The following is a 576,716-nucleotide window of genomic DNA, read 5'->3' on the forward strand; positions in this document are numbered from 1 at the left end:
GGGTAGCTGCCCTGAGTGGGAAAAATAAACAAATATGCACATTTAAAAAATAGCAACAACGAAAATCCTTGGACCTTTTGTTTATTTTATTCCAGGAAAAATGTTTTAGGTATAAAGCCTTCTTTTTGGTTTTAATCTTTCACGTGCTTCCTGTGACACTGCTGAGGAAATGACAATTTCCTACAAAAATAAACAGTAAATAGCTACTCCCTTTCAGCCAGGGATTATCCAAATTCAGAGAAAGGGATTGATATCCTGAATATGTGAAGAACCCTTACAGTTCTACATAGAAACAAAAGACCCACTAAAAAAGAACCCACTCTAAACAGGCCATTCACACACACACAAAGATGTAAAATAAGTATACAAAAGGTGTTTCAGCTCCCATCTGCTCATTAGAGCAGAGAAATGCAGATTTTAAAAATACCTGTATTTTACTTGGCTAACATCTGTTAAGTGGATAACTTGAGTCAGGTACTTTTTTCTTATTTAATGCAAACAAAATTCCTGTGAGGTGGGCACTATTATAATGTCCATTTTATAGACAGGGAATCCGAGGCTCAGAAAGGTTAAAATGCCTGAGGACACAGCTAATAAGTGGTGTGCAGAAAAGTGCTGTTTTATCTTTTGCAATTTGCAGAGTAAATGATACATATCAAAATGATAAATAAGCATGCTTTGACCCAGCAATTTCACCTACAAAAGTTTTTATTCATGCTTTGACACAGCAATTTCACATACAAAAGTTTATCCCAGGGAAATAAATTGGGTAAGTACATAAACGGCTTTTATAAGGACATTTAGTGTTGTATTGTTTACAGTGGCAAAAAATTGGAAACAATCTAAACGTTCTTCAAAAGGGGATTGGTGAAATACATAAAGACATATCAATACAATGTTAACCAGAGCAGCTCTTAAAAATAATGACATAGATCAATATGATTTGGCTTGGAAACTTGTGGCTTGCCTACGGTACAGTATATTGTTCAGAGTGGGAGGCGGGTTATAAAATAGCATGTAAGTTATAATCCCATTTTTGTAAAAGGAATTATCTTTAGTTAAGCAGGGGAAAATCTCTGAATGTATATGCTGCGGTTATCCTTGTGGAGGGGCTAGATTATAACAGAGCCCATCAGTTTATATTTCTGTATATTTGAATGTTCTTTTTTGGAATAACTATTTGAAGCACAAAAAAGGCAACAAATATTGTCGCATGCTGGAATGCACAAAGCAGAACAAATGCACTACGAGTACAAGAACGCTCCCAGGGCAACTGAAAGAAGATCAGAGAAGGCACACACAGGAGAAAGATGTGATAGAAGACTCAACACACAGAGTAGGGTTATGCAGAAGAAAGGCAGTGAAAAGCAGAGGAAAGGGAGATGGGAGGGAGAAAGGGTAAAAAGAACGAAGCGGATGAGCAGGAAAGCAGAGTAAAGGGAGACTGCTGAAACTGTAGAGGAGTTGTAACAAAGGTCAGCAGAACCTTGGTGGCGTCAGGGAAGGTGCAACTGGGACTTTGCTAAGGACAGTTAAGATAGTTAACTGTAGGTGTGTATATATATATATATATATATATGTGTGTGTATATATATATATAACTAAGGACAGTTAAGATAGATAAGAGCATGGGCGCTAGGGTAAAGCAGTACAGTTAGTGCTTTCTGTATGTGTTCCCCTATGTGTCCCATCCTCCCTTGTAAGTAGGTAGGGGTCACAAGACTCATTCTTGTCATTGGACTGTGAGAGGAAGGGCTGAGGCCCTTAAAGCTTGCAATGCCTCTTTCATTACCCCATGCAGAAGCCATGGGTGTCATATGTTTCATGATGGCCTGACTAGAAGGAGTCACCAATTCCCAGGGGCCAAGATGTGATCAAGAAATAACCTTTTGTTGTGTTAAGATACTGTGATTTGGGAGTTTGCCTGTTATGAGAGCTAGAATTTCTTGCTCTAATATGCGTTGTCATATACTAGCTGTCTGACTTTGGATAGATTACTTAACTCTCTGAACATCTGTTATTTCATCTGTCAATGGAAATAATAATAGCACCTATTTCACATGGTCATTGGAGGATTACATGGGAAAGTGTACAGTGTTAGGCACAAAATATTCAATATGTGTTATCATTGTTATTATTTTCATTTATAGCAGGAGTTGATAAATAAATTCCCCAAACGGGCAGCAACAAGGACAGGGAATTGTGAAGAGATGAGAGCAGGGCTGATCCAAGGAGATATTGTGGGACATATTAACAAAAGGTGTGGAATCTGGACTTGTAACTAAAGAGGACTGAAGATATAGACCCAAATATCTCTGGCTAGAGAATTGTGAACTTCTATGAGGAAGCATGAAGCTGTCATATGTGGAGGTTAACTTAAAGAGATAAGCTAGTTATGATTAGGTGCATCTCCATAAACATGTTTACTAAATTTTCATCATAATGAAATATGTTACATTATATAATGTCTTTTTCCAACATTTCAGTTGAAGTGGCCATAGAAGGTATTAGATGTGCCTAATATTACAGAAATATTGGTTGACCCTTTGGTCTTCCAAGTGATCTTAGGGCAAGGACTCAGGCTGCCTTCTCCCTTGACTAATTAGGGCAGAGGGAGGACTATGTGAGTGGGCCAGCGTGTGCCCCTGTGGTGGATTGGTGGTCAAAGGGGGATGTTATATATATAAATCCAATAAATACAGCATATGATGAATTCAGGGTAACTTGGTAGTGCTATTCTCCCTTTATTGCTTTTCCTTTTTGAAAAGTAGCATATTTGCAATTAGCAAGTATAACAGATGTCTTATTGAGAGCTGTGCCATAATTGTATGGTTATTTTGAGTGCAGTGACTATTTACAGGAGTAATCATGGTGGACCATGGCCTCCAATTCCCGAGCTCAAGTGATCCTCCTGCCTTAGCCTCTGGAGTAGCTGAGACTACAGGTGCACCCCACTGCGCCCAGCTTGATTTTTAAAATAAAATCAAATTGTTGATTTTTGAGAGAACAAACGGTTTAAGTTACTCCCATTCAGTAGCGGCTGCAAAATTAGGAGGGGGTTTAAGGGTGACAATCTGGTTGTCAGAGTGTGTTGGAAGCTGAGTTTGAATTTGCACATCACTTTACATGGAATGAGAAGATGTCCTCCACCCCCGCCCCACCTTTATTTTTGAGACAGAGTCTCGCTGTGTCACCCAGGCTGGAGTGCAGTGGTGAAATCTTCACTCACTGCAACCTCTGCTTCTCAGGTTCAAGTGATTCTCCTGCCTCAGCCTCCAGAGCAGCTGGGATTAAAGGCATGTGCCACCACACCTGGCTAATTTTTGTATTTTTAGTAGAAATGGGGTTTCACCATGTTGGCCAGGCTGGTCTCGAACTCCTGACCTCAAGTGATCTGCCTGCCTCAGCCTCCAAAAGTGCTGGGATTACAGGCCCCACCTCACAGGCCCCACTTTCTAAATAAAAAGGGAGGGGTCTTTTTCTGGGAGGAGATTAAGGCCCGCAGCTCCCCTTTATATGGCCGCTGCTCTTAGGGACTTAATAAATATTTTTTGCTCAATCCATTCTTTCAACAAATGTTTAAAAAGCACCTACTATGTGCTTCAGATATTATACAAAGATAATACAACCTCTGTCCCTAGAATGACCACAGCCCAACAGAGAGACAGGGTGAATTGTGCAAACCCTGGGTCCTCCAAATACTTAAGATTCAGAGCCAGGTTGTCAGAGGTTCTCCTTTGTTCTGGCTGAATAGTAACACTGACAGGGACCTGCCAGTTTCAACTTATTCCAGTTATTTCCAAAAATGAGTTGTTCCAAGTGGCGTCAGTGCACGTTGGAACGTGGGCCCGCGTTATGGTGCTCATGAAGACTGGAAACAAGTGGGACCCCCGCCAGCACCGCTCATGCAACTGCTTCCGCAAACTCCCCTCCAACACTTTCTCCCATCCCAACTCAACTGAGGGACCCGAGACGTTTCTTCTTTGGGCCAATCAGAACCCAGTCAGCATCTCTCTGATGCAACCGTTCCCTTATAAAACGATTAAACGTGGACCAGCTATTTTTATTCGGTCCTATAAAAATAGCTGCCGTCAGTCAGTCCTGGCAGCGAATCAAGGCCTCTGCTCTTCAAGTGCGTGCCCCAGTCGGCCGTGTCCTGATGTTACTTTCCCAGCCATTGGCATTTGGGGGCGCAGCTGGACCCACAGCTCACAGACCACGTTGTGTTCCACTGACAGTCTCTTAGGGAAGGTAAAGGTGCATTTGCCCCTAGGCTCCGCCTAGGACACATACGCCAAGATCTTCCCGGGCTGCTGGTAAAAGCCAGGATGCGACAGCCTGAGGGTCCCAGAGCGAGGAAAAGGATCACTCAGGTCCGCCAGACGCACTTAGTCCAGCAGGAGTGGCGGGTTGTGGGGGTGGGAGGTAGCCCCAGGGCCTTTGATGTGGGCAACGCTCCCCCAGCCCCCGGAATCGGTTCCTCCCCTAACGAGGGGTGTGGACACGGTTCATCTGCCCTCCGCTGTGCCTGAGTAAGAACTGTGCCACCTATCTCCACCCCCTCCGCCCCCGGTGTGACCACTTTTGATCCCTCCCCAGACAAAGCCAATCTGAACTCCAGCAGAATGAATAAAGGGATCAGGTTGCTCTCTCGGCCTCCCCTCACCCTCCTCCTTGCTTCTCTCTTTCCCCACGTGACTCTCTGGAATCTTTGCCAAAGCTCCCAGTCTCTGGGTCCATTTTCACACCGAGCAAAGCAGAGAGGAAGGAGGCAAGGGAGGCTAGAGGAAGGCTGAACGTGTGTCCTTTAAACGCAGGGTCCAGACCCGGCGTATTTTGGGCGTTTCCAGGCTCTCTCGCCCGAGTGGCCTTGAGTTTGGGGGTCTTCTCCAGCCTCGCTGGCTTTTTCCTCCGTGCAATTAAAATTATGGCTCTTCTTCCACTCCCGTAATCACTGCACCTCTACCCTGCGGACCAGCTCCGGGTGTTCGGCGCGGAGGTGGGTGTTGGTGTGCAGGAAGCCGCGCCCCCGCAGCCCTCCTCACCCAAGCGAGGGGCGGGGAAGAGAAAGTCGCAGCAGCGCCCCCCAGTCTTTCCTCGGAAGCTTCCAAACGGTCTGCTGCAGGGAGCGCAGCCCGAGGCGGTGCGGTGCTGCTGCAGCGCGGGCGAGTCCCGGGAGCTGCCCGCAGCGCTGCACAAAGTTTCCAGCGAGCGGCCCCCGGCGGATGAGGTCTGCCGAGCCGGGTGGCCAGATCAAGGAGTGGGTGTGGGTGGGTCTTTCGGGGCTCCCGGCGACCCGCGGTGCCGACGCAGCGCCTACGTACGGTGCCAAGCGAACTTTAAAAAGCTGCTTCGGACAAACCAGAGCCAGGATTTCTACTGTCGGGGAACCGGGAGCAGAAGGGTCTAGCCCGAGGGAAATGCTGGAAGATCCCGTCAGCCGGTGACCAGCAACTTTCCGGCGAGACTTTCACGCGGAGAACTGTGCTCTGCCTCCTCTTATTCTCCCAAAGCTCACGTTGGCGTCCTGCCTTGCGGGGTAGCTCGGCGCGCTCTCCGCCCGAGCAGCGAGTGAATTGAACCCCCCGCCCGCTCCGGCGCCTCCGGGCTGATGAGTGTTGCTCTCAGCCCGTCTATCTCTTTTTCCGGGAGGTAACGGCCCGCGGTCCTCCACCCTCCGTGCGCCCAGGTTCCAGGCGCCGGAGCCAGCGTTTTGGCCGAGCCGCTTCTTGGATGCTGAAGGCTGGGCTCCTCCATCGTGGGTGCCGAGGCGGCGATGGGTGTCCTCAAAGTGTGGCTCGGGCTGGCCCTAGCGTTGGCAGAATTTGCAGTATTGCCTCATCATTCCGAAGGTGAGAGAGCGGTGCCGCGTGTGTGTGTGTGCGTGTATGTGTTTATGTGTGAGTGATCGTGCAGTTTAAAAAGCCCAGCAGGTTTTATGGTATTGTGGTTCGGGTAGAAGTTTTTCTGGGGAGGGTGGGGTGGAAGTGAAACTGGAGTAGGCTTTTTCTGATAAGATTCCTACTCCTGATTGTTTTGTATTCGGATTACACCCCCGAGACGGCCTCCCTCTCTGCCCTAAGTGCTTTTGGGTGGGTGGGTGGCCGATGGAGGTGACATCTCTAAAACTGATCCTTTTTCTTTCCACCACCTACCTTTCCCCGAAGGGAAAGCAACTGCATGGAGCACAAGTGAGGAACGAAAAATCGCTCAGGTTACCTGTTTAAAAATACTTCTGTTCCTAAGAAACATACAATCTTTCATCTTAAAGCCCCATCGCTTTCCCGCCCTACTTACCTCAGTTAGTCTCCCCCTAAAGTCCAGTAAGGATTTTATAACTAACTGGTTGGAGCGTGTTCTGGACGTGGACAGTTCAGTTGCACTGAAAGAAATCTCTCCAGTACGGAGAAGCACGAACCTGCCTGCTTCCCAGAACAAAAGTAGTTAATAAGAGTTTAGGTTCATTCTTTTACTTCACCCTCCGCCTCCTGGTTTTCCTCTGAGACTCCAAGCTACGTGTAAAACCCCGGAGCCGCAGGAGAGAAAAGGAAGCCGTGAGAGTAGTTGTCGCCATGATATCAAAAGCAATCCGAGCTCAGCCAAATAAATGAGTCAATAAGTAAATCAAGAGTTTGGGGTCATGAGATGCCGGGCCTTGGGACGCGAGGCGCTCTGATCTCCCACCTGCTTCGAGGAACCGGGGAAGTCGCCACGCCAGTGCTTAGGAAGGGGGAAGGGAGCCGGCGGGCTGGGAGGAAGACGGCTTAATCTACAGCGCCTGGCTCTCGGCTTCCCCTCCCGGCTCCATTCATTATTCATCCAGCTGCGGGAAGAAGAGTTTACCTGCCCAGCCGCAAATCAGAGCCGCGGCTGGGCGGCGGCGGGCGCGGGGCGGGCCGCCCTCTCCGCCCTGGTGCCTGGGAAGGCGCGCGGGGCGGCTCCCGGGGGTCGAGCTCCGGCGCAGGACTGGGGGCTGCGGGAGGCCCGGGGAGGACAAAGCTCTGCCTCGGGTCGACCTCCAGTCGGCTTCCCAAGAGAAAGTGGGGGGCCTTGGGAACCCACGCACAGCAGTGGAGGACTCTCCCCTGGGTCCAGGTGCTGCCTTCTGCAGTCTTCCGGGATGTGTGTCAAGGGTGTATAATCTCCGGGAAAGGCACATCTGGGGCGTGTGTAGCCTTCTCCCAAAAGTGCAAGTCCTGTAGAAATATGACTTTATTGTACAGTGCGTGTGGGCGCGTACTTTGGGGGGAAAAAAAAGCTTGTAGGGCTTGATTATAATAGTAAACCAGATGAGAGAGTCACCCCAGGCCACCCAAACCTGAACTTGGTATTTAGAAAAATTAATTTCATTTGGTGGCAGTTTTTTTTTTTTTTTTAAATTTAGAATCCTATCCCAGCAACTCAGAAAACGTACTATCACTCCCGGATAGCTCACCAGGGGGCAGTTGGAATGGTGCAGCTTCTCAGAACCAAAACTCTGGAATCAACAAAAGGCACTATTATTAAGAGCCTACAGGGTGCGCTCTTTGGAAGATTGCTTGATCCAGTGGGCTAAGTTTAAAAAGCGCCGAATCTTTTGACTGGGAGGTGGGGATGGCGGGGATGCAAAGCACAGAAAGCCGGGGGCGGGGGTGGGGAGGAGGGGTGGGCGGGAGGGAGAGGCAGGGAGCGGCTATTACTCCAAAAAGTCTTTGGAAACTTTGCTTCTTATTGTTTTACCTTACTGTCAGAGCATTCTATAGCCATTTCACAAAATGGATTGATAAATTGATAGATGTCTGAGAGTTTCCACCCACATCATAATGGTGCTTATCTTATAATGAATGAATGAATGAATGAATGAATGAACATAGCCATTCCTTGAGCAAGTATTGTTTGCCTGGCACTTTGCTAAGCACTTTACATACTTTATCTCATTTAATTAGTTTAATTAAGTAATATCACTCCCACAGACAAAAAACCATTTGTCATCTGATGAGACCTCTGGTTTGGTCCTCTCAAGGTTTTCTTTTTCTTTAAAAAATAAGAGCATTGATATCAAGGTTGGAAACCTCAAAGATCTTAGAAATCTCCTCAAGTTGTTATTATCCATCTAGAGAATAATTTTTAAAAATGGAAGAGACATTCACATGTATACTTCTTTGGATGGGATGTACCTTGTGACACCTTTGCTGACCAGCTTATGGCAGAATTTGTCATTTTCTTCTCAGTGCACAGAGAGAATAATTGTGGTTGGTATGGGTTTGGTCTTCCTCTCTTAGCTGTGTGCTTATTGAGGGGTTAGGTTGGCTCCTATTAATTCTTATATCTTCAGTTCAGCTCCTAGTATACAGTAAGTGCTAAAAAAATTGGTCAGATGAACAATATTGCCAAATATTCTTTTGAATTAAGATTAACTGGTGGACTGGCCTCTGATTAGCTCACTAACCTTGAATGAACTGCCTAACTTCTTTGCTCTATAGTTCTGTCATTTACTAAATGAAGTCAATTAGGTGATAGTTCTGAAATACTTTGGCTAACCATCAAACATAGAAGAAAAAGAAATCAGTATTTGCTGCCTTATTTGTGGTCAATTGCAATGTTCTGGTTCTAAATTTTATTATTTTTATTTTTTGAGACAGTCTTGCTCTATCACCCAGGCTGGAGTGCAATGGTGCGATCTCAGCTCACTGCTGCCTCTGCCCCCTGGCCTCCAGCGATTCTCATGTCTCAGCCTCCTGAGTAGCTGGGATTACAGGTGTGTGCCACCATGCCCAGCTAATTTTCGTATTTTTAGTAGAGACAGAGTTTCACCACATTGGCCAGGCTGGTCTTGAACTCCTGACCTCAAGTGACCTGCCTTAGCCTTCCAAAGTGCTAGGATTACAGGCAGGAGCCACTGTGCCTTGCCTCTAAATTTATTTTAATTATCAAAAGAAAAGTAATTTTTTACAAGCAAATTATTGGCAGTGTTATTTTATATGGCCTTATATTGCTAAACTGATAAAGTATTAATGCTATGATTTGAGAACTTAATAAAATCAAGAAGTCACAAAGAAGCTTCTAACATGGCTGCTTTCTGAATCGAAGAAACTCTACCATGGCTTTTTCTGGAGAAATATCTTGAGTTCTGTTGACATATGGAAGTCCTGTGAAGTTACACTAGATAAGACAGTTGCCTTTGGATAGAGAAAGATCATTGAATTGGAGGTTAAGAGAATTGAGCTTTAGTCTGTGTCCCCTCACTCTCCATGTGATTTTAGCCATTTCCACAAACCCTGAATCCCAGGTTTTTCCTATAAATGCCATTTAACAGGTTACATTGAAGAGGACCATTTGATAGACAGTATGTTTTATTTATGGGTAAGTTACGGTAGTTGGTTCCACTCTGGCCTGGAGAGTTGTTTTGCTGAGAGACTCTATGCTTGAAACTCAATGTTAGGGAAGAAAAGACCTTGACCGGAAAAAAGTAACATAATTCTTTCATTCTGCAAGCCTTTATTGAAGGGTTATGTGTCAGGTTATGTCTGGTAGGTGGGTACAGACATCAACACCAAAGCCAAAACCCCCCTGTGCTCAGGGAGTTTGCATATCTAGCAATCGTTAATGTCATTTGAATAGCAGTAGGGATATGGGAACATTTGGTCCTTGGTGGATTTCTCAGTACAGAAATGTTAGATGATGGTTGTAACTTTGCATCCTTTGGCTTTTGTAATTACCTGGCAATGGAAATAAAGAGGTGTTGTTGTGGACTCTTATTTTCATCAATTATATTTCCATTGCCCTCTGAAGATTGGATTCTGGGCATTACTCTCCTTATATACATCCTTTAGTAAGGACTCAGCTATCTGTATTCACTGTTATTGACTTGGGTGGCAATATCACCCAACTGTCCTCACACAGATCATCATAAAATACTCTTTAACGCATGGCTCAGAGCAGGAGAGGGGACTACCACATGTCAAAGTCGGAGCCTCATGCCAAATCTTATCGTAGTTCCAAAATAGTTGGCCCACTTTCATTTTAACTACTCTATTAATTGATCTAAATCCTAGTTGACAATAATCAGGACATGAGCTGCCCTGTCAGTTCAGAAAATGATTCTATTTTAAGTACTCCACAGTGCACACAGCCATATGCTGAATTATAACACAACATAAAGCCTGAACATTTAAATGCCAACTTGTGGCTGCTTGTTCCTAATGAGTCATGTTTTTGTGGTACCATGCTCTTCAAATCTTTTCGTATCTTAATGGTTGTATCTGCCACTATTTCTTTGAACTAATGGGTCTGACATTTTGTGGTGCTTGGATTTAACTTCTCTAATTTACTCAGTTTACCAATGGTTTCAGGATATATGCAAATTAGATCTCAAAATTTCTCCAAAAACATTAGATTTTATACAGTCATCTCATAAAGGAGTACATTATAATGTGCAAAAGGGATTAAAAACGGACATTTACTTGTTTAAATTTTATGCAGTAACATTTTGTCTATGTGACCTGCAAGAAATGCGCCAGCCACACAGGAAAAGAGCAGCTCAGGTCTCAGGATCTGGGCTTCCTTCTTGACACTATAAAATTACTTCAACCTGCAAAACTTTATGCACTTTCTCACAGGTTGTGAGGTGTTAGAACTTAAATTACCTGGCATCGCAGCTGCCTTGTGTGCCCTGAAACTGGCCTTGTTCAGAGTTAGAGAACTCTCCTCCTGTTGTCTCTGGTTTTTCCTCAGTTTTCCTTTGAGGGAGGCTCATATCTCCTAAATCAGCACCACCTCACAGAATTCACCTTGAGCTGGAATTTTCTTTAAAGTTCAACTAAAGCCATAAATAGAAACATCAGATAGACCTGCAATTATTCTTGTACTCCTTAAGAAAAAAAAAAATGAGTGGAGAGAGTAATTTTGTTTTCCATATTATGTGAACTGATGGATTAGTGAAAAGACCTCCACTCTGGCTCTCAACGAGAAGCTACGCCCAGTACCCATGTCAACAAACCCAACTTCATCTGCTGGTGAGTGTGTGAGAGAAACATGCTTGCTTCGGATGCTGCATCTGGTATTGGGTGATGATAAATGTTTGATAGGACTGGGCATCACACTGGAATGCTTATTTTCTCAAGAGAGTAGAAATGAGATTTTGGAAGCTGTGTTAATGGAGGCTCATTCATGCAGCTGCCTTCTGGGTAGAACTGTTCTGTTTTAGGAAAGCTCTCAGAGGGCAAAGCTTATTTCTTCTGGAATTGTACAATACAGAGCAACCGAAATTGAATTAATTCCTTTTCCTAATGATATAATTTTTCAGCAGTTATACACCATTCTGACTTGAGTCTCCAGCAGATGCGTAGTTTGCCCGGGTATAGATGTGGTGCCACACTCAGTGCTACTTTATTTTTTTCATACTGCAGTGAGTTTATCATGGCTATCTAAACTTCCAAAAATGGGTTTTGATATGGGTACTCGGATACTTCTTAAGGTGCTTGATTTCCTTTGGAGCTTTGAAAAGAAATTGACTTTGGAAGGTAATGCTGTGGAGAGCAATAAAATTATTTGAGGATAGTCTTATTTTAAAGATTAAATTTTGTTTGTGTTTTTTCTAAAAGTTAAGTTTTGCTTGTTTATTCTAAAGTTTAAATTTTTTTAAATTGTACCTAAGTGATGATGATCTTTATTCTAAATTTTCTAAACACTAGAAATAATTAAATATGTCCATAAAAGTAATTTAGAAAGTGACTTGTGTTTATATATATTTATTTGACATATATAGGATTATTTTACGTACACACATCACGCACATACATATACATACACACACATGTGTATACATATATTTCCTTTCTTATGATATAACATAGACGGAACTACTATGTCTTTGAAACAAGATTTCTTAAGGAAAAATTAGTCACGAAGAATTTTTCTTCAAGGTTTTATCTCAAGTTATTCTTATTAGAATGTCAGAGACATAAAAATTATTTCAATAAATTTACCCACAGAGATCTTTGATTCAAACTTAAGTGTAAATAGTCATCTCAGTTTTCTTAAAGATTGTTCTTAATTCCATTATTGGAGGAGAAGGTAGACCATTTCTTTCCTAAGAAGTTAATATTTTTGGGACTTCATAAATGACCCATTAGACGTAAGCACTGTGGTAAAATAATGTCCTTGTCTCTTTAGAAACCAGTTGTGGAGCACTGTTAAGATATGCTTCACCTTGGTGTGTATATACTGTTCAAATCTGTTTTGCAGACTCAGTTTCTGAGAGAGTAGGTGATAGCACACTGCCCATCTCTTTCTAAGTTAATTCAAGACCTGTTGTGCAGCTCAAAAATTGGTTGGGAATGTGTGTATATTTTTTTAAATTAAGATTTCAGTTTTATAGTATGATATGTGTACTACAAATACTACACATACTATTTATACTATGTATGATATATACTATATATAGTATATTGTGGGTATATATGTGTATATGCTATATATACTATATAGTGGGTACACATGTATATATATGTGTATATTTGTGTATATACTATATGTAATAGTATATATGTAACAGTATATATAGAGTATATATTCTCTCTATATATGTAGTACACACACACACATATATATAATGTAGTGGGGTAGATGCAACACTTCAACATCCTTAGAAAGGAAGTACACAAGAATAAATTCACAAATGGAGGATGTAGGCACAAAGTGCTAGGAGCTCAGAGGAACATAATCTGGTCGGCAGGAGAAGTTTCACAAAGGAGATGGGATCAAGTTTAAAGGGCTCAATTAGACAAAGTACATCTCCTGTAGGAAATGAAAATGAGCAAAGGCATTGAGACATGTAAATATATTACAGGATTCTAAGTTGGCCTCTTGGGTTGGACTGGAGACTTAGTGTAAGCAAACAGTGGCAGGGAAGCCTGGATAAGTAAATGGGACTGGATTATGGAGGCTTTGCTGACTTATCACCAAGAAAAATATTTACTGTATTTATAGCATGCCGTTATAAATACATTTATCTTAAAATTCAAGTCATAAGTTTTAATGATGCTTTTCCTCACGTGTGTCCAAGGAATGTTGTTTTGGTGTATGGGGTTATTTCCCCAGGGGAAGAATGCTCAAGCTTTTAAGATTTTGGAAGAAGTACATTTTACTGATTTTGATGTATGTAGATGCAGTTTTAGCAGCAAGCTTGCTGGGGCAGTGCCTACTGGTTTATTATGCATCCCTTTTAATTCTTGTTTTGTTTTTCTCCACAGGTGCTTGTGTCTATCAGGGTTCCTTGTTGGCGGTAGGTCATTCTTTACATACTTGGTTTCTTTCATTTGAATGTAAAATGCTTGATTGATGTTTCTGAGTGAGTTGACCCTATCATTGTAGAATATGTTTATTTTTCTTCACAGTTTGAGGATTAGCCCTCATTCGGGCACAATGATGCTCAATTATTTAATACCTTTTCCAGATTGAATTAGTTCCATTTGGATACTCAGGTATTGGAAGAGAAATCCAAACACTCAACACACAATTAGCATTCTGTGGCCGTTCTTTGTGTTCTTTTAATCAGAGAGAAAATTAGATCCCATCCTTTTGTCAGATACAAACTGAAACACAATTTGCTTATCTTCCCACTTTGCCTCCCACTTTGAACCCTTCTCCAAAATAAATATGATTATTAAATTAAGTAGAATAGGAAGGATTTCTGTTGTTACATTGAATTATAAACTTAAGTTTTGGTGAACAGCAAATAAATTAACATTTGTTTCTGAACTCTTGACATATAGGGTAAAATTGATTTTGAATTTAATGTCAGAATGACTTGGGGGGAAAAGTTGATGTAAGTCTCACGCATTTCTTTTCATTACTAATGCACTATGGTGCATAACAGTGTGTTAAAGCCTTATTGAAAAGACTGTCTACACTCCATCAACTCTAATAAATGGTGTGACAAATCATTCTTCACCACATTTTTATTTTGGTTTAATAAATGCTATAATAAAACTGAACTGAGATGGTTGGAAAGAGTTTGCTTATTTACATCACAACATGCTATTGACATGTGTGATATTAATGAGTCATCTTGGATTATCCTTGCAGTATTGAAATAGATGAGGAATATCTGAAGTATCTAAGAGTCTAGATAATTGTAGATATTCACAGTAATATTCTTGAATCTGCACTTTATATGCTATAGTTAATGCTCGAGAGGTTTATATTTTTTCTTTATATTTTTCTATTAAAAATTAAGAAAAAGCCATTTTTATTCTATTTGTCATTCCATATTCTGCCCTGTTTATTCTTTAATATGTTTTAGGAATCATTTGCTCTAAAATATGTTATCACTTTTGGGGAGCTGTAGTAAGTATTTAGACAAGTCAGTTATCCATGCTAATAAAGGAGAGTTATTTATTTTTTGTGTAGTTATTTATTTATTGTGTAGACTACTTCATAACTTTTCCATATATTTTCATAAGTATTCATATGTCTGATAATAGACCAATGAAATAGGCAGGCCATGTATTATTTCATACTCTTCCCCCTCTTCATGGAAAGGATGAGAGAGAGATGAAGACATTTTCTAGAGGTAATTGACCATTAAGGGTGGACCAGAACAAGACATCCTGTATTCTTCTGTTGTTCTGCCTATATGTGAAAAAAAGTGGCTAGACCATCTTCTATATTTGACTTTGCTATGTGTTATTGTACATTCGAATATGAAAGGATCAAGTAATTGGAGAGGTCAGTTTGATCAAGTTAAAAGGAGAAAGAACCCAACCAACTTGAATTTATTGGATGACCTTGTGTCCCTCTGTACCATGCCCTAGCTCATCCCAGGGCTCATGGCTGCTCAAGGTTAGTGGGCTGCACCCTCCCACACCAGCAGACTCCTCATTCCTCCAGGTGACTTCTTTGCTTACCAAGGCTCTGCTACATTTGTTTCTTTTTCTTTCTTTCTTTTATTATCATTATTATTTTTGTGTGTGAGACAGGGTCTCATTCTGTCACCCAGGCTGGAGTGCAGGGATCTTGGCTCACTGCAACCTCTGCCTCTAGGATTCAAGTGATTCTCCTGCCTCAGCCTCCCAATTAGATGAGACTATAGATGCACACCACCATACCAGGCCAATTTTTTTTTTTTTTTTTTGTATTTTTAGTAGAGACGGGGTTTTGGCATGTTGGCCAGGCTGGTCTTGAACTCCTGATCTCAAAGTGCTGGGATTACAGGCATAAGCCACTGAGCTTGGCCTGCTACATTTGTTTCTGAACCTCTTCAAGCCTGAGATACTTATTATTGTAGTTACGCAATTCAGTCTGAGAGACAATGTATTTATTACAATAATAAAATTATTAAACAAATATTTATTGAGTGACAATTACAGACCTGCTATTCTATGCACTGGAACGTATCTGTGAACAAACAGATGAAAATTCCTGCCCTCATAGAGCTTGAATTCTAATAAGTAAAATATATAGAATGTCAGATAGATGGGCTATGGGGAAAAACGTTGTGGAGGTGGAAGGGATAGAAAAGGCTCAATAGGGGATGAAGGTGGCTACTTTAGATAGGGTGATAGGGAAGGCTTCACTGAGAAGGTGACATTTGAACAAAGACATACTGAAAGAGGTAATTATAAGAACTAGCCTGGTGGATATCCAAGGGGAGAGAATTCCAGAGATAGGGAGCAGAAATGTAAAGTCTGAAGCAAGAGCTCCTATGGGCATTTGAGGCAGTGCATGGAGGATGGCAAGAGATAGGTCAGGGAGGAGGGCAGAGGTCAGAGCATGCTGAGCCTTGTGCAGACTTTAGCTTGTCCTTTCAGGAAGGTGGGTGAGCCATTGAAGGTGCCAGAGAGGAGGAATGGCAACACTGGACTTATCTACTTAAACTGCTGAAATGAGAATGTGAAAAGTAGTGTGCTTGTTTCTAGGGAAACTATACTAAATACTTTAAAAAGACTCCATTGAGGTGAGTCACTAAAAAATTGCTGTCAAATTAAGTGTAGGAAAAACAGCTATAAAAGATTGAGAAAATATTTCAAAACCTAGAGAGATTCTGCATTCTGGTTTATTTGTAACCACTTTAAGTTCTCTTTCCATTTTAAGGACGATGAAACTGGAAAAGGTAGATGATGCATCCTGGACTTGGTTTATTATCTACATCATTCACTGCTGCTCTCTCTCCGCATGCCCTAGTGTTAAAGAAAAGCATTGTATCTACATCAGTGAAACTGGAGAGTGAATGTATGTTCATGCATTTTGAATTAAAGAGTACAAGAACATTAGTATATGATTCTAGGATTCTCTGATTATACAACTTTTTGGGTGACAAAGGCTTCTAGTGTAAGAGGCGTCATTTTCAAGAGCTGGTTCTGAGAATAGTGGTTGGTGTCCCTTTTCCAAACTTTGTAGTTTTACCCACATGTTCACTGTTTTAGAGGTAGAAGTGACTTGAGAAATCTCTTAGTCCAGACTGTCCATTTTATAGATGAGGAAACTGGGGCGAGGATGTGAAATTCTTGAGGTTTGTTCATCTCCCAGGTGAGTAACCAGAAGTAGGTTATTCTGGTTGAAAATGGCAAAGCCTCAGCTTCACCCAGAGTTCATAAAGCGTATCAAGCAAATGAGAGCGTGGATTTAGGCACTAGCTGCTAGTATAATGCTGACTCTCAGCCTGTCTTGTGAGGATTCCTCTCACTGATACCTTTCAATCTCTTCACTCATTGCTTAGGAAGCTGCCAGATACAGTGGAACATTCATGGCCCTGGCAGTCAGACACACCTGGTTTTGATCCTTCCTCTTCTATTACAAACCAGCTCTGTGACGTAGGGCAAGTTACATCACCTCTGGAATCTCTTATTGCCCCTGATGTGAAATGAGGACAAAGAAAGCCACTCCTGAAGGGTTGTTGCAAAGAAAATAATGTGGGAAAGACACCAAGGTGCAGTGCCTGGCTTGTGCTTTTCTGCCATAACACAATTTCTCTTTAGCAACCAAGAAGAACAAGAGGAAGGGACAGTTGTTAAGCACCTACTATGTATTTAATACTCAACAAACCCAGGAAATAGTTTGTTTTTTTTTTTAATTTACTTTACAGATAAGGAAGTTGAGACTCAGGAATTAGTCACTTGTCCAAAGTTACATAGTAAGTGCTAGTGGAAAAGAAAGTTCAAACCTCGTTCTGATTCTGAAGTCATCTGATCAAGCATTCTATTTCTCACAACCAACTCAGTCCACTGGTTGTCTCTGAACACAACTAGCTTACTTCACCACCTTCAGTCCTATATGCCCACCCCCTCCCTGCCACAACTGCCACGCAGTTGTCTCTGCCAGTCTCTGTCCCTGACCTCCTGCAAAAGCCAACTGTCCCTGGCTAACCCTTTCCCATTTAACTGAGGCTGTCCTGCACTGGTGTGCACCACATTCACTACATGATGCAAAACATGTTTAGACAGGCATGTCATCTTAAAACACACAATGTACAGTGTATTATGTACTATATATGTCTATATATGTATATATATGTATATAAGTGTGTATATATATACCTCCCCCCGCCTTGTATTGTGTTGTGTTTCCTGATTTTTGACAGCTGTCTGGACTTGCAGTGACATCCTGGGGTGATTAAGTCCTAAGCATGTGTAGCTGTCTCTCAATTATGGACTGACTTCAGCTCTCTCCCTTGTCTTTCTTTTAACAATCTTCTGTAACTTTCTCTTCTTTTTATTCCTAGAGTGAGAAATGACCAGAAGGGACTAAAATAACTCCAAAAACGCTGAATAATCTATTTTGGGGTGTGTTTCTTACCCCATAATACCCATGCACCCCTGGGCTCACAAGACTTTCTCTAAAGTCAGCCCTTGTGGAAGACAGTGTGACTGTTGTAAATCAGGAATCCATCAGAGGGAAACTACCTAGGTAATAGGTTTAACTGTGACATCCAGTGTGAGGAGGAAAATTAATTTTTTATTTCAAAGTTTTCACACACCGTCTGTTCTTTTCCAACTATATCAAGTATTAAAAAAACTTTCCTTTTGCATCACCACAAGCAAACACATATTCTTTTTAAAGTTCTTCCTGGGATCAATGACTTGACCCTTCACTTCAATTTTTCTGTCTGTGAAATGGAGATGAACTATTTACTTCTCAGGATTGTCGTGAAGCTTAAAGGAGATGAACATGAAGCACCTCGTCCGGTGCTGTGACTTACAGTGCTCAATAAAGGCTGGCTGCTATTGTTGTTGCTTTATAGCAGTGACGCCTGTCAAGGCTGGATAAACGAGTCTTCTTCCCTAGATCAAAAGCGTTAAGTGTTGGGATTTCTCCTACTTGGGATACTTTTGCTGAGAAATGCTGACAAAGTGAATCACGGGGCACTAACTCTTAGCAGATTTGAAAGAATATTTTTCAAGGATAATTAAAAACTGTGGAATGTTGAGTATATATAACACTGCAGGAAGATCCAGGCTTTGGAGTTTGAATCTTGGCACCACTACATACATGCTGTGTGGTCTCAGATACAATACTTTATACAGCCGGGTGTCACTTTCGTTATCTGCTTAACGGGGATTATATTTCTCCTAGGGCTGATGTGACAGTTAACTAAGAACATACTTGTGAAAGAACCCAGAACTGTCCCTGCAAGGAACATGTACTCACATCATTCAGGTGGTAACAAGATGTCGGAGTGGAAATGAGTGAGTTATAGAGTCCAGGGTCTTGGTTCAGTTTCTGGCCCTCTAATTACTAGCTGTGTAGCTTGGAGTAAGTCGCTTGAATGAAATGAGGCCTCAGTTTCTAAATTAGTAAATTAAGAGAGTTAGATTAGCTTCTCTCCAAGATTCCTGAGCACTGTGTTGTGCAGTAGAGCTTTCTGTGATGATGGGCATGTTCTACAGCTGTGCTGACCAGTGTGGTAGCTACGAGCCACATGTGGTTATTGAGTACTTGAAATGTGGCTTGCAATACTGAGGAACTGAGTTTTAGATTTCATTTAATTTCAATGAATTAAAGTTTAAATTTGAGTAGCCACACATAGATAGTGGCTACTATATTGGACAGTGCAACATTAGAGTTTTAAAATTCTTAACGTATTCTAGTACAGCCTCATGGATGGTTCTCACCCTGGGTGGAAGCTTACTGGAGTACTTTCAGCAGTTGTGAGAAAAGTAACACAAAGTTTGTTATAGTACCTGATTGCTGTTTTTGTTTGTTTATGTAATTTGAACAGTTTTGAAGTCAACACAGTTATAACAGTACTCTCCCCATATTGCTAAATATGTTTTCTTTTTTGTGATTGTCGTGGTTTTTTTTTTTTTTAACCAAGCAATTGTTATGCATCAATGATTTCTTTAATAAAAGGGGTAAAATTACAGTTAATTGTACATATTCCATTAAAAGTTTTATAAATTTTTAAACTCATGGGAGTGTTATCCATCACTTATATTAGAGCAGAAAAAAATTTGAGAACCTCTGGTCTAATCTGTAGACCTTGTTTATTAGGGCTAAGGAGGTTTAAGGGAGACCATTAGAGCTCTTCAATGTTAGAGTCTTTTTAAAAATTGGTGTGCTATAGTGTTACTTTTTAAAATTTGAAACAGTAACACAAAAGAGACAGCCCTGTAGAAATGAAAATGTCTCAGAACTGCGTTGTCCTTGTATTCATCAACATGCTCAAGAGATTTTGTGGAGAAGATACATGAAAAATTGGAAGCTTTTGCTATTCAGTGCTTGAAATCCCCACAAACACTTAGTGAATGGTGGCTAGTGGCTGCTATTGAAACACCTTGAACTTCTCAGCAGTGGGGAGAATACCTGGTGTCCTGAGGATGCACTTAGAGGGGAAGCAATACAATCAGCCATTCCGTAATTTCCCTAAAAGTATTGGGTAATTTCTTAATACCGTTGTATTGAATATTGTAGGATATCACCATTTTAAGTTATAGTTTAGCAAAAATTCATCATTTTTTATGCTTCTGGTCTTTATTTTAAAATACAGAATAATATGCTTTTAAATGGTGGATGCCACTCTTTATTAAAATGTACTTATTTTGTGATAAAAACTTATTTTTTTGCAACACATCATTACTGTGCTAGGTGTTGTCATAAATTTAGAGAGGTAACGAGCTCCTTTAACTAGAAGTATTCAAGTTGAGACTAGACAGACAGAATCAGGAGTGAGATAGCAGCGGCAGGCTTTTCTGATTTGTGTTCTCACCTGTGGATAGAAGGTTAGAGGTGTGTGTTTCTGCCTAAGAAGCCCTTACAGAGGGTGAAAAAAATCTCCTGACACTAGAGTGTGCAGTGAAGGGTTTCTCCCCATTTAGTTCCTCAAAGGGAGTAACTTTGTACCTTTAGGTGTCAGGTAGTGAGAATTGGGCTCTACCTGCCTCTGAGGATTTTTTTTGTCCTTGCTGGGTTTTTATAGATTGTCCATCATAATTAGATGTGCTGGTTTCCTATTTGGGAACTTATATGTTCTTAGAATAATTGTGTGAGAGGAATAACACAAGAGATTTTGTACTTTTATTGATGAATAATCCATATGCATTTTTATTCTTTTTCATATTCATGTGGTAGGAACAGATGTTTTAAGTTAACAAACACATTTCTTATGCTTTGTTTTGAATTTAGAAGATGCAATTGAGCTTGGAAGCCATATTAATTTGCTCAAATTATGCTACATTTTATCATATATCTCAATTTTCTGGTCAGACCATACACTTCCCTCACTTTTTTTTAAGTTTGTGGCATTTTCACACCAAATTGTCTTACAACTTGATACCTTAATTTATTCTATTTCTCTGTTTATAACTACAAAGTACATACATATATTTATTTTCTATGTGATACATTTATATATGCATGTGTATATATGTATAAATCCCCTATAATAGAACTGTCACTCATTTATGACACCTTATGGTATTATCATGTTATAGTTTAGTTACTTTTAGAAGTCTTTGCTTACCAAGGGAAAGATAATATATAAATATCAAATGACAATTGCGTTAAGCCAGCTTATGTTTTTCTGAAGTTTGAATTACAAATGTCTGAAGGAAAGTTGACTTTGAAAATTTTATGTGGATGACATTTTGCTTCTGTGACACTTAAACATAAAATTGGCACAAAATAAAATTTAAAAAAAATAACTGAGCAGTTTTATGTAAAAGAGGCACATAGCTTCTGGTGTCCCAGCTAAGTTCTTTTAGCAATGATTTCTTAGGTTCCCAGAGTTTATAAGCTAAATGAAAGGGAGAAGGAGAGGGACAAGTTTTCATAGTAAGAAATGGTTTATTGTTAGTACCCGGGAGGCTCTTGAGTTTGGGCCATGACCTGTGAGTTCTTTCCTGACAGCTCCCAAGATTGGTTATTTATTAAATTTATCCCTTTCTTTCCTCCAAAGGGAAATTGAATGGGTGGGCTAGGATCAGGGAGGGGAGGTTGTCTGCATTGGAGAGCAGATTTCATTGCTCTTTGTACCTTCCATTCTTGAAATGGTTCAGTAATAGTGAGTGGGAGAGAATTATTAACAGAAATAGACACTCATTCTTTGGTGTTCTTACTGTATTGAGTTTCCCTACAATCTAGAACAAACTTGATCTAAGAGATGAGAATTCAGGAACAGAAGAAATATGAAATTATTGGCTAAAAGAAGCCTTTCCCTCTTATATTTGCTGTAGATATGTGTAGTAGTAGTAATCCAGCTGGATTCCAAAGACATTTATTGATCAAATTCTGTGTTAGATCCTGTGATTGGGTCTATGGAAAACACCAAGATTAATAAGCTATTAGTTGGAACCCAGGAACATCCTGCTTAGTCAGTAGTCCCTTTTTCCCTTTTCTATGTTGGCAGAGTCCTGATTTTGTTGCAGTTCTCCACCCTTTCCTAGTTGTGAGGTAGTCAGGAAATTTATCCCTTTGCCAGTGATCGGTTTAGGACTGAGTGTGACTTACTTGTGGCCAATGATATATGCAGGGAACTGCTAATATTGTTGGCTGTTTGAAAGGACCCAATAAATAGCACCTTCCTTCCCCCAGTTCTGAACAAGTTGAGAAATAAAACAAAGAATAAACATAGAAGTCAAATCATCCTTTTATCTTTTAACCAATAAGCTAAGTTGGAGGATACAGCTTCAGTTCTCTTAGCCAAGTGGGTTGCTGGTTCTGACCCCTCAGAATTGGGAAGACTTAGGCATTCACAGACAGAGCCTTGCGGAGGCAGCTTTCCCATGCAGAAGGGCTGATAAGGCAAGAGTTACTGCTTGGAGAAGCAGAGGAAAGTGTATGCTCTTGGTTGACAGGCTTGCTCCCTAGAAGAGGAAAGAAGACAGAACGGAGTTAAGCATGCCTAGTTGCTCTTTTAAATTTACCAGTTAGACAAATCATGCCACCTTCCTGGGGATAAGAAAGGCCAGGAGTTATGTGTTGATATCCCTGCACCTCAAGGGTGGGAAACAAGAATTCTCCATTAATAGGAGATTTTGAAGCTTAGTCTTTAAGCTTTGGCACATGAAAACATGATCTCTGGAGGTGCTGCAACCATTAGAATACCTAGCTGACACACAGAGGTTGATGGGGAGAAAGATGGGAGACTTTGATTCCTTGAGGAGTTGGTTATTTAATCTGCTGACTTAACCAGCACAGGAACTGACCTTCCTGGGGAATTATTGTATGAGCTCAGAAGTTCCCTCATTGTTTAAGCCAATATAAATTGGATTTTATGTTACTGCAGCCAGCAGCAGTCGACCCAATACCCTACAATCAGATATTGAACTCAGCACAGAGCAGTTTGGGATAAGTGTCAGTAGGTAGAAGTTTAGCACCATGGTGAAGGGGCAGAGCTCCAGATTCTTGGGTTTAAATCTGAGCTCTTCACTACCGTGTGACTCTGGGCAAGTTACTTACATTGTCTTTAAAATAGAGATAATAGTTGTGCCTATATTACAGAGCTGCTGCAAAGATAAATGAGTAACATGTGAAAGTAGTTGGAATATAGTAAATAGTTCCTTGCCATTGAGAATACTCTTATTCCGGAGGAAATAATTTTTGATCTTGGCCTTGAAATATGAGCCAGTTTAGAATTAGGAGAGATGAGAGAAAGGCTCTTAGGATATAGGATCAGTATGAGTAAACACATAAGTGGCAAAGGGAGTCCAGTTTGAAGTGAGAGAAGTGATGTGATGAAACACTGAGAAGGGATTTTAAAACTCCAGATCACACAGGGCCTAGAATAAGGCATTTGAATTACATTCTGTAGGCAGTGGGGACGCTTTGAAATGGAAATCATTTGCTCTTGGATTCAGAGTCTGTCAGTAGAAACTGATTAGTATATTGTTGGAGATGAGATATCAGAGCACCATCCTCTGCTGTGTTCCTTCTTCTCCTCCTTTTCACCCATGTCCAGATGCAGTTTATCTGCAGAGCTTTGGAGAGGGTGTGGGTGGCTCCGTGTAAGCGAACATCATCTTGAAAAAGAGAGATCAGTTTGCAGACATATTCCAACAGTGAGTCAGTACTAAGTTCATTATTATTTGGGCAAAAATGGGTTCATCTGGCATTATATCAAGTAGAACTCCCTATTAATAGGCATTAACCCACTCCTTTGATATTGATGTTCATCATGATCCTCCCCACCACCCTGAGGTGGTGATGTAATCTTTTTTCTTCCTCTTTATTCTAGTGAGCATTTCTCACAATTTGCCAAGATTAAATTATGCTCCAGTTAGTATTAGGAAAAAGTACATTTAGTTGTATTAAAATTTTTTGTTAAAATGGAAGCCCGATTATTTTGTATATACTACCCTAAGTTTTGGAAAATATAGTTTTTCAGTTTTTCTCTCATGCTGTACAACACAGCTATATTATTGTTTGCTTCTAGAATTTTATCAGCTTTATCAATTCCTACATCTAAAATACATTTTTTAAAAGAAAGATCAAGTGTGGTCAGGTACTTTAAGGAAAAATAGAACTTCTTGAGAAACATGAACTGCTAGAAAAGATTCTTCATAGCCTGAGGACTTTGAGGAGAAGAGAGGAAAATTTTATAGGGATAAGATAACTCAACTGCATAGGAAAAGGAGGGAAACTCATGTTAAATGGCTGCTTTGGTTGCCACTTTAGAGGAATCAAACTGTTGAAGAAAAATAAGTGTCTTTTTTATTTCTTACTCTGTTCACTTACGATTAGGAGGAAAAATTCTCAGTTACACCAGTCAGGAGATTAATACAAAGTATAATAAAAGAAATACTGTGAGCATCAAGGCATGTGTATTCCTGTAAGCTGTTTTTATGCAAACTTATTAAAGTCAAGGAAACTTACTCAGTAGGAGAGACTGTATCTTTAAAACTATGAATTTGGCTTTGCATGGTGCCTTACACCTGTAATGCCAGCATTTTGGAAGGCTGAGGCAGGAGGATCGCTTGAGCCTAGGAGTTCAAGACCAACTTGGTTAACATAGCAAGATTCCATCTCCACACACACACACACACACACACACACACACACATATTAGCTGAGTGTGGTGGTACGGGCCTATCCTCCCAGCTACTTGGGAGGCTGAGGTGGGAGGATTGCTTGAGCCCAGGAGGTCAAGTCTTCAGTGAGCCATGATCATACCACTGTACTCCAGCCTAGGTGACAGAGGGAGACCCTGTCTCAAAAAACAAAACTAAAACCAAGCAACTGTGAATTCAATTTTTTTGTTTTATAAATAATTACTATTTTAAATTTTGTATACATTTATGGGGTACAAATATAATTTTAGTTACATGGATATATTGCATAGTGATGAAGTCAGGGCTTTTAGTGTATTTATCACCAGAATAACGTACATTGTACCTATTAGGTGCTTTCTCATCATCCACCTGCCTCCTATCCCCACACCCTTCCAAGTCTCCATTGTCTATTATCCTACACTCTACATCCATGTATACACATTATTTAGCTCCCACTTATAAATGAGGACATGTGATATTTGTCTTTCTGTGTCTAAGTTGTTTCACTTATAAACAGAAAGCAATTTAAAAAGGATAAACAGTAGTGTTTTTCAAAAACCAAAACACAAAATGCAGAAACACAATATCATTCCAACTTTTAGGAGGAAGAACTTTCTTTTTTGTTTTTTTTTCTAAGAGAAAATGGCCATGTTGCTTTATTTATTATATTGAAAGCAATACAGGCTGGTTCTAAAAAAACCCAGCAAATATAAAATAGAGAGAGAATGGGAAGAAAACTCCATAAATCCAAGTAATTCCACAAACAAAAATAATTAATACTAAATATTGGATGAGTTTATTGCAGGACTTTTTCTATATGTGTATTTAACAAAAAAATGGCACTGCAATATGCACACTGTTTGGCTAGCTATATTTTTAACTTAATACTGTGTAATGGATATCTTTTTACATTAATACATAGATCCATACTATTATTCATTATGGATAGACTGTAAGTTATTTTACACTTCCTGTTTATTGGTATTCATATTAATTCAATATTTTGGTGTTGCAAGCAACACTGTGATGAACGTTCTTGCGCACTCTTCAATTATTTCCTTAGGGCACGTTCCTCGGCAATGCAACTTTTGAGTCACGTGGTATACGTTTTTAAAAAGCATGTTTGTCTATACATTTAATACATATTACCACATTGCCCTTTGGGGAAGTCAGACCAATTTACACTGCTATTAGTTAGTATATTCTCTGACTATAAGATAAGGATAAAACCTTGGTAAGAATAAAACTAACATTTAGTTTGAGAATGATTGATTTTTAAAAGTTGATGGAATAGAAGATGGTATTAACAAATTTGATGACATTTAAAAATATCTAATAGTATAAAACTAAAAGGAAAAACAAAGTACAGGTTTTCAAAGATTTAGTGTTATAAAGAATTACATAGTAGAACTTATAAAGAATTCATTCAATAATAATTAAGAATAAAAAAATTTAAAAATGTAAATCTAACCAAAAATAGTTCATGTAAATATTTAAGGAACCACCAAATGTTAGGAATTAAAGTGGCTGAGATTAAGAATAGAGAGTTTACATAAGAGAAAATATAAGTAGCAAACAAATATATTAAGAAGAATTGTTGTTAATAACCAGATAAAAACTAAATTATTAATGGGATGTAACTGTATACCTGTTTAAAAAATTTAAATTATTAAACCCAGCTTTGATGAGACTTTTGGGAATTTGCTCTAAGAAATCAATTTAGAAGAAAGAAAAGTTATTTGTAAAGAAGTTGCTTTCTGGCATTATTTATGTTATAAAACAAGAAGTTACCTAAATGTCTCTATTAGAGGAGTGGTTAAGTAAATCATCATAGATTAACTTGACATAGAACATTATGTAGCCATTAAGATAGTAGATGAGAAGAGCATGTGGCCATGGAGGCACATTTCTGAGGTAATGTTAAGTGAAAGGCTGAGTACTCAATGCAAATCTTGTGATTAAAACTAATTTTAAAAATGTGTCTTTCTGTGATTGAAGTCTCCTAAGGGGGAAAAACCCCATTTTTTGTCAACAAGAGGGAGAGAGCCTGTAAGCAGAGGGTAAGGAACCAGTGCAGAGAAAGGATAGAAGTTGAAAGAGTGAAGAAAAAATGGCTGGAGAAAACCAAGAAGGAACCAGATAGATTGGGTAGAATCAAACCCCAAGTGGCAGGGACAACTTAGACAAGGTTCTTTCTCAAAGATAGGAGCAAAGTAAGGTAAAGTCTATGAAAATTATATTATTTAGGACTCTTTATGTGAGTGATGGAAACTCAACTCAAACTAGCTTAAGCAAAGTCTGTAATGTTTTGCTCCCTCAACCAGAAGTCTAAGAGGATAAAATTAGCTTGAGACTGAGATATATATGCATTCACATGATGTCCACATGTGTTTTTCATGCTATCTCTCTTGGATACACTTTCTTCTGGGTTGGCAACCTCCTTGTGATGGCAACATTGATTTATACAGTTCAAATGGCTAATATTTCAAGAGAAAAGTGAGTCCCCTTCAGAGATGTCATCTCCAGCAAAAGTTCCAGAAAACACTCTGATTGTTCTGGCTCAAGCCAAGGATCATACCCCCAGGTAAAATCACACCGTCAGTGGGGAAGAAGAAACCTTGTGATTTACCACACCGCCAAGTGGAGGAGGGCAGTTCTAAAAGTGAAAGCACGCTGGCCAAAGAGAAAGGAGCAGATGTTCTCTACAAGGATAAATAGACATTTGGAGGCAGCATGGCTTGTTTACAAAGTCTTAAGTGAGAGCCGCCATCTGTCTGGTTGGCCTAATGAACGCTGCTGGAGGAAGCATCATCGGAACCAGGTCTCCTATCTCTTAACTCCCCTTTGGCCCCAAACCTAACCTTGCACTTTGGATTTTAGATTTCTGGCTTTTCCATAGAATGGTTCTGCCAATTTCTACATATGGATACCTGTACCTTGTGCCTGTCTGAATCACATTTCATATAGTCCAGCTACCTGCCACTGTTTCCCTAGACTAACATCCATGTTAACTTGCTTTTATCTGAAGTTGAGAAGGAAAGTTAGCTGGACATATTTCACTCTATAATAAACCTTCACTTGTTTGGAGGTAATAGTCAGCAAAACATGGGCATATTTGATGAATTAGGGCCACACTGATGTTCTTTTTGGTAATTTGGATTGGTAGGTAGTGAAGTAAATGGGTGGTAGGTTAAATGTTAATATGTTTTCAAATGGAATGTTTTATTGTTTTCTTGAAATGCTTGTTTGGAACATTTCTTGGGGTGTTTGTTTTATTTATTTTCCTTCGATAAATGACTAGCAGAAAAGAAAAACAGTCTGCAATGGAGACTGAAAATGTATTGACTAGAAAGATAGAGCTCAAAGTATACAGGGCTGAACATTTTTCCATTCGTCTGAAATGAGTTTATGGCTTGATGTACAGCTTCCGGGTCAAAATCATTGTCCCTCCATGAGGAGCAAAAGCAGAGTAAGAGGGGTTCAGAGGCTTCAGGCTATTATCAGAAAGAGCTATCATTTCTAGCCCTTTTGGAGTTGCAACATCCTTTTTCCCTTTGATTCCTGAAAGCGTGAAAGAAAGACAAGAGTTTCATGATAGTAAAAGTTCAGAAGTTTGATTATTTTTCTCTCATTAGTAGCCTGTAGTGACTGTAAATTAAGCTTTTTTCCCCCTAATGTAAAGAAACGTTCTCTAGGATATTTAATTTACTGTTTCAATTCATTGAGACCCTCAAAGACTGCTTTTAGGGAATGGAAATCAAGACTCAACTTACGTATCTTGATGTGGTTTGGCTTTGTGTCTCCTCCCAACTCTCATCTCGAATTGTAATCCCCAGGTGTTGAGAGAGGGACGTGGTGGGAGGTGACTGGATCATGGGGGTGGTTTCCCCCATGCTGTTCTCCTATAGTGAGTTCTCACACTCTGATGGCTTTATGAGGGGGTCTTCCACGTTTGTTCTCCCGCCTCGCTCCTGCTGCCTTGTGAAGAAGGGGCCTGTTTCACCTTCCGCCATGATTGTAAGTTTCCTGAGGCATCTCCAGCCATGTAGAACTGCGAGTCAATTAAACTTCTTTTGTTTATACATTTTCCAGTCTCACGTAATTTTTTTTTTTTTTTTTGAGACAGAGTCTCTCTTAGTCGCCCAGGCTGGAGTGCAGTGGCGCGATCTCGGCTCACTGCAAGCTCCGCCTCCCGGGTTCACGCCATTCTCCCGCCTCAGCCTCCCGAGTAGCTGGGGACTGCAGGCGCCCGCCACCTCGCCCGGCTAATTTTTTGCATTTTTAGTAGAGACGGGGTTTCACCGTGTTAGCCAGGATGGTCTCGATCTCCTGACCTCGTGATCCGCCCGCCTCGGCCTCCCAAAGTGCTGGGATTACAGGCGTGAGCCACCGCGCCAGGCCCAGTCTCACGTAATTTTATTTATTTATTTATTTTTTGAGACAGAGGCTCGCTCTGTCACCCAGGCTGGAGTGTAGTGGCGCTATCTCGGCTCACTGCAAGCTCCGCCTCCCAGGTTCACGCCATTCTCCTACCTCAGCCCCCCCAGTAGCTGGGACTGCAGGCGCCCGCCACCACTTCCGGCTAATTTTTTGTATAAGTAGTAGAGACGGGGTTTCACCATGTTAGCCAGGATGGTCTCGATCTCCTGACCTCATGATTCGCCCGCCTCTGCCTCCCAAAGTGCTGGGATTACAGGCGTGAGCCACCGCGCCTGGCCCACTATCAGGTAATTCTTTATAGCAGCATGAGAATGAACTAATACATATCTGTAGAAGATAGAAAGTTAGCAACTCATTGTTTGGATGTGAGGTAAGTTGCATCTCATGCTGGTGCTGATACTTTTAACACGGGTTTTCTATAGTTGAAGAGTTCTTATGGCTCCGGGCTTATGGATGCCACTAAGATTGAAAGAAAATAGAAGGTGGATGGGTTTTTGTACTTTAGGCAAAAGAGTGTAGGTGGGATTGGGCAAGAAAGAATAGGACCATGAGAATGGCCTGCATGGAAGGGCTCTGTAATTTCTGTCAGTGTGGGTCCAAAATGTTTATGAGCATTCATGTAAGAGAATTGTGTGGAACCTTCTGGGGATATTCTGGAGTGAAAGAGCAAAGAAGCAGAAATGTGAATTAAAGGGATCTTTTTGAAAAGAACTTTAGGAGCCACCATCACAACTTGCTTTTATTAGCTAGAACAATTCTTAGAAAATACGACTTTGTGGTTTGTGTTATTTATTATTGTTTTATCTCTAGGATTTTGCATGTAGATGTCAGAAGTAGCTGGAGTGTTGCTGTAGATGTTGTCTTGTGTCTTTGCTTTTAGACGTGTTCTCTATCCTCAGTATTTCTCCTTTATTTTTTTTGCATATGCCTCAGATTTTCTCCTCCACATTCCTCTATACTATTTTCTCAAATTTTACCCCAAAGTGATGGAATAATAAAACAGAGAGAGAAATCAGGAACTAGAACTAAGAACCTTCATTTTCAATATTCACAATCATCTCCTTACTGCACACGATAATTTTTTTTTTTTTTTGGCGGAATAATGAAAACTATTCTCTCACTAGTTCTGTCTTGAAAACTGCTGTCTTCTGGATCTCTGAGTGGGCCCACGCTTTAATAGGTGTGATATTATGCACAACTTACACTACAGGTGGAACGGCATCTCACCTTGTGGCAAATCAGCTCTCTGGCAAACTCACTTGTTTGGAACACAGCTAAGAAACAGGAACTAACAACAAAAGGCCCGTGAAGAGCCAAAATGGATACCACAGTGCCTCTGCATCAAGGAGCCTGATTGGTTTAGACAGAAGCAGACTGCTTGCTGTCTGCACTACCTTGGGCTAGAAGAGGAAGGATAATTGTGGTATTCAGAAGTGCCCGTTAGAGAAGAGGCTGGTGTGCTCAGGTGCTCAGGAGAAACAGTTGAATGTATAGGAAAGCCCTTTGGCCAAATATTTGTGAGTCTTGTTTCTTTGTAACTGTATAGATTTAAAATCATTTTTTCTATCATAGGCAAGAAGTCGATTAAAGTATCAAATCTTTTGTAAGTGGAATAGCTTTTATCTGGACCATCCTATGGTCCGGAGTTTGTGCATGTGAACAGTTGGTATGTGTCTGCTTTGGAAAATACTGTATGAAATAATATTTTCTATGCTCAGTTCTGCTTTTGTCATAAATACATAGTTTAAACTGCATACATCAGTTGTGCAAGCAGATACATGTAAGCATTCTGTAGGTGCATATTACGATGCATTAATTTTGGGCTCACAAATGCTTTACCACTCCAAATTCCTTTATAGTTTTGGAATATTTATTTTCTCTTCTCATCTTCCATTTCTGTGGCAAGACTATTTTTGTTTCTCTTTTAAATCCTTCATAGTTACATTGCCTTTTAAATCTGTCCCAGGACATCTTACTGAATCAGACTTGAAACTGGAATATGCAGGCAAGTGGAGGTGGGATATGCATCCTTAAAATCTATCCTCTTTCCTGTGCTGGAGAAACACAATCTGTCTGTCACAGAAAGCTTGGGTGAATGTTAAACCAGTGTTTAGCTACATACCTTGATTTGTTTGGGGCCTAGGATCCCCATGGAAAAGAGCTTCAACCCTGAAAACAACTGAAATTCAGACATCTAAGGTCATGTGTTAAAGACTGTGAGGATGGGGGTGGTGTGGGGCTACAGATAGGAAAGCTAGACTGTAAAAGGCGACAACAGGTTCTCTGAGAGAAAAGTCCCCACAAGGGAGAATATTGGCCTTGTGGAAATCTAGACCAGCAACTTTAATAGAACGTTCTGCCAGAACGAAAATGCTCCATATTTGTGTTGTCTGCCACTCACATGTGGCTACTGAGCATTGGAAATGTGGCTAGTGTGAAAAAGTATCTGAATTGTAAATTTATTTATGTTTAATTAAATTTAAATAGTTATACCTGGCTTGTAGCTCCCATGCTGGGCAGTGCTGGTACAGATTTTGTAGCAAAACTGTGATGCCCAAAGAAAGCAATAATTGTAGGTAGTTCTGGGCTACATGTGAACTCCCCCTACCCAGCCTCTCAGAGCCATTATTTACCTGGAAAGGAGAGGGATAAGGGGCTGAAACCAAAAGAAACATATTAATTGAGTTCAGACTTTCTGAGGAACCTGGGCAATAAATTGGCAAGAACCTTATCACTAGCTTTCCCAGCCCCTCTGTGGTAGGTCCCTGTTTACCTGTTTGTCTTGGCTAGAGATAGAACCTGGGAGCCTCAGAGTCAGGAGGTAGACAATTAAGGAAGTCCAGGCCTGAGCAGCTGCTTCAGGGCGTCGTACTCATGGATGGATGGACAAACGCTCTCCTTACCTAAGAAAGCTTCCTTCCTCTTTCCTCTTCCCTCCTTCCTCAAAGAACCCTGGTTTGTTTTTTGGCATTCTCCTTGCTTACAGCCATATCTTTTAGAAAAGGAGGACTCCTTCTCAGCCTTAGTGATTAATTTTCTTTGGTTTAAGTCTGTGCTTTTCTTGTTTAAATTCATTTTTTCCTGCATCTTACTCATATTCCCCTCAAATACTTTGAAAACCATGTACCTCCTTACACATTTAAAATATTATATCTTACATTTTTTATAAAAGATGCATGAGTTGCAATGTCTGTAAGTTTTTGCATTTGAAAAATGACACTTTAGGATGGAACTATTACATCCCTCTCTAATGTTTCTAATAGAATCTGAATACTACAGCAATTTGATTCCCACTGGCACTCATAAAAAATACACAAACTCTTCTTTATTGAAAATTTACATCCTTTCTTTTTCTCACACTTTCACCTTTGAGGCAGTTTTCCCATGGAATTTATCCTATTACCTTTATGCTTGAAAGTCTTTTATTGATCACCCTATTATACTTCGCTGCAACAAAATACATATATAAATTTAAATTGAAAGCATTTGTAATGTTTCCTGTGAACATAAGGCTCAAAGTGTTAAGTAATTTCCTTTAGATTGAGTTATTACAGTTGAGCAAAACAACATAAATACATTAAAATTTTTGATAAATACTTGTCAAATGTTAGAAAGTACAGTTTCATTGGAAATGCATCTCTTAATGAGATGAATGGGGCTTTTTTTTTCTTCTGTTAGTTCATGCAGGATGCATTTTATTTATTGCTACAAGAGACAGAATTCAGCATCAGTTCTATTCTTATTTTTCACTTGTCTAGATGTAAACTTTGTGGAATTCATTCACATAATAAGTAGATGGAAAACGAAGGACTCTTATAGTCTCTTTGAACTCCTTCTGAATTATAGGCCAAAATAGATTTTGATTGATCCTTAAAAACTATTTTTAATGATCAGTTGAAAACTTAATTAGGTTTCTCTTCAATTTGTTTTAAAGCAAAAATTAGTAGCCATCTGATTTGCAGAAGGATTGGTTGTGAGTTATTGTAGTAATTTACTTTCTCAATGCCTATACTGATATTTCATAATGCTCTTGTGTTTGGTGACCCTGAGATGTTAATATACCAGAACATTAGGTATATAAGGCTGCGTAGAGTCAGCACAGATAAGACATAGGTTTTTCTTTTAAAGAGTGAGAAGGAAGATAGCAAAAGGGTTAGCCTATTCTTAGGAAAGAATAAATGTGGTAATAGGGATCTGGAAATTACTTTAAATTACCTATTCTCATTTTACCCTTGAGGAGACTTCATGCTGCAGGGGTACAGTGCTCCAGTACCTTCAGTTTGAAGGCTGCTGGTTTAGGGCCAGTTTCCCTGGTTCCTGTCCTCTGACTTGTGACTGGTCGAGGCATGGCATGTGATGTGGTTCTGGACAATGAGAGGTAAAAGGAAGTCTGCTGCAGGACTTCTGGGAAAATATTTCCTTATTCTCAAAAACACACCTGGGAAAGAGTCAGTCTCTTGTTCCTCTGGGTGTGGTTTGATCTGGTGTTGTGGAATTGCTGCAGAAGTACTGTATCAGGAGACCTGGCTTAAGGACAAAGTGTTACCCTTAGCATGTCAGAACAGAAAGAAAGAGCAGAATTAGACTCTTCAATGTTGCTGTTGACGCATGGAACTAAAAAGCCTAGAAACACCCTACCTCTGAACTTCTTAGTTAAGAAAAAAATACTTCGTTATTGTTCAAGCCACTTATTTTTCATTAGGTGCTCTTTTTTTTTTTTTTGTCAAGAATCTAATGTAGATCACAAAACTACTTTGATCAAGGGGTACCTGGTTGTCTTTTTTGTGATAAGAGTGATAAGTAGGGTCAGGTGTTGTCAGTTTGAGACTTGCATTGTAGAGTTACCCGTTAGCTTCTCACCTAATATTGTTAGAACCATCAATGAACATTACCTGGATCACTAATTTCATTAGAGACTGGCAAAATGTTGATACTCTATCATTGCTTCCTTGTATCTAATCCATCATTTAGATGGAGCTATAATCAATCTTAAAGAGAGTTCCCTCATCAACTCTCTGGTTGGCCTAATGCACAATTCAAGTAGAAAAGACAGGATAAACTCTTGGTTGTTTCTCCCTCTCTCCGCTTTTATTTACTAGTTTTCAGAATAATGATTTGATTTTCTAGCATCCACCAAAAGTGATCAGTGAGGTTTTCTCTTTTTACTTTTAAAAACAGTATTACAGTAGTTCCCGCTTATTCACAATTTCAGTTCCTGTGAGGTCCCACAATAGGTGAGTATGGTACAATCAAATATTTTTTTGGGGGACCACATTCACATAACTTTTATTACAGTATGTTATTATAATTATTCTATTTTATTATGAGTTATTATTAGTCTCTTAGTGTAATTTGTAAATTAAACTTTATTATAAATTTGAATGTATAGGAAAAAACATAGTATAGATATATATAGGGTTCTGTACTATCTGCTGTTACTATTGATTGATTCCTTAGGCTGCGAGTTGGTGGTTTTGACTTATTTATCAGGATGCCTTCAAATGTAAATAACAAAAGACCACTGTGGGTCTTGTAATATATCCCCTATGGGTAAGGGGAACTAGTTTATTTTAGATTCATGGACTTTAACATATTTGAACTTAATTAGTTGCTGGTAATATTCTTTGCTGCTCAGTTTGTCCCATCTTTGGATAGTGAGAACCTCCTTAAGTGTGCTGTTGAGTCCTTTAAACATGATCCCAGTAGACTCTGATAGATTCCTTGGTTTCTGAAATAAAAGATGTTCCGTCCTCATCATACGTTTCCTGCCCTAGTCCTAGGTTCAGCTGGTTTTTCAATCAGCTCTGGTTCCTGTAAGTAGGGAATGGTATTTGGAGACCAAAATCTAGGTGCCTAAAGCTAACTATTGTTACTGGATTGGTCATTGTTTCTTGGCCCTTACAGTGGACAGAGCTAAGAAATACATATTTCCTTTTAAAGAGAAAATAAAGCATGAGTTTATGCCTGTTTCCATTAAAAATTTAGAATTATTTTTGTTTGTAGTGCCTTTTCTCTTATTCTGAAAAACGTATTTCCCAATGACACTAATATAATTACAGATACACACTGTGCAGCCTAAGGAATCAATCAATAGTGACATTAGTACAGATACAAGTACAGTTACACACTGACCAGCCTAAGGAATCAATCAATAGTGACATTAAAACTCAGATAGCAGTAGTCACCCGGTGATGACAGAGCTGTAGGCAGCAATTTTGAATATCTGGAAGATCTTTTCTCTGTGTCCTCAACCCAATCTTCTGGGGACTCTTAGACATGAGACAAAGGTAGGAGACTTACCTGGAATGAATCAGGCAAGAATTGTTGATCCAGTGGCTAGATTAATAAGAGTATGTTAACAAATGTCACAGATTGGTGGAGCCCAAGGGGCCTTCGCATTTCCCTTAAGTTACACGTGAATCCTTTATTTAGACTGTTTTGAATTATTTTCTCTTTGCACATTCCAAGTTTTTAATTTTTCTCTGACTCTGGGATTTAAACTCCAGGTCCCTTTGACTTCTCATTTTGTTTACCTGAAGAACACATAATATAAAACTAGCCAATTGTTCAGATGCCTTATAAAGGAATAGAAATAAATAAGAGGAAATAGAAATTGGATGTAGCTCTTCAAATTTGTTTTTTTCTTTTCTTTTAACTTTTATTTTAGGTTCAAGGGTACATGTGCAAGTTTTTTGTTATATAGATAAATTCTGTCATGGGAGTTTGTTGTATAGATTATTTCGTCACCCAGGTACTAAATCTAGTACCCAATAGTTACTTTTTCTGCTCCTCTCCCTCCTCCCACCCTCCTTCCCAAGTAGGCTCCAGTGTCTGCTGTTCCCTTCTTTGTGGCCATGAGTTCTCACATTTAGCTCCCATTTATAAGTGAGAACATGCCTTATTTGGTTTTTTGTTCCTATGTTACAAACTTCGCCTTTTCATAATTTATTTGAAATGGGTTATATTGACAATATGTAACACATGTCAGTGAAGATCCTGGCATTGCAAACTTGTGACTCAGCATCAATGGATCCAACCTAAACCTGTACTTCCTTGCTGTTCCAGTAATTGTGAATGTTCATACGCTGGAAAGACTTAAGTGTAAAAGAACAACATAGTACTCTAGCAAAACACAACAAATGGTACATTTATGACCATGCAAGAGGCATGAGCCATTAAGTTCCAGATTGGAGGGAAGCTATTTCACATGGTGTAGAGAAAATTTTAAATGTTTTGAACAGTGTCTAGCTAAATGCCAATGCAGAAAGTTTTGAACACCTTTGGACTTTGAGAGCCAGTTGAGTATTCAAGACTATTAGGAAGGTAAAAAGAATGGTCTGGAAATTATACTAAGTTTAAAGCTATTTTTTCTATTGATTTTTTTGCCTTTTTTTCAGAACCTGACTTACAAATTACTGTGGCAGATTGTCAGATCTGGTTAGGTCCAAAATTGGGCTTTGTAGGTCAAAGAGGCCTCTGTCACTTTTAAACTTAATCTCCGAGTTTGGCTGATGCTGTTCCCCAGGCCCTCAAACCATTAACTCATCTGTGCTCGAGATCACTGAAGCTATAAATCCACGCCATTCCTAAAGCGCAGCTGTGTGTTGTGAAAAATGATATTCTCATTGTCATTAAGAGAACAAATGCCACGGGATTTTTTTTTTTCCTACAAGTCGACAACTGAAGAAAGGCATTTCTCCCTAGTTGATAGAAAGGCTGTCATTGCACAGAATGGCCTCTCTTATCCGTTTGTGCATTAACTCAGCATAATTTTCAAATGTAAAACTTCTGAGAGGAGCATAATTCTAGAAATGGCAAGATTATAATTATGTGCAGCATAAAGGATAAATTTGTAGTTTATAAATCATGGATATTAATATTCAGCAGGAGTTCAATTCACAGTAAAACTTGAAATAACTACATTGTTAAAAATAATTGAATTTGGGTTTTAGAAGAACTTTTAGAAGTTAAAGATTCTTTTTGTGGGGAGGCCTTTTGGCTGTCTGGGGTTCAAATTTGCATTTAGGTGGGGTTCGTTTCACTGCTGTTTGAAACAATGGCATACATTTCAATTCGTTTAGATGCATTTTTTTTAAAATTTCTACTACCTGTCCTCACCCCCACCATCTAGTCTGTCACAAAATCTTGGTTATGTAGCTTTTTATATATTTAGGAACCTCTCTTTCTTGGTATTTCTTCTGCCAGTCCCTTGGGTCATGCCATCGTTGCTTTTACTTGATTTCTGCAGTGGCTTCCAATGTGTCCTCTCCCTCCTGTCCTGTGCCCCTCAAATCCATGTTATGCAGCATCAAGAGAAATCTAGTTAATAGGTGATTCTTATGTTACTCCTTTTCTTAAAAGTCTGTGTCACCTCATTATCTACAGAGGTGGATCTTACTGTGCTGTAAAAGGCCCTCGTTGTTCTAGGGTGGAATGAATGGGCCAAAATGTATTTTGAGGAATTCCGAGCTTCTTCAGTGGGCCTTGGTTGTTGTTGATTTTCAAAAGGACATTGCTTTCAAACAGATGTATTTATATACACACATACATGGGGGTGTGTGTGTATGTGTGTGTGAATGTAAATATATATATATATTTTAGAGTCCCATGTCTTGCTATGTTGCCCAGGCTGGAGTGTCATGGCTATTAACAGGCAAGGTCATAGCGCCCTATAGCCTGGAGCTCCTGGACGCAAGTGATCTTCCTGCCTCAGCCTCCCGAGTAGCTCATACTACAGGTGTACACCACCACATTTGACCAAATAAATATATTTTTAAAAATAAAAAATGCCTCAGTTTTGAGACTGGGTATAGTAGTATGTGCCTGTAATCCCAGCTACTTGGGAGGCTAAAGTGGGAGGATCGGTTGAGTCTAGAAGTCTGAGACCAACCTGGGAAACATAGTGAGACTGTCTCAAAAAAAAAAAAAAAAAAAAAGGAACAAACAAACTTGAAGTGAATTTTAAGATCTTGAAGTGTGGGTGGCTTAGAAGTAAGACCTTCTTTGGCTGCTGTTTCTGGAGCTATAGACTCTTCACATTCCCTCAGTGTTTTGGTAGTGAGAAGAGTAGAGTAGTGGAAAAAAGAGACTTTTGGGTAGACCTGAGTTCAAATCATACTTTAATGCTTTCTTAGGAAGTGATTTTCTGTGTGTTATTTAAGCTATGCACATCTCAGGTCTCTGTTCTGTAGGCTGGATTGTGGTGAGGACCGGCATGTGGTAGCCTGTATTAGTCCATTTTCATGCTGCTGATAAAGACATCCCCGAGACTGGGGAATTTACAAAAGAAAGAGGTTTATTGGACTTACAGTTCCACATGGCTGAGGAGGCCTCACAATTGTGGTGGAAGGCAAGGAGGAGCAAATCACTTCTTACGTGGATGGCAGTAGGCAAAGAGAGCTTGTGAAGAGAAACTCCTGTTCTTAAAACCATCAGCTCTCATGAGACCCAGTCATGATCATGGATGCGAACAGTATGGGAAAGACCCACCTCCATGATTCAGTCATCTTCCACCAGGTCCCTCCTGCAACATGTGGAAATTATGGGAGCTACAGGATGAGATTTGGGTATGGCCACAGAGCCAAACCATATCATAGGCATTCCATAAACAGGAGTGGTGCTCTTCTTTGAACTTTTCCATGGTCTTAGGGAGACATGGGCTTCAAGGACCTCACAGGACAAATGCTCCATAAAAAGTCTTTTTCTGTGAAGCAAAGTTTGGCACTTTTGCCACCCAGATGTATCTATTGAGCCTGGGTTAAAAGGTATTTGAAGACTTCAGAGTAACTCCTGCAAATCCTCACAAATCCTAGGAAAGGGTCTTTCTTTTCTATATAACCCAGGTGGTCTGTGAGCAGAGTAGAAGCTGCAGATTGCAGAAAGGTACTTTATTATGAGCGATGGTTTGAGAAGGAGAAAAACTCAGCAGGCTTTAACCTTTCCTTTTTGTGTAGCTGGGTATCCACTAAGAATCACAATAAGGTATATGTGATTTTCATTCAAAGTTACCTTTTGTTTGGCAACACTGGTTCACCACAGGAAAATTCTGAACCCAAGTCTGTGCTCACATTTCTGTCTTGATTCAGGAACAGCCAAAAGAAGGGAGCCACTTTCAAATGTTAAAGTATTCCAAAATGGAAAAACACCGCAAGTACCAGCTTAAAACTGGTAGAGCCAAAACTGTGCAGGCGCCATGAAAAAATAAACATTCCGGTAATGGAAAGGAGTTAACCAGGGTTTCTAGAGCTAAGATAGAAAGTGCTAAGTATAAATTGAAGTGAATCTCTATTTTTACAGCTGCTATGACTAAGGCATGTTGCTTATGTTGAAAAAGAAAAACAGTATTCATACCACTATGACAACTGATTATATTTAATATCTAGTCTCATAAAAACCTTATTAAGATTTCAGAAGAGCAGAAGATTTAGTTACTAGAATTCAAATTATTTTTATCTGAAGAAAATAACAGGTATTCAAAATCTGAACTACCAGATCTGATATATCTGGCCAGATGCTCTCCAACATTTTATTTTTATTTTTTTATAAGGAACCATCTGCTGTAAGTAGAGGTACCTATTAACTTTTCTAGCAGAAAAAGAAATTAACATCTGAAGACACAAAGCCAGTGAATGGTGAAAGAACATAGTTATGAAGACAAAATTAAAAAATCCTCTCACTCCCCCGAGGACCAATTTAAAAGTGTTCTATTTAGAGAAACTCTGTTTGCAAAGCATATATTTTTGGTTATTTCTGTTAAGGTTACTACTTAGCAGCAATTTCAGAAGTTTGTTTTAATAGATTCTATATTATGTTGTACTTAATGAGAATGAGCTCTGGATCACAACTCATCAGTTTATGAAGCTCACCTCCCTCCCCTTTCCACTTCCACCAAGTCTTGATGGCCATTCTGGGGTATTACAACAGACTACCTTGAAATCACTGTGCAGTTAGCAACAGAACATCAGTGTTGAAAGAGTAGGTAAAATTATTTTTGAATAACCAAGTGTGTTTTTTTTTTTTTTGCAACTGTAAAACTGAAATTAGGAAAGCATGTAGTAGTCCATCTTTATATTATCTATATATTTTCAAAGAACTCTAGGCCACACAACATCTCTATATTAGGGAAAAGATGAAAGGTGAGGTCAATGAATTTCGGATAAATTAAAAAAAAAATGAAAATGTTCGCAAACGCTCAAATTTAAATATTTCGATTGTTTGAAGCAGCATAGCTTTCCCCTGAGGCAAACTGAATTTAAAGTCATAGGCAACATTCTTTTTATTCCCTCTACATTATATTAAATGTATTTTGGATTTTGGATATTTTGGATCTTTTTTTTTCCCCTCTACATTATATTAAATGTATTTTTGGATTTTAGGTGAATTTTAGCTTACCACATTCTAAAATTAGAATTTTTCTGACTTTTATCTATAATAGAATCTTAATAATGTAGAGTGTTCTAATATATACTATGTTGTAGAAACTCTTCTTTTTTGGTGAAAATTTTGCTGAGTTGAGAGCTGACCTTTCATTAAGAAAAAAGGTATAATTAATTATTGTATAGTCAATGCTTAAACTATTAAAACAGATTGTTTTCAAGAACTTTAGTAGAACCTGTTTGTATACTGGCAATTGATTACTTAATTCAGCATAAAGTACCATTAGTAGTACCTTATACCTCAGAACCATATGATCTGAGTTTAGATCCTTGTTCTTCTATTTAGTAGCTGTTGGACCTTGGGCAAGTTAGAATTCCTATGCCTTGATTTCCTCATCTGTTAAATGGGGGTAATAATAGTGCTTAACTCATGGGGGGCACTGTGGGGAATTAAGTGAGTTAATATATGTTATTTAATCTGTCAAACCAGAAAGAATGAAGTTAATACTGGATCTATTTAATTACTGGTTGGTGGAATCCCACTATTATGTTATCTTGGCTCTGATCATGGGAGCAGAGGATTGTTATGGGCTTTATTGTGTCCCTCTGAGCCCCAAATTCGTGTGTCAAAGTCCTGTATTAGTTCATTTTCATGCTGCTGATAAAGAATTACCCGAGACTGGGAAGAAAAAGAGGTTTTAATGACCGTACAGTTCCAAGTGACTGGGGAGGAGGCCTCACAATCATGGCGGAAGGCAAGGAGGAACGAGTCACGTCCTACATGGATGGCAGCAGGCAAAAAGAGAGCTTGTGCAGGGAAACTCCCATTTATAAAACCCTCAGTTCTTTTGAGACTTATTCACTATCACAAGAACAGCACAGGAAAGACCTGCCCCCATGATTCAGTTACCTCTACTGAGTCCCTCCCACAACACGTGGGAATTATGGGATCTACAAGATGAGATTTGGGTAGGGCCACAGAGTGAAACCATATCATTCCACCCCTGGTCGCTCCCAAATCTCATGTCTTCACATTTCAAAACCAATCATGACTTCCCAACAGTCCCCCAAAGTCTTACCTCATTCCAACATTACCCCAAAAGTCCACAGTCCAAAGTTTCATCTGAGACAAGGCAAGTCCCTTTTGCCTATGGCCTGTAAAATCAAAAGCAAGTTAGTTACTTCCTAGATACAATGGAGGTATAGGCATTGGGTAAATATAGCCATTCCAAATGGGAGAAATTGGCCAAAACAAAAGGGCTACAGGCTCCATACAATTCTGAAATCCAGCAGGGCACTCAAACTTTAAGGCTCTGAAATGATCTCTTTTGATTCCATGTCTCGCATCTGGGTCACGCTGATGCAAGAGGTGGGTTCCCGTGGTCTTGGGAAGCTCCACTCCTGTGGCTTTGCAAGGTACAGCCTCCCTCCTGGCTATTTTCATAGGCTGGCATTAAGTGTCTGCAGCTTTTCCAGGCAAACGGTGTGAAGTATTGGTGGATCTACCATTCCCGGGTCTGGAGGATGGTGGCCCTCTTCTCACAGCTCCACTAGGAGGTGCCCCAGTTGGGACTCTGTGTGGGAGCTCCAAACCCATATTTCCCTTCCACACTACCCTAGCAGAGGTTCTCCATGAGTGCCCCACCCCTGCAGCAAACTTCTGCCTGGGAATCCAGGCATTTCTATACATCCTATGAAATCTAGGTGGGATTCCCAGACCCCGATTCTTGAGTTCTGTGCACCTGCAGGCTCAATGCCATGTGAAAACTGCCAAGGTTTGGGGCTTGCAGCCTCCAAAGTCATGGCCTGAGCTCTACATTGGCCCCTTTCAGCCATGGCTGGAGGGGCTCAGAGGCAGGGCACCAAATCCCTAGACTGCACACAACAAGTGGACCCTGGGCCTGGCGCATGAAACCACTTTTTCCTCCTAGGCCTCCAGGCCTGTGATGGAAGGGGCTGCTGTGAAAACCTCTGATGTGCCCTGGAGACATCTTCCCCATTGTCTTGGGGTTTCACATTCAGCTCCACGTTGCTTATGAAAATTTCTGCAGCTGGCTTGAATTTCTCCTCAGAAAAAGAAGAAATCTTTTCTATCGCATTGTCAAGCTGAAAATTTTCTGAACTTTTATGCTCTGCTTCCTTTATAAAACTGAATGCCTTTGACAGCACCCAACCCACCTCTTTAATGCTTTGCTGCTTAGAAATTTCTTCTGCCACATACCCTACATCGTCTCTCTCAAGTTCAATGTTTCACAAATCTCTAGGGCAGGGGCAAAATGCCGCCAATCTCTTTGGTAAAACATAACAAGAGTCACCTTTGCTCCAGTTCCCAACAAGTTTCTCATCTCTATCTGAGACCACCTCAGCCTGGATTTCATTGTCCGTGTCATTATCAGCATTTTGGTCAAAACCATTTGACAAGTCTCTAGGGAGTTCCAAACTTTCCCATATTTTTCCTGTGTTCTTCTGAGCTCTCCAAACTGTTGCAACCTCTGCCTATTACCCAGTTCCAAAGTCTCTTCCACATTTTTAAGTATCTTTTCAGCAGCGCCCCACTCTACTAGTACCAATTTACTGTATTAGTCTATTTTCATGCTGCTAATAAAGACATACCTGAGACTGGGCAATTTACAAAAGAAAGAAGTTTAAAACATTTATGGTTCCATGTGGCTTGCCTTCCATCTCACAATCATGGTGGAAGGCAAGGAGGAGCAAGTCACGTCTTACATGGATGGCAACAGGCAAAAAGAGAACTTGTGCAGGGAAACTTCCATTTTTAAAACCAGATGAGGTGAGACTTATTCACTGTCACGAGAACAGCATGGAGAGACCTGCCCCAATGATTCAATTACCTCCACCAGGTGCCTCTCACAACACGTGGGAATTACGGGAGTTACAAGATGAGATTTGGATGGGGACACAGAGCCAAATCATACAAAGTCCTAACCTTAGTACCTCAGAATGTGACTGCATTTGGAAATAGGGCCTCTAAAGAGGTAATTAAGGTAAAATGAGGCCATATGGGTGGTCCTAATCCGATATGACTGGTGTCCTTGTAAGAAGAGGAGATTAAGACACAGCCACACACAGAGGGAAGACCACTTGAAGGCAATGGAAGATGGTCTTCTACAAGCCAAAGAAAGAGATCCTCAGAAGAAACCATCTTTGCTGATACCTTGATTGTGGACTTCCAGCCTCCAGAACTGTGAGAAAATAAATTTATGTTTAAGCCATTCAGCCTGTAGTACTTTGTTGTAGCAGCCCTGGCAAACAAATACAAGGATCATGTGGTATGGAAAGAGTAGAACTGGCTATATGTTAAAAATGCAAAAATAGGAGAAGTTAGTCTTGGGTTCTCTTTTGCCTTTTTCCTCGTCTCTGTCGTCTCACTGTTTTCTTGCCACTCTGGGTTCCCACTGTGACCCTTCTCTTTAATGTGGGAGTTAGGATAGATCTTTTCTTTTCTTTTTTTTTGGACAGAGTCTCTCTCTCTCTGTTGCCCAGGCTGGAGTGCAGTGGCATGATCTCAGCTCACTGCAACCTCCACTTCCTAGGTTCCAGCAATTCTCCTGCCTCAGCCTCCCAAGTAGCTGGGACTACAGGTGCATAGCACCACGCCTGGCTAATTTTTGTATTTTTAGTAGAGACAGGGTTTCACCATGTTGCCAGTCTGGTCTTGAGCTCCTGACCTCAAGTGATCCATCCATCTTGGCTTCCCAAAATGCTGGGATTACAGGTGTGACCCACTGCCCCTGGCACCAGATCCACCAAGGTGCTCCCTGTTCCTTCTGCACCAGAGAAAGTTAGGATATATATATAATATGAATGACTTTGACAACATGCACTAACCTGTGAGTGAGCAATGCCCCTTAATTCCCTAAATAGGAGCTACATGAAGGCATGGACTTTGGCAGCCAGTATGTTCTCAGAGTCCAGAATAAATAGTCAGTCAAGTAATATTAATTCACTTAATATTACTGAGTGAATATCCTGTTTTAAAAGCCAGAGCTAAGCCCAAATGAATCTCTTTTGGTAGGAATTGTTGGCAGTATAAGCAAGTAGAGTGAAACGTCTCAGTACTTGGAAACGTGCTCTCTGTTTGTGGGTGGGATGGCAGGGGAGGAGTAACAGCAGAACCTCGAGCTCCTGCTCCCAGGATCAGTCTGTCGTACTTTTTACAACTTTCTCTCTGTTTCCAATTCTGCATCAACAGATTCTTAAAATCTCCTCATTGCTTTAGTTTATAAGGGCTCCCCTGGTATTGCAAAACCTAGGTCTCAGCTTTAGAGAGGAGGGGGGAGGCTGTGGGGTGATTGAGGAAGAGATGGTGGCCTGTGCATCTGGATGATTAGTAAGTTCAGGGTGACCTCTGTAACTTACCTCACACGTGTGTGCAGTACTTGAAGTGGATGAGTGAACTTCGGCAAGGGGAACAACTAAATTTGGAATGCTTCTATAAGTGGCGCTTCCAGACAGAAATCATGGCTGTGACAGTAGGCATGTCATTAGGGAGTGACAGCGGGCTCTCTGCACGCCTCTTGTTCCTGCTGCATATTCCAGTCCTCCCCTCTGCTTGCAGAATCCTTTTCGGTCAACCATTTAAAAGATGGGGGTGAAAGGGCATGTGAAATAGGAGGTAAATAAAAAGTGTTTATTGAATATATCTATTGAATAAACTCTTACAAACACTTACTATGTTCCTGGCACTGTTCCAGGTGCTTCACACTGTTTCATTCATTCATAATCTTACTCATAATCCTGTGAGAAAACCCTGGCCAGAGAGTTTCTTACACTACGTCACACACAGTGATAACATAGTAAAGTGGGTATTCACACCCAGGGAGTGTGTGGAGGGGAATTCTTGGTTTGGGAGAGGTATGTTGGATATAAATGAGGCTCAATTTGGGTAGAAATTGAGGAAAATAGCTTATCGTATTGAATGGACCTCGAGTTCATCCTGTTTTATTACAGTCATTGTTCCTTGTCCACTGTAGTGTAGCATTGTAGTCACCTTAGAGGGGGTTGGATTTCTTGAGGATCTAGAAAAGGAAATTTTTTCTGGAGGCCACAGGGGAAAGAGGCAGCCTGAGAAGGAAACTGGTGTTGGATGGGGAAGGCAGGGTTTGTTTAGTGACATGTTTAGATGTTGACTCTCTCTTATGTTATTTAACAAATGAAGATGATAATATCCATCCTAATTTCAAGGTTGTAATAAGATAAAATAAAAAATAAAGCCTAGAACTTAAAATTGGAAAGACGGCAGGCTCAGCAAATACGGTAGCTTTCACTTACTGTTATGTGAAAGGAATCAGACATAGTCAGTCTGTTCCAAGTCAAAATGACCTGGTTGACCTCTCCCCTCTGCATCTGCGCTTTCCTATTCTTGAGGGCACTCCAAGGATTCTTCAGGGCACAGTTTAAAACCTTAGTTAGAAAACCACTTCTCTGAGTCAACTTCTGTTGTGAATATGAGGAAATTCAGGCCAAGAGACAAGTCAGTGGCTTTCCTGCAGTTGCTCCACTGTTTTTCCACTTTCTGAGGGCTGTGTCCTCACTGGAGAAACCGTCTCTCCCTGGGAAAACCCTGAAAAGTTAGAAGTTCATATCAAAGGGAGCTCTTTTGCTTTAATAATACCTATTGTTGATTGAATACTTACAAATACTTCCGGGCAGGGACAGCTTCATGAGTGTGTGACCCATGCAGCGGCACAGGCCTTACGCTCAGAAGGGCCCTGCCTTTGTTTTTATTCTCTGTCGTGATCTTGCCATTCTCAGTAGCTTTTGAACGAGGTGCTCTGTGCTTTTTTCACTGGGCCCCACAAAATGATGTGGCAGATCCTGGCTCTTGGTGTTTTTCGAATGTGTGTGTGTGTGTATTTTTATATATATAAAAATATAAAATACATGTTATATATACATAAAATACATGTTTTATTTTTATATATATATATATATCTTACAAACATCTTTGAGGTATGGATGTTATTATCCCTATTGTACAGTCAAGGACTATGAGGCTAAGGCAATTTCCTGGAGAGCACACGTGTTGTGAAGGGGCCGAATGGGAACTTTTGTTGAGCAATCTTGGCCTCAAAGCCCACTGTCTTTCCTCCTTATGCCGGTGCAAGTCTAAAGTAAAAGTGTACTGGGGAAGGGAAAAGAAGCTAATGGTAAATCTTTGTTTTGTGGGGTGGGATGGGTATGGGAACGTAGGGGTTGCTGAAGGGCTTGGCTTCTGGCAACCATTTAACATGTATACACACCCCTTAATTTTTAAAGATGGGTAACTCGATTTTTTTTAAAGACAGCTTGACATAAGACTAATTTATAAGGACCTTACTCCACAGATTTGGTGACTGACCTAACAAGTTTGATTTTGTATTCTTCAAAAAGGAAAGGCTAAAAAAATTTGTGAAGGGACAAGTTTTAGTTCAGGCCATGAATTGGAGGCAATCTTAGGATTAGAACATCTTGGTGCTTGCTTTTGCTTCAACATTTAGTTCATGTTTTTCTTTCTTTCTTTTTTTTTTCCATGTATAGGCATGAGACAACATAGTGGTTTTGGAATTGTTTTGACAATAAAAGTTGTAGCAGTCAAAAATGCCACTACTTGGTATTCCTGTGTTCACATCAACAAAAATCCAAGCTTTGTGTTTGGTTTCCTTCTCCCACCTGCATTTTCCCCATGTTTTCAAAATGAGAGTAAATGTTTTAACATTTTTCATCCAAATCATTTGGTAGCGAATTTTTTTTATTAGTTACCTATGGCAGAAAATAGGAATTTTCTCTCTAGAAAAAGTTCTCAAGGAACTGAGAATTTCCAGGCCTAATATTCTTGGACAATATTATGGCCCAATTTCTAATAACATATTATATTTTAGAGTGCTTTTAGTCTGTAATGTGCTTTCATATTTGTTGTAGAAAGATGGATAAGATGGCAGAATGAGGAGAAGAAAGAATTTTGACCTGACATTCTGGCAGAGCATGAAGAGCACTAAATGAGGGTTCTATAACAAGAGCAGATCAAGTACATCCATCGAGACAGGGTGATGACAGTCACAGAGTGGAGGTTTTCATTCTGCTCGTGTCCATTTGTTCACTACATTTACCCAGCAAGTAGTCTTTGAGACTCTCAAAATAACGAATAAAAGCCATTCCCCCTTAACACCCCCACATTATACTGAAGAGGCCCTACGAAGACGTACAATTACAGATTTTTATCAGTACCATTTTCTCATTCGATTGATACACTTCCAAAATGTTCTAACCAATTGTACTTTGATCAAGGTTGAATACAGTGATTTTTTACAAAATAAAACAAAAGGACAAGAAAAATTGGAACAAGTTTCCCTGTGTCTAAACTGTTGAACATGTTTTCTTAGAGATTTCTCAGAAAAGAAACCATTTCCAAAGGACCACCAGAAGTACTTCTACAGAAGAAAGAGCGAACAGAAAACATCCCCATTTCTAATCCTCACCTAAGTCCTTGAAAACTCACTTAGTGAAGTTCATGCCCAGAATCTGTCAGACAGGTTGTAACCAGAGAGTACTAATGGCTCAATTCTTCAGTTATCAAAATGTCACTTCATATTAAATGAATGAACTCTAAGTACCCATATGCTAATTGGATTTATTCCTTACATGTTGGCTGTGATCATTATCATACTGGGTATGAACTTTACTGAATGACTCCACAAATTCCCCTTAATTTTCCAAGGTAGGATGACCCTGGCGACCATCTTTCCCAGGGGTATTTCAACTTTTAGCTACACAGTGTATTTAAGTAGAAACTGAAAATTGAAGAAAACATAAGAAGTTGAAGAATTTGTGCAAGCCAAATATATACTGAGGGCTACTATAAAGATTTTATTACCCTGAGATTGAAGCTATCACATTACTAGAGGTTCCTCTCTGTCTCTGTCAGATAAACCTAAATTTATTGCAGTAAAGTGAGTGCACTGACCCCTGCTTCAGATCTGAGGGAAGAAGAAAGAAGGTAAAATACCTTCATCTAGAGTAGAGATAAGAGCAGAAGTTGAACATCGAGCAACTCTCCTATTCTTTAAACCAAATGAAAACACATCTAGATTTGTATCTTATTCATAGGTAACAAAACGCTTTTGGAAATGGCATGGGGTGTATATGGCTTCCCCTTCCACATCTGGAGTATATCAGTATCCACTTGTGCTCATTCTGGAGCATGAAAAGAGGCAGAGGAAACAGCTCATTGCTTTCTAGTAAACTGCTCTCTCTGCCTTTCCCACTATGACCTAGAAAGGCAAGTAAGAGCATCTTGGCCTCTGGAAGTGGTTTCAGGGGAACGCTGAGGAAATCCTTAGAACCCAGCCTCAACACCATGAAGGGACCAGTATGTAGACTTTTAATATTATCTTCAGTAGCCACTAACTGGTGGATGAACTCATGATATTGGAAGAAGACATTTCTTAAACAATTTTAATTGTTAAATAAAGCATTTGAACTTCTTAGTATTTCCTTTTTCAATTTTTAAAACATACCTGGAATCTCAAGAACTGGAAGTGGTTTAGTTTTCTCTTGCCCTCTGAGAGGTCACCCTGGACGGGTGGCTTTCTGGGTCTTCATGTGCAGCTCATAACTGTTCCTCATAGTTTTCTTCCTCCTCAGAGATGGGGAGTGGTGGAAGTAGGGATCTGGGGAGAGAATAGGTGGGCCTAGCAGGGATGTGCATTTATGAAGGGTAATGTATTATAGTTTGCTATGGTTTGAATGCTTGTGTCTCTCCAGAATTTAGATGTTGAAATCCTAACTCCCAAGGTAATGGCATTAGAAAATAGGGTCTACGGGATGTGATTAGATGATGAGGGAAGAGCCCTCATGATTGGGGTTAGTGCCTGTATACAAGAGAGCGCAGAGACCCAGCCAGCCCCTTTTACCACATGAGGACACAGTGAAAAGTCATCATCTGTGAGAAAGTGGGCCCTCACTAGACACTGAACCAGCTGGCACCTTGATCTGGGACTTTCAGCCTCCAGAACTATGAGAAATAAATTTCTATTGTTCATAAGCTACCCATGGTAAGGTATTTTGTTATAGTGGCCTAAATGGACTAAGACACAGTTCTTTACCTTAGCTTTGCAAATCAGGGGTGCTGGTGGAATTAGGCTCTATGCCCAGTTGTGCCAGATAGCAGCACCTTCCTGTACTCGGTGTGTACTGGGACCAGCTAGAGTGCAACATTCACTTGTAGAAAGTAGCCTCTGCATGCTTACAGCTCACTTAGCTCAGGGCTTAGCTAGGACCTCCTGCATCACTAAGAAACTGTGACTGTGTTTTATTTAATATTTTACTACGACTTCTTGCAGGAATGTTTGTGGCATAACTTTGATACTCAACACAAGGCAAAAATAAATGTTTAGAAAATAAATGTGAACAGGAACTTCTTGAGGTACTGCTACTAATTTCACATGAAGCAAGTTACCACCAGATTCACTACAGTTCCTTTGGCAATTATAATGTTAACATGTTTGCTCCATAATATGCAAATAATTTAAAAATACTTAATATAAATCTATCAAAGGGCCCGAGATAGTAAGAAGTCAGAAAACACAACCTTGGCAGATGTGTGGGGAAGAGGGAGATCTGATGCCACCCACTAAGCTTTTTTTTCCTTTGAACTACTGGGGCACGTTAGACCAGTGTCTTATTTATTTGAATAAATAAATCGGATCTTGCTAGCAAGATTAAAATGGTTCACCATATGTGCTTTTTTGCTTGTTTTCATGTTGCCTGTTAATTCATTTAAAAGAGAAAAGTAGGTATAAATTTGTTTATTCATTCAGTCAACTCAGCAGAAATTTATTGCAGAGCTGGTATGTTTTCCATGCCAGGTGTTGGTGGTATGGAAATGAGACACGAAATGCTTGTCTTCAAAGAACTTACAGTCATCTTAGAAGAACTTTGAACTGAATGGGGAGAAGGCAGGTACTTAACAGATACTCAAGAGCCCTATTCTAGAATTGTACCCTTATTCTGTATTTCAGGTCCTGCAACACTTTTCTATTAAGATTTTGGAAAGTTTTATATTGTTATAATAATTTTATAATAAAATTGAGCTAATCCTGACTCTCAGACAAGGTGTTCAGCCTAACCTTGCTTTGTAACCTTGCTTCCTCCATTGATGATTTTTTCTGATTTAGATTGATCATATTCATTTGTTTTCTCAGCAGTGGTTTGGTTTCCTTTCCAGGGTTTTCCTTCCTTTAGTTCCAAATTTCTTAGAAAACATGCCGTTCTCCCAATTTCTCCTCCTGGCATGAGCTGGCTCCCTGTGGCTATGCCCACCAGTCTGAAAGAGTCCTTACCTTTGTTTTGAAGCCAGAATTTAGGCTTGGCTTGGCAGAGTCCTCTGAAAAGTAAATGTTTAATGGGAATACTTGCCTTCCACATCTGCTTTGGACTGTTGATTTTACCTGACATGATATATTTTTATATGGTTATATAGTGTTCATCCACAATCCTCATTTTGAAGGAGGTTAAGAGGGATGGAGTGGTTGACAGGCATCAGGAAGTTCTAGAAATTTGGCTATTCAAAGCACTCTAGATGTGCTTTTCTGTTTATTTTTTTTTCTCTCAATATAACTAACGGCATAATGAAAGGATAGATACTCATATCCTCAACCATGAGCTCTTTATTTGCTCCTCTCAAAGGGCCAGGGGAGGATATGAGGAAAGATAACAGGAGGGAAACTCCTTGGTACTTATAGAGACCCATACGAATTCTCTTTTGTAGGTTTTTGACAAGAGATGGGGGAGAGGATGTGTGTTCCTCACTATCATTTTTGAACATATTAGTCTTAGCATCACAGGGGAAATGTACAATTGTTGAAAACAGGATAAAATAAGAAACGTGACAATATACAATCTCAGTGAATAAATTGTGAAATGTAAGATGAGGTTCTATCTGTTTTGCAACAATGTAAAAGTCATGAATAGTTCACTGAGACGGAAAGGAAAAACGTAGAAAATAAAAGGAGAATAAAACACATAGGAGAATAATATGAGAAAAACAGGCTTACTGCGGCCATATTACACACTTCTGATGGCATTGCTTTCAAGAGGTAGGCAAAGATCCCAAATTAGAAAAACTTTTAAGAATGTATGTTTTAAAAAATCCAGAAAAAAGCAATTTTTGGAATCTTTGACATGCCAGTTTTGTACTGTATTGACAATTTCTTTTTCTTTTTTTTAAAAAATTTTTTATTATACTTTAAGTTCTAGGGTACATGTGCACAACGTGCAGGTTTGTTACATATGTATACATGTGCCATGTTGGTGTGCTGCATCCATTAACTCATCATTTCAATTAGGTATATCTCCTAATGCTATCCCTCCCCGCTTCCCCCACCCGACGACAGGCCCTGGTGTGTGATGTTCCCCTTCCTGTGTCCAAGCATTCTCATTGTTCAATTCCCACCTATGAGTGAGAACATGCAGTGTTTGGTTTTCTGTTCTTGCGATAGTTTGCTGAGAATGATGGTTTCCAGCTGCATCCATGTCCCTACAAAGGACACGAACTCATCCTTTTTTATGGCTGCATAGTATTCCATTCTGTGAACCAACCCAAATGTCCATCAATGACAGACTGGATTAAGAAAATGTGGCACACATAGACAATTTCTTTGATAATCTCCTTCACCTTAGTGAATGTGTTGCCCTTTTTTTCTGTATTTTTCATGTCCTGAATCTAAATTTTAGATAAGAATTCTCCAAAGGAGAAAGGGAAAATGTCTAATTGCATGTGGTTAGCATATTTTTGTTCTTGATAAAAAGTAATAATATCCTTTTACCATAAGGTATAGAAAACTCATGTCAAAAGCTAGATGAACAAATGAATGATCAATTAACAAACACGTATTAGGAACTTGGTTTTTAAAAGACTTACCAATCACTTCATACACATATTTACATTTAGACTTAACCTCTGCAATCTGTAGATCTGGAGATTCATGGGTCTATGATTTGTTTTATTATTATTTTTTATCTTAGCAGTTTGTGAGCTTTTCTGTTAGGTGACTTTTTTTTTCTGGTAACTTTTTTTGAGGTCACTGGCTTGTGAATGGGCTTTAAAAACACTAACATGCAACACAGACAATTAATGCAAATCATTAATATTTTGTACTCCAGAAATGGCTTGTGAAACACTCTTAAAAGATTAATACTACGTAAGTAGTACTTGTTCTTGCCAAACAGATTTTGTACATGACTACTTATTTCCTAGTTAATGCAGTTATGAAATGGGCAAACCAGAAACAATCAAATGGCTATACTCGATAGATATATTTTTCTTTTAATATTTTTATTATATTTCTAATAGTGTCTGACAAAGCTATGTCAGCAAGTTAAGGTCAGGCATTTTATTTTTTAAATTTTTGCTTATTTATTTTTTATATTTTGTATGCAACGCTTTTATAGAATATGTGAGTTGCAAATATTTTCTCCCAGTATAAACATTATCTTTTCATGTTCTTTTAAAAAATAATTATACATATTCATGAGGTATGTAAGGATGTTTTAATACATATAATGTGTAGTGATCAGATCATGGCAATTAGAGCATCCATCATCTTAAACATTTATCATTTCTTTGTGTTGGGAACTTTGAATATCCTCCTTCTAGCTGTTTGAAATATATATTATTGCTAACTATAATCATCCTACAGTGATAGAGCACACTAGAACTTCCTCCTCCCATCTAGCTGTAATTTTGTATCCTTTAACAAATCTTTCCCTATCCCTTCCTTCCCTTACCCTTCCCAGACCCTGGTATTCTTTATCCTACTTTTGACTTCTATATGATAAACTTTATTCCCCCCACATATGAGTGAGAATATGAGGTGTTTAACTTTCTGTTCTTGGCTTATTTCATTTAACACAGTGTCCTCTAGTTCCATCTATTTTTCCGTGAATGACAGGATTTCGTTCTTTTTATGACTGAATGTTAATAGTATTCCATGGTCTATAGATGTCACATTTTATTTATCCATTCAGCTGTTGTTGGACACTTAGGTTGATTCCATAGCTTGGCTATTGTGAATAGAGCTGCAAAAACATGGGATAATAGTTCTTAATCCTGACTTTACCGTATAGTTTGTTAGGGAATTTATCAAAAACTCAGCCACGTAACACAGTTCTGAGGACGCTAATTCAGCGAGGTGAGGGTAGGGTCCTAAGTTTTACTTTTAACAAGTCTCTCAGGTGATTCTGATACTGGTCCATGGGCCAGTGTATGGGAAACTCCACTTTGGAGAACATTACTAAACAAGCAAAACCTCTTGACTGACAGCTGATGTACTTGGGTGGTTCAGATCATGCCTTCCAGAAGCCACTAATGTTACTACATGGAGGCAAGGGGAACTCCTTCTCTCCTGTGTTTTCCCTGCTTGTCTACTGAAGTGAAACAGAATTGTAAAATATGTCTCTTTGTTTGCTCCTTGTTCTTTTGTCTTAATCAGATCTACGGGGAGAATTTTTTAAAGATATGAATGGATGTATCTCAGACTCTTAAGTCTTTTGTGCCTAGAACATATTTGAACAAGTTACAGCATACTGGCTAATTTCTGTCATTATTCTGAAAACAATATTTATTTTGGAATTGGCAGCATGTTTGGTTTCTTTAAAATGCACACTGATTTCTTCTGACCAACATGTGTGCCAAGTATCTTGAATTTTAACAAATAGTTTTCCCCATAAATAACAAAACAACAACAACGAACCTTGTTTATGTGAGTTCAAATAACAAAGTACCTCCTCTGGAATGGTGGCAGCAGGGCAAGAATCATTCTACCTGTGCCAGCTTATGGGCTTACTCCATATATGGGCTTATCTCTGAGGTTTAACTTCGAGTTGTCCAAGACGTAGTATGTATTCTCAATAAGGCTTATTTCTGAGATTATCAAAATACCTTTCATATTTCTCTTGGCTCTATCAAATCTCTGTCAGCTGTCTCTACAGGCATGACAGTCCTGTGGTAAGAAGTTGTAAGGAGGAGAAGTCCCTCTTAGCTCTGACTTGTTCTCCATTGTAGTCTACACCAGCCAGGCTCTGGAGAAAAAGGGGCCTGTGTGCAAAACCACAGCCCAGGCCAGTGTTGTTCAAGAGGAGGCCATTTGTTAGTGTGGCTGACGACAGACAGTAAGGTCAGGATTATTTCAATGAAGAATTGAGCACACTCTTGTGGATAACAGACTTTAGGGGTCTATCCCATAATGATTTACTGCCTGTAAGTCATAGAGTTTTAGGACACTTAAGCCCAGTTCCTAGGCTTTCTCTCCTGTAGTCTCAACTGAATTAAAATCTTGCTACAACATTTTAGTCTTGAAACCTAGGTTTGCACCAAATCCGGAGTAGTGATACAGGTGGGAGGGATGGAGTTATAGTGGTTCTGGCATTGGCTTGATGGCTTTGCTACTTCGTGGGAAATGGAAATGTAGCTTCTTAACCCCAACACAAATCAAGGAAGAGATCAAGGCAGAGAGCCAGAGATCTTTAGATAGAATGGTCCTTTGATGCTTTAGCAGTTTACCTCTCTGGGCTGCTAGGTCTCTCTGAGAATGCAATGACAGTTCAGAAACCTCTCAGCCAGTCTTACTATCAAATCGGCCTTCTCAGGAACCTGAGTATTCCAGTGGTGAGCCTGATATGACCGTTCTCCTTGAAGCAATAAACTGTGCATATACATTTTCCTATCATTTTAAGGATAGGAAGAGCTCTGGTTAAGATTCCTGCTCAATAGCATAGGCTAAAGTAAACAAGTTTCTTTGAACTGTTTGGTCTGGTGCCTGACTGATTGTAGATATTTAATCTTTTCTGGGGTTTAAATTTCTTAAAACAAGCCCCCTACATACTAAGAGTATTCACTGGCACTAAGAGGGGCCTCTGTAACCCAGTGGGAACCCTGATTAGAGTGAGGGGTGTTGAAACAGTGCTGGGCTGCATTCCTTCCTTTGATGAGTCCACAGGGCCCTAGTCAACAAGTAATGTAATCAAGCACATTCTGTCTATGTGCCTCTTGGCACGCCCTGGGAAAGCACTTAATATAGTGCAGGAATTAGCCAGCCCCGCCTGGGAGCCAGCCTTGCCTACTACATAGGCAAAGGATGTTTTATCTGACTCTTTGCTACTCTTCAGTTGTATTATATAAACAAAGACGTCTTTGGTTATGCTTGAGCTCTATTTTAGACTGGACCATGTGTGTTTTACAGTAGAGCAGCTATGTTGTGCCTATTTAAAGCAGCGCAGAAGACTTGGCTGTTTCTTTTTGTCTCATAGCACATATGGTGAATTTCACACAGAATAGTCACCTTTTGGCAGTTGGAATAGTAATAGCTCTTGGATGGTAAATCTTAGGATGCCCAAAGGTAAAGACATCGATATGGCCTGGATACATGTTTGTTTTAGACTACAATCAAGACTGTAGATCCTTAAAGGACAAGAACTGTATCTGTTTATAGTAACTTTTTTTTTTTTTATTATACTTTAAGTTCTGGGTTACATGTACAGAACATGCAGTTTTGTTACATAGGCACACACGGGCCATGGTGGTTTGCTGCACCCATCAACCAGTCACCTGCATTAGGTATTTCTCCTAATGTTATCCATCCCCTAACCTCCCATCGCCCATAGGCCCCAGTATGTGATGTTCCCCTCCCTGTGTCCATGTGTTCTCATTGTTCAGCTCCCACTTATGAGTGAGAACATGTGGTGTTTGGTTTTCTGTTCTTGTGATAGTTTGCTGAGAATGATGGTTTCCAGCTTCATCCATGTCCCCGCAAAGGACAGGAACTCATCCTTTTTAATGGCTGCATAGTATTCCATGGTGCATATGTGCCACATTTTCTTAGTCCAGTCTATCACTGATGGACATTTGGGTTGGTTCCACGTCTTTGCTATTGTGAATAGTGCCGCAATAAACGTACGTGTGCATATGTCTTTATCGTAGACTGATTTATAATCCTTTGGGTATATGGCCCATAATGGGATTGATTGTTGGATCAAATGTATTTCTAGTTCTAGATCCTTGAGGAATTGCCACACTGTCTTCCGCAATGGTTGAACTAATTTATACTCCCATCAACAGTGTAAAAGCGTTCCTATTTTTCCACGACCTCTCCAGCGTCTGCTGTTTCCCGACTTTTTAATGATCACATTCTAACTGGTGTGAGATGGTATCTCATTATGGTTTTGATTTGCATTTTTCTAATGACCAGTGATGGTGAGCATTTTTTCATATGTCTGTTGGTTGCATAAATACCTTCTTTTGAGAAGTTTCTGTTCATATCCTTTGCCCATTTTTTGATGGGGTTGTTTGCTTTTTTCTTGTAAATTTGTTTAAGTTCTTTGTAGATTTTGGAATATTAGCCCTTTGTCAGATGGATAGATTGCAAAAATTTTCTCCCATTCTGTAAGTTGTCTGTTCACTCTGATGATAGTTTCTTTTGCTGTGAAGAAGCTCTTTAGTTTAATTAGATCCCATTTGTCATTTTTGGCTTTTGTTGCCATTGCTTTTGGTGTTTTAGACATGAAGGCTTTGCCCATGCCTATGTCCTGAATGGTATTGCCTAGGTTTTCTTCTAGGCTTTTTGTGATCCTAGGTCTTACATTTAAGTCTTTGATCCATCTTGAGTTGATTTTTGTATACGGTGTAATGAAGGGGACCAGTTTCAGTTTTCCGCATGTGGCTAGCCAGTTTTCCCAACACCATTGATTAAATAGGGAATCTTTTCCCCATTATTTGTGTGTGTCAGATTTGTCAAAGATCAGATGGTGGTAGATGTGTGGTGTTAATTCTGAGGCTTCCATTCTAATCCATTGGTCTATGTATCTGTTTTGGTACCAGTACCATGCTGTTTTGGTTACTGTAGCCTTGTAGTAAAGTTTGAAGTGGGGTAGCATGATGCCTTCAGGTTTGTTCTTCTTGCCCAGGATTGTTGTGGCTATGCAGGCTCTTTTTTGATTCCATATGAAGTTTAAAGTAGTTTTTTCCAATTCTGTGAAGAAAGTCTGTGGTAGCCTGATGGGAATAACATTGAATACATAAATTACTTTCGGCAGTAAGGCCATTTTCACGATACTGATTCTTCCTATCCATGAGCTTGGAATGTTTTTCCATTTGTTTGTGTCTCTCTTGTTTTCTTGAGTAGTGGTTTGTAGTTCTCCTTGAAGAGGTCCTTCACATCCCTTGTAAGTTGGATTCCTAGGTATTTTATTCTCTTAGTAGCAATTGTGAATGGGGGTTCACTCATGATTTGGCTCTCCGTTTGTCTGTTATTGGTGTATAGGAATGCTTGTGATTTTTGCACATTGATTTTGTATCCTGAGACTTTGCTGAAGTTGCTTATCAGCTTAAGGAGATTTTGGGCTGAGACGATGGGGTTTTCTAAATATACAATCAAGTCATCTACAAACAGAGACAATTTGACTTCCCCTCTTCCTATTTGAATACGCTTTATTTCTTTCTCTTGCCTGATTGCCCCGGCCAGAACTTCCAATACTATGTTAAATAGGAGTGGTGAGAGAGGGCATCCTTGTGCCAGTTTTCAAAGGGAATGCTTCCAGTTTTTGCCCATTCAGTATGATATTGGCTGTAGGTTTGTCATAAATAGCTCTTATTATGTTGAGATGTGTTCCACTGATATTTAGTTTATTGAGAGTTTTTAGCATGAAAGGCTGTTGAATTTTGTCAAAGGCCTTTTCTGCATCTATTGAGATAATCATGTGGCTTTTGTCATTGGTTCTGTTTATATGATGGATAACGTTTATTGATTTGTGTATGTTGAATCAGCCTTGCATCCCAGGGATGAAGCCAACTTGATTATGGTGAACAAGCTTTTTGATGTGCTGGTGGATTCAGTCTGCCAGTATTTTATTGAGAATTTTCGCATCAATATTCATCAGGGATATTGGTCTAAAATTTTCTTTTTTTGTTGTGTCTCTGCCAGGCTTTGGTATCAGGATGATGCTGGCCTCATAAAATGAGTTAGGGAGGATTCCCTCTTTTTCTATTGATCAGAATTGTTTCAGAAGGAATGGTACCAGCTCCTTTTTGTACCTTTGGTAGAATTCGGCTGTGAATCCGTGTGGTCCTGGACTCTTTGGTTGGTAGGCTGTTAATTATTGCCTCCATTTCAGAGCCTGTTATTGGCCTATGCAGAGATTCAACTTCTTCCTGGTTTAGTCTTGGGAGGGTGTATGTGTCCAGGAATTTATCCATTTCTTCTAGATTTTCTAGTTTATTTGCATAGAGGTGTTTATAGTATTCTCTGATGGTAGTTTGTATTTCGGTGGGATCAGTGGTAGTATCCCCTTTATCAATTTTTATTTTTTGTTTTTTATTGCATCTATTTGATTCTTCTCGCTTTTATTCTTTATTAGTCTTGCTAGCGGTCTATCAATTTTGTTGATCTTTTCAAAAAAACAGCTAATGGATTCATTGGTTTTTTTGAAGGGTTTTGTGTGTCTCTATCTCCTTCAGTTCTGCTCTGGTCTTAGTTATTTCTTGTCTTCTGCTAGCTTTTGAATTTGTTTGCTCTTGCTTCTCTAGTTCTTTTAATTGTTATGTTAGGGTATCAATTTTAGATCTTTCCAGCTTTCTCTTGTGGGCATTTAGTGCTATAAATTTCCCTCTACACACTGCTTTAAATGTGTCCCAGAGATTTTGGTATGTTGTGTCTTTGTTCTCATTGGTTTCAAAGAACATCTTTATTTCTGCCTTCATTTCGTTATTTACCCAGTAGTCATTCAGGAGCAGGTTGTTTAGTTTTCATGTAATTGTGTGGTTTTGAGCGAGATTCTTAATCCTGAGTTCTAATTTGATTGCATTGTGGTCTGAGAGACAGTTTGTTGTGATTTATGTTCTTTTACATTTGCTGAGGAGTGTTTTACTTCCAACTATGTGGTCAATTTTAGAATAAGTGCAATGTGGTGCTGAGAAGAATGTGTATTCTGTTGACTTGGGGTGTAGAGTTCTGTAAATGTGTATTAGGTCAGCTTGGTCCAGAACTGAGTTCAAGTCCTGGATATCTTTGTTAATTTTCTCTTTTGTTGATCTGTCTTTTTTGTTGATGATGCTATTGCTTTCTGTTTGTTAGTTTTCCTTCTAGTGGACAGGCCCCTCAGCTGCAGGTCTGTTGGAGTTTGCTGTAGGTCCACTCCAGACCCTGTTTGCCTGGGTATCACCAGCAGAGGCTGCAAAACAGCAAATATTTCTGCCTCATCCTTCCTCTGGAAGCTTCGTCCCAGAGGGCACCTGCCCGTTTGAGATGTCTGTTGGCCCCTACTGGGAGGTGTCTCCCAGTCAAGCTACATGGGGGTCAGGGATCCACTTGAGGAGGCAATCCGCCCATTATTGGAGCTCGAATGCCATGCTGGGAGAACCACTGTTCTCTTCAGAACTGTCAGGTAGGGAAGTTTAACTCTGGAGAAGCTGTCTGCTGCCTTTTGTTCAGATATGCCCTGCCCCCAGAGGTGGAATCTGGAGAGGCAGTAGGCCTTGCTGAGTTGCATGGGCTCCATCCAGTTGGAGCTTCCCTGCTGCTTTGTTTACACTGTGAGCATAGAACCACCTACTCAAGCCTCAGCAATGGCGGACGCCCCTCCCCCTGCCATGCTCCCGCATCCCAGGTCATCTCAGACTGCTGCACTAGCAGCGAGCAAGGCTCTGTGAGCATAGGACCCACTGAGCCAGGCACATGAGGGGATCTCCTGGTCTGTCGGTTGCGAAGACCATGGGCAAAGCACAGTATTTGGGCAGGAGTGTACCGCTCCTCCAGGTACAGTCACTCATGGCTTCTGTTGGCTGGGAAAGAGAAATCCCCTGACCCCTTGCCCTTCCCCAGTGAGGCGACGCCCCACCCTGCTTTGGCTTGCCCTCCGTGGGCTGCACCCACTGTCCAGCTAGTCCCAGTGAGATGAACCAGGTACCTCAGTTGGAAATGCAGAAATCACCCATGTTCTGCGTCAATCTTGCTGGGAGCTGTAGATCAGAGCTGTTCCTATTTGGCCATCTTGGAAGTGAACATATAGCAACTGTTTTAGCGGAATAATAGGTGTATGGTACAGGAAATTCTTGATATTCTTTGTATTGAAAATTCTTGGTTTTGTCTATGAGTACTAGACAAGCCCACGCTACCTTTCCCAAATCTCATTCTAATCTTTTGTTTTAGTTTCAATCCAGCATATCATACAATTTAAGTATTTATATTTTTGATCATATCACATGTCTAATCATAGATCATGTAATAAGTGAGAGGACAAAGGAAGAAAGTGTTATTGATATAGACTACCATTAACCGACTTTGCGTGTATGTGTGTACTCTAGAATAGATTTATTTTGTTTTAGTCAAAGTTTTTGTTCCAATTACAAGCAGATTAGTGGAACCTTGATGTGATAGCCTGAAGATAACAAAGTCACTCAGAATAAGCCCCAACCATTTATTCATTTGTGAATTCAGAAAATATTTATTAAGCCTCTAGTATGTGCCCAGTTTTGTACTAGGCACCAGGATAGAACTTTGATGTTCTTGTTCTTTAGTCTAGTGAACCAGACATATGTAATCCTGTGTTCATGGAACCAAGAATCTTTTTTTTTTTTTTTTTTTTTTTGAGACGGAGTCTCGCTCTGTCGCCCAGCCTGGAGTGCAGTGGCCTGATCTCAGCTCACTGCAAGCTCCGCCTCCCGGGTTTACGCCATTCTCCTGCCTCAGCCTCCCGAGTAGCTGGGACTACAGGTGCCCGCCACCTCACCCGGCTAGCTTTTTGTATTTTTTAGTAGAGACGGGGTTTCACCGTATTAGCCAGGATGGTCTCGATCTCCTGACCTCGTGATCCGCCCATCTCGGCCTCCCAAAGTGCTGGGATTACAGGCTTGAACCACCGCGCCCAGCCGGAACCAAGAATCTTAATGATGGAGACATGATTCAAAAAACAATTATTAAAGACAATGGGTAAGGAATGGGTGAGGGTGGGGTGAGCGGGGGAGAGAAAGAGAGGAATGAATAACATATTGGAGGAACGGGAAGGATTTCAGAATGGCCTGAATGTGGAATGGGAGGAGGGGGGATGGTAAGACATGAGCCTAAAACGATAATCCTGGGCTTGCTAATGAAGGATTGAAGCCCTTTTAAGGGCTTTGGACTCTATCTCATGGAAATAGGAATTATTGTAGAGTTTTGCTCTGGGGAGAGATGAGATTAGATTTGTGGTTATATAAAGATATCAGAGTTCTGGCCATAGCCTGGATAACAGATTGGGTGGGGCAAGAGTGAATGATAGTGGTGTGTTAAGAAGAGGTAGCACGGGGTGGAGAGGAGGAAGGATTTGGGAGATATTTAGGAAGTAAGGTCAGTAAGACTCGGTAATTGAAGAGGAATCAAGGATGACTTTCAGGTTTCTGGACTTGGGCCAACTGGTAAATAGTGATACCATTTACAAAAAAACAAAAACAAAAACAAAAAAAATGGAACACAGGAAGAGGAGTGTTTAGAGGAACGATGATGAAGTAAGTAAGTTTTTTGTAAAGCTGCCTTTGTGGTATCTGTGACGAAGCCTAGAGAATATGTTGATTAGGCAATTGCATTTTGGGGTAAAGAGTTGAGGAAAAAGGTATTAGATGCAGGTACTGAACTGGGCATATTGTGGTAAATCCATGGGCAATACAGAAATGATTTGAGAAGTGGCCATGGCCCCCTGATATGTGAAGTTGAATTAGAGAACTAAGACCTGCACATGCACAGAACAAGGTAGCTGAGGGCCAACTTGAGTGATGCAGTAAAGACTTCCAGAGCCTGGAGAAGGGAAATTCAGAACCCTGAGGTAATCAAGGGTATTTTCAACCAATATGATCCATCTAAAATTCACCTCCTCACCTCCTCCTGCCTAAAACTCTCAGTGGTTCCTCACTGATCTGAGGCTGAGGTCCAAATTTCTTAGCTTGTCGGCCAAGACCCATTCTAATCTAGTTTCTTCCCAACTCTCCAACTCTCCGTGTTCTGAGCTCTCACTTCCCACTCTTTTCTCTCTCTAATTTTCCAGTCTGGCAACTTCTTGTTGTCGCTGCCCCTGGCCCCAATTTGAGGCAGCTTCTTCCTCACTGTCTCTTGCTACTCGGCTCCTGCACTGGATTGCTGGCCTGCTCATCCATACTGTGTCTTTCTGGCAGCTCTGATTGATCTTTAAACAAAACTTTGCCCAGGTTGTTTTCCATACAGTGCTTTACCCCCACCCTTAAAGATAGCATCAAGCCCTCCTTGCTCTTCTTCTCTATCTTGTACTTACTTCTATGACTGCATATAGTGTTGGGTTTTTTGTTTCTATTTCTGTCATAACTTCCAGTTTTAAGCTCATTTTTAACGGTGATTTTAAAAAAATTATGTACTCAGTATCTCATATAGCATTTGGCACATACAAGATGCTTAGTAAATTCTGAGCTGGAATGACTACTTTAAGCTTATATTTAACGTATAAATATAGGATAGATTATAGGAATATAGGAACTAACAACTGCATTTGTGTGTGTTTAATGACTTTAATAGTACTGATCACAAAGTCGGCACCACATGCTTATTGCTAGCAATACTGGTATTAATTGAGTCTAGTCAGATCAGAACTTGCCTCCAGAATCAACTCCCCACCCCCACATTTTTCTGTCTTAAAAAATTGAAATTGTGAGAGTTGTAACCACTTCCAAAAGCCGGTTCAACTTAATATTCAATTATTCATTAACCCCATTCATGCATAGTCAATTATTGAATGTCTACCCTAATCCAGGCACTAAGGATTTGGGGACAGACTTGGCCCTAACCTCATGAAGCTTATAGAGAAACACTCTAAGATTCTAAGAAGGAGTTATTAGACAGAAAAGGGTAAAGTCAAAGAAGTAGAGTTGAAAGGTAAAAATAAGTCCCAAAGATAAAAACAAATCAGTGTTCTTAGGTCTCCTACAAATTGCTCTTTTATTTAACTGTAACTAAAAAGTCATAACTTGTAGGAGGGAAACCCAAATATAAAATTGGAGAAAGAGCAAACTCGAGAAAGAGTTTGCTTGATGCTTTGGTGTTAATAGCTATTATTTCCACTAGCTATAGTACCAAATAAACCAAGTTCTTGGTTCCGATATTTTCTGCCTTCTTTCAGGTATTATTAACACATGAACTAAAAATTATATTTTTTCTTAAGATATGCACATTTTGAAAGATTTGCCACGTTCTCATCTGCTTTCATTGTGCCTTGGGGGAAATATTTTTTCAGAGGAAAATAATTCTTTTCGGCATTAAAATTCTGATTCTGAGATATATATACACACGTATGTATATATGCACATATATGTATATTTAATCACATATGATTTGAGATTTGATATAGAAGTTTAAATTTATAGGAAACCTCTTGTCGACTAGATATATTTGATCCAGGCAGGCACAGATCTACAGTGTTAACCTTTTCCTTTCAGTACAGCGTTCCTTGAGACTCTTCCCCCACATCTGAACTCTTTATTTTTCTTTTTTCCTCCTCCTCTCCATTCTCACCCATACCTATAGAGTTATGCTATTTCTTTGGATAGCAAGTGAGGAATGTGTTTGCATCTTTATGATTATAAAGGAATTATGTAGTCTGTTGGGAGGAATGACTATTGTGTTAAAAATGTCTGTGCTAAGTCTTCATAATAAAAGCAGCGTGGGCAGAAGCCAAAACTGCTCCACATTGTTGAAACCTCAATATGTGCCACTTGGAGAAGAAGATGATATGTTAGTGTTAGGAGGGTGTGTGTCTCTCCGAGCAATTTTACAGGGCTGAAATCTATGGCTGTGCAAAGAACACTGGAGCATTTGAGCATCATGCCAGGTAGCCCAGTGGTGTTAAGTGACTGGTAGCACAGAATCAAGTGGGAAGAAAAAAGAAGTCAATTATTAATGAATTATTCAGGCATGTATCCTACAAGAATAGGAAAATCTGAAATTATTTTTGCCAGCATTAACTAGAGTTCTAAATCAAGAACTGGGTAATAGCTTCTGCATGTACTTAAGTAGTTGCTGATAAGTAGGTACCTGGGACCATCTCCATGGGGATAGTTTGTTTCATTAAATGAACTCAATAAACAGGCTGTTAAAACCCTGCTTTATTTCAGTATGGTCCCAATCTTAGCCTGTAAATGTTGAAATTCCTTTGTTCTCACTTACTCTGTGTGGTTGAGGTCTGTAAGGCTGGTGTCATGTCAATGCTGATTTGTGTTTTTTGGTGTTTTATTTTTTTTGCCAGGAACCTGGTTCTTGTACAGACCAGGGCCCTCCTGCAGAGGATTTAGAAGTCAGGAAGGGCAGCCAGTACTATTGACTTTTACTTCAGGTTTGGCTAAGAAAATAACCACATTCCAATTCAATTGAGAATTAGGTTAGTGTTTATACAAGGAATCAGGAATCCCCATTCAGGAATGACCTGATTTGGTGGTCCATAATATGCCCTTTCTTAAAACAAAAAGCAAAAACAAAACCAAAAAACTATCTCTAGCAATCTAAGCAATAACAGCACATATGCAGAGCTTTCAGTCCATCAATGCAGTACTCATCATAAGCCCATAGTGAATAGTTATGAAATGAATGCATGAATGACATCTCAATTTAAATATTACAGAATTGCAAGCATCTTTTTTGACTAAGTCAAGGAGACACACAACTGGAGGAAAAGGAGTGTCAGGAGATGCAAGAGAGAGGAGTAATTACAGACTCACTCTGGTTGTTCAGGAGACAGGAGGGGATAGATGGAGAGCAGATGCAGAGAGATTTTCCTGGGACACGAGGAGGAATGTCCTTTTCACTAAGAAAGAACAAAGACGGGATGGCGGTAGGTTCAGAAGAGTTTGGGTGGTTTTCACATGACCCTGAAAAGTTTGTAGAGGGTTACTGAAGATGGGTAGAGCCACTCGGTGGAGTGGGAGGGTTTTTAGTGTGGTTTGGCTCACCCAGGGGAGATACTGGGGCCCGCATGGAAGGAATGGTTCTGCGTGTTTACACGTTTAGAGGAGCTGTCTGCTGGCCCACACCACACTTGGTTCTCTCTAGCTCCTCAGTTTCTGACTTCTCAGCCCTCCTCTCATATATAAGTTCAGCCAAATTTGAACCCAGGCGGTGGAGGTTGTAGTGAGCCGAGATTGCGCCACTGCACTCCAGCCTAGGCAACAGAGCGAGACTCTGTCTCAAAAAAGAAAAAAAATGCATGCCCAGATTTGAAAGCAATCTAAGTGTCTATCAACAGATGAATGGATAAATAAAATTGGTACTTATACAAAGTGGAGTACTATTTGGCCATACAAATGAGATTCAGTCATTTGCAACAACATGGACGGAACTGGAGGTCATTATGCGGTGTAAAATAATCTAGGCACAGAAAGACAAACATTGCATGTTCTCACTTATTTCTGGGACCTAAAAATCAAAACAACTGAACTCATGGAGCTAGACTAGAAGGATGTTTACCAGAGACTGGGAAGGGTAGTGGGGTGGGAGGGAGGTAGGGATGGTTAATGAGTACAAAAAGTTAGAATGAATGAATAAGACCTGGTATCTGTTAGCACAATAGAGTCACTATGGTTTATAATAATTTGATTGTGCATCTTAAAATAACTAAAAAATGTAGTTAGACTGTGTGTAACATAAAGGATAAATGCTTGAGGGAATGGATACCCCATTTTCCATGATGTGATTATTACACATTGCCTGCCTGTATCAAAATATCTCATGTACCCCATAAATATATACATCTACTATATACTCACAAATTTTTTAAATGTATATTTTCCTAAAAATATGCCTGTGCAAGATGAGCAAGGTAAAAAAAATGATGAGGCCAACCTAGGACTAAAGGTCTGAAGACACATATGCTTCTGTTGCCATCCCTGATCAAGTGAGTCACTTAATTTTGCTCTTTCTTTGAAAGCACAAAGGAATCATGGGCCTTGAAAGGATCTTTTGGGTCATCACCTAATCCAAACTTTTTACTTGACTGTGAATCCTCAGTATATACCTATGGTTTTAAGAAAGGTGAGGGAGCTGAGATGGACTATTTTTGTTGTTGTTGTTGAGATGGACTCTCGCAGTGTCTCCCAGGCTGGAGTGCAGTGGCCTGATCTCAGCTCACTGCAAGCTCTGCCTCCTGGGTCACGCCATTCTGTTGCCTCAGCCTCTCGAGTAGCTGGGACTACAGGCGCCCGCCACCATGCCCGGCTAATTTTTTTGTATTTTTAATAGAGATGGGGTTTCGAGACAGGTTATTAACAGTAGTCTACAAAAACATAAAATGGGTCAGAGAAGGCCAGCCCCGCTTCTTCCCACTGTTTTGAACCTTATCGGGATTTGTGTTCATCTGACACTTCTGCATCTCTTTAAATGTGCCTCGGGACCTCCTCTTGGTGCAGATTTTGGCTTTAGAGGTTTTTTTTCTTCATCTGCTGTCCATTTACTCAAGTTTATTTTCCTGCCACTTGTCTCTTCCTCTCATGTCAATGAGATATCACTGTGGCTTCTAAGTGCTAGGCCTGTAATCACATCATTTTTACTTGTAGGATTAGTTTTGGTTTCTGGAAATCATTGATCCATTACCTGGCAACGGGAGAAGAAAAGTGGAAAGCCTGAAAAACTCAAAAGAAAATTGCTGTTCTCTTTTCTTTCTCCTGCCTGAATCACTCCTTTCATGAGAGATAACCCAAAAAGTGTTTCTGTGAGGTGTGTTCCATGCTGTGGTTTTACCTACGGATTTAAAGCTTCCAGTAACCTAGATCTGTGTGTGATTTATCAATTATAATATCATATTGGTAAATAATAATTTTAATATCCTAGGTATGGTGTTAGGTACTATATATGCATTATCTCATTTAATTTTCAAAACAGCCCAATGCAGTAGGTGCTATTATTCATCCCTACTTTACAAACAAAAAATCTGAGGTTTGAAAGTTAAACTACTTACTGGCAGCCATCTAGTTAAGTGATGTGGATAAGATTTGAACCCTCATGCCTGACTGAGTTCAGAAGCTTAATGTTCTTTTTTTTTTCAGTCGGAATCCTGACAGGCTCAAAGGACAGTTGCATCCTGGCAGGGTTTAATTGTAGGAAATTTTTATATCATCAGTGATGCGATGGGGCTGACTGTATATTTGAGATATACAGTAGCAAACCATATTACAAAAGAGAGATAAGCCAAAAACTTCCCCCTGCACTTGCAAATTAAAAATAAATCTTTTTTTTTCCCTTTTTTCTTTTTTTTGAGACAGAGTCTCGCTCTGTCGCCCAGGCTGGAGTGCAGCTCACTGCAAGCTCCGCCTCCTGGGTTCACGCCATTCTCCTACCTCAACCTCCTGAGGTAGCTGGAACTACAGGCGCCTGCCACCGCATCCGGCTAATTTTTTTGTATTTTTAGTACAGACAGGGTTTCACTGTGTTAGCCAGGATGGTCTCGATCTCCTGACCTCGTGATCCGCCCGCCTCGGTCTCCCAAAGTGCTGGGATTACAGGCGCGAGCCACCGCGCCCGGCCCAAAAAGAAATCTTGATTGACCTTGATGATGCCTATCTGAAGTAGTATTTATTTCTAAAACTCTTGCCGTCATAGTCAATCTTCCTCTTTCATTCTTACATCTTTTCTGTTTTTCCCTTTACTTTCCTCTTTTTCTGGCCTCTGTGTTCCTTCTCCTTTCAGAAAATCTCCCAGTATATCTTCCTAGTAGGAGTTTCAGGTGCGTGCGTGAATTATTTATTGTTGCTGGCCTGTGTTTCTGCAGTGGATTTGTGGAGAACTTTCTCATGGGGGCATCATTTGAAATTATTAATGACATTTACAAACTGATCTGCAGAGAAAGCATGGAAATACTTGGGCTGTTTTTTGCAAAATTCATAATACTTATGTAAGCATAAGAGGGATGGAGGAAAGGCATTTCAGGAGACACTCAGGTTCCTAAATGGGTTCGCTCATGTTAGGAGTCTAGATCATCTGCAATAATTTCATCATGAGTGCTAGAAGAGTTTTTTATTTGGAGTATGCTAAGGATAGACGTTTCCATTTTGGTTTTCTTCCTGTAGTCCATTCCAACAAGATCATATCTCAAGTACAGCACTCCTGCACATGGTTGGGCGGGTTGTATACTGCACAACTCTAGGGGGTGTCATTTACATTTCCACACAACTGTATGTGGAAGTCCAGACTGAGGGTATACCGTCAATTCTCATTATGTGCAATAGTCGTGTTCTATAAAGTTGCCACAAACACTGAATTAACAAACACTGAACTGTTGCTCCTAGGGGAAATATAAGCTTAGGACCCTCCTGTGAGCCTCTGATCTCAACATTTCCATCAGCTGATCAATACCTAACTGTGTTTTATGTGTGCTTCTGTTTTAAGACACCTTACTTAATATATATGGTTGATTCACACCTTTGAACTCATGGCTAACAGCACTATAACTCATGGCTGAGTGAAGCATAGCTAACACGTGCGTTTTTTCTGTAAGACATATCACAGCCTTCTTGCACTTAGGAACACTAGACAGCACCGCAGCACTGTGTGCATGGGCCATTTTAAGAGTGAAGTCACACAAAAAGCACAACAGTGTGAAAAACAGCGCACTAAATAGACTGTGAAAAGGACACTTGTCTACGGTATGGGAACTGAAACGGGAGAACAGAGTATCGCCTTGTTTGACCTCTGCTGAGAATGTGTGCATTTGGGTGACTCAACAATCTTGCTGTTCTGTGCATGCCTATCAACGACCGTGAAAGCATTATAAATATTAATTTGGGGGTTACAAATAAATTGTGGCCACTAGGAGAATTCTCAGTTACGGAATCCACGCATAATGAGGATCAACTGTATACTTTTTAAACTAATAACTTGGGGCACGCAAGGGGAGGTATTGGGCTGAGACTGATAATAAGGAAAATAGGATTATAGCACATTACAGTTGGAAGCAACTTTAGACAGCAGGCAGTCTAATCTCTCCAGTTCTTGAATGAGGGAGAGGCTCAAAGAGATTATGAGACATATTGAAGGCCGCACAGTTAATGAATGGCAGAGCAGATGTTTGAGCCAGAATTCAGGAGAACCCAAGTCTTGGACGTACCACCCTCATGTGCTGCTCTTTAGTGTGCCATTGGGAGAGTTTCCACAGGACTTCTTAGAGCCGCTATGCTGATGCTGAAGCACAGTGGAGATGATGACACTAAATAGCTCTTCCAGTTTGAGCTTCCCCACCTATCAGTTTAATTCCTCGTGCCAGAAGTACTTTTGCAATACCTACTGTGCGCCAGCACCGTGCTCGGTTTTGGGATACAGGGGTAAATGAGACTTCATGAGAAGTCTTCACAGTGGAGTGGGCGCCAGCACACAAAGGGCCTGAGGCCACTGGCCCTGCACTGTCTGAAACAAGTCCCTCCTCAGCAAGAAAAGCTCTCGAAAGGAAATAGACTTAATTCTACATCTCAAAATCCTGACCTAAGAATCACCCACCTGGGTGTTTTTTACTGAACCTAAACAGGGCTGGATGATACTTACATGGCTTTCACAGTCCTTTGATTCATTTTTTTTCCTCAGGTAAGGAAAAGATGCGAAACTTATGATGGTCTAATGCCGGCTCCTACATGATCATTGTAATTGTCCAGAGGCTCTTTATAGACCCTGTTGATTCCAGGGAATTATTTGAATAATTCTTGTTAAATGTTAAGTAAAATAACTTCTATAATTATATATGTATATTTCTGTGTTGATGAGTGTATATAAATATACATACATGTATATTTTTTCTCTTAGGCATAATGAATGGAAGAGAATGGTTGTATAGCTTTTCTGTTGAAGATTATAGATTTTTTATTTTTTTAAAAAAATAATTACCATCTTAATTATGTTAATAATGTCATAGATTAGTCATTTATGAGTGATAATAGTGCTCTCTCTCAGAAATGGATGTAATTGACAAGGGAAACTTCAAGTACTGCCTGCAGAGGCTGGATTGGGCCCTGAAAGGGCCCCACATCTGGTGTGTCATCTTGTCGTTTTTGGGTGTCTCTTCACTTACTCTGTGAAGGAGAGATGAACTTGAACATCTGGATTTGGGGGTGCGTGTGTGGCAATGTGAGTCATGGTTAATAGCATGTGCTTTGGAGTTAGGATGCACTGAATTCTAAGCCTGTCTCTGTGTCACCTTGGACACAATACTAAGACTCTCTATGCTTTTGAATTCTTATATGTTAAATGTGGATAATAACATGGAGCTTACCAGATTGCTTCAAGAGTTAATATAGGCAATAGTTTGAAATGCTTAGTGCAGTGCCTGGCACATACAGAAGGCCGGATGAATGGTATTTATTGGTAGTAGCAAGTGGGCAATAGGTTCGTGTTATTAGTGGTCAGGTGCACCCAGTGTGCACTGGTTTAATCTAAGATGGGAGCTTCCAACTCTGGATTCCCCTACTAGGAATTTGTCTTTCTTCTGCAGGTGGTTTCAGGCCAAGGGGTGGGTCTGCCTCCAATCCCTTGCCTGCAGAAAGCTTCATATCTAGTGGCATCGGAGGCTCCGGTGCCAAATTGCCCATCACCTAAGTTTTGCAGTTGCTCTCATTTTGAGTAATGATAGTGATCAGCACATCTAGTAAACAGCACGTTAGTTCATAGTGCTATTTTACCCAAATGTGGAGCTTAGCTAAGAAAAGAGAGATGGCCATAGAGAGCATTTAGGTCCAGGGCAAGAACTCAGTTGTTTCTGGAGGACTGGGCCTAATGCCAATATCTGGTGAGGATGTGGTCAGAAGATCAGGGAAAAGTAACCTAGGGATTAGCGATATTACTGATAAGCCTGGACTTTCATCCGGGATATGTGTAGGGAAATGTATCTGGAGGGTTATGCAATTTCTCTTAACTATATATTATTGATGCCTGTTTTCATAATCATGACTGCTTTTCCAGCCTTGATAAGAAGATCACAGCTATTAATAATAATTCCCTGCCACTTACCATTGTGTGTTCCTGGACAAGTGACTTAATCTCTCTTAGTCTCAGTTTCTGTGACTATAAATGACAGGTACTTCAGTATCTCTACCCTAGGGTTGTTCTGAGAATTAAATGAGATAAATCTGTACATGAGAACATGAATGCATATGAGATAAGATGGGCCCCTCACTTAGCACAATGCTTGCCTTCTATCAGAGTAAGCATTTGACAAATGTTAGCTGATATTATATAAGTTGCTATTATACTGTAGCTTTAATTTTTTTTTTAAGTTGATCTTCCTTAGTCTTAAATTAGTGAACATTTATTGAATCCTGAAGACCTCTCTGACTTCTGGCACCTGGGATTAATAAGCACTGCTCTTTGCGTGTGTGTACATGTGCTCACAAGCACGTGCACTGCAGCTCTGCACATCTGTGTATTTAAATTAGAATGATCCAGCTTACTGAGAGCTCACAACTTTGGGCTCATAGACTTGCCTCGTTTGGGAATATCCTACCACATTATTTAGGGGTAAGTGTCCAGCCCCTTCTGAAATAATATGCTGCCTGAACTCAGTCAGGCAGTCACTGATGGGCTGGGGGGGGGGGGGTACTACAGCGCCAGCCTTGGGCAGGCTGGCAGGCAGCTTTTGACATTATGGGCTGAGGAGCAGGACCTTGGGATGTGACAGTATAACAAGCAAGGATACAGAGGAATAAAGAAACTGGGCCATAGCCAAAAAATGAACCTTAGCAGACTATTGATTGAGCAGGGAAAATGTGATGGGGTACATGATAAAATCATTCTCCAAAGTTTTTCTCCAGTGTTATATTTGGGCTTTCCTTCCTACAAATTATGACTGTTTAGCCATTGTTAAGTATAAAAGAGCAATTTGCAGGAGACCTAAGGACACTGATTTGTTTTTATCTTTGGGACTCCTTTTTATTTTTCAACTCTTACTTTCATCAGTTTACCTTTTTCTCTCTAATAACTCTTCCTTAGAATCTGAAATACCCCAAATATAGCCAGTTCTCCACAGTGGGATGCTTCATTAGTGGAAAAGAGTCTGGGTTATAGAATATTGAGAATGTGCTAAGCGCTGAATTTTGCATTAGCATAAATAAGATAGTTTCTTTAAGATGTTAAAAAGACTCTGTGAACAATATTATTAGCATTTGTGTGATAAAATATACAACAGGAGATTGAATTATGCTAAATAATGCATCAATTCTCCTGCCTCTGTTTAGCTTACCTAGTTGTCAGAAGTTATTACTTAAATTATTTGGGCTACTGGCTGAGATTTGTTATCTAGAGATATTGGTAAACTGTATTGTTATAATTGGATTTGACCTTCAGCCCCCTTTAATTCATTTATTTGGTAATTTTTTTTTTTTTTGATTAAGGGAAAAACCCCAACTTAGTTGAACTTTTTGTGCATTACATTTCCTTTTAAATGTTTTCTTTTTATTATGGGAAATTTCAAAAAAATATAAAAGAATAGTGTAATGAGCTCTTATGAATTATCACTATCAATACACGGCCAATTTATTTAATCTGCACACCTACTTTCTTTGAAATAAATCCTAATAATATCATTTCATCAGTAAATATTTTAGTGTGTATATATAAATGATAGCGACTTTAAAAAATATACCCGAGAGAACATTATCACATCTAACAAATAATTAATTTTTCCTTAATAACCACATATGTTTAGTCACATTCAAATTTCTGACTGTCCCTGTTTTTTCCTTAGTTTGTTTGTAAGGATTGGTTCCATTTTATTTATGTCTTTAATAAACTTCTTTCTGAAGTTGCACTTTTATTTTAGATCTCTAGTTCAGATGCCCTGAATGTGAACTGGATTAGTTTTCTAGTTCCTCCAGGAACTTGTTGTATGACAATGTGCAAATTATTTCACCTCTGAACCACAGTTTCTTAATTTGTAAAATGATAATGCTGAGCTAGAAGATCTTTAAAATCATCTACAGTTCCCGAATTTTGTAATGATATAAACTACTAACAAAAAAGAGAGGATATTTTGACATTTTTCTTTTGAGAGAGGAAATGGCTTTTAGAATAGTCACAAGTCAGAACCAGTGATAAAAGGTGGGTGGTGGGCTGGGATATTCTTTCTGAGTTTTTTTTTGAAGACATTCTACTCCTATAGAAGTTGAAATTTGGCTTATTACTTCTTTTTTTATTATTATACTTTAAGTTCTGGGGTACATGTGCAGAAAGTGCAGGTTTGTTACATAGATATACACATGGCATGGTGGTTTGCTGCACCCATCAACCCGTCATCTACATTAGGTATTTCTCCTAATGCTATCCCTCCCCTAGCCCCCACCCCCTGACAGGCCCCATGTTCCCCTCTCTGTGTCCATGTGTTCTCATCATTCAACTCTGGCTTATTACTCCTGGTGTACACGAACTATCCTTGTCACCTTTCTTTTAACTGAATATGGTCCAGGGATAAATTGAAGTGGGTTATGAAAAGAATGTTTATTTGAGATTTCATTTTAAATACTTGTTAAGTGGGGGAGTTCTCTTTCTTTGACAATGGCAGACTATGTTATTTTGAACCAACTCTCCCACTAAAAACAACTAGAAAATATGGACAAAATATGAAAAATTTTCTGCTTAAAGGCATAAGAAAGTTATTAAGATAGTAAGAAATTACAGGACCAAGATCCAGGAGGGGAAAAGTCCAAAAGCAGTGGTTGAGAGACTCAGAAACTGAGCATAGCTTTTGGTACAATAATGGGGCTGATGGAGGATTGAAATGGGACTAGGCATTATTCGTAAAAGATACTTGCACACTCATGTTTATAGCAGCACAATTCACAATTGCAAAATCTTGGAACCATTTTTTTTGATATCCACTTTATCCAACAAGTGGATAAAGTAATTGTATATATATATTTATATAATATAGCCATAAAAAGGAATGAATTAACAGCATTTTCAGTGATCTGGATGAGATTGGAGACTATTATTCTAAGTGAAGTAACTCAGGAATGGAAAACCAAACATCATATGTTCTCACTGATATGTGGGAGCTAAGCTATGAGGATGTTGAGGACTAAGAATGATACAATGGACTTAGGGGACTGGGGGGAAGCATGGGAGGGGGATGAGGGATAAAAGACTACAAATATGGTGCAGTGTATACTGCTTGGGTGTTGGGTGCACCAAATCTCACAAATCACTACTAAAGAACTTACTCATGTAACCAAATATCACCTGTACCTCTCATAACTTATGGAAAATAAGTTTTATGGAAAAATATAAACATGGGACTAGGGCTTACTTGGGAGAGGGGCTGGTAAATGCTCTAGACTTTCGTTTGAGAACCTGAAAGACTGCATCTTATGAGTAAGAGTGAGCAGGAAATAGACTAGCCTCATAAAGACTGAAGCTGTTATCAGTTAGGTCAATCCAATTGGATTAAGATAGTTTGGAATTACTGGTGCCCTTCAGCTACCTGCCAGAAGCCAAATTCTTCCTCTCTGGAGGAAAATAGCATCATCCAGAGCCTTTAATTATCTCTGATACCTTTTCATTTAAAATATTCTGCACTCAAGCAGAAATAACTAGGCATATGAGTAGACAAGATGTTACTGAAAACCAAAAGAAAAAATAGGTGATACAAAAAGATCCATCAGGTTTGCAGATAATGAATGGAGTTATCAGATATAGTCTTTAAAATAACTATGATTAATATGTTCAAGCTCTCAGACAGAGGCTCAGAGATACAGGAAAGGATGAAGAGCAATAAAAAGTGTAAATATGTAGGTAAAGCTAAATGATTATTGGCTATCCAAAAATAATTCAAAATATATATAACATTAAAATACACAACAAAAATAGTTCATAATTTGGGAGGGGGTTAAATGGAGGAAAAGTGTTCTATGGTCCATGCATTGTCTAAGAAGTAGTAAAAATATGAATCTAGATTAGATTTATATAGGTCAAAGATACATGTTTTAATGGCTGGAGTAACAACTAAAAGAATAGTTAAGGAATGTGCAACTAACAAGCAAATAGAGGGGGAAAATAGAATAATAAAAATTAGTGATGAATCCAAAATAAGACAAGAAGGAGAGGAAAAGAAACAAGTATAAAGCAAACAGTAACATAGAAGATTTAAACTTGAATACATCTTTAACTCCATTACATATAAAATAGTCAAGCTTTCTTTCAAAAGACAAAGGAAGCTTAACAAACAAACAAAACCTAACTATATGGTGTGTAAAAGAAATGTATGTTAAAAATAAGGATTCAGAAATGATGAAAATTAAAGGTTGGCAAATGAAATATCATGCAAACACTAACCAAAAGAAAGCCAATATAGCTATTATGTGTTAAGGCAAGAAGAATTATTAACAGTGGTATTTCATAATGATATAAGAGTCAATCTACTAGGAAGATATACTACTTTTAAATATGTATACACCTAATAACATGATTTTAAAATATATGAAGCAAAAAGTAACAGAACTACAAGGAGAAATAGACAAACTCACAATTACAAGGTGGATTTTAATATATATTTCTCAGTTATTTGTAGATAAGTAGACAGAGGACGTAGAATATTTGAACAAATTAATCAACGTGAGCTAATTGATGTATAGTGTATAAAATAGTGCATACAACAACTGCAAAACAAACATTCCTTTCAAGTGTATGTTGCACAGTTGCCAAAAATGAATGTATGCCAGGCATAAAGCAACTTTTAATTTCCAAAGATTAAACTCTAGCCAGGTGCAGGGGCTGATGCCTGTGATCCCAGCACTTTGGGAGGCTGAGGCTGGCAGATCACTTGAGCTCAGGAGTTAGAGACCATCCTGGGCAACAGTGATGAGACCCTGTCTCTAATAAAAATACAAAAATTAAAAAAAAAAAAAAAAAGCCAGGTATGATGTTGCGGGCTTGTGGTCCCAGCTACTTGGGAGGCTGAGGTGGGAGGATTGCTTGAGCCTGGGGAATGAAGGTTTAAGTGACCCAAGATAGTGCCACTGCACTGCAGCCTGGGTGATACAGTGAGACCCTGTCTCAAAAAAAAAAAAAAAAAAAAAGTTAAAGTCTAAGAAGTACACTTCTGAGCACTGAGAAATTAAGCTAAAAATCAATCACAAAAAGTGCTTTAAAATTTCCCAAATATTTTAGAAAAAAATAAATATTTTTCTTAATCATCAGAAAGGAAATCACAAGAAAAATATTTTCAGCAGAATGATAAAAATACTCTAAACTGCAGCTAAAGCATTGACTAGAGGGACATTTGTAACTTTAGAATATACATATAAATAAAAAATAAAGACAAAAATCTCAAGAAGAAAAAAAGAATAATAAATGCAACTCAGAAAAATGAAGGAAGAAAATAATATAGGAATATATATTGATTGAATAAAAACATAATACAGAGCATCAGTGTCAAAAGTTAATGTCTTTGGAAACATTCAATTGATTAACCTCTGATGAGACTCTATTATGTGACTTTGGAGAATTATTGTTTGGACCAAAAAACGTATTTCAAGGTCAGCATTGTTGTTTGACCATCATCCTTTTCTTTTTCCACCTTCTCATTCTTCTTATTTTAAAATGTGTGTGTGTGTGTGTGTGTGTGTATGTGTGTTTTGATTCTATTAATTTTAACATTTTTAAAAAGATACAGGTACTTTCGTAACTCCTGTATTTGTTTACATTTTTTATTGTAAAGTGATATACATTTATTGACAAAAATATAAATATGCAAAAAGAACATAAGATTTGCTTGAAAAAATTAAATCCCAAGTAACAATTGTTATTGTTCTATATTTTTGAGCCTCTTTCTTTGCTTAAAGATTCACATATATCTACAAAAATTTGATCAGTGTGTATTCTGTTCAGTAATTTTGTTCACTTAACACTATGAGTATTTTTTGTTGTCATTGAATATCTTTCTACAGAATTATTTTAATAACCCCATAGTATTTTGTTGTATGCATGTTCCATAATTTATTCCAGTGTACCAGTTACCACGTGGATATTTAGTTTTTTTGTGACTTTTTTGCAATTATAAATAGTGCTATAGTAAACATTCCTATAACTAAATTTTTGTGTAAATCACTGATTTATTTTCTTAGGATAAATACCTGGAAATGAAATTGCTGGAAGGAAACAACATTCATTTCTAATGCTTCCTATATTATTGTTAAATTGCCCTTTAGAAAGATTGTGCCAGTTTATAATCTCATCACCAACAACAGCGTATGAGAGTGTTCATTTCCAATACTTCCTCCAACATTAGGTATAATCTTTTAAAAGAAGCATCATCTAAATCATCTTAACCTGTTCTGAAAGCACTGAGTCAGTTTATAACAGGATGATAATTGTGGGTTTCGAAGTGAGAGGACTTTGCAGTATGCCTTACTCTAGGTAGGCCACTCTAGGTAGGCCACTCACAGAAGGGGCAGTGATTGGAGTAAGAGTGTTCATGTTGTGTTTTCCACAGTTAATTTCTAAGACATTTTCATGGTCAGGAGTTATATACATATATATACACACACACACACACACATACACACATACACACAAGCCAAGAGAGGTGGAAGCATGGTTGTTTTTTATTCACCACTTTTCTTATTTTTATTATTATTTTATCATGATTATTATTTTTATTTAATTTTAGTTTTTATGTTCACATAGATACCTCAAAATCATTTACCTGAGAGAACAACTCTGAGGTGAGCTCATTGAAGGAAGGGTTAGAGAACCTAACTGAGCTATGAGAAACTTGGAATGCACATTGTGGCTACATACACACAGCAAACACAATTTATAAAATACTTTCAAGTTTACAAAACTTTCAATATTTTTCTTATTGAAAAAGCTGTATAAGAACTACATCAAAAGAGATTCATAAAAAGTACTGATATGGTTTGGCTATGTCCCCACTGAAATCTCATCGTGAATGGTAATCTCTATAATCCCTACATGTTGTGGGAGGCACCCAGTAGGAGGTCATTGAATCATGGGGGCGGTTTCCCCCATTCTGTTCTTGTGGTAGTGAGTGGGTTCTCACAAAGTCTGATGGTTTTATAAACATCTGGCTTTTCCCCTGCTGGTGCTCATTCTCTCTCCTGCCACCCTGTGAAGAGGTGCCTTCCACCACGATTGTAAGTTTCCTGAGGTCTCCCCAGCCATGCAGAACTGTGAGTCAATTAAAATTCTTTTCTTTATAAATTACCCAGTCTCAGGTATTTCTTTATAGCAGCATGAGAATGGACTACTACAAGTACCCGTAACCTGAACATTGTAGCATAGTGTTTTTTTAATTGCTATGTTCATCTTTTTAAATCAAAGAAATAATGTACAGAGTCTTAAATTTCAAGTAGCAAAACAAGTCTTGTAGTGAAAAACAGCAGTCCCCTATACAAGCTCGCCCACTCTCCAGAAGCAACTACTTTTAATACTTTTAGCTCTTTCTTTGGGCATTTTCTTCCACATTGCAAAATAATGTGCTTATTTATACTGCTATTTTCTTGATCTTTTTAGTTACAGATATATATTGATTTTCATAGATGATATAGTCCTCTTATAAACTTTCTGGCCCAGGTATCTTTTTTGTCTCTTCCTTTGTATTCCATAACACCTTCCTCCCTCCTCTTCCTATCCTCTCAATATTACTTTTTAGAGCTTTTTATTATTGAAAATTATACCCCAAAACATAGTGAGAATAGTACAGGGAACTCTAGTGTGTCCATTCTCTAGCTTCAACAATGATTTCAGTTATGGTCAAACTTGTTTTGTCCATATCTGCTACCTTCCCATCCCTCACATTCCTGTATACTAGATATTTTGAAGCAAATTCCACACATCCTGTCATTTCCTCTGTAAATATTTCAGTAAGCAAATGCTCCCAATATAGTTATATCACAGTTTTCTGTTAAATCAGTTTTTAGTGTTGACTTTATTATGGCCGCATAAATATTGATCATAGATGTATCACATTGTACATTATAATTTTATTGATTTCTTGTGTCACTTTTAGGTTTTTATGGTGAATTGATAATTGCATGGTTTTTGTTTGTTTAGTTTTCTATGTGTTTTCATAATTGATTGCTAAACACCCTGACAACATTCTGATGTTGACCCCAGACTTTAATGTTGACCTCAATATGATTAAAAACATTAGGTAATCTGTCAGCTTCATATTTTTTTTTACCCCCAGGAGACATCTACACAGCAGTTATCCAAAACCCTGCGCCATTCTTGGATGTTTTCTAGGCTAATGACCCAGCTGTTACTTTGTCTTATATTATGTGTTTTCCTGTATTCAATTCCCAGAGTCTGGAATCTTTTGTTTTCATCTTTCTTTGTTTACTCCCTAATTTTAGTGGAGCCATATTCTCTACTTGCCTTCTGAATAAAGGGGCAATGAGTTTACAGTCTCGCAGATTCCCTCTTTAAAGAAAGAAAGGTATGATGCATTGACAAAGCAATTTCGCATGTGCAGGGAATGAACAGTTATGGAGTTGAGTTCCTGGCAGGGAGGTCATCTTCCATAATGAAATCACATAGGCTTCAGAATCAGTTAAACTTGGCTTTAATTCTAGCTTTGCTGTTAGTAGTTTCTGAGGGGAAGCCATGTATCCTCTCTGAGTCTCAGTTTTCCCATCTATAAAATAGATATAATTATAGCACTTATCACATACTGGTTTAAATGTGGTGACACATGTAAAAAGCCTTAGCCTCAGACCTGGCTCTGAAAAGGGACTGATTAAGGGCAAGTGGAAGCCTGTAAGGAGAGTGGAGACTGTCCAACAAGGAAATGAGCTCATCCTCCAGTTCCGCACTTTCTAGCTATGTGTTCTTATGTTTAAAACTAGGACATTATGTCTGTCCTATTGAGTTGCTGCAAGGATTGTGTGGAATGGGATAATGTGAGCAACCCTTGTCACTAGGTATGTTTTAGATAAACATTATGAAGATGCTGGGGATCCCCTGGGGACTAGATTGCAGGGTGAGAGTGTGTCCAAGAAAGGCTGAGCATTAGTTGGAATATTTGTGCTCAGCAAAGGGTTGTGGGTTTCTGGAAAACTTAAATCTAATTGCTTATTATGAGAGTTTTTCTGACATGTGGAGTTAGTTGAATCTGGAAGTGACCTTGGAAATAATTAAAAATTAAAAGCAGCTTTGTTGTCTGGAATAGTATGGGAGGAAAATGTCACGTGTTCACTCTCAATCTCAAGGTCTTCCCTTCTAGAAAACATGAGAACAGCTTCTAGAAATGAGGAGTTATTTGGGATTTTTGATTGTTTTTTTAGAGGAGTAGAGAAATGACTGATTATTTCATTGGTAAGTAATATGCTACAGAGACTCAGAATCATATACTTTTGGAGCTGAAAAGTAGCTTAATGACCATCTGATTAAAATTTTAAATTTTATTGATGAAGAAATTAAGCTCAAGAAAGGCTGTTACTTGTCCAAGACCACAGACGTATTAACTATTGAAGCTTGAGAAAACAGCCAGTCCTCTGTTCAAATTTCAGCTGAAACCACGTTGTATAATAAAATAACTCAATGTAACATTACAAGGGAATACTCTAAACTCTTTCTAGTCAGTGGCAACTTAGGGTAGGGAAGTTCCAAAGGGATTTTTAAACAAGTTTGTTGAAATTATGTAAGAAAATTAACTTCATCAGTGAATTGAGATTTAGTAAGCATTCTTGAGTTTCTAAATTAACACATCAATTTGTATATGCTACAGAGCTATTAATTATGTATCTGATCTTAATTACTTATGTCAAAATATATCTAAAGCATCAAGTTCCCCTGTTTTAAGAATTTGGGCCATCATTGCTTCTTACTGTGGAACAGAGTCATTGATATTCAATAACCTGAACAACACCTCAAGGTCTTTTGGTAAGTACCATTTTTTAGTGAATCCATCCTACTTTTCTCTGTAGTGTTTATTATTGTGAATTATTGTGACTGTGAATATACAAGGTTTCTGAAAGTACTGTGAAGATTCAGAGAGGCATACATCAGCAGAATCCATGTGACCTTTTTTTTGTCAAGTGGAAATGAGGCATTTTCCTGATTGGCAGCAGAAGGACCCCAACCTCCTGTGAATAATACTTTCTTAGTTTGAAATCTGGGTTTGAGAAATACTCTTCTTTTAAAAACTTTTGGACAAAGATTGTAATTCATAGTCTTTCTTTTGGGAGAGCTATTTCAATATTGCTGTTTCTTTGTGTGCTGAATAAAGCACCAGACTTGGAACTCTATTGCGCTTTCTTCTGTGTTTTGGCTTTCCCCACAATCCCTTTAGGAGACAGCCACTGGTAATAGCATGATCCTGGAAATGGCAGAGCTGGGACCGTACCCACAGAGTGAAAGGCCCACAGTGAGTGCCATGTTTTGGTTACTGGACCCAGGGCCTGAGCATTCTTGGCAGTGAATGTGCAGTTGGCTTTTGAATATCTGATTTTTGTGTGTGTGTTTATTGGTTTCTTCTCCATGTGAAGTTTTATTTGCTGAGGACTTGACTTTTCTCAGTCCTCTGGTTGTATTATAAAAATTATTATAAGGCCAATACATACTCATAGTAAAAAAGTTCCAATGGAACAAAAAGTTATACGATGCACTGTAGACTGTCCCACTAGCACCAGTCTCTCTTCACAGGAAACACCACCTATTGATTCTTGAGTCTCCCTCTAGACATTTTCCATGTGAACACATCCATATATGTATACATGCATATATTTTTTTTCTTGAATGGGAGTATAGTATGTGTATATTTTAGCCTTTTCACTTGCTAATCTATTTTGGAGATCTTTTTGCATTACTACATACAGTTAACTCATTCCTTGAAATGGCTAAGTGGTACTCCATCTTAGGGATATTCCATTCTTCACTGGTTTTCTCATATACTTTCCTCTGTTTCTCAGACAACATTCCTCAAGACAGGCATTTAGTCAATCTCACACTTCAGCTGGTCTTGCCTGGAGGAGGCTCAGTTTTGCCCTGGGAAAGCAAGCTTGTGAGAGCCTGGGAATACAGTTGCCTGTCACCATCTGCACCTCCCTTCAACCTCTTGGCTATGAGGGGTGATATGTGTTTTTCTGTTCACCAAAGTCAGAGCTGCAGTGGTGGCTCCAAGAGGCAGTGGAGCATGGACAAGTGAGTGGGAGGTTGGGTGCATCAGTGGTGAATACTTAGATTGGACATAATGAAGCAGAAAATCAAGATACTGCGCTGTCAAAATTTTCAAGGTCAGTAATGCTGCTCGCTCTCTCTTTGTGTCAAGTTAGCACAGGGGCTGATTCCAGCAGCTTTGCCTGTTCTCTCAGGCAGGAGGAAGGCCCCACAGCTTGTAAAGCCCATCTCAGGAAGAGCCTGCAGACTCCCAAAGGAAATTGAAATGTCAGTTTTAGCCTGACTTTAAGCAAGAGTGCTAAACTTTGGACAAGATAAGTAGTTTTCAAACTTCTTTTAGAAGGGGAACCTATTTTTCCAATGAAATCTCTTACTATTCCCTGTATATAAAGGAGATAAAAGTGGAGCTTTTTGGTCCACTTTTGGTCTTTACCCAACAATTCTAATCACTTGGCATCTTCTCAGAACACAGATTGGAAAACAACAGTCTAGACAGCATATCTTTTCAACCGCGAGTTAAGATGTTATCTTTCTTCGTCTTTAAATAGAATTTAGACATTATGAAGGGTTTCTCCTTGGCATATAATTTCAAAGCGGAAATACCTTCCATTTGTCCTGTTTAAAAGGGTCTGCTTTTACTTTACTAAGTCAAAGGGCAGCCTGTTGGTTGAAGATAGGATGGATCACTTCGGTTAACTTTTAGCTACAGAAGGAAAAGTTAATAGTATCCAGACTGGGGGAAACTAGCTTGTAAAGACAGCAAGTCTTTATACAAATTCCAAAGCCTGTGAGATTGATTACTTTTAGTGTTTACTACAGCCGAATGATTAACTAGAACCCTGACACTGAACCCGTATGAGAAATGATTTATGCTCTGAGTGCAGAAAGATGTTTTCATGTAACTATTGGATTTCTTATTGAGGTCTTTTAAACATTGTGGATCTTGGGGACACCCACTGCTTACAGAATTTTTATTTTCTTCTGCATTTTATTGTCTTATGCCAGAGGCCAAGGCCAACCTTATAGTATTTATTAAGTTTGATTGGTCAGGACTTCCTAGGGGATTCCACTGAGTCTGTGGAAGAGGAGAATGCTTCAAGCTGTCTAAAGTGAGATTGCTCTGAAATTTTTCACCACCACTAATGAGATAGTTGGTTTTATGATTAATCAGTTTTTCTAACTAAAGATATACCATGCTCAAAAATACTGAATTATACTGTATTTATTTGGGATTTCAAAAATGAAATGTATGTATATTGATCAAAACTGGAGCCAACTTTCAGGGAGGTTTTTTTTTTTAAAAAACACCTCCGTTATACCTTAAGGTTTTATTGTGGATGAAAAACTCCCATTTCCCCAAGTTGGAATAGGATACTTTGTTCCAAAATATTTATTGAGCATCTACCATGTGCCAGTCATGGTTCTTGGTCATTGAGATATTGGTAGTAAACAGAGCAGACACAACTCCTGCCCTCAGTGAACCCTCCGTCTCATCATTAGTAGTCAGTTGTTAAACAATCTGGTGAAAAGTCACTTGCCCCACCATCCACAAAAGATGTTGTCTGAGGGAGGCCGTATGTTTCACGGTAATGAAACCCATCATTTTGGTAGGGAATTTCATTTTCTATGCATTCAAGGTAAGGCTAATGGAAGTCGAAGATCATGGTCTTGCCCTGAGTATAAGATAGTAACAAACAGGTTCTCAAAATGTGCTATTATCTACCTGCAGGTGGAAAAGTAAGACATTTTCTTAAACATACACATTCCTCTAGGTGTAGTGCATACTTACAAAAGAAAAAGCATTTGGTTGCAATTCTCTGATGATAAAAAAATATCAAGAGATTGGAAGAGTAGCTGTTGAGGAGATGCTTTCCCTGGCTCCCCAGAGCTGTGGATTTCTAGAGCCTTCATCTTTCTTATCTTTCTATTATAACTAGCAGAGTGCTAAGGCCTAACAGCTGACCTGAGTAGTTAAGAATTCTTACTCTTTCTTAGGGAGATATTTTAATTTTTAAGGTAGTGCATGCCTTTGCTTTCTTTTGTAATAATCATATTAGTCTGTAGATGGAAGGAATCAGACTTGGTCAACTACTGTTCTGAACCAGGACCGATTCTAAGTGACAGCTCAGATGCTAAGTCAGTATTTGCCTAGTTGTGTTCTGTGTCATGTTGTGCTATAATCTGTCGTACTATTATGCTGTATTTTAGGAAAATAAATGTCAGTGTTGACATTAAGAGAGGTTGACGTCTGTGAATAAATTTGAATTGGTGTCTTCCCTTGTGGATTCATGTATTTGGAGTGCTATCTTCTCTGTGGTTTTTAGAAAGTCAGGGTGTGTCTTAAGGCACTTTTCCTGCCCTGTTCACAGGAAAGATTGAGGTGCAGGTAGGAGAGTGAGTGGCTTAAGGCAGCTGAACATATGGGGGTCAAGTTGAATTTCTCAACAGCGTGCCTTTGTTTAGGGCCATAGTCTGCTTATTCTGGGCTCCCAAAGAGACTAAAGTACTTGCTGATTTTAAATTGATACAGGCTTTAATTCACACCTAATTGCTGTATCAAGTTGTGTACATGTATTTGCTTCCCAACTAGAGACAAGCATTTTGAATTCAATAAAAGACTCTTCTTTTGCACTTTTGTGTGTGTTCTTCATTTCATGTAGGCTGCTTTTTATTTATTTATTTATTTTTTGGTATGTAATACGATATTTGCTGATTGATTGAGAATGGCCCAGAGCTAATAACTTACAGTTCATGACAGATTCAGTTTTGGAGAATTCATTGACTCATTCCACAGACACTTGTTGAGGTCTCACTGTGTGCTGAAGCACCAGTGGGAATAAATAATTTGCTCCTTTGGTTGGATCTAAATCTGTCTGTCAGCAGTAATGTATTGCATATGATATGACTATAAATGGATAAGCATTTCCCTGGAAAATCGGTCTCATTACCTGCAGTCATGTTCCATCAGCCCTCGTCCTACTCAGTTTACCGCCTAAATGTAGCACAGAGCTCTCCCTTTTTTCCTATCCTCAGTGACCTGGCCTGAGCTTGAGCTTTTGTGATTGCCTGCCTGGATTGTTGCTGTAGTGTAACAGCTCTCTTTCTATCAATTTGTGTTCCTGTCCCACCCATTCCCATTTTCCAGGCTCTTCCACACTAATGCTGCAATGATCTTCCTAACTTAAAGACTTATCTTATCCCTAGAGGATTTTGTCCATGGCATACAAGACTTTCTGATAGCCTTGCAGTCTTCATTCCCCCAACCCCTCACCCTCTGCCTACTTTGTGTCTGGGAGTGTCCAGCGTCAATATCTACCAGACTATGAGCTCTCTGAGGACAGGGTCCATTCATGCGTATACCTCTTTGAAATTCTGGGATCCAGAATGGGGCCGAGAATATGGTGGGGTGGTAAAAACTTTTGTGGAATTGAATTGAATTTTGTACACCTTCTGAAACTAACAAGATTTTAGCTTGTTAACAAACCAGATTATATCGCCTTCTGTCTAAACACTTAATTCTTATTTGATGGGTTCAGCATTGTTTGTCGAAGCACCCTGTGAAATGGAATATAGACGGCTCTTTCCTCTGACTGCTCAATAAACCTCCAGAAGTATATTTAGAACATTTGGCACTTGAAGAGTGTTAAAGACTGTCTGTATATTTCATAAGGCTGTCCTCCTCCTCATCTGATATGAGGAGGTGGTATTAATTTCTAAAAATAATAGAAAGACAGAGTAAAGCCAAGAGAGTCTTCAACACTGTGTTCTTCAAAGTATCTTTTGCCTTTTGGCTATCTTGAGAACAGAACATGAAATAATTTAGCAGATTTTTCAGTGTTTCTTGAATCTGCTTTAATTTTCATAAGTTTTCTCTTGTCATATTCTGTGAATCTTTTCATATTCTTTATAACATTGATTTTAGCATTTATCCAGTGATGTTTAACCAAAGTGTATGGATTCAGTGTTATTTCAAGATGTCTCTTGCCCAACTCGATAAAATTCTTTATACTTTTTTTCAGAGTCTTTTGTTCAGCAGAAATTTTTGTCTATCAGAAATTTGTGTTCAGCAGAAATTTTTATTTGTAACAAAATTTGGACTGCAGATTATTCACTATGATTTGCTGTCTTTACAGCCACTTGTAATTTATAGTTTTTTTTCTTTTTCCTATTTCATGAGGCTAAGAGACTGCATGCAGATGAGAAGCTAATACATGGCATGATCTTTATATTCAGAAATGACCCTACTCACTATTGGGGTTGGTGTCTTGAGTTGTGTTTCATGGACACACACAGATAATTTGTTACCTACAGTCTCTGTTGATCTCATTCTCTTCGAACTAATGGTGCACACTTCGGAGGTAATTGTATTGTCTCTGTGTAAAGAAAAGGACATTGAGGTTTAATGGATTTAAGTAACTTGCTCAGGATAACCTTGGTCTATTTGTCTAAAACCCATTTAAAATATTTTTATCATGGAATTTTGTTCTTAAAATGAAAAATAACATTTAAGGAACTGTCATATACCCACCACCCACCTTTTAACACTATTAATATTTGCATGTTTTAAGGCCCAGTCTTCATCACTGTGCTGTCTTTACACATAATAGGTTCTAAAGAAACTCAGTTGACACTGGGGAGATCAGAAAGTATTACATTTCTTTTCAGGCTCATTTTAATTGGATTCATGTAACCATTTAAAATCATTCTTACTGTGATTATTTTTAAAATCCACAAAACTAAGAAAATCCATTTTTAATCTCTGGAGGGAAAAAATGCAAAAATAAGCAAACTGGAAATCTTAGCAGATGGGTAATTAAAAGCAAACAAAGCAGAATTATCCGACAGTTACTATGCGCAGTTGCATGTACTAAAAATGGGAGATTAAGTATGCCTAGTCCTTGACAATCTAGCAGCAGATAATTGATTTTGTCTCTGGACCTTCTCCACTCTGTGGTCTCCTGTGCTTCCTTCTACCATTTTCCTGACTGAGCGAGGGTTAGAGGCAGTGGAGTAGCAGGAATGATCCCATGTGACAGTCTCCTTTAATGATTGGCATTATTTTTGAGTCAGGCATAGGATTGCTTTGGTTATTCACACCACTTCTCTGCTAACTTCACACAGATAATAAAACATTGATTCAGATAGCTGCTTTAAACTACAAAACTCTAGGGCCATGGCTTGGCCATCTTTGTTGTCCTAGCACCTAGGACAGGGCCTGACTTTCAGTAGGTTTTCGGTGATGTTTGTTGGCTGGAACAGAACCACCCTAAGATGATACGTTATTGGTTAAGAGCCTACATGTGGACTGCTTAATTTTTTAAGCTGGATTAACATAATCTAAACCATAATTTTTTTGGCATGCATTTAATGTAAGAAAAAAGATTGTTATTATTTTGAAAACAAACTGAAAACCGAAAACAATTAAACTGATCTATTTTTGCTCCAAACACATTGCCAAGAATAAAGCAAACAGTGTAAATTGTGCTGAAATGGGAAGGAAAGAAGACAAAATCTAAAGGGAGAGAAACATGATAGCTAGAAAGCAGAGTTATTTTTCAGAACTATTATTTCTGTTGTGACCTTTTCTTCAAGTTAACTGATAATACATACAGTGAGTTGCTTTTTCTAATATGGAAACCCATGGCATTCTAGGAGCTTGTTTATAACCCCCTGTGAAGAGCAGGCAGTGAGGAAGAAAGCTTCATTATGCATTTTAAACACTGTGCTTCGTGTGGTCAGATGAAATGTTATTCTGCTTGTACTGTGGTATCTTTTACGTCTGAGCAAACATACCTGGCTTACTTTCCGCAACTTCCCCCTGTCCTTTTTCTCAGTTCAGGAAATCGATTTAGTTGAATTTTTTGTGTGGGGTGAAATCCATGGACTTGTACAGAGTTGGTGAGTGGGCCATCAATGGGATCTCTGTTAGCTCATTTTTCATCAGGGAGATACATTTCTTTCCAAAAGCTGTGATCTAGGAGAGTTGCCAAGCAGCTAGAGTTAAAAAAAAAAATACACAAAAACAGCAAACAACGTAATTCTTTCACATGGCGATCTCTCCTTTGTGCTCATTATGCTTGCTGATCGCTGACCAGTTCTAAAATAGAGTCCATGGGTTCTTTTGCCTTTGGCTGTTTCTGGGCTCTTAGACACTTAGTCTCACAGCTTGATTCCAAATAATTGTCCACTGACAGTATTCAAAGGGCAGAAGTGCAAGACTCTCTTTTTGAAAGGTGGGACTAAATTGGAAAACTATTGAAATTCATGAAATATGTCTCAGGTTTACTTTTGTGAGCTTAGCACATGTAAAACATTTACAAAGCTTTAATGTCCATAACTGAACATGTGTGTTCTTTTAATCGAAAGTCCTCATTTTTTTTTTTTTTTAAGATCCCTGCCTATCTCTTTGACAGGATCTATAGTGGTGGCTTAAAACCCAAATGTGGTCTTTCTTTTTGCCTTCCAGATCTTTGTGAGGGCTAGTATGAAACAATCCAATTAACACAACTTGGTTTCATCTGCTTTATTTTGTGATTATCTCTTGGTGACCAGAGCCAGCCCTCTGGACCAGAGGAAGCAATGATGCCCACCTGGTCAATGGGGGTTATTTTAGTCGTGAGTACTCGAATGTGTCTTGTGTGTAAGATTCCTTAAAGAGGCTGTTGTTTTTCTGTGATCTAAATAAGACACTGTTCCCAGGTAACTTTGGGTCTAAAAAATGACCTCTTTCTTGGGGCCTTTCAGATGATTGAATTGAATCTAAGTGTTATGCACTTAGCAAAAGATGTCTAACAATCACTTCGGGGATCTGGAACAAATGTGGTCTCAGTTCAACTGTGTTCCTGTCAGAATACCCCTGTGGTGACTCCCTCCTACTACGTCGGCTCCAGAAGGGCAGGATGGAAGACCCCTGTTGCGGCCAGCAGTGCTGTACCATGTCCTTTCCAGTGCACCATCCCCTCTGCTGCTCAGGGTCAGGATGCCCACACACTCCCCTGCCCAGCCTCTGAGTCTCAGTCTCCCCTTCTAGGTCACCTTTGCATCTGTGCTCTCTGCTTGCTCTGTGGAAGTTTCTCTTTTAAGCTCTGTTGAGTGAAAGGAGTGATCACTAGTTATGGTGCTCCAGGAACATTCGATAAACTAAATTCTCATGACTACATTGCAGTCAAGAAGCAAAATATTTCTATTTTGCCTTGAAATTATAGCATGTGTTATACTTTTCGGCTTGCTACAATAAATAGGCTCCAAGCAAATGGCACTTGGGTTCTTCTGATTTCAGGTTTTTTTGGTAGCGAAACTAAGTTTTCATTTATTGTTTCTCCTATGACCTCTTTACCCAAAGGAGGCTGATCTCGGATTCTCTGGTCTATTTAACTATGCCACTGCTGTTTCGTCTTTACATCTCCTGTTGGAGCATGGCTGTTGCATTGACATGGTGACAAAGTTATGATCACTGTGTTTTTGGTGTGGGTGTCCAGTAGTGATGAAGAATAGCCACATATCGTGATTGGAATCAAGAGACATTGCCTGGGATCTTTACTGTACTTCACTGCCAATTAGACAGTAGCAGGAAATCTTTGATATCAAGGGCAGCCCCCTCAATCATGTCTCATGGCATTCAGGCAGCAGTGCCATGTGTCGCACATATTTGATGCTTGTGTGATCGGGCAGAACTCATTAGTATGTGGGTAGGCACAGACTCTTTGGGCCCTCTGCCCTCTGAAGAAAGAAAGTACAGCACTCAGTGGATGAATTCTTCAGAGAAAAGCTATCAAACTGGAATATAAACTAACTCCTTTGAAGTTCCACTGGAGGGGAACTTGATGTATTTGGAATATGAAGGCTGGGCATGGAAAATACAGAGGAAGTGACCAAGGAAAGCAGATAGAAAAAGTGGGATGGTGTGGATACAAGAGTGAGTCTTTCTGGAGTAAGAAAATGAGTGGCTCCTGTGCATTGTGTGTTGTTTGAGAATAATATAAGATAGGGCTTTCATGTTGCTATGGACTCTATTCTGGAACTCGTTAGAACAATTGTAGGAGATGCCAGAGAAAATGGAAATTCTTGTAATTGTGACATTGTTCTTGACCATGTGAGTCATGACTTTGTAAAGTTTGCAGTAATGATTCCAAAAGCTTGATATGATTTACCTTTAAAAATGACTTAGAACTGGCCAAGCACGGTGGCTCACACCTGTAAAATTCTAGCACTTTGGGAGGCTGAGGAGGGAGGATCACTTGAGGTCAGGAATTCGAGACTAGCCTGGCCAACATGGTGAAACCCCATTTCTACTAAAAATACAAAAATTGGCCAGGCATGGTGGTATATGCCTGTAATCCCAGCTACTTGGGAGGCTGAGGCAGGAGAATCACTTGAACCCGGGAGGCAGAAGTTGTGGTGAGCTGAGATCACGTCACTGTGCTCCAGCCTGGGTGACACAGTGAGACTCCATCACAAAAAAAACAAAACAAAAACAAACCAAAGCCTAGAACTAATTTCACGATTATTCCTATATTTTATTACTCTCATTCAGAAACATTTAGAGTGTTTTCCCTCCATGGGAGAGAAAGGGTGTTCCAGGGAACGTACATCATTTCCAACCTCTTCTCTGTGCTACAAGTCAGAGTGGGTATCTACTGCTGTGAATCAATGTGGCAATTATCATTTATTTATAGTGCCTGTGATTTGTGATTTTATAGTTTTTAATTTACCCATAAGTAAATTTTTAATAAGGAAAAAGGCAAGAATAGATGAAAAAAGTCGAAGTAATGTGTTTATATATCCATGGAACATGAAAAAGTAATACTTTTTAAATGTTTCTCTCAGTAAGAATACAACGGTTCCGTAAGTTACAAACTAGAGGACTACAGGTCAAGCACGTCAAATGCAGCCTGCAGTCCAGTTTAATTGGGTTCGCATAGTGTTTAAAAAATTTGGAATCTATTGCCAACATACCAAACATGCAGATTTCATAGGAAAATCTGACTTTCTGATTTCTCTTGAATAGTGGGAACGTCTGGAAACGCTAGGCCTGTATTCCCATCAACTGGATGTGTTTTGTAGTTTTGCTCATTGGACGGGGCATATGCACCTTTGTTTGCCAGTGCCCCTACAATGCTGATTTTGTAAGTACTGGCTGCTTTGTTTAGGCGCTGGAGTGTATGATTGCTAATTAGATCACTAAATCGAAGGTAGACAAAGTAATAGAATTTTGACATTTATAATAATCCTGTTAATAATGTTAAACACCTGTATATGCTATGTATTATAATTTTAAAAAACAATAAGGTAGAATATATTTCCATAATTAGAATATTTTATTTTCTTATAAAGCCTCCTTTTAAAAATCTTTCAATGGCTTAGTTTGCTACCCAGATGCAAACATGAAATGACATAAGCCATTTAAAGATCTACAAAAAGATGGGCTGGGTGCAGGGGCTCATGCCTGTTAATCCTAGCACTTTGGGAGGCTGAGGCAGGCGGATCACCTGAGGTCAGGAGTTTGAGACCAGCCTCGCCAACATGGTGAAACCCTGTCACTACTAAAAATACAAAATTAGCTGGACATGGTGGCGGGTGCCTGTAATCCCGGCTACTATGGAAGGTTGAGACAGGTGAATTACTGGAACCCAGAAAGCAGAGGTTGCAGTGAGCCAAGATCATGTCACTGCACTCCATCCTTGGAAGACAGAGCGAGACTCTTTCTCAGAAAACAAACAAACAAAACAAACAAACAAACAAAAATCTATAAAAGTATAAAAAACTTTCCTTAAAAGAAAAGGAAAGTAATAGAATTATTTTAATTAAAAGACATAATCACATTATTTTTAATTAGAATTTATCTTTTTCAGATCTCTAATCCATAGGTCATATTAGTAGTGTGAGCTAGTTTACATATGTAAACCCTACTTTATTGTTTTGTATGACAATACATATAATTTAGGCTCATGGCGAAGATGTTGGGTTTGGATACTACTCTGTCACATACAAGCTGTGTGGTCTGGGCAGTCAGAGCTTCTCTATGCCTTGATTTTCTCACCTGTGATGTGGGAATCATTATAGCACCTCCCTTGGATGATCGTTTTGGTGATTAAATGGAATAATCTAGACAGGGCAGTTGATTCAGTGTAAGAATTCAATAAGTATTCAGTCTTATTATTTCTTAAAAAAGTCTAGAAATAGATGTTATCTACTTTGTTACAACTTTTAATATTATTTGCCAAAATCTTGGTGCAATATTGGGAGTATGTTGGGCATGCCTGCATCTTCTGTCAGCAGCAAGGGTGTTAAACTGTGCTTTATTGTGCCATTGCACTCCAGCCTGGGCAACAAGAGTGAAACTCTGCCTCAAAAAAAAAAAAAAAAAAAAAAAAAAAGAAAGTGCTCTCCTACAAAATCCTAACTTCTAAAATTTCATCTAGTACCTTATGCCTTCATCTGCAAAATGAGGAGACTTCTCCTCACCATCCACCTTGTAGCATAAGGCAAAGTAGAAATTTTGTAGTGATAATTGAGACTATTCATAGAAAGCTGTTATAAAGACTTTGCCTTCTATAAATAAATTTGATGAAGATGAATTTAGTTACCCACTTTCCAATTCCCAGCTCTATGCATTTTTCAAGCTTTGGTAATCGAATATAAAAAAGCATAAGTATAAAGTTGTGGCCAAAAGTTATGCAAACTACTAATTTATTGATATGAAAATATACTTTGTCCTTGATGTATGTATTGTCTTGTAATTTTAATATGATTTTTCCTTGTGTTGATGTTGACTTCTTGCTGGAAGAAGGGTGGAAACAGATTTTACTCTTATGCCTGAAAGGATCCACAAGAAAAAGGTTTTTCAATCAGTATACGTGGGATATAGCACTAACCGGGGGAAGATGCTGCTCATCAATAGAAATTTATAATTATGTGTTTCCATCTTGTTTGGTCTCCCAGAAAAATTTGGTTTTAAATGGGAAGAGATAGAAACGGTACCACAAGAACTATTTCTTGGATTTGAAATTGCTGTTTTCTTGCACTGCAGGAATGCCACATTGCTGAGCAACCACTGTCCTTTCTGAGGAAACAGAAAGCAGTAATTCACTGTTGTAAATGAAGATTGAGTGTGATGGGTTCCATTTGAGGAAAATGTCCTTTTAAATGATTGCAAAAACACAAATCTATCTCAGCTGTAGGGTTTTCAGTGTAGAGACTCTTGTAAATTTTGTCTGGCTGCCATTGTCCTTGTTGTTACATTTATTCCATTTCTGTCACTGCCTGTTAGGTGAATGTTTTGCTTTTATCTGATAACTTCGGAAACAGGGAGTTATTTCTCTTGAGGCTGTGAGGCAGGAGTGTCTTTCAGGAGCTGGTTCAGTCTGAAGTATGAAGCTGTTTTTCCTGAAAAGAAGGTAAGTTGTTAGACATGGTTTTAGTTCCCTGCTGTGTCAGTGTAAACCATCGTGTACTGGGGAAAACAATAAAATGGAATTATCTAAGACAGGAAAGTTCAGAAAGGCATTCCAATTGTTTTTATTGCTAACTACTAGAAAACAATTTGTTTCTTTCTCTCTAACCTTTTCTAGACCTGAGTATGTGGGGGTTGGAAGCCTTCAGTGTTTGAAGTGGTATTAAACAAGATGCAACAGGCAGATGACACACAGTTGTTACTGTTTCACGTATTGCTGTTCTCTAGAAAAATACACCCAAACCTCAGATGACAAAAGAGACAATAAAGACATTGTTGTTTTAGTGGAGGCTGTTGGAACATTGCCAAACTCTTATAAAAACCATTTTATTCCATGTTTTCACATTCCATTTTTATTCACCTTTTTATGAGTAAATTTACATGTATAGATTGTAGATATACAACTCCACTTAATTTATTTCTCATTCTTTGAAAATTTTGGCTTTTTCTCCCTATTAGAAAAGTCCGCAATATTTCCCAGTGTTAAAGAAAAAAAATCCTCTGTTTTAATTAAATTTTGGGGTCAAAGATTTCACATATTCTCAGGCCCAGTTAATTGAATTACCTAATTATTCCAAGAGTGGGTAATATTTAAAATGGTTTTATTAGTGGAGATCCACAACTTAGGGACTGGTTTCCTTCTAAGTTATGAGCACTTTCTAAAAGTTGTTTGGGACTCAGAATGCCACCCCCTGCCCTACCCCACAAAGAAAACAATATTTTAAATTATGATAAATGAAAGTTAGTTTTCCATCCTAATCCACAAATCTTTGTAACCCACACTGGGGCTGATCTATAGTGCTGTGGTTTCTTTTTTCTTCTTTGGAAAAATTAATGCCAAGTCACAACGTGACATATGACTTCCTTCATAGCTCCAGTGTTGAAAAAATAATATTTTGTTTTCCCTTTGCCTTGGACTGTTAGAAGTTTTTCTCTCTTTCTCTTCCAACAGAAGCAGTGTAAGGAGTTCTGATTCATTTTTCTCTTTTCAGTGCAGGGACATGAAAGGAGTTGGGCATGGCCACATCTGACAAAGATGGCAGCAGAAAGAGATTTTTTGCTCTACTTGTCAAACCTCCTATGCCCACTGCCCCTACCTGCTGCCTCGATAGTGAGGATTACATTGGCCACCTGGCCCGAGCAAGAGTTGGGTTCAAGAAGCTGGCGATAGTTAGGTTCCTGTGCTAGGCATAGAAACCTAGAAGGCAGTTCAAGTCAGAGTCCCCGAAGACAAGCATTAAGTCAAATGGTTTGTGATAGATGTTGCAGAGTAAATAGCTTGGTATTAGGCAGAAATGGGGTCCAACGGTATGTAGGTAGGAAATCCTTTGTGTGGGATGCTCAGGAGTTTCCACTGGAAAGGGAGGGGTAGTATGCGATGCTTGGACCTCTGTGGAAAGGATATTTTTAAAGTGGTGTACTTGTTAAGTCCAGAGCCACCCATAATGCTTTGGAATAATAAAAAAATGGAATCAGTACAGATTAAGGAATATAATATAAGGAATGGAAACCACATTTATGATCAATTAATAAAAATCTTTTAAAAATTTCATGAAATGTTAAGAAAAATATAAGAAAATATTTAGAAAATTTATCATTTTATAAAATGCTGATGTAAATTTAGTACTTATAAAAAACATTAAAATTCTTCTAAAGGGAAAAAAATCTTACCTGAGATAATGTCTTATATAAATATAAGTCATTATGATATAACAGTTTCCCTACGGAAAGAACCTAAAGGTTAAAGGCATGTTAAAAACATTTTTAAAAATATGTTGATTATTTTAACGGAGTTGTACTTAGATATAGGTACAACTTAGTTAATATCTTTTTCCTTTTTAAAAAGCTTTATAGTATTTTCTTTATTCCTTTCATCATTGTTTTCATGAATGTCTTTTAAGAAGTAACATCTTACTTTCTGGCATCATTAGCCTAAACCCAGTCTAAAGTTCTTTCTCAAAACTTCCATCTTCTTGAATCTATTCCTAAAGTTTTCCTGAAGATCAGACTCTGTTTAGCATCCATCCTGTTATTTTTTCATTCATTCAGATTTAATGCTAGGCTGTGGGAATATAGTGATTAAAAAAATTCATGATTTTTGCCCTTCAGCCTTTAGTCCTTTAAGTCAGATTACAAATTAAAAAGATAAATTTAGAATGATTCTCTTGTTGCCCTACGAATGAACATTAATTACACTGGAATTCAGTCCCCCACATTTTTTCAAACACTGGTTAATGTCCAGGTAAATGTGAGAGCTTTCTGAGCTAAAGGTATGATAGAGCTGACCCAGTGACCTTTGTGTAACAATGCAAAAGTTTATAGAAAACACTTTCATCATTGCCTCTGGCATGTAGTAGGACATCTTGCTTTCAAAATAGTGCTTTACAGTGTGTTCCAAACAATCTAATCTCATGAAAAGGTCTAATGAAATTTTATCTGGTATTCTTCAGGGTCCCATTGTGTTTGTGCTGATTGAAAAACCTGAGGATCTTGCAAGTGAAACAATATGATTTCGTGGATGGCACATCAAACTGCTAAATTAGAAGACCGGAGTTTGAATTTTAGCTTTAAGAGTATCTAGTCATATCACTTTACTGCTCAAGCCTTTCGTTTACTTTTCTGTAAAATGCAGGGCTGAGACAGATAACAATGAAGATAGTTATTTTTGTGTAACTGACCACCCCCAAACATCAGTATCTAAAAACAATAAGCACTTATTATTCCTCTGGAGGCAGAACTGCCTATATGGACCAGGCTTGCATGATCTTGATTGGGCTTGGCCATTCTGCAGTCCCCCAGTAAGTTGGCTAGTGGTTGGCTCCTGTGGAACTGCCTACTTGCATGTCTAGGAGATGACTGTTGGCTGGGCAACAAGATGAGAGCATTACGTGTTTCTTATTATCTAGCAGGCTAGACTGGGCTTATTCTCATGGCCAACACATGTATCCCCAAAGAGTGAGCAGACACATACGAGGCCTCTTGGCCTACCACATTCTGTTTGGTGGAAGCAACTCTCAAGCCCAGCTCAGATTCGAAAGATGGGGAAATAGACTCCAAAGTCTCATTGAAAGGTCATGGAAACAGGGAAGGGTGAAGAATTGCAGCTTGTTTTACAGTTTATTTACTACAGGCCCCTTTCAGTGCTTTCTCTTAAACCAGTGAGTAATCTAATTGGTTATTCGAATACCTACCAGTATACTTTGGCATTGAAAGAAATACAGCAGAGGAAAATAACCTTTGACTGTATTGAAGGCACTTTGTATTTTATAAAACCATTTTCACTTTCTAGAGAAACATAAAATAAAAGACACCCTTGAGGAGCTGGCAAAGTGGTTAAAACAAATAAGGCTCATATGTTAAAAAACAGAAAACATTTCAAGACTTGTTTTTCTTGGGGGTTGCAGACGTGTAAGAACTACAGGACATAGAATAGTAAGAGACAAATATGGTCTGGAATTATCCACTAATCCTTGAAGAATGAGGTGTCAGTAGTTAGATCTAGACTAATAAGACTTTTCTCTTTGGTCATCCTTATATTTATACATGTGAAGAGAGAAAAAGTTATTTTAATTAATAAATATTTAATTTAAATAAGCAGTTTGCTGGTGAATAATCTCAAAACTTGTATTTTGCTTGTGTAAGAGAGAAATTGTATCTTTACTATAGATGTTTAGTAAATAAAAACTATTCTCACAAGAATGTTTAATTTTCTCAAGAGTCACCAAATATTTTTAGGTAGTAGTTCCTTTGTAAACAGCAAATAGACTTAATTTCAACCACTAGCAAAGTGCTGGTGGTTCACCAAAATCTATTTCCTATGCCATACCTCCCAGCCTCTCTTGTGGTTAGATGTATCATTTGACCAAGTTCCATCTAATGGACTGTGAGAAGAATAATGTGTGATCCTCTCTGGCTTGCTCCAGTAAGCCCCTAGTACATGCTCCTCCATGCTCATACCCTTTTCTGGCTGACTGGTTTGGCCACACCCAGGGCGATCCTGGGAGCCATAGATTGTCTTTGCAAGAGCTGTTGTCAACCTGTGTTCCTAAATGACTGCCTGGAGCACAACTCCTCTTTCAAGCAAGAGCATCTGCCCTGGATTATTAACTGAGCAAGGCATAAATCCTATTGTGTTTAACCCATTGCGTGGTGCATTTATTTGTTTCATTAGTATAGTTGCCCTAATAACACCAATTATACATTGGCTTGAAAAATCAAGGTAGGAAAGCACAATTAAAGAGTTTCCTAGATTTTCTTTTCTGTACGCAGCCATTAATCTTGGTGCAAAGTATCTTTCAGCAGTTACTGACTTTCTTCCATGTACCAAAGGCTGAACTTATTGCTGAAGCGAGAGAGGAATAAAACGATTTCTACTTCTGGGAGCTCACAGTCTGTTAACAGATAAATATGTAAGCAGATTATCGCCATAGAGTATAGCAAACCTATCTTGAGATACAGGCTTAATGTGTCATAGAGACCCCAATATTCAGTGGGTCAAACAAGATAGAACATTCTTTTTCTGTAACAGTGCAGAGTTAGGTGAGCAATTCAGGATGGGTAGGCAGCTCTACTCTAGAAAGCTACTAATAAGAGTTATTATCATTGATGATAATATTGATTATTATTATAGGTAGCATTAACTGGCGCTTACTATGTGATAAGCTCAGTTTCAAGTCCTTAGGTATAATAACGCCTTTAATTATTAGGTAACATTTTTAAGGCACTGTTTCCCCACTTTAGAGATAGGAAAACTGAAGCACAGATTGCTTAAAGTTCACATTTACCCAAGTTCACATAGCTAGAAAGTGACTCAACTGGACTTTGAACTCCAGCGATCTGAACCTATGCTGCTAACTACCATACTACACTTAGATAAGCCAGTTGACACAGTGGGTAGTCATGGTTGTTATAGGAATATCACTGATTTGCAGATCTGGGTGGACATTTGATACCTTTAAACTAAGTTCTTTTAGCTCATAAACTAAGGTGATATTAGTGTACTTGGTGCTTGTGGTAAGGCTCCATTGCACTTTTCTTATATAATTTTATGTTCTATATGTATCAAGATTCGTTGAAGCCATTCTCTTAATTTTTGTGTGTCTCTGTTTTCTTCTGTATTCAATAAAGGGAGTACCAGTTCAAAAAAAATCAGTGATACATGTGTTATCCTCCCAAACTGGCTTTTTGTGGGTCTTCAAGTTACTTGGAATGTGTAATACTGACACTTGCCCACACTAAGTGCTTGTTAAGTGGCTTCTTGCTGAGCAAATATAGAATAATGCCCTTTGTAGAGCTCCTCTCTCTTGAATTCCCATGAGATGCATAGCGTATGGGTTCTTCTTGTTCTCTGCATTTGCCCTGCTGCTCTTACTCAGACCGAGATAATGTCTGAAGGTTCCTTTCCCTCAGCTGGTCCTTGAAGAAGGCTGGAATTACTAGAGAGGACAAAAGGTTTTTTTTTTTTTTTTCAGATGTAGCATTTTTGCTTCCCCCCTCCTCCCCACACCACCCCTGTAATAGTCACACAGGATGGTTTGGCAAATATAAACCTAATCTAAAACTTCATTTTTTTTTTTTCCTTGAGTAGGCACAGTCAGAATGTGGGAAATGCCATTTTTATTATTGTCTACTATATTTTCTCCTTTTATCAGAGCATTGGATCCTTTTAGGCTTACACCATGTCAGTTTTCTAGTGGGGACAATTTTAGTTTTTCTTAAAATATTGTGACTGTTGTCCTACTTTTCTCCCTCACCTGTGATAGTTTTTTTCCTATAGAGAAGAAAAATTAAAAGATGGTGGATGGGAGCAGATTCTAAACATTCTATCAGTTGCATGTGGAATGCCTCTGGATTTTGAGCCAGCTGTTTGATAAAGAGGCTAGGCAGGTGCTAAAAGATTCTTGGAGATGTTTTCTTCTTGGAGCCATTGTGTCTGGTTAATTCTCAATCTTGTTGGATTGTATGAGGGTGCTTTGTGTGCAAGATGTCTGACGAGACAGAAGAAAAGAAAGAACTGGGCAGTATCAATTTACTGAAGTTGGAAAGTCTTCACTGCGAAATTTAGGTGCAAATTGTGATCCAGGCTGGAACTGCTGCATCCAGTACAAGGAGGGTTTTAAGATTCCAACTGGCCGAACGAGGGGGAGTTGTAAATTGCAGGCTGCCCTCTTGTTCCTTGAGTATGATTGAGTTAAGCCATTCAGGAATAAGTTAAGTAATTTTTTTCAGCCATCATGCATTCATCACATTTGCTCCAACAATTTTCCTGGGGTCTGGTAGTAAATAGGGAGCAGAAATTTCAATTTCCTTGACTGGGTCTACTTTTCATTAACCATGTTACTTCTGGCAAATTGTTTTACCTCTGTTCTCTCTCCCTACAACAAAGCTAATTATGGCTCATGGAGTTCATGGGCTGGCTCAGTGGACGGCATTGTTAGTGTGCTGTAATGGAGTTTGAATCTCAACTCTGCCGCTTACCTGGTGTGGCCTTTGTCAAGTTGCTTAACCTCTCAGCTTTAAATGCCACTTCTCAAATGGAGACAGTAATGTGCACCTCACAGGGTTGTGGCAAGGATTAAATAAGGTATTGCATGAACATCACCAACCGCAATGTATAGCACATAGTAGGTGCCCATTAAATTATAATTATTATTGTATTTTATTATTATTCTTATTAGTTATTATCAAGCCCTCAAACTGGATGAGATGCTAGCAAAATATCAACAGAGGTGCAAAGAATGTTTTTTTGTGAAAAGATCTTGACCATTGCTACTTAGCAGCACCATTTTTCAATGCAGTAGTAATGGTTATATTGGCATCAAATGCTTTCTTCAGAGGATTATTTTCACAACTGAAACAAGAACTTGGGACACCATCTGAACTGACAGTGTAACATAGTGGAAAGGGCATAAGTTCAGGAGTTACACAGATTTAGCTTTGAATTCTGATGCTGCCATTTACTAACTATGCTCTTGAAAAAGTTAATTAACTTCGCCAAGCCTCAGTTTACTTGTCCCTAAAATGGGGATGAGATAGTAATATTGATCTAAGTGAGGCTTATTTTGAGAATTTGAGCTAATACGTAAAGTTAATAAAGTCTTGCACATAATATGTGATTAATAGAACATGACAAAATGTTGCCATGTGCTTTCTGAGGGTGTTTTTGAATGTCATTTTGAGCTTCCAAGATCCCTCAATTGGGTCTCTTGTTATTCTTTTTTTAAAGCAACTCATTCGTTTCTTTCCTAGCACTTAGTCACAATTTGCCTTCATACCCTTATTTGTGTGTTTGTTTACTATTTATCTTCTCCCCTTATGCTGAAGGCTGGGTTTGTGTCTATTTTGTTCACCATTACATAAATAGCTACAAAGAGTCTGACATACAGTTGGTGCTGAATAAATCTTTGCTAAATGACTGTATGAAAGGTTAGCCAACAACCAGTAGTGATATTTCTCCTCTGTAAGCACATATAATTTACTTGTCACTTCATTTCATATTGCATTTCAACATCACCTGTTGTCTTGTTAATTAGCTCTTGTAAAATGGCTAATTATTTTCATATACTCTCCAATAGGTTGTAAGCCCCTTAAGTGCGGCCCCTATAGATGAGATTTGCATCCCTCACAGATTGTACAGTACTTTGCATTGTAATTATTTGTTGAATAAATGAACCAGCAAAGGAAAGGAAGAAAACGCATCCTGGGGATTTCACCGAGGATTAAACTTTGAGGAAATGCCTGAATGCATTCAGAACATTCTGATTGTCGTTTTCATCTATTATGTGATAATGGTGATAGCTGATGATCAGAGAGATGAGATGGAAGCTCAGGATCACCTCCGATACCATCCTCATTATTCTTTATATGCCATCCCAGTAGCTCTAGCTTCGTGCCATGGGTGGCCCCACAGTCACACTGCATCCTCAGGTGAAATTGCTCTGCCTTTGAATTCCTTTCTCAGGCCACCTCCCTCCTCTCTCATGAGCTGCTCTTTTGTCTTCCTTTGGCTTCTGGCATCCCATTCCACTCTCTCTCTCTCTCTCTTAGTTGTCATTTTCGTTTTTAATGTCTGTCTTTATTGACCAGTCTTAGGCACAGTCAAGTTCACAGTGAACCAGCAATTTTAGGGCTCACGAATCTCTTTGTGGGCCTTCCTTACCTATGAGGTACCTTGTCTGTGATTGGTTCTCTTTCTGCTCTGAACTGATGCCTCGAAAACTATGAACTCTAACTTCAGCTGGACCTTCACTGCTGGTAAGCAATCTTTTGTTAATTAAAAAAAAAAGGAACTGCAATTCCACATCAATTCTGCTTTCCTCGAGCTCACCCTCCCTGCCCCTCTCAGGGTGGTTCAGTAATTTGCCCAAGGCCACAGACCTATGTCTGCCAGAATGGAGATTTGAACCTGGGCCCTGTAGCTCCAGAGTCTCTTAATCCCTATTCTCTACTGCCTCTTTACGTGTTTTACATGTGCCCCCACAAAATATATAGTATAATGTTTTTATGATTTTCTTTTACATAAATATAATATACTATGCTTAGAATTCTTCAACTTGCTCTTTTTCATGTAACAAAACACTTTGGAGTTGGAGTTATTGTTAACTCCTGCCCCCATCCCCCCACCTGCCACCACTTCTTGCCACATTCAATGCTTTACAGCTTCCACGAGGACTCCCTTTGTAGCGTCTCTTACCACGCTTTCCATGGCTGGGGCTGCCACCGCCCTCAGGCTCTTTGCCTAGCCTATGAGTGTTGCTTCCTGGCTAGAGAAAATAAAATCAGCACCTGCTGTGAAGCCACCCTCTCCTGCTGCTGGCTTGCTCTCCAGCACATCGCTGTAGCCTTTTCTCACAGTCTGACTTCAGCCCTCTTTCCTCCCTCCTGCCATAATACGGTGGCTCCCTGTTTCCTATCCACTTCAATATAGGCTCGTTGACCCGGCCCTTAAGACCACCATCATGCAGCCCCACCCCATCTTGCTAGCTGTATCTACACCTACCCTAAACATTTCTCTATGCTGTTGCATGACCATTTCTTTCTTCATGTCATTTCTCAAGTCAAGAATAGCTTCCTTCCATCTTTACCTTAAATGCCTTTTCCAGTATTTAAAATGGGCCTTGACTTCTGACCTCTCATTTAGGTGCTCTCCTGCTCCCTCCATCCTTCTCTCTGCCTTCCACCACATCCTCCGATGCGTTTCCTGCCTCACTGTTTCCCTGCAGTGTCTGCATCTGCGTGCTTGTATTTGGCCTGTTGCAGACTGCACATTCCTTGCCCTTCTGGTTACAGATTTCATCTCCTGGCTTAGTGCACCAACAATAGTAAAAGCTGTATGCGTAGTTATTGGTTTTAATGAAATAGAATCATCCAAGAAAAGTTGTTCTATTTAACGTGTGTTATTTACCAAGATGGGAAAAAACAGACAAATACATTTTAGAAACATTTGCAGTAAGACATGACATGAACAGTGTTTGTGTTTAACCAAAAATTTTCATTTAATGAAACAGTGTAGGCTTTGTAATTTCTGGCTAATTGACTGATAAACACTGTTTTTCTGACCTACCCATACCTGTTAACACTTTGGAAATTTGTTTGTAGTTAGTTTCTAATCTTGGTAGATAAGCTGAATTTTGAAAACTAAAAACGAAAATATAACAATGTCAGGATCCAAAGAAGATGGATTGTCATATTTCACTCTGACACTAAATGACTAATTTTAAAAAGTAAGATTTTTTTTTTAGTGCGGGAATAAATTAGTTTTCTTTCAGTTTTATTTTTTGACATTTTTGTTACAATAATACTAAGCTTATCTAATTTTTAAAAGTCACCATTTTTTTTCATCGCCTCTTTCCATTAATTTTATTAGCCTGAAGAACATTAGTCTGTTGAGATTGTTTTGTGGAGTTCTTGATTGAAGAGCTCTTTGGGACCCCTTTATATTTTAAAACTGCACTTTTCCTGAAAGTCTCATTATTTTGGATTGAATTTAGAGGTGACCATAAGATAAAAATAATGCCCGTGTGGTCTCTGTGTTGGCAGGAGTATTTTATCCATGGCATCCAACAAAGAGAAACACACTGTGAAAAGTTATTTTAGAAGATGGGTACAAATCTTGGTCCACAGCTCAGGTATGCTCGAAAGGCCGACTTCGGTTTTACAACTCTGCTCAGTTTCTGACTTTGGGTTTCCATGCTGTCAGATGTTCATGACAATACCCGTTGTCTTTCTGATATATCCCTTAGCCTTCCTGGGGTTTTGTCACAATCTGAGGTGTTACACAGTGAGAGGTCTTCTAGGTCTTTAAGGAGGTGGCTCATCTCTCTCTTGAGTCCAAGCCAGTTCCCAGCCGATACCTTTGTCCCATACCCCAAGCCTCTTGGGTTTAGGAATCTGCTACTTCTGCTCCACCCTGGAAACATGGGAATCTATCCTGACACTGTTGTCTCCTGACACTGTTTTTCCCTCCCTGGGGTGCTATGAACATGAAATGGAGGAGTCTTGTCACCTCCCGGATGAGGTCCTTTACTCTCCAGGTGCCCTTTACTCTTAGGACTCCCTCACTTGCATCTCCTCCCCCTTTACAATTACTGGGAAGCTCCCCCATTACCAGTCCCATTCCCAAGAGCCATCCTGCCTTCTACACATGAGAGGCATCTTGGAATTGAAACTGAAAAGCAAAATATCTTTTCCAGTTATTTCATACAGGTATTTTGACTTCAGTTGAGTGCTTCACTCATTCTTACTCAACTCACGTCTTTATATAAGGTGCATAAAGTTGGGATTGTGTTTACTGATTAGTGTTAAGAACTAACAAATCTTATTTTTCAAGACATTCTCATTTCTTATTGGGAGGCTATGGAAAAAGCGCTCCTCATTTAAAACACAATTTTAGAAAACCATCATGGGTAAAAATGACAAGGCTGGTTGAAGTAATAGAAAACATTTCTATATGTATTACACTGTTATTCTCAAGGTGCTTAATATTTCTTACTAATGCCTATCATCAGTTACTATGTGCATTCAGCTTCACTGTACAGATGGTATAACTGGGTGCTACGTGACTAACTCTTGATTGCCAGGTCCCTTGGTGTCTTCTCTGTCTCCCGTGTTTCAGCTGAACATAAAACTGAATCTGGGAGATCAGAATAGCAGCTTCTTTTATTTTTAGGACCAATCTCTGGTGCTTTGACTCTCTGAATGAGCCTCGTGTTTCCCAGGAACTCTCTGTACATTAAATTTTGCTGTGTTCACTGCTTCAACTTGGAAATGTGTTAGCTCATGTTCTTGACAGCAAGAAATCACAGTCCACTTAGGTCACATAAAAAACCTTACTATTAATTTAGGGCTTGGCAAACATATCTATGTCCCTGCATCTCTTCCATATTTGGTAGGATCATGGAAGACTTGAATGTCATTTGAATATACAAGACGATTATGTATCTGAGAAGAAGATAATGAGATGTAACACTTCTTACCAATGATGGCAGTGCAAACACAAGCTCCAAACTCCCATCCCGCTTCACAAGATCCTTTGTTTTCCGGTAACCAGGAGTAGTTATCTACTGGGATATAACCAGTATGGAAGGGAGGGAAAAGATAGAAGGGGTGCACTCACTCAGCTCTCTCAAAAATGCTAAGCATACCAGTTGTCTAACAATTTAAATAAGCCAAGTATTTGGCTGACTTGCACTGGTCGTCTTCATGTATTAAAGTCGCCTGGAATATAATTTGTCTTGGGGATAAAATGACAGGATTATAAATCTTTAACCAGGCTCTTTTAAATCTGGTAAGATGGGAAGCTGAATTAGGTCAGAAGTCTCAGGCACGAGAACACAGTCTAAATCTTGAGCCATTTGGTTGCAGTGGGAATACCTGTGTAGGAATAGTTGTTGGGATGAATGTTTTCATTTGGAAACAAAACTTAAACCCTAAATGTAAATCACTGAATTTTCTTCTAGCAGCATCAGAATAATGCATTACATTCATGCACAGGCTGTGGTATTATTGAGACAGAAAGGCATTACTGTATTCAGTAATGTACTGTGAAGATTTTCATTATTGCATCTCAGCAGGCTTGGTTCTAGGCAGAAAGATGAAGTGGGTGAAATCAGCCTTTGCTACTTCCTGCAAATGCAGGCTGGCTGCTCTCCACCGGCCCCATCCTGACACTGCCCAGCAGGCTCCTGGCTTCTTATCCCATCGCCTGGAGGCTACTTTTTGAGGGGAGGGCAAGATTTACATTTGGGCTCTTTCAGTATTTATACTCCTGGCTCCCATTAATTAACACATTTCCTAATGAATTGACTGTGGTCTCCTGCTACTGTCTAATTGCCTTTACTACTGGAGAGACTCCCAGGAGTTTCTCCGGGTGGCAGCGTCTCCCACCTGTGTGCCCCAGTGAGGAGGGACATACTTACTCTGCCATTGAACGCGCCCTCAGTGTATTGGCCTTGACTCTGGTCTGGCTGTGTCAGCTAATGCTCCAGCAGGAAAGTCTACAGACCTGAATTGGGTAATTCGAGGAGAGTTCAATAAAGGGACTCTTTTCAGAGGTGAGGGCAGGGCATTGTATAGGGAAACCACAGGAATAGTGCAATATCCCAGGGGTAGTTACAGCAGGGAGCTAATATTAATTCTACATCTGAAAGGGAAAGGAAGAAGAGCATTTATGGGAACCTGGAAGCAGAGCCAGATCTGTGGAGAGTGTCACCTTACAGGAGTTGTGGCTTCAGATGAGAAACCTGGCCAGATCATGATGCACAGCAGGAAGCGGGGCAGGAAGGAAATGGCCACCCTTTCCACCTTCCCTCTGATCTTCTGCCAGTCCTCCTCTTTGGCCACATCCTTCTGGAAGCCTGCTGACACGGTCCATGCAGGCCAGCCTGCCTTGGCTGAGAGCACGGGTAAATGGAAATGTCCAGCACAAGGGCTCTCAAGCATGTGATACCATTACACCCCTAAGAGATGCTAGGTTGCTGTCTCTTGGTGAGTGTCATTTTGCAAATCAGTTGGATTAAGATGTCAGCTGCTCAGACATTAGTGAATTGAATGTCAGATATTACATTGACTATTGGGGAATTTTTATGTTGATGCCCACAAATTAAGGGTAATAATACCTGTAGTTGATTATACCCTAGTTCAGAAATGAGGTAATTTTTCTTTTGCAGGTACCTTCGTATTATATGTGAGATATCATTACTTCATGTATCAACATCTATGCAAATTGGCAATTTAAGAAAAAGGACTGAAAACTAGGAAACCTAGAATGTCATAGAATCTTGGACTGGGAATACGGCATCCCATTTGTTCTCCTACTTAGAGCAGAAATCCCTTTTAAAGTGCCAGCAGTGATCATTGCGCCCCTCCCATTGTGAGTATGAGGACTCGCAATTCCGCCCATTCCCATTGCCATCAGGTGTAAATGTTATAAAGAGTTTCCTTACGCTGGGCAGAAATCAACTCACTGTTCCTTTCACCAGTTGTTCTAATTTTTCCCTGAAGAGCTACATTGCTTAAATCTCATCATCCTTCAAATATATGAAGACAGCCATCATTTCTCCCTGACACCTTCTCATTTCCAGGCGGAACATTCCCAGTTTCTGCAACCTGTCCTCATAAGATACGATTTAATTCAACAAACATGTTTTGAGCCCCCAGCTATCGGCAAGGCTCCAGGCAGGCACACCTATGAAGCTTACCGTGCGGCTGGGGAGAGGAATGTAAACACTTACTGCAATACAAGATAGAATGGAATGTGTTGAGTAGAAGTTTAACTCACTGACTTCTCAGTTTTCATACAAGTTGTTGGTAAAAATGTTAATAGGAAAGAAACAAGGAAGGGGCCTTGTAGCATGTCAAGAAAGAGCCTTCTTTAGGTTGAGACCAATTACCTAACTCATATCAATGGGGACTGCCATTCAACCTACTCTTGGCTTTGGTCATCTTATCTGTCCCATCAGAATATCACAGGGACCTTTGACATGCATTGCTGAAACCAAGATTCATCATGTCTGTCCCAACAACTGCCAACAGGTGGGTTACATATCTCCATGGTGGGAGTGTGTTAGAACCTCAAAGGGAGGGAGAAACAGAGTGATATGAAATGTTTTATATTCACCAGAAGAGGGGACATGGCTTGAAATATAGTGGAGAAACAAATAATTATACTTAAGTGTTAAAAATTATGAAAGCTAAATGGTAGTACACAGGTATTCTTTATGTTATTCTAAATGGTATTTTTGAAATACCTCAATGTTTATGAAAGGAGGAAATAAACACTGCCTTGGTCCATAGTGGAACCTTAATGTTGTATAGTATGGCCACGGGCAACTCATGAGCTGCTGAGACAAGTGGTTGGGGACATTGGTCTATGGTTAGCTTTCTCTTGTCGTACCTGTTTAGTTTCACTGTTAAAATTGTTCTCTCATTGAGTTAAAGCAAAATAAACAGCCATCTTTAGGTGAGGTCAGTTGGGAGTCTCTGGGTCCTGAATCACTGCTGGTGGGTAGGGCACTGCAGGGGCAGCCGTAGGGAAGGCGGATCTGCCAGCTCTGCTTGAGATTATGCTTCCAGCACCTGTAAGTCCTGGTTCATCATCATCAACACTAAGGCTGAAAATTGCAGCCCTGCCTCTATCTCATACACCTTCTTCCTTTCGGGTGCCTCTCCACCTTTTACCTTTCCTCCCCTTACATATGGATATGGATTGAACACTGTGTATTACTTCCTGGAAGTTACTGAATACCGTTGATCCACAGTTTCTGTCAGTGCAATGACAGTAATGATACCTAACCTCTTAGGATTTGTATTAGTTTCCTGGGCTGCCATAGCAAATTTCTACAGACTGGGTGGCTTAAAAAAATAGGAAGTTATTCTCTCAAAGAAATGTTTTCTGTCTCTGGAGGCGAGAGTCTGTAATCAAGGTGTTGTCAGGGCCATGCTCCCTCCCAAAGCTCTACGGGAGATTCCTTCCTCGCCTCTTCCAGCTTTAGGCAGCTCCTGGCCTCCTAGGCTTGTGGCAGCATCACTTTCATCTCTGTCTCTGTCTTCTTGTGGCTGGTTTCCTTCTATGTGTATGTGTGTTCTCTCCTTTTTTTAAAAAAAAATAAAGATACCAGTCATTGGGTAGAGGCACTTTACCCAGTGATTGGCATTTTTATCAAAAGAATGATTAATGCAGGCACCTTAAAAGGAATTTCTGCTCTAAGTAGGAGAATAAGGGGGATATTCTATTCCAGGTCCAAGATTCCATGACATTCTAGGCTTCCTAGTTTTCAGTCCTTTTTCTTAAATTATCAATTTGTATAGATGTTGATACATGAAGAAGTGATATCTCACATGTAATAAGAAGCTACCTGCAAAAGAAAAATTACTTCATTTCTGAACCAGAGTATAACTAACATGTATTAATTTGGTGGGCATCAATGTAAAAATTCCCCTGATAGTCAGTGTAGTATTTGACATTCAATTCACTAATGTCTGAGCAGCTGAGATCTTAATCCAATTGATTGCAAAATGACACTCACCAAGAGACAACAACCTAGCATCTCTTAGGGGTGTAATGGTATCACATGCTTGAGAGCCCTTGTGCTGGACATTTCCATTTACCCGTGCTCTCAGCCAATGACTGGGGATTAAACTAATTACCTCTACAAAGACCCTATTTCCAAATGAGAAATTTTGAGGTTCCAGGTGCACATAAAATTTGGGGAAACACTATTAAACCCACGACAGGATTATTTTGGGCTTTAAATAGGATACTGTATGTGGAGTACCTACATAAGGTGAGGTATACAGTAGGTATTCAATAAAGGGTAGTTCATACCCCCTAATTACCGCTGATGCACAGATGTTCAAGGGGGCAGCCATGACTATACATTCCTCTTGGAATTGCCTGTGGTTTGATCTTCAGGACTCTTCAGTATCTCACTGTTCACATCTACACAATAGGGCTACTCACGTATCAGGAAAGTGTATAGAAATACACAGAATGATGAAGTATTTTTTTCATTTCTCATTCTGGTGTTTCAGTTGTGGATATATCAAAGGAAAACTTCTTGAGAATGTAACTTAGAACCAGAAATTGGAATGGAATGGGAAAATGCCGTTGTTCTCACCGACTGGAAGTGTATCTTCAGTTGAGGCCCCGTTGGATCATTTACATTCTTCTCATTCTTTCAGCCTTGCGGCCTTTTCTTGACATCTGGCTCTCCACAGAAAAAGCACCTGTGGTGACCTCTTCTTTTTAATATCACACGCCAGCAGGTAGGCAGGCAAGTTATGCTGAGACATGGCTCACAACCTCCTCAGGCTTTGGATGAAAGGAAGTGGAATTCCCCTGAATGAGCAGGAAGAGTTTCATTAAAAATCTGAGTTATATAAAACTCTCTAAAATATGGAGCTTTGAAAAGCCATTCCTTCCCTGCTCCAGAAAATATATTCAAAATGACATCTCTATAAACTTTGAGCATGTCTTACGTACAGAAATCCAAAGAAGGTGAATAAAGGAGGGATTCCAGGTACTTATTTCATCCAAATAACTATGTAAGGGAATTGACTTTCATCTGGAGGTGGAATAAAGCCATATGTGATTAACAGACACCTGTTGTATGTCTCTAGGCATTTAAGGAATGGAACTGGCAGCCACTTGTGGGACAAATGAATATGACTGTCCCACTGACAGACCCTGTGAATAGGAGCTACCCAGGGAAATGCAGGGAGTTGGGCAGCTGGTGCAAGGATGCTGTGGCAATCAGTGGGAGCCATAGAGAGAAGTGGCTAAAAAGGTTTGGTTAACAAACACTCTTATATATACGAAGCTTGCTTTTTGACTACTGGTGATATCACTATACTTACATTAACATATTCAACCAACCGACACTTAGCATGCTCTCACTGTGTACTAGGCACTAGGATATAGAAATAAAAGTCAGTTCCTACTCCTATGAGGTTCCTAGTCTAGTGAAAGAGATACACAGGTAGACATTCATTCATTCAACAACTAATCGAGCATATATGGTATCTCAGGCTCTGGGTGTGCTGGATCTGGTGACCAGGATAGATGGTGCCTAATGGTATGAAAGCTTTGATCTAGTCTTTGATCTAGTGGGGGAAGGAGATATTTAATAATTTCACAAATGACCATAGAATTATATTTGTAAGAAATGCTATAAAGCAAAAGTTCAGTATGCCATGAAAGTTTAGAACAGGGACAACCCCATGTTGTGGTTATATAATGATACCATGTCATATGTGCTGCAGTGGAAATGTACACAGGGAGCACCTGGGGGCCTGGAAGGGGAGATTCACCCAGACTGAGGCCAAATAAGGAAGAGTTCCTAAGAGAAGCAGAGTCTGGATCTTAGAAGACAAGTAAGGGTGACCAGGCAAAGAAGAAGGGTGGGCTCCCAGCTTTCCGCTGTTTTCCTGGGTGGATGATGATGCTATTCAGCAAAACAGATGGCAAGAGAAAAGTACGTTTAGGGATAGTGACAGTGAGTTTGATTTGGATTATTTTAAGTCTGAGATACTTGAGGAAATCTAAGTTAAAATGCCCAGAGGGGCTGGGTGCAGTGGCTCACATCTGTAATCCCAGCACTTTGGGAGGCCGAGGCAGGCGGATCGTTTGAGGTCAGGAGTTCGAGACCAGCCTGGCCAACATGGTGAAACCCCATCTCTACTAAAAATACAAAAAAATTAGCTGGATGTTGTGGCGCGTGCCTGTAATCCTAGTTACTTGGGAGGCTGAGGCATGAGAATCGCTTGAACTCAGGAGGCAGAGGTTGCAACAGTGAGCCAAGATCACTGCAACAGTGAGCCAAGATCGAGCCTGGGTGACAGAGTGAGACTCTGCCTCAAAAAAAGAAAAAAAAAAATGCCTAGAGGACAGAGAACTGTGTGGGTCTGGAGCTCAGCACAAAGATAAGAATGGATGAGAAAGGGAGAAAAACAGGAACTCAGGCTGAGAAGAGGTAGGCAGCAGAAGAGCTGGAAAAAGAGATAGAAGGAGCAGCTTAAGAGAGGAGGAAAACCAGGAGAGAGCAATGCCGCAAAAGTCTCTGATGTTGAGACAGGGTCGAGAGTGTCCAGAGTTGTGCTGGGTCAAGCCAGATATGGACTTGCACAATTCTTTTTTTTTTTTTTTTTTTGAGACAGAGTCTTGCTCTGTCGCCCAGGCTGGAGTGCAGTGGCGCGATCTCAGCTCACTGCAAGCTCCACCTCCCGGGTTCACACCATTTTCCTGCCTCAGCCTACCGAGTAGCTGGGACTATAGGCGCCCGCCACCTCGCCTGGCTACTTTTTTGTATTTTTTTTTTTTTTTTAGTAGAGATGGGTTTTCACCGTGTTAGCCAGGATAGTCTCGATCTCCTGACCTCGTGATCTACCCGCCTCGGCCTCCCAAAGTGCTGGGATTACAGTCGTGAGCCACCGCGCCCAGCCAGACTTGCATAATTCTTGGTTTGGCATGGGGAGGCTGTTGGCATCTTCCGTAGGTGCGGTTTTGTGGGCTGATGAGAGCAGTAGGTGGAGTGATGGGTGTGGACATGGAAACAAACATCCTAGTTTCTGAAGTCTTCATCTTTAGGGAAGGTATTTTAATTCCCAGGAAAGCAACGTCTCCAACCACAAGAACAAAGCCGTTATCATGAAATATTAACAGTCACTAGGTGAGGCAGAGTGGAGATTGCTAGTCTCTGCACAGGACTTATTTTGGCGTCCCGGGAAACCACACCATCTATGCAGATAGGTGGTCCGTCTTCCAGCAGCCCTGCTTAGGAATGTGCTCACAGTGCCCAGGAAATGTATTGTATTGTTTCCATGTTGGCATTTGACTGTGTGTGTTTTGGACATAATAAAGAGTGACCTTGCCTTACTTTCCTGTCAAATTATCTCTTTGGTCTTGGTTTTAAAGTGTGTCTTCTTCCAACTGGGCTAAAGAAGCGCAGGCTTCTGTGAGTAGTCCCTAGTTCTGGGCATGAGGTATGGGAGGGCATTATTTAGGATTTATCTTTTTTCTCCCTGTTTTCATTCTCCTTGTGTGTGTGTGTGTGTGTGTGTGTGTGTGTGTGTGTATGTTTAAATATATTGCAGCCATCCAGAGTTCTAGAAGGTGGTCAGCACATTATATATTTAATTAATTATTTGAAAAGTTCAAAACAACAACAAGAGAAACCTGAAAATTTTAGGGGCAAAGAGGTAGTGTTGGGGAAAGGAAAGTAGCATTTATTTAGTGCTTATTATGCTCTAAGACAGCTCTTCCTGGTCAAACTGTGTCCACTGACCAGTGATGTTAGTATCAATTGAGAGCTTGTCAGAAATGTGCACTCTAAGCCCCACTCAGAGCCACCTACTCAGAAACTACATCCCATATGATTGTGCACACACTAGAGTTTGAGAAGCACTGCTCTGGGTCGATTATAAATTGTCCCATTTAATCCTCATAGCAAAGCTGTGAAGTACAGATAGTTATACCCCAGATCAGTCAGTCACTGGAGAAACAGAGCCAGCAGGAGATAATATTAAAAGACTTATTACAAGGAATTGGCCTACATGATTGTAGGGGTTGGCTAAGCAAGTCTCTTACTGCAACTACTCTGCCACTACAGTGGGAACACTGTCATGGATGATATGTAAATGAATGAGTGAGCTGGGTTCTCATAAAATACACTGAAATTTGAATTACATAAAATTCTCATGTGATACAAAATATTATTTTTTCCCCTAACTATTTAAACTTGTAAAAACTGTTCTTAGCTTATGGGCCAGACAAGTACAGGCAGTGTATTGTATTTGGCCCACAGGCTATAGTCTGCCAGACCTTGATCTATAATATGTACTTGGGTACTTAACTGCAAATATCAACTAAATTCTGACTAGTCCACATCGATAGGACAGGCAACCAGGAAGATTGTGGGCAGTCTGCAACCCCTGTGCATGAGCCGAAGCTGTTCTCCACAGGGAAGTCAGGAAGGGATGATTCAGTGAAGGGAGAGCAATTGTAGACCCAGGTGCTATTTGGAGTCTCATTGACAAGGAAGAGCCCAATCCTTTATAAAGGCCCACCTGATTAGGTCAGGCCCATCAGAGATGATGTCTGTAGCTTAAAGTCAACTGATTAGGGATTTTCTTAACATCTGCGAAATCTCCTCACAGCAGCATCTAGATTAGTGTTTGACTAAATAACTGGGAAAAAGTTTATGTGTGCTACAAATGGCTCTGCCCTTCCTTCTGTGCTCATATTTAGCCTAGCCCTGTTGACATGAGAAACCATCACATCTTCATTTTTCAGCACACAGAGATCATGTGATTTACCTTGGGTCATAGGCCTGGTAAGTGGTGCCCTGGCATTCAACCCCAGGACTGTCTACCATGATGCCTCTAGAAGTACTATCACTCTAGAAGTGTGTTGATGAGACCAGTACTTGTAGAATTAATGCTGCATGTCAGTTGGTCAAAAATTATTTGCAGAGCTCCTGTTGTATCTTGTGTAGGAGCCTGTGGTAGGTATGTGCTGTGTGAGTGCTTAGTTGAAAGCAAATAGAGTGAAAGGCAAGTCAACTGACTGAAGGGGTTTATGGCATGTAGCTGTTCCATTGACTTGAGCTTTGTTAAAGTAAACTTGATTTATCAAGATTATTGTCTTGCAGAATTTAGACGGAATGTATTTGTGCCAGAGTTTATAGATTGCAAGTTAGTTGTTAGCCTTTTCAGATAAAACTGCAGATGCTGTTTGAATCCCTGTGCTCATGGGATTGTTTTCACTTTAGAGGCCGTTTGTAACCTTAGGTTATTAGCTTTAGAGAAGACTTGCATATGAGTATTTTCTTAAAAATCTAATAAAGTTATTTGCTTTTCTTGATTGTTAGAAAAAAAGCTCCAGCAAGTTGTGACCAGACGCTTTGCATTGCTGACTGGTTGATTGTCATACAGTTTTATTTTTAGAACATGCAGTATTTTGATTAGCATGTAAAAATATCTATATTTGATGCACATCAGAACAAGCAAAATCTTTGAACCATAGACAGCTAATAAGTGCAATTTGCCTACTTCTTGAAAATCATCAACCTTGGTTTTGACTCTTGTCTGTCTGTGATTTCTGTGTCTTTGTTCTGAGACTCTCTTGTCCTGTCCTAACAACCTATGTTTCAATCAAAGCTTAATTTGGCATTTTCTATTCAAAATGTTTTTGTGGTTCTTTTTGAGGCCATCCTCTTTGCTGACCCTTTCCTATGAACCTGCTGAGTCTCGTTGCTTTCTTGTGCCTCATGACTCCAAAAAAGATTTAATCTTAAGGTTGAACATTCCACAGTTGTCATGGGAAAAGTGCTGTGTGTAAGACACAGAGCTCTTCGGTAACATCAGAAACTTGGGGCTTTCAACATACATAGGTCAGGAAATTGGTAACCTATGGTTAAACTTGCAGAAGATTCGGATTTTATTTTTCCCACAAACAGTTTTGATGAATGTCTGATTTTTTTTAGAGAGGTGAGAAACAGCTGTTTGACAGACTGCTTGGGAAATTAAGATCTTGCTCATACTATTTTTTTTCCTCCAAGAATCATGAAATCTTGATGGGAGCCTGGGCCAGAGCATACTAAATGATGATCAGTTATCAGGGATATCTATTATAAATGCCATCTGTTCAAGGCTTCGCATATATTTAATAGCATTTTTGCTGAAGTACTCTATTTATCATAAAGCCTGTCACTTGTGAACTATGTGGAAGTCTGTATTAATTTGGAGCCACCGTATTAAGTTTGAATCACATGAGGCTTATTAGCATTTGCCAGGTCAGGACCTGCTTGGATTCTCGCCCTGTTCTTTTATATAGATATAGTTTTAAGACAAACTTACTGGTTTTTTTCATGTAAATCTTGTCACCCAGACCACAGCAGGAATATGTAACGTGACACAAATCACTGTACAAATGGTTGCAGCCATATCATTCAGTAGACAACATCAAAATTGTGTTCTGATTAGTTATTTTCTAGTGGCAACTAAATATATAAATAACAAGAAGATCTTAGTGTGATGGGAGTTTCCCAGGGGTAAAAACCCTTAGTGGGTCATGCTATTGCTTTTCTGTTTTTTGTCTTCTTTTCATTCTGCTGCTCCGCTATATCTAACTATGCCTAAGCTCCTGCAGAAGTTTTATTTGTATATTTTATGGCAACATGTATTATAGTAATATATGTACTTAGCTTCTCTCCAAATCTTTGAGTCTAAAATCTGGTCTGATTTACTTTAGTTTTTTCCAAAGCACTCAATAAATATTTTTGAGGGAATACGTGCATGAATGAGAATGAAAGTGTTGCTTCATTTAAAGAGAAACTGTGGTCAACTCTCTATACAAATGGTAGAGAGGATAGCTGGAAGGAACATATTCTAGAGTGCAGCTTCCTTTCCTGGTGTTTGGAGGTTCAAACAGAGCTGCAAAGCTACTTGTGTGTTCTTCACTGTGTTACTCTGTTGGAGAAAAGGAATCTTTTAATCAAGTGTGATATTTTAGAAGAGGCACCCATGGAGTGATGAAAGGGGAGAGGGCCCTTAGCCTTGTCCTGATCACCCGGGCAAGCAGAAGCATGACATCACCCTTAGACCTGCCTTTCTTACTGGGAGAGATGATGATTCATAGACCCCGTTTACAAAGGTGAGGAAGGGTGATAGCTGACTTTTGCTCTTTCTAGAAGTTATTCCTCAAACTTTGTCCCTATAGTTGGCAGCCTTAGGTGTCCTACTGTCTGCCCAGGCATTTCTGGGGGAGAAGTCAAGGAACTAAACTCATAGAACTAAAATTAAGACTATTGCCCCTCAGAAAGGTATCTGCCCTCATGGTGAGACATAGCCTATAAATGCTGTTGCTATCCTTTTTTTTTTTTTCTTCTGAGACCGAGTCTCACTCTGTTGCCCAGGCTGGAGTGCAGTGGCGCGATCTCAGCTCACTGCAATCTCCGCCTCTCAGGTTCAAGCGATTCTCCTGCTTCAGCCTCCCTAGTAACTGGGACTACAGGTGTGTGCCATCACACTCGGCTAATTTTTTGTATTTTCAGTAGAGACGGGGTTTCACTGGGTTAGCCAGGATGGTCTTGATCTCCTGACCTTGTGATCTGCCCGACTTGGCCTCCAAAAATGCTGGGATTACAGGCATGAGCCACCGTGCCTGGCTGCTGTTGCTATTCTTAAAGACAGCATCAGTGTTCAATTTTATGCCTCTGTTTTGGTACGTCAGGATCAACAGAGGTGCTGTTGGTGATGCAATTAAATAAGACCTTAAGAATCTGGTACTAAAGTTAAATTCACCAAGCGTAGGGTGCATATGATTAATGAGTGGTAGAATTTGTCTGAGTGGAGTCTTGGTCACCTGTCAACAGTTATCTGCCCTCTGCCTTTTCCCCTTTCCTTCTATGGATACAGATACTCTTTAGCTGTAGTGGTATGCATTTACATAAACTTGATTTCTTCCTCTATGGAGAAAAGGAAGGTGTCTTATCAGCCAGGGTTCTACCAGAGAAACAGAACCAGTAGGAGATTCTATCTATCTATCTATCTATCTATCTATCTATCTATCTATCTATCTATCTATCGGTTGGTGCAAAGGTAATTGAAGTTTTGACCATTACTTTTAATGGTAAAAACTGCATCAACTTAATATTTGCATCAACCTAATATTTCAGGGAATTGGCTCATCTGATGATGGGGGCTGGCTAGGCCACTGGACCTTGCAGTCCACAGGTGAAATTTCTTCCTCCTCAGGGAAACTTCAGCTCTACTCGTAAGGCCTTTCAACTGTTTGGATCAGGCCCAACCAGAATATAAAGGAACACTGCTTTTACTTAAAGTCAACTGATTGTAGATGTTGATGACGTCGATAAAATTACCTTCACAGTAATGCCTAGATTAGCATTTGATTGAATAACTGGGGACTGTAGCTTAGCCAAGTTGACACATAAAATTGACCATCACAGAAGGGTTTTTGCACATTGAGCTCCAGATTTTATATGAACTCCGTAAAGGGAAACATTCTGTATTATTCTAGTGAAGGGTCACCAATACCACGATCACTGGTTTAGTCCTTGCATAGACAGTGGGCATTATTCTGCCCCCTGTCTTCATGCTATAAATGGCCATAAAAGGGCAATGGTATGGATGGACAGTCATAAAAACACCATCATAGGTGAAAAACAGCTCAAAGTATGTGCCCTGAAGACGCGGTTTTATTTCCAGCTATTATCTAATTAATTACGTCCAAGTGAAGAGGCAGGTGGCATTACTGCTGAATTGTAGGTGAGACCCAGAGTAAGGCCAAAGGTTTGCCCATGTTAAAGGATACAGTAACTCATTGGAGGACTTGCCTGGAGATATACATCATCTGCTTCTAGTTCTGACATATTTACCTGTAAGCTTTGCCTCTCCTGACTTATCTGACCACATGTATGATTATATCATGTCTCGTTAAAATGCACAATTGATCACTTGGACACAGGAAGGAGAACATCACACACCGGGTCCTATAGTGGGGAGGGGGTAGGAGGGAGGGATAGCATTAGGAGATACACCTAATGTAAATGATGAGTTAATGGGTGCAGCACGCTAACATGGCACATGTATACATATGTAACAAACCTGCACGTTATGCACATGTACCCTAGAACTTAAAGTATAAAAAAAAAAGATGTTTTCACCGCCCCGTTAGCAAAATTCATTTACAGACTAACAGTCAAAGAATGTCAAAAACATAAAAACTGCATGGAAAATCAAAAAGAAAAATGCACAATTGTAGATAATATTTTCATTAAACTTAGTTTTGACTTCTCAAAACTAGAGGATAAAAGAAATATTCCCTGTTTAGCTGTGTTGGAGATGAGTGGATGAGTTAGTGCATCCCTCTTGATTTCCTTCAGTTCAGACTGGACGGCCATAGTCATTTTCTCTGATATTCCTATAATGGGCTTTCACTCTCTTGATCACTTTCATTGAACTTACCTGTATCTTCTTGCATTGTTCTTGGAATACTGAGGCTGGAAACATGTACTCAGCTCTTCAGGTTCACAACATGATATGAGCAGAAGATAAGGATGTGTTTCTATCATCCCAAGGATGTTTTTGCTGGCTGCTTCTCCTTTAAAAGTTGGTGTGTCCCAACTTTTAGAGAAGTAGACCTTCTTCTCTCACTATAGTCTCTTTCCAAGTATCCTCATTCAGCTCTATGGTTCAAATATATCTGTACTGACTTGAAAATTCTTCCCTCTAGTCCTGACCTCTCCCATGGCAGACACAGATGGCAAGTCTCTATTTTACTTCTCTGTTTGCATATATATTAATCCTCAGATTTCACAAGTTCAAAAAAGAACTCTTTATTCCATATTTCCTTCCCAACCAATTTCTTCCAGTTTCCCTTTACCTCATATAATTTTTGGCTAAGGCCAAGTATCTCATAGTTGTTTCTAATTCTACCCTCCACATCCAATGATCATCTCCTTTAAATTCTAGTTCCTAAAATAGACCCTCAAACCTATTCCAAAAGTTTTTCATCTTTTGCCTACACTGATGCATTAGCCTTCTAACCAGTTTTGTTGTTTCTCCTGTTGGCCAGCTACATCCTTTCCTGGCCGCAGAAAACCTCAGCTTAATATAGTAAAATCAGATCAGGCCCTTTCTTTTGTATAATTTCTTTTGATGCTTTTCTGGTGCATTTAGTCTAAAGTGCACACTCTTTACCTTGGTCTGCATCTTCCTGCCTCTCTCTCAGACCTCAGCTCAGATTCTTAACCTTATGACCCACTACAGTACAGCCGCTGTGACTTCTTTTCCTCACACGTCAGTCAAACTTGTTACCGGCCCAAGCTTTTGCACTGTTTGGTCTTTCTCCTTGGAATACTCCCTCAGAAACTCCACATGACTGGCTCCCCCTCCTTCTTCAGATCTCATTGTAAAATCACTTCCTCAGAGAGGCCTTCCCAGTCTATGCTCCCTGAACTGGTCATTTCTCCTACCTCACTTCTTCATGTCTCCCATTCCTTGTTTTTTTTTTCCTCTCATTGTTTGGTCATTTACTCTTTATCATCATCTGCTAGATTGTACTATTGTGAAGGCAAAGTCTTTAGCCCTTCCCACCCACCTATCCTCTTTCCCTCCTTCTCTCCCTTCTTTCCTTCTTTCTTTCCCTCTTTCCATCCCCCATCCCCCTACCTCACTCCTCCCCTCCCCTCCTTTCCTTTTCCCTTCCCTTCCCTTCCTTTCTCTTCCTTTCCCTTCCTTTCTACTTTCCCACAGCACAAGATAGTACCTGACACAGAGAATTTGCTTAGTACATGTTATTTGAATGGTTACACAAATGGTTGTTATTTTATTGTGCTTCTGGTATGTTGCAATATACTAGGCTGACAGTTTCAAGGGGTTCCATGGACTGAATTGTTTACACTGCCAAATTTGTATGTTTAAGACATAACACCCAATGTGAGTATATTTGGAGATAGGGCCTTTACAGAAGTATTAAGATAAAATAACAAAAGATGTAATTAGGGTTAAATGAGGTCATAAGAGTGGGATCTTGATCCCATAGACTTAGTGTTATAAGAAAAGGAAGAGAGACCAGAGTTCATTTGCTGTCTATACATACACACTGAAAAACACTCAGTGAGAAGGTGGCCATCTGCAAGCCAGGAAGAGAGACCTCACCAGAAAATGAATTGGCTGGCAGCTTGCTCTTGGACTTTTCAGTCTCCAGAACTGTGAGAAGAAATTTCTGTTGTTTAAGCCACCCAGTCTATGTATATTGTTACAGCACTCTGAGCAGACTAAGACGAGGAGTGATCTACGGTGACTGTCAGGTTGCTTTTGTAGGTCTTAGCACATGTCTGGATCTTCTCACCTTTCAAATGTAATTTAGGTGGAATTCTCCTAAATGTAGTAACATTCTCCCATTTAAAAAAATCTACCAATTGTTGGCCTTGTCATCTAGCTTCTTGGATCTTCAGTTAATCTGGCATTTTATTGCTCTAGGGGGTTAGTGTTATTTCATGAATTAGAAATTCACCAATATGTTAAAATATATTAAAGTAACATGAAAAAATGTTCAAAAGAAAACTGTTCCCACTACCAGATCCTTGGGATTTGTTTGCATTATTTTCATCTAGAGAAAGTCTCATTTATTCTTATTCTTTTTCTTCCTTTTTTTTTTTTTTTTGAGACAGAGTCCTGGTCTGTCACCCAGGCTGGAGTACAGTAGTATGATCATGGCTCACTGCAACCTCAACCTCCTGGGTTCAAGCGATTCTCCTGCCTCAGCCTTCCAAGTAGCTGAGACCACAAGTACACATCACTATGCCTAGCTAATTTTTTAACTTTTTGTAGAGATGTTTGGTTATTTACTGTTTATCAGCATCTTCTAGAATGCACTGTTGTGAAGGCAAAGTCTAGCCCTTCCCACCCATGGCCCCACACAACATGGGGTTTTGCCATGTTGCCCAGGCTGGTCTTAAACTCCTTGGCTCAAGTGATGCTTTTACCTTGGCCTCCCAAAGTGCTGGGATTACAGGTGTGAGCCACAGTACCTGGCTTATCATTATTCTTATTACTCTTTTTTAACCTGAAGGCAGATTTCTTATTTGTTTATTTATTTATTATTTTTTTTGAGACGGAGTCTTGCTCTATTGCCCAGGCTGGAGTGCAGTGGCACGATCTCAGCTCACTGCAAGCTCCACCTCTTGGGTTCACGCCATTCTCGTGCCTCAGCCTCCCAAGTAGCTGGGACTCCAGGCACCCGCCACCACACCTGGCTAATTTTTTGAATTTTTAATAGAGATGGGGTTTCACCGTCTTAGCCAGGATGGTTTCGATCTCCTGACCTCGTGACCCACCCTCCTTGACCTCCCAAAGTGTTGGGATTACAGGCGTGAGCCACCAGATTTCTGATTTATAACAAGTTATTTCTTACTTATAACATTATTTCTTATTTATAACAAGATCATATCTTATTGATTGTAGTATCTCTAGCATCTGGTACAGTAAAACATCTATTCTAGAACATAGTATTGGCTTAAAAATTTTATGGGGTAAATAATGAATTTTTCTGGACCCATGCTAATTTGTTCTTAAGTCTTTGGTATAAAACCTTACTAGAGGTCTTTAGAAAGATTAAATTATGTACTTTAGAATAATCCATATTTACTCTTATTATGCCTGTTTTTTATCCTTCATCTTGGTGTTCAAAATTGAAGGCATGAACTAATTTAGATAATATTTTTTTTTTCCTCAATTGGTTTCTCTAACTCGATTGTAATGATGTCTGTGGGCATATATTCCACAGTGTGTCTGAAAGTGATTGAATATTGTTTTCACTCTAAGATTTCATATATTCTCTGTTCCTCAGAAGTATTGAAAATAAAAACATATGTGAAGAATTTGGAATAATGGCTTCTTTATCATATAAGAGACTTGAGACTCTCCAACTTCAATTTGTGGGGCTTGAATGAGATTTTTTTTCCTCTGTAGAGTTTAAATGAGAATCATGGGATTCCATAAGTGTCGTTGTTTATAGTTCTTTTGAAACTGAAGTTGAGAATGAGCAAAAATTGGTTGCAATGCAGGGAGGTATGAAAAACAAGAGAGAGAAGTGGAGGGGAGATTGGGACAAAGTAGAACAGAAATGTGGGTGAGATTCCAGGGTTAGTATGTGCTGGATGCTTGAGGTGAAGTTTTGCAAACATTTGTAAAAATTCCTTTCATCCTTTCGCTTGTACAATTCATTTTTTTATACCTCAACAATGATGCTTATCATTTAACTATAGTTATATTATGTCTACTCTTACCCTACACTTCCTGTAAAATTAGTCTGGGCTCTAAAGTCACGCTGCTGGGGTTCAAATCTGGGTTCTACCACTTAACATTTCTGTGACTTTGGGCAAATTAACTGAATTTCTGTATGCCTCAATGAAGTAAAGACACATCTGTAAAGTGGGATAAATAGTTCAAAGGATTGTCATGGGGATTAAATGAGTTTATACATGTAAATGACTGGCATACAATAAGATATCACAATTGGTTGTTTTTATCATCATCTTCATCCTCATTATCTTTATTTCTCTGAGGGAGCCTACAATGTCAATATTTTATTAATTGAATTATCTTCTTAAGTGATGCATGGCCTTATGAAAGGATTTTAATGTAGAAAAGCCCAAAAGTCAGGCAATTTGTTAGATAGAAAATGTAGCTTGTTTCAGATACATAGAGAAGGTTGGGCAAGGAAAAAGTATTGAGACAAGGGAAAGAGGTGAGAATAAAGAGTGGACTGAATGTAAAACTTTTATAGCAGGACTGTGTAGCAGGTGGTTTTGATGCTTTCCATCATATCTCCTCTGCCCACCTCTGAATTCAGCTCCTTATTTTGGGGGTTGCAGGAGAGTGACAGTTCTATGAGAGGTCAGACTCTCTCTGACAGAGCCCCCACCTTAACCACAAGGCGACCTCTTTTCTCAGGACCTCCTCAGACACCACTGAAGTCAGACTGGCCAGTGGGCAAGCATGGCTTACAAGTGTAGGAGGAGTGAATCCCCCCTGACAGCCTTCAGCCAGTTACTCCAGCCTCTAGCCTTGCAGATGAACATTCTGGGAAGCATTCTCTTTTCCTTTTAGAGGTCCCATGGGCATACAGCCCAGTCAACTATGAATTTTTATGACAAAACTTCGTATTAGCATTTCCTTTTTCTTGGTCCACTTACTCATGCTTTCTGAGACATCTTCCCAAATGAATTAAGTCTTGACGGACCTTGTCTCAGGCCCTGCTTTGAGAGGAACCTAAACAAAAAGAAAAAGAAAGAAAGAATATAGGAACTTGATAGGTCAGCATTCAATTGGAATGCTTTTGCTGCTCTCTCTGGTTCATAGCTTGCTGCTGAAATATCTTGGAGATATTGTAGTATCTTAACTTGTTTCAACTATAGTTTACCCTTGAACAACATGGGTTTCAACTGTGTGGATCTATGTTATCATGGATTCTCTTCCACCTCCGCCACCCCCGAGACAGCAAGGCCAACCCCTCCTCTTCCTTCTCCCCTTCCTCACCTATTCAACATGAAGATGATGAGGATGAAGACCTTTACCATGATCCATTTCCACTCAGTGAATAGTAAATATATTTTATTTCACATATGATTTTCCTAATACCACTTTATTTTCTCTAGCTTACTTTATTCTAAGTATACGGTATATAATACATATAACATACAAAATATGTGTTAATTGACTGTTTATATTATCAGTAAGGTGTCCAGTCAACAGTAGGCAATTAGTAGTTAAATTTTGGGGGAATCAAGAGTTATACGTGGATTTTTGACTCTGCAGGGGTTGGCACCCCTAACTGCTGTGTTGTTCAAGGGTCAACTGTATATTGAAACTTTATTGAGAGCAGGAACAATGTTTACATGTATTTTATGTTCCCCACCTCCTGTCACTCAGTAGTGGGCATATTTGTTGATAGATTGGTTTTCTAGTTGAATCTCATTCCTTTGAGGACTGCAGTTTAGAGTAATCTAGTTTTACCAGCAGAGAGACAGTGGAAAATGACAAATGAGTTCTATTAGTTTGGGGATTTGAGTTTTTAAGAACAGTGGCTCAAGTGGTCTTTATAGCTGAAGAACAACTGTGGCCTCTGCTAGTAATTATCTCTCCGGAGACGATCACCTCTGTGGGCTGCCCATTTTCTTGATGGGCCTTCATATAAGAGTGAAGCTTCTTGGCTTTCTGTTTTCAATCTATTTTTATGAGAAAGAAATTAATTCTTTGGGGGTCAGCGGATACTAATGTAAGGCATTTGTCTACAGAGCATGAAAGCAATTTTTCCAAATTAGTAATTAAACAAATCAGTAAAATTGGTCAAAATAAAGTAAAACCAATCAGTATTTTGAAACAATTAGTATTTCTAAAATGTCAATTTATCTTTTTTGGCCTTAACTCATATTCTCTCAAAAGAGATTCATGAGAAGACCCGCTGACTGGCTTGGTGTCCAGACTTCCACCTCCTAAGAGGTGGAACATTGATTTGATTAAGAAAATAAGTAGTGCGTTAGGACCAATGATGGACCGTGTGTAACCACGCCCATGAGGTAATAAACATGGGCACTGTTTTAATAATTTAATGCATGGAAAGTGCTTTGAATTGTGTCTTGGAACATGGTGAGTCAGTACTCAGTAAACATTGGCCCTGATGATGATGGATGAATAAAAACCATAAAAATAGTAGAAGAATAGCTCTAATACTTTAAACTTGTATTTTCCCCTTGTGATTTGGGATTATAGGGTAGAAATACCATAAGGACAGGCAAAAATAGTTCCCTGCCTTTGTGAAATATGATTTCTGTTCAGAAATAGGTATAGGTAATAAGACCCACCATCACCAACCTAAGTGCCTGCTCATTCAATATGAAGCAATTGAACCACAGGTCTTGTCTAATGGCTGCAGTAATGTGAATCTGATTCTGGATGATGAAATGTTACTGGTGACAGTAGGTTTCTAGCCCTTGTCAGAACCTTATTTTTGCTGTAGTTGTTACTACTGTAAATAGATGTCAAGTTAACCAAAAATGAAAAAATCTCTTTTCCTGATCATAGCATGTGTTTAACCATAAATAGTTCCCTCTAAGCTTCTGGGATACCTGAGCCTGTGCCTTAAATTTGAACACATGCATGATATAGAGCTCTTGACAGATAAGGCCACACCCCTGTCATATGTTATTGCTGACATATTTCTCCCAAAGCAGCACTGCTGATTATTATGAAAGTAGGGCAAGCTTGAGTGAAGAAAGGATATGCTTCAGTTGAAAGAAAATAGAGAGCAACTTCTAACACCTACTTGGAGGCTGTCTTTCACCTTTTTCTCTGTTATTTTGAAGCAGGTAAAGGGATTGATGCAATACTGATGTGATCAATCTATTCAAGAAAGTAAAATATCCAAGTTTGTTCTGGGCCCTGAATTGCATTTTTTTCCAGACAATTAGCTACCAAAGAAGTCAGTGTGGCATCAGTTCAATGAAATGTCTACTAGTAAATTGTCATTTATAATTATTCGGTATATTCACCTGCATAGTTATATATTTCATCACTCACAGTAGATCAAGGGGAGATGTCTCTGTACTTCAAGGGGAGATGTCTCTGCTTATGGAGAAAGTGATGAGAATGTTGTAACTTGATTTTCAGCATGCCTTGAATATATATACACACACACATATATAATAAATATATATATTTATCTTCAAGTATGGAAGGTCAAAGTGATAATCTTTTTCTGTCTTCCCCAAATGTTCTGTTTTCAAGCATTCCTTTTTCTTCAACATAATGAGTTCTCAGTAATGATTTGAACTTTGTTCACACTTTTTTGACCCCAGATGTATTCTTATTGCATTTGCACAGGGCACATATTTCATTGTGGCTTTTATTATCTGCCTTTGTGTCTGCCTCTCCTCCCTGGAGTCAGGGATTATGTCTTATCCTTTTTTGGTGTTGGTGGGAAGAATGGTGCTTTTCACAAAGTCGACACTCAAGAACTGTTACTTTGATGAAATGCTTATTTAGTAAATATGAGGATAGTATAGTTATTTTATTAAATACAAATTCCGAAAGCATGAAGTTTTTGATGAATTAGAAGTTAGGTAAAGAACAGAATACTAGTTAATTGGAATCATAAGATTTCAGAAAGTATATGGAATTTTAGAGAAACTTGAGACTTTAGCCCAACCTTTTTGTTTCACAGATGGGGAATCTTGACTTGCTTTGGATAAGAAACCCATGGGTCATGCCCTTCCATCTTTCAGTGCTTTGACTAGAGAGCTGAGGAATTGGCCTATGAGAAACCTGTTGTCAAATTAATTCTCAGAGGTTTATAAGGCTCTGAGCTCTCACTCCATATCCACCCCTCCACACAGGATGTGCATGAATTCTGATGTTCCGACTCAGCCAATTGCTTCTGAAAATTGTAATATTAAAGACAAAATAAAGTTACCTTTGTAGCCTAATGCCTGCTCATTTTAACTGACTACAAAGCCAGGATTTAAGATGTCACTGATGAGGAAAAAAGGTGTCAAAAATGCGAACAGCATTGAAGATATTTTTGCAAACTTCTGGGGCCTCTCTTCTGAGCATTCAGTGTGAGTTGAGAGAAAAGGGGGAAGAAATAAAAAAGAAAATAAATATTTATAGGTCATGTTAGGGGGCATGACCACATATCCATACCTTGTTGCATTTATTAGGTCAACAATCCTTTAAGACCCTGGGTCTCAAACAAGGGATGACTTTGCCAAAGATCTCACTTTGTTGCCAAGGCTCATCTTGAACTCCCGGGCTCTAGTGATCCACCCACCTTGGCCTCCCAAAGTGCTGGGATTACAGGCATGAGCCACTGCGTCCAGCCTAGACTCTTTCGGTGTAATAAAACATCTCTCTGAAAGAGAAATGTTCTTTCAAATCTGTATGTGAATTACTTGAATCAGCAACTCTAACCAATGTGTAATATAGTTACTGCTGAACTGTCAGGTTGGGAGTAGAAAAGAGAAATTTTAAAATAGTGCAGAAGGCTGGCCCAGTGGCCTGGAGAACTTGTGATGATTAAAACCTAAGCTTCCTCTCTGAGAGGGGCCTCTGGGAGCAGCAGCAGGAAGAGGGGAGGGGAGAGAACAAAGGCATATTTTGCTGCCTTTGCTGTGGCAGGTCCGGCTCAGACTGCTAAGACTACTCACTGCAGTCTGGCCTCTCACTGTAACTGAATGATGCCTGTTTCGCCAGGGCAGCCTCTGCCCCTCCTGCTTGAGAGGAAGCCTGAGAAAGGAAGAGGAAAAGGGTCTGCTGGGTTCTTGGACAGACCTTTCATCCACTGTATACGGAATTCTAAAGGCAGTAGTTAGCGGACAACTTAATATTTTCAAACTGAAAATCACAAACATGCTACCTGTGACGGGCTGAGTAATGGCCCCAAGTTGTTCATATCTCAATCACATAGAACAGTGTGTAATCTTATGTGGCAAAAGGGACCTTGCAGATGGGATTGAGATAAGGATCTTGAGATAGGAGTTAGAGTGTCCTGGATAGTCAGATGGACCCAGTCATGTAATCACTAGGGTCCTTTAAGGAGGGAGGCAGAGGGAGTTATACTACAGAGGAGAAGATTATGTGATGATGGAAGCAACGACTGGAATAATGTGCCATGAAGATGGAGGAAGGGGCCGTGAGCCAAGGAATAGAGGGGGCCACTTGGAGCTAGAAGGGCAAGGAGACAGGTTCTCCCCTTGGAGCCTTAAGAAAGAACCTGACCAGCCGACACCTTGACTTTAGCCCAGCTAAACCAATGTCAAACTTCTCACTTCCAGGACCATAAAACAATACATTTTTTGGTGTTTTCAGCCACTACATTTGTGGCAATGTATTACAGCAGCCTTAGCAAACAACCATACCATCCCTAAGGGTGTTTTTATAATACTGTAGTTATATTATTTCCCTTTAGAAAAGTTAGTTCACATAATATTTGTGAGAATACACCTCTTGTGCAAATGTTCCCTCATATTTCATCTTTTCTTTATCAGGGTAACTAAACAATCAACTTATTTAAGCATTTTAAGAGGAATGGCTGGGAAGAATCCTAAAATTGTGGCATTCAAGGGGACCTGGGGAAATTTTAGTCGAACCCATTTTATAGATGACTTAACTGCATGTGAAGTCTTGGCCAACTGACTTCTAGACTAATGGAGTAGAAGACAAAGCCTGGGACCTGCTGTCCCTCTTTCTGCTCTTGGGATTTCCTGCTTCCTTTGTGGAAATGGTTCCACCCTTATCAGTTGCTGCCACAGGTGATTGTGACCTTTCTGAAAGCTCTGGCTGGCGGCAATGGGGCCTCGTTATCCTGAGGTGTGCTCAGGTGGAGCTCTTTTTAAAATAGGCACCAGTGGAGATAAAGCTACTTTTAAAAATTATGCCAAATGCATAGTTACCACCAAAGGACTGCAGTGAATACTATGATGTTTAAAGCCTTCATTGAGAAATGGAAGGACTTTTCTCTGAAGCCACCCATTAAGCATTGTAATCCAATCCTTGCAAAGTCTGGAAATGAAATGGAATGTCCTACACTACTTCAATTAAAACTTTTTCTTCTTCTTTTGTTGTATTGTTTTGGAGACTAATCCAAGGAGAATAAGAATGCAGCAGAAGTCAGTCTTGCCAAAGTGACTATAATACTCCCAAATCTGAGACTAAATTAGAACCTGTGATTACTTTTAAATTGCTGTCTCAGATAAATTAAAGTTTGTAAGGAATATTTAGGGCTACAGATATAGGGAAGCTTTTCAAGCAAAGTACTTTTTTCCATTTAGATGAGAAAAGTATAATCATGGTTCCTCTACATATTTCAAAAATAATGTAGAAATACTGATCTAAAAGTTCTTGTTTTTAAAGGGGAAGAGGGAGATGTAGTAATGATAGATACTTGCTTCTAGTAGGCTCCATAATCCTCTCAATCATCTATGAGGCAAATATTATTATTTTATTTCACTTGTCAAGAAACTGTAATAGGTCAATGAGCTAAAGTAATTAGCAAAGTTACAGGGAGCAGTTTGAAAAGAATCCAGGTCTCAGGATTACAGAGTGAGAAATCAAGCTCTTATAACTTCTTTGAATCTGGTGTTCTTTCCTCTGCATTCAAGGTCCTTTGCAGGGTGAGTAAATACATGAGGCAAAATGTACCTTCAAGCCTTCCCAATTCAGGTCTTTTAGAATGAAGACATGATTTCACGGATACATTTTTGATCATGGCGGATGGCAGGCAGGACTAGATTGCAGCTCCCACTTGGACAGACAGAGCTGTGTGTGGAGACTCACATTGTGAACCTTCGCTCCAGAACTACTACAGGAAGAAACCAGGAAAGCCGAGAGAACCCACATACCCTCTGAAGGAAGTGGATAGCTCCTATAGGACCCAGGAGACACCGCAAATATGCTGGTATCCATGGCTGAGAGACCTACAGATGGTTCATATCACAGGATTCTGTGCAGACAAGCCCCAGTACCAGCCTGGAGCCTGGTAGACCAACAGGGTGGGTAGACCAGGAAGAGAGATAACAATCACTACAGCTTGTCTCTCAGGAAGCCACATCCCTAGGAAAAGGGGGAAAGTACTACATCAAAGGAACATCTCCTGGAACAAAAGAATCTGAACTGCAGCCTTGAGCTCTAGATCTTCCCTCTGACATAGCCAACCCAATAAGAAGGAATCAGAAAAACAAATCTGGTAATATGACAAAGCAAAGTGCTTTAACACCCCCTCAGAATCACACTAGCTCACCAGCAATGGATCTAAACCAGAAGAAATCTGTGAATTGCCGGAAAAAGAATTCAGAAGGTCAGTTATCAAGGAGGCACCAGAGAAAGGTGAAGTGCAATTTAAGGAAATAGAAAAAATGATACAAGAAATAAGGGCAGAAATCTTCAGTGAAATGACATAAATAGAAAACAATCAAAACTTCAGGAAATAAAGGACACATTTAGAGAAATGCAAAGTGTTTTGGAAAGTCTCAGGAATAATAAATTTTTATTTATTGTTAAATAAATAGTAGAACTGTTTTTCAAAACTTCATTGTTTATTTACTTATATTAAATTTTTTCTACATTATAATTTATCAAAAAAGTAATACACGCTTATTGTAACAAGTATTCAAGATGATGTTAAAACTTTGCATATTTTTCCATAACTTTTCCTAAGTTCATACAATATAGAATTCTAGGGGTTGTGTGCATCAGATCACACCTGTAACCCCAGCACATTGGGAGACCAAGGCGAGTGGATCACTTGAGTCCAGGAGTTCAAGACCAGCCTGGGCAACAAAGTGAGACCCTGTCTCTACAAAATAAATAAATAAATAAGTAAATAAATAAATAAATAAATAAATAAATAAATAAGCCAGGTGTGGTGGCACATGCCTGTGGTCCCAGCTACATGGGAGGCTGAGGTGGGAGAATTTCTTGAGCCAGGGAGGTCGAGGCTGCAATGAGCTGTGATCGTGCCATGACACTCCAGCCTGGGCAACAGAGCAAGACCCCATCTAAAAAAAACAAAAAAAGACAAAGTATCATTCTTTTTACAGAAAATTCATACCTAGTTTAGGTCATACTGAAAAGAGGAAAATGAATTGTAGTTTTTATACCCATTATATATGTAAGTTCATGCTCCAAAAGCACCACAGAGAGTTTGCTCTCTTCAGTAGTTAACCCTGGAAGTTGCATGCACTGGTGGGCCCCTTCCCCTCTGGCTTCCAGTTGGGCGTAAGCAATGGGAGACACCACAGGAGACTGAGGGGTCGCAGGAGAGTGAGGTAGGGATATTTATTCCCCCAGCTTGCTCCCTCTGGTTGGGTGGCTTCTTCTGTCCCCAAAAGGCCACAGCTCTTTTGTGTTCTGGAACTGTTCTCCTTTACATCTGTTCAGACCTGGTGGTGCTGTTTGCGTGGGGCTTCCTTTACCCTACCCACACCTCTGTCAACAGTCTATCTCTTACACTTCCCTTGGGTCCCCAGTTGGAGTGAGCCATCTATTTTCTGCCCTTTTCTCTGAGGTTTGTGCATTTCTGTGGTTCTGAGGGCAGATCCTTAAACTGTCAGGATCTCCCTGGCTAACTCATCTATTACTGCAAGGATCATAGCAGCAGGATCACATTGAAACTGACCTTTGAAAATAACTGCTGTTAATTAAAAGGAGTATTTGATCCTGAGTAAATTGTCAAGGAGGCTAATTTCATTTACCTCCTTTACTGTTGACCTGCCTCTCAAATGAACTGACAAAGCCAGAACAGCCCGTTGACTCTGCACTCTTCAGCTCCCTGTGCCAGAGTTCCTGCGGTTCTCAGGCTGTGTCCTGTCTGGGGTTCAACTAGCAGAGTCACCCAAGCTCTTTACTCTTCTTGACCTGGCCTCTGCTGAGCTCCTTACCTGCCTCATCGTCTCTTGCTGGTCTCCCTCACCCTTCATGTGATGGTAGCACACAGCACACTGCTATTCCACTTCACACCCCAGGACCTGTGTTCCTGCACTTCCTCTTCCTGGCACAGCTGCTTCTCCCTCCCTCCCTCTTCCCTAGCCCTCACAACTCTCTTTTATTTAATCTGTCTAATAGCTTCCAGACTTAATCTGGGACCACCTCCCAGAAGTCTGTTTCCCCAAAGCTGGACTGAAGGCCCTGGTCTCTGTGTTCTCATTCTAAGCCACTCATACCTCGGTGATAGCCTGTATCACCTTGCATGTAAATTAGCCACTGTGATAAGCTTTGTATTTAAATGTACTGTTTATTCTCCCACCAGACTCTATCAGGCCTGGGTCTGTATCACTTTGGAGTCTCAGCACCAAATACAGTGTCTGGTGCGTAGTGAGTAGACACACATCTCTTACGAAAGTGCCCTGATTTGTAATAAATGACAGTTATATTTTCGGACTTTCCTGACTTGCACAGAGTGTCAGCTTTTGCTTTGCCTTCCTCCGCCCCAAGCTTTTCATATCTCAGGGACACTTGCATGCCCTGAGAAGTTGGGGCCATAGGGATGGTTCATGTGTCATTGTCCTGCCCTTGTCTATGAGAAGGATGATACAATTATGGAAAATAGGTTTGCCTGGTATGGCAGCATCTGAGACAGAGAAGGTAAGTGAATTATCCATGTCTGTACACTCATCACAGAACAGGGGAATTGTAGGTGTTGGAGCTCCTGGCAGAAATCAATGGTTGTTAAGTTATAAAATCACAGGCCCTGTTAGGTGGCAGTGCCTCCAGAGAAGCAGTAAGCTACTTTCTTCCTGGTTGTGCAACATGGGGAGTTTATGGGCACCCCATGTCCACAGCCCCCGAGGCTTCATTTCCCTTTACTGAGGTGTGAGCATTCTCCTCCCTGTGTGCATATGCTGTTGGACATCATGGCCTCCCCATAGGGAAAGATGGTAATTGTTGGCAAAGAAAGGCAGTATGGATATCCAAGTGCTTACGTTATAGTGAGAAGTTTCCTCTTGAAAGTAATTGCCTGACATAACTAATAGATATTTATAGAAGTTGGGGCAAGGGTTATTTCAGGAGGGGATGGGTTGTAGACAGGGAAAGGACATGAAGGTAACTTCTGGGTGTTGGAAAGTTTATCTATGGAAACCTGTGTGGTGGTTGCATGACTGTCTAAATGTGTAAAAGTATTGTTGAGCCATGCACTGAAGACAGGTGCACCTATCCACCCTATGGAAAAATGTCATCCTTTGATATATTTTTAAAAAGAAGTCAACTTGTGAAAGTTTATACACGGCCATTGAAAAAGCAGGGAGGCAGGAGGCTGATTCTGACACCCAGTAAAAGGGGCTATGACTAAAATGTGGCCTTGGAACTTGTGTGCTCACTGGGCTAACACAGATCCATGGAGAAGGCGTGGGGAAAGCCAAGTCTGGCAAGCATTTGTCTGAGCCCCTGTCCCCTCTAGCTGCCTTCCAAGGGCTGTTCACCTGGACCACCCAGCATGGGCCCAGGAGCTTGGGAAGTTGTTTCACTTCATCAAATTGTTCCTTGGACTTGGACTCAAGTAAAGTTCTGACATTAAGTAATCCCCTCTTTAAAAAAATTGTGGTAATATGTGTACAGCATAAAATTTGCCATTTTAACTGTGTAATTCAATGGCATTAATCACATTCATTGTGTTGTGCAACCATCACCATTATATGTTTCTCAGTCTTTCAAATCATCCCAAACAGAATCCCTGTAACCATTAAGCAGTAACTTTCCACTCTCCCCTCCCTCCACCTCTGGTAACCCCTCATCTACTTTCTCTCTCTCTCAAAATTTGCCTACTGTAGATATTTTATAAATGGAATCATACAAGATCTGCCATTTTGTGTTTGGCTTATTTCATTTAGTATGTTTTCAAGGTTCATCTGTGTTGTAGCATGTATCAGAACCTCATTTCTTTTTATGACTAATATTCCATTGGATGTATCTATATATGTGTGTGTGTGTGTGTGTGTGTGTATGTGTATATATATATACATGCATTCATTCATCTTTCATCTGTTGAAGAAACTTGGGTTGTTTCACATTTTGGCCATTGTGAATAATTTTGCAGTGAATGTTGGCTAAGTAATACTTTTTAAAAGTATGTAAAATTTGAAAATTGTCACCTTTGCAAATTCTTGTTTGTTCTTCAAGTCTCATCTAAAATGTTACCTTCTCTGTGGAACCTTCTGTGACCTCCTTCCTCTTGCATTCGCTGCATTTTGTGCATTGCCTCTTCCCTTCCTGTAGGCCTGGGGTAGTAGGGCCTCTTGTCTGAAGATGTGGACTATGCATGTACCCCCAAAACCAAGTCAAAGGAGCTTAAGAAAGGGAGAGGCTGGTAAATCAAAGAAGTCAGTCTGAATAGATCATCTGCACAAAGGCAAAAAAGGTCTGTCCTAAGGCAAGCAGAGAATAAGAATGCAAGGATATTAGGATTTGGAAGCAAACCTGACTTTTACTTCTTTGAAAGTGGTGTGGAGCAAACCTAGGGATAGAAAAGTCTCCATAACTGCACTTATTTATTCCTTATGTTCATGCCTTTTACTATACCACATCTCACACACTCACACGGTCAAACATGTGATATCAACTTAGAATTTCCAACACTGAGCTTAGCACATAATAGGTACTTGAATTCACTGAAATATAGATTCTGCTTACTGTGACTGAGCAAATAACAGTGGCTTATGTGCTAAGGTTGAATTCCCTGAGAAATAAGTTCTGGAATGGAAATTGATATATAAGTGTTTTATTGGAGAGTGTTCTTGGGGAAAACACTATGACTATCAGGGAAGCAAAGTTGAGCAGAGAGAGAAGGTGCATTGTGACACAGTCACAACAGAGGCTTCAGCCAATCACATGGGAGCTCTGGAGTTGGGATGGTGACTCCTAGCTGGCCGTGCATCTAGGCAAAGGAGCCAGGGTTTTGCACCTCTTTATGGACTAGTCTCTGGATGCAGGCTGATCCAGGGAGAAATAATATTGTGGGACACAGACCGCTTCAGCCACAAGCAATTCCTCCCCCACAATCCTGGCAGCTGGGAGGAGAAGGAGTATTTCCATCCTGAAGGGAAAGATCTAAGTGGCCTACCATGATTAGAATGTGACTCCACAATTTTGGAGACCCAAGTTCCTTCTGTTTTGTAGATCCATACATCCCTCAAGGTTGTATGATCAACAAGGTTTGTCCCCACATTTGCATTGCAAGAGAAAGGGCAGAACGTGAACATATTTCTCTTCCTTCTATCATTCCTTCAAGTGCTTTCCACTTGGGCATGACCCAGAAGTTACACACACTATTTCCATTGACTTGGCCATTGGCTAAAATGCAGTCAGGTGAACACACCTGCAGCAAAAGAGGCTGGGACATCATTTCTTTATTGTCTGTCTCTATAAAACACAAGTGAAGGAAACAAAATTATAACAGTAGCTATTTGGGGTCTTTTTTCTTGTCTTATTTTCTACGTTTTCTGGAGTAAGCACATAGAGCTTTTGTAATCTGGACAAATATTATTAAAATGTATAAGACATATACTTGACTGCTAGGAGAATATGGACCCTTAAAGGGTGATTTTTTTTTTTTTTTTTACTGGATTCTGTATCAAATATGGAGACTACAGAGAAGAAGAAGTTGGTAGACAGTTGTCCAAAATGGCTTTAAATAATTTTTTAAATTCATTAACTCCGCAAACACTAACTGAGTGCTCTTCTTGGGCAGGAAAACATTTTTCTCTATTGCTTTTGTTCAGTTTTCACTGGTCATCACCTCTCTGACTTGCCAAGGTCAAAAGTTAGTCACCTACAAGTGGGGTGCTTTTTCAAGTTAGAAACACTTGTGTATAATTCTTGGGTCTCAAATGTGCACAGATAACTTTAATAGGTGGTAGGTTCATTATTTATGGTTGTCACTGAATTTAGCATGGAGCTGTAACTCAGGAATAAGGTCTGTGCATCTTCAGGAAAGTAGTTGGTTCTGGGGAATTTGATGGGAGGAGCTGACTTTTCTGCTGTGGCTCCTTTTGTAGACTGGATTGATGTAGCTGAAAACAGCAGAGGAGTAAGAGGGTAAAAATGTCTCCTTTCTTAAATCTTGCTCCATCTGCTAGCCAGTACACTTGTGTTCTATGACTTGTTTAGGCAAAGGTACTGTTACATTCTATCAGTCATTAATCTTCTTGCTTAACCCGATAGCATCTTGTTGGGTTAGGAATAATCTAAATTCTGTATCTGTCTTGAAGTTATCAACAAGCCTGTCATAAATTGTTTTGCCACATGCACGTTTAACACATAAATCAACTTTTGAAAAATGTTTAAGCAAACAGAAGTTGAGAGAATGGCATAATGAACCGCATGTAACCTTCATCTGGCTTCAAGAACTGTTAACATTTGCCAATCTTGCTTCATCTGCTTTTCCCATTTTTAATTTTTTAGCTGGAAATTTTTAAAGCAATTCCTTCATTATAGTTGAACATCCTACATACATCTTGATAAAAGCAGCACAGTTTGTGGGTACCTCTCAGATTTTCTTGAGACCTGCCTGTGAAAAGTGTTTTTGATTTTACAGCAGAAATTTCCCTCAAGCCAATAGGTTGCTTGTGCCAAGGCCAATTAATTTACTCATGCATAACTGAGAAAAACAGCCCTGTACTGTGTGCAAGTGAGTTGTGCAGCTTTACCTGGCCATTGCTGGCTGTTTATTTTAATTTATCTCCATGCCCAGAACATTACTAGCCAGTCCTATCTTGACAACCTTGGATGAACTGAGGGGCCTTTGTCATGGAATTAGGGGACAAAAACCAGCCTTCTTTGCACAAAGGCTGTCCTCCCAGTTGTTATGATCTAGGACCATAGTCTGTGTTCCTGGAGATTAATGACTATGTCAAAGGTGTCTTTCCTCCCATCTCTAAAGCAGTCAATCAGGAGCCAGTTGGTAAACCTGCCTTTCTGGATGCTAAGTGTCAAGGTGCAGAAACAAGTGAGGTTTGGGGTATACCTGATGCCTATCTCAGACATACTGTGTAACTTCACCCTGGTCTATAAAATGTTTGTTTTAAAAAAATTTTAATTGTGGCAAAATACATATAACATAAAATTTACTGTCTTTATTATTATTATTATCATTATTATTTTAAGATGGAGTCTTGCTCTGTCGCCAGGCTGGAGTACAATGGCGCGATCTCTGCTCTCTGCAACCTCTGCCTTCTGGGTTCAACCAATTCCCCTGCCTCAGCCTCTCAAGTAGCTAGGACTACAGGTGCATGCCACCACACTCAGCTAATTTTTGTATTTTTAGTAGAGATGGGGTTTCACCATGTTGGCCAGGATGGTCTTGATCTCTTGACCTCGTGATCCGCCTGCCTCGGCCTCCCAAAGTGCTGGGATTACAGGCATGAGCCACCACACCTGGCCAGTTATTTTTAACTGTACAGGTCAGTAGTGTTAAGTGTATTCACATTGTTGTACAACCAATCCACAAAACTCTTCATCTTGCAAAATGGAAACTCTATGTCCATTAGATAACTCCCTGTTTCCTTCTTCCCCAATCCCCTGGCAACCCCCATTCTATTCTCGCTCTATGAATTTGACTACTTTGGGTATCTCATATAAGTGGAACCATACAGCATTTATCATTTTGTGACTGGCTTATTTCACTCAGCTTAATATCCTCAAGATTCATCCAATTTGGAGCATGTATCAGAACTCTCCTTCCTAAGCTGAGTGATATTCCATTGTATGTATTGACTACATTTTGTTTATCCATTCATCTGTTGACAGACACTTGGGTTACTTCCACCTTTGGGCTATTGTGAATAATGCTGCTATGAATGTGGGTGTGCATAAAATATTTTTTAGTGAAAACTTCTTTCCTTATTCTGGAATTTAGTGCTTCTTATAGTTGGTGTCTTTCATTGGTTGAATCCTTTCCTAATCTGTTATTGTAGAACCTGTAATACTGTGTCATTTCTCACAGATCCTGGGCTTTTTCTTTCCCTAACATCTGTGGCCACCACTTGGCACAGTGCTTGGGACATCGAATGTGCTTGGTAGATACTTATTAATGAATGAATGAATGAATGAACACAGTAAAATTAAATGGAAGGGAAACAAAAAGTTGTTCTTTCCCATGAAATGGTTTATAACTCAGACTTGTCTAGATTTGCCCCAGAATGCTTCTCTTGCAAATATCTGGCCCATGTTCCCACCTAAATTAACTCAGTATAGATGAATATAACTATTATTCTTTGCATTTTTGGTCAAGATGCACAAACACAACCCATATCTCTTTTGCTGCATTTCTTTCCATAGTTTGAACTTAGCTCAACATATATTCACTATAAATAATTAAATCAGTGCATAGATACATGCCTAAGGGAATGATTTCATGAATGAGCCAACTAAGAATATATTATTTGGTGAGTGATCTATTTCTTGGAAACCCTCACTGTTATAGATAATACGGATAATAGGGAAGGAGAGAGGAACGGGTCATAGTTTATTTTCTCATTCCACAAATATCTGCAGTTCTGGGCCCTGGGGGTTCAGCAGTAAACTGTTCTTACTCTTAGGCCCTTATCTTCCACGGAGTGAAGCAGACATAAACAGAATGGTTTCCAGTTGTTTTTGGTGCCATGAAGCGAAATGGGAAGCTGTGATAGAGAATAATACGGGCCTACATTAGATAGAGCAGTCAGGGAAGACTTGGATGAGGAGGTGGAATCTTAAGAGTGAGAGGAGCTGGGTCAGGAGAAGAAGGGAGAGATTGTGTCAGAGAAAAGAAACCTTCATGGCCACAGGAGAGTATGTTCAAGGAGATGATAGAAGACCAGTATGACTAAGGACATGTAAGGGATGAGGCTGGAACAATGTCAGGGGCCTGGCAGAACTGATGAGAAATTTAAGTTTTTTAGTCAGTCCTCTCCTCTCTCCTCTCCTCTCCTCTTCTCTCCTCTCCTCTCTTCTCCTCTCCTCTCCTCTCCTCTCTCCTCTCCTCTCCTCTCCTCTCTTCCTCTCTTCCTCTTTCTCTCTCTCCCTCTCTCTCTGACACACACTGAGACATGGTATATTTATATTACCAAATGAAGTATGAAAATTCTGTCCATCCTGGTTTCTCCTCTCTTGGACTCTTAAGAAATTTGATTGATTTTGGAGAATACACACATAGGGAGAGGGAACTATCTTAGAAGGGTCTATGCTTAAAATACAGCACACTAGGCTACCCCAAAGCTCTCTTTTTGTGCATAGAGGGTAGAAAGTCTGGGGTATATCTGGAAATATGCTCACATGTGCTGTGATTTGTTCAACCTATTCTGAATTGGAGAAGAGTAGACTATGTATTTCCCAAGTGCAATACAGTTCATTATGTAAGCATTGCAGCACCAAGCCAGGAGTGGACAGTTGCAGATTGTGTGGAGATGGCTTGTCAAGTACATACTATTTGTCTTATGATATCTGATTGAAACCTAGGTTCTGACCTAGCTCTTGGATCTTGTCTAATGGCTGATCTAAGAGAACTACTCTGTAGAATATTTGGATCCACTGTCATTCTGGCCCTACTCTTGAAATTGCAGAGTTAGCCCCAGAATCAGTCAAACCAGTCTTCCCAGAGGTATTGAAACAAATGCTGATCCAGTACTGTTCCAAACCCAGAGCCACCCGCTTGTCACCTGTGGGAAGGGACAAGAAATCAATTGGTTTGGGAGATTAGTGAGAAGGTGACACATGTAGGTTGCTTGCATCCAAATATTCTGAGTCTGCCTTCTCTGTGTGATTTTCCAAATATAAAATGTGATATTTCTTAGGAAATGATCATTAAAACAAATTCTTTACCCTTTCAATTCACAAAAAATGAACTTGAAGTTTACAAAAGACACATTTCTTTCTATTCTTATTAGAGGGAACATGGTATGTTTTAGGGTTCATTTTTCCCTAATATGGGATTTCAGCTCCAATATAATTCAGGAAGTACTTTTATGGTAATTATATTCTTTTGCTGGTTTTTCTCTTTTTCATCTTGGAGATGATTTTATTTTTTCATGCTATAAACCAAATGCTATTTAATGTTCTTATTAGGGAAGATCTATTAATATATCAGTGAATTGCAGCTCTACTTATACATCTATTATCAGAGTGAATTACTTGTTTGCTTAAGAATGAAGTTCTACTTCATTTAAGGCCATTTTTGTCTTTTAGCAAATGAATTCTATTTGAATTTTCATGAGTATGTTTTATTTCACACCAAAGACCTATTTTAGAAAATCAAAACATTGAAACTTTTTTAAGACAACAAAAAATGTATTATCTGCTTATAAACAGTGGAAGTAGAACCACAAATAATATATTTCCTAATTGCTTTTTCTTTTAGATATAGCAACAATTGATCATGTGTAATGGAGATATCAGCCAGTTTCTAGGGCAGATAATACATATTACTAAACAAAAGTGTATTTTTAAAAAGCTTTGAAAAGAACCACCTGCCAGACCAGATTGATTAAGCATCTAAATAACATGTTGAATTTAAAATATATTTGTGTAAGATACCTGTTTCATCCTTGAGAAACAATAATAAACTTTGTTGAGAAGGTTGAGATTTCTCCAGAGTTTACTTGAGATGTCAGGATAAGTAATTGCCTCGCTGCTACAAATTTGGAACTTAACATTTTGTTGGGCCTATTTTTGCTGCCTCTCCATAGATAATAAATTTCGTGAAGGATTTTTTCATTGGCAGAAGTTAGTTCCTTTTGTTTTCTCTGCAGAAAATAACTTGCTTTGCTCTGTGATAGGCAGGTATCCAAGTACTAATACTTTTCTTTTCAGTCTAGAATCAGGTAATGAAGGCCCATCATTCTCACTGACAGTGGGGATGACAGTCTTGCTAGTCACATATCCTCTAGTGCAACTCAAGGACAGGAACGGGGGCTGGAATTTTATCAGCAGGCTCAAGAGTCAGAGGGCAGGAGTGATGTGGACTGGAGTAGATGATTAACTCTTTGAAGACTCCTCTCATTTTATCATCTCCAAATTGACCAGAATCCTTAACAATGTTCTCTCATTTATCCCTTTGAATGATACAGACACAACCTATTTTGTTGATTCATACTTTCTTCTGCTTTTTCTGATGCAGTAGGCTAGATGTTTGCAGACGATAGCTTGTGGGCCAAATTTAGTCTATGATTGGTCAAATTCAGCCAAGAATGGATTTTACGTTTTTAAATGGTTTAAAAAATCAGAAAAGTATTTTGTGACACATGAAAATGATATGTCAGTACCCCTAAGTAAAGGTTTATTGGAACATAGCCATGCTGATTTATTTACATATTGTCTGTGGCTTTTTCTCTACAACGTTGACAAAGTTGAGTTTGCATAGTTGAGTAGTTACAACAGAGACCAAATGGCCCACAATGTCTAGGCTGAGACAAGTCCAGGCAGTTCTCAAAAAATATGTTGTCTACTCTGAGTACAGCTACAATCTTGTTCTTACCTGTAGTGGCGATTTTTCTGTATTGTGGAAAAGGTACCAAATGGAGAAAATTTTAGCACATTTCTCATGTTCTGTATAATCTAATTTCATTAATAGAACAATCAAAACAATAAAATATTACAGTCCGTTCAGACAGTAAATCTTCTAATCCGAAGGAGTGAGACTAGTACAGTCTTTGATTGTACCTACTCTCTCTAGCCATTTTATTTAGCAGCTCATCCCAAGAATATGGACATTTCTTATGAATGTTACTATGAAAATTTCAAGAATGCTAGTAGCATTTTTTTCTTTTTCTTTCTTTTTAAATAAATTAACACATGTTTATTAAAAAAATACTACAGGCTGGGTGTGGTGGCTCACAACTGACTTTGGGAGGCCAAGGCGGGCAGATGGCTTGAGCTCAGGAGTTTGAGACCAGTCTGGGTGACATGGCAAAACCCTGTCTCTACAAAAAATACAAAAATTAGCCAGATGTGGTGGCATGCACCTGTAGTCCCAGCTACTTGGGAGGCTGAAGTGGGAGGATGGCTTGAGCCCGGGAGGCAGGGGTTGCCATGAACGGAGATCACGCCACTGCACTCCAGCCTGGGCGACATAGCCAGACTCTCTCAAAATAATAATAATAGTAATAATAATAATGATATATAACCAGTTATGTTTTTTAACTCAGGAAATGGTAATATAAAATTTATTATAAAGGCTAAATATATCAAATTTCTTAAATGTTCTCCATTAGTATTTTAAGGTTTTTTCCTCCTCTGTAAAACATCTTTACTTATTATAAATACTGTATGTACATAAAGCTAACTTGATGGTAAACAACTTCTGGGCTGATTATTGATAGGTGAAGTAAAATTACCTGAGGGTTTTTTTTTTTGCATGTGTATTAGAAACTTTAAAAAATTTGCATATGTTCTGTCGTTATTTATGCAGATCAGCTAAGTAAGATGCCATTTTCCGTGTTTATAAGAGCTGTTAGCTCAGAAATAAACCTGTTGGTATGCCTTAGAAGGGACCCTCATTCCCCAAATGCTGTTATTTTCTACAAATACCCAAGTATCCTTGCCAGGCTTCATTTCATTCTTCGCATTGTGTGGCTCACCATCCTCCCATTTTTAGATGGGGCTCTTATTAAACCACTCTCTGTGTGTTGAACAATGTGGTTCAGGGACACATTGTTCTACAGAGAGTTTTGCAGCAAACCTGCTTTGCTAATGAATACTTCCTCTTTCCTACATTTGACATGAGGCTTTGGGACAAGGTCACAACACCCCTGTAAGTCCCATATTGTGCGTCAGTCATGGGGCCAAAAATGGATAAAGACTGAAATAGTATATTTTGGATGAAGCCCAGGAAACAAATTATAGTGTTCACTCTGTCTTTAATGGAGTCATTCCTCAACTGTACTGGAAGTCTCAGGTTTATCCTCAGTGTGGCCAGATAGAACTTTCCCTGTTAACAGTGTGTGTGATTAGCCTCGTATAAGGTCTGGAAGAATATGGGTGAGCAGGGCAGAGCCGTGGAGCTCTGCCCTGGTTCCATCTGGACTATGTATTACCGGGCTCAAGGCGCTGGTTGATTCTGCTCAGCTCTGGAAGAGTTACGGAGTTATCAAGCCAGAACTTGGGAGGACTCCTGTGGAATCTACTGGAACACCACAGCAGGATTCACTAGGATTCGGGCACTGGTCAGGAAGTTTTAATGGTCCAGTTATTCAAAGTTGCTGGCTGCCCCCCTCTTCCCTTGCTGTCCACTGTGTGGTCTCCTGCTTAATTCATGCATGTGCATTTCATGTCACCGGTGAGCCCATGAACTTCCCCGGAAACTCATTGTCCTCTAATTCCGTAACAGCTAATCATTAGTGGGGCTTTGCACACAGCGACTTATCTGTAAATGTTGACTGCAGGGCAGAAAGAAAGGCTAAAAGTTCTCAGGAGAATGTTTGCCTATGCATGTATATGCTGGTAATGCTAATAAGTCCCAGCTAGACCTGGCAGTGAGTAAGTTCAGGGGCGTCAATTTAATTTTCTTGCTATTAGTAAAACAAACAGTAGGTGGGATGGGTGGTGAGCTTAAATATCTCTCGCCATTTAAACCATCCATCCCACCTGTGGGTTGTCTGCAGCCTGCTCTTTTGTTGCGGTGGGTCTCCTAATTTGCTTTTCAGTACCTTTCATCTTATCATTGTTCTTGAAGGCACAGCTCTGCAAACCACATAGAGGCCTTTCAACTTCCCCTGCATTTTGTTTTATTCAGCCAATTGACTAGTACTGTCAGCTAATTGGAGTGGAAATGTAAAATGAAAGCTGTATTATTCAGCTGCCAAGCCTCCTCACTTGGCAGGGAGTGGGTGATGCTGGTAATTGTACCAGAAGTGTAATTGCTCTGGGTTCTGCCTCTGGATTTAACAATGAACCCTGGGAGGGTCTTCCTCTGAGACACTTGATACCTGCTTCTTTTCAGTGGCTTCCTGGCAAACAGGCTGGAAGCAAATCGAATGAAGCATTTTTGTGTTGTTAGAGAATACAACCGTGTGTATTTTGCTGACTGCGGGAGTGGATTGCTTGGTCTGAGTACTGAGTCAGTATGTCATGCCCATCAGAACTGGCAGTTAATTTCCTCTTGGTTTGGAATGGGGATGGGATCCACATCCCTGGGGGTGAAGATGCTGAATTCACATGCCAGTTGTGGCCCATGGTGCCAGGGCGTTCTTGGGAAAAATAGCTGATGCAGAACAGAAGCCCATTTTGTAAACTAGTTATGAATGAGGAAAGGTTTACATGTCTGGAAAGAGTTGAGTAGCTTAATGGAAAAATAAGGAAAGTAAAATGTTGATGATTAGTTGATCATTAAAGTTGATCATCTTGGTGGTTTTGGCCCAGGCAGCTTTCTTTTCTTTCTACTTTAATTCATTAATCTAATGACGGTAGTGAACAACACTTTAGGGTAGATTACGTTGGCTTAGTACATGGGAACATATGGTATAGGTACTTCCATTCCTCTTCTCTGTTTTTTTTTTTTTTGAAACGGAGTCTCGCTCTGTCTGAGCGACAGCGGCGCTGTCTGAGCCTGCGCAGACAGCGGTAATCTTTCCCATTTCACTTGCCAAACAGAGCTTCAGAATCCTCCTCAACATAGCACTTCAGATAACTATTTTCAGGGCTGGCATGTGTGATAAAACCTATTTATTATCTCTGACTTAGAAATTAGATTTCTATAATATTACATTTAATATTATATTTCTATAATATTTCTGCTTTGAACCCAAGAAATGGAAATAGAAGCAGCTAAGCAATTCTTATACTCTTCTTGCTTGCCAAGATGAAAGAGGTTGATTGAATAGTGTTGTGTAGTACAGTTTTGTTACTATATTATTATTATTATTTTATATCATGTGGCTTTATGGAAAGCTTCCTCAAACACTTCCAGTGGAGGTAATAGTGGCAGTCCAAGTCAATTAGATCTATTGATCAGTGGCTCAAACCTGGTGAGAGCTGTTCTTCCTGAAACCAGTATCCCTTTTCATTTGAAAGATCGTGGTCCTTGACACCAATCAGTCCTATGTTCAAATCCTGGCTTCACCAGTTGTGTGATAACTGTCCAGACATTCTTTATGTTCTTGTTTTATAAAACAGTAGCGGTAGGGCCGGGTGCAGTGGCTCAAGCCTGTAATCCCAGCACTTTGGGAGGCCGAGACGGGCGGATCACGAGGTCAGGAGATCGAGACCATCCTGGCTAATACGGTGAAACCCCGTCTCTACTAAAAAATACAAAAAACTAGCCGGGCGAGGTGGCGGGCGCCTGTAGTCCCAGCTACTCGGGAGGCTGAGCCAGGAGAATGGCGCAAACCCGGGAGGCGGAGCTTGCAGTGAGCTGAGATCTGGCCACTGCACTCCAGCCTGGGCAACAGAGCAAGACTCCGTCTCAAAAAAAAAAAAAAAAACAGTAGCGATAATAACTACTTCATAGTAGTTTTATGAGGATTCAATGTCACATATAAATACACATGTATATGTATGTATGCAATACGTCTATGTATGTCATATGTATATTACACCAATAATATACATGTGTATATATGTGTATGTAATAATCGCTCAGTAAATAGTAGCTATGAGGATGTGTGTGGGCATATAACTTTTGTTTTTTGAGGCAGAGTTCCACTTTGTTCCCCAGACTGGAGTGCAGTAGTGCGATCACGGCTCACTGCAGCCTCGACTTCCCAGTCTCAAGCAATCCCCCCACCTCAGCTTCCCATGTAGCTGGGACTGCAGGTGCGTACCACCGCACCCAGCTAATTGTTTATTTTTTGTCGAGATAGTGTCTCACTATGTTGCCCAGGCTGGTCTCAAACTCCCGGGACCAAGTGATCCTCCTGCCTCAGCGTCCCAAAGTGCTGAGATTACAGGCATGAGCCACTGTGCCTGGCTGGCATACAACTTTTGTGATGACATTTTAAAATGTGGCTTGGGAGATTTTTGTGTTTGATTTTTAAAAAGCAGTGTCTCTGTGGAGATCATATTTTGAAAGGTACTCTTTCTAACTTGTTTGCACATTAGTAGTGGTCATATACTGAAATACACACAAAGGAAGAAATCCAGTGCATGATAAATTGCTTTACAAATTCCATGTGAGGGTGTACATTGATGACCTCTCTGAGAAACAGGTCATACAAGATGTGTCTGGAGCACAGGAAAGGTCTAAGGATGGATGTCTGAGAGCCTCTGTTCTACCCTGTGAGTGCTGAGCATGGTGCTAAGGAATCTCAGATGTGTTATCTGATATATCCCCATGACATTCCTCTAGGATTGATTTTGTTATTTTTGTTCTTTTTAAGAAAAAGAAAATGGAGGCTTGGTCAAGATACTTACCTTGCTTATGGTTCTGGAATTGTTAAGTTGGGGAACTACATTTGAACTCAGTTACCTGAGTTTGTAATCCATCTCAGGATTATGGACCACGTGGGCTAATCTCTAAATTTCATGGAGGAGGAACCTGAAGCCCAGGGAGGTGGTTTATCTGGTTTACCCAGCTTGGTAAAGGCAGAATCTGGGCCAGAATCCAGGTTCTGACTCCTGGTCCACGGCTCTTCTTCTATACTATGTTCCCTCTCTAATTATTTATTTTACTTTGTTCCTTAATTGTTTCAGAAGTCTTGCTTCTTTAACTATATTTCCGGATCAAGAGCAGATGTAAAGGACCAGGTTGTAGTCTTCTGTATCTGGGTTAGATTTTATTCGTCTATATCTTCCACATTGCTTACCACGTGATAGATCCTCAGTAAATTCTTGATGCCTTGAATTCTTCAAGAATTTAGAGTCTAAAATTCTATTTTGAATGAGGCATAAATATATACAAATACACATATTGGGGTTTATTCTTTAAGACATTCAGTTCATACTTGATAATAATGGCTCTCCATGTTACTGAATCCACTGCTTTGCCTTTATCCAGTCTGACAATTTTTATCTTTTAACATGTTCCTGCATTGTAATTATTGAGTAGGTTTATATGTACCTTACTATTTGCTTTCTATTTGTTACTCCTATTCTGTATATTTTCCCCTTTCTTTTTGTCTTTGAATCAATCCATTATTTTTTAAATATTTCAGTTTATTATTCTTAGCTTGTTAGTTAAACACACTTTTACTATTCCTTTAGTGGTTACCCTGGATATTACAACATGTGTGAATCATTTTATTTACCTCTTCTCAGCCATTACTATAACCTTTGAATTCTCCGTTTTTTCATCTATCTCCTATCTTGTGTGTTTTTATGCGTTTTGTGTTTACACATATGTTAAATCCCAACAGATACTATTATTTTCGTTTTGTATAGTTATTACTTAGATCTGCCTATATATTTACCCTATTATTCTAAATTTCTTCCTACATTACTGTGTTTCTATTTAGGGTCTTTTTCTTATTGCCTGGAGAACTTCCTTTCATATTGTTTTAGTTTGCGTCTGAAGGTGAAAAATTCTCACTGGTTTTATTAATTTAAAACATTTTTATTTCATTTTCATTCTTGAAAGGTGTTTGTGCTGGGTATAGAATTCTAAGTGATTGTTTTCATTCAGCAATTTAAAGATTTGTCTTCTGAGTTCCATCTTTTTTTTTTTTTAATGTGTGTGGAGAAGTTACTATCAGTTTTGGCATTCTTATTTGAAAATAATTTCCTACCCCTCTGTGGCTTTAAAGAGTTTTCTCTTTGCTGTTCGTTTTTAGCAGTCTTATTCTGAAGTGCTTAGGTGTTGTTTTCTTTATTATTCTGATCGATATTCATAGCAATTCTTGAATTTATGGCTTGATATTTTTCTTCAGTTTTAGAAAATTCTTGACCATATTTTAAAAAAATTTTGTTTCCACCCATTTCTGTAATTTTGTCTTTAGAACTCAATCACTCATTTGTTAAACCTTGTAATGTGTTCCGTGTGTCACTAATTCTGTTTTCTGTGTTTTTTATCCTTTTGTTTTTTTCTGCTTCAGTTTAGATATTTTGTATTGACTTATATTCTTGTTTTCTTTAGGTACAGCCAGTCTGCCATTAAGCAAAATTAATTTTATTTGTTTGACTTTCCATGTTCTAGGATTTCCATTTAATTATGTTTGTAGATACTAGTTATCTGTGGAAATACTAGTAGTTATTGAACATGTTTCAAGATATGTATCTATTGTCTTTCATTATCTTTATTAATTTCTGAATAAAATAGAGTACAGTCTTTCCTTGACTAGTTAAGTCCCTGGATAATTCAGTGTATATTATTACATTATGATAAAGTGCTTTGGGTTTATGTGTAAAATAGAGTTAGGATATATAATCAGATTTTTCACTGACATGCATGTCTGGACATTTGAAAGTCATGTGAAAGTGGGACAGTTTTTCTTGGTGCAGTTATGTCTTACTCCTATGACATCCAGCATTTAGGACCCCTGTTCATTAAATGCTAGAATCACCTCTAAACCAGCAGTCTTCAAAGCAAATTTTTAAATGCCTCTTGAGATGGTATAGCCTCATGTAGGTGACTTGGTTAATGTTACATCATGGGGCTGAGTCACTGGCAATGAAACCTTGCACTCAGGGCCTCTGCCAGGTTTAGAAACACATTTAGTAGGATGTGGCTTTAACCTAATTGAATGTGAGTGTTAGTACAACTCTCAACCATTTAGTGGATGGTCAGTTTAACTGGCCAAGGGGCTGGCTAGAAGAAGACTTAGGGATTGAGAACATGCAGCAGAGCTTCAAATGATATGACACAGCTGTGGCATGCCAGATCACAATAGCATTGGCCTGGCATTCAGTCAGAAGTAGAGAAACTCTTTTAGAGCAAAGGTCTTGACTGAGATATTAATCTAGAAGGCAAGATCTCAAACAGCATAGGTTGAAGATGGCCATTGCAGCAGCAAAGATTTTCAAGGGCAGTATGTTGAACTGAATGCTGTCATCCATGTATCCGACTTTTCAGCAATGACATCACAAAATAGTTAGCAATTCTCTAAATTTGAGAATATTTGCCCATCTATCCATCCATCAACTCATTCAAAAACATTAAGTGCCTGCTGTGGTTTAGTCACTACAAGAATACAAAGCTACCTATATATAAATAAATTGTCCCTACTCTTAGGAAGGGAGAGAGACAAGTCAAAAACTAATTATAAAATGAATGATAATGATCTAGTGGAGGAAGATGCCAAGAAAATAAATAATTTTAATATGAGAGATAACGGTATAGCTATAATTTAATTTCATGTGCAAACATTTTGAATGTTTACTTTTTTCTGCCCATTTGCCTTAGGAATATGAAATGAAGTCTCTGGGAGCTAAATTAATAGAGAAAGAAGGAAATTATAAGGCCGAGGTGGGTGGATCATGAGTTCAGGAGATTGAGACCATCCAGGCTAACACAGCGAAACCCCGTCTCTACTAAAAATACAAAAAGTTAGCCAGGTGTGCTGGCAGGCGCCTGTAGTCCCAGCTACTTGGGAGGCTGAGGCAGGAGAATGGCATGAACCTGGGAGGGGGAACTTGCAGTGAGCTGAGATCACACCACTGCACTCCAGCCTTGGATGACAAAGCGAGACTCTGTCTCAAAAAAAAAAAAAAAAAAAAAATTATAAGCTTAAGCTACAGTAAAGTCTCCCTAATATCTGGATTACTTAAAGTGGAAAGATGAGGCAGATGTTTTACTCATGGTGGAACTTCTGTGGTTAACATCTCTGAGAATTTATAATGGTTAATCTGTCACTGGGGTTCTCTTAGATCAGGCTCTCACTATTACAGGATTATGTTACAACAAGTGGAAAACTGGGTGTAAAAAATAGAACAGTTACAGAACTGAACCTGTATTTCTATTGCTTCAGAATTTGGAATGAAGAGGAGCACATTCTCTGGGTATTTTATTCTATATTTTGAAGATATCCTATTTTGTGTGTGTATGTGTGTGTACCACTCTAGAAGTACAGTTTCTATAGCACTCAGTAGTGGAATATGTACCAACATTTAAGCAATGGAAAAGTTTTCTTCTTCTTATCTTGGAAACTGGAAATTCCAGCAGGGATTTTCTATAGGTCTAAATGCTACACCTACTCCCTCTGTCACAGAAAATACCATGATCGACAGGCTTAGATTGTGGCAAGTGACCAAGCTCATAGCTAACATTTATTGAGTACTTCCTAAGGACAAGTCACTGTGCTGATACAAGTACATTAGCTTATTTCATCTTTATTGTCACCTGATTGGGTCCAATCTTACTCTTAGTTTGCATATTAGGAAACAGAGACTCAGAAAAGCTAAGAGATTTGTGCAAGGTCCTAAAGCTAAGAAGTAAATGAACTTATTCTACCATGTTAGCATTGCTACCTGACTTAGTGTGGTGTGTAACCTATGTTCATAAACCAAGCCTGTGGGTATGGAGGTGGGTTTGGTGGGAAAACATAAGCCTTAAAATCAAATGGACACTGGCTGAAATATAGGCATTAATATCATCAGTTACAAGCTTTGGGATATTACTTAACCTCTCTGAACCTTGGTTTCCTTGTCTGTAAAATGGAGATGATAAAATCTATCTCAAAGGTTTTAGGAAGAAATAAAAATGTGAAAATGCCAAAGAATCTGGAAACCAGAGGTGCCCTCTTTGTCCTTGTTTGTTTTTTTTTTTCCTATGTAAAACAAAACTGAGAGGACTAAGCCTGGCTTTGTGGAAGCAGGTGGAGCTTTGAGACATGAGGTAGGGGAATATTTACTAAGTGAAGGAGGCAGAAAAGGCCAATCTGAGGAAGTGATATTTCAACTAAGACCCTGAGGATGTGTGCAAGTTAGATTAAGAAGGGTGGGAGTATGCTGTTGCAGGCATGCGAACGTACTGGGCAAGTAAGTCACTTAAGCATCACAGTCCCTTTATCTGTAAATGCAGGTAGCACTGCCCTAGTATGTCCTGCCTGGGTAGTCTGTTAAAGTCAGAGAGTAGAAGTAAGAGACATTTGAAATGATAAGACTGCTATACAATATAAGGCATTGTTATTGATATTATATGATAACAGCACAGAATTTAAAAAAAAAAAAAAAGGTTGGGTTTGAATCCCAGATCTAGCCGCTCCTATTAATAGCTGAGCTCTGGACAATTCACTCTGCCTTTTCACACCTCATTCCCTCATTTATAAAATCCGAGTCATGATGTCAGTTTCACAGGACGCTGTGAGAAGTGGTACCATCATGAGTATGTGGAGGACCTGGGAAGCACTTGGAGGTAGCTTGTCCCTTTCTTTCCATCTCCCTGCCTCCACCCTTGGTACTACACTGTTCTAAGACTTCTCTACCAAAGCATGATGCTAACTTACTATGCTGTTCAGGGTCTCTTGCACAAAGACATTTTTAAGCTATAATTAGCAGCAATCTTTTCATCTGTAATTCACGCTGTTGTTTCTGTATACAAGTTGATACTCTTAGAGCCATGCCTTCAGGTTTATCATTTTAAGACAGCTGGAGGAGGAGATCAGGTACAAGCTAATCATGCCAGGATGCTGAAATGGGAAACTACTTAGGTTTTTGATGTGTAAAACAAGAAACTTCTTAAGGGGGTATTATATGAAACAAGCCTTTGAAAGAGGTCTCAAACAGGAAGTGGATCACAATTTTGTTTTTTAATTAACCTGTATTTGCTCCTCCTGAAAGGAGAGAATTTAATGTAAATACAAAGTCTCACATCTTTTCTTAACGATGAGTGTACTCTGCTCCTTTTTATTTGGGACAGAATGAGGAGCTTTACATGAACTTTAAATTGAGAACAAATAGAAAAGGTATTGTTTATCAAAGCTGTCTGAAGAAGGGCACTGGGGGAAAGAATTGCACTCTAAAATAACTTTATGAAAGTTATTCATTCGTTTCTTTATGGTTCCCTGACAAACAAGGACCATTATTTCTGTGCCCAAATGGGAGCTGGGTCAAAGAACCCTTTTTTATAGATTATCTTTCCTGAAAACCAGACTTGTCAGGAAAATGAACCTCCAGAAATGAAGACATGAGACTTAGTTGAATACTGCGTCCTGTTCGCTGCTTTGAAGGGCAAGTAGGAAACACTGTTAATTTTCAAAACTTTTGCTAAGTACAAGAAGGTTTGGGGATAGCTCAGGAAATTTAGATAAATTGCTACTGTTATGTATTTGCTAAGTGGTTTTTATTTAAATTCTCTCCCCCATGACAGTTCAACTCCGTAGACCAGAGTTCATCTATCTATAGTAAGTAGGCTGGGAAAAAAAGCATAACATTTTTGTTTTTTACCTTATATTTTATTTTATTATTATCATTTTTTGAGATGGAGTCTCACACTGTTGCCAGTGCTGGAGTGTAGTGGCACGAACTCGGCTCACTGCAACCTCCGCCTCCCAGGTTCAAACGAGTCTCCTGCCTCAGCCTTCTGAGTAGCTGGGATAACAGGCACCTGCCACCACGCCCAGCAATTTTGTTTCTATTTTTAGTGGAGATGGGGTTTCACCATGTTAGCCAGGCTGGTCTCAGACTCCTGACCTCGTGATTCACCCTCTTTGGTCTCCCAAAGGGCTGGGATTACAAGCGTGAGCCACCATGCCTGGGCACCTTATATTGTAAAAGTAACTCCAAAAGATCACATAAATTATATATATAAAAATTATATATCTTTGTTGTTGAAAAATGGAAAATACAGATAAGGATAAAGGAAAACAAAAAATCATCTGGAACTTACACACAGAGTTATCTACCCCTCACTTACGGGTTTATATAATTCCACAGTTTGTTTCTATGCACATAGATATATTTTTGTCACAAAAATATTATATTCTACATACTGTTTTGTAATTTGAAAACACAGCTTTTGGGGAGCTTTATACTTTCTTTCTCACTTTTAGTCTAAGAAGCCAAGGGAATTTAAAATGAGATGAATTAATCAATAATTAAAGTAGGGTTATTACACCATTTAGATGAAAGAAAATTTATGTTGACAGTTGATATACTGCTCTTTAGAATTCTATAAATAATTCTCCCCCCCCCCCCAGAAATTTGAGTACTGATTAAGGATATATTTATTGTTTATTTTTAGCACTAATCAAATATTCAGTAAATACTTACCCAAGTGAAACAAGTTTTTTTTTAAAGCACCTTGCTATTACTTTGAAGTATTTGGGGATGGAGGCATTTTATTATCTGCAAGAACATTTTATTCATATATTATTAAAAATATTAAAAGCTGTTTACAATTATATTTTGATTGCTTTTTAGGCTTGTCATAATCTAATCCTTATCTATCTTCTAGTGAAAAGCTATTTTAAGAGTATTTCTTTTGCTGAGTGTGTGTTAGATTGGAAAGGAGGACTTTAAAGTGTCGGAATTGCAATAGCAACGTGGAAAATCTGTAAAACTTAGTTTACAATGTTATTACTTTGGATTTTATGGCTTTATCCAAAGTTCTAGCTATTGAGGAACTCTAGCTTCCCTGCTTTCATAAAGCAACTTTATGTGACCATATAATTGATTTCTAAAGATTTAGACCTGAAAAACATGGCCATGTGTCCAGGCCTTGGTAAAGAACTCATTTTACTTAAAATTAACCATAATACATTATTTAGTTTCATGGAGATATTAATACAAGGAAGTTTTTTTTTTTGAGATGGAGTGTTGCTCTGTCACCCAGGCTGGAGTGCAGTGATGCGATCTCGGCTCACTGAAAGCTCTGCCTCCTGGGTTCATGCCATTCTCCTGCCTCAGCCTCCCAAGTAGCTGGGACCCACAGGCTCCCGCCACCATGCCCGGCTAATATTTTGTGTTTTTAGTAGAGACGGGGTTTCATCGTGTTAGCCAGGATGGTCTCGATCTCCTGACCTCATGATCCGCCCGCCTCGGCCTCCCAAAGTGCTGGGATTACAGGCGTGAGCCACCGCGCCCAGCCAATACAAGGAAGATTTTTGATAGGTCCAACACCTAGATGAAGAAAATTTTTCTTTAAACATAGTTTGACATCAATGGAGTAATGACATTCAACGTTATAAAGATTTTGTAGTGACATCATTTAAACATTGTTTTCTCAAGCTCTCACAACCTAACTGGAGTATCTCAATTCTTATGAATAGATAAGGTATTATCTATTGTGTGCAGGTAAACAAACTCAGGGTTGATTATTAATTAATTCAGCCAACATTCAGAAACTGTGCTAAGTGAATTTTGAGATATACAAAGAGGAATCAAATGAGATCTCCTTGCTTGAAGAGTCATAGTCTGCTGGGAAGACAGATATGTAAACATATCAGGAAGGCTTCCTAAGCCCAGATACATTTAAACTTTGAATTAACATAAAGAAAAAGTGTGGTTTTGTGAATGAAAGTGAACAACCTACTCCATGTTCTTACAAGATACTGTTTACAGTTTAGGAAGCCAAGTCTAGTGACTGAGGACTGCTTAAACGTATAGTGGACTGCTTTGGGTGTCACTGTCAAAATAATGGAAGTGCAGAGAAGAACTTCACCTCAAGAAGTAAGAATGTTGCATCTGGAGAGAATAAATATGACTGGCACTTAGAGTCATACGAAGTTTAAAGGAATACATATAAGCTGGCGTGGCCAACCAATGTCTAGGTCAAAGACATGGCTCATGACTATGCCAGCTTAGAGAGACAGAGACTTTTTGAATTTCCCAAGTAGTCTTGAAAACTCAACCTATAGATTCATTTCTCTCTTATTCAGCAATGTTCTGGATCCTCTAAATGCTAGGGTCCTAATTAAGTAATGATTTCTCTCTGCTAGGTTTTACTTATGTAGACTGGAATGAGAAGATGGGAAAGTCAAAGTACTTACAGGACTGTTTTCCCTTTGAGAAAATGAAATAGTTAGAAGACATTGCTGAATGCCTGTGACATAATAGAAAACATTTGGATTAAAAATAAATTACATTTAATGATCCCTTAAGAAGTGCCAGACACCGTTGACTTATCTTTAAATACAGCATCTCCTTTGATGCTTTCAATAAACTTATTGAATATGTACTTTCTCATTTCTATTTTACAAATGAGGAACCTGGGCATGGACGTGTTAACTCAATAACAGACTCAGTTAATAAATGGTGTCACCAGGATTCAAACCTGGTCAGTCCGTCTCCAGAGCCTGAGTCCTTAGGTCTTCTAAGAACTCTGTGAACTTGGGCAACTGGTTCAATCTCGCTCATCCTGTTTTCTCATCTGTAAAATCAGAATCATAATAATAGTGTCAGTTTCATAGGGTTGACATGTATGTAAGGGCTTTGTGTAGCATTGACTACAGATACTTTCTCCAGCTTTGCAGGAAGATGGCAGAGGTGGGAAAAGCCACCCTCCCTCTATTCCACAATTGTCCCTGTGATCAGCACTTCCTGCTCCCAGAGTGGGGAGCGTAAGTAACTGATCAATAAATAGTAGCTGCTGGTTTTGTGAAGTTGTCATTTTTATTTAATCTGTATCCTGAAACCAAGATTGTTTTCTTGAAATCAGCAGGAAACATACTACATTGTGCTTGGGAATAAAATTTGTTTTTCCTCACCTTCTTGTCCTTGCTCTTTGGGTTTAGAGTAGACTGTAGTTGTCACACTATTGCCAAATTTGAAGAATGTGCTATAGCAATAAAAAGAAAGAAATTCAGAGGTATTCTAAGCCAAGTTCTGGTGCTTTTCTGCTTCGATTCAGTATTTTTGTAAACCAGACATTGGGAATGTAATCTCATCTCAGATAGATTATATATTTCCTAAATGACTTTGGAGAGGCCCCAGAGTTTGAAGCACATTCCCCGAGAGGTTATGAATTTAGCTAGCATTTCTTGACTTTAAAGGATGATTTTATTTTTTGCTTGGAAATGTTGTGCATATCCATGTAAATCTACACCAATGTTGGTATATTAGTCTTGGTTCTCCAGAGAATCGATAATATATACATATATGTCCTATTGGATACCTCTCTAAGACAGAGGGAGAGAGATTTATTTTAAGGAATTGGCTCATGCGATTGTTGGGACTGGCAAGTTCAAACTGTATTATAGAGCAGATCAGCAGGCTGGAAACTTGGGCAGAAATGCTATATTTTAGTCTTGAGGCTGAATTCCCTTTTTTTTCCAGGAAACCTCAGTTTGTGTGGTTAAGGTCACTAACTGATTGGATGAGTGCACCCGTATTACAGAGGGTCATCTCCTTTGCTTAAAAGTCAGCCGATTGTTCATGGTACTCTCCTCAACAAAGTACCTTCACAGCAACGTTGAGACTAGTGTTTGACCAAAGAAGTGGGCACCATAGCCTAGCTAAGCTGGCATATGAAATGAATCATCACATTTGGTTTTTGCCATTTTGTGTGAAAATGTCCATTGCTAGCATCCACCAGTTTCTAGCTCATCTCAGCTCTAATTGAATGCTGGTGTTCTCAGGACTCTGTCAGGAGCTTGGAAACTTATCTTACTCTTCCCTAAAGTATTTTAGTCGGACTTCAACTACTGGTTGACTGAGGAAAACAGGGTGAGAAAGTTGAGAAAGGAGGGAACAGGTCTTCATTAAGCAACTTAGGAACTATGAACTCTTGCTTCCTAAGGATCTGTAGTGTGCCAGGCCAAGGAGCGTTCCCACTTCAGGCACCCACAGTCTGGTCCAGTAAGGCTAACAGGAATATAAATGAGTGCAATAAAGTGTGACAGGGCCGGGTGCAGTGGCTCATGCCTGCAGGCTCAGTATTTTGGGAATCTGAGGTAGGCAGATTGCTTGAGCCTAGGAGTTTGTCACCAGCCTGGTCAACATGGTGAACCTGTCTTTACAAAAAATACAAAATTTTTCTGGGTGTGGTGGTGCATGCCTGTAGTCCCAGCTACTTGGGAGGCTGAGGTGGGAAGATCACTTGAGCCTGGGAGATTGAGGCTGCAGTGAGCTGTGATCATGCCATCGCACTTCAGCCTGGTGACACAGTGAGACCCTGTTACAAAACAAAACAAAACAAAACAACTGTATAATAGTGCATGCAGGAAAAAGTGAGGTCACAGAGGGCTAGTGAAGAGCTATACCTGAATGGCAGTTAAGGGTTAGGAATGATTCATCTCTGAGGTGTTGAGACTAAGAAGAAGCTTTTTGGTTGCAAACTCTTCTCAGGAAAAGTCAGGGAAGAGTAGGAATCCAGGGGAGAATGAGATATGAGACCAGGAAAGAGGAGGCTGGGGTTGTCCAATAGTGTTGACCAAGTTGTCAAGGCCGGGGAGACAGGGTCAGCTTATGGGGTCTGTATTTTATCTCATCAGAGGTAAAGATGAGCCATGAAATAGTTGTATTTATTTATTTATTTTTTGGCTTTGAGGGTTTTTTAAATTTTTTTTTTCCAATAGAGTTTTTGGGAACAGGTGGTGTTTACATGGAGACGTACTTTAGTGATGATTTCTGAGATTTTGGTGCACCCATCATCTGAGCAGTGTATACTTTTAAACCGGAGAATAACATGGACAGCACTCTTCAAAAAGATTTAGTGTTTGAAATTTAGCCAAATAGTATGGCTGCTTTCAATTCTAATAGGAATTTGGGTTAGGAAATCTCTGGGAAAATGAATCTGAGGACAGTCCATGGGATCTTTAGTGTTTCAATTTGAAGTCATCAGAGCAGCCTTTCAATGGACCCAGAAACAGGTTTCTGTGGAAGCTATGAGATAGTTGGTTTCAAAGTTACTTCAAAATGGGCATAACTGAAATGTGGATTCAGCATGAGGGAAGATGAGAAATAGGGAAGCAATTTCTGGAACCCTTAACGGAGCCAGGGTTCACTTTTCTGTTTGCGACCATTGTTTTCCTTTCCAATTTGTGACGTAATAACATAGTAACATTAACTTATGTTTATTTAATTCTCTCATGTTCATGACCCCAAATAATTTGTGAGATCCTTGTGGATACTGCCCACACTTATGCTTCATTTATACCTCAATATGCCCAGCACCCAGCCAGGCACAAATAGTCACACATACATGTGTTGGTGCATCTGTCTTTAAAAATCCAACTGCTTAACTCAAATCCTCGTTTCTGATGAATGTTAAGACGATGAAGTAGCAAAGAGCTGAAAAATGAAGCCTGTGGTGCTTATAGTATCTAGTGGTGAATACTGCTTTTAGGATGCTGGTTGGGGCTAGTCCAAAGTGTCATTTTCCTTTAAACCTGCTCCAATGGTTTCTGCTAGTTAACAGCAAAGCGAAACTTCAAGTCAGGGAGCAACTTGTCCTCCTATGGTTTCAGGTCAATCGATGGTTTTTACTCTGGGTATCGACAGCTCTCTGCCGCATCCCCTTGTCTTTGGCTACGTGGGTTGACTGTTGTGAAATGGATTATACTGATTATATTGCCTCGTGGGGTTTAATAAGTGCCCAGCAAGTACTGTGTGTGGTGTGCCTGTGACTTTTCTTTGTCTTTTAATTGTCCAGGATGTGGGACTATTGTTGCTGCTGCTTTTGTGTGCTCATGCCTTGACTGATCAGTTTTTAAGTCAGAGCTTATGCCTCTTTGCAGGATGCCACAATTTGGAAGCCCGATTCATGCCAGAACTGCCGTTGCCATGGTGATATCGTTATCTGCAAACCTGCTGTTTGCAGAAACCCTCAATGTGCCTTTGAGAAGGTACGGTATCCTAATTGTGTCCTAAATGTATTGGTAAAGTCAGTGAAGGGTTAGGTTTTTGGATCATTTCAGACATCTGTTTTTGACATTTATTCTAATCTCTAATTGGAAGCTTAATGAAATGCAGAAGAGAATTTTAACGTACTGCATCTAAGAATATCCTAATTTCCAGAATTTTAATGTATCACATCTAAGAACATCCCAATTTCCATTTATTGGGCATTTACTCTGGGCCAGGGACTTGGCTTAAGGTCTTAATAATGTTATCCAATTTAATATTATGTGGGGTAGGTATCTTTATCCCCACTTTATAGATGAGGAAAGTGAAGCCTGGAGATTTTAAGCAACTTAACCATGATCATGCAATTAATAAACTGCTGACTAGAGATTTTTACCTTGAGTCTGATGCCAAAGCTACTAGCATTAACTGCAGCATGCATGAACCATCGAATGGATTGAAAGTCAGAACTGAGTTATTGAAAAAGATCTTCTAAAAATATCATTTGGGTCTGCCACTGATTGTATTATTATGCTACCACTGGGCTCCCTAGGAACATAAGCACATCTTTGACTCAATAAATCTCTTTGTATTTGACCAAGTCTGTGACTGGTATTTCCTCCCTTCCCTTCTGTTAAAAATTTTCAGTTTTTTTCTGACTACACATCTATTCTGTTAGAATAATACTTTTTCTAGTTGCTGACTCTTTTCTTTTTAAAGTGAACCTATTTTTTAAAAAAGCTTAAGCTTTAAATTTGAACTTTTGAAACTCCCAGGACAAGACCAATTATTTTATTCATAAAGCATTCTGTCAATTTAAAGTTTATTTTTCTAGTTTTCGGCTCCTTCCAATAATTAATCTTGAGTCTTTATGCCATCTAATGCTAATAAGTTTCTGTTTGTACCTGACATTGGAGCGAAGGTATGCCTTTAAGGGTATTCCTTCATTTCTGCATGAATGTATTCCTGAGAAGCTGGGAATATTTTAAGTATTGGCATATTTGATAAGATTTTATTGTATGTTATGGAGCTTTATGTTTATAGTGTAAATATTCCCTAAAAAAATCACTATTTGGTTTGCTAATAAGTAAGTCAAGTCACAATCTGAGCTGGTGGCAAAAACGCCATGAAAAATGCCCTTCCCCACTTCATGTGAAGAATTGTGTTATCATGGAAGAAGCCTTGAACTACATGTTAGAAGACATAGATTACATTGCTGAAATCTAAACATGCTCTATATCAGGGGTTAGCAGACTAAATCTGGCCCACTGCCTGTTTTTGTACAGTTTATGATCTAAGAGTGGCTTTTACATTTTGAAATGATTGAAAAAATAAAAACCAGTATTTTATAATGTGAAAATTATGTGAAATCAGTTGTCACCATTGATAAATAAAGTTTTATGGAAACACAGGCTCACTTATTTGTTTATGTATTGACCTTGGCTGCAACAATAGCATTGTATTGTTGCCGTGTAGACCATGTGTGACTCTCAAAAGCCAGATATTTACTGTCTGCCCCTTCACAGAAAAAGTCTCCCATCTTCATTATATATCAAACTCGTAATTTCATCTCTTCCTAATTTGCTCTCCTAATTTTTCTCATCTTGGTAAATGGCAGCCCCATTCTCCCAGTTGCTGTGGCCCAAAAACTTAGCATCACCTTTGACTCCCCACTTTCTCCCACATCCCATATCTAGTACATTAACAATCCCCTCCCAGCTCTTCCTTCATGAAACAGTAAATTCCAAATGTGACTTCTCTGCTGTCAGTCTGGTTCCATTATTATCATCCTTTTGTCTGGATTCTCACAATAGCCTCTTAACTGGTTTCACTGTTTCTATACTTGCCTTTTTCACTGTAATCTTGATATAATAGAGACAGTGATCCTAATAAAATTGAACTCAGATCATGTTGCTTCTCTCCTTAAACCCCTCCAGTGGCTTCCAGTGGCTTCTCTTCTCAAAGTAACATTTCACAACGTCCTTTAAGCTACTACTGTGCCCCTCTAATTAATATTCTACTGTTTTCTCCCTTGCTCACTGCTTCAGACACCAAGCCTCCTTGCTGTTCCTTGAATTTATATGTATATATCTGAGAAGGAACAATTTCGGAGGGAACAGCAAAGTGCAAAGGCTCTATGGCAGAAGAGTGCCTGGTATGCATATTCGTATATATATGAATAAGAGAGAGAGATGTGTGTTTATACACATATATGTATACATATATTGCTTGATCTTTTACTTGAAGTCTTGCCTGGATGCCATTCCGTTTAAAATTGTAAATCTCTACCCCCTACCACACATTTTGTATTCCTCTTCTAGACTTTGTTTTTCTTTCTGATACTAACTACTATCTATTTTATTGATTTTTTTTTTTTGTTTACTGTCTCTTTTATTCTCTGTATATCCACAACACCTACAATAACACCTGACACGTGGTAGACACTCAATAATTTTTTTTTTACTGACTGAATGAATTAATTAATGAGAGATGAGGTTAGAGAGTTAGTAAGTTTGAGGTTATCAGAGCCTTGTATGCTGTAGTATGGAGTTTGGAATTTTATTTTAAGGTTATAGAATACTAACAAAGGTTTTAGGCATAAGGGTGGAATGGCTGGCTTTTTAAGAAAAAAAGTATCTCTGGTTTTTCAAAGATAATGCATAATATTAGAAATGAGGAGATCAGTTCAGAGGCTGAGAGAATCACCCAGAGAGGATGAATAGCAGAACTGGAGCACTGGTAGTGTAGGGATCAAGAGATAAGGGCAGGTATGACAAGTATTTAGGGGATAAATCAGTAGAACTAGATGAAGGTAGGAGGGTGACAGAAAGGAAAAGGAGAAATGACTGCCATATTTATGGGTTAATGACTAGTTGGTTAGCTGAGTCACCAACTGATATTGAGAATATAGGAGAATGAGGAAAAACAGCCCATCTGGGAAAAATGGCGATTTCAGTTTGGGACACATTGGTTTGAAATGTCTGGGAAAGACCCAGGTGGATATGTCAGAATGGTAGCTGGATATGTAAGTCTAAGGCTCAGAGGAGAAGATGGGGCTGGAGATATAATGTAGCTGTCATCAGCACATAGATAGTATTGCAAACATGTAGAATTAAAGAACTCATCCAAAGATATTGTGTGGAAAAGGGTACAAGATGAAGGATGGAATTTGGCGAGTACAGTCATTTAAGGGGAGGTGAGCATCAGAGAAAGTGCTTAAGAAGATTGAGAAACTGTGGTCAGAGAGGTGAAAGGAAAGAAATGGTCAAAGAAGAGAGCAATATTATAGTCACCAAGGGGAGTAGAAGATGCCCAGAAAGTTTGTATTAACCGTGTTGAGCACAGTTAAAGGAGTAAGTGGGAGGAGAACTTCATATGGCCCTTCAGATCTGGCAGCATTTAGGCCACCAGTGGCCATGCTGAGGTTGATCTCAATGGAGTAGGGGGAGTGGAAAATGTATTGCAGAGCATTCATTAAAGGAGTGAATGGAAAGTGGGGAAAGGAAGGCTCAATAAAGGCCATCCTTTCAGGAGCTTGACTGGGGGGTGGAAGGAGAGAAGTGGGGCTTTAGGTAGGCAGCATTCCATCTGAAAGGTTTCTCTGAATCTCCCATCCCCCACCATCAAACCCTTCAGTGTGCTTCCACGGCACTTTGTGCTTGCCTTATTCATACCCCTTGACCAGACTGCAATGCCTGTTTACTTATCTGCTTTTTCCTCCAGATTCTTAGCTCCTTGAGAGCAGGAATCTTGCTGTCTTCACTATTGCAGCCCATCGAACAGCACAGTAGGCAGCACACAGAAGTCACCTAGTCAACATTTTTGGAATGATTGCACAAGGGAAGGGAGAGGGTTTTGTTTCGTTTAATATTTTAGTTTTTGATATTACCGTGAAAGAGATATAATCACCTTAGGAGGGAAAGGGTAATAGCCCAGACTAGAGAGAGAAATTGAAAAGATGGGAGTTAGAGGGGAGGAGAGACAGAGTAAGTGAATTAGAAGGAATGGTTGTTGGACATTGAGGCTAACATGAATAGGAGAATGGGAGGCCAGCTGGGGGTTGAATGACTGGAAGGTAAAGAAGTACTCAAGGATATCCCTGGAGGAAATAAGGGTGAGAGGGTGCTAAAAACTAGGAGGCCCAGGTTCATTGGGATGTGGACAGATTTTAAGGTTGGCCACAACTGTGTGAAATAAAGATGAAAATCACTTGAATTGAGGTGATTAAGAGTGTACAGAGATAGAATATCATTTTAATGAGCATTGAAGTTTTCTAGAATGATCTAGACACAGGTAGAAAAAAAACAGAATCCAGGTATCAAGTCTTTACTGAGTGAATGTGAGAAAGTGATCAGCAAATTTCTGGATGAAGGCAATATAGGAATCAGAGAGCATGAACTCTAAAGAAAGAGGTTCCTTATCTGTAAAATGAGAGGCTTGTACCAGATGATCCAACCACAAGAAACGTTTTCAACTCTAAGATCATAGAATTATTCCACTAGAGCTTTTGGCCTCTTTATTTCAAGTAATGAACTAGGATCATAGAGTGGAAGAACTAGAAGGGATCTTTAGAAATCATTTATAAATCAATAAATCAACTGATTTTTAGTGGTTTAGTCACTTACCCAGAGCTAGGAGGTGGTATGGCCATGTCAAGAACCTTGGGCCTTGGCTCATGTCCCAGTGTGAATTTTACTCTACCGTGTTGCTTTTAAGTTTTCCTCTGTGCTTTCAGTAGCACGTGTTGCTGTTACTCAAATCTGCTGTGCTACCCTTATGTTAGTACGTGGCACAAGTTCTTGAATCACCACTGTTCCTAAATTAAATTATTATTTTATTTTAGACAGAGTTTCACTCTGTTGCCCAGGTTGGAGTGCAGTGGTGCGATCTCTGCTCAGTATAACCTCTGCCTCTCGGGTTCAAGCGATTCTCCTGCCTCAGCCTCCCAAGTAGCTGGGATTACAGGCATGTGCCACCACATCCAGCTAATTTTGCATTTTTTAGTAGAGACGGGGTTTCACCATGTTGGCCAGGCTGGTCTCTAACTCCTGACCTCAAGTGATCCAACCGCCTCAGCCTCCCAAAATGCTGGGATTATAGGTGTGAGCCACCACACTGGGCTTATTACTGTTAATAACTTGTTTTTCTTTTTATCATTTTTTACCTTTTTGAAGCCGTTTGTTTTGGTTATGGATTGACTAGAAATAACCTAGTGTCAATGGCAATTCTGAAAGATATTTTTTATAATCTGTCATTTACTCATTCTGTAATCACAGGTAGTGGATTCCATATCCGTATCTTATCTGCATATAGAATAGCTAGCTGGATAGGGACAGAAAGACAGACAAACAGGCAGAAAAAGATGGAGAGAAAGAACATAAAGGTATTTAGAACCTTGAATAGTTAACCCCAGCTCTGTCAGAAGCTATCCTGTCTAAGGATTTCTGGAGAATATGTCTGCACAAAAGACAATGTCATGCAAAGGAGCATGGCGTTATGTGGTGAGGTTTTGGTTGCAAACCTCAATGCAGATAATAATGACATTTACCTAATAAAGTTTTGTAAAAATTAAATTAACTTTCTCTCTCTCTCTCTCTCTCTATCTATCTATATATATATACACACACACATACATATATGTCTGTCTGTGCATATATGTATATATGCATATAAATGTGTAGAGAAGTACCCTGCTATTGTAAGCACTAAATGTTAGCTATAATGATCAAATTGTCATCATTATTGTTGGTGATTCTCCTGGGTCCTAAGCAAGTAATCTTGCCCCCGGCAATCTTCACTGATGTCTTTTGCCCCTGCAATCACTTTCTAAAGCACAACACTGCAAAGCCTGGAGAAGGAGTCCTTTGTGTTCCATGCAGCCCACAGCTCACCAAGCCATTCAGGGTTACATGGTTAGGTGGCAGGAACTCCCTGATTCTCATTCTTCAAGCACCCACATGCAAATTTTTTTTTTATATATATAATGAAAAAGAGGTTTAATGGACTCACAATTCCACAGGGCTGGGGAGGCCTCATAATCATGGTAGAAGGCAAAGGAGGATCAAAGACATATCTTACATGACGGCTGGCAAGAGAGTTGTGCAAGGGAACTGCCATTTATAAAACCATCAGATCTTGTGAGACTTATTCAGTATCACATAGGGATTATGGGAGCTACAATTCAAGATGAAATTTGAGTGGGGACACAGCCAAACCATATCACTATAATAAAATTGTTATAATATTCGATTTTTTTGGGAATATATTCATCCATGAGCTCTCTAATATTTGTTTATTTATTTTTTAGAGACAGGGTCTGGTTCTGTCACACAGGCTAGAGTGCAGTGGTGCAGTCATAGCTCACTGCAGCTTTGAACTTCTGGGCTCAAGTGATTCTCCTGCCTCAGCCTCCTAAGTAGCTAGGACTATAGGCATGTGCCACCATGCCTGCTAATTTTTGCATTTTGTTATGTAGAGACAGGGTTTTGCTATGTTGCCCAGGCTTGTTTTGAACCTCTGGCTTTAAGTGATCCTCCCACCTCAGGTTCCCAAAGTGGTGGATTACAGGAATGGGCCACTGTGCCTGCCCCCATATTTAACAAATGGGTAGCAGGTCAGGTACATAGGCTCACTTAACATCTAGTACAACCCTATTCTAACCTGTCTTCCTTTATAATAGAAGCAGAAAAGCTAAAAATATTTCCCAGACTCTTTTGTAACTAGGGTTCTAGTTTCCAGCAAGTATAACCAAATGTCTGGTTTCCCTTGAGCAGTCTGGTTTATGCCTGTGGTCCTGGCATAATTTTGTTATTATTATTATACTTTAAGTTCTAGGGTACATGTGCACAACGTGCACGTTTGTTACATACGTATACATGTGCCATGTTGGTGCGCTGCACCCATTAGCTCGTCATTTACATTAGGTATATCTCCTAATGCTATCCCTCCCCCCACTCCCTCCCCACAATAGGCCCCAGTGTGTGATGTTCCCCTTCCTGTGTCCAAGTGATCTCATTGTTCAATTCCCACCTATGAGTGAGAACATGCAGTGTTTGGTTTTCTGTTCTTGCGATAGTTTGCTGAGAATGATGGTTTCCAGCTGCATCCATGTCCCTACAAAGGACATGAACTCATCCTTTTTTATGGCTGCATAGTATTCCATGGTGTATATGTGCCACGTTTTCTTAATCCAGTCTGTCACTGATGGACATTTGGGTTGATTCCGAGTCTTTGCTACTGTGGCAAAATTTTTATTCCTCTTTTAACTTAACTCTGTCATGTTCCACCAGAAGTTCAATAGATAGACAAGTTGGGAACCATCCTTTCTCCTCCCACTACTGCCACTAGCAAAAAAAAAAATATATATATATACACACACACACACATATACACATATATACATATATACATATATATACACACACACATACATTCACACACACACATATTATATTTATAAAATGAGCTTTGAGGGCTAAATCTGAAAATTAGCTTTTATGTAAAACAAAGAAAACTAATTTGGGGGCATGAAACATTCCTTGAAGTCTTCCATTCTACCTGTCTTTCTCCCTTGCTCCTGGCTTCCATGTTAGAATATCAACACTTAGATCATGTTATTATCTATCTGTATGAAATTCTTAGTGGAAATTAGGCTAATGTAGTTTCTCTAATTGTTTTAATGGAAATCAGACAAGTGTAGTTTTATCTTGGAGTTCAGAGGACACTTTTCTGAAAAGTGATTAATGTTGCATAATATGTATAAATTCATAAAATCCCATGTCATGTAAGTTTTATTCTTTATCAAAAAAAATAGGAATTTAGTGGTCACTTTATTGATGTATTTGTCTGTTTAGTGGCTTAATGGTTGTAAAAACTTAGTCCTATTTCCTGTCCACTCTTGTAGATATAATTATATGATGTTAGAATTCTCTCATAGGTACAATTTTTTTAAATGGAAGCAACCAAAAATAAATAAATAATAAATATTAATAACATTACCACACATGCACTCACACACAGACACACACATTTTTTTTTTTTTTAAATTGCACTGGTTGAAATTTGGTAGACTTTTATCCTGTGGATAAGTCATGATTTCCTGGCTAATGTAGGGTCTCCTACCATTTATGGTCAAAATCACTCATTGCCTGTTCTGCCACATCACTAGACTCGAGAAAATCCTAAGTAGAGGAGCAGCATGAGTAAGAAGATTCAATATGAGAGTCATGGGTCTCAAAGACAAGCTAATGCTCTTCACTCTGTATTTTTAATAACTCTTAGATAAACAGATTCTTTACAGTGGTGATTGGATGGTTGACATGTGACACCTCCCCAATAAATCCTGGGGTATCAGGTGGTAGCCTATTCTCTTGATAGTATCAAGAAACACAATTGCAATTGTAGAAGCCCTGAAAACAATGTAGATCTTTACTAGAGCTTAGGAATTCTACTCAGCTTACCACAGTGTGTATATATGATACCTCTGCAGAGATATTACTTCCTCTCAGAACTTTGTCCTGCAACCTCCTGTCCCAGGTAAAAGTTACCCATGAGAACTTCAGCTGCTGCACTGGCTGCACAAGGCTGTCTAAGACACCAGACAGCTGGAAGACCTGCCAGCTCTGTGGCCAACCCCCAACCTGAGTCTTCTTCCTCTTCTTGGCAGGCGGAAACTGCTTATCTTGTGTGAATCTCCGAGGGTTTCTAGTGAAACAAAGTCTCAACTTCATCACATGTGAAAAGATGTAGACATTTTTTTCAAGGAAATTACTTTTACAAAGGGGGTTCATTTTATCTTTGAGTGAAGCTTGTCTGGACACAGAACCTTTTTTTTTCAGTCTATTCTTTTAATCCGGTCTGTTGTTGTCACCTCAGAAATGCATGAGATTTAGTGAATGTAAGATGACTTGGGGTCTGATGAACTATTGTGACTCAGTGTGTGCTACTGCTGTTTTACTTTGAACTGCTTTTAAACGCTCAGGGAGAAGTGCTTCAAATTGCTGCCAACCAGTGCTGCCCTGAGTGTGTTTTGAGGACTCCAGGATCTTGCCATTATGAAAAGAAAATCCATGAGGTAAGTGTTTTCTGACCCAAGGTTGTTTCTGTGTCTGCAAATCTCTGACAAGAGAAAAACTGAATGTTAAACTTGTGGTGATGAGAGTTTTTTTCTTTGCCTGGATTGTGGAGGATCTGAAGCCCAGTTGATGTCCTGTGAGCATTTAGGTTTCTTGTATAAGAGTAAAACATTCTGTAGGCTCTACATAAATATTTGTAGATTGAATTCATGTCTGAGGATGTTGATGTTGAAGAAGTTGTGATGCTAAATAATAAAAGTATCTCCTTCCTTTTGCGTACTACATACATGTTAAATTTGATAGTTACAAACAATTCTGAGCTGGTGAGTAGAGCAGACGTTATTACTCCCATGTTAAATATGAAAAAAATTAATTGCAAAGAGCTTAAGTACTTGCCCAATGTCATATTACTAATAAATGGTATAACCTGGTCTAGAACCCTGGTCTTCTGACTCCTAATTCAGGGCTCTTTTTACTATAGTTGAAAATTTCAACTTAGCAATCCTGGCATTTTAAACTTTGTTGTGGGAGCTGTTCTTTGCATTGCAGGACATTTAGCAGCATCCCTGTTCTCTTCACACTAGATGCTAGTAGCATCTCTCTGTCATGACAACCAGAAATGTTTGCAGACATGGCCAAATTTCCCTTAGGGACAAAATGCTCACCTTCCCCCTGTTTAGAACTACAGGACTAGAAATCTATTCTCAAGTTTTAAAAATTATACTTTCTCATTTCAGATCATTCAGAATTAATTTAGAAATACTAAATATGATTAAAAAGTACAACTGCAAAGTCTATAATAGAAATTATGAAAATAGACAGTTTATCTTCATTGATACATAAATGTTACCTGAGGTAGTAGGTAAGGTTGAATACGATGGAAAGAGACTTTGCTTTAATCCTCATCTTCCAGCTGATACAAAACTTTCCCCAAGTTAGTGTCTCTCTATTCAGGAGAGAGCATAGGTGAGTAGGATTTGATATATCTACTTTAGGCTGTTATTCAGTGTGGGGACCTGAAACTCAGAAAGCACAGTGCTCATTTCCCTGCGGGACAGGATTATCTTACTCGAGCCACTGTTTCCTAATTACACAAGGAAGCCACTGTTTCACTTCTGCACAATGTGTTGGTGAAAGACACCCAAGCAGGATCTACACTGAGAATGTCTTCAGACCACGTACCACTATGTGCTGCTCAATTCAGCCTGCGTTATGTAGGGTGGTGTTGTCTTCAAATGTCACAGAAGAAAATCCCTATGAACTGAAAAGTGCTGCAGGGCCGAGTGGTGATGAAAATAATTCCAGTTCAGAATGATTATGTTAAGCGTATGGTTCAGGGTGAAAAATACCAACCTGAATCTTTCAAGTGAAGGAGTTGTTAGGAGCCAAAATAAGTCCAGGATCTGGGGGAAAAAGAAAACAGACATATCAAATAAGAGGTGGTACCAGGGACATGGGAGATCAGAATTCAGTAAATCTTTGCATGGACCACACTAATGACATCATATGTTTCTCATGTCATGTGTGTGCACATGTGTGCAGTCTTCTTTTCTTAATTTAAGATGCCTGAGAATATTGACAATATTTTCTATATTTTTACAATTATCTTCCCTGCCTCTCACTTATGTGGCACTTAGTACTGAACTTTTCCCGGAGCAGGTGCTCAATAAACATGGGTGAATAAAAACTCAAAAAATTAGTACATCTTTTCTCCAGCTTCTCCATGACCTCATCTTAAGGGCATGTTGGTCATTAACCAGTGTGGCTGGGTAGCTCTAGGACCACAGATCTGCCATGGGTTAGTTATAAATCCTCCTAGCCTCCCACTTTCGCAGGGAGAGTTCAGAAAGTTCTCCCGCTGTTCTTTCTTCTCCCTGCTTCCCTTGTGGTTCATCCGTCTGCAATAATACACCATGCAGAAAGCTCTAAACTGGGTAAGAATATACCCATGTGTTGCTTTTCCATATGTGACTTTCAAAATTGACTCCCTCTGAAAATGTTATATTTCTGGTATTTGATGTAACTGAGCAAAAGGATGGATTTCAAAACCATAGTTTTTTGGTGAAAAATCTCCAGTGGATTGCTTCTTCAAATAGAGCTAGAAGATGGATTTTTTTTAAGGTGAGACAAAATCTTCTAATTTTAGTCTTAATAAAGTTAACATAATTATGTTTCTTGTCTTTCTGTCCTTCCTCTCTTTCTTTCTTCACTTCCTCTAGGTTCTTGCCAAACACTCCTTAGTGTATTAATTTTCTTGAGTGTGTTAAATGTTTGTCTGGTCTGGTCTGGGTCTCACCTCATCACTTGCATCACTAGTTTTGTTTGTTTGTTTATTTTTGACTCTTGTAGCATTTCCTTTCTTGCTTGTTTGGGGAGCAGTTTCCAGGGTACTTTTCCCACCTGCTGAATAGCAGTGATCCTCTCTCTTTGGCCTCTGGCTTGCCTCCCTAGGGCAGGTAATGGAGACTCGCAGTAGCTATAAAATAGCCTGGCATTTTAAGAACTTTGGAATGGGGATTTGAAGTGGAAGATTTCCCCTAAGATAGATTGAGAAGAGGATTTAGGATAGACTGGGTATGGCAGGAGGGGAGGCAGTTGAAGTGATACTGTCCCCAAAGAACATGGTTCGAACAAAGAAAAGTGAAGGACTGGCTGAGCTAAGGGCTGCATGAGAAGACTACCCTTTAATAAAACAGTGGAGCCTCCTGAGAGGTCCTCCTTTGCTTGCAGAGGAGGCAGCGTCTTATACAACTGGCATTTCAGCAAGTCAAGACAAGTCTCAAGATCTTTCCTGGACTGAGGAAAACTCTTGAACCTTTTGGCTGACTCCAGGTTATTTGAGAGTGTTGCATGGGTTTATTACAGCCAGGATTTGGGGGATCATTTCATCTATGACCTTCACAAAGCTATACTTTGAAATTAACTTTTGGATTTGTGCCTTGCCATGCCAACCAGCCAGGGAGGCAAGCCTCAAATGTGTTTTAGTGTTGTTTGAATACTTTTTTTCTGTGCTTTCCCCACAAATTACCTTGTGAAAGGGAGGCGAAAGGACCATGAATCCCCTTTTCTTCTTTACTAATCTAACCTCAGCACCAGATAATGTCAAATCTGGGTAGATGGGACTTGAAGGTTTACTGAAAAGTGAAATGGCAGGTGGTAATGCCCTAGTGCCCAACCTGATTAAATAGAGGACTAGGAAGGGACAGGCCTGTTCACTTTGTTTGTGAGGCTAAAAGGAGAACTAATTTATGTGTGTGAGGCAAGAAATAAGTATTGAATTCTTCAGCCTTGTTCTCCTCAAAGTAGAGGATGTAATTATAATATTCACTGAACGTTCCCAGATATTTAGTATTCTGGATCTATAACTCCATAACAGGAACAAATTATATGAAGAAAAATTATATTTTTGTTCTGTCAGTAAGCCAGGCAAGTGCTTTATGACCTTATCTTTCTTTTGGACTTATGTCAACAGTCAAGCCAACTTGTTAGTTGACTATGCAGGAGAATATATTTAAGATGTTGTCTGCAGAGTTCGCTTCTGCCCAGTGTCAAGATGTCATGTTTTCAAAAAGGTATTAATGAGGTTAAGATGGCACAGGTAAAACAGGGTCCTGTGGGAACATTGCTTTGTGTATCTATTATTCCTTCATTTTACAGAGCTCTCTTTGCTGCTACAGGGTTTATAAAAAATAATGCTTTCATAAATGTATATGAAGAAAACTACTGATATATATGTGTGTGTGTGTGTGTGTGTGTATATATATATATATATGCATGTGCTGATGCCTTGATCTCTAGGCTGGGTGTGTTGCATGCATTATCAATCCTCAGAACACTCACTCTGGGGAAAGAGGTGTCACTGTTTCAGGGACAGGCATAAGAGATAAAAATGGAGTGAACTTAGGTGACTGGTCTCCTGGAGAGATGTGAGAGGGATTTCTTTTCATCACTTCATCACGCTGCACACTTTGGATCGCCATCTGGACTTTCATCCATGGCTTTGACATCAAGAAGTGGAGACTTTTTTTTTTTTTTTTTGAGATGGAGTCTCGCATGATCTTGGCTCACTGGAACCCCCGTCTCTCAAGTTCAAGTGATTCTTGTGCCTCAGACTCCCAAGTAGCTGAGGCTATTGGCACCCGCCACCGCACCCAGATAATTTTTGTGTTTTTAGTGGAGATGGGGATTCACCATTTTGACCAGGCTGGTCTCGAACTCCTGACCTTAAGTGATCCACTCGCCTCGGCCTCCCAAAGTGCTGGGATTACAGGCATGAGTCACTGTGCCCGGCCTGAATGTTATTCTTAATTCCCACAATTCTCAAGCTTTTGGGAAGGGAGAACCCATTGCTTAATTTTACATCCCTTCAGTTAGATAATAAATTTACATGATGAGAGAGAGTGGGTACTGAAGAGATCAGCTAATATAGCCCTCTTACATTACAGATGAACAACTTTGGTGATAGGCAGGCTGTTGTTATAATGAACTTTTCTGGTCTCTGTCTGAAAGGTAGTGTGGCTGCAATGTTTTGGAAACAACAGTGGTGTTTCTTGGTAGTAACAAAAGGTCTTGTTTTATGAAGTGGAATGTCTAGAGCAGTCTTCTAATTTTTAATAAAATGAAGTTTACTTCAAGTTGTTCTATACAGTCTTTAAATTAAGACTTTAAGATTTTACTTTAAATATATATAGTCAAATATATATATAATTTAAAGACAATTAAAGACTATAGAGTCTTTAAATTAAGACTTTAATTTTGACTTTAAGGTATATAAATGATTAATTAGATATTTTAAACAATAATTTGCTTTCTGATGACAAAAAATATTTTATTGGGGAAAATTTAGAAAAGAAAAAAGTATACAAGCAGAAAAAATATCACCAGTAATCCGAATACTCTGAAAACCACTGTTAATATTCTTTTGGTTTTGGTGGAGGAATTGGCAGTGGAGATAGATAATACATACAGATATATGTTTTAACGTCATTGGAATTATGCTGTGTTTTATGTCTTACCTTCTTATATAACATTATATTATAAATAGTTCCTTAGTGTACTCTTGGAGAACATGATTCCCTGTTATTAGATATTTGTGTAGCTTCCAGTTTTCACTAAAATATTTCCAATTTCACTCTAAAGAACAATAGATGGAGTTTCTTGTATTTAAGCCTTTTGTGTGTCATTAATCACTACAAAAAGTGAAATTAGTAGGTCAAACCATCTAGAGTTTGGGTATTGAAGCTGTGACATCTTTAGTCATTAAAATGTAAGTCTTCTGTGTCTAGTGATAAGCCCAAGGGAAGTGCCACAGATAGTGCATCCTCTTTTCAAGTGTGATTATCCCGGGGAGGCCTCTCCTGGTTGAGTGATTCCAGGTGTTATCGCGAGGGAACGCTTTGTGTGAGAGAGAATTTCTTTCCCTTCACTATAGCTTCACCAGCTCTAGGTACTGTGAACTTTAAAGTCTTTTCATATCAGATATTTAAAATGTTATCCAAGTTTTATTTTATAATTAGTATTTTTTACAATTAATAAATTTGAACATTCTATAAGTTTATTGCTATTTTTAAAATTTGAAAGGTCTTTTTCTTCTAATAAATGCTTTTATGTATTAGAGTTTAGTTCTAATTAATGTAATCTGTAATTTTTAAAGTCAGTTTGTCCTTTGCCTTTTAATTTTATTTTATATATTTTAATCATGTATTTTTGGCAGATTTAAAAAATTTAGCTCATTCAAACCTATCAATTTTCTTTTAAGTTCTTTCTTTGCTTTCATGTGTAGGCCTTTTCAAGAATAAAGGGCAATTGCCCTGTCTTTTATTAGCCCACAGTTTGTGGACTTGCCCATTTCTATGCTGTACTAAATTTGAAATTTACATATAATTGTAGCAGAAGTAAAAATGGATGGCACAGGACTTGACCTTTGTATCTGTGTCCGTTCCTACTACTTACAATCAACACAAGGTGTGGAAGAAGGGAGGAAAGTCAGGAACTCATTCAATAGAAATGGGAGAACATTGAGCATCTTTTTATTTTAAGATGTTTAATTGACAAATGAAGATCAAATGTAGTCAAGATGTACAACACAGTTGGATATGCATATATATCGTATAATCATTACCACAATCAAATTAATTAACTCATCCATTACCTCCCATGCTGTACTTTAGATCCTCAGAACTTGTTCATCTAATAGCTGGAAGTTTGTAGCCTTTGGCCAACATCTCCCCAGCCCTGGGTAACACTGTTCTACTCTGAATTGAGCACCAGTGCACTGCACACCTGGGTGGCTCTTTAGCAGGCCACCTCATTTAACCCTTGGAAGAGCCCACTGGTGAAGGGAATGTTGTCATACCATTTAATTATTATAGACAAAGAAACTAAGATTGAAAAAGATGAAGTCACTTACTTATAGTTTCCAAGGCAGGAAGGGCTGAACTGGGATCTGAGAACGTGCATGTGGCCAAGTAGATCCTTGGTTTGTGCAACTCACTGCTTGGGTACATTATTGCCTGCTTGTGCTCCCTGTTGGCTATTGCACTTTCCTCAGGACCATGAGATCACTGGAACAGAGAGAGACAGAGAGGGAGAGAGAGAAGGGGGGAGCGGAACTAATCAAGATAAAAAGTAAAGTCAAGGCCGGGCGTGGTGGCTCAAGCCTGTAATCCCAGCACTTTGGGAGGCCGAGACAGGTGGATCACGAGGTCAGGAAATCGAGACCATCCTGGCTAACACGGTGAAACCCCCTCTCTACGAAAAAATACAAAAAACTAGCTGGGCTAGGTGGTGGGCGCCTATAGTCCCAGCTACTCTGGAGGCTGAGGCAGGAGAATGGCGTAAACCCGGGAGGCGGAGCTTGCAGTGAGCTGAGATCGGGCCACTGCACTCCAACCTGGGCGACAGAGCGAGACTCCGTCTCAAACAAACAAACAAAAAAGTAAAGTCAAAGAAAGGAAACAGGATCAGAGAGAGCTACTGAAAAGGATATAGTCATTATGAAGAACACAGTAAATATATGTGTATTTGAACTGGGGAGAATGTTTTAAATGATAGGAGACTAGGTTATTTTTATTTTCTTTTTGTATTTACAAATTTTCTGAAATTTGTAAATAAAAAATCTTAGGGTAATAGAAAGAGAAAGTCCATGTTTAAACTGGCCTTTGACTTGGAACATTGCAAATTCCACTCTCAACCTTGCAAGCTCATAGCTTTCTTCTGCCTTTCCCTGAGCTCCATCCTTAGTTTGTGTAAAAGAAGATTTGTTTCTGTTTGGCTGAATGAAAACCTGTATTTTGGCACTAACTTTTTTTTGTTTGTTTGTTTGTCTCCCTGACACACAGCATGGGACGGAATGGGCCTCTTCTCCATGTAGTGTGTGCTCTTGCAATCATGGGGAAGTCCGATGTACCCCTCAGCCATGCCCACCGCTGTCATGTGGACACCAGGAGCTGGCATTCATCCCTGAAGGAAGCTGCTGCCCAGTTTGTGTGGGCCCTGGGAGTGAGTATGAGCTTGTAGAAGTGGACCCTCTTTGCTTGGGAGGTTCACATGGCAATACCCCAACTCTACTCTTTTTTGCTCAGTGTGGCTCAAAGATTTCCTAACCCCATTCCATGTTGGAACCAAGTGCAAAACCTCGCACTGGGCAGGGTGGAGTGTCCCAGAGAGTGAGATTGGAACAAATCCTTAAGCGCCCTTCCAAATTTGAGATTCTGTGAGTTTCTGATATTTATCCCTCTGCATTCACAGCTTCTTAGACGCAAGGAAATAGGGAAAAGATCCTTTGATATGATTCCATAAGGCCAAGGTGGTTCCTTTTGCCTCCTTAGTGGACAGAAAAAGGAATAAATCAGTTCTCTGTATAGTATTGTCAACACTAATTCTGTTGGCTTGTCTTTGAGATGACGTAACATCTTTCTCCAAGATACACACGACAGGAAGCATGCCTTTTATTTATCTTTATTTCATCCCCACTGAAGAAAGTATGCCCGCCTAGAAACCAAGACACCCAGATTTTGTTCAGCAAGCCAGGGTCGGACTTTTAGGCCCTCTCCTTGGAATCCACACTTGTTCCCATACTCTTTTTATTACATTTTGAGGATCTATAATTCTTTCCATTTTTATAACTAGGTAGTGTATACTATATAATAAATAGGAATTATTATCATTGCTGTATTATGCTCTCTCACAACATATAATAGCTAGAATACTTTTATTTAACAACAACTGGAATGCACACTCTATTCTTGCTTTTTCTCGTTAAAAAGATACCTCATTTCTTTCTGATCCCCAGTTATTCCATTTCCAGTAATGCTTTATTTACCCTAGAGAATTCCAGGGATGAAAAAATATGCCCAAGAATTGATGAAAGGAAAATGCTTGCCTCATGCATTTCAGATGTCACCTACCAGAAAAGGACTGACAGATGTTTTGGGCTAAATAACAAACCCTATAAGTGAAAATACTTGGAACAACAGAGTTGGGGGTGGTGTGGGGAGTAGGTTGTCTGAGTTTGTGGGATTCTTTCTTAGGTCCTCAGAGGCTTTCTCATTGACTCTCCATGAGAAAGAATTTGAAAGTATTTTCCTGGAAAGATTGGAGGATCAACTGGGGCCAACAACATAATTTGCAAAACTGTAGGGTCCCTTGTTCAAAAATCAAGAGGGGAAAAAGCTTTTTTGTTGTTGTTTTTTTGTTTGCCTCTGTGATCTCTTTCTCTCAACCTGTCATATTTGTCAAGTTTTTTAGTTGCTATTTAATGTTTTCCTCCCTCGAGCCTGGGAATGAAGGGTGAGAGGATGCCCTCACAGACACCCCAGGCTCTACCCTGTGACTTGGTGCATAGGGCGCATGCAACCTCCTGGCACCAGCCCCCAAGAGGGTTGGGGATGACAGCATTCATTGGGACAGAGTGGAGGAGCTGGTAGCTGAGAACTCATCCCAGGAAGCCAGCAGCAGGTGGGACCATGCATGAGCTGAGCCTCAAAGCTTCACCTATAAAACACAAATTCAGAGATTTCAAGATAGTGACTGCTGAGCATTGCACACCAAATACAGGACCTCCTTCTGTGCACTGGGCTTCTGACCAGTGGGCCCTGTGCAACTGCACTGGCTGCACCTCCATGCAGTCAGCCCTGGGATCAACAAATGCCATCCCACTAGTAATCCTTGTTTCTTTGACCTTCCAGAACCCTGTTCCTATGAAGGCCGTGTGTTTCAGGATGGGGAGGACTGGCAGCTGAGCCGGTGTGCCAAATGTCTGTGTAGAAATGGGGTTGCCCAGTGCTTCACAGCTCAGTGTCAGCCTCTATTTTGTAACCAGGTAAGGAAGATAACCTAAGGATGCAGCCTTCACAGGCTACTGAAGAACTTGGAGTCTCTTCTGAGATTATGGCAGGCAGGCCTCAGAAGCACTAGAAACAAGAAGCAAAGACCTTTTTGTTTTCCTTGTAATTTTGGAGACCACCTCTGAGACATTTCTTTTACCCTTAGAAACTACAGATAGGTCTAATTACCAGCCACTTAGGCTAATTGTTATATAATGCAACTGAGCCTTGAGGGTTCACACAAGGAAGCCTCCAGCTCTAATGGCAGATGCTCCAAAAATGTCAAGCTAAACATCTGGAAAATTTAATAATGTGATTAGATTTGTTATTGTTTTTCAATGCATAGGTATAGTCTGCTTTTTAAAGACATAATGCATATCTTTGAACATGATTATCCAGATGTACACAATTTAATTCTTATAGGATAATGATTCAAATTATCAAAGGATTTTCTCTGAGGACATTTAAGATAGTGGGATTTTGTTGTTCATTTAAAGCTGATCTGATTCTCAAAACATTAGCCTCTTCACACAAATTTAGAAGAGAAAATCAATTGCAAATAAATGTGGTATACATGATATTTTATATTACAGTTTTTTACTCTTCCAGAGGCTCCAATGGATGTTCCATGGAGTTGATATATAACCATGAAAGGAGTTTGCCTCCAGTCGAAAAATAGCTCATTTTTTTATCTAAGGAAAAGCTGGAAACCAACATTCAGTTGATACAAAGCAGTACTTTGTGTCAAATAAAACAAAATCAATGACATAGCATATTGTGACAATTGGGCAATATTTTTAAAGGCGACAAAAGGCAATTAGACAAGAAATGCTAAATGCCAAATAAAGGAGAAGTGTATCTAATTGAAAGACTAGATTGTATTATCCACACCACACCAACTACTGTGCTCATGTCTCATGTCCCAATTCATCACAAGGCCATGTCCTTGCTTTAAGATGGCAGATGAGCTTGTTGATAGAGTTGCACAGTGTCTTGTTCTAATGTTCTTACATTTGGAGGACACTCTAGTGTTGAGGCATTCTGATTAAGCCCATTTTGGGGCCTAGTCCCCTGGGGTATGAAGGATAATTAAGCAGTTTGCCACGATAATAATAAGGGAGGTGGGAAGGAGGAATGGAAAGAAGAGTCCATTGGAGACCTTCTGCTTTAAATCTTAAAAAATGTAACCTCGGATTGCATATTAGGGGACCAGCTACTGGAATAATTGAAAGTACTATTTCTCATCTTAAAAATCATTAAACATAAACTCTAGCTTCATGTGCAATATTCACTTACAGTTTGTGTTAATATACATAATGTAAAAAGATGAAATTTGGTACCATACTTTAGAGCTAATTAGTATGCAAGCAATTCTGAAGACTTGGAAATAGATTGATTTTAATCACTGTTGTATCATCAAGTCTATATTTTTGCCATTACATAAACAAAATCTCAACTGTCAGATCATTTGGAATCATTTTTCTTGATTTAATGTCACTATTAAATTTTGGATGTTTATCATACCTAATGATACAGTTTGTTAACAAATATACTGGATGTTCTGATGATCCAAAGGGGTGCTGTCAAATTAGTGCTATTGTGGAAAATATCACCTCACCTCTACCATACCTACCACCACCACCATCACTATCACCATCACCACCACCATCACTACCAACATCACCACCACCATCACCGCCACCATCACTACCACCATCCAACCATCACCATCACCACCACCATCACCATCACCATCACCACCACCATCACTACCACTATCACCACCACTGTCACTACCACCATGACCACCACCATCACCACCACCATCACTACCACCATCACCACCACCATCACCACCACCATCACCACCACCATCACTACCACCATCACCACCACCATCACTACCACCATCACGGGTGTTTACTATGTATCAGCCATTAATTATAAGAGCTTTTAAATTCTTATAACAGCACTACAAAATAGGAGCTATTATTATGATTTCTATTCTATAGCTGATAAAACTGAGGTCCAGAGAGTGTAAGTAACTTGCTCATGGTGTCAGCACTTTTAACCTAAACAATTCTACATTGCAATCTCAGAAGACTACATGTGACTTGTATTTTTAATCAGTACATTACTAATCCTGGAATAATGAATTACACATTTATATATAATGCCAGCTGGTGCAAAAGTAATGCGGTCTTTGTAATGCCCATTACTTTTGCACTAGCCTAATAATAATCATAATAATGACGTTTGCTAACATCAAGCCCTTCCAAGAATTTTATATACATTACATCATTAAATATAAGGAAAACACAAGTTTATCAGTAGAAATGTATTTTCAGGTCTTGAATTCTGGAAAAATTTGCAACTTATCTTCAAGGGTTGTTGTGAATTTTAATGTAAGGTTTTTATTTTTATTTTTTAAATTTCAAAAGGAATTTTGTAATCATTAATGAAAGTTTGGCAAGGGTGGACAAGCAGAAAGGAAAACAATCATCCATATTTCCACCATTCAAAAAGACCAAGATAGATTTGGTGATGGAGAGGGGAGGAGAATTCATTCCAATATTTTGGTAACAAAATGTAGTTATGTTTGTTAGCATAGCTATAATCACATTTTAAAAGTTGGTGATAATCCTTGACAAGAGGAGAAATTCCTTATGTTCACATAAGGGGTTATTCTTCTAACGAAGGATGTAAATTCATACTGAAGTTGCCTGCTTTCAACTTTTGTCCAGATGCTTTGTGAACAGAGCCATAACCATAACCCTTCCACATTTCTGTAGGCTCCCTGAAATTGTTCAGTCTGATGAGTGTTCTTGTGAGAATTTTAATACCATACTTTTATCAAATCTAATATTAATTAATCTGAGTAGTTTGAACTTATCTTTGGATGTTTTTTCAAGATAGATGGGCCAAGTGTGGTGGTTCACTTGTGATCCCAGCACTTTGGGAGGCCTATGGGGGTGGATCACTTGAGTCCAGGAGTTCGAGACCATCCTGGTAATGTGGTGACACACTGAGTCTACAAAAAATACAAAAATTAGCTGGGCATGATGATGCATGCCTATAGTCCTAGCTACTCGGGAGGCTGAGGTGGGAGGACAACTTGAGCCTGGGAGCTTGAGGCTGCAGTGAGCCATGATCATGCCACTGCACTCCAGCCTGGGTGACAGAGCAAGACCTGTCTCAAAAAAAAAAAAAAAAAAAAAGGAAAAAAGATAGAAAGATAGATGATTGGTAAGTCTTCTGAGCCTTTACGTATTTGAGTGTGACTTTTTTGTTGCTTTCATACATGAAAGACAATTTGGAGGGATCTAAAATTTGGAAGGACTATAATCTCTTCCCATCCTGACCCTATGGACTCCTTTCCACTGAATTTTGGAATTTAGTGCCATGGAGGAGAAATCTGAGGTTTGTCTGCTTTCTATTCTATTATATGCAGCTAATTTTACTCTGTTGCATTCTTATAGGATGTTTCTTTACTTTTTAATTCAAACATCTTTCAGAATATTTCTAGGTGAGTTATCTTTTTATATATTTTTGCCTGGAATATTATGGAGCTCTTTTAGACTGTATTCCAGTTTTTGAAATGTTTTCTTCGGTGATGGCTTTGATTAATCATATCTGTTCCAGTTATTCTCACTTCTCCAGAAATATCCATGACTCTTAGATTGCTCCTCTCTCTTTCCTTCTCATTATCCATTATGTTCTCTCTCATCGTTTTTCACTGTGCATTTCCTCTGCATGGCAAGAGTTTCTTAAGTTCCTATCTAGTATCTCTAATACTGATTTTAATTTGACAATTTTGGTTTAATTAAGTCTTCTTTTTTATTTCTGCTATCATTGGTTCATCTAGTTTTTTATCCTGTTTACTTTTTATTGCTTCCTGATTCTGTTTGATAAAGTCTGCATATTCTTGCATCTTACTGAACTTACAAAATGGCTTTTAAACGTTTTCTTTTAGATCCTGTAGTAAATAGTTTCCAGAAATCTGCTGTTTCTCTGAATCTTTAGAATGTTACGTCTTTGTCTTTGATGGGTTTCTGGACATGCTATCCCAAATACAGCATCTTGGCATATTGAATATTTTGAGCAGAAGGAATTTGAGTAAATGGGAGTAGCAGGAAAATCACTTTGACCTTCCCCCTGCCCTTCTACCCTGAAGCAGGTCACGAAGCCTAGGAAGCATTTTCAGATCTTTCCCTAAAGCAGGTTTTAAGACTCTCATGTGAGAGGTGCTGTCCTTATACCTACATCTATACAAAAGGAACACCCTTATCTCTGAAGACACAGGGACACAGAGAAAAATCACCCTTTCCTTTGCCTTGCAAATTTTTCCCCAGTATGTTATCATTAGATCATACTTTTTGCCCAATGGAATGGCTATCCATTCTTTATCACAGCTGCTCTAAGAAAACACTCAGGGTTAAGTGTTTCTTTGGGTCTTTATTTCCTTATGAAGGTTCCTGTGTCACATAAAACTTAAATACATTTTTATGCTTTTCTCTTGTTAATCTGCCTCAGCTATGAACTTAGGATGAGTAGAAGATATTTGTCCTTTCCTACTGGTCATTCTTCAGAGTTTTCTCCCAAGTTCCCTTCTTTCTATTTCCTCATCCTTCATCAAGAAAAATCAGTCTATAGTCACTGCTTGAAAGCTGCAAGGGTAAGTGGATTTATAGCCAGATGCTAGGAAATAAGCACGCCTCCTAATCCAAGGATCTGGCAAGTTTCACTTAGTGTAGCTACATTGACCAAGATCATTTCTTTTTCTTTCTCCACTGCCCAACCCTCTTGTGTTCTGAATACATGGAACAAAAAACTCAGATCTTCAGCCTGCACTGCTTTGAAGGCTCTTTCCATGTCTCTCTCTGACTGTGATTCTTTACACTGGGGCACTCTCCTTCCTCACTGCTTTTTATCACTCCCTCTACTTCCCCAGCACACATACTTCCCACTCATGTTTTATTGTTTGACATCATGGGCTCTGACTAGATGCAGAAAGAAAGATATTAAGGGAGGTGAAGGGCTAGGGCTAACTCTTTGCCTCAAACAGCAGTGGCCACACATTGGAGAAAAGAAGGTCATATTTTGTTAGATCTAAGAAGGTGGAAAGTTGGGAAGAGATGATGGTTCTTATTTTTATTTAGGCTTGCACAGCAATGGCAGGCCATAGAATGTCTTGGGGTCAGTGGGGCTTCCTCCTGGCAATGGCAGGAGGTGGACTGCTCATCTTACTCTTTGTTGGTGGGATTTTAATGTCTTTCTGTATTTTCAAGAGTATTGTACTGGGGAGAAATTTTGTCAAGAGCTTTCAGCCATAATACACTATAAACTTCTTTATCATAAGTATTTTTATTTAAGGAATACTGGAAACCATAATTGAATATATCTTTAGTAGTAGTCCTACCCCAAGTTGTAGTGGCATTAGTAATACATTTTAGTACTAAACCCCTGTTTACTGGGCACCATATTAGACCTAGGGTTGGCAAACTTTTTCCATAAAGAACCAGATAACAAATGTTTTTAACCTTGTGTGCCATACAGTCGGAACAACTACTCAACTATACCATCGTAGCACAAAACCAGCCATAGACAAATATATAAATGAATGGGCATGGCTATGTTCCAGTAAAGCTTTATTTACCAAAACAGGCAGTGGGCTGGATTTAGCCCACGGACCATTGTTTATTGGCCCGCGTATTACACTCTGTGGTTAGAAGGGCCTGTATATGGCGGTCAGAATGATAGAATTCAGGTGTATGGTAGCAACAAAAGTGTACATCAAAAAGCCTTTCCCATCACTGCTCCACCTCCCTACTCAGCTTCTTCTTACTTCCTCTCCAGTCCTGGCTGTAATGCACCAGTCCAGATGGATCTCAGCTCTCAATCATGTAGTTCTCTTGTTTCCTGAAAATGTTCTCTTTAATGCTTTTCCTTCCTGCTCTTGTTAGTTTGTATTTTTGAAGAAAGATTCTGTTTTGGTCAATATGACGTATAATTAGATGTTGCCAATAAGATTTGGAAAGCACAATTTGCCCTATACCAACCACCGTACAGGTAATACCTCCCTCCCTGCGTATACTCATGGGGACTCTGCTACAGTTCTTGAGTCTACTCCATGCTGGTTAAGACGGATTGATGCTAACTCTATGCCTATTCAAGATTTGTGATTTTGACATTTGTTTCCTGTTTGTCTGACATTGTGTAAGGCTTAGTTCATTTGTTTATTATAATAAAGTTGCTGAATGGTGTAACATCAGCTAACGTTTATTTTCTCACTGAAAGCTTATTAAACTGAAGAGGTCTGTCTGAAGTCAAGAAACGCTAAATGATTGCAGTGCAAGTTCAATTTCCACATATTCCATTAAACATCAGTGGTCATAATACTTTGCATATAGAAAAATAAAGAAATAAAACAACCTAAAACACAGAAAATAGTTGTCAATTTAATTCTAGTGGTTCAGTCACTTGAAATAAATCCCAGTTAGGTAGTGATACATGAATCCAACTCATCATATAAAATGGGGTTAAAGAATTGCTGAGGTATGACTGGGGTTTTCCACAAAAAATTACAGTTCTGTGACTCCACCCCTCCCAAGTAGACTGGCCCTTCTTGTCCTTGCAGCATGAATACCAGAGTAACAATGACAATAAAATTGCGTTTTCTACTGCTCATGAGAGAAAGTGAAGACAACTGTTCTAGATTTATCTTCTATATAAAATCTGCCACTTCTTAGTTATTGACAGTTGGTTCGTTCTCACCCTTTCCTCTGCCTTTCATTTGTCTCCTTTCCCGACATTGAAGAAGGCTGTAGTGATAAGTCAAAGTAAGAGGCTGACTCTTTGGCATTAATGAAAATTAAAGAAAGAAAATTCTTCTTAAGGCAGCAGAGACAAATAGTCTGATATTCTGGGAGTGCTGGTTGTGGTAGAGGTGAGAATGTAGGGACAGGGCAGTTGGGAAAGGCTTCTTTGGGTATTTAATCTGTCACCCACATTTCTCTGCACTGGCTTATTCCCAGATATCTAGAGATATGAGTGATTTTTTTCATGTGAAAGATCCCTCCAATGCACATATAAATATGTGTCCATTCATGTAAATAAATGTACACATTTATATATATGCAAAATAATAGTGAAGTAGCTTATTAGAGGAAGGATACCTTCACTTCTGAGTTTCAGGATGACTCTGCAGGAGTATCAGTGTTCTTAAATGTTGGTATGGTTGGTACTCGGAAGTCCTGCTGTCAACCAGTTACTATTACCAAGTTAGCTGTGTGACCTTGGGCAAGTTACACACCTCTCTGGTCTTTACTATTCTCGCTTGTAAAGCAAGGATAAGAGCATCTACTCATAGGGTCATGTGAAACACTTAGAACAGTGCCTGGAAGACACCAAGAACCATTATTATTGTTATTTGTGCTTTTCTTTGTTTTTAAAATAAGACAGGACTTGAGGCATATGCAAACTTCTTAAGGGCACCCTGACCTTGGAAGTGTTCATTCTTATTAGAGCCCCAGGTGACTAAGAAATGTTAAATGAGAGGCAAGTGCTGTTATAGATGCTTGGGGCGCATGATTTAGTTGGCTATGAATGAAATTTTCCTGCTGATGTGGATCTTATTAATATCACTTTGTGATGGATTGTTCCTGTTTTGGGTGTTAAGGATGAGACTGTAGTCCGAGTCCCTGGAAAATGTTGCCCGCAGTGCTCTGCACGATCCTGCTCTGCAGCTGGCCAAGTATATGAGGTAAGCTTTCATGCTCCCCTTGTAGGTGTTTTGACAATCTGTTCTCACACATCTGCCCTCCACCCACTCCAGCCACCATAAGTCGCCACCCTCATGTCTGACTCTGCCAGGATTAGTAACTCAGTACATAAACAGCTTTTCTCTTCTCTTCATAGAAAACGTGTATGAAAAAATTATGTTGAAGGGGATTATAAATATAAAGGAATGTGCTGGCAAGCAGCACCTGGTTCATGAACCTTGGTGAACTTACTGTTCACACATCTTGAAGGGGATAAAAAGGGCTATTATTGGTTACCGTCAGTTTACATTTAGCTTTGAGGCTCTGGGGATGTCTATCTGCTTTGGCTGGATTTTATGCATTGATATCCAGAAACAGTCTCTTCACACCCCTGCCATCTTACACTGGGGAAAACCCAGGAGTAGTAGAAGAGAGAGGGAAGGGAGGCGAGAGGCTGTTGGTGGTAGAACCTGCAAACTCAAAAGTACTATTGGGTAGCCTGGATAACTTTGTGCCTAACACGTAGTAGGCATCAAATAAAGATGAGTTTAAAAAATTGAGTGAATAGATGAATGAATGAGTGAATGTTCTGTCTTGGGAGTGCCTAACTGGTCCAGAAAAAGGTTACCTTACTCAAAAGCAAAGAACACATAAAAAATAAACTCAATTACTTCCCTTACTCACCCGCCACTCTAAAAAGGACTAAATAGAAATTAGGATGATAACTCTCAGTAGAAAATCTGAAAATAAGTATTAGGGGATGGGTGCCTCAAAAATACTAGACAGGTCACTTGGAATCTGAATGAAAATAACTAATTGGGGAGGATTTTTATATGTACTAGATCTGTGCTGCGTGACACAGTGGCCACATATGTGGCTTGCATTATATTTTTATTGGACAGGATTGTTAGACTAAGTTTTTCTTTGAAGAAACAGGCTTTATATCTGTAATGGCATTTTCAACTGCAAGGAACAGAAATCCCACTGTAAAAGTGGCTAAAATGCTAATATTAATTATGTCATCTAACACAAAGTCTAGAGGTAGGGTGGGGCAGCTGCAAGTTTATCAATTCAGGTCTCAATGATGCCTTCAAGGATCTAAGCTCTTTTGATCTTTCTACCTGCCACCCTTAACATGCTGGCATTTGCCCTTCATCTTGTCCCATCCCATCCCCAAGGAGACCTCCTCAGCCCTGGGCAGCTCATCCTCACACAGCTATTACTAAAGGTTGGTAGAAGAGAGGGGTGGGATTTTGTTTCATGTGGGAGGAGAATTTTTACTTTGACCTCCACCACTCTAGCAAATTTCCCCTGAGGTCCCCTCCGGTTGGACAGTGTCCAGGCCCTAGCTGCAAGGGAAGCTGGCAAAGTGAGTATATGGCAGTGAGGGCTGGGCCTCCTGGCAAAGCCAAGAGCTAAAGAATGCCATGGATGAGCCAGTCAACAAGGGCTTTCTGCTCATCTCAGTGTCCCAAGTCTCTATGTGCCTGGCACAGAATGGGCCCTCAACACACCTGTAGAATGAATATAGGTGAATGAAAATTAATCTAAAGTCTCCTTTGGACATTTATTGACTGTCTTCATAGAAGCTATTCCTATCTAAATGTTATCATTTCTCAAGAGTACATTCAATGTGGCTCAGCTTACAAATGTAATAAAAATCAGGTATCTTATGTGTCAGTGCTTCTGTTTGATGTATGGGACGTTTGATTTTCCACGTTCTTCTTTCTTGTCTTCATGCAGCATGGTGAGCAGTGGAGTGAAAATGCCTGCACCACGTGTATATGTGACCGAGGTGAGGTCAGGTGTCACAAGCAGGCCTGCCTGCCCCTGAGATGCGGAAAGGTATTTGAGAGTGTGTACCTTACTTGTCTAAGCTCTATTCTGGATCATTTAAGGAATGCACTTCTTATTCCCAGGGGAATCAAAAGTTGTATAATGTTTGCAAAGTTACATAAAGATATGAGAGCTCTGCTTCCTAGGAAGAAGGGTTGAGGTGCAAGGGATCCTGCCCATCGTGGATCGGGCCAGGGAAAGAGCCCTGTAGAGCTTTGGTATTTTGGGTCCTCCTGCCTCTGTTGGCTCGAGTGTTTCACTGTCTCCTGAGGACTGCCCCTCACCTTGCTCCCTGTGTCCTAGGGTCAGAGCAGGGCTCGGCGTCATGGGCAATGCTGTGAGGAATGTGTGTCTCCTGCTGGGAGCTGTTCCTATGATGGGGTTGTGCGGTACCAGGATGAAATGTGGAAGGGCTCGGCTTGTGAGTTCTGCATGTGTAATCATGGCCAAGTGACCTGCCAGACTGGAGAGTGTGCCAAAGTGGAGTGTGCCCAGGTAAGAAGCAGGGGCCTTTCCATTACGACTGTTGCAGCTCTTTCTAATGGGATAGTAAGGGGCCCTGCCTGTTCTTTACTTCTTGGCAGCAGCAGGGATGTCCACATTGACTTCTCACATTTCATAGGACCTTCTAGCATAAAGATTCCATGGTATAAAATGAATGTCACTGTTTGTTCAGACTAGCTCGGAACAGCCCCTTGGAGCTTTTAACTCTCAGTGCATCTGGTCAAATTGGAAGCCCTGAGCCAGAGATGTGAAAGGGAAGGACATGATATGGGACATTAGCCTATCAGACAGCGCAGCTGGATCTCATTGCTGATGGCGAGCCCAGTTCGTCCCGGCTGTGAAACAGGGTCCACAGGTGTGCTGGTGGCCGGGCTCTTGTTGTAGGCCTCACTGACAGCATTTAGCAGAATGAGAGGGGCCACTTCCATGGATCAGGAAAAAACATAACATGCTTTCTGTTTTTAAGAGAGCAAAGGGGACCTTATAAACAATTAACTCCATTGGCCTCTGTTAACCTCTGCTGTCTGCAGAATTTCTAGAAGCTTCTAACAAAGCAGCCTCTGTTTGGACTATAGATATACTGTATATTGGAGGGAAATGACTTTTTTTTTTTCTCTTTGAACTTGATTTTGACCCATTACAAAACAAATTGCTTTTAAAGTTGTCTCCTTCTTCCTCACCGCTCCCTTCCGCCCCACCAGTTTCCCTCTGGGCCATGGACTTGAGTCGATGAGGGAAATTAGAAATATCTGGAGGCCTGGGTTTCTGTGAAGGCATTTTTCTCTCTAGTTCTTCTCCCCTACTTCTCAGCTCCTCTTAACCCTGAGCCTAAGGAGGAACAACCTTTCAGACATGGCTGTCATTGGCAGGGTTATTTTTCAATTTGTCTCCTACTTGTAGGTCTTGACAGAGTTGAGACATATTTAGGTAAAGAGGGACTTGCTTTTTGCAGATTTATTTCCCCCCACATGCCTTTTCATTTCTTTTCTTCACATTAGGGGAGTCAGGGTGGTTGGATGAAGATGAGAAGAAAACCTAATCAGGGCCCTTTTTTGTTGTCTCTCTCGGGCTGAGGCTGGGCTTCCCTGCCTCGGCAGTCTGCCCCAAGGATCTCATTTCATTTTCTAAGGCCTTCGTTTATGTAACATCCTAGAATTTACGAAAAATGTGGGAGAGGAGATTCTGGTAGGGTGGGTCCTTTAACCGTCTAATTTCAGTGAGATCTGAACAAAGAGTCTCAGTCACAGAAAATTGTTTAGCCTGTATCCCCAGCATTTCTGCATTTCCACATGCCTGCCTGCTGCTGTCAGCTGTGACACCTGGCTATGGTGGCATGAGCCAGGCATTCTTGGCTATTCTTAGAGAATGTGAGGATTAGCTGCCAAAGTGGAGAGCACTTCAGTATTCCTCAAGTCACCCCATAACACTCTCTCATCCCTTTCTAGTTACTAGTCTTTTCTTTTATGAATTGAGGAGTTCTGATGCCTCGCCTGTTTCTCCAGATCTTTAACCAGCTAAATTGTTTTTTTCCATATTACTTCCATGTTTCCCAAGTTTTGTTTAAAGCCCTGAGTTCTAAACTAGAAACTCTGTCAGAAGTGAAATTTTAACCGACATTGAATCTGATGAAAAATATCACTTAGTCTTCTTTATATGCCATGTTTCTGTTGACCTTGTTAAATAAAGCCCGGATGTACTAATTTCCTAACTCCTGCTTAACTTGTATCACTGGTGATAAAAAGATGAATAAGGCACATTATGACCTTAAGAGTTTCCAGGCTTTTTAGGAAGTCAGATATGTAAGCAAAAATCATAGCATGGCACCAATGAAAATATGAGTTAAATATATTAGGAGCTCCTGGAGGAAATGACTATGTCTGCCAAGGGGCATAGTGGAAGTGCCCTGTTGATATTTTTATTCAGTTTTACCCCACTTTCTGCCTGTCTTCTTCTGTAAAATATCAAGGTCATTTTGATTTCTGATCTTGGATACCAAGGGTGGATTAAGTGTGAGTGCAATGCACTTCAAAAAGATACAGAGAAGTTAATTTTTAAAAGAAGAGGCAAAGGTGTGCAGCTTCACTGTTGTCTTCATGATCACATTGGTTATCAACGGCAGTGTTCTGAATATCTTTGAAATCAGCATACAGTTTTTGTTGTTAAAAAAGAAGAAAATGGCCTGGTCTTTGTCTTTGCTATATTCCACCAAATCTCTAAACATTGAAACATAAACAAATCAATGGTAGGCTAGCACAATATAATGATTTTCATATTTCTAGATTTGATGATGTCTTCGAACCTGAATTCAGGTGAAGAAGTCAAATTAGCTTTTAAAGAAAAGGACCTAGCATTCACATCTGAAGCATAAAATGGAACGGGAAAAATTGAAGCTTGGAGCAAAATGCATAGGAGAGGGTAGGCACATGGTAAATGCGAGCTGCCTTTCCCCGCTCCAGTGGAGGTAGGTTCCCTCAAAAGAGCGTTTCCTTTTCCGATGAGCAGGTTAGGCCAGTCTTAATCATTGGTCTGGTGGCTGTAGGTATGACTAGGTGGGGAAAGGGTAGATTTCTGTCTGGCCTATGCAACAGAACCCTCTTTAAAGGGAAAGAGTGTTTGTTTCTGAAAGCAATTTTACTCAAAAGCCCAATGCTAATTGGAGTGAACTCCCCACTGCAGTGAACTGATGTGGTTTGGGGCATTCAGGCTGCTTCTATAAATAGCAGATCTATCTGAAACCTCCCACCTCACCAAAACCGAATCCTTGTGCCCCAGGAGCAGTGCTTACTGTTACTTACAGTGGTGTTTGAAGGTGGAGAACAACCTTCCTGTTGCATAGGCCTTTCTGTTTCTATCCTTTCCCTACCTAGTCATACCTACATCCACCAGTCCAAAGACTGAGATTGGACTGACTAACCTGCTCATCAGGAAAAGGAAGCACTCTTTTGAGGGAATTTACCTCCAGGGGAGCCTGGCAAAGCAGCTCACATTTATGGAGTGCCTACCCTCTTCTGTGTATTTTGCTACAAGCTTTAATTTCCCTCCCACAATTTTTTCAATACCTGCCCCCGCCCCACCACCACCCCAGCCACTTTCTTTGCCTCATTTAGGTGATAGGGAGTCACTTTTTAGTTTTGTCTGTGTATATTTTAGTGGACACTCAAGAATCTCTCATGAGTTTCGTCTTTTACAGAAGTACGCATAGTCAGTCTTGTTTCAAAACATTGTTTTAAGTGACTTAGATTACATGCGTATCAACTCTTTTATATGCTTTGAAAGCAAATTTCGGTGTTTCTGTGTTATGCCTTCACTACCAACTGATTTGTCACGTTTCTGCAAAACAATTTATATGTAAATACATCTGCTCTCTGTAGTACCCACTGCTCCCTACTGGCCTCTGATTGACGTGAAATCTTGATGGACAGTAATCTATATAACTCCAAAATAATTATAATCATTTATGTATTTTTGTGTTTCTTCTAAACGTTTAGATTTTCTCTCAGTAAAATAACACATATTCATTCTAGAAAATTTTGAAGGCTCAAGAAAACTGGAAAAGAGACTTAAAAATCCATCTATAATGCTACCAAAGACATCCAGTGCATCCAGAGACAACCAGTGCTTTCATAATATTTGTCATTAGTACAGTGTTTTTAAACAAAATATCATTATGATTATTCTGTTTATGCAAATTTATATTATTCATTTTTCATTTAACATGGTTTCTACACTTTTAAATATAATACAGGCCCCAAATTAAATATTAAATATTTAGAGAAACATTACCATTCTTTAGAAAGTAGATATATCTTTCAAAAGTGAAAAGTGCTTTAAAGAATACTCTTTAGACTACAGATATTATATGTTAGTGTAGAATACTAACATATAGATCAGATGTTAGTGTATACACATGAAAAATTGGAAACAGAGATGGTGTTTTTAACATCAGATTTTCTGGGAGATGGGATTTCAGTGGAATTACACTTTCTAAATTAGAGAATTGCAAATTATTTACATTTTTACAGCAAGCATTTATTATTTTATAAAAAAATAAAAATTTTAAAATTATCAATACTGGGAAATGAAAATGATAAGACTTGGAAAGTTAAATATCCGCAAATATGGCAGGGTAGATAAATTAAGATTATTCCTCTTATAATTTTAAGAATAGTTTTGATATGAGTTGACTAGCAGTAAGGGTTTCAGAATATTGAGTAAAGTTTAGTTTTCTACTGCTTAATTTATGCCCAAGACTACATCTGTGCATAAAGGGATGCATCTGATTTTGTATTCAGGGAAAATTGGTGGTTTGATTTGAGCACTGTTCATGAAACTAAAGTCACAAATTGTATGTTTAAGGTACTGTGATCCTTTTCTGAAACTCATAACTTTCCTAGACTATAACATTAACCTTGGTCATCCTTCTTATTCACGTGAGCTCCTGGGCACAGGTAGAAAATTATGGAGGGATCAGAGCATAAGTATTCACCATAAAAGGAAAGAAAAGGCACATGGAGGAGTGTGCTGTGTGGTCTAGACTTTCCATAGGAAGACAGCACACGGGGAGATGAAACAGGAAGAGGGCCAGAGCCAACTGTGTGCCAGGGTTTCTCATTCCAGTCAGGGAACCCAACTGCTTCGCAATTTAGCCCTGCTACCTGGAGATGTTAATTTGATATATGTGCCACTGCAACTCTTATTTCTACAGGGTGAAGAATTAATTCACTTAGATGGAAAATGTTGTCCTGAATGCATTTCAAGGAATGGTTATTGTGTTTATGAAGGAAATGGAAAATTCGTGAGTATCAGGCTAATAACCAAAGATGATTTAAAATTAATTCAAAATTAATCTAATGAGGGGACATTACCTTCTTGTTTCTTTTACCCATGCCTTTGTTCAACAAATGTTATTGTGCACCTACTATGCACCAGGCTCTGGGGACACAGAAGGGAATACAACAGGCAGAGTTCCTGCTGTCTTGGTGGGGCATACTTTGTGGTATAGGGACACAGAAAACACACACACACACACACACCACACATACTACACGTCAGGTGCTGAGGAGCACTACGTAGAAGAATAAAGCAGTGCAAGTGGGCCAGACAGTAGCTGTGCAGGACGGTGGGATGTAGGGGGTGTGTTCCTTTATATAAAATGGCGAGGTTTCTCTTACAGAAAACTTTGAGCAGAGCCTGAAGGGAGGGAGCCAGGTAGATGTCTAGGAGGAAACATACCAGGAATAGGGATCAGGAAATGCACAGTCATTGAGATACAAGTGTGTTTGGCATGTTCAAGAATTTGGAGTCTGGTGGGAACTTAGTGAATGAGGGAGAAAGGCATTGGCCATGAGGTCTGGTAAGTAGCCTAGAGACCACAGTTCTTTACCCTGAGGCAGATGGGAGCTGTTGGGGAGTTTTGAGCAGAAGAGTGCTGGGCTCTCACTTAACTCATGAAAGGACCACTTTGGCTGCTGCATGGGTGAGTGACAGAAGGAAATGAAACTGGAGGTAGGCGATCTGGTTAGTGGGGTTTTGTAATGGTCCAGGCAAAGGGCAATGGTGGCTTGGCCTAGGCAAGAAGTGGTGCATTTGGTAAAAAGTGACCAGGCTCTAGATTTATTTTGCAGGTAGCAGTGACAAGGTTTTGTTTGATTACACGTGGGGTAAAACTCTATTTACTAAGGTTTTATTTTGCCCTCTGTCTGCACTTTTCTATTACCCAAAGGAAATACATTTATCTTAATCTTTTCAAATTTTCTGAATTTATGTAGCCCGTATTTTTCATGTTGGGTATTGGAATGTTGATAAATTCATTATGTTTTTTAAAATATGCCAGTTGGTCATAAAAACAACTGCTTCTTTGACCGGTCAGAATAGGATTACAATAGTACCCACTTATCACAGAATATGTGCCAAGGTCCCCAGTGGATGCTTGAAACTGTCAGTAGTACTGATCCTGACTGGCATCAATTGAAACACATTTCTGTTCATGTTTTCCACTGACAGTTAATGCCTTTTCCATCTTAACTAACCACTTATCACACACTATGGCTGTAACTTTTGCAGTTTGAGCTGCAACAGCAAAACTAGCACAAATTTGTTTTTACTTCTTCACAATTTCGTAGATAGATTTATTCTTACTTTAGACCTTAGCAACCTCAGCATAAATTTTTTTCTTTCGTTATTAAGTCAAGAACTTTCATCTCTTCACTTAAAGGAAGCACTTTGCAGCTTCTCTTTGGCATATCCAAGTTGCCAGCATCACTACTCTTGGACTTTGGGGCATTATTAAGTAAAATAAGAGTTACTTGAATATAAGCACTGTGATACTGAGATAGTGGCTCTGATAACCAAGATGGCTCCTGAGTAACAGGCGGTGGCATCTACAGCGTGGACATGCTGGACAAAGGAAGGACTCAGGTCCCAGGCAAGATGGAGCCAGACAACTTGAGATTTTCATCATACTACTTAGAATGACATGCAATTCAAATCTGATGAATTTTATATTTCTTGAATTTTCCATTTAGTATTTTCCCACCATAGTTGACCAGGGTTAACTGAAACTGCAGGAAGTGAAACCATGAATAAGGGGGAACTACTGTCTACAAATTAGGAATAAAGACTTTGACTGGTGAACTGATTCCTCCACACTTTTTTTTTTTCTTTTCTTTTTTTTTTTTCTGATTTGGGTAAATTACATCCGTCAACCTTCCAGTGTTTCTGTACATTCTGGGGAGGCAGTATTGTATAGTGTTAACAGCGCAGGCTCTAGGTTCAAATCTCTACTTTGCTGTGTACTGTGATCTTCGGCAAGTTACTGAATCCTCAGTGGAAACTAGTGATAACAATAGTACTTACCTCATGGGGCTGTAGAGATGTTATGTGTGAAGCACTTAGAACAGTGCTGTCTTGGCACGATTTTTAAAAAGCTGAAAACATCGGCATATTATTATTTTGCTGTTGGCGTTGTTTCCTAGTGATAGATCACACTTTAGTCATTCTCATTTCCTAAGAATTTAGGAGGTTTTAAAGCCTCCCTATAAATGTTGAATTTATATTTTCTCATAGTATCCATTTTCCTACTCATTTTTGGAGATAAATTAAACTCAGTGAAAGTAAAGAAAACGAAGTTATTTTAAATAAGTACAAATCTCCATCATGCTCTGGCACCATGCAAAATTCAAGAATTTGCCCTTGCAAGTTCAGGTTCCTTGACCATAAAGTCCTTAGTGTTGAGGGGAATTGAAACCAAGTACTCAGGCACAAAGTGAGAATTCAGAAGTATTTCCTAGGTGTGTTGTTTTCATCTCAGATTAGTATGCTTTTCTTGTTTTTGATAAGATAGATTTCATGTCTATTCATAACCAATAAATAAAGTTGCATGTTACTTGGGAAAAATGGATAACTCCTAATGAAAAAATAAATAGATCAGCCTAATAGTGTTTTTAGTGGCATAATAAAGACATTTCTCTTTGTTCCTAGATGTCCTCAAATGCTAGTGAAGTTAAACGTATTCCAGTAAGTATAGCTTTTTAACTTGTACATAGATCATTATAAAATTGTTTTATGTAATGATCTGCATGAAATATCATGGGGAAAACGTAGTACCTTAGTATTTTTAACAGTCACATTTGATGGCACTATGACCAGAAATTAAGGGTCTTAATGATAATTCAGACTTTGATGCATTGAACTTTTGCTCTTTTCTTTAGCCAATTGTTTTAGGCAGTTGATAATTAATACTTCTCTAACCACAAGCTCCTACATAGATTCTTTCCCTTGCTTGTGATATTTTTCTCTCCCTGATTTTTTTCTGGCCTAGAAAACTCAGTTTAACCATCGGTAGAGTTTTATGTACTGCAAAGTGCTGAAGAAAGAGCTTCTTGGGTTTGCAAGCATTCATTCCCCAAACAATCCCAAATTTGTTCTCTCCAGATTGTCTACAGGACAGTGTTATATGGTTTCTTTTAAAGGGAAAATGCAAGCGTTTAACACAGCATTCTTACAATAAAGGGTCTGATCTCGAGACGGGTCTGCTTTCAAATGGAAGAAAAGCACTTCTGCCTTCTCAAGATAGTATTGCTCAGTTTTGTAACATTTAATGTTCATTTTGCTAAATACCGTCACATTAATTGTTTGAGATGTTCAATGTCTGCTGACTTAATAAGCATTTTATAAAATTGTTACTTTAAAATCTGCTCTCCTGTTTTCTCCTGTTTCACCTCCCTCATCACCCCAATACTTTCTGGTAAGAAACTCTGTCTCTTTCCTGTAAGCAAAAATGAATTGTTCTTCACAATTCAATTTGGAATCTCTGCCGACTACTAATGTTTATTTTCGTAATTTGCTTGGATGAAAAGAGTATTTTAGTGTGTGAAAGCTTAGGGCACATCTACAGCCCATTAAAAGTAGGCCTGCAAAAGTTTTAATTTTTAGAATATAATGACTCAACTGTTAACTCTTACTGTGGTAACCATAAGGAAATTCAGGTTTTTAACTAAGTGTCTCACTGTTATTTTAAAGATTGTATTTAACTCACCTGCTAATCACTAGGTACATTGTAATCTCCTTTGATGTTTTTGGTGAAAGAGGTTGAGAAACAAGTTTTAAATGCCTTTTACATATTCTATTAGTCCTAGAATACTTTCACAGCTTATCTCTGAGTGTGCCTAAAATATTTCGGCTGATGCTCTACATTGAAATAAACCCATTATGAACAAAGAAAGATAAATTCTGTCTTTTTAAATTTAGGACTCTTTTGCTGTTGTTCTATTTCAGAGTTAGATTTGGCAGAGTACTGATTAGCTGCCTTCACTTTGTCCTTATGGAAATTGTAAGTTCTTCAGCAGCAAACTCTCTTCTGAATTACTGTACCCCGATGACAATGCTGTTCTTCACTTTTTTACGTAGGAGGGAGAGAAGTGGGAAGATGGCCCTTGCAAGGTGTGTGAGTGCCGAGGGGCTCAGGTAACTTGCTACAAGCCCTCTTGTCCACCATGTCCAGTGGGCACACTGGCCTTAGAGGTGAAGGGACGGTGCTGTCCAGACTGCACATCAGGTGAGTCCATGTCTCCTCTGTTTCTACTGAGATAGTTTTACTGCCAAAAAGCTCAGAGATTCTCTTCCCCAACCCCTTGCTTCTTTTTTGTTTAGTTAACCAATGGGTTTGTGTGTTTCTCCATAATTTTTCTAACAAATGATGCTAATTAATCTTTGTCCATGTAATTGCCAAACTCAACAGATTATGAGCATGGGACCTTGGGCAAGTCATTGACCCTCTTTAAGCCTCAATTTTCTTGTTGATAAAATATGCCTTATGTATCTTGCAAAATTATTGTGAAAATCAAACAACATGTTTGAAGACTTGTAAAGGTAAATCTGTCTTCTGTTGTTCAAAATATAAAAATAATTTCTCAAAGTTTATTATGGGTGTTCTTTGTTCTTAAGGTGAGCTATTAAACAGGTGGTTCCTTTTGGAGTTCTCAAATGGGTTTTTAAAGTTTACAGACTCATTAATTTTTTCCAAAAGATAATTTTGTCTACTTGTTCTGCAATTTTGCTTTCAAATCACCTGGGGTTGAATTAGTTCCAGTTAATAATTGTTGGCAGGCACTGGAGTTGCTCTGGTTGAGTAGTAATTTGCCTATAAGCTTAGTCTCTTTTGGAGAAGTGGCATTTTCTTCCATTCATATTTCATAATTAATTATTTTCATTCACAGGCCATAATTTTCATATTGGCAGTTGCTCTTGTTGCACTCAACTTATTTTGGCTAATTGCAGTGTTTTTCTGGAGAGTTTATCAAGGAAAAAGCAAAGCCACTTTATGGCTTAATTATGTTACCTTCACCAAAGGGCTCTCTGGGCTTTCCAAAACAAACATTTAGCATATTATTATGCACTATATATACCGAAAATCAGGTCCTTGACAACTTCAAAACCTGAAAAAAGAAGTCCCTTGCTGATAATTACCACTAAATTCAGTGATAACCCTAATTACTGAAAATGAGATTTGAAATTTTGGAGAAAAAGAAGAAAATGAGCTGCATTTTTCTGAGATAAAAATAACTATTTTTAAACATTGTAGGTTTTATGTCTGAACTGTTTGTACATGTCGAAGCTTAAGAAGAACATCGGAGGTATCATAAATTATTGAATCTGTTTAAATCATACATTATGGAAGTAGTCATTCCTGTTTCTTGAAGTATTCCAGCGGGTAGAGGCTGTTCTTCTAGTATCTTCATGTTGGGACTATGGGAGACAGTGATGAATTTCAGACAAGGAAAACTTCCTTGCAATCTCGCATTGAAATGCTTTTTTTTTTTTTTTTTTTTTTTGCTATTTAGGAGGCTTTTTCATATCTAAGTCCCACAGTTTTCTGTTCTTCATGTTCTATGTAATGCTGCATACCTTGTAGATGCTTTTCTGAAGGATGTAAGAGAAATAATAGATGGAGTTCACTGAGTTCTCCCCTTCTTTGTGCTTGATTTCAGTTCATTGCCATCCAGAGTGTTTGACATGCTCTCACTATCCAGACCACTGTGACCTCTGCCAAGATCCCACCAAGTTACTGCAGAATGGACGGTGTGTGCACAGCTGTGGGCTGGGTTTTTACCAAGCTGGCAGTCTCTGTTTAGGTATGGCTCTGAGTGGACAAGCCAGAGGTGGTGGTGTGTGGGAGGCAGACTCATCAAAGATTGTGATTCTTAAACTGAGGCTCAATATTGTCAAGGAGGGGGTCATGCATGCAGCATGTTTTTGAGATGCACAATGTCTAAAAACCTCTAGAAGGTAGTAATGTCATCTATAGGTTACTTGCCCTCTCTACCTGCAGGTCTCTTTTTCTGCCATTTTATAGGTATTTTGGTGCTTATTGGAAGACAGGTGATGTAGAGGTTGTTAGGTAGTCATAGTTGAATTTTTTTATTTTTGAAGACTTTCAAGGATAGTAATATCATCAGGATACCTGGGCTCATTTCTTAAAGTACTCAATCCAGGATAGAAACTTAGAATTGACATAGACCTTCAAGATCATTTACTACAGCTTTCTAATTTTGCAAATGGGGAACTTGTGGGTCAGAGAAATTAACCAACTTGCTCATATCAAACAGATAGTAATAGAGCTTATCTCTTATGGGCTACCAGAGGATCCAGAATGGGTTTATGTGCATTTCTGAGAAGGAGACCTTACTTGGGAGAGTTGACTTGGTTGATGTCAGATGTCAGATCTGTTACGATTCCCTTATTTCTGACTTGTGATGTTAATTATCCATTTAAGAGTGTGTAATTATGCCAGGTGTGGTGGCGCATGCCTGTAGTCCCAGCTACTTGGGATGCTGAGGCAGGAGAATCTCTTGAACCCGGGAAGTGGAGGTTGCAGTGAGCCAAGATTGCACCACTGCACTCCAGCCTGGGCAACAGAGTGAGACTCCGTCTCAAAAGAAAAGAAAAAAAAAAAAGTGTGTAGGTTTATACCTGATTGTGAATATTTAACCTCTCTCTGCTTCCATATTCTTTTTATTATTATTATTATTATTTGAGATGGAGTCTCACTCTGTCACCCAGGCTGGAGTGCAGTGGCATGATCTCAGCTCACGGCAACCTCCACCTCCCGGGTTCAAGTGATTCTCCCTGCCTCAGCCTCCTGAGTAGCTGGGATTACAGGCATCTGCCACCACACCCGGCTAATTTTTGTATTTTTAGTATAGACAGGATTTCGCCATCTTGGCCAGGCTGGTCTCAAACTCCTGGACTCAAGTGATCCACCCACCTATGTCTCCCAAAGTGCTGGGATTACAGGTGTGAGCCACTGCACCTGGTATCTTCCACATTCTTATCTATAAAGTGAGGGTAATTCCAGTACCTTCCTCAGAGGGTGGTTATAAGGACCAGGTGTTTTAATACATGTTAAGTGCCTAGACTGATGTCTAGGATACAGCCAAGGATTAATAAGAGTTAGCCGCTTTTATTATTTTTGTAATTATTCACTCCTCCATACTTTCTTTCCTAATTCATATAATCTTCAACCTTTTTGAAAGTTACTTATATCTCTTTCATACAGTATTGGTGGAAAGGGGGCAAGAGATCTTGCTAAAAAGTTGAGTGACAAAGATATCGGGGGCTACTGGATAAGAGGAAAAGAACACAGACTCCTCAGCCAAACTGCCTGGTTTCAAATGCCAGCATGTGACCATGAGCAAGTTGTTTAATCTCTCTGAGTCTGTTCCTACTCTGTAAAGTTGGGATTAATAATATCTACCTCCCAGGGTTGTTGTGAGAATTAAATGAATTCATATATGTAAAGCACTCAAACAGTGGCTGACATGAACTGTGTGCTATACAGATGATGGCTGTTAAAATTATTTGTCTGCATTTTCTGTTTGGGACCTGGAGCCTCAACATTGGGCTGTGTAAGCACTGGCATGGGGGTGGTGTCTTTCAGCTAATCAAATGATCCCTTTCTCTTTCTTCAACATTATCTGGAATCAGCCTGCCAGCCCCAGTGCTCCACGTGTACCAGTGGGCTGGAGTGCTCATCCTGCCAGCCTCCCTTGCTGATGCGACACGGGCAGTGTGTGTCTACCTGTGGGGACGGCTTCTACCAAGATCACCATTCCTGTGCAGGTAATCTCTGGCTGGATCACAGCTGGGCCAACTCCCAAGACAGCTCCCCAATCCTGACCCCACCAAGTGATCTGGGGCCACCAGGAGCTGTAAGCACTTTTTCCAATACGAGAAGAAACTCTGAACAAGACTTCTGATGGGATGAGGAGAACAGTGTATTAGAGGAATGATACATGTTGAGATGTTGTTTTAATAATCTTATTAGGTTATTAGGTTCTTATCAATATGATTTAGTGGACTTATATGCCTACTTTTGTTTTATATTTTTAACTGAGATCTAGTTGAAATTCTTAATATCATAATAGTCTCTTGAAGTAGGAGTAGTCATAATATAACTTAATTTGTTTATACTTGGCCATTTTTTCAATAGAGTTTATAATTATAAGTTTAAAGAGTAAATGTATAAGTAATTTTTTAAATGCAGAAATGGAAGATGGGGGTTGTATTAGTCTGTTTTCACATTGCCATGTAGAACTACCTGAGACTGGATAATTTGTGAAGAAAAGAGGTTTCATTGACTCACAGTTCTGCATGACTGGAGAGGCCTCCGGAAACTTACAATCATGGCAGAAGGCAAAGGGGAAACAAGACACGTCTTACACGGTGTCAGGAGAGAGAGAGAGAGAGAATGAAGAGGGAAGTGCCACTTTTAAACCATCAGATCTCATGAGAACTCACTCACTGTCACGAGAACAGCATAGGGGAAACCGCCCCCATGATCCAATCACCTCCCACCAGGTCCCTCCCTCAACACATGGGGATTACAATTTGACATAAGATTTGAGTCAGGATACAGAGCCAAACCATATCATGGTTAATGGTGAAAACAAAGACAAGGGGCAGAGATACGAGTTTGTCTTCAGGAGAACAGATAATTAGATGTGCCCAGAAACTAAGGCAGGGTGTGTGGTGGCAGGGAAATCTGAAAAGGCAGATGGACCAGGGGAAGGTCTTGGATGTCATGCAAGGGAGCTGTGATAGCTACTGTCTGCAGCTAAACGTAAGGGTGGATCAGTGATGAGAATCAGAAGGTGGGCCAATTTGAGGGGCAGCTGATATACTCCTCTCTTTCACACCCTTGGTTAGATTTTCAGGAAAATCATTTGCAGGTAAATGATTGAGGTTAAAAAGGCTAAGTTCATGGTATTAATCAGATGTGCAGGCTAAATGAGTACTCGGGCCATGTGCAGGTCCTATGTGGAGGAGGCTGACAGTCCTCTCCATTCCAGTTCATGGTCAGAAGCAGAACTCATGGGGTTGTGGAAACCATGTTGAAAGGAAACACTAATTCTGTTTATGCCACAGTGATATGAGTGTAGCAGGGCCTGTTTTGTGATCAGTCATGTTGTAGAGTATGGAAGGCAGAATAGCTTCTGAGTTTGACTTGGAGGCTCTTTGATGTCTATAAGAATATCTCCTACATGTCTATATCCTCAGCATCAAGGGCTACACAGAGTTCTCAGCATTGTTGAACAAGTGTATGATGAATGAATGAATGAGAATACTACCACTTGGTGGTCCTTCAAAGACCAGTGTTTCAATAGAAGTCTCAGCCATAAAGGAGAAAAGAACCCTTAGTGTTTATAGCTTATCATGTTCTGTTTACCTGTTACTTTAACACAGGTTAAAAGTGGGCACATGCAAATACCTTTATAAGTGTCTAATGGTTGGGCAATTTAGGTAAACTGCTGAAATTTTAATTTGATGAAATTACTGAATGCCTTTACTCCTTTCTTTTATCCCATCAAAGAGATCTCCTGCTAGCACTCGTGATGGATTTGCCTTTAAAAGGGAATTAATTTCCCCTAGATTTTACTCCTTCCTCTGTGCCACCTCCATCCCCTGAAATACGCACATACCACATACATATGACTTTTTTTGGGGGGAGGGCATTTTCCTTTCTTCCAGGCCCATTGTTTTAATTGGTGATGCTAATGCTAGTTTAGGGCATTTTGAAATGGGTAGTATTTCATTTGATTACTGGTTTACATAGCTCACTGCTTCACATTCCATCCACATATCCACACACAAATGCCTCTAGTAGAAAGTTGCTGGGAAAATTTGTTCATGCTCCCTCCAGGGAATTAAACCAATTTGCTTTAGTTCAGGCTGGTTGCATTTTTATGCATAAAATAAGGAGAAAAAAAAAAAAAACCAGAGCCAAAGGAGAGAGAGAGGATCTTAAAAATTAAAGCTAAAGTTGTGATCAATTTTCATATACAGTCTTGGCACTAAGATCATCTTTCTAGATAAGCTTTCTCAGCTTTGGAATTTTTTGCAATATTCATGCTTGTACCACTTTTGGTGACTTTTCACCACTGACCTTGGAAGTCAGTCACTCAGCTGCTGCTCTTCCAATACGTGCTAAACTTTCCAAAAAGAAGCCTGCCGTTTTGCGGTAACAACAGGTTTTTCTGGATTGATTCCTTTTGGCAGGGTCATTTATGTGATGATTGGGAAGTTGCCACTTTATTGGCTCATCAAAACCCAAAGAAACTGGGTGCTGTGCTGAGGAAACTAATGACCAGAAATCACCTGATTAATATTCATGTTCACTATGTTGAATAAAGGGCAAAGTGGAAAAAAAGTAGCAGATAAACATGGCTCTTCAACAAAAGAGTACAAGCAGGTAAACCAGAGGGAGTAAAGGAAAACACTTAGTCCTGCCTGAGAACCTTACCCATAAGGACCCTTATCATTTTCTCTTTTCCCTTGAGTTTAGGGGTATATGTACAAGCACACACATGCATATAAACACGTGTGCATATATTAATACTATTGTTACATATTTTGCATGATTAAACTGAATAATGTTGGCCACACGATGCACTCCATACCAGTCCCTGCTTCATTTCCCCTGCCTTCACAACTCCAGAGTTTGATGCTTTGACCACTATACATTAAGGCTTAGCACTAGCCAGTTTTTATACGAACCTAAACCGGAGACAGATGTAGGTTGCCTTTTTTCACAGCAGGTAGGGCCCTAGAGTGATCACCCTGTTAGTACCCAAAGCTCACATTTTAGTTCTGGCACTCAGACTTCTGCTTTAACCTCTATGTGTCCTTTACCAACAGCTGGATCTGATTAACACCCCCTCTTGCCCATCCTACCCCACTCTTCTTGACTCTGTAGTCCTAGCACTGGGCTTGTACTTTGGTTCCTGCTGCTTGCCCTGCTCTGACCCATTTCCAGGAATTAATAGCCCACCGCTTAATTACCTGGAGACTGATGGGCAGGCTTTATCCAGGTATGGATGCTCCTTGCTCCCCCTCCCCACCTTCCCCACCACAATACTTGACCTGGCACTCTTCCTGCCTGGCTCTTTGGCATCACTTGCCTTGGATTTACTCTATTCCCTCTACCAGGACAGTGGTTCCATTGACTCATCTTAAAAACTCAGGTATTAAATCTAAACTGGATCCAGGTGGAACTCTCCAGGTCCTGAGAACATTCTTCCTTGTTTGTCTTGCCCCTCTTTTCAATCAGTCTCTGTTCCACTCTGGTGGGACCACTGAACTGTGCACACAAATCTTAGATATGAGAGTCCATAAGAATTTTACCAACAACACGCACCATGTAAGATTATGTGAAAATGAGTAGCTCGTAAGATTACGTGAAAATGAGTAACTCATAAGGTTGTAAGCTTTGAAAAGAGAAAGAGTAGGATTTAGACAATTTTTTATATGTATATCAATGTTTTGTTTGTCTATTTAAAACTTATTTTATTCACAAAAGCCTGAGGATAGAGCCATGTGTACCTCAGGGCAAATGCTGCGTTCATTCTGCAGGTGCAGATGTCATGGGGAGCCTGGCCCAGTGTTTAAAAGCTTGGACCTGGAAGCTAAACCACCTGGTTTCTTTTTTTCTTTCTTTCTTTCTTTCTTTTTTTTTTTTTTTTTTGAGAGGGAGTCTCGCTCTTTCATCCAGGCTGGAGTACAGTGGCACAATCTCAGCTCACTGCAACCTCCGCCTCCCAGGTTCAAGCAATTCTCCTGCCTCCTGAGTAGCTGGTATTACAGGTGCTCACCACCATGCCTGGCTAATTTTTGTATTTTAGTAGAAACGGGGTTTCACCATATTGGCCAGGCTGGTCTCGAACTCCTGACCTCAAGTGATCTGCCTGCCTTGGCCTCCAAAAGTGCTGGGATTACAGGTGTGAACCACCACGCCCGGCCTCTTTTTTGTTTGTTTGAATTGGCTTATGATTTCTATTATTTATTACCCTTTTTTTTTTAAAGACAGAGTTTTGCTCTTATCACGATCTTGGCTCAATGCAATCTCTGCCTCCTGGATTCAAGCAATTCCCCTGCCTCAGCCTTCCAAGTACCTGGGATTACAGACATGTGCCACCATGCCCGGCTAATTTTGTATTTTTAGTAGAGATAGGGTTTCACCATGTTGGCCAGGCTGGTCCCAAACTCCTGACCTCAGGTGATCCGCCTGCCTTGGCCTCCCAAAGTGCTGGGATTATAGGCTTGAACCGCCGCACCCAGCCGAAACCACCTGGTTTCTAATCTTGCCTCTGTCACTTACCTATTCTTTAACTCCAAGCTTCAATTGCCTTCTGGGTAAAACAGGAACGTAATATCTGCCACATTGTACTGCCATGAAGATTGAATGAGTAAATTCACATACTCCATTTAGGGCAGCAGTCCCCAACCCTTTTGGCACGAGGGACTGGTTTCATGGAAGACAACTTTTCCATGGACCGGGGAGCTGGGGGTGGCTTCGGGATGAAACTGTTCCAGCTCAGATCATCAGTCATTAGTTAGATTCTCATAAGCAGCTGCAACTTAGATCCCTCACATAGGCAATTAACAACAGGGTTCACATTCGCTCCTATGAGGCAGAGCTTGGTGACAATGCTTGCTCACCCGCTGCTTGCCTCCTGTTGTGTGGCCCAGTTCCTCACAGGCCACAGACTGAAACTGATCTGTGCTGGGGGGTCGGGAACCCCTGGTTTAGAAGATGGTTCCTGGTGTCTAGAAAGCCTTTCATATAAGTTTAGAGACTTGGGTTCTGCTTTCCATTGTCCTTCTTCCTTGTTCCTTTTATCTCATTTCCCCTTTCATTCTTTTTTGACCATTGTTCTAGGTCCTGAGTACATGAAGCATGTAAAGTAAATAAGATTCACTCTTTGCCTATAGTGAGCTCACAGTCCAGGCAGGTTAGTTGCTGCTCGTGGAGATGTAAAATAAAACAAAACAAACAAAAACAAAAAACCAAAAGCCTTTGAAGTTTATTCTATATCGGAGTGCCGTATGTTCTCAGATTTTGAGATGTAGAGAAGCAAGCAACTGAACATTTTACAGGATTATAAGGGATAGGATTATTTTGAATGGCAACTCTACCACTTGCTGCAAGAGGGCTCTGGCAAGCCATTTAACCTCTCTGAGCTTCAATTTTTTCAACTGCAAAATGGGGATGATATTATCTACTTTAAACCATTATTATGAAGGTTAGAAAAGCTGTTTGAAATGTGTAAATACATTATGCCTGGCCTTAGTATGTGGACAATAAAAGGCAGCTATTGATATTATTGAAACCATTCCTTTATTTTTCAACCTATAGAGATAAAAAAAACAAATAGCTTACATTAAGCAAGAAGAGTGTTCTGCCATTAATGTCTCATCTAAAATAAAATCTGCTTTTATGTGTTATGGAGAAGTAAATATATAGAGAACAGTATACTGTATTCTTTACAATAAATTAAAATCCCTTTTTCTTTAAAAAGGAAAAACAATTTTCTTTAAGTGCTCAGATTAAATAATGAGAATCTATGATTATTTATTTCTTAGCCAATATTGTGACATATTTAAAGGAAAAGTTTATAATAAAAAAACCTATAACATTTACATCTAGGATGTTGACCTAGTTGACATTTAAAAGCTATGGCCTGAGCAGAGGACCTTCTCAAGTTAATTATTTTTTGGAACTATGGTTGACTGGAGCAGCCAGTCATTTGCAGAAATGAAGCACTGACCCTGCACAGCCAGGTCCAAAGCAGTGGAGGTTTAATGGGTCTTGGTGTTGTGTTCCAACACATGACTTATCCCAGCCCAGCTGTGTACTGGGTGGACCTCTTGACAATGGCACCTATGAAACTACTGTTCTGAAAGCCAGCAGCCCTCCTCGCAAGACAGGGGCCCTCCTTGCTCTGTTGGGATGGTCATTGCCAAGGTGGTGTCACCTCCATAGCCCTTGCAACATATCCCAGGATTGGAGGATCAGTCTCAGTTTCATTGCCGGGTCACATACTCAGTTTAGGGGCCCTGCATGTTTCTACCACTGCCTTCACTCATTTTGTTCTACTCTTTACATCCTATGCATTGTTCAGAACTTCTTTGGCATTCTACAGCAATTATGGTCTCTTACTAAACTGCTGACTTTCTCGTAAAGGTGACTTATTTCTTCAAGTGGTACCTCCTGTCTCTCCCATTCTGTTCATGCATAAATATTGGTGGAGCCTCTTCTGTGTACCAGGCCCTGTCCCAGACACCAGAGATACAGAGTGAAGCAGGTAGACAACTTCCCTCTAGTTAAGGAACTTAACTTCCTCAATGGGAGGAGAGTGCCTCTAAACAAATAAACAAGATAATTTTAAATACTTAGATAGTATCGTTACATGAAATTATTGTTATCGGTGCTATAAAGATACTTTACAAGGGAATATGATAGGAAATGATCAGTCATTGGGCAGGGACATGTCGTATACTTCTGAATTTCACATGGTGCTAAGTATATCTATGGCCCTTTGGAATAATTTTTGATAGAAAAAATGTGATAGACCATTGCATGGAGAGGAATGAACAGAAATGTACAGGCATGACTAAACTTTGGCTTACATATGACCTATCTTCCAGTTGGCTTCTACTAGTTGCTCCTTGTCCTCAATTTCTGGCTAGTTGTGGCCTCAGGAAAATTACAGACTCTCTATTTTTCTCACTCCTCTTTTTCTTCTCTTTTCCTCATGTTTAACATAGTTGTGTGCTTTATCAGAGTTGGGAAGGTAACTCATAAAATAAACTGTCTTCAAAACTTGGGTCGTGTCCATGGAGTATTTCAGGCCATTCAGAAGGGAAGACAATAGGATTGCCTTCTTAGAATGTAAGTTGTTTTTGAGTAAGCAAGACCCAGTGAGGCAGGTGACAACAGTGTTCCGAGGCCCCTCTCTCTTTGGATATTATATTCATGTACAGAATAAACGGAGAGAAGAGGGAAAACAGCTGGTGGTGTTGTGTCTGGGACCTGAGCTTTGGCAGGAAGCTGGCTGTGTTTGGCATTCGTCTTTGCCACTTCTAGACCTTTGCTGTGTATGCCAGAAGACAAATGACAGAACAAAAGTATCACATACCAGCAGAGAAAGCCTGCCACAGATGCCACAGAGGTTATCTTTCAGACAGATCCCATTCTTCCTGACAAATCTGAACCCCAAACTATTTCAGCTATGGATTACAAACTAGTGACAAGTCTTCCGGCTTTCTGCCCAGTTTGGAAGGCTCTCAGTTATTTTAGCGAGACTGTATGGCATACATTCTTTCTCTTCTCCATTCCCCACCCAAGCGCTGTCCCTGTTCTGCCCTCCCCTGCTTCTATGCTGCCCACAGAGCTAACAGCACCTCCCTGTTAGTGCTGCTGAGATCTGAGCAGCTGTGTTAGTACAGCCAGGAGGTCTGAGAACTGCCCCCATCAAAAGGTTGTTTTGGTTGGCGGTCCCGCCTTTGGCTCTTCAATTTCAGAAGACATCACTGGAGTAGACAATAGGCATTTAATTAACAGGGGCCACTGGGTGTAGGATTTGGGAGAGAACACAGGGAGTCCTAGCAGCTGTGGGTTTTCAGTGGTCACAGAGGATGAGTAGAAGCTGAGAAGCTGGTGGTTGTGAAAACCCTTGGATTATACCTGTGTTATTGATTCAGGAATATAGGTAGAGGGGCAGGAGATAGAAGAGATAACTTTACGAGATACTGCTGATGAGCTGAATGTCTGGCTTTGTCCTCTGACTTATGAACCAATGAAAAGTCCATGTGGACCTGCCAAAGCCTTCATTGGCTGGGATGTAATTTCCTTTGGTTCAAGTTCTGTGTCTACCAAAGACCCTGCTAAAAATTCAAATATGTTACCCCAGACAGGTAAATCACAGCTGTATCACAATCATGCTTAATACGTTAACAAGCTATTTACCTAGCATGTACCTTAGGGAAAAGGACTACAGCTTTCCTCCCTCCACCATTAGGAAAATTACTAAAATTCCCCCCAAGTACCAAACGAATTTATGTTTATTCCAAAAAGTAATAAAAGTCAATAAAATACAAAGTATAATAAAAAGTCAGCTAAAATTCCTAACTCAAACTCCCCCAAATCACTACTGTTAGTATTTTGGTATATGTCTTCCAAATTTATAAAGATATCTTTCTGTGTGTCTATACGCATACACTTTTTTTTTCCAAAACTAAAATTGTACTCTATTTACAGTTTTATTGCTTGCTTTCTTTATGTTATTACTTATCCTTCTACAACATCTTTTTAAAGCTGTTGTATAATTTTCCATCTCTGGCTATGCAATCATTCATTTAGCCAATCCTCTGTGGTTTGATATTTGTTCCTAATTTTTTAAATTATATGTAACCATGATGCAAACATTTTTAGTAGAAATTGTGGTAAATATTTTTGAATCAATTTTTAGATATGTGACTGCTGAGTCCAAAGGTTTATGTATGGTTTTTAAGCTTTTTGACACGGATTAACATATTACACTCTTTTAAGAAAGTTACACTGATTTGTACTCCTACCAGAAATGTATAAGGTTGCCTACTTGCCAGCACTCCAGTCGACACTAGGTATTACAAGCCTTCTTAAATTGTCAATTTGATTGATGTAAAATGAAATATTGTTGAATTTTTTCTTTTACGTGTTTTTGGGGTTCTTATGAAGCATGTGGAGTTAATCATGCTCGTCAGTTGATGGCCCATTTTCACCATTGGTCTGAGCCAAGCTATTCTCTTGCTTATTTGTCTGCCTATCCATCTGCCTGTCTGTTCCTTTTGTTATCATGCCCTATTCCCATTCCCCTTCTTCCCAGCTCCCCTTTTAAATAACTACACTAATGTGATTTAGTGTGTACTTTTTGTATGCCTATGCTTTTATTGTTTTGTATGCCTGGGTAGATATTTCCTTCGTTTTTTGTTTGTTTTGCTTTGTTTTGTTTTTGAGATGGAGACTCACTCTGTCACCCAGGCTGGAGTACAGTGGCGTGATCTTGGCTCACTATAACCTCCACCTCCCAGGTTCTAACGATTCTCCTGTCTCAGCCTTCTGAGTAGCTGGGACTACAGGCGTGTGCCACCACACCTGGCTAATTTGATTTTTGTGTATTTTTAGTAGAGACAGGATTTCACCATGTTGGCCAGGCTGGTCTTGAACTCCTGACCTCGAGTGATCTGCCCGCGTTGGCCTCCCAAACTGCTGGGATTACAGACACGAGCCACCACACTCGACCAGATATTTCCTTCTTTCTTGACTTTTTTTTTTTTTTCTCACTAAGCACTGTTTCTAGGATGTATACATGTTATTAGGTGGTGCAAAAGTAATTGCAGTTTAAAAATATAATGTGCATGTCTCATCCAGTGCATCTAGTTGCTGCTCTCCTGTTTGGTTTGCGTATCTCCCGCTTTTGATGATGCTGAAGATTTTTTTTTTTTACGTGTTCGTACTTTTTTCTATTATGAAGTTCCTCAAGTACTTATGAGTTTTCAGAATATGTGGAGACCAGACATTCCCATTGTAAAGCCTTCAATTGGCAAAGGAAGGCAGTAGCGGGCAGAGGCCCGGTCTGGGAAGGGACAGAATATTGGAGTAAAAGGATCAAAAATTGTGATGGCTCAGATTTCTTTGGAACTTCTTTTAAATTAGCCTGGAGTTTCAGCATCTCAGGCAACGAGCCTTGGCCTCTTGTGGGGCTGTGATTGGGGAAGGGGAAGGAGTCTTTCAGGCATCAGGGCCTCACTAAGGTATTTCCAGTCACTTTCAAAGAGCTTTGGCGGTTGTTTTGTAGAGGTTGCAAGGAAAGAGCTTCTAAGTGTGAAGCCCCTGGGAGAGGCTGGAGCTCCTTCATACAGCTGCTGGCCGAATCCCTGCAGGCTATAATTCTTCCCTTCCCTTCCCTTCCTTTCTAAGTGAGCCAACCTTTCCTGTAGTCTTTTCCATCCTTCCCCCTTCTGTCTTGTGTTGACCTTTAATTTTCTCTCTTTAAAATTACTTTGCTTTTGACAGCAGTTGAGACAAAATGCAGATCCCCCCATGCCATTCATATGATCACACACAACATTCTTTGCTTTTCCAAACTTGTCATCTCTCCATGTCCTCGTGAATTAGGTACAACAAATATTATTATTTCCGCTTTACAGATTAGGAAACCAAGGAACAGTGAAGTTGAGTTCAAGACAGAAACAATTTGTCATCCAGCAAGAGCTTCTTATTGAAAATTTACCCTCCTGATAATACTTCAAACCTTGGCGAGTACTACCTAGTCATTGTGAGATCAGAATGAAAGCTGGCAGTTGCCGCAAACTGGATAAGAAACAGAATGAAGGAATTTGATTTGCGTATATCACACCTGCTTGTGCCTGAAGTTTGGGCTTTTTCTGTGCAGTTGTGAGGAAAAACATCTTGGCAGTTTGAAAATCTGAACTGCAGCCTCACTGATGAATCTCAGAGGAACTACAGATCAATTGTGCTAATTCTCTGGAAACTTACTCCAGACGGTCACAGAAAAGAGCACACAGGTGTCTGTATCCACTGCTCTGGGTCTGGGAAGGCTTTGTGGAAAATAAGGTGATTATAGGAAGTGCTTTTAATGTTTCCCTGGAAAAGGGCTGCATTTTATTCTTAGAGAGGTATAGCTTAAAATTATTTTAAAGCAATCTTCTATTTCAAAAGTATCAGATACTAAAAGAGGTGTGCTATTTTTAGAGTAGGGTTTCAGTAAAGAATTGCAAAAAGAAAAGTAATTTGCTCCTTTTCATTTTTGGAATGAATTGCTGAAGAAGCCCACACATGTCTGGTTATGCTTCAGAAAAGTCAGGACCTTACCAAATAAATTATCTGCTGCCTGTGAGATAAAAAGATAGCTTTCTCTTATTCACCCTCTTTTAAAATTTATTGCCACAATATTCACAATATGTAATTCAAACTCTGTGTGATCTGAAATGTATCACTAAGAGAAATTATGGTGAAAAGTCAGGGAGTGACCTCTTATTTTTTTTATTTATTTATTTATTTATTTTTTTATTTATTTATTTTTAATTTATTTATTATTATTATACTGTAAGTTGTAGGGTACATGTGCATAACGTGCAGGTTTGTTACATATGTATACTTGTGCCTTGTTGGTGTGCTGCACCCATCACCTCGTCATTTACATCAGGTATAACTCCCAATGCAATCCCTCCCCCCTCCCCCCTCCCCATGATAGGCCCCGGTGTGTGATGTTCCCCTTCCCGAGTCCAAGTGATCTCATTGTTCAGTTCCCACCTATGAGTGAGAACATGCGGTGTTTGGTTTTCTGTTCTTGTGATAGTTTGCTAAGAATGATGGATTCCAGCTGCATCCATGTCCCTACAAAGGACACAAACTCATCCTTTTTTATGGCTGCATAGTATTCCATGGTGTATATGTGCCACATTTTCTTAATCCAATCTGTCACTGATGGACATTTGGGTTGATTCCAAGTCTTTGCTATTGTGAATAGTGCTGCAATAAACATACGTGTGCATGTGTCTTTAGAGCAGCATAATTTATAATCCTTTGGGTATATACCCAGTAATGGGATGGCTGGGTCATATGGTACATCTAGTTCTAGATCCTTGAGGAATCGCCATACTGTTTTCCATAATGGTTGAACTAGTTTACAATCCCACCAACAGTGTAAAAGCGTTCCTATTTCTCCACATCCTCTCCAGCACCTGTTGTTTCCTGACTTTTTAATGATCGCCATTCTAACTGGTGTGAGATGGTATCTCATTGTGGTTTTGATTTGCATTTCTCTGATGGCCAGTGATGATGAGCATTTTTTCATATGTCTGTTGGCTGTATGAATGTCCTCTTTTGAGAAATGTCTGTTCATATCCTTTGCCCACTTTTTGATGGGGTTGTTTGTTTTTTTCTTGTAAATTTGTTGGAGTTCTTTGTAGGTTCTGGATATTAGCCCTTTGTCAGATGAGTAGATTGCAAAAATTTTCTCCCATTCTGTAGGTTGCCTGTTCACTCTGATGGTAGTTTCTTTTGCTGTGCAGAAGCTCTTTAGTTTAATGAGATCCCATTTGTCAATTTTGGCTTTTGCTGCCGTTGCTTTTGGTGTTTTAGACATGAAGTCTTTGCCCATGCCTATGTCCTGAATGGTACTACCTAGGTTTTCCTCTAGGGTGACCTCTTATTTTTTATAATAACCCAAATATAATAAAAGCCACATGTAAGAGATAATCTGTGGTAGCATATGTTCAGTGTTAGAAATTAGAAATCAATTGCAAACACAGTGGGATTTTCGCTAAATCAGTAGATGATTGCCACACAGGGGAAAATGGGTAACTATATGAGAAGATGGGTATGTTAATTTGTTCCTCTCTCTCTCTATATATATATACACTAATCCTCTTTATATATATATTTTAAGGTATACAACATGATATTATAAAGTGTGTATATATATTTAAGGTATATAGCATATTATAAGGTGCATATATATACACCTTATATTTATATAAAATATAAGGTGTATATATATACTTAGCCTTATAAAATATAAGGTGTATTAAACATAAATATATATTATTAAATATATAAGGTACATATTTAAGGTATACAATGTGATATTATACAGTGTATATATACACACACTTTTTTATAATGATGTATATATAAATATATACACACACCTTATAATATCACATTGTATACCTTAAATATATACCTTATATATATAAGTATATGTATAAATTATATATACACCTTATAATATCATGTTGTATACCTTAAATATACACAATACAATTTATTTTAAAGAAACCACAGTGGAAGTATATCATTATAAGAAATGACAGCTCAGCATATTCCTTTGTTGAAATAAAAATTCCTTCTGCTGTTGTGTCTGGCCATGGAACATGTCTTTTATGTAATATGTAAAAAAACAGCAGGACCACTGTCATGTTCGGTACTCTATATAGATGCAGCATTAGTATTTATCATCATAAGCAGATTTAGACTTCAGCGTTTATTAAGTACATATTACAGCTTCAAGTTTCTCTTAAGTTATATCTTAAGACTACGACCTTGTGGTGAGTTGCTTCCATGTAGAAGGTAACTAAAAGGATGAATCCCCCATAACCAATTTTAAAAATCTGCTGTACATTCATTTAGCCTACACTTAATGAGTACTGACTAGGTGCCAGGCATCATTCTGGATACTGGGGGTTTATGATGACTAAAACGTGGTCCCCATTTGGGAGGGTATTGAATTCCATCAAAGATTGAATTCCATTGAGATTGATTCATAACTGAGTAAGTTAATACAGTAGGATAAATATAATAAGAGAGGCATATGCAACACATTGCAGGAACATAGAGAAAGGTTATTAGACAAGTTTAGCAAAGCTTCACAGAAGCAGTGACAACTTAGGAAATATAAACGGGAAATTAAATATAAACAGGATTTTAGGAGCTAAGGAAGGAGCTGGAGACACTGTGGGCTGGGCAAATCCTGTGTGGGGCATCCAGAACTCACAGGTGGGCACATGGCACACGTAGGGTGCTCTGCTTCATAGAATTGGTGTGCGTGGGGAGATAGTGGATGATGGAACTGGAAAGTTAAGGAGAGCTCAGTTTGTGGGGGGCCTGAATGCCATCCCTAAGTCTGTTGATTGAGGCCATCCTGCTCATTCTTGGGTCTCTGTCCTGATTGGTAACACCAAGGGTATAATAAAAATATCTAACAAGCAGTATGGCACAGATGCACATCAGAGAGAAGGAGGGGGACCCCCAGACCTTCTCCTGTGTCAGACCTTTTGTTTGTGGAGCATGATGTCGGGTGGAGATTCCGGGGATGAAGCTCAGGGTGACAGCCATTTATCAACCAGTTTGAAAGTATTTTACTATTTTAACAACCAGTATAACTGCATGTCTGTGCTGCTCTTCAACCAGTCGCTGAAGAGAGCTAGGGAGCTATGCTTTCATTTCTTATCTCCTCTGCACCTCTGGACAAAGATGATTTCATCCCCTGCAGATGTCTTGAGTTACTTTCTTTTCTTCCCACTGCCAGAATGAACTCCCTAAAAAGCAGAAGTGATCATTCCACTGCCCTGATTAAAACTTTCCATGGCACAAAGTCCAAGGTCCGTACCCTAGCCCATCTGAACTTGGAAGTCTGACCCCTGTTGTCTTTTTAGCCTCACTTTCCATGCATCATTTCCTTGGCACTTATGCCCAGTGCAGTTGGTGCAATGTCACCAGTGCACCTAGGCAACAGAGTGTTCTAAGTGTTCCTGCAGCAGACCTCAGATAACGTGGCTTACCTGTGGCCAGCTGGGAACATGCCTTACCCACATCCTTGTGTGCTTCTATTGGATGTTGATGTATCAACTTGGCATAACTTTTTAGAAATGAGAGCAGATTTTCGGTTTATTTGTTTTGGTAATGACTTTAGATCAACTCCAGAGTGAGTGAGGCAAAGGCATGAACAGTCATTGACTCTTCAGATGATGACTACAGTCTGTAATGAAAGGGTCGTAGAATACCTGAATGCCAGGCAGATTTCATGTGTGTTAAGGGTAGAATTTGTTAGTGAGATCTTTGCATCCACATCTTTAACTATAATTTAGTACCAAGTAAATTATAACTAAAACTTAACCTAAGCTTAAGGATAAGTTTATCCTTAAACTTATCCTGCATATGGACAGTATTCTCATGTAACATTTATAAAATATACATAAGGAGTTAAATTTAAATGAAGTTACTCAAGAGACATTTGTAAAGCACAAGCAGTGTGCTTGGTACAGAGTTAACAAAACAGAAATAGGCCCTGCCGTCATGGAGCTTACGGTCTCACAAGGGAACCAGATGATGAATAAGGAAACTTTCCTTTGTCTCCGCTTCCCACCCCACTAGTCCAAGTCCTCTCTCACCTGGGTCATGCAGTAGACTCCATGCTGGTCTCCTGCTTGCTAGCAGGTCCTTATACCCTCTCTACATGGCAGCCAGAGAGTGGTTTGAAACATCTCAATCAGATCTTCTGTCTGTCTTGTGTGAGCTCATTTATGACTTCACATGGGAATTAGGATAAAAGTCCTAATTTCTTTCCTTGGTCTCCAAGGTCAAGTTTGACCAGGCCTCTGCCTATGGCTGCAGCCATGGATCATGCCATGGCCCCCCACTGTGCCTCACCAACTCCAGCCATAGGGTTAGCCCTCAGTTTCCCCAAACACACGTGCTCCTTCCCTCCTCGAGAGTTGCTCGTGATGGTCCGACTCCCTGTGGCTGACTGCCTCTCATCCTTTTGATCTACAGTTGGTCCCCACCACCCCCACCACTGTTACTCTTTATTGCAGAGCCCTTTCTAGCAGTTAATGCAATTCGTAATCATCCCTACCGTTTTTGGGGAGAAAAAGTATCTGAAATTAGGACTTGCTTGTGCAATTTAGAACTGAGAAGAGAGAGTTGGATCTTGAGGTTTGCAAGGCAGATATCCTTCCTTCTGCCTCCAAAGGGATGCCTACTTGAATTACTAAGGTAGGGTTACAAAGCTGCTTGCAAGCAGCAAGACATTCATTCTACCTACCAATTTTGGTAAGAATCAATGCCTCTGCAAACTAGGTGGTGCTCCATGGTGAAGGAAACATTTTAAGAATTAGGATGTTAGGGGTTAGCCATACAGTTAGCCAAACTGGAAAAAATTCAGTTATTCAGAATAGGTCCTTCTGCAGAAGTGCTAAGGTGAAGAGTGAGCTTGAAGAGTAATCAAAAAAAATCAAATGCTGAAAGGGAGAACATTTTAAAATCTTAAAGGAGCAAGTTATAGTAAGAAATTGAAGGTATAAGAGAAAAGCAAGCTTTGTGAGTTCTTAAGACACATGTTTAGGACAGATAATACTGGGGGGAAAGAGCTAGAAAGGCAAAGTACAATAGATGTCAAGTAGGACTGGGTCCTCAGAAAGTTGGATCTGGGACTAGAGTCCAAGGTATCCCTCCTCAGCTGATTCTGATGGTGCTGCAGTTGGGAGGTGGTGATCCTGTGGATACTCCGTGGTGTGATTACAAAAGGCAAGGGGGTGGAGGACCATATGATTTCGTTAACCAGTCCATCTTTCTCTAGACAGTCATGATTTCCTTCTCTGTAAATCCCATTTCTCAAAAGCCTCTGATTTCCTCTTCTGAATCGCTTAGCAGTACTTCACTGAAGTTGTACTTCTGGCCAATAGAAAGAGTTCCTTGGAGAAGCGGGTGTCGTGTTTGTCCTGAGGTGTGAATATGTCAATAGCAGTTTAGGAACTAAGGAACAAACTGACATCCTCCTTGTGAATTCTAAAACATTTAAAAGAAAAACGATGACCAGTCCTTTCTGCTGTAGGCTACTCACTGATTTTGCTGTTTGTCTGCAGTCTGCCATGAGTCCTGTGCAGGTTGCTGGGGCCCAGCGGAGAAGCACTGCTTGGCCTGCAGAGATCCCCTCCACGTGCTGAGAGATGGCCACTGTGATAGCAGCTGTGGAAAAGGCTTCTACAACAGGCGGGGCACCTGTAGCGGTGAGTGCTGGGTTGTGTTGCCGACGTATCCTTTCCTTTTTCTCTTTCAGCATCCCTTGTTGTATTCAAATCATAGCACACCAATGTTTCTTTTACTCAACATATATGTGAATAGCTGCTGAGATTAATCTTTGATTTAGATGTGTATAAAACATTTTTCACCGGTGGGATTTCTCTTAATTACCCTACCAGTCTGCTAGTGTTGGGGTGCTCATTCTAGCCTTGTCCTGCAGATGAAGATAGTGAGGCTCAGGTGGCCTGCTCAAGACCCACAGCTGGAGGGAAAGGAGCTGGGCTCCCACCCAGGCTTTCCTTTCCCCAAATCCCAAAGTCTCTATCAACACCAGACTGCCTTCCAAATGTACGTGGGGACAAAGAGACTCTTAGGCCAGTGGAGGGTAGACCCACCTTTGGTGTTGGTGCCACTGACTTAAAGCTGAGCAGTTAGTATCCATTCTACCTTAACACCCATGGCTATAGCAACGAGAGTTAACCCAGCTTAGTGCTTCCTTGAACCAGGCACAGTTCCAAGTGCTTTATAAACATTAACCCACTGAGAGGCAGGAAAGTCAGGAGGAAAAGCATGACTTTCGGCACGTTAGTCAATCTCTCTGCATGTCAATTCCCACTTGTGAAACGGGGATATTAGTAGCACCTGTGGAAGACACAATAACGGGCTCCCAATGATGCCCTTGTCCTAACCGGTAGAACTGTGGTGTGTTCCCCTGAATGGCAGAGAGGACTCTGTAGGTGTGATTAAGTTAAGGATCTTGCCGTGAGGATATTATCCTGGATGATCTGGGTGAGCCCCCGTATAATCAATCACAAGAGTCCTTATATGAGGGAGGCAATAGAGACGAGTCAGAAAAGTAGGGTCGAGGATGGGACCAGAGGTTGGAGTGATAGAGTGAAGTAAGGAAAATGCCATGAACATGCAGGTGACTTTTAGAATCCGGGAAAAGGCAAGGAAACAGATTCCATCCCTAGAGCATCCAGGCAAGGAACAGATTCCACCCCTAAAGCTTCCAAAAGGAACCTTGATTCTAGGACTTTTAAACTCTAGAACTGTAAGATGGCAAATTTGTGTTGTTTTAAGCCAAAGAGTTTATGGTAATATGGTAATTTGCTACAGTAGCCATAGAAAATGAATATACCCCCTATTCAGAAAGCTGTTGAGAGGATCGAGTTAAGACATGCAAGCACTTAGCATAGTGCCTGGTACATAGTAAGCGTTCTATCAGTGTTTGGTGTTTAATCCTCACAATTTCATGAGGTAGATATAACCATTCTCATTTTCCAGATAGGAAACTGAGAGGGTAAGAAACTTGCTTAAGGTCACACAGCTAATAAGGGGCAGAGTTGGGATTCAAGCTTAGATATTCTGGCTCTGGGTCTTAACTGCCTAGGAACCACTCTGTTGCTCATTATAATGTGGTATTTCCTTATGCACTTCTGCCTGTGTTTTTTTAAGTTTTCCTTTTCGTTATCCTTTCCCCTTTTCCACCTCTGCACCTTCTTCTGTGTCTTCTGTCAGTCTTTAGATGAACTGGCTACCCCTGTGGGCACTGCCAGGTCTGCAGGCATCCTGACAGTAAATGAAAGGTTTAAATTGAGTTTACTTTGATGGTCATACCTATACAGAGGCCAAGAGGACTTTTTTTTTCCATAACTAAGTCCACCAAATCAACAAAAATGTGTGGCTCATAAAACTTTCTTGAGTTATTGTCCTCATTTTGTTCACTGAGCAGGGCAACAGCAAAAATGAGATGATTTTAGGGACTTGACAAATCCACTTGTCTTAGAGAAGAGAGATAGCCCTTGGCAGCTGCTTACGTAAAGCTGTGCAGGGATCCATCAGTATTGCCAGGGTGAAAAATCTCACCTGGTATCGATGAGTCACAGGTGGCTTTTATGTGGATTCAGGAGAGAACAAGGAAAGAAAGGCCAGGCTGCCATTAGCCTGAGCATGTTAATCTTTTTCTACCAGCATCACTTTCCTGCTCAATTAAGCCAGATGTATTCTCTAAAGGTCGACAGATGTCAAATTTGCACTAATCCAAGGGCCTAAAGGCATTTACCCTTTAAGTCCCCTGGGATGCTGGTTACTGTGACTGATGGAGGAACAGTGACACTGACCTGCCACTGAGACTCTACATTATCTGGATTGAGAAGGCAACTTTTGCTGGAGAAGCGGTGTATTTAAAAAGAGGAATAGTTAATGTGAGCCTTGAGGCTGTGAGAGGTGGGAATCTGCTTTATCTGTACACATTTTGAGAAGCATCTGAAAGAAACTTCCAGGCAGGAGGATGGATCATAGCTGACATTAGTCAACCAATGAATCAATGGATCTGCAAGTAATTACTAAACACATGTCATGTGCTTAGCCTGATGCAAGAGTTTGTGATGCTACTGGTGTTGACCAACAGGCCTTTTAATACACAAAACTGGAGCTTACACTTTTTATAAAATTGTTACCATTCTCCAAGTTTGTATCAAAATGACTTCAGAAATGTTCACAGAAATATTTCTAAAACAACAGTGAACTAACTCACTGATTGGTATCGGAATGTTAATTAAGACGTCGGATGCTGATAATGCTGACTTATTTCCATTTCAGATTAGTGCTATTCAAGATAAAAACTGGCTGATGTGAGTTCAATAATTTATAACCTACCAGCCCATATCTGTAGAAATCTCAAAGTCAAGTGCTTAGAAAAAACCAGCATAGCCTGTTATGAAGGGTGGTATGCCCTGGCTGAAAGATCTTACAGTAACCAGGTTCACCTGTGGTATGTGTATTGTGTTCTACAAATATTAGATATAAAGGGTGGTACAATTCAAAGGAGGAAACCTCCTCATTCTTTTATCTTTTAAGTGTTTATGCCATTATGAAGGACTTTTCTGACTGTAGCTAACATAATAAATCAAAGCATAATAAATCAGAGGTTTCTGTTAGTCATTCCCTCTCTTTCTTTCCTTTCTCTTTCTTCCCTCCTTTTTTCTTTCTCCCTTTTCTTTTTTTTAATCTTCATTTCTCTTTTGCACCCACGCAACCATTTTTTAAAATATTGTTATTTTTATGAGCTTATCTAACTGGGTATTTTTATTTTGAGTGCATGTGTATTTAATTTTCTTAAGTGAGATGTTACAAACTGCGTGCTGTTTCCTTCTTTTCTCACTCAGGAGTACATTTTTTAGATGCACTATGTTGTTCTCTCCCCTAGCCCTTCACTTCTCACTGCTGTGTAGCGCTCCCTGGTGTGCCCCCCTCATACTACCCATCCATGCTTCCAGTGATGGACTCCCTCCTTTCTCTCCATCTGCATCACTAGAGAGCACCAGGGAACAGCCTCAAATGTGTTCCTTTGTAAAGCTCTAGAGGGAGTTTCCTGAGATTTATATCCAGAAGCAGAATGACTGGTTTTTTGACTCTGCATATTCTTCATTTGACCAAGTAGTGCCGGGTTACTTGCCAGAATGGCTGTGCAATCTACATTCCCAAGCATGAGGGTTCACTCATCTCCACATCCTTGCCGCCACTTGGCATTATCAAGATTCTGATTTTTTCTGATCAAGAGTATAAAGAGTCAACCCATTAAATTTGCCTATTTCTGATGATTAATGGGTTTGAGCATATCTTCAACTCCTGTTGGTCTTGAAGTTTCCTGTTCTATAAATTACTTTTTAAATGTGCTTTTCTCATTGTTCTATTGGCCTTGCCTCCTTTTATGGAGTTCATTTTATGGAGTTTCCTTGTATGTTATAGATAGATAGTAGCCTTTTTTCAGTTTTAAATATGCAAATTTTCTCACTCTGTTGTTTTTTAACTTTGAATATAATGCCTTTGTTAAACAATAATCTTTAATTCATTATTTTTTGCTTTAAGGCTTTTCTTTTGAAATTTTAATAAGACCTCTGCTAAGGTTCAAAAGTAAATTATTCTGTATTTTCTTCTATTAATTTGATGTTTTATCTTAACTTAGGTTGTCTATATATATATATATATGGCTTTAAGTAAGGGTCCCATTTGATTTTTTTCCATTTCACGATCCAGTTTTCCCAACATTATTTAGTCATTCAGTCTGGACTTCCTTATTTCTCTTTATTGTATATTAAATTTCCGTATATACAAAGTTCTGTCTGAGCTATAAGATATGGAAATTTCTAACTTTCCATAGTCTAAATTTCTGTTCTTATACCACTATTAAACTATTTCGTTCATTAATTTCTATGGCTTTGTAGTATGTCTCAATATCTGATTGGGAAAATTTCCTTTCTTTTCAAAGTTGACTTAGCTATTCATAAACTTTAGAGTACATTTACTGAATTCTTAAGAAAATTCAGCTGGGGCTGGGTGTGATTGCTCACACCTGTAATCCCAGCACTTTGAAAGGCCAAGGCGAGAGGATCTCTTGAGCTCAGGAGTTTGAGACCAGGCTGGGCAACATAGTGAGACCTCATCTCTACCAAAAATTAAAAAAACAATTAGCCAGTTGTGGCAGTGTGTGCATGTAGTCCTAGCTCCTCTGGAGGCTGAGGCAGGAGAATCACTTGAGCCTGGGAGACTGAAGCTTCTGCGAGCCATGATCATGCTGCTGCACTCCAGCTTGGGTAACAGAGTGAGACCCTGTCTCAAAAAAAGAAAGAAAGAAAGAAAACTCAAGTGGAATTTTTATTGATATTACATTGAAGTTATAGATTAGTTTGGGGAGAAATTACATCTTCCTAATAGTTTTATTTAGATTTACAAATTTCCCTCTAGGCATAACTTTAGGTGTATCTTAAAATGTTTGATATGCAATGCTTTTATTGTTGGTCAATTCTAATTTCTAAATATTGCTGCAATTTTTCCTTTCTGGGGAATTGCATTTAGCTTTCAGATTACTCACTGCTGTTGAGATGTCAGTTCTAGAATTAGAAACCTCAGGAGCTTTGTGGCATGTGGGAGGGAAGAACACTTTTCAGATTAATTTTCATTTCTTCCAGTCCTGAGTTGAGGGGTGATTTTCTTTTTCCTTGATATTAAGACCATTGCCATAGCCCATTCTCTTACTCTACACATTTGCCTGTGGACAGATGCTGAATTTTTCAGGATGCGAGATGGGACATTTGGCCCCATCATTTAGCATCTTTTTTCTTATGTTCTCAAAATATTTTTCAGGAGGTTAGCAGGGTGTAGATGGATTAAGGGAACAGACAGAATAAATTTCAGCAGTTCTCTATTTTTGAAACATTGATTCTCTGTAGCAGGAAGGTTCGCTTTGTTTATTTTTAAAGACATTAGCCAACCAGCATAGAAAAGATTGAGTCACAGACTTGCCTGTGACTGCACTCTCCCTCACCTCCTTCCACCCTTCTTAAGGAGGCCTTTCTCTGCTCTGTTCAAAGCCAGTCTCTCAACTGCACTTTTGCATATGTACCCCCCTTTTCTCCTAGATATTCTTTCACCAATCATTCAAACTCTTCTCTTTTAAAAATCCTTTCCAGGATCTATATTTGCCTTGAATTTTTATAATATAAGAAAGACAAAATAACCTTTTCCCCTTTCAATTATTTGTTTCCCTCTCCCCTTCCGTTCTCAGCCTGGGTCCCTCAAAGGAACAGTTTATAATCATGGCCTTCACTTTCATTTGGTCTAATGACTCCACTGAAATGTGTGGCACAGGACACCCACAGCCTGGTTCTAAGTGTAGTAAAACTTTTCAGATGTTATTTGTCCTCTCTGCACCTGTCATGACTTTCTTTTGCAAACCTTTTTTCTCCTTTGGTTTCTCAGTCACCATGCTCTTTTTTCTCTTCCTTATCTTTGGATCATTTCTTCTTGGTCAGCTGTACTAGTTTTTTTTTTTCTTCTTCTTCTTCTTTTCTTAAGTGCTGATGCTACCCAGGTCCTTGCCTACTTCTGTCTTATCCTGCATAGTTTTCCTGAATCATTCAACTAATTTTTAGTTTCAACAATTGCTTGTATATGATGACCCCACACCTCTCCCCCGAGCTCCAGAGCTGTAAGTCACATTGCTCCCTGGATTGTGCATGTTCAAAACTGAGCTCATGGCACTCCCCCCCACCTATTCTCCTTCCCGTACTCTGTGAGTGACATCACTTGTCCCCCAAGACAGACCCCTGGAAGCCATGTGAGATGGTTTTTTCTTCACTGCTCTCAAATCTCTCACGACCTCCACAGTTCTAATTCAACCCTTACTCATCTTGCTCCATGCTCATTGCCATGGTCTTCCAGCAGGGCTTCTAACCTCTTCACCCTCCAAACTGAGGCCAAAATGATCTTTCTTAGACACAAATACAGCCATGTTTCTACTGTGTTTAGAACTGCAGGGGTTCAAACTCATTGCCTTTCTTAGGATGAAAATCGAGACAACAGAGTCAGGCCATAGGTTTCTATAATCTGGCCTTCCCACTTTTCCAGCCAAATGAAACGGCTGTTTTCCTGGGCAGCCTAGTCTCCTCCCAGTTTCTGAGACTCAGCTTACTTCGTGGCCTCAGCCTGGAGTACATTCCCATCAGCCTGACGTGGTCCCATTGCTTCCTAAGACAATACTCAAGGGTCACGCCTCTATGAATGCTTTCTTGACTTTTCTACCTCTTACCCCCACCCTCACATTTTTTTTTTTAATTTTCATTGCGCCTATATAGATTGATCTGAGTGATATTTTAGATATTTCCAATATTGTCTATTTCTTTTCCTGTATTAGACTACTAAGCTACTTAAAGTGAAAACTTAGTTGATTTGGTTTTTGTGTTTCTACCCCCTGGCATAAGACCTGACACAGACCTTAACAGGTGTTTTAGGGGGTAAACAAATAAGTGAATGAGATCCTGAAAGACCGTGTGAAGTTCAGCAATTTTAACATAATTTTAGTAGCGTGACCTTGCTTAGTAGAATCTTGACTTTCTAAATTCTCTCTCCAAGTAGCGTAGAATAAAGGATAAAATATTTGGTCCATATTTATGCTAAAAAAATTTATTATTTATCTGAAATTCAAATTTTATGGAGCATCTGGTATTTTTATTTGATAAACCTGGCAACCTCACCTCTAAGGCCATTTTAACTTCGAACCTCGTATTAAGTTGGTTACACTGGTGGGTGTGCCTGAGAGTCTTTGCTATGCTTAGTTCAATGAATAATTCTTCAATTCTCTTTCAACTGTGAAAACAAAAAGCACAGAGTCCAATGAAATGTTGGAATCAAGGAAACAGAATTCTGCTGAGTAGCCAGAAAATGAGATGATGATATTGATACCCATTGTGGATATTGTAAAGAATAGACTTCACTGCTTCTTTTGCTCACTATTGCCTTTCTCTGATGGGTTTTTTTGCCTCCCCTTAGCTTGTGACCAATCCTGTGAGACTTGTGGGCCCAGTAGCCCCAGGTGTCTTACCTGTACTGAAAAGACAGTGCTGCATGATGGGAAATGCATGTCTGAATGCCCTGGCGGGTACTATGCTGATGCCATTGGCAGGTGCAAAGGTAAGAGATGGGTCACCACCATCATCTTCAAAAAGTATTGAGTACATGTTTGACTATACTTGGTGCTATATGCTGCTCATTTGGGAACTTGAGTGTATGATGGGAAAGCATTACTTTAAAAGGGGTAGCTTTTTCATTATGTGTATTTGGTATGAGAGTGGGAGATATGGGTGGATGCTGGGGGACTAGAGTGCTTTCATGAAGGACTTATGTATATTAGTCATCATTAGAGTTCATTTGGTCCTTTTGAAAAGCCCAAGACATCTTTAACATACAGTCCTTGTTTACTTGTAAACCATCACTAACTTAGGTTGCAGATGTAACAGAATCATTTCTTATATGACATGTATGATGTAGGTCATGTATTGACAACTACAACATACCACAAAAATAAAATTAAAAAGTTAAACCAAATTTGATAGCTAGTAAAGCTAAAGTCTGTATCTATTGAAAACTTGTTTTTGTGTGCTGCTTATACATTGTTTCTTTCAGACTTATATAGCCTAAACTATGAAACATACCCATTTGAGACTTTATAAATTTCAACCTTATATATATACCTGACTTGTGTCTTTCCTCACAGATAACTCTGAGAACTTCTTGTTGCCTGGAACATCTTGATCTGCTCTCCTCTCTGAAACATATGCCCACTTCCTCATATCTACCTACCGTCTTATAGTGTAGGGTGTTTAGACCCGTCTCAACATCTCTCCTTAGCAGCCTCCCCTTTGCCTGCCAACACCTTTACTCACCCAGTGTTCGCCACCTTTCCTCTGTGTCCTACCCCACGTTCTCATCCCATCTCTACCCACCACCCCCAGCTCCTGACCATGGTCCTGCAGAGCCTTCTTCCCATATCTCACTCCTGACCCCAGCCCTGCTAGAGGCTCAGCCAGGCCATGCCACCAGCAGCTGTCCCTTAGAGTCAGAGATGTCCCTGTTAACACCAGGGCCAAAGCAGGGGACATGTATTCCTAACATTGTCATATGTTGTGGTCAGAGTCATTACTGTAATTGTTACTTAAAATCCTAGAATGTTAAAGCTGGTAGTATCTTAAATGATCATTTTGTCCAACCTTTCACTGTGCTCATACCAAGAAAACTAGGCCAGGAGAGACCCAGGCTTGACTGAGGGCATTGATGAATTGGTGGAGACACTGGTCAAAATGCCAGTGCTTCCAACACTCCAACCCACAGCCTTTCCGCTCTAACCCATTTAGGCAGTGTGAGGTTTAGGTCCAGACGGACCTAGGGCTAAATCTCAGCCCTGCTATGAATAAATCCTGTAATCGTAGGTAAATTTTTTAACTTCAGTCTCCTCATCTATAAAATGTAGTTAGTAATAACTACCTCATAATGTTGTTAGGAAAATTAAAAGTGACAATGTGTAGAAAGTGCTTAATACAAACACTAAATAAAGGGTAGCTAATAAGCAATATGTAGAGCATGGCTAAATGGTGGGTAAAGGGCCATGTGGGCAGTTCTGACAGTGTAACCACCTCCCAACACATTTTCCCCTTGGTTTGGTGTGACATCCAGAGGGACTAAGAGTCCCAGGCTTGCGAAGCCCAGTCAGGAAGTGGGCGCTTTATTCACCCCGTCCCATGGTGTTCTCCCTCTCACTTTCTTCCTCAGTTTGTCATAACTCGTGTGCCAGCTGCTCTGGGCCCACAGCCTCTCACTGTACAGCCTGCAGCCCCCCCAAGGCTCTGCGTCAAGGCCACTGTCTGCCCCACTGTGGAGAGGGCTTCTACTCTGACTACGGGGTCTGCAAAGGTATTGTTGGTGTCACCATCATTCTTGAGAGGCTATCCCACAAGAACATAGATTTACTTCTTTCAATAATATAACTTTCCAGTGTAACTTTTCTTCTAGTGTATCTTTTATGGCTATCCATACATTATAAACATTTTTCATTACAATAGTTTTGCGAAGGGTTGATCTGAAAAAAATTCATTTGAAAATTTGTGAAGACACTCAAAGGGTTATGATTTTTATTTTCTGGCTGTTTTTAGGGGGAATGTTATTTTCTTTCCTGTACATTAAAACAAAATAGAACTCTTGCCTCCTTTCTCTACTCTCCTACCTTTGCTAATGTTTTTCTTAGACTTCATTTTGTTTTTCCCTGAAGAATTTCTTTTTGGTAATGATATTACTGAGCAAACTGAGAGTCACTAGCGATGCCTCTGGGCTGAGTGAAATGGCAAAATCTTTTTTTTTTTTTTTGAGACGGAGTCTTGCTCTGTCGCCCAGGCTGGAGTGCAGTGGCCGGATCTCAGCTCACTGCAAGCTCCGCCTCCCGGGTTCGCGCCATTCTCCTGCCTCAGCCTCCCGAGTAGCTGGGACTACAGGCGCCCGCCACCTCGCCCGGCTAGTTTTTTGTATTTTTTAGTAGAGACGGGGTTTCACCGTGTTAGCCAGGATGGTCTCGATCTCCTGACCTCGTGATCCGCCCGTCTCGGCCTCCCAAAGTGCTGGGATTACAGGCTTGAGCCACCGCGCCCGGCAGCAAAATCTTAAATAGCTGTTTGCCATAAAGGCTTTGGGCTCCTTGGGAGGGCGATATCATTTAAGCATTTTGAAACTAGAATATTGGGAACAAACACTTTAAGTGAAATCAATGTATATTTATTTGTACATCATAATTAAGCGAAATCACTGTATATTTATTTGTACATCGGGATCCTTAGAACAGAGTTTGAGAATAGTTACAAGAAGAACGTATTTGAAGTAGGAAAGCTGCAACAACTGTTTTGGAAGAGAAAATTGAGAGAATCTTTTAAAGAACAGGAGAGTTAATTGTATTCAAATATGGGCACCAGATAGTTTGACTACCTTATTTGGCTTTGCTTTTCACCAGTAGCCAGGGTAAGCAAAACACGGTGATGGATCATTGGTGCTCAAAGGGGCCTCTTTCTTGTCTAGAAGAGCAGCCTTAACCCAGATAAATTCTAAGAGGAATTTATTGCCTGGACCCCTATCTAGTGGATGATGGATGACTCATAGGTAATAACACAACCACTATTTTTGCAAAAGATACAGTAATGGCTTCCATATGAATGGTTCTAAAAAGCTACAATAAAAACCAAAGGTGTAATGTTAAATCGTCATTTAGTGAGTGTGTTTCTCTGGAGAACCAAGCCAATATTGTCCAGTTTTCTGGTTTTGTTTGTTTGTTGTCTAGCCCGACAGCCCTTATGGGACCTGGGAGATGTGACTGGTTAACACCACCCCTCACTGTTCCTTTCACAAACATTATTATCACTCTGTGCTTTATATAGAACATTAGAAAAATAATACGCTGAAACGCTGCGTTTGGTGAACTTTTCTAAGTGGGTTTGATTTAATGAAAGATTTGCAACATACGTTTGATCCTTGTATTATTTTCTGCCTTTTATTTCCATTTGCAGCCTGTCACTTCTCCTGCCTGGCTTGTATGGGTCCTGCACCCTCTCACTGTACTGGGTGTAAGAAGCCAGAGGAAGGACTGCAAGTGGAGCAGCTGTCTGGGGCGGGCATCCCCTCTGGCGAGTGTCTAGCCCAGTGTAGAGCCCATTTTTACTTGGAGAGCACTGGCATATGTGAAGGTAAGCATGATTTGAGAAAGTGTTAGGTAGCCTCTGGGCTTACCTCTTGAGAGATCCTGTAAGGTGGGACCAAAGCCAAGAAGAAGATCTATGTTTCATGTTAGAGTGGTTCCAAGATGCTTGTGAATAAAGCAGGAGACCAACGTGCAAAAGAGTAGCCCCCACCAATAGCCTCCCTCCCTTTGTGAACCATAGATGATCTTAAAGAGCTAATCCCTTTGACTCTACCTTTTCCAAAGTTCCATTCGCGGAAGTCTCAGACAGAAATTCTTTCAGGGACCACTATGTGTAGTTACAAAAGACTCAGAGCTCATCGTAGAACTTCATTTATTATTTCTTCTAATTTGCTACTCTGAATATGAATTGGTCCCTTCAGGGCAAAATCTGGACTTCTGTCAAAATTTAGAAGTGATTTCTGCTGTTTGCCTTGACATAGCATCTATAGAGAATTGATGACATCCTGAATAATTTGACTCAATAGCCAGGCCATCTATGAGGAGATGAAAGGGAAGGGTATAGTTTCCTTTCTGTTCCCACAAGTAGCTGCCTTGCTGTTGGGTGAATAGTTTGACTCTAAAGCTACCTAAAAAAAAATCATTAATTTATATTTTTCATTGTAAACATATGTTCATTAAAAATTTTATAATCTACACACTACCTAAACCCAATTGCCTTTTCCATTTTGTTATGACATCTGAGTCTTTTTTCATATTCATAGCTTTGCGTGTTTATCTTTGTAATGTAACAATAATAAGCATGCTGCAAATTCAGTTTTGTATCCTACAAGTCTGCTCACTGAAGTGGCCTCCATTTCAATATACCCTCACAGGGAAATGTGGGTTTCAAGACTAGGTTAAAAATTTTCAGACAAAAGGTGTCATATGGCACAGTTGCAAGGATGCAGAATTAAAATGCAGAGACCCGGGACCAGACATTTAACCTCTCTGAGTGTTTGTATTCACAGCGTTAGAATAGGCTGACTTGTAGCCTTTTTGCTAGGCTCAAAGACGGTGAGGAGTGTCGAAGTTGCTGGTAAATTGTGAAGCCCTCCTGCTCCGTAGGTGCGAACCTCCCTCCAAATACTCAGGTGTCCTGGAACATCATGGGGAATCCCCTGCTCCCTGGGAGGCTTCAGACTCCAGGGGATTTTCATGGTGCCCAGAAATTGAGGGGACGGTCGCTACTCTCCAGACATCCTGGTTTCTACCATGTATGCATTGCCCAACCTCTCTGTGGCCATTTAAACTCCTGTGGCTGTTTTTATAACCACTTGTGGAATATGGGCATCTTTGTTGCTGCCGAGTCCCAGTGCCATCCCAAGGCACACGCCACACAGCCTTCTCCTGTGGTCTGGTTACTTCCAGGTGCCAAAGTGGAGGGTGATGTGGCTTTTTCCTTAGGGACCCCACAGACTCCGGTGGGAGGGGAGGTGCTGGGGAGCAAGGGGCGGAAAAAAGTATTTTTCTCCTCTGTTTAATTGCTTCTCCGTTATCTTCAGTGGGTTTAGGTTTGCCAGACAAGCTTCCTCCAGCCATTTCTGCTTTCTGGCAAAACCCATATCCCCTAAAGAAGATAATTATAGTGCCTAGCCCTGCTTGATATGAGGAAAGTACAAGGATAAAACAGAAACAGAAAGCATAACTTCTCTCTCCCTCCCAATCTCCCACATTGTTGCAGAAGTGATCTGTGATTTGATGGAATGTGTGAAACTAGTCTGCATAGCTTTACACAACCTTGAACTGTGCACCCCGAGGTTTTTAGTGGAAACCACAGGGGAATTAGACCTCCAGGAACACCAGTGTTTCCAAGAATTCAGAGAGATGCTAAGTGAGACCCCTGGCTTTTGTGGCACACAGGTTGAAGGCAGAGAAGCTAGAAAAGCCCACAGGAAATTCCTCACTGTAGCCTGATGATTCTGGTTTTCCCTTTGGTACAATGCTCCCGTGAAAAATCAAAGTGACATCTTCCTAGACCACTCAGTGCAGTTAGGTCCTTCTTACAATTTTGAGCACCACATTAAACATTCAAAAATGGGGAATTTGGAGTGAGTTCAGAAATAGTTAGAATTGTAAATAATTAAAAATTAGACTGACCAGGGTTTTTTAGCCCAGAAAATAATATGACCATTTATTCAATACCCACCATGAGTCAGGCACTGTGAGAAGTACCTTACTGGTGTTGCTTACTTAGTCTCAATGCCAACCTTATGGGATCAGTAGGACAACTATTGTGTAGGAGCGGAAACTGAGGCTTGAGGAAGTTGAGGTTGTGATGTGCTCAAAGTCATGTAGCCAGGACAGAGTAGAATCCAGTGGGAACCGAAATCTGGTATCCAGTATCCGTGCTATAAACCGTCACACTACTGTATTCCAGTGGCTAAAGAGTTCATATGACCAACTGTTCAAGGTGGTACAGCTCCTAGTCTCCTTTCCATACAGGGAGAGAAGCACAGCATACTAATGCTTCAGGATTAGAGCATCTTACATTTAAGAAAACATCCTTGACAAAGGGAAGTTTTCTGGGAAGCCCTTTATACAGGCACCTTTAAAAAGATTAGAATCTGACTGGGCGCGGTGGCTCACACCTGTAATCCCAGCATTTTGGGAGGCCAAGGCAGGTGGATCACCTTGAACTCTGGAGTTCAAGACCAGCGTGGCCAACATGGTGAAACCCCATCTCTACTAAAAATAAAAAAAATTAGCTGGGCGTGGTGGCATGTGCCTATAATCCCAGCTACTCGGGAGGCTGAGGCAGGAGAACTGCTTGAACCCAGGGGGCAGAGATTGCAGTGAGCCGAGATCACGCCATTGCGTTCCAGCCTGGGCAACAAGAACAAAAGTTGGTCTGAAAAAAAAAAAAAGGTTAGAATCTAATTCTGCTGGAATGGTTTAATTGTGGTCCCATGTGAAAGGACTGAATTGACCTCTTGAGTCCCTTGTAGCCCTGTGACTTTATGCTCATTAACATAATATTATTAGGTATCCTACATATAGCTGTCTACTCACGTTTATTAGCAAATCCCTGTGCAATCTCCACTAGGTAGGTTGTTGTACTCAATTTACAAGTGATGAGAATGTGGCAGAAAGAGGTTAATTGAGTTGCCTAAGATTCCATTGGGAAACTGAGCACAACTACCAATTGTTTCCATCCTTACCTGAGTGCTACGTGTGCTGATTGATGTATTTCCTGTCACTCATCCGGTATCTCTGGAAACCTTTCTGCCTTCCCATAATCTGTTCCATTTTCAATTCTGCTGAAGTGTTGTCTATGAATCAGGCCTGGGAGTTCTATGAGATTGCATTGGGCTCTTCTTCCCACATCGTCCCAGAAATATCCTTACCTCTCTACAGAATATTAAAAAGGTTCGATGGGCGTGTGTGTACATGTGTACGTATGAGTGTGTGCACACATACGCACTACTGAGGGTTTCTTTTACAGCACCTTTAGTTTCAAGTGCTTCTGTAAGGAAGAGAAAAACAACTGTTTTCTGGAACTCTCCTTCTTCCTTTGAAACTACAGCACAGAGTGATTAGAATATTACTGCAGCTAATTAAAGGGAGAGATAGATTCGTTATAGGAAGAAGCAATTTACTTAGACACTGAAGTGGTGTCAGAAGTTACCATAAAAGTTTTTACTTTGAGCCACACAACAAACCCTAGTGCAGGATGAAGAAACAATACTACAGATACTTGACTAAAATCTGAGTCTGCAATGAGAGGACAAAAAATATTTAAAATTAACAGTGATCAAAAAGAACACTACTTATTGGAAGCTGGAGGACAGTCTGTCTTTATTCATTCCTCCTGCAAATGTTCGTTGAGTGTCTCCTGGGTGCCAGGCATTTCTAGGCACTGCGAATATACTGTCAAATGGGTCACATGAAAATTCCTTTTCTCATGGAACTTGTATTTTAGTGAGAGAAACAGATAATAAATAAATAATGAATGAATGAATAACAGTAGCAGCAACAAAACCCATGGATGCTCGTCTGTGCCCAGAAGCCCCCAGCAAGGTAATGGAGGGGAGAGGAATGGGCTGATGTGACTAGAAAGCAGAAGAGCTCTGGGAATATGGGGATGGCCACTTGTATGTATTTGTCCTGTGCTTTGGCTCATCAAAAAAAATGAACTGGGTGCTTCAGAAGGCAGAACTTTGACTTCATGTTTCTTTTTCACAAGGCCTCTATGTTTCCAATGTGTGGCTAGAATTGCTGGCACAAAAGAGAGTTTGTTGCTAATTGTAAAAGATTGGAGACATTTTCAATAATCAATCCAAATTGTGCACATTTATTAACTATTACTACTGAGTATTAGCTAAAAGAAGAATTGTAGTAATTGTAGTAATTTCATCAAGTCGATCTCATGAGTTTAGCTGAATGTTCGCTAGCACTGACAGATTCAAGTGACTTCATTAAAAAGCAAACCCAAACCCAAGAAATACACATCAGCCCCTTGCAAAAAAAAAAAAAAAAAAAAAACAACTAAACAAATTACAACAAATTAATAAAAACCTGTGTCATCCAAAACAACATCAGAAAAACATTTTTTACTTTTTTATCAGTCTTCCTTCACTGATTCCCATGCCTCTGTGAGTGTGAATCTAGATGAGGGCAGGGGGAGGTGTTGCTCTGCTGCACAACCCCAGGGGTGCTATTCTCATAGCTACCTTTGTGCCTGGCTCCTCCTGGAGTCACTAGTGACAACCGGTGTGGCAGTACATGGCAGCCCAGGGATGGACAGACAGAGCAAAGGATCTAGAGCTCTATGTCTCTTGGAGGCCTCTGCTACTGATGTTCCTTGGATCTGTTTAAATTGCTCAGCTCAGCCTCTGATTCTCCTTCCACTTTGTTTGAAGGATTTCTTTTTTCTTTTAAAAGGTTTAATTATTTTGAAGACTTAGCTTTTATTTGAGGTCTCTCTAGAACAGAATTTCTCATAGGACTCTCTTGGGAATCTTGTTAAAATGTAGATTGAGATTCAGTAGGGTGGGAGTGAGATCTGAGTTGCTGCGTTTATAACATGCACCTCGGTGAGGCTGTTGCTGCTGATCCCTGGACCACAGTTTGGAGAAGCAAAGCTTCTAATCAAAGAAGCAGCAGCTTATCACTTCAGCACTGGTATGCCTCTTTCTCTCTTCAACAGTTAGTAAGACATCCCCATTTTTGATTTTTCTCATTCCATGTATTATACATATTATAGAAACTTTAAAAAATATAGATAAGGGGGAAAAAAGAGAAAAAGAATACCTATTACTATATTTGGTTTAGCAAATAAAAATGCAGGCTTTAGCAAGTTTTAAAAAATGAATAATTTTTATAGTATAAGCATATCTCTAATATTGCATAAGATATTCTAAAATATGATTTATCATTTATCTGAAATTCATATTTAATTGAGTGTCTTGTGTTTATCTGTCAACACTACCTATAACCCTTTCATTTTGAGATTACTACTTTTAATCTTATGGCATAAATTCGGCCAGTTGTTTATATAACACACACACATGAACACACATACATGTGGATATATATCCCCTTATAGTTTAGAAAGTCCTCACAACCAATAATTTTGTTGAAAATCTTGAAAGTTTGCATATATCTACTCCTGCTTTATAGATGAAAAAAGTGATGCTTAGGAGGAACCAAATAAAGAATGATTTAGCAATGAGGGATCCTGGGTTCTAATACAGGACATAGTTGCCCAGAACGTATTTACTTACTTTCTTTTTATTAAGCTCAGATTCCTTTTTTTTTTTTTTTTTTTTTTTGCATGTCACACTAGAGCTTTACAATTTAATTTCAGGCCAGGCCATCCAATTAATAATGAGCTAAGTCGCCATTACACAATTTGGCAGTGGTGACTGGGACTGAATATGAACATGGTCAGGTCGATTAGATTAGCCATGTAATTGCCCCAATTCCGTGGCAAATTAATAATGGAGTCTTTCAATTTCCACACAGTTCAGCATGAGGATTAAAGATGATATAATTTTGAAGAAATTACAAGCTTTTACTTTAAAAATGAACTCTGTACAACAATAACGGGTTTTACTTACACATTGTCTAATTTGTTATCTCAGAAGAAACATGGTGTTTTAAAAAAGAATGCAGAGGTAATAAACATCCCAACAATCCCTGCCTTTTCATTGTACTTAGATTGGTGATGGAGCTTTGGTCAGGGATTTATCAGGGGAATTTCAGCAACTAAATGTTTCTAGCCTCCTAGGGCTGGGTCTTACTGCACAGAGCAAAATGGCACAAAATTGCTAAAGGTTTAGTATCAGGTTTTTAAAAAAATAATTCACCAGTTTCTTTGGTCAATTAATTAACTTGGTTTAGGTGAATGGGAAGAAATAAAGCATGCTCTGTGTATTTTGATCATTTAGTTGTTGCTACGACTCACCAAAGGCCTCAAGGCAAAGAGTTTTAATTAAAGAAATACGTGGGCAGGAGTCTGCCTGCACAGCTTAAGAGTATGTTACCGTTTATGAAGTTGGAATTCTCTTCCATTAATTGGATTAAGCATATGGAATCTATATTAAGCAATGCCTTTTAACGTAGTCCCTAGAGTGCTGACATGCGCTATACAAATAGGTGCCTTCTGGTAACGTTCAGCCTCTTCACTTTCCCCTTCTTGCTTTTATAGCATGGGTGTGCCAGGCTTTGGGGAGAGAAAGATGAAAAAGCTACAGACCATGCCTGAAGGAAAGCATGATCAAGTAGGAGAGACTGACATCTAAGCAAGTAATTAAAACAGCATGACACATGCCGTAATAGCAGCAGCCACAAGGGACTGAAATAGCACAAAGTAGATGGGCTCTGTCTAGGAGAGAAGGTAGTGAGGAAAGATTTGTAGAGGGAAAACTTTCCATGATTAAGCCTTTGAGGGATTAATGGGAGTTCACCAGGTAAAAAAGGTAAGAAAGGGCATTCTAGGCCAAGAAAACAGTAAGTGCAAAGGCGTATTTGGAGAAGTACAATGTGTTTGGTGTTCTTGTAGTATAGAGTCCAGAGAGGAGAATTGTGCAGAATGACGCTGAGATGCAGGGTGTGTGTGGGACGTTACATGAAGTGCTTTATGTGCTGTGCTAAGGAGTTTAGAGTTCACATTGTTGGTATGGGTAAACTATTAAAATATTTTAAGTAGGGAAATAATTTGGTCAATTCACATTTTATAAAGATCTATCCAGTGGATGTGTGGCGAGTAAATAGGCAGAAGCAGTGTAGGGCCGGTTAGGAAGCTGCTGCACTAACCCAGGTCATGAATGATGTTGAAGGTCCATATTAAGGGGTGGAGGGAAGGTGGGATAGATTTGATAGAGATTTAGGAAGTAAAATCAACAGAGCTTGAATGGGTTGTGGCGATAGAAAAGTAAAAGTGTAGGATAACTGCAAGGTTTCAGCATGAGTAACTTGGTGAATGGTGGAGCTACCAAGTGAGATAGGGAATACAAAAGAAATAGCAGGTAGGGGAGTAGGATGTGGGGTTGGGGATGGATAGTGAGTAAAGTTTTGGACCGATGTCCACAATTTACATTAAGTGGATATGGGATGAGCTTAGAAGTAGATGCAGAGTAGTATTTTGGAAGTGAGGAATATAAGATACTTTTGAAACACCAAGAAAAGATATCTCCTAGGTAGTAGATTTATGTGATCAGAGTTCAGGATAAAGGTCAAAGCTGTACACATAAATTTAGGACTTACTAGCATGGAGGTCATCATTAAATCTATGGGAAAGTTTGCCCAAGAGTAAGAAAAGGAAGGGTAAAGGGTGGAATTGGGAGAAACTTCAATATTTATGAGGTGGTTAGAGAAAGAGGCTGAAAGAAATTTTCAAATACAGCAGAACTAGATAAGTATGATGCCAATGCTTCCATCCATCTATCCACCCCAGCACACACACCTACCTGGCCACCCATTTAGTCATCAGAAATACATTTATTGAGAATTTATGACATGACAGGGACAAGGGACTGTGATAGGCACTGCAGGGATCATAGAGATGAAAAAGACATGATTTTTACTCTTAAAGAGTTTCTAATCTAGTCAGAATAAGAGATTGGGGATGTTAAATCGTGTTCATTTAAAAAAGAAAACAAAAAAAGACTGAGCACAGTGGCTGACACCTACAATCCTAGTGGTTTGGGAAGCTGAGGTAGGAGGATTGCTGGAGGTCTGAAGTTTGAGGCTTCAGAAAACTATGATCATGCTGCTGAACTCCAGCCTGGGTGACAGAGCAAAACTCTTTCACCAAGAAAAAACGACAAACAAAAAGTAATGAGAAGAAGGAAACGGAGGGTGAGGGTAAGGGGGAGATCAATTTTGATTAAGTTTACTTATTTCAGTTTTTAGCTCTTATCACAGTACTCCTATTGTGAGTCTAGAGGATTTTGATATCTACATCATATTTTGAGAGAAGCACCCCTCAAAATTTGTGTTTGACATGAAAAGCCAGGAAAGTTTGTATGATATGAAAGTAGGGACACGTTATCACTTTTTTTGTATCATTAAAAAAGGAAAACAGTAGTATCGGTTGTTTGAAATATACATGGAAAATAGAATGAATAAAAAATGATATGTTTAATTATTTTAGGTACAGTGTTTGCTGAGGTCAGGTTGACTGGACTTTATAGTCACCTAAGGACACTTTTCAGTGCGTAAGCAGCTCACTTATACTTTTTCAGAAATATATGTACTTAGCCATTAACTGGAAAGCCAGTCTCTAAAAATGTAGTATTGCATGGAGGAATTATTCATAGAACTTCTTTCAGATATCTCCCATATATGCTCTGTAATGGGTTCAGTCTTCCTTGAAGGATGTTAGACTTCAGACAGAACTCCTGCTATGAAATCAGCTTCCATAGAATGATTAAGCCTCATATAAGTCACTGAAATAGTGTCGATATTTCCAAAACCAGCACGGAATTGAAGTTTCATGACTTTTTTTTTTTAAAGGATGCAGATGTTAATGTCTGTACTTGCAGAAACAGAGCATTATAGAGAAAAAAAAATACTTTAAGAGGATCATCATCCAGTATATTCCAGCATATTCCTTTCCCTCTGTACCCACAGCAACTAACTAGTTCATTATCTAGTTAGTTCTTAAACATTTCCAATGAAGTCTTCTGAAGACTGTCGTGGCAACGTTCATTGGAGCTTATTTCTAAAATCTAGTGGATGCACAGGGACTTTCTTCTGGACTTCTTGGCCTACCAGCCTTTCAACTTGTTTGTCCTCTTTACCTTCCCATTGTATATAATCGAAAAATAACCTTTATACACATTGAGTAAGACTATTTCATTCATTTTGTGACCAAGTGAAATGAAATGTTTGTACTCATAATGCATTAATTAATCTTTCTCCAATTTTCAATTCCACAGTGATACACTTTGATTTCCTATTGATTAAAGACGTATAACAGGAAGAGCTAGGGATTTTAGCAATCTTGTAAAGTCTGATATAAACCTAATGATATCATCAGACATATATTTAGGTGTGCAAAAATGTGTTGCTTCAAGATGCTTCCCCCATATTATCCTGCAAAGCTTTGTGTTAACAATATTATTTAGCTGTGTTTTAAAGTATTGCCACCTCACTTTCCTTTACATACTGTTTCACTTTGTGTTAAACATGTCTTAAATAAGGCACTAATGTATATCCTTCTTTTATAATAATATTTTCTTAAACATCAGTTTATTCATTATTTTAAGAGGAGTCTGAAAATACTTGGGAAAAAATTCCTAGCTGTGACTTATGCTAATAGGGTTGTTTCATAATCTTAAAAAATAAAATTGAATTTGAGAAAAAGAACATTAACTAAAAATATGGATCTCTAGATTCTGTTTATCATATAGTAAAAAATACTCTTGAATAAAACTCTGTAGTATATCCAGGGACGGTGATCAAAATATTTATTAACCTGTAAGGCATGGGCACTGCCCAGTGAGAATGGCATTGACCTGAGTTCAGGAGCAGAGTCCTGGGAGTCTCCTGGTATGGGTATTAGCCTGTAGGTGCCAGGCTATGAGTGGGGCAGGGTGCTAGGGGTGGGGTCAAGGCTGCAGCAGAGCACTGGAAGGCTTAGGGTAACAGCCATATACCAACCTGCATGGAAGTAGTTCAATACTTTAACCACCAGTACTGATGAACCAGGATGTCCTAGCTGAACGTTAGCTCCATATATATATTAAAGATTCTATGTTACATTTTATTAGGGGTTGGTGGCAATGGAGATCTCAGTGGTGTAAAATCACTTCTGGTCCTTCCAAGCTGAGGCACAGTGAATGTACTCAGAGGGTGTCTCTGTAGTCTGGTGGATCTTGTCCATTGGGCAGAAGATGGCCTGAAATGCATGGGATTATCTGCATGAAGAACCAGGTCTTTGTCTTACTCATCATTGTATCCCCAGTACTTGAAGTTACTTGAGGCTCAGTGACAAATGAATGATTGGAGATAAATGGCTGGTTGTTTTAACACGTAGTTTTTATTATTCCGGTGTGGTGAGGCCAGAAGATCAGGAGACTGTTGCCATTGAAAAGTTTGTTACTCACAGCTCCAAAGAGGAAGGGGCACCCCATGGCATAAAGGGCCACAAGGGGGAGCACCAGGGTCAGTCAGGAGGCAGAGGTGATGGGGGAAACATGGGCAAGAGACTTTAGCGCCAGTAGAAAGGGATGGGTGAGGTAGGGTAAGCAGGCTTAGGATTGGCTAGTTGGGATAATTACAGTGGTCTGTGAGGTATAGAGACTGTCTCTAGTTGTCTAGTACCTGACCCCAAGGCAGGAGAATAGTAGCCTGGAGTGTAAGAGTATGATAAGGGAGGTGGTGGGAGTGTGAGTTTTGGATTAGTTAGTTTGCATAGGAAAGGCATGCTCCCAAGGAAATCATTTATTATCTCCAGGGATATAGCCCCGGGAGGGTCAGTCTCTCCAAAATCTGCTTGGTTTCAGATGTCAAAGAATCAAAAATATAGATAATAAAAAGGCATGATTAAGACAATGGCTACTCTTGAGAAGTCATGCAACTATCCCTTTTATCATTAAAGGTCCAGTGAAAGCAAGCAGAAATGTTTTCTTTCTGTTTGCCTTTACTCTCTTTTCACCTGTGGGTAGTTCTAACGTAGCACTTAAGGTTAATGCTTATAGCCAAGATTTATTAAGCCCTTACTGTGTGTCCAGCACTATCCTAAGAATTCATATTCATCAGCCCAATTAGTGTCCACAACATCCCATGCAATAAGTTCTGTTTGGATCCTTGTTTTATAAATGAGGAAGCAGGAGCCTTGAGAAATGAGTTAGTCGAATTCACATAGAGCTATGATGTGATGCTCTTATTCTCTGTGCTACACTCTGTCTTTCATTCATTCTATTTCAGTAGCTTGCTTGGGTGTCTGTTGTAGCAACTAGTTTGAGCAGCTCAACATGTTGGGCAATTCTCATCTGTGTATGCCCAGTCTCCATCTCAGAGTAGGCACTTTATAAACCTATGTGAAATCAATAAGTGAAGCTCTCACCAGCTTTTCTCTTTGATTTGAGCAACCCGATAAGCAGCAGAATATCTAGTGATAGAGAGCTGTCCCAAGGGAGGGAGAACTGTTTTCCGGCTTCCTGTTTTTTATTTCACATTCTCTGAGAATGGGAACTTAGGAAGAAAGAAATGTATGATTCTGCAAATGGTTATTTCTGTTTTGAGGCACTTGTGCTTTACTTAATCTGGGTTCCACAAATGCTTGCTTTGCAGGAGACTGCCTTTAGAGAGAAGTGTGTGAGATATGCGGCCTGTCCCTGGGAAAACCAAGTGAATGTACAGAACATACTCTGACCCAGGAATGTTAACGGGAGAGATAGAGTTACCATCTGTGTCTTGTGGGGCTTTCCTGATTGTCTCCTTTGCTTTATCTTTCCCCCAGCTTGCCACCAGTCCTGTTTCAGATGTGCAGGGAAAAGCCCACGTAACTGCACAGACTGTGGGCCTTCCCATGTGCTGTTGGATGGGCAGTGCCTCTCCCAGTGCCCAGATGGCTACTTTCACCAGGAAGGTAGTTGCACAGGTGAGTGAATATGTAACATGCTGGGGCACATTGCCTATGCCCTTGTTTTGTCTTCAGAGCGTAGCCAGACACTGTAATTAGGAACCTTGTCATACCAGGGACTAAGATTCTGCTGTAAATCCTTGTCTTGAACTTGCAGGTTCAAAGTATAGAGGGAGGGGAACAAGTAAAATTTAGTTCTTCCAATAAGGAAGCATGAAAATAAAACATTAGAATCGGCTTTACCATAGAGACTATAATATTTGAATAAACTCTGAACTTGGTCTTCTCTTGCCTGGAAGACAATGATCTGAATAAATAACTCCTGTCATGGACTAAATAATGACCTTTATTTTCTAAAAGAACCAGAACTTAGTTCAGCATAAGTCTTTGTTGCTATGGCTTAAAAAGAGACAGAGAGAGAGATAGGGATAGTGTTCTACTGTTGCCCAAGCTGGAGTGCGGTGGTGTGATCACAGCTCACTGCAACCTCACCTCAGCTTCCTGGGCTCAAGCAATCCTCCTCATTGTTGACCACCTGGGTTGGTCAACAATCTCTTACTCAATGAGGCCTCTTCTCGTGGCTAATTGTACTTCCTCACAGCATGGCAATCTCAGCTAGTCCATCTTCTTATGTGTTAGCTGTCTTCTCCTGGAATGAGTATTTCAAGAGACCTAAGCAGAAACTACAATCCTACTCAGCCTTATGAGTAGCTGAAACCATTAGTATGTGCCACCATGCTTGGCTAATTTTTAAATTCTTATTTGTAGGAAAAAGTGTTGCCCAGGCTAGACATGAACTCCTGGGCTCAAGTGATCCTCCCACCTTGGCCTCCCAAAATGCTGAGATTACAGATGAGAGCTACTGTACCCAGCCTGTGGCTTTTTAAAAAAGTTTTAAAGTTTATGTTTCTGATTATTAAAAAAATATGTACTCATTGTAGAGGGATCGAAAGTTCAGACTAGGAAAAATAAATGGGGGTTTGGGGATAAAGACAACTGATTATACCACATCTTAGAAGCAATAAGTTTTACCCTGGTGATAGATTCCTTTTTGACCTACTTTTTATGCATGCTGTTACATAATTGAGAATAAATTAGAGCTATACTTTTTTATATTTTTTTCAAAATATAAAGTCATAAGCAATTTTCTATGTGATAAAAAGTTATATGTACAGATACATATGTGTATATTTATTGTTTTCATGGCTGCATACTATTCTATTTCTTTTTCTTTTTTTTTAAGAGATGGATTCTCACTCTGTCATCCAGGATGGAGTGAAGTGGCATGATCATAGCTCACTGCAGCCTTGAACTCCTGGGCTCTAGTGATCCTCCTACCTTAGCCTCTCAAGTAGCTGGAACTGTAGACATACATCACCATGCCCAACTAATTTTTTCTTAACTTTTTGTAGAGACAGGGTCTCACTTTGTTCCCAGACTTGTCCTGAACTCCTGGCCTCAAGCAATCCTGCCTCTTTAGCATCCCAAAGTCCTGGGATTACAGGTGTTAGTCACTGCATCTGACTCCATTTCCTTTCACATAAGAAATGAAATTTAGCAACTGGGACACTTGAGGACACTAGGAAGATCTTTTACTTTCTCCCTCTTAATGAGGTACTGCTCTGGTTATCAATTGTTGCATAATAAACCACCCCAAATTTGTGGCATTAGACAACAATTGTTATATTTCCCAGTTCTGAGGATTGCCGGGCAGCTCTTTCTTCAGATCCTGCAGGTGGGCTCTTCATTGACATGTCTGTCACCTGGGTTGGTCAACAATCTCTTACTCAATGAGGCCTCTTCTCGTGGCTAATTGTACTTCCTCACAGCATGGCAATCTCAGCTAGTCCATCTTCTTATGTGTCAGCTGTCTTCTCCTGGAATGAGTATTTCAAGAGACCTAAGCAGAAACTACAAGCTGCCTATCACCTAACCTCACTGTCACTTCTGCTATATTCTGTTGGTCAAAGCAAGATAACCCATATTTGAGTGGGTGAAGGAATGGAATACACCTCTCAGTGGAGGAATGGCTTATGCACAAAATTAGGGATGGATTTGATGATCTTCATCATGGAGACAAGCTACCTTGGTGCTAATGTACTTGTATGGAATCAAGCATTTGGCACAGGTAACTGTGCACTTACCAGCCCCACTTTCCCGGGCTACAGCAGAATAGAGCAAAAGGAGATGGAGGTATTTGCTTCTTACTTTAACATGTCAGTCCAGTGTGTTTTTTAAGATCACCTTTATGTTTCAGTGACAGAAATTCTGAAAATTACTAGTTGGGATTAGTACAGAATTTTGTTGGGATTGACGGAATACTAAAATTTAAGGACTTTATTGTAGCGCTGTGTGTTGTTGTTTTTTTTTTGTATATACAGGAAAAAAAAATTCTATCATTATTTTATTTCTAAAAAATAGACTGTTGGGGCCAGCTGATAGGAAAAAGCCCACTGATATGAAATTATATTGCAAGTATTTCTGGAGTCAGTAAATATAATGAACTTATGACGTTTTTAAAATAAATTAATATTTGTTACATTCATCTAGCCTTAAACTTCAAAGAAGCAATTTAGAATGAACACAAATTTAGCTGATGACTGAAGATCAATATTACATTTGTTCTGGAATTTTTTGCCATTTTCTAAGTGTCTTTTTAATCTCTGCAGTCCCCTGGTGAGTTGCTTTACTTTAAATACTCTGTCAAGCTCAGTGGGGGAATGTTCCTGGTTTCTTTGTCATTAGGATTGCCCTTGAGAGCTGTTTCTATCCTTAGGTGCTTTCATCCTAGCCCAGCTGGTTTTTGTGTGTATAAAATTGTTTAGGGGAGGAAAGTCTGGGTAGCTCTAGCTCTTCTCAGTCCATGCCTCTGTCTGCTGGAAGCCAGCAGATGGATGGTACCATGAGCAGCAGGGCACCCAGGTCACTGGAAATATTCTGATAGGGAGGAAAAACTGGGTGTTGGAAATCATCCAGAGAATGCTATATCTTTTGGACAGGCGCTTTCAACATTGAGAGCCTCAGGAATGTAGAAGGGGCGAGAGTGCTATCTTTCTAATCAGCAGTTCATTTTCTTGCTTGCTTGCTTTTTTTTTTTTTTCTCTTAAATAACTCCTAATCTTCTCTTGGCCTCTTGCCAGAATCGAGAGGCAGTTGACTTTACTCGAAATCTGTGCCTTTGCTTCCCACCAGCCGCGTGCCAGGATGGAATTCATCAGTTCCTGCAAGATCTACCCAGCTCCAGCCCCTCACATCTCCTCCTTTTGGACTCAGACCTGCTTAGACCTCCTTGCCCTTGACAGAGAAGTTCTTAAATCTGCTTCCATGTGCTTGCTCCTGCTGCTCCCTTGGCAGCGTCAGTGCAGCTGCAGCTGCAGCCGCCTTTGATTCTTTGCCACCCTTATCCTTATTGCTTACACCTTACCGTGACTCACTTGGTTTGTTTCAGTGTCATACCTCTTGTTAATTTGGTGGTTTTTCTGGAGAAGACATTGCTTTGGCATAACTTTGCCTCTAAGGAATTGAACTTCAGAGGCAGCTCACGATACCCTCCAGAAAGAGGACTTTTTTCTGTTTTTTGTATTTTAATTAAGTATTGCTGATAAAATAAGCATCCCAGTGGTGGTGGCTTGAAGGGAGGGCCTGGATGGCCACTGACTCTAGACAGAAGTTGCAGTATAGTTTGCTGTGCATGGATTCCCCCTTCATCTGCTAGAAATTTCTGAGAAGCAAAATGTCCCCTTCTTCTCCCTGTCCCACTCATTCTCTGAGTCATGGTATGTTAGGGTCAGGAAGTCTTACCACTCTTATTTCTGCTCTGTAACTGTGATTTGAACTTCCTTCATTACACAATGGGGATGATCATGCTGGTCCCTCTACAATGTGTGGCCGATGGCTCACATATTTATAGTTCTAGATTCCGTATTGTGTTCACGGGCTGTAGTCCCCTTGACATCAGAAATGCAGTCCCTAGGTCAGGTCCAAGGCTGTGCCAGGCTTGCTCAGGAATCTTCTAAAGATGATTAAAGTTGGAGGTCTGCTCTTAGTGTAATTTGTGGAGTGCATTAAATACTTCACACATATAAATGCTGAGCTGCTAATTCCAATCCTGGTTTTCGTCCCCCTGCCAGAATGTCACCCAACCTGCAGGCAGTGCCGTGGGCCGTTGGAGTCTGACTGCATCTCCTGTTACCCTCACGTCTCTCTTACCAATGGTAACTGCAGGACCAGCTGCAGGGAAGAGCAGTTCCTTAACCTCGTGGGATACTGTGCTGGTGAGTGAAACTCCTGTGGACTCCTCAGAAATCACTGGGCAGCTGCCAGGGCTCTTCATACCAGGCTTAAGGGGGCTCTTTGTCCTCAGATTATGAGCTCTTTTATAGGAGACATTTGTCTCATGTCTGGAAACTCATGTTACTGCTTCCCCTTGGGCATTTAGTAAATACTTGTGGATTGAAATGGAACTTCTAATAATACTCTTGCAAATCCTGAAAATCTCAGACTCTCATATTAATGAAGAATGAAGGGATGATAATAGCACCTTTATATGCATTCAGAACTTCTTCTTAAGATAGCAAAAAGTGTTTTGAAAATAAGTCACTCCAAGACTTCCTTTCTCTTGTCTGCATTTTGTCCTGCTTCTTGCTGTGGAGAACCTTTGCCATCAGCCCTAGACACAAAATTTTAGAGAGATTAACCTTAAAGTAGATCAGTTGCCTTCGGAGATGGGATTTTTTTTTCTTCCTCATTTTAGAACTCAGATCTTAAAAAAAAAAAAATAGGAAAGCAGTCTAAAATTTGAATAATGTTGGAACCAGACATTTATGTTCATCTATCTAGTCAGACAACAAATGTGTATTTTTGAGTGCCTACTAATGGTCAAATGCTCAGAATACAGAAAAAGATGAAGGAGACAATGACTCCACCACCAAAGAGCCTAGAGACTGGGGAGAAGAATTTACTGGGTAATGAGTTATTGTATATTTCTTGACCCACTTTTTCAAACTCTGGGACAAACTTGTAAAGCTTTGCCTTTACCAGCTATTGCCTCAGCTCAGAAGGGCTGAACTGGGTGGATCCTGGGATACTACTGGGCAAATGGGAAAGGTGAGAAAGCATGCTGAGAGGTCGACCTGGCCGTCAGGTTTGTCTTGGGGCAGGGAGGAGGTGTGGTCAGTTGTCTAGATCACAGTATCCAGCAGGCACATTCAGTCTGGGATGGCGCCAAAATCTCAGCTGTTCGGTCTGGTGGATTGAGGGTGGAGTGGGGCACAGCAAATCAGTGGCTGTGCTCCCTGTGGCTGGTGGTACCATGGTCTAGGTGAGCCATTTATTTTTGCACATGACAGCAAAGACTAGACATTTTGGTATTAAGGTCTATATCCTAAGAAAACCAAACTGTCAAGCAAAGGACTGCAGCCCAGAATGCTGGATTCAGAGCAGAAGCCCAAGTGTAGAGACTGTGCAAGCATTTTAGGTGCAACAAAAAGTGGAAATTCAGAGTCCAGGATTAAGACTAATCAGAATCCCTATGAGCTGTAGGATGTGAGTCTGTTGCTAGCGATGTCCGTCGTAGTCAGGACTGTCTTGGAAAGTGGGAAAAATGGGAGATAGTAGTGCCCACCCCCGAAAGAGAATTTGGGGATGGAAGGGGCTGTTATTACAGTTTGTATGTTTGAGTTTAGCTACTTATTATCACTTTAGGACATGGAGGAGCAGCTACTCTGAGAATTAAATGGCTCCCTACATGGCTAAAGCATATTGGTAGATATTTACTGAGAACCCACTGAGCACAAGGTGCCAAGTTGATGTTTGAGGGGGATACAGAGGTCTTCCAGGCTACTTAAGGAGGTGAACCAAAGACACAAGCATAGCTAACAAATAGTACAGAGCAATTTAGGGACAGTAACACCAACCAGTAATAAGGGCTGTAGGAGTTCAAGGTAGGGAGAAGTAACAGGATATGGAAGGCATTATGCGGGGGCCGGGGGGGGACCCAAAATACTTCCAGAAGAATAACCAGGATCCTGTGAGACAGAGGGAGCTCTGCTGGGCTTTCTGAGCCGGTTTCACCAGGAGACAGGCCCAGCAGGTATAGCACATGGGCCACTCATGACTAGTGAGTCGTCTAACCTGGATGAAAAGCATGGTTGGTATTAAAGCATATTAGATAAAATGGTTGGGAAAATTAAATTCAAACCAGAGTATAGAGAGCTCAAAGTTTCAGGCCAAGAAGTTTTGATTAGATCTTGTGAGCAATAGGGCCACGAGAATTTTGGAGAGGACTGTAGCTTGACTAAGGGTGTCTTAAGGCAAGAAACCTGCAAGCTGCATGGAAAATGGACTAACACAAGGAGAGATTAGAGTCAGGGCGAACAGTTAGAAGGTAGGACCTGAATTATATCCTTCATGATGGCTTTTTTATTTAAAATCTAACTCAGAATGTGGGCCCTAAAAATTTTATGCTAGGGCATATTTAAAAAATACATGTTTATATAAGGAGATTCGAAAAATTTAATTTTTAATGAGCTCTGTTCTCTCTAATGTCCGGAGTGTTCTTTGATAGTAAATTAGGTGATTAGGACTTGCATTAATTTTTTAAGGCTAATAGGGAACCTTTAGAATGAGAATCATTGGACTGAGCTAAACAACTCTGGAGTCCCCAACCCTAGAAGAGCAGGTCCTAACAAAATAAGCTGAAAAGGAAAATCTTGGTTGTCCTGGGAATCGGGTATATTAAATAATGGTTTTAAATGAGGTAACCATTGTCTGGTGCTTAGAAATCATTTGTTGATTAAAGACTGGTGTAATAGTATTTATTATAGAAAAGTTTGATCAGTAATTTCAGTTATTGAAGTTTCAGAGAACTGTGCTGACACCAAAGTTTACTTTTTCACTAAGTGTATGACTTTTCTAAACACCCCTACTTTCCTCTGTAGCACTGCAATGCATTCACTCATGTAGAGTCATCAAACATTTGTCAAGCCCTTGCTCCATGCCAGGCATTGTGCTGGACTCCGGGGATGTAAAGACAAATCAGATATGGTGCTTGTATACGAGAAATGGACTCTTTAGTGAATGAAGGTGTTAGTTTGCTAGGGTTGCCATACCAAAATATCACAGACTGAGTGGCTGAAACAATGGAAATTTATTTTCCCCAAGTTTTGGAGGCTGGAAGTCCATGATCAAGGTGCCCGCAGGCTTGGCTTCCTCGGAGGCCACTCTCCTTAGCTTGCAGATGACGGCCCTCTTGCTGGCTCCTCTGTGCACATGTGCCCCTGGTTCTCTCTGCATGTTCTAATCTTCTCTTCTTATAACTATATTGGTCACACTGGATCAGGACCCATCCCTTAATATCCTTATTTTAACTTAATTACCTCCTTAAAGACCCTATATCCAACTTCAGACATTCTGAGGTACTGGGATAGGGCCTCAACACATGAATTTGGGGGGGGGACTAATTCAGCCCATAACAGAAGGGAGTGGGTGTTTAGTGTAATATTGCTGTGGTACTCTGTGCACAGCACAGGATATGAGATGAGCCTGTGGGACAGGACCCTGACCCACACTGGAGGCTGTGTATATGAGTGTGTGGAGTGGGTATGAAAGCTTTCCGGAGGATGTCACAACTGAGGTGATTTTAAAGCTAGTGAGAATTAGAAGAGTTTGGAGCTTTGGAGGCAGAACAGTTCAGAAAATGGGCCAAAGAGGATTATGTATTGAGACACCCATAAAGAGGTGAGTCCTGTGAGAGTGGTGGGAGTTGAAGTAGGAGGGAGCAGGACTGGTCTGTAGGGCCTTGGCACACCTGTGGGGATGCCTTGAAGGTTCTGGGAAGTGTCACGATTGCATTTCTGTGAAGAGAAGGATCTGCGGAATATGGCTTGGAAGAAAAGACTGAAGCAGAAAGTTCTTTAGGAGGTAACCACAGTAATCCAGATGACAGAAATCCTTTAATGAGAATGCTGCTGAGGGGATAAAGAGAAGGGGTCATGATTTCACTGGGTATTAATAGTATGTTAGGTTGACTCATCTCAGATTGCTGTTTTGTCTGCAAAATGGTCCAAGTGGCAATTTCATATGATTTAACGTAATAGAAGCAACAGAGGTTGGTGCTCCCTCAGCCCTGGGGGGTAAGGGAGAAGGAATTTTGCAGATAGTTTCCACGTTTCTGGTCACAGAAATTCGAGGGGTGGGAGTACCATTTACCAAGGGTAGGAATAGATCTAAGAGGCAGTGAGGAAAACAGTGTGCTTGAATGTGGCCAAGTTGAATTTGGGGTGACAGTTGGACATCCCAGAGTGTCTCTCTAGGAGGAGGTTAAAGGTATAAGTGGACAGGTTTCTTACTATAGCTACCAGGAGCTTGTCTCCTTTCTCAGCGTTGACCTGAACTGAAAGTCCTGGAATTGTTTTTAACTAAAGTATTCCCTCAGTCAGGTCATAGTTAACCTCATAGAATGTTTAGGTGACTTTTATCTAAACTCAGGAGGGTATTAGGAGAAACCATGTGATGACAGGCAAAGCTGAGGATAATCTACCTTGTTCGGGGCCGACAGTGGAATGTCCTCTCCGTGTCCTTGGGAAGTCCTAGCTCATAGGAAGTCCCAGAGGAGGACCGTCTCTGCCCGCTCTTCTGTGTATGTCCGAGCGCCTCCAGAGTGGCAGGGTTTCCTCTCAGGATGCGTTCTCTATTTGACTCATACCTGAGATCATCATCGGAGACCTCATAATTGTACTTTAGCTGTTTAAAAAAGAAAATGACAGAATCTAGCACACTGACAAGAGTAAACCCATCCTGGGAGCAGGTCCAGTAACCTCAGTGTGTCTCACGTATGAAGATGGCATATGTGTGGGGTTTCTTCCTCCAAGTCTATCAAAGCAAATATAAAGTATGTGAGATTTAGGCCACAGCTGAAGGTTTTCAACAAAGATAAATGAACTGAGGTGAGAGGCAGCTTTGCATAATTGCGGGAGACATGGTTATATGCTATGGAAAGCCAGGTTTTCTTCTGCCATAGATTGATTTTTTTTTTTTTTGGCCCACATCTCAACAACATTAACAGAAAACTCCAAAGGCTAAGGTGCTTTCTTCATTTCTTTTTCTCAGCTAAAAGCTTTCTCTTGTTCATAGAATAGGGTAAGAATTAAAAGGAAAACAGATAAAAAACCTGGGGTGGGGAGGGGGAATGTCCACATGCAAATGCGTTTCTTTAAAAAATGCTTTGAGTTTTGTGGACTGCCTGATGTGACGGCTGTGTTTTTGAGTTCTTATACAGAAAGAAGATAATATCAAGGGTAATATTGCAGAGGGGAAGACCTGAAAAATTAAAATAGTTGTTTTTTTGGGGGGGGTAGTGAAAATCTGGGGGATTAAAAAATTGTTAGTGTTTATGAAGCATTTTTTTAAATGCAGGTTTTCTCTTTCCACAAATCTGTGTGAGAATGTAAGCAAAAGAAGACAAGTATCAGTAAAGAAATATTACTTTGAGTATTTTCATACTGTATTCCTATTCCGCAGAACTCAAATTCTAAACAATGGTTAATAGGTGTTACATGTAACAAAAACAAAAACAAAAACAAAAAAACCTCCTGGCCAGATAAATTTGGGGTTGACTCGGTTATGTAAAGGTAAGCAACTTTCTTTATTGCAGGATTTCTGAGAACCTTAAAAATACATATGTGCGCTGTGAATCTTTAAGATGAAGATGGCTGAACATCATTTCCCAAGCACTGAGGACCCCTTCCCTTTATTATAGCCTCTTACAGGGTTAGCCAGTAGTATGCAGAACAATATTTTGGAAGTTCTGAACTAACTGATTTAATACTTGGAACAATTGGTTTGCACCTACTAAAGGTAAAAGAAAATTATGAACCCGTACACAGGTTGTGGACCAACTGACTTCCCTCCATCCCTCCCTCTCTCCCTCTCTCCCTTCTACCCTTCCTTCTTTCTTTTCTCTGTGGGCAGGCAGAGGGGTCACCCAAGGAGGTATGTGTTTGCCACCTTTTTGCCTGCTGAAGAGCATTGCTGTTAACATTTTTCTTCCACATCATAAACACTTTTGAGTCCTTTCCATGATTTTTCCCATTTATTATCACCATTTCTGAAAGAAGGGCCCAAAAAATGTGGTGAAAAAGTAAAATTGCTCAAAGTTAAAGAGCAACACATCTTTATTTCGGAATAAGCTGATACAACTGCAACACTGAATAACGTGGGGGAAAACCCCAGTTCAAGTTGAACATAATTAAGTACCGGGAGGGAGCCCTATATGAGCCAGAGCACCAGCTCTCTGTCTCCCCTCCAGACACAGTGACTGCAAGCCAGAGAAGTGAGAGCCAGTTCTGTTTTAAAGCAGCTTCTACCGTGCGGGGGAGGTGGATTGGCACCGCCCTACATCTTGCTGTGGCTGCTTCTGCAGTTATAAGTGGAAAGGAAAGGAAGAAAAGAGCCATAAGCTTTAAACATGTAGCAGTTGTTGCCTTATTTTGATCACCAAATCCTACCCATCCATCCCTCAGTGCCTGGCTCAGATCCCCTCCCCTCCAGGACCAGCTTCTTCTTGGCATCTCCCCTGTTAGAATTTCTAGTATGCTGATTATTTCTGCCATTTACCTAGCACTTGGGCTTTGATCAGCTCACGTTCTCTGTGAGTGATCTTTTCATGGGTATCTAATAATAGGTGCCAGTTCTGAGGGCTTATCGTATGAAAAGTGCTGTGCTAATTGCTTTGAATGTATTTTGCCATTTAACATTCACAATGATCCTCGAAGGTAGGTACTAATTTTATCCCCATTTTTACATATAAGGAAACTGAAACTGGCTAAGAGAGGTTAAGTACTGACTCCAAATGATAAAAGTCAGGAATGATTGATCCAAGATTTGAACCCAGAGAATGTGATTCCAGAGTCCACATACTCAACCATTTTGTACTCCATGATGCAAGTACAATTGCTTGCACACAATCAGGGTTCAAGAATGATTTTTGTATTTTTTTTTTTGGTTGGTGAATTAAAAAGCAGATTGGTAGGTGGATTACTTGATTGGCGAATTAAAAATCAGTGTGATAAATAGAATGGTTTGGAGAGGCATTGTTGGGAAACATTGCACGAACTTGCTGGTCTGTTTTAAATGCTAAGGAAGCTGATTTAGACTGCCATGTGCATTCCCATTGTATTTGATCCTTATTAAATGAATAAACTTCAAAGACAAACATTAATGCATACTAAATTTTAATAATTTATATCATTCCACATTTACTTTCTTTTTCAATATATACATACATGCATTGTTTTCAGTTGTAGTCAACAGCTACTATATTTCTTTGTTCTGTTCTCTAAAATATCACTTTAAATGACGTATTTCCATATGTTGGCAAATATTGGAAGAATCTAAATAATTGTCATTTTTAATGCCTAAGTCATTTTCCGTTGTGTTTGAGTAACTTAACTTGGCCATTTTCCTGTTGTGGATCTGGGCCGTAAAAAACAGGAGATAGATTTACTGGTTGGTCCATGACTTCCAAGGCTACAGCTGTGATTAGATATGTGTTTCATATCATTACTAATACTAGTAATGGTGTGTTTATGAAGTTTTATAATTTTCAAAGCATTTTCTCATGGATCTTCTCCTTTAATCATCCCCAGAAGCCCCCCTGAAGAACTGGAAATGCTAGTAATTCCCATTTTGTTGACTGGTGAATTAAGACTCAGTAGAGTGCCAAGCTAGCACTTGGATGGTCCTCAAGAACTGTTGGGTAGAATTAAGGACTTGAATCAGCTGTCCTCATGTCTAATCCTCTTCTAATGCCTCATATGATAATTACAACAGGATCTTTCTTCTTAGTGTGAGTCATATTTTGGTTCTTATCGCTTCTTTTTCACCTTTCTCTTTATTCCATCTAGTCCTGTTCTTCTATCTCTGCATTTTTTTCAATTTGCTTGTGTCTTCTATTTTTTTTTAACACTTGCTTCTTTATTTTCCTTATCTTCTTTTTTTGTAATGTACTTTCTTTTCTTATTTCTCATTTGTCACCCTATCTCTTATTGCTTGAACCGTAAATTGCATATCCACCCTCTCTACAGAACTTTCAATGATTGTCTCTTCCTTGTTCTCCCAAATTTTGTTTTATTTAAGAGATCCGTGTGTCTGCAAAGGGATGATTGAATATTTCAAGGCATTTTTTTTTTTGAGCTTTTCCTTTCAGGGAAAAAGAACATGACCTATGCTTAAATTGAGTCCTTCCTAAATAATAATAATAAAAAAATTGTATTTTCTCCTTCATGTGACTTTTACCAAACAATACCTTCCTTAGCTTTCATAATGAGAGAAGGACCTTACCTGTAAGCTTTCAGCTTGTAAAAGCTCCCAATGAAGTCAGGATTGCTGTTTCTTCCTAATAACTCTAGGTCAGGGCTTGAATTGCAGAGAAGGTTTCTGTGGGTGTATGTTGAAAGAACACAGCTGAATTGAGACTTACAGGTTATCTTCTTCAGTACTGAAGGTAGCAAAACTGCTAAGGCTACATTTACCTGCTTTTACACACCTGTGAATTTCTGTGGCTTACTTTTAATAGGTAAAAACAGGGAACTGATTGCAAACATGAGCATCAGCATCAATGTCAATTCTGATTGGGCCCACTACAGATAAGGAATAATAACCCATGTTTATTGAACACTCATTGTGTACCAGTTCGTCACATATATTATGTCACTTAATTCTGTCTGCAAGCACAGGAAGTTGGTACTGTGATTAGTACCATCTGCATTTTACAGGCCAAGGTAAGATTAGTGATGAGATTAGAGATGTTAACCCACTTACCCAAAGTGTCACAGCTAGTAAGCCCTGGAGCTGGGCTCTGAATCCAAGGAATACACTTCAGAGGGCACATATGTGATCACTGTGTCATCAGCCTTCATCACTGATCTAGTTTCCATGAGACCCTCTCTGCTTCTCGACATCATCGTATTCACTTCTTTTTGATGCTTTGTGGTTTTGACCCTCATGGCCTTCCCACGCACTCCCTACGCTCTCATTTCACTCTCAGTCTACAACTCTGCTTTCCTTTTTTTTGTTTAGAAGATTTATATTATCTGATAAAACAAAACAAACAAACCTCACCTTTTCTTCTCAAATATCTTTCTCTTCTATTACCTCTTTTTCCTTCCTTTGAGAAAGGAGCTCCCTCATTCTGCCCCGGGGAGCTCCTTCTCCAGTGTCCCAGAGCCCATCTGCCTTCCTGAGCTGATCTCTCCAGTCAGGTGTTTCCTCTTCTGCTTACACATTCATCTCCCTCCTTTTCTCTTCATTTTTCCTGCTCCTTTTCCTCCCCCATCTGCTTGCCTCCAGGGCCCTTGTGTCTTTCACAACTTAAATCTTCATTTCTATTTTCTCCTTAGATTTCATCCCAAGTATGTGTGATAATCCCCTCCAGATCCTCATTTCTCTCTACCTGCTGGACATCTGATCACAGGAAAACTCCAAAGAAAATCCTTCATCTTCATCCCTCCTACCTCCACAGGTGCTTTTCTTCCTTCTCTTGACTTCCTTTTCCATCTACTACTGATTTTTCAATTGGCACGATTCAAAACCATTGTGTTACCTTTGCTTCTTGGCAACCCGTCTTCCATATTGGAATCACTGCCGTATCTCATAGATATGGCATATCTCTGTTTCCGCTGCAAAAACCCCAGGCTCTTCTTTCTCAGACGACAGACACATTTTTCTCTTTCTGCTAGAGGCTCTTCCTCACTAAAGCTCTCCTAGTCCTTCCCAAGAGGAGGAGGAGACCTTTCTTGAATATCAACTTTGGTTTATAAAACACTCTTTGACACTCAAAACTTGTCGATGCCTTCCCATTGCCCATTGCATTAGCTGTAAATCCTTCACCCTGATTTTCAAGGTCCCTGATTTCCTTGGTTCCCCTGTGAACGTCCAAAGCTCCAGCCATGCTGGTTTTCTTCCCCACGCCACACTGCTCCGTTCCCGTGTGCCTCTGTGCTGTTACATGTTCTTCCCTACTAACAAGGATGTCCTCATCTGGCACCATCTGCAAACATCAAATGAACACTCAAGGTCAAGTTCCTCTTATTCACTTTGGATAAAATATTCTCTGATCCTTGACACCTGTTGCATTTGGGATGTGTATGTGTGTGTGTGTTTGCCATCCCTAAGCATCTTGAGAGAAGGATTCAAGTCTGATTCAACCCTATAGTACCTTCCACAGTGCCTCATACTCAGCTGACTTGCCATAAATGTTAATTGAAGTGAACTGTTTTCTACTGTGGAGCTAAACCGAGTAAAACATAAATTGGATACAAAACTTCAAGATACATGGTAAGAGTGATATTCCTGACACCTTGTTGGCAGTGCAAGCTGGCACCAAAACCTAGAGCTTTGCTTTTACATTTGACACTGCCACTTGCCACCTCCCCCTACCCTCCCCACTTCAAGCTGTTTCCTTGGCTCCTACAGCAGCCTTCCCAACACATTGGTGAGTTTGTCAACACTGAGTAGAAATCACTGCCCTATAACATGAAGGTCATTCTGTTGTCATGTTTTCTTTGGTTAGTATTTTAAGAGTAAAGCAATAGCCACAGACACTGAAGAAAGAAGTCTCACTTGGTTGGTTGGTTTTGTTTTGTTTTGTAGCTTTTGTACTAACTCAAAGCCTCTAAAAAGAATACATGATTTCTAAGAGCTTACGGGTGGACTGAGCACAAAGTAATGATCAAAAGGGAAAGAGATAGGATTTTTTTTCTTCTGTCATCTGTATATTATTTTCTGGATTCCTGTCGTACTTATCTCACAAGCAGAAACCCATCAATTTTAAAAGTGGCATTAGAATTCAAATTCGATGCCCTTTAAAGGCCCTGAGTTTTGGCATGAAATCATTTCTTTTTCACCTGACGAAGAACAGCTACAAGTGCTGATTATTTTAACCGCTTCCAAATGCACTTAATGTGGTTGCATTAAGAACCTAATGGACTGACAGGACATTATTAAAAATCTCACTGTGTGTCTAAATTTGTCTTTATAGGTCATTATTTATCAGCTAAGGAGTCACTGCTCCATAAAACCAACATCCAAAGCCATTGTGTCGACAGTACACATTTACTTTAATATCTTCAAGCTTTTTTGATTTTGCTCCAAAGATGTGAAATAAATTATTTCACTGCCATGTGCTTCCATCCATCATGATTGTGGGTAATCCTCACTGATCCTTGAAGCAGAGCCTTTGTGATTTGAAGAAAGCATCATATAGTGATGACCACATGCAATTTCCTCACAGCTGCAGGGTGACATATTAGAAGATTCTACAGCTGCTGAGTCAAAATATTAATTTTTTATCTGTTTAAATTTCTAGCATGTCTACATGCTGTGCATATTTAGAAAACAAATGGAGTCTTCTGCTTGCTTAAAAACAATAAATGCATTTATTTCAGCTGGAGCTAATACTCCATTTTTCAGGCTGCCTTGTAATGTGTTTATTAATTTGCTTGTTTACAGTGCTAATTCACTGCGTTTATTAGCAAGGTGGCATATATACAAACAACTGGAATTCCATCTGTGCCCCCACCCCCAACTCACGTACTTATTATACATCAGTAATCTGAAACAGCCTAACGTAAATGTATCCTGGGCCTCTCTTCTTTCCTTGTGACTCTTAATGAGTCGTATATTTAAAGACTCTTTACTGTAATTGCAATAGTGACAAACAAGAATTTACTTACTGAGTAGTAGCAGGAGGAATCTGAGGGATAGGCTCCAGAATAGGCACTGTTTTTAAGCAATTAACAGATACACGCTCCCTATTTCAACATATTTGAGGTCAGCCTCTCTTTTTTTGATTGCAGGCAGGAAGGTCAGATGCAGATGCCTTACTGCACAGATGGGGCTTTTTGGATGGGACATTAATCCTTGCAGAAGCTGTTAGAGTGATGGGTTGGAAATTCAATTCCCTTGTTTTAGTAACTGCAGTCTGATACAAGTGAAGCAGTGACCGTATACACTTCCTCTACTGTGTCCTGTGAAATGGTTTTCAATATCACCTGTGGGCAGGAACAGGCATGGATGGCAGACTGGGGTGTTTAGGGGGAATTCACCCCAGAATTTGTTGGTCTCTCTGAGGACGCTGCTGTTTTAAGGACACAGTTTCTGACAGATGTGCTTCTATGGTGTGGGCCCATCAAAGATCTGAATTAGAGGGTTCATCAGACAGTTACCACCAAATGAGAAGAATTCCAGAGTTGCCTCCAAATCAGACTGGTTTGTAGAAAATATGCCCATAGACTTTACTGTGAGTAAAATGGTGTCATGGCAGTTTATTGGGTCACATAGTTACCTCCCATAGTGCCTAGATGTGGGGCTCATGCCACGTCTTCATTATGTTTACATTGTATAATTAATACATTTGACTGGTCATGGGGTTAGTTCTCTCTCTTTATTATCTCCAGTTGTAACTGACAAGGCAGTTGGCAGTTGTCACACCTGCAGCCGAGTAGCGCCCTTTTTCTCCTGACCTCAAGTGGATTTTGAAAACCAGGTGATGCAACCCATATGCCCTTTTTCGTGGGCCTTCAAATTCTCCACAATTTCCTAGTATTTTTACTCCAATATCTTATTTTTCCCCCTCTGACAGCTGTGTGAGAGCTACCTACCAGGCACCACTGATTTGGTCAAATTCCACTTTGTTTTCCTTTTAAAAGGAGTTTTGAGAACTGTCCACGAGTGAAAAGGCCTTCCCCAGTCGTGCAAAGACAAACCACAAGTGTGTTTTTCTTCCTTCTCAAGGATCTCCATTCCTGGTCACAATAGTTTTCATGTATTTGCATTATAATATTCTTAATATGCCTACTCTAGCATGAGCCCCTTGAGAACAATTCAGCAGAGGGATGTTTTTGTCAGAAAAGGGGCTTCTGCAGATGTAATGGAGGGGAGGAGTGGGGGAGGGGAGAGAACAGTAAGGAGCCTGCTTTTCTCCTCCAGCAAGGGTTTCATGGCAAGAGCTGCTGTATGTCAGAGTTTTCTTAGATCTGCTTTGCTTTGATGTCTTCTCCTAACATGAGTTGCGTTTCATATATAAAAAAAATTCTCATTTAAATCTATAACAAAAACACAGAGACCTCAGTAAAGAAACTGAAAAAAGACACACACACACACACACACATATACACACACACACACACACACACACACAGAGAGAAAGAGAGAGAGAGATTCCCAATTGCTTTCACCATAAAATCCAGACTCCTTTTCGTAACTTACAATGTTTTGCAAAACTGGCCTGCCCAGGTCTGAGTGGCTCTTTTGTGTGTTCTTTAAGATCCAGTCATGCTGAATTTTTCTCCGTTCCTTGAAGGCATCCTGTTCTGTTCAACTGCTGGGTTGCCTAAGCTTTCCCTCCTCTTGGAACCCTTTCCAAACATCCTCCCCCTGCCCTGCTCCTCTTGCAGCTAACTGCCACCAGTGTTCTTGTCTCAGCCTCCTCTGGGAGGTCTTCCCTGGCCCCTGGACTAAGTTGGTACCCCTGCTATGTACTTTCATGGCACCCTATCATTATCCCTGTAGCATTCTACAGGATGTTTGTAACAGTCTCATGCCAGTCCTGAACCTCAGTGTCCACCATGTTTTCAGGTTGCTCAGCACACTGTCCCCATGACAAAATTTGGAGACAGCCCTCTTTAAGGCAAGAAACACAGCTCAAGCCCACTCTACTGTTGGACTCAAATATTCTACTGGGTTACTTCCAACCTGTTCCATAAGAGGGGCAGGCAGGAGCAAAGGGAGTGGTCTCTCTGCTTTTTCTTCCCCTTCAGTTTGAAGGTTTTCTAGGTTGGGGTAGGGAGACGGAGAGTGTAGGGGTTGTGTTGATCGGGGAGGGCGTGGGTCTATTAGTTCCAATGCACATTCAAGAACTTTTTCGGCCAAGTGAAGTGGCTCATACCTGTAATCCCATCACTTTGGGAAGCCAAGGAGGGAAGACTGCTTGAGGCCAGGAGTTTGACACTAGTCTGGGCAATATAGTGAGACTCCTGTCTGCATGAAAAATAAAAGGATTAGGTGGACCCGGTGGTACACACCTATAGGTCCAGCTACTCAAGAGACTGAAGCAGGAGGATCCTAGAGCCCCGAGTTCGAGGTTTCAGTGAGCTATGATTTTGCCACTGTACTCCAGTGTGGACAACAGAGGGACACCTTGTCTTACCAAACAAAAAAAGACCATTTTTTTTTTCTTTCTATCTCCTATGCTCTGGGTTCTATAAGTATAGTGTCTTTGTAGGTCTGATTTGATAACTTTGGGAACACATGATAACCCCATACTTCCTGGTCCAATGGGGGATAGTGACAGTGGATGAGGAAGGAACTCACTGATTAATACCTCAGTTTATTCTTTGATTGTGCATATTAAATACTCAATTAAAATGATATATCCACAATCATTTCCCCCACCATGCTGAAAATTGTAGGAGTATAGTAGCCATTGGAATGTTTTTATTGTTTCAATGAAAAAAAAATTTTTTCATACTCAACCTCACTTATAATAAAAGAAATATGAAGTAATACAATGACATAACCCCAATTTTCACCAACCAATTTAACCAAGATTGGTTTACTATTTTTAAATGTTTTAGTGCTGGCAAAATTATGATGAAACAGTCTCATAAATGGCTCTTGAAATATAAATCAATAGGAACTTTCTGGAATGAAATTTATAATATCAATTAAGAATTTTAAATTTTTTCATGCTTGTAGTGCTTAAAAGTGTATGTTCTGGACTTAGTCTGTTTGTGATATATGTAAAGCAAATGACTTAATCTTTCAGAGTCTCAGTTTCCTCATTTATAAAATGGGGATAATAACATTGCCTACTTTTTCTCTTCAAGTGAAATTATGTGTTTATAATAATTAATATTTTGCCCAATGTGTATTCAGAGCTCAGTAAATGTAAACTGTAATAGTAATATGAATTGTACCCTTTTGACATTGTCCTTTAGGAAATAATCTGAGATGCAGACAAAGATTTATGCACAAAAGTGTTATCATAGCCTTAGTTATAAAAATGGAGACAAACTGCAAGTAAATATTCAAACTGTAAGAAAAATGGCAGATTTTTTATTTGCTTACTTAATACTGGAATATGATGTAGCTGCTAAAAATGATGTTTACAGAGTCCCTAATGACATGTGGGAATGCTGATGATATTGAGTAAAAAAGGTACTATAATGTCCACATTTAATCTAATCTAATCTATGTAAAAATCTCTGTATGTAAAATTGTATAGAGAAAGTACTAAAAAAAAAAAGTCAATGTTAGTAGTTACTGACCCCGAAAAACCATGCTTAGGGTGATTTTTATGATTATTTATACTTTGTAAAAATATTTTTCATGTTTCCTTCTCTTCCGTGGCTTACTTTGTAGTCAGAAAAATAAAACCCTTAGATCCCTGTCTGAACCTGCTCAGCCCTTCTGTGTAGATCACAGCAGTCCTGGACTTGTACCTGAAGTCTGCTCACAGGTGGTGCCCTGTGGGACCGGCTACTTGTAGCCTGTCTTGCCTGAGTTTTGTAGTCTGCCCTAGGGAACTATACTTTTCTGGTTGTAAGTCAGAACATTGGTATTAATCCTCAAGCCCTTGTTGCTCTGATTTCTGGCTTCTTTCCGTGCAGATCGTTACTCATTTTGAGGTCTCCCAAGAAACTCTCTCCTACAAAGAGATTTTGACTTCAAGCCTCTGACGACAAAAGTGTTCCCTAGGTTTGGGGGACTTATTATTCTTTTCAGCTTGATTTAATAAAAATCAGTCAACCAACCTTGAGAGCCTAATTATATAATTGGCCTTCTGTTGGGGGATTGCATATGATGGAGCTGGGAAGGAAAGTTTGCATGAGTGGATTAACATGGGTCCCACTCAGGTTTTGCTTTGGAATGAGTCTATTCACAGGATTGGGTGTTCAGCATGACTTTTTAAACCATAGAATGAATACAGGTAGTGAACAAAAAGAGTTAGAGAGTTTAACTTTCCACACTCCAGTGTTTATAATCTCCTGTGTGAGGTAAAACTATAAACTAACTTGGATAAATGTGATGTGTTGGGCATCTTGGAGTTGATCATTTTATATATTCGGGTGTCGTGTACTGATTTCTCTATTGACTCTGAGCACTCACTCCATCATGCAATATATGTCTGGGGACTGATCTGATGCCTTCTTATGGCTTAACATGGAGCTGTGGAAGGAAGCAGAGGCCCTGAGTAATTTCAGAGTCTCTGAAACTCTTCAGACCTTTCCATTGATTTCTGGCGTCTGTGTACCCAAATCTGCCAAACAGCCATGTCTGGTTTAAGATCTCCAGAGACTTGATTAGAAGGATAGAAAAAGTTAAAGGCTGTAAGGAACCCCTATATTTATAAGTCATCAGAGGCACAGAAAGAGAACCCAGCCAAGAAGAGCACCTGTGTCACTCATGCCGAGAGGAGAGAGTTTTAAGGGGGAGGGCTGCCTGGTCAACAGTGCCTTGTGTTGCAGAGATTTCAGGTAGGATAAGGAATTAGAGGAGGCTATTAGATCTGGTCCTTAAGAGGACATCAGAGACCTTTTCAAGAGCAATACCACAGTAAAATATTTTGAAGACAGATAACAATGAAGTGAGGAGTTAGAGGGGCAAGGAAGCTGGGTAGTTAAGGGAAGGCAAGAGATGAGCTGTTTGTAGAGAAAAGTTTTTAGGACAGTGGGCAATGGAGAGCATGGTTGGAAGTTGAGGTTGAAAAGAGAGATAGGAGAAAATAGGGAATAATACTGAAAATTGGATCAAGAATATAGGTGTAGGCATTAGCCATTTTATCATGGGAGAAGGGAGGAAATGAAATAAAAACAGGAATAGATAGGTGTTTTGAGGTTGAAAGGAATGAATCCAGGATGCTCTGCCTAATGATGTAGATGAGATCACCTGGGAAGACGAATGGATGGGTAGAGTAGGGTAGTGACTTCAGAAGAGTAATAAGGGTTTAAAAGCACTGCTGGGTGAGGGGGAAGGAATGTCCACAATCTGGCTCCAGTTTCCTTTAGAATATTTAACACACGTTACACTCCTTATTTAAACAGAGATCCCAAGATCAGATAAATCCATAAATACTTATTTGTTGTACCCACAAAATACTACAGGGGTCTGCTTACTTTCTCTTGAAAGCATCCCCTGGGTGATTATTCTTTTATGTTTCTCTAATTGCATGCTAGAGAAAGCATCTGTTAGATGCAACTAGTCTTTAGACCACTGAACACCTGCAGATCTTGTTGATGCTTGCCCAAGTTCAGAAAGCTCTGGAAGAAACTGCTTTAAAGAGGATAGGCCATAACTTTTCAAATAACGGAGCCTTGAATCTGTAGTGTTTCCTAGGTTTCCAATCCTAACATTTACCCGCTTGTTAAGGTAATCATAAAACAGTATCACCTTCATTTGCTCTTGCAACTTTTGAAGGTTTTTAAATTTCCCTTTGCACAACTGGGATTGTGCTCCTGGCACGGTAAGGAAGGCATAGGGAAGAGAGAACAAAGGGCTTGGCATTATGTGGAAGCCATACACCAAATCTGGGGAAAGTAGCCGCCTTCTCATATTTCCTTCAATACAGTCATAATTTCCTTTGTAGTTTAACTGAAGGGCTGAAATGAGGATTCATTTGGCTTTCAGGATATCATGAATTGTTCCTAATATTGGCAAAAGGCTGCTTGTAATTTGTAACTCCCAAAGTTCAGAGAAAGGTTGGGGACTGTTAATTTGTATGCTGCCAAAAGAATCAGCGTTTTTGAGTCAGACTCCTGTGGCTTCACTTCTGGGATGACTATGAAGGTCCTCTGAAGGGTTCTCATGTGGATGAGTGGGCACTGGACATGAAAGGGAGATCTGCTTCATGTGCAGGGAACGCATCCAGATGATCAACAGTTAGGATCACCAACAGTGTACAGAGAAAGACCTGTTTTTAACAGATTTCAGCGGCAGGAATCTGTTTTACCAGCATGGATTTCGCTAGAAATCACAGTCTCTACTACAAGCCTTGAGATGAAACAAGACATTTTGAGGCCATGGGTGGTGCATTAGCGAGTACAAAGAAATGCTTTGAATCCTACAGGGGAAGATGGGAAGGCCCCATAACCAGAACTCTTTCTTTTCTTTTTTCTAGATCTTACTCCTTTTTCATTTTAGGTGGGTAAATTGAGATTTGTGGGTTTTCTCCTGCCTTTGGGATAAAAGATGATAAATGGGACTTAAAGGGTAATTACCACTTGAAAGCAGGAAGTTTTCACCTACAAAGGAAGCTGAACACAATCAAGTTCTTTATTAAAGAATGACTATTATGTGAATGAGAACAAGAGACAGTGCTGTCTGGACAAAATAATTTGTTTTATAGCTTTAATCCCAACTGGCATTACAGAGCTACTATGTACTATGTATTGGGTCATAAAAATGACTTTTCAACTCACAACTCTTTTTCATAACTTTATCTCTACTTAAAGACCAAAATTTTCCAGCAACTCAATCCAATTATTTACTCACCCCTGTCCATTCATACTGAAGGCTGAGACTGGTATACTGACTCTGGAAGGCCAAACCTGTGAGAAGGAGCCTTGCGGAGGGCTTAGGAGCCCTGTTGATGCAGGATTTTTCTCAGCTTCTTTGCCGGACTCATGGCAGTGGCGCCTCATCTACTCAGCCTGCTGTGCTCAGCCCTTTGTGGGAGAAACATGTGAGTTAGTGAATGCAGGATCTGGCTGGCCTCTCCGGGCACTGACACAACAGCCAGCGCCATGGGGGGCCTGCAGCCAAACCAGGCATGTCACCTCAAGGGAAACGTGGTGGCACCCAGGTGAGGGTGCCCATGACCCTGAAGCCCCAGACGGGGTGTTATAGTGCTCTTTTAGTTTCGCCATCTGCAGTCTGACAGATGGTGGTGTGTTAGCAGCTCATGTGGCCTCTTGCCTTGTTGCTGAGGCAGTTGCCCTCTGCTGGTGAGGGCAAAGGGCTGGTGTGACAGCCTTTTCTGGGTACTGGCACTTGGTGGGCCCCAAGCTCTTGTCCAGTGTTGAAGAAGAATGGGGTTACACAGAAAATTGAATGATGGTAAAAGTGGAGAATTTTATTGAGTGATGAAAACATTTCTCAGAAGAGAGGGGAGCTGGAGAGGGGACGAGAAGGACAGGTCGTCTTCCCCCAAAATCAGGTTGTCTCTTCCCCAAAGTCAGGCTGTCTCCCCTCTACTGACTGAGTCTGGGGTCTTTATGGGCACAGGATGGGGCTGGGGCATGCCATAGGTAGTTTTGGAAAAAGCAACATTCAGTTGGTAAAAAGGCATGATTCAGAAAGAACCAATTGGGAGAGGGTGGGCAAAGAGGAATAGAAGTTCTTACTTTGGACTTTCTGTCACGAGTTTCAGACTGTTTTTTGTTGTTGTTGTTTTATGGTGAAGATGGGGTTTCACCAAGGACCCTCCCTGTCTTCTTAGAAATTCTCTGCCTCCTGCCTCTATTACTGTGAAGGGGATGGGGGAAGCTGCACTCCAGTCTCAGACCCCCAGGGGAGATATTAATAGTATTGATCTTACTGCTTCTGTTAGTCAGGAAGTTCTCTCTATACTCCTAGCAAGTATCTATCACGTGGCACCCCCGTATCTAAAGGTCATTCCATTGGAAAGGGATGAAAACTCAGTCACTGTGCTGGGCCTGGCCATTTGCTAAAAACCTCAAACACACAATTTGTACAGGTCCCAAGCTTCTACTTTACTGATATACACTGCCTTTGGGCTACTCTCCAGCTGTCAGCTGCAGTGTTTGTAATTGAAATCTCTTCTGCCCTTTGTGCAGTGATGAGACTTTGTGCTCATGAGCACCCGTGCCTTCTCTCTGCTCCCCTTCCCCTTCCAGACTGCCATCCTCTGTGCCAGCACTGTGCAGCTGATCTCCACAACACCGAGAGCATCTGCCTGAGGTGCCACAATGCCCGCTACCTGCTGCTCGGGGACCACTGTGTTCCTGACTGCCCTTCAGGGTACTATGCAGAGAGAGGAGCTTGTAAAAGTGAGTAAGTGCTGGACTCAGGAGCTGGAGCTGCCACCCGAGATTCTCTTCGGGCAGTAGCTGGGAAGGCTTGACCTTTCCTAAGAGAGAGTGGAGGCGGGAAGTATGCCATGGGACTGTAAACCAGACCTGCCAATGTTCTCAATGTTGGGATTTTATTACCCACACTTGGGATGCTGCTTGGAAGAGAATCTGACATCACAGTTTCTGTTGTGTCTCTTTTTCCTCTGCAGAATGTCACTCCTCCTGCAGAACCTGCCAGGGCAGAGGACCTTTCTCCTGCTCCTCATGTGACACCAACCTCGTGCTGTCCCACACTGGCACCTGCAGCACCACCTGCTTCCCTGGGCACTATCTTGATGATAATCATGTTTGCCAGCGTAGGTTTTTCCAATGAACCTTCTCTCCTTTCCTTCCTTTCCTGCCTTTCTGAAGCCATTGAAAGAAATGTGAGGTTCTTACTTCCATCTTCTCACCTGGTAGCCTTTATTTTTATAAAAGGAAGAAAACCAATCTACAAAGGCAATAAGGTTGCCATTAACAGATTATAGCTCAGATATCGGCCTAATCGAAAGTGCTGGGCTTGGCGGTAGGGTCTCCTCTGTAAGTGCCAGCTGTGTGATCTTGGGCAGTTATTTAACTTCTCTGTCCAGGTTATCTCATTTAAAAAATAAAAGTGTTAGTTTGTTTCATCTTTATAATTTTTCTCAGCAATCCTATTCTATGACCGTAGGCAGAGAGTGGAACTTGCTCTAGTACACAGTCAGTGGACTAAGCACTTCTCTGGATTGAATTTGTTTTGTACATGTATTTGTGAATATTGACAGTGTATAGGCTTTGCATGCTGGAAATATTCCATTTCTGCCTAAACAGTAGTTATTTGGACTTGTATGGGAGTTACTTATATAGATGTCTTATTTCTCAAGTAAGTCAGAATACGATTAATTACCTTGAGTCAGGCACAAACAAAGAGTTAGGATATTCTATTAGGGAATGGGTAAATCTCTCTGAAAAAAAAATAAGATATCCTTCACAGATGAAGGAACATTTATGATGGGCTGATGCTGCTTATTTTATCTCAGGTACCAAAGTGTCATTTGCAAAAATGAAAAATTGTTATACTTTTGAAAATGACAGTTAACGAATACAGTGGTGATATTTCAGTTGTGTGTTCTAGGGATACCATGCTGAAGGAGTTGTGGAGTAGTGGTTAGGAGAGTGGGCTCTAGAGTCAGAGAATTGAAGTTCAAATCCTAATTGCTACTTAGAGCTTTATGACCTTGAACAAGCCAATTAACCACTAGGCCTCAGTTTCGTTTCTTTTTTTTTTTTTTTTTTTGTAAAAGGAAGATTTATATAATAGTACCTACATCCTATTGTTGTTACATTTAATATAGACCATAGTGGAGAATAAGTTGTCAGAATTAATTAACCATTGTTTTGTTTTTATCATCATCATCTAAAATGAGAGTCAAATAAAGTAGTAAAGATATTTCTATTTTATAGATAGGATGATAGATATTACTGTTAGTTTATTGAGATCCTTGCAAAGCTTTGCATTAGTTATATGGAACTCACCCTGTTGCATCATCTGTGGAGGTACTGGAGATCTAAAAACAAATTTTTTTGGACCAGTGGGAAGATTGCTTTTGTAACAAAAACTTTGCTTTGTATATATCAACTGTCTGCCAGAATCTGTAGATTCTGTAATACAAGAGACAGGAATGAAATACTTCCATGTTCTATTCAAGAGCAAGAGAGTCTTGGTGGAGAACTAGTGACTTAGATTTATGAAGCTCTTCACAGCAGTGGAATCACAGAAATAAAAGTTCAAAAGAAAAAATAGAATCCATTGTATGAAGTACAGGTAACAAAAATACATTGCATTGAAATAGTTCTCTTCTGGGAAGTTTTTGTCTTGGTGCAGGGTGGCCTCTGCACAAACACATTTGCTATCATCCCATGTAAATAGAATTTCATAGAATATTTCAGTTGGATTAAGAATTTCCTAAGTTTAGTCCTTAAATTTCATTCTAAGATTGAAAAAGTATGCTCCTACGTTGGGATATTTGAGTTTCTAATAGGTTAAAAAAACAAACAAACAAACAAAAAGCCAAAAACAGCCTGACCAACATGGTGAAACCCCATCTCTACTAAAAATACAAAAAAAGTAGCAGAGCATGGTGGTGCACACCTGTAATTCCAGTTACTCAGGGGGTGCTGAGGCAGGTGAATCGCTTGAACCTGGGAGGCAGAGGCTGCAGTGAGCTGAAATCACGCCATTGCACTCCAGCCTGGGTGACAGAGCAAGACTCGGTCTCAAAGAAAAAAAAAATTCAACAATGTTCTATTCTAATACTCATAATTACAGACAATTATAAGCCTGCCAATTTTAGAAATTCTGCAATAAGGGCTTTTGAGGAAATGTAATCAGTATTAAGGGATATTAAGGGAGGCATTCATAACCAAATTATTGAAGGAAGTAAGGACTGGAGAGCTTTCTAGATATTGTAGTTACAGGAATCTTTCGAGAGGATGTACTATTAATTGAATTAAAAAATCTAAGGGTCACCAGTTGCGGTAGGAACTTTAAAAAAGAGATGATAGGTAAGGTTCTGAGTTCTTGAAACCATAGTGCTTTGGTATTAGAGGAGAATTCCAGAGTTACTCAAGCCAATCTTGCACCAGTGCAGAGACTCTTTCTCACTCACCTCCACAGACTTCCACAGAAGAAAGCCGGTTCCACTGCTGGGGAGCTGGAGTTGTTGGACAGTTGTTTTTAATTGGCCCTAGAACTTGCCTCCAAAGTGATATGGAATAAGCTTCCTCCTTCATTCGCACGATTACTTTCCAAAGTTTGAAATTAACTATCACTCCCCACTTGGGTATCTCTGTGCCATGTAGACCTAGAGACAATGGAGTATTGAAGCAGGAGTGAATGACCATTTCTTAGACCTACAGCAGAAAACAGGTCTGTTTAAGAAGGTAATTGAACCCCTACACTGTGAGGTCCCTCACTGCTTACAGCACATCACAGATGTGATGGTTACTGGACATCCCAGCTTCCCTCACTGGTTTCTGGTGCACTCTGCCACCTTTTTCACCATCCTCCTGCATTTGCTATAGGGGTCACTGACCTCAGAGAACTGCCCCTGCTACTCCAGGTGTGGCCACACTAAGATGTCTGCGTCAGGACTAGTAAGTACTTTGTGGGGTCCGAATGTAATACCATGGAAGCTGAGAACCCGAGGGACGTTGGTGCCTACAGAACTGCTCGGTGTCAGACAGGGTCAGCCATTTACTCATTACTTTGGAAAGGGTAAGAGGAAGAAGTCATGGAAGCCACCTGTTTCTCAATGTGACACTACCATGTCCCTCCAAATCCTCCATAAAGTCTTCCAGCAATCCAAAATGCTCAGCATGAATCCATTTCTTTTAGAAGTGAGTGAAGGGGCTGAGGTATACATTAGGGTTCCAAGGGGGAATGAGTACTCTGTGGAAAGATTCAGGCCAGGCACAGTGGCTCACACCTATAATCCCAGCACTTTGGGAGGGCATGATGGGAGGATCATTTGAGGCCAGGAGTTTGAGACCAGCCTGGGCAAAAAAGTGAGATCCTGTCTCTAGAAAAAGTTAAAAAATAAGCTGGACATGGTGGCATGTGCCTGTGGACCCAGCAATATGGGAATCTGAAGCGGGAGGATTGCTTGAGCCCAGGAGGTAGAGGCTACAGTGAGCTGTGTTCATGCCACCACACTCCAGCCTGGGGGACAGGGTGACAGAGTGAGAACTGTCTCAAAAAAGAAGAAAAAAGATTCAGGAACACAGAGGCAGGTGGAAGTAAGTCATAGGAGACCCTCAGACACTAGGACAAGGAATTGGCCTTGACCTATGGCTGGGAAACTGGCATTCGGGGACCTCATTTTGCAGCTCTATGTCAAGAAAGGAGGAGCGGCTGACCTTACGTTGCATATCACATTTTTAGTTACTATCAAGCCTGTTATTGACTAAAAATCTTAGATATTTTTTCCATAGCAACTGCTTTCTAAGCAGGTCTTCTTCATTCTGTATTTGTACAGTTGGTTTTAGAACATAAATGCGGGACTTTTCTTAGAGTTCTGCTTATTTCACTTGATTACTGTAGGTTCATTATTTCTACTGGTTAAAGTAACTGAACTGTTGTTCCTCCAGCCGGTGAAACTTAACTATTTCCTATATAGGTGCATGTGGTGTATTTAAATATTATTGACATGGTTTCTTTGTTTCCATTAAAGTCATGGATAAAAATATTGATCAAGTAAGAATTTAAGGCTTGATTAATGTGATACTCTACTGTGGAAACTATTTTTATCAATTATAAAGATTTGCTGATCACATTTTGAGTATGCTTTTCAACCACCTTCAAATCCACTTACAACTAGTAGGTCTTACTTCATTTTTGTATTCACAAGTTTATTTTTGGAATCTCTATCAAACTCTTTGCCAAAATTAAGATACACCATGCATAAAAATTCTAGGAAAAAAAAAAGGATAAAAATTTGGTCTCACCTAAGCTTACAACAGTTAAAATATTCTTTTCTAATTATTGAAAATAATTAGAACTGAAAATCCAGTCTAGAATTTTCCCAGGACCTTAAATTGCCAATATACATATTCTAATGAATGTTTTATAGCAATGTCTTTCTTTGTAGGTGAAACAATAGCATGTGTTTTTTTTTTCTTTTTTTTTTTTCAGGGAGGTAGTTTTCTTGCACTGTGCCATATACTTTGATATCATATAGATCTAAAACTCACTGGGTTTCTCTGTGAACTTTTCCTCTGACACATACTTAGGGAAGATTTCCGAAAGAGACAGAAATGCTGGTGGTTGTATATATCTTATGCAATATCTAGCTTTATTTCATTTATGTAGCAAGTGTTTATTGAACACCTATAATATGACAGATAACAAGCTAGGTGATGACTAACATTACAATGAACAAAACAGACCTACTATTTGCTTTCTTGAAGTTTGCTGCCTAAAAGATACAAATGTTAATCAAATAATCACTCAAATGGAAATTGCTATATGAAATTTGCATGAAAAACATGTACAGGATGCTGTAATGGAAGGTCGGTTTTAGAATAGAAAGTTAACAACAGTCCCAGAAGAGACTGAAGAATGAGTAAGAGTTAAAGACTCAGAGATTATATTAAGAGGATTCAAATATACATGTTATAATAGGATTTCCATGTGGAGAGAATGGAGGGAATGGTAGAAGAGTAATATTTGCAGAAATGATGGCTGGAAATTGTCCAGGATTGAAAAACGACATTGAGTTTGAAGGCGAAAGTGTACTCTGAAACCTGAGCTGTATGAATTTTAAAAGCCACTCTGGTAGATGCGTGGAAAATAGATTGCAAGGGGGTCAGAGCGGAGATGGAGAAACCAATTAGGAGGCTGTGATAGTAGTTCAGCATGGGATGATGATGGCTTAGAAATATTGGCATTTGTGGATATGGAAAAAAGTAAAAAGTTCTGAGAGTTATATTGGAGTTTGAATAAATAGGATCCAGTGAATAATTGGATTAGAAGTCGGGGAAAGAGAGGTGTCAAGATAGACTCCGAGGTTTCTGGCATGAAAAACTATGTCGATGGAGAAATGCCAGTTGTTAAATGAGGGATGATGGAAGCATGACCAGATTAGGGGATCATCCCTGAATGTCAGAGTTACGTGGCTAGCTTCTAAGAGTTGTAACTAGGCAAATCAATCAACCAGTTCACCTTCAAGTCCTTTGCATCTTAAAGTAGGGGGTTTCCCAAGCTCCCCAATAAAGTTGGTGCCTAATTTTAATGTTGGCATCACACAAAAACCTGAATCTACATTATGAACTAAAGGAAGCTTGATTCCTGAAGAAGTAAGGTTTAAGTTCTGAATTGTAATTCCAGGGATCTTAGAGTAAGCATAAATTCTGTTGCTGAATCACAGAACAATTTGGATATGGGATTTCCATTCTTGGGTTTGCAATTTATATTCTTTGTAAAATAAGATTACCCTTTTCTATTTTGGAAACTAATATTTTCTGTTTTTGTTGATCACAGGGGAGGGCTATGAGCCATAACGAAATGTGGAGCAGGTTGGAGCAAGGCTTCGTTCCTATGTAACATCTGTCTAGGTTTGATCAGTGCTTCAGTATTTGCAATTGTAATCATCTGGTCATTTTCTTTTCCTGTCTGCTCAGCATGCAACACACACTGTGGAAGCTGTGATTCACAGGCCAGCTGTACCTCCTGCCGAGATCCAAACAAGGTTCTGCTCTTTGGGGAATGTCAGTACGAGAGCTGTGCCCCACAGTACTATCTTGACTTCTCCACCAACACGTGCAAAGGTAAAGCTCTTCCTGAACTGTGTAACGATTCTTTTACTCAGTGATACCCCTTTACTACTGATGTCTAGTTTTCCATATTGAGAAAACACCAGTCATCATATATTTTGACAGTCTCTGATGATAGCAACAATTGTGTGTGTATGTATATATTCATTTATTCACTCCTTGATTTACTTATTAAGCGTATATTTTGAGCACCTTCTTGTGTCAGACATTGTGCCACATTTTGATAACAAGACCAGAGGTGGCAAATTGTAAATCCTCAGGTTATATTTGGCCCATAGACATGTTTTCTTTGGTCTGCCTAATGTTTCAATGCTTTAAAATCTTTAATTATTCACCTTTTAAAAATCAGAAGATTTCACATACAAAAATTGAGATTTTCAAGTGTTGTTGTTTTTTTTAACCAGAAGCTCTAGTAGTGTTGGATATGCATCCCGACAGTGCAACTATAGGTTGAAACAGTGTAGCTGTAGTCCCTGCTGGATGGAGAAGGATCTCTTCAGTTCATCAGTCCCCACCATTCCCTTTCTATCACACAAGGCCTACTCTGAAGATACATTACTTTCCTGGGCTGTAGGTGTTTGCATTTACAACTCTAGATTGCTGCCTCTAAGCTTGATGAGGTCAGGAGTCATGTCTGATGTGTTCATTTCTGCTTAACATACTTAAATGAGTGAAGACATAGTCCCTGTATTCAAGGAAATTTATAGGGAGATAATGTCAAATGCCAAGTGCCTTTTTCTTTGCTCTTCAGTAGTTGGAATTCTTGGGGCTGATGCTCTTTGAATGGTAGTGCTCAGCAAGAGGAAAAGCAGGGGTAAAGAACAGGTTTTACTTGCTCCTGTCTGTTTCCTCATTGCTGCCTCCTTCCACATTTCTCTCTATCCTTCTGATTCTGGTAGAGAAGCTAGAGCTTAGATATGGTGGTCAAACATCTGTCAAGTAAACTTAGGATGCTGTAAGGTTCTGCAAAATTACACACTTTCCATTCCAAGAAATTCTACTTGGTTGTCAACTTAGGTGGTCTGCTGTGTTCAAGACCACAGAGGTTTTTTCCTTTCTTTTTTTTTTTTTTTTTTTTGACTTCTAACCAGTAGCTGTCAGTTTGTGGTGAAAAACAAGATTATCACAAATCCACCCCATTATAGATGATTTCATAACTATGCTGGCAGTTTTCAAGGCTCTGTTTTAGTCATTTTCCCTCAGGACTGATTCAGCCAAATAAAGGAATAGGATTAACTTTGTAAATCTTCTTGGAAGCACGTGTGCTGTCTTGCATATTTACCTGATTTCCTTGGGACTTAGAAATATTCTATCAAGGAAGAGAAAAGGTAACTATGAGAGGTTTCTCCAGTTTCTTAGCAGAAATGGAAGGTGAGATCCAGGGTGGCCCTGAATGGAGATAGGTTCTCTAAGAGAAACAGTTCAGCAGCAAAAGTTTATTGAGTTGTTACTGTATGCCAGGCACTGTGCTAAATTATTGAATTTCATTATTTCATTTTATTCTTCACAATGGCTTTATGAAATGGGTACTATTCTCACCCATGTTTTACAGGTGAGAAACCAAGGATAATATAGATAAAAACATTATTGTAGGATAATACAGATAAAAAGTAGCAAAGTCATGACCTGAATACAGATTTACCTTTCTTCAGAACCCATGCACTTAACTGTGCTATCCCATCCCATCTTCCATGCATGTAGCACTTCCCTTACCAGCTACAACACTGGCTTTCAAACATGAGTTTTCTGACTGCATCAGAATTGCCTGGGCCATTAAAAGCAACAGCAACAGCAACAACTATAATATTCACAATAACAAGTACAGCAGCAACATGTTTTCCCTTGCCCTATCCCAATCCCTGAGACTCTGATTTGATAAATCTGATGTTGAGCCTAATCCATATTTTTAACAACCCCCCTGGATTATTTGCATGCACATTCAAGGTTAGACCCCTCTAGAACATAAGCTCCTTGATGACAAGTTCTACACCTACCACCTTTATATTGCCCCCTCCTGCTGTTCAGTGACTATCCCATAGGTGCTTATGGAGCAAATTAACATGTAATTGAGTCCGTTCTAATGCCTAAATGAGATCTTCTATTGTTTTAGCAACCTCTTTCTTTCTGGACAGGACCTTTATGCCCCATATAATTCTGACATCATTGGTTCTTTCTGTCATTTTGGTCAATGCCTGGTTTTGAGAGATAGAAACTCATGCAACTGGTGTTATTGGTGGCAGCAGATGCATTCTTAGTTGAGTCTCTGACATCTCTTTACCTATTGAGCATTGAGTACTTGGAAGAAGTCAGGGTTAGCTGAAAACTGCCGGCATAGTTATGAAATCATTTATAATGGGGTGGAATTGTGATAATCTTGTTTTTCACCACAAACTGACAGGTTTGTGGGGCAAGTTGGCCACTCCCTGAGGCAGGTTTTGCCTGAAGACTTGATGTGGCACAGGGATAAAGAATTAAGACCAGAGTAATCTGGTTTCTCAGCAGCCCTGCTGACAAGCAGGCTCGGCACAAGCATGGAGTGTTCCTTGTACATGTCCGTGTTTAACATAATTAGGGAACACTTAAAGCTCAGAGAAGCATTCAGGCTACTACAAGTGGAAACCTCGTTTGAGTCTGCTTATCTGACATCTCTTACATTGTCCTTATTTTACTCCTTGCGGCTGCAAACAGACTCCTCATAAATGAATTGCTGGGTCTGAGGATGGACAGAAAGGAAGATAGTCTAATGCAGACTTTCTTTTTTAGAGTGTGATTGGAGCTGCAGTGCCTGCAGTGGGCCCCTGAAAACAGACTGCCTGCAGTGCATGGATGGCTACATTCTCCAGGATGGGGCCTGCGTGGAGCAGTGCCGGTCATCATTTTACCAGGACTCGGGGCTCTGCAAGAGTAAGTGTGTAGAGGCCCTGCTCTGTGTTCAGCCATACCTTGGCCGCCTCCAGTTTGTACTCTTTTCAGAAGGAAACTGTGGCAAGTTTCCCCTTCTGGCTTTTTACCCAGTTTCTGATTTCTTTCCTAAGAGCTATCTTTGTTATTGTCAACATTTCCCCTTTTCATCTTCCATGCCCTAATAACACATTTGCTAAAATTTGAGGGCAATATGGGAATCTTGGGCATATAGGACCACACAAACAGGTATGTGTTAGCTGTTACTTTCAGATTTTCTTAAAAATTGAACAGTCAGGTTCTCCAGGTGGGAAGGTGTTTGTACCCTAGGCATTTGGGCACACGGGAAGACCCGATGATTTCACTCACTGACCCCTTCAACCCTCTCTATTCCATATAGCTCACAATCATCTCTCTCTGGCCTAGTATCCCTTTTAGCCTCAACTGAACACTACAAAATTCTCAGACCCTGAAATTCCCCTCAAAAGTGCACAGATGGCCGGGCGCGGTGGCTCAAGCCTGTAATCCCAGCACTTTGGGAGGCCAAGACGGGTGGATCACGAGGTCAGGAGGTCAAGACCATCCTGGCTAACACGGTGAAACCCCGTCTCTACTAAAATATATAAAAAACTAGCCGGGCGAGGTGGCGGGCGCCTGTAGTCCCAGCTACTGGGGAGGCTGAGGCAGGAGAATGGCGTAAACCCGGGAGGCAGAGCTTGCAGTGAGCCGAGATCCGGCCACTGCACTCCAGCCTGGGCGACAGAGCAAGACTCCGTCTCAAAAAAAAAAAAAAAAAGTGCACAGATGGCATTCCTAGGAGTATTCCTGGGGGACTGAAAACTGACTTGATGGACTTGATGAACCACAAAAGGTCAACACTTCAGCAAAACGGTATTGAGAGCCAAGGACTAATGATAATAATAATAGTTGCTTAGGCCAGGAATGGTGGCTCACATCTGCAATCCCAACACTTTGGGAGGTGGAGGGAGATGGATCACCTGAGGTCAGGAGTTCGAGACCAGCCTGACCAACATGGAGAAACCCCATCTCTACTAAAAATACAAAATTAGCCGAGCATGGTGGCACATGCCTGTAATCCCAGCTACTCAGGAAGGCTAAGCCAGGAGAATCACTTGAATCCGGGAGGCGGAGGTTGCGTTGAGCCGAGATTGTGCCACTGCACTCCAGCCTGGGCAACAAGCAAAACTCCGTCTCAAATAATAATAATAATAATAATAATAATAATGATAATAATAGCTGCTGATATCTGTCATTCACTTTATAGTTTATCTAGCATTTTCCATGGGTGGATAGGACAGTATATCAACCCCCATTTTATAGAGAAGAACACTGAGGCTCAGTGAGGTAGAGTAATCCTAAGTCTCCCAGCTGGTAAGTATCATAGTCACAACCAGAACCCAGACTCCTTCACTCTTCATATGGTCCTTTGCCAAGTACACTAAGCTGTACTGCTGCTGGACATCTCATGCTGCCTTCCCACAAGGGCCTGGAGCCCCTGGAAAGCCACACAGATTCCTGATGACTTCACTTTTGTCTTTCAGACTGTGACAGCTACTGTCTCCAGTGCCAAGGTCCCCATGAGTGTACCCGCTGTGAAGGGCCATTTCTCCTCTTGGAAGCCCAGTGCGTCCAGGAATGTGGGAAGGGGTACTTTGCAGATCATGTAAAGCACAAATGCACAGGTAATTTGGAGACTGTTTTGATTATTCTGGAAAGAAGTGAAGGCAGCAAGTAAGTCACATGTGCTGACTCTCAGGTATCCAAGAACACTTAAATTAGAAAGCGGAATGAAAGCCCAGAGAGCTTAGCCTAAGTAATTGATGGCTTCACATGCATATCTGCCATATGTTGGTTAAATAGGACATAGGAGTGTAAGCCAATATTCTCTTACACAAACCAATATTGTCACCAAAGGTCTTTATGGAAACAAAGCCAATATTTTATGAAATGTAAAGCTTATATTGATCTACAGTGAGGGATCCATTAAAAGTGGATCAGCCCTGTTGATATAGACATAGAATTTTTAGTGTTTAGACTAAATTACCCATGATTCTGATAATATCCTTAAAGAATGGGAATTTTGGGGACAATTTAGTGAAACACACTGGAGCTTTTATGAAACTCAAGTTGAACCCCAAGTCTTAATCTCCTTGTCCACTGGATTAGCTGGAGAGTTTTATCAGTTTTTTTCTCATCATATCTATCAAAACTTGGTTTGTATGCCCCACTGTAGTACCTGACATTTAATAATGCTATTAACCAGGCATAGCATTTACATATCACTAAATTTCCCCCATTTGCATTATCTAATTTCATATTCACAATGGCTTGATAAAATATGACAGACACTATGAATCCTATTTTACAAGTGAAAGAAAAATAGGAGACTTAAAAGTGTTAATCACAGCAACTTAAGATCAGATGTTAAACCCAGGTTTTCTGATTCCAATCCAGGGCCCTTTAAACTATACTGTGTATCCTCTCTATAAAAAAATCTCAACTAAGAAAGCAGAAAAATTAGTCAGCAAAAACTCTTCCTAGAAAATTGTTAACTTGACTCGAAAAGTAATCCTATGGTCCTATTAATAGCTGCTCTCCTCCAGTATTTAAAATACTATTAAATACTACTACTACTAATAACAATAATAATAAGAAATACAACGGTGGTAGTAGTAGAACAATTGAGCCCTTCCTGTGTACCACGCACTGTTTTAGTCATTGCACATTATAACACATGTAATCCTCCCAACAATTATTTGCATTAGGTGCTATTAATGTCCCCATTTTTAAGACAAGAAAATTATGGCATCGATTGTTAAACAGAACTTGCCCGAGGTCAGCAGCTGGGAAGGTTAGAGGAGGAAGGGTACCTAGAAAGAGTCTGTGCTCTTAATCACTACAAAGGTCTTTTCTTACAAGTCAATATGGTTAACTTTTTAAACAATTCATGCATGTGTAACATTTTTAGATCGCATTGTGTAAAGCGAGGAGTGTTCCTCTCTATAGATCAGCTCCCTGTACATTCTACGGGGAAACCGTCAGTCTTCTCTTTTGTTACAGTTAGGGCTCATTTGTTGCATGTGCTCTGACTCTTCTGATTGCAAGCCCTTTATTTCTCTGTTGCTGGTGGTGCCTTGATTGAATCTCATTTAGTGTTTCCTTTTCTAATAGCCTGTCCTCGGGGGTGCTTGCAGTGCAGCCACAGGGACCGTTGTCACCTCTGTGACCATGGGTTCTTTCTGAAGAGTGGCCTCTGTGTTTACAACTGTGTTCCTGGCTTTTCTGCCCACTCCTCTAATGAAACATGTTCTGGTAAGTGTTTCTGCTCTGATAGTCTGGTGAACTTACCAATAATTTCTCTATGTGAAGGCTGAGTTTGCAGACATAATTGACGTATGTGATATAAAATGCAGCATTCCCAATTTGGGAAAACCCATGGTGCTGCTAAGGAGTAAGGGACTCTTTATAGAATATGGAAAATTGGGAAATCTCAACTTCTATAATCATTGGAAAGGAAAAGAAGCAATCTGTGCCTTAAAAGTCACAGCTATCAGCTAAGAAATTGGCATAAAACTTAGCTAAGTTCCTGAACTACAGCCATGTTATAGAAAATTATATATATACAGTCACACTTTGCTTAATGATGGGGATACATTCTGAGAAATGCATCATTAAGCAGTTTCATCATTGTTTGAACTTCATAGAGTGTACTTCCGCAAACCTAGATGGTATAGCCTACTGCACACCAAGCCTATATAATATAGGCTACAAACCTGTAGCGCATGTGAGTGTACTGAATACCATAGGCAATTGTAACACAATAGTAAGTATTTGTGTATCTAAACATATCTAAAATAGAAAAGGTACAGTATAATTTTATGGGACCACCATCATATAAGTGGTCTGTTGTTGACTGAAATGTTATAGAGCACATGACTATATTTACCTATGATTTATTTATATTTATATAAATTTGTAGAGCTAATTATGTCAAAGTGCAGTGGTACACCCTTTTTCACAGTGTAGAGATAAATTATAAATAAATAACAAACAGTATGAGGAGTCTGCTTCATAAGGTGCACATGTTTCTAGTGGATGGATTTCAAGCTACCCTGTTTGCCCTTAAAAATATGTAACATTGGCCGGGCGTGGTGGCTCATGCCTATAATTCCAGCACATTGGGAGGCCGAGGCAGGCGGATCATTGAGGTCAGGAGTTCAAGACCAACCTGGTCAACATGGCGAAACTCTGTCTCTACTAAAAATACAAAAATTAGCCAGGCACAGTAATGAGCGCCTGTAATCCCAGCTACTCAGGAGGCTGAGGCTGGAGAATCGCTTGAACACAGGAGGTGGAAGTTGTGGTGAGCCGAGATCATGCCACCATACTCCAGCCTGGGTGACAGAGCAAGACTCCATCTCAAAACAATAATAATAATGATAATAATAATAATAAGAAGTAACATGTTAAGAAATGAAGCCAGTCTCTTCCAACACATTAATGGACACGTTACCTTAAATAACAAAGAGAAGTGAATTTAAGTTCAGTCTTAATTTTGAATCCCAAAACCTTTATAGGTGAGTAAAGCTTGGGAGGGACATTACTGAGTGTTTGTTGTCTTTTGAGAGTCGTTCGTCAAAAACATGAGGCATTTTTTTAACACTCATATTCAGTCATATTTTCTGTCTCTGTATTTCTGGCCTTTAAAGATATTAAGACTTCCCCATGGGAAAAAAAATATTTTTGGCTTATTTCTGGGGAATCTTTCTGAAAACCCTAAGTACTTGAGAGCCAGCTTACTTCTCTCTAGGATATAAGTCTGCTTGTGAAAATGAGTGCCACTCTCATTGGAGCGATCTTACAGTCGAAGTAGTCCCATTGAAATTTGGCATTTCCAAACTGTCCTGTCTGAACCTAGTTGTAAAAAGGAGCACTACCAATTAAAGTCCAGGCAAAAACAACTTGCAGGAGACAGGATAAATTCTACATCATGTTAAGAAATCCTTTTTTGTCATCAGATGTTTCATGTGGACAGAGATTATAAAATTGTAAGACAAGGTATGTGTATTTCACATGAATTTTAAGTATGAGCCACTGATAATCCTACTCCACTGTAAATTAACTGGTGCTATTCTAGGAAATGGTAGCAAACACTAGCCTTTTTACTTGCCCTTGGTAGGTCTGATGTGGCAGGTGCATCAGGATAGGACTGTGGTTCTCAAAGCCAGGAGCCCACTAGGATTACCTGCAGAGTTTGTAAAATTCCCAAGGTCCTACCTGAGAACATCCAAGTCAGAAGCTCTGGCAGTGGAGCCGAATTGTCAGTATTGTTTTAAAAGATCCCTATATGATTCTTATTATTGTTGAGATGTAATTTACATACCATAAAATTCATGCTTTAAAGTATAAAATTCAGTGGTTTTTAGTGTATTTATAAAGTTGTGCAACTAACACCACTATCTAGTTCCAAAACATTTTCATCATCCTAAAAGGAAACCCCATAATATTAGCAGTTTCTCTCTACTCCTGTCTCAACCCAGTCCCTGGCAACCACTAATCTACTTCTGTCTCTAGGTATTTGCCTATTCTAGGCATCTCACATAAATGGAACTTACAATATGTGGCCTTTTATGTCTGGCTACTTTTACTTAGCATAGTATTTTCAAGGTTCATCCATATGATATCATGAATCAGCATATCATTCCTTTGTCTTTCTATAGATGTAACATGCCACATTTTATTTATCCATTAAACAACGGATGGACATTTGAGTTGATTTCACTTTTTGACTATTATGAGTATTGCTGCTATGAACATTTGTGTACAAGTTTTGTATGGAAAAATGTTTTCAATTCTCTAGGGTTTATATACACAGGAGTAGAATTGCTGTGTCCTATGGTAACTGTATTTAACTGAGGAACTGTCCAACTGGTTTCCCAAGTGACTACACCATTTTACACTCCCATCAGCAATCTATGAGGTTTTGATTTCTCCACACCCTAACAATTTTTATTGTCTTTCCTAGTGGAAATGAGGCGATATCTTATTATGGTTATGATTTTGCACCTGCTCATGTGCTTATTGGCCTTTGTGTATCTTCTTTGAAGAAATGCCCATTCAAATTCTTCAGCCATTTTAAAAACTGGGTTTTTCATTTTCTATCGTTGAGTTATAGGAGTTCTTTATATATTCTTGATACAAGTCCCTTTGTAGATATATGATTTGTGTGTTTACTCCCATTCTGTGTGTTGTCTTTTCACTTTCTCACAGGTGCCCTTTGAATACAAAAGTTTTACATTTTGATGATGTCCATTTATTTCTTCTTTTGTCACGTGTGCTTTTTATGTCTTATCTAAGAAAGCATTGTCTAATTCAAAAATCATAAAAGTATACTTCTATATTTTCTTCTAAGGGTTTTATAGTTTAACAATTACATTGAAGTCCTATGTTCTTGTCATGTGCATTCAGGGTGGTAACCACTGGGAGGCTTATTGTATACCGTGGCCAGAATCTCATCTGTGCAGCTCTGAGTTAACAACATTACAAGCTTATTTAAAATTAAAACAAAAAAAAGGGTTGGCACATGGGGGGCAGCTGAAAGGAAAGCTGGAGCTGCCTGTAAGAGGGGAACATGTCCGAGTCAGAGCCAGAGCTCAGCAGGAAGTGAGAGCAGTGTTTGACAGATGCGGTAGTAAAGATAGGTACTGGTTTGGAACTAGGAATTGTTTTCTCACCTAAACTTCTTTAAAAGAAGAAAGTAGCCATTAACCTTTAGTTTGGCATGGAATTGGGAATGGCCTTCTCCAGCCATCGGCATAGTTTCCAGGCTCCGTGTCTTCTATATGGAACATGTGTCAAAGAACAGGAGCAGTGACTCACACCTGAGGACCCCACTGGGAGGCAAAGAGACATCATGTGTATTCTTCAGGAACACTGAAGCTCTCTAGAGCCAGCTGACGGTTGTGGTCTTTTGTAACAATGTAATACTGTAAACTCCAGCACACTATGCAGTGAAATCAACTCTGTTTCTTATTTTGTGTGTATTCTCTGGAAATTGTAAGGAGGTGGTCTGAAAAAAGAAAAATAAGGGGAAATTGACCTAATTAGGGAAGGCACCACAAGCTTCACCTTTGGGTTCCTGTTTTTCAGGCAAAATACATACCCCTAGTCTTCATGTGAATGGTTCCCTGATCCTCCCAATTGGTTCAATAAAGCCACTGGATTTTTCCCTCCTGAATGTCCAAGACCAGGAGGGTAGGGTCGAAGATCTCCTGTTTCATGTTGTGAGTGCTCCCACCAATGGTCAGCTAGTGCTCTCAAGAAATGGAAAAGAGGTTCAGCTGGATAAGGCTGGACGTTTTAGCTGGAAAGATGTGAACGAGAAGAAAGTGCGTTTTGTGCACAGCAAAGAAAAACTCAGGTGACTCTGTGTTTTGTTGTTTTCTTCCTGCCTCCTTTCCATCATTGCTCTTCCACTCCTCTACCCTGTCCCAGCCTCTCTTTCTCAATAGCTAACCCTTCTCATCCGGGGAAGATCAATACTCCACAAACCCAAATGCTGTCAGCTACCTGTCATCATTTCCCTGTGATTGCTCAAAGAACGTGCATCTGTTAGAGACATTTTCATTTTCTCACATAATTATGGGTAATCCTCTGATGCAACAGAAAAATCCTGGTACAATTAGTCAGATTTTTGGCCCAGCAGAAACAAAAGTGGTCATATACCTAGATGTTACAGCTGCTGCTTCAACATTGGGGCAATACACTGGGAGTGGGCGGCAGAGAGAGAGGATGGGAGCACATGCTTTTCAAGGTGTTGTATGGTCTCTAGGATTTTCGAGTTGGAAGGAAACTTAGAATCACAGTGAACTTTTTATTATCCACGTTATGGGATTAATTATGGTTAATTTTTAAGCCTGATTCAGTTTTCCCCTGATGCTTAGCACACTTCTGGCTGCCTTCCCCACCCCAGCTGACATATGCTTCAGGAATGCAATTAAATGTTAACACCAACCCAAGCAAATATAGCTATATAATTAGCAGGGTAAATCTACTCCACAGAAGTCAGAGGGTGCCCCCCAAAGATTAGCCTTTAGGATTCTTCTTCATCCTGCTCTACTTCATTAGTGCAGATAATTCAGCATAGCCTCTATGTATAAACAAGGAGTTGAAACCCATGAAACAGTGACAAGGACGCAGTGAGTATTTTCTGCTGTCAACACTAACCTTGAGGGTTGGTTGGCTTTGAGATTTGGACTGGGAGATAGGTGAGGAGAAAAGTAGATGGCATTTTCTCTATTGTAATTCAGAGGTGATGATGCTAGTGACCTTGGAAGATCATATTATAGGAATAAGAACAACTAGCATTTATGGAGTGCTAACTTTGAGCCAGGCATCATGTTAGGCACTTTACATGAACTATATATCTCATGTTCCTAGTCTACAGATAAGGAAACTGAGGCCTTGAGAGTATAGGTTATCTTGCCCAAGACCTCTCAACATGTGTGTGCAGAGCTGAGACTCCAAGCCAAGACTGATTCCACAACCCATGCCTTTAGCCACAATGATTTCTGCCTCCCTAATATACTAGGAACAATAGGCATGCTTCCCTCCTCAAAGGACAAAACGTCACTTCATAGAGAAGTATTGCTACAGAGATGAAGCTTAACACTCTAGTGTTTGATGCCATAGACTCTTCAAATTCCTACTCTATATTCTGCATTCATTTTTACTATAAGTATTATTATTATTATTATTTGAGACAGAGTCTAACTCTGTCACCCTGGCTGGAGTACAGTGGCATGATCTTGGCTCACCAAAACCTCTGCCTCCTGGGTTCAAGTGATTCTCGTGCCTCCGCCTCCTGAGTAGCTGGGACTAGAGGCACACACCACCATGCCGAGCTAATTTTTGTATTTTTAGAAGACGTAGGGTTTCACTATATTCGCCAGGCTGGTCTCAAACTCCTGACCTCTAGTGATCTGCCTGCCTTGGCCTCCGAAAGTGCTGCAATTACATGTGCGAGCTGCCACACCTGGCCTATTCTTAAGTATTTCTATCACACAGACACACAAACACAGAACGATACAACTCTGTATAGTAATCCCTGTTCTTGCAGTCACTTATGAAAAGCATAAAGCTTCATAGACAACCAAGGTCAACCTTCTTGTCTATTTAACTTCTTTAACTTCTCATCACCTGTTTTTTTTGTGGAATCATAGCTTTGTACCCCTAAATGGGACAAAGAATGGCAGTTTAGGAAATACTCACAGTACTCTTTTTGGGGCACCCATTATCCAACAAAAGAAAGAATGAGAGGCACAGTAAAAATTCAACAAAAGAAAGAGTGAGAATAATAATAAAATGAGGTTGGTAGAAACCCATGGAAAATAAAATTATTAAAGTCTCTGAATAACACAAAACAAATGTTTGTGTTTTGATTTTGTTTTTAACCGTGAAGACACTGACCACGATTCTTTTTTTTTTTTTTTTTTTGAGACGGAGTCTCGCTCTGTCGCCCAGGCTGGAGTGCAGTGGCGGGATCTCAGCTCACTGGAAGCTCCGCCTCCTGGGTTCACGCCATTCTCCTGCCTCAGCCTCCCAAGTAGCTGGGACTACAGGCGCCCGCCACCACGCCTGGCTAGTTTTTTGTATTTTTTTAGTAGAGACGGGGTTTCACCGTATTAGCCAGGATGGTCTCGATCTCCCGACCTCGTGATCCGCCCGTCTCGGCCTCCCAAAGTGCTGGGATTACAGGCTTGAGCCACCAGGCCCAGCCGAGCACGATTCTTTAGGATTGGGTTCCTTTGGGATTAGAATGCTTCTGTGGAGTAGAAGACAACCTATAGGTGTAGTTGCTATCACTGGGATAAAATGGTATTGCTGATATACTGAACACTGTTATTGGAACCTCAGTGCCACCAAAAATCATTTTTAAAAAACTATTTTTGTCTTACCTTCTATCCTGGAATGCAATCCATCAGTTACATTCTCTTGAAGCCTGAGGTGGTGGTGGAGAGGGACAGGACTTAAATGGGACAGAAAATGAAGGGAAGATAGAAGAGAAGGGAAGACAAGAATCGTTTTTTAAAAAACAGTCAGGTTTATTGAGGTATAATTTGCATTCAATAAAATCCCCCATTTTGAAGTGTATTGTTCTATAAATATTAATAACTGTATACAGTTTTGCAGTCTTGTGACCACAACCATAGTCAATATGTAAAATAGTTTCACTACCCCAAAAGTCTCCTTTTTATAGTTGCTCCTTTACCCCCAGTCACTGGTGACCACTGATCCAGTTTTACTGCTATAGTTTTGTGCTTTTTAAAACGTTAGGTGAATGGAATCAAACAATATGTAGCCTTTTGTTTCTGTCTTTTGCCATAATGCTTTTGAGATCCATCCACATTCTTTCATGTATAAATAGTAGTTCCAAGAATAACTTCTAAAGAACTTTTAAAACAATGGTCCCTCTGGTAGATTAGAATTCAAAAATACCCATATTGCAGTAGTCCTAGATCTTACCAGTCAGCAGCAAGTTCTGTGCTTGGTTTGGCTTTGAAGGTGGGTAAGTCTTACCTTCCCTCTAGCAGTCTCTGAAGCTGCTTGAACAACGGCTTATTTTATTGTTAATTGGGACTCTTTGGTTGCAAGTAATGGAAGTAAACTTGAACTAGATTAGCAAAAATGTAAGACTTGTTATAACATTGCAGGGGTGGCTCAGATCTCGAAGGCACCAAGGGCAACTGTGCTCCAGGACAGTGTGGAAGCAAGGACTGGGAAGGGGAAATAGGAATCAACTCTTCTGTCATCCCTGTGTCTCTTTGCTTATAGGTTTCATTCACTTCTGTGTTACAGGCAGACTTGTTCTACACCGTAGACTCTGGTTGTCCTGTAGTCAAATGCTGAGACTGACTGCTGGCTCTTGGGCCAGTTGCAAATCACCAGGGAAGAATCAGCCATCCTTCCCTAGTCTGTCCACAATGACTATGTGTAGGCTGGTGGGGAGTGAGGGGAGATGAATAGCCGTGTAATACAGACATTGCAAACATTGTTACTGGGGGCCCACTCACATGAATTGGGCAGGGTTTAGGAAGAGCATTTGTTGGGAAGAGGGAATCGTGGAGAACAGGTCAGAGACTATAAAATATTCCTTTCAATTCTTCAGTTTAACCATTAGCCTACGATATATTGCTAATCTGCCTTGGCCTGACAACTAATTTTTCAGTCTTTTCTTTATTCAGTTTAGAAAGATAGGAAACAAAATGGTTCTATAATTATTATAATTGTTATAAGAAGATTTAAGAACACACAGTATTTTTACCTGAATCTTACTATGTTCATCTTTATCTGGTAGTTTTTCTTTATAGTATGAATATGACATTGCTGCAGCAGTTTGATCCAAATTCTTACCTACACATAACCTGAAAATGTTTTTAAGCCTTTTCTGTCTAAAGTCTAATGTAATGATTGTATTTTCTTATTCCTTTCTTTGGGACTTCTTTAGGAAAGGTTACTTTTTCCTGAAAATTAGTGACCAGCAGTTCTTCTCTGAGCCACAGCTGATCAACATACAAGCGTTTTCAACACAGGTAATAAAAATGGCCAAGGAATTAATAATTTTACATGCCTACTAGTTCTCAAGCACAAAATCCAGGTTTCCTGTGGATTTAATGAAAATGATTGCATTAAATTAATCTAGTCTTGGCTTCCTCTTGAGATGCCACGGGACTAATTTTTAGGACTTCTGGGTAATAACAACAGCAGCAACCAAAATTACTAATATTCCTCTAGTACTTAGTGTTACAGTCTTAGTGTTTCACATAAGTAACTCAGTTAATCCTTATGCCAATATTATGAGGTATTGTTGTTTCCAATTTACAGACAAGGAAGCAAAGTCACAAGAAGGTGACATAACTCGTCTGTGGTAATATAGCTAATAAATAGGGAGTCAATGTTTGTGCCCAGTAAATCTGGCTACAGAGGCAGTGTTCTTAACCGTTACATGATGCCTAACTTTACTATACTGAGTCTGCTAGCAGCCCTTCCAAATAATTGGCAGGGTGCAGTGGCTCATGCCTATAATCTCAGCACTTTGGGAGGCTGAGGCAGGTGGATTGCTTGGGCCCAGGAGTTTGAAGCCAGCCTGAGCAACATGGCGAAACCCCATCTATACCGAAACAAAAAAAAATACAAAAGATTAGCTGGGCCTGGTGATGCATTCCTGTAGTCCCAGCTACTTGGGAAGCTGAGATGGGAGGATCACCTGAGCTCAGGAAGGTTGAGGCTGCAATGAATGACGATCATGCCACCGTGCCCCAGCCTGAGCAACACAGTGAGACCCTGTCTCAAACAAACAAACAAAAAAAGAATGTCTTTATTTTTAGGTGAAGGAGTTTGTTGTATCTTTCTCTAGTACATGGAATTTGCAGCAGTTAGAGAATATTATTAAGGATCTACTTAAATGAGGTTCCAGTGTGCCAGTGTGGCCATCAACAAAACACAGACATGAGGAAGTCATGGTAGATGCTGTAAAACTCAGTGTGATGGCCCTTCAAACTCACCTCTCATCATTCATCTCCATCAAGTTGTACTTATGGGTCCAGAATACATATAGTGGTAGCTGCTCTAGGAACTGGGCTTGAGGGATTGAAGAATCAAAATGTGTAAATAATAGGGAAATAGGTATATTCATAAGTTATGAAAAGCAAGAGAGTGGAATATTCTCCTTGGGAACCAAGACTAGCTAAATATCCAGATGTCAGTATCATGTTATTCATGATTCAAGGAAGGACACTAGATTATTGTTTTTCATCTGATGTTTTTATATATTTGGTCCAAAAATGAAAGGATCATGCATAACAACATAGACTTGAACCAGAGGTGGCTTCAAAATGGTATTAATAGCCCAATTCACCTCTTCTTGATGGTATTATCACATCAGGGATAAATTGGAGTTTAATGATTTGAAAATGATCCTAAGTTAATTTGATCTCATGGGTGAACAAAATATATAAATTTTGTTTTAATTAAAGCTAAAACAGGCTGGGCTCAGTGGCTTATGCCTGTAATCCCAGCAATTTGGGAGGCCGAAGTGGGTGGATCACCCGAGGTCAGGAGTTCGAGACCAGTCTGGCCAACATGGTGAAACCACGTCTCTACTGAAAATGCAAAAATTAGCTGGGCGTGGTGATGGACACCTGTAATCCCAGCTACTCGGGAGGCTGAGGCAGGAGACTAGCTAGAACCAGGAAGGTGGAGGTTGCAGTGAGCTGAGATCGTGCCACTGCACTCTAGCCTGGGCAGCAGAGTGAGACTCTGTCTAAAAAAAAAAAAAAAAAGCTAAGACAAGTTGATCTCTGTAAATTTAGGACAGAAGGCTACATCCAGTCTTACAACTTACTAGTTTAGATGTTTCTCAGTCCTTACACTCAGAAACTTTGTTTTGTTCTTTTTGTTTGGGCTAATAAAGTTACTCCAGTGAAAGACCAAAGGTAGATATTGGCAAGTCTTCCTAATCTGACATGGTGAGTTCCCATGGTTCCCCAAGTGTGGCTTATGTGTTTTTCCACAAGCAAGTGAGTAAGTAAGGAGGGCACATTTAATTTTACTTATTATATGAGAAATGTATCATTTTAAGTCTTTAAAATGGAATTTTAGAAAATAATTTTAACTTACTTTTGTTTCTTTATATTTCTGCAATGTTTCAGTGTGGTCCTGAGCCTCTCTAATATTTTCTCATGCAAGTTAATTTGGTCTTTTCCGTTTGTGCATTTTGACATCACCTTTGACTTTTCCTCTTTCAGAATAGGAGAGGTCACTCTTTCCCATGTATAGAATCATAGCTGTAGAATTCTCACTCGAGAATTCTGAAGAGTAACTATCATCTAATTTCCCACTATGTGACTATTATAATGATGTATTAGACATTCCTTTAATGGAGATTGTAATTTCCAGGAGACCAGGAGGGTGGCTTGGGTAGTTTTAAAAGAAAGCCATTTGGATTAAAGAAGGCAGTGTGTTGAGAAAAGTCCTAGATGGTTCTACTTCAAATGATATTTATTTAAAAACCGAAATAATATTTTCTTTGGCTTCTGGCCTCAATTTTTTGGGTGAGTTTTGGTTTTTTTTTTTTTTTTTTTTTTCCTGTTGTGGTTCATTAGCTTTTATCTTTATGAAAGAACATTTTATCTGCTTACTCAAGTTGGTGGGAGGTAACCTGACAATCCCAAGAAAAAGATATTAAATTTTACTATATTAGCCTTGTCACATGAATTAGCCAGGTGGTTGCCTTACTCACCGAGACCATAATCTTGGCAGGCTTTATAACCTGAGTTGGGGTGGGGCTCTATCAAGATTTGGATGAGAAAACTGAAGAAAATTACTGGGAGGGACTAGAAACGGCATGAGCTCAGGATGCAGAAGTAGCTCCTGTGAGTAAGTATACTACAATATGGCCTGGAGTGAAGTGTGTCCTCCCAAAGGCAAGTCCAAACAGTTCACACCTCTTATTAGTCTCTCCTGGGATATAATGTAAGTCAGGATAGCAGAGAAATTAGAGATTTAGAAGCTAGCAGCTCTCACCAGTTGTCTCTCAAGTCTTGAAGTGGCTTGATAAACCTCTAGAACCCAGAGGTGTGAAGTAACCTTAGTTGTTGTGTTACTACGACTGACCACACCTCTGACAAATGCTTTCACCATAAAACAGTTTGGTGCTTTGCTAGAACACCTTGAGTTTCTCAAAAAAGCATAGAAATAACAATCAGGTGTCCAGTCCACTGGTTTGTCCTTTCTTTCCCTATTAACTGACTCTTCTTCCCTTCAACTCCACAGGCCCCCTATGTGCTGAGAAATGAGGTTCTCCACATTAGCAGAGGAGAGAGAGCAACCATCACCACCCAGCTGCTTGACATCCGAGATGATGATAACCCACAGGATGTGGTCGTTGAAGTAATCGATCCTCCACTTCATGGCCAATTGCTTCAAACACTTCAGTCCCCAGCAGCCCCTACCTATCAATTCCAGCTGGATGAACTCTCTAGAGGCCTTCTCCACTATGCTCATGATGGTTCAGACAGCACATCCGATGTTGCAGTCTTGCAGGCCAATGATGGACACTCCTTCCATAATATACTGTTCCAAGTGAAGACCGTGCCTCAGGTAGGTGTCATTCCTAGAGTTACAGTTTCCTTGCACCTAGATGTGAACTTCCAATGTTGATATTATTTTATGATACTCACAAAGTTAAGATGTGGGTAGTCATTCATTTAGTCAAATATAACCTATTATATAGAGGGCGCTAAATATCTTGTTAGGAGCACTCTTGATCTGAAAGACCTGTCCCCATGTTCTCTACAAATTGGGACACTTTTGAACATTTTTTGTTGAGGTACTGCCATAAGAACGTGTTATTATACACTAATCCTTTTATCTCCTGCCTGAGCATAACCATAAGAATTAAGATATTCCTGTTTTTATCTGCCCTTCGAAAACAGCTCATGAGGCCGGGCGCGGTGGCTCACACCTGTAATCCTAGCACTTTGGGAGGCCAAGGCGGGTGGATCACGAAGTCAGGAGATCGAGACCATAGTGGCTAACACGGTGAAACCCCGTCTCTACTAAAAATACAAAAACTTAGCTGGGCGCAGTGGTGGGCACCTGTAGTCCCACCTACTAGGGAGTCTGAGGCAGGAGAATGGCGTGAACCCAGAGGGCAGAGCCTGCAGTGAGCTGAGATCGCACCACTGTACTCCAGCCTGGGCGACAGAGAGAGACTCCATCTCAAAAAACAAACGAACAAACAAACAAAAAAACAGCTCATGAAATGTGAAGTTCATAGTCAGATAATCTGAATGAATCAAAAAAAGTGAGTTCAGCCATTCTGTTAGCTCAACTAAAGAAGGATGAGCAAACTCTTTTGGTAATCCTAGGGATCTTTGCCCTAGGAAGTAGGAGCCAATAAAGAGCATTGGGCCGGGTGCAGTGGCTCATGCCTGTAATCTCAGCACTTTGGTAGGTTGAGGTAAGAGGATCACTTGAGCTCAGGAGTTTGAGACCAGCCTGAGCAACATAGAGAAATCTTGTCTCTACTAAAGGTTTTTTTCTTTAAAAATTAGCTGAGTGTGATGGCGTGCATCTGTGGCCTTGGCTACTCCAGAGGCTGAGGTGGGAGGATCACTTTAACGCAGAAGTTCGAGGTTGCAGTGAGCCGTGACCACACTACTGCACTCCAGCATGGATGACAGGGCAAGGCCCTATCTCTAAATAAATAAAGGAATAGCATATTTGCTTAGCCTGAGTCATTGACATGCCACCTTTTTATGTTTTTGCCATATCCACAAGCACCTGTACTATTATTTACTTAATATTTTTCTTTGTATCAACTTACTTTTTATTGTAGCCTCATCCTAATAAATACTACTTAGGAAATCATGGGCTTAATGTAGAATTATACTTTTTTTCTAAAATATGAAAATTAATACATAACCATTCTACAACATTTTGTCCATATGCTACTGAAAATGTTTTTGGATACTGCAAATGAGATGGTTCTCACACTTTAGGAAATACTGGACTGAGCCATTGCTAGACCAAAGGGACCTGGAAAACATTTTCAAAACTAGATGATATTTCACTGGATGCCCTTTTCTCAGTTGCATCAAGAATGACTCTTTCTCATGATAGTAGATTGGGAAACATAATTCTTAAACAACCTTTCATTTCAAATATCACTGCCTACTGAGGTGTCATTAATGACTAGATGGAGAGACTGATTTGTTGTGGACAGTTTAAAACCACTCGTCACTTTCTCATCAGTGATCACTCAAAATTTGTGATTGATCCGATTGAGCCTCATGAAGGTGAACAGCTGAATCTAATATGGTCTGCTAGGTAATTTCTCAGTTTCCTGTCTCGTTATTTTCAGCTGCTGAAAGCAGTGAAGGTGTCATAAGAGAGACGGGAGCCAGTGAAAGCTGATGATGAGATGGAGTTGGCAGATAGCCACCTTGCAGCTCATCCTAATTATCACACTCCTGCGATGGCCCTGGGAGATAAGGTTTAGTTCTAGAGAGATGAAGTCTAGACAGACAAAAGTTTTTGTTTCTTCCTTCTTGGTTTCTTTCCAAAGGTTGTTAGAGGATTTCAGTGCCCCCCTAGCAGCTGCCTTTCCTATCGTGGCTTCCATCTCCATGTTTGGAGCTCGGTTCAGTGTATTGCACAGCCATTTTGTGTGGAGTGACCCAAGATGGAAGGGCATTTCTAGGGTTTTAGCTGCTTTGACTACCAGAACAAAACCAAGAAAAGTGGAAATTTAATTCATAAATAAAGCACAAAGCACAGAGTTTGGGAATCCTTGTGACTTGTGAGTCATGTAGATATTTTCTGTGTCTGTGATTCCTGAAAAGTGAATTTAAGTTGTGCTCTGTGTCCCTTTTCATCCCTCTCTCCTGTATTGCTGTGATTACCTGCCCATGCATTAGAATAATGAAACCCATGACCAGAGCCTCAGCATTCATCATGATGTACTAATAATACATTTGACTGCAATATTGGCAATATTATACAAATATGTACTGTTTTTCCTTTTAGGAATTCAAAGTATTTTTTCCTTATATCTCTTTTACTGATCTTTACAATGTCTTGGGGAAGAAGGTTAGAGTAGAGGCTATGGGACCTTAATTTTTCTAATGGGAAATCTATTATGGGTAGACGTTTTTTTTTTGTTTTGTTTTTGATATTAGGCACTAAAGTTTGATGGGAATTATTCCATTTGATCTTCACGATCACTCTGTGATGTTTGTACAGTCATTATCTCTAATTTTCCAAAAGAGGAAACTGAAGCACAAAGAGGTTGAAAAACATTCATTGTCATAAAGGTACTTAGTGCTGGAGCTATGATTTCATCTCAAGTGTGTCTGCCTCCTACATTTAACCATGAGACTCTTTTCATTCTAGCTAGGAGTTTTCAATGTGTTGGTCATATATATTCTTATCCCCTTAATGGATAGAATAAAGACAGTAATTTAGTCATTTTCTCAATGTTCTATCCAAGCTGGGCCCCAAGCCTTCTGTAATCTTTCCTCTGATCTACTGCATCTTGTTACAAGTGAGAGTATTTATAAATGTTAAGTCTTCTGGGCGCAAGAAGAAAAAAGTGCCTCAACTCTTATGGCTTCTTGTAGATGCGTTGTCAGACATGACTGATTTTATTCTAACAGCCATGAGGGAAGATGGGCGTGTAAGTTCTTACCCTCTGGCTACCTAGTTATTAAACCTGGAGTGAGACTGATTATTGGCTGATGTCTAAGTGATAGTTTAAATAGAATGGCCAAGTGGCTTGTGTTTAATTCCTAATGAATGAATGTACAAATTAATCCTAATATCATTCAACAGAAAACACAACCTGTCAAGGTAACTAGGGAGGGATAGAAAAAGGAAGCTCTGTGTGAACAGGGGCTATTCCAGTCTTACTCTCCCGAGCAGAGCATATCATAGGAATTCAGCACATTTTTTTTTGGATGGATGGGTAATGGATGGATGTAATGGCTTGAGTGAGGCTGGCGCCTGTGTTTCTGCCTTCCAATCCATCTCTTGTATCAGATGAGAAGCCCTTGGGGCACCTCCACAATAGCCTACCTGGGAATGAGTAGAGGAGCTGTCAGTTCAACCCTTGTTTTTCAAGTTCTACATCACTTCCCCCAAACTTATGTTTTTATCTTTGGCCTGATAGTGAATAAACTTGGCCGCCACCTCCAGCCTTATACTGAGTTGCTGAGGAGAAAATGTAACCAGGACTGATGTTGAAACATGTTCTGTTGGGGGAAGGAGGCAAAATAAATAAAACAGATTAAAAAGTAATAAAGAATGCATTGCTGAACAGGCTTTCATTAATTGGGGAGATTACTAAACCCAAGCCTGCTACAGATATGATTCTAAACCAATTTGACATTTAATAAGGGCTAAAATGTGGACAGGGAAAATTCGTACTTATTGGTGGGCTTCTGTTACTGCTGGGGTTTCAAGGAATTGTCTTCTTTTTCATTAATTAAGATACCTCTGGAAATCATGCCCTTTTTTTTTTTCCACTCTGGCAATACATGTGATGATCTTTCTGAACTTTGTTATTCTTTGAGCAGTATTTTCTGCAACTGGGTAATGCTTTAATGTCAAAAGTCCCCAAGTGTCATGCTAGGAACTGGATGGAAAATTCTATTGCTGAGAGTCCTCTCTGACTGTTTATCTGTGGTAAGGCTTGTGTACAGAGAAATAGCCCTGTGGTGATTTCCCTCAATTTCATTAATGCCTACCTCTCATTGGTTGTCTTGCAGGGACACAATTAGTCTGATAATAGTGACATTTATGAGAATTACAAACATCAATGGCATAAAAATGTTAATTTCTTATGAGTAAGAGCCTATATCATAAATAACTAAATCCTTGCCATATATGAGGGTTTCACCTTTTGGGGGATTTGATTAGCTTATTCAATTCAGTGTCTCATAAGGTGCATAATCAGAAAATATTTCCTTAAATATACATATACTGGTTGAAATCTACATGGAGCAAAGGTTCTGTATTCTTGACCTGAAATAGCAAGCTTCTGGGGCTCATACACACATCGACAAACACAGAAGCAGTCCAATTATCTCTCCTGTTTTCTTTATGCTGGTAAATTTCACCACACCACCCCACATGATCTTTTCTACAGTGTCCTTTGAGATTAAATTTTAATAGCTATGATATAAATGAGCTCTTGCAAATTAAGGTATATTTTTACAGAACAAGTAAAATTATAAGGTCACCGTTATATTCAACGTTAGTCATTTTCTATTTAGTGAGGTTTAAAACTTTTATCTTGAATGTTTGGCCTGGGGTTAGAGTACATTATCATTTCAGCTAACGTTTCTTCATTTATGACTCAACCTTTAATTTTGGGGGGAAATTTTCATTTTGTTTGTGAGATTTTTTTTTCTCCAAAAGATGGAGGCTTGTGACATTATTTCTGGTTTATAACATTAATATTTTTATTTATAATATGATATGTAATGGCTAACCTTTATTACCATTTCTGCATGCCTATTGTTCTATCAGACAAATTAGAAGAACTATTTAATTTAAAGCACTGTTTTAATCATGTCCCCAGTTTTACTTGTTGGGATTTTATTGCCTGCTAATGTGGTCCTCTGGAGGATCTATAAAACATTACTGGGCAGATTATTCACTTGGTAATATAACTAATTTCTTGAACTGGCAAGGATATATACATCATGTGCAGAAAAAAAAAATGTGAGGAGATAAAAAATTCAAAATGTCAGAACCATTGGGGAAATTAGGTTAAAATTTGGCTTTTTGGATACCTTAAATGTAGAAAAGATGATATATATCCTTCTATCCATCACTTCTTGAATCTTCCCTGGACCCTCTCCAAAAGAAAACAATAAGAAACAAACATGTTCATCATGATGAGTGGGAAGATTGATGCTTCTTCCTTTTTTTAAAAAAAAACAACAAACCCTCCTTTATTGAGGAATGATTGACATGTAAAAACCTCTACATATTTAATATATACAATTTTAATTTGCGAATAAGTATATAGGCATGAAACCACCACTATCCAGGTCTTAATCATATTCCTAACCTCATAAAGTTTTCTCCTGCCTTGTTTACGATTTTTGTGTATTTATTATTTTTTGTGGTAACATAAGCTGTACTATCTTAGCACATTTTAAATATACTATATAGTACTGCTAGTCATAGGCACTATGCCATATAGTAGGTCTTCAGGACTTACTTATCCTTCGTGTATCTACTGCAGGTTTTTCTTCATGATTACCATAAGGGTTACATAAAATATCTTATAATAGTCTCTTTTAACTGAAACTTTGTACTTTTTGACCATCCATTTCCCCATTTCCCCTTTCCCCCAGCCCCTTGCAACTGCCATTCTACTGTCTGCTTTATGAGTTTGACTATTTCAGATTCCACTTACAAGCAAGATCATGTAGTTATTGTCTTTCTGTGTCTAGCTTATTTCGCCTAGCATAATGTCTTCCAATTTCTTCCATATTGTTGCAAATAGCAAGATTTCTTTCATTTTTAAGGCTGAATAATATTCCACTATATATTCATTTATCCACTGATTGACGTTTAGGTCGATTCTGTATCATGTCTATTGTGAATAATACTACAATGAACGTGGAACTGCAGATATCTCTTCAACATACTGATTTCATTTCCTTTGGATGTATATCCAGAAGTGTGATTGCAGATCATATGATAGTTTGTTCTTAAGTTTTTGAGAAGCCTGCATAGTAGCTGTACCAATTTACTTTCCTCCCACCAATGCACCAGGATTCCCTTTTCTCCAAATCCTTTTCTCCAAATCTTTTCTCCAAAGATTGCTTTCTTTATACCTTTATAAAAATAGCCATCTGGCAAGTGTGAGGTAGTTTTGCTTTGCCTTTTTCTCATGATTATTTATGCTTTTCATACACCTGTTAGGCATGTATATGCCTTCTTTGGAGAAATACCTTTTTAGGTTTTTTGCCCATTTTTAGGTTATTTGAATTTTTTGCTTTTGAGTTGTAGGAGTTTCTTATATATTGTGGATATTAACCCCTTATGAGATATTGGTTTTGCAATTGTTTTCTCCCATTCCATAGGTTGCCTTTTCATTTTGTTGATTGTTTCCCTTGCTGTGCAGATGCTTTTTAGTTTGACATAATCCTACTTGTTTATTTTTGCTTTTATTTCCCGTGATTTCAGTGCCATATCCAAAAAATAGTTGCCAAGACCTGTATCAAGGAGCTTTTCCCCTATGTTTTCTTCTAGGTCTTTTACAGCTTCAGGTCTTCTGTTTAAGTCTTTAACCCATTTTGAGTTGATTTTTGTGTGTGATGTAATTTCATTCCTTTGCATGGGATATGCAATTATCCTAACACTATTTATTGAAGAAACTATTCTTTTCTCCTTTCCTTATTTTATATTCTTTGCACTATTGTTGAAGAATAGTTGGTCATAAATGTGTGGATTTATTTCTGTGCTCCTTATTCTGTTCCACTGGTCTATGTATTTGTTCTTATTCCAGTACTATAATGTTTTAATTACTGTAACTTTGTAATGTAATTTGGAATTAGAGAATGTGAGGCCACCAGCTTTGTTCTTGCTCAAGATTGCTTTGGCTATTTGGGGACTTTTGTGGTTCCATATGAATTTTAGGATTTGTTTTTCTGTTTCTGTGTAAAATGCCATTGGAATTTTGACAGGGATGGCGTTAAATATGTAGATTGCTTTGGCTAGTATGGACATTTTAATAATATTAATTATTCCAATTTATAAACATGGGATATTTTTGCATTTATTTGTGTTTTATGCAATTTCTTTCACCAATATTTTATAGCTTTCAATGGCATATCTTTCACCTTCTTGGTTAAATTTATTTCTAATTATTTTATTCTTTTGATGCTATTATAAATAAGATTGTTTTCTTTAATTTCTTTTTCAAAGAGTTTATTGCTAGTATATGAAAACACAACTGATTTTGCATGTTGATTTTATTTTACTGAATTTGTTTATTAGTCCTAACAGTCTTTGGGTGGAATCTTTAGGGTTTTCTACATATAAGATCATGGTGTCTGTAAATACAGACAATTTAACTTTTTCCTTTCCAATTTGGATACATTTTGTTTCTTTCTCTTGCCTAATTGCCCTGGATGGGATGGCCAAAGGAGATACTTGATATGATTTCAGTCTTCTTAAGCTTGTTAAGACATCTTTTGTGGCTTAACATTTGTTCTAACCTGGAGAATGTTCCATATGTGCTCGAGAAGAATATGAATTCTGCTGCTATTATATGTAATATTCTATATATGTCTGTTAGGTCTGTTTGTTCCGTAGTGTTATTCAAATCCTCTGTTTCTTTATTGATTTTCTATCTGGATGATCTCTCTGTTGTTGAAAGTGGGGTATTGAAGTCCCCTACCATTATTTCATTGCCCTTTATTTCTCCCTTCAGTTCTGTTAACATTTGCTTGATGTATCTAGGTGTGCTAATGTTATGTGCATGTATATTTACAATTATTATATCTGCTAGGTGGATTGACCTCTTTATTATTATACAATACCTTCTTTGTCTCTTATGATGTTTTTTGACTTCAAAGCTATTTTGCCTGATATAAATATAAGCATCTCTGTTCTCTTTTGGTTTTTATTTGCGTGGTATATATTTTTCCATCCTTTGGCTTTCAGCCTATATGTATCCCTAAAGCTAAAGTGAATCTCTTTATAGGCAGTTTATAGTTGGATCACACTTTCTGTCCATTCAGCCGCTGTTATGTTTTTTGATTGGAGAATTTAATCCATTTACATTTAATTTTTGATAGGTGAGGACTTACCTATTGCCATTTTGTTGTGTTCAGAGTTTTTGTAGTTCCTCTCTTCCTTTTTGTCTCTCTTGCTGTTTGCCTTTGTGATTTGATGATTCTTTTTTGTAGTGGTGTGTTTTTATTTATTTCTCTTTATCTTTTGTGTATCTACTGCAGGTTTTTTCTTCATGATTATGATGAGGGTTACATAAAGTATCTTACAGTAGTCTATTTTAAGATGATTAACTTATCTCCAATTGCATACAAAACTGTTTACTTCTCCCTGACCCTCACCATTTTATGTTACTGGTGTCACAATTTATATCTTTTTATATCATATATTCATTTAAAAAACTGGTAGTTATAGTAACTTTTAATACATTTTCTTCTAACTTTTATACTAGAGTTAAAACTGACTTATATATCACCATTACAGTATTTTTTTTTTTTTTTTAATTATTACTATACTTTAAGTTCTAGGGTACATGTGCATAACGTGCAGGTTTGTTACATATGTATACTTGTGCCATGTTGGTGCTGCACCATCAACTCGCCATTTATACTCATAACCCCAATGCAATCCCTCCCCCTCCCCCCTCCTCATAATAGGCTCCAGTGTGATGTCCCCTCCGAGTCCAAGGATCTCATTGACCAGTTCCCACCTATGAGTGCTTGGTTTTCTGTTCTTGTGATAGTTTGCTAAGAATGATGGTTTGGCTGCATCCATGTCCCTACAAAGGACAATAGCCACAAACCTAATCCTTTTTATGGCTGCATAGTATTCCATGGTGTATATAGCCACATTTTCTTAATCCAGTCTGTCACTGATGGACATTTGGGTTGATTCCAAGTCTTTGGTTATTGTGAATAGTGCCGCGAATGAACATACGCGGTGCATGTGTCTATAGCAGCATGATTTATAATCCTTTTGGGTATATGTACCCAATGGGATGAGCAATATATGGTATATCTAGTTCTAGATCCTTGAGGAATCGCCACAATTGTTTTCCATAATGGTTGAACTAGTTACAATCCCACCAACAGGTAAAAGTGTTCCTATTTCTCCACATCCTCTCCAGCACCTGTTGTTTCCTTGGACTTTAACACTCCCATTCTAACCAGTGTGAGATGGTATCCCAATAGGTTTGATTTGCATTTCTCTGATGCACAGTGATGATGAGCATTTTTTCATGTGTCTGTTGGCTGTATGCTGAATGTCTTCTTTGAGAAATCTCTGTTCAACTCTTGTCCACTTTTTGATGGGGTTGTTTGTTTTTTCTTGTAAATTTGTTTGAGTTCTTTTAGGTTCTGGATATTAGCCCTTTGTCAGATTATAGATTAGTAAACATTTTCTCCCACTCTGTAGGTTGCCTGTTCACTCTGATGGTAGTTTCTTTGCTGTGCAGAAGCCTTCTAGTTTAATTAGATCCCATTTGTCAATTTTGGTTTTGCTGTCGTTGCTTTTGGTGTTTTAGGACATGAAGTCTTTTGCCCATGCCTATGTCCTGAATGGTACTACCTAGGTTTCCTCTAGGGTTTTTATGGTATTAGGTCTTAACATTTAAGTCTCTAATCCTCTTGAATTCACTTTTCAGATAAAGAGTAAGGAAGTGATCCAGTTTCAGCTTTCTACTTATGGCTAGCCAATTTTCCCAGCACCATTTATTAAATAGGGAATCCCATTTCTTTTGTTTCTCTGAGGTTTGTCAAAGATCAGATGGCTGTAGATGTGTGGTATTATTTCCTGAGGGACTCTGTTCTGGTTCCATTGGTCTATATCTTGTTTGGTACCAGTACCCATACATGGCATTGTAGCCCTAGGTATAGTTTGAAGTCAGGTAGCATGATGCCTCCAGCTTTGTTCTTTGACTTGTAGGGATTGTCTTGGCAATGCGGGTCTTTTTGGTTCCATATGAACTTAAAGCAGTTCTTTCCAATTCTGTGGAAGAAACTCATTGTAGCTTATGGGATGGTATTGAATCTATAACTACCTTTGGGTGTATGGCCATTTTCAATGATATTGATCTTCCTATCCATGAGCATAGTATGTTCTTCCAATCTTGTTTGTCCTCTTTAATTTCATAATTGAGCAGTGGTTTGTAGTTCCTCCTTTGAAGAGGTCCTTTACATCCCTTGTGTTGTATCTCTAGGTATTTGATTCCCTTTGAAGCAATTGTGAATGCAGTTCATTCATGATTTGGCCTCTGTTCTCTGTTACTGTGTATAAGAATGCTTGTGATTTTTAAAGACACTTTGTATCCTGGAGACTTTGCTGGAAGTTGCTTATCAGCTTAAGGAGATTTTGTATTGAGACGATGGGTTTTCTGTAATATACAATCATGTCATCTGCAAAGAGGGACAATGCATTCTCTTTTCCTAACTGAATACCTTTGGATTTCTTCTCTTGCCTGATTGCCCTAGCTGTGAACTTCCAACACTATGTTGAATAGGAAAGTGGTGAGAGAGGGCATCCCGTCTTGTGCCAATTTCAAAGGGAATTCTTCCAGTTTTGCCCATTCAGTATGATATTGGCTGTGGGTTTGTCATAAATAGCTCTTATTATTTTGAGGCATGCTCCATCAATACCTAATTTATTGAGCCGCTTTTAGCATGAAGGCTGTTGAATTTTGTCAAAAGCCTTTTCTGCATCTATTGAGATAATCATGGTTCTTGTCTTGGTTCTGCTTATATATGCTGGATTATGTTTATTGATTTATGCATTGAACCAGCCTTGCATCCCAGGGATGAAGCCCACTTAATCAAGTGGTGGATAAGCTTTTGATGTGCTGCTGAACTGCCAGTATTTTATTGGAGGATTTTGCATCGATACCATGATGGATATTGGTCTAAAATTCTCTTTTTTGTTGTGTCTCTGTGGCTTTACCAGATGATGTTGGCCTCATAAAATGAGTTAGAGGATTCTTTTCTATAGATTGGAATAGTTTCAGAAGGAATGGGGCCCACCTCCTTGTACCCTTGGTAGAATTCAGCCAGGAATCCATGGTCCGGACTTGGTTGGTTATTAATTATTGCCTCACTTCAGAGCCTGCTATTATCTATTCTATTCATAGGGATCCAACTTCTTCCTGGTTTAGTCTTGAAGAGGTAAGTGTCCAGGAAATTATCCATTTCTTTCTAGATTTTCTAGTTTATTTGCATAGAGGTGTTTATAGTATTCTCTTGATGGTAGTTTTAGGCTTGTGGGTCGGTGATATCCCCTTTGTCATTTTTGCATTAAGCTAATTTTGATTCTTCTCTTTTCTTCTTTATTAGTCTTACATGGCTCCTGCTCACTTGTTGATCTTTCAAAAAACCAACCCTGGATTCATTGGATTTTGAGGGTTTTTTGTGTCTCTATCTCCTTCAGTTCTGCTCTGACCATTACAGTATTATTCTCACTTTGATTATATTCTTAGCTTTTCCAGTGAGTTTTATAATTTTATGTGTTTTCATGTTGCTAATTTGTGTCCTTTCATTTCAACTTGAAGAATTTCCTTTAGCATTTCTGGTAAGACAGGACTTTAGTGGGAACAAACTCCGTCAGCATTTGTCTGGGAAAGGCTTTCTCTCTCCTTCATTTCTGAATGACAGCTTTGCCTGGTAAATTATTCTTGATTGGCAGCTTTTTTATTTAAGTGTTTTGAATATATCATCTCATTCTGTCAGAAAACAACAAGGTTTCTGCTGAGTAATTCACTGATAGTCTTAGAAGACTCCCTTGTATGTGACAAGCCACTTTTCTCTTGTGGTTTTCAAAATTCTTTGTGATTAACTTTTCAGAATTTGATTATAATGTGTCTCGGTAATGACTTCTTTATGTTCAATCTATTTGGAGTTCTCTGGGCTTCATGGATCTAGATGTTTCTTTCTCTTTACAGATTTGGAAAGTTTTCTGTTATTATTTCTTTAAACAAGCTTTTTGTCCTTTGCTCTTTCTCTGCTTCATTTGGAATTTCCATAATAGGTTATATTGGTTTATTTGATGGTGTCCTATAAGTTCTGTAAGCTTTGTTCATTCTTTTTTATTTTTGTTGTTATTATTTTTCTGACTGGATAGTTTCAAATGATCTGTTTTTGTGTTCGTGGATTCATTCTTCTTTTTGATGGAGTTTGCTGTTGAAGTGTTCTATTAAATTTTTCAGTTCAATCATTGTATTCTTCAGCTCTGGAATTTGATTTGTTCTTTTTATGATTTCTATCTTTTGTTAAACCTTTAATTTTGTTTATGTGTTGCTTTCTTGACTTTGTTTAGTCATCTACTTTTCTTTAAGATTGTTGTGCTTCTTTAAGATGTCCACTGTGCTTCTTTAAGATGATTATTTTGAATTATTTGTCAGGCAGTTCATAAATCTTCATTTCTTTGGAGTCAGCCAATGGAGCTTTATTTTGTTCCTTCGGTGGTATCATGATTTCTTAGTTTCCTTTTTATGTTTCTTGAAGGCTTGCATCGCTGTGTTTGCATTTGAAAAGGTGGTTACCTACTCCAGTCTTTACTCTCTGGCTTCAGGAGAGAAAGACCTTTACTACTAGCCAACCAAACTAAATATTTGAAGGCTTTCTCAAACTTTTTCTCTGGATGTGCCTGTTTCACTCCTCTTCTTCCCCCTTCAGGGGAAGTCTTATGATTCTGTGCCTTCTTTTGATCCTGCACCATCAAGCAGGGTGCCGAGAGCCTTTATTTATTTTCCTTATGTCAGTTCCCTGAAGTAATCAAGGTTGCATGCCTTCTACCCAATTCAGCAGAGTCAGGTAACTGTTGATGTATGTGTTTGCTGTCTGCATGGGCTCATGTGCACCATCTGAAGATCCTGAGTGTACTCTCTTCAGGGGGCTGTGGGGTGCTGGCTATGGGAGGGGGTACATGGATTAGTGGGGTACTTGTTAGCTAGTTTGTGTATCTGCAGGTGAGGTATCTTACAGGGTTTGTGAGCATGGCTCTTGGTGGAGCCCATTAGCCAGTTAGCATGATCTGCAACTGTTTGTCGAGATCTACATAGTGGTTACTGTAAGCCTCTGCTTCTCTTCCCTGTTCCTTACTGTCCCTAGACAGCTGAGGAGACATATGAATCCCCTCAATGTTCTGGATGGGGTGAGACAGAAGTGGATCTGTTAGGCAGCATCCCACAAGGCTGGGGAAGCTGAGCACTCACTTCAATCTTACTTTCCTCTGTAGGAGAAATTGTGGACTGAAGTGGTCTCTCTTAGCCTTGAGTTGTGCCTACTTGGAGGAGAGTATTGGGGTAAAATGAAACTGTGTTTCTTACCCTCTTCAATGTATCTATTGTTGATTTTTTTTTCTTTTACTCCATTGGGATACTAGAAACTTTCAGCTAGACCTCAGGCTCCTATGAAGGTATTGTCATCTGCAGATGGTTGTGAAAATTAGTGTTCTGTGCAGGTTTTAGAGCTGGAACCTCTTATTCTGCCATCTTGCTGATTTCTAAGAATTACACTTCCTTTTCTTAGTGTTATCTGTTTCTCCTTATATACTGCAAAAACAATCATTCAGAAATGGAGGCATATGTATTACCCTGTGATAGACATAAATATTCTAAAGGCTCAGCTGTGAACCTTCAGGAGAACAACTCTAGAACCATTGTGATCTCTACCTTGGACCATGCTTTTCATGCCTTAGTATTTCTACACAGCTTCTGGGGATCTTTTCAAAGTACAGATTCTGATTCGGAAAGTCTGTGGTGGGACCTGAGATTCTGAACATCTTAATGAGCTTCCAGGTGCTGCTAGTCTCTGCACACTGAGTCACAAGGTGTATTGTCTAAAAAGTTACACTCACACAGGAATTATAGAGAATTGTGTTGATAAGTATAGCCAAGATGGAGATATAGTGGGCAAGCCACCTGGGAACGTGCATTCATGTCACACTGCTTATTTGCTTAGAATCTGAAAAAACCCCATTGCCTACTCAGTCTAATAATGTGGCTGTTGGCATGTGACTGATCTGCATAACCAAAATCATAGTTCAGTAGACTGCTGCTATTAGAAAGATTTCTAACAATTAAGAAACCTGGGCCGGGCACAGTGGCTCACGCTTGTAATCCCAACACTTTGGGAGGCTGAGGCAGGCAGATCAAGAGGTCAGGAGTTCAAGACCAGTCTGGCCAACATGGTGAAACCCCGTCTCTATTAAAAATATAAAAATTAGCCAGGCATGGTAGTGGGCGCCTATAAGCCCAGCTACTCAGGTGGCTGAGGCAGGGGAATTGCTTGAACCTGGGAGGCGGAGGTTGTGGTGAGCCAAGATCATTCAATTGTAATTGCACTGGGCAACAAGAACAAAACTCCATCTCAAAGAAAACCTGGGCCCAAGTATATCATGGTATATAAGACTGCTAGAGTTAATACAGCCTTTTCCCTCAGAATTCCGGTGATTATATACAAAGTTTTTTATATGTTTTTGATGTTTTATAAATAATATGCTATGTCAATTGAGAAAGGAGAATATTCTCTGGGATTTTGCCCCAAGCACCAATCAGGATAGAAAGTGCCTTTGCTGCTGTTCTCATGGGCAATGTTTGACTCAGCTTCCTGGTGTATATATGATGACAGTAGCCATCACTGACTCCTGAGAGGTGAGATGCTCAAGGGCCAAGTGAGCAAAAGAATAGATGTTGTTTTCTCTTCAGAGTATTCTTCTCCTGGGAGTGGTGTTTGCTCTGTTCCATTTACTGGCATATCTGAAAGTAATAATAATATAGAAAACCATCCCTTCTAAAATTCCCTGTGTTAAAATATCAGACTTGTTAATTTTTGAAGTGTGAAAACAAATTGAAAACTAACACTGGCAGCCTCCCTAGTCTCATTCTGTGGAAAATGTCAATTATGAGGCTTTGGAAGAGGGTGTGTGCATTGCAAAGCAGGAATGGCAGCACTGTTAATGATATTAGCTTTAGTAATTAAAATGATTGCCTTCTCAGGAGTGCTGAATAGGTGATTCCTTCCAGCCAGCTACTCCTAATTGTTGTTGCTTCACTTTCAATCGGCCATCAGGTCCTGTCAGTTCTGCTTCTGTGGTGCTTCTAGAATCTATTTCTGTCTACGATGAATTTACCATTGGATTTACCACTGCAATTACCCTCTCATAGGCCCTCATTTTCTCTCCCCTGAGTCATTAAATGGTATCTTCCTCTCTGGATTTATCTCAGTGCTAGTCACTTCCATCTCCTGCCATTGGAGGCTGTCTTTCTAAAACCTAGATCTGATCATCCCATTTTCTTCCCTGGAGACTCGTGTTGACTTTCCAGTGCCTATGAGATGAATTGAGCCTTTTAGTGTAGCTTCTATCTTCTACTAACCTTCCATAAGACAGTGTCACTTTGTATGCACTCCCCCACCTGGCTCCCTGAGCCCTGCTGGCACCAGACACTTGGGCATTTTATGAAATATACAGTGCATTGTCTCACATCTTTGGTTTCGCTTAAGGTGGGCCCTCTGTCTGGAATATGTTTCACCATGTCTCTACTTAGAAATCCATTTTTTTTGTTATTCAAAATGAAATTATTTTTCTTAGGAAAATCTTCCTGAGGCTTCTTTCCTCTATTCTCCCACAGCTCCCTACTCAAGCTTCTTATAGAGCATTAATCATGAAGCATCTTAATTATTTATGTGTCTGTCTCTCCCACTAGACTGTAAGTTCTGACACTGAGGTTTTGCTTCAGACGTGTTGTGTATATCAGGCCTCTAGCAATGGAGTTGGCATATAATAGGTGCTTAATGAATAATTCTTTTTTTTTTTTTTTTTTTTTTGAGACAGAGTCTCCCTCTGTCGCCTAGGCTGGAGTGCAGTGGCGTGGTCTCGGCTCACTGCAACCTCCACTTCCTGGGTTCACGCCATTCCCCTGCCTCAGCCTCCCAAGTAGCTGGGACTACAGGTGCCCGCCACCACATCCAGCTAATGTTTTGTATTTTTAGTAGAGACGGAGTTTCACCATGTTAGCCAGGATGGTCTCGATCTCCTGACCTCGTGATCCACCCTCCTCAGTCTCCCAAAGTGCTGGGATTACAGGCGTGAGCCACTGCACCTGGCCGAATAATTCTTAAATATTGGTGGGTGGATAAGATAGAAAGACAGGTAGATGGACAGATGAAAGAAAGAAATGGAGAGACTTAGTCTTTCTAAATAAGTTGTTTGTTTATGATAAACTAAAAGAAAAAGCAGGATATATACACATGTAAATATATAGATAAATATGCATATGTCTACACATAACATGAAGTCTACAGAGTGACTCTGAAGTTGTGAATCTCTCTCTCTCTTACTTGATGATCTTTAACAACAACAGAGCTGGATAACTTATGTGTTTAAGGATTGATATATTCTTATTTTGCTTGGACCTAATTCTGCATTTTATTTTTATTTCAGAATGATAGAGGTCTTCAGCTTGTGGCTAATTCGATGGTGTGGGTTCCAGAAGGGGGCATGCTGCAGATCACCAACAGAATCTTACAGGCTGAGGCTCCTGGTGCCAGTGCTGAAGAAATCGTCTACAAGATTACACAAGACTACCCCCAATTTGGTAACTATTTTTTCCTTTGGCATGGTTTTATCGTTGCATTCAGCAGTGTAAGATTTGCTGCTGTACAGTGACATGAGGCAAGATTGCAATTCCAATGAACTAAGCTTTCTAATACCTTACAAATGCCCTTTAAAAACAGAATAATCATGATAGCTATCACACAACACGTTTACTAGGTAGTGTACTAAATTTTAGAAACACATTATATATAACACCTACAATTTAAGTTTTAAAACAACTTCATTTTGCAGATGAAAATACTGGGTAAAGTAGTTTGCTACAAGTCACTTAGCTAATATATGTCAGTTTAATTTCAAAGGTCAGGCTCTCAAACTCTGCCTTATATGCCTTCTAGAGTATCACTAGAGTTCTTCTTGATGAGACTTAAAAAAATCACATGAAAACATTTTTCAGTGTTCTCCACTGTTACTTCTACTTCCAGCAAGATAGTCAAATATGAAAACCTGAGAAATTTACCATTATCATCATCTAGAAATGGTGGATAAAATTGGCTGGGCGCAGTGGCTCATGCCTGTAATCCCAGCACTTTGGGAGGCCAAGGCGGGCGGATCATGAGGTCAGGAGATCGAGACCATCCTCAGACCATCCTGGCTAACACGGTGAAACCCTGTATCTACTAAAAATACAAAAAATTATCCAGGCGTAGTGGCGGGCACCTGTAGTCCCAGCCACTCAGGAGGCTGAGGCAGAAGAATGGTGTGAACCTGGGAGGCAGGGCTTGCATTGAGCCGAGATTGCGTCACTGCACTCCAGCCTAGGTGAATGAGCGAGACTCTGTCTCAAAAAAACAAAAAAAAACAAAACAAAAGAAGTGCTGGTTAAAATTTAACAGGAATTATAAGGTGTTCATAGCTGACTTCCTAAGGATAGAGAGAAATCGCCAGGTGCCAGCAACAAAGAAGGCACTGAAGGCCAGTTATTGCAAGAGCTAATAGCATAGCTTCTCCAAAAGGGGTTGGGCATGTCTCAATGACCCAGGGGCTTGGGACTTAATGTCCATGCCGAGACAGAACGTTGGAATCAAGATGCTGCATAAAGCCAGGACTCAGGAAGGACATGCCTTCAATTAAAAGGACAGAGTAGAAACAAGAAGCTCAGCAGCACAGAGAGATGGCAGAGAAATCTGCCTCTTTCTTGGAGTCAGAGTAGAAAAAAAAGCCCGGTGAAAATTCAGAACGTTAGGCCTGTTTTTCTGGTAAATCTCAGGTTAAATTAGACCACGTGTCTTGTCTATGAAACCTGAAGCTGAGGTATTTTATGAAAATTAATCTCAGGCCAATGATACGTCTTGGGTTCTTTATTGAAACTAGTAGAAACTACTACAGAAGGCCCACTCTCTGCTAAGCTACATAGGATTCTCAGAAGAAACCACTGAAGCTCAGAATTTAAAATTATGCAATATGGGAGGTAACAATCTGTAGTACCACAACCAAAACGAGCAAGAAGATTAAAATCCCAAGATTTTCAAATAAAGTAACAGTCTTATAAAAACTATGAAATAAGCAGAGTTGAAATTATTTAAAGACATAGGCTGGGCGCGGTGGCTCAAGCCTGTAATCCCAGCACTTTGGGAGGCCGAGACGGGCGGATCACAAGGTCAGGAGATCGAGACCAGCCTGGCTAACACGGTGAAACCCCGTCTCTACTAAAAAATACAAAAAACTAGCCGGGCGAGGTGGCGGGCGCCTGTAGTCCCAACTACTCGGGAGGCTGAGGCAGGAGAATGGCGTAGACCTGGGAGGCGGAGCTTGCAGTGAGCTGAGATCCGGCCACTGCACTCCAGCCTGGGCGGCAGAGCGAGACTCCGTCTCAAAAAAAAAAAAAAAAAAAAAAAAAAAGACATAAAAGAAGGAATTGAAACTGTGTGGAAACAACAACATGATACAAAAATAAAGGAACAGGTAGATTTTTTAAAAATAACTACATTGATCATGTGAAAATGAAAATTATCGCCATTAAAAGTAAAAACTCACTTGGCATATTAAATAGCAGAGGAAGAATAATCTGTTTTTCCTCTGGGCTGTCAGATTTTTTAAATTATATATTTTCTGTAGAGAGGAAAAAAGTTAACTTTTATTTAATTTAAAAGTAATTCTGATGTCCACAAAGACATTGAAAAGCCATCTAATCGAGAATGGGTGTTATGAAACGATCAGTCTAGCTGAGATGTCATTTATTATAGCAATGTAACCTTGGAAAAGGCTTTCCTGCTTGACTCTTTTAATTAACTTCTTCCTATGAACATGATCTTTCCGTGTATCCAGAGCCCCCTATTAGTAATAATCAAATCACGTTACCTAGAAACCATTCAAGAGTGAAATTGGTGGTGGGAACTAGAAGTCCACTTAACACAACTCTGCTTACATCTATCAGTCCCAATTATGTAAATTTGTGGAGACTTTACCTTGTACTTCCTCATCACTTAAGAAAGTTCAAGCTGGACTTTGGGCTTTTTGTGAAGAGCTGACGCCTTGAAACAGAGCCAAATGTAAATTGTTTGTATAGTATGTGCATGAAGGACCTGAGTTGAACCACTTGCAGACTCACCACCATTTTCAGATACAGATGTTCCTCAACTTATACCCTGTTAAACTCATCGTAAGTTGAAAATATCGTTAATTGAAAATACATTTAATACACCTAACCTACCGAACATCATAGCTTAGCCTAGCCTGCCTTAAATGTGACCAGAATATTTACATTAGCCTAGAGTTGGGTAAATCATCTAACATAAAGCATGTTTTATAATTAAGTGTTTAATATCTCATGTAACTTATTAACTACTGTACTGAAAGTGAAAAACAATGGTTTTGCCCCATTGTAACTTCAGAAACTTATAAGTCAAACTACTGAAACTCAGGGAGTATCTGTATAAATTTAGACAACTTGATTAATACTTGTATCCATAGCTGCTTACTTAGATTTGAAAGTTGATATAATGAGATGATTTTAATGAAGTAACCTGAGAATCATTTGAAGGAGAACGTGATTTAACCTAACACATTGGCAATTCCAAATTATTTATCATAATGTAAGATGCGTTAATATGAATGATCTCAATCTCAAAATGATTCATGGAGATTCAAATGATATTCCAATTCTTAATACCTACTAAATCTTCCCTTCAAAATTATTGGTTAAAATATAGACTTCAGTATAAAGGAAGTCCCCAATAGAGATCATTTTCTGTTTTTTAAACTTGGATTTTCATATGTTTAAAGTATTGTCTCTTTGTAGTCATATTATGATTAAAGCATAGGTGAGGTACTACAGAAAAAAAAAAAATGGTTAGCTCTCACCCCTCTGCAGAGAATCCCACAATAGGCTGATATTTCTCCTTGTCCACTCATGGACTTGTCACAAAGGCATCTGTATTCAGCATGTCCAGTGCTGAACTCTTCGTCTTCCCTTCAACCCCCTCCACCTTCTGTATGATTGATGGCCAGTAGTGGCATCCAGTCACCCAGCCCAATAGGTAATTCTTGTTGATGCCTTCCTCTGTCATCCTTTGCAGGAACATTTGTCAAGTTCCATTGTTCCCACTTCCTCAGTAACTCTTGCATCTGTGTTTCTTTCCAGTCTAACCTCTGTTGTCTTAGTTCAGGTTCTCATCTCTCCTCTGGATTTGGCAGTAGTCTTGTAATTGGTTAAATCATCTATATAAATGTTATCTACTGTTGTTACCACTTTTATAGAATAAAGTCCAGCCCCTTTAACAGGACTGTCAACTCTTATAGGCTTTCTATATTCTGACCACATGTTGTGTGTTCTAAATCGATTCATGTCATTCACCTACTGGAAAACTCACAGTGACTCCCAGTTGCTTATGGGGCTAATCTTTGGGGTAGGAGCTGCATCTTGCCTAGCTCTGAATCCCTCCATTCCTGAAGGGCCTATCACAGTCATTAGTACTTAATGGGTACTCAATGACTATTTATTGAGTTAAAATTAATGGGATTAGCAAATACCTTATGATTCCTGTTAATCTGTATGACATGAAAGTGATTTTTTTTACATAAAAAATTTAGGTTTGTTTCATTAGGGCTTATTAGGAAAATTCTGCTTTGCTTTTTTATCGTAAAGCAGAATAACTAGGAAATCAGCATTTGAATGTTTTCTACTCTCCACATTTTCATTGTGGAAATTTTCTTTCACAATATTTTGCAACTGTACTCACACCATAAGCAGTCCACATCCTAGAAATCTATATTTATTAACAGCATCTTAGGAATGGAAGTTGAACCAGAGAGAGAAAGGTAATGGAATTTTTTTTTTACTTGAGTACAAATAAGTTATAATACAAGAAAGAAAACTACAGTGAGTTGATTCTGCATATGATTATATAAAGAGTAGCATAGTCATGTTTCTCTCTTATTTTGGTATTTTATTACCATCCGGGATATTATGCTTGTTCTAAATTTGAATTTAGTGCATATAAATATTAGAATGAGTGTCTGCATTGAGTAAGAAAACAAATTTCTGTAGGGTAATCAAAATGTGCCATCAGTTGCCCATTATGTCTAGTGTCTAGTGTATTAAGATTTGAGTATTCTTCTATAGAATATTTTAAAAATTGACACTCTATCTGTCTGTCTTTCTTTCTCTCTCCCTCTTCCTCGCCCTCTCCCTCCCACTATCAGAGTGTTAGAGTGGCTTCTTTCAGATTTATTGTTAGATGCATTTTCATGAGAATCTAGCTTCTGCTTGCAGCAGTTCATCCATTCTTCTGTTTGGTCTTCAATTGAAGGCATAGTCTCCCTGTGAAATTTTAATTGTTTCTATAACACCTCTGTATTTTCAGTCTCACTTTAAGAAGATAGAAGGTGAAAGTGAAGGTGCTTTAGGTGAAGAACAAGCAGTACAAACAGATTGCTGGTGATGGTGGTGTTTAGATATAGATTTCCTTGCCTCAGTTCTAATAAAGTTTAAAGAATTAATGAGGAGAAAACATGATAAGTTATTTAGCAGTGTAAATACTGATACATATTCACAAAATAATGGTGATTGGTAACAGAGCTTCATGACCAGCTTCATGATCAGATTCAAATCCCAGCTCATCAACTTAACCTTTGTGTAACTTCTAACAGTTATTAAACTGTGAACCTAAAGACCTTCATGTGTAAAATGAAGACGATAATGGCATCATTCAGAATAATTAAATAGAATTAATGAGAAGTTTATTAGTCCGTTTTCACACTGCTGATAAAGACATGCCTGAGACTGGGAAGAAAAAGAGGTTTAATTGGACTCACAGTTCCACATGGCTGGGGAGGCCTCAGAATCATGGCAGGAGGAGAAAGGCACTTCTTACATGGTGGCAGCAAGAGAAAATGAGGAAGAGGCAAAAGTGGAAAGCTCTGATAAACCCATTAGATCTTGTGAGACTTATATACTATCAGGAGAATAGCATGGGAAAGACCGGCCCCTGTGATTCAATTACCTCCCCCTGGGTCCCTCCCACAACATGTGGGAATTCTGGGAGATACTGTTCAAGTTGAGATTTGGGTAGGGACACAGCCAAACTATGTGAAGAAAGATGACCAACATTATTTTTAAGCACCTGTAAAGTATATACTATTATTTTCTTTTTCCGAATGAGTAACGAAGGCTTGCGCAGCTTAAGGAAGCTCACTCAGCTAAAAGCAATGGAGTTGAGTTTGAATCACCACATAGAATATAGTGGGGTGCCTGCCATGTGTCTTCCACTGTTAGCTATTACAAGTTAAGCATCCCTAATCCAAAAATCTGAAATCTGAAATGCTCCAAAATCCATAACCTTGAAAGCACTGACATGACGCCACAAGTGGAAAATTCTACCTCTGACCTCATGTGAAAGGTTACAGCCAAAACTTATTTCGTGCACAAAATTTATTTTTAAATATTATATAAAATTACCTGCAGGCTGTGTGTGTAAGGTGTATATAAAACATCAGTGAGTTTCATGTTTAGACCTGGGCCGTGAATCTAAGATATCTCATTATGTATATGAGATATCTTATAAAAAATCTGAAATCTGAAACGCTCTGGTCTTAAGAATTTCAGATAAGAGATATTGAACCTGTATTACTATCATTGGACAGAATTCTCTCATGAAAATTTTCCAACAAGAAAATTGTTTCTAACTTCCCATTATGTTTTCACCAAAAACTTCCTAGCTGAAAACCATTTTCTGTTACATAGAAAGTTGTGCATAGAAATTAATCCATTCAATGCCCAATATTTGAGTATTTGTCTATAGTATTCGCTGCTATCTGGGTCTCCTTATGTAATTTTTAATAGATAATAAGTCAATAACTTCACACATGAATTTTTCTTGAATGACTTTTAGTTCTTTTAGCAGGAAGCCTGAGAATTCTATTTCTAAAGGTGGATTCAATACTATCTATTGAATTATGTGTTAACATCCTCTCCTTCACCTTAGATAAAAATAAAGAAGTACATCATTTCTTTTTAGTTTAAAAAAAAAAAATGAGTAGTAGGAAAGGAGGTAAGGGCTCTGACTTTTCCTAGGGACCCTCACTAACTGTGTGGCCTGTGCCTTCGTAGGGGAGGTGGTCCTTCTGGTGAATATGCCTGCAGACAGCCCTGCAGATGAAGGGCAGCACCTGCCTGATGGGAGGACGGCTACCCCCACCACCACCTTCACCCAGCAGGACATCAATGAAGGCATCGTATGGTACAGGCACTCAGGAGCCCCAGCCCAGAGCGACTCCTTCCGCTTCCAGGTACCCTCTGCTTCCTGACTTCTCTGAAGTCTGATGAATCCAATAATCCAATCACTCTTATTTATAATCACCTTGAGTAATTTTCTGCAGTTGACAGGAAATCACGTTTGGGGGATGTGTTAGTCCATTTTCATGCTGCTGATAAAGACATATCCGAGACTGGGTAATTTACAAAGAAAAAGAAGTTTAGCAGACTCACAGTTCTGTGTGGCTGGAGAGGCCTCACAATCACAGTGGAAAGCGAAAGGCGTGTCTTACATGGCAGAAGGCGAGAGAGAATGAGAGCCAAGTGAAAAGGGAAAGTCCTTATAAAATCATCAGATCTCGTGAGACTTACTCACCGCCAGGAGAGCAGTATAGGGGAAACTGCCACCATGATTCAGTTATCTCCCACCGGGCCCCTCCCACAACATGTGAGAATTATGGGAGCTATGATTCAAGATGAGAATTGGATGGGGACCCAGCAAAACCATATCAGTGGAATTCCCTACAAAATATAATTCATAGCATTAGTTTTTTTAATTTGTCAGTTCAGATATATGTGTATCTTTACAAGCAGAGTTATCCATAACCAAGATGTTTGTGGCCAAAGTATTCAGAAAAAAAAGTCTTTAAAAGATAAAAAAATACTATATGGAGAAAAAAAAATCTTACCTTCTAGTTTTGAATGTTCTTGGAACACTTACTGTCTTGTGATAATCATGGGCCTATAGCCAAACTCAACAGGTTTAGGTGTCAGGTCAGCAACTTACTAGCTACAGAACTTTGGGCAAATTACTTGAGCAAAACTTCTGTGCTTCATTTTCCTTGTCTGTCAAATAGGATTATTGTGAGGATTTAATGAGTTAATACATATAGAGTACTTAGAATACTGCCTATCACATAGTTAGCATTATATAAGGGTTTGTTATTACCATTTGTAAAAATCAGTCAAGTACCAGACTGTAAGGGGACCTGCAGTAGATTAAAGAACAAGAATTATACTGCATAGGCTGGGCATGGTGGCTCACGCTTGTAATCTCAACACCTCGGAAGGCCAAGGCAGGCAAATTGTGTCAGTCCAGGAGTTTGAGACCAGCTTTGGCAACATGGTGAAACCCTGTCTTGACAAAAAATACAAAAATTAGATGGGCATGGTGGCAGCTAAGCAGAAGGATCACTTGAGCCTGGGAGGTGGAGGCTGCACTGAGCCATGACCACGCCACTGCACTCTAGCCTGGATGGCAGAGCGAGGCCCTACCCCACGGCAAAAATAAAAAAAAAAAAAAGAAAAAGAAAAATTATATGCATATGTTCTCTGGCTATTATAAATATAAATTATAAATTAATAATAAAATGATAAAAATTCAGGCCACTTGGAATATTTTAAATGGTCTCTTCAGTAATTACTAGGAAATTCTTTAAAGAAAATCAGAACAGCAAACGCTTAAGAAATATGGATGAGGAGGAAATAACCTATCAAAACTTAAATCATATGGACAAAATTGTACTCAGAAGAAAATTGATGCGCTTAAGCGCTTATTATTGAGCAAGAAAGCATTAAAATACGTGGACAAAATATTTAACTTGAGAAGCCAGAGAACTGCAAGGGAAACCTAAGGAAAGCAAAAGGAAGGGATTAGTAGAGATAAGCAGAGGAATTGGTTAATTATAAAATGCTAGAAATGACAAACAAATACAAAACCTGATTCTTTGAAGATCAATAAAATTAGGAAGACCTCTGATGAGCATGATTTGGAAATAAAGAATCATACAGAAATACAAAGGAATAAGGAATTATGAATGAGAAAGAGTGTTTAAGCATGGATACCGAGAAGAATTTGGTAAAGTGTCAGAGAAAATATCTATGTTTATGGGGAACAGCCAAAGCGGTGTCAGGGCCTCTCAAAGTCTGAGTCTTTTTCTTTGTCTAGGAATCCAGCTGGCGCTCAACTCACCCAGCTCACCTTGTTAAAATGATCATCCATTCTGCTTCTGATGTCTGGCATGTACATCTTCATCGCCTAATTTATATTGTGTAAAAGATGTGCTTTTCCAGAGAGCAGGTTGAGATAAATTTGGAAACCATTAAAATGAGATTATCCTGAGCACACTGAATGTCCAATGAGTGAGCAAACATTGGGTGCCCTTTGTCCAAGTTAACTTTTCATTTTTAGCACCTAGAGACTGCAGCAGTCATCAGAGAATGGGTCAGAATGAAGGCAAAGACCTCAATCAAAAGAAGTCACCTCTGCAAACTAGAATCCTCAGATCTGCCTTTGCCTTCGTAGGGTCAGAAAGGAGAATGTTATCAATATGGAGCACTTGCCTGGAAGCGGAATCTAAGTAGCTGCTCAAAATAATATTTGATGACTTTTGTAATTTGGTTACTGAGTAAATAAAGCAAATAAAGTTTTAAAAATAATAAAAAATAAAATAACAAAAAATAGTGATTTAAAAAAAAAAACTCACTGGATGAAGTCATCCAGTTGAATGAACTTTATTACTTACAAAGTGATTTCCTTTACAGAGCCTTCACACATTTTGCTCAAAATGTGTTTAGAACTCCTATGTGAAATTGCCTTCAAAATGTGTGGGATATTCTTTAGAATATCCTCCATAGTGGCAGTGTATCATCTTTTGGAAGTGGATTAAAAAATATAGCTAAATAGTCAAAAGTCAGACTAAGGTCTGGTGAGAAAAAGAGTGGTAATTATTTTGGGTTAAAGTGGGGAATAATTATGAAGTAATGGGCTCAGAGTTCCTGTATGATTTGTAAACTTTGTCTGAAGACATTCCAAAGTATGCATTTTGAACACTGACAGCATCTTTGTTGGAAATATGAAACAACTCTCTGGGATTATGTTCTCCTGATGTAAAAGTTTTGGCGTGTTTATTGTAAAAGTCTCATTGTTTTATAGGCATACCTCCTATTTTGATGTGAAGTGAGATAGACACGACAGCTAAGTGCTAACATAAGTGGTTAGCAAGTTTTCCCATTCATCATTTTAGTGTCCCTAAAGGATTTCAAACTTTAAACATATCCTATCCTAATAATTCTTTTTCTTTTTCCTTTTTTTTTTCTTTAAAGCAGAAAATGCAGTATAATGAGTTGCATGGATTTTTTTTTTTTGAGACAGAGTTTCACTCAGTTGCCCAGGCTGGAGTGCAGTGGTGTGATCTTGGCTCACTGCAACCTCTACTTCCCAGGTTCAAGTGATTCTCCTACCTCAACCTCCCGAGTAGCTGGGATTACAGGTGCCTGCCACCATGCCTAGCTAATTTTTTGTATTTTTTAATAGAGACGGGGTTTCACCATGTTGGCCAGGCTGGTCTTGAACTCCTGACATCAAGTGATCCGCCTGCCTCGGCCTCCCAAAGTGCTGGGATTACAGGCTTGAACCACCACGTCCAGCCAAGTTGCATGGATTTAATGCCATTTTAATGTTGATGTGCTGTCATGAGCCATCAATGGATCCCATCTGTTACTCTGCATCCAAGATTTAGGACATATGTAATGTGAATGGGATTAGAAAATAGAGCATGGCATAGTGCAAAGAAAGCATGCACATTCAGAGTCATTTTTTGGTGTGGGAAGGAGCCCTGGTTTGGGTATATTCAGGTCACTTTGACACAGCCTTAGGAAATGCGGTTCGAAAAAGACCAACACATTTCCCATCAGTGTCTTTTCTAGATTGATTCATTTGCTCAGTAATATGACCACATTTCACTACCTATTCAATGTTTGGTTCTTTTTCTTCAAAAGATAGAATATATTCCACCACTACCCCGCTATCCCTTTTCTAATTTCCTAAAGCTACCAAAGTGAGTGACTTGGTCAGTGGAATGATTGCAAACCTGACTGATCTGGTTAAATACTGCCACTTGTTGGCTTTGTGACTTTGACACATTGCTTAAATTTTCTGACCTTTAGTTTCCTCACCTGTAAAAAGGGGATAATAATATCTACTCCGTGGATACTAAGTAAGAGAACCTTGAAAAGTAGCTAATGCAATGCTGAACCCGTAATAGTAATAGATGATGAGTGAATTATAGTTATTGGTGGTAAGATCATTTACAGAGATGCTGTATCTCCTTAAAAACATGTATTTTGAGACTCGATCCCAGGCATCTGATGTGATCAAGATAAAGACAGAGAAGACAGGCTTTCTATTGGAGTAACTTTTAAAGACATAGAGAAAGGGCTACTATCCTTGCCTCTTTTTCTCAGAATTGGTAGAACTCAGCCCCCTGCCATATGAAATTAATGCAACTCCACATGTCACACAGGGCTTAGCAAACAATGGAGAGAAGGAAGGTTTAAGAGGGCAGTCCAGTAACTGATGAGGAGGGAGAAGCTGCATAGGAAAAGCAACATTCTTCAGGTTTTTGAAGCAGGAAAAAGTTGATTTTGTGACCATTACACTAATTGTGAATGTTACTAATCTTGCCCTGCAATGATGAGGCTGAGATTTGTCACTTACCTATCATTTACCTGTGCTGGTTAAAAATGAAAGAAATGGAATACAAATCTTATTACATACTCATAATAAGATATTATATAGTCCTCAAAAACTATGTTTTCTGGCATGTTTAATGATATAGCAAACTATCATATTATTGTAAGTAAAAAATTATAATATGCAATTGATATGTGTGCATATAAAATGTTAAATATCAACATATTAATATTCATTATTTCTAGGTAGTGAAATTCTAGATTATTTTTAATTTCTTATTTACACTTTCCTGCATTTTCAGCTTTGCTTAAAATGAAATCAGTAGAAGATCAATATTAAAATATGAATCAGTAAAAGATCAATATTAAAATATGAAGGGCGGAATGAGAGTTGTAATGCAGGAGCGTATAGAATTCAAAGACAGCTGGCTTAAAAGAGGGAAAAACCCACGTGTGGACATGCTCTGCCCAGTAGAAGATGAGAGGCTCACCAGGATGACCTTCTTTTCAGGTGTCCAGTGCCTCTGATGCCCAGACCCACCTGGAGAGCCGCATGTTCAACATCGCGATCTTACCACAGACACCTGAAGCACCTAAACTGTCTCTGGAAGCATCTCTCCATATGACTGTGAGTTGGGTAGGAGGCTTGTGGTTTCCACTTGGAGGAGGCACACAGCACGCTGATGGGATTTGATAGAGTGTCCTGGTTTTGTATGCAGTAAGTGCCTGGCCCAGATCACACACTCAGGGGCCAGAAAGCCTAGTGATCACATTTCTCATTGACTTGAAAAAGGAACTTAAAATTCCCAGAATGAAAGGAAGGTTATGCGGAATCCATATTGACCTCCCATCCATCGCTGATGTCCCTTCTACAGTAGTCCAGACATTCCAGGGATCCTCCTTAAAAACTTGGAGAAAATTTCGGGCTTATGTCCATGAAATCAATATTTGGGTATCATTGGTTCCCTAGTTATAGCACCATGTAGTGGAGAAACTATTATTCCATCTTCTAGAAGCCCTATGAGAAACTTTCCACTGTAAAAGTTTCCTCAAGAAGGCGCTGTCAGTGCTGAATCCAGAAAGATAAATAGCAATTATCCAAGTGAAAATTTGGGGGCACATTGGGAGGAATGGAGAGGTGATGACAAAGGGCATTGCCACAAGTGAAAAGAGCACATGCAAAGGCCCAGAGGTGACAGAGAATAGAACTGTTGCAAAACTGCAAACAGTTCAACAAGACTGGAGAAATTAGGAAGGCAGCAAGGAGGTGTGATGAGGATAAGGAGGTCATCAAGCTATCACAGAAAGCCTCGTATGCTGGTGGGAAGGAGTGTGGGCCATGGGAAAATGTGAAGCAAGGTGTCAACTAAATTGGTGCATGAAGCTTAGTTGAGACAATTAGCAACTCCCCCGTAACCGTCTCTCTGGGGAGGGGAGAGGGTGAGTGCTATAATACCAAACCCCTCTTCCAGACAGAGCCGCAAACATGTAAGACCTTGTAAATTAATCATCATGGGTCCACATTTTAGTTAGCACCCACGCAATTACACTCCAAAGCAGTGTATCAGCCTTGAGCCACAACAAAGAGAACAGTTATAGTTTTAGAAATTATGGGTCTGGGACATGACAGAGACATAAAGGGGAAAATAGAAAGTTTTTAATGAATAGCTGGTATTGGCATTTCCACCGTAAACCGTAATTTAAAGAAATCATAATTCAGCAGCACTATAAAGTCTATAATTCATCATTCTGACTGGAGGAACTTGGATCAGAATTTTCTCTAAACTATTAAGAAAAATGTGCACACACAGGTCTTGCCAAATGCTAATGCAGAGTTATTTTGAGTTTGGAGGAAACAATGGGCCGGGAACCAGGAAGACAGTGCTATTGCCTGCACTGTCACTGTGAACCCCTGAAAAGAATTTTCAAGTCACTTAGCCTTTAAGGGCTTAGGTTGCATACGTGCAAATTAGGTCTGTCCAGTTAAAACTTAGGTTAGTTTATTGTAAACTGTGATTAGCCTACTCATATGTTACTTAAAATATATAGTTTATATATTTTTTGACACTAATTAGGGCCATTACGATAGGACATTCTTGTGATCTGTAATAAAAATGCATTCTCAATTTAGTCATTTAGTCTCATCTAATAACACAAGTTTTGCAGATATTTGGTAAATATATTGTGAATGCATATGGTAAATAACTATATGGCATATTTAGTATACTTGTATATGTGATTAAATGTAGGAATCTACTTCTCCATTCATTCAGTCTCTCATTCATAAACACTTTTGAGCTCCTAATGTAGGTTAAGAGCTGTGGAAGACATTGGAGAGTCAATGACCATAAAACACAGTCTTTATTCTCAAGGAACTTTGAGTCTAAAAGAGAAGACAAGCAAATAAATAAGCAGGGATAATACAATGATAAATGCCATGGCAGAGCAATGATATGGCAGCAAATGGGAGGGCACCAAATCCAGCAGACCATGAGAGAGGGTCACAGAAGCATCCTCTGGTGGGGAACAGAGCAGGGTGAGTGTAAATTATCTAGAGACCAGGGTTCTCAAACTTAATCCTATATCAGAATCACTATAGAGTTGATGAAAACACAGATTGCACTCACCCACTTCCTACTCCTTCCCTCTGGGTCTCCAAAGTCCATTTTATCATTCTTATGCCTTTGCATCCTCGTAGCTTAGCTCCCACTTATGAGTGAGAACATACAATGTTTGGTTTTCCATTCCTGAATTACTTCACTTAGAATAATAGGTGAGGGATAAAAGACTACAAATTGGGTTCAGTGCATACTGCTCGGGTGATGGGTGCACCAAAATCTCACACTTCACTACTAAGGAACTTACTTATGTAACCACATACCATCTGTTCCCCCAAAAAACCTATGGAAATAGGAAATTTTAAAAATTAAAAATTAAAAAAGTAAAACACAGATTGCTGGAACCCACCACAGTGTTTTCTAATTTAGTGGATCTGGTGTAGGGCCAAGAATTTGCATTTCTAAAGAGTTTCTAGGTAATGCTATTTGCTGCTTCCCAGATCACCACACTAGAAGAACCACTCATCTAGACTAAATTGGGAATGTATCCCAGTCTTGAGGAACAACAGGTGAACAAAGGTGGAGACAAGGGAGAACATGACACATTTGAAGCATTACAGGTTGTTCAGTTGGCTGGAGCATAAAATCCGTTAAGTGAAAATGCAGTAAGAACCGAGAGTCAGATCATGGAAGACCTTAAGTATAAGATAGAGTTTCCATTTTGTCCTGAAATGCTGTTGGGGCAAATAAGGTGCTGAGGGATTTGTAGCAGAGAAGTGCCATGATCAGATTTTTAATGATACATTTAGGAAGATCATTCTGGCTACAGGGTAGAAAACATCCTAGATGGGGGCCAGTCAGAAAACAAACAGGCTATTGCAGTCATCTAGAGCAAGAACAATTAGTGGCATGAGCCCATGGTTAAGAGCTCAGGAGATCTTGAAGAGATTTGCACACGAATGTTCATTGTAGCATTATTCACAGTAGCCAAGATGTGGAAGCAATCTAAATATCTATCAGCAGAGAAATGGATAAAGAAAATGTGATACACACATACACACATACAGAGAGAAGAATATTATTCAACCTTACAAAGGAAGGAAATCCTGTCACAGGCTACAACATAGATGAATGTTTAAGACATTATGATAAGTAAAGTAAGCCAGTCACAAAAGAACAAAAACTGCGTGATTCTGCTTATGTGAGATATAAAGTAGAATGTAGTCAAAAGAAGTAGAAAGTAGAATGGTAGTTACCAGGTGTAAAGTGTGTGACACCATGAGAGAGGGAGAAAGGGGGAGTTGTTAAGTGGATATAGAGTTTCAGCTTTGCAAGATGGGAGAGTTCTAGAGATCTATTACACAACTGTATGCATATAGTCAACACTACAGAGCTGTGCACTGACAAATGGTTATGATGGTTAAAAACAAAGTGGGGGATAGATTAAGAGAGACTTAGAGACACAGAGACACAGTGGCTTCCTATATATGGAAGGCGGGTGAAACACCCAGTGTCTGAGGATATACAGGTGCCATTCCTCAAGATCAGGAATGTTCAAGGACTTTTGGTGGGAAGCATGACAAGTTGAGTCTGGGATGTGCTGGTGAAGGGTGTGCTGGAGCAGAGAGAGTGAATTCACAGATGTGATAAGTGTGTGGGCTGGGACAGATCGTACAACATTTCATAGGTCATTGTAGGAACTTGGCTTTTCTTCTGATTAAAATGGGAAGCCATTGCGGGGTGTTGAGCAGAGGCCTCATGTCCTTATGAAAGGATCACACTGGCTGCTGTGCTGAAAGGGAGTGTAAGGGAGGCAAGAGAGCAATTGAGAGGCCACTGGGGTAATCCTGGGGAGAGACTGTGGCCCTCAGCAGAGTGGTGGCAGTGGGGTGGGAGAAGCAGTTGGACTCTGGATATATTCAGAGGTAACGTGGCCATTGTGAAAAGAATTATTCTGTAATCTTCTTTTGTTGACAGATATACTATTTTTAAAGTGTCTTTTGCAATGATTTCTATGAAGTTTAATCTCTCATTTCTTACTATGTTTAACTGATAAATATTGAACATTCTAAGTAGCCAATATTAAAATTGATTATACTTTGATATATCTCAAACTCAATATTGCTTTCCTCACGGAATCAGTCCTTTTTCTATGTAATGTCTATTTCTATTAGGAGAAAAATAGTATCAATAAATTTCAAAATAGACTGTTATCTTGGCTGGAACATGTTTCCCTTCCCACAGTCCCATGTCCACAATAATTTCCTCTTTTTATCACTTTATTATTTTAGGTACATCTAGATTTTCAGAATATCACATGGTACTCTGAGAATGTTCAGTTATTATGATAGTTTTGATATTAAAAGGTAGCAAACAGTGCCAAACAAGGTACAGAACCTATACTTTTTTGTCTGTTAGTTGTACCCACATGCGTACATATTTATAGGTGTGTACAAACATGTATGGGATAGTAACACCTTATATATGGCATATAGTTTTAATTTGTTGTCCTTACTTGTTTTATATTAGGGTGAGAGACCAGCTGCTATTCGCAATTCTAATTTTCCTTGCTCATTACATTCCAGACCTGAGCAAGGGCCTGAAATATGACTCTTTACTATAGGGGGATTGTTCCAACCTGCAAATGCTGCCTCTCCCCAGGACAAATATGCCTTGGGAACAATTACAAAGCAACTGCAACCTTCAATCTTTTCATGGTTAAAGGGAGAGCACCACTCCCTCCTCTATGAGCATTACTGAGCCCTGCTTAATCCCTTTCTAAATGAGGAGATTCCATCTGAAAGAAGGAGGGCTTCAAAGGGCAGAAGAGCATGTCACACTCTAACCCACCTTCAGGGGTCAGTTAGGAAGAGCCCATGATGCGCTGGATGTTTTTATTCTGTTTTACAACAGCATGCCTGACCCAAGCGAGGGGCCCCTGCTCAGGCTAGTTTCCCTCTTCTCTCCACACTGTTTTTGCTGCTATCCCCAACCCACCACCATGCCTAGTGATGGGAGTCTGAAGCTCTCCTTTTTGTTTTTTAAGTGTTGCCACTGTTAGTGGGTTATGGATGTGCACGGGGAAAGGGATAGTAAAGTTACATACGCATCAGTCCTCTGATTAATATTGCCTCACTCATTCACTGGGTTCTGAAAGCTGGAAGAGAAAAGGCAGTATCTAGTTCTTTTAACCAGTAGAATGGAGAAAAAGGGAAATATTGGCTATTTTATGTGCTTCAATAAAGAAATACCTCTTAAACGTCTGCATGCAAATGGTGACCCTTTTTTGATGTTTGAGGTGGGTTCACTTTTAGCCCTTTGTTACCAGAAGGCATCACAGTTTCCATTAGCAAAACTGGGGACCTGGGGGGCAATGCTCTGAAGAACTTCTTGGGGCCAAGACTTAAGTATCTCAGCTGAGTCCTTAGAACTTCTGGCCAGATTCAACTTAGCCCATTAAGTCAGAGGAGCAGCAGTGAGCTATGACCACTGCACTCCAGCCTGTGACAGAGCTAGACCCTGTCTCTTAAAGAAAACAAAAAGTTAGAGGAGAGACACAGTGAGCCAGCTGTGATTAGCAAGAGAGTAGAAGAGCCAGCTGGGATGCCCCATTTGGAAACGTGTTCCACCTAAGAAAAAAGTGATAATATCGGAATCCCCACCACGTGCACTGATGTAACTGTGGGGGCAGTTGGGGGAGAGAAGACTAGGGTACAAGAAAACTTGAAAAGGACTCTCTAAACCTAGGAGGGGAGGCTTGGGAAAAATCTGCAATGCAGGAGACCAGATCCTTCTTTTGAACTCTTGAAAATTTTACTAAGTGTGACTAATTTAAAAGCCCAGAGCAATTTTTTTTTTTTTCTTAATAAGGTCTGTTTTTGCCTTTGGCTTTGGTTTTTCATACCATGTTTTCCTCTTCCTTCTTAAACTTTGTTTAGGCTCGAGAAGATGGCCTGACTGTCATTCAGCCTCATTCCCTCTCCTTTATAAACTCTGAGAGGCCAAGTGGAAAGATTGTCTACAATATCACTCTACCTCTGCATCCAAATCAAGGTAAGATCTGTAGTAAATGATCTTTTGAGTGATATTATTATATTCTAGTTTTTGACCAGTCTTAATATCTCTGGAGTTTTGTCTGCTTGCATACATAGAGATATATTCATTGAGGTTTCAAGGAATACTAATTATTCATATTCCTTGCTCCTGTCTTCTAGTTTAGAACTAATTGAGAGAGAAAAAGACTATGGTCTGAAGGAGATGAATGTGATGGCTTTGGCACTGACATAGCATGCTGGATGGAGAATGTACATGCTACCGGGTTGAGCTCCCCTCCCGTGTACTGGCAGAACTGGACACATAGGCATTGTCTCTGTAGGACCAGAGCCTGCCCTAGTGAGGTTATGACAGGGGAATGGACCAGAATGAGCATAAGTTCAGGATAAGGAGTTCTGCCAGGGAGCCCAAAGCGGGCTGAGCCACACATATTCAGTTCCTTCCCCAATTGGATATGTTGCTCCACCTCCTATCTGGGAACATGGGAATGTGGAACTAGAGTCAGAGGAGATTTGGGGCCCTGCCATCATGAGTCCCCAACCTTTAGATCTCTTGACTTTGGGCTTAACTAATAAGCTTATGCCTGTGTTAGTCCATTTTCATATTGCTATAAAGAAATAACTGAAACTGGATAATTTATAAAGAAAAGAGGTTTAATTGGCTCATGGCTTCACAGGCTGTACAGGAAGCATGGATGGGGAGGCCTCGGGAAACTTACAATCATGGCGGAAGGTGAAGGGGAAGCAGGTACATCTTACATGGCCGGAACAGGAGGAAAGCGGGTGGGGGAGATGTCACACACTTTTAAACAACTAGATTTTGTTTAAAATCTCACTCCTTTGGGAGGCTGAGGCAGGCGGATCACGAGGTCAGGAGATCGAGACCATCCTGGCTAACAAGGTCAAACCCTGTCTCTACTAAAAAAAAAAAAAAAAATACAAAAAATTAGCTGGGCATGGTGGTGGGCACCTGTAGTCCCAGCTACTTGGAAGGCTGAGGCAGGAGAATGGCATGAACTCAGGAGGCAGAGCTTACAGTGAGCTGAGATCACACCACTACACCTCCAGTCTGTGCGGCAGAGCAAGACTCCATCTCAAAAAAAAAAAAAAAAGAAAGAAAGAAAATCTCACTCACTCACTCACTCACTCACTCACTCACTCACTATCACCAGGACAGCACCCGGGGGGTGGTGTTAAACCATTAGAAACTGCACTTGTGATCAGTCGCCTCCCACCAGACCCTGCCTCCAACATTGAGGATTACAATTGAACATGAGATTTGGGTGGGGACACAGATCCAAATGACATCAAGGTCCAAGAGAGATGTGGCTGCTCCTCACAGAAAGATCAGCTTCTGTTAAGGTAATTCTGCTTCCACATCTGAGACTTTTCTCCCAAGACTAACCACTGCCCCAAATGTAAGCTTCTCACATTATGAAATTCTCAATGAGAGAGAAAAGTCAAGAAATTAAATTCCATTATCCTTTTGAGAAAGTCCAAAGAAATTAAAAGTCTAAAAGTCATCTGCTAAGTCATAGCTAATGGTTCTCCCTACATTGCCAGAGTCGAGATGGAGCCCTTTCAAACCAGCAGCCTGGGCTGTCTTCTGGAGAATGGTTGTTGCCCTCTCAACCCTGCAGAAGGTGAATTAGTTCAACATCAAGCTTCACATGTGCCCTCCTTTTAAGGAGTGAATAGGACGTGAGAAAAGATCACAGCATTAGTTCTATACCTGAAAAATTTAGAAACAACAGGCAAATCTGCAGCCCCTACAGCATTTATCACAAGCAGAGTGATAATTGCAAATTCAGTTCTTAGAATAATCAAGACCCATGTTACTGTAGCCAAAGATTATTGCAGAGTCTAAGGAGTTTCTGAAGGAAAGAGGTTAGATTGAGAAAAATCTTTTTACAGCCTCACCAGGAGACCAATCTGTGCCAGTTTCTCAAGGACCTTTGAATTGAAACTCAACTGAGAGAATCTCTTAATTATGTTACCATGTATGTGACTTTTGGAAAATTAGCTGGTCTAGGCTATAGTAGGGGCAGTAGTTTGTATCCTTCTATGTGTATTAGTCAAGGTTCTCTAGAGGAACAGAACTAATAGGAGATATATATATATAAAGGGGAGTTTATTAAGTATTAACTCCCACAATCATAAGGTCCCACAATAGGCCATCTGCAACCTGAGAAGCAAGGAGAGGCAGTCTGAGTCCCAAAACTGAAGAGCTTGGAGTCTGATATTCAAGGGCCAGAAGCATCCAGCACAGGAGAAAGATGTAGGCTGGGAGGCTAAGCCAGTCTAGTCTTTTCATGTTTTTACACCTGCTTTATTTTTTAAACTTATATATTTATTTTTGAGATGGAGTTTCACTCCTGCCACCCAGGCTGGAGTGCAGTGGTGCAATCTCGGCTCACTGCAACCTCCATCTCCTGGGTTCAAGCGATTCTCCTGCCTCAGCCTCCCTGTTAGCTGGGATTACAGGTGCATGCCACCATACCCTGCTAATTTTTGTAGTTTTAGTAGAGACAGGGTTTCATCATGTTGGCTAGGCTGGTCTTGAACTCCTGACCTCAGGTGATCCACTCACCTCAGCCTCCCAAAGTGCTGGGATTATGGGCGTGAGTCATTACGCCCAGCCTCCCTGTCTTATATTCTAGCCATGCTGGCAGCTGATTAGATGGTGTCCACCCAGATTGAGGGTGGGTCTGCCTTTCCCAGCCCACTGACTCAAATATTTATCTCCTTTGGCAAAACCCTCACAGACACACCCAGGATCAATACTTTTCATCCTTCAATCAAGTTGATACTCAGTATTAACCATCACACTATGGTTTGTATTTCATGAATCCCAGTCAATACTCTTTTGGGTTTCAGATTTGCCCTTTTCTTAAATGACCAGAGAATGGCATACCAAGAGCAACCTGAGAACAGTCAGTTTCTGCAGGATGAAAGACTCCCGCCAACAAGAAGAGCAGGCTGTATGGCTCTAGTCATTTAGTCAGCGATGAGAATTACTGCTGATGCTCATGCCAAATCTATTCCTCCCAGGTATCATCGAACACCGGGACCACCCTCACTTTCCTATCCGGTATTTCACCCAAGAAGATATTAACCAGGGCAAAGTCATGTACCGCCCTCCCCCGGCAGCACCCCACCTCCAGGAGCTCATGGCCTTCTCGTTTGCTGGTAATGCTCTCCTCTCTGCTTTGAGGCACCCAACTGCTCTCTGTGGCTCGACATGACAGGCTTGCCCTGAGTCTCCCACAGTCCTCTGGACCATTTGGTGCCCCTACTTTGTAGCTATTCAAACTAGCTTGAGACCTGTCAGCCAATATGTAGCTTGGGCTCAGTTCCATCTTTTTATTTTTTCATTTATTCATGCATTCAGGCATACTTTCAATAAATCTTTATTTTGTGCCTCCTATGTGCCAGTCACTGAATGAGGCCTTGGAGATATAGTGGCAAGCAAAAAGAGGTGTGGATTCTGCTCTTGGTGGTTTGAGCAGGTATAGAGAGAGAATTTGATAAATAACCCCAGGAATGAATATTTAATTGCAGTCTGGGATAAGAGCTCTGAGAAAAAGGGAGAAAGTTCAGTGGTGGAATTACACATAACCAGACCGACCTAGACTGAGAGCTCAGTGAAGATACTGGCAGTGAAGAGATGGGTAGAAGCTGATGAAGAAAACTGTGTTTATTTGGATGGTCAGGAACATGTCCCTGAAGGAAGGGCACCAGCCCCAGGTACAGGGGCCTGGGGAAGGAGAGAATGTGGTGTCTGTGTCTCTGAAATGTGAAGGGTCAGGCAGAGCAGGGATGCATCTGGTGGAAGAGACAGAGGTCACACCTGACAGACCCTCAAAGCTGGTAAGGATTTGGGTTGTTATCCCAACATCAAGAGGAACCCAGTGAAAGTTTTCAGGTACAGGAAACTAGGGAATGGCTTTTCATAAAAAACTCTTTGACTGCAGTGATGTCAATGGACTTGATGAGGAGGCCAGAGTGGATGGCACAAGGGTAAGGGGAGGCCAGTAAGGGTCCTGCAGTACCTCAGGGGAGGTTTCATGTAGACATGGGGCATGCAGGCAACCTCTTGGGATAAAACCAGTATTTGGTAAAAGACACCTTTTTAATGGCAGAGAAGACTGAATAGAAGAATAACTAAGTTTCTCATTAAAGCCAGTGTGTGCCCTTCCACGAAGCCCAGCATACCCTTAATCCCTGCCACCCTCTCTCTTCCCTTGATCTAGTCATCAAGGTTGTTGACCAGAAAGCAGGAGTTTTAAGTCCCTACCCTTAAATATTTTTATGCCTTTGACTATTCCAAAAATATTAGTGCCTATTTCTTTTTTCTTTTGACAGAATCTTGCTTTGTCACCCAGGTTGGAGTGTAGTGATGCAATCTCGGCTCACTGCAACTTCCGCCTGCTGGGTTCAAGCGATTCTCCTGCCTCAGCCTCCTGAGTAGCTGAGACTACAGATGAATGCCGCCACTCCTGGCTAATTTTTGTATTTTTGGTAGAGACGGGGTTTCACCATATTTGTCAGGCTGGTCTTGAACTCCTGACCTTGCGATCCACCTACCTCAGCCTCCCGAAGTGCTGGGATTACAGGCATAAGCCACCATGCCCAGCCACTGGTGCCTATTTCTTTATGATCTTTAAGGTGTATGTGCTACATAACACCATGAATACAGGATATTCTTTTTATACAGTAGCTTTATTCATACACAAAAGTGGTGATTTCTTATGGTGAATTGAACATGGTTTAAGTAATTTTAGACTTTTTTGATTATGGTAAACATTTAAAATGATACTTGCCATTATTTAATATAAGTTTAACCACCCAGAAAACAGTTAACTCCTCAATTAGATTGAAAATCTCTAACAGTGGGTATAGGCTTCCTCTTTAGTATCTGTACACAGTGTTTAGTAACAGGATAACTAATAGCCATTGAAAATGTTCATGGGTCTGTAACCCCTGTGTTACAACTCGTACTTTATAAGAAACACGGGATATCCTGGGATTAGAAGGAAAGAAAATATGTCAGCCGTGTTTGAAGTCATTCACTAAACTCGCCCGAGTTCCTAGAACCTCTTCAGAGAGAGCAGAGTCCTGTGCTGTATAATCTATGCGATAAATGCTGCGAGATAAATCTCTCACATGGTTACAGTGTGTAAATCAAGGTCTCGGCACCACTCAATTCTACAATGGAATTGACCCACCTGAGAGCCCTGTCAGTGATATATGGCTCACCCGCATTCACCGATTTGTAGGATTTTATGTACTGATAAAATAGGTTCTGAATGAATGTATTATAAATCACACTAACTGCTGTGATATAAAATTATTCCACTATGTGGTCCTTTTTGCTATTTAAAATTAATGTTGACACCATTAAATTCAACATAACATTAGCAAATGACCTGGTGGTCTTTCCTTAAATAAGAATAATTTAGAGTAAGACATTCTTTACTTTCCTAACCTCTGCCCTTTATTTTGTACCTTCTCTAGCTCTCTCTGACCCCCATGTGTTTAATATACTGATTGTCTCTCTTACTCTTTCAGGTCTCCCAGAATCAGTGAAATTCCACTTCACAGGTAGAGATTCATCTCAATTTTATTAGAAAGTGAAATTTTTTCTTTCCTTATTGGTTCTTTCTTTTTGTTCCCATCATCATTACTTTTAGCTATTTTCTAAGAACTACTTAAAAATTGTAATTTTTCTTCTAAAACAAATTTCTTCTAAAATAAACAAATGGTTAGTTAAATAGTAATAGCTTAACTTTATAGTCATAGGAGAAAAAAATCTACCAAGGATGCTAATAGTTAATGTTTAAGAGCCAGGCATGGTGACTCATGCCCATAGTCCAGCACTTTGGAAGGCTGAGGAGGGAGCATTATGGAGCCCAGGGGTTCAAGACCAGCCTGGACAACAATGCAAGACCTTGTCTATTAAAAAAAAACAAACTTATCTGGATGATGGGGGCACATGCCTGGAGTCCTAGCTACAGGAGGATACCTTGAGCCCAGGAGGTCAAGGCTGGAGTGAGCTATGACTACACTACTGCACTGCAGCTTAGACAATAGTGAAACCCTATCTCAAGAAAAAAAATGAAAAAGAAATTAATGTTTAAGCCCAATTTCAATGTGTCCTAATATCCATTAAAGGGTTAATAGTAATTAAGATCCTAAACCCTGCATCCAGATAACCTGGGGTTCAACTTGTCTTGGGAAAGTTTCTTACATCTCTGTGCCTGAATGCCTCATTCATAAATGGGGATAATAATAATAATAAATGTAAAGCTCCAAGAATGATTGTTGCTACATAATCATTATTACACTTAGCTAATACACAGTAGTTGTATAAAAATCTTGAATAGAGCCATTCATGGAATGCCTTGTTACTGGAGGGAAAAGGTTTACTACCCAGAGGCGAGTCGAGAAACTTGGGTGTGGAAGACCTCTGCATTCTTAGTTTTAGCTCATAGTGCAATAGAAGAAGGATGCCAAACAGCAAAAGCAGAGTCAGACCTGGTACCTATGCTTGGCCACATAGGATAAGTTTCTTTCTTGTTTAGGTCTAGAGTGAGGATGATTGACCATAAATAGCATCGTTAAGTTGCTGTTTAGATGGGATTGACTATTCCATTAGAATCAACCATCCATGCGCCCTGTTACATTTCATGGAGGGAAAAATGTTAGCAGTAGAGTCTCCTCTCTGTAACTCCTAGCTCTTCTTTTCTTCTGTGAGGATTAAAAATCACACTTGAATCAATAGTAAATTTCAGTGTTGTGTTACTGTTGATATGAACCCAGTATCGGCTCATTTCTAGTCATAGGCCTCTATATAATTCATACAATCAGTAATGATATATAGCAGATTTTTATATTTTATAAAGCAATTTACAATAAAAACTGTCTTATTTAATTCTTATAACAATATTTTAAGGACAGATATTATTTTCAGCATTTTAAACCTGAGGATACCAAAAGTTATTAAGAGTAGATAACCTGGCCGGGCGCAGTGGCTCACACCTGTACTCCCAGCACTGTGGGAGGTGTGAGGAGGGAGGATTGCTTGAGCCCAGGAGTTCAAGACTAGCTCAGGCACATAGTAATACTCCTTGTAGTCTCAACTACTCAGAAGGCTGAGGTGGGAGGATCGCTTGAACTGGAGAGGTTGAGGCTGTAGTGAGCCATCATTGTGCCATTGCACTCCAGCTGGGTGACACAGTGAGACCCTGTCTCAAAAAAAAAGAGTAGATGATCTGCTCAGATTTCCATAGCAGGTAGACAGTAGAATCAGGATTTTAATACAAGTTTCTGACTTAGGACATGAGCATGGAATAGCTAGTTTGGTCTGACATGTATGTGTGTTGATTATGAAAAGTGAGTGTCATAGTAGTATGCCATTTTGGTTTCCAGTCCTCAACTCTTACCTGAAAGCTTGAGTAGGTGAAGGGTTAACAATTAACTTGTCTAGGACTTCAAGTTAAATGATCCTTGAACCTATTATACAGTCCCATGGGACTAGACCTTGGGCTGACCTTAAATTATCTTGCTTCTGCCAGAAGTTCCTTTTTTGTTGATTTTAAAGAAGAAAAACTCTTGGTATCTAGTAGAAAGCCATGTCGTTTAGGAGAGTTTTGTGAGAGAGAATTTTTAATTGGACAGTTAATGAAAAAGGCAGGAAAAAGCCCAAGAGCTGACATTAATTTGTAGAATGAAGGGGAACCACCATTTTGGTGAATCAGCTGACATGAGAAGGAAAGCTGATGTTCCTGAGACCTGACAGACTTGAAGACAGGTGCAGAAGCTCTGGAGAGCGGTTCTCAGCAAGGAACACAGTTAGGGCAAGTGGCGCTCACAGGGGCATTTAGCCCAAAAAGGCATTTGCCTGTTTCTCAAAGAATTTAGAGACATTCCTTAAAGAGAGGCATAAATATGCAATTGCTGACATTTTGACTGGAAGTTTATATGATTGCTTGCAAAACCCTGTGCCCAAGTGATAGCTAACTATGTAATACGCACCAGAAAATAGCTTTTTTCCACTTACTGACAGAGGCAAGAGTATGCCTTGGCCACACTAAACAGCTGTATGATGTGACCAAAGCTCTTTAATTTTGTACCTTTTCTCTCCTCATGTAAAATAAGGATGTTGAAAGCTTCCTGGACTTCCTCCCTGGTATGATTTGAATGTCCCTTCCAAAACTCATGTTGACACGTAATCCTCAATATGGCAGTATTGAGAGGTGGGCCTTTTATAAGGTGATTGAAACCTAAGGGCTCTGCCCTTGTGAATGGTTTAATCATTAATGGATTAGTGGATTAATGGTTAATCACAGGGGGCGGGCAGAGCTGGTGGCTTCTAAAAAGAGAATGAGAGACTTAAAATCCCAAGCTCAGCCTCCTCGCCACATGACTGCCTACACTGCCTCGTAACACTTCACTGAGACCCCAACAGCCAGAAGGCTCTCACCAAATGTACCCCCTCAACCTTGGACTTCCCAGCCTTCATATGTGAAAGAAATCCCTCTTCTCATAAATTACCCAGTTTTAGGTTTTCTGTTATAAGCAGCAGAAAATGGACTAAGACTCCCATTCAAAAATAAAACTAATGTAAAATGTAAAGTAAAATAAGATTGCATTTTGCAATTATTTCTTAAATTACAGGGACCTCAGAGAATCCTGAATCCACTAAAATTTATGAAAAAGTTTGTGTGCTTGTCACCAAATCCCCAATAATTAAGGACCATCTGTGCCTATTTTTGAAGACTTAGAGAGGAGATTGAACTTAAAGAAGCAATGACAATAATTTTGACACTTGTCTGAATAACCAGAACCATAAAACCTTCATTCTCACATAGATAATGTCGTCTCACCTTCAATAGGGCTGTTTCTGAACATCTCCAAGATGTGGAGTGTACCTTATAAAATTTAACCATATCTTTCAGATCTGTCTCAAGGAAAAGACAAATCTAAAACTTGAATAGAATCATTACTAGAAGTCTCTGAGCAATGCTTGACTTTGTTTAAGCAAGATTCTTGCTGGCTTTTTACTAAGTCCAGAAGAAAGTGAGGAAGGAAACCAGTTTCTCATAACCAACCCATAGACAAGCTAATCACACATTTAAAATAATTGACAGTGCAGTTTTCTTAAAGACCACTACAGATAAACACATTGATGAGTTGAAGATGCAAATATCCCTCCAAAACTGGCTTTTAGGGAAAAGATAGGGTGTTAAGTTATGGAAAAGCAGAAATAAGCATCAAGGGTGAGGCAATTCTGCTCTCATGTTTCCCTCAGGGATGAGTGTTCATTTGGATGTCAAAAATCCAGGGAAATAAAATCTTAAGGTCACTGTTTTGCTCACTATTTATGGCATTGTGCATCATGACCAAGTAAAAATGGATCTGCTTACTTCCAAACTAATGCCCTTAGAGACATTGGTATGGGTGTTGTCTGTCCTTTTAAAAAATATTCTTTTCTAATGAGACATAGACATGCCACTTCCAAAAGAGTTCATGAAAGAAAATATTTATTTGGAATATTAAGGGAATGAATTGAATCAAGTAATATTTCCATAATCAAAAGCCTTTACCAGTAGCGTCTACAGGTGCAGATTTTGTATTACCTTCCTTTCCACTAACATTTATCAAGATCACCTTTTTTTGTGTAAGTAACTTCTTAGAATGATTTTGTTATTGTGGTTCTTTATCTTTTTTCTTATCCTTAGAAAAAGGAATAGCTTACAGTGTCTTGCTTGCTTACTTTCTTCATTTGTAAGCATCTCTTCAAAGGTTAAAGTAGTGTAAAAAAGTTTCTAGCTACATATTTGTGGAGACTGCCTGAAGATGACCAGACTACAAGTTGATTCATGTGTGTGTGTGTGTCTGTGTGTGTGTGTGTGTGTGTCTGTGTGTGTGTACATTTATCCTTTTTAGTTTCGGATGGAGAACACACAAGTCCTGAGATGGTCCTCACCATTCACTTACTTCCCAGTGATCAGCAACTGCCAGTGTTCCAGGTCACAGCCCCACGGCTGGCGGTCAGCCCAGGAGGCAGCACTTCTGTAGGTAAGAACTCGGAGCCTGGTAGAAACATGGCTTTAGAAATGGGATCATGTTGCTGCCCCTCTCCAAGCCTCTTGATGGTTACCAAAAAAGCAAACTCCTCTTCCAGAAGTTGCCTGCATTCTTACCTGTATCCTTCTTCCTGCCTGTTTCTATGCAAACAGAAGCCACACAGAGAGAAGGAAGTGAAGCCTTCAGAGGCCAGTGATCAGTGGTGGGACACAACACAGAACTGATTTTCTGGGAGTTTGCTTTGTTGCCATCACTAAAATATAAAGTAATAGAGCGGCGAGAAGAACATAGAGGGGAGCGGGATTTCAATGGTGGCTCTTGTTTCTATTTAGAAAGTGAAGAGTAGCAGGAGAAATGACAGGTCACAAGAAGCTTCAGAAGTTGTGAAGAACTAGAGTTGACCCAGTTATTTTGTACATAGTTATATGTACTAATTAGTGAATTTACTCTTTAGAAATGTATTCTTTTATCAAAAATATTTTACTAATAAACAGTAGGTATTGTGATTTTTGTTAGGTGTGTTCTACAGATCCTTATCCAGTTTCTACCTATGGGTTTTGGCCTAAAATTAATTATTACCAAACTTACAAATAAGTCACGTGTACAAAGACGACTGTCACTTTAACCCTACACCTCACCTTTGTGATCATTGCTCACTTTGTAGCTTTAGAAAAATAAGAAGGGATGGAACAATGAAATGCCAAACAGTTTATAGGAGGATTTTCTGGAAGAAAATCTAACCCAACTGGTCAGGGCTGACCTAGCTGTGGGCTTCCTCTGTGCATGCTGTCATTTGTATGGAAGAAAAAAGGTGTTCTAAATTCAGAACTACCTTATGTGAACTTTTGGAAGAACCTACTTGCAGTGCAGGAATTGACTGCATTATCTGTTTTCACTCTTCTGTACCTGATTGGAATGAAGCAGTACTTTCTGATAACAATCAGATTATTCACAGTGTGACTCCTAGCCTGGCCTGTGGCTTTAATATATACAGAGTCTATCATCTTTAATGTATGCTTTCTCTCTCACCACGCTTTCCTTCTCCTTGCTGTAGGACTTCAGGTGGTAGTAAGAGACGCTGAGACAGCACCTGAAGAACTCTTCTTTGAGCTTCGGAGACCTCCACAGCATGGTGTGCTCCTTAAGCACACAGCTGAGTTCCGAAGGCCGATGGCCACAGGTAGCTACACACTCTGTCACTGACCTGCCTGAAGGATTTTTTGCTCTACAATCAGTTGTATGTGTCTCAGACAAGAGCAAAGTGTCTTTGTGATACAGACAATGAGGAGCTTTTTCATTTTTGTGTGAGTTTCATTGGCTTTGATATTTGAGACTTCTTCCTGTTCCCACTTCCACCCCTGCCCCACACCTGCCCCTGGCCCCACCCTGAACACTGTGAAGCCAGTTCCTTAAACTATAGGTGAAATGGGTGATTTCTGAAAGTTGGAGTTAATGCATTCAAAGTGACACCATATGAGGGATCAGCTGCCACTTTCCTAGCACTGTTCATGGAGATGAATCTGTCTTAATTTGGTATGTAAATCTTCATAATATTTTTAGCGCTATGACTCTGATAGTGTTAACTACGTCTATCTTCATCTGTTAAAAAAAGGAACACATTTTTGAAGTATTGTCTATGAGATGTAACAGTGTGGTAATGTGATCAGCTTTTCAAAATAATTCTTATTGTGCTTCCTCTAATTATAAAAAATAATATATGTTCATTATTTAGAAGGTACAGAAAACCACAAAGGACACAAGTGTATCTAATTTTTTAATAGTCAGCTCTTATGCATTGAAGTGATTATTGTCCTTTTCAAAATACCCACCTCTGGATGCTATCTCTTCTTCCAACAATCTCTACTTTCTCAAAACCTTTGTATGATTCCTTTTAGAGATGCAGTAATCCATTCTCCCGAATATCACTGGTGGGCTAATCTTTGCCATTGATGGTAAATGGAATTTTAAAGAACAACCAGTAAGCATTTGGGAGTCACAAAGGTAGACTCAAAAATTTACTGAACTAAAGAAATGTCATTAGAATAGATTTGAAACATTCCCAGGGAACTATTTTAGGAGCATGACAGTCATTGTCTAATTTCTTGAACATTGCATTTAATCTGTATTTGTGCAGTTAACATATAAGATCTAAAGCTATTGGTAAAAAGTTAGTTTTATTACCTTTTTATGGACATAATGCCACTAGCACCAGTAAAATACATTAACACAGTGTTGAGACAGAAGGCTTAGAAGATGAATAGAGAGAATGAGTAAATTATTCAATCTCATTACATAGCACTAATTATTAGAACTAATAATCTATCAAAAGATAGAGTTGAATATAATATCCACGAAGAGCAATTTCACAACTGTGTTCCGTGAAATCATTAGGGCTTATGGCACTAAGAGGCATTTCTCATAAAAAGGGTCCCATGAAGTTTGAGAAGCTTTAGTATTTATATACTAAAATGAATCCTGCTGTATAAAAAATATTTTAAATTTTATTTATTCACATTTTCCATAAAGGTGTGTGAACTTGAACTTTTTTTTACATAATGCCTATCAAATTTATCATGAATTGGTACTCTAGAATGCACAGTTTAGGTTTCTAACTTCAAGTATATTTTTTCATTTTTAATTTTAAAAACTCCAAATAAAGCAAAGACTTCTTAAAGGTTCATCAAGTATAATTTATTTTCTTAACTTTTTCAAAAAATTTTCAGTATCAAGATAAGATTCCAAAAGAGCTGTCATAAATAATAGAGGCTTGTTCTTTATTTTTCTAGAAATAGGAATAATGACTGGATATTATAGAGGCAGATTTTAGCTCAATATACTTAAAAACTTAAAAATAAACCTAGAACTATCTTCAGTAGAATTAGCTACCTTGTAAAACAATGATCCTCCCACCTTGAAAAGTCTTAAAGGAGAAACTACCCTTTTTCAAGGGTGGTATAAAGGGAATCCTATAGTAGGTGAGTGATTGGATTAGCTTGTACCTCCCTAAGTTTATGATCCTATATGAACCTTAAAATCCTGAAAACAAAGGTGCTATATAATGAAAAGCATTATTCCCAGAAGCAACTGGTTTGCAATTTGTTTCATTCTTGGAAGGTGACACTTTCACCTATGAGGATATTGAGAAAAATGCTCTACAGTATATACATGATGGTTCCTCTGCCCGAGAAGACAGCATGGAGATCTCAGTCACAGATGGCCTCACGGTGACAATGCTGGAAGTGAGAGTAGAGGTGTCCCTGTCAGAAGACCAAGGACCTCGACTGGCTGCTGGCTCCTCTCTAAGCATTACTGTTGCCAGTAAAAGCACAGCCATAATCACTAGGTCACACCTTGCTTACGTGGTAAGTTCTTCCATTTGCTCTACTTGTTCTCCACCACACCTTCTGATGGGGCAGACTGGACAGCAATGCCATGGCTGAATATTTGGGGCAGCAGGTATATGGTCACGTAAAGAACCTTTTTCTCAACTTCCCTACCTTCTACTCTTAGGAGTAGTTACACTCTTTATCCTGCTTCTCCTAGTGTTTCATGAGCAGACAAGTGAATGAGAAAACACAATGAGTATGTGTAGGGATGGGTGATTGTCAACAGGAAAGGGGGCCAGTGTTGTAAAAGCCCAAGCCCCCATTGTTTAAGCTCCATCTATTATATTTCCAATGGGAAGTTTAGGAAAAGAACATTTTAGAGCTTATGTGATCAATGACTAATAGGTAATGATGTTTCACGGCCCCTGAGAGAAAGCCCACTTGTCATCAGTTTCTGTCTCAGGTCTAGTCTAGATGGAATGCTGAAAAATCCCTGCAGCAGTGCCTCTGTTGTCAGATTTCCCAGCCAGTTCACTGACTCACCCTCCTTCTCGTGCCCCACAAGAAGCAGTGTGATTTGGGGGGCCAAGGAGAGGATCAAGGACTCGGGTTTGTTTCCCGGTCTGGCCCTGACTTTATAAGTGATCCTGAATAATTAAATTCATCTTCTTCCTTTGATTCTACCTCAGGAGCTAAGGATAATGAGGATGATTAATTTTATTTTGCAGTTATGTATGTTGTAAGCAGATATGTGCTTTCTGTGTAAACATAATAATGACTAGTTTTTACAATGCCTTGAAAGGAAGAATGATTATCTGAATGCTAATCATATTGAATTTTTCCTTTACTAATCTTAAAGTTCCAAGTAATGACCTAGACTTTTATTTTTTTAATGCCATATGCTTTTAACTAACCCTTTTCTGGGCTGAAGAATCCCACTATAAAATGTAGTCCTGAATAGCAGCATGTAAGATCAAGCATTGGCCTGGGAACAATTGCTTTTGCGCAGATTTTCCCCTCAAATGGTCCTTTCTTCAGTTATAGGAAAATGCATTCCACCCTAATTCTTCTCACGGGTCTACTCTAGTTTTAGAAAAGCTTTGATTTTGTTTTTTGTTTTTAATTGACAGGTGATTTTTACTGTAAGTTATGGTCTTTTGAATCTTTTGAAACTCGTGAATTCATAAAAATGTATGAATTCAGATTTAATCAGTAGATCACCAAGGCTTGAAAAATGTTTCACAGTCCAAAATAGCGCTCCAGGAGCAGTTCCTGCCCATTAACTGCATATTATAAGCTGCATATCAAATTGCAAGCCCATTGGCAACTGAACATGTATTTTCAGAAATTGATTGAATGTGAATTTACCCACCAGAGCAGAAAAACTCCAAAAGAACTATTCTAGCCTGCTGAAAGCATAGCATACATTTTGAAGACTTAGGTAGGTTATACACTAACTTTCTCTGAGGGTTGTAGAAGAATTTTGTACTAAGAGTCATGGAAAAACTTTTCCAGATATGCATAGTTAGAAAGTTTTCCATGAACATCTAGAAAGATTGGAAAAACCATCTGAAATCCTAGTCACAAATGGGACAGAGTATAAAGATTTAGGAACAGATGAGTCTGTTCTTAGTTTAAGTGTTATTAACTGGAAGAGAGTGATACGATGTTGGAGGAGACAAAAAGGCGAAAGTTGGATTTTGTGTAATTTGCTTCTTAGCAGTGGTTTTATATATACAGTTTGCTATGCACTGCGAGTAAACAGGAAAAGAACAGTATGGGTTCTGGAGTTAGAATGGATGGATCTTAATCCAAGCTCACCACTTACTAGCATCGTGACCCTTAGCAAGTTATTTAAACTCTCCAGGCCTCAGTTTTCTCATATGTAGTATGGGGAGGATAAAATTAATCTTAAAACAGTAATAGCATTTCTATGAACCAGCCAAAAATAAAATTATTCAAAATATTATTCTATATATATTAACATTACATATTACATACCTAAGAGTAAATGTAGCAAAAGTTATGTAACTTCTAGGGAAAATTGATGCTATGACTGACTATGTAGAAAAGAATCTCTTGACAAAAAGTATTAGAAAAAAAGGAGAATTTATCAAGGGGCCAGATATAAGATCAACAGACAGCAATAGCATTTCTATATATAAGCAAGAAAAGAAAACAGCCAGTAAATGTAACTAAAAAGATCTTACCATAATAACATTAAGAAAAAAGCATGTCCCTTGGTCTAAATCTAGCAAAAACCGGCAGTATTTTTACAGGAAAATTATAACACTTAATTGACAGACGTTTAAAATGTATTAAATAAATGAAAAGACATGCCATATTCATGAGTAGGAACATTTAATATTGAAAAGGCATCAGTTCCCTCGCCAAACAATCTTTCAATTCAATTCAGTTCCAATCAAAAGCCTAATGGACTTTTTATGGATCTTAGTAAGCTGATTCTAAAATATGTAAGAAAGAACACCAGCCTGGACAACATGGCAAGACCCTGTCTCTACAAAAATATGAAAATTATCCAAGCATGTTAGCTCATGCCTGTAGTCCCAGCTACTTGGGGGCTGAAGTGGGAGGATTGCTTGAGCCCAGGAGGTTGAGGCTGCAGTAAGCCTTGGTTGGACCACTACACTCTGCACTTGCTCCAGGGTGAATGGCAGAGCAAGCCCCTGTCTCAAAAACAAACAAACAATCAAACAAAAACAAATGATGAATTTTCTGAAAAAGAATAGTAGGAAGGCAAAGGGATTTACCTTACCAGATAACCAACATGTATTAAATATACAGCATTTAAAATAGTGTAGCAGAGGAATATATTAGACAATCCAAAAGCAGACTCACACATGGAACTGTAATATAAAACAGAGATGCTAGCTGGGCGCGGTGGCTCATGCCTGTAATCTCAGCATTTTGGAAGGACGAAGCATGTAGATCTTTTGAGGTCAGGAGTTTGAGATAAGCCTGGGAACATGGTGAAACCCTGTCTCTACTAAAAATACAAAAATTAACTCGGCATTGTGGTGTGTGACTATAATCCCAGTACTCAGGGGGCTGAGGCATGAGAATAGCTTGAACCCAAAAGGTGGAGGTTGCAGTGAGCCAATATCACACCACTGCACTCCAGCCTTGGCAACAGAGTGAGACTCTCTCAAGAAAAACAAAACAAAACAAAAAAACAAAACAGCAATAGCAAGCCAGAGCAGTGGAAATAGGAGAAACTCTTTAAAACATGGATCTGCACAAAATGATTATATGTGACAAAAAAAGGAATTTGTACACTGCTTCACACCGTATGCAGATATTAACTCCAGACAGATGAAGTACTGAAAAACCATAAGTAAAATTTTACAAATCTTTGTAGAATATAAGTGAATTTTTTGGGGATATTAAGGAAGGGCAGAACATCTTAAACTAGAAACAAAAAGGTTAACTATAAAAGATTGGTACATTTTACTATATTAAAAATTAAATTTGTGTTCATCAAAACACACCATAAAGGCAGCAAACAGGCCAGTTACAAATGAGAAAACAATATTTGCAAAATATATAACTAAAAATAACAAAGGAAATATAACACTCCTGCAGATCAAGAAGAAAAAGATAATCAAGTAGAAAAATAAGCAAGAGACACAAACAGGAATTCCACAGAAGAGGAACCCGGGTGGTCAATAAACATGTGAAGAGATATTCACCTTCATTAGTGGTCAGGGAAAGCATATTAAAACCATATACCATTTTATACCAAGTGTGGGGAAGACAATGGATTCACCGGATGTTCTTTACTTTGCTGATGGGAGTGTAAACTGGATCAACCACTTTGGGAAGGAATTTGGCCTTACCATGTGAAGATAATTATTCATATACCCTAACCATTCGATTCCTAGATTACTACCCAAGAGAAACTTTCACATACACAGCAAAGGACTTGTGCAAGAATGTTCATAGCACTACTATTTGTATCAGTGAAAATATTGAAACAAACCAAATGCCCACCACAAGATAATGGATAGCTTGTGGTCTACCGACTTGACAGAATATTAGCGAACCTCAAAACGGATGAATTATAGTGACGTCCAACAATATAAATGGATCTTAGCAGTCTAATATTGAGTTTAAAAAATAAATTGCAAAAGAGTAAAGTCAACTTCATATTTCTAAGTTAAAAAAACTAAAAATATGTATTCTGTGGTAATACATCGAGCTATTTTTAAAAATTCAAGAAAATAAGAAACAAGATTTAGGGTGATGGCAGGCTCAGAGACAGGAAGAAGGGCCACATACATAAAATGTTAGTTATTCTCAGAGCTCTAGTCCTCGTGTTGAATGATGGGTTCATTGATGTAAAAATAATAAAAAGAAAATGAAAAAATAAATTAATACAAAAGGGATAAGAAGGTCTTTGAACAGAAAAGTTACATGAGAACAAGGTCTGTATTCTTATACATTTTTTGTACCTCCAATATCTGGGATATCTTAAAATAGTGATTTTCTTTAAATCATGACAGTACTTTCAGGAAAAAAGTCTAGCTGATTTCCCACTTTTTCAAACCTAGCAGTTATATGAGATTTGAAATACATAGTAAGATATGCCTGCCATGAAATAAAGTAGTGTTTTGGTCAAATTTGTCAATGTGAAATTTAGAAGTTATCCATTTTAAGTAGGAGCCAGGAGCTCTGTCCTTGTAGTTTATCAGCAATTCAGAAGACAACACCTTAAAACTCTTTTTAAAAGTCTCTCTCGGAGGGAATGCCTAGTAATATTAGGAAGCAGTCTTTTGGAGTCTACATATTGTATTTGATAACCCATGTGGAGAATGTTTAAAAGAACATAAATATAGGGAAAACTTTCTGAAGTCTTGCAGCTTTGATGAATTTTAGGTTCCTTTCTTGCTAGTGTCAAGTGATATGAGGAAATATGGAAAATTCAGTGATCTTGAATTGAGACTCTCAACTACTAACTTCAAAAGGTCTCTGGGGATAGAAATGAGAACAGACTAAAACCTGTTGGTCCCCCGCCCTCTTGGTGTCTGTGCTGACATTCGTGATCCTATACCTCAACTAACTGTACAACATAGCATGAAAATTTGCTTTTGAAAGTACAAGTGACCATGCAACATTAATTTTCATTGTTGATGTGGTAAAGGGTAGAGTGCCCCGATTTTCACAATCAACAGCCCTAAAAACTGAATGACTCAGGGAAACTTTATAAGAAGATGTTGCCTGCCTCCCAGATGTTTCCAAAAATATTCTTGAAGAAAGAGGAAATTGTTCATTAAGACATTGTTGTTGTCCGTGTTGTAACAGAGAAAGTCATTTTTATTTCTCAACAAACAATGTAGAAGGAAAGAGAAATGGTCTTTGTTAAGATTAGGCATCTTGGAAGTGAACATTCATAGATTCGGTGCTGATAAAATGAAATCCATGACTTCATACATTCTTTTGTTAATTTAAAATTTTATCATATTGAATATTGCTTAAAGAGAGCCATTGGCTAAGCTAAATAACTTTTTTTCTGTTTCATGGAATTTTATCATTGTATTATATGTTATAAAGAAAATTTGCCTGTTTCTTAGAAGCAAACCATTCTTAGAAACTCTAGACAAATCCTACATCTGTGTTTACAGGTTGATGACTTACAGATAATCAAGTTTTATTTTTTACTAAAAGCTTAAAAATAAAATCTTTGACAGCTTTTATGGTATTGATAACAATAAGGCATCTCTTTGTTTTATGCCACGAACCTAAAGTGCGTTTCCCTTCTCTTACCTTGAGCTACTCTTAGAAAAAGATGTTATCAAAGAGAAATTTGGGGAAGAATAAACACTGGGATTTTTACTGTAGTTTGAAATAATGTTGTTTATGACAAAGGGAAAGAGACTTTTCCAATTAGCAGAGAGAGAAGTACCAATAGATCTTTAGCTACTGGAAGTGTTTATTCCTGCAAATGTGCATTCATGTCCTGCCTCATATTTGCCTGATTAGGATGATTCTTCCCCCGACCCAGAGATCTGGATTCGGTTAAATTACCTGCCCACATATGGTACTCTCTTAAGATCCTCAGGACCTGAGGTGGAAGAACTCTCAGAATTTTCCAATTTCACAATGGAAGACATCAATAACAAGAAAATCAGGTACATAATCACTTCATATTATTTGACAGATTCTTAAAAACTTATATGGAAATATTTCAGCAACTAGTTGTAGCTCTGTTGAAAGAGTATATTAGTTTGGCCCCATTTTTAAACAACAATGCAGCCATCTTACCTGACTTGTCATCGTGGCTTATTCGTTTTATTCTTTTTGGCTTTTTATAGATACTCAGCTGTGTTTGAAACGGATGGTCATCTGGTTACTGATAGCTTCTATTTCTCTGTCTCTGACATGGACCACAACCATCTGGATAATCAGATGTTTACCATCATGATCACTCCTGCTGAAAATCCACCTCCAGTCATTGCTTTTGCTGACCTTATCACGGTAAACAATTCTCAGATCAATAAACAGAGAGTACTATGGAGAGCTGGAATCTGTAGTCATGTAAATGAAGGATTTCTGCCTAAACTGGCTGCCAAGTATTTCACCCAAAATATCCAGGCAGCGGTATCAAGATACGCATGGTTTTCAATCATGAGTGTTTTTCTAAGTATGAAAATAAATATGCAGAAGATCAAATCATTATATCTACATTATTTAGTCAACAAATATTTATGTACTAGTCACCATGCTAGATGTTGTTAGTATTGGGAATAAAAATTAAAAAAGAATATATCTTTGAAGAGTTTGCAATCAAATGTTAGCAGCAACTAAAACTTGGACAATGCCCCCGAATCACTCCTTAAATCAAGTTAGTACTTAGCACTGTAAATAATACTGACAGTTCCTTTATGGGCAGAGCAATACAATGCATTCTCATCATTGAATACCCAGACATGAGTTCAAGTACCAGTTCTGTTATTCATCAGCTGAGTGACCTCGGACCATACACTTAATCTTTCTTTGCCTCAGTTTCCTTGTCTTTTATATTTTTATTTTATGGTTTGTTTCCTTGTCTTTTTTTAATTCTTTTTTTTATTATTTTTTATTTATTTTTAAGAGAGGAGGTTTCACTATGTTGCCCAGGCTGAACTTGAACTCCTGGGCTCAAGCAATCCTCCCACCTCGGCCTCCCTAGAAAGTGAGACTGTGGACCTGTAGTCCCATACCTGGCTCTTGTCTTTAAAATATTATCATTTTCTTTAAAATATTATCATTTTCTACATAAAGAGTTTCTCTAATGATTAATAAAATAGTATGGAAACCCCCTAGTACAGTACCCAGTTCGTAGTAGGGATTTCACAAAAGTTAATTCACTTTCCTCCCTGCTGTATGTACATACCATAATGCCAAAAGCTCAGGCATTTTTCTGGTTTTGTTAAGCAACTGAAAATTCATAAAACTAAGTTATTTCTAAGTGGTTCTGATATTCCTCCCATTTTTCCATTTTTACATAAAACCTTGGAAAAGCCATTTGGACTGTCCCCATTCCCAGAGTCAGAGTGACCTTCCCCTTTGTAATTTATAGATCTTCCTACAGTTAGCCAAGAGTTGTTCAGGGTGAAATGGCTTGACCATCTCCAGCAGGCTAGAGAAAAACACCAGGCTCAGGTTGCGGGGTTAGCATACAAAATAGAACTCCAAAGGAAAAAAATCAGTTTGAGCAACTGCTTTTACTTATAGTGATTTATTTTCCTCCTTGACATTAAGATAAGCACTAGCTTTCAGATATGGTGAACCTTTCTTGCTACACACCTGTAAATATATAATATAAAAGAATAAACAGGACTTTTATTCTGGATGAGAATGCCTATAGGACACAGTCACCCTCACAGTATCTGCAGGGGAACTGGATCTATCATTCTCTAGCTGTGGACTTTTGAATGTTGATGTGGAAGGAAGGCAGCCATCCTGGCAGGCAGCTGAACTGAGGTGGGTGATTAGAATGGGCTAGAGCTGCTTTATAACCAGATCCATCATTGAATGAAGTGCAACTTTGAAGGGAGATACAGAAGTCATCACGTCTGACTATAGCTTTGAGAGGCACTAAAAGATTGCCTGGCTTCAGCAGCATACACATTCCTCATCTCGTCTGTAGAGGGTCTGCCTCCTCAAAGAAGCAGCATTGGTGCTGGAAGGTCACCCGGGCAGCACTTTGTAATCCAGCTCTTTTTTACTGTGGTTATGTGAAATTACCAAGGACTCTCTACATTCTTTTCTTTCCTAGGTTGATGAGGGAGGGAGAGCCCCACTCTCATTTCACCATTTTTTTGCTACTGATGATGATGACAACCTCCAGGGAGATGCCATCATTAAACTAAGTGCTCTGCCCAAATATGGCTGCATTGAGAACACAGGAACAGGTACCACTTCCTGTAGAACTGTTCAGGACCTTGAGAGAAGGGAGGGGAGAGGGAGCAGGACCTTGCTTCCAGCTAAACATGGAGACGGAGAACTACAGAGGAGGGGAACCATTTTGAAAAACTGGAAGGAAGGAAGGTTTCATTCATTCAACAAAAATTTAATGAGCATTTTCTGTGTGCTGAGCACTTATTTAAGCACTAGGGATATATCAACAGACAAAACCCCCTCCCTTCACAGTGCCTTCGATCCTGGTTGGGGGTGGGAGAGACAAATAAAAAACCTAATGAATGAGAAGATTGTGTACGATGTTAGAAGGTGAATAAATGTTATGGAAAAAAATAGAGCAGGGAAAGGGGATTTGGAATGCCAGCAATGGGGCAGAACGGCTTGTGGATTACACTCAGAACTGAGTGTCCAGGAAGTAAAAATTCCTGTCCTTTTATTGTGAGGCAGCTGCAGTTTAGTTGAACCATAGCTTCTGTCTCAGCTCCTTCTACATATATGACATGAATTGAAATGCAAGCTTGTCTGTCTGTGACACCGTCTTCCACAGCCCTCCCCTCCACCATCTGCCCTGAACACTCTGGTGGTTATCACAGAGAAGGACAGGCAAGAAGGTATGTACTGTCCGTGGCCCCCTGAGACCTGCTGTGACTGGCAGTTGAGACAGCTCATGGCAGGTTGCTGTGCTGCTTTTCCTGCACGGAGCTGCCTGAGCGCCAGCGCTGGTCTCTAATTGGCATGCAGCTAGCAGCTCCCATGGCGAGGCCATTGACTGCAGGCATCTGGGGCCAGCATGGGGCCTGGGATTGGAGCCTGGTAACCAGAAATTCACTTAGCAGTAGTCTCATGTTTTCCTGTAGAAGTTTTGAGTCTTTTTCCCACCTTGCCTTTCAACGTGTGCCTCAGATCTGTTTATTGCAGAATTAGGTTTATTTCAACAAATGTTTGTGCTGGATAAAGTGGATGTAAGGATAAGACACAGACTCATGTGCCTTGAGTGGGAGACAGATAGGAAGACTGACAAATTACAATAAATGAAAAATGCCAGGACAGGGAAAGGAGCAAAGCCCTGAGAGAGTAAGTAGGACAAAGCAATGACTTTTGCCTGGGAAGGCAGAAAATTCTGAGGAAGTGGCATTTGAGTTGGGACCTGAAGGGCTAGTAGGAATCACCCTGGGCAGAGGGAAAGTGGCCTTTCTTGCAGAAGGAAGCTCATAGGCGAAGGTGAGAAATGAAAGGATATCTACCCCAACCACCCCTTCTCTCCGTGTGGTTTTTATTAAGCCTTCCTAACATGATTTTATGTCAACCTGGAATACATGGAGGTGCAGAGATATTCCATAGAGAGGACTATCCCCTGGCTTAGAAGTCAAATTTCTGGCAAGCTTCAGTCTCTAAAAAGTGGTTCTCAAACTTTAAGGTGCAATAGAATCACCTGGAGGGTTGAAACTGTTGTGAAACAGTTTCCTGGAGCAGCAACCCCAGAGTTCCTGTTTTAGGAGGTTGGTGTGGGCCTGTGAATTTGCATTTCTCACTAGCTCACAGGTGAGGCCATTGCTGCTGGCCCAAGGACCACACTTAGAGAACTGCTGCTCTCCAATAATATTGGTATAAACGTGAAAGGAACAAAAAAGCATTTAGGAGGGCAAAATAATTATCACAAGGTATATTAACTGAAGACCCCATCCCTTGCCCCATGGGAGAGGCTCCTCTGCCTCTGTTTAGAGCTGCGTGTGACTTATGTATAGGAAGCTAGCAGCTGGGCACAGTGGCTCAAGTCTGTCATTTCAGCACTTTGGGAGGCCGAGGTGGGAGGATCGCTTGAGTCCATGCATTTGAGACCAGTCTGGGCAACATAGCAAGACCTTGTCTCCACTGAAAAGAATAAAAATTTAAAAATTAGCTGCACGTGCTGGCACATGCCTATAGTCCCAGCTACTTGGGAGGCTGAGGCAGGAGGATCAGTTGAGCCCAGGAATTTGAGGCTGTGGTGAGCTGTGATTATGCCACTGCACTCCAGCCCGGGCGGCAGAGGGAAACCCTGCCTCAAAAAAGAAAAGAAACTAGCTACCTAAATTCAGAACCTAGCTGATCAGAAAAGCATCTTTTTAAAAACTGTTAAAAGAACCAGCTTTTAGTTTTCACCAAGAAAAGAAAGAGTAATTATTTTGTTAGGTATGAAATCTAATGGCATGGAGCCTGAATTCATTCAGGACTGGCACAAACAAGACAGGACCCTCCTTGATTCCCTCTGGGTATCGCTATGTTCCAGTGCTATGCAGTAATGGATGTTCACAATGATCGCCTGTGCGCATCAACACCTATTTAATTTGCACATCATATATTCTGTTTAAGAAAGCAGGTAGCACATTAATAAGAATGATTTATGTCAAAAATAGAAGGTAACATTTTTTAAATGGAAAGGATTGGAGCTTAAAGCTTCAGTGACAGATTCACTTGTTTAATAGCGTGTTCTCCAGTGATATGAAATGAGGCACTATTACATTTGTGTATACTTTTAGGCATCATTTACTTTACTTAGGCTTTTTATTTTTTTGAGACATGGTCTTGCCCTGTCATCCAGGTCAGAGTGCAATGACGTAATCACTACTCACTGTAGCCTCGACCTCCCAGGCTCAAGTGATTCTCCTACCTCAGCCTCCCAAGTATCTGGGACTACAGGCATGCACCATCATGTCCGGCAAATTTTTAGGGGGGTAATTTCTGTAGAGACAGGGTCTCACTATGTTGCCTAGTCTGGTCTTCAAGTCCTGGGCTCAAGCAATCCTCCTGCCTTGGCCTCCCAAAGTGTTGGGATTACAGGCATGAGCCACCTTGCCCAGCTACTACTAAGGCTATTTTTGACTCAAATAAGGAAGCTGCATTTCTCCTATTTAAAGTGATACATTGAAGAAAAAAAGTAAAAATTGGAAGGAATTTTAGCCATTCCTTCTGGAAACCCTGAACTGTGTATCCTAATGATTATTGAGTCACTGGCCACTTAGACCTCTCTCAGCTTCTGGTGCCTAGAGGAATAAAATCTGAGGGGTAAAATTTAAGAAAATTCATCATTAAAGAAAAAAAAATTGTGTTGAGCTCTTCTTTCAAATGATTTCTAATAAATATGACACTGTCTATAATTTAGGAAGTTAATAGCCTTTTAATTTATGATCTGATTTTTGCAAAAGATCATGGAGAAGGGAAGGGGAAAGCCTGTTGCCTTCAGATCTGCTAGCTGTACTTTTCTCTGTTCATGTATATCCAGGGAATGTTTGAAGACACAAGGGTTTTCTTTTTCTCCTCTCTCTAGAATAACATTGTGGTGACAATTTCAAATCAATCAATTAGACTTAAATTAAAATCAAGTAAAAGACAAGACATCTATCATTTAGACATTGCTTACTGTTCCCCTGGGCCTTTTGCAGTGTTTGGGGTTGGGATAAGAAGGGTAATCTGAGCCAGCATTTTCTGTGGAGCTCTGAATGGTAACTGGGCATCTCAGTACCTGAATGGTGGTAGCCAAGTGCCTCAGTGCCTGAATCCCACCTGAGCATCATAGTATCTGAATGGTACCTGTAGCATCACAATAGCCCTGGTGCTCTATCCCAGGGGCTGGGCTCTGACCCATGCAGAGGTTCCCTTAAGAAATTGGGAGGGCCAATGAAAACATGCTGCAGATGTTTCTTCGATTAAAAGATATACAGTTAACACTGCAGATGTTTTTAGATTAAAAGATGTGCATTTGACATTTTCTTATGTAGTGAAAGAGGGTTCCTCGTGCAGGATATGCCAGATAGAATGGTTTTGAAACTGGCTGGAGCTTAAGGTAGAATCTCTGCTTCTGTATTGTCACTTGCCCTAGTAACAGATGTTATGATCAGAGACTCCTAATAGAACAACCAGTGATTCTATGTTATATAAATTATTGTAAGTTTTTTGCATCTTATCTCATTTGATTCCTTTTGGAAATGGCAGGGCAAGTATATCCATTTATAGATGAGAAATAGTCAGTGAGGAAACCGATCTGACCCAGGCCTTCCAGTTCCTAGTCTTGTGCTTATCCCACTCTCCCAACTTTATCCTCAAATACATTTTCTTTTTTCTTTCTTTTTTTTTTTTTTTTTTTTGCTGAAAATGATCCCTTGTTTTCTAGTTCAGCCTAGTAAGCAGGAATTGATAGATCAAGGTAAAAATGCTCTCTTGATGTTGATGCAGGTGATCGGTTTGGCCCTGAAACTACCAGTGACCTAGAGGCATCATTTCCTGTTCAAGACGTCCTGGAAAACTACATTTACTACTTTCAGAGTGTTCATGAAAGCATTGAGCCAACCCATGATATTTTTAGTTTTTATGTGAGTGATGGAACCAGTCGTTCAGAAATTCACAGCATCAATATCACCATTGAGGTAAAGTCTTTGAAAGTTGGAAAGGTTGAGCCCTTGACCACAATATTTCATACCATTAGAGAGCTTTCTTTATAGGGACCCAAAAGCAAAGAAGATTGGATTTGACCTCCAACATTGAAGGTCATTTTTAAAATATAGCCTTCAGGAAACTTGTAGAATTAAGGTTGGCATTTGGAGAAGGCTTGAGTTAGAAATCTAAATTTCCGTTTCAGGATTAAATTTATTTGTTCGGTATGAAAAATAGTTTGTGAAGGTCAGAGATGCTTTGCCAGTCACATATTTAAATAAAAACTTATATGTGTCTATTTTTCTCTGAAATTGTCTTTGGTTCTATATGCGTATTTGCCTTTTCTTATTTTACTGCATTTATTTATTTAATTGTAACATCAAAGAAATGTGTTCCTTGACGTCGTATTTATTCTCATTTGAGCAACTACACAGGCTTGCTCTACCGAGAGAGAGACACGGGGGAAGGGTAAGATAAATCTCAGAATGAAATACCCTCTGCCTTGGGAAAATAAAATGTAAAGGACCCTCGGCACTCTTAAGGGTCAGTGGTGGAAAGGGGCTGGCACCAGGGCAGGGAGACAGCTTTAGAGACCCACACTTTCAAATATAGTGTCCTTCTACAGGTACTGTGATATGCTTAGCATTTTCTAAGACAGTTCTGAGTTCAATTAGTATGGTCTTTTATCTTCAAAATATATTAATACTTGTACTTGTCAAAGCACATATCCATATTTTTGGTCTAGAAAATATGGTCATTGTACTTATGGAAGATATCTGAGAAAACTTTTGAGAAATGTCCATCAGCTTCTGTTGAAGGGGACATTTTGTTGCCTGGACTTGCTCTCTTTTTCAAACTAACTATTTTGCTTGGGAAGTAAAGATGGTGACACATTAAATGCTATTTTGGCAGTGAGCGTTTCTGTAGCAATGATACTGTCTCTGAATAATGTGCATTTTCTTTCTTCTTAAATATCTGTGTGAGATCTAATAGTTTATGCTTTAATCAGAGGAAGAATGATGAGCCTCCCAGGATGACCTTGCAGCCCCTCCGAGTACAGCTGAGCTCAGGAGTGGTGATAAGCAATTCTTCTTTGAGCCTGCAAGACATGGATACCCCAGATAATGAGCTCATTTTTGCATTGACAAGAAAGCCTGACCACGGTAGGGCACAAACTGCTATGTAAAGCTTCTTAATTGAGATGCCTGATGGGCTATTAGAATAAACACATATATTTCAATTGATTATTTCTTTTCTTTTCCTGTATATGGTACATTCTTTGCATCAAAGTATAATCAAATTCACAGCTGGCTAATATTTTTTGGAGTCCTGGTAGACATCAGTTTTTTAAGAAACCTCAATCCCAATTAATTGGTGTCTCTGAAGTTTTATTTCAGCTGGTTTTTTTTTTTTGCTTTTCTATGTAACCTTAAGCCAAAAAGCTTTCAGAGTTTGCCTATTCTCTTCTCAGAGTTCCCATATCCTCTTCTCAGGGTAGACATCAGTGTTTGATAATCTTGAGCCATTTTATGTACCCTTGTAGACGCATACTAGATGTCTGTATGAACTTGTACTTTTGCAAAAAAAAAAAAAAAAAAAAAGCACTTTTCCTCATTTAAACCAGATGCAAAAACCACATTTGGGATGTTCTACCTACTTCTTTTTTTTAAGAGCCATCTCCCCAGTTATTGGCTAAAGCTCTGGAATGCAAGTGGTGTGTCTGAATTCATCGTAATGCTCATTGGTATTTTAAAGATTAAATTGTTGCTGTAGATAAAGGGTTAACAGAAAAGACTGTTGGGCATTGTATTTTAACTTGCTTCCATTCACTTTCACTTTCTTGAATGAAGCACTTTGACTGTCCCGATGTGGTACATGACCCTTGAAAACAGAAATATACGCTTCAATCTAAAGATGCTTAGTGTCTCTCTTAATTGAAAAGGAATTTAAAGCATAGTCCCATCTTTCACTCTAGATGCCCTAAGAGAAAGACAGTGAGTGAAGAGAGTGCTATTTTCACTTTGCAGAAGGAAAAAATAAGATTTAGATAATGAAGTAAGTTTGAATTCATGGAGGAAGATGTGATTTGTAAGTCACTATATTACCACATCCATCTGTGTCTCCTTAAGAGACTTTTAAACTAGGATAAGTGGGACTTTGTCTTTTTTATTTGTATATGAGGCCACAGAGCAGCACCCTGTGCTTATATGTAAAATGCTAAGCTGTTGGCACCAAGAGCCTCTGAGGCACTTGACATTCTATCCAGACTCATACTACTTGGAAAAATCAGACAATGTTTTGAATCATATATATATGTGTGTGTGTGTGTGTGTGTATATATATAATATATGTGTGTGTGTGTATATATATATATACCTACAGGAATGATATATATTCTACCATTGTTTTGTTTTTCTTTACCTCCTTCCTCAGGTCATCTACTCCAGAGGCAAACTGCCTCTGAGCCTCTGGAGAATGGGAGAGTTTTAGCCCAGGGCTCTACCTTCACCTACCAGGACATCCTAACTGGGCTGGTTGGGTATGTGCCTGGTGTCCCTGGCATGGCCGTGGATGAGTTCCAGTTCTCTCTCACTGATGGCCTCCACGTGGACACAGGGAGGATGAAGATCTACATAGAACTGCCTACAAGTGATGCACCTCACTTGGCTATAAACCGAGGCTTACAGCTCTCAGCAGGTACCACAGAAATAAAGGAGAGTGGCCATGATTTTTCTATCCTTATTTCTTTTTTGTCCAGTATGCAGTACTTTCTTCCATGTTAGTGATGTGGGTGCATCTTAAAGTAGCTGTTCCATACTTGGGGAGATTGGAGTTTTGGAAAACTCTTATTTTAGGGATACCAAGAATTGTTAGTGACAAATGTGAACTTCTAAAAACCTTTGGACCAGATGCCTAGGTCTGTGAATTTGAGAAAAGGTTGAGAAGAGTTTATAATATTTCCAGGGTCCTCAAAAATCTTAATTTATTCAACTTCTCCTAGGCCCAGGTTTCCTGTAACATTTACTGCCATTCAACAAACCCCATGGAAACAAATAACGAAATATAGCATAATTTTTAAAATGCTTATTTTTGGCTCATGGAGGGGAAGCTGGGGTGGCCGTGAAGTAGTGATCCTCTGAGGCCCGAACAAGATAGCCGAGGCTCTAAGGCCGGCTCAGTCTTCAACTCCCAGCGCCAGCGGCCTAGAAAGGCAGTGGTGGCATTTCAACTGAGAATTTTCGGTTCATCTCACTGGGAGTGCGGAAGATCGGTGCCTGGTCAGCTGCTGCAGCCCGACCAGCGAGGCGGCTGGGGCCCGAGGCATTGCCTGCAGGAAGCGCAAGGGAAGAATCCCTTTTTTCTAGCCAGAGGTGAGACACACAGCACCTGGAGAATGGGTAACTCCCATCCCAATACTGCTGGGCAAACAGGCACACCAGGAGATCATATCCCACACCTGGCGGAGGTCCCACCCGCGGGCCTCCTCATTGCTATCGGCGTCTGTGATCTACGGCAAAGGCAACGCGAGGCTGGGGAGGGGCGCCCGCCATTGCTCCAGAGCTTAAGGCAGGTAAACAAAGCTGCTGGGAGGCTGGGGCAGGTGGAGCTCACAGCAGCTCAAAACTCTACCTGTCTCTGTAGACTCCACCTCTGGGGGCAGGGCACAGTAAGCAACCAACAAGCAGCGGAAATACCTCTGCAGACCCAGCGACTCTGTCTGCGGCAGCTTTGAAGAGAGCAGTGGATCTCCCCAACACGGTTGAGATCTGAGGACAAGACTCCTGCTCAAAGCGGGTCCCTGACCCCTGAGTAGCCCTGGAGACATCCCACTGGGGCAGTCTGACACCCCACACCTCACAGGGGTGGTACACCCTGAGGAGGAAGCTTCCAAGCAAGAATCAGGTGATTTTTGTTCAGAAGAATATTCTATCTTCTGCGGTCTCTGCTGCTGATACCCAGGCAAACAGGGTCTGGGTGGACCTCAAGCAATCTCCAACAGGGCCTACAAACAGAGAGTTGGCTGTTGGAAAACTATCAAACAGGAAGGACACCGCCATCGACATCCATCATCAAAGACCAGAGGCAGATAAAACAAAGATGGGAAAAACGGAACGAAAAGCTGGAGATTCAAAAACAAAGCATCTCGACAAAGGAAGCTCATCATCGCTCGCGGATCAAAAGCCTGAATGAGAGAGCGGCTTTGGCCGAGATGAGAGAAAGGCTTCGGTGCATCAAATTTCTCAATTAAAGGAGAATGCATTGCAGAAAGCATAAAAACTAAAAATCGCGAAAAAAAAGTGGAAGAATTGGCCGGCTAGACTAATTAATGCAAGAGAAGGTCATAAGCCAGAAATGAAAGAGATGAAAAGCATGACGCAATCCCCGGTGACAAATGCCACAAGCTTCCAGTAACCGACTCGATCAGCTGATGGCATCAGCGGTCAGGGATAAAATGAATGATGAAGCGAAGAAGAAACCAAAAGAAAAAAGAAATAAAGAACAAGCCTGCAAAAAGAGGAAGCATGATTATGTAAAGAACCAAATCACATCTGATTGGGGTGCCACAAAGTAGGGGAAAATGGAACCAAGTTGGAAAACACTCTTCGGGATATCATCAGGAGAACTTCCCAACCCCTGGCCAGGGCGGTAAGCACGAAAAGATTCAAATCCAGGAAATAGAAATACAAAGACTCTCTGAAAGGAAGGCAACTCAAAGACACATAATTGCCAGATTCACCAAGAGTTGAAATGAAGGAAAAATCTTAAGAACGACCAGAGAAAGGTCCCGGAGGTTACACAAAAGGGAAGCCGAAAATCAGACTCACAGCAGATCTCTCGGCAGAAACTCTCTCAAGCAGAAGAGAGTAGGGGCCAGCCATTTAAGCATTCTTAAAGAAAAGAATTTTAAACCCAGAATTTCATATCCAGCCAAACTAAAGTTTCATAAGTGAAGGAAATAAAATCCTTTACAGATGAAAGCAAAATGCTTGAGACGCATTACCACTCCCAGAGCCTGCCCACGAGAACCTGAAGAAATACTAAACATGGAAAGAACAACCGGTACCAGCCATCTCAAAAACATGCCAAATGAGAACAGCTAGGGCTAGGAAGAAACCTATATCAACTAATGAGCAAAAAGCAACTTAGTTGTATCATAATGGCAGGATCAGGATTCACACATATAACAATCATAACCTTAAATGTAAATGGACTAAATGCTCCAAGGTGGGAGGCTGAACTGGCAAACTGGATAAGAGTCAGAACCCATCAGTCACCTGCTGTATTCAGGGAGACCCATCTACACTTAGAGAACATACATGAGCTCAAAATAAAGGATGGAGGAAGATTTACAACAAATGGAAATAAAAAAAAAAAAAAGTTTGGCATCTGAGTCTCTGATAAAACAGACTTTAAACCGTAAAAATCAAAAGAGACAAGAAGGCCATTACATAATGGTAAGGGATCAATTCAACAGGAAAAGGCTAACTATCCTAAATATATATGCACCCAATACAGAGCCGCCCAGATTCATAAAAGCAAGTCCTTAGAGAGACTTTACAAAAGGGAAGCAAGAACTCCCATACCAATAATAATGGGAGAACTTCAACACTCCACTGTCAACATTAGACAGATCAGCGAGACAGAAAATTGTTTCTAAGGATATCCAGGAATTGAACTCATCTCTACCTTAGCGAACCTAATGAACATCTGGAAACTCTCCACCCCAATCAACGAGAATTATACATTCTTCTTTCCCCATCGTACTTATTCCAAAATTGGCCCGTAATTGAAATGGCTCTCAACCAAAATGTGCAAGAACAGAAATTATTACCAAACTGTCTCTCAGACCACAATTTGCAATCAAACTAGAACTCAGGACTAAACTCAATCAAAACATCAACTTCATATGGAAACTGAATTTTAACCTGCTCCCTGAACAGCTACTGGGTACAAAATGAAGGCAGAAATAAAGATGTTCTTTGAAACCAATGAGAACAAGATACAACATACCGATCTCTGGGACATTTAAAGACGGTGTGAAATTTATAGCACTAAATGCACAAGGAAAGCGGGAAAAGATCTACAAAATTGACACTCTAACTCATGATTAAAAAGAATTAAGAAGCAAGAGCAAACACATTCAAAAGCAGCTAGCAAGGCTAAGAAATATAAGATCAGAGCAGAGAACTGAAGGAGATAGAGACACCAAAAAATATCAAAATCAATGAATCAGGGGAGTTGGTTTTTGAAAAAGATTAAAAGTCGGTGAATACCTAACAAGACTAATAAAGAAGAAAGAGAAGAAGAATCAAATCGGCCTTAATTAAAATGATAAAGGGGGATATCACCACCGACCCACAGAAATACAAAACTACCATCAAGAGGCTATAAACACCTCTCATAAATAAACTGGAAATCTAGAAATGGACCAATTTCCTGGACATACACTCTTCCAAGACTGGCAGGGAAGGAGTTTGAATCCCTGAATAGACCAATAGCAGGCTCTGAAATTGAGGCAACAATTAATAGCCTACCAACTAAAAAAGTCCAGGACCAGATGGATTCACAGCTGAATTCTACAGGAGGGTACAAGGAGGAGTTGGTACCATTCCTTCTGAAACTATTCAATCAATAGAAAAGAGGGAATCCTCCCTAACTCATTTTATGAGGGCCCAGCTGCATCATCCCTGATACCAAAGCCTGGCAGAATGCAACAAAAAAAGAAATTTTGAGCCAATATCCCTGACAGCCGTGCAAAATCCTCCAATGAAATACTGTGAGGCAGTTCAGCAACACATCAAAAGCTTATCCACCATGATCAAATTGGGCTTCATCCCTGGGATGCAAGGCTGGTTCAACATTAAGCAAATCAATAAAAACATAGTGAGCAGGTGGGCCGGGGCGGACATCTCCAATGTAGATGCAGAAAAAGGCTTTTGACAAATTCAACAGCCCTTCATGCAAAAGCAGCTCAATAAATTAGAATTGATGGGCATTACCTCAAAATAATAAGAGCTATTTATGACAAACCCTGACCAATATCATACTGAGATGGGCAAAAACTGGAAAAATTCCCTTTGAACACTGGCACAAGACAGGGATGCCCTCTCTCACCACTCCTCTTCAACATGGTGTTGGAAGTTCTGGCTGGGGCAATTAGGCAGAGAAAGAAATCAAGGGGTATTCAGTTAGGAAAAGAAGAAGTCAAATTGTCCCTGTTTGCAGATGACATGATTGTATGTTAAAACCCCATTGTCTCAGCCAAAATCTCCTTGACTGATAAGCAACTGTAAAGTCAGGATACAAAATTAATGTGCAAAAATCACAAGCATTCTTATACCAGTAACAAAGACAAACAGAGAGCCAAATCATGAATGAACTTCCATTCTGGTAGCTGAGAGAATCAAATACCTAGGAATCCAACTTACAAGGGATGTAAGGACCTCTTCCAAGGAGAACTACAAACCACTGCTCACTGAAATAAAAGGACTGAAATAAATGGAAAGAACATACCATGCTCATGGATAGGAAGAATCAATATCGTGAAAATGGCCATACTGCCCAAGGTAATCTATAGATTCAATGCCATCCCCATCCAAGCTACCAATGAGTTTCAGTCACAGAATTGGGAAAAAACTGCTTTAAGTTCATATGGAACCAAAACCCATATCTCTCAAGACAATCCTAAGTCGAGACAGCTGGAGGCATCAGCAGCCTACCTGACTTCAAACTATACTACAAGGCTACAGTAAACCAGGCAGCATGGTACTGGGCTGAAACAGAACACCAGGCCAGTGGAACAGAACAGAGTCCTCAAATATGCATACAGCCATGATCTTTGACAAACCTAGGAAGGAAAACAAGAAACAGGAAAAAGGATTCCCTATTTAATAAATGGTGCTGGGAAAAGATTGGCTAATACATAAGTAGAAAGCTACATTCGGATCCTTTCCTTACTCCTTATCACGAAAATTAATTCAAGATGGTTAGAGACAAATGTTAGACCTAATACATAAAATCCTAGAGGAAAACCTAGGTAGTACCATTCAGGACATAGGCATGGGCAAAAGACTTCATGTCTAAAACACCAAAAAGCAATGACAGCAAAGCCAAAAATTGACAAATGGGATCTCATTAAACTAAAAGAGCTCTGCAGCAAAAGAGAAACTACCATCAAGAGTGAACAGGCAACCTACTAGAATGGGAGAAAATTTTTTTGTCCTCATCTGACAAAAGGGCTAATATCAGAACCTACAGAACTCAAACAAATTTACAAAGAGAAAACAAACAACCCCATCCAAAAATTAAGACCCAAGGATGTAGAATGACATTTCTCAAAGAGAACGACCATACAGCCAACAAACACATGAAAAAATGCTCGCCATCATGCATCAAATGCAAGTCAAAACCACAATGGATACCATCTCACCAATTAGAATGGCGATCATTAAAAGTCAGGAAACAACAGGTGCTGGAGAGGATGTGGAGAAATAGGAACACTTTTACTTTGGTTGGGATTGTAAACTAAGTTCATGCATTGCGGAAAACAGTATGGCCGATTCCTCAGGATCTAGAACTAGATGTACCATATGACCAAAACAAATACATTACTGGGTATATACCCAAAGGATTATAAATTGGCATGCTGTCTAAAGACACATGCACCGCGTGTGTTTATTGCAGCACTATTTCTAATAGCAAAGACTTGGAATGTTAAAATGTCATCAGTGACGAGGGTGGATTAAGAAAATGTAAGCACATATACACCATGGAGACTTTAATGCAGCCATCAAAAGGATGAGTTTGTGTCCTTTGTAGGGACATGGATGCATGGAATCCATCATTCTTAACAAACTATCACAGAACAGAAAGCCAAACACCATGTTCTCACTCATAGAACTGAACAATGAATCCACTTGGACTGGGAGAACATCACACACACGGGAGCCCCCATCATGGGAGGGAGGGGAGGGATTGCATTAGGAGGAGTTATACCTGATGTAAATAGCCCGAGTTGATGGAGTGCAACACGCAACAGGCACAAGTATACATATGTAACAAACCTGCAGTTATGCATGTACCTACAACGTATAATAATAATAAGTCATTAAAAAAAAAGAAAATGTGGCACATATACACCCATGGAATACTATGCAGCCATAAAAAGGATGAGTTTGTGTCACTGGGGACATGGATGCAGCTGGAGTCCATCATTCATGTAAACTATCACAAGAACAGAAAACCAAACACACATGTTCTCACTCATAGGTAGGGCAGACAATGAATCACTTGGACTGGGAAGGGAACATCACACACAGGGCTACTCATGAGGGAGGGGGAGGGAGGGGATTACATTGGGAGTTACCTGATGTAAATAGCGAGGTTGATGGGTGCAGCACACCAACAAGGCACAAGTATACATATGCAACAAACCTGCGTTTATGCACATGTACCCTACAACTTACAGTGTAATAATAATAAATAAATTAAAAAAAAAAAAAAAGAAAAAAAAAGTGATTATACAAATAATTTGAATTATCGAATATGAGTATTCCTAGGGTTTTAATATTCTAATTTTGCTCATGTTTAAGCAACATTGGAGGACCTGTGACAAGTGTTAGTCTTGAACAGTTTGCAGTAGGAAGTTACTTAAGGAGTGGACCTTTTGCCCAGGGTGTCTGCACCTTACTAGAGTTCTGTTGTTTGTCTGTTCTTAGTTTCATGTGTATTTTGCAGTGAAAAATATATGGTATAATAGTATTGGAAAACTTTGTAGTTCTCAAAGGTCTTAAGTATCAAGTCTAGGATTTGACTTTATCCTACTTATAAGCTAATAAACTAGCCTGTTCCTGTTTCATGGATGCTGATAGAAGATACAGGATTCCTCCATCAGAGACACAGCACTCTTGTTACTCATAGCACAGCAGGCAGCATGGGCATCAGCAGGTTTGCATCGGTTCCCTCTGCCATCCCAGTCCCACAGGGGTGATGCAGAGGGCCTAGATAGACACTTTCACGTGCAGTAGGATGCATTACAGAGGGGAATACTGAGCTTGGGGAATTCTCCTTGTTACAGCAGCAGAATGCAAGTCTTTTTTTTTTGTCTGAGAGGAAGACATTACCTCATCCCTCAAGGTTGCTCTCTGAGAGATGGCCTGGGTAAAGCATAGTCAGGGCCTTATGTTCTTGGTGTTACTCACCAAGAACATGCAGGGATGTTCACAGCTCATGGCAGATTGTCACTCCAAACACCAGAATGTATTATGCATGAATAACTGGGCTCTACTTTACCGGGATTTACTGTTTTTAACATGATAAAGCAGCTGCATAATAAAGCAAGTGACAAGACCCTGAGAAGAGGAGTTTGCCATTAGCCAAGGCCTTATCTTCATCCCCAACACATGTGCAGTGTCTGGGGCCCAGAGGCTCAGATCTCCTTGCTCCTAACACTCAGCACATCCTCTGTCCTGAGGGATGCTGATTTTCACTACTTGGTCTGAGATGGCAACAAGATATGTTTGAGTTTATGTAAAGCTATTATTTTCTGATTTGGTGATCCTCAAGACAGTAAAAAAAACTAAATCCAAGGAGGTTTCATCATAGATCTAGGAGTTATTTTTGTTACAGAACTGGGAGTTATTCCACAGATCTAGGTACTAACTGATAGGTCACTGAGTCAAAGGAACATGGGAGAGAATGAAAATGGGTCAGAAGGAAAAAAGTGCTTGGGTGTAGACTCAAGGGATGATTAGCAAATTGAAATGTTGGTACTCTTTCACTAGGGAACTTATAACTTATTCAGCTGGAAACTGAGAAGGGCAAGTGCCTGGTACCTAGACCCAATAAACATATGATAATTTGAACTCCAGTCTCCTAAAATCATTTGACATCCCATTCAAAGGAAATGTTGGGGAATAACCTACTCTCTTCCATTCTCTTCCAAGGGTCTGTAGCACACATCACAGAACAGCACTTGAAAGTGACAGATATTGACTCAGATGATCGTCAGGTTATGTACATCATGAAGGAAGATCCTGGTGCAGGGCGCCTGCAGATGGTGAAGCATGGCAACCTGGAGCAAATTTCTGTTAAAGGCCCTGTCAGAAGTTTCACCCAGGCAGACATTAGCCAAGGTCAGCTAGTTATATTCTTCCTACCAGGCTTCCGTAGACTGCACCTACACTAATAAAATGACAGTTAAATGTCTGGTAGTCTGTGGCAATAAACTGTGCACTCTTTGTTTTGAAGAGCTTCATTTGTTCTCTTCCTTGTTTTCTCATTTGTTTTTTTTCTTTTTTGTTTTTGAAAAAGGCCTATCTTTCTTGGTTAAAATGTGTGCATACTTTGACTTAGCGTTGATGGCATTTGCAGGTATTATGGAGAGAAAAAGTTATTTTGACTTGCTGTGATGCTAAAAAGTGTATATGAGAGAGAGAGAGAAGGAAAAAAGAAGTGAGTTGGGATGGATTAAGGTGAAAATTATGCCTTCCTTAGGTGAGCAATTTATATCTCTTTTCAGCTCCCCAAAGAGCACAAGTTAATGGACTAAGCAAAATGGAAGGGCATAAATCGGAGCTGCCTGGGGGAAATTACATGGCTCATCCCTCCTGCAGGAAATGCTGATGTAATGTAAAGGCATAAATGTTAAATGCTACGTAGTTACTGTACAGTGCTTTCAGGGATACAAAAGGGAAAAAAAAGTTATATATTGGGGAAAAAAGTAATCCAAAGGCTTGTGATTATGTGCAATTCTGTTTAGAAATGGAAATATACCCCTGCTGATAAGAAACAAGGGTCCTGCCCACACACTAACACCTAAAATTGACAGCAGCTGAATTCTCATTGGACCTGGCTGCACTTTAATGAAGGGGAGTGGAAGAGGCAAAAGGAAAGTAATTCCTTAATTATTTCATGTGTCGGTGTCTACTTTTAAAAGATAAGACCAGTCCCCTCTTCTCAGAGATTTGGTTATATTTACATAACCAAATTGATAGATGCTTTTAAGTGATGCAGTAGGTTAACAAAAATGTAATACATTTTTGTTGTACTTCTCCCTTTAGATCCTTTTGAGTTCTATATGGAGTTTATTTATTAGTTGGTTGGCTATAGCCCATGTTGCTCCATGAACTTGGCAACGAAAAGTGAAGAGTTCTGGGAGAACGTGAGGTGCAGCTCTGTGTCTTCTTGACCTTGTGATTCGGATATATAATAGGGTCACTCCAGGTGATGTGGGTGTGGTCAGTGCACATTTACACATGGGCAGTTTTGTGGATCTAGTTTTCATGAGATATCCTTAGAGGCTGAGCTGATCTTTCAAAAAGGCTCGGCCTTAACCATGAGAAATGTCACTTGGGGTGATTTTGCTGTGAGAAGGTCTTTGGTTATGAGAAAGTAGATGGTGGGAGAGGAAAAGGAGGAAATGAAAACTTTAGATTAAAATGTCAAAAGCAGTGTCAAAGCGAGGAAGGTGTGAATTGATTCATTGGTGTGAACACCAATTGAATTCCTACCTCTTGCTTCAGAAATAAGGGCAGAAAGCACTGATAGCAAACCTTGATTTTTTTTTTTTTTTTCCTTTTTATAGGCCATGTAGAATATAGTCATGGAACAGGAGAACCTGGCGGAAGCTTTGCTTTTAAATTTGATGTGGTTGATGGAGAAGGCAACAGATTGATTGACCAGTCATTTTCCATCAGCGTTCTAGGTAAAGGGACATTTGATTTTCTAATATAAAACTATTTTAGCAGTTCGGAGGTTACATAGTTTACACTTTGTTCACCTCAAGGCTCGAGTCCTTCCCTTTACCTAGCTGGTGTGGAAACTGAAAATCATACCCCCTTTATTGCACAAACCCCTGGCTCCTTGGTGTGCTGTCTAACACACAGGTCTAGAGATGACTCTGATCTTACTTCTTGGCACCAGGCCTAGAATTAAAGAAAGGAGGCTGAGAAGATGCCATTTCAAAGCACTATTTCTGATATTTTCAGAAGACAAATCCCCACCAGTCATCATCACCAATAAAGGACTGGTCTTGGATGAAAACTCAGTGAAGAAAATCACCACCCTGCAGCTGTCGGCCACTGACCAAGACAGTGGCCCTACAGAATTGATCTACAGAATCACCAGACAGCCCCAGCTGGGCCACCTGGAACATGCAACGTCACCAGGTAAGTCTATCATCTCTTGATTTATTGAATCAAAACTTAGGCCTTAGTAAGTATTGAGGGCAGCCACATCATGTATCATGTATACCTAGAATCTGCCTTAATTCATATTTATTTTCTGCCTCACTGATTTTGACCATTACGCACTGCCTTGTATTATACTTAGCACACAGCAGGTGCTTAATGATTACTCCCTGAAGGTAAATTAAAAAGTACATGTAAAATTTTCTGTATGCAATCTTGTCTCCATAACTAGATAAATTCCTTTAGGGCAAACACTGCATCCTGCTTTTCATCTATACTCCCTTGAGCACTTGTGCAAGGCATTCTGCAGGGCTTAAAAATTCAGTCCAGTGAATAGTGAGTGAGCAAGTGTACTGAGCAAGATTCTGGTTTAGCTGCTGTTCAGGAAGGGAAGATGAATGAGATACAATCCTTGCCCTCCAGAGTTCTCTACTGGGTAAGAAAAGGAACCTTTGCACATAACCATAGCTCAGGGGAAAATATGGCAGGTGTTTTAAGAAAGTTATAAACATGGTGTTGTAGGAGTTTAAAAATGGGAGAGGCTACATTGGGTGAGAAAGTGCACAGAGGTCGCATTTAAGAGTGCCGTTGGAAGGCAGAGTTTGGGCATACAGAATTTGTATTCTTTCCAGAGATGGGAATAGCATGAGAGGCACATTCAAACAACAAGTAGGCCAATTTAACTGAAGCACGTATTCTAAAAATAGTAGGAAATGGGGCTCATGCATAGATTGAGAGTTTATGGAGGATCTTCGAAGCTGGGATAAGTAACCTCTATTTAATTTAATAAGCAATAGTGAGTTACTGTGGAATTTTGAGCAAGGAAGAAAAGTGAAATTCATCAGGTAGTGTCTAACAGGAAGAACTGAAGGAAAGAAAAAGGAGGCAGTGGCAGGGGTTAGAAAACTTTCACATTTGGCCAGGTAGAAGGTAGTGGGGTTTCACCTAGAGCAGCAGCCATGAGAATAGTAACATGAGAATAATGTGAGAGAGAATTCCTGTACCTAGTAAGTATTCAATAGACATTTGTTGGTTGAATGAAGGAAGGAAGAAAGGAAGGAATTTCAGGGGAGAACCTGTACAAGTTGGGAGCTGAATGGATGTGAGTGACAAGAGATATTTTCTGAATAAACAATCTAGAGCCAGGTGCGGTGGCTCACACCTGTAATCCCAGCACTTTGGGAGGCTGAGGTGGGAGGATCTCACTTAAGTCCAGGAGTTTGAGACCAGCCTGGGCAACATAGTGAGACCCCGTTTCTTTTCTTTTCTTTTTTTTCTTTTCTTTTTTTTTTTTTTTTTTTTTTTTTTTTGAGACGGAGTCTCACTCTGTCGCCTAGGCTGGAGTGCAGTGGCGCAATCTCAGCTCACTGCAAGCTCTACCTCCCGGGTTCACGCCTCCCGGGTTCACGCCATTCTACTGCCTCAGCCTCCCAAGCAGCTGGGACTACAGGTGCCTGCCACCACACCCAGCTAATTTTTTGTATTTTTAGTAGAGATGGGGTTTCACCTTGTTAGCCAGGATGGTCTCGATCTCCTGACCTCATGATCCGCCTGTCTTGGCCTCCCAAAGTGCTGGGATTACAGGCTTAAGCCACCGCGCCCGGCCTCTTTTCTTTTCTTTGTAGTCATAGCTACTTGGGAGGCTGAGACAGGAGGACTGCTTGAGCCTGGGATTTGAGGCTGCAGTGATCTGTGATTGCACCACTGCACTGCAGCTTGGTGACAGAGCCAGACCCTATCTCAAAAAAAAAGACAATCTAAAGGTAGAATGATCTTTATTTCTTGGAACATAGAGGCAGTGACAGCATGTTGGAGATTTAGAGCTTCATGGATTCTTTTCATATTTTAGATTATAGAGTCTTCATTAATTCAACCAGGGAAATGGAAAAACAGGAGAAGTTCCTGCCCTGATTGTACTCACTTTCTAATGCAAGGATTTCAACAGCAAGGAAGCAAGCACATATATGCTGTGTCAGATGGTGATGAGTGTCCAGGAGAAGTAAGGGTATTCCCGGGAGAACACAGAGAGCAAGCGGGTGAGGGAAGGCCTCTTTAATAATAAGATGACAGTTGAGCAGGCATCTGAAGAAAGCCAGGGAGCTGGCCATGCTGATACATTAAAAAAAAAAGGACATTCCAGTCAGAGGGATCAGCAAATGTCAACATCCTGAGGCGGGTTCCATCAGGCAAATCACGTTCGAGACGTAGCAAGGAGACCAGGGTGGCTGCAGCAGAGTGAATGAAGGGGAGAGTTGGGAGAGATGAGCTTTAAAAGATGGAGGGTGATCAAAGGGAGGAAGTGAGGGAGGCAGACCACATCTGAGTCCAGAGCGATGGTAGAGGAGGGCGTGTTGTACGTGTGGCAGGAGGGCGTACAGAGAGATGGACAAATTGGCTAAAATCCCTAGTGGGAATTAGAGCAGGTCACCTGCCTTTTTGTCTGTAAGTTCCTGGGGGAAGTATGCAGAGCAGCACCCCCAATACCTTGGCTACTGAGATATTAGATAAAGAATTCACGAGCTAATTGTCTCCGCCAGAATTCTGGAAGGCTGCTGATTGTATCTCTCCAAAGATGAAAGGGCAGACTTGGCTGTTGTGTTAGGCGGCGCATCCCTACGGTGCAGAGCCTTCAAAGGTCTGAGCTTCCGCAAGGCACTACCATTGCCTCCCTGCTGGTCAGTAGCAGTCCCAGCTCTTCCCAGACCCCAGCTGTGTTAAGAGTCCTGTTGGGGAGGCAGGGGCTCCAAATTTGCTTTTTCTGATTTCACAGCCCTCAGCCTTTCCTGGGCTTAAAATCTGGTGACTGAAACCAAGCCAGCTCTGGTTCAGGAGAGGCCAGTAGGTGATCATGCTTCCTCCTCCTGGAGCAGCGCCCTCCAGAAGTGGAGGGATGCTCTCTACCTGGGATGGTTCCTTCAGGTGCCTTTTTCCGATGGGCTTGACTTCCTAATTCACACCTTTCCCAGTCCCTACCAGTTTTTCTCAATCTGCCTGTTTCCAGTAACTCTGAAGAGAGCAGATACAAGGTTCCAGCCCTCTTCTCATTACTCTGAGGTGCCCCTCCCCGTGGCTGGTAGAGCATGACTTCCCTGCCCTCCTCATCACCAACCCCATACTGAGTCCCTTCTGTTTCATTTTGCCAGGACGTCTCCTTCCTTACCTCCCTAGCATGAGAAAATGTTCATGGGGGTGATTGTTTTTATATGTCAAAAGTTTCCCTTTGGAGGAAGTACATGTTGAATACTTACTGGCCTCCCTGAAGGCGGGTAGCTACAGCTTAGCGAAAAGCAGCAGCACCTCACCCCACTTGTCTCCATGGGTGAGGATGGGTTTACCCGAAGTTGGAGTTGAGGGGGGCGGAGGCGGGGGTGGGGGTTCTGTTATTTCCAAGAAGAGCAGAGCAACTTCTAGGCCAGTGTCTGTAGTACAGGGCAAGATATTTATTTGGGGACCAGACGCCTCCTGGAATTATTATTAATCATTGGTGCTGCAGACACCCTCCTGATGGTTAACTGGGAAATAGACTTATTTTGATGCTGTCTTGCTTGGTCAGCTGATTATAATTGACTGTCCTCTGTAGAGAGAAAAGGTGGGGAAATCTCTTCTTCCCCATAGGAGATGTAGGGAGCCATCTGCCTATGCAAACTGTGCAGAAGACAGACCTGAGCCTTCTGTCACCGAAGAGAGTCCAGTTCCTGTAATGCGCTGTTTTTTTGAGATTGAGCAGGCCACACCCTCACATCAGGGTTTCCTTCTGTCAATAGACCCAAAATATCCCTGTTTTTCTTGGGATATGAGAGTAAGGAGTTATATTAACTAAGATAGAAGCTAAGCTGCTGGACCAAGGAGACCCCAAAATACAATGATTTCAACAAGACATTCGTTTTCTCTCAGAGTAATCCAAAGGCAAGTGGCCCAGGGGTGTGAGGTGACTCAGTGATCCTCAATGTGAGGCTTCCACCTCTGGGCCAAGGTGAATGCTGCAGCTGTGGTCATCCCCCAGCCAGCAGAAAGGAAGAAAAGGCCAGGGGAGCCCCACATCCATTTTGTTTTTAGGAGTATTACTGGAAGAACACACGTCACTTTTTTTTTTTTTTTTTTTTTTGAGACGGAATCTCACTCTGTCACCCAGGCTGGAATGCAGTGGTGCAATCTTGGCTCATTGCAAGCTCTGCCTCCTAGGTTCAAGTGATTCTTGTGCCTCAGCCTCCCGGGTACCTGGGATTACAGGCATACACCACCACACCTGGCTAAATTTTGTATTTTCAGTAGAGACAGGGTTTCGCCATGTTGGCCAGGTTGGTGTTGAACTCCTGACCTCAAGTGAGCTGCCTGCTTCGGCATCTGAAAGTGCTGTGTTTACAGGCATGAGCCACTGTGCCAGGCCTCAGATAACATATGTCACCTTCCAGTGGCAAGAGCATATGTGTGCAAAGCTGTGAGGTGGCTGGAGAATGTAGACTTTAACTGGGTATCTAATTACTTAACTAATAGTCAGGAGTCATATCTTTTTTAAGCAGGGGGAAGTAATATTGGGATATAGTTATTTCCAGGACAACACTGGTTTTCAAGGGATAGGGCATTTGGTTGTCACCTCTAGGGTACAAGTTGTCACACTGATTCAGATGGGGATGAAGGCTAATGGTGGCTAAACAAGCATTTAGAGGGTAGAGATAGGGATGCTATGAATAAATGTCCTGCAATGAATGGGATAAGCCCTGAACCAAATAATTGTTCTGTCTAAAAGGCCAGTAGTGGATTAGTGGGAACTAGTAGGCTGTGGCATCTAATCCTAAGTCTGAATCCTTGTTCTTACTTTTAGCTTTATTCCTGATAGAGCGTACTGAAATCAGCAGAGCTCCAAGAGACAGCTCTCAACACAACACAACTCTCAACACAACACAACTCTCAACACCTTACTCATTTCAGTCTCACCCCACGTGCTTCATTCAGGAGTTAGGTAGTTGCTGCTTCTGCAATATTTCAAGGAGGGCTACCTCCTGCTGGATTCCCCTCACCAGTTACAACACACCTTCCTCAAAGCCTGAAGTGACATAATGGCTGCTTGGCCAGATGAAGAAAAGGTCCTCTCTGATCTGTCAGAATTTCTAAAGGCATTTAGAGACCCATTAAAAGGCCCTTTGCTCTCCTCCCCCTGTGGAGTCCACTGGCAGCTGAACCAGAGCCTGAAATAAACTTTTCAGATGACGTTAGTGCTTAGCAAAGGCAAACAGAGAAGGACTTCTGCACCACAGGAGGGCAGCGGCAGCGGGTACCAGAGGTAGCTCTCCTCGCTGGTCAGCCCCCAAAGCTTCTTGATTCTGTGAGAGATGCTGCTTGAAGAAAAGCATTATGTACAGTGCTTAGCTTCATGCAGCCTCTGTGAATCGCAGGTTACAAAGAGTATTTCCACACCCTTCTGGGAATGTGGAACCAACCCCTGTGTTGTTATTGTTGTTTTAACCATTCTCAGGATTCTATCTTGCTCTTAAATCTTAAAATCAGGCAGATGAAGAGCTTTACCCTCATCAAATTGAAAATCCTTTCATCAGCTATTTACTAATCACCGACGTACCCACGAAAGTGAGTACCCTCGAGGACGAGTCTAGACGTCTTAAATCCTTAAATCCTTTGGCTGTTACAAAACTCTGCAGGGAACCCTTTCTTGCTAAGAGTTAACTTATCAAGGTGTCGCCCACAAGTTTTCCACTTTCTACTTTGAACTCGCTGCCAAGTTCTCATTTCTTGAAGGAGCTAAATTAAAGCTCTAAAAAAGGTAAACCACCTTTCAAACAAGCATCTCTTCCCTTCCTTACCCCAGTTGACCTTTTAAGGCCACTTCTGAAAGTTCTCAGGGAAGTGGACATTTTGTCCAGAAGTCGTAATATCATCTCAACAAGATTTCAAAATGAAGGGACATCATCATGAGAGCCTGTGTGGCTTGGGCAGATAATATTGTCCTTAGGGAATGCACAGTTAGAGAGAGAGGTCAAAGCGAGAACTTCCAGGTAATGTCCTGGGCTTTGACTCAGCCACCTCCATAAATCAGACTACCCTGGAGTCCAGGCTGCCTCCTGGGATGTGTGAGCTACGGGATAGTTAAACCTCTTCAGTTGTGCATGCACCCTCAGCCCACTCATAATCCTCATTCCTCACTAGCTTTCTATCTTTGTGGAGGCTAGTCTGTATCGTGTCCTCATGTATGGAGAAATCACAGTATGAAGCCCCCTTTAGGCTACCTAGTCATGACTGCAGTTTAAGGGCCAACCCTTAGCACTTACCAGTTTAGTAACAGTCATATGAAGCATTATTTTTATTCACCAGATATAAATAGTTCTCTTGTCAATAAATCCACACAATTTCTCTTATTAAAAATATTGCAGAATTCAAAACAGAAAACCAAATATCACATGTTCTCATGTATAAGCAAGAGCTTAACATTGGGTATACGTGGACATAAAGATGGGAACCTTAGACACTGGGGAGGGAAGGGGTGGGGGGAAAGGCTGAAAAACTTACTATTGGATATTGTGTTCACATGTGGGTGACAGGATCAACAGAAGCCCAAACTTCAGCATCACACAATATACCCTGTCACAAACCTGTACATGTACCCCTGAATCTAAAATAATTTTTTAAACCTGCAGAATTCATATAACTTCAGACATAACCACCGCCGCCCCCACCACTGCACAGATCAAATAAGATCAAATACTTGATGTTAGTGTCATCCACCATTTTATCTGCTACCTCTGAGGGGGCTATGACTCTTCCAGTTATAGAGATGACAAAAAAATACAATGAAATAAGGCAGTGTGTTACACTAGCCTATGTGACTCATATAGAACAGAAAGAAAGCATTAAAAAAAAAAAAAGAAACCAAAGCAGGTTTTCTGATTGTTCTTTCTACTCTTCTATTACATCAAGCGTTCTCAGCTCTATTTGGACATTAGAATCACGTGAGTGATTAGAATGTTACACATTAGAATCATCTGAGTGAGTGGCATGTGTTTAAAAATAATGATGCCTGGGCCCCACCTAGACCAATAAATAGAGACTCCTAGAGATGGGGCTTAGAATATAAGTGTCTTTTAAAAGGACCCCAGTGAAATTCTATTTATAGGCTGGTTTGTAATTACATACTTGTACTTGTCATATTAGAGTTGCTTCCTTCCCTCCTTTTCTCCTTGCCTGCCTTTCTCCCTTCAGCAAACACTTACTGCTACAAGAGACTACTTAGTTTTGGAAGTGGGGGACATGTAGAAAAATATGTGCGTGTGTGTTTCGGTAGCCAGGCACACATAATTTGGTACACACATAATTCACACACATGTTCGGTAGCCACATGGCAGAGGACAGGGGGAGCCCAAAGCACGCATGGCAGGTTCCACCTAAGAGAGGGGTGGGGGTTAGTTGGGAAACAGTTCTCAGAGGTGATGCTTTAGCAATGGTGTTATTTCATTTCCTCTTTATTCCAACCTCTTTCAGTATTGTGAGACCATCTAAAATAGGATGCACCCATTGTCTTGGTTGGGTTCTCCCTGAGAGCAGAGGCATATTAGCTTGCTAGGGCTACCATTAAAAAGTTTCACAGAATATGCAGTTTAAACAACAGAAATCTATTGTCTCACAGTTCTGGTGGCTGCAAGTTTGAGATCAAGGTATTGGTAGGACTGGCTTCTTCTGAGAGCTGTGAAGGAAGGACCTGCCACAGGTCTCTCTCTTTGGCTTGGAGATGGCCATCTTTTCGTTTATGTGCTGTTCTCCCTGTTTAGATATGTCTGTATCCAAATTTATCTTTTTTATGACACCAGTCATATTCCATTAGGGTCCACCCCAATGACCTCATGTGATCTAATTACGTCTACGTTGACACTATTTCCAGATAAGCCACATTCTAAAATACTGGGGCTTGGGATTTCAACATGTGAATTTGGGGTAGGGAAATGGTGCAATTCAACCCATCAGAAGAGGCTTTGCAAAAATCCTGAAGCAAGAAGGCTGAGCGTCTCCCACAGTATGAGCTTCAGATAGGACATGGACATGGGTAACATGCATGGAACTGCCCACAGCTGTGCTGCAAGTGGGAGGTCTGAGGCATCATCTAACAGGCTGTTAAGAAGGCAATTTCTTCAGAGATGCTTTATTTCCACACCATTTCCCTGACCTGGACTCTGCTTTCTTTGGCATGCTGGCCCTCCAGGGGAATTGGAAAGACTGACAGGGTTAATGTGGGTCTCCATAATACTGCCAGATACATAGTTTAGCCAGCAGGTTAGCGATTGAAAACACCTTCAATGGGATTAAAACCCTTCAAGATATTTCAAATTGCAACTGCCTGCTGTGACAGCGGTAGGGACAATATGTGATTAGAAACACCACCTTGCTGGCAAATGAGCAGATGAAGTCTTCCAAAACCCAATTAGCAAAGGCTAAAATTTTAAAAATAAAAAGTGGATGAGGATTGAAAACATAGTCATGCATTGCTTAACAATGGGGAATACGTTCTGAGAAATGCATTGTCAGGCAATTTCATTATTTTGTGAACATCACAGAGTATGCTTACATAAACCTAGATGGCATAACCTGCTACACACCTGGGCTATATGCATAGCCTGTTGCTCCTAAGCAACAAACCTGTGCAACGTGTTACTATACTGAATACCGTAGGCAATTGTAACATGATGGTAAGTATTTGTGTATCGGCACATATCTACACACGGAAAATGTACAGTATTGTAATTTTATGGGATCACCATCATATGCAGTCTGTTGTTGACCGAAACTGAAATGTCATTATGTGGCGCATGACTGTATGTGCTCAAAAGAACCTCTTAGGTATAGTTTATAGTGGATAATCTAAACTAATTCACCAAATATGGTTTGAGCACTTACTGTGTTCCAGGGGTTATTCTAGATGCACATCAGTGAAGAAACATGAAAAATTCTTGTCCTCTTAAAACTCAGGTTCTAATGGCCGGGCGCGGTGGCTCAAGCCTGTAATCCCAGCACTTTGGGAGGCCGAGACGGGCGGATCACGAGGTCAGGAGATCGAGACCATCCTGGCTAACACAGTGAAACCCCGTCTCTACTAAAAATACAAAAACTTAGCCGGGCGAGGTGGCGGGCGCCTGTAGTCCCAGCTACTCGGGAGGCTGAGGCAGGAGAATGGCGTAAACCCGGGAGGCGGAGCTTGCAGTGAGCTGAGATCCGGCCACTGCACTCCAGCCTGGGTGACAGAGCGAGACTCCGTCTCAAAAAAAAACAAAAAAACAAAAAAAAAACTCAGGTTCTAGATGCAACTTGTTACCCCTGGTACATATTTATGAGTGTCATTTAAACGATAATATTAAAACCCATCAAAATCAATATTTCACACAAGAAAGAGGGTACAGCCAATAAGCCATTTTAGAAGGAACTACTCAAAAATATTGTGGTTTTTTTTTTTGAGTGGTAAGTCTATGAATGATATTTCTTTCCTACATGTCTAGATTTTTCACATTTTCTTTAACAGACATATATTACTTTCATATTGAAAAAGCGTTAAAGAAGAAGAGTGAAATTCAAGAGGTTTCTTGTCTAGATGAGTTTTACAAAAAGTGCTCCTAGAAGGCGTAAACTTTGTAATTAGACTGCCTCGAGTTCCAATTTCAGCACTGCCCCTTTATTAGCTATGTGACATAGGGTATGTCACATAAATTTTAATTATATAAATTACAGTGTCATGATATACAAAATGGGGGTAACGTGCTAACCTCAACCTCCCAGAGTTGTTAAAAGATAAAATTCAACATACATAAGCAGCCTTTAAACTGTGTTCCACCCATAATAGGTACTCAATGTTTGCTAGATTGAATTAGGAAAGTCCCACTAAGGTCAAGCCTAGCACTCTCGTGCAATGTAGTGAGAATATAAAATGGTACTACCACGTTGGAAAAGCAGTTTAGCAGTTTCCCAAAAAATTACGCATACACCTAACATATATTCCAGGCATTTCACTCCTAGAGGTTTACCAAGAAGAATGAAAGCTTATGTCCATACAAAGATTTGCACACTAATCATCACGGCAGCTTTATATGTGTAGCATGCTAAATGAAAGAAACTAGACATGAAATAGTATATATTATATAATTCTATTTATTGAAAAGTAGAGAAAATGCCAACTAATCTGTAGCATCAGAAAGCAATTCATTGGTTGCTTTGCGATGGAGTAGGCGATGGGAAAGGGAAGGATGGAAGGATTATGAAGCGTAAGTTGGAAACTCGGGGTTGAAGAATTGGTTCACTATTTTGAATGAGGTGATGGTTTCTCGGTGTGCCAAAGCTTATGAAATTGCACATTTTACGCCGGGGGCAGAGGCTCACGCCTGTAATCCCAGCACTTTGGGAGGCCGAGGTGGGTGGATCACCTGAGGTCAGGAGTTAGAGACCAGCCTGGCCAATGTGGTGAAATCCAGTTTCTACTAAAAATACAAAAATTAGGCAGGTATGGTGGTAGTGTGTGCCTGTAATTCCAGCTACTCAGGAGGCTGAGGCAGGAGAATCACTTGAACCTGGGAGGCGGAGGTTGCAGTGAGCTGAGATTGTGTCACTGCACTCCAGCCTGGGCAACAAAGCAAGACCCTATCTCAAAAAAAAAAAAAAAAAAAAAAAAAAAGAAAGAAAAGAAAAAGAAATTGCACACTCTATATATGTGTAATTTATTATGTGTCAATTTTACCTCAATAAAAAATATTTTAAAAAATCAATCTCAAGAGGAAGGCAAAATCTATCACCTTTCTTAATCAGTCTTAGACTTCCATAAAGGAAACAGTGAATTAGGTGACCAGTTGATGGTGAGAATCCAAATGAGATTTTCCTGTGAGCTGTGAGAATGGATTCACAGCAGGGGGAAGAGATTTAAATTTCTCAGTACAGCCAGTCTGAAGTTATTAAATTTTTAAAGAATGGTATGGATTTCTGTCCAGAGCCAAAAGACAAAGCTATAAGACAGGGTGCTACATTTCTTGCCTGTCAAGAACTGATGTAGCAAGCACAGAAATATAAAATGCCTCATCAAAAAATTAATGCCCCCATATTCAGGAGGCTATTGTATCTGTGTGACAAATTTCAGATGATAAGGAGAGATGCAAATGTAAACCATGTGGGTTGATTTTTTTTTTTTTTTTTTACTTCTTGAAGATACAGCAGTGATACTGATGTCACCCTTAAATATATAAGTCAATGTAGAATCTTTGTTTTCTTTGTAGGTTAACAATGACAAATCATAAAACCCAGAATACAGCAAATCAATTTCAGGGCCAAACTAAAGGACTAGATTACATTGATTAATACCTCAAAACCCAGAATCAGAAGGAGATAATTTGTGCTAGAGGATGAAAAGATGTGATTTTCATTTCAGTCTTGATTGGCACCTGGGTATGAGTGCTAGCAGCCCTAAGATAGAAGCAACAATTCCAAGTTGTTTTGCTAAATGTTGTGAGGCATTTAAAACAGAGACATTGCACATTAATGGGATAGTTTACCATTGTTTAAAATTTCTTTCAAACTTTTTGTTTTAAAAATGACTCTGGGAAAAAAATTTAACATGATTTTTTTCTCTATTATGTTATTAAAGGGTATTGTTTTTCCAGGTCATTTTTTATTTGGTATGGAATAATTGCTCATGCCCCAAAGTCATGCGGTAAGTTTTGTTACTGCCTGACTGGCTAAAGTGGGATGGGAGAAGCTAGAATCGTAGACCTGAGAGTTGAAAGGAACCTTGAAGAATATCCAATAAAATTATGGCAGCCAGGGATGGCTTACCAATCACAGAAACAAAGCCATGTGTAGCCACGCCCTGTAACGTTAGTTTAAAAGCTAAACCATTATGCAATATTTAAAATGAGGGTAGGTCTTCAGAAAGGACTGTGAGGCTTGGGGGAATATAAAACTGAAGAGAGAGGGGCTTGGAGAATAAGACAATGGCTCTACCTTTCACAGATTTTACCTACATATATAAATCCCAAGAGAAAGAAGAGTAATATTGATTGAACACCTGCTGTTGGCTTGGCACATAGAAGCCACTATAATTAAGTTAACATGCTCTCCCACAGAATATATGCTCTTGTATCCACAAACAACTCTTAACACAAGGTCCTCAAGAGCAGGACATAAATGCTATAAGAAAAATACAAAGGACTGTCTCCCTCTCTCTGGTGAGAGTATGACACTTCCCTAGCCTTAGATGTATGGCTAGCATTTTAATATCCTCTCTGTTTCTCTCTTCCCCTTTTTCTAGGTATCCAGATTAGTTCCTTTACTCAAGCTGACCTGACTTCACGAAATGTTCAGTATGTCCATTCTAGTGAGGCTGAGAAACATTCAGATGCCTTCAGCTTTACACTGTCTGATGGAGTCAATGAGGTAGGTGAGCACTGGACTCCATCCTTGAAAAGTACTGATTCCTCACCATCTTCTTTGAATGGAGTAGGCAGAGTGACTGGTGAAAAGAGAGCTTCATTTTCCTCTGCTCTCAGTCAAGGAGTAGGGGCAGCCTCTGTAGCCAGCTTGGTTCTTGCCCAAGAGGACTCACTTTGGGGCTCCTAATTATTGACTTGTGCCAGAAATGTGTGAAAGGGAAAGTAGAGAGCACCCACCTTGGACTTGTTGGGTAGGTGCTAGGGACAGGTGTCCCACCTGCACTTTCCTGCCATTCTAGGTAACTCAGACTTTCCATATCACTCTTCACCCTGTCGATGATTTGCTGCCCATCGTACAGAACTCAGGGATGCGGGTGCAGGAGGGCGTGAGGAAGACCATCACAGAGTTTGAGCTTAAGGCGGTGGATGCTGACACAGAGGTAAGAGCGCTTCCTCCCCTGGGTTCTCTGGCTAAATGAGAGGCTGACCTGGTGGCAGCTATCGCTTTGCAGCTGTGCATCCTGATGGTAGGGAGGAACTGTAAGGTGAGTGCAAACATCCTTGAAGGATTAAGAAACAGAAGATACCCTGGCCTTCTAGAAAAGAAAATCAAATGCATTTGAGATAAAATTGCTTTAAACCCTTTCTAAAAACCTAAATACATTCATCCTCTCCCTTGAGTACATGTAACAATCCTTTTAACATGTTATAGCTCTTGCTATAATGCTGATTTTGTACTGATCTACAGAAAATCAGGTAGATGACATTTTACCCATTAGTGTGAACAGGGATTTTCTATACCTATATGCCCTTTTCTCCATTTCACCTCCTTCATCCAGACTTCTCTGATGGCAACTAATTATTACAATTTGAGCCTCCTCAAAAACTAGGCTTTGTACAGTAAAACAGCGCATGTGGAGACTAAGCTCTTATTCTCATGCTTCCAGATTAAAGCATCTCACATTCTGACATGACTTAGCTCGCATAAACTCATACTGCTACACTTATTAATTAGTTCTCTGTGCCAGCACTCTTTGATTGATTGATTCTTTCATCAAATATTAATTACGTATGATGTTCTAGGCTCTGCTGTAGATGCTAAAGACAGGGCTGTAACAAGACAGATAAAGTTGCAGGCTTAGAGAGTTTACTACCTTTAGTTGGGGAAAAGACAGTAAAGAAAGAAGGAACATACTATGATCAGATACAATGAGTGCTATGAAGAAAAATAAAGGCAGATGAGGGAGATAGAGATTGATAGATGTGCTACTTCAGAGTATCCAAAGAAGGCCTCTCTGAGGAGGTCATACTTTAGCAAAGACGTTGTTAAGCAAGAGTTATCTGGGAGAATTCACCCTCCAGACAGCGGAACCAGAAATGCAAAGGCACTGTGATCTAGTGCACTTAGACTCTGGGAATAACTGTAGCAAAGGTGGCAAGAGGCCAAGAGACTGGAACCCATTGAATAGACAGGAGAAAAGAATGAGGCCAGAGAGGAACCCTGGGACTAGGTCATAGAGGGCCATGCTGGCCCAGGTTAGGCCTTGGCATTTTGTTCTAAGTTGGTAGGAAATCCTTGAAAAGCCTTGGGAAGGATTTTATGCCTCTTTTTCTTTCTATGGGTCACCAGCGAAGCAGTAATTAAAAATGAGAAGCTAGCTTCTGTTGTGATGCATATGAGATTCTGTATATAAGTCTTATGGGTAGATGTATGGGAAAGAAATGAACAGATTAAAAAGGTCTATTTCCTATCATCTTCATAGAGGTTTACAATTCAGGCTTTCCCCAATGACCTGAAGAGAAGAAATTTAAACGTTTTAGTCTTACACCTGAAGGTACCAGAATGTAGGTGCAATTCTAGCAAACAGTGTGGTCATTCTCTTTAACCCTATTTTTGGCATCTCTAAAGAAAATACAATCCTTACTTTATCAATGTCTTTGGGTTCTGCTACCCTTGACCAGCAATTGGGCATCACTCACTCTTTTGATTTCTGTTATGAGCTTCCCTCCCCTCTGGTATTTTGCCTTCCGGACAGGCCGAGTCTGTCACTTTCACCATCGTGCAGCCTCCACGCCATGGCACCATTGAGCGAACCAGCAACGGGCAGCATTTCCACCTCACCTCCACCTTCACCATGGAAGACATCTACCAGAACCGGGTCAGCTACAGCCATGACAGCAGTAACTCCCTCAAGGACTGGTTCACCTTCACTGTTTCTGATGGGACAAATCCCTTCTTTATCATTGAGGAAGGGGGAAAAGAGGTGAGGGGTGAGGACACTGGAGGAGGTAGCCTAGCACTGCATGGCAGAAGCAGAACATGGATTTTTACATCAAGCATACCACTGTTTGAGTTCTTGTTCTGTCACTAGCTAGTAGGTTGGCCTTGGGCAAATTACATATCTAAGCCTCAGTTTTTCATCTGTAAAATGGACAGTAATTATCTGCTTCAAATAGTTGGTTTAAGGATCCAAGGAGGTGATCCACATAAAATACTTAACACCATTGACAAATAGTGCTTAATAAATGGTGATAGTTCTTGTTGTTAGTATTACTGTTATTTCTGTTTTCTTTTTGCCCATCCTTTACCCTTTAATTTGTCTTTCATCTGGTTTTTGAATAATGTTTTATATCTCTAGATTGTTTTTCTCTTTTTGGGCTGGATCCCCTCAGCCTAAACAGAGTTTCTCAGTCTTTGAGAAATAGCAGTGGTTAAGAGTGTGGTTTTTGCATCCAAAATATATTGATTTTTAAAAATAATTTTTATTTTTAATTTTTGTGGATACACAGTAGGTGTATATATATTTTTGGGGTACATGAGTTGTTTTGATATGGGCATGCAATGAGTAACACTCATATCATGGAAAATGGTGTATCCATCCCCTCAAGCATTTATCCTTTGTGTTACAAACAATCCAGTTATTCTCTTTTAGTTATTTTAAAATGTACAATTAAATTATTTTTGACATTAGTCACCTGTCATGCTAGCAAAAACTATGCCTTATTCATTCATTCTGACTTTTTTTTCTTACCCATTAACCATCTCTGCCCTCTTACTACTCTTCCCAGCCTCTAGTAACTATTCTTCTCCTCTCTAGCTCAATGGGTTCAGTTGTTTTGATTTTTAGATCCCATCTATAAGTGAGAACATGTGATGTTTCATTGTGCCTGACTTTTTTCACTTAATATAATGGCCTCCAGTTCTATCCATGTTGTTGCAAATGACTGAATCTCCTCCTTTTTTATGGCTGAATAGTACTCCATTGTGTATACGTATCACATTTTCTTTATCCATTAATCTGTTGATGGACACTTAGGTTGCTTCCAAATCTTGGCTATTGTGAACAGTGCTTCAACAAACATAGGAGTGCGACTATCTCTCTGATATACTGACTTCCTTTCTTTTGAGAATATACCCAGCAATGGGATCGCTGGATTGTATGGTAGCTCTATTTTTAGTTTTTTGAGGAACCTCCAAACTGTTCTCCATCGTGGTTGTACTGATTTACGTTCCCACCAACAGTGAATGAGGGTTCCCTTTTCTCCACATTCTCGTTAGCATTTTTTATTGCCTGTCTTTTAGATAAAAGCCACGTTAACTGGGGTGAGATGACATCTCATTGTAGTTTTGATTTGCATTTCTCTGGTGATCAGTGATATTGAGCACTTTTTCATATGTCTCTTTTCCATTTGTATATCTTCTTTTGACAAATGTCTATTCAAATCTTTTGCCCATTTTAAAATTAGATTATTAGATTTTTTCCTGTAGAATTGTTTAAGCTCCTAGTATATTCTGCTTATTAATCCCTTGTAGATGAGTAGATGGCAGATATTTTCACCCATTCCTTGGGTGGTCCCTTCACTGTGTTAATTGTTTCCTTCGCTGTGCAGAAACCTTTTAAGTTGATGCGATCCCTTTTGTCCATTTTCACTTTGGTTGTCTGTGTTTGTGGGATAACACTTAAGAAATCTTTGCTCACACTGACATCCTAGAGAGTTTCTAAATGCTTTCTTGTAGTAGTTTCATCATTCGAGGTCTTAGGTTTAATTCTCTAGTTGATTTTGATTTGATTTTTGTATGTGGTGAGAGATAGGGGTCCAGGTTCATTCTTCTGCATATGTATCCTAAAAGATACTGATTTAATTTCCAGCCCTGTCATGTACAAACTGAATGTACTTGTAAATCATTTAAACTTTCTAAGCCTCACTTTCCCTATCTGTAAAGTAGGAGTGATACATATTCTCCTGATGTATATAAAGCACTTAGCCCAGTGCCTGGTACACAGGGAACATCAGATAAACTGAAGCTGTAATCATCATCATCATCATCATCATCATCATCATCATCATCATCTTAGAACCAGCTTGTGAAACCAGTAAAACGCTTTTCTATTGAGGTCGTGCAACTGACAAGCTTTACTTACTAAAGGAACTGCTGTCTTCTAACATCCAGATGATCAGAAGAAACGTTGATTCCCCTTCCACTCCCTTGCTGCCATTTTTCTCATCCCTTCATTTGTTAACCAGCTCTCCTGCAGTTCCTAAACTGCAATTCTGATGAAAGGTATCTGACCTGGGGGAGGCAGTTTTAGTGAGTGGCATGTGTACGCCTTACTATACCTCCAAGATAACAAAAGGATCTCAGGCCTTCACAGCTCCTTTTCTACTTTGACAATGAAGGATTATTTTCCTGGAAAAAAGATCCTCTGTGTCCTTTCGAGACAAACGGTCTGTGAGAAGGTCATTCTCCGTTAGCTGGTATGTCGGTGGGATGGCTCTTGGGATTTTCCTGCTATTTCGGTGTCTGCACAGCATCACCACCTGGCAAGTCATCACTCTTGTTTTCTCTCTCCCAAACTGTAGCTGCTCCCCAGTTAGTTTGACTTTCAGAAGAGAGAAAAGATTTCAGGATATATCAGCAAGAGGGCTACTGTTCTTATAAACAAAACATTACAGCAGGTCTCTGGAGGGTCGGTGTCATTTTAAAACAAAAATGGAAATTATTTAGAAGGTGGCTTGTGGGAGATTGAAAAGCCAACATCTCATTGCCCTGTGTCCCAGCTTGCTGTATCCACCCAGCAACAGTGAGGTGCTGGATCCAATTTATGATGTGTGTGTTGCATGCCTGCATGTGCGTATCTGTGAGAATGGGATTATAAACAAAATTTCCTTTTCACTATTCCCACAAATGCTTTTATTCCTGATTTCTTCTGCCCCTCACACTCGTATAGAGAGGTCTCCCTTAAAACAGACAACAACGGGAAAAGGAAAAAAAAAAAAACAAAGAAAATATCTTCCCATGATATTTCACATCTGGCATAATCCCACCTAGATATTTCAACATTAACAATTTAATGATTATTTTTGTCAGCCTCTCATGAAAATTTTAACAAGGTTTATTGAAAGGGAAAATACTGTTTATTTTTTCATCCCAAGACAATATTGAACTCGACTAAAGAAGACAAAAACCAACTTCCATAGAAGGTGAAATGCCAGCAAGAATGCCACTTGTTTTTTTGTTTTTTTGGTTTTTTTCTTTTCTTCCTACAGTGTTCTCACTATATCATTCAGCTTTCTCCCTTAGGTCTTGTGCCAAGACGATAAGGGATGGGAATGGGCTCAGTTGCCCATCCCTCATCTCTGAAGTGTCAGCAGATTTCACGGGTTTCAGCTGTGTAGGCCCTGGGCTTGACATACTTCAGGTGCTTGTGAATGATGAGTTTTCTTTTCTGCCCTCCCCTACAGATTATGACAGCAGCGCCTCAGTCATTCCAGGTAGACATCCTCCCAGTAGATGATGGCACGCCTAGAATTGTCACCAACCTGGGACTCCAGTGGCTGGAGTACATGGATGGCAAGGTAAGGCCTGCCCCTCCGTCATGTTCACACCACCCAACTTGGGCTACATCCTTATTCACGACAATGACTTACGAATAGAACTCCAGTTCCGCTCACCTGTTTGTCCCTCCCTAAATAAACTGATTTTCCTGAGATTAGTGAGCTCCATGAGTTTGGTTAGAATTGTTGATTGGTTTATTAGATTGTGTAGGATCAGTTATGATTGTGTATAGTTTAAGATGCTCTTACAAAAAGACCCCAAAATATAGTAGGTCAAACTAGATAGAAGTTTATTTATTTATTTTCTCACATACAGGGTGGAAGTAAGTGGGCAGTGCAGGGCTCTACCTGAGCACTTAGAGATGTGGATTCCCTCCACCTAATTGTTCTGCCATCACTAAGTGGTTGCTATTGACAACCTGGTCAAACTTCTTCAGAAATTCATCAATATACAGTTGGCCCTCAGTATCCACAGGTGCCACATCTGTGGATTCTAACAACTGTGGCTCAAAAATATTTGAAGGGAAAACAAAAGAAATAATACAACTTTTAAAAATATAGTACAACAACTGTTTATATAGCATTTATGCCATGTTAGGTATTATAAGTAATCTTGACTTAAAGTATACAAGAGACAGTGTATAGGTTATACGCAAGTACTATGCCATTTTATATAAGGAATTTGAGCATCCATGGATTTTGTAATCCTCAGAGAAGCCTAGAATCAATCCCCATAGATACCGAGGGACAGCTGTACCAGCATATGGAAAGGAGAAAACAGAAAGAGAGGGGCAAGGAACTCCATATTAAGCAAGTGATACAGAAATTGAATACATTCCTTGCACTCATATTTATTGGCAATAAATTGTTCATATGGCCCAAATGTTGCATGGGAGGCTGGGAAATAGTGTCTCTAGCTGGGCAGGCAGAGGCTCAGCTAAAAAACTGTTCACTAGAAGAAGGGGAGGGTGGATTTTGGAAAATATCGAGTGTCTACCATAAATGAGAAAGAAGCGGGGCGTTTTTGTAGGTAAGTGTGTGCAGATGGATTGAACTTTAGACATTCCTTTCTCTTTCTCCTAATTTCCAAATTGGTCATTTTAAGATCTATGCCATAATTTTCACCTAGTAACCATGTCAAGCACTAAATCCATATCCCCACCCAAACATAGCTCTTCGGTTGAGAACTGGTTTCTTGCATTGGTGGGTGGTATTCCTTCTAGGATGTGGCTTGTTTTCCATCTCCATGGAGCTGATTAGTTCATTGTATGTGTAGCTGTTGCACTGTAGCTTCTCATTGAACTGGTTGGGTTTAAAAAAAAAAAAAAAACCTGAATTAAAGTTAGTGCCAATTTCTCCTATGCTCTATTTGATCTTTTTTCCCCACCTTATTCAGAGCAATTCCATTCTCTTCTCAATCCTCTCCAATTGGGTTTCTACCCCCTACTCCTACTCCTTTGCAGTAACTGTTATTAAAGTCACCAGTGACCTCTATTTTGCCAAATCCACAGGCCAATTATCTGTCTTTACCTTACTAGACCTAAAAAAATCTTCAATGCTGTTGACCACTCTGTTTGCTCAAATGTTGGCTCTCACTAAATACTTCAGTAAATGAATGAATGAAAGTTCAGTCAGTGTATCTGGGTACAGTCTGTTTCTCTTACTCTATTTCAGGCATCATAATTGACTCTTGGAAAGTGGCCACCTTCCCTTTACTGAATTATTGTTTCAAAGTTCCAACTTTCTTTCAAGGCCCAACTCTAATCCCGCTGCCTCCAATTCATCCTCCTTCAACTCCAAATGAAATTAATCTCTCTCTCTCTCTCTCTCTCTCTCTCCCCCTCTCTCTCTTAAAAAGTGTACAGCCCTCTTTTTATGTCTTCCATTATAGCTCTTGCCACATTGACCTTGTGCATGAGCCTTTCTTTCCCCATAAAGTGTGAATACTTCAAGGGAAGAAGCTGGGATAGTTTTCATCCTCATAGCCTCTCCAATCCTGACAAAGTTTTCTATGCAGTAAATATAGTCAGTAAATCATTGTTGAACTGAATTAAATCTGAGTCAGAGGGTCTTGTTCCTGCTTTATTCCCACCTCAGGAATTAAATTTAATGGGTTTCTATTCTAGGCAACCAACCTGATCACCAAGAAGGAACTGCTGACCGTGGACCCAGACACCGAGGATGCACAGCTAGTCTATGAGATAACGACGAGCCCTAAGCATGGCTTTGTGGAGAACAAGCTGCAGCCTAGCAGAGCTGCTGCCACTTTCACCCAGGGTGGGGACTCTCTGGGGACTTAGAAATGGGAGACATGTATGCCAATGTCACACTCCCTATCTCCCATATTCTTCTCACAGCCACTTCCAGCTACTCATGCCCAAGTAACCTCTTTGCAAACAGAGATCTTCTAGTGCCTAACCATCCAACTTATGAATTTATTTCTCCTGGGTTTTTTTTCCCTGTGATGCTTAACTATGGCAAAGAAAAATTCACCTTTACCGTGCTTCCTCAACTCCTAAATTGCTCTAAGTGTTGTCCAGGTTTTCTGGAAAAGAATGCATGATACTGCTTGGTTTTCTTTAAAAACAATAACAACAAGAAAGCAAAAAATAGCAAGTAGACATTATGAAAGATCTGTGATCCTGTGTGGTTTATTTTTTTGATCTCTAAGGATTATAGACTTTAAGTCTTCAGCCTATAAATTAAAATCAACATGTAGAGGTTGCTCAACAGAAATATTTTCCCTATTTTGAATCACCTCAAGTAGGCCATTTGTATTTTCATTTTTTATAAGCTTGTCAGGCTCCTCTAGACTTTTTTCAGGATGGACTTGACTGAGAGCAGTCATTGCAAAACTGCATCTCAAAATTCGTTCTCCATGAATTTTCTTTTTACTTTCTGTCCTCAATTGAATGTTCTCTCCTCACACCTTTTTAGCTGTGCTTTGTGTATGGGATGTTTTAACTCAACTCAGCTATTCTTATTAGCACATACCTTCCAAAGAACCTTTATTAGAAGGAGTTAGGTCTGAGTATGAGGCTATAAACACAGAGGATGGGGTCAAAGACTTTTCTCTGTCAACTCTAGGACTTGCCGTCAACATCCACAAACATTTATTGAAGTGCTTTTTGTCAGGACCCTGGGATTCTCGTTTTATAAGAGCATAAGAGATATTTACAATATCTCTGTAAATAAAGATGGATCTTTTCTTTCACAGAGCTTCAGGATTTTCTTTTAAAATCTGACAGAAACATTTATTTTAAAGACTACTATACTTGGCCAGGCACAGTGGCTCATGTCTGTAATCCCAGCACTTTGGGAGGCTGAGGCGGGCGGATCACGAAGTCGGGAGATCGAGACCATCCTGGCTAACATGAAATCCGGTCTCTATAAAAATACAAAAAATTAGCCAGGCATGGTGGCGGGGGCCTGTAGTCCCAGCTACTCAAGAGGCTGAGGCAGGAGAGTGGCGTGAACCCGGGAGGCAGAGCTTGCACTCTAGCCTGGGCCACGAGCGAGACTCCGTATCAGAAAAAAAATATAAATAAATAAATAAATAAATAAATAAATAACTACTATACTTTTGGTGCTTGGGAAAATAAGTTTTGTCTGTAACCCATTTAGAAGAATAAACTAGGTATGTTGGTGTGGTAATCTATGACGCTGTTTTTACATCCCTGGGTTAATTCACAGAGTCTTTTTTCTCACAGAGGATGTGAACTTGGGGTTGATTCGTTACGTGTTGCACGAGGAGAAGATCCATGAGATGATGGATAGTTTTCAGTTTCTGGTGAAAGACAGTAAACCCAACGTGGTTAGCGACAATGTCTTCCATATCCAGTGGTCCCTCATCAGCTTTAAATATACCAGGTACAAGTTTGACTGTGCTTTCCTACTTGAGAAATCAATCAGGCAAGCAGAGGGAGTCAGGATGAAGGATGCTGGGGGGGCAGCTCTAGTCACCTGTTGGTGGTGGTGATGGTGATAATGGCAGCGATAAAAGTAATAATTTCACCAAATATTTATTGAGCACTGTATGTATTAAGTACTGCACTAGGACTTGCCATGCATCATCTTATATAATACTTGCAGTTCTGAGATGAATTCCATTCCTGTCCCCACAGTGGCAAAGTAATAGGGACAGAAACTTGTTTATGTAACTTGTCCACAGTCACATAGCTAATAAGCAGTAAGACCAGGATGTAAGCCCAGTGATCTTAACGATGTGCTCTACTGCTTCTCAAATGTTTTTGCTTCTGTCTTTAAGTTTAAGAAGAGAGTCTAGTAGAACTGATAGGAAAAATAAAAATAGGCATTCAAGTTTGGAAAATAATCACTGGCCTACACTGTCAATATCTTCACCTTCTATCTGTATTCTCCTTGTTCTCAAGCCTGTTTTCTCCCCTGGCTTCTTTGGGTTTGGTAGGAATGTATATCTTTAGGGCTAAATGCATGGCTTAATGTAGACAGCACTTTAAGATGCTTTTCTAATCTGTTAGAGAAAGGCAAACAGAGAGATACTGATTGTTAAGAGTAGTGTGCAAGCATGGTGCTGATTTTATAGGTTAGATTATAACTGGGATTATAATTTATGTGGGTGAAATATTCTTTAAGTCTACATTTCAGAGCCTCACTATCCAAGAAATCAGCTTCATGAAAATTCAGATAAAAATTAGAACTTGTGGGGAAAAAAGGAAGACTTAAAACCTTGATTTCATGTTCCCCAAATTCAGGCTATTCTACTCTTACACACATTTGGAGAAGTAGAGGAAAATTAGAATCAACTTTTACATATGTAATGTTTTGCTGTTATTTACCTCTCAATTTATTTGCCTTCAAAATTCAATAAATTCAATAAAATTCATCCCTTTTTCTGGACAACCCTCCAACATTTAGTGGAGTACGTGGTATACAGGATCCCAAAGCTGGCAATGAGGACTGAGCTCTCAGAGGCACTTTCCCTGCTGTTCTCACAGCCACAAGACATGCACCCAGGTCCAAGGGCCATCCTCAGTGGTGAAAAACAAAACCCAGCTCATGCCCTACTTTCTGTGGGCTTTCCAAACCTAGATACTTATTATGAATCAATAGCACATGAATAGTTGGCCTTCTACTTTACAAATGCAACAGAGATTCTGAGCAGGAAGCTAAATTAATCCTGTTCTTCCCTCATTGTCTTAAAGTTCCATTTGTCTAAACACCTCTGTTAGGTAGGCTTATCTCACATTTTCTTAATTCTGCTTCTGCCCTGACTCCATTACACAGTTCCTGGAGATCTGGTCCAGTCAGTTCCCACCTAAGTCATTGATTGCCTTCAGAGCAGCTTTCTTCCCTAAGAACCCTGAGAACCCACTGATCTCTTGTGATTACTCAACCGCAGTAGGGAGAGATTGTTTTTCCTTTCTCTGTGCCCCAAAATCTGAAGTTCATAGCTCCTATGTGCTGTCCATCTCCCAAACTGACTCTCAGCTTGCTTCCAAAGCAGGGAAGACGACATTCTGCATCCACAGCTTTCCTGTTTATTTGATGCTCTGATTGTTCAGGTGAGCTCATTCCCTCAATTTACAGCCTGGATTCTTAGAGGAACCAAACTTCCTCTTCTCTACCTAATGCCAAGAATCAAATGGAAGAGACAGGCATTAAACAAGTTGTTTTTTCATAACCATGGGGCATATTTTAAGAGATGCCTTTTTGCGTGCTTCCAGCTACAATGTCAGTGAGAAGGCAGGGTCTGTCAGTGTCACGGTGCAGAGGACTGGGAACCTGAACCAATATGCCATCGTCCTGTGTCGCACTGAGCAAGGCACTGCCAGCTCCAGCTCCAGGGTCAGCTCCCAACCTGGGCAACAGGACTACGTAGAGTATGCTGGCCAGGTAGGTGGGGTGGTGGGGTTGGGGAAGGCTCCAGCAAGGGCTGTGACGTGGCTGCAAGCGATTGTGGTACTTTCCCACTTCTTACCCAACTTTGCTTTTCATTAGTGTCCTTCCTCAAGTATTAAATAGTTTTCCTATGTTCCCCTCCCATAGCACTTTGTTCTTGATGATCTCTCTAACCTCCATTGAAGTTTTAACTGCCAAAGGAGAGGTTGTTGTCTAGCTTCTCTGTCTTTACATTTTGCTTCATGACAAAAAGACGTCTCCAAGCATCATGTTCTACGCTCAGCTTTGGTATCCCAACCCTTCCTCTCCCCTCATCTTTTTTACTTAAAGGGAGAAAAGAGAGTGTGTAAGGAGACTGGTTGGGAAGTCCTTAGAATAGGCTGGCTGAGATGATGGGAGCTTGGGCTTCGATTATGAAGTGAAGTTAGAGAGAAGTGGATGGATTTGACAGATGAGTGAGAATTGATAGGATTTGGCAGTGGATTGATTACACAGTGGGGCCAAAGGGAAAGATGGATGATGATGCCTCTTGCTAGGAAGGAACATGTAAGAGGAGCCTGTTTGGCAAGGTTTGGTGCTCGTGACTTTGCTTGCTTTGGCCATGTTGAGTATAAATTGTCTTAGAAACAGCAGAGGCCGGGCGCGGTGGCTCAAGCCTGTAATCCCAGCACTTTGGGAAGCCAAGACGGGCAGATCACGAGGTCAGGAGATCGAGACCATCCTGGCTAACACAGTGAAACCCCATCTCTACTAAAAAAATACCAAAAAACTAGCTGGGCATGGTGGCGGGCGCCTGTAGTCCCAGCTACTCGGGAGGCTGAGGCAGGAGAATGGCGTAAACCAGGGAGGCAGAGCTTGCAGTGAGCTGAGATCCAGCCACTGCATTCCAGCCTGGGTGACAGAGTGAGACTCCGTCTCAAAAAAAAAAGAAAAAAAAAAAGAAACAGCAGGTTGACCACTGTATAGATGGGCAGAGAGTGCAGAGAAGAATCTGGTGTCCAGAGAGAAATTTGCAAGTCATCTACATACCAGTGGTAATTAAGGGTGGCAATAAGAAAGAAAAAGGAGAGAGTGAAAGCAGAAGAGAAAGGAGGACTTAAATAGTCAACAAATGCAGGGTCCCATGTGTTTGTCATCTTTTATGGAGGGCACAATATCTGGCACTTAATGTTGTTTTTCAAAGCAACTTTATTATTATTATGGTGACACAGATCTCTGTAAAGAGAAGTGGGCTCTGGTCTTTAATTGAGGCATTTCAGCTGGACTAAGCTAATGCCTCTTATGTCAAATGTAAGTGAGGAGTTAGGAAAGAACAGATAAGCTAATGTCTTTCAGCTAAATGATAAGACAGAGGATATTCTTGTGTTTTGCAGGGAAAGACAAAAGACTGTCAGTGTATTCTAGATCTTATGTAAAGATCTGTTGAGTGTTTCATTTCATTGGGGGTGTTTTAAAATACGAAGCTTAATAAAACTTAATGTGATTAGTTGATTAGGTATGTACTAATAATTTTCTGTTCGATTAAAATTTTTGTGGATTTTTATGTCCCCAAACATTTATGACTGTTTTTCGTACATATTTCAGTTGTCTCCGTTTACATAAAGTATAGCCCAGGCCCATTTCCTGCACTTACAGTTTTGGACAAGTCCATAGTCATGGTTTCATTTGAAGGTTTTTAATTTCTTTCTTTCTTCTTTTTTTAAACAAAGTAAAACCAGAATAAATCCCTATAAGTTCACAATTGTGTGCATATAAAATAATTTGTGTGTTTTGTACTGGGCTAAAATCATCCACATTTTAATAGCAAAGGGTGTAGTCAAAATATCAAGTTAAAATTAGTCTACCTTGTTTATAACGTAATTTTCTATAAATTTAAATTCCATTATTCGGTACACTGGAATTTTATGTCAATTTTAATTGTGTAAGTAAATATGGTGATAGTAATGATAATATCTTATGTTTGTATGGTGCTTTAAAATACACTTAGCACCTTCGTATACAAGACCTCCTTTAGAAGTAGGAATATTACTATTTTTTCTTTAGTTGATGAGGAATCTGATGTTTATAAAGCTTCATAACCTAATACGGCTTGGAAGTAACAGAACCAGACCTGAGAACAGAACTTCACACTCCAAGACCAGAGATCTTCCAGAAAGGGAACTGAGTCATCAAATGATGACTATGGCTGCACCAAGTGAGTTAATAAGACAGGCTATAAAGAGTTACTACATGTTTTTCTCTGGTCACCAATGGTAGGAGAGATTTTGCTCCTTCATGTTCTTATACACTAAAGCAGCCTTCCTGTACAGGTTAAGAATGGGAAGAGGTGGCTGGGTGTTCCAGGTGATACAGCAGGGAACCAGGGCTGGGAGAACCAGCTATCTCAGTCAGTTCTCTGCCCACTGGGCTTAGATGCTCTTTTCCTATCATGCCCTTGGGGAGCAGAGCAGGGGAAGCTCAGGCACAGCTTAACTTCTTGTTGGTTCCTTTGTGACAGGTCCAGTTTGATGAGCGAGAGGACACCAAGTCCTGCACCATTGTCATCAACGATGACGACGTGTTTGAAAATGTTGAGAGTTTCACTGTGGAGCTCAGCATGCCAGCTTATGCCCTGTTAGGGGAATTCACCCGGGCGAAGGTCATTATTAACGACACTGAGGATGAACCCACGTTAGAGTTTGACAAGAAGATCTACCGGGTCAACGAGAGTGCTGGTTTTCTGTTTGCACCTATTGAAAGAAAAGGTCTGTTGGTGCCAGGTGACAAAGAGCTATAATAATTGCTAACATTTATTGAGTTCCTATTATGTGCTAAGTGCTCATCTCATGCATTATATTAACTCACATGTGTACTTTCCACGTATTAACTCATTTGGTTCCCACAATAACCCTAGTGATGATTCTATCCATAGTGACTACCATCAGAAAGCCTCTTTTGTTAGTTCAGGTTGTTAGAGCTCCCATTTATTCTTGAATTGGACTAGAAGACTGGTTACATTTAGCCTTTCAAATTATTCATGAATCAGTATTCTTAATTGATTACCCAATCCATAAAATATTTAATAACCTTGGTCAAGGAGAGAAGTCACAGTTCCTAAGGACTGGCTTTCCATCTTATTCTTGGAAGACAGAAATATGCTGAAAATTTCCGTATGTGACAGTCATATGTAGAGTTCAGATGAGAAATAAACTGTGTGTAAGAAATGAAGGGCAATTCTTTTTTGTTTTGTTTTCAGTCGATACATAATAATTGTGCATGTTGATAAAAAGGCAATTCTTGAGGAGTTGGAAATAAAAATAAAGATCATATGGAATTATGATTATGTAAGATTGAGACTTTAAAACACATGGAAATTGAACCTCCATTCAAAGGCACAACAAGACTGTAAATGATGATGTTGGGTTTCTTTATTGAATCTGCTGACTGGGTGTTAGTGTAACAAATACTGCAGATAGCAAAAACCCTTGGTAATGCCACTTGGAAAACAAGCAAGCCTCATTGATTGCTCTGGGCCACCAAACCAGGCCCAGAACAGACTGTCACCAAGGGAAGTGGCAGCCCTAATAAGTAAAGTCATTTGTATAGAGTGGCAGGTTTTATTTTGTTTTGTCTTTCTCTTTTTAAATAAGCCTGCTTCTCTCTGGGAATTAAAGTATAGAAGTTTATTCAGAAAGGCAGTGAACTGTGCTTATAGCACTACCTTCAGGACACAATTACTTTGCTACTTACAGTACCAAATACATGTCTTATCTTTCCACCTGCTGTGGTCTTAGATGGTGGGCAATGAGTCTTGCAAATTAACAGAACATAAAATTCACAGAATAGGAAATCCATTTTGAGTTGTTTGGCGAAGTATCTGGGGTATATTAAATCCTCAAGTGGTTTATACCACAGGCTCAAAAGAAACTGCAATTCAGGAAGGTTTTATGTCAGAGTTTGAACAGAAATAGTGATGGACTGTGTCAGAGGGACCAAGCTCATTAACTTGTCAGAGGTTTTAAAATGTGAGAAAAACTCATTCAAATGCTTTGGTTTTTTGTCATTTGTATTTCAGGAGATGCAAGCAGCATTGTATCTGCAGTTTGCTACACAGTCCCTAAGTCAGCTATGGGAAGTAGCCTCTATGCTCTAGAATCAGGCTCTGATTTTAAATCTAGAGGGATGTCTGCTGCGAGTCGTGTGATATTCGGGCCTGGTGTGACCATGTCCACCTGTGATGTCATGCTTATTGATGACAGCGAGTATGAAGAGGAAGAAGAGTTTGAGATTGCCTTGGCAGATGCCTCTGACAATGCCCGCATTGGAAGGGTGGCAACAGCCAAGGTGCTCATTAGTGGTCCCAACGATGCCTCCACTGTGTCCCTGGGCAACACAGCTTTCACTGTCAGTGAGGACGCAGGTAATGGAGAGTGTCTCTGAGGTTCCTTCACCTGTCTCCTGATTCCTTTCTTGAACAGTTTTCTCCTTAGATTTCAGAATATCCTCGAGACATTGAGAATTCCGTTCCTCAAGGATAACATTGTTAGTCTAAGGCATTATATAATGCTTGGCCAAGACCAAGCATGGAATTTAGTAGAGAGAGTTCCATCCACTTTTCTTACTGTTTTTTTTTTTTTTAATAAATTTTTGTGGGTACATAGTAAGTGTATATATTTATGGATTACATGATATATTTTGATACAGGCATGTAATATATAATGATTACATCAGTATAAATCGGGTATTCATCACCTCAAGCATTTATCCTTTGTGTTACATATAATCCAATTGTACTCTTTTAGTTATTTTAAAATGTGCAATTAAATTATTTTGACTATAGTCACCCTGTTGTGCTAGGAAATACAAGTCTTCATTCAACTATTTTGTATACCCATTAACCATGCCCACTCCCCCCACTCCACCACCGTTTCCCACCCCCACTACTCTTCCCATCCTCTGGTAACCATCCTTCTACAACATGGATGGAACTGGAGGTCCTTATGCTAAGTGAAATAAGCCAGGCACAGAAAGACAAACTACACATGTTCTCACTTATTTGTGAGAGCCAAAGGTTAAAATCATTGAGGTCATGGAGATAGAGTATAGAAGACTTGCTCTGGTTCTTGATGGCAAGCAGGGCTATGGCTTAGAGCCTAGAGTTTCATGGGCTGACCTCTGTGGTCCAGAGGGAGGGTCTGGTGCTGAGCATCTGGGCTTGTGAAAGGGGGGAATGTGATATGTTGAAGATGGAAGTGAAGTATTTAGTGTACTCTTAGTTTCCTAAGACACTCTTCAAAGTTTCAGTGTCTTCATACAGTGAAACTTTCTCATTCATGTAACAGCCCAAAGCGATCAGTGTGCAGGTCACTTTCATATGGTATTTCAGAGACCTAGGCTCCTTTCCCACTTGTGGCTCCACAAAGGTCTTGAAATCTTCTGTATGCTGCAGGCAGATGTACTGCTGGCAGAGGGGCAACAGCTATACTGAGTGTCTCCTAATCTGGGCCAGATCAAGGCCTTTCACCTCTATGAAGGGATTTGGAGGAGCACTGGGAACAGATATTTTTGAGCACTTACCGAACGCCAGGCACCATACCATGTATGTTCCATGCATTCTCACTTAATCTTCTATGGAAGAGAGAACATTATGTAAAAGAGCAAATGGAGGCCTGGAGAGGTTAAGTCAGTCATCAATGATTAAGCAGCTAATATCATGGTAAGGCTAGATTCAAACCCAGACCTTTCTACTATGGTATGTTTCTTTTCCTATACATCAAATGCCCAGCCATAACTACATTACACCTCACAGCATATTGGCTAGAAAATGTGGTGATTGGAAATTGTAGAGTTTTCATGAAGCTTTTCTCTGCCCTTGATTGTGAAAATAGCTAAATATCTTTAGGACACTACAAAGTATGATGTCACAGTGGACAGGAAGATGAACTTCGTTCGTAAGATGAGTAATAAGCACATGCGGTTTAAGTCATGACATGTACTTAGGTAAAAGAGAGAAATCAACCCAGTTAGGAACATTTAATTAGAAACATTCAGCTTCAGGCTCCATAGAGTCCCCTAGCTGGGTCCTCCTTAATTGACTATTTTCTGACACATCCCTGAGGCCCCAGGCTCTAAGTTTCTTCTCCCTGAATAGGTTTGAGACGTTTTGCAATAGACTCTTCTCTCCTTAGGTGCTGTATTTTCCTGTGAGCAGTCTCCCTTGTGAAGCCACAACAGCCTTCTCCCCTAAGGGTTCTCTCTAGCACCACCTCCATGAAGCCCTTCTCTAGGTCTCCTCTTGATCCTAGTGTCAGTGAAAAGACAGGTAGTGACACCTCTAGGCCTTCACCTCAGATGGGCCATAGGAGCATCACTGAAGCTGGATTAGACAAGCTGAAAGGGCTAAAAGCTGCCACTATTGCGGTGAGGGAGAACGTCGTTCTGAAAACCTCACTGCTTTTCTGGCCCAAAGTTGACCATTAAAATCTCTATGAATCTTAATTCAGGCACAGTAAAGATTCCAGTTATCCGCCGTGGTACTGACCTCTCTACTTTCACATCTGTCTGGTGTGCAACGCGGCCCTCAGACCCAGCTTCTGCCACACCGGGAGTTGACTACGTTCCCAGCTCTCGGAAGGTGGAATTTGGGCCCAGTGTCACTGAACAGGTGCGTTTACAGCAGTCCAGACTCCACAAGGTCGACAGGTCGGTTTGTGAATGTTGTCTTTAGTTTGCTTCCCAAGCTCTCTAAACTCCCCTGGCAATATTCCTATCTTTCCTTTCTTTAAAAATACACACATATAAACAAGAGAGTAACTTAGGAGGGGATCTTCTAAAAATTCTCCTAGTGACATTTTTAGCATTAAATATCCAGCTTTACAGATTCAGGATATAAACTATACTCGTTTGATATAAATGTCTATAAACAAACTCCGAGCGGCATGTAATAAAGAGATCATCATGTTATGGATTAGAAAATCTTACTTTAAAACCACCAAAGAAAGACAAGTTGTGACCTTTGCCCTAGTTAAGGCAAATGGGGATTAGGTGGTGGGTCCTCTGTAAAGTTTGCTTTGATTTTTCTTCTAGTATTGCACCTTGACTATCTTGGATGACACTCAGTATCCAGTAATTGAAGGACTGGAGACATTTGTGGTTTTCCTCAGCTCAGCACAAGGAGCCGAACTGACCAAACCCTTCCAGGCAGTCATTGCAATTAATGACACATTCCAAGATGGTAAGAGATTGGGGATGCCAGCTGGTAGTTCCAAATATATTTCTATTTTTTCTTTAATGTCCACACATGTGACATTGGAACTCATTCACGTTTTCATTCAAGAAATATGTGTGTGTACATGTGTACACGTGAGCATTTGCACTTTTACATAGCAGAGTAAGTAGATGTGAGAGAGAACCATTGATGTCTCCGGTACTCTGCCAGACACAAAGAGATGTATAAGCCTTGGGCCCTGTCCTCAAGAAGCTCAATGTCTCACTGTGGAATCGACCCTTAAAGAGAGAAATTTGAATAAATTATGATAAATGACCTAATGGTACTATACATCCAGCACTATGGGAGCAGAGGGAACTGAACAGGAACTACAAGTGGGTGAAATTATAGATTTCACCAAGGAGACTGTATTTAAGCAGAGTCTTCAGGTGTGATAGGAGTCTATCTAATGGATAATAAAGGAAAACCTATTTCAAATGGAGAGATATAGTAAATACAATGTATAATGTCTTGAAAGATGCATATTTGGGGAACAGACCCTTACTTTTGCTTTGAGCATGGGGGGGAGAGTGAATAGAAGAATGGAATGGAAAGACAGATTGGAGTCAAGTTCTGAGAGGCTGTATGATCCAGCCTAAGGACTCTATAAGCAAAGGGTAGCAGGGGATGCTTATAAGCAGAGGAGTGATGTGTTTTTTTATTTTAGAAAACGAATATTGGCAGTGTTGTAGATGATGTGCAGGAATGAATAGATGCAGTCACTGCTGAAGATGTAACCTAAGTAACATGAGGAAAAGCAGGAAAGGCTCGTTGCTTCTCAGAAGAACTGACGAAATTAGACTTGTCAGAACTTCAGGATCCACTGTGTGGATTCTAGAGTTGGGTGGAGAAGATGAAGTCAAACCTTCCACCTAAAGCAGCAGGAACCTTCATTAGCATCCCCAGAGATTGACCATAGAGCCCATGATTAAACTCCTAATGGCTGAGAAATCCTCAAAAAAGGAACAAGAAGCCAAATCGGATAATCTTTGATGTTTTTATTTATTCTTAAATCATTTATTTCATGTATATAGTAGTAAACAATTCAAATGGCTAAAAGGGAATGGCAAAAAAAAAAGGCAAATGGCAAAAAGACTATGAAAATTAAATCTTCTTTCTATCCCTATCTCCCAGTCCCCTAGTTCCCCTTACTGGAGACAACCATTTTAACCAAGTTTTTGTGTGTTTATCCTTCAGGAGAAAAAAAAAAATTATATATATGTATAATTATGTGTGTGTATATATACACACACACACACACAACACACACACACACACACATGCATCCAAAATGATGGTAATTTGTTTTAGAGCCAGGTTTATGAAGGCACAACTTACATAAATGAAAGTCCATCGTCCTTAGTGTACAGTTCTATGAGTTTTGACAAATGCATACAGTGATATGCCCACTACCACAATCAAGATGTTGAACAGTTCTAACACTCTACAAAATTCTCTCATGCCCCTTTGTTGTCTGTGTCTCCTTAGTCACCAGGCCTGACAACCACTAATCTGTTTTCTGGCCCTAAAGTTGTGCCTTTTCCAAAATTTCATAAAAATGTAATCATGTAATATCTACCATTTTGCATCTGGTTTCTTTCACTAGAAAATGCATTTGAGACTCATTCATGTTATTCCATATGTGAGTAGTTCATTCCATTTATTGCTGAGTAGCTTTTCATTGTATGGATATACCACTGTTTGTTTACTCACCTATTGAATGACATTTGGGTTGTTCAAGGTTTTGATGTTTAAATTGCATTGTTTTCCTACTTTTATTGTATTGTTGTAGATTCTGGACAAAGATTTATATTTTGCAAATATTTTATCCAAGTCTGTTGCTTGTCTTTTTTTCTGTAAACAAACGACCTAAGAATACTCATTTTTCATTTTGAAGTAGCCTCATTTATCATTTTTCTATTATGGATCATATTTTTAGTGTTGTATCTAAGGAATCTTTTCCTAACCCAAGGTTACATAGATGTTCACCTGTTTTCTTACAGAAGTTTTATAGCTTTAAGTTTTACATTTTGGTTTGTGACTCACAAAATGGTAACTTTTACACCATGAACAAGATTATGACACTTATATTATCTCATGTTGCATGTTACTTCAAAGTTTACAAAACAACCCATTTAAGCCTTATCTCACTTGCTCATAACCCCATGCTCTTTCTTCTGTTTCTATTTAGTGGATAAGGAAACTGAGAATCAAAGGAAATAGGTCACCCAATGTCTAGTATCTAGAGGAACGAGCATGCATTCTCAAACTTTTGACTCCAAGTTCATCCTCCTTGCATTATGCTACATGGTTTTATTTGGTGTAGAAGTAGAATCAGTGGCAATTTTATTTCTTAGTAAACAAGAAAGTAAAACAGAAAGAAGAAAATTCAGCTATACTTTTTATTCTTGAAGTGGTTTCTTAATCTTTTCCATGAAATGACCATTAATTTCCCTCTGATGAAGTAGAATATGAATACAAAGTCAGAAGTCCTGAAATATAATCCTAGTCCCACCACTTCCTAGGTCTTTGGCCTTAGGCCAGAAGCTTAAGGTTACTAAGCCTCATTTTGCTCATCTATAAATAATGAAAATAACTACCTTACAAGATTGTTGTGAGGATTAAATTAGATAAAGTATGTGAAAATACCTACTGTAATACATGGCACACAGTAGATTTTATTACATGTTGATTTCTTTTCTTCCTGACATACCTGTCATTATCACACTTACCAACGAGACTCCAGTAACACATAGAGTCCTCATTGATCAACACAGAAAATTATATTTAAATATTTTTCAGTATTTTATTGATGAGCAGTGGGTTTGTCAACTTAGGAAACTGATATATTAAGCAAAAAATTTTCTTTTTCTTTCAGAGAAGCTACAGCAATATGTGTTTAATCAATAACTTATCCCAGAGAAAGAAATCCCAAAACCTATTTCAGTAACCCAGTGTAGCATTCAGTATTTACTTCTTCTGATTATCTTTCTTCCTAGAAATAATGAACTTTGGTTGAGTCCATTCAGTGTGAACATTCTAGGGTAGAAAGATCTTACGTGTTATCTCTAATCCTTACAACAGACCTTTAACTGGTGAAACCAAGTTTGAATAATTTGAGTAGAATTACACAGAGAGAAGGTGATGAAGCTGGAGTTAAAATCCAAGTCTGTTCTAGCCAAGTCCAGTCTTCTGGTTTCATATCCTACTACGCTGACCCTTCACATTTCAGTTTCAGCTGGCCACTGCCCTCTGTATAACAATGCTAACCGTCACATAAGAGTCTTACAAAGTCAACTCTCAGCCTTCTGCAGTGATCTTAGCTCCTTTCATTCTTTTCCCACTAGACTGATTTCAGGATCTTAAATCATCTAAGTAGCTCATCTTATAACATTTACCTGTTCTCACCTGCCTTTGCTGTGCTGGTATCTGGAATTAGACTAGGGTTTGGGCATGAGTAATGCTGACTGGGCAACATTAGAAAGTCCTGTAGCTGCTACGGCACCACACTCCTGTGTGTGCATCTGTGGCAAACATACTCATTAACTCATGAAACAAAGGCAGGATTTATCCTAAATGTCTGACTTAACTATTAACAGTAAAGAGGCTATTGCATTCCAGGCACTGGCATTTACATTCACTTTATCAGTTACTGAGAAGATTAGCGAGGTAACAGTGTTTATAGGACATTTTCTATACCTAGCACTGGTGATCAACATGGTATGGGCTACAGAGTAGTGGAGAGCAGAGTCCCATAATCTATTTTAGGATCCAAGACTTCCATAAATAAAAAGATAACTGTAGCTTGGCCATGCACAATAAGTGTTCTATGAGCAGTGCTGACAGAAAATGCATTATACCCAATGTGAGCCCACACGCCATCAGCAGGTAACCTCCATTTCATGTTGATGCAGCCCATCAGTGTGGAAAAAGAGGGGCCCTGCAGTCAGAGGAAGCTGATTCTCAGAGCCAGTGCTATCACTGCCTGAGGATTATACTGCCTTATGGGGTTGCTGACAGAATAACATTAAATAATATGTATGAAAACCTTTAACACGATGCCTAACTTACAACATAAATCCCCTGCACTAAATCTCTTCCTGAAACTCCCCTTGTTGTATATGTCTCTTGCCTCAGTCTCCCACTGGTCTGGGGTCTTCTTAAAGGGAGGGATTGTTTCTGGGCAGGTAATTAAAAGACTTGTCCACTTCCTTTTCTCTTTCTCTCTCTCTCTCCTTTCTTTCTTTTTTTTTTTTTTTTTTTTTTTTTTTTGGCAGACTGGGATAGAAGTGAGAGTGAATGTCTCGTTAAAAAGGAAAAAGATAGTATTTTATAGCTCAAGATGAATTTGCAGTTGATTAATGCATGACCAAACTTAAACATAACCACTTCAGCCTTTAACTTTCTCATCTGACTTGAGGCCTGTCAGGCCAGCAAGAAAAAACAATCTAAATCTTCAGATGTCTGCTGGGAGAGGAAAAGCTTCCCTGCTTGTCTTGCTTTTTCCCTGGCAACAAGCTTCCTTCTTGTCCTCCTATGCTGGGCGGTGTCATTGCCATCCACCTTTTAAAAGCAGCACAGGCCATTTCACTAGGTTACAGAGCCCTAACTGGTTAGGCCTAAAGTTGTTAATTTTCCTTTAGGTATAGTGTTCTTTTAAGTGGTATCATCTGACTTTTCATTTAGCAATGATTAGTAACTATTAAGCTTAGTTCATGTGATGGGATGGTTTTATTTTTGCCAGGACCAACAGTTCTGGAGTCACAGAGAGTTTTCTATACATTGACTTGGAGAATGCTTGGGTGCTTATCACCTCTCCTCTCATTCCCCCACCTCCCCCAGTCCCCAAACACACACCTTTCCTTCCTTTCTGGATTGGTGGGGTGTGTCCAGGAGGCAGCCAGGAAATTGGTGATTACAGCTAACCCAAAGACTAATTCTGACCCAGGAGGCTTTCACATACGATTCTTTGCCTTGTTCATGAATAAATTAATAACCAGCAGTCAACAAAATGTTAACCTCAGAAGGGCAAATGCCTTAATACAGAGCATTACAATAGGCATAGTAGGAAAAAAAATGATTCTTCATATTGAGAATTCTGGAGTTAGGAAGAAAATAGAAACCATAATATATTAATTCCTACCAAACTTTGAGTTCTCACTATAAACCAGATACTATATTGAGTACCATGCATTTATTATCTCATTAAATTCAATTCTACCAACAATTCTATATTAGATATTAATATTTCCAATTTATATATGAAAAATATTCCAAAGTTTGGAAAGTCTAAGTAACTTGCCCTGTGGCACACAACTGGTAAGTAGAAGGGCTGGGATGGAAATTCAGGTCTGTTTCCTCCTAAGTCCTTGTTTTTAACCATGATTTGACTGTGGTCTCATCCTTAAGTCAAAGGAGGATTTGAGTTATAAAAGAAGAGGCATCTAGTGCGTGCCTGTAGTCCCAGCTACTTGGGAGGCTGAAATTTAGTCTATGGACGTGCTTTGTTTGTCCCGAATAGTTTTGGCTTATACAAAATTTCTTTTCACTATTTTATTTGTTTGCTATTTTTGAATTTAGGAGCTATGTCATAAAAATCCACATCTCTGACTTCATTTGGAAATAAGATCTGACAACAAAAGACTGGAGCTTTTCAAACATGGCCTGCTCTTTCCTTTACACTCATGTCCACCTCTTCCCTATTATCTCTGTGGCCCCAAGACCAATGTGAGTGGCCATTTAGCACCAGACTTGCACTGCTGTTTTCCCTACTGTAGCCCTAGGAGGACAGTGAAGTCTTTTGAGTACCCAAGTAGCAATCAAAATTTTTCTTACACCATCAAAATTTTTCTTACAATTATCCCATTTATTGACTTGCATTACCTGCTCATATTTGAGATGGTAACTGCATTTTGAAGTTGTACAAAGATAGGTACAAAATTGATCTGCTCTATTTCATTGGATGCACACTTATAGTAGAAGCAGTTCCCTTGTCCTGAGAGCAACCATGCTTTGGAATCTGCTTACCACCTGTGATTTGTCAACCTACCTTGGGCTTTGGTGGAGCTCACCTGCCAAAGTAGCTGCTGAAGGCTGACAAGGACCGTGGCCACTGCTTCCCTGTCTTACACGAATGGTGACTTTGTCTTTCTGTCTGCCCACCCAGTGCCCAGCATGCAGTTTGCCAAGGATTTGCTCCTAGTGAAGGAGAAGGAGGGTATCCTGCATGTCCCTATCACTCGGAGCGGAGACCTGAGCTATGAGTCATCAGTGAGGTGCTATACTCAGAGCCATTCCGCTCAGGTCATGGAGGACTTTGAGGAGAGACGAAATGCAGACTCTTCACGGATTACATTTCTGAAAGGGGACAAAGTAAGTGGATTGCTGGTGGCTGAAAGATGGGATTCTCTTCTTGTCTTTATTTGTCTGTAATGAAGTCATTTATATAAATTCCAAAAATTCTCAGAATTTTCATACTATGGTTGACCCTTGAACAACGCAGGGGAGAGGGGTGCCAACTCCTGACATAGTTGAAAATTTGTGTATAACTTTTGACTCACACAAAACTTAACTACTAATAACCTACTGTTGACTGAAAGCCCTACCAATAAATAAATAGTTGATTATCACATTTTTATGTGTCATATGTATCATATACTACGTTCTCACAACAAAATAAACTAGACAAAAATGTTATTAAGAAGAGAATATTAGGAAGAGAAAATATATTTACCATTCAATTAGTGGAATAGTGGATCATCATAAAAGTCTTCATTCTCATTGTCTTCATATTGAATAAGCTGAAGAGAAGGAGGGAGAGGAGGGTCTGTCTCAGGAGTAGAGAGACAGAAAAAAATCCATATCTAAGTGCACCAACACAATTCAAACCTGTGTCATTCAAGGGTCATCCATAATTGATAATATTTTTAATGATGCCATCTATTCCTTCTTTGGCTCCCACTTACAATCAAATACACATATCATTGGTCGAGCTGAGAAGTTTAGCCGATGTGTGACATATTTGGAACTTAGCAGAATCAAATGAGTTCTGCTCTTGTTACCACCTCTTAATCTCAAACTATGTTAGAGATGAATATACTCCACTAATGTTACTTTGAGAGCAAGAGACAGCCCTCTACCTGGACCCCTGTCCCAGGGAAACATACATCCCAGTATAGGACCAAATAGGCAGATGTTGAGCAAATTCAAGTCAGCAGAGTATTCTCTTGACAATGTACGTGAAATCTCATGCATATGCACCTGGAAACTCACTACTAAAGCCAATGGAAAGCAAAAAAAAGCAGGGGCTGCAATCCTACTCTCTGATGAAACAGACTTTAAACCAGCAAAGATAAAAAAAGACAAGGGCATTACGTAATGGTAAAGGGATCAATGCAACAACAAGAGCTAACTTTCCTAAATATATATGCACCCAATACAGGATCACCCAGATTCATAAAGCAAGTTCTTAGAGACCTACAAAGAGATGTAAACGCCAACACAATAATAGTGGGAGACTTTAACACCCCACTGTCAATATTAGATCAAAGAGACAGAAAATTAACAAGGATATTCAGTATTCGGGACTTGAACTCAGCTCTCGACGAAGAAGACCTAATAGACATCTACAGAACTTTCCACCCCAAATCAACAGAATATACATTCTTCTCAGCACCACATTGCACTTATTCTAAAGTTGACCACATAATTGGAAATAAAACACTCCTCAGCAAATGCAAAAGAACAGAAATCATAATAGTCTCTCAGACCACAGTGAAATCAAACTGGAACTCAAGATTAAGAAACTCACTCAAAACCACACAACTACATGGAAACTAAACAACCTGCTCCTGAATGACTACTGGGTAAATAATGAAATTAAGTCAGAAATAAATAAGTTCTTTGAAACCAATGAGAACAAATACAACATAACAGAATTCCTGGAACACAGTTAAAGCCATGTTTAGAGGGAAATTTATAGCACTAAATGCCCACAGGAGAAAGTGGGAAAGATCTAAAATCGACACCCTAACATCACAATTAAAAAGAACTCGAGAAGAAAGAGCAAACAAATTCAAAAGCTAGCAGACGACAAGAAATAACTAAGATCAGAACAGAACTGAAGGAGATAGAGACATAAAAAACCCTTCAAAAAAAAAAAAAAGAATCCAGGAGCTAGTTTTTTAAAAAAGATTAACAAAATAGACCATTAGCCAGACTGATAAAGAAAAAAAGAGAGAATAATCAAATAAACACAATAAAAATTGATAAAGGGGATATCACCACTGATCCCACAGAAATACAAACTACCATCAGAGAATACTATAAACACCTCTATGCAAATAAACTAGGAAATCTAGAAGAAATGGATAAATGCCTGGACACTTACACCCTCTCAAGACTAAACCAGGAAGAAGTTGAATCCTTGAATAGACCAGTAACAAGTTCTGAAATTGAGGCAGTAATTAATAGACTACCAACCAAAAAAAGCCCAGGACCAGACGGATTTGCAGCTAAATTCTACTAGAGATACACAGAGGAACTGGTACCATTACTTCTGAAACTGCTCAAAACAATAGAAAAAGAGGGACTCCTTCCTAACTCATTTTATGAGGCCAGCATCATCCTGATAAATAAATGTGGCAGAAACACAGCAAAAAAAATTTCAGGCCAACATCCCTGATGAACATCGATGCAAAAATCCTCAATAAAATACTGGCAAACCGAAACCAGCAGCACATCAAAAAGCTTACTCACCATGATCAAGTTAGCTCCATCCCTGGGATGCAAGGCTGGATTGACGTAACAAATCAATAAACATAATCCATCACATAAACAGAACCAATGACAAAACCCACATGATTATCTCAATAGATGCAGAAAAGGCCTTCGATAAAATTCAACACTTTCAGGATAAAAACTCTCAATAAACTAGGTATTGATGGAACATATCTCAAAATAATAAGAGCTATTTATGATAAACCCATAGCCAATATCATATTGAATGGGCAAAAGCTGGAAGCATTCCCTTTGAAAATCTGCACAAGACAAGAATGCACTCTCTCACCACTCCTATTCAACATAGTATTAAATGTTCTGGCTAGGGCAATCAGGCAAGAGAAAGAAATAAACAGTATTCAAATAGGAAGAGAGGAAGTCAAATTGTCTCTTTTTGTAGATGACATGATTGTATATTTAGAAAACCCCATCGTCTCAGCACAAAATCTCCTTAAGCTGATAAGCAACTTCAGTAAAATCTCAGGATACAAAATCAATGTGCAAAAACCACAAACATTCCTATACAACAATAACAGACAAACAGAGAGCCAAATCATGAGTGAACTCCCATTCACAATTGCTACAAAGAGAATAAAATACCTAGGAATACATCTTACAAGGGACATGAAGGACGTCTTCAAGGAGAGCTACAAACCACTGCTCGAGGAAATAAGAGAGGACACAAACAAATGGAAAAATATTCCATGCTCATGGATAGGAAGAATCAATATCATGAAAATAGCCATACTGCACAAAGTAATTTATAGATTCCTTGCTATCCCCATCAAGCTACCATTGACATTCTTCACAGAATTAGAAAAAACTACTTTAGATTTCATATGGAACCATAAAAGAGCCCATATAGCCAAGACAATCCTAAGCAAAAAGAGCAAAGCTGGAGGCATCACACTACCTGACTTCAAACTATACTACAAGTGTACAGTAACCAAAACAGCATGGTACTGGTACCAAAACAGAGATATAGACCAATGGAACAGAACAGAGGTTTCAGAAATAATGCCACACATCTACAACCATCTGATCTTTGACAAACCTGATGAAAACAAGCAATGGGGAAAGGATTCCCTATTTAATAGTGTTGGGAAAACTGGCTAGCCATATGCAGAAAACTGAAACTGGACCCCTTCCTTACACCTTATACAAAAATTAACTCAAGATGGATTGAAGACTTAAACGTAAGACCTGAAACCATAAAAACCCTAGAAGAAAACCTAGGCAATACCATTCAGGACATAGGCATGGGCAAGGACTTCATGACTAAAACACCAAAAGCAATGGCAACAAAAGCCAAAATTGACAAATGGGATCTAATTGAACAAAAGAGCTTCTACACAGCAAAAGAAGCTATCATCAGAGTGAACAGGAAACCTACAGAATGGGAGAAAATTTTTGCAATCTATCCATCTGACAAAGGGCTAATATCCAGAATCTACAAGAAACTTAAACAAATTTACAAGGAAAAAACAACCCCATCAAAAAGTAGACAAAGGATATGAACAGACACTTCTCAAAAGAAGACATTTATGTGGCCAACAAATGAAAAAAGAAAAGCTCTTCATCACTGGTCATTAGAGAAATGCAAATCAAAACCACAAGGAGATACCATCTCTTGCCAGTTAGAATAGCGATCATTAAAAAGTCAGGAAACAACAGATTCTGGAGAGGATGTGGAGAAACAGGAATGCTTTGACATTGTTCGTGGGAGTGTGAATTAGTTCAACCATTGTGGAAGACAGGGTGGTAATTCCTCAAGGATCTAGAACCAGAAATACGATTTGGCCCAGCAATCCCATTATTGGGTATATACGCAAATAATTATAAATCTTTCTACTATAAAGACACATGCATGCATATGTTTATTGCAGCACTGTTCACAATAGCAAAGACTGTGAACCAACCCAAATGCCCATCAATGATAGACTGGATAAAGAAACTGTGCCACACATACACCATGGAGTGCTATGCAGCTATAACAAAGAAAAAGATGAGTTCATGCCCTTTCCAGGGACACGGATGAAGCTGGAAACCATCATTCTCAGCAAACTAACACAGGAACAGAAAACCAAACACCACATATTCTGACTCATAAGTGGGAGTTAAACAATGGGAACACATGGACCCAGAGAGGGGAACATCACACGCCAGGGCCTGTCTGGGTGGTGGGGGGTTAGGGGAGGGATAGTATTAGGAAGAATACCTAATTTAGATGACGGGTTGATGGGTGCAGCAAACCACCATGGCACATGTATACCTATGTAACAAACCTGCATGTTCTGCACATGTATCCTAGAACTTAAAGTATAATAACAAGAAGAAAAAAAAAACTCACTAGCAAACATGGCTGCACCAGAATTAAAGCCTGCAACCTCAGTGTATGTCAAAACTGTGTATTGAATCAGAATCACATTTTCCCCATTTTAAAATCTCAGTTTCAGATGATTGAGTCAATTGTATCCCTTGGTTCAAGGCACACATCCTCATTGGTTAATTCTAAGCCCTTCTCTTACTTTTGTTTTTTTTTTATTCATTTTATTTTACCTCCACTCTCCAGCCACATTCTTTTCCCTGCTCATCAATCTATTGTGTTTAATATGTATCTGTTCACTTGTATTTCTTCTTAAGAAATGCTTATTGTTTTATGTATACAGTTTTAATTTCTAAAATTGCTATTGTCCTCTTTTTTCATCTTTTACTGTTTCCACTCAGCGATATTTTGAGATCTGTCTATGTTGTTTAGGTGTATGTGTAATTGGTTGCTTCTAACTGTTACATGATATTTTATGGTATATGTCTTAGTCCATTTGCATTGCTATAAAGGAATACCTGAGGCTGGGTAGTTCATAAAGAAAAGGGGTTTATTTGGCTCACAGTTTTGCAGGCTATACAAGAAACATGGTGCCAGCATCTGCTTCTGGTGAGGGCTTCAGGAAGCTACCACTCATGACAGAAGAGAAAGGGGAGCAGGCATCATCACATGGCAAGAGGGAGGAGAGACAGAGGGTAGGGAAGGGTCAGACTCTTATTAACTACCATATCTCATGGGAATTAAGAGAATTCACTCAACCCTGTGAGAATGGAACCAAGCCATTCATGAGAGAACTGTCCCTATCACCCAAAAATCTTCCACCAGGCCCCACTTCCAATAATCGGGGATCAAATTTCAATAGGAGATATGGAGGGGACAAATATTTATCAGCATGTGTCTGTAATATTTTATCCATACACTCTTAGCAAGAGACAGTGAGGAATCTCAGTGATCACACCCACCAGCTTCCTGACACCTGTCATCACAAATAATGCTTCAGTGCACATCCTCATACATGTCCACTTATAGACTTGAATGAGAATTTTCTTGGATATATAATCAGGAGCAAAATTATAAACTACAGGACATGCATATACTTAATTTGAAAACCTTGTGTTGGAATACTTTCTAGAATGTCACTAGAAGTGCATGAGGGTAGTTATCACCCTATATTCTCTTCAAAACGTAGCATTACTTATCTTTTGAATTTTTGCTAATTTAATAGGTATAACATTATATCTCATTTTAATTTGTAATTCTTTAAGTACTAACCTTTATATGCTTGTTAGCTTATTGGGTTTCCAATAAGCATATAAGCTTATTTTTGTCCTTTGTTTCTTATTTCATTGTATTATCTTTTACTCACTGATTTGTAGTACTTTCTTATATTTCCCAAATATTAATTCCTTGCCAGTTTTAGACATTTTAGGTATTAATAACACCTTTTATTTTTCTCTCACTTATTTATTGCCTTTGACTATAGTGTTCTTAGCTGACCAGAAGTCTTCAATTTTGAAATAATCAAATGTATCCAGTTTTTGCCTCATGATTAGTCTTTTGAAGTTTAGCATAAAATATACCCATCACAGATCACCCTAGATTCTTCCTCAGTTCATCAATACTACAAAAATAAAAGTGATAACTTCCTTCTTTGGAGCACTCATGACATTTACACATTTACGACTCATAAAAGACTGTCTTATTTATATATTTTATGGGAATTTTACTGGTGACAGGTTGAAATGTGTTTAAAACACATAAATATACTACAGATACCATCTTCAGATTTGAGTCTACATGTCTGTATTTGTTTTCAGTTCAAAAGAGAATCCTCTGCTTATCCAAGAAGTATTTTTAATTTAATAAAATTATAAAGAAAATACAGTCTAGTAATCTGTGTTACCCACACAACAATCTATCATTATTCTTAAGCACATTGTAGAAGCTTTATTATTATTATTATTATTTTGCTTGCTAAGCATATGCTTTGAAACTTGTCATTCACTAACTTTTTTTTTAAGATCTAAAGAGTCACTGCTAACTTCATGCTTTCTATAAGGAATTCTTATACAAAAGATGTGGTAGACGAAAAAAAAACATTCTTCGGGGACTTAAAATCAGGTTAGCAAGTCACATATAAATGTTCACTGGGATATTCTCTCACCATTTAGTGTGACTTAGGAAGTGTGAGAGTGAAACTTCTCTCTACTCATATATCCTTTGCAACATGTTAGAATAGTGAATTTAAAATGATCCAACTAAAAATATCCTCCTTCGCATCACGTGACTCTACCATTGAGGCTGCTGTGTTATCTGAAATGTTGTGACCATATTTTACATTTTCTCAAAAATACAGTCCTCTGTAGGGAATATTCTGTTGAGAAACACTTGGTTTTTTTCCATCAAACAGGGATTTAGATTGTGGTCTCAGAGTTTCTGTACTCAGCAGTTTTCAGATGAGATATCATTTGGCAGCAGATTTGAAAATTCTCTAGCATTTAAAGGTATCTTTAGCCTAACACAAAGCCTTTCTGATTTCCTTATAAGGCTTCAATTTTTACAAAGGAAAAGAAGTGTTACTCAGCTCTCCAGAAAGTTTAATCAGTATGTTAAACCCTCATCATCAGAAATCTACCTATTTTAATATGTGAAAATGTATTAAGCAGCCCAGAAGAAATGTGGGAAAGCACACAGATGTTCTACATATGCTTTTTAGTGGGTTGTTTTGTTGATCTTGTTTTTCATAATTCATCTCCAGTAATTAAAAATGACTTGGCATGTGTCAATACAAGTCTTTACATATAGGTAGGTCCCTCTGAAGCATGAACTGTTAAATTTGAACATTTTGTTTTACAAATAAAACTGGATCCTTTTGAATTTGTGTTGACTTTTTGATGCAATAAAGAAGAAAAATAATTTTCTAGGAAAACCAAGCAAGTCACTGATATCTTGCCGCAAATTTTAATCTGTCTTGTCCCATTGGCTCTAGGTGAAGAACTGTACGGTCTATATCCACGATGACTCCATGTTTGAGCCAGACGAACAGTTCAGGGTCTACCTCGGGCTTCCTCTTGGAAACCACTGGAGTGGAGCTAGAATTGGAAAGAATAACATGGCCACCATCACCATATCCAATGATGAAGATGGTAACAGAAGAAATTATCTTTAGTTACTCTTAGGTTGAGGGAACATAAACTGATGTTTAACTAATTATTAGTGTTTTGAAAAATAAAAGTGCTTTAAGAATGCCTACCGATAACATTCTCTGAATATTTATATAAAATGTTGATAGCAAATGATCTCCCTCTACAGAGGTCCAAAAAATTCATAGATATTTTTAATATCATTATTCCCTACCACAGTGCTAGGAGATACAGAATGATTGTGGTTAAAAGCTGAGACAGAAATGCTAAGACAGAAAATAAAAACCATTTAAGTCACTGCAGTTCAGGAGCAGGACTGGAAATACAGTTGGAATCAGTGGAATCCAATGAACTGATTTAAAACACTGCCACCTTCCTGGAAAAGTCTAATTTTTCAGGTTTCTTCTCTCTAATTGATTTGGCCTACTAACCTAAAAAAATCCTTAAGCTCTATAGTCAAGTGTTAGCCAAGAATGACCCAGTCACCAAGGAAGACAAAACCTGTTTCAAACTGCGACATAATTGTTTCACTAAGAGAGATATTTTAATGAGTGAATGGATAATAATATTACAAATAGTGGTAGCTGTTTTTATTGAATACTGCATACCAAGAACTATGCTAAGCATATTTTATTATCTTATTTGATAGTGGCAGGAATTTATTGAGGTTGGCACTATTATTTCCATATTTTGAATAAAGAAACTGAACCTCAGCAAAGCTGTATAATTTGCACTCTTAGTTACACAGCTGCAAACAGCAAACCTGGGTGTGAACTTCATTCCGTCTGATTCTGGAATCTATACTCTTAAGTATCACTAACTACTCTAAGAGTCTCAGTGACTCTTAGGGTTCCTAGTGAAAAATCAGTAACTAACTTGGACATTGGATAAAATAAAAAACTCCAGTCTTGAAGTTGAATTAGTCCTTGACTCCGGGAGACTCAAGTTCAGATCCCAAAGTGAACCTCTCCCAGGTACACAGAAAACCCATCATTGAGGCTCAGGGAAATAAGATTTATACTCTGCTGCAACTAACACAAGAACAGACAACCAAACACTGCATGTTCTCTCTCATAAGTGGGAGATGAACAATGAGAACACATGGACACGGGGAGAGGGATGGGGAGCTAGGGGAGGGATAGCATTAGGAGAAATACGTAATGTATGTGACAGGTTGATGGCACATGTGGCTTGTAACAAATCTGCATGTTCTGCACATCCCATGTTCTGCACATTTATCCCAGAACTTAAAGTATAATTTAAAAAAAGGGCTGGTGCAGTGGCTCAGGCTTGTAATCCCAGCACTTTGGGAGGCCAAGGCAGGTGGATCGATCACTTGAGGTCGGGAGTTCAAGATCAGTCTGACCAGCATGGAGAAACCCTGTCTCTACAAAAAATACAGAATTAGCCAGGCGTGGTGGCATGCACCTGTAATCCCAGCTACCCAGGAGGCTGAGGCAGGAGAATCGCTCAAACCCGGGAGGCGGAAGTTGCGGTGAGCCGAGATCAGGCCATTGCACTCCAGCGTGGGCAACAAGAAGGAAACTCCTGTCTCAAAGAAAAAAGATTTATGCTGTGCTGCAGTGACCCTCCTAGGTTTCAAAGAGCATTCTTATTAAAAACTATAAAACCTCAAATGAGGCTCATCTTCTACAGTAAGAAAGATTTGACTTTCCGAGAGGGAAAGAAAGGGAAATAAATATAAAAAGTAGAGCTTTCTGGCCGGGTGCGGAGGCTCACGCCTGTAATCCCAGCACTTTGGGAGGCCGATCACGAGGTCAGGAATCGAGACCATCCTGGCTAACACAGTGAAACTCCGTCTCTACTAAAAATACAAAAAGTTAGCTGTAGTGGCCAGCGCCTGTAGTCCCAGCTCCTCGGGAGGCTGAGGCAGGAGAATGACGTGAACCCGGGAAGTGGAGCTTGCAGTGAGCTGAGATCGCGCCACTGCACTCCAGCCTGGGCGAGAGAGTGAGACTCTGTCTCAAAAAAAAGAAAGTAGAAATTTCTGCCATATTCTATGATATACTCAAAATGGTATAAAAGTTATTACTCTCAATTTTTCCATCTTTTAATCTCTCTCTACCACCACCCCACCCTTCCCCATGAGATATAATAGAAAAGAAGGCATGATTTGAATTTTTTGGTAAAAATCAATATATTATCTTATTTATTTATTTGATATGGAGTTTTGCTTTGCCGCCCAGGCTGGAGTGCAGTGGGGCAATTATGGCTCACTGTAGCCTCGACCACCAGGGCTCAAATGATTCTCCCACCTCAACGTCCTGAGTAGCTGCGACCACAGGCATGTGCCACCATGCCTGGCTAATTTTTTAATTTATCTGTAGAGATGAGGTCTCACTATGTTGCCCAGGTTGAATATATTATTAATAATTTCCTAGCAACAGGTTTCCATTAGGAAATCTTGTGTTCCTGAATTATCCTTGTAGCCAGAAGCTGAAAGGACCCATACTTACCTATATAGCTTGCGGGAAATTAGGAAAAGCTGAGGATGGGGAGGTGAGAGCACTAACAGGAGGGGGTCCAAAGGACCAGAGGTGAGGGGTGGACTTGGTAAATTTAAGTAGTATGTAAATGAGATAAATTATAAACCTTTGAAATTCATATCTCATGAATGAAAAGTTGATTTATGTGATAGGTATTTGTCTAGGGCCTACTATGTCTCAGTCCCTTGATAAACTGTTCAAATTTTAAAACATTCTGTGAGCTGTAGTGCCGAGACGGAAACTTGGACATCATGAATTTCAAAGTCGCTACAAATAATTCTACCCATTATATTGTTTTTAATAAGGAACGTGTGAGACATAACTCCTGCAGAATCACAAATAAATATCTTTTTCCAAAGCATTGTTTAACAGTAAATACTGATTGAGTTTTATGACTGCAAGCCATTTTGCCTTCGTATTGTTAACTAATGTGAACAATTTCCTCTTGTCATTATAAGGTGTTTTCCTGGAAGTCTGAATCCTTTGTGCTATTCTAACTGGCTCTTGTTTTCCTAATCACGTTTCCTTAGCCCCTACCATTGAGTTTGAAGAAGCTGCGTACCAAATCCGGGAACCGGCAGGCCCAGAAGCCATTGCAATTCTGAACATCAAGGTGATCCGCAGAGGGGATCAGAACAGGACCTCCAAGGTTCGCTGCAGCACGCGGGATGGCTCTGCCCAGTCTGGTGTGGATTATTACCCAAAGAGCCGAGTTTTGAAGTTCAGTCCTGGTAATTGAATGCCAACCTCAACCTCTGGGTTTTACTTAATAGAGGGGCAAAAATCTTGTATTTGAATAAAGGAATAAACAGATAAATGAAAAAGGAAAACAGTAGTTCCAATAGCATAAAGCATTTTTAAGCACACATTTGAGATTGCAGGTCAAATTTCTAATTTGTAAAAATGACATAGGGAAAAAAGAAATAGGTCTCTTACTCTAGACCACACTGGGCATTTTGGTTCATTTAAAAGGATTTTTTGTTAGCCTAAGATTTGGTTGAATGATAGGACCACTAGCTTAAAAAAAATATACACCTAACTGGCACCATTCAACAAATATTGCTGCAAAGTGCTGTGCTGGGTCTATCAGGGATTACTACATCTGAAAGGCACAATCCCTGCGTTCAAGTGGTTTAATATCCACTAGGAAACAGGACACCCAGTTTCGGACTTCCCAAAACAAAATTTATATGGAGATGAGTTTGGGAAAAGAGAGAGATGGAGTTCAGGTCATAGATCACAGCTTAAAGGTCTGTGACCTTCCACTCTCCCCCTTCCAGAGGACGTTTAAGTATTAATCTGATGGGGAGAATAAGACAGGAAAAGGGTTGAACTATATGCTAGGTTTTTTCATAGAACTTTCTGAAACCTAACTGGTATAGTTCCTGAAACCATTTGCAACATTGCCAGAGGAGGGCAACAGTGCTATGGGAATTTTTCAGAGCTGTCTTGGCAAGTGGAGGGAGAAAATGATGCCCTCAGAAATGATGGGGGTTGAAGGGGGAGGGTCTCTATTTTCTCTCCCCACACCAGAGCTTTAAAGGGCTTCTGGCTCCATCCCATCTGTGTCTGATTGATGTTTGCTGGAAAGCGAGATGCTTTCCTTCCTTATCTCCACACGGACCAATCTTTCACTTTTCTGCATGAAGATGTGGGGAAAGGATAGGTCTAGAGGGAGCTTAGCCCAGATGTCTGTAGACTATGAAAGGGGCTTTAACTTCACTGAGGTATTTGCACCTTCAGAAACTCACCTTACAAAAAAAAGGAAGTGGGTCTTTTTTTATATATATACTTTAAGTTCTAGGGTACATGTGCACAACGTGCAGATTTGTTACATAGGTATATGTGTAGCATGTTGGTTTGCTGCACCCATCAACTCGTCATTTACTTTAGGCATTCCTCCTATTGCTATCTCTCCCCCAACCCCCCACCCCCCTACAGGTCCTGTTGTGTGATGTTCTCTGCCCTGTGTCCAAGTGTTCTCATTGTTCAATTCCCACCTATGAGTGAGGACATGCAATGTTTGGTTTTGTGTCCTTGTGATAGTTTGCTGAGAATGATGGTTTCCAGCTTCATCCATGTCCCTGCAAAGGACACAAACTCATCATTTTTTATGGCTGCATAGTATTCCATGGTGTATATGTGCCACATTTTATTAATCCAGTCTATTATTGATGGCCATTTGGGTTGGTTCCAAGTCTTTGCTACTGTGAATACTGCCGCAATAAACATATGTGTGCATGTGTTTTTATAGTAGCATGATTTTTAATACTTTGGGAATATACCCAGTAATGAGATCGCTGGGTCAAATGGTATTTCTGGTTCTAGATCCTTGAGAAATTGCTACACTGTCTTCCACAATGGTTGAACTTTTTACACTCCCACCAACAGTGTAAAAGCATTCCTATTTCTCCACATCCTCTCCAGAATCTGTTGTTTCCTGACTTTTTAATGATCGCTATTCTAACTGGTGTGAGATGGTATCTCATTGTGGTTTTGATTTGCATTTCTCTGATGGCCAATGATGATGAGCATTTTTTCATGTGTCTGTTGGCCACATAAATGTCTTCTTTTGAGAAGTGTCTGTTTAAATCCTTCGATCAGCCCAGTTTTTGATGGGATTGTTTATTTTCTTCTTATAAATTTAAGTTCTTTGTGTATTCTGGATATTAGCCCCTTGTCAGATGGATAGATTGCAAAAGTTTTCTCCTATTTTGTAGGTAGCCTGTTCACTCTGATGGTGGCTTCTACATGCAGTTTCAATTAGGATCCTATTTGTCTATTTGGCTTTTGTTGCCTTGCTTTTAGGTGGTTTTTGACGGAGTCTCGCTGCTGCTCACCTGAGGGTTGATGCGGAAGCCGCGATCTCGGTTTCACTGCGCTCCGCCCTGTTCATTTTACGCCCTCCCGCCCTTTAGCCTCCGAGAAGAATTACAGGAAGCGCTTCACTCATCACCGTTTTTTTTGTATTTTAGAGATGGAGCCTCACCATGTTAGCCTTGATGATCCTCATCTCCTGACCTCGTGGATTCACCTGCCTCGGCTCCTTCCTCCTAAAAAGGTTGATTTAGGTTTGAGCCACCAAGGCCGCCCCTGCTTTTGTTTTAGCTTCAGGAAGCCCTGCCCCATGCCTATGTCCTGAATGGTATTGCTCTGTGTTTTCTCTTAGGCTTTTATGATTTTAGGTCTAACATTTAAGTCTTTAATCCATTTTGAATTAATTTTTGTAAGAGGTGTAAGGAAGGGATTCAGTTTCAGCTTTGTACATATGGCTAGCCAGTTTTTCCAGCACCATTTATTAAGTAGGGAATCCTTTCCCCATTTCTTGTTTTTGTCAGGTTTGTCATAGATCAGATGGTTGTAAGTGTGTGCTGTTATTTCCAAGGCCTCTGTCCTGTTCTACTGGTCTATATATCTGTTTTGGTACCAGTACCATGCTATTTTGGTTACTGCAGCCTTGTAGTACAGTTTGAAGTCATGTAGTGTGATGCCTCCAGCATTGTTCTTTTTGCTTAGGATTTTCTTGTCAATAAGGGCTCTTTTTTGGTTCCATATGAACTTTAAAGCAGTTTTTTCCAATACTGTGAAGAAAGTCATTGGTAGCTTGATGGGGATGGCATTGAATCTATAAATTACCTTGGGCAGTATGGCCATTTTCACAATATTGATTCTTCCTCTCTATGAGCATGGAATGTTCTTCCATTTGTTTGTGTCCTCCTTTATTTTGTTTGAGCAGGGGTTTGTAGTTCTCCTTGAAGACGTCCTTCATGGCCCTTGTAAGTTGGATTCCTAGGTATTTTATTCTCTTTGTAGCAATTGTGAATGGGAGTTCACTCATGATTTGGCTCTCTGTTTGTCTGTTATTGGTGTATAGGAATGCTTGTGATTTTTGCACATTGATTTTGTATCCTGAGACTTTGCAGAAGTTGCGTATCAGCTTAAGGAGATTTTGTGCTGAGACGATGGGGTTTACTAAATATACAATCGTCATCTGCAAACAGGGACAATTTGATTTCCTCTTTTCCTAATTGAATACCCATTATTTCTTTCTCCTGCCTGATTGCCCTGGCCAGAACATTTAATACTATGTGAGTAGGAGTGGTGAGAGAGGGCATCCTTGTCTTGTGCCGGTTTTCAAAAGGAATGCTTCCAGTTTTTGGCCATTCAATATGACATTGGCTATGGGTTTGTCATAAATAGCTCTTATTATTTTGAGATATGTACCGTCAATACCTAGTTTATTGAGAGTTTTTAGCATGAAGAGATGTTGAATTTTATTGAAGGCCTTTTTGGCATCTATTGAGATAATCATGTGGTTTTTGTCATTGGTTCTGTTTATATGATGGATTACCTTTATTGATTTGTGTATGTTGAACCAGCCTTGCATCCCTGGGATGGAGCCAACTTGATCATGGTGGATAAGCTTTTCGATGTGCGCTGGATTTGGTTTGCCAGTATTTTATTGAGGATTTTCGCATCCATTTTCATCAGGGATATTGGTCTAAAAATCTCTTTTGTTGTTGTGTCTCTACCAGGGTTTGGCATCAGGATGATGCCGGCCTCATAAAATGAGTTAGGGAAGATTCCCTCTTTTTCTGTTGTTTGGAATATTTCAGAAGGACTGGTACCAGCTCCTCTTTGTACCTCTGGTAGAATTCAGATGTGAATCCATCTGGTCCTGGACTTTTTTTGGTTGGTAGGCTATTAATTATTGCCTCGATTTCAGAGCCTGTTATTGGTCTATTCAGAGATTCAGCTTCTTCCTGGTTTAGTCTTTGGAGGGTGTATGTGTCCAAGAATTTATCCATTTCTTCTAGATTTTCTAGTTTATTTGCATAGAGGTGTTTATAGTATTCTCTGATGGTAGTTTGTATTTCTGTGAGATCGGTGATTGGTGGTGATATTCCCTTTATCATTTTTATTGCATCTATTTGATTCTTCTCTCTTTTCTTCTTGCTGGTGGTCTATCCATTTTGTTGATCTTTTCAAAAAACCAACTTCTGGGTTCCTTGATTTGTTTGAAGGGTTTTTTGTGTCTCGTATCTCCTTCAGTTCTGTTCTGATCTTAGTTATTTCTTGCCTTCTGATGGCTTGTGAATTTGTTTGCTCTTGCTTCTCTCATCCTTTTAATTGCAATGTTAGGGTGTCAATTTTAGACCTTTCCTGCTTTCTCTTGTGGGCATTTAGTACTGTGAATTTCCTTCTACACACTGCTTTAAATGTGTCCCAGAGATTCTGGTACATTGTGTCTTTGTTCTCATTGGTTTCAGATAACATCTTTATTTCTGCCTTAATTTCGTTATTTACCCAGTAGTCATTCAGGAGCAGGTTGTTCAGTTTCCATGTAGTTGTGTAGTTTTTGGTGGATTTCTTAATCCTGAGTTCTAATTTGATTGCACTGTGGTCTGAGAGACAGTTTGTTGTGATTTCTGTTCTTTTACATTTGCTGAGGAGTGCTTTACTTCCAATTATGTGATCAATTTTAGAATAAATGCAATGTGGTGCAGAAGAATATATATTCTGTTGATTTGGGGTGGAGAGTTCTGTAAATGTCTATTAGGTCTGCTTGCTGCAGAGCTGAGTTCAAGTCCTAGATATCCTTATCAACCTCCTGTCTCGTTGATCTGTCTAATATTGACAGTGGGGTGTTAAAGTCTCCCATTATTATTGTGTGGGAGTCTAAGTCTTTTTGTAGGTCTCTAAGGACTTGCTTTATGAATCTGGGTACTCCTGTATTGAGCATATATATATTTAGGATAGTTAGCTCTTCTTGTGGAATTGATCCCTTTACCATTATGTAGTGGCCTTCGTTGTCTCTTTTGATCTCTGTTGGTTTAAAGTCAGTTTTATCAGAGACTAGGATTGCAATCCCTTCTTTTTTTTGCTTTCCTTTTGATTGGTGGATCTTCCTCCATCCCTTTGTTTTGAGCCTATGTGTGTCTCTGCACATGAGATGGGTCTCCTGAATACAGCACACTGATGGGTCTTGACTCTTTATCCAATTTGCCAGTCTGTGTCTTTTAATTGGGGCATTTAGCCCATTTACATTTTAGGTTAATATTGTTATGTGTGAATTTGATCCTTTCATTATGATGTTAGCTGGTTATTTTGCCCATTAATTGATGCAGTTTCTTCATAACATGATGGTCTTTACAATTTATCATGTTTTTGCAGTAGTTGGTCCCAGTTGTTCCTTTCCATGTTTAGTGCTTCCTTCAGGAGCTCTTGTAAGGCAGGCCTGGTGGTGACAAAATCTCTCAGCATTTGCATGTCTGTAAAGGATTTTATTTCTCCTTCACTTATGAAGCTTAGCTTTGGCTGGATATGAAATTATGGGTTGAAAATTCTTTTCTTTAAGAATGTTGAATATTGGCCCCCAGTCTCTTGTGGTTTGTAGGGTTTCTGCCAAGAGATCTGCTGTTAGTCTGATGGGCTTCCCTTTGTGGGTAACCTGACCTTTCTCTCTGACTGCCCTTAACATTTTTTCCTTCATTTCAACCTTGGTGAATCTGACAATTATGTGTTTTGGGGTTGCTCTTCTTGAGGAGTATCTTTGTGGTGGTCTCTGTATTTCCTGAATTTAAATGTTGGCCTGCCTTGCCAGGTTGGGGAAGTTATCCTGGATAATATCCTGAAGAGTGTTTTCCAACTTGGTTCTATTCTCCCCATCATTTTCAGGTACACCAATCAAATGCAGATTTTGTCTTTTCACATAGTTCTGTATTTCTTGGAGGATTTCTTCATTTCTTTTTAATATTTTTTTCTTTAAACTTGTCTTCTCACTTTATTTCATTAATTTGATCTTCAATCACTGATATCCTTTCTCCCACTTGATCAAATCGGCTACTGAAGCTTGTGCATGCATCACGAAGTTCTCGTGCCATGATTTTCAGCTCCATCAGGTCTACACTGTTTATTCTAGTTATCCATTCATCTACCCTTTTTTCAAGGTTTTTAACTTCCTTGCGATGGGTTAGAACATGCTCCTTTAGCTCGGAGAAGTTTGTTATTACCGACCTTCTGACACCTACTTCTGTCAACTAATCAAAGTCATTCTCCATCCAGCTTTTTTCCATTACTTATGAGGAGCTGCGATCCTTTGGAGGAGAAGAGGCACTCTAGTGTTTAGAATCTTCTACTTTTCTGTTCTGGTTTCTCCCCATCTTTGTGGTTTTATCTACCTTTGGTCTTTGATGCTGGTGCCTATAGATGGAGTTTTGGTGTGGATGTTTTTTGTTGATGTTGCTGCTATTCCTTTCTGTTTGTTAGTTTTCCTTCTAATAGTCAGGTCCCTCAGCTGCAGGTCTGTTGGAATTTGCTGGAAGTCCACTCCAGACCCTATTTGCCTGGGTATCACCAGCAGAGGCTGCAGAAAAGCAAATATTGCAGAACAGCAAATATTGCTGCCTGATCCTTCTTCTGGAAGCTTCGTCCCAGAGGGGAACATGCCTATATGAGGTGTCTGTCGGCCCCCACTGGGAGGTGTCTCCCAGTTAGGCTACACAGGGGTCAGGGACCCACTTGAGGAGGCAGTCTGTCTGTTCTCAGAGCTCAAATGCCATGCTGGTAGAACCACTGCTCTCTTCAGAGCTGTCAGACAGGGATGTTTAAGTCTGCAGAAATTTCTGCTGGCTTTTGTTCAGTTATGACCTGCCCACAGAGGTGGAGTCTATAGAGGCGGTAGGCCTTCCTGAGCTGTGGTGGACTCTGCCTAGTTCGAGCTTCCCAGCCACTTTGTTTACCTACTCAAGCCTCAGCAATTGTGGATGCCCCTTCCCCCACCAGGCTACAGCCTCGCAGGTCAATCTCAGGCTGCTACGCTAGCAGTGAGGAAAGCTCCGTGGGTGTGGGACCCCCCCGAAGCCAGGCATGGGAGAGAATCCCCTGGTCTGCCCATTGCTAAGACCATGGGAAAAGTGCAGTATTTGGGCAGTGTCCCATTTTTCCAGGTACGATCTGTCACAGCTTCCCTTGACTAGGAAAGGGAAATCCCCTGACCTCTTGCACTTCCCGGGTGAGGCAATGCTCCGCCCTGCTTCGGTTCGGCCTCCATGGGCCACACCCACTGTCCAACCAGTCCCAATGAGATGAACCAGGTACCTCAGCTGGAAATGAAGAAATCACCTGTCTTCCGTGTCAATCACGCTGGGAGCTGCAGACTGGAGCTGTTCCTATTCAACCATCTTGGAATGGTCCCCCAAAGTGGGTCTTTAAGGCTTGAACAATCACCCATTCCAGGTCACTCACCCTCCATGTTACCATCTTTGTGGAGCCTGGCTTAGTAGATAACCTTGAGCCATTGCTTCTCAGGAGACAGCTTTGAAGGGTATCTGTATGTGCAAGCCCTTACAGCCAAACACGAGCTCATGCAAAAGTGTAAGGGGGAAAGAAAAATTAAGCAAAAAAACTCATAACCAGGGTGAAGTGTATTTTGGATCATAGATTTTTATTACTGCCAGCCAGTGTCAGGCAGGGGCCATTAATCCTCATATGGTGTTGAACAGTAAATCTGCAATACTGAGCCTCTACCACAGGTGGAATTTGGTCTGTAAAAAAGATTCCTCACTTGAGATGGGGCTAAAGTGATTAGCAGCCACTGCATTTATAGAACACTGCTAAAAAGAAAGAACGTATTTTAACATGATGTCTCAGCAGTGCCAAGCTGCACTCTCTTGGGTATGTTTCCTAATGAAGCCTTTACTCTCTTTTTGTTCTGTCCTTGTTGAAGGTGTGGATCATATCTTTTTTAAAGTTGAGATCCTGTCCAATGAAGACCGGGAATGGCATGAATCTTTCTCATTAGTCCTTGGCCCAGATGACCCAGTGGAAGCAGTTCTCGGGGATGTGACTACTGCCACAGTGACGATTCTAGACCAGGAGGCAGCCGGGAGCCTCATATTGCCAGCACCACCCATTGTGAGTTGCTTGACCCAAAGGATTGCTGTTTTACGTCTCAGTGACTAGTAGATGAGAACTTGAGAGAAGTACTCTATTTCTTTATTCTTCTAACACAGTGGTTCGCAACCAGGAGCCATCTTGCCTTCCATTCTCCCCCTTCCAGAGGACATTTAAGCAATCTCTAGAGAAATTTTTGGTTGTCACAGTCGTCACACCAGGTGCTAGTAATAGTATCTAGTGGGTAAAAGCCAGGGATACTCCTAAACATCCCATACTGCACAGGGCAGCCCCCAACAACAAAAGGAATTATTTGGCACAAATGTCAATAGTGTTGAGGGTAAGAAACCCTGTTCTGACCTAAAAGTGAGACCAAATCCTGTTGGTGTCTTAGTCTGATAAAGATAGAAAATATAATACAATTGATCTTCTCATTTCTTTGATGGGACTTAGAAGAGTAAGAACGTAATACTACGTCATATCTATTGTCCCACTTACTCACCATATTTATAGAATTCAGTACCTGCAGGAAGGTAGTACCAGATTTCCTAACTTGGGGTGAATAGAATGAATGCACCGTCCTTACAATTAAGAGGAAAACACCTAGAAGTTGCCAAGGAAAGTGTAACCCGTAATTGTGAAGCAATCAGAAGTCTTCTAACTTCTGCTAACTAGTCTCATATGTTAGAAAAGAATGACGATTATTTCCAAATGTGTCTCTTATTTGGCCATGGAAGAAATATACCACCTCGATGTACTCTTATTTTGCCAAATGTTCTACTATATACCATCAACTATTTAATGCAACTTTAAACTAGCAACTGTTATTCATTACACAGCTTTGGTTCCAATGTGCAGGAAAGTCAGAGTATTTTTTTACATTGAGTGATAGGGCTCTGATTTAGGAATAAAATTAAAAGTATAGTAAAGCTTCTAGCCCAACCAGTAGAAGGATCTTCTCCACCACTAAAGATCTACAGTATCTTTTAAGGATGCCTGGCAAACAATTATAAAAACTTCTCCTGTTATACTTTAAAGAATCCCTAGACACTAAGAGATCTTGTGGATCTCTAAAGAAGGGGGCCTTAGTTCTCTGATCTTGCTGATACCCAACCTGAACTGAAGCTTTGTTGCTCTTTCGCAGGTAGTCACACTTGCTGACTATGACCATGTGGAAGAAGTTACCAAGGAAGGAGTCAAGAAATCCCCCTCCCCAGGCTACCCGCTGGTCTGTGTCACCCCCTGTGACCCTTATTTCCCTAGATATGCTGTCATGAAGGAGCGCTGCAGTGAGGCCGGCATCAACCAGACATCTGTGCAGTTCAGCTGGGAAGTGGCTGCCCCCACTGATGGCAATGGGGCCCGGTCTCCCTTTGAAACCATCACTGACAACACACCATTCACCAGTGTCAACCACATGGTAGGTCTGGGGGTCTGGACCTGGTTCTCCCTCCCTGGGTGAGAACTGGTGTTCTTTGTTACTCAGATAATCAAATTCCTTATGGTCCATGCATGGCATTTGGAATAAAACAAATAAGCATGTGCACAGTCTTTTTACCCTTATACATAAGAAAAGATTATATGCTGTAATAGAAACCTAAGCTAGTTAGAAGACCTGTTTGCAAATCCTGGTGCTGCCTATGTTAAACTAAGTAATGTTAAGAGGTTGCTTAATCTCTCTGAGTCTCAGTTTCCTGATCTGCAAAGTAATAATTCTTCTGCTTAGCTACTTTACAAGGTCATTGAAAAATGTGACCTATAAATGACAAAGTCAGTGAAAAACTCCAAGTAGGCACTGTTTATTACTATTAACGTATCTTCAATCGTTCAATAAGTATTAGCACATAAACTCCTTACGGACAGGAACCAAATTTCTACCACATTTCTATAATGCGGTAGAAATGTGGCCCAAAATGGCCAGCACATCAATGGCACATAGAGGGGACCAGTTATTAAATAAAAGAATAGAATGGTTGCTGAATGATCAGCACTTTACAAAGCTCTATGGGAGGCCATGAAAAGACATTGTGCAGCAGTTCCTGTCCTCGAAAAGCTTAGAGACCAACACCCCTGACACCATCAGAGAACAATGGATAGTATGTTTTCCCAACCTTAACAAGCAGTCCACCACAGTGATCCTGCACATCACACTGACAGAACTGATTCCAAAAGTGAGCTGAAAGCCATTGAGATTCAGGCTTAGTATAGTACCTGGTGTGTGGTAAGCATTCAACAATTCTTGCCTACAATTATATCACTGAATGATTTTAGACATCAGAGATATCTTTCAGACCAAATTTCTCTACATTTTCCTGTTTATTCCACAGTTTATTCCCACTGTAGTAAGAGCTTCACTGGGATGGGATAATAGCAGAGGAAAGCTGTTGGACATAGATGGGAGGCTTTGGATAATGCAGGGTCATTCATACCCACTCTCTTTGGCACAGCTTGTTCAGAAAGGCCCGAAGAGCAATTCTTTTGCAACATAACCTAGCTCAAATTTAAATAGTCTTCTCTATTATTAAAAAATCAACATGGCAAGACTTACCAGCTTGTTGTTTCTTAAGTATCTATTTCTCTCTTCAACAAAACCGTAAAGGAGGTTTGATCTGGTTGGAGCCAAATGTACATTTTTAACAGATAAATTTATGAGTTTATGCTTCAGGTTTCCTTCTTGCAATGAATTTGTGACTAATACCCTTTACCCTAGATTCCTTTGCTTTGTCTTGATTTCTTCAATTATTTATTTAATGCCATTCTATTATATGCATTCTTGTAGGAAGCTTCAAATCCCTTCTGTACTAAGTTCATGTATATATAAATAAGTAAAGCATTGGCAGCTAATTTTTAAAAAAGTTTAATGGAAAAATCTTCTTTAATTTTTAATGGACTTCAGGGAAAATTATTTTCATGGGTAAAATTTTTAAGTTTGTGTGATTGCTTTGTGGGAGGTCTGTGGCACACAGAACTACTGATTAATTTTTCTTGTTATATACTTCCCTATGTAAATGCATACATTTTCATAAAGAGTCCTGGTGCCCTACATTGCCTCTGCACAGATTGAGTTAGGCACTCTTAGGGCTTCTGTATGTTTAGGGACTTGGAGGAATCTGTGGAAAGACCTTCAAAGGCTAGAAAGTGTCAGAGGTCAAGTTCTCAGCTTCAAGTCTGCATGTTACTATAACCCTTGCAGTGTGTGGTCACTGGGTAGGGAGATGGGATGGAGGGAGGATAGCAGTAAGATAAAAAGACCATGATAATTCCTGGGAAGGAAGAATGTTTCCTCTGTCTCCTGACATTATGCTCTCAGCAACAGTGACTTGGAGGCCAACCAGTCTTGCTGGAAGCCTGAATAACACTTGGGTCATCCTTCTGCTGAGCCTAGTATATAAAGAGAACAATACTATTAATGGAAATCACTCATCTGTGGGTTCATGCTCCACATCTGTCTAATTATTCATTGACTATCTTACCCCCTTAGGCTATAAGTACTCAATGATCTGTCTTGAGTGTCTGGTTCATAGTTAAAAGTCAATACTTACGTGATGAATGAATGACTAGATGGAACAATCAATGGATGGGTGGATGGATGACCTTTACAGATTACCTTGAACCAGATCATATAAGGAGCTGTTTAAGTAGCGTACTCACATTGGAGGTGATTTATTCTCCCTGGTAGGTCCTGGACAGCATTTACTTCAGCCGGAGGTTCCATGTGCGTTGTGTGGCCAAGGCTGTGGACAAGGTGGGCCATGTGGGCACCCCCTTAAGGAGCAACATTGTTACCATTGGAACAGACAGTGCTATCTGCCACACACCAGTGGTGGCTGGGACATCCAGAGGCTTCCAGGCTCAGTCCTTCATCGCAACCTTGAAATACCTCGATGTCAAACATAAGGAGCATCCGAACAGGTCAGGCAGGTGGTGCCTTCCACCATGCGTAGGTTGAGGTGAATCTCAGGTCTCCTTTGTGTGTTTCCCAGGATGATCAATAAGTGATGCTTCTGCACAATAAAAATGTGATGATGAATGTGTCAGTAAAAGTTTAAATCTGTGAAGATCCCTCAAGCTCGGGCCCCCTGCCTATCTTCCTAGTCTTTCCCTCGCCTTCGCAGTTTCACCTGCCAGTCCAACCACAGGGAATCATGAGTAACTTCCCAAGCGCTACAAACTCTTACAGGTTGCATACCTCTGCCATACTGTTACCTCAACTCTCCCCAGCCCCCTTCCACTGGCTGGAACCCTACTGTCCTACAATACCTACTGCATGGCATCTCTTCTAGGGACATTTCCATCATCTCCCCTAATTTAATTTGGAGGCCTCCCCTTCTGGCTTCTCTGGCACCTGTATATGCTTCTTTTAGAAGATGATTAGCATTCACTCTCTCTGTCCTTTAGTAGATGGTAAGGCCTGAAGGCCAGAGACCATGAGTTTGTATTTTGAGTATCCTCTGCCCAGTACAGTGCTTCTTGGCATCTAAGAGGCACTCCTAAATATCTACTGAACAAATGAATAATAATGTAGAAATTAGGATATATTGGACTTAATTTTTTTCTGTGCCACCATGATGGGAAATGGATGTTTTCATTTTTGCATAGCAAAAAAGAATTTGTGTATGCTATGCATATTTATTAAACACTATAGTATTTAAACGTGTGCCTTTATAAGCAACTCCATTGCTCATAAACTGAGAAAAATGAGTTCCTTTATATGAATAAAACATGTTTGAATGAATATGCACACACTTCTTTCTTTCCTGAGATGGTAAAATGTATCTTAGTGATCCCTTCCTAGAAAAAAGGCCCTCCTCTTCACTTCCAAGGTTCTGATTCCTCTTAAAAATGTGGCTCTTTGCTCAAGAGACAAGCTATATAAACTCAAAACACACTGTCAATAAACACGCTCAAAATTTAAACTGCTACAATGACAAAAAATGCAATGCATAAGTACAGTTCTGTCGTGTCGCAGTCTTAACCAATGTTTATTAAGCTCATTTCTTATTTAGAATTGTATACTATGTGCTCTGGAGAAACAAAAGAAGTGAAGGAAATGCTCCGTGCCCTCATAGTGGGGAGGCAAGATAAACAGAGTCTGAAAACATTCGAGAAATAGTAGCCAATATAAAGAAGTTGCACATTTCCTGGTCCAAAGGCTGCCTAAGAGCTGAGGATGTAGATCAAGGAACAGCACACTGCAGACTGAGGCTGGCAGGGCTGGACGCGTGCTGCTGATAGGACTTACAGGGAGACTGGAGAGAGAAGCCTGTTTTCAGTTAGGAGAGACAGTATGAGTAGCTGCACATTGTAATTCCTCAGATTTGGCTGGGTGGAGGAATTGGTTTTAGAGTTTAAAAGCTCAACGATATATTTTTGACTCAAATACTTAAAGAAATGTGAGTGTCAAGCTTACCTAACTTCCATAGACATTCACTGTGACAGAGCAGGGGAGCAGGCCCTCTACAGTCACTCAGCTTCAGCTCCTGAAAAAACAGAGTTTCCATTAAAAAGCAAAGGAAAGCTTTAAAGTAATTTGTGGTTGTGATGTTATCTTTTCTTGTATAGAAAAAAAATCTATAATTCTAGATTACTGTCAGTCCTGTGTCTGGCGGGTCTCTTAGAGGGAAGCAATGATACTATGTATATATGTATACCCCCTGTTCAGACAGAAATCCTACCTGGAAAGCTTCAGGAAGGAAAAAAAATGGTAGTTCATTGGTGAAGACAAATTAGGTGATGAGAAAGAAGTATATCCTATTGACCATTTATAGCAGTCAGCTAAACATTTATTTCTGCCCTTTTTCCCCCTAGAATCCACATTTCGGTGCAGATCCCACACCAGGATGGAATGCTGCCCCTTATCTCCACCATGCCGTTGCACAACTTGCATTTTCTACTGTCTGAGTCCATCTACAGACACCAGCACGTCTGCTCCAATTTAGTGACCACCTATGACCTGAGAGGCATCTCAGGTGAGATTGACAAGTTCAGGACTGGTCTTTCCATGCTAGCCCAGTGCAGTGACTTTCAGGATATGCCAGAGTGAGGAGAACTGCTTTTCATGTTTTCTGGTTCTCAGAATCCACACATTAGTGGTTTTCTTTCCTAGCACACATGCACATTCCATTAGCTCAGACAATGAAGTGGACAGAAAGAAACAAGGACTTTGGAATCACACCGGTTCAGATCCTTATTCCACTGAACAAATATAGTTTGACCTTTCTGAGCCACTGTTATCTATAACATGGGAATAACACTTGTTACCACTCAAGATGAGGATTAAATGCATTGACATTTTTAAAGCACCTACTATGGTATATTTTAGTGTCTTCATTCCCTTAGAATGAGCATGTTTACATTGGTGCTCCAAAAACCTGTTTTAAAAAGCTAAAGTGAAGATGCTATAGGATGAGTTCTCCAGAAGCAGGAGCTGAGATGGAGTTTGGGGTTACAAGATATTTATTAGGGATCAATACTTGTGAAAGAGAAGGAGCGAACAGGATTGGGCAGAGGGGGAAGTCAAGCTGCAATGCAGGCTGAAAAAGCCATCTCAGCCATGGCAGGGAGCTCTGGAGAGACTCGTCCTACTTCCAGCTGACACAGCCAGACCCTTATAGCCTACCTAGCTTAGTCACTGGATGCAGGCTGCCCCGCAAGGGCATGACCTTGGGCTGAGCTAATGTGCAGCTGACGCAGAGCTGAAGGAGCTGACAGCTGAGGCAGCACATCTCTGTGTTCACCACAGCATTTGATTTTACAAAGAATTCTGTCCATTTCCATTTACCTTAGCAAGTGCACATTACATGCATATTTCCTCCTTTCACAAATGATGAATCATTTAATAGTGTTTTTGAAGACAGAAATGCATTCATATTCTCTTTCATATTCATTGAGCATCACTTTTGGTCTTGATGGTCTTTATACAGTAGCAATTAGCTGAGTACAAATTATTTGTAAATCACTGAGCTACATATGAAAGTTTAATTGGTCCACATTTGTAGCTAGTGGAAGAGACATACTATGTTTAAATACTAAACTTTGCACCTTTTCCTACTTAAAAGCAATTAAATTCAAGACATGTTAATTGAGTACCTAGTCATCATGGGACAGAGGGCTGGGTGCTGGGTGTCAAGCATTCTAAGATATTTATCAACCCTTTTATTTTTTTTATTTTTTTATTTTTATTTTTTTGAGATGGAGGCTCGCTCTGTCGCCCAGGCTGGAGTGCAGTGGCCGGATCTCAGCTCACTGCAAGCTCCGCCTCCTGGGTTTACACCATTCTCCTGCCTCAGCCTCCCTAGTAGCTGGGACTACAGGCGCCCGCCACCTCGCCTGGCTAGTTTTTTTTGTATTTTTTTAGTAGAGATGGGGTTTCACCGTGTTAGCCAGGATGGTCTCGATCTCCTGACCTCGTGATCCACCCGTCTCGGCCTCCCAAAGTGCTGGGATTACAGGCTTGAGCCACTGCGCCCGGCTATCAACCCTTCTAAAATACTACAGTCGCTTTTAGTACTATAAAATTTTAACCTGGCCAGGCGCAGTGGCTCGTGCCTGTAATCCTAGCACTTTGGGAGGCTAAGGCGAGTAGATTGCCTGAGCTTAGGAGTTTGAGACCAACCTGGGGAACACAGTGAAACCCTGTCTCTACTGAAAACACAAAAAATTAGCCAGGTGTGGTGGCATGCACCTGTAATCACAGATACTCAGGAGGCTAAGACAGGAGAATCGCTTGAACCCAGGAGGCGGAGGTTGCAGTGAGCCGAGGTCGCACTATTGCACTCCAGCATGGGTGACAGAGCAAGACTCTGTCTCAAAAAAAAAACACAAAAATTTAACCCTAATATTCTAAAATTGTATCTGTATTCAGCTCCCTACTATATAAAGTTCTCCCTTAATTTAGAGCCATTCATGTGCTTGGCAGCATTTGATTCAATAATTTTTGCCTGTCACAGGTGAGAGTTACAGGCATCATTAGTGAGCTATTTACTTATTAACAAAAAATTCAGACTTTCCCCCCAAAGAGTTCAGAAACTATGAGCAAGAAGAAGTAGTCAGATGTAGATATGCTGGGGTTTTTTTTTTTTTTTTTTTTTTTTTTGAGATGGGGTCTCAAAAAAGAAATTTTAAAAATCACTCTTAAAATAATAATTCCCCAATGAATGAGCCATACAGTAAATCCATTTCTTCAGGACTGGTGGGGACATATATGAAGCACAGGACCAGACTTGCCAGGTGTAGCAGGCAAAGCTTCAGAGTGTTTTCCTTTCCAAGTTCTGCCGCCTTCATTCATGGTATCATTTGCTCACCTTTTCCTCCATGGTTCCTGTGGTCTCTTAGAGGTGGAGTCCTCCATTCAACATGTGGCAACAGCAGTTAGCAAACACTTTCCAAGATCCCTCACATTCTCCCTGCACATTGGGAGCCCTGGGTTGCTTTGTTAGTAGGGTCTTAGGTGACTGAAAGTGCTTTTAGTGTGAAAGGGTGAGCTCTTCGCCCCACCCTGCTCCTTGGCGTCCGCAAACCAAATTATCATTCCTTGTTCTTCCCTCCCCGGCAGAGGCAGGGTTCCTGGATGATGTGGTCTATGACAGCACCGCCCTGGGGCCTGGCTATGATCGCCCCTTCCAGTTTGACCCCAGCGTGCGAGAGCCAAAGACCATCCAGCTCTACAAACACCTGAATCTGAAGAGCTGCGTGTGGACCTTTGATGCTTATTACGACATGACTGAGCTGATTGACGTCTGTGGGGGCTCTGTAACTGCCGACTTCCAGGTGGGTGCCCTGGGGCTTGTCTGAGGACTCTGCATATGGGTGCCATGGTCAGCCTTGTTTGTTCCTGAAGCACTTCAGGTAGCACTTTGCCTCCAGAACTGGGCCAACCAACTAACGGAGTCTTCTTTATAAGTCCCTCAAGCAAGATCTTGGCAGCACTGAAGCTAGAGAAGGCCCCAAAAGTCCTCTAAATCAAGTTAATGTGGAAAAAACTTACTGTCTGGCATACTCACTTATATAAAAATCCAATATTTACTTCTCTAGGCATATATAATTTTATATTTATAATGCATATATTTTGGAAAGCCAAAAATATTTACATTATTACTACATTGATGTATTCTCTTCCCCACCTGGGAAAATGTGTCAGATGACACAACCTGTCTTTCAGAAGACAAGAAGAGCACTGTTGTCCTGTGCATTGTGGAAAGATAATTGCTTAAAATATTTTGGTTTCACACCTATTCCAAACTGCCAGCCCCTACAAAAATAGACACTTTCTAAAATATATATTACCATTAAACATTAGTGTATTAATCTATTCTCACACTACCATAAAGACATACCAGAGACTGGTAATCTATAAAGAAAAGAGGTTTAATTGACTCACAGTTCCACATGGCTAGAGAGGCCTCAGGAAACTTATAGGGGAAGGGGAAGCAGACATGTCTTACATGGTGGCAGGCGAGAGAGAGCAAGCAAGAACAGGGAAAACTGCCTTGTAAAACCATCAGATCTCGTGAGAACTCACTCACTATCACAAGAACAGCATGAGGGAAACCATGATCCTATCACCTCTCACCTGGTTCCTCCCTTGACATGGAGAGATTAGGGGGATTACAATTCAAGGTGAGATTTGGGTGGGGACAGAAAGCCTAACCATATCAATTAGTGACAATTGAAAAATTTATAGCAAGAAGTCATAGTCAGAGAAGGGCAGTTATATCAAAGGGCCAGTGAGACTAGGCTAATCTGTCCTCATGGGAAAATTAATTCTAAAACAGGTTCTATCCAATTTTGAGCAGTTATCTCAATGAGCTGAAAACTAGTCAGATGTTTGTTCTTCATTTCAAATCAGGTTTATTCTTCATTTCAAATCAGGTTTATCCTCACTGAAGGAGAGAAATTATAGAGGGATTTAGAGTAATCATTTAGAGAAAGTGTCTTTGATTAAAATGTGTCGTTTTCTTTGTGGTGCGTCTCAGCCTGGTTTCCTCTCATTTTGTATGCACTACTGCCATCTACTGAAGAGAATTTTAAGGCATTCATAGGTTTTCCATTTCTCCGGTTGCATAACCTTTCACTTTGGAAAATGCAAACCTAAGTGATTTGTTTTTTTCCTGGCTTCTCAAAATTTAGTATTCTCTGTTCTTTATGCTTTTGCTGTAATTACATGTTTGAATATTTTTGTTCAGAATATGCTTAAAAACCTCAAAGACAAGGATTTCTTATATGTATATATCTCACTTTTAAACCGACACAGAAAAAATATATACACAGAAGTATTTTGTTGTCTATTTCTTTGAAAATAATTGAAATTACTGACATATGGTAGGAAGAATATAGAAATTAGCACTAAGGCCTAGTTGGTACCTTTTGCTATTAAATCAGCAGACTTGGACAAGACATAACCTCTCTGAACCTCATCTGAAATTGTACTAATAATCTCAGCATGAGAGGGTGCCTTTCACAGTGTGCCTGGCATAGAATAGGCATTGCAGTGGCCGGATCTCGGCTCACTGCAAGCCCCGCCTCCCGGGTTCACGCCATTCTCCCGCCTCAGCCTCCCAAGTAGCTGGGACTACAGGCGCCCGCCACCACGCCCAGCTAGTTTTTTGTATTTTTAGTAGAGACGGGGTTTCACCGTGTTAGCCAGGATGGTCTCGATCTCCTGACCTCGTGATCCACCCACCTCGGCCTCCCAAAGTGCTGGGATTACAGGCTTGAGCCACCGCGCCCGGCCGGGTTTTTTTTTCTTTTTAAAGGTAAGTAATATCATGAGGGCTAAAGGAGGATAAACAAAAACAAACAAGGGAAAATTAATTTTGCCAATCAGCTAGAGTTTATTGAAGTTCCGATAGTGTGATTGGAGCAGGTGTATTTAGCAAAACCTGTGTATAAGGGACAGAACATGGTACAAGGTCCAAATAAAATCTGGAAGTTTTCTTTAAAAAGGAAATAAAAGGGCCAGGAACAGTGACTCACACCTGTAGTCTCAGCACTTTGGGAGGCTGAGGCCGGAGGAACACTGGAGCCCAGGAAGTTGAAGCTGCAGTGAGCTATGATAGAGTCGCTGCACTCCAGCCTGGGCTACAGAGAGAGACCCCATCTCTTGAAAAACAAACAAAGTAAGGCATGTCAAAGTGGAATTTTTCAATGAGTGTGGAGTTAGTTGAGTCTTTTGAGAAAGCTGACATCAAATTTTAAATCCCTGACAACTTTGAATATTAAAAAAAAAAAACTGTAGAAAAATATTAAAGCATTTGGTTTTTTCCTTAATTACCCATAGAAACACTTTATACTGTATTTTCTTTTGAAACGGAGTCTCACTCTGTCACCCAGGTTGGAGTGCAGTGGCTCAATCTCCACTCACTGCAAGCTCCGCCCCCCTGGTTCACGCCATTCTCCTGCCTCAGCCTCCCGTGTAGCTGGGACTACAGGCGCCCGCCACCGCACCCGGCTAATTTTTTGTATTTTTAGTAGAGACGGGGTTTCACAGGGGTAGCCAGGATGGTCTCGATCTCCTGACCTCGTGATCCGCCCGTCTCGGCCTCCCAAAGTGCTGGGATTACAGGCGTGAGCCACCACGCCCGGCTATACTGTATTTTCAAACAAAAGAAAAATATAAGTCCCATAGTATATTGTAGTAATTAGCCAATGATAAAATAAAATTGTTTTAAACTAAGTTTTTTTGTTATAAATATATATATTTATGGAAGAAAGTATAAAAATATTTTTAAAATGTGTAAACCAACTCCCTACTCACACACACATATACAGCTATCTTCACTATAAAAGCTTCTGCTACCATTCTGTTACCTTTCCATCCAGTTTTGTTCATTACGTAGTAAAATAAAAATGATCGGGCCAAATTAAAAGCAGGGAAACAATCTCCTTAGAAGGAATGTTCTCTTGGAAGTGTGATGTGCTGCCTTTTCAAAACTCTTTCCAAAGCGCTGCATGGGACAGGAAATTACTGAAGTACGTGCAGCTCTGAGCTGTCCATTGGTGAGCTTCCTAGATATGATTTCAACGCTCGGGCCCTTTGTTCTTGGAGCAGGAGATTAGAGCACTCACTAAAACATCCTGAATTAGGCACAGGTTCCTCCCAGGCGTCCGGATGTGGGCATCTTCCTGATGATGGCTGACTTGGGCTCTCCTACGGGTCACTGGCAAATCAACACAGGGAGTTTGTACTGAATGGTAGATCCCACATCCACCGGGTTGATCCTTGGGAATAAATGTGATATTCTAAAATTTCAGCCAAATCTTCTGGCAACTGAACACAGCTCATTCTCCCACTTCAAAAGTATTTTTGTTCAAATGTCACCTCCTTACAGAAGCCTCTGCACATGACCCTGTCTAAAGAAGCATTCTGGCCACTTTCTATTCCATTACTTCCTTTATTTTTTTTAATTAGTAATTGCAATCATGGGCACTTGCTTAATAATTATTGAATAAATGTGCGACTACATGGGTGAATGAAAGTGGAACCAAGATGTGGTGATAGTGTGCCTTTTCATACCAGGGGAGAAATAACTCTGTGTGCTTACCGCTTCCTCGGCAGGTGAGGGACTCTGCTCAGTCCTTCTTGACAGTGCACGTGCCTCTGTATGTGTCCTACATCTATGTGACGGCCCCCAGGGGCTGGGCCTCCTTGGAGCACCACACCGAGATGGAGTTTTCTTTCTTCTATGACACTGTTCTCTGGAGAACAGGTATGCCCATTGATGCCTTAGCTAGCCATTTAGTTAGGGCTTCACTCAAGCAATATTAAAAGAAGAGTAGTGACTTTTAACAGTAGCTGCTTTTCTCATCCTGTTATCCCATAGACAAAGTGGGGCCACCTCAAGTCTGGAAAGTGAAGATCTGGGGTTCCTGAAAAGAATGATGTCCTTCTGTCCTGATGCTGGAAGATCTCAGTCTAGATAGCTAAGGTCCCAGAGTAGAAGATAGCAAGTGACAGATGAGTCCTCTACTGCCCATGAGGGATTCAGAGGGGTGTGTGTTCTTTTGGAGTATAACCCAAATAATCTTCATTTTCTCCTAGTGAAAAATGGTGTGGTTCATGTTTTTTACAAAGCAAAAGGATCTTCAAGTCAGATGCATGGAAATGGAAAAATGTGTCAAGAGCACTTGAAATATTTATGTCAAGTAGCCCAATTTATTCATTTGGCAAAGCATCAGCTCTTTAATTGCATCCTTCAAAGAAGGAATTTTAACCTTCTGAAGTCAAGGGCTGTGATGCTGAATGTTCAAAATGACCTTTCCCTCAGGCTCATCCCCCTTCCTGTCCTCTCTGGGAGGAGCCCCCAAGAACTACGTGGGAGGCAGCCCTTCAGCTGGGAGCCCACACCGCACCCCCACCCAGTTTCCCCACCCACCTCCTCCTACTGCTTCCACATAGATGCTCCTTAAAACTCCCCAATTTTCTCCTCCACTATCTCCAGTGGTTCTTGGTTATTTTTGGTTTTCTTGTTTGTTTGTTTTTTTTCTCATTTTTAGTGTCCTGTAATTCACACACTACCCCAAACCTATTTCACCAAACCCATTTCCTCTAAATTCTACTGCTCCCGTCCTCCCTCTTTTCCTCTCCAGGGGTGATGTGCTTTATCTGAGGCAAACATACTAAAAAAAAAAAAAACAAGAGTTTTCTTTTGAGAAAGCTTCATCTCTACTAATTGAAAGTACAGTCATCATTCATATCTGTTAGGGTTTGGTTCCAGGACCTCCCACAGACACCAAGATCTGAGGATGCTCAAATCCCTCATATAAAATGGTGTAGTATTTACATATAACCTATACATATATTCCCTTATGCTTTAAATCATCTCTAGATTACTTGTAACACCTAATACAATGTATATGCTATATAAATAGTTGTTACACTATATTGTTTAGGTATAACAACTATATACTATATTGTTTTACATGTGTATACTATATATATAACAACTATATACTATATTGTTTAGGAAATAATGACAAGAAAAACAAATCTATATGTTTAGTGCAGATGCATTTTTATTCTAATATTTTCAATTTGAGGTTGGGTGAATCCACAGATGCAGAATCCATGATGTAGAACAGATCAGATACAGAGGGCTGGCAGTGTAGTCCTTTCTTCTATGAAATGGCTTAGGCTCAAATCAGTTTTTGCTTTGTATTTCTCATGGGAAAATAACTTCAGGCAGCTTTCCCACTCTGGGTCAGATAATCTCTTGAGCTCTTGTTTTTGTTTTGTCTTGTTCAACTTCATGTTTCTCCTCCTTACGTTACCCTTTGGTTTTGGTCATTGTGAACTCACTGGGGACCATGACTGCAGTTTCCTTTATTAAAGCCACAGCTTTCTTGTGTCATGCTGGCTTTCTACAAGCTTGCCTTTAATTCTCCTTTGGTTTGAGTACTAAATGTAGCCACCAGGACTTTGTTTATACCTCTGTTAAGTCCAGAAAGGTATCTTGGTGAGGAAAAGAAAATATAGTAGGAAGCAGATGTGCTGTAACCATACCCTGGTATAAAGTTTGATAGCAAGAAGTTTTAAGATTCGTTTTTTTGCTGAACCCTGCATCTGGGCTAAGTGGAATTTACAGGTTTGAAGAATCTATTTCGAGAACTGTGGAACCGTTACAAGAAAAAAAAAAAAAAAGAACCAAGTGAAATGAACTGTCATACAGTTTTAATTGGCATATGTTTCTATAGACATATAAATGTTATCTTGTTACATTCAAATAAATATGCAGCTCTACCTGGAGGTGTCCTTGGGATAACTTATACGTGGTTGCTGTCAGGGAGGAATTTTCCATGCCCTAACATTTTCTCTCTGCTTTCCTGCCCAGGAATCCAGACAGACAGTGTGCTTTCTGCAAGGCTTCAGATAATAAGAATCTACATTCGAGAGGATGGCCGTCTTGTCATTGAATTCAAGACCCATGCCAAATTCAGAGGTAATATCAATGCCATTTTTTTCCCAACTTTTTATTAAGAAACATTTCACACATACAGAAAGTCGAAAGAATAGAACAATAAAAAACAGTCAACAATGATTAACATTTTGCTATACATCCATGTGCACATACACGCATACATACCTTTTTTTGTCACACCATTCAGAAACAAGTTGCAGACTTTGTGTCAAGTTACCCAAAATACTTCAGTTGACATCTCCTAAGAACAAGGACATTCTCTTATACAGTCACAACATCATGATCACTTCTAAGATATTTAGCATTGATTCAGTAATATCCAGTCTCTATTCATATTTCCTTTATTGTTCCATAAACATCTTTTCCACTTATTTTTATATTTGTTTATTTTATAACTGCTTACATGAAAAGAAAGAAGTTCCAGTTATGATTCATATGTTACATTGTGATTGTTATATTGCTTTAGTTTCTTTCGATCTAAAATATTCCCCCTACTTTTATTTATTCGCGACACTATTTCAGTGCAGTTTTAAAGAGTGGAGGTATCTTGCTGATAGCATTTACCCTTTTAATGATGTTTATAATTATCCTCTTCTACCAAGGACTTGAATGGCCCTAAATGTGACTTTTATCTGATGCTGAAATTTCTATTTATAAACTACGAGACTTTTCTACCTCCAAGAAACATGTTGGTTAGAATTTAAAGCTATGTATATTGAGTGTTCATTGTCACATAAAGACCCCTATTACTGTGAATATACTCATTAGCACCATTTCCACAAGCATTATTCCTATTGTTTATAAATAAATACATATGACTATGATGACCATCACAAGTAGAACAATGGGCTGGGGTGAGATGCCATGCTATCCCCACCAGTGTGGAATGTATTCTAAGGGGTAAAATGGGCTAACCTTAGTTGTTTGAGAGAAGAACATTAATTCAGTTCTCAGGCTTTTGTGGGGCTCTACCCCAAGTACAATCAAACTCAAGCTCTACAACAAGTACGATAAGTGCATGTGTTTCCCCTTCAAATAGGACAGTTTGTGATGGAGCACCACACTCTCCCGGATGTGAAATCTTTCATATTGACTCCAGACCACCTAGGAGGAATTGAATTTGACTTGCAGCTGTTATGGAGTGCTCAGACTTTTGATTCTCCACATCAACTCTGGAGAGCCACAAGCTCTTATAACAGGTAAATACGGTGATGGAGTCCTCCATGGGTAGAGCTGAGTGGTTTTCCATTTCTTTCAGGAGCTTGAGAAATAGTGCTTTTATCTGAAGGCTAGACTTTTATTTTAAAAGGGGAATTGATAGGAATAAACCTCAGCTGGGAGTGGTGGTGCTAGCTGGTAGCCCAGCTACTCAGGAAGATCGCTTGAGCTCAGGAGTGCAAAGTTGCGGTGAGCCATGATCGCACCTACAAATAGCCACTGCACTCCAGCCTGGGCAACAGAAAGCGATCCTATCTCTTAAAAAAAAAAAAAAAAAAATTAATGAATTAATTAAAAGAAATGACACTCTAGCAAATAAAGAAAGAAACAAATCTTGCTCAGATCAACTTCTGATATATAAATAAGAAATGCTCACACTTATTCCAAGAGTGAGACCAGAAGGGGCACACATCACTTCCACCCACATCCTATGGTGGGGAACTTAGTCACATGGCACACCTGCCTAGAAGGGAAGTCAGGAAATGTGTCTAACTAAAATCTTTATCAAATAAATAAATTTCATTTCAATTACAACAACCTGTAAAAAATATAGTATCTCTGATTAAGTCCATGTGTCTTTTACAAGATTTATTCCTCTCACACACCTAGTATAGAGGTAGAATAGGAATTTTAACAAATAGTAAAATATCCCCCATTTAGAAAAGGGAAGAATGGAAAAAAACAAAATTAAAACCACTATAAAAAGGATAAGTGGGCAACCAGGAATCTATCATAAATATTTTATCCCCATTTTGTAGATAATGAGAGTAAGAGCCATATTTAGCATTAAAATCTTACTTCAAATTGTCTTGAGAATCATTTTCAAAAAAATTTTTTCTTATCTTAAAATTTTTGATCTTATATCAGATTTTTTGTTGTATAGTGATTCTTTTGAAATCGATGTATAATAACCTTCAAGGACTGTGCTTCATGTACTTTGTCCCAGTTTACAGACAGGGAAACTGTCTTCCTTTAAGTACTCTGCTGACATCTTCATTGCCACTTGAATGAAGCCCACCCTCCTTCTGCAGCATCCAAGGCCCAGCCTCCCCTCTAGTTTTATCTCAAACCCAGGCTTTTAGCCACATTAGATATCTCACCAATCCCTGAACCCACCAGCCCATCCATACCTCCATGCTTTTGCAATTCCCTTAGGCCTTCTTCCTCTTTTCCCCTTGTATAACTAACTCCTCTGAGACCGAGCCCAGCTCAAATACTGACCCCTTTGTGACAGGTTCCCTGGCTTCCCATACAGTACTAGCAGCTCCCTCCTCCTGGTTCCTACTCTGTTGCAGCTTCTGCTGTAACACATGTCATTATCTTATGATGGTCTATCTGCTGGTCCCAGATTTTCACTGGATTATGAGCTTCTCCAGAGTAGAAGACACATATGATTCATCTTAAATCCCCAGAACCACAGGTTTTAGCATGTGGTAGGTTCTGAGCAAGCACCTTTTAGCAGCTTACCTTTGAGGTGAAGAGACAAAATGCATAGATAAATGACAAAATGAAGAACCCCACCAAGCACTCCATGCTAAGCACACTGTGTGAGATACAGGGTAATATGAAGACCATAGTTCAGGGAAGAGAGAGCCAGAGGCTAGGGAGTTGTATAAGGATTCCTGAAAGAGGTGAGACAACTTATGGTCCATGTTGTGATATGGGAAATGCTTAGATTCTAGTAAGGAGATGAAAAGAGCTGCAGGATTAAAGATATGTACCTAAGACTGTGTTTGGCATGTTTGAAGGGATAGTGAGGAAATGGACCTAAGTAGTATTTAGGAATGGGGAAAAGTAGGACCGAAGGCTTGGGAGGCTATGCTATTTGTCTTGCATTCGCTTGTTCAACAAGTATTTATGGAATGTTTACTGTGTGTCAGAGAAGGTTCTAGGTACCTTGAATATATTGGTAAACAAAATAAAGATCCCTAAGTATAGGACTTAAAGTAAGGAGACACAAAGCAGTAGACACAATAAGCAAAGTATAACATATGTCAGAAGGTGATATGCACTATGGGAAAATGAAAGGTATGGAGCAGGGTAAGGGGAAGCGGGAATGGAGAGACATTATAATTTTAATTAGAATGTTCCCAGTAGAGCTTATTTGAGCAAAGACTTGAAGGAGGTGAGGGAGTTGGCTATGCAGAAACATGGAGAACAGGGTTCCTGGTAAAGTTCCTAAAATGGCAACATTTGGGCATGCTTGGAGAACAAGGATGCCCATATGGTTGGCATGAAGTGAGCAGGGAAGAGAGTAATAGACAATAATGCTAAAGAAGTAAGAAGTCAGGGTAGGGTCACGGGGTGGGGCCCTGTAAACCAGTGTTCGGCCACTGGCTTCTACTCTCTAGCGCAAGGAGAGCCCCTACAGGGTTTGAGTAGAGCTAGACACGATCTGGCCAGGCATGGATTGTTCTGCCTATTTGAATATTTGTATTAATGAAGCATTACTATCCACATTATAGATGTCAGTTTCCATGTAATTTAAATATGGTATACAAAGTCTCATTTCCTGCTGATCCAAGATTTGATAGAAAACTGCAGACATACAGACTTTTAGATTAGGAAGGAGCTTAGAAAATAGGAGAGTAAACAGCAGAGAAAGAAAGAAGAGTAGAAGGAGCTTACGCCCTGAAAGTCTGCATGGTTTGTTAAAATCATACAGCCATGGCAGAGGCAAGCTGAAGTTCTACTGGTTCCCAGTTTCCAGCCTGTGCCAGTCCACTACACTGACCCCAGAATGTGACATAAAAGTTTTTTTATTGTTTTTAACCAAATCTTTGCTGTCACTTTACTAATAAATAGATAAGTATCCCAAAATGGTCAAAACAAGCACAGTATTTATGAGAACTGTTCACAGATCCCTCACAAACAGTTATCATGAAGATTCACAGCCCTGCTCTCTCCATTCAATGGATGACAGACTCCCAAGGCCCTTGAAGAAGGTTCCTGAAGCTTCTGAATGCTTGGCTGCCTTCCAGGCCACCTGACAGGGCTGGAGCTGCCACCCAGTGAGAAGTGTGGGAGATGAAGTAGGAGAGAGGTCCAAAGGCTTCCTGTTCACAGAGTCATGAACTGGAGAATCCTGGGCCCCGCATAAACAGGGAAGTCCCCAAGTCCCCATGAGTGGTCTCTAATGAGAAGTGATCTTGTTCTTCGACTTTATAAAGGGATGAGGCTATAGAGTTTGAAAGGGGAACCTCCAAATTGAGTGCGAGTGAAACGGGTGCAGGGGCGTTCTGCAGGGTGCTGCTTCCATATGCTCTGGAGTGGTGTCCTGGAATCCTGAGGCATTTGCTTCCTCCTGTGTCACAGTAGCACCTGACACTGTCACGTCTTCAGAAATAAAAGCTTTTCCATTTGGGAATGCATTGAATAGGGTATCTGTCAACAAGAAACACTAAACAGAAATTGTCAAACAAGTCTCATGAAATCCAGAGGAAATGACCAATTCTGTTCTGTCATCACCTGAGCCTTCTACGTTTTCATATGTAGCGTGCCTTTCTTAGCTTTCCTCATGAGAAGGACCTGAATACTTGAAAGTAGCTCCATTTAACACCTCTGAAGGTTAGGATAATTGGAGATGAGTTCCCAAAAATGGTGTTTGCAGACTTGTAAGGTTCTTAGATGCTGGACACAAATACCACCTGAAAACTGTTTAGTGAAGGCCGTGTCTTTCTGGGTAAGCCAGCAGCCTGTCAGTTGTTCCCTATGATCACAGTCTGCTCTGCATGTTTCCAGGAAGGACTACTCGGGAGAGTACACCATCTACCTGATCCCTTGCACAGTGCAGCCCACCCAGCCATGGGTTGACCCAGGAGAGAAGCCTTTGGCCTGCACTGCACATGCCCCGGAAAGGTAGGAAAATATAAATCCTCATTATTTGTTGATTCCTTATTTGTGAATTCTCCTACTCACTAAAATTTATTTGTAACCCCCAAATCAATATGGTGCTTTCATAGTCATTCATGGACATGCACAGCAGAGTGGCCAAACATTTGAGTCACTTAACACACACATCCCCAGCTGAGGTCAAACACACACATCCCCAGCTGGTGATACTCTGCCTTCTTGTTGTGGTTCTCATGCTACAAACAAGCGTCCTGTGCACTGTCTATTTAGTGCCATGGTTTTTGCATTTTTGTGCCTTTTGTTGATGATTTCTACATTTAGAATGGCTCCCAAGTATAATGCCGAAGTACTTTCTAGTATTTCTAAGCATCAGAAGGTTGTAATGTGCCTTATGATAACCATGAGTTTGATATAAATGAATCAACAATATATATTAAATAAGGGGTATTTACACAGAAACAGACATAAAACAAGGTTATATGTTAATTGGTTGATATAAATGTTGTGAACAGAGGCTCATAGGAACCTAATCCTATATTTCTTCTAGTAGCTATGGCTCAATATCCACTAATTCATTGTTTGTGGAGACTGTATAGAGCATAACAATCATGAATAGTGATACTCAGCCGTACATCAGCCCATATTCACCTCAGACCTGAGACCGTGTTGTGCTGTATATTCATTCATTCATTCATTCATTCATTTGTTCATTCATTCATTCATTCATTCATATTTATTCAGTTCTTCTCATGTGTTTTGCTCTGGTCGAGGTGTTGAAGTGATAGCACTACATCAGAGCAGAGAATTGAAAGTAATCTGTGCTCTCAGAGGATTGAAAGTAATCTGTGCTCTCAGAGGATTGAAAGTAATCTGTGCTCTCAGGCAGTTTATAGTCTAGAGTCACCTTTCTAGGAGCTGTGCAAAGTATAGAGAAAACATTGCTGAGATAAAATGCCCAAGACAGAATCTGACATTAACATTAAGAGAAGACTATATGTGGCTTTTAAATAAAAGACGGAGAATTGGCTATTGGATTTGGCAGTACTGAGGTCATTGGTGGACTTCGCCAAGAGCAGGTTTGGTGGACCAAAGGGGATACAAGCCTAATTGGGGTGAGCTTGAGAGAGAGGTGAGAAAGTAGAGACAGCAGGGATAAACAGTGCTTGCGGAGTTTCTATAGAGGATGCCAGAGCAAAGGGGCAATAACTCGAAACAGATGAGGAGTCAAATAAACAGCAGGTTTTATTTGCTTTATTTTGGCATACTTGTATGCTGGTGGGAATAATCCAGTTGAGGGGAAATGTGATGATGCAGGGGATAGAGGGAAAGCTTGCAGAGCCAGGTCCTTGAGTAGAGGAGGGGAGTAGATCCAGGGCATGAGGGAAGGGCTGGCCATAGCTGGAAGCACAGAGAGTTCATCCACTGAAGAGGCAGGCAGAGAATCAATGGAAGCAGGTGAGAGGAGAATTGGGAGACTGGGAGGGTAAGGATGACAACGTGGATATCTGATTGAAACTATTCTCCCTGTGAAATGAAAAGCCCTACATCTGCTGAAAGTGAAGAATGTCGAGGTTTGGGAAGAGAGGAGCAAAGAAACAGGGCCATCTCAGACAGTGGAAAAGAGTAAATATACTAGAGGGTTACAGCTAGCCGCAGATCAGGCAGTGTGGAACTGCCTTTAAATTGTCATATTATCGACATAAAACTGTACATATTTAAACTATACAATTTGATAAATTCTTACCTGTGTATACACTTGTATCACCACAGTCAAGATAGTGACAAGATAGGGAACATATCCATTTCCAAAAAGATTCCTCGTGCGCCTTTGTAGTTCCTCCCTCGCATCATCCCTTCCCTTTCTGCAGATAACCACGATCTGTTTTCTGCCACTGTAGATGAGTTTGCATTTTCTAGAGTTTTTTTAAAAATGACATCATACAGTGTGAATTCTCTCTCTCTGGCTCATCTCACTCACCATGATTATTTTGACTCATCTGTGTCGGATGTATCAGTATTTGTTCCTGTTATTGCTGGGTTGTACTTCCCGGTATGGATGTACTACAGTTTGTTTATCAGTGATCAACTGATGAACATTTCAGTTGTGTCCAGTTTGGGGCTATGATAAATAAAGCTTCTATGAACCTGTATGTATGAACTTTATATAAACATGTGCTTTCTATTTTCTTATGTAAATACCTAAAAATGGAGTGACTGGATCATATGACAGATGTATGTTTAACTTTTAAGAAACTGCCGAATTGTCTTCCAGCGTGTTTGTGAACATGTAACTATGTATGTCCATTCCCACCATGAGAGTGCACATGCTCCCTTTCCCGTGCATTCTGCTAATGTGGTCGGGAGGTCCTGGTGTGGTTGAACAATTAAGGAGTAGGAGGAAAAGAAGAGAGGAGCTGGAAAGACATAAGGTGGTAGAGAGCGAGGTGTTGGAAATGAGATTTTTGGCGCTGGTGCATAATGGGACTATGAAGAGTAGGTAGCTGTAGCAGGGTAGTGAACAAGCTGTTTGGAGGTGAGGGAGTCAAGGAACTGGGAGTCTTGGGTAGTCGGTAGTTCATCTGAGTGGATTTTTAAGTCCCAAAGATTCATGGCAGTAACAATGCCAGGAAGCACCATAGTTAGCCAAATGAAGGAAGGAAGGTGACCAGAAAAATGGTAGTTTGCTGCAGTAAGAAAGAACAATGGGAAAATAATCTGATGGGATATGCTGGAGAATTTTAATTCATTTAAATTTTTAAAAATTATGCAATATTTCAGATACTCAGAAGACTATATATATATCATATAGCAGATCCACCACCCACCTTAAGAAACTCAAGAAACAGAACATTACAGTACTCCTTCAATACCCTCAATGCCCCTATCCAATCATACTCCCTCTCTCTTCCCTACTAGGGTCACCATTAACCTAATATTTGTATTTATTATTCATTGGTTTGGTTTATGTTTATACCTCATGTATACTTCTACATGGTTTTGCAAGTTTTTGAACTCTAGACAATAGTCCCCTTTATCATTGGAGTATATGTTCCAAGAGCCCCAGTGGATGCCTGAAACCACACATAATAGCAAACACTGTATGTGCAATGTTTTTTCAGTCTGCTAACCAAGACAGTTACTAACAGGTGGGTAGCATATACAATGTGGAGATGCTGAACAAAGGGACGATTCGTGTTCCAGGCAGGATGGAGCAGAAAGGCACAAGATTCCATCATGCTAGTAAAAATGGTGCATGATTTAAAACTTATGAATTGTTTATTTCTGGAATTTTTTTGTTTAATGTTTTTGGACTATGGTAGGCCTTGGGTAACTGAAACTGAGGAAAGCAAACCCATGGATGAGAAGGGAACTACTGTAAGTTTCATACTGCATGAATTCTCTCTGCTACTCTTTTTTTTTAACTCAGTGAATCATCTGTTGATTCATTTGTATTGATTCATGTAGCTGTAGTTTGTTGCTCACTGCATTAAGGTATTCATTGTAGGAAAATTCCACGATGTATTTAACCACTCCCTTTGACTTTCTATTATAAAGAAAATTCTTATATATGTCTCTTGGTACACATGTATAAGAAGAGTTTCTCCAGGGTAGGTTCTGGATTTTTTAAAGGGAGAGAGGAACAATAACTTGAAACTGGCTAAAAGGATCAAGGAGGACACCAATGCTGTCCTCAGGCCCTGTGTGGCATAAATGTGGGAGGTGGCAGAGGAAGAATGTTGTTGAGGATACTGAGGCTTTGGAGTTGGGGGTCCTTGCCTCACATCAGGGAGATTATTACTTGCAGATACCCCAGTATTCCCAGGGTGACTTTCCCCCAGGCCTAACCTTGGATCCCCTATATGGCTCCATATGGATGCAATAGAATTACAACACACATACAAAATCAAGACTGATACAGGGAAATTGGACTTAATGCAAAATAATTGTGTCTCATATTGTGACTATTTTGGGGAGGCCTGTCATATATTTTAACCTTATAAATAATAAAATAATCTCATGTTCATTATTTATTCCTGTAATGTTTTCTCATGTGCCTGGCACTATGATGGATTCTAGTAATATCAGCATCAACAAGAAAAATCTGTTTCCCTGAGTCAGGAAAATGAGCATGTGATACAGCTCATGGTTATCTCAAAGCTGTTGAAACAGGGTTATGAGGTCTCCAAGTTCTTCCAACAGCCCAACCCTCTCAAATCTACCACTGGGGTACCTTCAACAGAAAGTAGGGAATGGGCAGATGGACTCTGTTGGAAGGGTAAAAAATCAAAATGTCACTCATTCACCATTCTTTGACATATATATGTGTCAGGAGCTTGGCTAGCACTGGGTAGGCAATGGTGAGATGGACCGTGGAACCTGCAGTGGGTAAAGCGGACTTCAGTCAGTCAGTCACACATTTAAATAAAATTTCAGACCGTGCTAAACACTGTGAGAGAAAAGCACAAAGTGTAACAGGAAGAGATGACAAGGGACCTAACTATCCTTGGAGGTAAGAGAAAGAGGGAAAGCTTTCTAGAGAAAGCGGTGATTCAGTTGAAACCTAAGGAGGAGAGGAAAAAGGAGAGGGTGTTCTGGCAGTGTGTCTAGGAATGCCAAGGCCAGAAAGCTGTAGAATTCATTATCACTCATCTCAAATTGGTCCTTAGGACTTCCAAGAAAAGTGTAATACAATGGTTCCCTCATTCATACATTATCTCATTCCTCTCACCTATTTTTGTATGCTTTTTTTTAAAAAAAAAAAAATAATGATTATACTTTAAGTTCTGGGATATATGTGCAGAACATTCAGGTTTCTTACATAGGTATACATGTGCCATGGTGGTTTGCTGCACCCCTCAACCCATCATCTACATTAGGTATTTCTCCTAATGCTACCCCTCCCCTAACACCCCACCTCCTGACAGGCCCCGGTGTGTGATGTCTCCCTCCCTGTGTCCATGTGTTCTCATTGTTCAACTCCCACTTATGAGAGAGAAGATGTGGTGTTTAGTTTTCTGTTCCTGTGTTAGTTTGCTGAGAATGATGGTTTCCAGCTTCATCCATGTCCCTGCAAAGGGCATGAACTCATCCGTTTTTATGGATGCATAGTATTCCATGGTGTATATGTGCCACAGTTTCTTTATCCAGTCTATCATTGATGGGCATTTGGGTTGCTTCCAAGTCTTTGCTGTTGTGATTAGTGCTGCAATAAACATACGTGTGCATGTGTCTTTCTAGTAGAATGATTTATAATCCTTTGAGTATATACCCCGTAATGGGATTGCTGGGTCAAATGGTATTTCTGGTTCTAGATTCTTGGGAATCACCACACTGTCTTCCACAATGGTTGAACTAACTTACACTCCCACCATCAGTGTAAAAGCATTCCTATTTCTCCACATCCTCTCCAGCATCTGTTATTTCCTGACTTTTTAATGATCACCATTCTAACTGGCGCAAAACGGTATAAATGTTTTCTTTTGAGAAGTGTCTGTTCATATCCTTTGCCCACTTTTTGTTGGGGTTGTTTTTTCCTTGTAAATTTCTTTAAGTTCCTTGTAGATTCTGGATATTAGCCCTTTGTCAGATGGATAGATTGCAAACATTTTCTCCCATTCTACAGATTGCTTGTTCACTCTCATGATAGTTTGTTTTGCTGTGCAGAAGGTCTTTAGTTTAGTTAGATCCCACTTGTCAATTTTGACTTTTGTTGTCATTACTTTTGGTGTTTTAGTCATGAAGTCCTTGCCCATGCCTGTGTCCTGAATGGTATTGCCTAGGTTTTCTTCTAGGGTTTTTATGGTTTTAGGTCTTACGTTTAAGTGTTTAATCCATCTTAAGTTAATTTTTGTATAAGGTGTAAGTAAGGAAGTGGTCCAGTTTCAGTTTTCTGCATATGGCTAGCCAGTTTTCCCAACACTATTTATTAAATAAAGAATCCATTGCTTGTTTTTGTCAAGTTTGTCAAAGATCAGATGGTTGTAGATGTGTGGTGTTATTTCTGAGGCCTTTGCTCTGTTCCATTGGTCTATATATCTGTTTTGGTACCAGTACTATGCTGTTTCAGTTACTGTAGCCTTGTAGTATAGTTTCAAGTCAGGTAGCGTGATGCCTCCAACTTTGTTCTTTTTGCGTAGGATTTTCTTGACTTTTATGGTTCCATATGAAATTTAATGTAGTTTTTTTCTAATTCTGTGAAGAAAGTCAGTTGTAGCTTGATGGGAAGAGTATTGAATCTGTAAATTACTTTGGGCACTATGGCCATTTTCACAATATTGATTCTTCCTATCCATGAGCATGGAATATTTTTCCATTTGCTGGTGTTCCTTGAGCAGTGGTTTGTAGTTCTCCTTAAAGAGGTCCTTCACATCCCTTGTAAGCTGGATTCCTAGGTATTTTATTCTCTTTGTAGCAGTTGTGAATGGGAGTTCACTGATGATTTGGCTCTCTGTTTGTCTATTATTTGTGTCTAGGAATGCTTGTGACTTTTGCACACTGATTTTGTATCCTGAGACTTTGCAGAAGTTGCTTATCAGCTTAAGGATATTTTGTGCTGAGATTATGAGGTTTTCTAAATATACAATCATGTCATCTGCAAACAGAGACAATTTCATTTCGCCTCTTCCTATTTGAATACCCTTTATTTCTTTCCCTTGCCTGATTGCCCTGGCCAGAACTTCCAATACTCTGTTGAATAGGAGTGGTGAGAGGTGGCATCCTTGTCTTGTGCTGGTTTTCAAAGGGAATGCTTCCAGCTTTTGCCCATTCAGTATCATATTGGCTATGGGTTTGTCACAAGTAGCTCTTATTATTTTGACATATGTTTCACCAATACCTAGTTTATTGAGAGTTTTTAGCATGAAGGGCTGTTGTATTTTATCGTACGCCTTTTCTTCCTCTTGCCTATTTCATTTCTTCCCACAAACTTGATGCTTCTCCCTTGTTGTCACCTTCAACTGGTGACCTTTCTGTCCTGTTGGAGTGAGGAAACAGAGGAAATCAGAAGAGAACTTATGCAAGCGTCTATCATCATACTTATATCTGTGCATCAGACCTACCAGCATGTATCTGTACATGTACTCCATGTGGCCGACAAAGTCTGAAATATTTACTATCTGGCTGTTTACAGAAAAACTTTGTTAGCCTCTCTGTTCTAGGTACTTACACCCAAATGTTAACAATATCCTTGAAACTTCTCTTATTCTGGCACTGTCATCTAGGATTTTAGGCCTCCCCTTTAAAATATATTAAAAATCCAATTATTTTCACTGCCCACCTGACAAAAGCCCTGGTCAGAACCATTATCATCACTTGTCTAAATTATTGAAATAGCCTCTTAACAAAGTCCCCTGCAGCCACCCTGCAGTCTCTTCTTAACACAGCAAACTCCACTCACTTTTTCAAAACACTCCACAGTTTAAATAAACCCTAAAGTCCTGACAGTACAGGTAAGGTTTTATGGGATCTGGTCCCAAGTTACCTCTCTGATCTTATCTCCTTCACTGTTCTCCAGCCATCCTGGCCAACTGGCCGTTCCTCTAATGTATTGTGCACACTCTTACCCCAGACCTTTTGTCTTTGCCATTTCCTCTTCCTGGAGGGCTTCCTCTCCACATAGCCACATGTCTTACTCCATTGCCTTCTTCAAGCCTTTGGGTGTTTTCCTCTCACTGAGGCCTTCCATGACTGAGTTTCTTCCTTTCTCTCTCTTTATGGTATATATTTAAGGTGTAAAACATTGCGTTTTGATACACATAGTGAAATGATTACTACAGTCAAAAAACTTAACATACCTATCTCCTCACATAGTTACCTGCATGCACATGTGTGTGTATGTATAAGAGTATCTGAAATCTACTCTCTTAGGAAATGTCCAGTACATAATATTATTGCAACTTTGTACCTTTTGACTTACATTTCCCCATATCCCCATCCTTGTCACCCCTGGTAACCACTGTTCTCTTTGTTTCTATGTATCTGGCTTTTGGAATTTTTTGCTCCTGCCTGAATCCAGCTTTTTTGATTCCATATATAAGTGAAATTGTGCAGTATTTTTCTGTGTCTGGCTTATTTCACATAGTATAATGTTCTCTAGGTTCATCCATGTTGTCACAAATGGCAAGATGTCCTTATTTTTTTTTAAGACTGACTATTTCACACCACAATAAAGAAAATACACCACATTTTCTTTATTGATTAATCCATTGATGGACACTGGTTGTTTCCAAATCTTAACTATTGTGAATAATATTACAATGAACATAGGAGTGCAGATATCTCTACAAGATGCTGATTTCCCCTTGTTTGGGTGTATACCAGGAATAAGGATTGCTGGGTCATGTCATAGTTCTATTTTTAATTTTTTGAGGATGCTCCATACTGTTTTACATAATGACTGCACCAATTTACACCCATGACCATATTATTTAGAATTTCCAGCTGAACCTCTTTCTAGCATTACCCTTTCTCTACCTAATTTTTCTCCTTATCACCTGTTACCTTTTAGCGTGCTATATTATTTTTTATTTATTTTGCTTACTATCTTCCTTAGAATCCTGAGATCATATTTTTCTGTTTTGTCCACAGATGAATTCCTATTACTAGAACAATGTCTATTATATAATATGTACTCAGTGAATATTTGCTGAATAAATCAGCCCTGAGGCACTAGAGATCATGGAGTAGAGAGCTGGTCAGGAGACTGAAAGAAGGCCAGTCTGGCTAGATCCCAGAAAGGGAGGGAAGGGGAAGAGTAGCAGGAGATGAGGCTGGAGAAATAGGTAGAGGCCAGAGCTTTATAGGTCATACTTCCCTCTAAGGGATGTGGGAAACCACTGAAGGATATTAAGCAAATTTGAGTTTTCGAAAATGACACTGGCTCATCCACTGAGGCATGTAGAATAGTCTAGAAGGAACTAATAGTGACTCCAGGGAGACCAGTTAAGGAGCTGGCACCTCTTTTGTTGCCTTTTGCTGAGATACTAACACTAGAAGGAAGAGCATACTGAGTTTGGGTTATCTGACAGCCATGTAGAGCTACCATTCGACAGCCAGCTATGTGTTTCTGGAGCTTAGAGGAGAAATCTGGATTAGATAGTTAAATTTGGCATTACTACCTTTGAGATGGCAAATGCACTCAATGACAAGGCTGAGATCATCTTGGGTGAAGTTATTGAGGGAGAACAATAAGGATCCCAGAACTGAGCCTTGGGGAGCCCTTACCTGACATAGAAGGAAAGGGCTCAGGAAGAAGGCTGGGGAGCTAGGGCACACAGAGCAAGGAAAGAAGGTCCCAGAACTGAGCCTTGGGGAGCCCTACTCAAGCCAGGAAGGAGCATTGACAGAAGCAGCACCCAGAAGAAGGCTGTGGAGCCAGCACAGGAAGGCAAGAGTGGGTCCCAGAACTGAGCCTTGGGGAGCCCTTATCTGCCAGAAGGAGACACGGAAGGAAGGGGTTCAGGAAGAAGGCTGGGGAGGTAGGCACACAGAGCAAGGCAAGAGAGTAACGCTCAGCAAGTCCCGAAAGTGAGACATGGATAACTAAAATTTGATCAGATCGAAAGAGTCAAAACCTCACAGCATGCAGCTCTGGGAAGAAATCTAGCTGCGCTCCAAAGCAGGGAGTGCTTTAGAAGTCAAAGAGCAATTCTGGGAGCCCCCAGAGTGAAAGGGCCAAAAAAAGCAAAGGATACCAGAGTCTAAAGACTAATTAATTATTTTTTAAGATTAATTATTTCTGTTCAAAAGAAATAACAACCAAATAAAGTCGTTTTACCATACACATCCCTTTATTCTGTGAATATTCAGTGCCCACAACAAATCTCTGTGTACAATCCTGAGGAAGGTGGGGAAGGGAGGGTGACTCAAATGACATATGCAACGCTGACCCTGCTCTCAAAGAGCTCTTGTTTCTCCTTGCGTTTAGATTCCTGATACCCATTGCATTCCAGCAGACCAACCGCCCTGTGCCAGTTGTGTATTCACTTAACACTGAATTTCAGCTCTGCAATAATGAGAAGGTGTTCCTAATGGATCCCAATACATCTGATATGTCACTGGCAGAAATGGATTACAAAGGAGCCTTTTCAAAAGGTAAGTTGCTTTCTCCACCTGCAGAAGGAGGCTCTGCCTGAGAAGCTTTTGGTAAGTTGCTGGACGGGCATCTCTGCTCATAAGCTCTCAGTCAGCTCCCCAGTAAAGATCCCCCAGGGTTGGTTCCAGGACAGCCAGGATAGAATCAAGGAACAGGCCCATTTCATGCTGTTTCAAAATCAAATCACACACTTGGCACTGTAATGATTGGCAATGTGATGTCATGGAAAAGCAATGGTCTAAGTAGCAAGAAGACTGGAGTTTCCGATCAGATTCTAGCACATCGTCTAACTCTGGGTCAGTTATTTTCTCAACTCTCCAACCCCATTGCCTCCCAGTCTCAAAGGAATGCCAAACATGTATGTTCTCCATCATGCTTTCTCTGCTGGAAATGGCTCACTTCATGGTCACTTCTCCATCCATTTGCCACAGGCTGGATTCTATCCTATCTTTCTCTTGTCAATGACACCAAATCGATGCATTCTAGCACTTTTTTCCTGTTGGGTTTCCTTTGCATCAGCTTCATCTGACACCATCTTGCCTCTCAGATGACTCCTTCTCACTCTCCTGTCCCTGGCCTCCATCCTCTGCCCCTTCCGTGTTAGTGTCCCCAGGTTCCATGCTTGGCTCATTCTATTCCTACTCTGAGTGCTGCCTCTGGTCATCCCCATGGCTTGGGCCATCCCTTTACCCTGAACTTCGTATACTCCTACTGTTCTGCGGCCACTTGATTTGACCTCATCCTGGATCTCTCCGAGCTTCATTTCTATGTTTCCATATGCAGATATGAAACTACCGAAGCTCTCCAAGCAGCATGTCTTTCAGACACCTAGAGATGCCTGAGACTGTACTTGTCTCCTTCCAAGCATGGTCCTCCCACATCTGCTACCCTACTGACTGCATCACCATCCTCTGTGTGCCCCAACCAAAAATCTCAGGGTTATCCTCAACTTCCCCTTCCTACATCCCACGTCCCATCTATCATTAAGATGAGTGGAATCTGATTCCTAGACATTTCTTGAGTTCATCCTCTTGCCTCACAGCTATATTTTAGATGTCTATCTCTAACTAGAGGATTAAAATAGCCCCTACCAGGTCTCTGTGACTGAAGTCTCTTTGTCCTTGACCCATTCGCCATGTTTCTAAGGCCCAAGTGTGTTATTATGTTTTTGCTTAAAACCCTCCAGTGTTTCTTGTTACTTATATATTTAAGTCCAGCCTCCTCAGCACGGTTTGTCTATCTCCCCAGGAGCCTCTCCTGCCAGAGCTTCTATACATCCTCCACTCTTGTCACACTGACTTACTTAGCACCACATAGTAAATGTTTGGGATGAGCATTTGGAATTAGCTGGATTTGTGCTAATTCCAAAATCCTCCTACCGCCAAATCATTGCTGTGAAACCTTGAATAAGTTACTAAAATGGGAATAATAATTGAAGCTATATTTTGGGCTCTTGGTAGGATTAAGTAAGTTAGTTGCATGTAAAGAGCTTGGTGCCATAACCAACACATAGGAAATAATGCCTACACCAGGACTTACACCCTTGAAGCATTCAGTAATTTGTACATGGACTTTTTTTTTTTTTTTTTTTTTTTTTGCCTAGAATGTTCTCTCCTGCCTCTCACTCCCACCCCAAATGCACTGTCTGACAAATGCCTACGTGTGTTTCAGGATACTGCTCAAATATCAACTGTCTTGAAATCCTTCCATACCATTCCCTAGGCAGATTTCTGTACTTGGTTTCATGCTCTCTTAACATGACATACCTTCCTCTATTATAGAATGTAACAGTATAGCATTTGGGTGATTAATAGGGTATTGTGGTGGTTTGGTTTGAGAGCATAGTACCTTGACTTGGAATCCCACCCTCACCATTTGCTTGCTTTGTGACCTTCAGCAAATCACTTAGCCCCACTCAGTGCCAAGTTTCTCATCTGCAAAACTGTGAGCACTATATAAGTTATTGCATGAGAGGACTTGGTATAGTACCTGGCAAGTAGTATAAGTTCGATAAATGTGAGCTATTTTAATCAATCACTTTGTGTTTGTTTCCACCCTCTCAACTGCATCTCACACACCTTGGTATCCCCTATGCATAACAGAATACTTTGTTTCCCTTAAATGCTTAATTAATGCTTATTGAAAAAAAAAAAAAAGAAGCAATAAATGTTCCCTAGCAAGAAAACTCAGAGAAAAAAAGAAAAGAATAAAAAAGCAATAAATGAATAAATGAGTATTTTAGGGGCACATGGAATCATGGAGCTCTTCATAGAAAGGTGCTTTTCACTCTAAGGGAGCATGTTTAACCATTTCAACCCTTGACATTTGTTTTTCTTTCATCTTAAAGTCTGACCTAATTAATGCCTTTCAATCTTTTCAGGTCAAATCCTTTATGGCCGAGTACTTTGGAATCCAGAACAAAACCTTAATTCTGCTTACAAACTTCAGCTGGAGAAAGTCTATCTTTGTACGGGCAAGGATGGCTATGTACCTTTCTTTGATCCCACGGGGACAATCTACAATGAAGGGCCCCAGTATGGATGCATTCAGCCAAACAAACACCTAAAACACAGATTCCTGCTGTTGGTATGCTAAGTGTTCTCCCTATTAGTGTGAAAGAGCAGACACTTGAGCAGATTTCCTCAGCTATGACTTCTCCCTAAAGTAGATAGAGCCCACTCTTGAGAGTTTCCTCTCTATATATGTTTGTGTTGTTGTGTCTTTCAGATCAGCTAAATACTAGTATATATGTGGTGGTTATGGTGGGTAACAAGACAAGCTTCTATTGACGTTCTAGGAAGAGGAAACTCCAGGCCAGTGTTTCTCAGAGTGTGGTTCAGAGACCTGGAGTGTCCCCATATTCTTTCAGGGAGTCTACAGAGTCAAAATTACTTTCAAAATAATATGATGATGATGCTTTTTTTTTTTTCATACTTATTCCCTCACAAGTTTAGAGAGTTTAAAAAGTTTATCAATACAACTTCAGATTCCACATTGTAATGAATCTTTAAAAAATAACCACTCACCAAGTTTTGATTTAGTATCAAAAAAGAGGCAGGGTGTGGGTGGCTCATGCCTGTAATCTCAACACTTTGGGAGGCTGAGGTGGGAGAATCACTTAAGCTTAGGATTTTAAGACAAGCCTGAGAAACATAAGGAGACCCCATATCTACAAAAAAAGATTTGAAAATTAACTGGGCTTGGTGGCATGCACTTGTAGTCACAGCTACTTGGGAGGCTGAGGTGAGAAATCACTTGAGCCTGGGAGGTCAAGGATGCAGTGAGCCAAGATTGCACCACTGCACTCCAGCCTGGGCAACAAAACGAGACCCTGTCTCAAAAAAAAAAAAAAAAAGCCATAATTATTTGAAAAAGCTATTAACTGCATAGCTTTATGAGGCCAGATTTTCTTCATACACTTTAGACAAAACTGCATATCACAACTGATTGAATTCAGAAGCAGTTATGAGAATCCAGTTTTTTCCCTGAGATTACAAAAATGTAAAACATTGCCAGCTCTCTTTATTGGGGGAGGGAATGAATTTAGGTATTTTCACTAAAAAATATCTTACTTAACATGTAACGAGTTTCTTGTCAGTTTAAAATGAATTAATAAGTAAACACTTAGAATTTTTTCAGGTTTAATTTTTAACACAGCAAATGTTGATAGATGTAAGACACATAAAAACTCTCTGGGGTCCTTGATTTTTAAGTGTGTAAAGGGTCCTGAGACCAAATAACTTGAGAATTATTGGGCTAGAATAGCCCACTTTTTGCATTTGGAGATCACAAAAGCCACTGCATGTCCTTTTTGAAAAGGACAGTGGGTTCCCGGAGGTAGTGTATTAGTCTGTTCTCACGCTGCTAACAACGACATGCCTGAAACTGGGTAATTTATAAAGGAAAGAGGTTTCATTGACTCACAGTTCAGCATGGCTGGGGAGGCCTCAGGAGACTTACAATCGTAGCAGAAGGAGAAGCAAATATGTCCTTCTTCACATGGCGGCAGCAAGGAGAAGTGCTGAGCAAAGGGGAAAAAGCCTCTTAAAAAACCATCAGATCTCATGAAAACTCACTCACTATCACAAGAACACCATGGAGGTAACTGCCCCCATGATTCAATTACTTGCCACCAGGTCCCTCCCATGACACATGCAGATTATAGGAACTATAATTCAAGATGAGATTGGCGGGGACACAGCCAAAGCATATCAGGCAGCCACTGACTTAAGGAGAGGGCTTCGCAACACACACTCTCCCAACCCAACCTAAAGCCAGGAGTGATGAGTACTTTTCTCTTCCCAGTCACTGCCACCTACCAATATAGTGGAACCATCTTTCTAAATCTTGCTTTTCTTTTTTCTGAAATCCTAGGACCGCAATCAGCCAGAGGTAACTGATAAGTACTTCCATGATGTGCCTTTTGAGGCTCACTTTGCCTCTGAGTTGCCTGATTTCCATGTGGTCAGTAGCATGCCAGGTGTGGATGGATTTACTCTAAAAGTAGATGCACTCTATAAGGTGAGTTTGGTGAGAAGAACAGAAGCTTAAGACCAAGTCTATTTTAAAGCTTGAAAAAAAAAAAAGGAGGAGGACTGCAACATCTCTGGATTCTTCATCATTCTGCCATTCTTGCTGGCAGATCTTTTCTTATTATTGTTAAGCTTATCGCCCACCCAAAATTTTCACGTGTATCCCCAGTAGACCAAAACAATTACACAATTATTTAATTTGCATATAGTCACTTGTCACTGTGCACATCATGGCTGCATGTGACACTCCACTTTTTCCTAAGTTATTTTATATTGCATCCCTTTTTGGTTCTATGCTAGACCAGCTGATTTTCACAGACATATGAAAAACATTTAACAAAATCATAATACGATACAGCAATTTAGAATGGCAAGAATTACTACTATTTGATAAACAAAAATACCTTAAGTCTCAGCAATGAACATGAATTTTCAAGATCAAATTTCACTTTTTTTCTGTCTCCAAATATTAATCTATGACCCTTCAGAACTATTATCACACTTCAGAAGTTATTTCAAAACCATGAAGGGTTTTAATGGAGAAAGATGAGGGGGAGATAAAATACTTGATGATATAGCCTGATCCAGAAAGTGTTTAGAAAATGTTTGTCACGTATCTGTGTATTATGCACACAGTATATGTTTAGTGAATATTTTGTTGAATGACTCCATTTTCGCTGAAGTTCACCAATAAATAGTAAATTGACATAACATAATTGAAGGTCACTATAAATAAATGTGGTTTTTAATGCTATTATTTCACTGCTATCAATAAAGACAGACAAATATAAACCTTCACTTAGCGAAAGAGACCATGAAAGATAATTCCTTAGGCTATTCCGTGTACACATAGGGAAACAAAAAAAAGAATGTGAATAGCTAACTTAAGATCATCTTAATTTGGAAATAAAATATAACCCATATTTGGTTCAGTTCTCTATGTATTAGTAAACACCAACCATTGCTAATGCTTTTCTGGAAATCAGTTATCTATCAAGGCATATAGTGGCAATTATCCTTCCATTTCCTTTCTTCAGAGGTGTTCTGTGGGCAAGAACGACATGTTCGGTTTGTCCCCCTGCAGGTGGAAGCAGGACACCAGTGGTATCTCCAGGTCATCTACATCATTGGCCCCGATACCATCTCAGGGCCCCGGGTCCAGCGCTCTCTCACAGCTCCACTCAGACGCAACCGAAGGGACCTGGTGGAGCCCAGTGGCCGGCTGACCCTTGATGATTCCCTCATCTATGATAATGAAGGAGACCAAGTCAAGAATGGCACCAATATGAAGTCCCTGAATCTGGAGATGCAAGAGCCAGCGGTAGCTGCGTCCCTATCACAGACTGGGGCGTCCATTGGCAGTGCTCTGGCTGCGATCATGCTTCTACTTCTGGTGTTTTTGGTGGCTTGTTTCATCAACAGGAAATGCCAGAAACAGAGGAAGAAGAAGCCCGCAGAGGACATTTTGGAGGAATATCCTCTGAATACTAAGGTAGAAGTGCCCAAGAGGCACCCGGACCGCGTGGAGAAGAACGTGAATAGACAGTACTGCACTGTGCGGAACATCAACATCCTGAGCGAGCCTGAGGCGGCTTACATTTTCAAAGGTGCTAAAGTAAAAAGACTGAATCTAGAGGTCAGAGTTCACAACAATTTACAAGATGGAACAGAAGTTTAATGGAGGAGACCTGTGTGTATTTTTTTCTAAAATCATTTTTATAAAATGGGGGGAAATACTGGTATTTTTATAATCTCACAGATAAAAAAGGGAAAACTATAGCTTTGAGTGGCAGACGGCACACATCACATGCATCAACTCACAACTGAGCTACCTCATTCAATGAAGAACCACTGAGACCCCCAGAGTACTAGAGTGATTTCCATAGATCCCTGTGATAGTGTCAACAGCTGTACACAGCTCCTTCTGTAAGGCTGGTCTTAGAAAACAAATACTTTAGTATCAGGACAGGAGTCGACCAATTAGGTTAGCAGATGCAGATGAGAGGACTGGGTAGTGTACCATGGCAGATCTCAGAGAGAAGAAGTAGGTACAGGGCCTTTGGTTCCCTCCCCCAGTCCCAGCTTTCTCCTACAGGGCTTTTCCTCAGCCCCCAGACAGCAGAGTATGAACTGCTGACACCCAGATTCCATTAAAAATTCTACTAATCGACACAACACATATATTTGCTCATGATTTCCACTTGACAGTGTATGCTCCTTGGCCTCTAATTGTACTTTGCTTTTCCAGAGCCCTTTTTACCTGGGGATTTCAATGTGCTAAAGTAGAATCCTCTGAAAACCATGGGAGCCTCCGCCTCCTCAGGCACAGAGAACTCCCTCCTACAAAGTGGGAGACTGAAACCCAAGTTAAGGAGGGGCCTGGCAGTGATGCCCTTCACCCCAGGGAGGTGTCTTTGTTCTCAACTGGTTTATGTGGCACTGAGACATCCCTCCCTGACCAAGGATGCTGCAAAACAGATCAATGTACTATGGCCTTTTAATTCAACATTGCCATAAATGCTTTAAAGAAAACCCACCACACTTTCCTGCTACTCCAGGCTTTGCCCAGTCCCGTAATAGACAATCCATGTGCTTTGCTAGCTATGGGTTTTTATTGTGTTAGTGCTTCTGGAGAGTAAGTGATTCATTTGAATAAGGCAAATTAGGAGAAAGCCAAGGTTGGGGTGAAATCAGACTTAAGAGACACATGCTGGTTCTCCTTGCTGTGTGAGACACAGCAGACAGAGGCACTGTTCCTGGTGCAGTATTTCAGGGATTTCTCTTTGAGGGGTTCTTTTCTGGTAGCTCAGGCAATTATTTTTACCATATCAGCACATGACAAGGCCATGAATACATGGCTCTAAAATAATTTAGTGTTCAAGCCTCAGCTTAACTATTTTGTGTAGGCTACACACAGCTTGCTTCTGTTTCTCTTGTTTCTGCCTTCTTGGCAGAAACATAAGCATGCATGCCATGTTGTTTTGAATTGGAGGCACAATTTCATCATTCAAGAGTAAAAGACATGTCCTCTTCTGATGCATGGCACACCACAGTCACCAAGCAAATAACGGAGCCTTCACATTGTGTAACATATGTATGAGAATGACTCAAGCTCTTTGAGAACATTCCAAACTCGTAACATTTCGCTACGAAAAGCTAGAAAGGATGAACTGTGAAAGGTTCTAGGCAGCTCTGTGAGACTCCAAGATCCTTGAAAGTAGGACCTTTGTGAGCCGCGCCTTTCATTCTTCAGCAGTGCCTTGCGTGTAACAAGCACTCCAGAAATATTTGTTGAATGAATGAATGAATAGTGTCATGGGTGAATGATAGGGGAATAAATTTAGGAAGGGAAAGTGAGAGAGTATGGTGGCAATATCACAAAGGAGGAGAGAGTAAAACAATTATCTTCTCTACTTGGATTATGAGATAATCTTTTACTTGGAGCAAAGAAACACCGCTTTACAAAGGCACGACTCTGGCAGTGGTCCTAAGGAAGCATGAACAGAAAATTCATAATAATGTATCAGCAGGAGATGAGATTATGAATTGGCATCCAGAACAGGAGATTTAGAGGAAAATCTGATTTAGCATTCTGAAATGAGTGTCAGGTTTTCAGGAGAGAATGAATTGGGGTGAGCCCAGAGTCTGAAAGTCCTGACTGGTGAGATGCTACTTAAGACCAGGTTGGGCAATTCAGGGCAGAACTCCTAAATCAGCCTCATGGACACCCACAATTGGTATCTCATGGCTGGAGAGCTGATCAGGCAGGGCACAGAATCTCCAGAATAACCTAGAGAGTGAATGCTAATTTGTAGAGGGAATTTTCATTTGGTCCATTATTTGTAACTGTGTAACTGCTCCAAGTGCCAGAATGCTTACACATTAAAGCAGCAACTTTCCATTTGCCCAAATATTCTTCTTGCACACCCCTTCCATTACTGCTGAATAGGACATTGCATGGGAAGAGTGCAGAGGTGGCAGAAGGAAGCTAGAGTGGGAAGGACTAAAGACTGAGCCCCAGAGTGCTCCCAGCAACTGCCACGTACAAGGTTTGAAATGACAAGGGTAAGAGTGAGATACGAAACTGTGTGTGAAAGGAAAGCCCTTGCAGTATTTCTGCCCCCCTTTCTACATGTACGTTATTGAATGCCAGTACTTCTCTAGTGGATGCACACTTGTTAAATAGTGTTAAGAGACGTGGAGATGAGCTATACCCCTTTGATGTAGAATTATTCATTTGGTTTGTTTCATACTTCATCATAGGAATCAAGTAATTTGCTGACTAATGTGGATTATATTTCAGTCAAAGCTCTGCTTTCAATTTCTCTGATTTGCTCACTAATGCCTTGTGTGTGTTTTACTAACCTTTTATATCTTGCCTTCAAGTGAGAAGGAACAAACAACTCTCAGTGGTTGCTACTTGCTATTATATGCTGGCTGTGAAGGTTAAAAGAAAGAATGGTCTGCACCATTTTTTCTGCCTCGCTGCCCTTTTATTGTACCCCAGGCCTCCTAGAGGACTCCTGCAGATTCTATTGTTGGGTGGGAAATAGTGTTGGAATGTGTTTGCACAGTCTTATGATATTCAGTCTCAGTCTGCTATAGGTATTTGTTATTCTTGGATACTATACACCTGCTCAGACTGAGTAAACATTTGTGGTGCTGTCAACCTGATTTCTTGACTCTCAAATGATTTTTGTATTTCCAATATGAATTTGTGTGTTATGAATTTCTGATTTCTCCAATAGTATATGCCACTATATAAATTTGTATTAATAAATGACAGTCTGGTTGTTTTTTTGTTTGTTTTCCTATGTTCTTTTTAGATTATGTCTCTTATTAATATAGACATTGCCATTAAGATGGCAAAATTCATTCTAAAATTTGAAGCAGTCTTTTGGAGAAAACCCTTCTAATGAGGGTGAATCTGAGACACTCATTAACTGTGTTCAGAGTAAGATGCTGAATAAATTATATGTTCCCAGATTATCATAGGTCTTCTTTGGCAATCAGTTGAAATTCTGAGACAAAGAAGAATAATTAAAATTTCCATGTGCCATACAATAAGATGATGTTTGGATGTTTGTATTTATTATCAAAACTTCTAAAGAGACGTGATATAGTATGAGGGTGGCCTATGTCCTTCTGTGCACATGCAAATATTTGAGGATACATCACCGACCCTGGAAAAGACCAAAGCTCCAAACGAGTTTACAGGCTCATGAAGGGAAAAATCAGAGTCAAAATGGAACTGTACCCAGTTGGCCTTTGCATTCTGCAAGCCTGTGCATTTGTGTGCCTTTCCCTTCTGATAAAACAAATAACTGCCAATAACAGTGACCAGCAGGGCTCTGTTGGCACATTTGCAAACTCAGCAAGAGTTGAGAAAGCATGTTTATAGAAAATCTGGGGAAGGGATGCCACAACCAATCCCGGAAGTTGCTGAGATGCTGCCAGGAGCTTAATGTAAACTTCCAGTCCTCACCATTTCCTGTGATTATCCATTGCCTTAGAGCAGCCTCTCTGCCCTGGAGTTCATTTCTCTAGAGTGCAGAGAAACTACTAGGAACCAATGTAAGAATTGTTAGGATTGTCTATAAAAATGCTTCTGAGACTGGAAATGTCATGGCCATAAAATTTAGGGATCTGGAGGAATAGTGGCAGAAAATGAGTTCCCATTTAGAATTTAAAATGTCTCATAGACTGCTTTTGAAGAAATGTACTGGGAGTGGTGGAAGGAGACTATATTTGGAATGTGTTATTAGGTTCAGCTACCTGAAATTGATGATTTGATAGGTTAAAAATAGTCCAATATCAATAGTTTTGTATGTCTCAACCTAATATTAAGATACCACAATCTGTATTAGAGATTCTGTCCCCAAATGAGCCACAGAGAACTCTTAACTAGAACCCTGTGCACTGAGAGTAGCTAATGCCCCGGAATTGTTATAGGGACTATATCAAATGATATATTGGGCATATCTGGCAATGCTCCAATCAAGAACAATGACTCCCTTATATGCTGTACCTCATTCAGTCTTCATAACAACCCCACAAGACATAGTTGTCCTGGATAATTTCCTTTGAAAGTTTCATATGAATGTCAGAATTTCAAATCTTTGAAGGCCTTCACAAACACAACTTGATGTTCATTTAGAATGGTCCCAAGCTGCTATATCCTAAATTTAATGCTTGTCATGAAAAGTTACATCACTTGATTGATACAACAAAATAGACCTATGCTGCAACCATCTCTAAAAAAGCTAGCAGAATTTTATCCCTAGGCTCATCTTGGTTTAAGGCCAAGTTCCAAGAGTACTCAGCAAGTTATAAAAGTTATTAGAATGTCAGTCTCTGGAATAATTTTCATAAATTGTTAAAAAACTAGCATCAAGATATCTCAGTTCCAAGACTACTCAGCAAGTGATAGAAGTTATTCAAATTTCAGTCTCTGGAATAATTTTCATAAATTGTTAAAAACTAGTATCAAGCTATCTCCTTTAAACATCCCACTAAGGAATGCTTCAAAAATGAACCAGTGCTGGATACTAGCAACTCCCAAGAGTCCCTGTGCTGCTGATTCTGTTTGCTGCACACTGAATCTGCCCTGCCCTGTGCACTGGGAAACCGACAATTTATCAACTGCTTCTTCAAGGCCCCATTGCCTCTCGGCTTCTGGTTGAGGTTGGCCAAGTGGAACGACTGATGAGAGACAAGATGATGTGTGTTTCACCTCCTCCCTGCTTCCTTCTGCCTTGTAATTCTGGGGTGGCTGCATCCCTCCCTGGCCACAGGTCTCATGGGTTCTGATGAAACCCCTTCCTTCCCTTGCCCATGCAAGGCTAGAGGTAGTCATAATTTCATCCTGTCCCTAGTCCTTGGAGACTATATCATCCCTGTGGATACCTAGCCAAACTCTGCCCATGCTTTTGTAAATAGCTCCTTTATTTGACTCTTTTTTCAGACCCTTTGAGTATGCTGTCTCTTTCTATCCAAACTCTTATACAGTCCTTAAATTCAGTGCCATTTGGTTCCACTTCTCTAGTGTAAATCACAATTAAATACCTGAACTCAAATCTTGTCTCAATTTCAAATTTGTTTGTTATTATAAAGAGTGATGTGCTGATAAATGCTTCACAACTGACCTTTGGGGTAAAGGGAGGCTCAATTTATAGTATTTCCTAGTTTTTGTGTTGTATATACTCCCACCATGGCTGAATACAACCCACTAGAATGATTTCACTGAATGTGGAGTTGGGAAGAGATGCACAGAAGTACAACTTTATGCACTATTGTCACCACATGGATGCAATAAACATAACCTGGAAAGCATCAACAATAATAAAATGTAGTGAAATAATTAGGAAGTGGTTAATTTTGAGTACCTATTACCTTTGTTTTTAACATAATTTATTCCATTGTATTTATTTCACTTGTAATAATGTCTACATTTAATACTGGCTGTGAAATAACTGAAAATTCAGGAATTGGCTTTCACATGCTGGTATAACCCAGCTCCAACACATCACTGTAACAGCAACTATGTATTTAACAGCCACAATCATGTAATCAGTTAGTTTTTCCTTCACATTTTACCATATGTTCGAAATACATCTCAATAACTTTGCTTTAAAATTTTTTATTTGGCTGTTAAATTGTTCTTTTGATCAGGGTGCTATAGGAAAATTTGCTTTTTACTAACCTGTAAAGTTCTGTGTATTCAGAATAATGCAAGTTTTACTAAAAGACCTTTCTGAATTCTTTTTCTGGATAACCGTAAACCCGGATTCTGACAGCATCATCTAATATTTCCTTCCAAGAAAACTCATCCTTTGGGGGAAAAAATAGTTTTATCATATGCCATGACATGTTTCTAGTATAAATGGTGGTAATAGGGCTGTTGATACAACTAGAAAAATGATAACAATGATAAAAGTGCATTTGTTAAAGTTACCATCCTGAAATCAAAGAAGTTAAATCCTGAATGATTTAAACAATTAAAGCCTACATGTAAAACATCATCTGTTACTCATTTTCTTCTGGCTACAAATCTAGCCCTATTACCTCCTAGTTGCCTAGAATACAACTCGTAGAACTTACTGAGTCCCTCTGAGCCTGTCTCTCTATCTGCAAAATAGAGGCAATCATAAATAATTTACAGCTGGTTGGTAAGCATGACATAGGTCACGTATGTAAAGTGCATTACGCAATGTCTGGCACAAATAACAATAAATATTTTCCACTCATTTCATGCTAATCTCAGAATTTTTCAAGGTAACATGGGATTTGTTTATTGTGGTGAAGCCTGAATGGGAGTCAGGAATTACTATGCAGAACAGAATGCACAACACCGTCCTATCTTCTCTCTTGCGGAAAGCTCATTACTTTGGATTTGTAAATCTGAGAGGGCTCCCAGGGCACTGGCCTTTTAAGCATGACCATCTCTGCCTTCTCCATTGTAGCTCCTCTTAAACCAGTGGTTCTCAAACTTTAAGGTGCATCAGAATCACTTGATGGAGTAGGGTTTCAGGGAATTTGCATTTCTAATGAGTTTCCAGGTCCCAGGACTCAGCTTTAAGGACCAAGACTGTAATGTCATCAACTCACACTCAGGCAGCTCCAGCCATGCTTATCCTCTGAGTCTAGCAACTCCTGTGTCAGTTAAAGGGCCAGCATATATAATACTGCTGAAAGACTAGGAAAAAAAAAAAAGTATGCAGCCGGGCATGGTAGCTCATGCCTGTACTCCTAGCACGTTAGGAGGCCAAGGTGGGAGGATCACCTGAGGTCAGGAGTTCAAGACCAGCCTGGCCAACATGGTGAAACCCCGTGTCTTCTAAAAATACAAAAAAATTAGCAGGGCTTGGTGGCGAGCGCCTGTAATCCCAGCTACTCAGGAGGCTGATGCAGGAGAAACACTTGAACCCGGGAGGTGGAGGTTGCAGTGAGCCGAGATGGCATCACTGCACTCCAGCCTGGGTGACAGAGCAAGACTCTATCTCAAAAACAAAACAAAACAAAACTATTCATGCAGTTTAAGTTTCTATTAATATACAAACACCTAAATGGCAATTTGTTAGTCCTAATCCTATCTCCAAATTAATACTTTCACTAAAAGTTTTTTCCAGAATGAATAGAAATAGGGGCCGAGAGCAGTGGCTCACACCCATAATCCCAGCACTTTGGGAGGCCAAGGCAGGCAGATCACTTGAGGTCAGGAGTTTGAGACCAGACTGGCCAACATGGTGAAATCCTGTCTCTATTAAAAATTTAAAAATTAGCTGGACGTGGTGGTGGGGGGGGTGCTGTAGTCTCACCTGCTTGGGAGGGTGACGTGGGAGAATCACTTGAACCCAGGAGGCAGAGGTTGCAGTGAGATTGTGCCACTGCACTCCAGCCTAGGTGACAGAGTGAGACACTGTCAAAAAAAAGAGAGAGAGAGAGAAAAAGAAGAAAGAAGGAAAGAAAGAGAAAGAAAGAAAGAAAGAAAGAAAGAAAGAAAGAAAGAAAGAAAGAGAAAGAAAGAAAGAAAGAAAGAAAGAAAGAAAGAAAGAAAGAAAGAAAGAAAGAAAGAAAGAAAGAAAGAAAGAAAGAAAAGAAAGAAAGAAAGAAAAAAGAAACAGGGCAATTTATACTATGATTGAGAACTATAGAACACAGCAACTTAAATATGGAGAACTTCAATTTATCTACCCTTGAAGATAAAAGGGTTAGTGGAAGGTAAGAATTCTTTCAAACGATAATGTGTGCAATCAAGTCAAATTGTGTTGCCTCCTTCCCTGTCTCAGTCTTCTTACCGTCCTTCTCCCCCTAAAGCCTGCTATGTTTTAAGTTCTTTCCCCATAGCTTAACACAATATATAAAATAACAAGGTATCATGCATTTTAAATACGCTTTCCTTTTTAGAACAGTTTTTAGGTTCCTTCTTTTGATCTGATATTAACAATTTGTGTCCTTTAGGTTCCAAGCAAAACTGAATAGAAAGTACAGAGATTTCCCAAATGTCCCCTGCCCCCACACATGCATAGCCTCCTCTGTTATCAACACCATCCACCAGAGTAGTGTATTTACAACTGGTGAACCTACATTGACATATCATTATCACTGAAGTTCATAGCTTACATTATGGTTCACTCTTGGTGTACATTCTACGGATTTTGACAAATGTATAATGACATGTATCCACCATTATATCATACAGAGTATTTTCACTCTAAAAATCCTCTGTGCTCCACCTGTTCACCCTAGCTCCCCTCAACCCCTAGAAACGATTGATTTTTTTACTGTCTCCATAGTGTTGCCTTTTCTGGAATGTCATATAGTGGGAATCATAGTATGTAGCATTTTCAGATGGGCTTCTTTCTATGCATTTAAGTTTCTTCCATGTGTTTTTATAGCTTGATAGCTAATTTCTTTTCAGCGCTGAATAAAATTCTATTGTATAGATGTATCACAGTTTATTTATCCATCCACCTACGAATTACATCTTGGTTGCTTCCGAGTTTTGATACTTATGAGTAAAGCTACTATAAACATCCATGTGCAGGTGTTTGTAGCGGTAAGTTTTCAACTCCTTTGGGTAAATACATAAGGAACCCAGTGATGATTGAGTGTAAGCAATACTTTTTACTTATGCGGTCTTGGATAAATCACTTCACTTTTCTAAGCTTCAGTTTCCTCGTCTGCAAATTGTGATAAAAATAGCACCTCCTAGAGTTCCCTTGAAGATAAAAGAGGTAAGGTATTCAAGCACTTACTTCAATACCTGATACCCAATACATGGTAACTTTTTATTATCTTCTACATCCTTCCGCACACAACTGCTCATAATTCCCTCATACGAGTAGGGCTTTAATCTTTTAGCCTCGATGATTTGTTGTGCTCTTCCAAATGCCTAGAATGCCCTTCCAGGTTACCGTCTCCCTGAGCCTTTGGTTGGAATCCTCATACTAGAGGGTCAACACGTTTAGAAGAGGAATTACTGAAATAGTTGAGTTCCAAGCAGTAGCTCTGGCATTTACTGTCTGTGTAAATTTGCTGAAGTTATCCAACGTCTCTGTATCTCAATTTCCTCATCTATAAAATGGCGATAATAGTATCTACCTCATAGAGTTGTTGTCGGAGCCACTTTAATGGCAAAAACCGCGATTACTTTTGCACCAACCTAATAAATCCGCTCATATTCTTAAAGACGTTGAAACAGTGCCTGGTACAAAGTAAATGCCCGATCAATGTTATTGATTGTTATTAATGTTAGGTGACCGCCACCTATGCCACGCAGTGAGTTCCTTAGGCGTGGGGACAGTCTAATCTCCGAATCCACACTGCCTAGAACAAAATAAGCATTGCAGTACATTTGAGAAAGTAAAGGTGTAGTGGAAACCGAGGGCGAAATGAGGGCGTAGGGAGAAAAGGGTGGAGAAGCTTAGAGACCGGTGAGGGAGCAGAGCTGGGGCGCGTGTGTACAGGGATGGAGCCCGGCGGCAGCAGGGCGCGGCTTCCCTTTCCCGGGGCCTGGGGCCGCAATCAGGTGGAGTCGAGAGGCCGGAGGAGGGGCAGGAGGAAGGGGTGCGGTCGCGATCCAGGCCCGGAGCCAGCGAGGAGCATCAGCGCCCGGGGCGAACACCTTCGCTCGCAGTTCACCCGCACACTAGTTTCCAGCCGCCGCGCTTCGGGGTAAGTTTCGCCCCGCGGCGCGTTCCAGCCAGCTTCGCCCACCGCCGCCGGCTGCCGGGTGGCTTGGGGAGGTCGCGGCGCCTCGCCCAGTTCCCCCGAGAGTGCTGCTCGACCCCGGGCAGGGCTGGCGGCTGGCGCCCGCGCCCGGCCCCAACCCAGCTGCGTGGGTGCGGAGCTGGAGGGATCTCAGTCCCGCATTTCAGAGTCGAGGAGACTGGGGCCCAGGGGAGGAAAAGTGCGGTGCCATGGGAGGTTCACCCAGGTCTTGGTGGGGCCCAAGGTGATACTTAGCTGTCCTCGCTCCCTGAAAGCTTCGCATATTGCAGCTAGCAGCGTAGGGGATCCACTTAGCCATCTCGGCCTCCCCAGTCCTAAAGGTCTAGGGGACAGAAAAACGCTGGGAGTCGGAAGGTTCCTCGGGTCCCCGGCATCGCAGACGGGGCTGGCTCAGAGGTCTGCTCTGTGGACTTGGAATCGCACCCACCCTGTGAGCATCTTCTCCCCTTCACATAAGCAATTTATTTTCTTTTACTTATTGTTTTAGGAGGTAGAAAAAAAGTGGATTTGCATATTGAGGGTTGGAAGTTCAAGAATTTTGCTTTTTCCTGAAAAGACTCACCGTTTTCTTTGCAACAGAATCCTATTCACTAGACATGAATCATTCCCTTGGCATTTAAGTCCCCAGGTGGGAGGTTTGGATACTTGATTGCAGATGACCATATACAGGAAACTATGCAGGTGCTGGGAGGTTCTGGGTCGCTGGAGGCCCATCCGGCTACTGATAAGAAATTGCGCTACTGATAAGAAATTGCGTAGCCAGGGCCGAATTCTTTCCAAGGATTTGTGTTCAGCACTGACAGCAAGACTCTGCCCTGTGGGAAAGATACATTTGCTATGTTCATCAACATCATTTTTTAAAATGTAACTAATTAAAACGTTATTGCATGAGGATATCACCTTTGGTTTTCACGAAGACAGAAAACTTCAGACTGACCAGAAAGGGAATTTTTCAATGTAAAGAAAACCAGAATCTTGTTCCCAGAACTATGTGGTTGTGTAGAGAAACCTGTTTAGAAATAACCGTAGAGGAGGAAGTAAAAGGAAATGATGTAATCCCTTTCAGGAAAGGATATGTTGAAATTCTGTTTAAGTCATTTGGCTTTCGCTGTGGAGTAATTCTTTACATCTTAAAAGTTAAATGATAGATTAGTAATAATTCTTAATAATTTTGCAATTCTACTGGATCAATGCATATTGAGGGTCAGGTTTGGTCAGGTGTGGGCAGGCAGTGGGATAAGGCAGAAGCATGGGGGTTAGGTTCATACCTTTAGCGTCTAGCTGCCTCCATACAGTAGGGGTCCACTCACTAGCTGTGTGACTGTGGGATGTTACCATACCTCTCTGGCCCCAGCTTCTTCATATGCAGAACGAAGATGTAATACCTAACTCACTGGATGATTGTGTGCCTTGTATTAAATCATTTCATTTAATCAATACTTTTATTTATTTATTTTTTTAAATATCTACTGTGCCCCAGTGCACACAGATAAGAAGAGTCTCCAGCCTTGTGAAACTGACCTCGTTCAATGCTGGCAACACCCCCTTTTTCACTTTTTAAAGATAAGGAAATTGAGGCCCAAAGAAATTGTGTTTAGCTTTAAGAGGCAAAATGAGAACTAATAACACCTTGTTTTCACTGTATAGGATGGTTTCACTTCTGAGTTTTAGACTTCATAATAGTTTATCTGACTGTAACCCCTCATAAGTCAAAGAGCATCTATTTAGAGAGACACCGTGTTTGACTCTAACTAGAGAGTCAACTGCCCTAGGCTACAGGGAGCCTGAAAAAACCAGGGCAACATATTTCCAGAGACTAATAGTGTAATTTCCCACTGAACTTTGCTCTAGGGGTGTCAGGGAATTTTTAGAATATTTTGTTCCCAGGAAGGGTGGGAGCAACTTGCATTTCTAAATCAACCCTGGAGATATGCCAGCTTGTTTGAATAATATCTATTTCAGAAAAATGTGTCTGGCTTCCCAATCAAAGAACTGTCCCTTTCACCTCTGCACCCCACCAAGGACTGGACCACCTCCTTAAAGAGCAGACGTGTCTTTATAAGACTGTAGGCTTGGAGTCTTGTAAAATGTACATAGAGGTTTCACAATCAAGCACATGGAATCCAATTGAAGGCAGCTAAACTTTGTGTTGATTTGGTGACGAGGAGCAAAATCCTATGTTTTTGTTGGTATTGATCCCCGTAGTGGTAGCCTGTCAGTAATCAGCATAGTTCTGCTGGACTTTAAATAAGTCAAACATTGGCTTTTCAGGAAGTATATTTGTAAGCATCTTAAGTACAAAGATTTTCTTCTGTCTCTTGTCTTGAAGTCCAGGTCTAGCACAGTCCCTTGCATATGGTAGATGCTCAGGAAATGTTTGTTTAGCAAATGGGATATGCAATGTCAGATATATCCTCTTCCTGAGCAGGTTTTCTGTGAATGTTGACATCTGCTTTCTGGATTCAAGATTGAGGGTTGGACTGAGATTATTGTGTTCTAAATCACATATTGATACCATTTACTAATTTTTTTTTCTTTTAATAGATTAGTGTGATCTCAGCTCAAGGCAAAGGTGGGATATCATGGCATCTATCTGGGTAAGTAAAAATTAAGCCTTCACAACACAGTAACATGTATGAGTCAAACCAAAACACAGAAAGTCAAGATAGCAAGAACAATTTTATGAAAGTTGTTATCTGGCAAAATTAACATTCCAGAAAAGCCAGAGGATGTCAAAAATAATAAAATATTTTTTAAAATGCATTGTAAAGTTACATAGTTAAAATAATTTATGATGACACAAAAGCAGAAAGGTCAAAATCAGATAATAAATTTGGTATATAATTTGGGAATTTATTATATGAAAAAGATGACATATCAGAGAAGAGATGGGTTATTCAATAAATGTTAGGAAAAATTCTAGCTGTTTGGGTAAAAGGTAAATCTGTATTCCTTTTTCTGCCTTACAATAAAATAAATTCCATGTGGATAAAATACAGAAATGAAGAAAATGAAATATGAATGGGCTGGGTGTGGTGGCTTACACCTGTAATGCTAGCACTTTGGGAGGCCTAAGTGGGTGGATCACCTAAAGCCAGGAGTTCGAGACCAGCCTGGCCAACATGGTGAAACCCTGTCTCTACTAGAAATACCAAAATAGCCCGGTATGATGGCACACGCCTGTAATCCCAGCTACTCAGGAGGCTGAGGCAGGAGAATCGCCTGAACCTGGAAGGTGGAGGTTGCAGTGAGCGGAGATCACGCCACTGCACTCCAGCCTGGGAAACAGAGTGAGAATCCATCTCAAAAAAAAAAAAAAAAAAAAAAAAAAAAGAAATATGAATGGATTGAAGAATAATCTTGGAGTGGGGAAGGCGCTTAGAACTGTGACACAAAACCAAAGGCCTAAAATAAAAATATTGATCTATTTTAACTACATACAAGTTTATAATTATGACAGCCAACAATCCCATTGGTAGAGGCAGAAGACAACTCACAGGGATAAAATATTTGCAGCACATTAGGCAAAAGACTTATTTCCTTAACATGCAAATAACTTGAATAAATCAGTTTAAAAAATGAACTTGACAGAAAAAATCGTAAGGGACATAAACAGGACATAAAAAGAATTATAAGTGTCCAATAACATCAGAACGTGCTACAAGATCAGACACGGTGGCTCACACCTATAATCCTAGCATTTTGAGAGGCCAAAGTGGGAGGATCATTTGAGCCCAGAAGTTCAAGACCAGCATGGGTAATATGGCAAGACCCAGTCTCTTAAAAAAAAAAAAAAAAAAAAAAAAAAAAAAAAAACCCTAAAAATCAGCTGAACGTGGTGGGGCATACTCATGGTCCTAGATACTCAGGAGGCTCAGGTGGGAGGATCGTTTAAGCCCAAGAGGTGGAGGCTGCAGTGAGCCATGTTCATGCCACTGTACTCCAGCTTGGGTGACAGAGTGAGACCCTATCTATTTTTTTTTTAATCCTGCATCTCACTCAGAATTGAAGAAACAAAAATATCATGATGAGAAACCCTTTTCTACCTAAGAGATTGGTGAAGGTTAAAAAAAAAAAAGTAATGTAGAGGATGTGGGCAAGGTGATATTTTTATTATCTGTTCATAGGAGAGTAAATTTAGTACCCTTTTGGATGGTATTTTGACAATATCTATCAGTCCTTAAATGCACACGTCCTTTAAACCCAGTAATTCCACTTGTGGGTATGTATCTTATAGATAAACTTGCATAAGGTTGAAAAAATAGGGGCCCAACTACATTTGTTTGTATTAATGAAAACATGTGGACAGCATAAATCTCCATCGATAGGGTAGGAATAAGTAAATTACTCATTTATAACTTATAGGCATTTTTATGTGATCATTAAAACAAATGGGCAAAAAGTGGATCAGCTGTATGTGAACTGACATAAAAAAAGTCCCAAGATATAATAATTTTAAAAATTGCCAGGTGCGGTGGCTCACACCTGTAATCCCAGCACTTTGGGAGGCCAAGGCGGGTGGATCATAAGGTCAGGAGATCGAGACCATCCTGGCCTTAGTAGAGACGGGTGAAACCCCGTCTCTACTAAAAATATATATTAAAAAAACATTAGCCGGGAGCAGTGGCGGGCGCCTGTAATCCCAGGTACTCGGGAGGCTGAGGCAGGAGAATGGCGTGAACCCGGGAGGCGGAGCTTGCAGTGAGCGGAGATAGCGCCACTGCTGTCCAGCCTGGGGGAAAGAGCGAGACTTCTGTCTAAAAAAATAAAAAATAAAAAAAAACTTAGCGAATAATATGTACAGAGGGATTCTGTTTAAAAGAAAGAACAAAGAAAATAAACAATATACAGAAAGACTATTACATGAAAACTTTGTGGAAAGGTAGAATTATGAGAAAGAGCACTTTTACTTTTCGATGTACCACCTTCGGTACTGTTTGAGTTTTTTTTAATCATGAGCATACATTATATTTTATAAGTAAGGGGCAGGGCAAGTTTAAAGAAAAGCCTGTGCAGAGATGTGACCATCCCTTGGCCTGGGCAGTATGGATGGAAGGTGTGCTGTTGGAAGGCTTTGTTTGGCCCAAATTACTCCCTTCCCACTGGCTAGGCTAATCTCTCATCTTTCATCTGAAATCCCCGCTGCTTTTATGAACATATCATAGAGTCAGATGAAAAAAGCATCTCTCCAAAATGCTGGTGTTAAAAAAAGTCTCCCTCTGGCCCTTGCCCATGAGTAAATTGACATGAAATTAGTTGAGCAGGCTCTCCCGCTGACACCTTCAAAGGCGTGGCACGTTTCTGAAGGGCTAGGAGAGACCCAGGTGAGTGTAATCAAGGGTGTATTCATTTCCTATTGCAGCTGTGACAAATTACCATAAATTTAGCAATGTAAAACAACACCCATTTATTATCTCACAGTTCTGTATGTTAGAAGCCTGAAATGGGTCTCACAGCACTAAAATGAAGGTGTTGTTGGGACTGCGTGCCTTTCTGGAGGACTTTGGGAAGAATCCTCTTCCAAGCCCGTTTAGGTTGTTGGTAGAATTTAGTTCCTTGTAGTTGCAGAATTGAGCCCTTAGTCCTTGCTGGCTGCCAGCAGAAGCTGTCTTTGGCTCCTGCAGGCCTCTGCCTGTCATTGTACGTGGCCCCTACATCTCAGAACCAGCAATAATGCATCAGATCTTTCTTATGCTTGGAATCTCTTTTCTGCCTTTCTCTTCTCCCTCCAGCTGAATATATTTCTCTGCTTTTAAGGGCGCGTGTGATTAAATTGGGCCCACCTGGATAACGTGGGCTAATCCCTGTGTTTTAAGGTCTGGAACCTTAATTACGTTTGCAAAGTCCCTTTCATCATGGAACACAATACATTGACAATTTCCATGGATTATGGTGTATACATTTTAGGAGGCTGTTGTTCTGCCTACCACAAGGGCTAGGAGTATGGCTACATCAGGGACGGTAGCATTTGGCATCAGATAGCAGGAAAGAGGTGGGGAGGGGTCACAAAGGGGAGGCTAACCTGAGCCTGGAGAGCAAACCCTCACATGGAGAAAGTCCCTAGCCAGAGAAGGGCTCCTGCTGTCCCTGGGTTTTTGTTTTGTTTTGTTTTGTTTTGTTTTCCTATTTACCTCCTCTCCCTCTATTAAAGAACTAATATCTGTGAGTGAGATCTCAGAGAGCAAAGATTAAGAACAACTCAGAACCGCTATGGAAAACAAGATAGCAATTCTCCAAAAAATTAAAACTAGAACTACCACATGCTCCAGCAATCCCATTTCTGGATATATATCCAAAGGAAATGAAAGCAGGATCTTAAAGAAAGATATCTGTACACCCATGTTCACTGCATGCAGTACTTTTTACAATAGCCAAGAGGTGGAAACAGCCCAGTTTCCATGGACAAGAATGAATAAACAAAATGCGGTACATACACACAATGGAATATTATTCAGTCTTCTAAAAACACATGTTGTGTGACAGGAAGAAACCCCTGTCACATGCTACTATATGGGCAAGCCTTGAGCCCATTATGTTAAGTGAAATAAGTCAGTCCCAAAGAGACAAAATGCTGTATGATTCCATTGATACGAGGTATCCAAAGCAGTCAAATTCATAGGAACAGAAGGCAGACTGGTCGTTAGGAATGAATAAGGAAAGAGAAAAAGAGGATTTGTTTAATGTGTAGAGTTTCAGTTCTGAAAGATGAAAAAGTTCTGAAGATGTTTCAAAACAATGTGAATATTCTAACCACTACTGAACCGTACACTTAGAAATGGTTACTATGGTAAAAACCCTCAGATTTCCAATTGTAAATATTCTTATCACAAAGTTTTATGTGTTCTTTTTTTCTCTCTGCCACACAAAAGCACATACACACTCAAACGTAAATAAGCAATCAAGTCCTTGCATTTCTACAAAACTGTATACGTGGTTATGTGTGTGATTAGTTTATTACAGTGGTATGATCAAGGGAGAAGTTATTAGTTGCAATTTCAATGCATTACCATTGAAGATGAAAGAATGGCTGGTTTCTTAGGTCTTTTATATTCTATCCAAGGGTGTTGCAACCCTACCATTGTTTCAGATGAATCAACAGTCTGTGTTGCATTAGTATTTCCTTTGCTTGCAAATTTTGAATATCTCTGTTCAGACATATGTTCTACCACTTCACCCTTGATGAAAGGGTCTGATATCTTATTGGTCTGTACTCCTTGGACTCAGGGTCCCTTGTCATATGTTGCCTGTAAGTCCATAGCAAGCACTCAGGAAGCCCACCAATTAGAATGTCTTAGAACATGACATTTTATTAAGCTACCACAGCAGTATTTTTTCTGTGTGCTTTCTGTAGTACAACGCTGGCTTTCTTATGTAAATACTCTGAGCTCTTTCCTCCTTGATCAATTCCTAACTTACATTTACAGAATAATAATAAATGTAATTCCTATTTGTTTGAACTCTCAAATTAGAATTTTTATTATGGTACTAGAATTTTTCTTTCTCTCTCTTTCTTTCTTTTCTTTTTTTTTTTTTTTTTTTTTTTTTGGACAGAGCTTCACTTTGTCATTCAGGCTGGAGTGCAGTGGTGCAATCACGGCTTGCTGCAGCCTCGACCTCCTGGGCACAAGCGATCCTACTGCCTCAGTCTCCTGAGTAGCTGGGACCACAGGCATGCCCCAGCATGCCCAGCTAATTTTTAAATTTTTTTGTAGAGATGGGGACTCACTGTGTTGCGCAGGCTGGTCTTGAACTCCGGAGCTCAACTGATCCACCCGCATTGGCTTTCAAAAGTGCTGGGATTACTGGTGTGAGCCACCGCACCCAGTGGTGCTAGAATTTTTTAAAATTAACTCGCAATCATTGTAATCACCATGAATTGTTATTAACATCCTAACTTGGTATCCATTCTCCTTTCACCACTCCAAACTCCAGTTTACAAAATGAGGAAAGGGAATATAGAGGCACTCTGCAACCAAGGGATAAGAGAAGTTTTATGAAAACATATTACCTAAATACAATGCCTACTAACTTTGTTTTGAAGTTCATCCAAAACAGTTAAACAATTAAAGCAGCAAGTACCTAGTTCGACAGGCTCTGCTGGGAGCAGAATGAAGACAGTCTAACCACAGTCTTAACTCTCCCTTTCAGAACTCCCTAATCGTTTAAAAGGTAGGCTCTTGAGCAAATTGCTTAGTCCTTCTCTACTTCAGTTTCCTCATCTATAAAACAGGTATGGTAATAGTGCCTATCTCATCTAAGGTTTGTAAGCATTAAGCCAGTTCATGTAAAATGTATTAGCAGTGCCTGGCATGGAGTGAGCACTCAATAAATGTTAGTTTTAATCAGCATGATTTCAATATATTAATTTTATTCTAAAATGTATTTCTTGCCAAATAATATTGCTGCAACTGTTTTTGTAGAGGGGCTTCTGCCTATTTCCTGGGCATGATTTTATTACACATGAGTAGCCCCCTCTCCCCATTGGAATGGTTCTTTCAGCCATCTAAAAGAGATGGCATATCCTCAATCAAATTCCTTCTGGCCACTCTTATTTTCAATATTTTATAATATTTTAAACACATATATATTTCTAAAGACATAAAAATCCTCCTGTTCCACTCCTAGTGGGCATACTGGAATACATTTCTGACACTGACTACCCAGCGTTAGCATCAGATTCCACAGCATTAAGGGCTCAGTCCTCCGCAAAACTGCCCTCACTTCAGATATCAGTTCAAGTCTCAGGAATCACCTGCACTGTGGCCAACTGGCTATAAATTTGGGGGTTTCCATGACCCTCTGAAATTAAAGAATTCCCTAGAATGATTCACAGAACTCACTGAAAGTGTGATCCTTATGAATGCAAGTTTATTATGAGGGGTACACATGGGCAAGCTCTGGAAGGGTCCTGGACCCAGAGACTCCATGCCCTCTCCCTGTGGCGTCAGGGCACCTCACCCTCCCTTTGTGTCAGTGTGTTCAATAACCAGGAAGCTCCTCTGAGCCTCAGTGTCCAGAATTGTAATTGGAGTTCCATTATGTAGGCACAATTGATTGATTAAATTGTTTGCTACATGATTGAACTCAATCTCCAGCCCCTTTTTCATCCTCAGAGGTCCGGCTGACCAGAGTTGCAACCCTGTGATCACAGGGCTAATCTTTCTGGAGACCAGCCATCATTCTAAGGCTATCTAAGAGTATGCCATGAGTCACCCCAATTGCATCACAAAGTCACTGCTATCACTCAGGAAATTCCAAGGGTTTTTGAAGCTCTGTGCCAAGAACCAGTACAAAGACCAGATACATTCCTAATTGTACTACACATATATAACTCACATTAAGGCACACAGTTTCCAATATATATTATTTTATTTTTGACTAACGTTACATTAAAAATAAGGTTATATTAGTTCCAATGGCACTGGCTATTTATGTTGATCAGAAGCTCTGATTGTTAGATATATTTTTCATATATGGGAAAAATGGGAAAATGAATTAATGTTTGGTAATAAATATAGATTGGCAAGACAGAATCATTCAAAACATGGGATCCATGTAGAAGATATTGAAAAAGGAATCCATGGTGGTAGAAATGTGGGGGGAAGGCTACCAGGACGGACCCTTGCAGATGGGAAAAGCTACTCCATGATCATGTGTTCATGGTGAGAGTTAGAAGGCACAGCCTCCCTTCCCTACCGAACTCTTCCACTCTGGAGGGAGCAAGATTGGTGCAGTTTGACACATGAGGACACACTCGTCTCATTTCCACTGTTAACCCAGAGGAATGGCAGTAGTGGTAGGGCTGTTAGGAAAGGTGCAATGTGCTAACATGAGAGAGAATTTTGGGAAGATAATGCCTTTCAAATTCTGTCCCATGGAAGATACCAGCTCTGGACATTTGGATGCTGCTATTACTGGGTTCAAAGAGTTTGTGAGTGTCCTGTCCAGTTTCATACTTCTTGCTTTGACACAGACATCCCATTAGACCTTTCTTTCCTGGTATAGTTGCTCTTCTTTGCTATGCAAATTTAAAACATGTGTGAGGAGAAACCTGTGTTCATGCATGTGATTGTGCTGAACTCCTCCTCTGGTCTCCCTCCCATCTACCACATCCGGGAATGGAATATCAAGATGGTGACTATTTTCACTGAAAGAAACTTTTCACATCCCAAGCAGAACAGGTATCTTCCCTGGTTAGGTGCTGTTCAAGTCTGCTGTGTGTTTTAAACCATGTTCCCTGAAACTGCTTTAGGTAAATATTGGCATTTAGACAGGTACACAAATGGTCTATTGCAGAAAGTTGATTTAAAACAGGTTAGACCTGGATTTCAAATCAAAACATTTAAGCTTTGTTTAATGTTTCCAAAGCCTGGAAAATTTCTCATCTGAGTGAGAGCAGAGAGGCTTCCTAGGAATGAGTGGAAAGAACACTAAAAAGCTGTTCTTGGCCGGGCGCGGTGGCTCAAGCCTGTAATCCCAGCACTTTGGGAGGCCGAGACGGGCGGATCACGAGGTCAGGAGACCGAGACCATCCTGGTTAACACAGTGAAACCCCGTCTCTACTAAAAATACAAAAAATTAGCCGGGCGCGGTGGCGGGCGCCTGTAGTCCCAGCTACTCGGGAGGCTGAGGCAGGAGAATGACGTGAACCTGGCAGGCGGAGCTTGTAGTGAGTGGAGATCGCTCCACCGCGCTCCAGCCTGGGCCACAGAGCGAGACTCCGTCTCAAAAAAAAAAAAAAAAAAAAAAAAAAAATCTGTTCTTTGCTATTCTCTGATGTTAGCCCAACTGTGAAGGAGGGAGGGGCCCTCTTTTATATTTAATCATGATAAAGTGATAGTATGCAAAGCTAATGTTTAGCCATTGGAAGAGCCTGGTAAATCAGAGGTAAAAAGGAAAAAAAGTTTTAGATCAGACAACAAAGAATGTAAAGTGGAGAAGGTACGATTTGTTCTCTTCAAAGTCTATTTTTTTGGTGGATGTAAAGCAGTTAGATAAAAAAGAAGTATATAGAGTGCTGAGCAATAAAATGAATACACAGGTCTCACATGAATTATAAGAGAAAAAATCAAAACAGGAGAAAATTCTCATCTATCCCTTCATTATCAGATCTTTGCTTCTTTCATTTGTAACTCTTTGTGTTTGATTCAGCACCTCATGTAGGTTCTGGAGGCATGTTTCAATAGGAGTAGGACAGCCCCCTGTGAACAGGGTTTAAGAAAGGTGAAGACTGCATTTGTAGAATTTTTAAAATATGGCATGGAGCTCTGAAAAATCTGACAGTGGCATTTGAGAATTATTGAAAGAAACAGGGTGCAGAACAAGAAAGCATTTTTTATTCATTTATTCACTCAACTAATATTTACCACATATCTTTTATGTGCCAGATATTGGCTCTGGCAACACAGTAGAGAAAGAGAAATAAAAAAGCAGGGAGCCTACATTTTATTAGGGAAGACAGACAATAAATGAGAAATAAATGTACAGTATAAAAAGACAGTTTTAAGTGCTCCGGGGAAAAGCAAAGGTGGATAATAAGTATGATGGGGCATGTGATTTTCTGCTCAGACATATGAGTAGAAGTCAACGTGGCATGAGACGGTGAGCTGAGAGAATATCTTGGGAAAGAGCCGCCAGGCAGAGGGAATGACAAGTGTAAGCTCTGAGGCAGATGGGCAAGACATATTTGAATGCAATAGGAAGATTCCCACGAAGCAATAACAGGGGTACAAGATTACAAGGGGATTGGGGGAGGTATTACAGTCATCTTTTATGATACTTTAATATCCTCCAAAGGCCACAGAGAGTCCCAAAAAGTCTTCACATGGACTGTTCAAGGAGTTTCCATTCTCTAGGTTTACTTTACATTAGGAAGCATTCTTAAATCTGCAGCAACTTCTTGTTAGGATTATCGCTTTTTAAAAAAACTCATAAATAACCCATAAAATAATGCATTTGCGATGATGTCCGGTAGACATCATTGATCTTAACCATTTATGTAAGAAATATTCTGCCCGGAATATTACAAACGGGAGACATCCCTGATCTCAGTCCCTCACAGGTTTCTCATCCTCATAGGAGTGAGGTGGATAGAATAAGCGTCCCCAAATCCTGCAAAGCCAGTGCTGTGGTCTAAATTACTGTGTTGCCGCGCCTCCCCCACCAACCTGCCCCTTATTCATAGGTTGAAATCCTGACCTTCAGGATGATTGTGTTGGGAGATGGGATCTTTGGGAGGTGATTAGTTTAGGTGGGGATTATTGCCCTTTTGAAAGAGGTCTGAGGGAGCTTGGTCACATCTTCTGCCATGTGAGAACAAACCAGAAGGTGCTGTATATGAACCATAAAGTGGAACTTCACTAGACACCAAATCTGCTGGCACCTTGATCTTGGATTTTTAGCCTCCAGAATGGTGAGAAATAAATTTTTGTTATTTATAAGACACCCAGTTTATGGTATTTTGTTATATCAGCCTGGAATGCTAAGGCAGACAGCCAAGGGCCATTTAAGAAGAGGTAGATTCTGTATTTCAGTGAGACAAATTCCCTATATTTCTTCATATACCCAGGAAGATATAAATTCTCTATGTATTCCTGTGAGATTGCAGGACCCTTAGACAGAGGCATCTCCTGCAGAAGTTAGACTTGCACAGGGTTGAGTATGTGGCCAGAGTAGCCACATTGGTCTTCAACTGTTTTGTGACCCTTGGCCAAGAGGAGAATTTGCTCAAGAACTCTTAACTAGGTTAGGCACTTTACTTTGATTGTAGAACAAAGAGGTAATCCACAAATACTGGTGCTAGATGACTCAAAACAAGATGAATATAAATTTTTTATAATCTGCTTTAAACAAATACATGAAAATTATTCTGAGAAAGATGTTTTTGTTGATAAAGTCTCTGGGGAGGCCCCGTGTTTCCAGCTCAATCCATATAGTTGGGTTTGCTACCTTTGTCGGAGAAACCCTGAGCTCTTGGAGAGACAGGGAGAAAGACATAACAGAATCACCAGACACAGTCATGCATTTCATGTCTCTGGTGTACTAGAAAACACTCAACTTCTGAAGTATCTCCCAAATCTCCCAGGATACAATGGGAACTTTGATTTCTAGACTATTGATATGTGAAGGAAGCAACTCATCAGGCAGCCAACTATCTAGTGTAGAGCTTGGAGAAGGTCTACACTGTGAGATGTCATTGTCTTGCTTTCATATTCTTACTTAGCAAACTCATTCACAGTTATGTATTAAGCCCCTATCTGGGAACTGAGCGCTGGGCTCCCAGCTGGATAAATAGGAGTGAGTGAAACAAATGTCTCTGCCTTCTGGAACTTTGTTTTAGAGGAGGTGGAGAGACAGATATAAACAGCAAGAGGTATTACTCAATGCTGAGTGCCCTAACAATGGAGAGGTGGCTGAGATGCAGAATAACAGTAGAAGACCTACTCAGATCAAGTGCCAAAGAAGGCCTGTTAGAGAAGATGCTCTTTAAAGAGAGGACTGAAGTTCAAAACCATTCCAGGTAGAGAGAATAACACAAAACAAGGCATTAAGGTGGGAAAGAGTTCATTGTATACCAGCTTGACTTTCAAAGAACTGAAGTGTGGTGGGAACTCCACCTCTCATCTGGAGAGAGTGGCTCCAGATAAAAGCCATGAAGGGGGTTGGGCCAAACCACACGGGGCCCTATGGACCAGTGTGAGGAGTTTGGACTCTATTCAATGTGAAACATTGTTCTTGTTGAGACGGAGTCTTACTCTGTTGCCCAGACCAGAGTGCAGAGGCACAATCTCAGCTCACTACAACCTCCGCCTCCTGGGTTCAAGCGATTCTCCTGCCCCAGCCTCCCGAGTAGCTGGGATTACAGGCTCCTGCCACCACGCCTGGCTAAATTTTTGTATTTTTAGTAGAGGAGGAGTTTCATCATATTGGCCAGGCTGGTCTCGAACTCCTGACCTCAGGTGATCCATCCGCATTGACCTCCCAAAGTGCAGAGATTGCAGGTGTGAGCCACCGCACCTGGCCTAACTTAGATCTTTAACAGATCCCTTGGCTGCTATGTGGGAAATGGCTGGAGATGGGCAGTAAGAAGTAGAGAGGGACATGACTCAGATGTTCGAGTACAGGAGAGCGATGATTGTGACTTGGACAAGAGCAAGAGCAAAGAAGCTGGGAAGGAGTGCACATGAGATTATCTTCTTAAAATAGTCTCAGCAGGCCTTGCTGATGGATGGAATTCAGGGGGAAAGGCAGGTGAAGGAATCAAAGGGGACTCCCAGGTTTCTGGTGGCTGATGGTTGGTCCTTTTCCAGGGAGGGGGAAGATTGAGGAAACTCAGCAAATTGGGGATGAACACAGAAACTGGAGCCAGATTTTCTAGGTTCAAATCCTAGCTGTGCCACAAACTAGCTATGTGACCTCGGCAAGTGTCTTAACCTCTCTGGACCCTCTTTTCTCTTCTATAAAATCAGGGTATTAATTTTACCTACCTCATAGGGTGGTTTTGAGGATTAAATGATCAGGTATATGTGAAATACGAGTAAATACTATGTAAGTGTCAGATGGGGGAAGAAACAGCTTGGGAGGAAACAGTGAGTTGCTATATGAGATATCAAAACAAATACATGGAGGAGACATTGAATATGCAAGAGCAGTGCTCAAAACGGAAGTCTGGGCTAGAGCTATAATGTGGGATTTGTGTGTATACAGAAGAGGGAGTGGAAGAAATAACCCACAGCAGGATTAGCGGGAAAGAAAAGAGAGAGCCACTTTCTACTTTAGAAGTGCCTACTTTATAGAGGTCAGACAAAGGTGAGTGCATCCTGGAGAGGTGGGAAGAAACCTAGGAGGTGAGACACAGGAGCCAATGGGAGGCAGGCTAGCTGTGAGTGACACACGCTCCAAGGGGTCAAGTCTTCTTATTATAACTCATGTGTCATGGAAAATACAACATCAATGGCTCTTTTGTCCCTGTCTTCCCTGATTCCTGAATCACATTCATCTTTCTACTCCATCCCACACCCTCCTCTGTTCTCACATTCCAGTCCTCTTGCTCTGGCACTGCCCTGATGATGAAATCACTGTATTTAAAAAAGAAAAGCTGAACTATTCACAATAGCAAAAATATGGAATCAACCTAAGGTTTATCAACAGAGGATTGAATTAAGAAAATGTGGTGGTATACACACACACACACACACACACACACTATAGAATACTAATCCATAAAAAATATGAAATCATGTCTTTTGCAGGAACATGAATGGAACTGGAGGCCATTATCCTCAGTGAAATGACTCAGAAACAGAAAATCAAATACCACATGTTCTAACTTATAAGTGGGAGCTAAACAATGGGTACACATGGATATTGAGAGTAGAATAATAGAGATTGAAGACTTCAAAAGGTGGGAAGGTGGGAGGGGCTAAGAGTTGAAAATTACCTGTTGAACACAGTGTTCACTTGTCAGGTGACGGATACACTAATAAAAGCCAAGACTTCACCACTATGCACCATCTGCATGTAAGAAATCTGTACTTGTACCCCCTAAATATGTTTTAAAAATTTAAAAAAGAAAAGCTGAAAAGCACGAATATTTTTTCTTTAAGTGAGCACAAGAACAAATATAAGCATTTCTTCAGACCTTTGGACACATTACGAGCAAAGCCCTGATGTCAGCCTGGCATCTCTCAGGCATCCCAGTGGCTGCCAGTCTTGCTGCTGTGGACGTTCAGCACCGCCTACTTCTCCTGACTGCCCTGTGGGCTGCAGCGTGTGCCTGCAGTAGTGGTGGGAGCCTTCTGTTTGTGCATCATCTTCCACAGGCACAGCGATCATTGCCAGCCAGTGGGACTTCTCCCAGGTGAGGATCCTTTTAGGCGAGGCCCCTAGGATTTGCCCTGTAGGAACTGGTTGGTTACCAGTATTTGTCTCTGGCCTTTACCTGCTATATTAGTTTCCTAGGGCTGCAGTAATAAAGTACCACAAACTGCTGGCTTCGAACGACATAAATGTATTATCTCACAGTTCTGGAGGCTAGAAGTCTAAAATCAAGGTGTGGGCTGGGCCATCCTCCCTCTGAAACCTATAGGGGAGTCCTTCTTAGCTTCTTCCTGATTTCTAGTGGTGAACTGGTATAGAGGAGTAACAGTAACCCCCATAGGTTCTTAGTTGGAAAGGACCTTTGTTACAAAAGACAGATTGGACAAGAGAAAACCAAACAGAAGTTTATTAATATGTGTATTTCGAGTATACATGGAGACACCCAGAGAATGAGTGGTTTTCACAGAGGTGGCTTTGAATTTCAGCTTATATAGCATCTTCAACAAAGAACAGCAAATTTTTAGTAACAAGACAGCAGAAAGCTATCGGGAGAACCCACTCCCGATGTTTAACGTGGGTTCTTTTCTGTTTCCTAAGTGTCTCGGCTGGGTTGAGAAATAAAGGGAAATAGCACAAGAGAGAGAAATTTAAAGCTGGGTGTCCGGGGGAGACATCACATGTCGGCAGGATCCCTGATGTTCCCCGAGACGTAAAACCAGCAAGTTTTTATTAGCGATTTTCAAAAGGGGAGGGAGTGCATGAATAGGGTGTGGGTCACAGAGATCACATACTTCACAAGGTAATAAAATATCACAAAGCAAGTGGAGGCAGGGCGAGATCACAAGACCACTGGATGAGGTGAAATTAAAATTACTAATGAAGTTTTGGCACGCATTGTCATTGATAACATCTTATCAGGAAACAGGGTTTGAGAGCAGACAACCTGTCTGACCAAAATTTATTAGGTGGCAATTTTCCTTGTCCTAATAAGCCTGAGAGTGCTACAGGAGACGGGGCTTATTTCATCCCTTCGGCTTCAACCATAAAAGACGGCACATGCTTCTAAAGGGGCCATTTATAGGCCTACCCTCAGGGCGCATTCTCTTTCTCAGGGATGTTCCTTGCTGAGAAAAAGAATCCAGCGATATTTCTCCTATTTGCTTATGAAAGAGGAGAAATATAGCTCTGTTCCATCCGGCTCACCGGCGGCCAGTTCAAAGTTACCTCTCTTGTTCCCTGAACATCGCTGTTATCCTGTTCTTTTTTAAGATGCGCAGATTTCATATTGTTCAAACACACATGCTCTACAAACAATTTGTGCAGTTGACACAATCATCACAGGGTCATGAGGTGACATTCATCCTCCTCAGTTTACGAAGAAGATGACGGGATTAAGAGATTAAAGACAGGCATAGGAAATCACAAGGGTGTTGATTGGGGAAGTGATAAGTGTCCATGAAATCTTCACAATTTATGTTCAGAGATTGCAATAAATACAGGCATAAGAAATTATAAAAGTATTAATTTGGGGAACTAATAAATGTCCATGAAATTTTCACAATTTATGTTCTTCCGCCATGGCTTCAGCCAGTCCCTCCATTCGGGGTCCCTGACTTCCCACAACAGAAAGGGACCTTTGAATCTCTATGGGCAGCAACTTGCAGGTGGGCGGTGAAGAAAGGCAAATAACTTACAGATAAAGGTTAGTTAATGCAGCTTGCTAGTATAAATTCTTCTAATACCGTTGTCAGGCTGATAAGGGTCTTAAACTGTCTTCAGTCTTTAACCTTTGTAACTGTAGTCAGGAGGGCAGAATACCTTTTGTCTTCATAAATCTTTGTCCTGCTTTTAGGCAAATGGAGGAAAGAGATCTCTTGAGTATCTGTTTCTTCTTGTCTTCAACAATCCTTCATATTTTGAAGAGGCACATTCTGGTCTCACATACCAGCAGCTTGCAGCGGCGTAACTCCAGTCTTTGCCTTCGCCATCACATCACATTCTTTTGTATGTCTCTGCCTTTACGTGGCTGTCACATAAGGACACCAATGGTATTGGATTGGGGGCCTGCCAATGTGACCTCATCTTAATTAATTACATCTGCAACAACCTGGTCCCCAAGTAAGGCCACATTCTGTGGTACTGTGGGTTGGGGCTTTAATGTATTTTGGGGGGGACACAGAATTCAACCTGTAACACCTGCACACTTGACTGCGTTTTATTTCAGGGCCTTTTTTTTTTTTTTACAGTAAACTTTCTTTGGTTTGGAAACGTGTTTTTTATTGAAAAATTGAACTGGAAGTCTTACAGTTTCCAAGTTTGATTGCTTTATTTTTTTGTAATCTAGTCCATTTTTCCTTGTATCATAAAAGCTTCATGACCCAACACAGCATCTTGACATTGAGCAGAGAGCCGTCCTTTCTCCCCGGCTCTTTGAGAGCTCCTTGTCCTGGAGTTTTATCTGAGGCTTTGATTTGAAGCCTCAATTTTTGGATGTGGCCTTTGTAGGGCTTTCTGAAGTGATGAGTGATCTGGTTTCACTGCATCTTCAAAATGTCCCTGCAGCAACTGCTATTCTTGCTCTGTAGCATTTGGCTTTAAATATGTTTCATATCAACAGGGTTGGCACCTTCTGTTTTTCTCTTCCACTCATCCTTTTGAATGTAAATGTTTAATTTCTTGCAAACTCAGTACACTTTGCATGAAGAAATAGGTGCAACTGGCTTTTGTGAGTCAAAAGCAGACTGGCCTCTCCCAGGGGTAATAGCAAACAGTTCCCCAGGCCCAGCTGGGCCATGCAGTGGCTTCAAGACATCATGTGCTAAGGCTGACCTCCAAAGGATGATTTTTAGAAGATCAAGGGAGATTATATTGTCTTTAAAAAGATGGTTTAAATGAGATGCAGGCTAGTCTAGTTTAGGAGCAAAGACTGTTGGGACAGACCACTTACTGCCTGTGGGAACTTAAACAAGTTACTTAAGCATCAGTTTCATTGTCTGTGAAAAGGATTTATTATATCTACCTTATAAGTTTATTACAAGCATTGAATAAGCTAATGCAGGAAACCCGCTTAGCACAGTACTTGGCACATAGTGATTAGCAGCAATTGTTCTTAGTATAAAGAGCTCCTGTTACTTTCCCCCTTTATCTAGACATTCTTTGCTTTAATTTGTTTTCCAGCTGGCTTCAGCAGCATTTTTCTTTTTGAGGCATCTGAAGGTCAAGTTTCAGAAAAGGAAAGCAACTAAATGTGTTTAAATGTGTGGATGGAAATCTGATCAAAGGCAATCTTTTTCTTAAATAGACTTTGCCAAGTATTCAGGTGATGTTCTACACTAGTATTGACTATGTTAGGACACTAGGGTTACTGGAAATAAACTCAGCCAAGTATTGATTAGTAATATAAATGTCAAGGAATTAAACTTGCAATGAAGCAGGCAATGCAAACAGCCTTGTTTGGCTGTAAAAATGCCGACATTCCTGAAACGATGAGCTCATCATTAAATTCTTCATCTTCCACACCCATAAGAGAATTCATGGCTTGTTTGCTCATTTTTGCTTCGGTTTTCTAGGCAGCTAAGAAGGAAATAAAGCAGTGGTTCTTAAACTTTATTGTGCACCAGAATCACCGGGAACATTTGTTAAGTCGCAGATTCTGCATCCTAGCCCTGCAGTTGTTGGTTCAAGAACGCTGGGGTTGGGCCTGAGAATTTGCATTTCTGTCACATTCCCAGGTGATGCTGCTGCTGCTGCTTCAGGAACCACACTTTGAGAACCACTAAGATGAAGTCCCCTGAGGCACTGTGATGTGGTATAGAGCAGGGGGCATTTTAGTCATAAGGCGATGGGTTTGAGTCCTGGGGCTGTCCTTATTAGCAGAACTCTTTTAAGCAAATAATCTCCGTGAGACTGGGTTTCTTCCATTTTCAATTAGAAATAATAAAATTCACCTCATGAAGGCCCTTGTAAGAGTTAAAATGTTTGTAAAGCACTTTGTTCATGTATTAGTTTTAAAAGATTTCATTAATCTTTTATTGTGAGATTCTTTTGTAAGTCATGTAATATTTCGGAGTGATTTGGGCAACCAAGTCTATCAAATGAATAATGCCATTCATTTAAATAATGGAAGCAGTTTTAAATGTTCCACTAAAATTCCACTTCAGAATTGCCATGCCCTTTTTCAAGCTGGGATGTGTGTATGTGTACCTTCTTCCCCCCTTGTAATTAAACAAGTTGTTCTCCCCCATTTAATTCTTACTAATTGGGAATTTCCTCCTTCTCTAATTCTGTGCATTGGCATTTTAGCATATTTTGATGTGTAGGTGGTAGAGGACAGTGAAAAGTTCACAGCTAGAGTGCAAATGCTGAGTTTTCATGATTCATGAACAACTGGGATCTGACCACAAGTTTGTCTTTTTATATTTAGAATCAGCCATGTCAAGATCTGCATGGCACAGAATCATCTGGGAGCTTCTTAAACATGTAGAATTTAGCACCCCATCTCTAAAAAATATGATTCCGTATATAGAAGGTGGGTCCTGGTTATATACACTTAAAGTATCACCCCAGATGGTACAGAGACTACATTTCATGAAACCCCAGGAATGGTCTGGAATAGTCTAGTTTGTTTTTAAATTCTAACCTCTGCCTGCAATTAGCTGTGTAGACTTGATCAAATTCTCTGGTCTTCTTAAATCTGTTTATGTGCAATTGCTCACTCTCATTTATTGAAGCTGTTATGCAGATTATAATTAACATGTATAAAGTGCCTAGCATGTAAAGTGTGCTGGGCCTGAAGCACTCAAACACTCTAACGTTGGGGTAGTTCTTTTACAATGCCAGATGCTGGAAGGTGAACAGATAAGATCAACACAAAAGTTCCTAGGTGGATAGAAGTGAAATGAAGCCAGTTGGCTCTGTGAATCCATAAAATATTTATCAAGCCTTGGAGAAAGAGAATTCATCAAAGATTATATTAAAGTGACTAATTTCTTTCTTTCTTTCTTTCTTTCTTTCTTTCTTTCTTTCTTTCTTTCTTTCTTTCTTTCTTTCTTTCTTTCTTTCTTTCTTTCTTTCTTTCTTTCTTTCTTTCTTTGAGACAGAGCCTCACTCTGTCACCTAGACTACAGTGCAGTGACACAATTACAGCTCACTGTAGCCTTGACCTTCTGGGCTCAAGTGGTCCTCTCACCTCAGCCTCCTGAGTAGCTGGGACCACACTTGCACACCACCACACCTGGTAATTTTTTAATATTTTGTAGAGACTGGGTCTTACTGTTTTGCCCAGGCTGGCCCTGAACTCTTGGGCTCAAGTGATCCTGTCCTTGGCCCCCAAGAGTCCTGGGAGTACAGGAGTGAGCCACCATGCCCAGACTAAAGTGATTGGTTTCTTACAGGTATCTTCATGTCAGGAACACTCACAACTAGTTTCTAACTTGTAATTATTTTCTAGGTTCTAAAGTTCTTATTTTGGATGCTATAAGATTAAACAGTGTTTGCGTGTATTGAAATAAATTATTCAATCTAATCTTAGGAATCAGCAGACTATCATTTTTTACTGTGCCAGAACACTAATTTTCAATGAAGTGTTTAATGAAGCCGTATTAATACAAGACAACAGAGCCAATACTATTCAGTAACAAGATAGAAAAATGCTGTTTAAAAAGGAAATATTATTACTGTAAAGACAGATTTTTATTCAAGAAGTTAAGAACTACCATATAAATCTTCATTTACTTTTATTTTTCTCAACATCTTTGTGGCTGTCCTTCTTTAGTCTCGTAAGCAATTTTAAAATATTTTTTCTGTATTATGGTCTTTCCCAGCTTACTGACATGCTTCTAATTTACATGCTTAAAATTAGTAGCGTGGCATTTTTTACTTCCATGCAATTCCTCAAGATCTATGATGCCAGTAGAGCTTTTAGAAGGTCTTCTAATTGCACATTCATTAAACAAAGCTCAAGAACAGACAGTCCTAAGGGGGTTTTCATTTATGGATCATTTAGTCTGGAGTTCCCCAAGGACAATGGTCAACATTAATTAAAACATCTTGAAGTTTGTAAACCACAGTTACTTCTGTGTGAGATGCCATGATGAGCTTTGAATTATCACTTGAAAAACAAGAAGATTTAGGAAATTTCAGCTTTCTTGTTGCTCTTTACAAATGCTACTTTGAAACAAATTTTCTTCAGTGTCACCAAGATTAACACAACTTACTGCTGTACAGAACCCATGTTTTATATTTGTAATTTGTTACACAAGAGAAAAAGAGGACTCCTGAGATATGGGGTAGATATCATATTCCCTATGTCTGGGGGGTAGACAGTCACTGGAACTGGAACTGCCAGATGGGTTCTTCCTGCTCACTGCACAGACACAATCGGTCCACTGAGACCATGGTATTGCAGTAAAGAAAGAGTGTAATTGATGCCAGGCTGGCCACACCATGTGGGAGACAGAGTTATTACTCAAATCAATCTCCCTGAAGGCTCAGAAGTTAGGGGTTTTTCAAGGATAAAATGGCGGGCAGGGGCCTAGGGAAGGGGGCATGTTGATTGGTTGGGGATGCAATCATAGGGGTATAGAAAGCAGTCCTTGTAGGCTGAGTCTGCTTCTAAGTGGGGGCCACCAGAGGAGTTGCTGGTCTGAGTGGGACTGTCTAGTAGTCAGAAATGCAAAAGCCTAAAGAGACATCTCAAAAGGCCAACTGTAGGTTTTGTAATAGTGATGTTATCTGCAGGAGTAATTGGGGAGGCTGCAAATATTGTGACCTCCAGAATAATGGCTGGTAATTATGTAACTATGCCTACATCTTAGTAAAATTCAGGCCCCTCTCATCTACCTAACTTGGTAGACTTTCATTAATTTTACAAGGGTAGTTTAGCTTTGGGGAAAGAGCTAGTATCATTTAAACTATAAATTCCTCCTGAAGTTAGTTTGGCCCACACCCAGGAATGAGCAAAGACAGCCAGCCTGTGAGGCTAAAAGCAAGATGGAGTCAACCATGTCAGATTTCTCTTACTGTCATGATTTTGCAAAGGCAGTTTCAGAGCCACTCCTGAAGTGGTAGGAAGGTGTGCAAATTATGGGTTTGTCATATGCCTCTCATATGCATGAAGGAATATGCATATATAATACAAGAAAGATGTCATTTTGAACCAATGTGACTTTCAAATATTTCCTTCTAGGTTGGACACCGAGGAACAATAAGAGATTATCCAGACTTCAGCCCATCAGTGGATGCTGAAGCTATTCGGAAAGCAATCAGAGGAATTGGTGAGTGATATTTTACAATTCCTTTCTTAATGTTGAAGCAAATCAGGCAGGTTACAATCTAAAAGTTCAGTTTGCTCAGCTTGGCTTACTCAATTTGATAAATTGTCAGGAATTTTCTAAAATTGTGAAATAATGAGGAAATATATAGAGAACTCAGCTTTATTAAATCCTAACATTTATCATATTTACTTAATATTAAAAAACTACCACTGATATTGGTGGTCTAGGGGAGATCCCCAGATGCCGGTGGGATCTCGACCCTGGCTGGTATCCAGACTCCTGACACCATCTAGAGAAGAAATTCAAGGATGGGTCAAATGATAGTGAGAGTACACAGATTTGTTGCAAAGTGAAAAGTACACACTCAGGAAAGGGGAATGTGAGTGTACTCAAGAAAGAGTGATGCACAAGGGGGTTTGGGGTTGTTGCCTTTATGGGTTTCTTTAACCAAGGGGTGGAATAGTCATGAAGATTCCGGGAAAAAGATGATTTCTTGGTACTGTGGTGCCACCCCTTTTTACACCAAATATCAGTGTTTCCAGAACTGCCATGGCACTGGTGGGTGTGTGATTGAGTATGTTAATTAGCATATAATGAGATCCTAGGAGAATCCTAGGTCAAATCCAGCGCCACGTTGGGTCCAGCGGGTCTTAGCCAGCTTGATCCAGACTATGGGTTTTCAGGGTCATATCAGCCCCTAGTTTCTGCAGCTATTTCATCAGTTTCCTTTTGCTAGTCATGTGAAACTGCTGCCTGGAATTTTCTGTTCTCCTGTGGCCACCCCGTATTAGTCCTGTCTAACCACCACCACCACTGCTACCAACAACAATAATAATTATCATAATAAATCATTACAAATATGGCCCCCTTGGTTGGGCATGGTGGCTCATGCCTGTAATCCCAACACTTTGGGAGGGCGAGGCAGGAGGATCACTAGAGCCCAGGAGTTCAACACCAGCCTGGCAATATAGGGAGGGCCCTTCTCTACAAAAACCTCAAAAAATTAGCTGGGTGAGGGGCTTGGGCTTGTGATCCCAGCTACTTGGGAGGCTGAGGTAGGGGGATACTTTGAGCCGGGGAGGTTGAGGCTGCCTTGAGCTGTGATTGTGCCACTGATCTCCAGCCTGGATGACGGAGTAAGTCTATTTCAAAAACAAAATAAAAAAACAAAAAAACCCCAATACAATCCCATCAGTTCTTCCTGGATTTCATTCTTGCCCCTTTCACTAGAGATAAACACTATCCCAAATTAGAGTTCATTCCCATGAAACTTTTAATACCATCACTATATATACATGTACATATTGTTTTGTATGGTCTCAAACAGCATAAAATGAAATCATACTGTATACATTCTTCTGCAATATGTTTTTATCCCTTAACATTATATTTTTGAGATTTATCCATGTTGATATGGTTAGCTCTAGTGCATTAATTTTAACTGCATGGTATCTATTACATCACTATATCAGAAGATGGGAATATTGATGGAACATTTAAATTGCCTGCAATTCTTTTATATTGCAATATAAAAATGCTGCAGTGAATATTCCTCTTATGTCTCATTGTGCATATTTGCTAGCATTTCTCTAGAATATGACAAGAACTGGAATTTCCACATTGACGGGGATACTTCTCTTCAAATTAACTGGAAATTTTGCCATACTATTCTCTGAAATGAATGTAGAAATTAGCATTCCTTTCAGCAATGTACAAGACTTCCTTTTGCTCCATGTTCTCACCAATACTTGCCACAGTAAGACTATTCCATTTTTCTAATTAAGTGGGTCTAAATGGTATCTTATTCTGCATGTGTGTTTGTTTCCTCTCTCTACCCTGATGACTGATGCAGTTAAGCATCCTCACTTGTGCATCTGCTTCCACTTTCATACATCAATAAAATATAAAATATATTTTATCTATTTTTTTCAGTTGGTTTGTCTTCTTTAGATTGGCAATAATGTTTTATAATTCCTCAATACAAACTTTTTAAAAAATATTACAAACCATGAAAATATTTCTTATAAGTTTATGGTTTTCTTTTAACATTGGTGACATGGTTTGGTCCTGTGTCCCCACTCAAATCTCATCTTGTAGCTCCCATAATTCTCACGTATTGTGGGAGGGACCTGGTGGGAGATGATTGAATCATGAGGACAGGTCTTTCCCGTACTGTTCGCATGATAGTGAATAAGTGTCACAAGATCTGATGGCTTTATAAGGTGGAGTTTCTCTGCACAAGCTCTCTCCTTGCCTGCTTCCATCCGCATAAGATGTGACTTGCTCCTCCTTCCCTTCCACCATGATTGTGAGGCTTCCCCAGCCACATGGAACTATGAGTTCTCCATTAAACCTCTTTCCTGCATAAATTGCCCAGTCTAGGGTATGTCTTTATCAACAACGTGAAAATGGATAAATACAATTGGTTACAGTAATTTTTATTGCATAGAAGTTTTAAATTTTAGTGAAATCAAGTTTACCAAGATTTTTGTCTAGGATTTATTCTTATTGAATCTTTTCTATAATGAAGTCATAAAGATATTCTCCTACATTTTTTTTCAAAGTTTTGAAATTTTATTTTTCATATTATGATCTTTAATCTACATGAAATTAATGTTCATGGATGGTATTTAAAGGTGTCTCATTTTGTTCTGTTTCATGTGGACATTTAATTGCCCCAGAACAATGTATTGAAGAGCTCATCCTTTTCACACTGATTTGTATGTAATGTCACCTCTGTTTTATGTTTCCCTATTTTTCTCTTCTCTGTTATGCTTCATTTATCTATTTGCCTCTCCCACTGTCACGATTATTAGGGTTTTATAATGACACTAAATATCTACTGGGCAACGTTTTTCTTGGCTCTTTGCCCTCCTCTATGAATTTTAAAAGTGGCTTGTCAAATTTCATAAATATATTATATTAGAACTTTATATCAATATAATATTATGTTATTTCTGCCTGTTTAAGGGTTTTTTTTTCCATTTTTCAATGTAAGTTATTTCTTCATTTATCTCTTGATTGCCTTTTTTTTTTTTTTTTTTTTTAAAGGGAGAAGGGTTTGCTCTGTCACCTAGGCTCAAGTGCAGTGATATGATCATAGCCCACTACAGCCTCAAACTCTGGGGCTCAAGGGATCCTATGGCCTCAGCCTCTGGTGTTGCTAGGACTACAGGTGCTCATCACAATGTTTGCCTAATTTTTTAATTTTTTGTAGTGACAGGGTCTTGCTATGTTGCCCAGGCTAGTCTTGGACTCCTGGGTTCAAGCAATCCTTCTGCCTTGTCCTCCCGAAGTCCTGGGATTACAGATGTGAGCCACTGCACCCAGCCGGATTGCCCTATTTATATCTAGTGTTGAGTAGACTGTTTCATGAGGTTAATAGTCTTTAAATTCTGTTGCCTCTTTTTAAACATTATGTTTCTTCATGAATTTGCACTTTGGCTTACAGGCCTTCTTTAAGAAGGAGGTTATTGTTTATGAGCACCACTTCTGATACGTTCTGAGTTCAGAATCAGGTATCATAATGGTGTTTGCATTAGGGCTAGGTCAGACCCAGTCTCTGAACTGGAGGCATCTTGGCTTAGTTTTTGATCTTGAGCATGTTTAAAAATAAGAGATGAGAAACTGCCAGGCATACAAACTACAAATAACTGCAGGTAGTTTGGTATATTTGTAGTCCAGTTGCATAGGTTATAGAGATGCAGAGAGGGGGTAGAAAATGAGAACAAAGACATAAGGCAGGAGAGATCATAATGAGCTGATATACGAGCTAAGGGGCTTAAACTTCATCCTGAAGATTACAAAGAGCCATTTGAATTTTAGCCAAGGTGATAACATGATCAGATTGTATTTTTAAACATTTACTTAGGCAGTAGTGTACAGGAATAATCATATGTGGGTCACATTAGGAGGCGATTTAGGTTATCCAGGTAAAATATGATAAGGACACAGTGGCAGAGGGCATGCAGAGGAGACGACAAATGTAAGAGATGCAGATAATTGCTATAATATAGAGAATAAGATAAAGAAAGGAATCTGAGCTGATTCCCAGGATTTTTGCCTGGATGACTATATCCATAGTTGTGCATGAGGGAACATAGAAAGACAGACAAGTCAGAGAGGAAATACAATAAAGTCCACCCAGAACACGCTGAGTTTCAGATACTTGTGCAGTTGAGGTGGCTGGTAGTGTACTGACACGGATGCTGGGTACGGTACACACATGACGGGTCCACATTGGTACTCAGACCCACAGAGCACAAACACACTTTAATCTGATTCAGTATTTACTTCACTATGTATAAGAATATAAAACCAAAGACACAGAAAGGCAGCATCTTTCACTGGGAGGCCCAGCAGCTAACCAAGTACACAGAAGCTTTTGCGTCATCATTGATGTAAGTTATGTACCACTGCCTTGGAAGTGTGTAGATGAGGTCTGTGAGGGTCACCTTGACACAAAGAAGTTGAGCGTTGAGTTGCGGGTGCTCTTTTATACCTCTCTAGTCATGCGTGCTCTAGGCCTGCAAGCCAATTCACAGCTCCCCAAATCAGGTATCATCGTGGGCTGGGAAATTAATAACACACAACTTTCCACGTTTATCTTACTACTGTAGTCACCAAAATAAGAGTGATCTTGAGGTCATTCTCAGGCAGGCCAGCATCAGCTCTGGCCTGATGTTACCTTTCACTTACAAACAATTCATTTTGTATATGGGTTTGAAATTCATGAGAGAGGCCAGGTGCGGTGGCTTACCCCTGAAATCCCAGCACTTTCTGAGGCTGAGGCGGGTGGATCATCTGAGGTCAGGAGTTCAAGACCAGCCTGATCAACGTGGTGAAACCCCATCTCTACTGAATAAAAAAAAAAATTAGCTAGGCATGATTGCACATGCCTGTAATCCCAGCTACTTGGGAGGCTGAGGCAGGTGAATCGCTTGAACCCGGGAGGTGATGGTTGCAGTGAGCCGAGATGGTGCCATTGCATTGCAGCCTGGGCAATGAGAGAGAGAGGGTGGTGGGGAGAGAGAGAGATGGAGAAAGGGAGGAAGGGAGGAAGGGAGGAAGGGAGGAAGGAAGGAAGGGAGGAAAGAGGGGGGAGGGTGGGAAGGAGGGAGGGAGGAAGGAGGAAGGAAAGAAGGAAGAAAGGGAGGGAGGGAGGGAGGGAGGGAGGGATGGGGGGATGTGGAAGAAATGCATGAGAGAGATGTGGACCAGAGATAGAAATATATGTTTTGTGGTCAGAGATTTGGGTTCAACTTCTTGCTGGACCACTCAGAAGTTGTGTGACTTTGGCAAGGAAGATAAGTTCATGTCTTCATCTTTAGTACAGCGGGCCCCTGTGAATATTAACTATGGCAATGAATAAAAGGGTGTTTCATGCAGGGCAGATTCTCATTAAGGGTTAGTTCCTGTTTTCCAGGGAAGAAATATTTTGATATCAATTATGGGAGAGAAATAAAAGGCAATAAGACAGTAACCAAACCTCATAAAGGTAAAAACGTCAAGTTCAAAAGTAGTACGTTCTTTTGTCTGATGTACAGAAAGGAGTATTTAGACAATGATTGTTTCCTTCCCCCAAAACTATCCAAATAAAGATAACTTTCTTTTCCAAAACTCGGGCAAACAAAACAAATAAATAAATAACGATCCCAACCAGGTAAGAAGCTGGGAATTAAAATGCCTTACTCTCTGCATTTGTCTCAGGCTATTGATCATTTTGCTTTAGGTCAAGACAGATATTGAGCATCAATATTGAGTAAAATAACTTTTGTTTCCTTTAGGCACCGATGAGAAAATGCTCATCAGCATTCTGACTGAGAGGTCAAATGCACAGCGGCAGCTGATTGTTAAGGAATATCAGGCAGCATATGGAAAGGTAAGGTCATGTTCACATGACAGGCAGTAAAGAGATCGTTAATGTACCATGGTCGCTCCCACATGGTTATGCCTACAGTTTTCTGTTTCAGGCTGAGTGTAACAGAAGATGCCCTGCGCACCCAGTCAGGAGCCTGGAATCTGAGTTGCGGTTTTGCCTTGAACTGGCTGACTGACTTTGGGCATGTTACTTGGTCTTTCTGGGCCTCAGTTTCTTCACTTGTAGGATATGGTTTGCCTTAGCCCAGTGGGTTCTAAACCAGAAGTGATTTTGCTCCCCAGGGGACATTTGGGATGAATGGAGACGTTCTGATGATCACAAACAGGATGGTGGGGGGTACTTCTAGCGTGTAGTAGGCATAGGTCAGGGATGCTACAAGCATCCGAGAATGCTCAAGGCAGCCCTCCACAACAAAGAATTACCAGGCCAACTATCTGACTAATTCTGTCTTAGACAACCTTTTATTTCTCTTTCAATTTTAAAATACTTTTGTAGTTATAGGTTTGATTCATTCAGCAAATGAAAATTTAGTGATTAGCAGAAACTAACTGCATAAGAACAAGTAACTTTGGGAGGCCCAGGCAGGAGGATCACCTGAGATCAGGAGTTTGAGACCAGCCTGACCAACATGGTAAAACCCCATTTCTACTAAAAATGCAGAAATTAGCCTGGTGTGAGGGCACATGCCTGTAATCCCAGCTACTCGGGAGGCTGAGGGCTGAGGCAGGAGAATCGCTTGAACCCGGGAGACGGAGGCTTCAGCGAGCCGAGATTGATCCAGCCCGGCAACAGAGCAAGACTCTGTCTCAAAAAAAAAAAAAAAAAAGCAAAAAGTAAGACTTAGTCTTTGCTATACAGTTTCTTTGTCCAACGCCTATTTTCGAGTACTAATCTGTGTTAGGAGATATCCTAGACATTGGATATAGACTGGTATAGAAAGCAGATCCTGCCTTCTTTCATGGAGCTAACATTCTATTAGAATATAATAAACAAGTAAATAAAAATAATTCAGATATGATAAGTGATATGAAAGAATTAAAATGGTTTATATGATAGACAGTGACTGGTGAGTGGCTCCTGCAGATAGGGTGATGAAAGAATGTCAGTGAGGGGTTGTTACCTTACTCCCCACTAAGCCTAAACAATACTAGGGGTTCTGCTCTGCTTGACCAGGAGATAGTATTTAAGGTACAGCAAACACAAAAGCCCTGATGCAAAAAGAAGCAGGGAATATGTGAGAAATAAAGAATTCCAATATGGCAGGAACGTAGAAAGTGAAGGGGGCAGAAGAAAGAGATGAGGCTGGAGAGAGGTTGAGAACATGCTAAGGGTCTTGGTAGAGTTTAGATTTTATTCTAAGGGCTACAGGGAACCACTGGAGGTTTGTAAGCAGAGGAATAATATAATGCAGTTTTTATTTTTAAAGGATTATTTTGCCTGCTGTAGATAATGAATTGTGGAGGGAAAAGGTACAAATGGAGACTGTTGAGAGGGTCTGGTGACCATCCACAGGCAGCTCAGGAATTACCTCCTGGAAGCGTTCTCCAGGCCCCCAGGCGCCATTAAGACACCCGTCTCTGAGCTCCCTTTATCAGATACTTAACATATAATATGGAAATTTTACCTTTGAATATTTCTGTGTTTCCCATGAGGGCAGAATGTCTTAGGATAAAGACTTTGTCTAACTTACCTTTAAAGGCCTAGCACAGAGCAGGTGCCCAGAAAACATTTGTTGAATTGAATGAATTGCCTGGCTTCTGGGCAAGACAACACTTTCACATAAAGAGAAGGTGAGTGATCTATTGGCCTTTCAGTATTTCCAAAATATGGAAGAAAGATGGAGGTGGAGGGGAACAACCATTTCTCACAGTGGAATAGGATGAGATCTGTGAAGTAAGATTCGGTTGCAGTGGCTTGGATTGAGGACAGATGGTAGTGAAATTTACCATTTAGAGAGGAAAAAAATGCTCTCTAATTGGCAATTAAAGCAGAGCTGGGAACACTGAACGCCATCCCATTTGTTTCAGCAGGAACGTGCTGCTGCTGCACCCCCCAGGAGTGTGGTAGTGTCGGTCTGTGCCCACGGCGTTGCAGGAGGCTCAGAGGCTACCAGCCTCTATTTCAGAGCTGAAAATTATCAAGAGCAGGAACAAACATTATTCAGTATTATGCCATTGAATATTGAAAGTAGAAGCCCTGTTACCCCCCTTTAGGCAGGGGAGATGGACTGTACTTACGTGTGAAAACAGTACTCAAAACAATATCAATAGGTAATGTCTGTAAGAGGCTAAGTTCTAGTGTTCCATAGCCCTGTAGGATGACTCAGTTAACAATAATGTAGTTTCAAATAGCTACAAGGAGGATACTGAATATTCCTAAAACAAAAAAATGTTAGATGTTTGAGATGATGGGTATGCAATTACCCTGATCTGATTACCATACATTATATGTATTGAAACATCACTATGTACTTTATGAATAAGTACAATTATTATTTGTCAAAAAAAAAATAAGTCTAACATATTGTCATACTTAGGGTTTTTTTTTTCTTTACTTGTTGCCAGAAAATTGCTTCGGATGCCACCTAGTTCCACGTTCTCACCAGAGACACATGGCCAGCCACTGTCCTCCCTTCCCCTTCCTCTTGGAGCTCTTTGGGAGTTACTGAGAGGCAGGACACCCAGGAATAGAGCACCTCCCAGTGAAGCTGCGTGTGAATTTATAAGGGTTCCTCTTCCTCTTCCCTCACCCCAACCTAAGCATTGAAAGCACGGGGGACCTAGGAAATGCATTTGAATACAGTTCTTAATGTGGCACTCATGAAGTCCTCCCATTTGGCTCTCCTTCAAAAAACCTCTACAAAACTGAACAATTTGGGAGTAATTAGAAAATGCAGATTAATATTCATAGAAATATTTTCAACACTTCTGTTTATTCCCTGTGGATGGACGTGTTTTGCCTGATTTTGATACATATGTTCATCTTTCACTAGGTGACTTTAGAGGAAGAGAGAGGAAAAGTATTTCACATTTTTCTCCTTGGTTTTTTGATTTTAGGAGCTGAAAGATGACTTGAAGGGTGATCTCTCTGGCCATTTTGAGCATCTCATGGTGGCCCTAGTGACTCCACCAGCAGTCTTTGATGCAAAGCAGCTAAAGAAATCCATGAAGGTATGAGCCCCCCACAAGCCATTTCTGCCCAGGGTTTGACCGAGTCATCAAAAATAGTGACTTTCTGGCAGTGCACACTTGTGATGGGTGGACTTGGATGCCATTTTGGTCTGTACTCTCCCAGTGGTAGAATGACTCTGAAATAGGGAACAGTTATAGAACCTTAAGCCCAAATGTTCCTGGGCTGGAAGAATTTTGTCATATCCTTTGTTTGACATGAAGAGTCAAGTTCTCTAGTTTGTCATCATTGAAAGTAAATGGCACTGTCATAAACCCCAACACTGAAGCTAAAAACCTAGCATTATCCTTGAGCCCTTGTTTTCTCTTACCCTTCCACACTCCCAAATCTATCAGCAAGTTCATTAGTTTTACTTCAAAATCCACTGTAAATGTGTGCACTTCTCTCAAAATCCATTGCTACCGTTCTAGTCTGACCACCATCATCTCTTGACTGGTCCGTATCAATAGGCTTCTAACTAGTCCCTTTGCCTCCATTTTTGCCCACCTCAAATTCATTCTACACAGAATAGCCAAAATTATTTTTATTAATTTATTTTAAAAATCAGATTATGTTATTTACCTGCATAAATTTCCAATGGCTTTGAACACTTAAAATCCAAGCTGCTTATCATGACCTTCATTACCCATTAGTGCAGGTCCTGTCTAACTTGGTGACTTTTTAAAATTCTATTTATATCAGTGAGGGTTCCCTCAGAGAAGCTGAACCAATAGGCAGGACATAGACGTTAAAAGATTTATTATAAGGCCAGGTGCTATGACTCGTGCCTGTAATCCCAATACTTTGGGAAGCCAAGGTAGGTAGATTGCTTGAGCTCAAGAGTTTGAGATCAGCCTGGGCAACTTGGAGAAACCCTGTCTCTACAAAAAATAAAAAAAAAAATTAGCTGTGAGTAGTAGTGCATTCCTGTAGTTCCAGCTACTTGGGAGGCTGTGGTGGGAGGATCACCTGAGCCCAGAAGGTCGAGGCTGCAGTGAGCTAAGATTGTGCCACTGCACTTCAGTCTGGGTGACAGTGAGACCCTGTCTCAAAACAACAACAACAAAAATTTACTGGAAAGAATTGGAGGCCATGGTGGGAGGATTGCTGGAGCTCAGGAGTTCAAAACCAGCCTCAGACTGAGCAACATAGTGAGAACTTGTCTCTACAAAAAATTTTTAAAAATTAGCCGGGCGTGGTGGCTCATGCCTGTAGTCCCAGCTATTTGGGAGGCTGAGGTGGGAGAATTACTTAAGCCCAGGTCTTAAGTGTCCTTTGTAAGGACATGGATGCAGCTGGAAACCATCATTCTCAGCAAACCATCGCAAGAACAGAAAACCAAACACCGCATGTTCTCACTCATACGTGGGAATTGAACAATGAGATCACTTGGACACAGGAAGGGGATCATCACACATCAGGGCCTGTTGTGGGGAGCGGGGAGTGAGGGATAGCATTAGGAGATATACCTAATGTAAATGACAAGTTAATGGGTGCAGCGCACCAACATGGCACATGTATATATATGTAACAAACCTGCACGTTGTGCACATGTACCCTAGAACTTAAAGTATAATTTAAAAAAAGAAGAAGAAGAAGAAAAAAAAATTAGCCAGGCATGGTGGCTCATGCCTGTAGTCCCAGCTGTTTGGGAGGCTGAGGTGGGAGAGTCACTTAAGCCCAGCAGGTCTAGGCTGCAATGAGCCACGACTGTGCCACTGCACTCCAGCCTGGGACCCTGTCTCAAAAAAAAAAAAAAAAAAAAAAAAGAAGAAGAATTGGTTACATGATTATGGGATTGGTTAGGCAAGTTCAAAATCTGTAGGGCAGGCTGTCAGGAAAGGCAGGCTGGAACTCTTGGGCACAAGCTGAAGCTGTCCACAGAAAGAATCTTCTAAATAGGAGCCTCACCTCTGGTCTTAAGCCCTTTCAACTGATTGGATCAGGTCTGCCGAGAAAGGTAATCTCCCTTACTTAAAGTGAATCAATAATAAACTGCTACAAAATACCTTCACGGCAACACATAGATTAGTGTTTGATTGAATAAGTGGCATTATAGCCTGGCCAAGCTGGTGCATAAAACTGACCGTCATACCCCCTCCTGCTCACCCATTAATGATGTAGCTACACTGACCTTTTCTCTGCTCCTTGAACATCATAAGCCTATTCTTGTTTTGAGACATTTATACATGATGCTTCTTCCATCTGGAATGCTTTTCCTCCAGACATTTTCCATTAATTCACTCAAATATATTTTCTTACCTGCACTTATTACTGCCTAAAAGTATCTTGTCTATTTATTTGTTTTTGAGACAAGGTCTCGCTTCATTGCTCAGGCTCTAGTACAGTGGTGCAATTATGGCTCACTGCAGCCTCAACCTCCCAGGCAAGCAATCCTCCAACTTCATCCTCCTGAGCAGCTGGGACTACAGGCACACACTGCCACACCTGGCTGATTAAAAAAATTTTTTTGTAGAGACAGAGTCTTGCTATGTTGCTCAGGCTGGTCTCAAACTCCTGAGCTCAAGCAATTCTCCCGCCTCGGCCTCTCAAAGTACTGGGATTACAGGTATAAGCCACTGCACCTGGCCTTGTCTGTTTTTAAAATCCATTTGTTTATTACCTTTTTTCATCTAACTAAAAGGCAAACCTCCACCATGGCAGGGAACCTCATTGGTCTTGGCCTATATCTTCTGTTCCTAGAGCAACTTCTGAAATGAAGTGAGTGCTCAACATATTAATTAATAGGAAGGAGGAAAAAGAAGGGAGCCTAGATCTGAGGCATAAGCCATATTCTGCCTTGTCATCAGGCAATGGAGTTATCTTCTTTTCCGTGGAGGACATATGGGCATCTGAGAAGCAGATGGCAAGATGGAATTTGATGTACAAGAGATTTATTGTGAGAAATGCCTGTGAAGGATAAAGAGGAGAAGAGCAGGGTAGGTGGGGTGAACCTTCAGACTGCAGTGCAGGCCTGACACCTGTGAGAGAGAGGAGAGGAAGTAGGCTGAGATTAGGAAGAGCCTCAGTGCATGGTGAAGCTCCGAGAAAGCCCTGGCAGGCTGTTGGGGAGCCCCTGAACAAAGACTGCCCTTTGGAGGAGTTCTGTGTTGGGCGCAAGTCCAGTACTCCTGCTGTTTACAGTCATTGACTGACAGCCACCTGGAGAGGGCATGACCTCAGTGTGAACTCTGGTAGATCTAAAGGTGTGGCAGTTGGAGGCTGTTAGCCAACTGCATTCTTTGCAGCTGATTCTCTTGAAGTGAAATCTGAGCATTGTTTTCCTATGGCTACCCAATGGGGAGGGTTTAGCAGGTGTAATTGTAAGGATTAGATTCACCAATAAGTATTAGAACAGTTTCTCTTTTACATAAAAGAAATCCAGAGTAAGTAGCCCTGAGCAGGCTGTGATGGCACCACCATTATCAGAGATTCAGGCTCCTACTATCTTGAGGGTCTGCCATCTTGTTTTATATAGATGAAATGACACTTTTGAGTAAATCAATACAAGGTTCTCTATGTTAATACTAAAATATATGGAAAAATAGAAAACTACTTTAGAGCAATAGAGAACCTTGTATTGATTTACTCAAAAGTGTCATTTCATCTATATAAAATAAGACATTAAGATCAAAAGGCATGAGATTAAGTTATTTAAGTGTTCTAAAAATTAGATTTTCTTTTCCTTTTTAGGGTGCTGGAACAAATGAAGATGCCTTGACTGAAATCTTAACTACCAGGACAAGCAGGCAAATGAAGGAGATCTCTCAAGCCTATTATACAGGTATCTTATTTTCTGCTTACCTTCACCACTGTTCACACATATTCGAGCCAATGTTGCTTTTCCCAGAATCCTCCCAATCTCTTCATGAGGCATTTTGGGCGGACAAGACTTATAGAAAGGAGAATACATTCTAAAATCAGCTGAAGACTATGGGTTTCCAGGAAAAATTGGAATATGATCTGAGCTAGATACTGCTACATAACAATAGCATTAATGCTTTACGTTTATAATATTATAGCTGCAGTGGATTTTGCTCTCAGCAATCTCTCATTAATTGAATTAACCATTTTCATCAATGGAAGAGACTCAGATCATATTTTATTATGAGGTGTTAAAAATCACTCAGATTAGATCCACGATTTTTGGTGTGGGAAATTAGATTAATTTAGAGGATGTGTTGAGCATGACGATTCAATAGAATTAGTTAAAAGACCTAATAGTCTGCTGGCTGTGTAAAATTAGAAAGCCTCTGCAATGCAATTCTGACTCTAACTACCCAGGGTTAGTGTGACTTCACAGGTTAAGGTCACAGTCCCCACAAGACTACCTTCACCTCAGACACCAGCCCACAAGCTCAGGTGTTTTCAGGCTACACATGCTTTTAACCGACTGGCTACAAATTCAGGGTTCTCACTACTCTCGGGTTCAATAGCACACCAGAATGACACAGAACTCAAGAAAGTACTATATTGACAAACGCGGTATTATCATAAAGGAAACAAATCAGGGCCAATCAAATGCAGAGACCGCATAGGGAGATATTGGGAAGGGTCCAGTAGAAGCTTCCACTCTCCTGACACAACCTGCAAGCTCACTTGATTATTGGTAGCCTTAGTTTTTTTTTTTGTTTTTTTTTTTTTTTTTTTTTTGAGACGGAGTCTCGCTCTGGCGCCCAGGCTGGAGTGCAGTGGCCGGATCTCAGCTCACTGCAAGCTCCGCCTCCCGGGTTTTTACGCCATTCTCCTGCCTCAGCCTCCCGAGTAGCCGGGACTACAGGCGCCTGCCACCTCGCCCGGCTAGTTTTTCGTATTTTTTAGTAGAGACGGGGTTTCACCGTGTTAGCCAGGATGGTCTCGAACTCCTGACCTCGTGATCCGCCCGTCTCGGCCTCCCAAAGTGCTGGGATTACAGGCTTGAGCCACCGCGCCCGGCCGGTAGCCTTAGTTTTTATTGGGGTTTCATTATATAAGCATGATTGGTTGAACCATTGTTCATGTGATTGAACTCAATCTCCAGTCCCCCTACACTCCCCAAACATCAGGCTAATATTGTGGCTCAAAGCCTCAACCTTTTAATCGTATGGTTGATCTTTCTAATGTGACCAGCCTTTATTCTAAGTCATCTTGTTAGCATAACTGAGCTGCAGTCCAAGAGACCAACCATGAGTAATAAAGACACACCTATGACTTGGGAAATCCAAAGGATTTAGAGTTTACCTCCCAGGAATCAGGAATAAGACCAGCCCAATTCTTTACTATTCAGCAGCCCCATAGAACCTTCTCCAAGTACTTTAAGGAAGTCACAGTTTCTCTGTTTGTGTCTCACGGAGGTCAGTTGTGTCATAGGAGCTTTTGCAGTGGGAGAGGTCCAAAGAAGGAGTACATATTGGTCCTCAGGTGGGTGTTAAAGAGGTTGCTTTGGGAAATTCTTGTTAGAAGGTAAATACTTCAATGACAGGTAACTATTTTGTTATTGATGTGCTAATTGGGTTCTAATCAGAAAAACAGAAACAGCACTAGGTATTTTGACAGATAAAATGTAATATAAAGAATTGCTGGCCGGGCGCGGTGGCTCAAGCCTGTAATTCTAGCACTTTGGGAGGCCAAGGCAGGCGCATCACGAGGTCAGGAGATCGAGACCATCCTGGCTAACATGTTGAAACTCCGTCTCTACTAAAAATACAAAAAGAAATTAGCTGGGCATGGTGGCGGGTGCCTATAGTCCCAGCTACTCCGGAGGCTGAGGCAGGAGAATGGTGTGAACCCTGGAAGCGGAGGTTGCAGTAAGCCGAGATTGCACCACTGCACTCCAGCCTGGGCGACAGAGCAAGACTCTGTCTCAAAAATAAAAAAATAATAAAAAAAAGAATTGCTTAAAGGGTCTGGTGCGGTGGCTCATGCCTGTAATCCCAGCACTTTAAGAGGCTGATCACAAGGCCGGCGGATCACAAGGTCAGGAGTTTGAGACCAGTCTGGCCAATATGGTGAAATCCCGTCTCTACTAAAACATACAAAAAAAATTAAATGGGCGTGGTGGCACGCACCTGTAGTCCCAGCTACTCAGGGGGCTGAGGCAGGAGAATTGCTTGAACCCAGGAGACAGTGGTTACAGTGAGCCGAGATCGCACCACTGCACTACAGCCTGGGCAACAGAGTGAGATTCCATCTCAAAAGAATTGCTTAAGCTGAGCACAGTGGCTCATGCCTATAATCCTAGCATTTTGGGAGACTGAGGTGGGCAGATCGCGTGAGCCAAGGAGTTTAAGACCAGCCCAGGCAACATGACAAAACCCCGTCTCTACAAAAAATACCAAACATTAGCCGGGTGTGGTGGTGCACGCCTACAGTCCCAGCTCCTCAGGAGGCTGAAGTGGGAGGATCACTTGAGTCTAAGAGATTGAGGCCCCAGTAAGCCTTGATCTTGCCACTGCACTCCAGCCTGGGTGACAGAGTGAGACACTGTCTTGGAAAAAAAAAAAAAAGAATTGCTAAACACCTTTCAGAGAACTAAAAAAGGAAAAGGGGAACAAAGGGATTCATGCAGAGTATAATCCCCCAGACCTGAGACAACAGAGGAAAGAGGTTGAGTTTGTCAGAAACTGGAAGTTAGAAGAGGGATATACCTGGCTGATGTTGGTACCTTAGGGGCTCAGAGCAGAGGCTTAAGGAGCAAGAGTTCAGACCTCTGAAAAGAGGGAAAGTGACTTGTTCTAGGAACTACAGCCAGTTGCTGCTGTCAAGGTGAACGGCCTTCACTGAGTTGACACTGATATGAATAGCCATCAAATATCTTGCACTTCTTTCCACTTCCTGCCTTCCAGTCCCCCTCTACTCCCCACTACTGGTGGAACCTAAAAGGGAGTGGGAACAGAAAGAGGTAGACAAGAGAACTGCTTAATCATTAATGCACAAAGGGTATGTTGTAGGTATTTAAAATATTTCAGTTCAACAAGGTTTACATATTTTACAAAACCCATCATCAGAGCCATGCACTGTATCCCAAGTTGGCTTGGTATTTTCTGGTGTTTCTTAGAAGAGTTGCTGCTCCCCTAGTGGACCTGCCCTGTGACAGATCCCTGGAGCCCAGCATTTAGGTACAAACACTTCCAGGATGTAAGCTTTATAAGAATGAAGATTTTTGTCTATGTTGTTCACTACTGTATCCTCAGTTCTAAGAACAGTGGGGGAGATAAGTGCAAATATTTATTAAATGAGTGTCCTCAAAATTGAGGTTAAGGTCTTAAGAGCCAAGTGAAACTTCTAGCATTCAGGATAGTGTTGTGCAGATATGACAAATGATAATAGCACAAAGTTACCAGAGCCTCAATTTCTATGTGAGTAATGCTCTCTGAGGCTACAAGGGATGCAACTGCATCAAGGTTACCTTGGTTACTAGAGATAAATGATACACAAGAAGATCAAGAAGGAAATTGTCTCAATCATGCATGGCCAAGCTTTATAGAGATTCAAGTCACAGCACTACCTGAGGGACCCAGCTATGTTGTCAGTCTCTCGGCCGCAGGCATCCATTGCTTCCCATGCTAATGTTTTCCATGACAGTAACTGTTCCTCTTCCTTTTTGCTTCTCATGTTCTTGACACCAGCAAGTAACATCCCCTCCCTTACCACATGGTGTTTGTCTACCCAAGGCTTATAAATATTTGTGCATAGTTTTTGGTTATTCTTGGCTACTGTTTTCTTCATTATTTCTAGGAGTCTTTCAGTTCTTTATTATTCTGTTGTCTTTGTCTCCTTTTCTGTGTCACTCATTCTCTAAGACAGAAGATACAATGGGTTCAGGAAGTCACGATCAAGTTGGCCCTCATAAAGGGACCAGATGTCTTGTATAGGTTATCCAGTACAGTGGCACAATAGGGTCTAAATAAATAGAGATCTAAATTCTTAACTTTTTTCAGTATTCTAAAGTCAATGGTGTGTGAGGGAACACTGAAACAGGTATCAGGAACTCAAAGTTCTAGTCCAGACACCTGTATTGTTAAAATACTCTATTTAATTTTACACTCTACTGTGCCTCAAAATGCATAAAGTAGTTGTCAACTTAGATTGAAATAATATTTTAGTCTAATTTCCCACAAAATATTTCATGTAAAGGGAGAGGCTGTGTGAAATGACTTATAGAGTCTCATCTAAATAATTCCAAAATTATAAAATACTTCCCCAAGTTCTAACAAATGGCAGCTTCATTCTTTTACTTGATATTTTCAAATTTAAAGTTTTTATCTAGCCAGAATGAAGGATAGATGTAACAATATCACAACTATTAGGTCTAATGATGCCTACTAAATATTATTATTTAGAAAAATAACACACATTTTTGGTGGATTTTGCTTATATGAATTGCTTTGAAAAATTACAGATTTCATAAAAAGGAGACTTACTAAAATCATGCTGAAGAAGTTTCCATCTCAATGCAGTTCTTGCTATTAGATAATCTCATATCACTTTCTATAATTGTCTTTCATTGGTTTAAAAAGATGAGAATTCTCATGGCTATTATGGATAATTTATAGAGTTCTTGAGAATGATAAAGACAGAGTTCAAATAGCCACATGGTGTCGCCTACAACCAGGTGTATAGTGGCTCCAAGAGAAGCACCACCCCATGGATGGGGCAGACAGAGATTGAAGACTGATGGGCACCACACATCACAGGCCATGCAAAAGGGGCTACATCTAGTCAGTACTGAAATACATGAACACACAATTGGCATTTGTAAAGGGAGATGGCATGTTTTGAGGTAGCTTTCTTACTTTTGGGAGATACTAAAAAATATAGTTTAGTTATATTCCTTGCGATTAGGGTTAGATTCAATAAAACAGAAAAATTACAGTGGCTTACAAAAAGTAGAAGTTTATTTTAATCATATGTAGAAGTCTAGACATTGCCAATTCTAGGACTAGTATGACAGCTACTAAAAGCTTTTAGGAACTCAGGCTTCTTCTTGATTACTTTTATGCCATCCCTAGGAAGTGGTCCTTATCTTCACAGTCCAAGATGGCTGCCCAAGATGCAGATATCAGTTCACATGTAAGGCAGTCAAATGGAGGAAAGACTAAGATGAACGTGGTCCCATCCCTTTAAGGAGATTTCCCAGCAAAGTCATATTTGTCTGCCTTCATTTCATTGTGAAGAACTAAGTTATAGGACTGCACTAGCTAAGAGGAAAGCTGGGAATATAGTTTTTAAGCTGTGTGCATTGTATCTTGCTTAAGGTTAGGGTTCTCTTAGTATGGAAGATGGTCAGAATGGAAATTGAAAGGCAAACTAGTAGCTCATCCACCCCAGCTTTTCCACTGTGCATCCCTTAGTGCCATTGTCAGATGAAATAAACCATGATTTGCTCCAGAATGACAACTCTTTCTATTCTTTTGCATTTACCACAACACAGTGCAGTAAGAGTTACAAGAACAATGTACCATCTCACAACAGAAGAGCATGAAGAGATTAAAGGGCAAGATTTGTCTTATCACATACTCATTCTTTGCTAGTGTTGGCATTTAAACTTTTCTGTTTTATAATCGTATTTTTCAGTTTGTCAAGGCTTAATTTCATTCTGATTTGGTTTCAGTATACAAGAAGAGTCTTGGAGATGACATTAGTTCGGAAACATCTGGTGACTTCCGGAAAGCTCTGTTGACTTTGGCAGATGTAAGGTTTTATTTTTTATTTTTTAACTCCCCAGTAATCTGCATGCTCAATAATAATTTTTAGGGAGTTTAAAAATAACCAAACTGAGACAATTAGTTCACAATTTTCCTTATGAGATGGTTTGTTCATTTTACATTTTCATTGCCACCAAGCAATGTAATGTTTAACCAAGATCATAAAAGCATACATAATGATGTAACAACAAAGAAAACTTATTTGAGTCAGTAAGTGGAGGTGTTTTGGTCAGGTTTCACAATTTTGACATTAGAAGACATTCTGATACATCATCTGACATACAATATTTATTTCCATTATAAGTGTCTCCATTTTAAAGAACAGGTTTATTTTCTTCTGGACTCCAAAGAATAAATATTTCTTTTGTTAGCTTCTAAATTAAATAGGAAGCATGATACAGAAGAATTGTCTTTAGAGATGGGAATTAAACTAACAAATGAGTATCAGTCTCAGGATTAAAAAAAGAAAGTGATTGCTGCAACTTCAGCCTTGCCACCTTGGAAAAGCTGCCAAACTATTAATCACTATGTGACCTAATGAGGCCACACCTTGCTTTCTCTTTGTAGAAGGCTCATGACTTTTATCATAAAGATGGTAAGGTCAAAGAGGAGATATATTCATAGCTATGTGTAAGAGAGAAAGTGATTTAAACCATATCTCACCAATTTTCTTTCAGCTGATTTACATAGCACCTACAGTGTGAGAAAATCCCAACAATGGTCTCAGCCTCATGGTTGAAACAGCACCTGTCAAAGTGAGACATTATGCCATTAGGAAGCAATTTATCTAAATTATGGTTTCAATTACTTTAAATGTGAAAACCTTATGAAGGTTGAACCCACAACACCAAATTTATGAAGTATTGCTGCAAGCATATGCTCTCAGAGGTATATATTCATAAGTGCACATCTGTTTGTGTATGGACATGAACACACCCACCCACAGGAGGCAGTATAGAGCAGGGCTCTAGCACAGGGTTCTAGAATCAAACAGGGCTGGAATCTCATGCTGCCTACTAGCTTTGTATATTTGGACAAGTTCTTTAAGTCTTAAAGCATTCATTTTCATATCTGTAAAACTAAAATACTAATAATGCCAAGTACTCATAGGATGTTATGAAGATTAACAGAAAGAGAGAGCATGTGAAGTACTTAGTGATCAACACAGGGCGGTGGTGGTTTGTTAGTATTATATTAAGACCAATGATAATCAGCATTTATATCATTGGAGCAGAGTGTACAGTGAAAGAGAACCAGAAGAAAGCAAACAGCAGCAGAGTATCAGCAGCACAGAAAAGAAACCAGGCAAAAATCAGACAGTCATGCAAGGACCTAATGTTTGAAAATACGAGCAAATTCATTTTAAACAATTGTAGCTAAATGTTTCATTCACCTGTAATTTGCCAAATAATTCAGGTAATCCCATGTTTTGTTTCTGTCTCCTGTCTTTCTATAATGTGCTTAAGTATTTGTACATGAACACACACACACCGCACACACACACGCACACAAACATCACTTAAACCATAGAACCTTTAATATTACAGTTGGTTTGGGGACTTTTGAGGACTTTTTTTTTTTCTCTTTTTTGAGACAGAGCCTCACTCTGTCATCCAGACTGGAGTGCAGTGGCACGATCTCGGCTCACTGCAACCTCTGCCTCCCAGGTTCAAGCAAATCTCCTGCCTCAGCTTCCCTGGTAGCTGGGATTACAGGCGCATGCCACCACACCTGGCTAATTTTTGTATTTTAGTAGAGACAGGGTTTCACCATGTTGGTCAGGATGTCTCAAACTCCTGACCTCAATCAATCCACCCGCTTCAGCCTCCCAAAGTGCTGGGATTATAGGCATGAGCCACTGCGCCTGGCCTTTGAGGTTTTTTTTTTTGTTTTTTTTTTTTAAATAAACTTTACTTTTTAGAGCAGCTTCAGATTTATGGAGAAATTGAGCAGAAAGTACAGAGAGCTCCGATATGCCCCTCTTCTACTCTCTCCTTTCCGTTATTATTATTATTATTATTATTATTATTTTGAGACAGGATCTCGCTCTGTTGCCCAGGCTGGAGAACCATGGTGTGATCTCAGCTCACTGTAGTCTTGACCTGCTGGGCCCAAGCAGTCCTCCCACTTCAGCCTCCTGAGTAGCTGGGACCACAGGTGCACACTACCACCTTGGCTAATTTTTTTGTTTTGTTTTGTTTTGTTTTGTTTAGAGAGAGAGAGAGAGAGAGAAGGTCTCACTCTTGCATTAGTATGTGTATTTGTTACAGTTGATGAATGAATATTGATACATTATTATTAACTGAAGTTTGTAGTTTACATTAGGGTTCACTCTTTCTGTCATATAGTTCTATGGATTTTAATAAATGTATAATGTCATATGTCTACCATTACAGTATGATAGAGTAGTTTCACTGTCCTAAAAATCCTCTGTGCTCTGCTGGTTCATACCTTCCTCCCCACCAACTACTGATCTTACTGTCTCTATAGTTTTGCCGTCTCTAGAATGTCCTGTAGTTGGCATCATACAGTATGTAGCCATTTCAGGCTGGCTTCTTTCACTTGGCTATATGCCTTTAAGGATCCTCTATGTCTTTTCATGGCTTGATAGTTCATTTCTTTTAAGTACTGAGTAATATTCCATGTATAGAATATTTATTTCACCTGCTGAAAGGCATCTTGGTTGCTTCCAAGTTTTGGCAATTGTAAATAAAACTTCTGTAAACATTCATGTGGAGGTTTTTGTGTGGACATGTTTTCAATTCCTTTGGTTAAGTACCGAGGGGTGCAATTGCTTGATCATATAGTAAGAGATATTTAGCTTTATAAAAAAAACTGCAGAACTGTCTTCCAAGGTGTCTGTACCATTTTGCTTTCATATCAGCAGTGAATGAGAGTTCCTGTTGCTCCACATTCTCACCAGTATTTGGTGTTGTCAGTGTTTTGGATTTGAGCCCTTCTAACAGGTTGTGTAGTGGCATCTGATTGTTTTGATTTGTAATTCTCTAATGACATACAATGTCGAGAGTCTTTTCATGTGCCACCTCTGTGTCGTCTTTGGTGAGATGCCTATTGAGATCTTTCAACCATTTTTAAATTGGGTTGTTATTTTCATATTGAGTTTTAAGAGTTCTTTATGTATTTTGGATACAAATTCTTTATCGGATACATGTTACAAATATGTTCTCCCAGTTTGTACCTTGTCTTTTCTTCCACATAAGACCTCTGTGTTGGGTTGGGCACAGTGGCCCACACTTGTATTCCCAGAGATTTGGGAGGCTGAGTTGGGGGGACAGCTTGAGGCCAGGAGTTTGAGACCAACCTGGGCAACATAGCGAGATTCCCATCTCTAAAAAAAATTTTAAAATTAGCTGTGTGTGGTGGTGTGCACCTGTAGTCACATTAGCTACCCAGGAGGCTGAAGCGGGAAGATAGCTTGAGCCTTGGAGTTCAAGGTTACAGTGAGCTACATTTGCAGCACTACACTCTAGCCTGGCTGACAGAGAGCGAGGTCCTGTCTCTAAAAAGATATATATATATATGAAGATATGTATATATGAATATATATGAATGTATGTATATATGAATGTATGTATATATGAATATATATGAATGTATGTATGTATGAATATATGTATATATGAGTATATATGAATGTGTGTATATATGAATATATATGAATGTATGTCTATATGAATATATATGAATGTATGTATATGTGAATATATTATGAATGTATGTATAAGATTCATATATATATATGAATTTTCAGAGGAGGGAACTGAGGCCCATAAAATTGTGTGATTTGCTAAAAATTTCATGACTAGTCAATAGCAGAAACAGAACTGGAGCCCAGAGTACCTGATTTTTCTGTGCAACCTGTCCTGCCTTGAAGAAAAACCACTAAGATCCCTTGCTGGTTGAGTTACCGTGTGTTAGAATCTTCTGTCTTTAAAGGATGGCCCTTGTTTTTGTCATCCCTGTTTAGGGCAGAAGAGATGAAAGTCTGAAAGTGGATGAGCATCTGGCCAAAAAAGATGCCCAGGTCAGTAACAAAGCAGGAAAACATTTCCTTTATCTATTCTGCTATGTGGCTGCCTTTGCATTTATGTGAAAAAAGGAGAAAAATAGACCAATGGGGGGGCTTTTTTTTTTTTTTTTTTTTTTTTTTGCCTGTTTGAAAGAGAAGCCTGAGGCTTGAGGATACCAACCCTAACTTTTTGCCTGCCCCAGTGGTAGTTATCATTCTCCTTAGCTCCTGCCAGCCCAATTATTGATTTCTAGTCTGCTGAAAGTGAGAGACTTTGATAATAGATGATTGCACTGACCTCGAAAATACGGCTCCCATTCTTCTCATGTCACCTCTCAAAAAAAGAAAATAATTGTGTCTCCAATAACATTCTCTTGCGAATAGATTCTCTATAAAGCTGGTGAGAACAGATGGGGCACGGATGAAGACAAATTCACTGAGATCCTGTGTTTAAGGAGCTTTCCTCAACTAAAACTAAGTACGAACTCACATTACAATCCTTTGTGTTGTGTGTTGTTTTTACACATGTTTTTGCATTTAGTATACAAAGATCTAGAAAAATGAAGTTTAAAATTGCAGTCTGTTCCAGTTTATTTATTCACATTTCAGGAAACAAAATGGGGAAGCTGTATTGTCACTCAAGGAAGTCCTGACACTACACTTTTGTTTTTCTGTAAAGGCTGAGTAGATTACCTAGTGAGTACCAGGTAATAGATGGGGGAGGGAGGTGGCCGGAAGAAGAAAAGAGGCCACCTCTAGGGTGAGAGTAGAAAGGCTTGTTCCTGTGGGATGGAGAAGCCCAACTGCTTCCACTTCACTTAACAGTTCTCTCTAGTTAGCCACTTCCAGAAAAGCCAGACACTGCAGGTGAGTCTCTGTTGACACATCAATACTGATTAACCTTCAGCTATTTCTGATATGAAGGTAAATGGTAGAATGGATCGACTCTTATCGTCAGACCAGCTATTACATGGAATTGTGGGCACCCACCCTCTCGCTCATGGCATCTCCTAGAGCTGTTCTGGAAGCAACAGCACCTAGAACACTAAACCTCCATTTACGGTGAACATCTTCTGACTGTGGCTTCCAGGTGCTAGTTTACAGAACAGCCACACAGCTAGACCAAGCTTATGTTGAGTTGACGAAACGATGAGTAAACATAAGGATGTTACTGTGACTTTGAAATTCTGGAATTGTTCTTTCTTAACTTTTGCATTAAAATCACATTTGTTTTATAAAATAATGACAACAGTAAGTGATAGTTGCTTTATTCATGTCTTTGTTTGAAAAACAAAAACCAGATAACCCTAGGTCTCTCTCCAAAATTTCTTTTTTAAAAAATTTATTGGGGGAAAATGTACTTGGCTTACAAAATATGCCTGTATACTTGGTGACATATGTACAGGTTTTGCTTGGGACAAATACTGATCAAGAAATTCGGATGCCTTCTGGGAGGTGTGAAGTAGGCCATGCCGCCTTAGGAAATGATTTATTCAGTGCAAGGAAGTCTTCAGAGTTGAGATTTCTTTACCAGAGAAAACATATTTGACTAGTGATTATAGTATCATTTCCCAGGTGCTGCTATAAATCAAATTTAAAATAGCCCACCTTACTAGATAAAGTATTTATTATTTAACTATTTAGGCTATTTGAAATGCTTACTGCTTGAGAGAAGGAGAAAGAGAAAGAGAGATCATTGAAGAAAATTATCTAGGGATGTTTGGGGTTTATCGTAGATGATTTCCTTAAAAAGGAACAAAAGAAAAACAAAAACTTTTGTACCCAAATTTTCATGGTTTAAAGAGGGAGGTTTTTAGCTTGCTACTTGATCTTGTGCGTATCAAATAAAAAACTAGAATATATTCAAATGTGCTCAACTGGGTTGCTTTAAATAATTTTGTGGTGCTTCCTTTTAGCATTTGATGAATACAGAAATATCAGCCAAAAGGACATTGTGGACAGCATAAAAGGAGAATTATCTGGGCATTTTGAAGACTTACTGTTGGCCATAGGTAAGCCTCCGAGTGCTAGTAAACTAAGTTACTCTGCACTTGTTTCAACTCAGTGACAAGGCCTGTTCCTTTTGGGCAAGAATCCTGGCTGATCCATCTTTTTATGCTCCCTACAGCCCCCATCATGGTCCAGGATACACACAGTCCACTCAGCAAATATTGTTAAATGAATGCATGAAGAAGTTATTTTTTTAAGTCTTTTTTCTTTTTCTTTTTTGAAACAGGATCTCACTCTGTCACCCAGGCTGGAGTGCAGTGGTGTGATCTCAGCTCACTGCAGCCTCAACCTCCCAGGCTCAAGCAGTCCTCCCACCTCAGCCTCCCAAGTAGCTGAGACTATAGGCATGCACCACCTGGCCCAGCTATTTTTGTATTTTTTGTAGAGATGGGGTTTCACCATGTTGCCCAGGCTGGTCGTGAACTCCTAAGCTCAAGCAATCCACCCACCTCAGCCTCCCAAAGTGTTGGGATTACAGGTGTGAGCTACCACATCCAGCCATCTTTTTAAATCTTACTTTGCTTTTTAAGTTTGTATTTGTCTTATGACCGTGTTTAGCTTGTAGACTTCTTGAGAGCTGAAATATTTTTTTTCTACTGTCATTTTTATTGAGCTTTGTTGAAAACTGAGACATAGGCAAGGCACCGTGGCATGCACCTGTGGTCTTATCTACTTGGGAGGCTGAGGTAGAAGGATTGTTGGAGCCCAGGAGTTCAAGGCCAGCTTGGGCAACATAGCAAGACCTTGTCTCTTTATAGAAAACCACACACACTTACACACACACACACGCAACTAAGACCTAAGCCAGTTTGGTAATCTACCATATTTGGTTATTTATGAAAGATATCAGTGGCTTTTCTTTTCTTTCTTTTTTTTTTTTTTTTTTTTTTGAGATGGAGTCTCTGGCACCCAGGCTACAGTGCAGTGGCACAATCTCAGCTCACTGTTGACTCAGAATTGCTAAAAGATAGGCCGAGGAGGCTAAGAAAGGGAAAACCTTCTTCTTCAATTAAAAAAGTAGAATTGAGATCAGTCTTCATAATTAGTTCTCAGACTGTTCCAGTGGTAATGATACAACTGATTAATTTTTTTTTTCCATTTTATATTGTTAATCTTTCTTTCTTTTTTGGTGTGTGATGAAGTCTCGCTCTGTCGCCCAAGCTGGAGTGCCGTGGCGCAATCTCAGGTCACTGCAATCTCCACCTTCTGGGTTCAAGTGGTTCTTGTGCCTCTAGCCTCCCAAGTAGCTGGGATTACAGGCACATGCCACCACACCTGGCTGATGTTTGTATATTTAGTAGAGACAGGGTTTCACCTTGTTGACCAGGCTGGTCTCAAACTCCTGATCTCAAGTGATCCACCCACCTCAGCCTCCCAAAGTGCTGGGATTACAGGCTTGAGCCACCACCCCTGGCCTATATTGTTAATCTTTATATTAATTCTGCCTGCTGTTTTTCATTTGGTGTTCTTGCTAAGCCGTAATGTTTGAAAAACTTTATTGAGATGTACAAACTCTCATTCATTGAGCCAAGGAGCATTGTTGGAAATATATCATTGAATTATGTATTACATTTGGGCTATAATACACATTATTTTATCATGTTAAAAAAGACCTTCTAATTCAACTGAAGTTCAAAATATGTCACACTTTCATTTTCTGTTTCAGTCTACCATTGGAATAAACCAGTCTTTAAAATTTTTAATTGAGATATAACTTACATACCATAAAATTCATCCATTCAAAGTGTGCAATTCAATGCTTTTTAATATAGTCACAGGGTTTTGCAACCATCAGCACAATCTAAGTTTAGGACATTTTAATCAGCCCCATAAGAAACCCTGTAACTATTGACAGTCACTCTCCAATCCTCCCCACCCCCTGGCTCCTGTAATCATTAATCTACTTTCTGTCTCTATAGATTTGCCTACTCTGCATATTTCATACACAAGGAATCCAATACAATGGTCAACACATAGTTTTTGACATGAAAAACCATCTGAGCTGTGTCATCTTAGAATCGTGTAATAGGAGCATACTAGCTGCCAAATAAAAACAAATCCAGCCTTAAGTAAGGAGAGGCTTTATTCAGAAAAACTATTTCAATAGAGAGAACGTGTTGATTTCAGAAACATGCAAGACTCGGCTGGGTGTCTCTAAAAGACAGGGGGAAAAAATGTGCAAAAGTTTCCAAATCCAACAGAAAAGTCTTAGCAGCAACTTTTAATGTTGGGCAAGCACGAGGGTGTGATCGTTGGGGATTGACAGGAAACACGCCTGGCGGTGGACAGCTAGACTCTCAAGATAAGCTGCAACAGAGGCATGTTCTGCATTTTAGGGCTTGCTCGGGACTGGGGACAAGCCAGAGTTCAGGAACCTGTGGGAGGAGAAAGGCCTGACGAAAGTGTGGTCAAGACAATGAATAGGGTAGGGAATGGGCAATTATGAATACTTGGTCATGGTAATTAACTCTAACGGACTCCCAAGCTTCCCTGCCTATGGTGCTGGGTGGTGAAGCCTCCTTCCCACTAAAACATACTGCCACCTTCCAAAACTTTCAGATACAAAGAACAAATCTAGTAGGTAAGAACATAAAGCAGAAGGCAAGCTAAAGGGAAGAAAGGATCATGAAGGGATTGTACGAATCTAGTTGGCAGGGAGGTGACTGAAAAGCTTAATAGGATGAAAGTGGGCATCATTATTTTGTATCAGGCTATTATGGCTTACTTGAATGTGAGTTTACTAGTTTAAATGGTTAGTTTCTTGTCAGAGAACTTCATGTAACAGTTTTATTCTAAATGCTGTGTTTGGGTTTCTAATACATTTCTCCTTCTATTTCCCTTAAATCACTTACAAAAGCCAAAAGTCTTTTAGCTTTCCTTAGGAGAGTCTATAAGCCACGATGTGAAAGTCAGTTATTCTTGTTCTGAGCTCCAAAATTCATTATAAAATCCATTCACTTTTGGTTGGATTCCTACCTAGAGATCAGATGTAAGATTAGGAAAATAATTGTGTTGCTGTAAATAGGTTTTGTTCCTTACAGACTTTTCTATTCCTATTTTCGTTTTATTTAAAAGATCATTTAGTCTTGCATTTTTGTCAGTTTCCTTTTTCTTGTTTTATTTCTGCTTTTCTTGTTATTTCAAAATAAAGAATTGGAAGATTGTATTTTTTTTTTTTTTTAGGCAACTGAATTTAGATGACAGGTACTTGTTCTAATGGAGTCACTCTAACCAGCCTGTAAATTCTACTCCAGTTATTTAAAAGAAAATTCTTTCCATGGGAAAAATTGCTTTTAAATGGAACTCCAGTGCCCCTTCGTGCCTAATGAGTTATTTGGAGCAACATCGCTGCAGTTGTCAGGCCCGAGTTGTGGTTCATCAGTAGCCCGAGATGTTGGTAGCTGAGCAGTGTCGCACCCTAGGGAGTTATCAGTGAAAGCGTAGGTGTTCGATGTGTCTGGGATCCAGAGATGAGTCAGTCGCTGTGGGAGTTTCTTTGGCAGGTAATTTTATTTTCCCCATGGCTGGAGATAATTACTGTGCTAAAGTTCTGTGCAAATATGACGTTAAAAGGCTTTGAAAATCAGGGTAAGCAGCCTTTCTTTCATTCCAAGTAAAAGCCAGTTGTGGGGAGGGGGTAGAGTGGTATGACAGTCCAAAGAATCTTTTTAAAAAATGTGTTACTTACTATAGATTAACCCAATTTCTATTCCGTGGAGCTGAACATTACTTTGTTTTTTATGACAGTGCATTGTGTGAGGAACACGCCGGCCTTTTTAGCAGAAAGACTGCATCGAGCTTTGAAGGTTGGTCTGGAAAGTTCGTGTGCATTCTTAGCGTCCCTTAATTCCCTTGGGGAAGTATGCAAATAGTAGAACAAATATTTAAAAATTAGTTATTTTAATGTAATTTGAACATTTTAAGATAAATTATATTACAGCAAATCAAGGTATAATAGAATACACTCTTTACACAGACACTTGATTTTCTCTTCAAAATAAACAGACCTGGATTTATGAAATAATTTTTTTTCTAAGTAGGTATAGCTTGATTTGTATATAGCTAAAACAGTCTCATTTTCTCTAATATGACAAGTTTCAGTAAATGCTAATATTCCACTTGTATGAAAGATGAAAATTTATGTATAATTTTAGATTTTAGAAGTTCATCCTCTATTTTAAATAGAAAATGAGAAGACAGGCCGGGTGTGGTGGCTCACGCCTGTAATCCCAGCACTTTGGGAGGCCCAGGCGGGTGGATCACAAGGTCAGGAGTTCAAGACCAACCTAGCCAACATGGTGAAACCCCGTCTGTACTTAAAATACAAAAATTAACTGGGCGTGGTGGCAGATACCTGTAATCCCAGCTACTTGGGAGGCTGAGGCAGAGAATTGCTTGAACCCAGGAGGCGGAGGCTGCAGTGAGCTGAGATTGTGCCACTGCACTCCAGCCTGGGTGACAGAGTGAGACTCTGTCTCAAAAAAAAAAGAAAAAGAAAAAAAAGAAAATGAGAAGGTAAAAATATGACTTAATGTTGATAGAATGTCATATTTCTTTTCCACTTAGATTAGTTTTCTACAGTAGCTAATTTGTCTACTAATTTGTCTCATAGGTTAATAGTATTCTAATCCATATAGAGATAGATACAGAAAAGTATTGACCACATTATTTTCGCCACTTCACAGTAAGTGCAGGCAGTAAAACTTGTTTTAGAATGCCAACCTCAAACTTGAGACCCAGTAGATCCCATGGCCTCTCAAGCTGTCTTACTTAAAATAAACCCAGCTGAGTGGGCGGCCTTTAATGATGCCGTAACCCTGTGTTTGCTTGTCTGTCTTTATTGCCAGATGATGAGCTCCATGAGTACAGGCTCTTGTTTATCCTCAGACCCTAGGCCAGGACCTTGTGCATAGAAGATGCTTACCTCGATCTCTTTACTGGCCATTTTCTGCAGTCCCGCATGTACCTTCAAAGTTATATCCCAAGTGAACACATCCTTTCCCTCAAGTCACCCAGCCCCAGATCTGCTCCCCTTCCCCTGTTCAGTCATCCCAGAGAATGGCCCCAACAGGAATTTGCCCAACTCTCTGAAGTCATACCATTACTCCCCAGCCTTGTTGACTATGCCTCAGCCACCCCAGGCTTCTTTCCATTCCTCAACTGTGGCAAGTCTATTCTCACATCACAGTCTTTGCATCCATTCCTTCTCTGGAATGCTCCTCCTCTAGATCTTTCTCTAGCTGACTCCTTCTCATCTTTCAGGTCTCAGCTGTCCTCCTGAGAGAGGTCTCCCCTAACTATACCAGGCCAGTTGGTTCCCTTTCAGTCACTCTCCACGCCATTTCCAGCTTTATTTTCTTCATATTTCTGATCACTATTGACTTAAGCAATAGTTAATTTGCTTTACTGTCTGTCTCCATCTACTAGAACATAAGGTCCATGCAGACAGAGATATAATCTGTTCTGTTCACCACCATATGCACAGCACATGGAATAATGCCTGGCTATAGTCGATGCTCATAAGCATTTGCTGGACATAGATGAATGGAATATCATTTAGTATGTTGGCCATCCTTAGGTCAAAATCCACCTAACTGCTCAGCTGGAAATTTTACACTATCTCTCTTTTTCATTATCCTGTAGTGATACCTCATTATGTTTTGTCAATCCATTTACATAAGCAACTCTCAAATCTTCCCATTTTCTCCATCCCTACTGCCTTTATTCTAGGGATGGCCACAGTCTTCTCTTTCCTTAATTACTCAGTCTCCTCAAGATGAGTCTCAAAGCCTCAGTCTTACTCCCTTATCTTCACTCTACTCCTACCTTGCAATCTGTTTCTCATGCTGCAGTCAAAGTGATTTTCTGAAACCACGAATTTGATCTGATCTCAACATTCTGATGTTTAAAATATTACAGTAGCTCTCCACACTTAATTTCATTTCATGGTTAACAAGGTCTGGCCTTTCCAGACACTTTTCTTGTTATCCCTATTTGTTACTTATGTATCCTTGAACGTGGCATTCTTTCTTGCCCCAAACCTTCACACCTGCTATTTCCTCTACAGGACCTTTCTATCCTCCCTGCATGAACCTATTCCTTCCCCTTGTTGACTGTTTAGTCCTTGCTTAAATGTCACTTTCTCAGACTTATCCTAATCCCTAATGTTTCTTAGGCCCCCCTGAAGTATGCTCCCATGGTACCCAATATTTTCAATATGTCAGACTGTTGTACAATGGCTTACTTTCTTGCCTGTATTCTTTACAAAACTGGAAGCTTAACCTGGGTATCTTATCTCTGTTTTGCAGCATTTAGCATGATGCTGGCACAGAGTAGGTGCTCAACAAATATTTCTTGAATAATGAATGATGAGTTTGATAATAAATGAATAAGAATCACTGTATTTTTGCACACCATTATCTGATTCTTATAAATATAAATCTCCATGTTGCTTTGTGACCAATGACATTTGTATTGTGAACACCTGCATTTCTTAACAGGGTGCTGGAACTGATGAGTTTACTCTGAACCGAATAATGGTGTCCAGATCAGAAATTGACCTTTTGGACATTCGAATAGAATTCAAGAAGCATTATGGCTATTCCCTGTATTCAGCAATTAAAGTAAGTCTACTTTTAAAAATAGCAAAACATATTTTGCCCTTCTCTACCCGTCTCCTTACTCTTATATTCCTTAAAATATAAAGATATATGACTTAGATTTCTCTCTCCTTGTCAATGCATACATGTGTTGTCTGAGCTTAAAACAGTAGCTGCAGTGTCCCTTATTTTCAGCTCTAAAATCCCAGGCATATAATAGACACTCAATATTTTTTTTGGTGTACTAGCCACTAATTTTTCTTCTTCTGTGAATTACATATGCAAATTGTTTACCTGTTTTTATATTGTACCGTATGTATTTATTTCAGTCTTTATGACAATGTAAGTAAAGAAAAATATGTATTTTAAATTTCCTCTCTGTTTTACATGAGACAGCATGGTTCTGCAGCTTAGAGTGCTTCTCATTTCAGTATATAGGAAACTTTCTCGTTTTATTTAATAGCTGTATATCATTCCATTGTTTGTGTATTTGTACTCACCATAGCAAACAGGCTTCCAGTTTATTGCTATTACAAACAATGTTGTATAATGCATACACCACTTCCTCAGGTACGAATGTATCTTTATGAATTCTCAGAAGTAGGATTGCTTAGACAGATGTAAATGCATTTAAAATTTTGACAAATATTACCAATCGAATTCCATTTTGCAATTCCATGAGGAATGTATGAGTCTTTCTTTCTCCATAGCCTTGGCACAGAGGGTATTTTCAAACTTTTGGGTTTTTAAAACATTTTTTAGAGATGGGGTCTTGCTCTGTTGCCCAGGCTGAAGTGCAGTGGCTGTTCACAGGTGTGATCATAATACACTGTAGCCTAGAACTCCTGGGCTCAAGCAATCCTCCTGCCTTAGCCTCCAAGTAGCTGGGACTATAGATAAACTTTTGGGTTTTCATAGTCTGATAGGTGAGGAATTGTATCTCAGTGTAGTTGTAATATACATTTTTCTTAGTATAAGTGAGACTGAGTATATTTTCATGTTTTAAATAACATTTGTATTTCTCTTTCTGTGATCTGTCTTTTTACATTCTTTGTCCACATTCTTTTGGGTTTTTGTTCTTTTTGGTCAGTTTCTAAGACCTTTTACACATAAGGTAGACTAACCTTTTGTCTGGTCATATTTCCCAGTCCGTTCTTTGTCCTTTGACTTGGCCGAATGTATTTTTTTCCAAGCAGAGGGTGGACATCTTGTTTAATTAAATTTATCAATTTTTACAGTTTTTTTTATTTTTTTAAAAATCTAGTCCCTTCTGTTTCTTTCATTCTGGATAAGCATCTTCCTAAAATGGGCTCCTTCCTTTCTGTTTTAAAGCATGAAAACCATTTCCATTGTTTTCAGATCTCAGTTGATATATTATACATAGAAACTTCAAATAAGTTACAAATTATTTGAATTAATAAGGCAGTAAGGCTGACAAATTGTACAAGAGGCTTCTGTACCTTAAGCTCATGGTTCAAAAGTCATAGTCCCAACAGGAAGATGGCAACTAGTTAGTGGTGAACTAAGGAGCTAGCCCCGCACCTGCTCAGCAGCCTTCCATTGATTTACTTTTCTACCTCCGTGCTCCAGACCACCTATGAAAGTCTCTAGTAAATAAGTGATAGAGAGTGTTAGTCCAAGCTGGTTCCCTGGAACAAAGTGTAAGCTGAGATTGGTGAGTGGAGCAATCCACAGTCCTTGCCTCCAAGGCCACACTGACCAGGGGAAAAGATAGGGTTAGGGCTGTCTTCACAGAGGACTTGCAGACTATGCAGACCTCTCCATCTCTTTGCTGCTCCATCTACCCTTGAATGTCTCGGGGAAATCAGCACCAGAGAGTGTTGGACCCAGGTGGACTCTCCAAGGTCTAAGCTGAGAGTTGGGTCCTAGAAGGCGATCCAGGATGAAGAGGGAAGCAGCAGCCAAGCAGAGAGTGTTTGCTCTGAGCACTGAGGGTCCAAAACTGGGAATGGAGTCTATGCTGATTAGATTCCCTAAGCTGTGGATCATTATGCACCATGGACATCCTGGGTAGCTCCCAGCAGCACCCTCTCTCAAGCCCCTACAAGGCTGGAGCCCTGCCTCTGTGAGGGAGCTTACACCCAGCGATGGCCCCTGGGGACACCTGGCTTAGACCACATTCCAGTGTCACCGCCAGCAGCTGGAGTCTTTGGTCCAACCTTCACTATGGCCCTACCCGCAATAGCCACCCTTGACCAGGCATAAATATTAACCTGGGTCTTTCTGCAGCTATCTTGGGAAGGTTCCTGCCTCTGACTTTACAAATGGCTTATGAATGAATGAATGAATGAATGAATGAATGAATGAATGAACATCAATCAGTTAAGTAGATTCATTCACTAAAATCTTTCTCTTTTTAATCAGAGTTTTTGTTTTTGCACTAAACTTTTACAGAAAGAGATGCTGAGATGCATGAATAAGTTGAAATCAGGAACTTACTCAAAAAGGCAGTTCTCAGACTGTGCCTGGGGCTTAGCACAAATTGCATCAACTGCTCACACTCAATTCTATTTGAATCAGTCCTGACACATCACAATAGTTTCAATCATCAGAGAAAGATTCAATAACATTAACCATATTGTAGCTACTAAGGCAGAAAAATAGACTCAGACATTTTCTAAAGATTGTCAGTAACAAGGTTGAGACATAAAGAGGGCTTTCAGTTCACCCTCAGCAAAGCAGAAAATTAAATTAACCAGTGGCTCTCCATTCCCCAATGGTCTGGGTAATTGAGGCTTATTGTATTAGAAAACATTTAAGCTATTTGTAGTTGATAGAAAAGAAAAATCCATCACTGAAAACTTCAGTTTGCAATTTGAAATAATATAAGATTTCTTTATTTCTACTACCTAACATATATTATTAAGTAATCTCATTATAGTTTTGCTATTGATGAACAGGATCTTTTTAGATGGTTGTTTTTGAAATTCATGGGGTAGAGTTCCATTTTGCATATTATCTCAGCCTATAATCCTGCCTGTCTTCTTCCTTCTACCCATTGTTTAGACATTTCTTTGTCCATTGACACCTTTCTCAGGGGGTGACTGGTGGAAAGGAGAAAACAAGGAAGAACAGAGGTGAAAACCAGTGTGTACCTCTTATTACTTATTAAGAAGATGTTATGGAAAATTTAGATGAAATTATGTTTTCTGGTAGTTTTCCTTGGTGGACAGATTCTGTGTTTACTTAATAAATAGGACAATTCCAAGTTTTTTATGGGAAAATATAGTAGCCACTCACAATCAACTCATAATCTATGTGGAGACCTGAGGTAGCTATAAAGAAACAATTGGAAGATAATAATTGAAACAACATACAATTAGATACTAGACTGTTGAGTACAGAGCTAGTAATACCGGAATTGAGAAGAAAAGACGTTTGGGGTTAGAGAAATGGGTCTTGAGCCTGCCTTTCAGGTGAACAAGCATGTGTTGAGTGTCTCCTATGGGCCAGGTACTCTGCTGGAGCATTTACCTTTAAGACCCCAGGTCAATAGGGTCTTAAAGGTAAATGCTCTAGAAACAGGTATGGGAAGAGGCAAGAGGGAAAGAAGTAATAAGGCACTTGTTTGATTAGAGGGTCCGCCTTGGGGAATATTGAGAAATAAAATCCAAGTAGCAAGATGAGTTCAGTTGAAAGAGAGCTTTGAAATCAGCAAATTCATTCATTCAATTAAAAATATTTATCAAATGCATATTATGTGCTAGGCTCAGGGTTATAATTATAAGCAAAGGGATGGGGTGGAGGAAGACATTTTCTGCCCTTATGGAATTACAACTATGTTTAATGTAAAGGAAAGCGACATTGTGCTAAAAGATCCTATAATAGGAGGACTTTTACAGGAAAGGCTTCTATGAGAAAGTCATGATTCAGATCTGGAAAATAAGTAGATATTAATAAGGCAAAAGTTATGGAGGTAAGGGAGCCAATAGAACATTCTAATAAAAGAAATGACAAATAGAAAAGCCTCATGGTGGAGGAAGCATAATGAAAAATGAGGATGTAGGGGCCAGATCATGCACGATCTTTTTGGCAATGTTTAAGGAATTTTGGCTTTAGCTTAAGAGTAAGGGGAAGCCATTGAAGAGTTCTGGGCATGAGCTCTTGAAGAGTTAGTATCAGGATCATGAAAAGATCCCTGAGAGATCTTCTTATTCTGGAGAATAAGAAGGGCTCAAAGGATATTTAGGAGCTAAAACTTAAGGGACTTGGTATAATATCTTGGTGTGAGGAAAGGAAGGTAGCAAGGATGACACTCAAGTTCCTAACTTGGAAAACAGATAGTGGGGCCATTCCTTGCAAGAGGATCAGGTTTTAGGGGTTTTTTTACTTTTCTTTTTGGGGAGTTGGGGGAAGTTTATGAGTTTGGCTTTACATGTGTTGAGTTTGAGATGTCTTTGAGCCATGTAAGATATGTGGAGAGGTCAAGTAAGTCATTAGTGGTATGAAATATACTTTGAGCTACTTGGATGTGTTTTCTTGACTAACTGGTAGAAGGCCTAATTGTTTAAAATTCTGATCAGAGATGTCTAGAAGGAGCTCTTTTAATACAAAGCTGGAGCATTGTTGACTTGTCAGCTCTGCTATTGCAGAGCAAGACAGGAAAACCAACAGCATAAGAACTGAAATCTATACAAAAATGAAGAATATTGAGTCATATATTTTGTGAAACAGACAAATGAACAAGAAATAAAGAAAACAGAACAATATATGTAAATGCCTATTCTGTCTTACTATGAAAGTAATGCTTAACTTCTTCACTAAATGAGCCTTCTCTGAGACTTCCTTTATATTACCACTTACTCTAATATTTACCCCAGTGACAGCCGTTTCAAATATGAAACTTAAGTGATAAAAAGTGCTCACTGGTTGGGTTGCCTCAAATAAAATAAAAATAATGTGAGCATCTTACACAATCCAGGTTGAAAGCCAAGTTTTACCTCCTATGAAGTCTTTTGCATTACAAACTTGCTATCTTTGCCCTTTAAGCCTCAACCTCACACGGTATCTTTTCTGAACAACAATCTATTTTTGGTTGGCCTTGGGAAAAGGAACTGACAAACATATTCTTTAAAAATGTGGTTCATTTCACTTTCCTAAGTCAGGCAGTGTAGCAGGGTATTAAGGAGCCAGGATACAGGGATTCAAATCCTGCTTTTGTCACTTATTCTCAATAAGATTTGGGGCAAGTTTCCTAACCTGTTTTTCTCATTTTACTTATCTATTACATGGAGGATATGTATAGTACCTATTGCAGAGAGTTTTTAAAAGGGTTAAAGTAGCTAATACACATTAAGCCTTTTGAATAGCAAGTATTTGATAAATATTATTAAAACTATAATCTTTTGAATTTTTTAGAAATTGATGTTATGTAAGTGATGCAATCTTATTTTATTAAACCCAAATTGACATGTAACTATAATATATCAAGAAGAATCTAAATGTTATTTACTGTGAAGAAGATCCTGGTCAGAACATAATTGCACTCAGGTATGAATGAATGATGGAATTGCAGGTACATTTTACTAAATGGTATAGCTCATGAGTCTCACACCCAGGTGAATTCCCTAGTGCTATAGGATTTGATTCATTTATGGTCTCCCATTATTTATACTGTGTTTGTTCTTCATTTATTTTGTTCTTTGCAGTCGGATACTTCTGGAGACTATGAAATCACACTCTTAAAAATCTGTGGTGGAGATGACTGAACCAAGAAGATAATCTCCAAAGGTCCACGATGGGCTTTCCCAACAGCTCCACCTTACTTCTTTCTCATACTATTTAAGAGAACAAGCAAATGTAAACAGTAACCTGTGTTCCTAACAGGAATTCTCATTGTTCTATAACAACAACAAAAACGATTATTATTTTAGAGCATCTCATTTATAATGTAGCGGGTCATAAATGAAATTTAAAATGGCATTAGGGATCTGCAAATACTATCCAACTTATATTTCTGCTTACAAAGTAAGAATCTTTTTATAGTTCTAATCCATTAAATATAAAGCAAGATAATAAAAATTGTTGCTTTTGTTAAAAGTAATTTGTTTGTTTGCTTTCAGAGCTTGCCAACATTGTTTGATGCCTGGTGCCAACAACTAATATTTTAAAACATGTTTCTATATAGAAGCTATTACTGCTTCAGTTTATCACCTTGTTAATCACACTTTTCTTTAAGAAACGAGTAAGATGAAGATGTATGTGACTTGGCCTACCCTTTCCAGTTGTGATCAAGCTATAGGAGTGGCAATGCATGAGAAGTTATTTCAGCTTTCAGAAAACATCTGCTGAAAGATTAATCTAACCACTTCCTGTCTGAATGGCAAGCATGAATTATGGTTGCTTCATGCTAAATACTACTTTCCCAGAATGGGCATTTAGAATCAAGCCTCTAAGGTTTCCTTTTCTCTTGAGTTGGCAAAACTATGCATTTAAAGAATCCCTCATGCTGTCTTTGAGTGGGACCTAATATGAAATACCTTGACTGATATGAAATAGAAGAGGTGAAAAAAATTCCATTTAGAGTTATTTTCCTGGACCAGAATAGAAACGATCATACTGGCCATGTGCAGTGGCTCATGCCTGTAATCTCAGCACTTTGGGAGGCTGAGGCAGGCGGATTGCTTGAGCCCAGAAGTTCGAGACCAGCCTGGGCAACCTAGTGAGACCCTGTCTCTGACAAAAATACAAAAATTAGCCTGGCATGGTGGCACACACCTGTAGTCCAAGCTACTTGGGAGGCTGAGGTGGGAGGATTGCTTGAGTCAGGGAGCCCATTTGGCAAGTTAGTTCTGTAATCAATATTATAAATGTCAGTCATAACTAAGATGATGACAGGAGATAATGAAAAAAAAAAACTACTTAAATATTTGGGAGACAAAATTGAGTAAACATGGTATTCAAAGTAACCAAGTGTCAGTCAAGTATGCCTTCATGATTTTGGTGTAAGTGATGTAGTGAGTAAGTATATCACGAAGCAATAAATCAGTGTTAATACTCATTGAGTGCTTACTATGTATGAGGTACTATGTTAAACAGTGTAATATATTTTAATTTGTTAATCCTCAAGGGACCTTCCATGTAGATACTAACTCAGATATAGAAATGGAAGCTTAGAGAAATTAGTAACATATCACTGTAAGAGCCAGGTAGTCCAACTCCAGTGTCCAGGCTCTTAACTACTATTTTGCCTTAGAATTTATCCCATCCCAGGGCCACTGTTATCTTCGATGCCTAGTGCTTAGATTAGAACTGTGCTCAGCACATAAAAGGCATTTAATACAGTGAATCTTTATTTTAGATCTCATTTATCCTCAGAGTTGTTACACCACTTATGTATTAAGTACTTTCTGAAACAGAGCATGGTTACGTGTGTCAATATTTCCCCTGTTCTGCAGATGAGGAAAATGAGACTCAGGTTAAGTATCTAGCCCAGGGTTACACAGGGGGAAAGCCAAGGCTTAAGATCCAGGTCATCTGGACTTTAAAACTTATCTGTGGCTGGGCAAAGTGGCTCACACATCAAATCCCAGTATGTTGGGAGGCTGAGGCAGGAGGATCACTTGAGCCCAGGAGTTTGAGATCAGTCCAGGAAACAAAAGGAGACCCGCCTCTACAAACAATTTAAAAATTAGCTGGGCATGGTGGTGTGCACCTATAGTCTTAGCTACTCAAGAGGCTGAAGTGGGAAGATCACTTGAGCCCAGGAGTTTGAGGTTGCAGTGAGCCACGATCGCACCAGCGTACTCCAGCCTGGGTGACAGAGCAAGACCCTGTCTCAAAAACAAAACAAAACAAAAAACCTTATCTGTGCATGAGAGAGGATGAAGAAGGTGAGAACTTGAAGAGACTAGTGATCACGTGAGATAATTCTGCAGACAAAAAAAAAAAAAAAAAAAAGCCACACTGAGATAACCCTCTAACCCTTCTACGAACATCCGTTTTGCCTTTTATGCATCGGACTTCAGGCAATTACCTTTCTAAGCCACATACTCCTCTTTAAAATGAGAACAATAGTACCTACCTCATAAGATTGTTTTGATAAGTAACACTTAAAAGGTGTTCCACATAGTGCATAGCACAGAGTAAACCCTCAATAAATGTTAGCCTGTATCATACAATTATCATAGAGTAGTATTCAATGGCCACATTTTTTATTGCCTCCAATTTCCACAAGGTGGCATGTCAAGTTCAAAGTGGATCCCATGGCTTCTCATCCCAATGGCAAAATCTACTTAACTTGCTTCAGCATAAAATGACCAAATCTAAACTGTTGGAAACGTCTTCTATAGAAGGTTTGTCGTGGTTCAGGCATCTTACTGTCACTGTAAACTCCTTCTTAAGGAAACATGTAGAATATTTAATTGAATCATCTGGTTTCTCTGGATTCCTGGGACCATCTTCATTTACATGAATGTGCGTTAGCTCTGACATGGATCACCTGCAGAATTGAGTGCATCCATGTCGTCTCATTAAGCACTAAGTTTAGTCCCTGAAGATCGAAAGAAGAGAAAAATAGCCAGCTGCAGAGAGTCCTGGGCTCTGTGGTTGGTGAGCTGCCAAAACAGCAGGTTTGTACACTTCACTCTAGAGTAATAGAATGTTTGGTCTATAAATCAGGAGCTGCAAAAACGGCAAATGAAGATGTTGAATAGGAGATTCTCTAGCCTATTTGTAAAAATGTATTGAGGAAATTTTTAAAATAGCATACAGTAGTTCAGACCTTTCTTCCATGTACCTTCCCCTTTTTCCATTTCCCCAATTTAATGCCCAATTAAATTTAATTGTAATTTAAAATTATGGATAACCCACAATTTTACTTTGTCTTTAAAACATTAATTTTGGGGTCATATCAAACTGGGTTCAAATCCTGGCTTCACCACTTACGACAGCAGCGTAGATAACAGTGTTTGACAAATAACCTCCATACAATTCAATTCTTTAGCTGACAATAACAGCACCTACCTTAAATATGTGCAAGGATTAAATGAAATAAAGCATGTGAAAAATTTAACTCAATAAAAATTAGTTACTAATAACTGCATTGGCATGGTGAGTTGCCAGTGAAGAGCAGATAGTAAGTGTTCAATAAGCATTTAGAGAATAAATAAATGATACTTGTTTTAGTACTACTCAGTGACAATAACTCTAAAGCTCTGGACGCTTCAGAGAAACGTCAGCTGAAATCAGTGTTATTAATATGTTGTCAATGTGTCCTCCAACGATAAGAGTCAACTGCGTTCACCTCAGTGATGAGGTTGCAGGATCTGAAGAAAGTTTTCTAGGCTTATTTCCTGCCCGTCAGTTGACTGTAGTATGATATGTGAGGGAGCGAGTCACTTACTCTTTCTATACCTTAGTTTCCTCACTTGTAAAGCCAGGATGGCCATGCATGTATCATTCAGAGTAGAGTGAGGTTTCCATAAGCCAGGTTAGGTGATGCAGTTACCACAGTGCCTGCACCCTTTAAGTGCTCAATAAACAGTAGCCATTATTCTCTGGCTCAGTTTGGAAGACTTACAATTGCTTATACAGTGCCGTAATCACTTGGGGGATTTTGAGATGTTGTAAAGCTACCTCTTCTAGTTTGCAATTAGCAAAGAAAGACACAGCAAACTTCTTGGCAATTTCCTGCCGGTGAAACCTTGTGTTTTATGAGCCATGGAAAGTACCCCCAAAATTTTTTCAACCCCACCCCCAGCAAACTGACAGACTCAGATCTTTCCCACCCACTCTGTTTGTCTCTCATGGGACTGTGAGAGTCAAGCAAGTACAGGTTGCTGTGTGCTGAAGCCTTTTTACTGGTGCTATATTTCTTTCAGTTTCATCAAATTCAGCTTTGTGCCAGTTTTACCCACCAGGGACAGCCCTCCTCTGAAACCAAAGTTTGCCTATTTCTGTAGAGTTTACAAAGTCAGCAGTGAGAGAGAGGAGAATTTCAAATGAGGAGGATGGTTACAGAGTAGGAAGAAACATTGAATGGCTGCTGCAGTAAACTGTTAAAAAAGAAATCCCAAACCCGGAATACCAAAGCAGCCCATTCAGCTGAAAGGTTTTATGACACAACCGCGCATAAGAAAAACCTAGCTATTAAAACGTACATATGCCCTCTTTGGGCACAAACTTTGTGGAACTGGGTGTGGCAATAAAGAGTGATCCAGGCCACGCATGGTGGCTCACCCCCGTAATCCCAACACTCGGGGAGACCAAGGCAGACAGATCACCTGAGGTCAGGAGTTCAAGACCAGCCTGGTCAACATGAAACCCTGTCTCTACTAAAAATACAAAAAAATTAGCCAGGCATGGTGGTGGATGCCTGTAATCCCAGCTACTCGGGAGGCTGAGGCAGGAGAATCGCCTGAACCCGGGAGACAGAGGTCGTAGTGAGCTGAGCTCGTACCACTGCACTCCAGCCTGCGTAACAAGAATGAAACTCTGTCTCAAAAAAAAGTCGTCCAAAGTGACTTGCAGAGCACCAGACTTGCTGTGAAAAAACAGATGTGATTTGCCAGTTGCTATAATATCAACCACCAGACAAAAGGAAGTTTTGAAAAAGAATATTGAGATAAAATGAGCTCCTACAAAAAAGAGCATGGCACAGTGGGGTAGAAAGTAGAGAAGAACAAAGGTCCCAAGCGTAGGAAGTTGGTGAGAATTAGCCCAAACTCACACCTCCTTTTAGAGAACTGCAGCAATCCACAGCATAACTGGCTTACATTGGTTCCCCCGGCCACAGACCTCAGAAGAGTTTAGAGATTTCCAAAGTTGCACTTAAGCTTTTTGTTTTGTTTTGTGTCACAGAGCAAAGTCCACAAAGAAAATTCCAGATCATGTCTGCAAATTCTATTTAAACCAGTGTTAAATAGAATTTAGTATCTGATATTTTCATGAAAAATATTTTTCTTGCTTTTTATCAGTCAAACCAAACCCCTTCCGACCTTTATTCTTCCAACATTTATTACATGGTAACTGTAGTCCAGGAACTATGCCAGGTGCTGGAGTTATAAAAATGAAGAAAGCTGCACATTACCTGACTTCAAGGAGTTGATGATCTGGGGAGTAAGCAAAGGAGAGGAAAGACAGATACTTGGCTAATTAGCAAGGACAGTACAGTGGTGGTAGTGGTGGGTGGGGTTGAGGATTAGGCAAATGTGGCTTCCACACAAAATTCTCATGCTCTTTGCAACTTGCAGAGTTGAAGGATAAGATATTTGAAGAAACTGCCAATTATTAGGTGTTCAGTTAAAGACTGTTAAGGTTGTATTGCATAGTAGTTAAAAGTCTGGAGTCAGCCTAGCTGGACAAATTCTAGCTCTTACAGCTCTAAAGTCTCTAGCTGTATGATCATGGGAAAATTACTTAAGCCCTTTATGCCTCAGATTCCTTTATCTGTGAAATTTGAATGATAGTAGTAATTAGACCAACCACCTGGAATTACAAAGATTAAATGGATCGATGCATGTAAGTACTGAGAATGACCCAGTACATTGTAAGCACTATGTAGATGCTAGCTACTTAAGATTAACTATAGTAAAATATGATATGTACTATAATGATGCTATTAAAAATGCTGTGGACTACTAAGTATCAGAAATACTGATACAGATAGAAATAGATACAGATACACACAAAAGATGCTTATGATATTTTGCTAAATGGAAGAAAAGTTGCTTTTCGAAACAGTAAGAAAAAGAAAACCAGTGTGAGACAACATAGCAAACGTAAGGAGGCATGTCTGTTCATTTCTGCTTGCCAGCATAATTTCACAAAGTTTAACTCTGACACAAAGTTTAACTCTGACGACGTCATCTCCGGAAAGATGCTTTGAAGGCAAAGCAAGATAGAGCACATGGCCCCACAGTGTCTCTTGCCTGAGTCACTAAGTTCCTTAAAAGATAAATGACCCTATTCCCTGCCTTTTCTTACACGTAAGGTAACATCTGATGGGGTTAGTGATGACGCCTCTGTAATCTGTAACCAGCTGTACTCTTACACCCAAACTTCGATGTGATTCTCCTTTAATGTAACTTCTGCACACGTTTGATGTGATTTTACACGTACTAAACCTCCACAACCCATATATAAACTGAGCTAAAACACTATTTCAGAGCAGTCTGACAGAACCTCTTTGAAGGACTGTTCTCAGGCTCTAGGCCTCAGTCTATAGTCCTCAGTAAGACTTCTAAATACAACTACCTTTAATTCTTTACAAGCTTGATTTTTTTTTCTTTAGTTGACACCAGAAAGTCTGAGAAAATATACATGGCCACAGTAACTGTTTATCACTGGGTAGTAGCATTACAGCTGACTCATTTTTCTCTTTTTGTCAAAGTTGTGTTTTCTAAGTAAATTTAAATTTATTGGCTCAATAATTTAAGAATAACTTTACATGACATATAAGAAAGTTTGGTTATGAAAAGGCACCTAGAGCTCAAATGGAGGATTAATTAAGTATGTAGGGCAGGATTCACCAGGAATGTCACCTCTGAGCTAGGTATTAAAGGAATTGATTGGTAGGGCTTTGAAGAGATAAAGATTAGTAGAGATGAGAACAAGCTCCCAGTATCTGACAATATTGGAAAATAATGTATCAAATAGTACATGAGTTAAGTGGGCTGTTAATCCTTTTTTCTTTCTTTCTTTCTTCTTTTTTTTTTTTTTAAATAGTGACAAGATCTCACTGTGTTGCCCAGACTGCTCTCGAACTCCTCAGCCTCCTCAAGTGCTAGGATTACAGGTGTGAGCCACCACCCGGCCGAGGGGGCCGCTAATCCTCACTGAAGAGGCCATCACTGGACACTGAATATCAGAGTCCATCCTTATTTTTTGCTGTGTTCCTCTTGTTTCTGAGGTATCTAGTGGAAAGTCTGGCTTCTCTGTTTCTCTCTCTCTCATTTCGGAAATCTTATTACGGGATCCTGTCTGTTGAAGGTAACTAGAGATCAGTTTAAGTCTTCTCTGTGCTGGAGCTTACAGAATAGATGCTGATTCTATTGCCTGCTTTCCCAGATACTGACAGGTAATAAGAGGGCCAAGTAGACCCCTCTATCATGGACTGGAGCCATGTAAGATGTGTACCCTCAGAGCTGACTCTTTCCTAGGAAGTGAGAGGTATGGGTAGACATGCATCTTTTCCAATTCTTCTTGTGCCTCACTTCAGTCTTCAGGACTCCAAGAAGGTAGGGCCAGCAAGCACAGGGCCCTTGAGCATTATTTCAGATCCTTTGTGTAACCAGCCCACACCTGAGCCTTCTGTCACTGGAAAGCTCCGTTGGGCAGCAATGACTGGAGAATGTGTCCAATTTATTCAAACATGTTTCTAGAGAGAAGACGGTGGTGGGGAGAAAAGCACTTCCTCTCTCTACTTCCTGTCTCTTCCTAACCTCCTCTGCTTTAATTTCTGGCTAACCTCTGCAATGTTGACATGAAAAAGAAAAGTCTTTGCACTGTTTAGTCTACTTTGAATTTTTTCAATATGGGGACCTTCCCAGGCCACCAGGAAACAAACTGTCCATTCTTGATTTTCTCCTCTCTCTCTTCTGGGTATTGAGTATGTAGTTTGACTGGACCAGGTGCTGCCAAAAACTTCTTGGGAAGCCCAAGGCTTCCCAGAATCTAGAATCCACCCAGAGAAAGTCCCTGTGAGGAAACTTCACAGATTTTTCTCTGGTTACATCTCTTGGAACACTGCACTTGCCCCGCTTTTCCTGCACTGCTTTTCTTGGCTTCCTCAGTGTGATGGTCCTGTCTTCTTCCAGGAAAAACAGGCTCCCTGGCCTTCCCTTTCCTAGATATGAAGGAAAGATGCCAGAACCATACAATGTTGGTTTCAGTACCACCAACTTGCTGTGTAACTTTGGGCAAATTACTTAGCCTTGCTGATCCATCATTTCCTTTTGTTTCTAAGATAGGAGTAATAATTTATTCAATTCATAGTGCCAGGAAGACCCAGGTGCCTGGAAGGAGAGAATGCTTAGATCTGCCGTGGAAGAGACAAAGAATTAGATGAGGAAACACAAGTAAAGGACTTAACACAGTATCTGAAACATGTAGTCATTGGCTATTATTGACATCTTCCCCCAATTTCCCAGTCTCTTTTGCTGTATGAAGTATAGGCATAAGATCTTTTTTATTTTGAAAGACTTAATCATTATGGGAAAATTGACGAAGGCCTGCAAGTTCTGTATAATCATGTGGAGCTTTCACAACTTAACCAACTACACCACATTCTTGACCTCTCTTGCAGGCAGGGAGAATTCAGCTGCCTTTGGACTTTGGCTTTATGACCTCACATGCTCTTCTCAGCCAACTGACCTAAAGAGCCAGTAGGCATTGACTTGCATTCTTTCAGAGGTCCTCTTGTTTCAATAATAATGGGCACCATTTCTTAACACTCACTATAAGCAATTCATATACTTTATCTCATTTTGACTTTATAACAACACTATGAGGCAGGTAACCTTATCCCAATTTACTAGTCTGGAAAGAGGCTCAGAAAGGTTAAGACCACTCTAGACATAGTTCTGGAGCCACAAAACGAACTGAGATTTCTATACAGTAGGTCCAAAATCTATAAGTTTGACTCTCTCAGTATGGGACTGTGATACAGCAGTAGCAACAGTTGCAAAGCTCTTTACTTTAGAGGCCCATTTCTTGGGTGCTGGAGTTGGGAAGTAGGTCTGAACACTTGGATTCTCATAAATTCTCTGGCTTCACACCCTGAGCAACTTCACCACACATCACTGGCATCTAACGGCCAGTGATACTGAAGTCTAAATAAGTCTCTCAGAAGCTTACATATCAATAATATAAAGTCATTTAGCACAGGACAGAAGCCACCTTGATAGAGCAAAGCCAATATCTTTCAATCTGACAAGACTGAAAAGATATTGGTCAGGAGGCTCTGGTCAGGATGGCTCTCAGACCAGAAGGTAACTTCTTGCTGAGCACTGTACTATACAAAGTTCAAAACTATAGACTGTGCCACAGCAGGGCACAGTTGCAAGAGCAGAGTTGGAGCCCTGAATAAACAGCTCACCATTGCTTACAGAATTTCCCTGGTTCTGTGTTTCCCCCTTTAGTTTTTGGTGGGAAGGATGTGACTTTTTCTTCTTTTTCTGCAGCAGTAGCAGTACTGAAACCACTCAGCAATGAGGATTTGGCAGTTTCTAAGGGTCTTGTCGTTGGTGGGTACAGTTTGAGTTGAAGTGATTGCAGACATGCAGACAAACACACAGAGATAGAGGTTCAGCAGGGCTTGGGCCTAAGCCCTGGGGAAAGCTACAGTTTCTTCAGTGGGAGAGGAGTAGGAGCCAACAGAGCAAATGGAAGGAAGAGCAGGAAGATGATGCCGCACTCCGGAGGAGCAGCAGCAGAGTTGCTCTCTGTACCTGCAAGCCAATGGAGAAGTTTATCATAAGGCAGTAATAAACTAATAACACACCACTGACGAGTGACATATAGCAATAGTGGCAACTGTTGAAGGCCTACTGTGTGCTCAGTATCATGCTACATGCTTTAGAGAAGCCCTTAGGGCACAGTGGAGTTAGAAGTATAAAAAAAAAAGAAAAGAAAAGAAATAGGTCATTTATCCTAACTCTTACAGCAGCTAGCTTTGAGAAAGTGAGCAGCTTATTCAATCTCTCTGAGTATTAATTTCATCTGAAAAATTGGAGTAATAATATCCATATTACTCATTCAGCCTATCAATGTGAACTGAAGCCCTACTGCACTAATCTAAAAGCTACATATACATGTAAAAATTTACTGCCTGTTCGGCTGGTTGCAGTGGCTCTTGCCTGTAATCGAAGCACTTTGGGAGGCTGAGGTGGGTGGATCACTTGAGGTCAGGAGTTCAAGACCAGCCTGACCAACTAGGTGAAACCTAGTCTTTACTGAAAATACAAAAATTAGCCGGGCATGGTGGCACACACTAGTAATCCCAGCTACTCGGGAGGCTGAGGCAGGAGAATTGCTTGAACCTGGGAGGCAGAGGTTGCAGTGAGCCTAGATAATGCCACTGCACTCTAGCCTGGGTGACAGAGTGAGACTCCATCTCAAAAAAAAGAAAAAAAAAAATTCAGTGCCTGTTTTCATGGAACTTACAGTCTATAATAAAGATAAGAATGATCAATTATATTAAATACCTGGGATTTGGCATTTATTTCATTTAATCTTCACAGTAATCCTATGTTTAGTGTGCTCTTTTCACGTCAACATTATCTGCTGTTGTTAAATGTTAAATGAAAATAAGTCAAGGCAGATCTGAGAAAACTATTGAGTACTAGGTTCGTCTTAATTGCAAAAGTTAAGTGGCCATAGTTGATGATTATGTATAATTAGTTAGTTTGAGAATGTGGGGTATATATTTCATATTCAAAAGCGAACTCATGCTTCTGTCAGTCAATATTTAGGGTCCACCATTATTCCTAGCATCTAGTCCAACGCCTGGTACGTATTAGGTCATCAATATATAATTGTTAAATTGAGTACTTATTATATGCCAGACATCACTTATTCTGCAAATTGCATTTTACCTGATCTTTGTTCTTAGAAATTATGTAAGGGCCTCTGGAAGAAACAGTAAGATTCTGGCCTACTAAGCTTTAGTGTGCTGTGTCAATAGAAATGGAGTCAGGGAACAGTTGGTCAAAACCAGTCTTAGATGAAGAGTTTTTTCCCTTCTCTGACATAACCCCTCTATTTCTACTCTGAACTCATCTTTTATTACCCAGGACATTGCTAATAAGGATGGGTAGTCCTAGGGTTCTGCCCTTGCATTTCTGCTATACTAGAAAATACTTGGATTTTTGAGTCTTTAAATCACAGTTCCAGAACTTACTAACTGGGTAATTTTTGTGAAGTTGCTTACTCTTAATTTCTCAGTTTCTTCTTCTATAAAATTGAGATAATGCCAACTTCCATGGTCAAGAAGATTAAATTAAAATGCTGTATCCAACAATACCTAAGACAATGAATAAAAGGATAGGAAGCTAGAAACAGGGGTAGTTACATTTACAGTAAAGCTAGTTGGATAGGAAATGTAGAAGGTTCTTGGTGCTCCACAGATGTCCCTGACACTCAGCATTTCCTATGTGCTGACTCTCCTTACTGCAAGTGCTGGTGACCCTGCTGCAGCCTTTATCTGTCTGTGGGAGCTGCCTTGGCCCACACTTGGGTCAGAAAAGAAGTGTCAGGGAGTAACACCCCTGGGGCGGCCCTCAACCAGTGACAGAGGGAGGCCATGGATAAATGCCACGGGCTCTTGCCTCCCAAGTGAGACAGCTCTGAGGCGTGATCTATGCTGTCCCTGAGACCCCCCAGGAATTCTGAGCCCCAGCTGCCCGCAGTGACAACTGACTCACAACACACCCTGTACTGGCTTTCTTTCCTTTTCTGTCTCACTTCTGCACTCACTTCCCAGTGCTTCCTGGGATCCCTGGATCCTTTTCTCAGCATCTGTTTCTGGAGGGACACATCCCAAAATAGGAAGGACTATTTTCAATAGTCACTATAAAGTAGGAGGTGTAACTGTGTGTAACTTCGTGGGGTTATAGGGTGGAGGAGTTGAAAGAAGAAAACGGAGGCTTTTAGGGTAGAAATCCTCTAGAACAGTGATTCTCTGCGTTGGTGTGCTAGGGAGTCACCAAGCGCTTTGGAAGTGAAATGGAGAGGTAGGAGCATGGGAGTGGCTCAAGTTAGATGACTCTGAGGAGGAAATGAGCCACGGCTTCAAAGTTCCACCTCTTTCTTTAAAGCACAGTTACCTGGAAACACAAACGAAAATGAATGAGAGGAAGATGAAGAACAGGAGCAATAAGAAGAGGAGGAGGAAATCCCATCTAATTGTATCTACCACACTGCCACTACTTTACATGTATTTCCATGGGTTCTTTGGAAGTGAAGTCCAGGATTTGGGGGCACACAGGGAGTCTATGATTCTAGTAAGCAAGGCAGGAAAGAGTGAAGGCAAATAGAATTAGTGAATGAAATGAGATAGGTTGTGTGAGGCAGGAGAGATTCCAGGGAAGCCAGAGATGGGCTTGCTGGGTGGGGTGAAGGAGATGACAGGCTGTGACTGCAAATGGGATAATAGATCTCAGAAACACAGGTTACCCTGAGTGTTAACGACACTGACTAAGGCAGGTCAAAGGTGGAGGTCTTTGACCCAGGAAATACCTCTGGGGTAAAGGAATCTAAAAGGTTAATGTGGATTCCAAAGTCAATACAGATTATGGCAAAGGGCAGGGCAGAGGAGCAGGGCTGATTCCGCTGCTGAAGTAGGCTTGGGAAGTGAGGATGGATCCGGTGAGTCCCGGCACTGAGAACTGCACAGTCTTCAACTGAGCAGAGAGAGTGGGTGAGGGTAATTGGAGGGTGAGAAAGCACACTGGAGGGAGGAAAGACAGCTGGCCGCTCCATCTCACCCGCTGACTTGAGCAGAGAAGATAAGGCTATCATGCTGAAAACAGTTGGGGGAACAGTGATTTCACAGGAGAGCATCTTTCAGGCCAGGAGGTAGAAGAAAGAGGATTTATGTGAATGGGGACTGTGATGGTTAATTTTCTGTGTCAAATTGGCTAGACCACAGTATTTAGTGAAATATTATTCTAATTATTTCTGTGAGCATATTTTTTAGATGAGATTACCGTTTAAATCAGCAGACTTTGAGTAAAGCAGATTACCTTCCATAATGTGGGGTGGCTCTCATCTGATCAGCTGGAGGCCTTAACAGATAAAGACTCCCTCTCCTTCCCATTAGGCAGAAAGAATTCTGCCAGCAGACTGCCTTTGGACTTGACCAGCAATACCAAGTCTTCCCTGGGGCTCCAGCTGACCAGCTCACTCTGAAGATTTTGGACTTGCCTGCGTGTACAATAATGTAAGCCAGTTCCTAAATAAATCTCTCTCTCTCTCTGTCTCTCTGTCTCTCTCTCTCTCTCTATATATATATGTGTATATGTGTGTGTGTGAGTGTATTTCTCTCTATATATAATAAATACATATATAATACATACATATACACGTATGAAGGTATATGTATCTCTCTATGTGTATATATAGAATGATTTCTCTAGATACAAGTGTATATATAGAGAGAGCTATTATATAGCTATATATAGAGAGAGAGAGCTATAGAGAGAGAGAGCGAATACTACTCAGCCATAAAATGTAAAGAATTAATGGCATTCGCAGCAACCTGGATGGGATAGAAGACTATTATTCTAAGTGAGTAACTCAGGAAGGAAAATCAAACATCATATGTTCTCACTCATAAGTGGGAGCTAAGCTATGAGGACGCAAAAGCGTAAGAATGGCGCAATGAACTTTGGGGACTCCAGGGAAAAGGTGGGAGGGGGTGAGGGATACAAGACTGCAAATTGGAGGCCGAGCGTGGGTGGCTCATGCCTGCAACCCCAGCACTTAAGGAGGCCGAGGCGGGCGGATCTCGAGGTCAGGAGATCGAGACCACAGTGAAATCCCGTCTCTACTAAAAATACAAAAATATTAGCCGGGCGTGGTGGCTGGTGCCTGTAGTCCCAGCTACTTGGGAGGCTGAGGCAGGAGAATGGCGTGAACCCGGGGGGCGGAGCTTGCAGTGAGCCGAGATCGCGCCACTACACTCTAGCCTGGGCGACAGAGCGAGACTCTCTCTCAAAATAAAATAAAATAAGGAACTCCTGAGTTATCCCTAGTCCTCCTTGGGTCACTCTGTCCAGCTTCTGATTCCTCTGCTTATTTTAGTTGTGGGCTTTGTGAGATCTCCCCAGTATTTGTATCTGATTCCTAGACTAAATGGTCAAATGTGTGTGATGGGGCAAAAGGCCTTAGGATGTTGAATAAGAACTGAGCAGGTGGTAAACCTGTGACACTGATGTGATGGATGTAGGAGTGGTCTCTTTGCAGCCCTGGAGCCCTTCATCAGAGTGGGATTTCACCCATCTGAGCTGGCAACACGCCCTGTTATTCCCAGGACATCTAGAATTCATCACTTGTGCCTGGATTGTTTATTCACTTCACTCATGCTCCTGAATTCTTTGTAGCAGAGTCATTTCCTGTTTCTCTCCAAACTTTCCCCCTTTGGCCCAGGACTAAGAATTATCTGTTCTACAGTGCCTAAAATATTTTTCACAAAGGTAAGCCGTTAGTTATGTATTAGTCTGTTCTGGAAAGTCAAAATAGTTGAGACCTACAGTTGGTCCATGTGATCTGGGAGTGACCAATAGTCATCACAGGTAGTGCACCTACCTAAATCGAATCCATGTGTATCATTTTCTGCGTCGGTAAGTAGATCCACATTTTCCTTTGGGAGGCTCACTTTAATATCCTTCTGCTTCTTTAAGATTGGGAAACCACCCAGGCCTCCCAGCTCTTGGCAAGCAACACTCTGACTTCATGTTGTTACTCAGCATTTTGTTTCTTATTGAAATGCCTGGCTCTGCACAACCGGTTTGTAGATTCCCTGGGCATGCCCAGAAACATAGCAGCCTCAGGAAGACGGAACTGAAAAGAACACACAGTGAGAACAGGGGAAGGGCTTTACAGCTCTGGTCAGCCTGACTCAAACCTGTGTTAATAGCCCAGACTCTTGTTGCTCCATCCAGCCCTTCCTCTCTCTTCTGATCACAGTCCTACTCGCCCTTCTAGTAGCAACTCAAAAGCCACCTCACTCAGCCTAATGTAATCTATCCCTCTTCTGTGTTTCTTATAATATTTTTATTTATTTTGTCTTACAAATTTTCCTTGTGTCTTACTTACTTATGTATGTATGTGTTCCTATGAGGTTGTAAGTGTTCAGGAAAATTAGAATGATCCACTTTAGCTTTTATCCTTCTCCTTGAGCACAATGCCTTGTACTTATTAAATAAAAATGCTTGAATTGTATGGAATTGAATCAAAACATAAGAAAATAATCTGCTTTAGAATAGATCTGAGAATGCTGAGTAATGCACAACTCCTGCCTTCCTTGGGGAGACCTGAAACCTTAGGGGGACTTCAATTACTTCTGGATTTGGTATAGCTTCAGCCAAGGCAAGATTTCCCAGGGTTGCTACGGCCTACAGGAATATCAGCCTCCATTGGTCTTAGTGTCTGGCTTTAAATGATAATGGAACCAAATCACACTGATTTTTTACATTCATATAGTAACATCATAAAGATACTGAAAATACTGGCAGTATTAAAGAAGAAAAGCAAATTCATTTCTTTTTTGAAAGATAAATCTCATAAAGGATTAAACTTTTATTATAGATAAGGTGAAATTTGATAAGTTAAAATGATAATTAGATCCACATTTGTTATCATGGAAGAGTTTCAAAATGCTTTGTTGGGTGGAAAAAAAAACCTTCTAAAGTAGGTCTATTATGATTCTTTTTTTTCTGGTAAAAACAAATTTAAAAAGATAACTTCTGTATAAAGTATATGTACACATGCCTGGAGAAAGCATTTGGAAAATTATACAGGCATTAATTTCTCCTACAGTTAAAGTGTCCATAACAAAAATTGGACATAGCACAATTGGCTGCTTATTGAATATAATTTATTGAATCACTGTTAGTAATAACCAAAACTGACTGGGAATTGGTCTCATCAGAAGGGTAAAAAGCTGCTGCTTCCCCCGGCTGTAATGGACTGTACTGCAGGCAGACATGCACAGCAACAGTGATGGGGCGTTAGAGGTGCTGAATATGTGGTGGAAAGTGCAAGGAAGTTTGTGTTTCCTTTTGTAGGTTTTGATCTACTTTTTAAAAATTAAAGCTAGCAATAATCAAATACATTTATGGTTATGAAAGCAAATTTATTGTTAAAAATTACTATTTTTAAAATTCTGTTCTACTGTGAGTTTTAACATTTCTGTTTTCATTAAAACATTTTTTTAAAAATTTTAGTTTTAAATGGCAATTAGGCTTAATTTTAATAGGAGATACACTCGTAAAGGACAAAATCTAAAAGGCACATGCTAGTATTTCTAAATGAGAAATTTTTGTTCCATCCCTATTGCCCAGCCATCCTTCTCCAATTTCAACCAGTGTTACCTTACCTGTTTCTTTACATTCTTTTGATACGCTGAGATTTCTTAGAAATGAACCTATTTTACAATAGTAGAATAGGCTATATACTAAAATGCTGACTGTAGTTATTTTCAAACAATAGGATAATAGGAAATGTTTATCTCTTTATAGTTTTCTGAATTATTTTTTCCCCAGTAACTAAAAGAATTAAAGATAATTTCTAAAACCATTTTGTTGGACTCTGTGTGACAGCATGCCTAAATATTACATTGTCATCACTTTTTAATTATTCCATTTCTCTGCTTCTGGTCTTTAGTTTTGGTTACCAGTATGGCAATGCAAAAAAAAAAAAAAAAAATTCCTTTTACCTATTTTCTCTTCCTTCCTCTTCCTCAGTCCACACCTCATGAAAAAAATAAATATGCATCAAAGTCATATTCTGAAAAGAAATTTCTTACTAAAATTTTTACTGGGGTTTCTGAGTATAATTTGACTCATTCAACTTAAATCAGATTAATATCTACTATGCTTGGTTCACTAAAGATGTTTTAAGTAAGAGCGATAATAATAGCAAATTCTTAGGATACATTTATCTTGCTGGGTTAGGTAGGAAAAGATTATATTTATTTTTAAAATGAGATATAGAAAAGCTTGGAGATTGGAGGTGGGATAATGGTAATTGTCCATATTTACATTTTGAAAATACATATTTTTGAACTACTTTCACTGTGCCTGGAATCAACTATTTTTCAAGGCCTTTTCCAGATGTAAGAATTTGATCAATAGCACCATTTATCCATAACTACTATGTTATCTGCCTTGGAGTAGACCACCTCAGACCCAGGAAAACATCAGCCCTGGCCTTGTGGTTATGCCACCTGCAAATTCAATCCCAAATTTTCCTTACTGGGTGTTCTCTTCTGTATCTTCTCTCCCTTCCCTTGTTATTTATCTCATTTTTCTTTCTTTCAGGAGGCCAATGTAAAGCTAGGGTGGTAGAGTGGAATGAGCACGGAGATAGGACTTTGGGAGCCAGGATTCATATCTAGTTCTCTACTAAGCTAGGTGTCTTAGGCAAATCACCTCAGTATTCTGGTCTCCCTCTCTTCCTTCTTTCCACAAATATTTGCAGAGCTCCTACTTAGTGCTAAAGACTCTTCTAGGTGCTAGGATGCAAAGATGAACAAGACATGACCACTGCACTTTGAGACTGTGTACTTGGTCTCTCCAGCTGTCCCTGAGAAAGCTGCATCTCAAGACAGCAGCTGAAGTGAGTTTGTGGTTCTGCCCACCTGCTGTCTGGCCAGCGAGGAAGTGTGTCTAATGTGGGCACCTACTGGGCTCCTCAGTGCCAAAAGAGGAACCCAAGGATGGAAGACATGAAATATGGTAGGGACACAAGGCTCTGTCAGATGGTGTTAGGGATCAAAAGGTGGCAGCAGTGATAGCAGCGATTTGGCTCGGCATGCCCTTGGACAATGCAGGCTGTGGCTAGGGCTGCTGTGGTCAGAAGGAAAAGTAAATGTGCTTCTCTGGGTGGAACATCAAGTGAAGACAGTTAACCAAGGTAGCATGATTTGTTACGATCGACTGTCTGAAAGAGTCACAAGAATGTAGGCTTACCTTGAGCCTTGGGTTAGAAAGATAATAAGTTTGGAAGTCAAGGAGAGGCCAGTGAATTTGATGCAAATCACTTCATGAAATTAAACCCCTTATTCTATGGGGCTCTTCTTTCTCTTCCTGGGACTTAGCATTCTTTATGTCTTGACACTTATTGGATGAATGTATGAATGGAAAATCTTCACAGAACTTAAATGTACATTGAGAACACATCACAACCTTGGTGGAAAACTGGGAGACTGGTAATCAAGAGTTGAACATTTTATTTCATGAAATAATATCACATAAAATGCTATAATTGAGTGAATGGTCTCATCAACAATTTTACTCATAGAGAGGGCTCATTGCAAGGCCAGATGGAGTAAAGTGGAGAAGGAAAGAAGACTAGTCCTGTCCCCATGCGTCTCAGGGATTCTCTGAGCCAATGACTTCTCCTATAAGCATGAAAACCTAGGAGGGAGACGTTTATTGCCAGCTCATGAAGGGTGCTGGGTGGGGACAGAAAGAGGACAAGGCTTGGAGGCAATGATTAGACAGTGGAATTTCATTTTCACATTTTGCTGCTTATTTTTGGCCAAGCCAAACATTTTCTGAGACTCAGCTTCCTTTTCTGTAAAATGCCACCTCCCATCTCTTTTCTGAATTTCTTCATATTAGAGCAGGGATCCAGGATCCTGGGCAGTGGACTGTTACTGGTCTGTGGCCTATTAGGAACTGGGCCGCACAGCAGGAGGTGAGCGGCAGGTAAGTGAGCATTACTGCCTGAGCTCTTCCTCCCATCAGATCAGCAGTGGCATTAGATTCTCACAGGAACCCTATTGTGAACTGCTCATGCAAGGCATCTAGGTTGTGTGCTCCTTATGAGAATCTAACTAATACCTGATGATCAGAGGTGGAAATGTTTTATTCCAAAACCATACCCCCACCCTCACCCCCACCCTCTCTGTGGAAAAATTTTCTTCTAGGAAACCGGTCCCTAGTGCCAAAAAGATTGGGGACCATTGCTAATTAGAAAATTTACTTGCATTAGAAACTTACTTGGACTGATACATTCTTCTTTGAAAACACAAATACACCCTGCTAGTCCCAGTTTTTTAGTCAAGAGAAACAAAGCATTTTCCCATTCGAACTGGAATCAGCTGATGCTGCAGGTTACTGGAGACGGAGAAGCCTCTAAGTTGGGCTGCACTGGATTGACAGGTATTGAGAGTAAAGATTCAGGAAGAAACTGATGGGCATGTTTGATCATACAGGTGTCTGTGCAGATGACAACAAAGGAAAACTGTTAAGAGCTTGCTGAGGCACTATCAGGAGAAATCCAAGCAATTATATGGGGAGAGAGAACAGGTCATCTGATGGTGCTAGGAATCCAGACCTAACAGAGAATAAAGTCAGGGCAAAAGAAAAGCTGAGGGAAGAAAGACCCCTGGTCAAAAGAAGGCCAGACAGACAAATCTTAACATCCTGGCTTGGCTGTTCCTGTGCGATCCTCATTTTTTATGTCTGTAAAATAGTGATTATATGCAACTAAAAGCATTGTTGGGAGGATTAAAATGAGAAGATATGTGTTGATTCTTAGCATGAAGTTATAATAACACTCAATAAATTATAGACACTATTTTATATTATTAGGACTCTTGTATGAAGGACAGGTAAGTTCATGGTTAAGTGAAGAAGATGAGAGAGGAATGAAAGAGGAGCTGGGCTGGGATCTGAGGTGATGGCTGGGTTTTCTGCTAGGAAGATATGTCACATCAACAGACAATGTAGATTTTTAATAGGTCATTATAGGGGCTGTGGCATCTGAACTGGCCACAGATGAACCCAGTCTGACTGGGATCCAGTGGAAAATGTAGTACTGTAGGTAAGTACCAGGAGTCTGGTTTATAGGACTCTACTGTATCCTCAGGACAGAAAGGAGAGGGGGAGAGGAAAGATGTGCCAGGTCCTGATGACATGGTCCAGATGTGACTAATTTGCCCAGAAACATGGGGGCAGAAAATTGAGTACGTAAAAAAAAGATTGAGTGAGTGGTTTCTTAGAAATGCAACTCTTTGCCCCCAAACTGTTTAACCCCTGCCATTAGACCCCAGAGAGTTTCAGATTCTTAGAATGTGTGATATACATTCTTTTGTTTTCCCCAAATAGAAATAACTAATAGAAAAGGATAAGGCCAGGAGCAGTGGTTCATGCCTGCAATCCTAGCACCTTGGGAAGCCAGGATGGGGGTATTGCTTGAAGCCAGGAGTTTGAGACTAGCCTGGGCAACATAGCAAGACCCTAATCTCAGCAAAAAATAAAAAATTCACTGGATGTAGTGGGCATGTAGCTGTAGTTACAGCTACTCTGGAGGCTGAAGTGGGAGGATTGTTTGAGCCCAGGAGTTTGAGGCTGCGGTGAGCCATGATCATGCCTCTGCATTCCAGCCTTGGTGATACAGTAAAACTCCATCTCTAAAAAAATTAATTAATTAATTAATCAAATTAAAATTTAAAAGGATAAAACTAATACATACTCCTTGAAAAATGAATAAATACATGAGAATATAGGAAAGTATAAAGTAAAAAATCAGATTTTCATTCATTTTATTACCAGTGAAGTAAACCTTTTTATAAGTTATTTAGCCATTTCCACTAGTGTGAATTGCTTACTTTACTCTTACATTACTTATTATTATTATTTTGTTCACATCAGATGGTAAAGTGCTCATGTCTGAACAAGGCGTAAGGGAAGCACATCTCACGCATGAGCATGAACACCCAATCATCACACATATGAACTATGAAAGGAACAACTCTTATGTTACTCATTTCTATGTTACTCATTTTTAACGATAGGTTGCATGCCTTCTTTATTATAGATTTGTAAAAGGATGGTAAGGATATGAAATCTTTGTCATATATTTTACTCTTCTGATTTGTTACCTGTGTTTTTCACCTTGTGGTATTATTTCTCACATAGAATGTTTAAGTTTTTACTTTTCTTTTCAACCAATATTTCCATTTGTTAAGTGCCTACAAGATCAGATGGGAGATCCTAAAGATTCAAAATCATGGTGATGGAGATGGAAATATAAAGATGACCAAAAACACAAGAATCTAAATAGAGTTGGCAGATGAGTGGCACAGACAATAGAGATTGAAGTCACTGAAGTCCTAAGAGTGTGCACTGTGGGTTAAGACTCGCTGGGTTTGAATTCTGGTTCTGTCAATCAGTAGCAGTTCGAACTCTGGAAACTTTTTTTTAACCTTCCTGTTCCTTAATTTCCCCAGCTGTAAAATGTAGAATTTTGTGTAGAACGTAAGATTATTATGATGTTCTGGCAGATTGTAAACTGTCAACAAATGCTAACTATTTTTATTAACTGACAGTTTTTTGTTTTTCCTTTTTAGATGGAGTTTTGCTCTTGTTGCCCAGACTGGAGTACAATGGCGCGACTTTGGCTCACCGCAACCTCTGCCTCCCGGGTTCAAGCGATTCTCCTGCCTCAGCCTCCCAAGAAGCTGGGATTACAGGCATGCGTCACCATGCCCGGCTAATTTTGTATTTTTAGTAGAGACGGGGTTTCTCCATGTTGGTCAGGCTGGTCTTGAACTCCCGACTTCAGGTGATCCACATGCCTCAGCTTCCCAACGTACTGGGATTACAGGTGTGAGCCACCGCGCCTGGCCTATCTGACAGTTTTTAGGGCCTGGTAAAGAAATGGGACTAGAACTGTTCCCAGGATGGGTGTGAATGGGACTAGATGAGATAGGAGAGAAAATGCAAACCAGAGACCCTGGGGGTACAAGTGGGGTCATGGTCCAGGTGGCTGAATGCCCTGACCAGTGTCGCCAAGGTCACCTGGAGGAGTGGCTCTGAGAGGTGGTTAAGAAGTACGTGTCAGGGTGACTGAAAGCAACATGGGGGGGAGGCGAAAAACAAAGAAAAGACAAGAAAGAACTCACCAGAATTTCTTCTAGAATGGACAACTTTAAGTAAAAAGAAGAAAGTGGAACAAAAGTATCTCAGCCACTGTGTGAAAGGAAATGAAACTCAAGTAGGAGAGAAAAAAAGAAAGGACTACCAACAGTTGGTACTGAAGATAAAACATGCCCCAGCTTCACCACAATGGCCAAAATGCAAAAGACTGATAGTAACAAGTATTGGCAAGGATGGGAAACAAAAGGAGCTAGTTGCTGGTAGGAATGCAAGTTGGTACAAACCTTTTGGAAAACAGTTTGGCACTCTCTATTCAAGCTGAACATATGAAGTCCCTAAGACTCAGCAAGTCTACAGCTGAATTTTTGCGGAACAAAAATTCATATATAGGCTCACAGAAAGACATTTATGCTAATAGCAACAGTAGTCATAAAATCCCCCAGCTGGAAACTACCCAAATGCCCATCCACTAGAATGAACAGACACTGTGCTATGTCCTTTCTAGGGAAGACTGCACAGCAATAAGAATGATCACAACATGGATGGATCATACCAAACTGAGCAAAAGTGATGGGCAAAAAGGAGCCTAGTGTGTGATTTAATATGATTCTACTTTCATATAGTTCAAAAACAGGCAGAACTAATTTCAATGTTAGAAGTGAAGATATGGTTACTCTTCGGGGAGGCTGTGAGGGAGTGGCTGTGGAGGCTGGTTTTGGAGGCACTGGGAGTGTTCAGTTTCTTCATTTGGGTGACGACTACATGCTTATGTTTGATTTATACAAAATCCATTACAGTATATACTTACTACTTGTGACTTTTTCTTTATATATTTAATTTGTCTATTATAAGTTTAAAATATTTGCCTATATTATAAACTAACAAGTCATTGAAAATCATTTTGTTCACTTACTGAAGGTGTAGTTGGTTTATTGTCAGCTTCACGTGGATACAGAATAATTTTTGAACCTCAGTTTCTATATTTATTAAATATGGATGATAATACTTTCTTTACAGTAGACAACTTAGGGGAAGAGCTTTGAATGTCGTGAAATCCCATACAAATTGCTAGGGAGATAATGTTTTGTCCCCATTCCTGATGTTTCCTTTCCATCAGCACAACAACCTTCAGCTCTCCCAACCTACTGACCATTCTATCCCAGGAGAGTGAAACTGACAAGTCTGTTAAGTATAGAACATCCCTCTTCAATCTTTCCCTCTTGGAATCCAGAGTGTCTAGCATAAAAGGTTATTGAACCATAGAGAGACTGAGTGCATTCTCTGAATTTAGATGGGTAATAAATTACAGAGCTAGAATTTGAACTCAGATTTCTCTCTGATTACACAGACTATGTTTTTAACCATTCCACTGTATTGCCTGCCTCATAAGTAATCTATTATATACAAAATAAAGAGCTGAGTTGTTTGGTACGGGTAAGAATACAATAGGAAATCAGAGAAGGGAGTCTATCTAGGGATTAAAGATGACAACACAGGCTAGGTGCAGTGCATCACACCTGTAATCCCAACGCTTTGGGAGGTTGAGGCTGAAGGATTGCCTGAGCCCAGCAGTTCGAGACAAGCCTGGCTAACATCAGGAGACTCTGTCTCTACACAAAATTTAAAAATTAGCTGGGCATGATGGTGCCCACCTTTAGTCCCAGCTACCCAGGAGGCTAGGTAAGAGGATTGCTTGAGCATGGGAGGTCGCAATGAGCCATGTTCATGCCACTGCACTCCAGCCTGGATGACAGAGTGAGACCCTGTCTCAAATTTTTTTCTTTTTCTTTCTTTCTTTTTTCTTTTTTTTGACAGGGTCTCATTCTGTTGCCTAGGCTGGAATGCAGGGGCATGATCTTGGCTCCCTGCAGCCTCCGCTTCCCGGACTCAAGCAATTCTCCCCACTCAGCCTCCTGAGTAGCTGGGACCACAGGCACATGCCACCACACCTGAATAATTTTTGTATTTTTTGCAGAGATGGGATTTTGCCATGTTGTCCAGGCTGTTCTCAAACTCCTGGGCTCAAGCCATCCACTCGCCTTAGCCTCCCAAAGTGCTAATGCTGGGATTGCAGACATGAGCCACCATGCCTGGCAATTTTTTTAAATTTAAAAATTAAATTAAAATTTAAAAGATGATGGCACCAGATTTTTCTATTCCCATACTATATGTGTCAATTCTTGCTAAGTTCTCTCAGTGTAACCCCTAGGAGCCAGTATAGTTAGAATTAGTGCTTACCTCCTTCTAAGCCAGAATAGAAGAGGTGTCTGTTGGTGGCAAAAATACAGTTAACAGGGTTTAATTCCAGTGCCACATGCCAGGGCACTCACACTTAGCCCATTTCTCCATGGGTTTAGCTGCAGTGTGTCATGTACTGCTGCTGGTGTTTGCCTTTAAATTCTAGACTGCTTTGTAAGCCATTCTAAGATATTAGAAGGGACAGAAAGCTTATTTTCAAGCACCTGAAGTATGAGAATAGGTAAAGGGTATGTTAACAGCATTTCATAAAAGATTATTTTTGAGGTATAATGTTTATTCAATAAAAACATTGATTTGAGATGTTCAGTTAAATGGGGTTTGACAGCTTTATACACACATGCAACCACCATTCAAAACAAGATATAGAACATTTTCATCATCCCAGAATCAAACTGTATAATTTTGTGTGCATCTGGCTTTCTTTCACTCAGCATACTGTTTTAGTAACTCATTCATGCCATTGCACTAACCAGTAGTCTGTTTTTATTGCCAAGTAGTATTTAAATTTTTTTATTTTTTAATTTTTGTGGGTACATATTTAGGGGGTACATGAGATATTTTGGTACAGGCATGCAATGTGTAATAATCACTTTATGGAAAATTGGGTATCCATCCCCTCAAGCATGTATCCTTTGTGTTATAAACAATCCAATTATACTTTTAGCTATTTGTAAATGTATAATTAAATGAGTACTGACTATAGTTCGCTCATTGTGCTGTCAAGTACTAGATCTTATACATTCTTTCTAACTATTCTTTTTTTGTACCTGTTAACTATCTCCACCTCCTGCTCACCCCCTCTGCCGTTACCCTTCCCAGCCTTTGGTAACCATCCTATTCTCTATCTCCATGGTTCAATTGTTTTGACTTTTAGAACCCACAAATAAGTGAGAATATGCAATATTTGTCTTTCTGTGCCTGGCTTATTTCACTTAACAAAATGACCTCCAGTTATAATCATGTTTTTGCAAATGACAGGATCTCATCCTTTTCTGTGGCTGAATTGTACTCCATTCTGCATAGGAACCACATTTTCTGTATCTATTCATCTGCAGATGGACACTTTGGTAGCTTCCAAATCTTGGCTATTGTGAACAGTACTGCAACAAACATGGGGGTGTAAATATCTCTTTGATATTCTGATTTCCTTTCTTTTGGGAATATAGGTAGCATTAGGATTGCTGGATCATATTGTAGTTCTATTTTTAGTTTTTTGAGGACCCTCCAACTGTTCTCCTTAGTGGTTGCACTAATTTACATTCCCATCAGCATTGTCCAAAGTTCCTTTTCCACCACATCCTCACCAGCACTTGTGATTGCCTGTCTTTTGAATAAAAGCCATTTTAACTGGAGTGAGATGATATCTCAGTGTAGTTTGGATTTGTATTTCTCTGATGATCAATGATGTTGAGCACTTTTTCATATGCTGTTTACCATTTGTATATCTTCTTTTGAGAAATGTCTATTCAAATCTTTTGCCCATTTTAAAAATCAGATTATTAGAGCTGAGTAGTATTGAATTGTGTAGATATACAACAATTTGTTTATCCTTTTTCCTGTTGATATATATTTAGGTTGCTTCCAGTTTTGGCTTCTTATTAAAAAAGCTGCCGTGGACATTCTTGTGATGGTCTTTGTGTGAACATATATTCTCACTGCTCTTGGGTAAATACCCAGGAGTGGAACTGTTGAATCATAGGGTAGATATACGTTTATCACTGTGAGAAACTGCTAAACAATTCTCCAAAGGGTTGAACCATTTTAATTCCTACCATCAATGTTGCTCTGCATTCCCGAAGGAAAAGTTTTTACAAAGCCAAACTGCGATGACATCTTAGTAAAGAATATTTATCATGGTGTCTAGGGTGGGAAAAATTTCTGTGGGAATCATTTGGAGGGAGAAAAAAACAGCAAGAAGGAGCCGGGGGAGTGGATTGGCATTCACCAAAAAGCATTCACCAGGAAGCCGGCCTGGGGACACCACGTGGGCAGTGGGCTCCATAGCTACCAATCAAGGCTGTGTTCTCTGCTGATGGCATTCATTCCACATGCCAGGCCCTCTGTCTGTGATCCAAGAAATCTGGGCAACTTATTGTTTTTGCTCAAGTTGTACTTCATTGAAATTCTTTTTGGAGTGTCCCTTTTGGTCACAAGTTCCCTTTCTTGTGTGAGAGCCAAGATAGTGAAGCCTAGCACAGCAAGGCTTTTTGAATTTGTGCTGCTGACTTCACCACCAGTTGTGGTATCAGGGCTGGCTAATCTGACCCAGCTCGTGATCAGCTTTCTCCTCAGCTTCTACAAGTAGAGAGCAACTTATTGTTTATCTTTTGGCCTCTTCCTCCAGGTTAGTTTTAGCAAGGTTTTTAGTTTGTTTTTTATGCTATTATACTTGAGGGAGGGCAAGGCCTTTGGCACTGCTTTTAAGGTGATTTCATGTTGAGACAAAACCTCATTCTCTGAATTTTTCTTTAGATCATCCTGACAGAGGCCAGAAATAGTGTGAAGTAGCCCCCAAAAGAATAAATCTCAGCTTTCTTCAAGCATGGTTTATCCTGTCTGTGTATTCCTTCTAATTCAATCCTGTTAGTAAACATTCTTGCTAAAGTAGGCCGTCCTTATTCCTCAACCAAATTCTGTGTGGTAGACTAGGGTCCCAAATTTGGGCACAACTTGGTTTCAACTCCTATAATCTTAACGCTGTTCCTCCAATTGGCACTCACTATAAGTAAGAAAGATACAAACCCCTGTTTACTTCTCATTCCTTCTCTTTCAATGGAGGGTTTGTCCCTCCTCCTACCAAAAGCAAATTATTTCATGTGTGTTCTGGATCCCATTCTGTCCTGCCTTCTCAGAGAATGTTTCTAACTGGTTATTTGTTACCTGCAGCAGAAATCATTGTCCTCCTAAATCTAGGCTTCTTCTTTCTTGCTATAAAGTTGTTGCTGGGAAGTAGTGGCTGCCTGACCAGAAACGACATTCCCTAGCCTCTCTTGCCTTTAGGTGGAACCACATGACTAGTTATTCTCAATATAATATGATTAGAAGTGGCATGGTCCACCAGCTAGCTTCAAAAGCAAGAATGCTTCTTCTCCCTTTCTTACGGGTGGCGAATATCTGGGTTACCTGTGGCAAATCTGTACGGGTCTACAGCAGCCTCAATTCTTGCCTCCTCAGAAGAAAGAATTCGACCGAGGGCCATAAGGCAGAAAAAGAGATGGAGGCAAGTTTCAGAGTAGGAGTGGAAGTTTATTAAAAAGCTTTAGAGTAGGAATAAAAGGAAAGTACACTTGGAAGAGACCCAAGCAGGCAACTTGAAGGACAAGTGCAGTGTTTGACCTTGTGACTTGGAGTTTTATATGCTAGTGTCTTTCTGGCATCTTGCACCCCTTTCTTTTAATTCTTCCCTTAGGGTGACCCACCTGCACGTGCAGTGCCCTCCTTGTGCTTGGGAGGTGAGCATGCACAATGTGTTTAAGGAGCTGTACACATGCTCACCTGAGGCTTTCTTCTCTTTTCCAGTGGAATGCCCCTGGAAGGTCATACTCTGTCATACTCTGTCATTTTGTCTCTCAAATGCCTGGGTTCACTCGCCCAACTCCTGAAAGCTGCCGATTACCAGTTACAGGTGTTTCCTCTCTATATAGGAAGACTGCCTTTCCCTGATGCTGGCCGTGACCAAGTATTATTTTAGAGAGACAGTTAACAACTGCCTGGCCACCACCAGATGGGCACCTGATCTTCCCAGTAGGGGTGTTGGGGGAGCCCTCTCCTGCCCTACTCATGCCTGGCTAGCTACCTACTGTAACACCTTCTGCCATTTGATGCAGAGAGGCACAGCAAACTTGAAAACCAACTATTAAGGATGAGACTTCCACAAGATGGATGCAGTCTGTATTTCAGTATCACCATTTAGAGAAGACCCAGCTACCATTAACAACATTTATTTGGGGCTGGTCTGAAGGTAGTGAGTTATCTCAACTGATTGGTCATAGTCAGTTACAGATCAAACTCTTCATTCTACTCTTTCTCCACTTCTCACTACTGCACTTGATTCATTGAAAGAAGAAAGAAAGAAAGAAAGAAAGAAAGAAAGAAAGAAAGAAAGAAAGAAGAGAAAGTAGAAGAGAAAGAAAGAAAAAGAAGAGAAAGAAAAAACAGAACTTCTGTTTTGAACTTCATGTGAATGAGAAATAAATTTCTATTGTGTTTGACCTATTATATATTGCAGATTCCTTTGGTTATAGCAGTTATCATTACCCTGACTAGTAAATTATTTTTCTTTCCTCTACATCTTCCATATTTATCTCTATCAGTATCTATCTATCTGCATTCAGACATGACCAAACATTTCCCAGCTTAAAAGCAAACAAGCCTTCCCCAGACTTCACACCCATGTCGTTTTCTCTTTACTCTCTTTCACAGACAATCTTATTAAGAATGTTGCATATGTGCAGTTTTAATTGCTTTGCCTCTCATTCGCTCTTTACTCCAATTCACATGGCTTCTTTGCCACCACTCTATTAAAACCGCTCTTGTTCGAGGTCCTCAAAAGCTGTCATGTTTCCAGACCCAGCAGACACTTTTGGTGCTCATCTTAACTCTCAGAAATATTGAACACAGTTGACCACTCCCTGCTTTCTGACATACTTTCTTCTCTTGTGTCTTTGAAACCAACATCTTACTTGAATGACTCACAGGCATTTTAAATTTATCATATCCCAAACTGATCTACAATCTCATTCCTTTATTTTCTCATCTCAAAAAATGCTACTTCCATCCATCCACTGGCTCATGCCATAAATCTGAGGCTAATTTTTGACACTTGCTAGAGAAAGTAGCCATCCATAGACAGTCCAACAGGTCAATTTACTTCCGAATTTTTCTTAAATGTAAATACTCTTATCGTTTGCACTCTTCCCCATAATCCTGTCCTTTCTCCTTGTATATGTTTTAAAGTATAGCTCAGATTGGCTGGGCGCGGTGGCTCACGCCTGTAATCCCAGCACTTTGGGGGGCCAAGGCAAGTGGATTCACCTGAATAAGGAGTTTGAAACCAGCCTGGCCAACGTGGTGAAACTAAAAAGACAAAAATGAGCTGGGCATGGTTGCTGGTGCCTGTAGTCTCAGCTACTCGGGAGGCTGAGGCAGGAGAATTGCTTGAACCTGGGAGGTGGAGGTTGTGCAGCCAGCCGAGATTGTGCCACTGCACTCCAGCCTAGGCAACAAGAGCGAAATTCCATCTCAAAAAAAAAAAAAATCTATATATAGATGTATAGATAGATCAGATAATGTCGCTTGCCTTTAAAAATCCTTCAGAAGATTCCCACTGCACTTAGGGGAAATTCCCTAATTCTGTTTTTCTTCCCAACTTTTACTTTCAGTTCAAGGGGTACATATGCAGGTTACACGGGTAAATTGCATGTCACAGGAGTTGGGGTACAGATAATTTTTTCACCCAGGTAATCAGCATAGTTACCCAAGGTAGCTTTTCAAACCTCACCCTCTCCCCACCCTCCACCCTCAAATAGGCCCCAGTACCTCTTATTCCCTTTTTTGTGTCAATGTTTAGCTTCCACTTATAAGTGAGAACATCTGGTATTTGGTTTTCTATTTCTGCATTAATTCCCTTAGGATAATGCCTCATTCTTAATATCACCGTTACACCCTCACATGATCTTGCCCCCTTTCAATGTCTTTAGCTTTCTCTACCACTCACTTTCCCTTGCTCACTATATTCCAGTTGTTCTTTCAAATCTTTGAAATGAAAAGGCTCTCTCCTACCTCAGAACTTCTCTAGTTCAAAGGGCAAATATAAACTCAATCAAACTTAAGTGAAAAAGGAAATATGGTAGTGCATGCAAGTGAGGAGCCTAGGAGGCAGCTGACTTCAGGTGTGGCTGGTTCTGGGAACTCAAACTATGACCTTATTGCTCTGTTGCTTCATCTTTTAACTCTGCTTATCTTTGATTTAATTTCTTCTTATCACAGACTGTCATTATGAAGGCAGAATATTCACTGTCAGAGATGCCTGTTTGTGAAGTAAGGAATGAACCTTACTCAAAGAGTGATCTGGCCTTTGCTCTTGGTTTCTGGGAGGTAATCTTTAGGTCCTTGGAATGTCATGCCTGACAAGAGTGTCTCTGTTTGCCTGGGGGCCTTGGGCCAACCAGATAGTAACAATGTGATTTAGAGCTTTGTGATTATGGCTTTGAGTCACACCACCAAGGTTACTTAAGGTGGGGACTTTGGGTACTGGAAACTGAAATCAGTCTCATGGCTAATCAATTTTGCCTGTGTGGAGCTCCAGTAAAACTCCGGGCCCTGAGGCTTCAGGGAATTTTCTCTGTGGCAGTACTTTGCATACCATCACACACTGATGCCAGGACAGTAAAGATGCCCCGACTCCATGGGGAGAGGACAACTGGAAACTCCACATCTGGCACCTTCTGATATAGGAGTTAAAAAGAAATTATTTAGGCCGATAGTGAGGGTAAGGAAGTCCTCAGTAAGGTTTTCCTTTTAATGAAAAGCAGCCCCCAAATCATTTGTTTTGTAACAAAGAACAGTCTGTAAAATTGAGCTGCAGACATAGAAAAGCAAGCTAGAAGCTTGCATGGGTGAATGCTGGCAGTTGTGCCAATAGGAAAAGGCTACCTGGGACTAAGCATGTTCAAAATAACAGCTCCATCTTCCCTTCTCTTTGCCAGATACATATACAGTAAGGAGTAGATAACATAGTGCCAGCCAAGTGGAAAGCTCATTTGCATAATCGGATTAGGGTTTAGTAGCCAACCTTCCCCACCCTGTATGTAAACATCGCACCTGGTCCAACCAATCTGTGGGCCCTGTGTAAATCAGACCCGCCTCCTCAAGTGTATCTATAAAATCCAGTGCCCGCCCACTACACACCTGACTTCCTTTTCAAGCATCTCTCTTTCTCTCTCTCTCTCTCTCTCTCTCTTTCTCTCTCTCTCTGTCTCTCTCTCACTTATCCTTTCTCTTTCTTTTGCCTGTTAAACCTCTGCTCCTAAACTCACTCCCTGTGTGTATGTCCATGTCCTTAATCTTCTTGGTGTGAGATGATGAACGCCGGCTATCTACTCTAGACAGTGATACCACTTCACTTCCAGGCCCATGTGTCTCTTCCTTGGCCTGTGTTTAACTTGTATTTTTTCCCTGCAGTCAACTGTAACCATGAGTACAGCAACTTTCTGTGAGCTCTGTAAATTCTTCCAGTGAATTATCAAAGGTATGTTTTGGGAACCTCCTGAGTTTGCTGTTGGTGTTGGAAGTAGGTAGTCTTGTGTAGACTGTGCTTCCTCTAACTATATAGTTGGCTGAATCTCACACCATTACACATTCTTAGCTTAATAACTGCAGCTAAATGTTTCAGTTTTTCCTGACATTATACAAGAAAGTCTCCAGAGAACAACACTTTGTCTGGCTAGGTTAAAACAAGTGTCCATATCTGAACTGATTGATACCCTGGAGAAAAGAGTACTACAGTCAGGTCTTGGTCACGTAGATGCCTAAACTACAAGAATTTAGATTACCAAAAGAACGGGGATAGGGATGTTAAGTGAACAAAAACAACCAGCATCCAATATGGAACATCTTCACCAGCATTTTACTTTGTTTGGAGCATTTCTGATTTCGAGTTCTCTCACAGCATCACAATTTCCCAATGACTAAGTCTACTCGTCATTTGGGTTTCAGATTATCTGTCACTTCACCAGAGAGGCTTCTCTAATGTCTTATAGCTTCTGTCAGTTGGTCATTATATGTTCATTCATTTGATTGTTAGTTTAATATACATATTTTTTAGAGACAGGGTCTTGCTGTATTGCCCAGACTGAAGTGCAGGGGTTATTCACAGGCATGATCATTGCACATTACAGCATTAAACTCCTGGGCTCAAGCAATCCTTCTGCTTCATCCTCCTGAGTAGCTGATGTATGTTACCGAACACAGCTTAGTTTAATATTTTAATGCCACTTTAACTCTCAGCTCCATGAATGCAGGACCACATCTATATTGTTCATCACACTGTAGGTGCTCAAACACATTTTCAGATCAAATGAATAAGAATGAAAGAAAAATCTGTCAGTGGATTACCTTCATCTCAGATCTTGTGCTAATTCCTCAAATGTTCTTTTTTAGTAAAAGTTCAGTGAATGAATATCTGATTAAACTTTGGACTCACTTGTTAGAACCAGTGAAAGAAACTCGCTTCAGTTTTGCAGTCAGGAATTCAAGAACCGCACAGCCCTCAGAAGTGAAAAATCACTGGGTGGATTGGCCTCATCCTTTATTGAAACAAAATATGTAATATCTGTATGGAAATATATCTCATGATAAATTAATAAAACTTTTTTTTTTTTTTGAGACAGACTCTCACTCTGTGGCCCAGGCTGGAGTACAGTGGCGCCATCTTGGCTCACCGCAAGCTCCACCTCCTGGGTTCACGCCATTCTCCTGCCTCAGCCTCCCAAGTTGCTGGGACTACAGGTGCCTGACACCACGCCCAGCTAATTTTTTTGTATTTTTAGTAGAGACGGGGTTTCACCATGTTAGCCAGGATGATCTCGACCTCCTGACCTCATGATCTGCCCACCTTGGCCTCCCAAAGTGCTGGGATTACAGGCGTGAGCCACCGCACCCGGCCTAATAAAAGTATTATTAAATGTTTTATTTGATTTCAGCTACACAGTAACCTGGTAAGATGAGTAACACAGGCAGTTCTGTTTAACAGATGGGAAAAAAAAATATAAAAGCCTGAGAACCTGAAAGGTGAGATGAATCACTCAGGATCACATGGGAAAATAAGCAATCAAACAAGATGATTACTCAGCAATCCTGAAGCATAGTTCTATATTCCTTTCCACCAGCCCAATGTTGCCTGTACTCTCAACCTTGGTGAACACACACTGCTATCTCTTCAGTTACGGGATGTCACACAATATTCAATGCAGTGAATTTGAATTTGAACAGATATTACGTTTTCCCTATTTTATGAACATTCTGGTTACTTGGCCTTTCCTTGTGACATTCTTTGTTACACTTTCCACTTTTTAGTTAGTGATTTACTCCATCCCTCTACTCAATCCCAGTGGTTATGGGGTTTTCCCCTTCCCCATCCCCATCCCAGAGGCACTCTGGCCAGTGAGAGTCTGGCATCCTCCAGGCAGGCACTCCTTCCCAGTGGACTTGAACCTGGGATAATATGAAGCTGGCACTTCTGTGTAGTCAGCTTGCTCCCATGTAGAACCGGAGGCTAAAGCCCATCTGTGGAAGGCAGAGGTGAAAGATAAAGGAAATCCATGACCTAGTGACACATTTTGAACCCTGAATCCAGCTGTGCCTAAAGCTCATACTATCCCTGGATTTTCAGTTACACAACCCAGTAAATTTCCTCCCTTGTGTAAGTAGGATTTTCTGTCTTTATCATACAGAAGGATCTTAAGTACAATATCTTATAATAACATATTCTCATTCAATTGCATTTCCATACTCTTCTTGAAGAGGGAGAGAAATGAGTGAAATTACAGCTATTTCCCAGAAAGTTACACTGCATATAACAATGGGATTGGCTACAACAAAACAAAACTAAACTGAAAGTCACTTCATTAGGAGTTAGCTGCATTCTCCTAGTCTGAAATGCTTTATTTGGTACCTTTCTCCTTCAGGTGAGTGATGAGAGGGCACCTGCTCTCATCCCTAGGATAGATTAGCCCCTACTGCTGGTCTTTTGCTCACCAGCAGGTCTTCCAGAATTTTCCCCAACGAAGTTTGATGCTCTAGATGGCCTTAACACTGCTGAGATTCCCTCTAGCTATCTAGACACATATCTTCCTTCTTCTCTCTGTCAAGTGTCATTGCAAACGTATCCCAGGAAAATTCTGCTACAATCCTTTCAAATCTTGGAATAGAATTTTCAGGTACAATCTGTCTGCAAATAATATACCTCTCCAAAAGTTAAGCCTAACTAATGACTCACTTTTCTGACTGCCAGCCTCACATAAACAAGAATGAGGTGTGGGGTTGGGGGTGGTGGGATGCTATAGGAATTCTTTTGAGTCAGAAGAATTCAGTATATAGGACCACTTAGTTGGCAATAATGGTTTCAGCACCAGATATTTTTAGACTTTTACTTAAAAATTCAAAGCTTTGACATTTCTCAGGACAAGACGAATTTTGTCTGTGCTCTGGCTAGTGAATCCAGCAATTACTTTTCATTTCCAAAATGATGAGTGTTTCGGTTTTCCAGGAACTAACATTGCCTAATTGGATATCATACCTCAATGGATGACAGGATCATAGTGAATAATAATAATTTGGTAAAATTGTTTTGTTACTGGTACTTGTAGGAATTTAAACAAAGTTGGTAGGTGGTGCTAGGGGGAAAGTGACTAGAGAACAGGTACAAGCTAATTCCTTTCATAAGTGAGGTTGTAGAACTCATGATGCCAATACTTAGGCTATATATAAGTGAAGATGGAAAGCCATGTCATTTTCTAAGCTCAACAAAAATAAAAGAGAGGGCTAGGCATGATGACTCACACCTGTAACCCCAGCACTTTGGGAGGCTGAGGCAGGCAGATCGCTTGAGCTCAGGAATTCGAGACCAGCCTGGGCAACATGATGAAAACTCGTCTCTAAAAATAAATATAATATAATAATAATAGAATTGAGGATTGCCCATATTAGTCATTTTTTTCCTCAAATATTCCTGGTAATAAGAATACCAAAAGCATAGACATTGCTATGATATGTAGCAGAAAATACTCTGGCTGGCCGAGTGTGGTGGCTCACACCTGTAATCCCAGTGCTTTGGGAGGCTTAGGTGGGTGGATCACGAGGTCAATAGATCGAGACCATCTTGGCCAACATGGTGAAACCTCATTTCTACTAAAAATACAAAAATTGGCTGGGCACAGTGGTGCACACCTGTAGTCCTAGCTTCTTGGGAGGCTGAGGCAGGAGAATCGCTTGAACCTGGGAGGCGGAGTTGCAGTGAGCTGAGATCGCACCACTGCACTCCAGCCTGGTGACAGAGTAAGACTCTGTCAAAAAAAACAAAAAAAAAGTAAAAGAAAATACTACTCTGGACTCAGAATTAGGAGACCTAAACTTTGGCCCTGTGTGGCCCTAAGCAAGTACTTCTCTTTGGGTCTGTCCTCATGTATAAAATATTGAGTAACTACTGAGGAAATGTTTAACCTAAATTTTGATGACCAATGATGTCATTCATCTCAGTTGCAGTTCAGTGTGCATGACCTAATTGACATGTCTCTCTCAAGGACCTTTGAAGGTGACCACAGCAGCTAAAATGAATTGAACTGGGAGAAAAGGAGAGCCAAGGTATTAATATTAATTATTCATTCATTTATTTACAAATGTTTTGAGCACTTAATAAGCACCAGACACTACTACAGGTGCTGAGGATACAACAGTGAATAAATCAAAGATCCAGTCTTCATAGAGTTTATTTTCCAGAAGGGTGGATATGTCATGAGCAAATAAACATGTAAAACAGAGTGTGTCCAAAGGTGACAAGTCCTGTGTAGAAAAGTAGAGTGAGAAAGAGGGGGTGCTTGAGGTTGCCCTTTTATGTAGGATAGCTGTGAGTGAGATGGCTTTGGACTAGCAAGTGCAAAGGCCCTGAGGTGGGAGTGCATGTGGCATGTTTTAGGGGTTGCTGGAGCACAGTGAGGAAGAGGAAGAGTGGTAGAAGATGAGATCAGAGGGAAGGAAAAATGGGAAAAGAAGCTGGAAGCTGTTATTTACTTGAATATGAATTGTCCCCATCTCCTTACTTGTGGATTTTTTGTTACCTGAATTAGGCAGGGGGAAATATACTAACTCAGTGTGATAATAGCGTCTGTTCTGATTTGGATGGAATCAGGATCTGATCTGCACAGAAACACAAGTATTCCTTGGAGAGTGAAGCAACATTTCCTTCATTTTCAGCAAAGTTTAACTGATTTTATATCGGCGCCTGTAGTCTCTCCCTTCCTCTGGTGTGTGGTCCTGTAGTAGTTCTACTAACACACACAAGTGTAGTGGATGCAGTGAGAGACAGGCACTCAGCGTCCATTCAAAAGCCATTTCACTAAAATCCATCTAAAAACCATTTAGATTTCTAGCCCCAGAACTCATCTATGGCTAGATTAGATGCTCTTGCATGAGTCAGGAAGGTGAAAATGAGGCAGAATCACTTCCTGCTTTTCTCGCTCTCTGTTGCCCAGTGAGCTTTTTCTGCAGTAAATGCCAGTATCTAGTCACCAGTTTCATGGGTGTGAGAAGGCAATTAGTTACAAAGGCAGCAGCAGGAATGGCTTTCAGGGCTGCGTTAGCATGTTCATTGGCCTTAGACACTCTTGCCTCGATGGGCCCCTTCCTCTACTAAAAAAAATTAAAAATTTTGTGACTGTGTTGGGATAAAGATGAGTATATATATTTTTAAATTTTTTATTTTCATGGGTTTTTGGGGAATAGGTGGTGTTTGGTTATATGAGTAAGTTCTTTAGTGGTGATTTGTGAGATTTTGGTGCCTCCATCACCCAAGCAGTGTACACTGAGCCCAATTTGTAGTCTTCGTTTTTTTTTTTCTTTGAGACAGAGTCTCACTCTGTCACCCAGGCTGGAGTGCAGTGGCGCCATCTCAGTTCACTCCCAAGGCGTTCCTTATTTTAATATTTGCTGAAAATTCTCCATCACAATTTAAAAATATAATTATAAGAAAAAATCTGCTTCTGACTGAAAATTTAGAAAACACAGAACTATATAACATAGAAAAAAACCCAAGTCTACCACCGACAAACCATTATTAGGAATACTTCCTTTCATTCTGTGTTCTCTGCACATATGAAAGTATAAAATTGGAATCATATTGTATATACAGTTTTATATATTTTTTTACATAGTCACTTTAATAACAACACATATGCTATGTTACCACTATAGAATGTAAATTCAGGTTAGACAAGAGAATTTCACAAGTGTAATAAAGCATTCTAATTAACTGGGTGTGGTGGTGTGCACCTGTAGTCCCAGTGAGTCTGGAGGCTGATGTGGTAGGATTGCTTGAGCCTGGGAGGTTAAGGCTTCAGTGAGCCGTGATCGTGCCACTGCACTCTACAGCCTGGGTGACAGAGCAAGATCCTATCTCAAAAAAAAAAAAAGCTTACAAAGTAAGCATTTTGTCTGTTATCACAGTTTGTGTATAGTATCTGGCCAAACCAGCTTGCTCATTAGTCGCTTTCATTATAGGTAATTTGTTTAGTCTCTTGTTTATGATTCTTCTGGAGAAAATTTAAAAAGTGTTCTTCATTTACCTTAGCATGAGCGCTTAAAATACGTATTTCTATTTCAAGATGACATTTAAAAATTAATCTAATATAACAGCAGCTAAAATATAATTCTGCAATTATAAAAGAGCTAAACCAGAGTTCATAAGTTATTCTCATGTTTACAATTATGATTCTGAAATAAATACTATTACTATGAAGCCCTGTTGTAAGCTTTCTTGATTCGGTTTAGACATGCATACATACATTTAAGAGTTACAGGAGGCGTTAAAAGTTGTTAATATATTCCATGCACGTTTCAGAAAGAGTTCTAAAAGAGCCAGCCAGTCCACAAGACAGGAAGAAGAAAAGTTAAATTAAAAAGTAAGGCAGATAGGACTACTAGATAACATACAAAGCATGTGAAATTCTTCAGCAAACTGGGAGAACTTCAGGGATGGCCAGCTATCTTCTTTAGAACTAATTTCTTCTTTTCTTTTTCCTTTTTTCTTTCTTTCTCTCTTTCTCTCTCTCTCTCTTTCCCTCTTTCTTTCTTTCTCTTTCTTTTTTTTTTTTTTTTCTGTCTCTCTCTATCACCCAGGCTGGAGTATAGTAACTGCAACCTCTGCCTCCCAGGTTCCAGTGATTCTCATGGCTCAGTCTCCCAAGGAGCTGGGATTACAGGTATACACCACCATACCCGGCTAATTGTGTGTGTGTGTGTGTGTGTGTGTGTGTGTATTTTTAGTAGAGACGGGGTTTTGCTATGTTGGCCAGGCTGGTCTCAAACTCCTGGCCTCAAGTGATCCATCCGCCTTGGCCTCTCAAAGTACTGGGATTACAGGAATGAGCCACCATACCTGGTCCTAATTTCATGTTTACTGTCTAAGAAGGTGGTTTTAAAGTTTTAACACCATCAAGTGGAATTAGGTGACATGTTTCTTTTATGTTAACTTGATTTCCCCTGAATGACCTTGTTAGTGAACTAGTCACTAGTAATTTGGTCACCAGGCAAATCAAGCCTGCAAGAAAGGAAGCCAATATTCAAAATACCATGTTATCATCTGAACCCACTCAAATAATTTATTTCCAACATAAACATGTAACTGCAATAATGAGATGTCTAACTGAAGTAAGGTCCTCTCACCAGATCAAGACAGCACCCTCCTTCCAAGGCTTAGGCTTTGCCCAGAATTCCTAATACACAGGACAGCCCATACCAACAGCCATTGCTTCTACAACACGTGTGCATCAGGAGAAGGGACATTTTAGCATTTCCTCTGCTCTTCCATTTGTATAATCCATATGGGACAATTGCTGGAAAGCCTGCCATTCCAATGAGAACAAATGGTGCCTCTTCAACTTTTCGAACAAGTTTGGATCCCTGATCTTTATCATAGGAAGAAAGAGAAACATCTGTGTCTGTTGACCTAGTGATTGCTTGAAGAATCTCTCTGGAGTTAGAAAATCTCTCACAATTCAACTGACGTCTATATTACTTTTTATCTAACATTATATTGTAGTCATTTGCCATCTTATTAAGCATTGTTGTAAATATTGCTTTTAATGCCTATATAATATTTTATCTTACAGGTGTATGACAATTTATTTAACCGTTCCCCCCTTCTTGGGATGTTTAGAGTGTTTCCTCATTATTTTTTATTATAAATAACACTTACGAACATCTGCACATATAAATCTTTTACCAAAAATAAAATTGTTTCCCTAGGATTCACGTAAAAGAATGGAGCGAGGTTTAAAGTTGTTGAACTCGATGGTTCCTTCTTCTCCTTTCCAGGCACCCTGCATTCAAATGACTTGGAAGAGCAGGTTCTCTGAGCCAGGATACTAAAGTCCCTGTTTAGGAAAGAGCCACGTTGTATGCTTACCCTACCACAAAGACACAGGTGAGAAAAACTGAGATCTGGGACGGTGGACCAAAGAGACACACTGACAGAATGGGCCCTAGACTTCCAGAGTCTGGGAAACTTAGGCCAGATAAAGGCTAGTAGTCTGGCAGTTATTACTGGGAATCACTCTTACTCTACAGCTGGGCATGTGCTGTTCCTCCTGACCCTTAACTAGAAACTCCCTATGGATAACGTGGCTTCTCTTTCCACTGGGAAAATTGAGCACACAGTAGAGACCTTGCAGAAGCTCCCTCCACCACGTCTTACCCACGTGCCTGTCTCTATGCACATAAATATCTGTCTTCTTTTCTTTCAATACCATGTATAGGTTGACAACACTCACATTTATATCTCCAACCCAGATTTCTCCCCTATGTCTTGACTTGATATCTAATTTCCTACATGACATCTCTCTTTGGATGTCTAATAATCATCTCAAATTTGTATGTCCAATAGCAGACTGCTGATCTGCCTCCAAACCTGTTTTTCCTGTAGTCTTCTGCATGTAAGTTAAGGCGAACGCCATCCTTTTTCTTTCTCATGCCAAAAAACTTGGAGTGTCTCTCTGTCTCTCACACCCCACATCCCATCCATCAGCAAATATTTGCATCATGTCTCACCGGATTACTGCAACCATCTCCTTGCTGATCTCACTGCTTTTCAGTCTATTTCACAACCCAGCAGTTGAAATAGTTCTTTTAAAACATAGGTCAGATCACGTCATTTCTCAAACCTACCAAATACTTCCATTTCACTTAGAGTAAAAGACAAAGTCCTTATAATGACCATACACAATCTGCCCTCTCCCCATCTCCTTACCCATCTCGCTTCATGTCCCGCTATTTTCTCCTTTGTTTGTCTCTGCTGCAGCCACACTGGCCTTCTTACTGTTCTATAAATATGCCAGGCACTTTCCTGCCTCAGAGTCTATGTTCTTCCCATGCTTTCTGCTCTTCTTCCAGATTTCTGCAGAGCTCATTCCCTACCTCCTTTATGTCTTTACTTGTTCATCTTCTCATGCGACTTTCCTGACCACCATGTTTAATTGCAAACTCCTGCCCCCAACACTCCATGTCTCTCTTTCTACCTCATTTTTCTGTGTCATGCTTATCACTCACCAACAGACCATACTTATTTGGTTTATTGTCTGTCCCTACTCACAGACAGCTCTTTTATCTGTTTTGCTCATTGCCGTATACTTAGAACCTAGATAGTGCCTGGCACATATTTGGTGCTTCAAATACACTTGCTGAATAAAGTATGGGCATGCTATGAAAAGGCATAGATAGGTAAGGACTTTGGGGTCAGGATTGTGAGAAGGTCATTGGCACCAAGATGTTTTCACTCAATTCTCTGAGTCCTATTACAGAATCCGGGCCAAAAGTATAATATACCAAAGAACCAGAATTATCACAGGTGAAGTAAACCAGGCCAATTGTCTTCTAGATCCTCTTAGGTATTTTTGTGAATTATGCATGTTATGGGAATTTTTAAACTTCTCTATACTAAAGCAAATTAGAATGCTTTGATAAAGCTTATTTTGAATTTCTCAGTGCTTCTTCTTGGTCACAGAATATGTCAAGGTGTTCTAGAAATAGAGTTACTGGGGGAAGGAAAGAAATGAACATGGAATTGAGTGACTTCTAAATTTCTAGACCCCTTACATCTCATTTAAACTTTTGACAACTTTTTTTTTTTTTAATTTATTTATTATTATTATACTTTAAGTTGTAGGGTACATGTGCATAACATGCAGGTTTGTTACATATGTATACTTGTGCCATGTTGGTGTGCTGCACCCATCAACTCGTCATTTACATCAGGTATAACTCCCAATGCAATCCCTCCCCCCTCCCCCCTCCCCATGATAGGCCCCGGTGTGTGATGTTCCCCTTCCCGAGTCCAAGTGATCTCATTGCTCAGTTCCCACCTATGAGTGAGAACATGCGGTGTTTGGTTTTCAGTTCTTGTGATAGTTTGCTAAGAATGATGGCCTCCAGCTGCATCCATGTCCCTACAAAGGACACAAACTCATCCTTTTTTATGGCTGCATAGTATTCCATGGTGTATATGTGCCACATTTTCTTAATCCAATCTGTCACTGATGGATATTTGGGTTGATTCCAAGTCTTCGCTATTGTGAATAGTGCTGCAATAAACATACGTGTGCATGTGTCTTTATAGCAGCATAATTTATAATCCTTTGGGTATATACCCAGTAATGGGATGGCTGGGTCATATGGTACATCTAGTTCTAGATCCTTGAGGAATCGCCATACTGTTTTCCATAATGGTTGAACTAGTTTACAATCCCACCAACAGTGTAAAAGTGTTCCTATTTCTCCACATCCTCTCCAGCACCTGTTGTTTCCTGACTTTTTAATGATCGCCATTCTAACTGGTGTGAGATGGTATCTCATTGTGGTTTTGATTTGCATTTCTCTGATGGCCAGTGATGATGAGCATTTTTTCATGTCTCTGTTGGCTGTATGAATGTCTTCTTTTGAGAAATGTCTGTTCATATCCTTTGCCCACTTTTTGATGGGGTTGTTTGTTTTTTTCTTGTAAATTTGTTTGAGTTCTTTGTAGGTTCTGGATATTAGCCCTTTGTCAGATGAGTAGATTGCAAAAATTTTCTCCCATTCTGTAGGTTGCCTGTTCACTCTGATGGTAGTTTCTTTTGCTGTGCAGAAGCTCTTTAGTTTAATTAGATCCCATTTGTCAATTTTGGCTTTTGCTGCTGTTGCTTTTGGTGTTTTAGACATGAAGTCTTTGCCCATGCCTATGTCCTGAATGGTACTACCTAGGTTTTCCTCTAGGATTTTTATGGTATTAGGTCTAACATTTAAGTCTCTAATCCATCTTGAATTAATTTTCGTATAAGGAGTAAGGAAAGGATCCAGTTTCAGCTTTCTACTTATGGCTAGCCAATTTTCCCAGCACCATTTATTAAATAGGGAATCCTTTCCCCATTTCTTGTTTCTCTCAGGTTACTTTTGACAACTTTTGAGTCAAGAAATATTATTCCAGTTATGAATACATACCAATTGAGATTCGGGCCTGGTGAAATGGCTCACGCCTGTAATCTCAGCACTTTGGGAGGCCAAGGTGAGAGGAGGGGTTGAGCCCAGGATTTTGAGACCAGAGTAGGCAACACAGTAAGACTCTATCTCTACAAAAAATTAAAAATTTATCTGGTCATGGTGACACACATCTGTTATCTCAGCTACTCAACAGGCTGATCTGGGAGGATCACTTGAGCCTAAGAAGTCAAGGCTGCAGTGAGCCGTGATCGTGCCACAGCACTCCAGCCTGGGTGACAGAGCAAGACCCTGTCTATAAAAAAAGAAAAAAAAAGCAAACTGAGGTTCAGAGAGAATTATTAATTTCTCCAATTTTGCACAGCCAGCAAATGGCAGGCTTAGAATTCCATTCACTAACTAACTGAATAGTACAGGACCTAGATCAAACTTGTCCAACCCGCGGCCCACAGACTGCATGCGGCCCAGGACAGCTATGAATGTGGCCTAAAACAAATCTGTAAACTTTGTTAAACATTATGAGATTCTTAAACATTATGAGATTCTTAAACATTATGAGATTTTTTTGCGATTTTTTTTTTTCTTTTAGCTCATCAGCTATCATTAGTGTTAGTGTATTTTATGTGTGGCCCAAGACAATTTTTCTTCCAATGTGGCCCAGGAAAGCCTTGAACACCCCTAACCTAGACTTTATAGCTAATATCTTGACAAATTAGGTGACTTAGGAGAAATCATTTAATATTTGTCTCAGTTGTCTGCCAAAAAGAATATGTAAATTCACTTCAGACACACACCTTAGAATAACCCAGGGTGATAATTTCAGGTTTTTCTGGCTCTTGTTTATTTCTTAGCTCCTTCAGAAGAAAGAAAATGTTCTAAATGTTAGGATCCACTGGGGCTGTTATGTTTCCTAGTTCAAATCTTTAAACTGTTGTTAAACCACAACAATTACCACAAGCACAGAGCCTCCTGGAACATTTTCCCAAGTAAAACAAATACTCTAGCTGTGTGAGAGTGTCAGGCAAAGCTAGAAATGGGACTCCTTGCTGGCTATCCATGTGAAGGGCTTTGTTTAAGGAAATGCTATGTTGCCAGCACAGTCACTTGTCAAAGACAATAGCTGTTGGCAGAGCATTAATATGTGAGGATTGGGAGAGCTGCCAGTGGAAGCAAACTCTTTTGTGGTGTATACAATGTTGTGCTGGGGCATCAGCTGAAGTTCACCATTGATGACCATCTGAAAACTGCCTTCCACCCACAGTACACTCAAATGGACAACTCAGCAAATTGAAGAATGAATTTCTAGGGAGAGGCAACATGGTGTAATTAATGGAAAAAGAAATAGAATAGAAGTGAAAACCCCCTCATTTTAATTCCAATGTTGTGACTCTGATACCTCCTTTAGCTTCCCTGCATCATTTTTCTCACTTACCCAGGCACTTATCCAGGCATCCAGTAAGTATTTACTGAATGCCAACTTGTATTCAAGGCACTGGGTCAAATGATGTGATCATTTCATGATTCTGCTTTATGTATGTTAGAGATAATAGTCCCATCTGCCTCAAATTGATGTAATGAGGATGAAAACCTAGTTTCCACTTTGGTAGAAATGGAAATATGTTTGTCTTGTCTACTTCATGGATCTATTATGAGAATCATAAGAGATAATTGTGTGGGTATACTTAATGAACGTGAAGTGTTATATACATACGCAAAAAAATAAATACTTTGACCAGGATGAAACTTGTATCATTGCTGAATATTACCTGAGGAGAGAGGCAGAGAGAGAGAGAGAGACAGAGACAGAGAGAGACAGAGAGAGAGAGAGACAGAGAGAGAGAGACAGAGACATAGAGAGAGACAGACAGAGACAGAGAAAGAAAATGCTAATGAGATCCAATGCCATTTAGCTATTCTTTTCTTTTTTCAGTGAAAGCGAGACTTACAAAGATAAAAATAAAGGTTAGTTTCAATAATTATTTTTATAATTTTTTCAATAAAAATCCACAGATAAGAACCAAACCCGTGGTTCTCAAACTATACTCTTATACTGATTATCAGTAGTTTTAGGTGTTTGGGTTCTGAAATTCAATGCTAGGACTGGGAGTCGAGGATTTTATTGCTAATATATCAGGATTAGGTTTTGTCGCACATTCAAAAAAAAAAAAAAGTAAACTACCAAAGCCTAAAGCAAGCTGGAATTTGGGGGTTTCTTTTCTCAGATAAAAGGAGTTGGAAGAGAAACTATTTAGCTATAGCCACTCCATAATATCATCTGGGACCCCCAGGCTCTTTTCCCTATTATCTTAACACATGGCTTTTATTATTAAGGTCATTTCTGGGCTGCTGAAGCTCCAGTTATCACACCTGCATTGCAGGCCAAAATAAGAAGGAAATGCAGAAAGTATCACCCCCAGCTGAGTAAAATTCTGTTAAGTCACCCTTCTAGACATTTCATCTAGGAATTATGCTTTCATATCTTTGACAGAAATTAGTCACGCGGCCGCAGTTAGCCACAGGGGAGACTGGGAAATGTAGTTTTTGTCTTGAGAGATACTCTGCTGGGATAAGAATCAAGGTTAGGCAACTAGCTACCTTTTCCACACGAAATATTAAGGAAAAAAGATGTTAATGGATAGAACGTTCTCAATTACACATTTTTCTCCATACATTTAACATATTCCTTTGGTTTTAAGAATATTATCATTCTATAATAGTATACAATAGTATATGATTCAAAACAAAATTATATACTGGATATTTTTAACAATGTAAGTATTTATATTTCATTTTATCCTACAAAGAGCAACATGATTTTCAGTTGTTTTTTCACATGAATACATTCGAGCCCCATTAATCCAAATCAAATAAAATTATAGAAGTCTAGAAATCCATCCTGTATGGAACCAAGCTAACAGCGTTCCATCTTGTTACAGCCTTAGCCCAGGAGCATTTACTAGTAAGCATATTTATTTGAATGTCAGCATAAAATAAAGCATCCCTGAATTTTTCCCAACAGAGAAAAATGTCCTTGCACTGTGGCCACAGCATGTGTATCTTTCTACATCTGCCCTCAAATTCCCAGCAACATGATTGTGCTCTGAGTGGAAGCTTCTTGGTGTTCTATGTTGCCTTCGTCCGTGTAAGTATATATAGGTCTTTCTGTTCATTTAGAGTTTGCTCTTTTGTGTAGCAGGGTCTCACTCTATCATCCAGGCTAGATAGAGTGCACTGGTGCGATCATGGCTCACTGCAGACTTGACTTCTTGGGCTAAACAGATCTTCCTGGCTCAGCCTCAGCCCCTGACCCCTGACCCCCAGGAACTACTGGTGCACACCACTATGCCCAGCTAATTTTTTATTTTTTATTTTTTAGAGATAGGGTCTCATTATATTTCCCAGGCTGGTCTGAAACTCCTAGGCTCAAGTGATCCTCCCACCCCACTGTCCCAAAGTGTTAGATCACATCCCGGTGTCAGCTACTGCACCCAGACAGAATCTGCCTTAAGACTTTAAAGAATTCTGAGCACTAGTGTCTGAGGCGCTCATTCCCTAACCTAACGAGCGTTACAAACCAACTGGGTTATGAAAGAGCAGCAGCCGTCCAAAACTGTCCTGACTGGGGAAGTGAACTCCGCATGCCACAAAGCCGGAATGGCAGCCAAATGAGAAACATATGCTCTGAATTCTGATGCAAAGTTTTTATTTCTTTAAAAACAACTACATTAAAGTGACATAAACTTAAACTTAATCCAATTTGGACCTTACTGGCAAACTATGAATTTTGGACGAAATATTTTGGAGAAATTTGAAGTATCTACTATGTTATGTGACATTAGACAAACAACTTAACCACACCAAGTTATTGTTATTATATGAATAACAACAATAGTATCAAATAGTAATAATAATGTCAAAAGAATGGACAGTGTTTTTGAAGATTACTGTGTCAAGACTGTGAGTTTACATTAGAAAGACACACATGCTGACCACGTGTGGGCCTCACACCTGTTATCCCAGCACTTTGAGGTGGATGGATCACCTGAGGTCAGGGGTTCAAAACTAGCCTAGGCAACATAGTGAAACCCTGTCTCTACTAAAAATCAAAAAACAGCTGGGCATGGTGGGCTCTAACCGGTAGCTACTTGGGAGGCTGAGTCATGAGAATCACTTGAACCCAGGAGGTGGAGGTTGCAGTGAACCAAGATCGCGCCATTGCACTCCAGCCTGGGTGACAGAGAAAGACTCTAAAAAAAAAAAGAGAGAGAGAGAAAGGAAAGAAAGAAAGGAAAGAAGGGAGGGAGGGAGGGAGGGAGGAGGGAGGGAGGGAAGGAAGGTAAAGATACACGTGCTGTGGCCACAATACAAGGACGTTTTTGTTGGTTGGGAAAAATTCAGGGATACCTTATTTTATGCTGGTGTTTGAATCAGTATTCTAAGTTATAATAAGGCTGTTACATTAAACTCTTGATACAGTAATCTTCAAAAAGTATTGTTATATTATTAAATAAGTGTACATAAAATAACTTACTGGTCATTCTCTACCTAGTGCAAGAATTTTGTCACTAACCTGCTAAAATTCTTTTAGTAAGACTTTTAATTAGAGGTCAACAATTTACTCACTCTAATGAGGGACTTGAATTCTACAATCTGTAATAACCTACTTGACATGGGGCCTTATTAGCTTAGATTCTTTCTTTTTCCTTGGGTCGCTCCTTAATTCTGGGCATTTTGCTGCCCATTATCTCTCTCTTTAAAGGTTGTCAAAAGGACATAGGAACAATTCTGGTAAACAGAGCAAATGGAAATGGAAATGAGCCAGAGGTGTGCTCAGTAGAATGTCATGTCATGTATTGATCAAATGGCACAGAGAACCCAGGCTCTGGAATCAAGAGTGGGAAGTTATTGTCATAAACTATTCTACGTTGGCCCTTAACTTGACCCTTAACAAATCGTACAACCTCAGAGACTTCATCTATAAATTGAAAGTGTTAATATCATATACCTTTTAAGATTTTTTGGCCAGGTGCAGTGGCTCATACCTGTAATTCCAGCACTTCGGGAGGATCACTTGAGCTCAGGAGTTAGAAACCAGTCTGGGCAACATAGTGGGACCCTGTCTCTACTAAAAATAAAAAAAACTAACCAGGTGTGGTGGGGCATGCATGTAGTCCGAGCTACTCAGGAGGCTGAAGCAGGAGGATCTCTTAAGCCTGGGAAATCAAGGCTGCAGTGAACCATGATCAGGTCACTGCACTCCAGCCTGGGTGATAGAGGGAGACCCTGTCTCAAAGAAACAAACAAAAAAATTTGTCAGGATTAAATTATATTACCTATAAAGTATTGTGGGCAATGTATTAAATGTTGCCTATTACTATTAATCAACACCATGATGAGATATCTCTATGTATTAACAACAGAATCCTCCCAAATTCTGAAGGCCCATTTATTTCAAACAGTATTTGATTCAGTGCAATTCTAGTACAATATAATACTCCTAGAATGATAATAATATGACTAAATTTGTTTCTAGGTCATTTCAATAAGAAAATTTAGACTTTGTTATCTATCTGTCAATGCTTTAATCCATAGTTAATTCTGAGTCCCTTGCCACTTTTACATTGTCCTTTTTGGGTGTCTTTCACAGCCCTGTGGCTTTAATGCATTGCTCTCTTCCCAATTCACAGTTCAGTTTCATCAGCACTCCTGTTTCCTGTTTTGTCACTGTCTGGGCTGCTTGTTTTGCACCTCGAACTCCTTCCTCTTCCTCTTCAAAGGATATCATCAACATTTCCAGTAGGGATGGGCAGTGCCACAAGCATTTCTTGCTGCAGCTCTTCCTTTTCTTTCTTTTTCTTTTTTTAACCTCCTTTGAACTTTCATGAGCTTCCTGTAATGACTGTGTCTCTGTTTCAGCTATTTCAGTATTTCTGTGGCTTTTGATTTTGATCTGGATTCATGTCTTCCAGCCAAAACCATCTCAAACAAGTAGTTTGAGGTTTTTGCTGGAAGGTAATTTGAATTTGTTTACATGGCCACCAACTCCCAATTTTAGATGTCCTGAGATTTTTGGAGTAGAAGAGTGGCCTTACCAGATTACCTTTCTCTTATTAGCACTATTATTAGCTAATCATGCTTCTTATAATTCTAAATAATTACTACTAAATCAGGAGAATTAGGAAAGTCTTTCATTTCAGCAGGGTTGAAAAAAGGTTAAAGTCAACCACAGACGTAGATATAGCCACATGATTTGATATACGTACATCAATAAGAATAGTCACGCACACACATACGCAAAAACACACAATTATTCCTTTACAATTTTCTGGCATCTTTTCTGCAAGGAAGCCACAAACACAAACTGGATATGAACAAAATAACTCAGCAGATGACAAATGACCTCTTCCTCCTTCTCCTCCTCCTTTTTCTTGTTTTGCTATCATTGTTTAGGTGAAAAGCAAAACAAGTCCCAAGCCTTTCTCAGGTTGCTCTCAAATTATTGGACTCTGTGGCATGTGCATTTGAATGTTCAATCAACAAATATTCACCGAGCACCTACTACGTCCTAGGTCCTCACAATACATCTGTGTACAAAACAGACCAGATCCCTGCCATCTGGAACCTCGTACTTGGGTGAGTGATCAGTTTCCAGAATCAGACAGTTTGCTCATTTGAGAAAACTCCTGTGTGGTTCAAGATTCCAGAGGAGAACACTGAGACAGGAGCGGACTGGGTTTATCACATGCCCCATCTTGTGGTTTCCTAACAGGCCAAATGCAACACAGAGAGGGGTATTGCTCACTCTTCCTGTTTCTGTCACTCAGACAGGAGCTAGATAGTTCCTTTCCTACCAAGCTAAGACTTTTGCTCTTATCAAGTGAGAGGGTCCCTCTTACCTTACAATATTTCTGACCTGAACCCTGGCAACCAGAAATCTACTTTTGTTGTTGCTGTTATTTTTGTTTATTTGAGGCAAAGTCTTGCTCTTGTCCTCCAGGCTGGAGTGCAATGGCACCATCTCAGCTCACTGCCACCTCCGCCTCCCGGGTTCAAGTGATTCTCCTGCCTCAGCCTCCTGAGTAGCTGGGATTACAGGCTCCTGCCACCATGCCCAGCTAATTTCGGTATTTTTAGTAAAGATGGGGTTTTACCATGTTGACCAGGCTGGTCTCAAACTCTTGACCTCAGGTGATCTGCCCACCTCGGCCTCCCAAAGTGCTGGGATTACAGGCGTGAGCCACTGCACCTGGCCCACAAGTCTACTTCTCTCACCTTGCCTTGACTGTCACCACAAGACAGAATAGTTCCCCTGAGAGACTTTCATTTGCTCTGTGGTATCACTCTTTAGACTACCTGAGATATATACTGGAAAATGCCACCTCTTAAAAGCCACCAGTAAGTTCTTAATTGAATCCACACTTTAGTCTTTTATCCTTTTGATTTCTATGGTAAAGAAGAACATAGGCCCTATATTTGCTACTCATATCTCCCATTCATTTGTACGTGATTAAGTAGGGTTTTTAGCTTACATACAGCTATAAAGCATTTTCCAAGTCTTTTTAATATTATCTAGTTTGCATGAAATAAGGATGTAGGAGTGAGTATGTTTGGCTTTTGGCTATAAATGGTTGGAAATATTTCGAAAGATCCACTCTCTTCTGAGCTCTCTTACTGTTCTTGTTTTCAACCAGCAGAAATTGGAAAATAAAGATTGTGTGGGTATAAAATGAATGCTTGCAATGTTTGTCATTTTTGGAACTCTATTTCTGTGGCTCTTGACTTTTTTTTTAAAGATGGCTTCACCTAAAAGTTGCTAAGGCCAGGCCAGAGCCCTTCTTATAAACAAATGACAAGGGACATGATAGCCCATAATGAATTCAATCTGGGCTATCTGTGGCGTTGTGTGTGGATAAGAAGTAAAAGCTAATTTTGAGTACAAAGGAGATGAATAAAGCCTCTTGCCACTAAGATAATTAAGAGAAGACTCTTGGTCTTCTCAGGCAACATCATTCTATGCAGCTGGACCCATGCCCTTTCACAGATGGGAACAATGCCATATGGTTAGGGAGCTTGGCTGTTACCCAAGTGGCTCCTATTCAGTTCTCCATTTGGGCAAGAGTTAAGAGGAGATGGAGAATAGTATTTGGAAGACATCCTGGGTTCAAGTCCTGCCTCTACCACTTATTTGCTATGTGCTTTCTTAGTAACCTGAAGCAACGAATAACAGTACTCACCTCATAGAGTTGTTGTAAGGTTTAATTAAGATAGTCCACATAATGCATGCTGCCTACCTGGCACACAGTAATAGGTGGGAGATATTATTACTGTGATGATGATGATGGGTGTCCAGGGAGAGACCAGTCTGAATGTACCTGGAGAGACTCAGTGGGTTACTGGAAATCAAGAGTCACAAATGTGAATCAAGCAGCAACTGTAGAAGGTGATTGGCAGGGCAAATTGACAGGGATTGTTAAGAAAGATACAGAGAATGCTGGTAAAACCAGGAGGAATAAGGATGCCTTTTTCTCATATTGGAGCGAAGAGGACATTACCTAGTCTGTATCCAACTAGACAAGGGCCTGAACCTTAGAGAAGATGTTGAACCCCACTAGCATAGTTAAGGTCAAATGAGGCAAAAGTGTTTTGGTTTTCTGTTAATTTGTCTGGTTTGGGATATTCCTGGAAAGGAATTTTATGGATTTTGCTCTTCTAATATCTGACTTCTGTGTAATGGAAGAAAAAAAAATAGCACTCCAGTAGACCTTTATAATGCCATACACATATGAAGTGAAACAAGAAGACCCTGTGAAGGATGAT

The 576,716-nt window shown here is 40.0% G+C and overlaps 2 protein-coding genes, 2 long non-coding RNA genes, 1 other non-coding gene and 1 pseudogene across 12 annotated transcripts; 4 read left to right on the forward strand and 2 right to left on the reverse strand.

Moving 5' to 3' along the window:
* The first annotated feature begins 4,724 nt into the window (after window positions 1–4,724).
* On the forward strand, window positions 4,725–458,421 carry FRAS1 (Fraser extracellular matrix complex subunit 1). 5 transcript variants are annotated; one of them, XM_031664536.1, is made up of 74 exons: window positions 4,726–5,852; window positions 13,233–13,264; window positions 158,395–158,502; window positions 167,481–167,573; window positions 174,915–175,074; window positions 176,763–176,896; window positions 184,579–184,662; window positions 186,404–186,505; window positions 186,800–186,991; window positions 191,706–191,795; window positions 194,480–194,515; window positions 195,908–196,055; window positions 197,488–197,631; window positions 199,484–199,618; window positions 216,266–216,409; window positions 223,755–223,895; window positions 225,531–225,671; window positions 227,306–227,482; window positions 239,390–239,530; window positions 243,643–243,786; window positions 263,425–263,577; window positions 263,811–263,957; window positions 269,800–269,946; window positions 272,716–272,856; window positions 274,416–274,556; window positions 276,046–276,186; window positions 280,024–280,294; window positions 284,381–284,465; window positions 287,707–288,033; window positions 304,618–304,771; window positions 311,339–311,517; window positions 316,467–316,583; window positions 322,452–322,566; window positions 325,617–325,754; window positions 328,137–328,169; window positions 332,517–332,648; window positions 333,712–333,837; window positions 335,772–336,019; window positions 341,984–342,132; window positions 342,316–342,478; window positions 344,262–344,397; window positions 348,617–348,807; window positions 349,824–349,977; window positions 351,248–351,511; window positions 359,761–359,949; window positions 361,401–361,520; window positions 361,804–361,983; window positions 374,285–374,409; window positions 374,705–374,845; window positions 376,442–376,669; window positions 380,151–380,264; window positions 382,370–382,520; window positions 383,954–384,113; window positions 385,949–386,117; window positions 388,621–388,867; window positions 390,178–390,522; window positions 392,606–392,766; window positions 393,189–393,336; window positions 399,536–399,741; window positions 407,463–407,619; window positions 410,654–410,854; window positions 418,852–419,039; window positions 420,163–420,438; window positions 422,698–422,930; window positions 424,827–424,987; window positions 427,573–427,787; window positions 431,575–431,725; window positions 433,847–433,954; window positions 434,973–435,132; window positions 438,893–439,009; window positions 448,929–449,095; window positions 451,477–451,682; window positions 453,471–453,617; window positions 454,713–458,421. In XM_031664536.1, exons 1-74 carry the CDS (start codon window positions 5,777–5,779, stop codon window positions 455,304–455,306), a joined length of 12,039 nt encoding a protein of 4,012 aa, XP_031520396.1. In that variant the 5' UTR covers window positions 4,726–5,776; the 3' UTR covers window positions 455,307–458,421. The 5 variants fall into 5 exon arrangements, with proteins under 5 accessions (XP_031520398.1, XP_031520396.1, XP_031520397.1 ...); XM_031664537.1 differs by having other exon boundaries at window positions 361,807–361,983; XM_031664538.1 differs by lacking the exon at window positions 376,442–376,669 and having other exon boundaries at window positions 4,725–5,852.
* On the forward strand, window positions 243,795–254,982 carry LOC110743268. The gene is made up of 2 exons (XR_002522052.2): window positions 243,795–253,846; window positions 254,550–254,982. It is a non-coding gene; the product is annotated as an uncharacterized LOC110743268 (long non-coding RNA).
* On the forward strand, window positions 363,662–372,428 carry LOC116274191. The gene is made up of 3 exons (XR_004182786.1): window positions 363,662–365,323; window positions 366,827–370,971; window positions 371,294–372,428. It is a non-coding gene; the product is annotated as an uncharacterized LOC116274191 (long non-coding RNA).
* A 6,674-nt stretch (window positions 458,422–465,095) lies between the features above and the next one.
* Window positions 465,096–525,892, forward strand: ANXA3 (annexin A3). Of its 4 annotated transcripts, XR_002522051.2 has the most exons (16): window positions 465,152–465,304; window positions 467,906–467,958; window positions 485,604–485,708; window positions 488,367–488,454; window positions 490,037–490,210; window positions 494,241–494,335; window positions 497,392–497,505; window positions 501,197–501,287; window positions 507,096–507,175; window positions 511,178–511,234; window positions 511,604–511,697; window positions 513,136–513,231; window positions 516,977–517,035; window positions 519,730–519,852; window positions 525,208–525,339; window positions 525,498–525,607. XR_002522051.2 is itself a non-coding variant. In XM_021938475.2 (15 exons), exons 5-15 carry the CDS (start codon window positions 490,051–490,053, stop codon window positions 525,555–525,557), a joined length of 1,029 nt encoding a protein of 342 aa, XP_021794167.2. In that variant the 5' UTR covers window positions 465,160–465,304; window positions 467,906–467,958; window positions 485,604–485,708; window positions 488,367–488,454; window positions 490,037–490,050; the 3' UTR covers window positions 525,558–525,892. The 4 variants fall into 4 exon arrangements, 3 of the variants coding, with proteins under 3 accessions (XP_003898768.1, XP_021794167.2, XP_021794169.1); XM_021938475.2 differs by lacking the exon at window positions 525,208–525,339 and having other exon boundaries at window positions 465,160–465,304; window positions 525,498–525,892; XM_021938477.2 differs by lacking the exons at window positions 490,037–490,210; window positions 525,208–525,339 and having other exon boundaries at window positions 465,168–465,304; window positions 525,498–525,892.
* Window positions 525,893–546,167: 20,275 nt separating this feature from the next.
* Window positions 546,168–546,270, reverse strand: LOC116274363. Its single transcript, XR_004182989.1, has one exon. It is a non-coding gene; the product is annotated as a small nucleolar RNA U13 (small nucleolar RNA).
* A 17,450-nt stretch (window positions 546,271–563,720) lies between these two features.
* LOC108585814 lies at window positions 563,721–564,443 on the reverse strand (annotated as a pseudogene).
* Between the last annotated feature and the right edge of the window lie 12,273 nt (window positions 564,444–576,716).

This window comes from Papio anubis, chromosome 3 (genome assembly GCF_008728515.1).
Source record: "Papio anubis isolate 15944 chromosome 3, Panubis1.0, whole genome shotgun sequence".
NCBI lineage: Eukaryota > Metazoa > Chordata > Mammalia > Primates > Cercopithecidae > Papio > Papio anubis.

Excerpts from the sequence above, each read along its gene's own strand:
- ANXA3 (XM_021938475.2), top strand. The coding sequence starts at position 490,051 with ATGACAAGAACTGGAATTTCCACATTGACGGGGATACTTCTCTTCAAA. Across the intron at positions 490,211-494,240 it reads TCTCACCAATACTTGCCACA|GCACCGATGAGAAAATGCTC; the intron begins GTAAGACTATTC and ends TGTTTCCTTTAG. Across the intron at positions 497,506-501,196 it reads AGCTAAAGAAATCCATGAAG|GGTGCTGGAACAAATGAAGA; the intron begins GTATGAGCCCCC and ends TTTCCTTTTTAG.
- FRAS1 (XM_031664536.1), top strand. The coding sequence starts at position 5,777 with ATGGGTGTCCTCAAAGTGTGGCTCGGGCTGGCCCTAGCGTTGGCAGAA. Across the intron at positions 175,075-176,762 it reads AGTTTGTGTGGGCCCTGGGA|AACCCTGTTCCTATGAAGGC; the intron begins GTGAGTATGAGC and ends TTGACCTTCCAG. Across the intron at positions 361,521-361,803 it reads ATTTTCCATCAGCGTTCTAG|AAGACAAATCCCCACCAGTC; the intron begins GTAAAGGGACAT and ends TGATATTTTCAG.